At 46.4% G+C, this 462,500-nt stretch overlaps 31 protein-coding genes, 1 long non-coding RNA gene and 1 other non-coding gene across 42 annotated transcripts in view; 17 read left to right on the forward strand and 16 right to left on the reverse strand.

Annotated features, from left to right (window-relative positions):
• The window catches only part of LOC135806005 (aspartate--tRNA ligase, cytoplasmic-like), a 14,770-nt gene extending 12,195 nt beyond the window's left edge, over positions 1-2,575 (reverse strand). The window contains exons 1-2 of the mRNA XM_065320132.1: positions 2,424-2,575; positions 441-482 (exon numbers count right to left, since the gene is read on the reverse strand). Of these exons, the coding sequence (XP_065176204.1) occupies positions 441-472 (32 nt within the window). The 5' untranslated portion in view covers positions 473-482; positions 2,424-2,575. The remainder of the gene's footprint in view (positions 1-440; positions 483-2,423) is intronic.
• Positions 2,576-5,440: 2,865 nt separating this feature from the next.
• On the reverse strand, positions 5,441-9,240 carry LOC135806013 (uncharacterized). Its single transcript, XM_065320144.1, has one exon. It carries the CDS (start codon positions 8,841-8,843, stop codon positions 5,955-5,957), a length of 2,889 nt encoding a protein of 962 aa, XP_065176216.1. The 5' UTR covers positions 8,844-9,240; the 3' UTR covers positions 5,441-5,954.
• A 5,406-nt stretch (positions 9,241-14,646) lies between these two features.
• LOC135806016 (ribitol-5-phosphate xylosyltransferase 1-like) lies at positions 14,647-26,766 on the forward strand. Its single transcript, XM_065320147.1, has 7 exons — positions 14,647-15,193; positions 18,885-18,968; positions 21,401-21,500; positions 22,577-22,697; positions 23,289-23,482; positions 23,964-24,137; positions 25,931-26,766. Exons 1-7 carry the CDS (start codon positions 15,082-15,084, stop codon positions 26,400-26,402), a joined length of 1,257 nt encoding a protein of 418 aa, XP_065176219.1. The 5' UTR covers positions 14,647-15,081; the 3' UTR covers positions 26,403-26,766.
• A 315-nt stretch (positions 26,767-27,081) lies between these two features.
• LOC135806014 (E3 ubiquitin-protein ligase TRAIP-like) lies at positions 27,082-42,265 on the reverse strand. Its single transcript, XM_065320145.1, has 16 exons — positions 41,826-42,265; positions 40,596-40,620; positions 39,827-39,971; positions 37,060-37,099; positions 36,238-36,365; positions 35,908-36,002; positions 35,521-35,634; positions 34,980-35,067; positions 33,931-34,020; positions 33,638-33,720; positions 33,184-33,399; positions 32,095-32,155; positions 31,274-31,310; positions 30,994-31,043; positions 28,749-28,808; positions 27,082-27,534 (listed from the first exon to the last, which is right to left on the reverse strand). The coding sequence occupies exons 1-16, from the start codon at positions 41,884-41,886 to the stop codon at positions 27,370-27,372; spliced, it is 1,458 nt and encodes a 485-aa protein (XP_065176217.1). The 5' UTR covers positions 41,887-42,265; the 3' UTR covers positions 27,082-27,369.
• Positions 42,266-42,422: 157 nt separating this feature from the next.
• LOC135807149 (histone-lysine N-methyltransferase SETD7-like) lies at positions 42,423-44,189 on the forward strand. Its single transcript, XM_065321179.1, has one exon. The coding sequence runs from the start codon at positions 42,770-42,772 to the stop codon at positions 43,853-43,855; it is 1,086 nt and encodes a 361-aa protein (XP_065177251.1). The 5' UTR covers positions 42,423-42,769; the 3' UTR covers positions 43,856-44,189.
• Positions 44,190-46,770: 2,581 nt separating this feature from the next.
• Positions 46,771-55,059, forward strand: LOC135806006 (uncharacterized). The gene is made up of 6 exons (XM_065320133.1): positions 46,771-46,927; positions 47,109-47,198; positions 50,614-50,654; positions 51,211-51,654; positions 53,183-53,940; positions 54,778-55,059. Exons 2-6 carry the CDS (start codon positions 47,141-47,143, stop codon positions 54,779-54,781), a joined length of 1,305 nt encoding a protein of 434 aa, XP_065176205.1. The 5' UTR covers positions 46,771-46,927; positions 47,109-47,140; the 3' UTR covers positions 54,782-55,059.
• A 7,134-nt stretch (positions 55,060-62,193) lies between these two features.
• Positions 62,194-68,937, forward strand: LOC135806007 (tyrosine-protein kinase SRK2-like). Its single transcript, XM_065320134.1, has 4 exons — positions 62,194-62,933; positions 63,349-64,015; positions 66,533-66,847; positions 68,200-68,937. Exons 1-4 carry the CDS (start codon positions 62,518-62,520, stop codon positions 68,371-68,373), a joined length of 1,572 nt encoding a protein of 523 aa, XP_065176206.1. The 5' UTR covers positions 62,194-62,517; the 3' UTR covers positions 68,374-68,937.
• Positions 68,938-70,011: 1,074 nt separating this feature from the next.
• On the reverse strand, positions 70,012-84,778 carry LOC135806008 (large neutral amino acids transporter small subunit 1-like). Of its 2 annotated transcripts, none has more exons than XM_065320135.1 (11): positions 84,590-84,778; positions 81,148-81,596; positions 79,783-79,908; positions 79,356-79,455; positions 78,646-78,687; positions 78,004-78,127; positions 76,963-77,069; positions 75,809-75,905; positions 74,948-75,097; positions 73,855-74,041; positions 70,012-70,960 (listed from the first exon to the last, which is right to left on the reverse strand). In XM_065320135.1, the coding sequence occupies exons 2-11, from the start codon at positions 81,560-81,562 to the stop codon at positions 70,917-70,919; spliced, it is 1,392 nt and encodes a 463-aa protein (XP_065176207.1). In that variant the 5' UTR covers positions 81,563-81,596; positions 84,590-84,778; the 3' UTR covers positions 70,012-70,916. The 2 variants fall into 2 exon arrangements, with proteins under 2 accessions (XP_065176207.1, XP_065176208.1); XM_065320136.1 differs by having other exon boundaries at positions 84,390-84,778.
• Positions 84,779-84,961: 183 nt separating this feature from the next.
• Positions 84,962-100,308, forward strand: LOC135806009 (uncharacterized). The gene is made up of 15 exons (XM_065320137.1): positions 84,962-85,146; positions 85,258-85,323; positions 87,193-87,302; positions 87,471-87,561; positions 87,838-87,899; positions 88,657-88,761; positions 88,949-89,099; positions 89,349-89,484; positions 89,941-90,040; positions 90,442-90,595; positions 90,873-91,023; positions 97,059-97,153; positions 97,472-97,555; positions 99,512-99,610; positions 99,894-100,308. Exons 1-15 carry the CDS (start codon positions 85,120-85,122, stop codon positions 99,921-99,923), a joined length of 1,461 nt encoding a protein of 486 aa, XP_065176209.1. The 5' UTR covers positions 84,962-85,119; the 3' UTR covers positions 99,924-100,308.
• A 4,672-nt stretch (positions 100,309-104,980) lies between these two features.
• Positions 104,981-121,548, forward strand: LOC135806010 (U3 small nucleolar RNA-associated protein 14 homolog A-like). Its single transcript, XM_065320138.1, has 16 exons — positions 104,981-105,174; positions 109,102-109,211; positions 110,907-110,994; positions 111,222-111,277; positions 111,597-111,661; positions 112,300-112,367; positions 112,544-112,606; positions 115,071-115,148; positions 115,901-115,981; positions 116,429-116,554; positions 117,240-117,334; positions 118,104-118,155; positions 118,656-118,733; positions 119,042-119,263; positions 119,847-120,434; positions 121,084-121,548. Exons 2-16 carry the CDS (start codon positions 109,189-109,191, stop codon positions 121,273-121,275), a joined length of 1,875 nt encoding a protein of 624 aa, XP_065176210.1. The 5' UTR covers positions 104,981-105,174; positions 109,102-109,188; the 3' UTR covers positions 121,276-121,548.
• Positions 121,549-122,486: 938 nt separating this feature from the next.
• Positions 122,487-134,063, reverse strand: LOC135806011 (dihydroorotate dehydrogenase (quinone), mitochondrial-like). 2 transcript variants are annotated; one of them, XM_065320139.1, is made up of 9 exons: positions 133,890-134,063; positions 131,652-131,840; positions 129,867-130,066; positions 129,220-129,278; positions 128,727-128,917; positions 128,298-128,423; positions 124,502-124,649; positions 123,929-124,088; positions 122,487-123,326 (listed from the first exon to the last, which is right to left on the reverse strand). In XM_065320139.1, the coding sequence occupies exons 1-9, from the start codon at positions 133,914-133,916 to the stop codon at positions 123,260-123,262; spliced, it is 1,167 nt and encodes a 388-aa protein (XP_065176211.1). In that variant the 5' UTR covers positions 133,917-134,063; the 3' UTR covers positions 122,487-123,259. The 2 variants fall into 2 exon arrangements, with proteins under 2 accessions (XP_065176211.1, XP_065176212.1); XM_065320140.1 differs by lacking the exon at positions 133,890-134,063 and having other exon boundaries at positions 131,617-131,678.
• Positions 134,064-135,942: 1,879 nt separating this feature from the next.
• Positions 135,943-177,767, reverse strand: LOC135806012 (myoferlin-like). Of its 3 annotated transcripts, XM_065320142.1 has the most exons (60): positions 177,507-177,766; positions 177,445-177,475; positions 177,046-177,101; positions 174,758-174,846; positions 174,395-174,494; positions 170,934-171,199; positions 170,468-170,531; positions 170,086-170,217; positions 169,034-169,096; positions 168,635-168,685; positions 168,320-168,350; positions 167,559-167,623; positions 167,221-167,271; positions 166,954-166,997; positions 166,621-166,703; positions 166,029-166,081; positions 165,572-165,625; positions 165,135-165,203; positions 164,282-164,325; positions 163,873-163,949; positions 163,504-163,604; positions 163,091-163,207; positions 161,753-161,861; positions 161,255-161,457; positions 160,575-160,681; positions 160,304-160,397; positions 159,905-160,015; positions 159,562-159,732; positions 158,513-158,656; positions 157,909-157,986; positions 157,696-157,775; positions 157,148-157,262; positions 156,824-156,932; positions 156,364-156,494; positions 156,031-156,204; positions 155,731-155,779; positions 151,111-151,188; positions 150,720-150,901; positions 150,342-150,488; positions 149,953-150,060; positions 149,585-149,749; positions 149,217-149,415; positions 146,286-146,404; positions 145,364-145,672; positions 144,506-144,784; positions 144,164-144,280; positions 143,892-143,927; positions 143,571-143,665; positions 142,858-143,028; positions 141,827-141,972; positions 140,105-140,244; positions 139,431-139,519; positions 139,179-139,277; positions 138,886-138,936; positions 138,530-138,620; positions 138,215-138,314; positions 137,834-138,027; positions 137,520-137,629; positions 137,255-137,402; positions 135,943-136,510 (listed from the first exon to the last, which is right to left on the reverse strand). In XM_065320142.1, the coding sequence occupies exons 2-60, from the start codon at positions 177,464-177,466 to the stop codon at positions 136,475-136,477; spliced, it is 6,516 nt and encodes a 2,171-aa protein (XP_065176214.1). In that variant the 5' UTR covers positions 177,467-177,475; positions 177,507-177,766; the 3' UTR covers positions 135,943-136,474. The 3 variants fall into 3 exon arrangements, with proteins under 3 accessions (XP_065176214.1, XP_065176215.1, XP_065176213.1); XM_065320143.1 differs by having other exon boundaries at positions 146,376-146,404; positions 177,445-177,767; XM_065320141.1 differs by having other exon boundaries at positions 177,445-177,767.
• A 4,249-nt stretch (positions 177,768-182,016) lies between these two features.
• Positions 182,017-256,098, reverse strand: LOC135806018 (myoferlin-like). Of its 2 annotated transcripts, XM_065320149.1 has the most exons (61): positions 255,760-256,098; positions 254,485-254,589; positions 250,243-250,309; positions 244,959-245,014; positions 244,588-244,676; positions 243,456-243,555; positions 242,678-242,907; positions 242,433-242,496; positions 241,552-241,683; positions 241,114-241,176; positions 240,004-240,054; positions 239,794-239,824; positions 239,341-239,405; positions 237,911-237,961; positions 236,323-236,363; positions 233,371-233,453; positions 233,050-233,102; positions 232,517-232,570; positions 231,304-231,372; positions 230,383-230,426; positions 228,529-228,602; positions 224,173-224,270; positions 223,801-223,917; positions 223,351-223,459; positions 222,529-222,731; positions 222,195-222,301; positions 217,243-217,336; positions 216,385-216,495; positions 215,888-216,055; positions 210,641-210,784; positions 209,828-209,908; positions 209,569-209,648; positions 209,050-209,164; positions 203,471-203,579; positions 201,521-201,651; positions 201,246-201,431; positions 200,022-200,070; positions 199,456-199,533; positions 198,533-198,714; positions 197,729-197,875; positions 197,353-197,460; positions 196,244-196,408; positions 195,855-196,044; positions 195,335-195,450; positions 194,942-195,073; positions 194,531-194,659; positions 194,073-194,189; positions 190,478-190,513; positions 189,526-189,620; positions 188,841-189,011; positions 188,408-188,553; positions 187,941-188,080; positions 187,555-187,643; positions 187,189-187,284; positions 186,971-187,021; positions 186,579-186,669; positions 186,256-186,355; positions 185,847-186,040; positions 185,504-185,613; positions 184,594-184,741; positions 182,017-182,694 (listed from the first exon to the last, which is right to left on the reverse strand). In XM_065320149.1, the coding sequence occupies exons 1-61, from the start codon at positions 256,081-256,083 to the stop codon at positions 182,659-182,661; spliced, it is 6,615 nt and encodes a 2,204-aa protein (XP_065176221.1). In that variant the 5' UTR covers positions 256,084-256,098; the 3' UTR covers positions 182,017-182,658. The 2 variants fall into 2 exon arrangements, with proteins under 2 accessions (XP_065176221.1, XP_065176222.1); XM_065320150.1 differs by lacking the exons at positions 250,243-250,309; positions 254,485-254,589; positions 255,760-256,098 and adding an exon at positions 246,901-247,365.
• Positions 217,766-221,999, forward strand: LOC135806019 (uncharacterized protein K02A2.6-like). The gene has a single exon (XM_065320151.1). The coding sequence runs from the start codon at positions 217,952-217,954 to the stop codon at positions 221,612-221,614; it is 3,663 nt and encodes a 1,220-aa protein (XP_065176223.1). The 5' UTR covers positions 217,766-217,951; the 3' UTR covers positions 221,615-221,999.
• Positions 256,099-256,275: 177 nt separating the features above from the next.
• On the forward strand, positions 256,276-265,189 carry LOC135806020 (7SK snRNA methylphosphate capping enzyme-like). The gene is made up of 4 exons (XM_065320152.1): positions 256,276-257,392; positions 258,653-258,874; positions 260,054-260,177; positions 264,546-265,189. The coding sequence occupies exons 1-4, from the start codon at positions 256,391-256,393 to the stop codon at positions 264,713-264,715; spliced, it is 1,518 nt and encodes a 505-aa protein (XP_065176224.1). The 5' UTR covers positions 256,276-256,390; the 3' UTR covers positions 264,716-265,189.
• Positions 262,667-264,064, reverse strand: LOC135806755 (uncharacterized). The gene has a single exon (XM_065320979.1). The coding sequence runs from the start codon at positions 264,062-264,064 to the stop codon at positions 262,667-262,669; it is 1,398 nt and encodes a 465-aa protein (XP_065177051.1).
• Positions 265,190-265,556: 367 nt separating the features above from the next.
• Positions 265,557-276,797, forward strand: LOC135806021 (endoplasmic reticulum-Golgi intermediate compartment protein 1-like). The gene is made up of 14 exons (XM_065320153.1): positions 265,557-265,702; positions 267,243-267,304; positions 269,153-269,225; positions 269,790-269,887; positions 271,668-271,701; positions 272,338-272,390; positions 273,163-273,200; positions 273,499-273,543; positions 274,019-274,078; positions 274,482-274,545; positions 274,810-274,910; positions 275,200-275,239; positions 275,664-275,746; positions 276,455-276,797. The coding sequence occupies exons 1-14, from the start codon at positions 265,644-265,646 to the stop codon at positions 276,560-276,562; spliced, it is 918 nt and encodes a 305-aa protein (XP_065176225.1). The 5' UTR covers positions 265,557-265,643; the 3' UTR covers positions 276,563-276,797.
• Positions 276,798-281,221: 4,424 nt separating this feature from the next.
• Positions 281,222-282,147, forward strand: LOC135806022 (prohibitin 1-like). The gene has a single exon (XM_065320154.1). It carries the CDS (start codon positions 281,328-281,330, stop codon positions 282,144-282,146), a length of 819 nt encoding a protein of 272 aa, XP_065176226.1. The 5' UTR covers positions 281,222-281,327; the 3' UTR covers position 282,147.
• A 1,370-nt stretch (positions 282,148-283,517) lies between these two features.
• On the reverse strand, positions 283,518-303,683 carry LOC135806024 (hepatocyte growth factor-regulated tyrosine kinase substrate-like). 2 transcript variants are annotated; one of them, XM_065320157.1, is made up of 17 exons: positions 303,407-303,683; positions 303,247-303,331; positions 303,054-303,129; positions 292,889-292,981; positions 292,241-292,364; positions 290,731-290,783; positions 290,316-290,393; positions 289,719-289,873; positions 289,222-289,303; positions 288,859-288,966; positions 288,450-288,617; positions 287,691-287,837; positions 287,174-287,374; positions 286,551-286,623; positions 286,064-286,314; positions 285,082-285,631; positions 283,518-284,351 (listed from the first exon to the last, which is right to left on the reverse strand). In XM_065320157.1, the coding sequence occupies exons 1-17, from the start codon at positions 303,426-303,428 to the stop codon at positions 284,236-284,238; spliced, it is 2,382 nt and encodes a 793-aa protein (XP_065176229.1). In that variant the 5' UTR covers positions 303,429-303,683; the 3' UTR covers positions 283,518-284,235. The 2 variants fall into 2 exon arrangements, with proteins under 2 accessions (XP_065176229.1, XP_065176228.1); XM_065320156.1 differs by having other exon boundaries at positions 283,518-284,360; positions 303,407-303,680.
• On the reverse strand, positions 295,295-302,779 carry LOC135806028 (uncharacterized). The gene is made up of 2 exons (XR_010551198.1): positions 296,883-302,779; positions 295,295-296,030 (listed from the first exon to the last, which is right to left on the reverse strand). It is a non-coding gene; the product is annotated as an uncharacterized LOC135806028 (long non-coding RNA).
• Positions 303,684-305,019: 1,336 nt separating the features above from the next.
• Positions 305,020-311,284, reverse strand: LOC135806026 (uncharacterized). Its single transcript, XM_065320158.1, has 7 exons — positions 310,602-311,284; positions 308,346-308,451; positions 307,945-308,105; positions 307,251-307,445; positions 306,619-306,783; positions 306,144-306,216; positions 305,020-305,879 (listed from the first exon to the last, which is right to left on the reverse strand). The coding sequence occupies exons 1-7, from the start codon at positions 311,184-311,186 to the stop codon at positions 305,464-305,466; spliced, it is 1,701 nt and encodes a 566-aa protein (XP_065176230.1). The 5' UTR covers positions 311,187-311,284; the 3' UTR covers positions 305,020-305,463.
• An 8,211-nt stretch (positions 311,285-319,495) lies between these two features.
• On the reverse strand, positions 319,496-330,783 carry LOC135806023 (mucin-2-like). The gene is made up of 6 exons (XM_065320155.1): positions 329,201-330,783; positions 322,854-328,228; positions 322,078-322,218; positions 321,512-321,703; positions 320,711-320,790; positions 319,496-320,349 (listed from the first exon to the last, which is right to left on the reverse strand). The coding sequence occupies exons 1-6, from the start codon at positions 329,361-329,363 to the stop codon at positions 320,229-320,231; spliced, it is 6,072 nt and encodes a 2,023-aa protein (XP_065176227.1). The 5' UTR covers positions 329,364-330,783; the 3' UTR covers positions 319,496-320,228.
• Positions 330,784-331,074: 291 nt separating this feature from the next.
• Positions 331,075-333,356, reverse strand: LOC135806027 (3-oxoacyl-[acyl-carrier-protein] reductase-like). The gene is made up of 2 exons (XM_065320159.1): positions 332,429-333,356; positions 331,075-331,830 (listed from the first exon to the last, which is right to left on the reverse strand). The coding sequence occupies exons 1-2, from the start codon at positions 333,125-333,127 to the stop codon at positions 331,792-331,794; spliced, it is 738 nt and encodes a 245-aa protein (XP_065176231.1). The 5' UTR covers positions 333,128-333,356; the 3' UTR covers positions 331,075-331,791.
• Positions 333,357-333,573: 217 nt separating this feature from the next.
• Positions 333,574-333,692, forward strand: LOC135807648 (5S ribosomal RNA). Its single transcript, XR_010551921.1, has one exon. It is a non-coding gene; the product is annotated as a 5S ribosomal RNA (ribosomal RNA).
• Positions 333,693-336,564: 2,872 nt separating this feature from the next.
• On the reverse strand, positions 336,565-357,731 carry LOC135806029 (uncharacterized). The gene is made up of 11 exons (XM_065320161.1): positions 357,469-357,731; positions 356,682-356,738; positions 352,444-352,722; positions 351,814-351,980; positions 351,519-351,596; positions 350,831-350,977; positions 350,480-350,587; positions 344,092-344,331; positions 342,689-342,880; positions 340,380-341,447; positions 336,565-337,894 (listed from the first exon to the last, which is right to left on the reverse strand). The coding sequence occupies exons 1-11, from the start codon at positions 357,581-357,583 to the stop codon at positions 337,043-337,045; spliced, it is 3,303 nt and encodes a 1,100-aa protein (XP_065176233.1). The 5' UTR covers positions 357,584-357,731; the 3' UTR covers positions 336,565-337,042.
• On the forward strand, positions 347,046-349,384 carry LOC135806030 (partitioning defective 6 homolog gamma-like). Its single transcript, XM_065320162.1, has 3 exons — positions 347,046-347,193; positions 347,307-347,538; positions 347,807-349,384. The coding sequence occupies exons 1-3, from the start codon at positions 347,161-347,163 to the stop codon at positions 348,556-348,558; spliced, it is 1,017 nt and encodes a 338-aa protein (XP_065176234.1). The 5' UTR covers positions 347,046-347,160; the 3' UTR covers positions 348,559-349,384.
• A 336-nt stretch (positions 357,732-358,067) lies between the features above and the next one.
• Positions 358,068-384,752, forward strand: LOC135806031 (tRNA wybutosine-synthesizing protein 4-like). Of its 2 annotated transcripts, none has more exons than XM_065320163.1 (19): positions 358,068-358,186; positions 363,379-363,503; positions 366,323-366,401; positions 371,933-372,016; positions 372,424-372,520; positions 372,978-373,113; positions 373,971-374,037; positions 374,302-374,333; positions 374,749-374,833; positions 375,224-375,331; positions 375,519-375,627; positions 376,093-376,198; positions 376,965-377,119; positions 377,432-377,485; positions 377,964-378,377; positions 378,755-378,852; positions 382,073-382,278; positions 382,989-383,118; positions 384,362-384,752. In XM_065320163.1, the coding sequence occupies exons 1-19, from the start codon at positions 358,154-358,156 to the stop codon at positions 384,533-384,535; spliced, it is 2,292 nt and encodes a 763-aa protein (XP_065176235.1). In that variant the 5' UTR covers positions 358,068-358,153; the 3' UTR covers positions 384,536-384,752. The 2 variants fall into 2 exon arrangements, with proteins under 2 accessions (XP_065176235.1, XP_065176236.1); XM_065320164.1 differs by having other exon boundaries at positions 376,102-376,198.
• A 1,035-nt stretch (positions 384,753-385,787) lies between these two features.
• Positions 385,788-389,632, reverse strand: LOC135807150 (uncharacterized). Its single transcript, XM_065321180.1, has 7 exons — positions 389,519-389,632; positions 389,371-389,441; positions 388,547-388,637; positions 387,393-387,474; positions 386,965-387,023; positions 386,315-386,428; positions 385,788-386,000 (listed from the first exon to the last, which is right to left on the reverse strand). Exons 1-7 carry the CDS (start codon positions 389,544-389,546, stop codon positions 385,912-385,914), a joined length of 534 nt encoding a protein of 177 aa, XP_065177252.1. The 5' UTR covers positions 389,547-389,632; the 3' UTR covers positions 385,788-385,911.
• A 19,921-nt stretch (positions 389,633-409,553) lies between these two features.
• Positions 409,554-416,770, forward strand: LOC135808459 (platelet endothelial aggregation receptor 1-like). The gene is made up of 4 exons (XM_065321653.1): positions 409,554-410,009; positions 414,048-414,128; positions 415,359-415,485; positions 416,591-416,770. Exons 1-4 carry the CDS (start codon positions 409,891-409,893, stop codon positions 416,768-416,770), a joined length of 507 nt encoding a protein of 168 aa, XP_065177725.1. The 5' UTR covers positions 409,554-409,890.
• An 853-nt stretch (positions 416,771-417,623) lies between these two features.
• Positions 417,624-418,601, forward strand: LOC135808468 (uncharacterized). Its single transcript, XM_065321664.1, has one exon. The coding sequence runs from the start codon at positions 417,624-417,626 to the stop codon at positions 418,599-418,601; it is 978 nt and encodes a 325-aa protein (XP_065177736.1).
• A 1,128-nt stretch (positions 418,602-419,729) lies between these two features.
• Positions 419,730-428,598, forward strand: LOC135806033 (uncharacterized). 3 transcript variants are annotated; one of them, XM_065320166.1, is made up of 10 exons: positions 419,730-419,758; positions 420,197-420,323; positions 420,586-420,747; positions 421,488-421,516; positions 421,820-421,861; positions 422,440-422,490; positions 422,941-423,012; positions 427,155-427,226; positions 427,734-427,868; positions 428,070-428,598. In XM_065320166.1, the coding sequence occupies exons 1-10, from the start codon at positions 419,741-419,743 to the stop codon at positions 428,268-428,270; spliced, it is 909 nt and encodes a 302-aa protein (XP_065176238.1). In that variant the 5' UTR covers positions 419,730-419,740; the 3' UTR covers positions 428,271-428,598. The 3 variants fall into 3 exon arrangements, with proteins under 3 accessions (XP_065176238.1, XP_065176240.1, XP_065176239.1); XM_065320168.1 differs by having other exon boundaries at positions 427,158-427,226; XM_065320167.1 differs by having other exon boundaries at positions 421,823-421,861.
• Positions 428,539-439,299, reverse strand: LOC135806032 (phosphatidylinositol glycan anchor biosynthesis class U protein-like). Its single transcript, XM_065320165.1, has 12 exons — positions 438,895-439,299; positions 438,743-438,807; positions 437,690-437,758; positions 437,285-437,347; positions 435,673-435,770; positions 432,486-432,586; positions 431,701-431,798; positions 430,954-431,087; positions 430,517-430,660; positions 430,197-430,321; positions 429,782-429,924; positions 428,539-428,919 (listed from the first exon to the last, which is right to left on the reverse strand). Exons 1-12 carry the CDS (start codon positions 439,022-439,024, stop codon positions 428,809-428,811), a joined length of 1,281 nt encoding a protein of 426 aa, XP_065176237.1. The 5' UTR covers positions 439,025-439,299; the 3' UTR covers positions 428,539-428,808.
• Positions 439,300-439,515: 216 nt separating this feature from the next.
• LOC135806034 (uncharacterized) overlaps positions 439,516-462,500 on the forward strand; it is a 145,147-nt gene continuing 122,162 nt past the window's right edge. Inside the window, exons 1-7 of the mRNA XM_065320169.1 lie at positions 439,516-439,866; positions 440,018-440,099; positions 447,232-447,317; positions 453,821-453,867; positions 454,422-454,464; positions 459,651-459,734; positions 461,993-462,052. Of these exons, the coding sequence (XP_065176241.1) occupies positions 439,777-439,866; positions 440,018-440,099; positions 447,232-447,317; positions 453,821-453,867; positions 454,422-454,464; positions 459,651-459,734; positions 461,993-462,052 (492 nt within the window). The 5' untranslated portion in view covers positions 439,516-439,776. The remainder of the gene's footprint in view (positions 439,867-440,017; positions 440,100-447,231; positions 447,318-453,820; positions 453,868-454,421; positions 454,465-459,650; positions 459,735-461,992; positions 462,053-462,500) is intronic.

Genomic DNA, 462,500 nt, shown 5'->3' on the forward strand with positions numbered 1-462,500 from the left:
CCATCGCTGTATATACGAGGAAATTCTCTCCTCGTCAGCCATTTCTCGCTCCTTCATCATAAACATTCCAAATGTTTTGCTTGAGTTTCTTTTCATGCTGCCCACGCGCTCGAAGCATGCCAAAGTGACTCAGCATGTCAGGAGAGGGGAAAATCCCCGCTGAATGTCAGTCACTCGGAAAGAAATTCGACTTTTGCCGTAGCTGAAATGTCGAGCAAAATATCTTTGGAATGCGACATCGCAGCTCTTTACCGATTGGTGCAATGGAAAGCTGGGTTCTTCGGCTTCTTCCTAGATACTTAGTTCTTCAAATTCCGCCAAGAATCGATCGAGTTACGAATGTTTTAGTGTATGCATGTCCATCGATCTCTAGAGATCGATTCAAGTACGCACGGATGGTAAAGGGTTAATGCACTAACGAACCAAGTCATGATCCTTACCTAACATCCACAGCAGGGTTTGCTTCCGCCATGATCCTAGGACTGCAGAGAACAATAGACACCAGGTACCCTACTCATTTTTTTTTTAAATCCACTTTATATGCACACAAATGAATAAAGTTATCGCGGTCTCTGGGCTACACCAATCACTGAGAAAGAATAAAATTATCCAAATTTTCGGCATGATGAAAATTCGGATAATTTTGTTCTTTTTCAGTGATTGGTCTTATACTAGCCCAGAGACCGCTTGGAGAGTGGTCTCTCTCTCTCTCTCTCTCTCTCTCTCTCTCTCTCTCTCTCTCTCTCTCTCTCTCTCTCTCTCTCTCTCTCTCTCTCTCTCTCTCTCTCTCCCTCTCTCACACACACACACAGACAGACAGACAGACACACACACACACACACACACACTCGAATTACCGGTGTGCCTGCTATAAGAGGCCATCCGGCATTTGCTGATAATTTAAAGTTTAGTTACAACCCTCCGTCACCCACCCAAACCCCCTGAACGAAAATATATTGACTTGACAGCTAGAGAAAGGATTGATGTTTCAGCTATCAATATTTTAAAAACGAAACTCTCCTCGACCCACCCACCTATAAACAAACTTTTTCGCTTCCTGTAATAGATCAATAATCTTAGACAGCCTCTAAAGCTGTTACAATTAATCCATATTCCTCTTCTGCATTGCAACATGTTCTAGCTTAGAATGTACCTACACGATATCAGAGCCATACAAAAGGGCTATTTTTACTCTCACTAATCTTATTCTACTCTATTTCTCATCCAATCACTTTTCAGAGTAGGGGATCTCAAATAGAGATCCGCTTTCATGGACTCGTGGTGTTCTTTGAAATACCAAAAGGGAGGAATGCTCTTGTGTACACTAGCCTAAAAATGTCGACTATTTTGGTTGCCAGCCGAGCATAGTTCACTTGATGATGTGGTTGTGACATTTGGTGCTCTGACAAGATCAGTTGTTCTATATGTAGTATTCGAGACGTTCCACAATACGTGAAGTTGAGAGCAACTTTACGTTAGCGGACGGGAAAACCCCGTGAATGCACGACTTTTCAGTTTTCACTCCACTTACAGAAAGTTATGTACGTAGCGTACGTAGATAGGGCTCTGACAACGGAGGTGCTCCATAAGTGGATTGGGGTACAAATCTATGAATAATTCCCCGGGTCGACCCGGTCGTACACTGCCGTGTTCCGAGTTGCCAAGGGCAGCTACGTGATTCGAAAGCTCCGCACAGCGGAACACAGATCCTCATGCAGTGTGCGTAAGACTTTCCGTAGATCGACTACATTTTACTAACGTAATTACGTCATGTGGAACCTTTCCATTGTCCTCTCTTGTGGTGGCCTGCTAAAATGACCAAAAAACAGGCCCCAGCACGGCAGCACCCTCCGCCACATGCGACACCAGCAAGAACTAATCCATGTGATGAACAAGGGTGTGGCCGCTCGAGAGGCATTGGTAGCAACAAAGATGTAGTTTGACTACACCAGGTGGCACAGTGGCTGATGCCTTGTGATGGGCGTACTCAACAGCCTCAAACAGCCCCGCTTATATTATACCGGTAGCTACAGTTTCATCATCATCCAGGCAAACCCATTCAACATTTTCCTATTCAGATGATGTGAGTTGCATTTCCTATGATACTCCACACACACACACACTGGCTGTGGCCCAAGCTACAATCACAATGTTATTATAATCCACATCATACAGTCAGAGACCCTAGCATGCAGGGAGCCACGATGCATGAGCCTAAGCCAAGCTGTTGGGAATGGAAGACAGAATATGCAACTCAGAATGGAAATGACTCTCTATCAATCCTGATGTGCCCTTTACCAAACGTGCCTCCAGTACGCCCAGCACTCGCGTTTGCAATATCACTTCTCAAAATGACCCCCCGCGATCGAAAGCATCAAAATTCTGCCACGTGTAAACAATCAAAATTACTATGATATGCTCACCTCAAAATTTCCACACTCGGGACAAAGCTAGAAGCGCACCACTCCCTTCAATTTTCAGCAATAACAAACTATTGGCTCAAGATGTACGCCAATAGGAGAAACAAAATAATTTATTTTTTTGTTTAGTTCAATTCAGTCAACGAACAAAAGTCGAAAGCACAGAAAAATTTGACACTTCACTTCAAACAACAGTCAAAAATTCATGCGAATAACGCTGAGTTGTACGTGCCAGTGGTGAGCTTGTGTTCATGGTTTGTTGGATGGCCCATGCATTATTGTTTGTTTGTGAGACTGAGAGATGTAGTAAACTGGTAAAACTAAAGGACAAGGACAAGGTCGACATGGGGGCGCTGATGACGTGGTTACTTTGACTTTTGTGGTAACGACCATGCAGGGAGTGGTGGAAGCCTTTCAGGTAACAACGATGATAGGAAGCTTTACAGCACAAAGTGACGGGTGCGTCCATGATCCAGTGACAGTTTGCTGAATGAATAATAAATAATGATGTGCTCACATAAAGGTTCATGCTCGTGCAATCATAATTTTGACAGAATGATTGTTTATAATCTGATGTCGGATTTTTCCATAACTATTGGTGTTGTGGACTCTTGCTCTTGCTTACGACACGACCTACTGTACATGATATGACATTTGTACACTGCATGAAACCGTGTGCGAATGCAGGGTTGTCAAGAGCTGGTCTTAGGGTGCGTTCTTAAATCCTCTCCGAAAAGTTGGAGACTCTCCGAAAAGTTCGAGAGCTGTTCTTACCGTATGTCCGCACCTTTAAAGCCATGGCGGTATATTCGATTATAAAGCCAGTCTCGGTTATAAAGCCATGGGCTTCATAACTAAAATGACATTTGAAGTATGTTTTGTAAAAAATGAAGGAATAAGCACTGTGCTAACAAACTTACAGCCCAGCAGGAAGGGTGAACAGGTAGATTTAGGCTGTGTTTACATGAGAAATTTCAACCCGGGTCGAGTTCAGCCCGGGTTGAAAGTCTGTACGATAGACAAAAGAGGTGAGCGTTTACATGAAGACAGTTGACCCGGGTCAAATACTGATATGCCGCCAAAAGTCCACTTCTACAGTCCTGTATGGTCACGTGAATCCGTTCGCGCGAAATTTGCATCTGCAGTGCTGTTCAAACCTGGCGCGAGATACGCACAGAAGTACGTTTGTACGATTTTCTTGACCCGGGTTGATTTCAACCCTCCCCTTGGGGGGAGGGTTGAAATCAACCCGGGTCAAGCGCAATGCGTCATGTAAACGCGCCATTCACTTTGTGCACATGGCGGGTTGAAATCTGACCCGGGTCGAACTCAACCCGGGTTGAAACGCTTCATGTAAACACCGCCTTAGATTGAAATTTCTGTGTGGACATTGACTTTTATGGCATGGCGTAGTGGATGAGTCATTTTGCATCTAAAATATCTAGGAAAGCAGCGGTGTTTCGAATATAAGGCCATGGCTTTAAAGGCGCTGACACACGGTATTATCCTCTCCGACTTTTAGGAGGCTCTCCAAAGCTCTCCGAGCTTCAGAGGTGGTTGAAACTTGGAGATTCCTGCGGTTTGGGATCAGCGCATGCGAACTACGGCTAAAAGCCACGTGTTGATCATAAGTGTACGCATTTCCCTTCTCGCTTACGCACAGCTGTACAGTGCATACTACAGTCAACTTCGCTAATAACGACTGCGGATATAACGACAATTCGCGAATAACGACAGAATTGTCATGCCCAGAGCAAAGTCCCATCTAACTGTAACACATATAATGAGACTTCGGGTATAACGACACTTCGCGAATAAGGATACTTTTCCGATGCCCCGCCGAATGTCGTTATAAGCGAAGTTGACTGTACATTCGTGGCACTCAAGACCCCTTCGGCGGTTCATATTGCTTGACATGTGCGAAATATCTCCGAATTCTTCGAGACCCGTTTCTTCGACTTCTCTTTTCTTGTTCTCCGAGAAGCTATAGAATATAAGAACGCACCCTTATTTTAGCTCGGTTATGGCCTAGGATTTATCGGGTGTTAGCGGCCGTCGTGAGTTCCCTTCAGGAACGGACACGATAATTTACTTTTTTATTTATTTATTTTAAATATGGACTTTTGCAAACTACAAAATATGTACATGTGCGTACAATACCCCTATACAAGTGTGGGTGTGCAATTCTGGTTCCCATGCTCATGCATGGAGACGGTCAAGCCCACTTGTTCACCAGGCAATCAGTGTGCACTCTTTGATCTGTCCTCACAGAATAACACGGACAAAATGCTAAAATTGTGCGCATCATGGCCTGTTTCGCCCGCATAATGATGCGCATAATTTCAGCAATTTGTCCAGTTGTACACTCGCATGAAACTGTTCGTACAAACTCAAGGAGGTACGACTTTGTAGTACATTTTCAACACCATGCACCGGTATACCATGTCCTACTTTCTTGTACATTCCCATGGATAACGTGGGGGGTTTATATGCAAAATTTCTCGAAAACATGAAGGAAAGTCAATAACGCAGAAAACTGCGCGTCCGCGGAATTGCGGTATTCTGTGGGGACAGTTTGATTGTGTGACATACCGTACACTACACGTCTTGTCTACTTCCACAGGGCGCGCACGATTTCCCGGTCCAGTACCAAGATATTATTATCATGGTTTCATGCACTCTTTCTGCTACTCGTACTAGTACCACCACACCACAATCACAGACTACTATAAAAAGTATTAGAGAGGTTGAGATGCACATTATTTCCGACGTGACGCGGAATTCCACGACAAATTTGGCGTAAAACTCAAATTTTGACGCAAGCTGCAGGTGACTCGCGTTGTTTTTTAACGCGCGAGCCAAACAACGCGAGCTGAACTTTCGCGTCACGTCAGAAATAACGTGCATCCTCTCTATTGTCGATCGAACACTTGTAGGTTTACATGGACACATGAACACATGCATACGCACATGCACACACATACGCATGCACAACACACACACACACACACACAGTCATATCAACCGTACGTTGCAACCAGGGAGTAGTACAGTACCGGTATTGCATTACTCCCTGGTTGAAACTTCCGTACACGCCGCTATTCTGGGCTAAAACTGAAAAGTAAGTGCAGTGCGCGTAATCTCTGCAGCGTAAATATCAGTGTGCATACATTACCATGAACAGTCTCAAAGTTATCGTGCATGTAGTGGTCAAACAATTCAAAGTACTATGCTGATGGGCAGCGATAAACAGCTACTGCTATACAATGGACCAGGCTGACATGAATGTCGTCTTCCTGCAATAATTATCAGCAGTGTCAAATCTGTGGAAGTGATTCTAAGCCACAGCCAGGTACCTATAATTTCGAAATACAAAGCTAAGAATAGTATGTCACTGACAAATAGCTAGGTGCGCTCAAGTTGCAAACCATACAACCATGACCAGAATTTTTATGGTAGCTCAGGCTAGTACCAGTACTTCAAGTCAACATGAGCAATCAAGCATGCTGTGATCAAAAGCAGTGCGACGTGTGCTCATCTTACCCACACTTCAGATCTCCGGAACCTGGGAGAAGCCTCTCTATCCAGATCACGGTCATGATTAGACTCAATGGCTGGCGTCGCCAAAGGAATCGTACTCGTACGATTCGGCACTTGGTGGAGCTCAACAAACTTCTGCATAGGAGGTGGCAGAGAGGTGCAAGGACAGCCGGGTAACTTTGTGATAGCACGGGCTGCCAAACATTGCAGAGGTAAAACAGTCGGTAGCGGTCGAGAGCCAGGCTGAGACACAAACCTGGTGCCCTTCTGGACATGGTGCTTGGCATGCTGCAGCAGAGTCTCCTTGAACGAGAATGGCGTATCCCAATGAACTCCCAGACCATACGATTGCCACAGGTCAAAGATGAGTGGCCAGAGCTTCCACATGTCATGGATGCGTGGAATATTAGCGTTCAGTTGGGTTGTATGACCATCCAGAAAGTGACCTATGACAGTCACTCCCGCAGCATTTCGCAGGTGCATGTCAAAACCACCTATCGCGAAAGCCTCAAACGCTGGAAGGCGCATCTGCAAGTTGACAAACTCCTCCCATTCTTCATTACCTGATTCTGACCGGCGTTCTGTTGCGAAGTAGTGCAGAACGGTAGAAAGGCCTCTGCGGTGACCTTTCCTGTACGCATCAGCAAGCTCGGCGCAAAACTCAATCAGATACACATGAACTCGGCGAGCGTATTTTCGGAATCGCGGCAAGTGGGGTAGCCTCCGTCTGGACGCGAGGGCAGGGCTGAACGTAAGACACAGTGGTGAGTTTGCATACTGGATATGCTCGTCGTCAACTTGAGAGTAAACAGACATTTCAATCAAGAGCGCCGACACCCTTTCCAGAATCGTTGTCTGCAGTGGATGGTCAATCGGCAGACATTGCATGACGTGAACTGACCAGCGTGCCAACAAGCAGAAGTCCACTTCTCTCATTTCCGTGACACACTCATGGTAACCAACGTACTCGACATAGCCTAGAGCTTCAGCGAAAAACTCATCCACAGCTTTGCCAAGGTACTTGGTGTCGAACGACGTGAAGTTGATGCTCAGACCAATGTCAGCCTCCACCTGGGATGCGTACACACAGTCCAATTCCACCAGTTCATTCTGTGTGAACTCTGTTGGTACTTTATCGACCTGGGCAGGATCGCGCAACCGAAAGGCAAACCGACGTATCTCACAACGGCTTCGCTTATCAAGAGCCCACATTGACATTCGACGGCAAGTGGAGACGAAAAGGCTGCTGTTAAAGCCAAGATTGCGGTAGACGCAAGCCAGCCGGTTGCAAAAGAGTTGGTATATTCTCTCACATCCGTACTTGAAGCCGCCTGTCTCACTTGTTTCGTGCTTTTGTTTAGGGCCGAACAGCGTGAGCAGTTCGTCCCAGGTTTTCCTTTCCACACATGGTCGTCCGAACATCGTCAGCCTTTTCTTCACTTCTTTCGCATTGCTGTGAGGTGTTGCACGTTGCGGAAACGCGTGTGTCTTCACTCCATGTCGCACAGCGTTCTCCCAGCGACTTTCTACAGTATCGCGAGACCTCCTGCGGAGAGCGAGAAAGCTGTAGGTCGGGTCAGTCATGGCAACATACATCAGCCATGCATCACACAACAGGTCACTGGGCCACTGGGCTGACATCAGCAGATCCTCGAAGATGTCCACGTGATTATTAGACGCGCAGCACTCGAGAAGGATACGGTGGCTGGTGGGTGAGCTGACATCTATCTCGTAGCCACCTTCTAGCACTGCTGCTAGGACGGCGGTGTCCTGTGAGCGCACAGCATCATGGAAAATAACCGTCTGATCGCGGAAGCTGAAGCCGCGGTGGGGAAAAGCCCCAAGCAGCCGCAGTTCTTCGGATCGAGCAAACCGACACGTGTCGTCCAGGTTTCGAATGATATGACTGGCTGCAGGCAGACCCTGACTGTCCAAGACGTGCCCATTCGGTACAAACTCAAGAAGCTTGTGCAGCAATGAAACACTCCGGGAACGGGCCGCGTGATGTACGGGAAACAGACCATCCATGTCTCGCAGATGTGCCAATTTACGCACAGCATCAGGTTGCTCTGCACACAGGATCTTAAACACAGCAGATTGGCCGGACTTAGCGGCCAGCGAAACAGCACTCTCTCCTGTAGCACTGAGCCTATCAACCTGCGCACCCCGGCGTAACAGATTATGAAGGACTTCCAGCCGCCGTAACTCCTTGGTGAAATGCCGGCTGATACTGTCATGTAGGTATGTGCACTTGTGGCTGTTGTCAGTCATCGGTCTAACACCGGAGCAGAGGTACATGAGTGGCGTCCAGCCCCGTTGATCAGTTTCATTTATATCCACACCTGCCGACAGCAGCCGGTCTAGAAACTCCAGATAGTCTTCCCATGCCTTTTCTCTCATGGACGCCGTCTTTGACAGAACCTTCTCAGAAGTCTGCTTGGGGAGCATCAGTTCGGCCCCGGTAATAACGGCTTGGTGTATAGCTGTGCTGCCATCATACTCAGACGGCACGCTAGGGTTAGCACCCACTTTCAAGCAGTATTCCAGCAGGTCGGTCCTCAGGCTGTTTGCTGCATGCCAAATCAGGGTACCACTGCAAACGGGAAGACCGGTTTTAGGTTGCTCTCGAGGCATCATTGTGTCCGGATCGACACCGGACGAACGGAATACGAAGTTGAGAAGAGACCATGGAGACTGGTACGTCAGCTCCGACGGATCCTGTTCTAACTGGTCAAAGATTGCCATGAGCAAGCGTGGCACATGATGCAGGAACTCTTCTCTGTCATTCACTCGAACCTGGTGCATGGCATCTCGATCACGACTCCTCGCCGACCAGTAGGTACCGCTCCGGTAGCTTGGCTTACGATATTTTAGGAACGACATGGTCAATGGCAGAGGAGAGCCACTGTAATAGCTATGGCAAATGCCTACTGGATCAGCACCCACGGCACTCAGTCCGGGACAGGCTTGCTTACTTGTCCAAGAAAGGACATAAACAACATCAGCACAGGCAATGACGCTCTGTCAATCGTGGACCTTCTTCTAAGTAATTAGTTCTATATCTACACCAGCCGGGCCTAGCGAGTGGTCACAGCAACTGCGCATCACAGGCCATGATCCGGGGATCCACGGACTTCCTCACAGCGATACACTGTAACGAAGCGCAACACAACGTGACAGTAACTGTTGTAGATCTACGAGCTAAGAAAAGCCTGAACTAAAAAGGCTGAAGCCGTGAAGGTTAGAAAACCAAAGACCTATTATTAATTTTTATGTAATGAGGAGGCCGAGGAGTGCGAGGACCGACACCTGGACACATGCACAAGATTCCCAGTCCTTCCCAGCTGCTTGGGCGGCCATGCGCATGCACGCGACGACCGGTACGGTATGCGGTCCGCAAGCTAGCGGTATGGCATGGCACGGCATGGCACTGTAGATCTACTCGCTGCTCGTACACCATTGTACACATACAGTAGGTAGATCTGCATGCTGTCCGACCGTGTTGTGTGCGTGCGTGCATAAATTTTACTTACAATAATATACAGTAGTGTAGTACATGACTGTACAATGCCATGGTGCTGGTACTGCCGGTACTACACGGTAGTAGTACTACTAGTAGTAGTAGTACCACCGTGAGTTAGTGTTAGTGGCAGTCTTTATTGTTCTATCCATTGTTTGTTCAATCCACAAAATGTGATGCAGAAAGTGAAGAACCATTTGAGGAAATAGCCATTGTAACTTATGATATGAAAAAGGTTATTATAACTACCGGTACTCATGGTACTGAGCACTACTTGGAAGCATGTTTCAAGGTATTGACCGCATAAAATTACATGTGATGCAAAGAAAGAAAAGCACCCAAGCATTGCGCCCAGGAGCTCCGGAGGCACACATGAACCGTCAATCCCTAGGCTAGGCTCAATGAGGTCGTGTACTAGTACTGGCTACTGTACTACAGTACTATGTCAACTTGAAAACACATGGGCAGTCATGTACAACACGACTCTGCTCCGAGCTGCTACTGCATCGCCCATGATGCAGTTTTGGGCCTCGGTTTACATTCATCTCTGTCTTCCATAACTTCGTTGCTGGCGATCCAAATAACGCCATCATCAGCAAAATCATAATAAGAGCGATTCAGACAGTACAGTGCCGTAACATGTTCGTATCATGGGGAAGCGGCTGAATCGTGAATGCTCAGAAAGGCAGAAACTATACGGTTACTAGTTATTTACCTGCTATAGTCGCAGAACCGTGAAAACGAAACTTTAGTGACAATGTAAATAACTGGAGAGGGGAGGCCCGCGGGGATTTTAACGAAATAATACTTTCTTAAAAGTACTCGCTGAATCAAGTTGAAATTTGAAAACTATCATTTTTTACGAACGTGAACACATTTTTTCGAATATTGAGAACTAATGCGAAAAAAATGCAGTAGCTGTTATAAAAAATCAAATATCGTCATCAGTGGAGCGAGATGGAAATTCACAGCGGGACTATCGTGGATCATAATGGTACGGGAGTTTGACAGGACGAAGGGAGGCGGCAAAATAACGAGGATATGCCAAGAGACTTTAGCTCTTTGCTCAGTGAAGGCGGTAACACCAAGGTCACCGAGTCAGAGATATGAAGAATAGGCACTGATCGCAGACACTGCCTGCGTACAAGTAAACCACTAGTCAACTGCTATGACAGAGCGTCCATCCGTTGATTATCAAATACATGCGGAGCATTCACTCAATCTGCGGGCAGCGCGCCGTTTCGTCTCATCAGCGCAGCACTCATGTTTGACCATGGTATTAATGGTACAATGCACCACAGTTTCAGAAATGGCTAACTGGACCCCCCCCCCGGCTCGGGGAGAGATGATGGCATCGACCACCAGTGCGCACCAGGAACAAGCGCATGAACTGACCGTGACTAGGTGTATGTATGTGAAAGCATCCTGCCACAGAATCCTCACCAACCATATGCGCGGCTATGCTGCCACCCCACTTGTGGATACTCCCGTTCAACGTCTCTGTTGTCGGAGTCATAGGCGCCAGTCCTGACCTTGTAGCACGGGCCCAGAGACGGATGGCCCGCAGGAGTGTGCGGGACCCGGTGACTGTCCACCATCTTCTGCATGGGCACCGGGAGGCAGCTGCGGACGGTGATGGGAAGGGCTGAGATTGCTTTGGCGGCGATGCAGAGCAGGCGCGGAACTGTGGGTGCCGGGACAGAGCCGGGCTGCATGACACAGGTGAAGCCTTCAAGCTGACGGTGAGCACGTGACAGGAGAGATTCGTGATATGAGTACGGCGCATCCCAGTGAATCCCGACACCGGACGACTGTATGATCTCAAAAATATTTTGCCAGATTTCAAAGGAATCTTCCTCGTCTGGCAAAAGCTCTCCCTCCAGTAGGTAGGCATGTATCTTGAACAGACGGGCTATCAAGGTTTCACCATCCGGACCTCGTGTATGGAAGTCAAAACCAGCTTGGACCAAAGCCTCGATTATAGGCAGGCGGTCTATTAAATCCTCCAGTGGCACCGGTGGCTTGCGGCCGTCGCGCGTGATCTGCAGGAGCTCGTGGAAAACTGAGGGCAAGTCACGGCGACCACTCTTCCTGGTGGCTGTTGCAATCTCACGACACACCGCGAGCAGCTCGGAGTGAACATTGTGTAAGTATCCTCTTATGCCGAGTGGATACACATCTCTGCCATCACTTTGCAGCCGACGACGGTTGGCCAGGTTAGGGCTGAACTGCGCGACAAGTGCACACAAGTGCACCAGCGCAGTGAACGTGATCTTGGTTGACATGACTAAACGAGGCCAGCATGAGAAGTATTGACTTCAGCTTGCTCAGAACAAGCTGATCAACAAAGTAATCAGCCTGAAAGCATTCCAAAAAGTGAAAGGCCCATCGGATGAGTAGTGGGAAGTTGATAAGTGAGAGAAACGGAACAGAGTCGTAGCGCCCCCAGTAGTCTCTGCAGCGTTCAAACACTCTGAAGATTGCATCCAGGCCACGGAATAGGTAGTATTCATCGCTGACGGTAAACTGCACCGAGAGGCCAATTTCCATCTCCACACACGTAATGCGAACGCACTCATGGTCCAGTGCCTCAATCTCCTTGCGGCTATACTCGGTCTCCGCCATCTCGCTGAAGTAGGAGCTGTTGTACATACTGCGGCCAGAGCTGGTGCGGTTCAGCCTGTCGGTTACCCATGTCACGTACTCTCGATACGCCTGAAGGACGATGGTGTGGTAAAAGCCAAAGATGCGGTACAGAATTGCAAGTCGATGACGAAAACGGATGAAGCTGGTTTTGCCCACTTGAAGATAATCTGGCATTTGACCTTCCATGGGCGGACAGTAGATGTTCTCCAAATCTTCCCAGGCGGTTAGCTCAGTGCACTCCTGTCCAAACAGTGTCAGCCTCTCCTTCACTTCCTCGGCGTTGCCGTGTGGTGGTGTTCGGAATGGAAAAGAGTGCGTTGCAAGACCGCACTGCATAGCACATTGCCACATTGCCTTCATTTGTTTTTTCGTCGCTTGGTCTGCCGGAGAATTCGTTGGAGCTTGAGGCAACGTGGAGATGTACAGCAGCCACGCATCACACATGACATCTTGCGGCCAGTTGGAAACTACTCGCAGAGTATCAAAGACATCGCTCTTGCGTGATGCAGCACTCTCCAGAAAGATGAGTTGGTGGGCAGCAGAGTTGACTTGAATCTCAAAGTCGACGTCCATAACAGCTGGCAAGATTGTGATGTAGTCAGTAAATACTGCATGGCGAAACACGCCGACCTGGTCTTGGAAGCCAAACCCATGGTAACGCAGGACGGTTAGAAGGCGTTGTTCTTCAGAGCGAATAAAGCGGCAGTCCTTCACATCAAGATTCTGCATGACGATATTAGCTGGTGCTCGGCCCGCTCTGTCCACCGCATGCCCATTAGCTCCCATGCCCAGCAGTATATTCATCATGAACACACTACGGGCAGTGGCAGCGTGGTGAATAGGACAAAAGCCATCCAGAGATTCGACGTTCACCACCCTGCGCACAGCATCTGGCTGCTCTGCACAAAGGACTCTCAGCACCTCAACGTCACCGGCCTGCACAGCCACCGACACAGCGCTCTCGCCGCTACAGCTGAGTACGTCAACCCGCGCACCTCGGCGAAACAAGTCCTTAATGACATCCACACGCCGAACGGGTTCCGGTACAAAGCGCGGCTTGGAGCTGTCATGGCGTCTGCAATACTGACTATCCGTATCCTTGTATGGTATTCGTCCACTGCATGCATGCATCACGGCAGTCCAACCGCGACCATCTTGCTCATTCACGTTGGCACCCAGGTCCAGCAGCAGGTCTACCATAGACATGTAGCGCTGCCAGGCGTTGCCCCGTCTCTTCACCAGAAACGAGTCAGCGCCCTTCCTCGTATCCACCTTCAGAAACTCAGAGGCGTGGATAACCACCTGTTGCAGTGGTGTACTGCCATCCGAATCAGATGTCCAGCTGGGATCTGCACCATTCTTCACGCAATACTTGACCTGCTCCATATTCAGACGCTGCGCAGAATGCCACAGTATGGAACCACTGCAAATGAGGCCATTGTTCAAGCGTGGGCATGTGATGTTCAGGTCAACCATGCAAGACTTGAACAGATAATCGGCATATTCCCAGCGAGTCTCGTCCGTATAATCGTCGTACGTGTCCCTGAATATGTTCATCAGCATCAGGGGAGTGTAGTGCTTAAACAGCTGCTCGTCTCGCCTCTTCATCGCCATGATGCCGTCGTGGTTTAGGTGGTCCGCATCGCGATACTCCTTGCCGTGCGTCACACGACGGTAGCGTGCTAGCACCGCCATCTTTACCAGCAAGATAACTGGTAGATTCTACGATGCACGCACGAGCTCGTACACCGGACTACTGCATGCTACTAGTACGTAGGCACTCCGATTAGTCGATTCCAGCTGGTCCTGTACCTGTCTGGTCAAGATGCTACTTCAGTCTACAGTCTTCACTGTTCGTACTCCTCGACCAAACGTTCGTCCGGAACACTACCTAGGTAGCTAATGACCATTAGCTTGTAGTCTTGTCTTTAGTCGTTCGAGTGAAAATAAACGCACAAATTTTACTTCTGGCTAGCTATCTGCCGAGTTGCATGGCTCAGGGTGACCGACTCAGAGTGAATGCCACCAAACTCGACACAGTCCCACGGTCTCAGACCAGAAAACTCACGTAACGTGGTTACTTTCCTCTTCGCGCCCACCGAAATGTTTAGAGTACGGGGAAGAAAGGAAAAGAGTACTAGCGCCAGTGGCTGGTGCAGTGGTGGCGTGCTTGCTTCAACACTAGTCCAAGCCGCATTGAAGCGCTCGGCCGCAACACGTTGATTTCATGCTAGGAAGGGATCTCGGGAAATCGTACTTGTCGAAACGCGACGTAACCAGCAACCACGGGATTTTACCGAACGAATTCAGATCTCAACCAAGTCACGTGCACTTGACGTCGCCTGGCATTAGGATCATCGCGCGATCGCGTCTACCATTGCCGCATTGGTCTACCTGGCTGTACTTAGTAGATCTACCGTGCATGGTCTCCGGCTACATGTAGCCTAGCCGGGGCTTGAGTTTAGCTTTGAAAGCCAGATACTATTAATACTAGTATCAGATATCTCTGGCTGTGCGTGTACCATGGTGTACTTGTACTTGTAGCATCACTCGGCTCATGCATGCCCTGATCAGACACAGATACAGGACGTCAGTCGTCAGGAACAGACTACCCATTCAATCAAGAAGCCTGAGCTGAGCTAGCGCAATAAATGGTAGGTGCGTAAATGCAGTGGAGACTGGAGAACGAGTCAATTTCCGGCCGGGTGAAGAAGGAAGACGAGTAACTATTCACATGCTGCATCCTACTACTTGTAGCAACTCAGTAGCGACCCTAGTATAGAGTTCCAAGCGTACGGTACTAATATGACTGTATCCAGGTATCATGTATGCAATGTGGGCAATCTCTGGTCTATCTCATTAGTGACAGGACAATCATGACCAGTATTTTCGGAATTATTTGAGACATCGGAGTATTCAGCGGATGTCCGGACAGCGTACAACGAGGCGGGCAGTATGGCGAGGCGCTCCAAAATGAAAATTTGCCTGGGTCTCGCTGCTTTGGTGGTTGTCTTCTTCTTACTGCCTAACGTACTGTTCCCGACAGTGCTACAGAGCCTTGAACAGGGTAAGCAATGCACAGCTAAGCTTGTACATGACTTGCACTCATTTGCGGCCAAAGGAAAGTGCGAATTAAATAGGCAACAAGAAAAGAAATCCAATCCAATCCTATAGCGAACCACGCTACGTCCAGATCCAAGTGCAGCATGAACAGGGCGCTGACCATTGGCATTGTCACGGCGGCGGGGATAAGAGTTCCGGGCCCACAGTTGTAGTGCTGCATGTACCGCAGTGCCAGAGTCCCCTCCACCAGAGTATGCAACCGAGCTCCAAGCAACAACCGCTGTCGGGCATGCGGCCTTCACCCTGGTGACAGTTTATGCACCACGGTGGTGAGAGGAAACTCAAAGGCTGCTGGAAGCGGTCCGGCTGGTGCGGCCATGATGGTCTTAACGCTTTCCGGGCCTCGGCTGGATAGTCCACTTGATTCGTGCAAAGCCGATGTAAAAATCCAGATGGGTCAGGGCTTGGTGCTTAACGAGAATTGCTCACAATGCGCCAAACCTGCAGCACCTCACTTGCCAAAGCAGCACCAGTCACTCCTATCAAATATGTATACACGAGTCAAAAAGGAAGCGAACGAGAGACTCGACCAATCGATCGAGAAAGCTGTAGTTGGTTTTTAAAAAAATGATCGGTTTTTCGATTTATCCACACCTTGTAAGCCGGTGTTTGAGGATTGATGCTACCCATCTTGATCGTTTTATCACCGATACGGTGTGCACTTTTGTTGACTTCTGTTTGTGTTCTCTGACTAGGATCTCACGCTCACAAGATACCCAAAATCACTCAAATTTCCAAAATTTGATGGTTCCTCTTGCGGCCGGACCACTCCCAAACCCGTTCCTCCGGCCCTGAGAGGAGAAACTCTCAGCCAGCCCTTGTTGCCCTCACCTCGAGCAAGCGATCTCCCATGCTCCCGTGGGGTTTTGGCAGAGCTTACTGCATGTAAAGTGGAGCACACATGCATCAATGTGCATTGTGGAACGAAATATGCTGCCCAGTGCTACCATTGCAACGAGTCTCAAGCCATTGATCTCTCTAGTCTTGCCATCTCAAGCCATTGATCTCTTACCATCTCAAGCCACTTGCAGGCAAGCCCACAGGCCCATTACGACCACACACGTTGGTTCACATGCATGCGCACGCACGTGCACACAATACAATACAATAATGCCCATCGGAAGATGATGGCAGGTCCTGAAAGGACCGACAGTGTTTCAGTCACGCGGCACAGAACTTCGAGTGGCGAGTGAGGTCCTGGCGACGGCGAAAATCTCGGCCGCAGTGGCACCTGAAATCCCGAGACATAGGTTTAGGCGGCTGGATGGTGTTGCAGGCCAGTCTCCACGCACGACGGTCCTCGGCTAGGCTGTACCAGTCATTGATGTGGCGTTCCTCTAGGTCAATCACTATGTTGTCACGCCAACGCTTGCGTGGCCCGTGGCAAGGGCGCGTCTTCTGGAGCTCACCAAACAATACGCACTTCGGTATTCTGTCGTCCGACATGCGTCTGACATGCCCCAACCAGCGAAGACGGCGCGTCCTCAGCATCTCCACCACTGATCGCAAACCAGCCCGCCCCAGGATGACTGCATTGGAGAGATGCTCATTCCATTGTTCTGAGTTGCTGACGTCCAGGATAAACCGAGCACAGCGGTTGTGGAACACTGACAGACGGCGGGTGTCGGTTGCCTTGACAGCCCATGACTCACAGCCATAAAGTAACGTTGAGAGGACGACTGCAGAGTAAACATGAGTCTTGGTACGCACAGGGGTGTGGCGGTTTCCGAAGACAGCAGAACGCAAGGCACCAAAAGACCGGGAGGCCTTGGCAAGACGGGAAGAAACCTCAACTGACAACTGGCCATCATTAGTAATACAGCTACCGAGGTATGTAAATTCGTTCACGATTTCGATGTCGCCATCTGCCAACGTCAAGCATCCAGTCGGAGGGGGATCAGCACTGATGACCATGCACTTCGTTTTACCAAAACTGACAGTGAGGCCGAACTGGGTAGCGACGGTCACGAACAAAGCGGCAGCAGCATCCATGTCCGTTACTGAATGGGTGTACAGCGCGGCGTCATCCGCAAACTGAGACTCGGTTATAGTGCATTGAGACAAACGACTCTTGGCAGTCCGGTCGCCAACAAGCTTACGGCCGATTTTGTACGAGACTGGGATACCGGCACATTTGCAAGTAGAACGCCATGCATCCATCACCACGGCAAAATACAGATTGAACAACACAGGCGCAAGGGTGCCTCAAACCATTGTTGACTGGGAAGGAATCCAAAGCAGCTGTAGACACTCGCACGGCTGCCGACATTCCCTCATGCAGGGACTGTATGACCTTCAGCATTTTCGGGGGCACACCAAGTTTGCTTAGTATTGACCAGAGGGACGTTCGGGGGATGGAATCGTATGCCTTACGAAGGTCTACGAACAGAACACACAACTGATCATCGTGCTCAACGGACTTCTCGATGAGCTGGCGGGCTACAAACACCATGTCATTGCAACCTCTCCCTTTGCGGAAACAACATTGGGAGTCTGGTAGCACATCCTCGGCAATCATCTGCACTCTATCCTGTATCACACGGGCAAATAGTTTGCCAACAATGTCCAGCAAGCTGATGCCGCGCCAGTTGTCACAAAGTCTGAGATTGCCCTTTTTCGGAACAGGGACAATCTCAGCATCTCGCCAATCATTCACCACATCTCCACTGTGCCACACAGCAACCATGACATTTAGCAAGCATATGTGAAGGTTCTCGCCTCCACACGCAACCATCTCAGGCAATATGCATGTTGACCCACTCGCCTTTCCAAGCTTCATATGCTTTATGGCTGCAGTTAGCTCACCCAGGGTCGGCGGTTTGTCTAGGTCATTTCGGACCTGACGCTGTGGCACGGCTTCCACCGTCTCATCATTAAATGTTCCCGCAACGTTAAAAAGACCACTGAAATGTCGTCCCCAACGTGCCGTTACAGCAGCGGGTGACACTAGCGCATTCCCTTCCTCGTCAACGATAGAAGTTGATGGTATTGCTTTACGACCGGCAAACACTGAAGACAGGGCACGGATGCAACCCCAACGGGCTCGACCATTATGGACAGCATCTTCAGCGCGGGCCGCCAGATCGGAGATCCAGTTCTCCTTGGCAAGTTGAACCGCATCTCTGACTGCTCGCTGAGAAGCACGAAACGCACAACAGTGTTGCTCTGAAGGGGACTTCAGAAATAGATTGTGGGCGAAGTTTTTCTGGTCAATGAGCGGTTGGATGGTGTGACTGGCCGCAACAAACCAATCCTGTTGTGCTCTGCGGTCATGACCAACCGATTTCTCGGCAGCTTCAAGCATCACTTGGCGAATTGTGGCCCAATCCTCCTCCGGGTCCAAGTCATCACAGAATGAGCGGTCACACAGCGGCTGTATGTTAGCATTGATCTGGTGTTGAAATTTGCTCTGCACACACACACACACACACACACACACACACACACACACACACACACACACACACACACACACACACACACACACACACACACATACGTGCACACGTGGCTGTAAAGACTAGTAAGTGTAAGTGTAAATTATCAACCAAACACCACTAGCATGTGTTTACTGTACCATGATCTTGATAGCTCATGATCTGTGCATTTTTTGACCTCTTTTGGCTGCTTTGTAGAAGATCCTCAGTTTCATCGGGGAAAGAGGGAGAAAGGACAATCCAGAAAACACTCTGTGGAAATCTGGTCTCTCACAAGTGCAGGTTTGTTGGCCTAGGATTAAGAAACCTGGGTTTGAGTACTGAGTGAAAAGAAATCAAGCAAAGAATTGAAGAATTGAAGAATTGCATAATCTACCACAAATGCACTATGTTTAGGGGCTAGGGAATGTTTCCGTTGTTTTAAGAATTTTGTGTTAGCGTGCCATCCAATTCGCTGCTGTAGTCAAAGTGCTCGAGACTAACAATAGTTATAAATAGAGCAAACCCAAAGTAATAAATGGTATTAAATGTAGTTTAAACAAACGGTGAGGAGACAATAATTTGATAACTGCAATCAATAAAATGAGCTGAACCGACATTTTGTGTACTTTATTCATGCAATGTAAAAACAGTGGAGACGATGTGCAATAAAACGATGAAAATATGAAGAAATGGTGTAGAAAGGAAAAGGACATACGGAAACGAGTTAAGAGTAACTCTCCACCACTGTAACTAGATACTATATACAGTCAGAAAGTGCAACAACTAGGCACACAACTGACAGAGTACTGAGACATTCAACGTCCTGACACCTAGCTTCAACACATCTCCGTAGCGCTAACCGACAGTGTTTCCATATGTCCTTTTCCTTTCTACTTTTATTATTGGCTCAATACCTGAGTTTCAAATGGTGTAGAGAAAAAATATGGATTCAAACAAGTTTTCGTACAACACGTCGTTGTACTAAAGCCTTAAGGACACTGAAACAAAATTGAATTATTATAGAAAATCTAAGTTACATAGCAGACTCAGCGGAGGAGGCAATAACGAATGCGTGTGCTAAAAATTAGTGGTGTGCACGGGTAGTCGGGTACCCGTGCTACCCGTGAGGACCTCGGGTAGACGGGTAGAGAATAGTACCCGAAAACCCGAAGTCCCAGAAGACATCAAGTACAGTGCATGTCTACAAATTCATGTAATACTCCGCATGTCTACCCAGTGTGTAAGGGAAGGGGTGCATTGTGGTGTTACCATGGAAACATTACCCGATCGGGTACCCGTGCTACCCGTGGAAAACTATCCGAACTCGGGTACCCGTGCTACCCGTGGAAAACTATCCGAACTCGGGTACCCGTGCTACCCGTGGAAAACTATCCGAACCCGAAACCCGAAGAAAATGCTACCCGACTCAGCCCTACTAAAAATCTAAGTTAGAGAAATATCACTAAGAACAACAGCAGTGAAATTTCCAAGTGTGAATTTTAACAACCAAAGCGAGAGCAATAACGAATGCGTGTGCTAACAATAAACTTGCAAATGGAAAAATGAACAAACTAGAGAAAGAAAGAAGGAAGGACAAAGTGATAACACATAACAGCAGTACATTTCACCTGGAGCATTTATAATAACGGCCAAGCTTGACCGCACCAAACACGACACGTTTTTACATTGCATGAATAAAGTACACAAAAAATAATGAATAAAGTACACTGAACCGACATTTAATGTCGGTTCAGCTCATTTTATTGATTGCGGTTATCATATTAAATGTATCATGAACAAAAGAAACAATGATGGTCTGGCGACATGCACAGCAGGAACAAACGACTGCAACAGCAGGAGCAACAGTGATGCTGACCTCAATGCAGCAACAACAACAACAACAACAACAACAACAACAACAACAACAACATTTTTTCTTCTTCATACAATTATTCTCTTCATTTGTGTTAACATCCTTCATCTTGGCAAATTGTGTTTTGTTGCCCGTAAAAGAGGCTTTTAGATCAATAATAATAATAATAATTTCCCTCAAACCAGTTAAAATAATAATTAACGCAATAAATAGAGTAAGCTGCGCACTCAGTACAAACACCATTAGCAACACTTGTTTTCATGTATAGTATCTTGTTCCTAGAACGTTTTCGTGGCCATCTCATCAGAAGGATTACTGGCAAATCACTGTACTCTCGCTGTTGTGTCGTCAACGCCGGTCCAAAATTTGAAAAGGTCTGCAGAGCATGCAGAGCATGTTCGGCAGCTTCCCCAGGAATCATGAGGCACGTATTGCCGGTCCTCTCCCTGGTCGATGCAACCCTACCTAACCGGCCGTTGGCTTTCCTACACCTACACCTGCACCTGCACCTGCACCTGCACCTGCACCTGCACCTGCACCTGCACCTGCACCTGCACCTACACCTACACCTACACCTACACCTACACCTACACCTACACCTACATGTACATGCACTACTGTTACTCTTACACACATGTACGTGTACCTTACCTTCAGTCTGGCATGATACCAGCTGGATTGTCTGAGAAATTCCCAAACACTTACGAGCTCGAAAATGTGTGCTCGCCTCTGAGTGCGTATATCATCGCAGCATTCCACTCAACAGTTCCTCCAGTGAACATGGTGTACACCAATGCTCCGTACATGTACTCGAAATTGTCCGTGCTAATCATGGGCCGTTGGACTTGCCTGTGTGCAGGTGTCTACTTGTGGCTGCACATTCTCAAGGGGACGCTGACATCATCTGCTGGTGGACGACTGTCTGTCGGTGAAAAGGAGTTTGGTTCGTGGAACATAAGGTAAGAGATATGAGCGAAATAAAAGTGTTGTCTCTAAAACACACATACATGTACATGGGGGGGGGGGGGGGAGGGGGTCTGGCCGAAAATTATAGATCGGACAACCTCATAAATATGAAAAAGCACGAATGGTGAGTATACGCTGGAGAAGTGTTGCCCAGGGTACTATCTGTCCTTCATTTGGGTAGGCCCTGTGAGAGTGGGATGATGCACAAACTCTATGAATTATGATATGTGTTTCAAGGACAAACATGAAACATTCGCGACGACCCCTTAGGCATCGTCAGATGAACACTCCGTATAGGACTTGAAAGTGATCACGTCAAGAGGTCCACACAATCAGTTGACCTCTCTTGACCCGGAAGTCGTTATTTTTCTGAAGGTATTACACTTTGCCCTAGGAAAGAACAGTATGAAACTTCAACGAACCTTCCTCTCCCCTTGCGGTGTGTGTACTTTACATAAACACGAATCCTTTGTTCATCATTCAACTTTCAGAAACCAACAGTGCGTCTACACACACACACGCACACACATACACATGCAGGGTGTATAAAGCGCGATTCACAGAAGCCTTTTTGCGATGCGATGGGCGACGCGATCTACGATGGAGGAGTGCGATGCGAACTCGCGAAATACCATTCATAGAAGAAGTCAGCGATGCGACAACGCCTTGCTGATTTGACGCAAAGTTCAATGCAGGTGGGTACATCACCATGGTATTCGCGCGGTTTGGTACAACTTGTACAAATTTACAGGCAACTCTTGAACCTTTGTACAACTTTGCTGTAGAAAAGGTCAAAACCGTACACCAAATCGCTTGTCGCATTGCAAAAGTTGAGCCAAGCTCAACTTCTGCAATGGCCCAGTTGCGGCAGTTGCGTGGGGTGCAAGTTGGCTGCGATTTGGGGATCTCCCGGTTTCGTGGCCGTTGCATCTCGTGTCGCATCGCAAAAATGCTTCTTTGAATCCTGCTTTATACTTTATGTTGCCACTTGCTAGAACATCTTCTAGAACACGCCATTTTTGAGAGTTACAATAGTCACCTGGGTATGCTCATAACTTGGTTGATGCAGATTTACACATGGCAAAGGTCTCGCGCCGGAGTACATCAAGCCAGACACTGAGTATTTGGTACTGGCACTGAATGGACGCTCAGAAGCAGTCAGATCAACTCTTTTCGTATGGCTACAACAGGTACATGTACCCGTGTATGTGCATGCACTTTGCTAGCACATGTACAGTCAAACCTCTTTAGGACGAACACCAAGGAACCGATGGTATTTGTTCATAATAACGGGAGTTCTTCCTATCCATATTTTTATACGCATTGAATACACAGTGTTTTATCCAATAAAGTTATGAATGCAGGTTCTTCTAAAGCGAAAGTTTGTCTTATCAGCGTTCTTCTTAACAAGGTTTCATGGTACTATACTTGTACTACATGTAGTCTGTTTGTTTTAATGTAAATACTGTCAATACTGTTAGTACAGTGACTGTTGTCACGGTGTTGAGCACACCTCAGTCTCATAGTCAGCTACACACATACATGTACACATCACTGCATGAATCCTAACTACACTACATAATTCATAAGTCTTACTTGTGTGGATGTCGTTGCGAACAATGAGCGGGGGAAGTTAGTTCTTCCATTTCCGATTTCCACTCAAACGGATTATCATACTGTGATAATTTTGTTTGGAATGGCTAGACTTTCGTTCTTTCTTTTTGTATGTGCACTGTGATGATGTAACTAGTATAATGTGTGTGTATTGCGGCCTTGAACAGATCCAGGCTTTGTCACAGTTGAAGAAAGTTGGCCTGCTGCTGATTGGCAGTGAGGAGTGCGAGGATAGATGGTTGCTGTCACACCTCTCCAGCTTGCCAGACATTGATAAAAAGATCAGTGCAGTGTGGATGACATACGACTACAACCTGGTGGATGGCCGGCGGTTCTACCAGTGGCCACTCGGTGTCGCAACGTCAGTACAAACATATTCACTGTTGTTGTTGTTGCTTCTGCTGCTGAATCTATGCGTATGGCGTATGTTCTCTCAACACCGTAACCAGCTACAGGTATAAGACTAGTGTCTTAGACTACATCATCGCGGCTTATACTATGCTTGTGTGAAGAGTCATTGTGGATACTAGCTCTTTAAGTATTTGTTCACATAGTCCGAACCCGCTCATTCTGGTCATTTGTTGTTAATTGAACTAAATTCTCAAACCTTTGTCCAGAATGCGCCCAATGTATTGTGTAGGCAGTATCCAAGGGAACTACATTACACGGTCCCTGTCTGCCGTATTGGTCTTATTATCCAGGACACCACTCGACTGGACTCCGACTGTCCGACATAATATGCCTTGGTCTCAGCTCCAGTAATTCTCTGGGCCCGTAGCGTTCTTATCACAGACACTATTTCCTTGACAGGTTTCCTGCACTGGTGTCTTTCCTGCCTGCAGGTACAGAAACTTCCCCTCGTCCAGCATATCCAGTGAATCACTTGTGCACCCACGTCCGTACAGGTGCAACTTCCTGGGAACTGTCTATCAAGGCTCAACACGACTTGCACTGCCAAAGATACTGGAGGACATCAATGTAGACCAACGAAACTGCTTCGTCAAAATTCGGACAGAGTGAGTCTGGTTTTCAGTTGTTGTTGTTGTTGCAGGCAGCAGGCATAGTGGGATGGTTTAAGACCATGATTGAGAAACAGAGGGTACCAGGTTGAAGTCCTGCTTGGAAGCGGAAGAATTATTTCCAGCCGTGCTGCAACCCACCGCTAATTGGGAACTCGTGGCCTGGCACGAGGAGAACATGGATGCAGTGAATGGGATTTTCGGTCTTTGACCACTTTGTAGTGGGTCTGATCTGCTCGCCTCCCACCGCTTAGGAGCTCCATCTGCGCCTTGATCCTAGAGGGTGGTGGTGTTCCTGCCTTGATCCTAGAGGGTGGTGGCGTTCCTGCCTTGATCTTAGAGGGTGGTGGCATTCCTGCCTTGATCATAGAGAGTGGTGGCATTCCTGCCTTGACCCATAGAGGGTGGTGGCGTTCTTGCCTTGATCTTAGAGGGTGGTGGCGTTCCTGCCTTGATCTTAGAGGGTGGTGGCGTTCCTGCCTTGATCTTAGAGGGTGGCGGCGTTCCTGCCTTGATCTTAGAGGGTGGTGGCATTCCTGCCTTGATCTTAGAGGGTGGTGGCGTTCCTGCCTTGATCTTAGAGGGTGGTGGCATTCCTGCCTTGATCATAGAGAGTGGTGGCATTCCTGCCTTGACCCATAGAGGGTGGTGGCGTTCTTGCCTTGATCTTAGAGGGTGGTGGCGTTCCTGCCTTGATCTTAGAGGGTGGTGGCATTCCTGCCTTGATCTTAGAGGGTGGTGGCATTCCTGCCTTGATCATAGAGAGTGGTGGCATTCCTGCCTTGACCCATAGAGGGTGGTGGCGTTCTTGCCTTGATCTTAGAGGGTGGTGGGACTGGCGTTCCTGCCTTGATCTTAGAGGGTGGTGGCGTTCCTGCGGATGTGGAAAACTTGGCCTCCAGCCGAGTCTCACGCGAACCGTGAATTTTGCTGTTGTTGTTGCTGCTGCTACTGTTGCCATAGTTGTTGATACTAACTTAGTAGATTGTGCAGCTGGCAAAGTCATGAAGTCATTGGGATCATTGCCAGGGTTCTAGCCAAAGGGGGGTAGGGGGGCGCAGCGCCCCCCTACTCTGTTTGCGCACCCCCTGTGAAAAATTGCCGCCCCTACTCATTTTCCGATTTTTGTGTTTTTCATGCATAGATGGTTCATAAAGGCACATTTGTCTGGGGTGAAGTCAGGGATTCGCCCCATACGTTGCATTTGGCGTGGCAAGACAATATTGGAAAGTGGAAAAATGGGATATAGGGTAACTGTTTCCCATGCCCAACCCCCTACTATTTTGACCTGGCTAGAACCCCGATTGCCTCGGCTTAACACCCGGTGGTCGGAGCTGGAACAGCATGGCTTGTGTGACATATGGATCATGAGCTGGTTTACACTACTGCTGAGAGGAGCTGTTATCTGGTTTGTGGTTACACGAATGTTGGTGTTAGGATGGATGATGTGTGCTCGAACGGATCATACTTTCATGTACACTTTTAAAATTAACTGGGTGAAATCCGACCCCAACACAGCACACTCGGCACCCAGGACTCAGTGTGGCCCCTGACAGTGACACCCTGGAAGTGGAATGTTGCCGGGTTTGTATACACTTTTCAGGATCAGGTTTTCAACATTGCTTTTAAATTCAACCTACCCCCTCTTCCGGGGAGACCCATGTCACCCGTTTCTGGCAATGAGCAACTTCAACACGCACACTACGTGCTGGATGTATGCTGTGTGTATGTGTATGTGCGTGTGTGTGTGTGTGTGTGTGTGTGTGTGTGTGTCTGTGTTCCCAATGAAGGTGGGTAGCGCACGAAAAGGTGGACAGCATGGAGACGTATCAGCATGCTCTGCGAAGCAGCGACCTGACGCTGTGCCCCACCGGCAAGAACGCAGAGAGCTATCGTATCTACGAGGCAATGGCCATGGGCTCCGTCCCTGTCTTGGAGTTGGCTGATCCAACCGGAACCTGTCAGTCCTCAGTGGCCAACAGCAAGCTATTGCCTGCAGGTCTATCCATGATGTCACTGGCTGAGGAGATAGCTGGCCCGTATCGTTTGTTGAAAAGTCTGCACGCGCCGGTGATCTACATCAATTCCTGGTCAGACCTGCCCGAGCTGATTAGAAAGGAGAACCTGCTAAGCCTCGAGCAGGTCATCGGCAGGAGACGCCGCATTGTCAAGTGGTACAGCGACTTCCGGGAAACCCTTGCCAAAGCGTTCATGCACGGTTTGGATGAGATGGTGCACGAGGAACGACGGATGGGAAACTAGGACTAGTTGTTGCAATAACCACCCTAATGTTACTGCCTGTAAAAATCAGGAACCGTCTTAGTACAGCTGTTCTTTGAAGTATTTGATGACCAGTTTGCTTTCGATGCCCACACTCCATTGAAGTTGATTGACCTTATAGCGGACTTATAGGCATGATTTAAATTGGTTCAAAAAGTTTAGCACCTTCCGGTATCTATTTCAAGCTGCGCATTGAATTGAATTGAAGTACCGCCGTGTTCTCTCTACCAGTTATTATGGGTATGTCCGTCATATCACTGTGTTTATGTTCCTTTCAGTGTACCCCGCGCTTCCTGATGACTGGCACTTTCTAGTTCCGAATTCAATTCTGTTCCCAGAAAGTTTACATGTTCTGATGTTCCGTTGCTTGTCAGAATGCAGCGCCTAAACATTATCCTGAGAATCCATAGCCATAGGTGCATGTGTCCAGCTGGGAGTACATGTACATGTACTAGGTTTAGCAGGGAGTACTACTACTACTAGGTGTTTAGTACTCCCCGGTGTCCAGTAGGGCGGGGGGGGGGGGGATACTGCGATCGCTTAGTGTTCTACTCACCAGCTCTTGATAGCTGAGGACTCAATAGAACTCAGTCACCCTTCACAGTATCCAGTGGTAAAGTACACCATTCATAAACGTTATCCAGCCGGAAACAACAAGCAATCATGGACAAAGGCTGGTCTTCCGGCTATATAGCAGACCAGCGCCAAACAGTGAAAGGCACTTTGCCAGACACACAGGTGTAGATCAGGAGCCGTTGTCTCAAGTGGTTCAAAATTAGAGAAACAAAATAATACAAGGCACTATGTGTAGCATTTGCTATGTTCACAGCCAGCTGCAAATAACAGATAAATTGGATATTCAAGAAGCACAGAATGGAAATTAATGAAGATTACATGCAATGTTATCCTATGTGTTACCGTTAGGTCGTCAACACAGCTTCATAAGCCTTCATTTCTTCAGGAAAAGATTGGGCAGCGGTGGTGCATTCTCCTTATAGCTTCTCTTCACTGATGCACTGGTGCCCGTTGGTCCTGCTGTAGGTGCCTTAGGCCGCGACAGCACCTTCTGTCCAAACTTTAGCGATGATTTGGCACTGGAATCTTTGGCCGCCAGCTGGAAATTGCTGAGTCAAGGAGTCAGTTTTACTTGCAAAGTTGCAGCACATGTTTTAGCTCCACTCTTCACTGTCACAGTGTGCTGCTTTCAAACACTGGAATAGAGGCACTATGTGCATACACTGGAATAGAGGCACTATGATACGGTGACTATGTGCAAACACTGGGATAGAGGCACTCTGTGCATACACTGGGATAGCGGAGGCACTCTGTGCATACACTGGAATAGAGGCACTCTGTGCATACACTGGAATAGAGGCACTCTGTGCATGTCTAGTGGCATGCTAGCTACACCAAACCCAGGCGCCGAAAAGGTGTGCGTCGTTCTGCGTAAGACCTTGCAGAATGCCCACTCCATATCTCCCACAACGCCCACTCCATATTTGCCACAACACGCACTCCATATTCACCACAATGTGACACGGGAGGCCGAGGAGAGACTGTACCCAGCTTCTAGCCCCCAGCTGTACTTCAAATATCCCCCAGACATGAAAAGCATTCGTGAGCAGAGGATTCGTTGATACAGCTGTGAAACACCTGTACCTTAGCACAAGCGAGACAAATCATCAAACATTCACCTTTCCTAAACTATGCACAGTGCGGAGAAAGCAACAGGCATAGTTGCTGCACAAGTAAGGCAGTTCATTGTTAGACAGTGTCCAATACCAGCAGATACAAGCCCTACTACCGTATTTCCGTGCATATAAAGCCATGGCATTATATCCGAATATAAGGCCACGCTCACTTATAACGCCATGGCGTTATAAGTGAACAAAACTCAATGTGGAGGAAGTTGCATCTGGCGTTAAAGGCGAGTTTCAATTCTTTCAGCAAACCTACAGTAGCGGTGATTCTCTCTGCATGTAGCCATGTACCCATCCCCACTGTCGCATGCCATACCGCCACCACACCTTCACACAAGTTTACATTGGGCATTTTTTGGCATGTACGCGTCTCTCACTTTTAGCGCCATGGCGTTAAAACCGAGGCGGTTTTCTCCAAATATTTGGTCCAAAACAGCGATGTTTCACCTATAACGTCATGGCTTTATATGCGCGGAAATACGGTACGTAGAGTGCTATGGCCCATTCATGCATATCCCATAGCCAGGAATGAAATTTCTCTGGCTACAGCTGGACTGCACCAGAATGACCCGGGGGAAAGATGGCAATGCACACACAGGTGGGAAGAAAAAGAGATCAGTGTGGATACAGGCATATGAAATTTGCTCTGGCCGCCGAAGCCATTGTAGCCTTTCCGTATGGTCGACATCTGGCATGTATAATATGCACAAAAAAAGAAACAAGAGTGCCACTGACCGCATAATCCATCCACATGTGTTCACAAGTTGTTGGAATTTTGCTATTTTTTCCAAGAAGCCGTAACGCACTCATTTTGTGCCGCATTTGCACTCTTTGTGATGTCAAAAGAAACAGGAAAGACCCACTGTCTACCCTTTGCCAAAAACCGGAGTGCAATTACTCGAATGAGGCTTGTTTCGCACAGCATACCGGTACGAATAATTTGACAATCTGCCGTCTTTCAGCATTATCCACACTTGCATTTACGTGAACGTGTAAGAGGCTGTACTTCAGAAGACTTGGATAAAGAAGCCAAGGAAAAGGCTAGCATAAATAACACTCAGCGGTACAAGATGGCTACCGGGAGCAGCTGCATGTTGTTTTTCTGACAATGACAACACTGGACATAAAATGCACGTATGGTAGGGACTCTAATGCCAAAAGCCTTGCCAAACATTGATGGAGAGAGAACAATGATGCACACGCTATGAGAGAGCAATGTATTACAAGCTGTGAGAAAACATTATCACTACGACCATTGCACAATAGGGTCAAGCTACAAGTCGACGACACATACACTTATTGGCTCAGTCTCCCGCTCCAACCAGTTGGCATGTAGGCTTCAAAAGGAAGAGAGCGGGTTCCTAAATTTCGTTGTGGAAAGTGGTAGAGTAGAACCCGGGTTAAGGGTCACTTGGCACGTACATGTACATGGTGCGGGTGATCCTTCGGAGCCGGGGGGGGGGGGGGGGGGTCACTTGGCATGTATATTGTGCGGGTGATCCTTATACCGGGATTTAATTTCCGGCCCAAGGGGGGGTCCCCCGTCGGTTTCCGAGGAAGCCGTAACTTTTTTTCGCTCCAAACTATTTTTCCGGGGTCCATCTACTCACAAGAAGTCGTTTTGCACATCTTTTTGCCCATCCCTGTACACCTGAGTCCAGCTATGTCCGCGCAGAGTTAGGTGGACCCTTAACCCGGGTTCTACTCTACATGTGTACACACGATGCAGATACAGGTCGTCCCCCATTAATACGAGTCCGGTTAGTACATACACCCCGTTAGTACATAAGAAATCTCAAGTCCCGGACGAAACATGGTCACTTCCATACAAATTTTGTCGGTTAGTACATAATTCGTTAGTACAGTCAACTTCGCTAATAACGACTGCGGATATAACGACAATTCGCGAATAACGACATAAGTTTCATGCCCAGAGCACATATAATGAGACTTCGGGTATAACGACACTTCGCGAATAAGGACACTTTTCTGATGCCTCGCAGAGTGTCGTTATAAGCGAAGTTGACTGTACATAACATTTCTCCGTACCCGCATGCCACCTACCTCAATAGTACATAATTTGTTGGTCTTTTGGCCTTCCAGTGGAGGCACATCGTGTTCTAGTTTCTACTTGTGGACGCAATTAGCTCAGAAATCAGAGCGCAAATCACAAACCGACAAAGCTCTGTTTTTTTCGAGTGACTATACTGTCCCCGGGGAAAATTGCGATTCCGCGGCCGCGTTTTTTCCCGCGTTTTTGTGATTTTTCAAAAGACCGTGTTTTCCGCGATTTTCCCCGCGTTTTTTGAACTTTTTTGTTGCACTACACGTACACACAGTGCACTGTTCGGTCAGCAACGTCTCATCGTGGCGGCTTTTTACTCAAGTATGACGAGTGCTTACACCAGAGACTTGGAACTGATTGATTTCACTACATACTCACTGAAAATTGCCGCACATCAATATTATTCACCGCATATTTACCGCAAATTCACCGCAAATTATGCCATATTATGCCGCGTTTTTGCGATTTTTTTCCGCAATTTTCCCCGGGGACAGACTATACAGGCGCGGTTGGGCATGTATCATGCAAACTGTAGAATCTGAGCTAACTGTGACCGGTATAACATAATTTTTATGTTATATCGAGGGAATCAAGAATATCTCGCTGCCTAGTCATGGTAGCAAGAAACACTCAGAAAAGTAGAAAAAAGTGAAAAATTCTGGTACACAAGCAAGTTATGTACACTTTCGTTTAGTACATAAACCCCGTTAATACATAACATTTGTCAAGTCCCAGAGATTATGTATTAACAAGGGACAACCTGTACAACCCAATCACTGTGTAAGGAGGTGAACACAAATAACCTTACCTGTGCGGACGTATGTGACTTTACGAGAAGAGCTTGCATGTGCGCTGAGTCTGAACACACATACACACACGCGCGCGCGCACACACACCAAGACGTGTAGGGAAATGAAGCAGCAACATGGAAGTGCGCATAAGGAAAATGTAAGATGCACTTCAAAGTGCGATGTCATGACACACACACACACACACACACACACACACACACGCGCGCGCACACACACACACACACACACACACACACACACACACACACACACACACAAAGCTAGTACGATTCTTACCTATGCTCTTGACGGGCAAGGCAGCAGCACTGTCCACCTGAACAGGTCAAGAGAACAGGAGATGTGGCAGTTGAATCAAGTGGTAGTTCAGAATCAGTAAAAGTATTTTTAAATAGCTACACCTTGTTACAGCAATGCATTTCCATTCATATTTTACTAACTAAACATTCTCCAGGGAAGCATTGCATGTCCTGTGCTCTCATTCTTCATTACAAATGCCATGTTTCAAGGTGGTGGGTCGGGTTCAAACGACGGAAATACAAGAGCCAAGGGCGCGATGATCACTTCCTCATGCCGAGTACAACCAGCAGCAATAGACCGACTGCCGGTACCAAACAAGATTAGTATGAAGCACATTATGTATGCCAGAAGGGTCTTATGGGGTTATTAACCGTTAAAGAAATGTACCGCGGAGAAACAACCTTACTTGTCAAGATAGATGTAACAACAATATGGCATTTTAAAATAAAGGCGCGGTCATAATTATCACAAACATTGCAACCAAAGTAGTTATGTGTCCAGAACGTTTTCTACACATTTTAATACACAGATTTTATCTTGGCTAGAAGATTGCTGCCAAGTATCCGCTTTACATGCTTGTCTTCTGCGCTTTCTGATGTGCATCAGCTGTACAGCTGTGAAGCGGTGCATCATTCATGACATATCCCCCTCCCCCCCACCCCCTTAATCCAAAGAGTCACTGCAGAACAGCTCCCATCCGGGCAGCACGGGTTGTGCCGTGCGTGGTTTGACAATTGCGTCTACAGCTACTGGCCACCTAGTATCAGGAGTACAAGAGACTAGACCAGTGAAACAATTACCTTTCCACACGCCAGCACATCCGGGCACACGTCTTCTTCGTCACCGCGTACTCGGTCAGAGCTGAAAGGGACACAACAGAAAAGCAACCAAATACTGTACAAACGGCGAGGAGACAACAATTTGATAACCGCAATCAACAAGACAAGCTGAATCGATATTTGTTTATACTTTATTCATGCAATGTAAAACGGTGGAGAATATGTGCAATAAAACGATGAGATTTCGCTACCGTGGTGGACTGTTAGTCATAACTAGTAACTTATTGGTCTTTTCTCTTTACTCATGATATTGGCTCAACATCCGAGTTTAAATAAAACGATGAAAGCAGGAAGAAATAGTGGAGGGAACAATTAAGATTCGAACAAGTTTTCGTACGACACTCATCAGGAATCGTTGTTGTACTAAAGGACACTGAAACACAATTGAACGACTATAGAAAACGTAAGTTGAGAGAAATAACACCAATAACAATAGCATTGGAATATACAAGTGCGAATTTTAACAATGAAAGCGAGAGCAATCACAAATGCATGTGCTAACAGTTAACTTGCAAATGAAAAAAAAACAAGAGAAAGAGAGGAGGACAAAGTGATAATACATAACAGCAGTACATTTCACCTAGAACACTAAGGGCCAAGCTTGGCCACACCAAACACGACACGTTACTTGAACAATTTCAACCTAATTATACTATCCTTCTGTACACACAAATCAGGTTGGTACAAACGCTGATAAATATTAATGGCTTCCAAAACTTTTAACTGTAGTCCATAAACATGACGACCATGGCACAATACAGTGAAACAAGAGTCGGAATACGAATTACAACAATCAGGACTAGCTAGCAGATGATTGTACACTGAAGACTTTCTACTACAATTTAATTTTTCTACTACAATTTCTAAAGATCAGTCGAGGAAGTGAACTGCCTGAAAAGAGAAAAAAATGCTAGACCCACCAAGGACTCGAACCCGGGACCTTGTTTGTCATGAGCAATGCTCTAACCATCTGAGCTGCGAGGCCAGGCCGAACCTAGAATGCGCTAGGGCCTGGGTTAATGTACTCTTGGTATAACTTATAATTATTACCTTTGCACGCCGTCTCTAAAGGATGATCCTTTCTTGCTATGAGGATCATTCTGATCGTAGACGGAGGTCGCGGATGAAGTTTTGGACATAGGCTTCTTGGGTGGTGGAGATGACTCGTGTTCGAAGTCATCATCGAGAGGTGAAGTTGGACCAAATGAGACTGACTGGGAAGGAATCAGCTCAGGAGACACTGGCCCTGGGTCAACAGACGTTGGCCTGCACATACAACAGGGAGAAAGACAAGATAGCACATTAACGGTTATGTGCTAGCAATCCACCACTGAAGAAACATTGACAATTGGGAGATAGCAGCAATACTAGACAGTGGTGTTACATGCTACAGTATATGCATCATGCATTTCTGATCAAGTAGAGGACATACAGTATGGACTATGGCAAGACACATGGCACGTAGAATGTTTACATCGTTGTACCACCACCCCGAGAAGCATACCGTTTACGCTTTGTCGCTGACTTGAGGCCAGAGTCCATGCTGATAAGCTTGTTTGCCAGTTTATCCAGTCGAGCGCTCAACACCTGCAGTGAATAGGTACAATGCCAGGGCCAGATTCAAGAACTGTTCAGCAGTGTGCTCAGCTGATCAGAGTCAGAGGTACACACATTCCCATAGCCTGGTCATAGCAAAGCACACGCACACACTGCAATGCACAAGCAGCACTCTAACCTGTATTTCACAAACAATACAATCATGCAGAGCGGCATTCAGGACACCCGTGATAGACTTACATCCTTTTCCCCCTCCAGAGAGCGGACTTCTCCCTCGAGGCTCTCGCGAATGGCATGCGACTCTTTGAGTTTTCTCTGACACTCAATAACCTGTCATGAACAGATCAGATGCAAAAAAAAGGTCAATAAGCTTTGAGTTCTTGAATCGTGGTTTGACCGTATTGTCCAATGGTCTTGCCAGGATCGTCATCGACATGCATGAACATCCGCCAACGTCCTTCACAGCTGAGACTTTCAGCTCATGCTTATCTTGGTTGCCCTCACCTTCCTCTCCTTATGTTATTTCTATAACTTAGAACCTTCCAAGTTGGAAGGCTGTTGGAGTGCGCATCCAAGATGTGCTAGAGCTGTTAGCCAGCTAGTTGTAGAACGTCAGTACCGTCGGTCAGTGCCGTGCAATGTTATCGCATGAGCTGATTTTTTAGTAACTGGTGGTGTTAGTGGACAGTATAGCGTAACTTGTAGTTCCTTGGTCTTTCTCTTTTGTATAATTAATTAAACATTGGCTCTCCATCTGAGTCAATAAGCAGATAACGCAGCAAGACGATGATACCAATGTAACCATGCAAACCGGGGGCTTGCAAGATCCCTATGAGCACCCACAGACCTTGTTCACGCTCCAACGGTCGTGACTTACATGTACTCACAAGCCATGGACAAAGTCAGACTTTCTAGCAAAAAAGATGTTTTCTGAAATTCTGTAGAACTATAGTGTACATGTACAAGCAACAGTACTCATTGAGAAGCCGGTTTGTACTTTTAGACACTCCAGCTCAACATGACCACTGATCCCCTCTACATGTAGCTCAGCATGTATTGCCTTGTAGGCCATGAAGCGTGCAAATAAATCATGCCCCAAAAACGTTCCCGCTGGAAGCCAATCCTGGCCTTTCTCAGGTCATGGGATCTGCACCATAGAGGAAATGTTCCAGGGACCCATATGAAATTGATAACCAGGCGTTCGCTCAAACAAATAGGACATCCAGGAGCCTGGATATAACGACCTTCCATATAACAGACTGGGAAGTTGTTTTTTCCGCTAATCTAACCTTGCTCTTCTCCACTGCCAGCATCTTTGCCTGCCGATCCTTCATGTTACATGCATCCTTGTGACTGGCTCTAAGGCGCTCAAATTCCCTGCACAGCGACAGAAGACAAAGGAATGCACTGGACTGTGTTATGACAATTCGAGAGATCAAATAAGAACTTGTGAATAGCAACTGAATAGAGCGGTTGTCAGTTGACAAACCCCCTTTTCTTTATGATGCAGTAGCATGACGTCCACCACTTTCTTAGTGTCAAATGAGAACACCAAATCTAATGGCGGTGCAGCATGCATGAACGTATGATATCATGGTTGTACTAACCAGTCCGGCCAAGGCCAGACCTTGATTTTTTTTAAAGTTGACCCATCCAATTCATGTAAAACCATGCTTTCTTCCCAAATGCCATCCTACCTGGAGGCATGGACACGGTTGGGTTGAGTGTACTGACACAGATGATAAATACGGGTACAAGTACTCAAGTATCCTGATGAAGACACAAGAATTCTCGGAACTAAATTCACTTGACAATAGCCCTGAGGCTTACTTTTTTGTTGATACAAGGAATTTAGCCAGAGCTTCGGTGCTGTTTTCGCAATTCTTGTATTGCTTGACGACTTCGGCTACGTCCGTCACGGAACCTTCTATCACTGTTGACATGCTGTATATAGACAGAGCACATCAATACACAACACACTGCATGAAGTGGACTTGCCTACATCAACACACATCCACAGCTTGTATGTAACTAGCACAGCTGTCACTACATGACCAGTCGCAACAATTCTTATCCATCACTATCGTAATACTCGGCTTCCCACCCATCTAACAACAACACAGCTACACGCATACCCCCCCCCCCCCCCACACACACACACAGCTATGATACTGTCCAGAGGCTCGGGCGCTGCGATGTACAGCACCAGTAACTAACCTTTCAGACGCCTCCAGCTGGACTGTTAGAGACCGGACCTGCTCAGCCAAAGCTAAATTCTTCTGGTGCATCATATCCGCGCGGTCTGCAGCTTTCTGTGCAGCAAGGTACAACACGAAACTAATGATCACTTCCCGGCTCAAGTAAAGACTCAGCCAGACTGACATTTCTACACCCAGAAGTATGCCAGCACCCTCACAGATCACAGCGCCAGATACACTGCAGATTGCATAGTCACAGCATGTGATCACTTTATTTGCCATTTCCCCGTTTTACTTCAGTAAACTCAACAGCACATAGTGCAACTACAAACAAAAAGAAGAAGCTCACCTTCAGTTTATTCGCTTCCTTGCGCAGATCCGATATCTCAATTTGATCCACTTGACGATCAATCATAGTCTTGTCGTGCCGATCATTTACCTCCTTCAGATCATTCTCTAAGACTTCTACCTCTGCCTCTGCAACAAATAATAGAGGTAAAAGGTAAAAACAAAAACAAACAAAAAACACCACCAACCTGGGTGCTCGACACACTCATATAAAATAAACAATGCTGTAAAACTACCGTACCATAACTGTGCTCTCCAGCCGACCTCGACACATTGCCACAGCACACCATAAGCAAAGCGACACATCCGTTGGTACTGAAATCCTTCATACAGCTGTTTCGAGTATAAAACTCACGTCAGTGAAGGAGAGCGCTGTTATTGTAGTGGTCGATGAAAAACACTATCAATTTTTTTTAACAGCCACACCAACTGGACACACACACTGACACACACACGCGCGCACACCCCCTTGGACCCTTGGACGCCCATCGCCGGAGGCGATGATAGCGATGCTACAGCAGAAGCCATAGCAGCTTGTGCTGGGATTGCACCATTCACGCGCGCACACACACACACACACACACACACACACACACACACACACACACACACACACACACACACGCGCACACACACACACACACACACACAGACAAAAGATGACAGGCTGTTTCTGTTGCAACTTCAAGTGTCATGCACTAAGCTATCATCAGACAGCTTTGACATCGCTCTGCACTCTGGGACCTAGGAGTACCCTATTCGAGCTGCCGACCCTGGCCTGAATTGTGTCATGGTTCAAAACATACAAATGTTTTGAACTCACCCAGAGCCTGGACTTTCTCCAGCGTGCGCTTCAGCGATCCCTACGAACAAACAGAAACAAAACGGGCTATTAAGCAATAGCCGAAGGCTAACAACACCATTACAAGCAGGGAATAATTTACTTTCAGTCTTTTGCATAGCAATTTTGCGACGCAAAATCAAACTTGAATACTGTAAAAGCCATATATATAGATATAACGAAGTGCTAACTCTAACGAGTTAACGAGGAGAAATCTGTCGTTAAAATAGAAATCGTTATACAGAAATCGATACGTATACTGTCCTATTGAGCGTTGAGAATGAGTGAAAATCGCTAGTAACAGCAGTAACGATGGGCCACCTTCCAAGCTCTCTCCTTCAAGATCCGAGTGGTCGTCTGTGAATGAGGTCATTGTTAGACAATTTATACCTCAAGTAGGACCTTTGTATTCAGAACTAAGCATCGGAACGCTGCAACTTCCTGACTTTGCAGTTATCACGGAAGTCAGGTCGCATCGAGCCGGCAAATTATCGTCAGAGTCGCCACCCGTCCCTCTCTCTCTCCTCATTGTCAACGAGAATGGTGTATTTACGTTTGAAGTGCTGCCTGGAGGCATACATGAAAGTGGCACATGCACTGACGACAATCTTAATGTACTAGTACCCTATTCGAAGGGTATGTTAGTCCATGACAAATCCTCTTACAAGTTCTGCCCAGGAATTCTGTCGTACGATGAGTCTTTTGCAGACCATGTCAGATTCGTTCCCCACAAGCTACATCGTTGCGGCTTTCCGTCGAAGCAATGCAATTCCATGACCTGCAAAGTGTTGTTCCAGCTGGGCCGGACTGCTCCCATGGAGAACCGTGTGCTCGAGTCAGTGACATGCACAGAGTGCAAGCGATTCGAGAAGGAGCTAAATGCATTGAAAAAAACTACCATGGATAGGTCTGCTGCACAGCAACAGCAACAGCATCTAACACGCCCAGTAAGTTTCTTTCGCCGAAGAGTCAATCTACGCGCTTAGCAAGCAGCCGTGAGAAGCGATGGAATCTCACACGTGCCCTTGCCAAGTACCAGCACTTGGCCATTACACTGTCCGAGAAACAATCGTCGGAGCTACCAACAGGCGTGCAAGGTCAAAGAGAAAGACTTCCGCCATGAGCTTGACGACGTTGTGGAAAGTGAAGAAGAGGACAGCAACTCGTGTCAAGTGTTAAAGGATGCATGGCAGGCTGACAAAGCTGCTTGGCAATATGACCAGCGAAGAAATGAAGATGGTTCGCATCGCAACCGGTGGAACATGCTGACACACAGGGTTGTGCTGGCAGTATTTACAAGGAGTAGAGCAGCCTATGAGGCACTTCGAGGATTTGATATATTGAAGCTGCCAAGCATCAGATCCCTGCAGCACATTACAAGTGCCTAAATCGACGAGCCTGGCAAGTGAGATGGAAGCATCCAGTACCAGAAGGCCAGGTACGATGTCCTGAAAGCGGAGAAGGCCAAAGAGGCTACTCCTCCTATCGGCGAGGGAATCCTCATCTGCGATGAAGTGAAAGTCATCAGCAAGGTATTGTGGAATTCCCGCAACGAAGAGCTGTATGGGCTGGCAATGACAGACACTGACATGGCCAGTCTGTGCGACGTGTTTTCAGACCTCAGCGAGAAGAAAACGGACCGCACCGAGTACGTCCTCCAGTTTGTCTGGCGAGACATGACTGCCAAGTTCGACGTATATGGTCCGTAACGTTACTTCACATCGCACTCCTCCCTAGATGCCAAGTTCACATCGGCGTGTCTGCTGGGAACGCTGCGGCTACTGCGTTGCCACCAACCTGTTCATGATCAAATCCATGATGGGAATCCGTGGCTCATTTAGCGTCGAGGAAGTTTGTTTCGAGGTTATGAATGTTTTCTACTCTAAGTTGTAACAGCGCAGCCCCCCCCCCCCACACTCTGTTTGCACGCCCCCTGTGAAAAAGTGCCCCCCCCCCCCCCCCTACTAATTTTCTTCGATGTTCGTGTTTTTCATGCAATTCAACGAAAATGCTGTCGAAAGTCACTATTAGATGGTTCATAAAGGCACATTTGTCCGGGGCGAAGTCGGGGATTCGCCCCATACGTTGCATTTAGCGTGGCAAGACAATATTGGAAAGTGGAAAAATGGGATGCGGGGTAACTGTTTCCCATGCCCGCCCCCTACTATATTGACCTGGCTAGAACCCTGCATGGCATACACAATCCTACAGGAACATGCCAATCACAGGGTATGTGCAGACAATATAATACATGGCACACATGAAACATTGACATGCCAACCCAGTTGTTTCAGATAGTTCATGGGTTGATTGGTGTCAACCCCAACCCTTGACATGCACTCAGCTCTGAGAGACTGAAGAGACCCCCCAGGCACATACAGTACTGTCGGAACGGCCAGGCTAGATTTTCACCAATTTTTAAGAGCGGTCTAGGCTGGATGTTTTGCAGATAAGAACGGAAACCGTAATGTACACAGTAAAGTACACTCAGACGTATAACTCTGCATAAATCTATATGGAAGACTGTACCATCCAATAAGAACGAAACTGCTGTGTTCGCTAAAAATAAGAATGGGCTAGGCTAGAACCCTGACCCCCCCCCAGTTCTTCGGCGCCTGACAGTACTGCAGTTATATCACTTATACCTTCCCATCCTTGGTGCTCCAGTAAGAAAACCACAAGTCGGTCGAAAACACCTGAAAAAAATCAATGTTCTGGTACTGCTAATCATAAAACAGCAATGTGCTACCTTGAGTTCTTCAGAACCCATGCTGGGATCAATGTCCACGTCAACATGTTCTTCCACAAACAGGCGGATCACTTTAGCGGCTGGACATGCTCGTCGACACTGCGGGCAGCTGGATGGTTTCTTCATCTCCAGCCAATGCGCGAGGCTGCAATACATATAGCAGATCACAGTCATGCATCATGCTTAGCATGACATACAGCACTATAGGACACACGTAACCATACTGAAGTAACATTGTGCTGTCCAAGCATTGCCAAAATCATCTTTCCCGCCGCCTTGTCACGATAAAGGTGTCTTGCAATAGGCACAGGAGCTGAATCACTGGGATCTGCCAAATCACAAATAGCGGTAATAAGTAGATAGCTCTTCCAGTGGAGCTTCACCAGTAGCCCAGCTTGGGCATTTAGTATTTTACCAGGGATTTTACCCATACACAACTTGAGCTAGGAGCAAAATCTCGCGTGCCAATAGATCTATGCCGTTAACACTGAGTTTCTCTTGGGAATAAGATGAATATCCAGTCAGCTCTTGGAACATTGGAAGACAGGAGTTACATGGTTTCTGCATTGAATGAGCATGGACACCATGAATTGATGAATTTGGCACAAAAACAATGGGGGAAGAATAAGTTTGAACATGGCATGCAGCTTCATTCCGCCCGAATATGTATCACACATTACCAACAGCTCATGGAATATGCGGGACTGCATATTCCGGTACAATGACTACATGTACATGCATATGCATTGCTACATGTACACAGCCTTACCAATCATAATGAAAAATGTGACCACCTGACAGCTGAACGGTTAGGGATTTCGTAACTTGGACTCTGACAAAAAGGCAGCATAACCATGCAATGGGAAATGCAATACCGGTAACAGACTATTCAAACCTATTGTGATAAACTAACACCAGAATGTAGTTGCATCTAGGGAGATGACTTGGGCGAGTGGAGCGTGAGGCTGCTCGTTCCAATTGCCCCAGGGCAGGGGTAACTTATGCATGCTCATGCATGGCATTGCTGGTCTGGATCATGTCGAGGGTCGGCAAGTCATGGCACCACATGTGGCATAGATCACTGATCATGTAGAAATCCCAAAGCTGGGGCTGAAACTGACATCACTTCGGGCGCTGTCGTCTTGTGATATCTCCCTAGATGCTACGCATCGCCAACACATGTGCTGCGCTGTCACAACTTGTAATGACACAGTGTACACAAACCCCCATGCAGGACACCTGAAAAAAGGACGCGTTTGACTCACTTGAACTCCCTGATGTGCTGTAGCATTAGCATTAGGTCAACGAACAACATACATTAGCTTGGAGTTCAAGCGAGTCAAAATGACAGGATTGACTTTGCAAGGGCCCAAATCGGTGAAAAGACTTTGCATCTGTTCTAGAATCATGAACATACATACACACACGCACACACACCACACACACACACACACACACACACACACAAATACACACGCTCCTAAGGATTCGGGATCGGCAAGATATGTTCGGCTATGTCCCCGGTTGCTCCAGTCGGATTGGGCGCCACTCCACTTTAGGACTGCAAAGTATAGCCGTTGCTCTGATCACCCGGGGAGGGAACAGCTCTCAAAGGACCCTTGGGATCTGAGCTGCTGCCGGGGTGTGGTCACCTTGCGTCCCAACGCTACCTATGTAGAGCACATGGCTATATCAGCCTGTTGTTCTCTACCCATACCCCACCGCCACTGTGTCCCCAGCCGCAGCCAGATTCAACATTTTACAGCTGTTTTAGTTGAAGCAACGCGAGTAGGCAGCTTTCCAAATCCCACACCGTAGATGCCCACACCGATGCTTGCGACGAACAAAGCACCGCACCTTCTGTTGCCAACACCATTGGATTCAGCGCTCTCGATTCAAGTACTAAAGGCATGACTGAAGGCCATGCTTCTTCTTTTGTAAACAACAGCATTGTTCGGTGTTATTAGCAATTTACAGATAAAGAGAATGAGGAGGATACATGGTGCACAGCAGAAGTCCCTGGTCAGCACCTCTTGACACACTGGACAGGAGATCCTCATGTTTATTTCCCAGTTAGTATGCAGACGACTTTTAACCTACGTCATCTTCATCTCACCGCATTGAACTCCAAGACTTGTAGATATCCACAGTTGAGTATCCAGTAAATGCTACGCTCAGTCAGAGACTATACAGTAAACCAATTTTTGCTCCTTGCAGCCAATGCATAGATTGATAGAGCTACAATGTGAGGATAGAGGGTGAGGAAGCGACGGATGGGTATGAGATCTGTACGATTCCGCTCTCACGTGAGTTGGCTTCATCCACGAATGCCAGTGTAGTTCCTTCGGTTACTGGGTATAGCAACTGGGTTTTAGCTGGTATCAGTTCGTCTTCAACTCCTTTGTTCTATGCTTGCAAACAACACACGATTGGAACCAATTATTTTTGCAATCAACAAAATGCGCTAAACTCGAGTTTTTTCAATCTCGCGCGCTTTCGATAGTTGCCTGTTGCTTTGACAACGCAAGTGCACGTGTGTGCACGTGCACGACTGCATGCATTGCATATTGCAAGGATCGTTTTCAAACTACTTTTCGATGTTTCCAAGAGTAGATAAACAGTGTTTATCTACTCTTGATGTTTCTCAGTTTTACACTATTTACTTCAAGCCACATGTACAGTAGGACCAGATCAAGTGTACGTTACAGAAATACTTGTACTCGTATTATTTTAGTACAATTGCAACCCAGCTGAGAGTTCCATTCAGATTGCAAGAGTTCCTGGGAACAATTCCGGAAATTTAATTGTACAGGTTCCATTGCCCAGATTTAGAATTCTGTAAGAAAACGTGCCTTGTTGGATAGGCACCACTGGCAAACACAGTCAAAACGAAATTGTTGACTGGGTTAGCGGAATAAGCAAACCCTTTGGAATTTCCAGGCCATGCCCGCTAGAAAGAAGAAATCCAAGCCGATCAGCAGTGGCTCGAAGGACTCGCAGGGAAAACTGCATGGCCGCGGGACAGAGCGGTTCCCGTCCGGCGACGTATTCACTGGGAGATACAAGCATGGCATAAAGCATGGCAAGGGCATGTGGACATTTAGTGATGGCAGCCGCCTGTCTGCCACGTTCCGTGATGATGAAGCACACGGCCAGGGCACGTATCAGTGGCCAGATGGAAGTCAGCTTGTTGCTGCATACTGCGAAGGACAGCTGAACGGGCCAGCCATTAAAACTGACGGCACCGGCGACGTGGAATGTTCTGGTAACTACGTGGATAGTATGCGTGAAGGCCGCTGGTATGAGGTGGTTGATGAGTATGGTGCATTTCTACTCGGTCATCTTTCTAGCGATGGAGACTGGACGGGTGAGGAAATTGCGTACGTTTACCCAGACAAGCACCATGCATTACTGGGACAGTTTGAGGATGGCGTTCTTCAAGAAGCTGCCCATGCTACGTGCTCTGGTGACTCCGTGGAGACATTTGCTATCGTAGCCGATAGCAGTTCTAAAGTTCAGATGAAAGCATGCATGTCCACTGAAACGCAGATCTGTGAAAAGCCTCTCATCCCGGATCGATATGAGAGCGCCACAGCATACGTTGCCCCATCACAGATTCCAAATTCTGGTGAAGGTCTGTTTGCCAAGCGACAGCTGAAAGCTGGAGAGCTTGTGGCATACTACAACGGCGTTCGGCTAAGCCACTCCACGGTGGATAGCCGAGACTGGAGTGAAAATGGCAACTGCATCTCTCTGGATGACGACACGGTGATTGACGTGCCACCAAATCTCTCCAGTACGACAGTTTATTGCGCCACTCTTGGTCACAAAGCCAACCATTCGTTCACACCAAACTCGTGCTATGCGCCGTGCCCTCACCCAGTGTACGGTGAGATCAAGTGCATCCACACCATAGCTGATGTAGAGGTGGGAGAAGAGATAACCGTACATTACGATTATAATCACATATCGCAGGATGGCATGGAGAAACCTGCCCCGGACTGGTATCTAAACAGCAAGCCAGCTTGATATGTCCTGCCCCTCTTTCTCTCTAGCATGCATTGCAGATTATCATTTAATTCATTTTCATAATCTTTATCTTGTTTTATAAGGCCTATATCTTGTTTTTTGTTTTTTTTCTCATGCAAATATTTTCCGTTTTTGGCCGGAATCAGCGGCACCATCTTGTGCTGAAACGGCAGCGCAGCATTGCCTGTTCCCATGACGAAGTAAAATAAAAGAATATTACTGTATTCATGAGCTGTGCTCGTTTAGCGAAGTGTCAATATCCGTGCGAGTTCACGTGTGCTGCTTCACATTGGGATTCTGAGCTGGCCCATAAAAATACACCAGTCATATCCAAGTTGTATGTCATTGAGCTGTGAGGCATGCAGTCATTGTCAATGCTCACCTTAAAGTGTCTTTATACCCGAAGTCATATACATGTATGTATTTTTTTCTACAAAATCCACATTACAGTCAAACCTCGCATAACCGCACACATCCGTTTTCGACAAAAATATCCGGATAGGCGAGGGAACAGGATAATCGAACACACATACGGTATGTATGCATGGCATATGCTGCAAATCGGTAACCAACGATTTTCTTCCGGATGGCGAGGGATGCGGATAAGCGAGGTCTGACTGTATCTCCAGACACTGGGGTGAATAATGGAGTGTGGTGGTGGGGCCCATTAAGCTCAGCCGACCAGAGGTCTCCGCTTCATTACAGTTAGATGGGAGTTTGCTCTGGGCATGGAAATTCTGTCGTTCTTCGCGAATTGTCGTTATATCCGCAATCGTTATTAGCGAAGTTGACTGTACAGCATTGACAATAGTTTGACTCACACTTAGTGCCGCTAGGGTTTACCGGGTGTTAGCGGCCGTCGTGAGTTCCCTAGCTTTGGGAACGGACACGATAATTTTTTTTTAATAATTTTAGTGTAGTTAGAGCAGACGCCAAGCCAGCAGTGCCTAGGTCGGGATACTGTTTTGACCAGGGAGTAGCACTACTCCCTGGTTTTTGGCCTCACATAGCCCTTGGATTAGGGTCCGGCGGATTCTGCCGGCAGAAAAATTGGCAGAATTCGGTACTTTTTCTGGTAAGTTTCATGCATGTTTGGTATGTGGATAAAGAAATGGAGCAGAATTCGAGGAATTGCCCGCCATAAGGTTTGTATGGTTCTGCCAATTTCACTGCTTTTCGAGCAGAATCTGCCACCTTTTCGAGCAGAATCCGCGGGTCCCTACCTTGTTTGTTGTTGTTGTTTGTATTCTTTATTTTAATACCTTGGATACGATATTCACCGAGCACCGTAGTGCCGCGGGAATCACCCCTGTTCCGTGTTTTCAGTTGAAGTCACAGTTGTGCATAGAACAGTGACTGTGAGTATGCCCAAGAGCCAATCTGCCGGAGCTTCTCAGTGTTATCAAGAGACCAAAAGCTCCAGACTTACTCTTGGTCATACTCTTGATGTTAAGTTATGTTATATTGTTATCTTTGTTAAATTTTTACTTCACCTGCATACGTTCCTGAGGCATTGCTGCCTTCTTGTTGTGGATCATGAATATGATGCCACAGCTCCTAGGCTGTGATGAAATAATCAGTGTACTCTTGGCCGTGTGAGGCTCGTTCTGGAGGAGTCTGGTTAGTCAGGCGAGCAATCAGCCGCGCGAAGATCTATTCCAAGCCATAGTATGGCTGGGTTAGCAAAGTAGTCATTGGCTACCCCAGCCATAATATTGCTTGGAATAAAATTAAAACTAAAACTAGCGTGCCTCACAGGATGCACAGCTAGCGACGTTTTTTGTAATACCGGTAATACACTAACCCACAATATCGGGGGGGGGGGGGGGGAGGGGGAGGAGGGTGTCTGGTTTTAGCAAGGTGCTGATCGCCTGTGGCGTCCCGGTTTTCAGATATAGATGTCATGTTCCCACTCTATTCGATCCAGTCCTCCTCCTCCTCCTCCCCCTCCTCCTGCTCCTCTCCTCCCCCCCCCCCCCCCAGGTTAGCTCTGTGTAGCCAGACAGTGGCGCCTTTCACTCGCTGCATGTTGGCTGCTGCGCCATGGTAGATTACCAAGAGTACTCTTGCTAGTACCAAGAGTACATAACCCCCCCCCCCCCCCCCCCCCCCCAGAGTGTGCAACTCCCACATACCCTGCTGTCCCGACAGAATTTCAAGTTGACGTCATTATTTATGACGCAATGCTCCTTGCACCAGTGATTTACAACTTGTGTACGGGTGTCAACGCATCACACGTTTTTCTTTGCAATAATTTGTACAGGATCGATCGGCTTCGGTCAACCACAGGTTCCGGATTCGTCTGATAATCCGTGTACAGTGCGCATTGCATCATCAAAATGACGTCAACTTGAAATTCTGTCGGGACAGCACCCATAGTGGAGTTGCACACTCTGGGGGGTTATGTACTCTTGCTAGTACTGATTAGCCAGAGCCAGTCATTCACTTCATTCTTACCCTATTTTAGCACCTTCACTCCTCAGATCGTGGGAAATCTACTCGCTGTCAGTCTTTCTTCTCTTATTTCTGTATTTCACTTCATTGTATTTCTTTCTTCCCAGCACAGTGGGTCTAATGTTATTCTTTTGAGGCAGATGTCTGATAGACACCATTTTAAAGGCATTATAAAATCCAATCCAACCCAATCCACAATCTACTGCTGGATATCGCCGGACTTGAGTCTGAATCACATCAAGGCCTTCAAGGGCCGGTCCGTACCCGCGACGTCGATCATCTCTGTCAGCTGGATAGATCGTACATGATCGATCATGAGCCAGTCACGGTAAAAACAAGTGTAATGAAAGGGTTACTAATAGTAATACTAGTCTGTGACTGTGTGTGAATGGGTGTACAATTGTAGTGTGTGCCATCGAGTGAGAGCGTTCGAGTCGAGTGTGCACTGCCCTGATGATCTGTGCTTAGTCACTCAAGCTTCCCCGTTTCCGGGCACGTTTGTATGGCGATGGACACTGATAGAACCGGTGTGTTTCTGGCCACCGGCAGTTCGAAGTGTGATCTTCCTCGGAGCAGTTGCAATTTTTCTTCTCCCGTTCGAGTTCCTCCACTCTTTAGGTAAGTGTCAAAGACAATGTCGGCCAATTCAATCGGAACGTTTTCAGACACCTGCTATGTGCATGTTTTCTGCTGACAACCTAGTAGTAGGCATCGCACAGACCGCGGACAAATCCGGAACGGAAAGGGTCTCAATTGACGATTTCAGTTTTGCTGGTGTGTGTCTCTCCACTGTTACCAGGCCGTCGAGTCAGTTGGGCAGCTATTGCAACCATGAAGCTAGTAGTTATCTTGGCGCTGTGCATCGCCAAAGGCGCAATGTCCGCACCAGGTAAGTTTAATGTCGGGGGTCTCTCCCATAGCGATTCTTTTCTCTCTCTTTTTTTGTCCTGGGGAAGCGAGCACCTAGCTAAGGTTGGGCCACTGCTTTGCCTCGCCTGCCTTCTGATCAATGATGTGGTTGATCCACGCACTGGTTTCCGCTTTCCACTCTCAAATGCAAGACTTTTTGTGGTTGATGCCGGGTGTGGCGGAAAGCGGAGCCCGTGTACTCAGATCTAGTACCATGTATACCGTGCGATGTTCTGCCGCATACCATCATGAGATAACTAATCATTACATTTACAGTCTAGTACTGCTATAATTATTGTGTTTTGTAACGGCAACGGCGATCTGTTTTCGTCCAAAAATATGGAATCGGTGGTAAAGCGCGTTACCCAATCGTACCTGGCGATGGCCTGGGCGTGATTATGTTTTGATCTAGCGAACACCGTAGTCACCAGGGAATCGTAAAGGGTTTTCTTGACTCCCTGGTACTGTAGTCCGTGACTGATCTACTTTGTTCTGATGACTGAACTAATTACTTTGAAGTGAAGGGATTCCGCACACCGGCCGGCGTAAAAGACCAGGAACCGGCATGGACATTGCAGTGCGGAAACGAAAGCAAACAGCGCAACCGGAATATATAGTGTTCGATATTCTTCTCATGGCAGAGACGTCCCACCTTTTGCAAAACACACACACCGTAGTCGTTAGTTGAAACCGTGCGGGACTGGTCAGAAAGGCTCAGGCATGGTTTCCGACATCCCGGTGTTTGGCTTTGGGTGCAATGTTTGGCTGCCACTGCACTACACGCTAGGTTTGGCTTACGGAAAGCACTCAGATCAAAACCATGCAGTGCTGAGTGCTGTCCCGACCACCTATCCTCACTAAGCCCATCCACTGCACTGTGGAGTGCACATGATGTAGGGGGTGAATGCACAATCATCTCAAGTGCTTGCCTAAGTGCACCAAACAGCTACAGTGCGTTTTTTTAAAACAGACATTTGTCGATTTTGATTTTTTAGTTTGTTCTCATTCCAAATTTGAAATTTTTTCTTCACAGCTGCGTTTGTGTGGGTCTTGGATCGAAGAAAATTAAGTTTGGGAATCGGAATAATAATAATTGTCAAAGTTAGATATTCGGACGGGTTTGGGCTGAAAATCTGGTTTTAAATGGTTTTCAGTGGATTTTGATTTTAAAACGAAAGTTTTAGCCAGGAAAGCTCATCACGTGCATGGTGTCCGCCAGAGTTCGAATCCAGTACAGTTCATCCTGATTCTTTTTTCTCTTCTTTTTGGTACAGCGCATGCATGTACACGTACATGACTACAAGTACTGAAGTAGACTGTGCAGTTGTGCACTCCTGTCTGCAGTTGTCCTAACCTTTGTAGGAAACCAGTGAGTCGTGGTTTTTCACGACTTACTGTGGCAAACTGTACTGAATAATTCAAATCCTGTATTGCAATTAGCTCAATAAATCAAAACATTCCAGCATGCATGTAGGAAACTTCCCTCGATCACTGAAAGAATGCAGTGAAAATTCAAACACCACAACAAATCACAAGGGCAATTCACACAGCACCCATAAAGAGACTAAAAGGAAGCAATACATGAGCGGTTTTACAAACACACACACACACAATGCAAATAGGTCACAGTTGTGTCTGGTTCAACATCTGCGAATAGTAGAAGACCAGCGAGCGTCGAAACGGCCCCAATAATTCCGTGTTTTGTGTTGCACTTGTGACGACAGTATTACACAGTGAACAGATGTGCTAGGACAGCCGACGACGAATATCATCGTTGGCGTCGGCCTCCAGTCACGAACACATCGGCGCAGTTTCTCACGAATCCGTCCCGTCCACCAGTATGCAGAACAATAAAGCGCTTGCCTTTACCTGATGGTGCTTCATTTGGTTGCTTGCCTATACACTCCTGTCACCATTGTCGGACCACCTCCTAGTAACTGTGTGACGCGCATTGACCCACGTGTCATCCAGGTATGTCTCACAGGTAGCGATGCCGCCATGACACAATCCCGTGCCGTTCCATCATCATGTGTGTGATACCTCTGGTCTCGCCACACTGGAATCCCATGGAACGCAACATTTTCCAAGAGCTAGTTTTGCTCATGTCTGGAAAATCGTCGATGCTTTCTATGCAGCGAGCAGGAACTTTGTCCAGTGTTGGGTGCTCCTTCGCAGCATAGAATCTGTAAATTACTTCTTATACAGTCCAAAGCAAATCCGTCAGGGTTGAGTGGTTTTATGGCACGAGTCTCACATTGGGGATTGTCACTCTCGTTACCTTCATCACTGGAGACAGACAAGGCCAACGCAGCACGCTGATTTTCGCCGTCAGCATCCCTGGTACATCTGTTCATGGTGGAAATGCTGACGCCACACGCAACAGCAGCATGACGAATGGAATACTTGGGACCAATTCGATGCCCAGCCACTGTTTTCCTCGTCTTCGCAAAAATTGTAAAACAGACACCACCATGTAGATTCTACCATGGCCCGTTCGCGCTTTGTTATATGTGGCATGTCGAGAGAACAAGTTGCCACGAACGAAAAGACACTCAAGAAAAAGCAAAATAGGGCCACAGAGCAGTCAGCAACAAAATGATTCCTCCGGCCACGAGGAGCTCGAAGCCTCTCTGAACAAAATGGCGAAATGCCACGAGTCACACCTGGTTTTCGAATTTCGCGCGCAGATTTTCGTGACGCAACTCGCATGACATTTTCTCAAAAGTGGCCTTGAGTACGTTCTCAAGGATTTCAGAGTCTATTATAAAAAAACGCACTGTAGGGGAAGTCGGAAACAGTGCTCCTTCTCTACACTCTTCCTGGTCATTGACAATAGACCAAGACAGTCCTTGAAAGATAGAATCCACAGATGCCTTTCTGTACGAATCCACAGATGCCTTTCTGTGTACAGTACTTTGTGCATGAAATGTCACATCCGCCACAGTCTAGTTCAACACTTACTGGCCTCATTGTGTGGTGAGAGGGAAATGAACCCCTTGCCAGCATTCAAAGACTAGCATGCAGATGCCCTTGATTCATGTCCAGTCAACAAGTACTAATCTTGTACATGACGATTGTACTTCTTTTGAAGTACGAGAGAGCCTCTATCACTGTATCAGTCATGTACAATGTACATGTGCATTAGAATCAACTATCACAGGCAATGTACCTACACTACAGATGAGAAAGAACTAACTACAGCTGTACTTACATACATTGATATAAATAGAGTGTAGGACATGACATGGCACGGCATGTACTAGCTTGAGGATCTAGTCATGTGACCACGATGAGAAGAGCCTCCCCCCCCCCAGTTGTTAAAGTCACCAGTGCAGCTTTGTATGGTAGAGGTTTGGAGGTATGCTATGTATGTGTTTTGTGTTTGTGTTTTGCAGCGGTGGCCAAGCGTGGACTCACTGAATCGGAGACCACTGAGGTAAGGCCTTGTTGTGACGCTGACATGCTCTTCCATGCAATTACAGGACCGGCGGGGATATTTTGCTCACAGCCTTTTCTGGACTATGATTAATATTATTCCTGCTTTGGCATCACCAAGCAAGTGTGGCTAACCTTCACATAAGCTGTTCTATGGCAACATAACCAAACTGACTGAACATATGTGCCAGCATCATAGCAAGCTAAGAAAGGAAACAGGGCATCCACATCGAGGATAATTGCCGCGTGCAGCTGGAGAAGATTTTGTTCCGAGGAAACATGATTCCAAAGTTTCACCAGGATGATAATGGCTATCACATATGGAGTGCATTGTGTGACGTGTGTTGTTTGTTCACAGCACATGGTTGTAGACTTCAAAGAAATAATAGTACACACAAAGCTCTCAGTAGCCTGCACCGTACTATCATGTAACCCCAAGACTTGGGAGTGTGTGTACAGTACCTGAGCTAAAATATTCATTGAGGCTTGGCTTGACATGATAGAGTTATTTTATACTTTACCGGTACGTTTCTCGTTTGTTGGTGTGACCACTGAAGGTGCTGAAGCAGATGGAAGTGGATGCGAACAAAGCTGTTGAGAATGACGCAGACAGTGATGGAATCTCCTCCTTGTTTGACGAGTTGAACTTCGAATTCAGCGAGACTGTGAACAAGATGGAACACAACAATGACCAAGCTGTTCTCTCCATGACCAACCTTGATGCCAATCTTGATGATGACGATTCTATCATCAACTTCATCAACGACCACGCCAACAATGGCAATGGTGACCAGCCAGTAGATGAGACAGGACATCCGGACCTGATGAGCGAAGAGGAACTTGCTAAGATTGCATTTGGTGAGGATGAGAGTGAGTCGTTGGCCGCTGCCGGTCTTGATGCTGAAAGCCTGGTCGATGAGACCGCGACTGATGGTGAGACCGATGCCAGCACTAGGCGCCGCCGCAGTGCACAGGAAGCTGCCGATGAGGATGCTGCAGAGGTAAGCTACAGGCGTGCCGCTAGTACATAGAATACTAAAGTAGCGTGCTGTGTATCGCGTGCTGTGCATCGCGTGCTGTCTATTGACCTAGTGTGTAGTGTATCACATGCCGCGTATTCATCATGTATCATGCAGTCAGTGGCAGCGCTGTTTTGTCGCAGTGTCTTTCATAGCATTGATCGCGAGTGGCTGTGACATTTAAGCTCGTGTGTATGTACTTTGAACCCACCTCTGCATTGTGCACCTGTGCGAGCTCTGTGCAGCTTCCATCGCAGCTCCCCTTTTCTGTTGGCACTCCGGCTTTTGGTTTGGGTTGTTGCGTTAGACAGAGCTAGAAGAAGGAGTGTGCTCCTCATGCTTCGGTTTTGTTCTTTCAGTCTGATTATTCCCGCAGTTTCTATTTCTAATGATTGTTCAGTAAACTAATCTCTACGAACTGAACTAGTCTCTGTCGTGAAGTTGGACGTGCGAGCGTGTGGCATTTGGGAACAGTGTATACCTATACTATAGACCCCGCACATGTGCAAGACTGTACATACATACAGTCCATGGGTATGAAACTCTACACTCTACTGCCTAGCCGAGGCCCATTGGCACACGTACTTGTCACGATTTAAAGAGAGGCCAGTCAAAAAAAGGAAACGAGTGCACAATAATGAATACGAACGAATGTGTGGTAGTGGCACGCAACCGGATGTGTTGACTGAATACACGTAGATGTACATGCGCCACTCAATCGGTGGAGCATGAGACTCTTTATCTCAGGGTCGTGGGTTCGAGCCCCAAGTTGGGCACCAATGTTGCAAAAGGATCCTTGGGCGGGATTCGAATCCAGTACCCATGTCTTCCTGGGACAGTGTGGCCCTACTGATCAGGCCACCGGGATCACACACACACACACACACACACACACACACACACACACACACACACACACACACACACACACACACACACACACACACACACACACACACACACACACACACACACACACACACACACACACACCTGTGGCCCCTTCTTAATGCACATGTTCCTTTTGCTGTAGCTGTTGGTTCCGAATGAAACCATGGCAACTACAGTGAAATTTCAGTATAACATACCCTGGCTATACACCATACTTTTCTCCTTTGCATCTGAAGACACTGCATACCTTTTTCCGGTCATGTGATTTTGGATACTTGTAGTAACTTGTTATACAGTACCTTGACTATAAAATACTTTGGTGGTACGTTGTACGTTGTACTGAAGTTTCACTCTACTGCCATTACTAGTTCAACACTGAAGGAAGCAGCAAGCATATCTAGATGTGAGCATGCTCTCTCTCTCTCTCTCTCTCTCTCTCTCTCTCTCTCTCTCTCTCTCTCTCTCTCTCTCTCTCTCTCTCTCTCTCTCTCTCTCTCTCTCTCTCTCTCTCTCTCTCTCTCTCTCTCTCTCTCTCTCTCTCTCTTCCACCCTCTCCCTCCCACACTTTCCTGCTTTTATATTTCTATGTATGTGTACATATGTATCTCTCTGAATCAAGATGCTGGCAGATCTGCAACTGGACAACAATGACGAAACCCAGGACATCGAAGGTGATGGCATCTCCACTCTATTCGACGAGAACTTTGACGTGGGCAAAATGGCTGCAGCAGAAATGGACCACAACGTGGAGGAGGCTGTTTTCTCAAGCGATGCCAACTTTGACGATACGGACAGCATCATGGATTTTGTCAATGACCATGCCAACAATGGTAACATGGAGATGACTGAGTTTATGAAAGGTCAGGATCAGGTTGAATCAGAGCTTGGGCCCAGCGAGGAAGAGCTTGCAAAGATTGCTTATGGTGAGATTGACGATGAGGAAGCCAAACTAGCCAACGGTGAGCATGACCTGAACGCAGCCGAGCAAGCAGTGGTCAATGGTGAAGAGGAGACAGCAGCAGCTGCCAATGCTGTTGATGCCAACCAGGCAGAGGAGGACAACAGCGACGATATCAGCTACTTGGACGAGCTGCAAACATCCACAGAAGACGACAGCCAGGCAAAGGCAGAGGTGCATGCTGTAAGAGCTGCTAAGCCGGCGGCAGCCCATGCCGAGGCAACTTCAAGTGATCATGAAGAACTCATGCAACTCCGCGAAGCAATGAACAGTGCCGTGGACGATGCGGAGGAAACTGATAACACTGCCGAAGAGAAGAACCTCCTCTCGATCGGAATGGAAGAAGCCCAGGAGAAAAACGCTGCCATGGACAGCAACTTGGACAGGTTGCTCGAACTACAGGAGCTGAACAGCAGAAAGTAAGCCGGAAAATATTCGAGTCATCCTTTTCACAGTTCTGCTGATTTTTGTGAATGCATCCTATATCATACAGCCGGGTATTGCTGAACTCCATACGTGAAAGGATTGCGTACATGTACATGAAAAACACCTGTGAAGTATTGACTATGCGTATTGACTATGCGTATTGACTATGCGTATTGACTATGCGTATTGACTATGCGTATTGACTATGCGTAAACTGAAAGAGGGTTGAACAGCAGCTCACTGCCTGAAGAGCAGCCTGACTAGCCCTTTTTGAGAGTACAGCAGTTCCCTGCTGAAGATATGAGGACCACCGAAGAATTTTAGATAAGACCGTGGCTTTTGGAAACACAGACAGAAGAACGAGCAGTTTTTTTCGTAACTGTGAGTTTCACGAACTGAATCGATCATCGGACGAAAATTGATACTGACCCTGTCCTGAGAGTACTGCGATATACATGTACCATGAATGTGGCCAGCCCAGCGTAACAATTACCATGTGATATGTAGCGCGATATGGAGTGTGTGAGAAAGTGTTAATCATCTGTTCATTGCTATGTAACATTCTCGTAGAATCAGGTAACAGAGCTTGACAGTTGACTTTTGCAAACATTATAAAGTTCTTTAGAATCCCGTGTAGGATGTATCACGCAGCTTCATTGGTAAAAGTGGATTCAAGTGTGAGCAACACAATGACAACCTTCATTCTCCTTACTCTTTCACTTGTGACTGCATGATGCCCATGTAGATACTGTAGTGGGGAGAGTGAAGTTCTGTCATCCGTGTTGCATTTGTAACGTTGATCTGCTTGTCTCTCTTTGTATGTTCTGTAGGTAAACTGAATGGTCAGCATTGCTCAGCTTTTGGCCGGATCTGCTTCCCTCACACCATGCTGAATGCTGAATGGTGAATGCATCTAGCTTCTGCATACTCAGTACATGTCACAGCCTGCAGTACACCCCCCCCCCCCCCCCACACACACTCAACAAACAAGCCATAGTCCGGCTTACTGCACGCATGCTTTCCCAATCCCCTGCACCAGTTTGCCACGCAAGTCACAGCTCCAGTGCAATTCACTAAAACACGGCTGATTACAATATCACACTATTCCTCAACGTGTCAGGTCCATGCTGTGCTGTGTTCAACTTCAGCCTTCAGGTTCGAGGCTGTGTCTGTGGATTGTAGACCAGCGAAGGTGGCAGTATATGGGGATGGGAGGATGGGGAGGAGGAGGGGGAAAGGGCAGGGACACAAGACCCCAAGTCTGGCTGTAGTAAGTGAGCCCAGTCTAATGCATGATGTCAAGAGTGCATAACCCCTTTATGTACTCTCGGTATCATGCACATAAAACATTTCTAGTATGAATCTGGGCAGCCTACAGTTTTCAAACACACATGGCAGGGCCGGCGGAACCGGTCAGGCTGGTCCGGCCATGGCCGGACCGCTTTCCCAGCTGGATGGTCCATGTGATTCGTGCAAAACCGGTGTAAAAAAATCCAGAGGTACATGACTCGACTGTACTGCTGACGTGTGATGTGCTTCGAAGTAGCTCAGGACTCCGTGACCGGCACTGTATGGCTGATACCGAACTCTTGTTGATATGGATAAAACAAGTTGTGTTTGTGTTCTTTTACTATAATTTTCTGCATTTTCTGGAGCCTTAGAGATGCCCAAATTCGCTCTATTTCACGTAAAGTTTTAAAAATATTTCTCCCGGGGGACGTCCCCCGGATCCCCCTCAAAGGTTGGCTGGACCTCTCCCCAACTCCTTCCTCCGGCCCTGCATGGGTAACTTTCTATTACTAGCTGCGGTGGATTCAGTAATACATGTAGCAGGTAGGACCCTCGCTCAAAAAGGCACTGCGAATCAGGGAGCTTACTACAGTCGTGTACTACGATGTAGTAAAATGCTACTCCCTGCCAGGGCCTGAGTAGCATTTTACTGTAGTAGGCTCCCTGATTGTTCACACTCATCACAGGGACCCTGGTGCGAATCATAGGCTTCGTAGCGCTAGCTAGCATATGGTGGTATGACCTCATCAAACCGTCTTGGTGATGAGTGTATGCCTCTTGATTGTGCCAGCTAGTAAATACACGCCCAACAACCCGATCAGGTAGGGTTATTTTAAGGTCTGGGAGTAAGTGTGAAGCAAACCATCAACATGAGTACTAGTATACTGGTAATAAGTGACACTGCATACACTACGTCATGTCATTATGGGTTATGGGGACTTATGGCACGATAAACCCATCCCACTCTCAGGCCTGCGGTGTTTTGGCAAGACCGCCCATCCTTTTCCATATACACAGTCCAACATAGAATGGTGGTGCAAAGAGTAAATCAGGTTATGACAGGAAGGTCACGCATATACATGTACATGTACAGTCGTCCCTCTTTAATCCAGCACATTATAATCCAGCATCCTCCATAAACCAGCATAGTTTTCAGCAGCCAAAATGTCCTACCGGTATTCATGCCTGCATCCATAATAAATCAGATTTGTAAATCCAGCACCCTCCCTAATCCAGCAGAATTTCCGCAGCACAAACAGTGCCGGATTATAAGCCGGGGACCATTGTATCAGTAAACTACTCAGAAGTAGAGGTAGCTAATAACTATCCTTCCTTTATCCTCAATCATCGCCTGCGACCCGCTGCACTGCGTTCTATTCTGACTCTGAATGATGTCTACCACACATTTTGGCAGATCCTAGTTCTACATTGACATTTGTTGTACTTGTAGTAAGTAAAAAAAAGTAAATCGTGTCCGTTTCCAAAGGGAACTCATGACGGCCGCTAACACCCTGTAAACCATAGCGGCAGATGCAGCGCCTAACGGTGGGGGTAAGTGGATAAGTCTCACAACCACTGGCACAAGTGCCGAGAAAGACCCCATTACTATTAGCCTCATCCATGTACCCCTTGTGCCTGGCCACAAGTTCCCAGTTGACTGTGGGTAGCAGCACGGCTGGAAAAAACCGCTCCCAGGATCCACTACCACTAGGCAGTGGCAGTAGTTCTAGTTGCTGGTGGAATTTCGAAAATGCAACTCACATGCTGCATGTACTGAAGCAACGACGCCTCTTGTACGGGCAAATGCACATATCATCAAGAGTATAATTATAACCCTTGATATCATCAAACAAACTCATGTATGATTAAAGCTACTTCCACTTCCGAAGTAACTATAAACTTCTATTAAAAAAATCTGAACTGTGACTGAACTGAAAAGGCGACGAGGAGACTAAGATTAATGCGATTAATAGTATAATTATAAGTGAAGCGGACATTACAAAAATGATGAATGAGAATACATGTATCTAAAATGGTTGTTCCTAATCGATTTTCTTGAGACTATGATCAGGGAAAATCGTCTCACAATAGAGGCTATACGGAGAAACAAACTACTTATAGGTTATCGGATAGTGGGAAGTATTCATTCGCATACACCTACACCTCACAGTTCCTCACTCTATCACATTCACCTGCTTCCACGCCTTCATTTCACTCACCTTTTGTAGTAGCTCACACCGTCAGAACACTCTCACATCTTTTCTTCTAATTTCTTTCGTCTTCTCTCCCACTTTAGTTTTTTTTCACACCTCACCTTGTATACTTCCCACTATCCGATAACCTATAAGTAGTTTTTTTCTCCGTATAGCCTCTATTGTGAGACGATTTTCCCTGATCATCGGATAGTCTCAAGAAAATCGATTAGGAACAACCATTTTAGATACATGTATTCTCATTCATCATTTTTGTAATGTCCGCTTCACTTACAATGTATATTAATCGCATAAATGTGACTGAACTGTACTCGTACTGAAGCAGCAATCACAACGGGGGACTTTGAGCAGTACAGTGCACGTGTTGAATTATTTACAGAGAAAAAAAGGAACAGAGGCAAATAAGTACCAGTCTCCAGCAACGCTGCATGTACTCCAGTCCAGATGACTGGAGGCGGAAGAATCTTGTCTCGTGAGGGAACCACACAGGGTGATCCTTTATCAATGGCAATAATATACGCTGTTGCATTGACACCTTTGGTCAAATCGTTGCGTGCTTCTGTAGATAGAGTCTGCCAAGGATGGTACGCGGACGATTCTGCCGCAGCGGGGAAGCTTGGTCCGCTCCGCGTGTGGTATGATCATTTAAAAACTCATGGTGAAGATTATGGATAATGAAAGTAAAACTCAGCTGCTTGTGAAGCTTGGGCTTGAGGTGGCTGCCAACGAGCACTTTGGAGACACGGCTATTGTTGTAAAGACTGATGGTGTTCGTTACCTTGGTGCTGGGCTGGGCACCTCCGCCTTCTGTCGTGATTTTGCAGTTCAGCGTGCGGATGAGTGGATTCAAGAGCTGAAGGTTCTTCTAACAGAATTTGCGTTAAGGCACAAATGGATATACTTGCTTCGGGCTATGGACCTAGGTGAAGAGGTAAATGCTCCTGTGGAGACTTGCCTCTCTCAGGGTTTTTTGCCAGTTGTTGTGGGGCAACCCGCATTGTCCCTGAAGGCCCAGACTCATGCGCAGCAGAGGAGGGAAGCTGTGGGTGGCTGCGGCGAGCGCGGCTGCTGAAGTGTTGGGTGATCGGGACAGGAGGCGTATTCTCGAACTATCAGAGAAGGGTGCCTCGTCCTGGCTGGCTGTATTACCTATCAATAGGGTCCAGCGGATTCTGCCAGCAGAAAAATTGGCAGAATTCGGTACTTTTTCTGGTACGTTTCATGCATGTTTGGTATGTGGATAAAGAAATGGAGCAGAATTCGAGGAATTGCCCGCCATAAGGTTTGTATGGTTCTGCCAATTTTTATGCTTTTCGAGCAGAATCTGCCACCTTTTCGAGCAGAATCCGCCAGTCCCTACGGGCTATCAGGAGACATGGTTTCAGCTTATGACGAAGAGATTTCCAGGACGCTGTCGCTTTGCGATATGGCTGGCCTTTGGAGTGTACGCCAGAGTCCTGTATATGCGGACATGAGTTTTCGGTCGAGCACCAACTTTGTTGTAGTCGTGGGGGTTTCCTACCCTACGTCACAATGAGGTTCGGGGTCTCCTGGCGGAAGAGCTCACAATGGTTTGTTCCGCGGTTGGTACGGAACCGACGCTCGTACCTCTAGCTGGCGAGCGTTTTCGTTTTCGAACAGCGAACGTCAGTGAGGAGGCCAGATTCAATGTGAGCGCTCGGGGGGTTTTGGAGCCGTGGGAAGGAGGCTTTTTTGTTTGTTTTGATGTAAGGGTTTTTGCCAAGATGCCCCTTCCTATCGCTCCAAATCTCTCAGCGCTCTCTACAAGCAACATAAGGATTCTAAGCATCGCAAGTATGAGGAGAGAGTTGTCTATGTAGAGCGTGGTTCCTTCACCTCTCTAGTGTCTGGTACTCCTGGTGGTTGTAGTCCGTTTTGCACTGTTTTTTTAACGTCTTTGTAGCTTACAATGTGAGTCTTCTGGTAGCGAATACTCCGTTATCACGAGTCTGCTGTGTGCTAGTACTGGTATTATGATTGTGTACATCGCTGTTTGCATTTTGTATGTATGTATGTATGTATGTATAACTCATAATCACAAGGTGATCGTAGAGGCATGCATCAGCGAGAGAATTGTGAATGATGTCTCTGAATCCAACTCTATCGTGTGCTGCATGAGAGAGAGAGCATGCAAGGGAAGACCCGTCCAACTTTTAATGTTAGAAATCCATGATGGTTTGGTTTGGTTGGTTTTTATTATTTCAGTTCGTTGCCTCAACAGTACAATGTACAAATATCAAGAGGGACGAACGAAAAGAGAAAATAAAACAGAGCAGAGAGGAAGATGCAACTGAAAGGAAAGGAAAACGGAGAGAAACGGAGAAGGAATGTGGACTGGGCGGATTCATGAACCATTACTAGGCTAGAGAGAAACGGAGAAGGAATGTGGACTGGGCGGATTCATGAACCATTACTAGAGCAGGGCACTGCATGAACAGAAGGGGCAAGTCCGTCGATATTCATGTTTAAAAAATTCCAAGCCTTATTTTATTGGTGAAATACATTTTCAAAAAGGAGGGGATATAGGGATATAGTCAATTTGTCGTCATTTAGAGCGTGCAAAAGTTCTGTAGAAAATGATCTAATGTCCTCACTTCCTTTCAAGTGAGCAGGGAGGGCATTCCACATAAGGGATGCTCTGGAGGAAAAGGAATTGTACCCTACCATGGATTTATACAAGCGTGTGTGCACAGTGATGTCGCGGGCCTTCCTCTTGGTCGAGATCCAGGAGTTGATCCTTGCAGGAAGGGCTTGGAGAAAACGTCATGTCTCGTAACATGGCCAAACCACATCAACTTAAATTTCTTGACTTCGTTCGCTAGCCGCATCCTTGCTCCGATGATGTCATTGATTTCCTCCAGGATAGATTGGTTGGTACGCCGGTCGTGGTATGTTACTCCTAAGAGTCGGCGGAAGCATTTCATCTCGAAGGATGAAATTCTTCTCATTGATGAGGCAGATAATGTCCAAGATTGCATTTTGTTGTTGGAAGATATTCATTACTTCGTATACTATGGTATACTGTCGCCCTAGCACCTAAGTCATTGGCCTCAGGCCTCGGAGGCGATAGCACACGACACGTAATGTTATGCATCATGTAATATGGTAGATCTACATGTATGGTATTCTGTTCAATTTTTTACTCATCAATTCAAGCGAACAGGCAATGATGCCATGAAGTGATTTTCTAAATTCTTTGACTACTGCGGTACGCTTGGTCGAAGCTCATGCGAAGTAACAGCCGCTCACTGTTGCACTGGCTTCTAACAATAGTAACTTGATTCGCACGTTCTACGAGTAGTGCTGGATTTCAACGCCTGCTGCCTATATCCACCCCATCATCAAATGGAACCATCTGCTTTCCACGCACGGTTTTCGTCTGTGCCACTTCTGGTTCAGAGCCAGGGTGGTATTATAATAGTTATGCTGAGCGAGTGCCGTCCTGGTTCATACTGCTAATGCTATGAAGTATGATTGTATTCCGGGTCGATTCTGTAGCATGCCAGCGTCTGTCGACCTTGCCACAATGTCAATGAAGCGCTGAGCTGGGCCAGGCTCAGAGCGTGTGGAGGAGGCGTTTATCTTCGTGCAGCACTGTTGAGTGCTGTGTGTTGTGCCGCGGTTTCACCTGTCCATCCGCGCGCGGTGGACCTCGCCCAGACTGACCTGACAAGGTTGGAATGGGAGAGATGGAGCCCAGGCAAGGGCCATTGCGCTAGACACTGGATGCCTGTGTGTGTGTGTGTGTGTGTGTGTGTGTGTGTGTGTGTGTGTGTGTGTGTGTGTGTGTGTGTGTGTGTGTGTGTGTGTGTGTGTGTGTGTGTGTGTGTGTGTGTGTGTGTGTGTGTGTGTGCATAGCAGCAGACTGGACCGTGGGTGTCGTTTGCATCATTTGAGAGAAGGCAGGACGCTACAAATCAGTTGACATTCTGTAGAACTATCCCTCTCGAAAACACTGACCTGTGACATGCTTCACCGGGTTATGGCGTGGCTATTGGTCACCATAGGAATCCGAATGACAGCTTGTTGACTGCATGGCATCTACGATGCACATGTAGTCCAGACGGCCCCACACATAATGCCACTACTACCAGTCAGTGTGTATGAATACTATGCTTGCATATGACGGACTGTTGCTTGCTTGCAGACCTGTGATTTCCACTATCTTCGGGTCCAATCCGAGATCCAGTCTGGGACTGAGTCTGTATTTCTACAGCTACAGCTTCACTCGTCCACACACATACTGACATACATGTACATCTACAGACTACACTACAGACTGTACATGTAACCGACCGTTCATTGCGGCCGCAGGCCCAGGCACAGTTACTCAGTATGCAGTACATTGCCATAGTGTACGGAGGAATGTAGGACTGAGAAGTGAGATGAGGTTGGGAGGGGCAAGCCCCGGACTCAACGCATCAGGCGGCAAAAAGAGGCAGCGTGCAGACACCTGCACGACCAGCCCTAGGCATTTGAAATGCATGCTGTGTGCAAGATCTTCTCGCTCACAGCCATCATAATCAGGGTCATTTTGAGCAGTCACGCACGTAGCTCAGACAGACAGGGTCGGGGCACGCATGGGATATCGCACGGCATTGCCGGCCATGCCAGTCTGTGGACATGGCGATCACTGACACACACGCTGCACTGCACTGGTAGTGGTACTGCCAAGGTCGATCGTCCGTACAGAGGCAGTACAGTCATGTAGATCTACAGACAGTCAGTCAGTCCGGGTGTGATGATCTGGCAAGCGGCAGTGTTAGTGAACGCTGCTGATGCGTGCATGCATTATCGTGCTGCATCCCGCTCAGCTCAGGCGATCAAACGGGCACAGCTCAGCAACGGCAGCAGAAACACTGTGCTCGCCCTCTTTCCTCGGCCTATTGCGTGCACATGGGACGCTATTGGTTCGTCAGGCAGAAAAGCAAAAGAGAGGGCGCCAAGCTTATGAGAAAAGCCCCGAGAAAAAGCGGCAGTGTATCTCTCGTTGAAGGGGCCGCGCAGGCCGAGTAGCTAGGTTGGGCTGCCGTCGCCACTGCCACAATGGGCTGTTGCTGCTCCGGCGGAGAAAAGTCCTCTGGCAACCACCAGCAGAACAGCCACCAGCCCAATCAGCCACAGCAACCCCAGAATCTGAACTTTACGGACAGCCATGGCGGGCCAACAGCTGGCGGTCCAAGCGCTACAGGAGGAATGGCAGGCATGGGAGGAGGAGGACCGCGGTCTCTTCCCGCAGCTCCTGCACCAACGACTCCAATGAGCAATGCAAACATCTTCCTAGCTTTGTATGATTATGACGCACGCACAGCCGAGGATTTGAGTTTCAAGAAAGGCGAGCAGCTACAGGTGGTGAACAACCAGGATGGTGACTGGTGGAAAGCCACGTCTCTTGTGACTGGCAACTCCGGCTACATTCCCAGTAATTATGTGGCACCGCAAGCTAGTGTGCAAGCCGAAGAGTAAGTACTTTGCGCCTTTAGGCTGCCTGGCGCCTTTAGGCTTTAGCATTCCTCTCAAATCTGCGTGTAGCGACTTGGTGTTAGTGTTACGTGTGACACTGTATGTGAAAGCAAAGCAAGAAAATAATTACTAGCTTATCATGTTATCATCCAGGCCGTGGTTGGTATCTTGCTGATGACATAGTGGAATGCTTCTTTGGCGAGGCTGAACATCCTTTTCGGCCAAGCGGATCGTTGCCGGTGGACCCTCCTTCTTTTTTTTCTTCATTTTCAATGTTGTGATCGGTGTACATTTTTGGCTGTCTTGTTTGCGACTCAAAGAAATTTTGTCTTCGAGTCTCCTCCGTCGATCAATATGAAATGGAACCCTGAAGGAACATTATTTTTGATGTCTCTACCTGTCGTTGATGTGTAGGTGGTTCTTTGGTCGCATCAAGCGATCCGATGCGGAAAAGAAGCTTCTGGCGCCTGGCAATCCGCACGGAACATTCCTAGCGCGAGAATCTGAATCTCAGCCCGGCAACTACTCGTTGTCGCTGCGAGAAAACGACAACGTCAAGCATTATAGGATCCGTACAATGGATAACGGGCACTTCTACATCGCTAGCCGTGCCATTTTCGCCACGCTCGGCGACCTGGTTGAGCATTACAAGGTGGAATCGGACGGCCTGTGCACGCACCTAACGAGACCCTGTCCTCACGGAGAGCGACCTATAACCAGCGGTCTATCATACGACACGAAAGATCAATGGGAAATCCCACGTGAGTCGCTGGAGCTTCGGAATCGTCTGGGAGCCGGGCAGTTCGGTGAGGTGTGGGCAGGTCTGTGGAACAAAACCACCAAGGTTGCTGTGAAGACCCTAAAAGCTGGAACCATGTCACCTGAGGCGTTCTTGGAGGAAGCCCAAATCATGAAGACGCTGAGACACGAGAAGCTAGTGCAGCTGTATGCCGTGTGCTCACAGCAGGAACCTCTGTACATTGTGACTGAGCTCATGTCCAATGGATCGCTGTTGGACTACCTGAAGAACAGCGACGGTCGTTTTGCAAAACTGCCTGTCCTGGTGGATATGGCTGCACAGGTAAGGGAAACTGAGCAGAAGTATGGGAAGCAGTCAACCAATGCACAGTCATGAAGGTGTACACATGACACACATGCACACACACACACACACACACACACACACACACACACACACACACACACACACACACACACACACACACACACACACACACACACACACACACACGCGCACGCACACGCGCACACACACACGCGCATTCACACACACACACACACACACACACACACACACACACACACACACACACATACACACACGGACATGCACACACACAGACATGCACACACACAGACATGCACATCCGCACACACACACACACGGACGTGCACACACACACATGCACACACACGGACATGCACATACGCACACACACGTACACACACATACACCCCACACACACGCGCGCGCGCATGTACACGTGTACTTGCTCACAACCAGAAACTGGTCACGTTGGTCTCCCAGGGAGAGGCCAGGGAAAGAAATCTTGGAGATATGGCTCAATCACGGTTAGGTACAATAATAGTCATTGTAACAGATGTACGAAATCCCATAGGTTTGTACAGTCATGGTGGTTGGTACAATGATCACCTGGTTGGGTGATCGTTGTGTGTTATAACGGGTGATCATTGTGTGTTGTGCTGGCGCATTTGAGCAATTCTGCCCAGTAATGAAGGGAAGACAATCACTTGATCAGCTTCATTACTTTGGAGAGATCTAATGACTAGCTTGTATAATATGCCTTAAAACACAATAGAGTCCTGTACATTCAACACCCCACCGGGTCTACCGAAGGCTACGGGATGTCGTATATCTGTACCTTTTTGTTGAAAGTGCCCCAAAAACTTATCGGTGACTGCACGAACGACCGACAACCCACAAATCTTAACCTACACAAACATTAGCCCACTTATGAGACCACACCACGGGAAGTGCTTGAGCGCAGAAAGGGGACTTGCCATACGTACACGTGTGTCTTGTGCGTGCGCTCATACACACACACACACACTTTCAACATACGCATTGCCGATGACAATGATAGCGAATGGGCTATCTCGCAGCCTTGCAGAATGGTGCATGACGCTTGAGGTTCCCTCGGCGACAACATGCCTTGCCGCATGCGAGTGGAGCCGGACTCGGGATCAGGAGTAGCTCGGGAGGGAGGAGAACAATCAACGATGTGTCTCCAAGCCGGACGGTTCTGGACAGCATTATAGCAGCATTGAGCTGGAACAGGGGACTGATGGTTCACATCGTAATCATCCACAATAGCGTCGTGCTTCTAAAACAGTGACAGTATGTTGTTTACTTGAAAAAGCCAGTTCTTCTGCACAATGCGAATGTGCAGTATTCCATGAGCGAAATACAGAGCATCCAGGAGGCTTGGAGCGCTATGTTTCGGGCTACGTTTTCTGAGTTTTCCAGTATTGCGCACAGCAGACATACTAACATGATTTGGGCTTGAACTGGACGCTCGCTACACTGCCATGTGAACATGTATGTGATAAATTCAGTTATTTGCAATGATGCGCAATGCATACAAACCTAGTTGTAATGACCACACACCACGTGATGCCAGTGTATGATTATTATAGGAGTTGCTGAAAAAGTGAAAATGCGATCAACGTTCCCAGTAAACTAGCCACATCGCTTTGGTCAAACATTGTTGATTGTAAGAAAAAAAACAGACATTTGATGTTCTTTTCTACTGCCAATGTTCCACCTCTCTGTGGTGGATGATAATTACACTCTGGGAATTTCTTCTCAAGCAAATTGGTGGCTACTTATTGGCTGGATATTCCCCAGAAACGCTCTTACACACACACACACACACACACACACACACACACACACACACACACACACACACACACACACACACACACACACACACACACTGCCAGACATCTACTAACTACATGTACTAGTACATGGAAGTCGTCAGTTTCAGGAAGGGCCCTGTAGCTTTGGCATGTGGCATGTGGGATGGTCCCAACGGAAAGGCAATTAAGTACTTGTAACAAGTGATGCTTTTATTCTAACCAAGCACTAGCCATAATTACATGTAGTTTGTAGTCCAACGATCCTTAAATCGTTCCTTCGTAATGCATGCAGGTGAATTATGGCATATTGCAGTGCCTCCTGTTTAGTGATCCGTGTTGCAAAGGGTTGGATCAGGTCCACATGAGGGCCTATTTCATTGTCTATAAGCTGCACAATTTGTAGCGTGGACTAGTTTCCCATCTGGTAGCCAAAGTGCTAGTTATAACGCAGTCATATGATGATGCCCACTACTAGCTGCATGTTTAGATGTGTGTGTGTGAATCCTGGCGACCTCTCGTTGTGTCCCGTACGCCGTGGGACGGCGTTCTCTTCTCTCTCCGTTGCCCCTCCGGGGCCCACGTGACCTTTGTGGCAGTGGCTCGACAGGACAGGACAGGTGTGTGTGTGTGTGTGTGCGTGTGTGTGTGTGTGCATGTGCCGGTGTCCATTGTCTGTGTGTTCCTGGTATAGGTAGCGTCAGGGATGGCATACCTGGAGGTGCAGAACTACATTCACCGTGACTTGGCGGCAAGAAATATCCTGGTAGGTGAAAACAATATCTGCAAGGTTGCGGACTTCGGCTTGGCCAGAGTTATCCAGGATGACGAGTATTGCGCCCGAGAAGGTGCAAAGTTCCCCATCAAGTGGACAGCACCAGAGGCAGCACTTTACAATCGCTTCACCATCAAGTCTGATGTCTGGTCGTTTGGTGTTCTCTTGTCGGAAATCATCACACATGGCCGTGTGCCCTACCCCGGAATGTCCAATGCCGAAGTGCTCACACAAGTAAGATGTTATCCAGTGTTATTGTCCTCTCGCCATGCCTACACATACGCTCAGTGATAACCCATTGCGGTTAGAATGATAAACAATTTGGTTGACCCAATCGTAGCTTAGAGCCTTTATTCTAGCAGACCGGGGCCCGCCGATGCTTGATATTGTGCTGGTGTTAATACTATTGTACAGGGGGGGGGGGGGGGGGGGGGGGGTGATACATGTACACCACTGGCTGGAAAGAGCGCTGTGACCGTGGGCAGGTGCAAGATTGGTTGGTTTGGTGCATCATTCAGTGACCGTGATAATTATCATGAGACTCTTTAAAGAATAGTGTGCACCTAAGGGATAGCTTAACAACATTTGCCGTGTTTGTAATCATCGGAAGCAGGTACATGACTGTACACGTTTTCTTCCAAAAGGGCAGCCACGCTCTTCGTTTTGAACTCCGCTCAGAAAATAGTATGCACATTGTAACAATCCTACTTCGAATTGCTTCTTGATACCGGAAGGTGGGTGGTGTATTTAGCACAGGTGCATAGCTCAGATTGCATTATGAATCTAAGGATGAAGTACAGTAATGGCCACACTGCACCGATATCCTCACACTCACCAACACATTCACCTTGACACACCTACACACTCCGACACTGTAACACCATTCTCCATTCTCTTGATTGGGAAGCAAACCGCAAAAAAACGCGCAGCACACAGGTATGAATCACCTTGTAGCCTTGTCACTGAGCTGGTTCCCTTGCACAACTGGTGCCTTGCCTATTCTACTCAATGTGTTGCGACTATTTTTCAGAGTTGTCTGCATGTAGCTGATTCCCCACGTTTCAGTAGATAGCATCTGTGGTCGGACCAGTGGCAGTAACCTTGCACCATGATGCCCGCATGACTTTTTCCAGGCCCTGAGTTCAACAAGATGCCTCTGATACCGAAAGGTCGTCATGAAACCTCTAATGTAGTACAGTCATGTAGTTCTTCGTACATGTAGTGCTCAGGACAAAGATGAATAATGTGACTGCAGAGGCGTGCAGCTTATACATGTAGCAAGATGTCGGCCAGGCCCTAGGTAATGATATACAAGTAGGTACATGGTGGCTATCCTCACGCTCACCAACACTCGCACCTCCGAGTCGATGGGCCAGCTCACATACTGTGAAATGCACCTTGTCTAGAATGCACCGTATCTAGTAGGCACGCATACGGGCTGTTTGTGTTGCACCATGCATTTCATGACACACTTCTACTGGTCTAGAGTCCTCGTTTTCCTCAAGTCCATGTTGAGGTTTACATGCTCTATTAGATGTATTGTTCCTAAGAGTGTTTGTTCTGCTTTCTTTCCTATATTGTACTAGGTGGATCGCGGCTACAGAATGCCACCTCCGCCAAATTGTCCCGAGCCATTTTATCAGATCATGTTGGACTGCTGGAAGAAGGAGGAAATGGACCGCCCTACGTTTGAATATCTCCGTTATCGTCTAGAAGATTACTTCGTATCATCTGAGGGCCCCTACAAGGGCCTGGAATAGCTGAAGGTGGGCTTGCAGAACAATTATATTCAGCATCCTTTTTCAGTTCATTCTAGTTATAAATCTGGTTTGTGTTGCTCTCAAGATCAGATCAGTGCCCCGATCAACATGCACTTGTCACCCTACCAACACACACACAGATACTCATACGCCACTGTGCAAGCCTGTTGCATGTTCTGACACTTCCCAGTAGGCAATCGTTCGAGTAGTATTTACTGGTTATGAAAATGTATTTAGTTTCACTGCGGCCAGACACATGCCCTCTCCCACTGACCCACACTGGGACCACATGATGGTGATAATAATATTTTTTCTTCTGGCCTTATTGACAACAGGAAAAAGCCAGTGTTTAGAACCATGCCTGCATCTGTTTGCCTTCATTTTTGTACGAATTTCCCCTATTTTTAATTCTTGATATTTGTACATTGACACCCATGTCCACCAGTACCCTCCAGTACCTTTCTATCTTCGGTGTGAAGAAAGTTGGTGTGCTGGCGGCGGTGACATTTTTTCTGTGATTATTATTTTTATACTATTGCGTGGAATTGAATAGCGGTTGTTTCAGATTGCCATGCGACACTGAGAAAAGCTGCCATCAGGCACATTCTGCTGAGGGCACATGCTGGATGACATTAAGTATCAGAAACTCAAGAATGCTGCTGCAACTGATTGTCGGATCCGGTGCGTAACTAGAGCCAGATAAGAGATCGTATGATGTGCACTGAGGTCACAAAGGACCTTTTTGGCACACCATAGCTGTGGAAGCTGCTTAGTGACGGCCCCGGCTGGAGTCCCATCAGCTGAGCTTTAGCTGCAGGCACTAGCATGACAAAGGTCAGAACCAGCTGCACTTCTGCGGAGGGCAATTTCCTACAGTACCCAGTTTGACATGCAGCTAAACAGCTGCAGCCACACACACACGCACACAGGCCGTGTGATAAGAGGAAGCCAATGCCAACAGGTGATGACTGGGTGCAGCAAGTTCAAGGCCTTCGAGCATGAGAGTGAAGCATGCATGGCTGCAGTTACCGCCAGACACGAACAGATGTGATGGAACTGCACCAACGAGAAAGTCTGCGAAACACCTGCTTGGCATGCATGGCGGTGAGGTGTACAAGTAGTGTGCACACATTTTCTGCGGTGCCTGCATACTAAGTCAATACACATACTCACTTGATCTCACTGGACATCTGTGATTGTAGAGGTTCTGCATTCCGGATTTTGGAATATGCCTCTTATACTACGATGGTCAAATCAGCGGTGATAAATGGGGTCGATGTCTGTATTTCGTAAAAAAATCTGGGTGCGGCTTATACATGTACTCCAAGGCGGCTTATACACCTGAAAATACGGTACTGCATGTAGTAGGGTTCGAGAGACGGCAGGGCAGCCGAACTTCCGAGAAAGTTTTTAAAAATAGGCAGTCGAGTCAAAAGTTGTTTTCAGCTTTTTATTTGACATTTATAAGTATTGTCAAAAAGGAAGTTATGGTTTCAGTCAGGTTATCACATCACGCCAGGTTTAAGCTGCAGGTCCAAACCCCAGAGAACCAAATCAAAAGCTGGGTTTTAGAATCAATTCGGTTCGAAAAAGGGCTTGGAAGAGCCCAGAACTCAATTTCTGAATGCACACCTGGTGGAAACTGGAACAAAAGGTAGGATAACAGTCGAATAGCTGGGTGTGAAAGAAAGGGATGATAATCAGGATATACAGGAGAATAATCAAAATATATCTGGCATTTGGATGACAAAGTACTTCAAAAAAGTAGTGAACAACTGCGGTGAGTACGAGTTCTAAAAAATAAACTTCAACTTCAAGTAGAAGAGTTAGTAGTACTGGTTCATATAAATACTTCAAGTTGGACAAACACGACGATAGTGAACCGTTAACACAACTATGACAGAGGTATCAGTGAGCTCAGCAACAAAAGGAGTAAAGTGATAATAATACAGCGCGCAGGGAGAGAAGCCAGTGAGGCTAGTTTCGCTTCTGTCCTGTGCTGGAGTGAGTAATGGGAAGGCGAATGAGTATTTTAACATCTTGATGATGCCTAACGAATATCATTGGTGACATACAGTGATGACGGACCAAACATAGAAACATGGAACACGGATAAAACAAGACAAGTATGGGTACTATCACCACTGAGTCAACTGAGGCTGAGCCTGAGCAATACAAGTCCTAATACACACACATATAATTATACCTGTCAGGCTAGGCTATCATATTTTGAAAACCACTTACAGCAAGCCATATTAAAAATGCAATGGTTAAAAACACACTTCTCACAACTGCACATGCATGGCCATCCGTACTGTTGTTGCAGAAGAATCATTTGAACAACAATTTTTTCAGACAAACATTGAAAGATAATAGTACTAGAAATTGGTCACGAGTGTGGTGGATGCGTACAATGGCATTGCCTAACTTACAAAATACCAAACATATTCCAGGAAACTTCCCTGGTAGTATATGTGACAACTCCGGCGGTGGATTTGATGATTACTTTGAATGTGGCATGATCCCCTATAGTGGTCCGATCACTATGAGACATTGAAGAACCGCTGAGCGATGACTACAGTCCACTCTGCAAAACAAAAAATGAAAATGAAATACTCTTCCTCCCAACTCTCCTCCTCTTCCCTGCAACTAGGTGTTTCTATTTTTCTTCTCCTCTCTTCCTCAATGCCTGGCTAGGCCCGTGATTCCAAGACGCCTCGTCAGAAAAGGCACTCATTGTACACTTACATATTGACTCTAATTCTCTTTTGTTTGTCTCTCCAATTTTTACTTCCAATTGTCCACACTCCTTGATTTTCACGAGGGCTGTCTGCTTGTCAGAAAAAGAAGAAACCTCCCCTTCTATACAGATAACAGGGAACCCCTTGTATATATACTATAAGTACCAGTCAACCATCTAATGGCACGGTTATCCCACAAGACCATCCTGAGCAGATCGTATGCTTGTAGTGTGGATATACACATGTTCAACACCCCTTAGCTTTGAGCTAAACTTGTTCTACTCACGAAGAGTTCTCCAGGAAGTCAAAGCATCTGAGGATTGTCTTTTATTCGAGCAACTCAACTGCACATGGAGCTTTTCAACAAAATCGGGGGGAAGATTGAACTGTTTTAGCACCTTCACTTTGAGTGGAACTTGTTCTACTCACTAAAAATTTCCAAGGAAACCAAATCATCTGGCCCAGTGGATTTTCTTCTTTACTTGAGCAACACAATTACGCACAGACATTTTCAACAAAAAAATGGGAGAAGATTGCACTACTAGTATTTCACTCAAAGGAAAAAAGAGACCATGAACTATACTAAAATTTCTAAACCGTGCTCACGTTGTGAAGGCTTATACCCAAGGATCCGATGCTGGGAGTCGGACTATGTAACATAATTTCCACAAGCACCCGCAGTGGGATTGCTTGGCCAAACTGGGTGAGCTTACTACATTAGAAAAAAAGGATCGGATCACGTTTTAGGACTTCCCTATTCTCCCAAGAATCAAAATATTCAAAACCCCACCAGATTAAGCTAGTCAAACAATCCACAGTACGCCACTGTGACGGTTTTTGATGGAAACAGTACAAATACCTCAATGCGGTGTTTCATCAGCATGCATATTCTTATTTCTCATATTATTCTGGAGCATTAAAATAAGGCCTTTTAGGCCCAATTTTCAAAAGAAAATACGGGGAGGGCCCCCGGATCCCGGTGATTATGCAAGTGGCATCGCTGTTGACAGCAGCTGTGATCCACTGACAGAAAGTAAGGAAAGTGAAATTCATGATTCCATCTCAATATGCTATTAGACAAGTAACAGACACTAGCTAGCCATGCACCATACGTTTAGCTCCCTCGATATTAGACTGCTGTCACACCCATGTTAGCTCCCTCCCTCCATTTTAGCTCATTTTTCTTCCTGTTGAGGTTGCGCGTGTGTTCATTTCCCTCCATTTTAGCTCATTTCCTGCATGTTGAGGTTGCGCTTGTGTGTATTTTGCCCTCGACTTGGGTATACTGGATCAGACAAGTAAAGATGATATGGCTACTGCTTGCCCAGACGGTGACATCAATAACAGTCCTGAACATTGCCTCATCGCGGTACAATTAGTTACCAGTGCTCAGAAGTTAGCACTCACATTGCTGAAGGAAACCAAGAAGTTGCATTATGCACCACTAATCCTCCGTTGGACAGTGAGAGACCACAATTATTTCAACGAGTAATCTAGCATGGCCACTGACATCATCAGACATGTCCCTGAAAGCTTGCAGTGAGCTGTTAACATTCACAGTAACACGTCTCACTGTGGATAATCAGCAGCAGCCATGACAGGATGCATCGTGTGAAAGAGTCGCCATTTCATATACAGTAAAACCTGTAACTACCGACCACCGTGACTAGCGACCAGCCTGGTACTACCGACCACTTGGCCAGGCACGGACGGTCTCACATTCAAAATTCACCGTGACTAGCGACTACCTGCTGAACGCGACCAGCGACCGCCTTTTCTTGTCCCAAAGACGATTTTTGACCCGTAACTAGCGACCGCGATGTAGGAAATCAAATGTTGCTCGAAGCTCCTTCTTGAAATTTTGCTGATTTTCCATGGTCCTGAAAGGAATCTTTCAGTACTACAGCTGAACAAATGAACGCAGGTCATTTTGACTGTGGAGTCCGCGTGGACTGTACTATACCTGTCAGAATTTCAAGCGCTGTCAAGAATAAACATGATAGGAAACGTCTTGGAGAGCACATCGAAAGCGCTCTCTGCTCGATGTTACTATTCGGAGGAGAGACGAAGACTGAGCGGCTCTGTCACCCCAGTCATATAAACGAATCGACGATGGCGTCAAGGAATCCAGAAACAAAGCAGCACCGCGAGGTCCTGATGCTGAAGGATCGCATTCAAACAATCGAGAAGTCACAACAAGGATAGTCGGTACGATTGATCGCATGGACAAATTTGAAGCTCAGCTCAAAACGAAAATTCCACAGGGAACGTTTGACTCCTGGCTTCAGAAGTAGCAGCTGAATTTGATGTCTGCAAACAAATTAATCTTCTCTCTTTCTCTTTCTGTCTCTCTCTCCACCTCTCCGTCTTTCTCTCCAAGTGTTGTTTGACCTGGATTAAGAATGGCATTGCGCAAGTCCTGGAAAATTGTATTAGCTGCATTTTGATATACATATCATATCATTATGGTCACACGGTGCAAACCTCTAACTAAAGATTGCTTTTGCTGGCACCAAGGGGTGGTCGGTAGTCACAGGTTTTACTGTAGTCCGAAACACACTGCCATGTCAGATCAATTGGGCAGGATCTGATGTTCGGATGCACTTTGTCACAACCTCCCAAACATGTTGCTCTTGCTGCTGCTGCCATCCATCACACTGCTTTGCAGTACAACTCAACAGCACTAGTAAAGACGTAAACATAATGTGCAGCCTAGAAGATTGTTGTCCACAAGACTGACCTGAGGCACGATTCAGCCAGGGATGCAATTTCGTTCCCCACCTCCTTGACACAGCCACAAAGTAAATTGGTATCGACGACATCATGGCAAGAGCAGTCAAGCCTGTCTTGAGAGGGGAGCGGACGAATGGCACAATAGCGAACACCACTGATGGTATGAGCACTATGATTGGTAGAATGATAGGTACCTGTGCAGATGGATACAGAACACAATGAACTTTTCACAGACCAGTAAAAATTATTATGCGCTGATCATTTGCAGGGAAATTTTGCAGTTTGAATATGTTTTTTCTCACTCACTTGTACGAAACTTTACTCCTAAACCTTTTCACTGATAAACAAACTGGTAAATGAAATACTTTCCTTTACCCCGGTGGATGTGACATGACGGGCCTGAACCTCGACAATGTAAACTTGAGGGCCTTTGCTCTGCTGGTCCAGTCTTACAGGCCAGTGAACTGCATACGCGCGTGCGCACTGGAACCTGTCTGAGCTGCTAGAAGTGTCAAAATGACTTCTTGTGCCACACGGCAAAAATCCTAATGTCGGTCATCAGTGCCGTAAAATACCGTAAATATCGACAGGGGCGGGAATTAGAGAGGGGGCGGATCAACGGTACTTTACCGTCCTACACAAAAAACGGCAACCCAATGGAAAGCGAGTCTTTATTGCAGTATTCTGCAGTGCAAACAGCAACTTCCATCGTGAGAGTGACGGTGGGAACACACAGTTCAGAGGAATACTCAAATATTCGCTGAGAATGGACCACTTGTTTTGCTGGAGGTAACCTATGATCAGTACCCACGTGCCTTGTACATGTCAAGTGTACCAACAAACGAGCTTGACGTGTGCTCCCAATCATGCCTATGACAGTAACCTCACAATACTGGGGTGAATCTCGCTAGTGACATTGGGCAGGTGTTTGAGGGAATGAAAAGGGGGAAAATGTGTATTAGTTAGGACTTGGGACCTGGTTGGTGCTTTTCACTCTCTCTCTCTCTCTCTCTCTCTCTCTCTCTCTCTCTCTCTCTCTCTCTCTCTCTCTCTCTCTCTCTCTCTCTCTCTCTCTCTCTCTCTCTCTCTCTCTCTCTTACCTTGATACCCCGCTGGGTATTCGGCTCAGCTCTGCGCAGCTTCAGTAGAACAAACATGGAAGCACTGATGACCACGCCGCTGGTGAAGCCCAACAGTGTGACAAGAGAGTAGACATCCACCAGAGCGATAAACACCACAGGGAAAAGGCACTGTAGGAAACCAAACCATTGTAGAAATGCGCACAACATTTTGCATGAAGATAGTCGTGGTACTGAAGGTGAAAACATACTCAAACGTTATTTCGTATGGCGGTGCCACTTGAAGTGCACATTCAATAATCACACAACTGACAAGTGGCATGGGTAGCCTACGCATAGATGATCCATAAATGAACCATCTGCATAATCACCTAGCCAAACTGTACATGCAGTGCAGATCGCCCAAGCCGATGAGAGAGCCACAGCTGGTTGTGAGTCTATCAACCGTCCCATACCTTCGTGATACTATTGTGACGTACTACTAGTAAGTTGGGAGTACTAACCGAGTAACCGTGCTGAATATCTCAATCCACAGCCAGTAGAACTATGTCAGCCTTCGTGGACTCACAGCACTATCACCCCATAGCCTATGCTACAGATCGTACCTTTCATCATTCCCAATTTTCTCCAACGTCACATTTCCTCAAATTTCAAAGTCAGGCATATAGAACTCATGTTACTAGCTTAGAAAGAAAGAGAGTGTGATGTCTCAAAACGTTTTAAATCATTGGCTGTGGGCATGTGTGAATTGCTGTATACCTATATCGATTAGGAGGCCTACAACAATAATGACAGCCATTAAAAACACATCAATGCCATATTTGCTGGAATACTAGCATCATGCCTACCCCATCCCCTCTTCGACCAAATCTTGTAACTGACCTGGGCCCATACAGCAAATATCGGTGTTACTAGCGTGTTGTGAACTAGGCCAAGCACTGGTGGAAGGTCTCCATACTTGCCAGCTTCATGAACTAGTCTAGCGAGTGCGGACATGAAAACAAAACCAAAAATAATACACACAGACACACACATACGTGCACACACGCACGTACGCACGCATGCACACACACACACACACACACACACACACACACACATACATACACGTTGCCTTGATAGGTTACACGGTCCCCGTCAGGGGAGAGGGGTGGAAGAGGCTGAGGAGCAGCACTTCTGATGGCGTACTAGATGGTGACGTAGTCGGAACTTCCTTTGGCAAGGGCACTCAAACGGGAAGTCGGCCCTTTCCGACACTGTCCTTCGTTCCGTGCAGTCGCACTTGTGTTTGGCCAAGCCGCTGCTGGACTTGAAACTCCGGTGACAGGTGCTGCACTGCGGAGTGACCGGGTTGCCGGGGTGCTCGATGTTGGGAGCAGGTCCGTGATCGCACAGATGGGTAGCCAATCCACCGGGGCTGCGGAACCAACGTTGGCAGAGACGACAATGGCAAGCGCCAGCCTGATCACACACTGGTTTCTGCCGTTCTGCCAAGCATTTGCGACGCTTCTCATCTAGGTACGATTTGGCAGATTCTCGCCCCGACTGGCGCCGTATGTACCGCTGTTTCGAGCCCGAACCGCCCACACCCAATGTCCATTGCCAAGTATGTGATCGGTACTTCTCTCGCCCTCGCCCATACATACACACACACACATACACTACTATAGCATGACTGCCCCGTAGGGCCACGTCACTCCCGTGTGACAGGGAGCCAGAGTCAGGGTAAGAGAGTCAATGCTGGCGAGCCACATGCTGGTTGAGATCTCGTGGAAGCCGAAAACGCAAACACACAATATATAAGTGCACATACACACACACACACGCATGCGCGCGCGCACACACACACACACACACACACACACACTCTCTCTCTCTCTCTCTCTCTGATAGATATGCAGAAGTAGGAATCTGCACACATTTGCATCTGCCAGGGAAGGTGAAGTATGCTGCATAGCCACCTCGTACAGTACATGTGCTGAAAGCTGAGTGCTGCCTAAAACAGTTGAAAGGCAGGTACAGTTAGTGTGGATTACCTGGAAGACGCTAGTAATATCCCAATTGCTGAAGCAAAGCATGACATGGATACAATGAGAGGGAATATGTACAATGCCGCTGATCCAATCATCTCCTTCCCTGCAGCCTGGAGTTACGCAGAAAAGTCATAATACCGAAGAAAAGTCATAATACCGAAGAAAAGTCATAATACCGAAGAAAAGTGATAATACCGAAGAAAAGTCATAATACCGAAGAAAAGTCATAATACCGAAGAAAGTCATAATACCGAAGAAAAGTCATAATACCGAAGAAAAGTCATAATACCGAAGAAAAGTCATAATACCGAAGAAAACAGCATGTTTAAAGTACTCGTACCAAAAGCAGCATTTGTTTCTCTGACACCAGTAAAACGCTAAATGTGACAATATGTTGAGATCGTGCAAGTTTGTATTGACAGACTGACAGACAGACAGACAGACAGACAGACAGATACACAGGCATGCACTGGTGTTTCCGTTGCCTTTTTTCTTCCTCACTTTCAGTGTCTTGAAAGCTCACAAGAGTTCAAGCTAGATATGGTCAACAATTACATTTCTGTCGTACAGAGCTGTACCATGGCTACGTTGCAAGTGTTCAAAAGTCATGGCTTGCGCCGTTCCAAGGTATACTGTATACAGAGCTACGTCTCGTTACAGCCTGAATGCTATTTCATTTTTGGCAGCAGACAGATGGAGCATGCTTCCACCTGGATGTCGTCAAGCTAAGCCCCTTTCTGGATATGTCACAAGCACCAAGTCATTCCTAGGGTTCCCAGTAAAAAGGCAACGCCTGTTGGGAGTTCCCTAGTAAAATAATAACTTCTACTACTACTACTACTACTACTACTACTGTAAGTAGCCAGTAACTATTACATGTACAGGGCAGACACCGAAGAACTATTCTAGGGCAGACGTTGAAGGAAATAGGCTAGAGCTTGCGTCCATTTCTCCGAAAAAATAGTTTAGCCTCGGCACCACAGTTGCGTACATGGAACACACACACACACACACACACACACACACGCGCGCACATGTACTCACAACAGCAACAGCCTTCGAATTTCGGAAAGTGTCCTCGGGTAAAATAGCCATGTAGGCGACGATGACCAGTTCATAGCACAGCGTGACAATGGGAATAGCCAGAAAGGCAGCCTTCACAAGAATTCTGGACACAGGAAACATTGATAAAGAATAAAATTGCAATATCACCAGTTAAAGGCCAACCAGAATGTAGCATTCACACACCTTAGTTAATTAAACACATCCTATCCAAGGATGTACATGTGTGCTCAACAAGCTGAACCTACACCGTTTCTGTGCATGATACACAACGTTGTACTTTGAAGTACAGTGTACAGTAGTTTTAGCTTTGATCCGCTCTCCAACTAGGGACCTCTTGAAAGTCAATACCTCGTACAAAGCTCGCTGTGTTTATTGCAGTTAGAGCAGCCCGACTTTGATGCTTTGAGCCGGTGTAAAAATGCTTTGTTGTTCATTAGACTTCATTGCAATCGGTTCGGCCAGTAACTCTGAGCTCCGCTGAGCAGATCTAACAAGATCGAAACAGCTAGCTATCCGGAGATTTGAGTAGAGTAGACGTACATGTGTGTGCATCAGGAATGTACACACGGATGTGTCACCAAGGTATCATGTACAAGAGGAAAACGTTACGCAACAACTAACTTTGGATCACTCAGTTCCTGCACAAAGTTGTTAGCTTCAGACCTGAATGCAGGTAGCATGGTGTGAACAGATAGAAAATCCACACGTACAGTAGATGAATGCAGCATCAACGGACACCAAGGAGGGCTGATCTACTATAGGCAGTCCCTAACCTCTTATAGAACACTGTGTGCTAGCACGTTATGAAGCCAGCCACCACAAGAGTTGAAACAGCTACAAGTGCTTCGTCAAATGCACGCAAATAAAGCTGCTGGAGCGCGTTGGTGAGTGAAGTACCCGGGCATGGTTTCAAGAATACGTACCAGGGAACTTCAATCCTTTCAGAAAGGATGAGCCTTACTTTTTCAAAAATTAATTAATAATCATGTCAGCCTGGACTTTCAGCTGACATTCAGTGTCTTTAAAAAATGGCCCTTTTATTCTTCCTGTTCAAGTTTATTTAAAAGGTCAGAAGATATAGATATTCAATTATTGCTTTAGCCCCCCTTAACTCCCTAAAACTGATGAAGATAAGAGGGTGTTACGCATCACAATGTAGCACATTGAATAGAGAAGAGGACTGACGTTTCTTTCGGTATGAGAAGCACGTGTCAGTGCTCCTGTAGTATTCTGGCATTTGATAACCCGCACGATAGTGGCCACGTGCGCTCTACAATACAACGCTCAAGTGAACAGAGACTTGTTCCACTCGCTCCCACGTTTTAACATACCATCCGAGAAAGGCCCATTGAGCACCGTAGAAGGCAACGGTAATCCCACCGATGCTTGTGCTTGTGCCGTTGAAGCCCTGTGACAAGTATGACTGTCGTTCTGTTAGTGTCACAGCACATCACAATGGCCACCTCGTGTCAAGACATGTACATGGCCAGGTAGCTTCACGGCAACAGTAACCACGGGACAAAAATGGACAATTTACGTGCATGATCATCGAATTTGACTTTTTTTCGGCATCATTGTCTCTTACGCAAGCCTCTATGGGGCAGGATGAGTTGCTTCCTTCCTGCACTGATGAGCATTTTTCATGTCATACTTCGCTCAGTTTGTCACCATACTTCAGCAATACAGTGTAGATATAAGTACGTAAGTCTCCATGAGAAAACCATACATGGCCATTTGCATCTAGAAACAGTAACTCACTTTGACCAAGTGCTACGAAGCCCATTAAAGCAATGCCACCCAGAGCAGCAATCTTTAAGGCAAAGAACACACGCTGTGCCTTTGCCAGCCACTTTACGCTGATACAGTTGATGGTGCAAACCAGTCCTGCAACACATGTGAAGGTAACACCAAGAAAAAATCACAGTGTCAGCATACTTGTATGCTCAACCTCAACAAATTCAATGACAACTTCACATCAATTTTCTATTGGTCCACCCTGCCAAATTCTTCCCCTTCATCCACCGCTGTTCGTACCAACAAGAACACACTGTACAGCCTACCACTGTGGAAGAAGTACGCAACGCAATACAAAACAGAAGCTTTGTGGTGCTGTTGGATGTGACAGCATGAGTGAAGCAGGTGGTATGGTTCTTGTGGCATTTTTCAATGCTACTCTCCGATCTTCACACTGCCCTAGCGACCTTCGTTGTGGCATTCTTGTTCCCATCTTGAAATAAGGCAAACCGCTAGGCACTCCAGAGAGTTACAGGCCCATCTCTCAGTTGTCCGGAAGGTAGATCTACTCACGGCCATCATTACATCACAACACTACACAACAGGTACTTCAAGTATGTCAGAGAGGCTCAAGCTGGTTTTCGGCCTTCTCACTCGACTGCTGATGGCATTTTCTATACGCACACAAGGTGTGAGAGAGCTCTACTTGGCGCTTGACATTACTCTGGCGTTCTCCTTGACTTCAGTGATGCGTTTAACACAGTTATCCGAGACACTGCACTAAAGCGTTTGGAGGAAGCTGGTATAAAACCTCACTAATTTCGACGGATGCAGCGAATGGGATTTTCGGTCTTTCACCATGTTAGTGGGTCTGATCTACTCACCTCCCACCGCTTTAGGAGCTGCATCTAGGCCTTCATCCTTGGGGGTGGTGGCGTTCCTACGGATGCGGAAAATCGTAAATATTTTTAATTTTTATTTCGACCCTTATTTCAAACACTTCGGCACGAGTAAAACTCTATGGCAATCTTACCGGGAGTTCAATATTTGCAACAAACATCAGTGTTGTCCAGGGAGACCCCCTCTCTCCTTTGATGTATAATTATCACGCCAAAGGAGCAATGAGGCAAATTGATGAATGTTGCCCTTACGTCATTTCTTCCTACTCCCTTCATTCAGTATGCCGATGATCATTTCTTCCTACTCCCTTCATTCAGTATGCCGATGATACCACTGTCTGAAGTATGTACTGCAAAATCAACGTATTGCGAGTTTGTAACCGCATGTCTTCCAGTATTCAGCTATCCAAAGCGATGTGATGTGATAGTTAAGTTTGCCAACTGACCAATAGTGCCTGGATACAAGGATAAAATCATGTGTCACACTTACCCAATGTAGCAATTGCAATCAACTTATATGCCCAGTCTGTCAAACCGCAATCCCCGACGAATGGTGCCGCAGAGTAGCGTGCAAACGTCAGCATCACAATACTTAGGCTGAGTGCACGTATGACAGTGCACGATATCCAGCTCAGCATGAAAGCAGGTAGGCCGGTGCCAAACGCGTACTTGTAAAATGCATATTCTGCACCTGACCGCGGGATGAGAGTACCCAGCTCCGCGTAGCACAGCTGAGCAAGCAATGACCACACTCCAGTCAAGGCAAACACCAGAAGAAGCATGGCCGGTGAGCCAACCTCTTTATACGCCACGTTCGGAGTCAGAAATATCCCAGAGCCGATGATTGACGCAACGATCAGGGCCAGGGTGTCCATGAAAGTGAACTCCTTCTTGAGGGTCGTCATGGCGACAATGATCTATGCAGCTACTGGTCTTGACCTGTACAGAATGTTGCATGCATATACAAACTACACTTGCAGTATTTCTTCACACAAACAAAACCGTATCTCCAAGTTCTTACCATGTGGCATCATAGGGAGTGATGATAACATATTTTTGAATTTTCATTCGTGTAGTGTGATCGCGATTTTAATCCTGAACGGTTTTCTTTTTTCGTCAGGCACAGAAAATTTGCCGCAGTCTGACCAGGCCCTTTACGGTACTTCATAGTTTATTCTTTCGTCTTCCATTCTCATCTGCATACTGATGCATTATCAAAAAAGGCAGGGCGACATAATCAAAATAGAAGAAAATGAAGAATATCTTAATAATATTATTAACCAAATTCGTACTTGGATGGAGAGCCAAGGATAAATTTATAGAAAAGAAAAAGGACCAAGGAACTACAAGTTACGCTATAATGGCCAATAGGGAGGTTCTGCTATACGTGAAACGTAGAGAAATCACGTAGAGAGCAGGTGTCTGGGTTAGAGTCTTCGGCTTCGCGTGTTTTGGGTCCAGATTTCTAAGCGTAGATGAGGTTCTCTACGTTGTGGCACACGCAAAGAAAGTGTGTACGGATCTACTGGGTATCATTCGAGTGCAGGCAGAAAACTGCCTAATATGGAAGGGGAAATTCCCAGTACACATTCCATGTGACTTCTCTACGTGAACGTAGAGCTAGAGCAGAACAGGAATTCTTTACGTTACGGGAACGCGAAGAGAGTTTGCGTGATTCTTTGCGTCGCGTTCCCATAACGTAGAGCAGAACCTCCCTATTACAACACCAACCGTTACTACAACTAAGGAGTAAGGCGTGCTAGAGCTGATAGCCAGTTAGTTGTAGAACGTCAGTACCGTCGGTCAGTGTCGTGCAATGTTATCGCATGAGCTGATTGTTTAGTAACTGGTGGTGTTAGTGGACATTATAGCGTAACTTGTAGTTCCTAGGTCTTTTTTGACGTTTTTTCTTTTCTATAAAATCGTACTTATTGATTTTAAAAGTACAGTGAGTGTCCTATCCTGGCTATCCAAACCTCAGTAATCTGAATACATGAATTATCAGAATAATTGGTGCGCTTTGTATATCATGCCGTACAGTGTATCTCTCGTCAACGGCATGATTGCAGTCTTGTGTGGATTTTAAATGCCTTTTTTGTCGGCCCGGGGGCTGACTGCATGACTTTGTATGCAGGTACATTTGCCCCACTTGCCAGCAATGAGAATATACAGTGAAATAGAGAATATTAATCGGGCATCATTAGTAGGGCTCAAACGGTTAGTCCGATTAACCGGTTGCAGACCGGTTACAAAGAATTAACGGTTAACCGATAAAGATAACGGTTACGCAGTAACTTTTCAGTCAATTTTTCAAGTATCATGTCGTTGCAAAGTATGCACTTTCGCAGGCTGTCGCGCGCGTACGCAATTTCTGGGCTGTCAACTCGGTCATATCTGGTCTCTTGGTGTGAGAGTATGTATGAATGAGCATGCAAGAGAATGTACATGTGTGTGTTGTACTGAATACTCAGAATAGGGTACATTTTTTGAATGAGTATAGTCAAATATAGGGTTAAAAAAGAGTCCGCAGGATTGCCGTGGCTTATAGGTTATAACCGTTAAACCGACCGTTAGCTTAGCAGTTAACCGTTAGGGGTAAAACCGTGACCGTTTGAGCCCTAATCATTAGGCCACAACAAAAAGATTTCGTGTTTCCGGTCGGCACCCCCCGAAAAAATACGCCCGGTCAGTCGGAAAATTATTATTTTTTGGTTTGAAAGTTTATTTCCCTGCTGTATTCATAGACATGAGCCAAATTGAGAAAGTTTGGATCAGACACTGGTGATACACAATATATACATATTTACACATGGAATATGGAGTAGAATACCACCGCGGGACGCAGTAGATGTATTGCATAGTTCAGAGATTTCTGAGCCGTATGCAATACCAATGGGTCAGCATCAATAGACGCATAGTACTGACATTGACACAAAAACATGCCTGCACAAAATTGCACGCACACTACATTATAGTACTACTAGCTACTAAGGGCCTGGTCAGACTGCGGCAAAATCGAAATAATCCTAGGATTATAATCCGAATCTCCATAGTAACTTGCCGCCAGAGCGGCAAAAGCGAGAGTTGACGCTCCAAAAAAAAGCAAGAACGGGCCACGCTTTTCCGCTCCAAACAGGATTTGACGCTGATACGCCATTGACGCTGATAATCACAGATTTTTTCATCTCGATATCGAGGAGCTAATTGGCCACGGACAACAACAAAACTCATAAGGATGGTTGCAAGGATTGCACTGAAGGTGTTGGCGATCCCAAGGTGAAGGAATTTGACGTCGTTCGTGGAGATTACCACTTGACGCTCGAAATGAAGTTTGAATTTTCATTCTCCCCACATGTGTAGTGTGATCGCGCTTCAAATTCTGGACGCTGTTCTTTTTTCGTCAGGCAACCGAAAGTTGCCGCAGTCTGACCAGGCCCTAAAGCTACTAAAGCTACCAAAAAAATTCCATAATTTTTGAAAAAACGGACCCGGTCGGCCGACCGGAAACACGAAATCTTTTTGTTGTGGCCTTAGTGTAAGGGTGATTTGGACTACTACTTCGAAGTAGTATCAGAACACCCTTCAAAACAGCTCCTGAAGATAGGCTTTGCCCGAAAATTCGAATAATTTTAAATTTTTAATATCTCTTTCTTTTAGTGATTGGTGTAGCCCAGAGACCGTTTGGAGAGCGTTGTGAAGATGTATGGATAAACATCGACATAACTAACTTACTTTCACAGTAACTTAGGCCAATCGCCTCTTCTCCAACATTAGTAAGAGCAGTAGATGCTAATCTAACAAAAGCCCATGCGAAGTGATTGTGGACTCCTCATGCAATTACTTATGCTACCGGTAAATTTCGAGTCAAAGGCGCAACACATTGTGAACACCTGCACATACTGAAATGAAGCAGAGGGTGGGGTGCCACTTACTCTCTCCGAGCATGCTCTTTTGCTGTTGTGTTTCTGAGACTGAATCGATGGAGCTGGCACCGCAGCTGGGGCAAGCAGTAAGTGGGGTAGATCTACCACAAGTAGTAGCATGTAGTTGTTTACCTCAAAATCCGGTCACTACAAAGACGTCTGTCGCGTTTGTTTCTTCAGTAGTTTTTGAAATGACAAAGTTTTTCGAAAAATGAAGTGCGTGCGCGTGCACATGTACTTATAGTTATACGTGTACCGACCCCGTACTTGTACCATCCTGCGGGCGCGTCATCACGCGTAGTCAAGGCGATAATGGCAGAAGAATTGACTGAAAAAAATTAATGATGTATCTGTGCAAAACTACTGTACAATGTATTTTGACTTTTTGTCATTGATCGATCGAATTGAGTCATTTCACATTTTCAGGCTTCATAGTAATACTAATAGGCCCGTTTCGATAACTACAAAGTAGTTGTAGATTTTTGCTCTGGTCTGATTGCTTTGAAGACGGTGTAGAAAAGCACAGCACACAGAGGGAAATGGAGTCAGTAAAACCCAAGCCTAAGGTGTGCTCTATTTGTGATTAGATACTCTGGCGAAGGGAAGATTTTGTACATTTCAAGGCTGGTCTGACACTGAGTTCGTTGTTTTACTTCGGAAATAAATGTGTGTTGCAGACCAAGGAAAAGAAGCGGAAGCCAGCTGTTGAGAAGTATCTCAGAGGCAGCAAACCTGAATCGAAGGTATCATTAATTTTATTTTTTATAGATAGGACTGACCTATAAAAGAGATTGTTATTGTGGATACAGTATGGGTCTAAACGTACGAGTGCATGTAGCATATTGTAAAGGCGCCTATGCTACGGGCAATCCACCTAATGTACCCCCTCTCTCCTCTCTCTATCTCTCTGTCTGTCTGTCTCTCTCTCTCCTCTCTCTCTCTCTCTCTCTCTCTCTCTCTCTCTCTCTCTCTCTCTCTCTCTCTCTCTCTCTCTCTCTCTCTCTCTCTCTCTCTCTCTCTCTCTCTCTCTCTCTCTCTCTCTCTCTCTCTCTCTCTCTCTCTCTCTCTCTCTCTCTCTCTCTCTCTGCCAGTTCGGCTTACCAGTCTCTTTTTGCTACAGTAGATAGGCGATTTAGCATGGCTGGGCCATGTTGTGATGTTTAGTGTGGTGTTCTAAGACATGATGATGAGTATAAACAAAACACTTGATGACGCTTGATTTCACGATTTGACGAACGATGATTTTGGATCAAACAGGGCCTGCTCACATTCCTACAGCCCTTTCTAGTTGTTGCTTCTTTTCCCAAAAGGCAAAAGCAAGATCAGGGGAGCAGAAGCCAGGACCAGCAACTGGGAACGGTGCAATGTCAGCAAGTTCAAGTTGCGAAATCGAAAACCATGGATGGCAGGGCTTGTTTCCTTCATTATCTACATGAGAAAAATATGCAATGGGCGTACAATGAGTGTGTGTGTGTGTGTCACGTGTGTGTGTGTGTGTGTGTGTGTGTGTGTGTGTGTGTGTGTGTGTGTGTGTGTGTGTGTGTGTGTGAACATAGCTGTTCGCTATCATCGCCTCCGCGATGGGCAGGTCTGAGGTGTGTGTGTGTGTGTGTGTGTGTGTGTGTGTGTGTGTGAAAAAGACCAAAAAGTAGGGATTCACTGGCCAGAAAAAGCCACTTCGTAGCTGTGTGGTGTAGACCAGGCTGAATAGTGGCGGTCAATTCTTCAGCCTTGCAAGCTGTTGAATGGTGCAATCCCAGCACAAGCTGCTATGGCTTCTGCTGTAGCATCGCTATCATCGCCTTCAGCGATGGGCGTCAAATGGTGTGTGTGTGTGTGTGTGTGTGTGTGTGTGTGTGTGTGTGTGTGTGTGTGTGTGTGTGTGTGTGTGTGTGTGTGTGTGTGTGTGTGTGTGTGTGTGTGTGTGTGTGTGTGTGTGTGTGTGTGTGTGTGGTACATGGTGTGTGTGGTACATGGTGTGTGTGTGTGTGTGTGTGTGTGTGTGTGTGTGTGTGTGTGTGTGTGTGTGTGTGTGTGTGTGTGTGTGGAGGGGGGGGGGGGGTCTAAGGAAGGGCTTGTTAAACATGTATAAAGCTTTTGAAGCACCCTCTGTAATGATTAGGTGACGGATCCGGGAGAGGTTATTGTTATAATTATTGTAAGCCCAGGGACTACAGTAGAACTTCTCTCATCCGGTCCCTTTGGGACCGGGCATTGTCCCTAACTAGGAATTGCCTGCAGCTCAAATCATACATACCGGTACTGATTGCATGCAAGTGCAAACTTGTCATGCCTATGAATGTTTTTCGTGCCGTTTCCCATTGAAAATTCTTTTTTTGTGACTCAAGAGGGGTCAGAAAGTTGCCCGGTAGACAGGAGTGCCCGGATCTGAGGAGTCCGGATTAGGGGAATTTTACTGTAATTAACGCACTCTCCACATAGACTACATACATTTGTGTCAGCTACTAGTGTACACACTTTGCTATAGTGCTGGGCTCAGTGAAACCTCTTGCTTTTCAAATCAGTACATGTACTCGATACCAATATGGTGATTGTGACGCACCGATGTCAATATTCAGGCCTCTCCATTTATTTTTGCTATCCTGTCTTAGGGTTTGTATGACAAGAAGCTCCGTGCGCGGATACAGGCAGATGAGAAGCTCAACCAGGAAGTGGCCAAACGTGATGCGTGGCGGGAGTTGCTCATGCCAGAGGAAGCTGGGTATGCTCTTGTTATTTTGAATTCATTTTGCCGGCTTCCAGCAGTTGATGATTTTTGCAAAAGTCCTTTTGTGTCTCCTCACATCTGAAATGTTTAAGGAGAGGAAGTGTGTGATTGCTCGTGACAATTATCTCCACTTGTCTTGCGTGCTGATGTTGTTCTCTTTAGGTTTGTGGAAGCAGAGGGAGGATTAGAGAAAACATACAAATTCCAGCAGAAGGACATCACAACTGCTGTTGATGTTGCAAGTGCACGGAAGGTTGGTTGTTAGCTCATTGAGTCAGTAGAATCAACATGGTTGGCTGCTAATCGGCGTATGCTTGTGGAAGCTTATTAGGTCATTGGGTTTGCAACTTTGCATGTCAAATCGCGTTACATGTTGGGCTACTTTTGCAATAGAAGAAGGGCTTCATGTCAAACTGAGATGCTGCGACTTCGGCGGTAATTCTAGAAGATGGTGGCTGCTCCCTTCATGTTGTTGCTGAAAAAAGCTCTGTGCTTTCTGTGTTCTACTTCCATATTTCCTATTGCTTAGCACTTCAATCTCAGTTTAGAAGACTTTGGACCGTATCAGTTGGATTACAGCAGAGATGGCAGGTAATCATATGCAATGAACTATTGGATTCCAATATCATATGTGCATAATGTTCCTTCCAGGGCTCTTACCTGATACCGCGTTATATCTTTAATTCTCTATCTTATCCCACATAGTTCCTTGCCTCGAGGTTTTCTTTTTTTTCTTTTTATCAGCTCGCTGTCTGTTTCTAAGCATATCGAAGCAGTATTGAGTCCAACACATACATTTGGCTCATGCAGTTGTCATGTTTGGTCTGGCCCAAATGGAGAAAGACGCCATGCTGATAATATTGGTTGTGTGTCCAAGACAAGAAGTGAGGAGAGTGGGAGGCAAAACTCTAAAACTAGGTCAAATGGATTGCAGGTTGAATGTACTTCACACAAGGTTGATACAACCGTGCAAGAGTACTTTGTCACACGTGCGTCGACTACATGAAAGTTACACAGGTTTTTATAATTTTATTTTACGATGTGTCAACTCACACGACGTGTATCGTACAAAAGGTAACATGCGTGCACATCCCAAGTCAATACTGTGTGTGTGTGTGTGTGTGTGTGTGTGTGTGTGTGTGTGTGTGTGTGTGTGTGTGTGTGTGTGTGTGTGTGTGTGTGTGCGAGGTGTGTGTGTGTAATAGAATTTATTATTTTACTAGGGAACTCCCAACAGGCGTTGCCGTTTGTGTGTGTGTGTGTGTGTGTGTGTCATGCTGTGTGTTGCCCTGGTTTCTATGTTGTCTTGCTAAGCTGCCTTTGGCCTTGTGTCTGTGTTTGCTGTCAGGCATCTTCTACTTGGTGGTCGCAAAGGACATGTTGCTCTCATGGATTGGCAGTCACATAAGCTTGAGTGTGAGTTTCATCTCAACGAGACTCTGCGGTGCCTCAGGTAAGACTTGCTATGGCAGCCAATGAGACTTATTCCTGCTTTGCCTTTCTTGTGCAGAGCGTGCAGTTTGTTCTCGATAATTTGCTGTCTGGCCTTACCAGACCTCTTCTTTCCAGGATGTTCATGTTCTCTGCTTGCCGTCTGAGAGAATGACACTCCTCGTTCCTCCTGTTGTTCCTGCTTCCAGGTTTCTGCACGTGCACAACATGTTTGCAGTTGCTCAGAAGGAAAATGTGTACATTTACGACAATGAGGGTACGGAAATGCATCGCCTTCAGCAGCACAAGCATGTGACCAGCATGGAATTCTTGCCGTACCACTTCCTGTTGGCCACTGGGGTGAGTGCAGACATCTGCATCGGTGCATTGCTGAGGGTCTGTGGTATTTTGACTAGCCGCTGTCGGACAAGAGAAATAGATATACATCTCTGTGTTTGTATTTCTATATTCATTTTGTATGGACATCTGTGTGTCACTAGTGCATGGTCTTATTTTGATGACAAGTTTATCTTGTACTTCAAGTGCTTTGATTTTACTGTCTCGTAGTCACTCGTTGTGAATTCGTGTTTGTAATTCTTCTCTCCTCAGAGCACAGATGGTCACCTTCGCTACATGGACACTTCTATTGGAAAGCTGGTTGCTGACCATAATGTACGGCTAGGTCGACTCAGCTGTATGACGCAGAATCCACACAGTGCTGTTATTCATTTGGGTCATCAGAACGGTAAGCCACTATATGCAAGTCTGGTTGATATCACTGCATATTTCCTGTTGAACGGCTACCAGGGGAGGATTTGCTAGCATTCCATGCCCTCAAATCACATCATTCCCACCAATGCTCGTGCAGGAGTAACCTGTCCTGTGTAGGCTGTTAGTTTCTGAAGCACCTTCTAATCGGGCCATCATTTTTCATCATGCCATATTCTGATAATCATCCACTACCCCACCGTTTGATGTGTGCATACTAGGTGTCATGTGGCCGAATTTTCTGTCCTGTCCTGATGTGAGGAGTCTTGGTCTGTGATTTCTGACTGGTTTCTTAGGCTTGTTGTACAGATGTGACAGTGCTTTAACTTTAAGTACACTGCAGTTAGCTTGATTGTTGCACTCCAGTATTTCTTCACGAGAGGTAGATGATGTACCCCTGTTTTGTTACAACACTTTATTGCTCGCTGATCAGGTGTTGTGTCACTATGGACACCAAACTCTGGCAAGCCCCAGGTCCAGATGCTATGCCATCGCGGGGCAGTCGGTGATGTAGCAATTGATCGATCTGGAACGTAAGGAACTCATGCTACATTCTGTTGTGCTGTGTCTCCTCACACTATGTTTTTACCACCTAAAAGCTAGATATGAGGACTTGTTTGCTGCTGCTCATATCACCAGTGCACCAACTTTGAAAAGTAACAGTGCGAAAGGCCTCGTCTAAATATCCAGCGGCTTCCGTGGGTTGTGCGCTACATTATGTTTTCACTTCACCACCAAGATTTGTGTTCGTTTGGATGCTTGTTTTGGATTTGGCATTGTGTTGTATAGTTTCGACTTTAATGCTGTAGAAGAAGCTGAGGTGCACGTATCTGTGCCTTGGTTGTCTTGAATGATCATGATTGTATTTACATGTACCGGTAAACAGAGAGTACTGTTTTGTCTCTTTTTAAACTACTCTGTGTATATTCAACAGGTATATGGTGACGAGTGGTGTTGACTGCCTATTAAAGGTCTGGGACCTTCGCACATACAAGCAGCTGCACTTTTACAGAACTCCCCAGCCAGCTAGATCTATCTCAATTAGTCAGCGAGGTCTTCTGGCTGCCGGATGCAACACGGATGTCCGGGTAAGCCTCCGGTCTTTTCTTCATGATAATATTGTTCTGCTGGTGTGTCTCATTCACTAGGTGGCAATTCTTGTTATTACAAGTAAGGTTGTTGAGTACAATTGGGTATGCACCTTGTGGACCATAATTGCGTTTTCTATGTCTGCATATCAGCGTGTTGTTTATTCTCCTGTCAGCTTCTGGCTACAATGCTGAATGGGGGTAGTGTTTTCACTTCTTCCCACTGCGTTGCCATGCTAGTCCGAGAACGGTATGTTTTTTTTTGTTTGGCCGGCAGATTTGGAGAGATGGACTGAGCAGTAAGGCATCATCAACATACCTACAGCATCACTTCACCGGACTGCACATCAACGAAGCGCAGTTCTGTCCATATGAAGATGTTATCGGCATCGGCCATAGTGGCGGTTTTTCCAGTCTCTTAGTTCCAGGTGCGTTTCCTAGCCCTTCATCGCTCTTTTTCTTGTGCAACTGCTTTAGAAGTGTGAATTGCTAGAATGCATGTACACTGGTGTATATTATCCCTAAGGAAACACTTCATGTACTGTATATGGGCGATTGATCCACTATTCCGTTTCTCCCCGGAACCGGGATTATCCACACACAAAGATCTCCAGGACACAATGTTTACACTGACTCATGATCTGAAAACAGTCACAACTCTCCAAGAACTAAAACCTGAACATCTCCACAACTAGGCTAAAACCAACTCTGGCCTAACAAAAGATAGCAATAGCTAATAACAGTGCACGCACATACATGGTATAGAAAGACCCTATGGCAACACTCGACCATGTAATGTGATACAACAATAGAATGCAGACGTCTAGACACCAGAGTACTGAATAGACCTGACACATGGCCTTCTTGATGGGAATGCATGAATAGAAGCACACATGGATCATAGCTCTAACACATCCGCCTATCCATATCACGCATGAATGATTGTACTCTAACAGCCAGCATGCTGCACCAGTCTAACTGCACCAGTCTAACTGCAACATTCTCCCCCTCTCACACGAGGAGTTCCGAGGGTGAAACAAAACAAGAAACCAAAAAGGCAACCCCCTCAGAGCCAAAAAAAACAAAAGATGAACGATGTGCTCTACAAACATACGTGTAGCTAAATATGCAAAGACTAAACATATGAAAGTGACCAATCACACCACAGTACTAGAGTATTCTGACCGAGTCAATAATGAATATGTCTCTTTCTCATTCGCCGTCTGCAGTCAACGGCACTAATCGCTGAATGGCACGTCGCTTCACCTGGCCCGGAAGCTGCGGTTTGTTGGTCAACTCAGTCTGCGGCCAGGACTCCTTGGTGTTGCGGAGAAATGCAGGCCCTTGCCACCAGCACTCGTTACCGGGTAGATCCTCGGCCTTCACCCCCCGAGTTGGCAAGTCTGCTGGGTTGATCTTTCCAGGCACGTGCCTCCACTGCGTCGGCTTTGTCGACTCCTGTATTGCCGCTATTCGATTAGCGACGTCTGAAGTAAAGTTCTTAGCCGGACTCCTCACCCAGTGTACGACGTTCATCGAATCAGTCCAGAAGTTGTGTTCGGACATGGGGATGTGGAGGGCCTCACTGATGGCGGCACTTACTTGCACACCCAGCACTGCACCGCGGAGCTCCAGCTTCGGAATCGTGACTTTCTTCAGTGGTGTGGCTCTGGCTCTAGCAAGCGCAATGCTGATGCGCACATGTCCATCGGGGTACTCCGCTCGGACATAACCCACTGCCGCTGTTGCATGGGCCGAAGCGTCGGTGAACACATGTACCGACAGTGATGCCTCATGGGCTGGGCGATCCGTTTCCTTGAGACATCTCTGTATCTTGATCTTGCTGAGGTGCTCCAGCTCGGCAAACCACCTGTACCACTTCTCGTTCAGCTCGGCCGGAATCTGGTCGTCCCACCCGATCCCAGCTGCACAAAGCTCCTGAAACATCAGCCGCGCCCGCATGGTAAAGGGCACAATGTGGCCTCTAGGGTCGAAGATGCTCGCCATCTTCGACAGCACTTGACGCTTGGTCCACTGTTGTTCTTCAGGAGCACGGTGCGTATAGCTGAAGGTGTCTGTCTTGGCGTCCCACACCACACCGAGAGTCTTCACCACCGCTGGTATTTGCTGACTGTCGTTGCTGATGCATAGCAGTGCCTCTTTGGCCAAGTCCTCGTCCGGTATAGACTCTAGCACGGCTTGACTGTTGCTCCTCCATTTGCGGACGTGGAAAGACGCCTTTCCGAGCAGACTCTGGACTTCCTGTCGAGTGTTGATGGCGGACTCCACAGTCGGTAGTGAGTCGAGCAGGTCATCAACGTAAAACGCTTCATCAACTGCTTCCCGAGCCAACTTGCTGAAGGATGCGCCGTGCTCTGCTGACGTTGCCTTCAGAGCCCGACATGCCAGGTATGGCGATGCCTTCAGCCCAAATACCAACCGAGAGAACTCATACATGGCGGCTGGCTCATCCGGTGTGTCGCGCCACAGGAAGCGCAAATACTTGCGATCTTCTGGAGCGATTTCCACCTGCAGAAACATCTCTGCAATATCGCCGACTAGCGCTATAGGCTCTAGGCAAAACTTCATCAGCACGTGTACCAGATCTCTCTGCAACTTCGGTCCAGAGTGCATCTCGTCGTTGAGTGACTTGCCCTGGCATCGGGCAGCGGCATCGAATACCACTCGTACTTTCGTCGTAGTTTTATCTGCTCGTACCACCGCCAGATGAGGAAGCAACCACTGTTGGTCTGTCTCCTGGCACGGATGGATGTAGCCCTTGGCTATATGGGACTTGATGACGTCGGAATACTGCTGGTAGACTTCCGGTCGTTTCCTCAGAGTCCTCTCCAGGTTTCTCAGTCGCTGTTCAGCCATTTCACGATTCGGTGGGAGATCTGGCTTCTTATCGGTGCTGACCCACGGTATGGCCGTCGACACTCTGCCATCCATCAATTTCATGCTTCCTTCAACCATACGTTGTGCTTCCTCCTCCGCGACCGTTTTCGTAGCCTTAGGAACCAAACCAACGCTCTCTACCTCCCAGAACTTTGCGACGAGGTCGTCGAGAACTGCGTTGCTCCTGTCGCTGACATTCGCATGCAGGGACGTCTCTGTGAACTCTGCCGCTTGCGACTTGACGGGACCGAAACATACCCATCCGAGGGGAAGTTTTCGAGCAACTGGCTCGCCCGGCTGTCCTGCCAGCTCTTCCAGTACTCTGTGCGCTTCTGGCACGTTGAGTCCTATCAGCAGGTCGACTTGGTCCCCAGTCACCTGCGGGAAGGTAACCTCTTGGAGGTGCTTGTGCATGTGTCTCCTCGAGTTCCACTCGATCATCTCCATCGGTGCTGTAACTATTGGCTGCGTCCATGCTTCCAGCTGGGTTTCATATGAGCCGTCTTCCGACGCCATTGTCACTTTTACGCGACGGTGCTTTCCTGAGACTGTCTTTCCCCCCAGAACCGACGCCGTAAATGCCGTTGGTGTTCCCTGCAGCCCGAGGTCGTTTGCCACACTGTCTTTCAGGTATGTTGTTGAAGAACCGCTGTCCATCATGGCTGTGGCCCGCACCGTCTTGTCCTGATGGCATAACACGACAGGGACTACCATAAAAGCGGTCTTCTGCGTGGTTGCCACCGACGTATTCGTGCTGTGTTGCGGAACCACATTCTCTCGTGGCTTTGTGCTCCTGCTCGTTGAGCCTTGGTTGGCCGGAGGTGCGCGCTCTTGGTGGAGGTCAGGGTGGTGTCTGCCTCGGCACTTGTTGCAACCACTGCCTCTGCATTCGGACTTCCAGTGGCCTGTCTTGAAGCAGCACACACATAGCGATGTTCCAAGCACGAAGTCCCACCGCTGCTTCACTGACAGTTGGCGGAAGACATCACAGCTGGTGAGGGAGTGCGCTTTACCACACTTGGCGCACTGCAACACTGGCTTAGTTGTGCTGGCTGGACCACCTGTGGTGTGCATAGCTGTTGCATTACTTGCTCGAGGGGCCGCTTTGGCAAACGGCCCGGCCACATTCAGCGCAGCCTCTGCTCGATTTTCTAGCCAGTCTGCGAAGACCTCCAGGTCGAGGGAATCCATCTGGATCCTTTTCTCCGCCAAGTATTCGCCCCACTGCATCTTCAGTGCAACTGGCAGCTTATTCACTAGCTCCTGTCGGAGGGTAGGGTTGGACATATGTCCACAGCTACCAAGCAGCTTCATACATAACACTACATTCTTAACCGAGGTGCTGTACGACACCAAGGTCTCTACATCGTCACTGCGTACCGGCTTAGCTGATTTCGCCTTCGATACGAGCTCCGTGACTACTAGTTCTGGCCGCCCGAACCTCCTTTCCAGCGTTGAGAGAACTTTCGGCAGGTTCTCTGGCACGATGAGGAGCATTCTTACTGCCTCTTTTGCAGGACCTTTTAGGCAGACCCGCAATCTCTGAATGTTTTCAGCCTCCGTGAAGCCACATTGCTTGGTCGTAGACTGAAACATGTGGTGGAATGCTGGCCACTCTTCTGCTGCACCCGAGAACGCTGGCAAGTCGGTGTTGATCTTGGCTTGTCGCGCGGTGAGCCTTGATAGCTGGCTTTGCAGACCCTCATCTGCTTGCCCACGTCCATCCTGCTGAAGGCCTTTGACCGTGGAACCAGCTGCTTGGTGCGTCTTCACTATCTCCTCCGGCTCTTGATCGCTCTGAATCCGACTGCGTAGCTCCTGTTGCTGCGCACTAGAACACTGTGCGGTGTACTGGTCGTGGTCCGCACGCCTCCGCAGGCGATCATTTTCTCCGCGAAGCTGGTCCAGCTGAACTAGCAACTCCGCTCGCTGTGTTCGCTGCTCATCCGACCCTCGGCCTCCGCCTCGATCCGCCCGCTGTTGCAGGCTGGCGTTCTCCGCGCGAAGGCGTTCGAGCTTGTCGAGCAGTTCAGCTCGCTGCGCGTGTTGCTCTGCTGAAACCTGCTCGGCTCGCGTCAGCAAGCGGTCATTCTGATCGCGGAGATCTTCCAAACACATGCGCCCCTCCTGGTGTTCTCTTTCCAGGCGCTCGAGATGCGGCTGCAGCTCGCGCAGTTCCCTTTCCAATACATCCCGCTCAGCTTCGCACACCTCTTTTTCCTGCGTGACTCGCCTATTTTCCGCCTGCAGCGATGACAGGTCTGCACGAGCGCTCGCAAGATCCTTGTTCAATTTCGCTACACGTCGCTGCTCGGCGTCCGCTATTGATTGAGCTTCGCTCAGTTCCCGCTGATAGCGCTTCTCTTTCAGCACAAACTCTTGTTGCACTCGCAACCCTGACAGATTGGCCTGCTCCGTATTCGTCGACGCACGTGCGACCTCAGACTCAGTCCTCACCGCCACAGGCAAACTCCTGCTTGTGTGGGCACTGACAGTTCCGGCTACACTGGGACTCGGCACTGCGTGCGGCTCTGGATCGTGAGAAACAGCCACTGCATGTTCTGGCAGGTGCGCAACTTCTACTTCACCCATACTAGCCTCATCTCCTTGGCCAGCGTCAACGGCTGCATCAGCTTCATGGCCTTCTATGAGCTCCTCTGCGAAGACTTCGGAGGCCATCTTGGGAGAGGACGATCCTTTGGCCCCTTGGCCATTTGACGACGCTTCGTCTTGAGCTAACCTCACGAGCTCAAGCTCCTTCTCCAGGAGCCTCTTTTCTGCTTCCAGAACTCGACGCTGAGTCTCGTATGAAGATCGGGACTGTCCTCCTCCCGATCTCCTACTACTCCGCATCGAGCGCTCTTCTTCAAAACCCAAACGGGGAGGTGCTACACCTCTCGTTGACCGCGCACTTCTGCGCGTACTCCTATCTTCACCTTCCATGATGACTATTTCCAGATCCGGCTCGAAGGACCAGATATTCCGTTTCTCCCCGGAACCGGGATTATCCACACACAAAGATCTCCAGGACACAATGTTTACACTGACTCATGATCTGAAAACAGTCACAACTCTCCAAGAACTAAAACCTGAACATCTCCACAACTAGGCTAAAACCAACTCTGGCCTAACAAAAGATAGCAATAGCTAATAACAGTGCACGCACATACATGGTATAGAAAGACCCTATGGCAACACTCGACCATGTAATGTGATACAACAATAGAATGCAGACGTCTAGACACCAGAGTACTGAATAGACCTGACACATGGCCTTCTTGATGGGAATGCATGAATAGAAGCACACATGGATCATAGCTCTAACACATCCGCCTATCCATATCACGCATGAATGATTGTACTCTAACAGCCAGCATGCTGCACCAGTCTAACTGCACCAGTCTAACTGCAACATCCACCAACCCAAGCCTCTCAGCCAACTGTGGGTTAATTGCTGTTAACCTCCAGGAGGTGCTGATGTATTATACCAGTACAAGTAGTAGTATTGTCGTTAGCTAAGGAATTTCCATTGTGAGATATGCTGTGTTGTGTATATTCTGTGCAGGTGCCGGTGAGGCAAACTTTGACGCTCTCGAGCACAACCCCTTCCAGACCAAACGGCAAAAGCAGGAGAAAGAAGTCAAACAACTGCTGGAAAAGGTACGTGTTGAATCATTCTCCCCCCTTGTCTCTCACAGAAATAACTGTGTGAATGCATTTGGCTGAGGAGGTTCTAGATTGTAAATCGTAGCTGTGTATTACATGGACCGTTATGATGGTTTGAATTTTTAGTGTGGGATCTTAATGGGAAATTCATGCAATGCCTGATTTGGTCCCAGGTTCCTACTTGAGACAGCTGATCTACTTCCCCATGATCTCCACAGTGCTACGATCTCTTCGTCATTGTTTTTTGTCGAATGTGGTTATGTTGAACCTGACCCTTGTTCTCCATATGTGCATTGTCTATGCCATGCGCAGCTGCCTCCTGATCTGATCACTCTGGATACAACAGCAGTTCATCAGATAGCCAAGGCTGACACAGAGGACCTAGATGAGCTGCATGTAAGTAATAGTTGACCCCATATCATATTAGAGACGTTCTTTTGCGGGACCAGTACGCAGTGATGGAAGTGCGTGAGTTGAATGGGAGGCCCAACAACACGACACTACTATTATACCTTAGTGCATGTACGTCTTGAGACACTCTTGTTCTCTGGGCAATAGTTCACTGCATAATAAAAATAAAAATAATCAGAAAAGCCTTTAGTTGCTCTCCCATACTACAATGTAGTATACAGCAAATGTTTTACTTGAAGTAGCATATGTCTGTGCCTGGGGATTCTTTTATCTAGTCCAAACTCCCCACCACACGCACTAGGAGATTCGCTTTTTTAAATCCAGTTCACATGTCTTTGACACCATCTAGAACAGGGATTGAGTAGCTGGTGCAAGAAGAGCAATTGCTTAGGGTACGAACGGCACGCGAGAACTAGAATCACCTTTGCTAAAAAAAACATGCCAGGAACACACTGCATGCTTTTTCTCATGGAAAACATGCACAACTGTGCGTATGTAACTTATATGTCTACAGTGTCTGGAGTTCATGGAAATCATTTCCAAACTAAAACAAGTTCCATCCGGGGTTTCTTGGTGAAATTTGAAGACTGCTCCAGCTGCTCCAGGCAACACAGAGTAGGAACAGCCTCAACAGCATTTGCTGTTCTGACATGCCCTGTCTAGATTATTGATACCACACAAATAGCACATCAGAGCTTGCGGTAATGTAGGTTAACACATTGCACAAGCCAACACTTCACACGCGCTCCAGCGGCTTCCAAAGAGCCCGCAGATCCCACGCTATTCATTGATGCATGTCAAGCAACACGTACATGCACGCTGCGGTGGCATGTAACATGCGTACGCCGGAACTCACCTGAACTCACCAGCCAACCAGCCATATGCGGCTGCAGCACACATCGGAGCTTGAACTCGTAACGCATACACCATACTTCGCGCTGGCCACATTGCTACTTCATATTTGCTTTGCTTGGGTCGTGAGAAGAACACCGGTTTGTTCCTTTCTCACCCACCCACCTCTTCCCATCTATGAATAATATCGATACCCTTGATTCAACACAGGTATCATAATTCATACAAGACGAAAATAAATACGAGTGCTGGGCCAGCTATCTCCTCTCATCTGGCAATTATCACGGCCTTCGGCCATCATACTCATAGTATACTCCCACACTCCTGCCTCCTAACGGGCATTACACTTCGTGCGTGGGCCGTCCACACTCCGTCCATTTCATGGGCGCCCATCTCATGGGCTGCACTTTGTGCGTGGACATACATACACACTATCATACAGGCCGTCCACACTCCGCCCAGTTCATGGGTGCCCATTTCATGGGCTGCACCTCGTGCGTGGACTATCCTACATGGTTATCACATGCCAGATTCGGTTGCCCAGCACTCCATGAATCCTTATGATGTGTGCTCTCCACTGATCTGCAATAGCGAGTGCATGCGTGTTAACATACCCCTAAAGGCTATGATCGTTTGGTCGGATCCAGATCTCAGATCCGTCGGATCCTTCAGAATCAACCGATCACTTTTTTGGGCCTTGGTTGTTGCCATCTTGACGAAGTAAAAAAAAATGGCGCTGACATGTCACCCAAAAGGGCGAAAGTCATACTGATTGCGCGCGTCGTACGAAAAGTCAACAAATGTCGACTAGACGTACGACAATGAGTACAAAAATGATTTTTACCCGCCATATACGCACTAAGGTCACATTTGGATCCAATGGATCCAGTCAACCCTGCTCCCGGGGCAGGGTTGCTCGGATCCAAATCCAAAGGATCTGGATCCGGATTCGACCAATCGATCACTGCAGATCCAGTGGATCCGACGGATCTGGATCTGGATCCGACCAAACGATCACGGCCTAAGTCACTCTCTTTTAATTTTTGTTTTGACCTCATGGTTACCGGTGATTGCTGTTAATTGTTGTAGGAGCGAGATCACTTCAAGCCAAGGCACCGTACAAAGGGAAAGAGCTCGGCAGCAAACCGCTTCCGACGGATCCAGGCTGTGCGGGATCGAGAGCGACGGGTACGTATTTTTCTCTTTCTTTGTGTTTTGTGGGAACTGGTTGGTTTTCTAGTGTAATGTATGTACTGTCGTATGATTACATAATGTGCATGTAACTTGGATTGGCAACAGCCTAGCATCGGGAGTCGACTGTTTATCGGGTATGTGTACATGTAAGTCAAAGTACTTTCTACACCAATCATACTTGCTCTTTACTTGTTATGCTATTGGCAATAAAAACAGATGTGGAATAGGATGTTTGCAGAATTGGCTGACAGTTGCTTTGTTGTTTACTTGTCTGCAGGATCGCATTCGCAAATCTTCCAAGAAGTAAACCGTGAGCGCCACTTGCTCTACTGCTCATCTTCTAGTCTGGGATAGAAGTGGATACCGGTACATCCGTGTGTATGTGTGTGCATGCATGTAGCTTCGGCTACCCCAGCTGTATAGTGTTTTCTTTGTACATATGAGTCCTTGACATCTGAACATAGCTCCATCCCACCCCTGTAAAGTGTGTGTACTTACTTCAATCTTTCCTTTGTACATATGCTCCAAAATCGTGAAGTGTGTATTAACTTTGTTTGACCTTGTGTGCTTCCCTCTGTATATGTATTTTCTTTCTACTTCAAGAAGACTTTTTTAACAACCTCTTGTAGTTGAAAGTCCAAACTACTACCTATCATAGCTGTGTGTCACTTGATCATTGGTTCCTGCTTCCAGCTACTCAAATTGAGAAGTATGGAATATTGACCAATACCCGCACTGGTACTGTTGGGTATCCGCTAGATGTGAATAGATATTATTTTAAAAGTATAGTGCCGCCTTGCGGTCAAGTTTGATATACCGGTACCAACTATGTCAACTGTTGGCCTCTTTGCTGGATGCCCAAGTGCCATGATAAGTTCTGTTGCCCCCAACACGTGGCGCTTCCCAGAAACGCGAATAGTCAGGCGGGCTGAATTGTGCACAGTTCCGTCCACTGGAAAGCTTGTACTGGTGCTTGTTGTGTGCAGCAGTGCATGCGTCAGTTCAACACTGTATGTTGTTGAATACACTCAGGGAGAAAACCAACGAGGGGCAGACCAATGGCGTAGCACTGTGTGTGTGGTGTGTGTGCAGTTTCTGACATTGGCGTTTTCAACAAAAGTGCGGAATGCTGCTCAAAAGCAACGAGAATCAGGGTAGACTACCTCAGTGCTACCAAGACTCATGCTATTTACATTGCTAGAGTACTCGTAGAAGAGTCATGGCACCTGCACCTGCACCTGCACCTGCACCTGCACCTGCACCTGCACCTGCACCTGCACCTGCACAATTGCGCAAGATCCTATCACTGTATCAGAGTAGTCCTTGGCGGAAATGGCGGAAAATCACCGGAGTTTGGAACATTTCTGGTATTTTTCTTTTATACGGTCTCCCTGGTTTCATGCATGTTAGGTAGAATGATACAATCATTTTATATTCCAAGTTTAGGGACCATGCTGCTTGCCTGTAGCATGCTAGCACTGGTACATAATCATGTCGTTGGTAGTCCATGGACGATGCGCCGCGTGGTCAAGCTAGTAGCTGGGCAGGGCCTAGGCCTATACTATAGTACTTTTATTTATTACTACAATTGTAATACTGTACAATCATGTACATAATTATTATGTACTAGCAAGAGTTCATAACCATGATAACCCCAATTGGGGGTTATGAACTCTTGCCAAGTCTCTTGGTGCTAGGATAGGGAGTCGTTGATCTACCGGTACCAGCTGAGCGCATGCTTGATCTTGGTGGCATGATGAGGTAATTTGTTTCACAGGCGACTTTTCGTTCAGAACTCTTTTGCATAGAATAGAGAAGCTAGTTGCCATTGTGTTAACGTCTGGTGAGCCATCTGGGGGTACTCTGCGGAAGGCGGAATCAGTGAGTGCATCAAGCATGGAATCGGTGCATTCGTCTGCAGGCAGTTTCCACAATGGCGGCTTCCGTAACTGCCGCACAACTCGCGTAGGTTTAGTCATAGGCAAGACAGTCTTTACTAAGACCAGCTGATGGTCAGTAATGCCGTGCAGGGCAATGGCATGACATGCGGAAGTTTTGAGGTCGTCAGAGCATAGCGCTATATCGAGACAGGTACCCGAGGGCAGCCTGGTCGGTTGAGTCACGACATTCCGCAGACAAAATTCTTGGCAGTGTTGACGTAGGTGTCCGTATTGTGGTGATGTCTTCTTTAGGACATCAACATTAAAATCTCCTAGAATGATGGTCTTGTCATTCCGCGCTATAACGTGGTCTACAGCGGAGGAGAAGGCCTCCCAAAATGCGACAGGCTGTCCTGGTGGTCTGTAAGCGGTACCAACAGTGATCAGTTGGTCTCGTTTTGCATGTGGCACATTGATTTCAGCGAAGAGCACCTCAGGACGTACTAATGCCGTGGTAATTGACGATGGGAGTTGAATTAATCTTGCGTCCAAGTGACTTTGGATGTAGAGTGCAACACCACCGCCATGCCGATTACGGTCATTGCGAAAGACGGAGTACTGTGGAATGTGGATGGCTGCGTCAGTGACGGAGTCATCTAGCCATGTCTCATTGACGGATAGAACGTGTATGTTATGGTCATGTAATATTTTGTGAACATCATGCACTTTGTTTCGTATACTAGAAATGTTGATATGAGCAATATTCAATTCGGAATCTTGTATAGGACTAGGACATGTGACATCAACAGAAGGGTTCCCACGTGCATCCTATTGCAGAATGCGAGCAATTTCATCCGTGCTCATAGGACGGCCTTTACTCAGGATCACGTCCCGAGGTAGGGTGCAGGGGAAATTCTTCTCTCGGAGGGCCTTAAACTTTGGAATCAACTCACGACGTCCGGCCTGCTCTTGTGGTGTCAGATCGTGGTTGACAAAAACATCACGTGCGCCATATTTAGCAGCACGTTTTCCATTCATTAACACTCGCTTTCCCTTCTCTGTGAGCTTGACTTTTACCAGTCTTGGGCCAGCACGGGCGTTCCCAGTTGCCTCACCCCGCTTCTTTGGGGTAATGCGCTCTGCGCTGAGGACATCACCAGCATCGAGACCTGGAACGAGACCCTGTACAATGGACTGGAGTTGTTCCCCGTCAGCCTCCACTAGGCCACGGAGAACCGCGTTGTTGCTGCGGTCCCGCTTCGCCACCTCCTCTGCCATGACGTCACGCATGACATGAACTTGCTGTGTGCGCGAAGAGGTCGTTTCCTGAACCAATGTAGCGAGGTCAACCTTATTTGGCAAATTATCTACCACGTCACTAAGTTTGGCAGAGAGGCCGTCAACCTGGCGCCGAAGGTCGACAACAATGGCGGATTTCCCGCCATTGTCGACATCAGAATTGGCTTTATCACCTGCAGCCTTGCATTTGTTGACATCAGTCTGCAGCTTCTCACTCTGTTTTTGCAGTTGCAATATCTGTCTCTCTAGCTTCGTCATGCGGTTTTCGAGAGGAGCTAGGAGATCTGCAAGTGCAGTTCTCATATCCCCCCGAAATTCCTCTCTGAACGAGTCGAGAAGCTGCAGCACACGCGACACAGGCAATGAGCTGTCGTCAATGCTATCACTTACGTGACGCTCGTCGTGTAGTCGTTTGCTCGCTCCTGGACCTGCTCTCCGCGTAGATTCATTGTCCTTGCCCAGGAGACTCTCTGCAGGACTGCAGGGCTTGGCCTTGTGACCGGCTTTTCGGGCCGGCCTCGGACTTGGGCTACTCTGGGTAGGATCCACGATGTTATCATTGCTAGATACACTACTTGCGGATGACTGGTCCCTCCCACGACCAGCATGGGTAGGGGAAGTCATCCGACGTATAAAATTGCCTACTGCTCCCGGCATGACGTACAGCCGAGCAAGATCCTTGAGAAGGTAGTACATCGGCAAATGATTAGGTTCCTTCAAGATCACGCTGAGCTTCGTATTCTCCCAGACGAGCAATTCGCCTACCGCAGAGGGCACTCCTGTGAGGATGCGTTAACTCTCGCAGTAAACCGCTGGATGATGAGTGTGGACAAGGGCGAGTATTGCGGGGTTGTACTCGTGGACATGAGCAAGGCCTTCGATCGGGTACGCCATGAACTACTACTTAACGAGCTTCAAGCTATTGGCATAAGCGGAGTAGCACTACAGTGGTTCTCCAGCTATCTCCAGGGTCGACGACAACAGGTGAAAATTGGAAATAACAGAGGAGACGAGACACATTGTACACGAGGCGTTCCGCAAGGGTCGGTGCTAGGGCCTCTGTTATTCTCTTTGTACGTGCGACATGTCCCTGGAGTACTTCGCCACGCAGAGTCCCAACAGTATGCTGACGATATCGCCTTTTATATACACTGTCAGTCTACTGGAGAACTTCAGCACAAGTTGACAAGTGAGTTGAACAGACTAAATACGTACCTTGGAAGCATTGGTCTCATCTTGAATGCCCAGAAAACGAAGTTCATGGTGCTTCGGAAGAAGGCTCTGCCTCTTCCGCCGGATCTTACCATTGCATGCGGTGGTGTCGATATTCGACCTTCTGCCACAGCGCGTTATCTTGGCCTCATTATTGACCAACACCTCACCTTTGAGGATCAAGTCAACCATGTGTGTACATCTGTTTATAAGAAGATAGGAGCATTCCGCCGCTGCCGCCGTACAGTAGATCACACAACTAAGCGAATATTTTATTTATCCCTCATCCAATCCACTATTGAATACGCCAGCAACTCGTATGCTCACTGTCTTACACCATCTTTATACTCTCGCCTTGTTACTTTAAGTCATATCAGCATGAAACAGGTTTTTGGTCTCCCTCGCCGTACCCCGACTGTCTTTGTTTTGCGGCACGCTAAGTTATACTCCCTCGAATCTCGTCTCAACTTGAGGCTTTTTATTTTTGTTTTCCGCTGTATTCATCAGCTTACAAGTCCTCTTCTTTCCTCAATGTTCACCCTCCAGTCGGCTGCTACTTGCACCGAGAGGCGCACTAGAGGGCAATCATTCTCTTCACTTTCTTTGCCCGCTGCTACCACTAGATATGGCATGTTCTCCATTTCTTTCCTTGGCGCTGATAGGTGGAATTCTCTGCCTGTCTCGTGTCGTCAGGTTGAGCATCTATCCGTTTTTGTTTCGCTCTGTAAAGAGCACTTAGGGTTCCCTGTAACAAGACGGCAACGTCTGTAGGGCCTTCCCTATCAAAATAATAAATTCTACTACTACTAGTACTACTACTACAACATGGCTGACAGTTTGTTCGCTTTTGAGTTTTTTGAAATCATTGATCATCGATCGATGAGGTGACGTCACAGGTACTCGTGCCGACAAATCAAAAAGCGACTGCATGCGTGGATATGCGTGGCATGCACACAATTAAATTTTATTGTAAATGAGTTTACAGTAGTCATGTATTTTGATTTTTGTGAAAGACAAAGCATCAGTCTAGTTTTCTCCTCGCTGCAGAGCTGTGGCTGTTCAAGAAGTAACAGTTAGCTTGACTATCGTCAAGGTTTGGATTCGCGCAGGGTGGTGCTGCTGATATACAAACACGGGAAATCGCGTATGAAGACAGAAAATAGAGAGGTCAGAAACATTGGTGTTTCTTATGTGTGGTGTAATTTTTCTAAGAAAGAGAGTCCCAGGTCTCAAAATTGACCTGGGATCGTAGTATTTATACTGGTTCGCGTGTGAGTTAAACACCTGGATATTGAACGCAGGGTGAAGCTTAGAGGTTGTTTTCGAGTAAACCAGGCTGCAGGATGGAAGATGTGCGACTTTTAGAATGTGAAAAATTATCGTTTTAGATCAAATTGTGAATTTCGCATATACTACATGAAACCACTCTTGCAGGGAGGCGATTTGTTTACTAGTAGATCATTTCATATAAATCATAAGTTATCCTGCTAGACTGCATGTATATGCTCGGGACCTAATGACCTGATCAATAAAGACAAGAGTACTATAGTACATACTCCCCAGAGTGCAACGCCTGATCCAGCTCTGCATAATGTCTTGGTCGAGGGTAGTCGGATCTTCTGATGTCGTGCGTACGCTCCATACCAACGCAAGGCCAGTCTTGAGCCAGGGCACCGTTGTTAGAGTCCCCGCGACTCCTTGGATCCCCTCAGATCTGTACGGTATTATGACGCAAAGATCCGATTATGCTCAACCAAGACCATATGCACAGCTGGATCAGAGTGGCTATGTACTCTTGCTAAAGATGATACGGGAAGTGTGGGCGTAGCTTTCACCTTTTGTACGAGCAGCAATGCACAGTAGAAAATAACCTTGGTGATACGGTAATGTATTTGTATTTATTCAACATTTCCTGGCTCGTCAAACGACTGCCAATGACAAATGAATGTGAAATGAAGGGTGACAGGCTAGCCAACCACGGCGAATATCCGAAACAGTGAAAAAAGAAGAAAAAAGTAAAAGGCAAGGAGGAATCAAGAGTGGAAGATTACACAAGGTTAACGTAGGAGAGTACAGATGACGATAGTAGAGGCAGGGGCAGTTAGCCAGAGATAACACGTTTAAATTCCTTGATATCAGTGCATGATTTAAGGCTTAGAGGCAGAGCAGACCATAGGGAGTATGCGGAGAAGAAAGGAGACTTCAAGTACAGGGAGGATCGGACACGTGGTAGGGTTAGCGCATTACAAGTATAGCCATTGCTAGAAAACCAGTTATATGCATTAATATGCCGTGGAACCTGCGCGAGATGTATTCTATGGACAAGGCTGCGAAGATGTTGCTGGTGCCGGTCAACAAGGGGGGATGAAGAAGCAAGAGTATAGAGAGATTCAGATGAGAATGTTGGGTCTTTGCGGAAAACTATTTTTAAGAGTAAGCGCTGATGTACTTCTAGCTTTTGAAGAAGCCGTTTTGACAGGCCACACCAAGCAGTATAACAATAATCAAATATGGGTAAGATATTACTATCAGTCACCACCACTACACAAAGGTCGTTGACGCTGCAAATGGGTAAGATAATAATAATAATACCGTAAAGTACCGCCAGAGCGCCCCACCATCTCATCCTTTCGTGGTCGTATTGTGGAGGTGGTCTGCTGTCTGTAGGTCATACGACATGAACCTTGTACACATATTGCACGTTTTGCAGTCAATCCGTACCTTCAAGAGAACACAAGCTCCACACAAAAACCTGCCAAGTGTGACCTTAGTACACTAAGATTCTCACATCGTACACACTTCGTTGCACTCTGCCATACGATTTTCCTTTCTCAGGCTGTAAAATCAAGGTGGGGCGCTCTCGCGAGACGGGGCGCTCTGGCGGTACTTTACGGTAATAATAATAATAATAATAATCTTCACTAGTTTGAGGGAAAGAGACAAACGGGAAAAGTCTGAAGAAAAAATTGACTGTCACCACCAGGACTCGAACCAGGATAATAATAATAATAATAATGACAGTTCGCATATCACTCATTGCATGAGGTCAACGCATCTGTTGACAATTTCGAGCCAAGCAGCTCTATCAGAAGCAGATTGCACAGCATCCAGAAGCGAGAGATTAATGCATTGTAAGTCTTTCTTGACGACGTCGATCCATCTCAGACGTGGTCGTCCGCGGGGTCGTCGTATGTCTGTTGTGTTGATTGACATTTGGAGGGCTTGGAAAGAGGACGATTCTGCGCCTTCCCTCACTACATGGCCGAACCACAACAGTCTCCGTTGCCTGCAGACTTGGGATAGTGGGGTCTGCTCGGTTCTGGCATACAGCGCTGTGTTAGAGATTCGTTGTGGGTACGTGATACCAATGATGGTACGTAGTTTCTTCCGGTGCCATACATTGACGACGTCGGTTAACGTTTGCGATAGGGTCCAAAGCGCACAATTATATAGCAAGACAGGCAATATCAGGCAGGAAAACATACACAGCCTGGAATTCAGGTTGTGGCGTTTCCATGGAATGCTTGCAAATGCCCGATTGGCAGCAGACATTCTGACTGCTATGTCTTCTGCTGTGATATAGGCCTTAAAAAATAATTGTCTGGAACGATCAGGTAAATATTGACAGTGAGGCTGTAGAATAGCTACAGCAGAGCTGGCTCGCTTGCATACATACCTGACTTGTTGGCTCCAGGAGAGCTGGCTGTCTATGATAACCCCATGGTACTTGTGCTGGTCCACAATAGGGATAGGGGTAATATGACCGGGAAAATGCAGTGGTTGAGCGGGAGGGGAAGGGGAAATGTACATAATTGCCTCAGTTTTCGCGAGGGGCTTTAATTGCCATGTCTCCGTCCAGGATACGATGGTGTTAATGCCATTCTGCATCGAGATAGCAAGGCTGTCTGAAGAGCGGTCTGTGCACAAAAGCGCAGTGTCGTCTGCAAACAGACTGACACCGGACACTTGTTGGGGTAGATCATTAACGTAGGTTAAAAACAGAAGCGGCCAAGGATTGATCCTTGTGGAACACCAGACTGAACAATCAATGGGTCAGACAAAGTACCAGGCACGCGAACAGTTTGACGACGACAGGAAAGGTATGATGACAACCACTGGAGGGCGGGACCACGTACAAGGAATGGCGACTCTAGCTTGGCTTGGAGACCACGGTGCCACACAGTGTCGAACGCTTTCGACAAGTCGAAGAACACCAGGCCAACATGTTCTTTCACATCGCAGCTGGTATGGATATCTTGCACGAGGCGTGCCGATTGAAGGTGTGTTGAGTCCCCTCGGCAAAAGCCAGACTGAGCGGCAGATAAAGCTGGGGAAACATGGTGATACAAAGATTCATAGAATACACACTCGCAAACCTTGGATAGTGCTGGGAGAAGAGAAATAGGTCGGTAGTTAGCAGGATCTGTGCGAGGGCCTTTCTTATATACTGGTACGACAACGGCAGTGTACCCAAGTAAACTTGTGTGCGAAGCAGCAAAGGTTTGACCTAAACAAGTATACTTTGCTGTAGGCTTTTTCTCCGGTAGCTGCATACCATAGTTTACAAAGGAACCTTGACAACAGGTCAAAGTGTTTGTTGTTTGTTTGTTCAGCTTTATTTTTACTTCACCATAGGCACAGGCAAAATCTGCCTTCTCACTGGGCGTATTGCCACAGTTCTCGCAAAATGATGAAGATACTAATATGAGAAAAAGGAAGAGGTAAATCAGCGACGAGGCGACAATAGTTTTAGAATTGCGATCAACAAAATGAGCTGAACAGTCATTACACAAAAGGCTTTATTGTGTTCAAAACGAGTGGATACGAAGCGGTGAAGAACAGGGAAGGAGAAACAAATGTGAAATGGAAGAAATGACCATATCACAATTGTTTCTCCTTCCCTGTTCTTCACCACTTTCGTACTACCATCAAGCTATATAATTATTAATAATTATTAGTGACTAGCTATTACACTGTATAATGGTGCCTGTTGTTTGGGCTCTCAGGACCAACAGCGCTGATCGGCTGTTTGAAAGCGGTCTATTTATTTTATCAATACTGAATAATATCTTCTCTGGAACCTTTATTCTGCAGAATGTTTGCTGAGAGAATTTCGCTTGCTGTCAAGACTTTTATTCTTTCGGAGCTTTACGGGTAATCTACTAGAGTGTTGCTGTTGCGATGCCAGGGCAGAAAAGAAAGAGGTGAGAATTATTTCAAAGCATGTCTGTCGTGTTGAATACAGTGGTACCCATGGTGGACACATCTCCACCACGGACGCCTCCACGTTAAGGACACGTTTGTTCAGTTTCGATTGTCCCGTAATTAACAGCACACTCCTATATACGGGACAGATTTGCATACAAGTAGTCCTCAGGGTGTCCGCTTTTGACTGTGCTGTATGTGTAGTGTCAGGACAGTTAGAGAGTAAATCAGGGCTCACCACAACCATACAAAATTCAAAAAGTGTCGACCACCATTTTGTAAAAATGGCGACGGCCGCGGAGGCCAGAGTTTGTGCAGTCATAGCGGCTACGCACCCGAGTTCATGCTGATCAATGTACCACGATGTACAGTCGAGTCCTAATTTACTCGTATTTTACGACTCCCTGGATGAAATGAAAGCCTGCTCACAACCCGCCCAGCCTTGCGAACTGGGAATGGTGGATTAAAAACCCAGGTTCAACGCTCCAGCAAGCACTCTCCGCTCAAGGTGTTCACGGCGAAAAAGAGAGAGAGAGAGAGCAAGAGAGAGAGAGAGAGAGAGAGAGAGAGAGAGAGAGAGAGAGAGAGAGAGAGAGAGAGAGAGAGAGAGAGAGAGAGAGAGAGAGAGAGAGAGAGAGAGAGAGAGAGAGAGAGAGAGAGAGAGAGAGAGAGAGAGAGAGAGATAGAGAGAGAGAGTGTGTGTATGTATGTGTGTGTGATCCAGGAATTTCGCCTTGACTGGGATCTATTCGACACATTCCGGACCCAGGTTTAATAATGCTCGAATGACCAGAATGAAAGGATTGCTGCCGTGTAAACGAAATGACTTGAATTCATCACGCATTTTTATCGTGACATACCGCATAAAATCGTAAAAAGAGATCACTTGGGATCCCTTAAACCCTCTCGCGCACATGGACCCAGCACCGCGTACCCGTGTGGTTATTGACTGGCACGCTGAAATGTTTGTTTACACTGACAAAGAGATGGCGGTGACACTTCCTTTTTCTTTTCTCTCCTTCCTGTACATATCCATACGTTGCTCCTCAGTTACAACTGTATTCACAGGCATGTTTCCAGTCTCAGGTTTATGCTATGTTTACATTGAGATTAACGGCGAAAAAACAAGCTTTTTGTTATAGACGTCCTCTTTGCGCACAAAGTGCTCAATGCCCAAAAGGGCAGAGCTTCTCCAAAGGGAATAAGTTACGAACAAAAAGGTTTTTTTTTCGCCGTTAATCTCAATGTAAACATAGCATAAACCTGAGACTGGAAACATGCCTGTGAATACAGTTGTAACTGAGGAGCAACTTATGGATATGTACAGGAAGGAGAGGAAAGAAAAGGAAGTGTCACCGCCATCTCTTTGTCAGTGTAAACAAACATGTCAGCGTGCCAGTCAATAACCACACCACTGCTTGGGAGAGTGTTGCAGTCAATAACCACACCACTGCTTGGGAGAGTGTTGCAGTCAATAACCACACCACTGCTTGGGAGAGTGTTGCAGTCAATAACCACACCACTGCTTGGGAGAGTGTTGCAGCTTCTTGATCAGGCTGGCTGGGTCCTCTGCACACCCTATTGTTAGATTTGATTACTTGCATGTGCGAAGTGATAGAAGAGTATAGCAGTGAATGCTCGCTTGATGCATGCTGTTGGCGCCATGGTTGTCTGCTTGCTTATTGCTGATGTAGGACAGCGCCAAAGGAGGATGTGAGGGATGGCAATGATGACGACGGCTTCATCAGTCCAGACATCTCTGAAGATAGTGATTCTGGAGAGGTAATGTTGTTCAGTGTTCTCTCTTGCCTGCCTTTCCTTAGTACAGTGTGGAATCACCATATTCTAAAGGGGTTGAGAATTCATTCATAACAGGGTTTTCTTGTATACCGCAGCCCTTCTGTTTGGAAGTACTGACTGGCAAGACTCGGGATGTGTGGAGAGAGTACTCGGCGGCGTTTTAATTTCCATGTGTTTTTGGTTTTTGTTGTTTCATTGTTGGCCAATAGGAAGGGGAGCGTCATGAGCGCCTTCTGGCTTCACTGGCAGCTCTGCAAAAATCAAGGTGGGTGTTTTTATGACCATGTCTGAAATGAATTTCTTTGTAAGAGCCGTGTACATTGGAGATTCTCTGTTGGCTGAGTGCCGGAGACGAATCAATGCAAGTTCACGCATTACAATTTGCACTGGCCAAGGTAGTTTACCTTTTGGGGCTGATCGTTCACAATCGAACGATGCCTATTGCGTGTGCACTTAACGAATCAGGACTCAGTCAAATCTCATTCGAATTGAACAACTGATGTATAATGAGACCTCGCTTATCCGGGCCTCTTTTATCAGGATCCCTTATCTTCTTTGTATGTTTTTTTCTGTTGCACATCCAGGAAGAAAAAAGTAGAAAGGTCGCATGTGATCAGTACTTCTTCTGAGTTTCCATCTGCGAAAATCCGTAAGTGCAGGCTTGGTTTACACACGTTTTCAACCCTGGTTAATCTTCACCTTCATTCCTGTCACTTACATGGACTTGTATATGAAGGCATGCGTGTATTGTCTTGGATGAATACCGACTTAATCTTGTCATGCTGTCTACATGTTCTGCCGGCATCAGTTTTCCGTTGTTATTGATGATCTCTCGTTTTACCAATGGTGTTCAACTTAAAAGTGTATCCTTCCAGGCGCCATGTCTCGAGTTGAAAAACGTAAAAAGTTCCATCTGAGACAGGAATGGCAGAACGCTTAGGAAGAGGATAAACTTCCGTCTCGTCACCATCTACGTTTTCGAAAGGTTTCCACAAGTACACTTTCATGCCTTCTTGTCAGGTGGAGTCACAACATCGGTAAAATGCGTTACCCCATACTCATAGAAAGAATGACAAAAGGTGCAGGTGCGAAGAAAGTTGAAGAAACCTACAGAAGCGTGAAACACAGTGCAACAACAATAGACAGCACGGGTTACTGGTGAAGTTTGTCCTCTTCCTAAGTGCTAAAAGACAACATGTGATTTTTTGCTATTGCATGCAGTTTTATCGAAAGAAATACATCAATATTGTGCTTTAAGTTGGCTTTCCTTGCTCTCTGTCAATGTAGTTGGCGACAACGCTGTTGCGGAAAGAGTGGGAAAGAGCAATGACCTCAGCAAGATTCCCAAGAAGTTGGTGAGTTTGTGGTGCAGTCTGTGTGAAGTGAACTTATTCAGGGGGAAAGTTTGGTACATACATGTAGGTGTGTTGTTGTGTGAGATGTGCAGCTGTGTGCTGACCATGTCAACTGTAGGTTTTATTTCTTTGCACAGTGTTGCCATGTGCTTCTTCTTTGTGTTCCTCTTCTATAGAACAAAGGTCTGCTGGGGAGTAAGAAAGTGAAGGCTCCGCTGACTAAGCCGCAAAAAGAAAGGGTAGGTCGCGCTCAAGATGGAGGAAGGGGGAGGTGGGTGTGTTACTTATTTATGTACAGGCATCCCAGTGTGCTGTAAATGACCACCACCCTGGGTCCTGTGCAGAATCTACTGGCCTGACCTGCATTGACCCTTGGCCTTGGGCTATGGTATTATGTTTCTTATTGATTATACCACCTGGCACCTGTACGAATGCAATCTTTCTGTAAAGCATTTTCAAATTTTGTCTTCAGGACGGTGCATGAGTGGTCTGAGAAAGCAGTATAGACTGCGTTGTAGGTGGGGTTCGCAGCGGACTACATGTATGCGGTATTTCTTTTAAGAAATACCGCATACATGTAAGTTTCTTTCATACCTACATGTACATCAAGTCTTGAGGCAGACCATCACTATCTCTTACTGTAAACCGGGAAACTTTTGCGGCGTGCAACTTTAGCGTTTTGAAAATACGCCCCTGTTAACGACGGGAAATTTTAGCGATTAGGTCTTTTCAGGTGGTTCTTTTTTTTACGGTGCGCGACGATTCCCTTCGCGCCAGCGATGATGATACTTGTGCTGACGCAGCCACCAGCTTGTCGCAAAGCCTTTACGTATTCAGCGACTTCACCGTCCAGGTCGCCAAGCAGCAGTGAGCGACCCCCAGCTGCATGAGGGAGAGTCGTCACCAAGTCGGGACTCTTCAAGTCTTTCAAGCGTCCCAGGTAGAGGCGCTTGCAATTCCGGATGGTGCTTTCGTTCACGGAATGCTCCAGTTCCTTTGTGAACTTACTCACGGCCGATTTGTTACCATGCTCGGCGGCGTGGCGCCCCATACGAGCTCGGACTTCGTCAGAGTAATGGTGATAACTGCCTAATTTTCGCTTCTTGTCGGTCGAAGCGAGCTCCTCCATCACAGCAGTGTTGGCTGCCTCTGTTGCGCTGCTTTTCTCCGCCGGCGTTAGGTAAGCAGGCACAGGCGCATTGGTTGCCCAGATGCTTTCTTCTGAGAGCTGATCCACTGAAAAAGCGACATGACTCTTTGACAATTTACAACAGTAAAAGCATAAACGAACAACTCCAGCTTCGGCAAAGAACTTGAAAGAAGTGACAAAGTTACGAAAGATTGTCCGCGATAATTTCAGATTCAACCGGCAAACAACAACAGTCATCTCATTTAACGGATCTGAACGAACAGCTATTTCCGCGCGCACCTTCCGCGAAACAGCTCAGCTTAGGCATGTACATGATAGTTCAGTCACATAGACAAGGCATGCACGCAGCTACAGACAGTCTTGTACACTGACTGTAGTACAGTCACATAGACAAGGCATGCACACAGCTACAGATAGTCTTGTACACTGACTGTAGTACAGTCACATAGACAAGGCATGCACACAGCTACAGACAGTCTTGTACACTGACTGTAGTACTGACCAGCGTAGTACTGTACGTGATGCACTACTTCCGTTCAAATTCTTCAGTTCGCGGCGATTCGAATTCGCGTTTTGGCGGTGATCGCGAAACTCGCGAAAATTATCCGCTCGCGAAAGTTTCCCGGTTTACAGTAATTTGCTAAATCCTATATATAGGATTTTGGTCATATTTTTCAACTCAAAATGGGTGTGACTTGAGAATAGCAAAAAGTATGTGACCAATTCTTCCTTGCTAGGTCTTAGTAGATATCGAGAGTTGAATAAGAAATTTTTTTCAAACACTAACATCTCAGGCTCATCTCCTTGCCCAATATTACTAAGGCCTGTGCCCTATTTTTCGAATCCTCTATAATAGGATTTGAGATTTTATTGGACCTTGTTTTATCCTTAAAACTGGTAGTTTCATGACGGCATGTGCGATATGTCGTCATGAAACCACCCCGTGCCACACCTGCAATGTTCTTCTGCACATTCACTGCTTCAGTCCTTTCCATGACAGCAGCTGAACAATTATGTTCAAATTTCCAATTATTGCTGAAAATGGGTATTCATCAGAAATATTATCGCCCTATGAATCTAAAATGTAAACATTCATGCCTCAAACATATTTACAACTTCCATGAAAACCATTATGCCGTTATTATTGGTCGTGATGACCAATAAAAACGGCATAAAAGGCACACATTTTCAAATCCTATATAATATATTGTAGGATTTTTGGCCAGCAAATTAAAAGAGATACGAATTTGGTGAGTGTGGGGTATGTCAAAGACTCAAAACTAACTATGGCAACAACTACAAGCAGAACTTATTAGCCACAGGCCATCATGAGAATGAAGAATTCTGAAAAGAACAGAATGGACAGAACTATGAATTTCAAGTCATTTTTTAGAAAAGATGGGCTTCCCATGCCCACGTGTGCTCTTGCTGTGCTGAGCGTGCAAGTCATTTTTGTGATATGGCTGATGTGCAGTCATCTGTGCAACTCAGATCAATTGTGCTCTGAACATGTTTCCTTTGTTGTTGATTTGCTCTGTGTGTGATTTGTTAAGGCTGAACGCTCCGCTGCGTATGATATAGCATCTGAGGAAATCAGCAAATGGCAGCCACTGGTCAAGAAGAACCGTGAGGTATGTACATGTACATGTATGTGCAGCTGTATATGCGACTGTGTGCAGCTGTATATGCGACTGTGTGCAGCTGTATATGCGACTGTGTGCAGCTGTATATGCGACTGTGTGCAGCTGTATATGCGACTGTGTGCAGCTGTATATGCGACTGTGTGCAGCTGTATATGCGACTGTGTGCAGCTGTATATGCGACTGTGTGCAGCTGTATATGCGACTGTGTGCAGCTGTATATGCGACTGTGTGCAGCTGTATATGCGACTGTGTGCAGCTGTATATGCGACTGTGTGCAGCTGTATATGCGACTGTGTGCAGCTGTATATGCGACTGTGTGCAGCTGTAGGTGTACTCATACAAATGATAATGTTCTTATGCCTGTTGAAAATGTGATAACCCGACAATACATGGTGTAATATCCAGCACATCTTCCTGGTTGGTGGGTTGGTTGGTTGGTGAGTGGAATGGTAAAACAGATCATCAAATACAAAACGCACCTGTCCAGTGTTGGGAAACTATGCATCACTATGTGTGCTTGGAGGCTTAGGCTGTTAGGGCAATGGAGGGTACTGTTGAAAAGTCGGAATTTCACTTTGCTGTTGTTTCATGAAGGGCCAAATATTCTTGAGTGCTGTTTTAGAATTATCTTTGAAATTGCTGTCGCATTGTAGCGCTTTTTCTTTGAATCCAGCAGACTGTTAATATATATTTCTTTCATAAAATAATCATTTCTACCCACTTCTTTGTTGTACGCACAGGCGAAGCAACTCGACTTGAGAGATGAACATGCGTACTCTATGCCGAAATCAGTTGGACAGTTCCTACATGACAACTTCAAGGTGAGATGGCTAACCTGCTTGATTGCATTTAACTTTTGAAGCCAATCCAGAGGAGACGGGAAGCTGGACGCGATGCCTTATCTATTGCGTATTGTACTGACGTTGGGTGTGTAGGAGTTAGCCGCCAGTTATACAACGTACGTAATGGACAGGTACTAGTGCTGGATCTTATTTTTTTCTGCACAGTTAAGAGTAGAGCCCACATGCTCTCTTCCTACTCTTAACTGTTAATGAAACTGCAGGAAGCCTCCCCACTTTTATTTTTTCTGTTGGTGATTTCATTGTGATTCCTGGCTCGACTCATGACGATGCTTTGTTTCTGATTGTGTTATGGTGCTAGCAGCTTTGCCTACTGGTGGTTGTAATCTATTTCTAAATACTAATGCATTTTTGTTCTCTGCGGCATGCTGTGTCCACATGTGTTCCCTTCTATTTCCACAACCACAGCCTCGAGATGAATTTGAGACAGAAATGTTGGAAGTGATGAAAGACCCAACCCTCTCCAATAAAATTGGTAAAGATGGCCTGACATTGACAGAACGCAGAGAGCTTGATGCCATGACGATAGAGGAGGTAAGGGTTGCTTATCGTCGTGTTGGCTATACAGTACACCCTAGCTTACCCACACTTCAAATATCCGTGGCTTCATGAATCCATGATTCACTCATGAACACAATCACAGTCTAGGAAATCCTAACCCACTTGCTGCGCTGAACTGCGTCCATTAGAGCAGCGCAGCAAAGTAGCGCCTGTCCAAGCTCATCATGGAGAAGTTCCCTGGTTTTAGACATGGTGGGCACAGTAGATTTTTATGCCGTGTTTCCCCTATCCATTCCCTCACTGTCCTGAGTCACCATTGTGAGTTGTTGTAAACTATACTATAGTATTGGCAGTTTGTATGACATTTGCAGTCAAATTTTGACCGGATGCGGGTCAAACTGATCATGTTGTGCTTTTGAAGTATTGATGTGCTTTAGCAAAGTATCTTTTTGCACACGCATGCACAAAGCGGGGTTGGGGGGGGGGGGGGGGATAAGCAAGGGTCTACTGTAGTGCATTGCTGAACAGATTGTGAATCCACTTAGGCTGACCTCCGTATAGCTTGCCATGGTAGTGGACTTACTAGTGGTGTTCACCAGTGCTGCCATGGCTGCTAGCCATGACTGAAAAGAAACACTGCAAATCTGCAATGCATATCTGCCGTGTGCGTGTGTGTATGCCTTCGCCCGATGCGTACCCGCTTATTGCTTGTTTGTAGGCCAAGGAGCGACGTGCCGAGCTGCAGAAGAATCGCGCCCTGCAGTCGTACTATGAGCGAAAATGTGCACGTCAAAACAAAATCAAGAGCAAAAGGTTAGTACTCACAACTATAGACTTGATGTTGTTTCTGTTGTTTTTTCTATCGTCCATTCTCATCTCTGCCTTCTGTTTCAATATCCTGATTGTGTGCACCTAGTTTGGTTCTTTTTTTACATTTTGATGTTTTGATTTTGCTAGAATGTTTCTGTCCTGTATTCTTTCTGACTTGAACTCTTTCGGTGAATTGTATGTGATAGTATGTTTGTGTGCCGTCATCTCTGTTATGATGAAGTGTATGTGTGTTTGTATGCCATCATCTCTCTCTGTTATGATGAAGTGTACCGTAGTAACGCACATATAGGCGCATGTGCCTGTATTCGGATATAAGCGCACTCTCACGTATATGCGCATGCTCTTATAGGCGAAGCACTACCAAAATTCTCACTTCGACACAATCACAGATAAAAGTCTGCAAGCAGCATACAGGAACAATGAAACTGACACTGCAAGACCTAGTCAAACACAAAGACTCTGGCAAACGAACTCTGATCGCGCATGCGCGTTTAGGTGAAAATATTTCATTTTTGAAAATTGGATCCGTAGCAAAAATTCACTTATAAGCGCATGTGCTTATATGTCCGTTATTACGGTAGGTATGTTTGTGTGCCATCATCTCTCTGTTATGATGAAGTGTATGTATGTTTGCATTGTTTGTGTGCCATCATCTCTGTTATGATGAAGTGTATGTATGTTTGTATGCCATCATCTCTCTCTCTGTTATGATGAAGTGTACGTATGTTTGTGTGCCATCATCTTTGAACAGCTACCATAGAGTAAAGCGGAAAGAAAGAGAAGCTAGGGCGGAGCGAGCAAAGGTTTGTTGTGATGTCCCTGTTGAGTGTTGGTTTTGCTGTGACATGCATTCTGGCCAGTACACGTACACTGTGACTTTCATTCTTCCGTGTACACTGTATGTGCATGAGTGTACACTGTATGTGCATGAGTGTATTTGTGCACAGTCATATTTGACCTCGTGGGCAAATTAGCAGCCTGCTCCAGTGAACAGTCCATTGTTGGTAATCCATGAGCTGTACTGCTACGTGTACTACATGTACTTGTATCTGAGCTGATCAGTTTCTACCGTTATGCTGATGATACGCTGTACTTCTGTCTGCATGAGCTGCACTGATACGGGTAATTCGTACAGCTCTACTAGGACACACACATACACACACACACACACACACACACACACACACACACACACACGAGTTTACTCTGTGCACATGGGCAGGTGTGCTGTGTGATATATAATGTGTGTGTGTATTTTTAATGATGTGTATTGTATTGGTTGCATTGATTTTACATTGCCCAGGAACGAGGAACTCTCAAGCACCAGAACACATCGAAATGGGCAAAGAACTTGAAGATTCGTGGCCACAAGGACGCAACGGTGGGTGTTTATGTTACAATGTGGTGTGCTGACTGTAGTCCGTGTCCACTGTGATGTCTTTCAGCGCTGATGCGCACCACACGGGACTTTCTCTTCTGGGAAAACAATGCCCTGGATCTCGAGTCCGCAGCTTCTACCAAGGACAACTATGACACAACGCGTAGTAGATTGGCCTCATGTTTGTTTTTATGTGGAAATTGTCACTTTCTTTTTGTCCTCAGCATACATTAACTACTGGAGCAATATTTCCAATGTATCTTTGTTGTTTTTCAGTCGAGCGCTTCTCTCCCTTGTGTTTGCTTTCACAGACTCGGCAGCTTCTGTCCGACGACCTCCGGCGAGGCAGTGAACTGGTGCAAAAAGACCCCGAGAATGAGGAGGAAGTGAACACCGACACGGATGGTGACGCAGTAGAGGATGAGGACATGGTAGAAACTGTACACGTCGAAGATAATGTGCATTCACGGAATGGTCAAGACAGTGATGATGCGCTTGTACATGAGGAAGCCCGTGTACACAAGAGCTTGACAGTAGGTTCTTGTTTGATAGTGTGTCCCTAATATGCCAATTTTTAAATCTTGTAATGCTGCACATGTGTGTGCATGTATAGCACTCTATATCATTGTTCAATTCTGGATTTGATGCTGTTTCTAGTTTCCGGGCTAAAGCTCAATTCATACTTCATTTCGGGTGCGGGAACGTGATGAGCCGAACAAGTTGAGCTATGGTCTACTTTTTCGCTGTGACGGGCGTTGTGATGATTTCCCGTATGTGAAATGTAGTGTGGATCAGGCTTCGCGCCAGTTGTCCTCTCTCTCTCTCTCTCTCTCTCTCTCTCTCTCTCTCTCTCTCTCTCTCTCTCTCTCTCTCTCTCTCTCTCTCTCTCTCTCTCTCTCTCTCTCTTTCTCTTTCTCTTTCTCTCTCTTTCTCTCTCTCTCTCTCTCTCTCTCTCTCTCTCTCCCCTCTCTCTCTCTCTTTCTCTCTCTCTCTCTCTCTCTCTCTCTCTCTTTCTCAGTCTCTCAGTGTTTCACCCCACTCACTCCCATGTACATTTCATGTGAGCACCTAGCCACAAGCAGTCTTTATGTGCTTTTCCATGAATTGCTTGCGCAGACACGCCACAAGCAACCTAACCTGAGCAGTGCCGGTGAACTGATGAAAGCGGACAGCGCGGATGAAGAAGATGACGCTGAGGAATCCGATAGCCATGATGATGATGATGGCACTGAGGAGGACGATGAGGATGATGAGGATGAAGCCGAGGAGGAGGATGACGACGGTGACGATGATAATAACCAAGCTGGCAAGAAGGTTGATGATGATGGCGATGAGCAGCGTGTACAGTTTGTAGGTGATGTAGATATGCTTCTGGAGGCTGGAGCTGGTGCTGCAGATGTTCTAGCTGGGGAACAACAATGCAATATTGCAGAGTCCTTTGCAGCTGGAGACGTGCAGGCTGCGTTTGCCGTTAAGAAAGCAGAGGAGGTGGAGGCAAGTAAGCCGAAAGTTGTTGATGACTTCCTGCCCGGGTGGGGTGACTGGGCTGGCGACGGTGTACAGCTTTCAAAGAAGGCCAAACGGCGCAAGCGGCGCTTTGTCAACCACCAGAAACCTGGCCCGAATGGTGAACCTCGTGCTGACCGCAAGCTTCCGCATGTTATCATCAGTGACAAGCGCCACAAGAACTTGGAAAAACATCAGGTGAGCTGTTTACTGGTGTGTTTGTGCATGACTGTTGTCCCGTTTCCCGGGGGAATTCATTCGCATTGTGCGCTACGCGTAAACCACTTTGAATCAAGGGTGGAGAACGCCTTTCAACTTTCAACTGGTCGTGTTTACTGTTTAGTTCCTTGGCTTTGCATACAGTATGCTCTTGTTTTCTACTGATGTGTACAAGGGGTCATCCGTAAATTCCGATATTTATTTAGAAACGAAAACTAGTCATTTCTCTTCAACCCCCTCTCCCCCCCCCCCCCCCTCCCTGAGAAACGAATACATGCAAACGGTACATAGTATCGATATTTTTTCATTTTTCTGGACGTGCCTACACGTACAAACTATGCATCGATAATTTTCGAGAAACGAACAGGCGCTGAACCCCCTCCCCTCTAAACGACTAGTTTTCTTTCTAAATAAATATCTATATTTACAGATGGCCCCTAAGGATACTCGAAAGGGAATGTAACTCAGATAGGATCACTTATTGTCTTGTGATCCACTCTCTTCGAACATGTGTGCAATGGTAACTGGCTTTCTAACTCTCATCGTTGTTTCTCTGTATGCTCGTGTGTGTGTGTGTACATACCTGTGTGCGTGCATGCGTGGGCATTGATTGTCTTGTGTCCCGTAGGTAAAGAACTTGCCATTCCCGTTCACTTCTAAAGCACAGTACCAGCAGTCACTGCGCATGCCAGTTGGCCGAGAGTGGCATACGGAACAGTCTTTCAGAGACCTGTGCCAACCAAAGGTTCTCACCAACATGGGTGCCATCATAGAACCGATCAAAGCACCCAAGGCCATGACAAGGAAAATCAAGGCATGAAACACATGGGCACACTTGTTGCTCACTCGATGCTGCCTGTCGAAACATCGATTGTTTTGAGATTTTCACATCTGTTTTTACAAGTTTCGGCAAGCAGTGAATTGAATTCATAACTTCATAGTGTACATAATAATAAACTTTAACCAGGATTATGCTTTCATACTGGCAACTTGCATACTGGTGCTATAATCCTTGTCCCCTGACCAAGGTGATGAGGTAAAGACTGTCCTTGAGGTGCTTTGGACACCACTGTAAAACAGTGGCTCAAGCTGACCATGTTCTGTGGCCTGTGTGTGTACTGTGTGTGTAATGTGGCCGTGTGTGTGATGTCCCGTGGCCTATGTGAATGATGACATGAAGACTGCACTATTTCCACTTTTGAAACAAACCGGGGAGAGGGGTTCAAGTATGCACAATCACAATGCAATGATGTCCTCTGGCCAATTTGGACATGGATGTAGGGGCACTTGCAGGAAATTGTATCACGATTATGTACAGTCAGATAGTCCTAGTGAAGTACACTGGACAAGTGTGCAATGCGGCAATGGAATGCAAAGCAATACTGTACCTCTGTGATGCACCAGTGCAGTGACTTGGAAACTTGAACTTGTGTATAGTGCATGTTTGGCGCGACTGAAATGATGGTTTTGAGTTTTCAGTGGAAAACATGACTTATTACATTTGAGTCTACATGCCAGTGCATGACCTCACTAGGTGTCAATACTGATCGTTTCATTGTAACATATGGATAATTATTATAGGTGAAGCAAGAATCTGAGTGCTCTTTTATGATAGTCATTGGTCCAACATCCACCCATCCGAATCTCACGCAGTAATTCAACTTTTCATTACTGGCATAGCAATGGTTCACTGTGAACATTGCAATGCATGCCCAGTTGCATGTTCATTTGATGTGTTGTGTAAAGGTGAAACTCCGGAATTGATATTTCAACACGTAGTCACAACGGAACATGCACTGGACAGCAGAGTACGCTGTCTGCTGCTATGCTTCAGAGTATAACCGCAATGCGCAACAAACGTTTTGCGGTTTGTCAGACCGTTTCCAGTTCACAGATCATGTGAAATGGTAAAGTCTGTCCAATGGTCCTAACAGCAACAACACTCCAGCACCAGCCAGCTACTGGTACATGGGTAGTGTAGTTTGAAGCGATTGAGCGGTTAGAAACCCGAAAGGAGAAGTCCTACAAACATTTTTATTATTATTTTTTATTTCATTCCAAGCAATACATGGCTGGGGTAGCCAATGACCACTTTGCGTGGCGATTGCAGGGTTTTTATAGCCAACCACGGCTACATGTGTTGTAAAGCTAGAAAACTGCTACTACACTTGTACTATGCAATGAAAATGAGATCAGCACTACAAACGGCAGTAATCTCATTCATAATTTACACCTGAAAGTCAAGAAATTACTAAATTCAACAATAATAATAATACTAAAACCCTGTTGTTGCCAGCAAGGGCATTGTCCCAAAATAAGGAGCAGATCAAAAGTGTCACTGAAGTCACGTTCTCGCACACACGCCCTACACTGCTGATCATTACACACACCGACACACTGCAGAGAACGATGGCAGACGCAGCAAAAAGTCGGGCAACTGGTGAACGATAGCGCGTGCAGCAGTAGTAGCAATAGCACCAGCAGCTGTAACAGTACACTGTGGAAGTGTTGACTACTTTGCAACACAGCCATGGTGCAGTACACTGGGGAAGTGTTGACTACTTTGCAACACAGCCATGGTGCAGCATTGCGTATGTTCTACTTTGAAGTACATGTACTTCCTTGGGGCTCTGCTAACCTAGAAAAGAATAAGACTGCTAGAAACACTAGTAGCACGGCGGTCATCAAGTGAACGCGTCACCAGTACGTGACTACACCGTACTTCTGTGTACGGATCCCGAATTTCAAAGGTGAAGATACGTATCAAATGTTTTGAAGTACTCAAATCGGTCAGAATTGCAGAGCTACGTTTTCTTCTGGGCTATATGTGCACTTCCCACAACATCCTGGACATTCCAGTAGCCTTTCTCCCTGTAGGACAAGGCAACAACACAAGAGGTACTTTATCGTAGAGTGCGACAGGGAAATACTTTGTATTAGTTTGTTTTCTAGTACAGCCGCAGTGGAGCAGCTGCTGTTGTAGATGCGTATTGTATCACTGAATCCAGTATAATACCATGCCAGTAGCCCAATACCCTGCAATTTAGTTATCATGCCTTGATGTACTACGGGAGCATAGTGCAGCATAGTGCCAGTGGGTGAATTGCAGAGTTGTCAAGTTTGTGAGCGCTAACGTCCGCTCTGCTTCTAAGTGATGGATATCAAACTCAGTAATGTGGAGGACCCATCTCAGTACAATTGTCTTACTGCGAGCAAAGCCGATAGTAAGATGATCACATGTAAACAACAGTAAATCACCGACAGTGGGTGAAATCCAAGCTCCATGCGATGATTACAAGACAGAAGCACAACAAAAACTGAATTTTTCACAAACAATACTCCATTGCACAAACTGCTCAAAAAAGTCGACTTGGAGATTTCTATTCCACAAACTCCCCAGTTATTACTAGTACAGCATGCATATTAGTCATTAGTCATGTACAGTGCTAGTGTACAGTAGTAACAGTACCCACCTTAATATGGAGGTGAGCTCTCTGTTGATTTTGGACACTGCTGGTGGCCCAATGTACGCCAAGCAGCTGTAAATTTGAATAAGAGATGCACCGGCAGCAAGCTTCTCGTAGGCATCTTGTCCACTGCTAACACCTCCAGCACCGATGATCAATACACTGCCTGTGCCATGTGGTAGAGTACACCCAGACACTAACATTAGGACTGACTGCAAGGGGCACTGATGTAAGTAATCAGTTGTACATATGAACAGAGTACTGCTTATGCCAATCAATTGTTCACATACATGACATCATGCACCTGTACATGCACATAATACATATAGAAGAATACCTATGCAAACACAGGACTCGTCACTATGCACAACACAGCGCCCCTCACAATTACTTCAGTATAGTAGTGCATGTCTGCTAGCTGTTTCCACGTTTCGTTGATCTGGCCATTCTTTTTCTGTGTTCTTCCAGATAGTTAGATAATCATCATAGCATTCTTTCCCCAATAAGCATGGTGTTTGAGTGATGCAAGTCATGCAATGCAATACACCATTTCCAACAAAGAACATGCATGTCACTAACCCTTTGTGAGCTTGTACATGTCATGGATCAGCCGTGTTGACATTCTCTTCAGGGGTTCACCACTCAGGCCACCTGCCTCTGATTTAGCACTGCCTTGCAGGGATTCCGGTCTGGACAAAGTTGTGTTGCTAACAATCAGACCAGCAATCTACACACACCGCAACAGGTAACGAGATAGAAAGAGAAATAAAAAATGAGATGGTTACCGTTTTTTTTGGCATTGTTTAGGTGTTACAGTCAGACCTGGCTTAACCGCACACATCACACATCACACACATCACACACATCACACACATCACACACATCACACACATCACACACATCACACATCACACATCACACATCACACATCTGTTTTCCACAAAAATATCCGGATAGGCGAGGTAACCGGATAACTGAACACACATACTGTATATGCATGTGGCATGTCAAAAGCAGTGACATACATACATGTAGACAGGTCCTATGCAGTACAACTAGCGTGCCCAGTATGTAAAACAAGCGAGAAAACTGACAAGTGCATGCAACTGAGTGCTGTCCGCACACACACAGCAGGTCAAGGACCTCGTTTGCTTGTACAACTCCTTGATACTACAGTTGTGGCAAGTGAAATCCGACACTTAGCATAAGGGACTGCACCGTGCATCCTGCAGCCTCTGCAGCCCTGCATACGTACAGTACATGTGTTGCATACAACTTTATCTGTCTGATGACAGAATTCGTACTCATCACAGTCAAGGTTCAAAAGGTGCTGGCAAAATATGAATGGGAATTGGATACCAATATGCAATACTCCTTATGTGTACCATGTTTGTGAACTGTGTGTATCTAAGCTGTGACCTTTCGACCTGTTTGGGATGCATACGGCTCTATAGTACAAATTAGGTGCAGTGCATTACATCATTGATGTCCATTTGAGGCGCTGTCCCCTATGGCAAGTGTCGGATTTCACTTGCCACAACTGTAGCTTCTGCAAGCGCTAGCCAGCCACATGCAACCGGATACGACAAAGCATTTTGTACACATTTAACCAGTTTGTGCACAAAATCATGCACCGGTATGCGGATCGCGAGGTCCGGTTATGTTGTATGCATAACATATGCTGCACATCGGTAACCAGCGATTTTCTTCCGGATGGCGAGGGATCCGGATAAACGAGGACCGGATAAACGAGGTCTGACTGTATAATATCACTATTGATCATTTATAGTAATCTGTGTTGCAATTTGTTAATTAGTACAACAATGCTTCCTGATGAGCATTGTGCGAAAGCTAGTTCGATGCATGTTTATATTTTTCATCGTTCCTATTATTGTTTTTCACATTTCCATCACAGTTACTTCTTTGTCCAACACCACTTTACATCTCAATAAAACCTTCGTAACATGTCGCTTCAGCTGATTCTGTTTATTGCCATCTTAAAATGGTTACCGGTATTACAAATTATTCTGAAATGAAAACAATCCCTGATACAACTCCCAACTACAGTTGCGCTCGGTGAAATCCGACCCAGAGTGCATATTTGGCGCCCTCAACTAGCACGCCCTTGACATCCTGGAAGTGTCACGAATGCGGCTGGACGTACACATGTACAAATACAATGATGTAATCGGAACTAGTCCAGGGAGCCAGCTTTGCACTCTGTGTCGGATTTCGCCGAGCGCAACTGTACCTTGGTTGCCCTCTGAATACTATCAGTGACAAATGATGAGATCCTTGTCCACACGACAGGTAAATCCACGTTTGGGAGCCCGGGAAATTTGCCTGCGAGTAGCCAGATTTGCCCGCAGTAGTCCAAACGTGCACGCAAGCTTTTTGTCCACTCTCCAACCGCAGGAACTGAACCCTCCTGAAAGCTCCTGATGGTCACGTGCAGCGCGGGAAGCACATGTGACTAGTTCTTTTTGTGCTTTCGAAGCTTGTGCGTTTTGATTTGTTTCAGTTTTGGCGGTCAGCTTGCCTTGCCTTGTCTTGTCTTGTTTCGCTTTCGAAGTCAGGTTGTGTTGTCTTGTTCGCTTGAGTTTTCTTGCAAGTAATCCAAAAATGGAAAAGGCGAATGCAGAGAGGAAGTTCCTTGAATCGTGGCACCCTGTACTCGTCTCAGGACAAAAAGATGGTCTCTCGCTCCGAGAAAGTGGCCGCAGTCACCCGGAGATTAAAATATTTATTTGGTGGAGATTGGATCGGATGAGAGATACAACGAAAGCCAAGTTAATAACAAGGTCGACACTGCAAAGGCCAAGGGCAAGGAGCTCTACAAGAAGCACTTCAAGAAAAGTACTGGATCCAGCAATGACGAACCTGATGTTGATGCAGATGGTGAGAAGATAGATCTGGAGGCCTCCTTTTCGCAATGGACCAACTTCCGGACGTATGATCCGTGTTTCTGTCAGCATCCCACTTGTGGCCCTGCTCACTGCATAGAAGTGGGTGTTCCCAGTGGTGGACAGTCCACGTCTGCAGCATCCTACAGATCGTCTGCCAGCGGGCGTGCATCCCCAAGTCAGCAGCTGCCATCAACACAACGACATCCTCTGGATCATCCCGGCAGCAACGGCTGTCAGCATCCACAAGGGTTGTTCCTCTCCCAACCCACCAAGTGAACTGATTTCGCAGGGATTGGTAGCGGCATGTTCAGCTGCCACCCTAGTTCCGAGTAGCCCGTCCCCACGTGGAGTTTCAATCTTGCCGGTACCACCGTCATCACTAGCTTCTTCATCATCCGCAATGTCTTAACCTTTTGCAAAGCGGCGACCACCTAAAGGAGGAGCATGACCTAGATGAGGTGCTCTACAGTGATGACCAGCCCGATGTTTGGGAGGGGCCGACGGCCTCTAGTGAGGTTCCAGATGAGCTTGCTTGCACGCCACAAAAAGCCGCTACTGCACCCAAGACTGTAGCAACTAAAACGCCAGCGCAGAGCAAGTGACAACAGACACAAGATACGTTTCTCCAGGAGATGAAGGAGATGAACTTAGAGCCCCAGCAGCGTCAGTTTGAACACGATCAGCATCTGCAGCAACAATGGGCCGAGTACATGGACAAACGAGACAAAGAGAAGGAGACGCAGGATACCAAACGGCATCGTGAAGACATGGAGGCTGTCGCCAAGATGGAGCAAAATAACACATGCCCAGACGCTGCAACCGAGTCAAGCACAGTACATGGCTGCCCTGATGCATAAGTATAACATGTAACTGTCCTCTTCCTCCACTTCTCTCATTCTCACTTATCATTTATCTTTTTTATTATTTCCAATAGTTCGTTTTGCTTGTTATGATTTCTGGACTTTTTCATTTCGTTTGGTATAATTATGATTTAATTATTATTTGGTGCACTTTTAGCGCTATACGCCTTATGATTTCCTTTTTCCTAATTTAGTATTTAGCGCTTTCGGGCGTTATTATTTCATTTTCTTCATTTTGCACAAAATTATTATTTCATTCTCTTGCTGTACTCGGTCACCTATTGAAGCTTTCTTGGCTGTTTCTGCATCGCAACCTTTCTCCATAACTGAAGTGTTCTTAGTTGTTTGTTTTTCGGGTATATGAATTTGATGGGGACATTAGTGCCTTCTATTTCGAGGTATTGTTTAGGTGCACTTGAATTTCTGGTAGCTAGCCAGCCATCTTTCTCTATTGTAATCTACTAGGAAGGTGCAAACCACGACAAGAAAGTCCATTAATTTCTCCATGAGGGGTGGGGTAATGAGAGACACAATTAGCATTAGAAAACACGGCTTGCACACACTAAATACCAGTTGAGTTACCATGGTTACCATGCCACAGTGGCTTACCTTTAATTCCAGCACTACAGCTGCAATATCTTCCTTGTCCTTATCAGTCAAGTCTGGCGCAATCTTTACGAGAACTGGAACCTTCCGACCTATGCTCTTTGTCAGCTCATCTCTCTCAGCTACAACCTGATGAAAGAAGAGGAAGACAATTCGAATTAAATTGAGGTGGTGGTTAGTTAGTGCTGACATTGGTGAGGGTTTCAAACTGGACGTTACAATCATGTGCTTTGTGACTTTCAGCTGATTCAGAGTCAGTGCTTGCTTTGAAAAGACACACCGTACAAGTACTATGTTGCCAGTGAAAGTGGCCGAGCTGGCAACAACAAACTAGCGCATGTAACTACATCCCAGAGAAAGTACAAAACACGTATTTTCGTCTAGAGTAGCTACACACTACAGATCATGCATACTATTACATAGTCTTCGAACCTTTGAGAGAAGGTCATGAAGCTGCTGTCTGCCTTGAAGACTTCGCAAGCCTGGCGTGTTTGGTGAGGACACATTGATGACCAAGTAGTTTGCATAGCGACCTAGGTTTCTCACACCCAGGACATAGTCGTTGGCAGCATCTGTACTGGTTTTGTTTTTGCCAAGGTTTACACCAAGGGGTCCGTCCAGAACTGTGTAGTACGCCAGTCAAAAAAGACATTTCCAGTTGTTATTACCAGACACAGAGACACATGTACAAAAACTAAACAAACTAAATGCAACACTCCATAGCAACAGAACTATTTCTTAAAACGTTTTCAAAGGCAGTCTGAGACAGTTACAGTGAATAGCTACAGTACATACATGTTACATGCCAAATGCTAATTGTGTGTATACCGGTACTATTTAGAAGAGAATGTAGTAACAATGGATGGGGTGCCCCGGGGTGCCCTCTCTCTATGACAACACTTGGCAATGCCTAGTCCATACTCACTCGGTAAGCCCTTCAATCGGTCCTCAACGGCGCTGTGACCTTCACTGTTAAATCCATACCTGCGCAGTGCAAGTACAAACACCAATGTGTAACGCACGGGAGTCTAGAGTGGCACATGCCAGGCTGCATGATGCCAATCATCATCAAGAGAGAAATGGAGCGTTGACTACACATGTATACTTGCCACCGTTGCCTGTGCATAATAAGTGGTGTGTGTGTGTGTGTGTGTGTGTGTGTGTGTGTGTGTGTGTGTGTGTGTGTGTGTGTGTGTGGTGTGTGTGTGTGTGTGTGTGTGTGTGTGTGTGTGTGTGTGTGTGGTGTGTGTGTGTGTGTGTGTGTGTGTGTGTGTGTGTGTGTGTGTGTGTGTGTGTGTGTGTGTGTGTGTGGTGTGTGTGTGTGTGTGCATGTGTGTGTGTGTGTGTGTGTGTGTGAGTGTGTGTGTGTGTGTGTGAGTGTGTGTGTGCGTGTGTGTGTGTTTGTGTGTGTGTGTTACATAACATGCATGGTGATATGCATAAGGTACATGTCCAGGCATTGGAGTCCATCGGGAATAGAATGTAATCTACTATGTAGAGTTTCAACATGTTCCACCAAAGTGACCATGCCAAACTGCCACAGACCCTGGTACAGCAACAAGCACGACTGACCGGTTTATAATAGCTTTGTCCGGGATCAGGCGGAAAACACGAGGCTTCTCATTCCCAGCCTGGGGCTCCGGTGTGACAGACCCAATCTCCACAAATCCAAAGCCCATGGAAAATAGTCCCTCGACCGCCTCAGCATGCTTGTCAAAACCAGCCGCTATGCCGACGGGATTTTCAAACTTCATGCCCAGGATTGTTTGGTGCTAAGACAATCACGTATAGAAACACACAAAAGCACGCAAACAGACAAATGCTATGAAGTCATGATGTATGGAAGCCGGGCGTAGCAGGTATGAAGTCATGATGTATGGAAGCCGGGCGTAGCAGGTATGAAGTCATGATGTATGGAAGCCGGGCGTAGCAGGTATGAAGTCATGATGTATGGAAGCCGGGCGTAGCAGGTACACCTAGGTATAATCAGGCATGGTGGTGGCCTGGCACGAGCGCAACCTCCTAAGCTGGTTGTGTTTCTAAACACAATGGTGTTTGGCAAGTGGTAACACGGATGTGCAAACCTTCACTTCATATTAAAGTATAACACGTCATGTATTTCTAATGTATTTCTATGTATGTCAACAGTAAACCAATCCAATCAGCAGATGGCATGTTGAAATCGGCCTTCCCTTGAGAACAGGCTCCTACTTCGAGTACTGGCATATTATCTACAGTATTTTCCGGTCTATAAGCCGCACTTTTAACACTCAAAATTCACCCCCAAAAAGGAGATGCGGCCTATACTCCGATGATCAAATTAACAGTGATAAATAGGATAGATGTCTGTATTTTGTGGCAAAAAATGGGGGGGGGGGGGGGGGGGGGGTGCGGCTTATACAGTCTGTATCGGCTATAGCGTACCCTTTTGATTTCCGTGATTTTATCACTATAACCGATGCATCACTATATGCGATACGATCGATTTTTTTCGATCGACACATGAAAGGCAAGGAAATACTTCCAGCATGGCGTTTTGACAAAATTTAATGAGCATGCCGCATAGTTGACAGTGCCCGCATTTCCATAAAAAATTCTGTTATGTACATGTACATGTGTCACTATCAAAATAAGCAACGTGAAGAAAGTAAAAAAATAGGGCCTTTGATATTATTGCAACATGTATTTTAAAGTTATCACTTATAGATGATAATAATGTAGTGTGTTATGCATGTTTTGATTCTTTGTTGCCATCATAATATCCGATATATCATTACGCCTGTCGCCTGCTGTCTTACATTTATTTTTTGCTCTTGTTTATTTTTGTTTTCCTCCCTGCCCACTCTGCCTGTCTTCTGGCACATGCAAATACGTGGACTTACTGTTGACGTAAACGCGGACGTGCGTATAATAATAATAATAATATCATTACATCCGATAATATTGGTTATAGTGATATTTGAACTGGATAAAATACGTTTTGCTTTTGATATTTCGTACCAACATCACTGTAGCCGATATATTCTTATATCCGGTCACTCTATAGCCGATATAGACTGTACTCCAGTGCGGCTTATACTCCGGAAAATACGGTATGTCAAGTATTTAAAAAATGCAGTGTCAGGTTTCTTTAGTACAAATCAAATACACACTCAGGTAACAAGTATCAGTGAGGGCATGATGGGAACAGTTTTCCTTGTCACTTTCTTCATCCAAAGCACATGTACTATACGCATGTAGCAGTTTCCTTACTTTCCACAGTTTTCAGTATTAGTAATCTATATCAAGGAATAAAACTCTGGTCACACGAACATTGACTTACCAGTGTGCTAGTGTCAGGCTTGGACATTGACTTACCAGTGTGCTAGTGTCAGGCTTGGACGAGAACCGCATCATGTTATACTTTGCAGAGAAAACGGCAATGCGGTGTGCTCTCTCCCCATCTAAACACTGCACAGCAGGCATGATAACCGACGAGTAGATTCGCTCATTTCCGTTCAGAGTCAAGCCAATGGCTGCTCCAACACTGATGCCGGCAGCGTAAGCCTAAAACAAAACAACAAAAAAACAAAAAAAAGAATATCCACAAACTCAAACACACACACACAGTCACAAACACACACAGTCACAACAAACACACACACACACACACACACACACACACACACACAGACAGACAGACAGACAGACAACGCAGCAACATAATTATGAGCATGCACATGCAACTAACAATGTTCTGACACTTGAGCTTCACGTCCAGTAGGTCCGCGGACTAGATGCTGCATACTGCAATCTCTGTCCGCTCAACATCCTTTCAAAAAGAAAGCTATGCAGGCTGAACTGCATAGCTATGCAGGCTGAACTACATACTCATCAATGCATTGCAACTCTAATGCACTTCATGTGATCACAACAAAATACTTTGTCTCCTACATTCATTCGTTTGAGATACACCGTTTAATATGACACACTGAGAAATCTGTTTGTCTTTCACCACTCTCTTATATGAAAGCGGGACATTCAAACTCTGTCATATTTATAAAAAGTAAAAAGGACCAAGGAACTACAAGTTACACTGTAATGTCCACCAACAACACCAGTTACTAAACAATCAGATCATGCGATAACATTGCACGACACTGACCGACGGTACTGACATTCTACAACTAACTGGCTAACAGCTCTAGCACATCTTGGATGCGCACTCCAACAGCCTTCCAACTTGGAAGGTTCTAAGTTATAGAAATAACATAAGGAGGGGACCGTCGGTACCGTCGGTCAGTGTCGTGCAATGTTATCGCATGATCTGATTGTTTAGTAACTGGTGGTGTTAGTGGACATTACAGTGTAACTTGTAGTTCCTTGGTCCTTTTTACTTTTTATAAATAATCCTTGGCTCTCCATCGGAGTTCATTCTCTGTCATAATTATGATAGTACTGTAAAGTACCCTTGATCCCCCCCCCCCCCCCCCCACGCCATGTCGCTTCCCAGCTGGGTTTTCGGCAGGGGGCGGGAATTAGATCAAGGCTGTCAAGTGCAGTACGATATACAACAACATAGACGATCAGACTAGATGTGCTGGATTGTGCACATTTTCATCCTGGATTGGCAAGTATTGTGTACAGCAGTGCATGCGTCGGTTCAACATCGTATTTCGTTGTATACGCCGAAGTCGCTTCACAAGTAGAAAATCGACAGGGGGCGGGAATTAGAGAGGGGGCGGATCAACGGTACTTGCTGATTTTTAAATGCACGGGTAGTTTGGTAATTTGGGCAGTATGTTTATCAGGATAAACTCGACTGCAACAGGCAGTATCAAAATGAAGTAAGGTATTTGTTTTGGCTACATACGTCTTTTCTATGGGTCTGTAATACATACGGTCTTACAGGCTTTTACAGTATCACGGTTATCCTTGCCAAGGAGTAGGTAGTATGTCAGCACATGTCTACATGCCAAGTCCTGATAATACATAACCCCCGGACCAGAAAGACGCGGTGTATTACTTTCTACACAATGCAAACAGTCATATTCAATGGTAACTGAGGAGTTGCTAGAGTTACTATTTATCGACGAAATCATTCAGCAATACGATTCCAACTGTATGTAGGAAGTTCTCTATGTACGTCTCTATGTATGTGTATGAAGGAACTACACTGTAGATATTGTACCATTAATTTGAATGTCAGCATATTCGAGTACACAATACATTGTACTGATTCACACCAGCAGGCCAAAAAATGATGTGCCTGTGATTCATATCAAATTTCCCATGTCAGTGTTCACGTCAAACAATGATGAAAGTGTGGTTGCAAATACTGTGCATGGCTCGGTGAGGATATCAGTGGAAGCACGATCTGGCCTTTTATAGCCAAATAATTCCACAAAGGTGAAACCACACTTTTGCGACGTCACTCCCCATCAAGCCTTTATTCTGAAGCGTAACAGTATTACACTACGATCTATTGAAAACCTGCACTAAACTTCTGGATATCGAAGAGTTCATTCTACATTGGACACTTGAGTATGACCATTCGACATGTGCAAATACACTGTACTGGTACGTAATTTCGAACTTCATACAGCAGAACCATACCGAGTATTTAAATCCAGAGGTGAACATGACGACAATATTCTTCAAGGTCAGGAAGACTACTGTATATGTTTGGCCGATCCACGACCCTCTGTGCCTGTACAGGAACAGGAAAGCCACTTCATGAAGAAGGCAAAAGCAGGGCCGAAAAAAACATTTTTCAAGATTTCAAATTTTCAACAATGAAAATTTGAAATAATTAATTAGATTTATTATTCGAAAGGAGCTTCGAAGAGAGAACATAAACATGACTGTACTGGCCTACCATCGTCCAGTTAATGCGATGAGGGAGTTGGCCATTGTGGAGAGCGGCCTCTAACTAAATCTAAGCATGTGATTGAGTGGTCTCTGCATGTTGATCGGGTAGCGGAGTTCCATCACTGACGCAGTGTGCGGGTATTGCATTATGAATTGGTTGAGTAGATAGTTCCGGAATTAATTCCGTGTTCGATATTGTTTATTTTTTACATATTGTTTATTTTATTTTATTCGTGTTCGATATTGAACATGACTGTACTCTTTTGTGACCGCCCACCACATGTAGTAAACATTCAGATAGTAATAGTAATACTTAGTATGTACATAAAGCTAGAGAGCTAGGCTTGATTAATATCGATACTCAAGCAAAATGACCCAGTCCAATTCAATGGGTGTTGCTTGCCTATTTGGATGGAATAAGGGACCTAATTTCTTTGCGGGTAAGTCACAGTGCAGTTTGAACTCAACATCATATGAACATCAATCATGTGACCACTTAGTCTTTACTAACTTTAGTAATATTTCACAATCTCACAAGTAAATACCTCCCTAGCAGTGTACTCAAGAGTAGAAGAGCAGAGGGCAAGTGCCTCGGTCAGGGTCCTATGAAAATAACAATTATAAGACTTGCAGAGGAGCATGGCTTACTCGTGTATTAGTTACTCGTGGGGGAGGGGTGGCTGAGCCGAAAATTTTGGAAAATTAGAGCCCAAATCAGTGCATCTTATTGATTCACGGGGTACTTGGGTCAAATAGTGGTACGGTCAATACCGTAGTGACCGTACCGTCTGCGACACCCCTGAGTACCATAACGCCTGGGCTACTAGTACTACTGTCAGTACTGAATTTGAATTTGTTTGACGATATGTGCAATTTATTTTGCCCGTACAAGAGGCTTTAACTACTACTACTACTGGTGACAAGCCTCTTTTACGGGCAAAATAGCGGAAACGTGAAATCGTAAATCATTGAAGATCAATTTATTTATTTATTTATTAGTAATATTACAGCATCTCATAGCACAGTGAGAACACCGGCCAATACAAAGAAAAAAACTCCTTTAACTTTAATTAAATAACATCAAATCAATTAGTAAATCCAATGTCAAATCCAATGTCAAAAGAAGAAAACTGTTAAGTGAAAATTAAAGTAACAGGTCCCGTCATGTATGCAAGTCTAAGCCAATGTCAATATAAATACTACTGCTGCTGCTGCTGCTGCTGCTGCTGCTGCTGCTACTAGGGAGTATGTACATGTACTCCACTGTAGAACTATTGTAGTTCACTCAAAGCTTTATTCGCCAAAACCACAAATTGTGAAACAAAATGTCAAACCCAATTATTTGCCTATTGTAGTGATATCAGGTGCAGTATCATTATTATTGTACCACTTTCATGAATGTACGACTAAAGACTCCTTCCGCAGAGCCAGAGTACCGGGATTTCATATGGCCCGGGCTAACGGGACACTTTCCTGGAAATGAACATTATTTATTGACAAAAACCCCGTTTTGCGCCGATTGGGTGGGTCAACTTTTCGAACTAAAGCCCAATCAGGTCACCCGAAGCGGCTACAGCTCAGTTCCAGTCTTCCGTGTTTCTTTGCATCCATGCAGCAATTTCAGGATGATTTGGAGTGTCCGTTCATTGGCACTATATTTGTAGACAAGAGTTCATGGATTGTTCTCGGCCCATTATCTCCAGTACTACTAATAGTGAATACTAATACCCATGCAAGTCTCATCGGTACAGTATGGTACTACTAGCACTACCCAGGAACAATGACACTCGAGTGCAGGTAGATCAGCACAGTACAAAGTCGTTTTAATTATCGAAATCCTAGAGAATGCTGTTATAAAGCAATTCAGCCAGAGCCAGACTACAAAATGCCAAAGTCAGAGAGCAAATGAAAGAAGCCATAAATTCTACCTAAGACTGAAACTAAAATAATGTATTGAATGAAGCAAGGATACAATTTTTTTAAATCATTTCATACCTAGCATACACAAGCGAACATACAGTTGAACTGCAGCAAAAAAAGAGGGGAATTGGTAGCCACTTCGCCCAAAATGCTTGCTAGTGCAAGAGCGGCATGAAAAGACAATACTCTGAAGGCTAGTGCCACTGTTCCATGTAGTTGCTTCTTCACGAAATTAGGAAACGCAACAGAGAGTAGAAAAAAGAAACCCGCGTGGGTCATTGCCAGACGAAATATCAGGTAAGCAGTTTTCAGGGTGCAGACACGACATGCATGACGAAATGTGGAAGAAACACGCCGACAGGCGTGAAGGACGTGGCCCTGAACATACAGATCCCTGCGCCAAGCGCAGCTTACTGGAAGCCGAAGATCTTGCGCACACCGTAGCCCTGCAAACAGGTGGAACAGCAGAATACCGAAAGGAACAATGCTTTGTAATATGCTGACAGAGTAGATAAAGGCAAAGCATGTCACAACACTATACGGTGTAAACTCACGCTAACGGGCCCCACAATGGTAATAATTAGGGCTGAGTCGGGTAGCATTTTCTTCGGGTATCGGGTTCGGGTAGTTTTCCACGGGTAGCACGGGTACCCGGTCGGGTAATGTTTCCATCATAATACCACAATGCACCCCTTCCCTTACACACTGGGTAGACCATGGACCACAACCCTACTACAACCGTCACTGTTCGCTCTTCTATAAAACATATTTTTAGTTTTGACATAGTTTGACATCCATGTGTACATGATTGTACAACATTGTTTTGGAGTTTTGCCTTTTAAAGAGCCTTTTCTCTCTCTGGACCATGGCATGGTATACATGCGGAGTACTAATCGAATTTGTACACGTGCACTGTACATGATGTCATCTGCGACTTCGGGTTTTCGGGTACTATTCTGTACCCGTCTACCCGAGGGCCTCACGGGTAGCACGGGTACCCGACTACCCGGGCACACCACTAGTAATAATCGAGTGATATCCATAATATTCTGCTGCCGCAAGATATGCAACATGTGTACAGTACATGTATAGTGGTTCTCATCTGCAATGAGGCTGAAAGCTAGACAAGCATCCGTGAATCTACCATCATTCGCTACTGCTTCAAAATCCAGTCGGACAATGACACTTACTGGAGAGGCATACAGGAAGAGACCTACGGCCAGGACGAGAAGAATCAGGAGGAAAAGGCCAATGATCAACCACTTGTAGTTTTTCCAGATGATGTACTTGAATGTCTTCCATGGGCTTGTGAACCAGAGGAACGAAGTTTCAGGGCGGCTAAGAAAAAAGAGAAAGCAATAAAGACCAAATGAGAATTCTCATGGATGGATTTTTTTGCAGTGTATGCATGCAATGGATGCATGCTTGTGGTGTATGCATGTAGTGTATGCTTACTTTGGTGGATCCAGCGTCGGGTTCTGGTTGGGATCGTCACGCGATTCACCTGCAGGCTTGGCCTCTGAATCATCCTTTGTCAGAATCTCAACCTCCATTTCAACTTTGCCCTGCACACATACCACATACCGAGCGTACATACATACAGGAGGCGCACATGGATTTCCTGCTACTGGTTGACCACAATTTGTCTACAAAATGTTAGCATTTGTGTGATGACAACATCACTGGACAACTGAAAACAAGACTGGTATGAGAGATGCAGTGTTGCTGCAATAAGAGTGAGAGTACTTGATAAGCGAACAATAACTTACAGCGTGAATGACTTCACCGTCAGGCCCAATGTCCCGGATTGGCCACCATCCCTTCAAGCGCTTCGACTCAAAGAGGCTGACATACTCCTTCTTGGGCTTGCGGCCCACTGTTGGGTCACCAAATTGTTCCTGGCAGCACTTTCTGGAGGTCTTGGCTGGTGGAGGCATGTTGCAGAGATTGAACTCCACAGAACCTATAGACAAGGGATCAGAGCACATGGAATAGTCACATAAGTACATAATTATGGTCACCCAGGAGGAAGAAAGGAATACATGTTCAGTGCACCATATACATGTACATGTACAATGCACATGTCTTGGAGGGTGAATACATTCCACTTCACAGTGTTTAGCACATAGCCAAGCTAATGCCAGGCCTACCCAAGTAGTCATCCAATGAAAAGAAGTCGTTGTCCCACACTTGCAGCTGCAATACAGCAGGACGGCGAGTTTCTGTCTTGTCCCAGCTGAAGAAATGAGCCTGGAATAACAAGTGCATACAGAGGGCACGGATGAAGACATAACCACATTTACTGCACAAAACTGCCTATCCAGTGCAAACGTTGAACGTTTCCTGGCAAAGACGACTGATAAAAGAAATGAAGGAAGTAAGGGCAGTCAATGAGTACACTTTACATGCACTTCATAAGCCAAGGGTTTGTGTTCACAGCATTATATAAGTGACTGAACTGATACCTTTTTCTTGATGACCATGACCTTCTCAGCTGGAATATACTCAAATGGCATAATCCAGCGCCAGTTGAAGTTACCCTCGCCATTCAGCGATCTGCAGTGTAATCACATACATGAACATAAGGCATGCAAACCTGTCAGCATTGTGATTACAAAGCATGATGAGTTGCCGACATCGTTATAAACATACAGGTGTCCATATCGTCATCCGCTTGAGTGGAAAAGACCATGTTGAACATCACTGCTAACAGCTAAATTACACAATACCGTCAACCGAGTAATTCACAGTTCAACACCAGCAAACAGAGTTGTACAGCTGCAACATGTGGTGTGACACACTGAATCTCTGTACAACATACCGGTAGTGCACGTCTGTCTTGTGTTTCTTGTCAGCACTGTCACGTAGCCATCTGCATACACAATGAAAAGACAACAAAATGAACGTTTGCAACATGCTACACACTGGCCTTTGTCGCAAGGAATGTACTACAAAGGTCTAATGCAATGGAGCTGCCATCCAGTCCACTACAGATGCAGCACAGATGGTCCTGGGATATGCAGGGTGTTCATCACCAGCCTATCAGGTTGCCCTGGAAATGTTTCGACGCACAGAGTTGGAACACGCTTCAGGCATCATGGAACCAAGACTTACCCCTTCAGGTAGATGTCGCTCATCATCTCACCAGTCAGAGTAGCGGCTTCATCCAGTGGTACCTCCTCGACATTGTAGATGATCACACGCAACTCAAACCTGCAGGCAAACATCCAGCCAGTCAAGTGCAAGCAAAGCACTGAGTACAATAGCGAAGGTTGTGCATCTTTCTTGTCTACTCCCTCCCAAGCTACCATTGGCTGGCACCCGAACAGACAGCACTGGCACTACTACAGTATACAATGAGCTTACTCGTCTGGCTTGCGCGGGCAAATGTTGGTCGGAGCAGGTGGTATACCGGCGTCTTCTGGGAAGATGTCCACCCACATCTGGAGCTTACCCTACAGAATCAAAACAGAAATACGTGACAACGTAACACAATTAGCAGCTCTTCAGATCACACCACACACACGAGGATTAAAGCACACGTCTTTCTCGTCGTCAATTTCACCAATCACATGTTCTCATCACTAGTCAGTGTCTATCGCAACATTACTAATGATGAGTATTATAACATTACTAATGATGAGTATTATAACATTACTAATGATGAGTATTATTGAGTAATAGACTAAACCAACATGCACCAGGTAGAATATTTATTTCCGTGCCACACATAAACTAGCGTTGCGTTTTTGATGGAATATTGCATGATTTCAAGGGTACACACCCTGCATGATTTCAAGGGTACACACCCTGCGCTAGCGCAAGCACTAAGGTACTTCTTCACTAACGTCATCTCTAAGAAAAGATGCGATGCTCACTATTAGACCCATTATAGCTCTTTCCAACATCAGGTAAGTTTGTAGAACCCTCTACTCCATCGCACGCTGGTTTGAGCTTTCACCCATCCACAGATACACCCAGCACTGGCATTCTGTCCTTGCGCTACTGATCCTCATGCGCTTCAGGTCTGTATGACTTACACATTCCAAGTTGGGACGCAGTGGGTTGTAGAGCGGGCGCAGCTCAAGATGCTCCGGAACCAGGTCAAAGTTGTGCAGCACTTTCAATGCAACGCGCTCCTTCATGTCACCGAGTTCCTCAGCGGGAGCCACAAGATCATCTGCACAACACAACACAAAGAACAACAAAACGTTTCGAGTCAATCAAATGGGTGCTCCATAATACTTCTAATAACTATTGCTTGTTCTCTTCTTTGTTCTCTGTTTGGTTCAGCGTTCACATGTCGACTAGTATTTAAAAAAAATCACGGTTCGCGTGAGACTCGGCCAAAGGCCGAGTTTTCCGCATCCGCAGAAACGCCACCACCCTTTTGGATCAAGGCGCAGATGCAGCTCCTAAGTGGTGGGAGGTGAGTAGATCAGACCCACCACAAAGTGGTCAAATACCGAAAATCCTTCCGCTTCCAAGCAGTACTAGTATTAGTATGCAGGTAAGTTGATTTCCTCCCTATACCGGCATCCCTTCCCTGCATGCAGAGAGAGACAATCAGGAAGTAATTGCGCTCAGTTATGCCTCAGTGGCAGTCATTCAGCACTGATACCGCTTCCGTAAATACTTCAGCAATTGCATTTAACCCTTTACCGTATTTACGTACAAATTTCGACCGCCCGCGGTCGATGACTTCTATGTGCACAGCGCTGGACTGGTTCACCGCAGAGAGCTGGGATTTTCCCTACTTGTAGCCAAGATATACGCGCAGAGGGTGCCAACAATTTTTTGTGTGATGCAATATAACAAATTGCGGAAATCGCGACTTGAAAAATGCGCTTTGGGAAAAGTGCGTACCCTGCGACTTTTGGTACTGCCTGCAGATGTTTTCGACTTTTGCTTGAGCTGGCCTCGCGACTTTCTGCCCTGCTGTGCAAGCCATGGACGCGGAGCAAGCTCTTTCGCTTCTGGAGACCCTTCCTGACGACCCTGTCGCCGCCTCATCCAGCGAAGATGAGTTTGTGAAGCCAGACGATCCTGTTGAAAATATTTATTCTGAAGACGACAGCGACGATGACATGGCGAGTGAAAGCAGCGCAAGTGAGAGTGACATGGATGTCACAGACGACGACAGTGTCGCTGAGATAAGTGCTACTAATGGTGGAAGGGGACGTGGCAGAGAGAGAGAGAGGATTCGGCCGTGGAATAGCCTGTGGTCACGGTAGAGGTTGTGGTGCACAGGTACTAGGTACAGCCAGCGGTGCAACCTGCACTAGTCGATATTTGCAACACTTGGGACAATACTGACACCGCTGTGACTTGTAACACTCCTGCATTCCACCCAGGGAACGAACCTGGTATCCACTTACTTGAGGGAGCCACTCCAGTGCAAGAATTTGATTTATTGCACACTGCAACAGTTTGCCCGATCGGCAATAAATCCAAATAATTATTAGTGCTAAATAGTGAAAAATTGTTCGTTTTCTGGACTTGAAAGTTGTTGCATCGCATTCCTGAAGGGTTTTACTTGTTTCAGAATCACCCTATGTTGTACAATAATAAAAGTGAAAAATAGAAAAGTTATGGCATGAACAATGACGGTCGTTTTTTTGCTGTACAAATACCTAAAACGGTGAAGGGTTAGTAATACAGTTAGCTAAGTATATGCAAGAATTTGCTGGAATTATGCCAGGACAGCTAGCACAACTCTATTGCTGTAGCAGGTATAAGCCATGCATACTAATATAACTCACCATCAGGAAGAAGTTCATACAGCTGATTGGCAACTCTGCATTTGCTGTCGCCCTCGTAGGTGGGAGCAGGCAATCCTCGGCGACCGCATACCCTCTCCAGGATCTCGCATGGCCTCGCGTTGTCTCGCCAAATGTTGGTACCATCACTGTTGAAAACCAGACAATGCACACCATAGTGTTTTCACTCAATCATCTAATCTGCCATGGGACACTGTAAACCAAAAACTAAGTTGAAGTCTTTCGTACGTTCGACTGCAAGGTCACTCACAAGTATTCCTTTTGTGAAATATGCATGATAGATCAAAATCCTCGTGTTCGGTTTCTCTATGCCTCAGTATGTTCACCACTTTCTTAGTGTAGAGGAGACGGTTCCAAATAGGAAATAGGTTGCAAACCGGAACGGGCTCAATATTCACTTTCTCTCTTGGTATTTTGATTAGAAAACATGTTCACAGTGAGACTACGATGTATTTTACTCAGAGACAAAATTTCATGGCTCTGCGATGACCAGAAGCGCCATGCCAAGCAGGTGAAGTTTTGACGTGTTGCTTCGCACTGCGACTTGAGTTTTACGTCTTTCGAAAAATCAACTTCTTGTCGCAGGTAAACAGCGGCTCGCCTCTCGCCAATAAAGCACCGTATACCAATGAAAACTAATGGAAGCACACACAAGGCTTATTGTTGCTCTGTACTGGCAGTCGTGGAGCGATAGCGATTACCTAATTTCAGAACCCATCGTGAACTTGACGTGCACTCCAAAACCTTTCCGGTTCGGAGCCACCTCTGTGACACCGACTTTTGAGGGCAACTTAGAGGCAACGGGCCAACACAAAGGAGTGTTCCTATTTGAAACCGTCCCCTCTACCCTATTTTATCACCATTAGTCTGACCATTGTAGTATAAGGCTCACCGACTTGTTTTGGGTGAATCACTGGTGTTAAAAATGTGCCTTATACTCCGGAAAACACAGTACTATCTGACCCGGCACATGGAATGTTTGAACGAAAAGAAGAATAGATGTGCTAACTTACATGCAGTAGGACATAGCGAGGCCACAAGTAGCACGATGCTTGGTGAGGTAGCGGTCCTCCAGATCAATGGTTGTCTCACCGATCATATCGTCAGCAGTCAACAAGTCCCAGTCCATCACCTGCACACGCAGCTGGTGCTCCACAGGCAAAGTTGCCTTGATCTCAAACATCCTGGGCAAATAATAATAAAACACACATTGAATTCAGCATGTGGCCCCCCGAGACATGTGCTCTGGAAGGACAACAAACAAAGCATCGGTTGGAGTCAGCGAGACGGGGCAGAATGTACTTGCTACGCACTACAGTGCATTTCAAAACTATAGACGCGTAGGGTTTTTGAAATATTTCAAATTTGGCTGGAACTTTTTGAGAATAGTTTTCGGTATAATGCTCAGGATCGCTCCACAATTACTCTCATATAGTTTCTAAAGGATTGGATAACAGACGCCCAATTTGGAAAAATTTATGCACAAATTGATCACAGATTTTATGTGGTATAGATGCTGGTATAACGGTTTTTGCCTAGGTACGCGTCTATAGTTTTGAAATGGACTGTAAGTGTGCACGTCCAGCAACTGCAGTCCTTTTTTTTTCTCTTTTTCTCTTCTCAGAATCAAGCCTGCAAACTGACTGCAGAAAGTTACACACTGAGAACAACACGGGAAGTCAAGAATGCAAAGTCTAATCCAAAAGCCCTGAACCCGGCTACTTACTTTCCAAAGATGGGATCTAGCGTGTTGGGGATGTAGCTGTCCTTGTCATTCACAAGACGCTCCTTTCCAAGGTAGATACGAAGGTAGGGGTCATTCTGCAATTTTCGGCACAGCATGAGATGACAAAATAGGGAGATTACGCTCCACCAACATGGCACACGAAGGAATAGTTTTAAAACAGTTACTATAGTTGCAAAACAAAGGAACTTGAGACAACAGTATACATGTAGCTCCCTTTGCCTTCCTTTAGACGGTAAAAGTTGCTTGCATTGCTTCGTAACCACAAACAGCACACATCCATGGCAGAGCCCATTGCCTTACCTTTCCATTCGGATCCTGTGGCTGTAAGTCAGTGGCCTAAGTTAAAAAGTACACAAGAACATAGACACATTTGAGACTAAGGAACAGTGCGTGTTGTAGACACACTCAAGACAAAGGAACAGTACATGTTGCAGACACATTTGAGACTAAGGAACAGTACGTGTTGTAGACACATTCAGCAATGCTTCCTTTCTTTTCCAGCTTGTCATTAGATTACAAGTGGTACACCGAATCCAAGTTTGCCTACAAACATTTTTCAACGCTCAGTGTACCTTGACAACATAGACTCTGATGATGCATGGCTGTGCACCAGAGGGAGGAATATTCTGCAAGACCAACGACGGCTGCTCAGCATCATCTTCTGGCAGTGGGTAGATACAGAAGATACCCTGTACAGGCACAGGACAAGCACAGGACAAGCACAGGACAAGCACAACCCATAAGTACAGTCACAGCAGCAGCGATGGCATCAGCAGTGACGGCAGTAGCAACAGCGATGGCAATAGCAGTAGCATCAGCACTCGCAAGCGCCGGCGCCATAGCTGTCAATCCGAATATTTTGATCATCACAACAGAAGAATGTTGTCAATAGAACACACGCATCATTGACGCACCTTGAACTTTCCAACGGCTTGATTCTCCTCATCATCTTCATCACGTTGTCCCTTGCCACGGAAGATCGGGAAGGTGTCTACGAAATCATTGAAGCCTCCAAACGCCTTCTCAATCGGCTCTTCATAGACAACAATTCTGTCCGTGTACTTCTCCAAGTAGTCCAAAGAGCGCTCATCAGGCTCCTCGTCTTCTTCTGGAATGATGGTAGATGCATAGTACTTGGACCACCAGTCCACAAATTTGGCTTTGCGCTCCTCCTCATCAACCTCTTTCTTGGGCTGTTGAAGACAAGAGGACACAACTACCGTAAAGTCGCGGATAAAAGCCGGGTTTGCATACAAGCACATCGCGGATAGAAGCCTGAAAATCAAACGGGTCAAATGCATATAAGTCTGTCGCGCGTAGAAGCCTGGCTTCTATGCAAGCGCGGATCGGGTAGGTCAAGAGTGCATGCGCTATGTACGGTGCATAGTAAAACTGCCGCCATACCGGTAGTCAGTGGTAGATCTACGCGTGTCGCGCGTAGAAGCCTGGCTTCTATGTGCATACAAGCCTGGCAAAAATATCAGTGGTGCATATAAGCATGGTTTGCATACAAGCCTGGCTTACATTAAAGCCTGATGCAAAAAGCGGCTTATGTGCTTATAAGCCCGGCTTTTATCCGCGACTTTACGGTATACTAAAATGCGATGTACAAGTAGTCAAATACACAGTACGTAACCCCACACACGAGAAACTGGGGCTGGTGGAACTAGCTTTAAAAGGGAGAGATAGAACGAGGAGAAGCGGGGCAGGGGCAGTCAGTGTTCCTGACAATATCCTGGATAAGCTAGGGTGCACACTCTGGCCAACCTTACTTTGTCATCTCCAGCAACACTCTTGGGTTTTTCGCCTGAAGAGGTCGGAGCAGCAGGGGTGGTAGCTCGCTTGGTAGTGGAGGCAGGTGGCGTTGGTTGGGGCTGAGTTGGCGGTGCAGCAGCATCAGCAGCAGCACCAGCAGTGGTTGGTGATGCGGCAGCCTGCTTTGGGCTAGCGCTGGCAGCTTGCTGCTCTGGTGCTGCGGCTGTAACTGGAGCACTTTCTTCAGTTGCAGCTGGCTGCGGCGAAGCAGCAGGATCTCCTGGAGACAATTGAACTAGGGGCTCGTCATCAACGGAGGGCACAGGCTACAGAGAAAGGCACCAGAATAAATCGCGAGGCACTAGATGAGTCCCAGACAATGCGTATCCACAACAAGGAGGAGTGAACGTCATGGTAAATGGTCAAGAGGTCGATCAGGTGACGAGTGTACAGCTCTGACTGTAAACAGGAGTTAGGGCTGTACATGCACACTGCCGTACTTGAACATGAAATCAATTATATGACCCACCGGTATACCAATACAGAAGTTCAACTAACAACACTACAACCACATGCGCACCGCTACATATGTAAATGAACATTGCACGGAAGAGAGTCTAAGGCAGGTAGAAATGCAGTGGCATGCTAGATGAAGGGGACTTGAATGGCTGCTCAGGTAAGGCCCTCAGTGGCGGATCTGGCATGACAATGCGATCAGAGATGTGCAATAATTGATAGCTGGCAACTTGGCAATACCGCATTGCTGAAAGTCAGCCATAACTAAAACTTCCCAAATCACTTCCAGATCTCATGGCAACTTCGACGTGACAAGAGCAAGGCATCTGCTGTTTGCCCAACTGCACCAAGGCGCAGCAGCATGCAACGCAGTGTGGATAATGCATATGCGAGTCTTGCTCGAGATCCGCTACTGAGGCCCACCTTTCCTGATGTGGGAGAAGTAGGCACAGAGGGTGGTTCTGCAGATTGAGGTGGTGCGGCTATGGCAGCAGCAGCAACAGATGCACCCACCGATTCACGCACTTCCACCACGTGCGCGCCTGAGAAGAAGAAACCGACATCGGTGCAGCAGCAGCAGCAGCAACAGCGTTGTCAGGTGTGCGTCACGGCAAGAAAGTTAGCAGGAAGAACACACCGATCAGAAAGCAAACATTAGCAAATCAGCCGAAACAGTATGGTTAGGCTGAAAGAAGAGTGGTAAATAATCTTCCTGCAACAGTGTTGCCATCAAATGCAAGTGAGTTTGCTGTCCACAAGCTGCTCAACAATCATTCCCAGTGTGCATGCGTGCGAGCGTGTGTGTTTATCCATATGTGTGTTTACGCGTGTGTGTGTTTACGCGTGTGTGTGTTTACGCGTGTGTGTGTGTGTGTGTGTGTGTGTGTGTGTGTGTGTTTGTGTGTGCATGCACATGTGCATACACAGAGTGTGTTCACCAACTACATATTTCACATGCTGATACATGAACTGGCAATGTGCATCATGAATAAGATTAACTGGGGCGCCAGTGGCGTACATTGTTGAAGCTGCATGTAGAATCATACAACATATGCTTGCAGGATAAGGTAATAATAAAATATCTCTAGTTTCATACCACCACTGCAATCGTAAAGTGGAAATCAAGACAAGCCAATACTGCAAGTAAACACAATTTCCCTGACTTCTGCTGTTTACAAACACTAAATCAATATGAACTAGTGTAACGAATTTATGTTACGACTATGATTTACGCATGTCGTTGTATTTGGTTCTTGTCTTGTGGAGTCCAGTGTCTGATGTCATATATGGTCTAGGTGTACGCGTGAGCATGGTGTGATGTGTGACGTTTATGGTATGTGGTGCATGCAGGAGTACGCGTTGTCAGAGGGTGAGGATGTGCTTCCGTCTGTGTGAGAGTGACTGTCAAGTGAATGCAGTACATGCGCAGTGCTAGTTTGGTCTGGGAATGAGAGTCGTGTGTGATTCGTCCGTGGTCTGGTTGTCTTGGTCTTGGTCATGTGTTCTGTACGTATTGGTCCCTGATTGGTCGTCTCGATTTGTCGTCGGTTTATTACTGCTTGTTCGTTGTTGTTTTCTTGGAGTCTTTTTCCCGGGAGTCTCTCCCGTCGTCGTTTTCTGTCTAGTCTTTTCGTCTTTCTCCTCCTGTGCCCTCGCCGTTTATTATTGAGAAGTGAATACTAGTATGGAAGCTAACTGAATGGTGCGTTGTTGAGTGACCGGGGCCAGGGGGAGAAGCCTACAACTATTTCCTTTACATTGGCGCCCAACGTTCGCTCGACGCAGGGTACTACCTCTGCAGCCCACGACCCTGGGATCGTTTTGTTTTCACCGTGGCTTCAGTTCGTGCTCGCCGTTTCGAAATATATTTTATTTCTCGTCGTTCAACTCACTTCACCGAGATTGCTACTACGGCCATGGAGATGGAAAGGCGTTCGCCAGCCTGGCCTGCAGGCCCCTTCCCCGGTGAGTCGCTACCAGTAAAGGGTTTGGTGTTTGCAGTGTGCGTATATTTGCTGTCAGTGCGCGAGGGGATAGTTGTGTAACTGTTTGGTTTCCTGTGATGGTTTGTAGGATTCTCGTTTCGGATCCAGGATTTTTTGTGAGCGTATGGTTTCGTAATTATTGTGTTTCGGCATATGGGTTTCTCTAGTTCGTTTGGGTGGGCGTCTGATCATGGTGAGCCACGGTCTGCCTGGTGGTCTGCAGGGATCCTGTGTTTTGTTGTATCGGTTTGCCTTGCGGGTGTTATGGGTTCCGTGTGTTGTTGGTTGGCCCTTGCGCGCCCCAGTCGGTCCCTGCCAGTTTTTTTTCTCGTTTTTTTGCGAAGCGGATGTAGTTCCGTGTTTTTCAGGTTCAATCCCTGTGGTTTTTTCAGGTTCAATCCCTGTGGTTTTTTCAGGTTCAATCCCTGTGGTTTTTTTCTCTATAATATTATTTGCGTAATGGCGGCCATAGTAATTTGTTTCGTCTATACTGTCCTCACTGTTGGTTTAACCCTACATGCCTGCTGTTCCTATGTTTACCATGTACTGATCGAATGCTCTTGTACCTGTGTTTCGTTTTTTGCCCTGCTTGGCGCACCATACCTGGAACAACAACGGACTGGCCAAGCCGTACAAGCTTGCCATACGGTCGTTCGTCAGGCTCACAACTACCCGACAACCAAGGGACCTACTGTTTCTTTTCTCTGATGTTTGTCATTTGTTCTGCCTGTTCTTTATTTTCCCTGAGTCGAGAGTCGAGGTCGACTCTCCGCAAAGGAGAGGGCTATGTAACATTATTTGTATTACGACTATGATTTACGCATGTCGTTGTATTTGGTTCTTGTCTGGTGGAGTCCAGTGTCTGATGTCATATATGGTCTAGGTGTACGCGCGAGTATGGTGTGATGTGTGACGTTTATGGTATGTGGTGCATGCAGGAGTACGCGTTGTCAGAGTGTGAGGATGTGCTTCCGTCTGTGTGAGAGTGACTGTCAAGTGAATGCAGTACATGCGCAGTGCTAGTTTGGTCTGGGAATGAGAGTCGTGTGTGATTCGTCCGTGGTCTGGTTGTCTTGGTCTTGGTCATGTGTTCTGTACGTATTAGTCCCTGATTGGTCGTCACGATTTGTCCTCGGTTTATTACTGCTTGTTCTTTGTTGGTCCTCTGAGTCTTTTCCCGGGAGTCTTTCCCGTCGTCGTTTTCCGTCTAGTCTTTTCGTCTTTCTCCTCCTGTGCCCTCGCCGTTTATTATTGAGAAGTGAATACTAGTATGGAAGCTAACTGAATGGTGCGTTGTTGAGTGACCGGGGCCAGGGGGAGAAGTGAGTAGTACTGGCAACAATGGAAGGTAAACACAACACTGTCCTACCGGCACCAGGTGATGGAGCAACTGCTGGCGTTTCTGGTCGTTTCTGTTCCAGTGGCATGGCATACGTGAAGCGATCACGCTTGTAGTCTTTCATGTTGATCACGCTGTGTGTGCCGACAAGAGGTGTGCGACCAAAGGCGCGTTCATCAAACACCTGGATGTTGAGTGGTGGCATGTAGAGCTCTTCGCGGGGAAGTTCCTGTGCACGGGGACATTAGGAAGATCAGATGCTGTCAAGCAACCTCAAGGCAAGCATTGTCAGTTCAGGGTTAGGTACCAGTGAGTGCCGGATTCCAAGGTGTAGTGAAGGCAGAGAATGAACAAGATCTTGGATATTTCCTTCATGAATCCATGCACAAAATACATACCACTTTCTCGAACACCAGCAATGGCTTGTCGTAGTTAGGACATTTCTTCATCTTCCTGATAGCGTCAGTCTTCAGTTGCTTGCCACCAACAGTGATAGTGATGTGTGGCTTGTCTACAGACAGCAGCTGACACCTCTTCAAGTCTCGCACTCCCCAACAGAGTGCCTAAACATCAGGGAGGACATACAAACAAAACAAAACGAAAAAGAATAAAGAAACAAGGCAGCCAACAGTTCAAACTTTTCACCCAAAAAAAGGGAATATCTACCAGGACTGTGGAATGAGACTGGGTGAAGTTGAATAGGGATTCAGAAGGAGAGAACTTGGATCAGTTCTAACAAAGAATCACAAACTGCATGTCACCTCACCTCGACTCTCATCAGCTGCATCACGGGGCGAATGCCAGTTGGCACGCGATAAAGTTCATCATGTCCTGCCATGTGCTCTGGTGCAAACGGCAGTTCATCTCCTTCATTCTGTTAACAAGAAAGCCAACAGAAAGACATAAAATGTCATAAGCAAATATCTGAATAATGCTTAGGCCATTTCAGAACAATTTATATGACTCCAGTACAGCTGTCTTTACTGTAGGTGGAAAATGCTGTGATGAAACTGGAGTCACAATCCAACAAGACATCGCTGCGTCGTCGACTCAGCCACAGCATTTTACAATCTACATTTATCCACTTTTTAGTGTGGAGGATCTTGCTTGTTCCCTACCCCACCGGACATAGCTGACAGCTCCCAACCTACTTACCAACATCAAATGGAATGCAGCCAGAAGCTCTCCAGCATCCTTGCCAAAATATTTGATTGGGTGCCATGTCAGGCGCGGTGGTGGGTGATTCGGCTGCAGGCGGATGTATGGCTTGATGATGCACCGTCCCAGGAACTCGTCTTTGCCCTGCACAGAAGAAACGGAGAGCCAACCAAGCGGAATACATCAGCAGTAATATCTTGCTTCTTACCCAGTGTGATGAAGATACACATGTTCTCCGAAGCCATCATTTATCCCTGCCACTGACTCCATAGAACGGAAGCTCCCGAATGGCTCAGCATACGTGCATCTGCCAATGATTTAGCTACGTGTAAGACAAGAAGGGAGCTTAAAATGACCAGCACAACTACTACTTACGACAATATCTTCATCAAAGAGTTCGATAGTGACATCGGGTGGGACAGCAGCCACAATCTTCGGGTCACCATACAGCTCAATGTCATCCAAGATCAGAGTCTGATCCCACGTTGGCATGATGGTTTTCTTCAGGATGATACTGCGACTTGACTGACGGCCAAACCCAACACGGGCGTAAGGATCTGCACCAACACCACAAAGACTTTTTTTAACATCTTCAATATTTCTGAGACTTTCAAATGAGCATACCCAACATGAGTGGAGAGTCAGGACACACTGACACCGTTAAGACGTTGCAACGAGGCTGGATGCAGACCCATGTAATCAGCAGACATGAGCATAATTATACTCATGTGCACACACACGGCATGCACACCATACCATAGCTTACCAGACAGTCCCGATGAGTCGGCGCTACGCACATTGCGTGCCTGGTACAAGTACACGCGCAGCTGATACTTGTGCGGTTCTGCAGATCAGCAAAACAACACATGCTACCGTCAGCAGATGAAGTTCAATATGAATACTACAGAGTAACAAGTGGCATAGCTGAGTGGGATACAGTTGTCTAGTGCCCATATTCACTTGACTAAAACAACAGCAAAATGTCATGAAAGCAATCAATAGCATATCATTGGGCACAGGGTTCTGGAAAGTCTTCCGAGAAGCCAAATGCTAGCAGCAGCTACTGGTCTTGTGGTGGCTATGGTAAGTGGTTTATCATGAAAGTGCACGGTTACCGTGGCAGATCAGCGAGCAATGAGTGGTTGGTGTGGTCTACAGAGGAATGAGTGGTTGATGTGGTCTACATTGCACCAAGTAAGTCTCTAATCTGACTTTAACCCACATGCATGCACGCATACACACAATAAAACTTAAAACAACCAAAACATCAATATGCACATTTATCCAGACACGCTCTCACATACACACGCACGCATGTGCGTGCCAAACGTACAAAACGTGGACACGTGCACACCAAGCAGATAGAATACAAGGAAGTGGGGTTTGCCATAGTTTTTTTTCTTTTCAATTTTGTCTGATAAATATTTACGAGACTTTGCATCGAGCGACACCGTGGATAACATTGAGCCAAGAATTATGCAATAAACCAGAAGAGATATCTCTTCACAAGTAGGCAAATAAATGCGTAGGTGCCCGGCAACAGCAATCGGGCGAGTCACAGCAATGTACGTATTGCAACTTCAATGATACACATACACGGTTGACCACCCATGCCTCCATTTTCGGCGGGTCAACCACATGGTGGCCCGGCAACTTCAAACGGGAACACACCGATACAACATACACAGTTGACCACCCATGCCTCCATTATCGGCGGGTCAACCACATGGTGGCCCGGCAACTTCAAACGGGAACACACCGATACAATAGACACAGTTGACCACCCATGCCTCCATTATCGGCGGGTCAACCACATGGTGGCCCGGCAACTTCAAACGGGAACACACCGATACAATAGACACAGTTGACCACCCATGCCTCCATTATCGGCGGGTCAACCACATGGTGGCCCAGCAACTTCAAACGGGAACACACCGATACAACATACACAGTTGACCACCCATGCCTCAAACCGGCGGGTCAACCACACAACAACATACAGGTGTCACAACACTGAGACAGTACAGCACAACACTGAGAGGCAAATGCATTTGACCCTCCTTGGGGCCTTGTCATGTGGCACAAGATACCGACGTGTCATGTCTAAAGGGAGGGAGGGAGGGGAGAAAACACAACCTTGAGTCACTTTGGCTAACTGGATGACAGAAATTGTTGACAAGGAAGTTGCTTTGCTGACACGAGGCAGGGCAAAGCGGCCACGCAAGATTTATTTTTTCATCCACCATTTTCGGAAAAAATATTTTTTATTCATGTGCCGCGTGACGAACCGTGACAAAACACGTGCATGCGTGGGCTAACTTGGCTTTGCTGCTCAAAGCCGTCATTTAACCCACATGCATGCACGCATACACACAATAAAACTTAAAACAACCAAAACATCAATATGCACATTTATCCAGACACGCTCTCACATACACACGCACGCATGTGCGTGCCAAACGTACAAAACGTGGACACGTGCACACCAAGCAGATAGAATACAAGGAAGTGGGGTTTGCCATAGTTTTTTTTCTTTTCAATTTTGTCTGATAAATATTTACGAGACTTTGCATCGAGCGACACCGTGGATAACATTGAGCCAAGAATTATGCAATAAACCAGAAGAGATATCTCTTCACAAGTAGGCAAATAAATGCGTAGGTGCCCGGCAACAGCAATCGGGCGAGTCACAGCAATGTACGTATTGCAACTTCAATGATACACATACACGGTTGACCACCCATGCCTCCATTTTCGGCGGGTCAACCACATGGTGGCCCGGCAACTTCAAACGGGAACACACCGATACAACATACACAGTTGACCACCCATGCCTCCATTATCGGCGGGTCAACCACATGGTGGCCCGGCAACTTCAAACGGGAACACACCGATACAATAGACACAGTTGACCACCCATGCCTCCATTATCGGCGGGTCAACCACATGGTGGCCCGGCAACTTCAAACGGGAACACACCGATACAATAGACACAGTTGACCACCCATGCCTCCATTATCGGCGGGTCAACCACATGGTGGCCCAGCAACTTCAAACGGGAACACACCGATACAACATACACAGTTGACCACCCATGCCTCAAACCGGCGGGTCAACCACACAACAACATACAGGTGTCACAACACTGAGACAGTACAGCACAACACTGAGAGGCAAATGCATTTGACCCTCCCAAAAACCAGTGTTTACGACCAAGCATTTCTCACGGCATCGCTCATTAGCATAACTTCCTGCAAGTAACCATGGCAAACCCCTAAGTGATACCCACAGAGCCACACCGGCACAAGGACTGCACAACAAGCGGAAGGCACAACACTGTACAACACTACAAATGTACCTCACTTCTGTTCTCAACACCACATGGGCGTGGGCTGTTCCAGTCTTTGCTGCTAGCCATTGCACAGAGGGTATACCGGCTGCACGCCTGACATAGTGATCGGATGCTGCACTTCGCCAGCAGCCTGCACGGCATATGGCTGCTTCACAGACACTTGTACTCCGGTGAGCCATGAGTGTGGCCCCGCCAATGCGCACAGAATGGGAGCTCACCCGGTTGCAGTTGAGGATCCTAGTCGAGAAACTCGGGAGAAGTAGCCGCCGTCGACGAACACAAACACTGGCCGTGAGCTGCCGGCAGTAGCGGTCAGGGACCGGAACTCGGCCATAGCCGAAACTGGGTACATCAGATTATGTGTGCGCAGATACCGGGCTTAAAGGTCTGAGTCTCTCATGAGATCATTGCTGGCAGCAATCAGAGCGGCGAGTTCAGCGGAGGAGTTGGCACCAGGCACTGGTTGGCTGTGGAAGCCAGTTCTCGGAAGCGAGTAATCACAATAGGTTCATGCTGCATCTCAGCGGCCCGTTGCCCCAAAAACGATTGTCCTTGATAGAAACCGCAGAAGCCAACATCAGAGGCATCCGTGAATAGCTCAAGGTCTGGGGACTTGGAAAACTCGACATCGTAGAAGAAGGATTGGCCATTCCAGTTTGCGGCAAAGGAGCGCGACCATTCGATGTCCAAGTGAGCTTTTGTGTTGATGTTGACTACTGACTGAAGAGACTGAGAGAGTTGTCCAGCTAAGATACAGGAGTTGACGGATGAAGGTCCTGCCAGGAGGAACCACCTTTGCGGCAAGGACAAGGTTCCGATCAGCGACAGCAGTTCCCGCGTTGTGTAGCTAGTGCGCGTGGACTACTCACTCAAAGCCGCTAGAAAGGCAAATAACTTCTTGTCAGGTAGCCGCATCACCTGGTCCTCGCTGTCGACTTCTATGCCAAGTACCGTCACCACTGTTGCTGGGCCGACCACCTTGCTGAGGTTGTCGAAGACCTGCGGAACCGTTGCTTTCAGTTGAACTCATTCCATTGACCATGAAGCACACGAACATAAGCACCTTGTTAAGTGCAGCGTACTGGTTCTTCTGCTGGCCTGCACAGCTATCAGGAATAGTTTTACCCAGAATGACTGGGTTGATGATTTCTCGCCGAGAGAGGGTAATGCCACGTGCACAGCAGATGTGGTGCATAACGAACGCACAGTGGGCAGAAAATCTTCATATCCACATCAAAGGCCACAAGCGTTTGACAACCACACCTGATACGTAGATGATCAACGATCGTCCCTGCACTCAACGTCGCTCCAGCAGTAGTAGCATGTTGCAAACCACCATCGTACGTGCTCCATGTAAATGCCTCTGCTCCTTGTCTACTTCTTTGGCTAGATTTTTTGATAGGTAATCACAGCCATTTCTGAGTTGGCGTCAACGCCACTCGCCATGTCGAGGCCTAAATAACTGGTCCTCTGCTTCGAGTAGTTCTTGCTTGGCCTCATGAACTCCAGGAAATTCACTACTGCGACCATGAGCTACTCTATCTGCCCACGCAACAAATAAATATTTCAACCAAGCGCGATCGATCGCTGTTTGAAGTTGTGAATTTTCAAGCGCTTCCAGCTCACACGAGTCAGCGCTTGTCTACGCAGACTAGCACAACTAATACTCTTGTACAGCTTGGCGGAGAGACAAAGGAGAAAACGGAGAAAACACAACCTTGAGTCACTTTGGCTAACTGGATGACAGAAATTGTTGACAAGGAAGTTGCTTTGCTGACACGAGGCAGGGCAAAGCGGCCACGCAAGATTTATTTTTTCATCCACCATTTTCGGAAAAAATATTTTTTATTCATGTGCCGCGTGACGAACCGTGACAAAACACGTGCATGCGTGGGCTAACTTGGCTTTGCTGCTCAAAGCCGTCATTTAAAAATCCTACTAATCTCTACTTGAAAAGTTTGCAGACAAGAAACAAGTGTGTATCACATGACAAGTGGCAAACGCATACAATCATGTACTATCCTCTCAGCTTACCTTTGAATGTCATGAACATACGGGGAGTCACTTGATGAATGACATCCGACTACAGTAACAATATACAACACCGCACAACATACAGTATCAAAATGTATACAATGAGTTGTTCTACCTGTACACTATGCGCAAGATTCATCGTTCATGTAGTTCCCATTCTCTGACAAGCAAACGAGCATTCGCAACAAATCAAAAGCAAGCTTCGCTACACCACTGCATTCCCGGAACGCTGACATACAACGCAAACTGCACCGGCACGTGTAGATACTAGATAACCATTGCCAGCGCAACCGAACTTACATCATCAGCATCGGGGAAGTAGAACAGAGGAGCAGACGCATCTTCTTGTGCGGTGAGCTTGCGGTGCCAACGACGGCGACGCGCCATGTCAATCTTCTTCTCAACAGCATGAAACTTAGTGCTGAACAGACGCGAGTACTCCCATCCTTCTTTCATCTTGTCCTGCAGCTTGGCCTGCAAGAAACAGTGCACAGCAATCAGAACACACACAGGTGAATTTGAGCTAACGTGCAAACTCATGGGTAGAATATGAATGTTAAGCAGCCAGTACCACATCACAACTAACAGATGTGTTGCGTGCTGCGGCACCATGACTATGAGTCTATGACCTACCATCTTCTTGCGCTGCTTGTCAGTGAGCTGGCGAACACGGCGGCGAACCCAGCGCCGGCGACGGCACAGGTGATAGTTCCTCTCCACGGGCACATAGCCAGCCATGGATGGATCCAGTGTGTACTCATAGCCTACAGCAGATACAAGTACAGGTCAGACACAACTTGTATTGGAGCAGCACAGGGTAATTACACACAGGGTAATTGACTTGTATTGGAGCAGCACAGGGTAATTGACTTACGTACCACATTTTTAAACAGATTTCACAATTCACAGTCATCTTGTTAGAAAAGATACTAGTACATACATGTGCCATGCACACAAAGCCTGCATATTCACCCAATAACACGCCCTTGGTGATCTTACAAAATACTACTGACAGACCGCTCAATAGTAGCCTAAACGGAACACAGCACAGGTATTTCAGGACAATTTCCAAACAAAAGCCGTCAGCTCTCACCATCTTCGTCACAAGCACGATTCACGTCCAGTGTCCATTCTGGATCTTTCCACACCCAGGCGTCATCCAATTCAACTTCATCGCGTCCTCCTTCAACCTCGTCTCCTCTCTACCATGGCACAGATAGCATCACAGAAGACATTCTAAAGTGATTCCAGATTCTGTGCCACATGGCCGGGTTGTAAGATCAATTACATAAAGCACACACAGGAACTACTTACAGCTGACTGTCATAACCCCAAACATACCTCACTGAACAGTAACGTTAGAATCAGTTCTTCACACATCATATTCAACAACAAAAAGATTTACGCTGCTACTTACGACATTGCCCCAAGATGTCTTGGAGTGGGTCCAGCTTGTGCCGGGAATGCGCTGCTGATACTCGAAGATGTCCTCCAAAAATTCCGACTTCCCAGAATCCTGGCTGAAGTTCAGACTGCAGCATTGGTCAGGGACAATACAGCCATTGTGATTTCGGTATCTTTTTTGCACCTTTCAAAACTTTTTATGCCACTAGTATATGGTGGTACACACGAGTATCGGGTGCGCAAGGCATGCTTTGCCTACAAGACAATCGATCTGCCTGCAAGTTGTACAGTCCACAAGTTCTTAGTACCTAATCTTACTTGCCTGATATAATAATTATTAGGATTTTGCTGTGACACAGCTCCATACCACTGCACACTATAGGGATTGCGTATTCTTGGTACATATTATTATTACTAAATCAGTATGCAATACTATGCATATCAGCCATCTTCTGGTTTTGATAAAAACAAAACAAGACTTAGGTATCATGGTGGACGGAACATCAAGTACGGGATTTAAAAAGATACGACTTAGCGCCATAGTAACTCCTATCTCTTTACCTGAGCTCAGGGTTGATGAACCAATCACTATTCCACTTCCAACCTTCTGGCTCCACAAACTTATCTTGCTCCAGGGCCATCTTTAAAAGGACGAAGCAGATCACAACAATGACACTCGTCTTATATAGTTTTACACAATAGTAAAGGCAAAATTCCCTCTATGATCCATGGGTCATACAAACACATCATGCTATAACGACTACATGTGTCTACCTTTCCATTGACGTCAGACCAGTTCGGACGAGTCACGCCCTTCTTGCCCCAGCCAAACAAGTTGGCCTGGTTCTCATACTGCACAAACAACCAGTAAAAACAACAAAAACAGGCCAGGTGTTAACACATTATCATGGATACAGTTCACAATGTGTTGGATGAGACTACAATGAGGATAGGGACTGGTCAACTGTCAGGAGATATGCCAGAAGAGCCGATGGCCCACTGACGTCATCACCGGAATGCGCGCTCACGTTAAATTGGGAATAGCTGACAGGCGATGGACTGCAGGTTCCTCGGACCAATACCATTCGACTCAGTGCCCCAAACTCAACGGACCCTGACATGTATACCTTTAAAAGTATGGATCGCTCATGCCAAAGTGGACCCAGGGGCTCGTACCAGAAGACAGTAAGTGGTAATGAGAAAGATATTATTCACATATTCTTTTCCAATGTTGGTCAATAACCACACAATCTCCTGCCGCTGCCTTCAATCTTTCGTACTTTAAGGCAAGCTAGTGCGGAACACGGTACGACAAGTTCTCATTCAGACACAAGCAAAAATGGTGACGGGAATCAAGGTCAGGAGACAAGTTACTCACCGTTTCAGCAAACACTGAAATTTCACCTTCGTCAGCACACCGAATCCAATCACTGGCATACTGATCTTGTCCGAGCCAAATGACCAGGCGCAGCTGAGCAGCAACCATGAACTTTGGTGATGTGTTGTCCTTCTTTGGTGGCCACTGCACAACAATTACAACATTTAACAAGTAACAGTTACATCAGTTCGAGCAATAACCGCCATGGATAGTGTAGTGTTTGGACACTGCTTGTTCTATATTTACCATTTGCATTTGGCACACGGTGCTTCTACACGTACGCCACTTTACTTCATGCCCGCACTCACGTGACTACGCATTTCGCGAGTCTTCCGGAGTCCGTACTTACAATGTTCTTGGGACATCTTGGCTGCTGACTGCTTGTCACACAGTTGTTATTTTTCTATTCCTTGTGATGAACACGTTTCAGGATGTGACTTGAACTATCCAAATATCAAAGATAGTACCAATTTGGTGTGACACCTATGATTATGAGACCAGAGCTGGCTAATTACAATCATTACTTTCGTACAATTGCCTGCAATACTTTCTATGGAATACATTTTCAAATTGCTACAATTGGGAATGAGAATGGTTGCTTGACCTATCCAAGCTCATCTCCTCCTCAAACGACAAAGCCATAGTATTGGCTCAAGCTGCCCATGGAAATGAAGACAATATCCAATATTAGACAGTTCATAGACCATGTTAAATGTCATGCCACGTTGTAGGCTCGCTCGCCTCTTTTGCTAGCTTATCTCGCCGCTCTCCACCATGGTCAACATAGTGATACATTTCACCCCGCTGATGCATTATTTTCTTCCGATTATCATCTTCTTTCCTTCATTCTTTTTTTTTTCTTCTTCTTCTCTTGCCATGGCTGGCTAACGCCCCCTCCTTTGCATTGGCTTCTGCCATTGGACGGTGAAATAATAATAATAATAATAGTCTCAAGAGCATCAATATCAGTACGAAGAAGGCCCAACATTCTAATCAGCATCACTCCCAGTGAAATCTAGGCACGCCTTGTCATCAAGCTGATTACGTACCTTCAAATAGACGGTCTGAGGCTTGCCACAGTTCTTGCCGCACGCTTCGTTCCATTTCGTCTTGTCCGCGTGATGTGCATACATGACCTCATTCGCTGGAATACGCGCAAATGCCAGCCTCTTCTTGTTGGACAGCATCCAAATGATAACATCTGGAACAGAGTTTTGGCCCTAAAGTAGAAGAGACAAAGGATGACAGATTCGCTGAGACTGCTAGTAGTTATCTGACACAGAGCACCCAGAGACATACTCCTACATTCAGACAGACACAACCAGCACATACAAGTTTTAGCTCCCAAGGCATGAGTTAACCCAGCAGAGTGTTGGCCACGGCCAGCCTTACCTCAAACGCCAAGTTTCGAAGACGACTCAGGTATGTGTCCACCTCGTTCATCGCTTCCACTAGATCAGTTGCCGACATCCTCAGCTGCTCCGCACTTTCCAGGATGTTTTTCTATACAAGAATCACAGAAAAAAAATTGATGTGCGCACCAGTAAATATGTCTACAGTGAAAAGGGATCGAGAAACCGACTAACTCCAAAGGTTATATTAAGAAATGCAGCGGAGGCCAATTTCCAGCCGATTTTCCTCTACACAGTCCGGTAGTTCATGAGCACAACAGTACACATTTTCATGGCTGTACTGACACACATTTCCGTACACAGCCAAGATGCATCTTACCAGTTCCAAGAGGAAGATGCTTAAAACTTAAAAGAACCAAAAAAGGAAGAAAAATCTTACCAGCTCTTGCTCACGGATAGCATGGATCTGGAAATCCAGCTTCGTCACAATGGGGTTCTTTCGAGACGGTTCTGGCAGCTTGCGACGTGGGTCTCTACGGAAGCATAATTGGCAAAAAGTTCTCTATTAGATCACATCCCTCCGTTGCAGTACTAGTATCAGGTTGAGGGCGCGGCAATACACAGGAGCGTGACCACATACACAACAATCAATCCAATTACAGAAGGTATGTGTGTTACATTCTAGCGTTGCCATTGGACAGTCAACTCACTCAAGATCCTTCCTCAAGCAGTCAATTAGGTCAATGAAAGCACGAGCAGTTTCTGCAGGTAGGGCCGAAGCCTGCTGCAGCAGATGAACACGCTGCACATTGCGTTCCTGCAGAAAAGAAGTATAATCAGGCATAACCAGACAGAAAATAGTTGCAGTGAGACCTAGGAGAATGTTGGCTGGAATGGTATACTTCCAGTTGTATTTAACTTGGGAGCGACACACAATTCCTGTACATGTATTTAACTTCCTAAAAAATAAACATGCTGCACCACGAGAGATCACGCGCTCATGGTCCTTCGATTTACTGGTCACCATGTGATCGTTGTCTCTCCCATGTCTCGCCAACTTTACTGCTACTGAACCATGACCAATTGGTCACATGGTGCGTGCGAAAAAGACCCAACCAAGCAAGCATATGATATGCAATACAGGTCGTTGCACCCCGGCTCCGCCAGATGTACTACGCCACTATGCGATGTCATACGGCTTGGGTGGCGAAACTCGGGAATAGAGATCACTCTGCTGGCAGGTCTAACATCACTCCAGTCCTGTGGCTTGCTAATCTACCTTTGACTCACCATTGCTCTACAGTAGCTATTTTGTAGATCTACATGACACAAGCAAGCACTCTATGACATGAACACAAACGAATAGACACATTGAAGTCGTATCGCTTACCAGGCGATCACAGATATTGATCAGCACGTTCAAACTATCAATGCGGTCCGACACATCTTCCCAGTGGCAGGTAACACTTGCACATGGTTTGGATTGCGTCCACGGCAAATAATAGTAGTATTCACCATCGGAGACAGGGTTTGTTGGCTGGGTGGTTGATGATGCTGGTGGGACATTCTTGTCCAATTCGTTACCATAGTTGCCTTCATGAAAAAAGAAAAGGAGAATAGCCATGTTTCGTAACCGCAACATCAGCATCCTTACAAGCACATGTGTTGCATTCAATCCTAAAAAAATTCTATAGTGTACGCCAACTCAAGCGACAGTGCAAAACTTTTCACAAACATACTTCAAACAGATCTGCTAGCTCATGCTGCTGCATGCCTTGAAACGCATTATTGGGCTTCTTGAATACATGCAACATAGCCCCCCCCCCCAAGTCACATGTTCAGGAGAACATACTGGGATATCACAAGCATGGGACTACAGGTCACTTACCAATGCTCAGCTCAAATGAGAGCGGTGAATCCGCAATGGACTCTGGTACCATAGTGCCGGACATGAATGCAGCACGGAGCTGGAACTTGCGACGGCGCAGGAAATATTGCTGCAAGAACACAGACATAGGGAGGTAGAATCCAAACAAGACTTCATTCTCAAAGCAAAAAAATGGACAGCATAAAGGCAACCGGAAGGAGACTGCCTATCCGAGAGATCCTACTCACCGGATGTTCTTGACAACACGTCAAAAGTGATAATTATATGCTTTTATTCCCGTAGCTATGCAGAAGACGTTACATGTAGTTCAGTAACGTCTGGCGCTAGCCAGGGTCCACACAGCTTTAATTTGGTATTTGTGTGTTTGTTTGTGTGTTTGTGTCACGCCTGGCGCTATCCCGTATCTGTCCCGTACCGTACCGTACCATCAAACACAGCTGGCCACATACAGCTGGCCGCAGTATTCAAATAGGGCTTTCAAACGCAAGATCATAACGTGAAGCAACTTGGAAGAATGAGTATGAATGCGAAGTGTATGGGGGAATGCATGTAGGGCGATAGTGCGGGTTCGAATCCCAGGTTATGCCTTAAAAAATAGGAGAATTAAAAAATTTATAACATCCTTGTTGTGGTCCCATTCGCTTACCCATAAATGGATGACACAATCTATATAATTATCGTTCTATGTACTCTGTACTCTCATGAGTCTATCGATGTACCCGATCCGTTCCTGGATCAGTTACCTATGCATTCCCGTACTGTGTACATATACACATCATGACAGTTTATCTTTATCTTTCCTTCTTCTTGTAAATAAACCTCAGTCGTTGTCTGGAGCTGTTGAGTGGAGTCTTGTGTTTGACGTTGGGACAAACCCAAACGTTACAATCCTTATGCTTTTTTTGCCTAGGTCATCAAGGCGGTAGACGGTGTCGTATTATCCTCGACCGTACCTGTCCCGTACCGTACCATCAAAGACGGCTGGCCACAATGCATATTCAAATAGGGCTTTCAAATGCAAGATCATAACGTGAAGCAACTTGGAAGAATTAGTACGTATGCGAAGTGTATCGGGGATGCATGCAGGGCGATAGTGCGGGTTCGAATCCCAGGTTATGTCTTAAAAAAAAGGAGAAATTTATAAGAATTTATAACATCTCTATGCTTTTTTTGTCTAGGTCATCAAGGCAAAAAAGCATAGCGTAGGGCCCTGAGCTTCCAAGCTCTCTCGTTATCGTTAGATAGGCTAACTTTCCTTTCCATGAGCATGGCCAGTACTTTCACTGCTTTACACATAGTGTAGGCAAAGCAACAAGTAATAATGCAAACATGACTCACCTCAACACGGGCACTATCTGCATCCTCAATAGGAAGTGGACGTGTGGTCTCTGGCAGCACACCAATCTCAGAGGTGACCTCCACAAGCATCCTAGCGCGGTAAGCAACACCTTCCAGCTATCACAAAACACACGTACAAGCAACACCTTCCAGTTATCACGAGGCACAATACCAAAATGCCATGCAGTGAAACATCAGCGAAACTTCCATCAGCACTCCTGTCTGTCGCAGCACGTGCAAGGAGAACTATAACCGGACTTAATTAAGAAAGAAATGCCTCCACATGTACATCATTGAAAAACAACCAAAGCATCTGGGTTACTGAATTCATGGTACAATACTCTGGTCAGTTGTGGAAAGCATTCAACCAAGGTGAACTATTAAAATTCAGACAGCGACTAGAAAAAACTTACAATGCCTTGATTCAAGTAGTCATACTCGTCCATCATGTCAGAATATTCTCTGGGCGACCCATAAACGTTAATCCAGCATGGACCAAATGTGGGAAGGAAGCCTGAAAGACAGCAAGCACAGGTAGCACAGTAAGCATGTAACTTGATGAAATGATTAAAACTTACTGTCTGTTTTGTTTGTCCATCTGTTTGTCTGCTTGCCTCAAACACATAAACATACATGTGGATTCTGTACACTCCTATTATTTACCAAAAACACCAGCATCTTCTTCATACTGGCTGCCGTCCAACGTCAAGAGAGTGATCGGCCCGTACAAAATGTGCAGCATAGATATGAGTACGAATGTAAACAAGAACCAAACAGCTTACCAGTTTCACCAGGCGCAGAGATCTCTGACAAGTTCAAATACGCTGTACCCACAGTGTCATCACGGTTGAAGTTATCTCTGTCAGTACCGACAGGAACAAGAGGCAAGGTGCATTACTATCTCATCAATACACTATTATACAAGACAAGTAAATATATATGGATCTCTGTACTGAAGTAATGACAAGAATTGCCTTCCCGCTCCGGTGGGTGATGCTCCGCAACCTGTAGCCTCCAGTAAATACCAAGCAGTGAATATTGTGCGTTGAGGCAGTCAATCTGTCTTTTCACAAACTTTATTCAAGCTACACAGATAACTACCAGAGTAGTCTCCACAAAAAGAGAAGAAAAAAGAAAAGTATGAGTGGTGAACTACTTGAGAAAACTAGTACAGTAATGGGCATAGCTTACTTGTCCATGATTCTCAGTCGAATACGATCACACATGGATGGGAACTACAGACAAACACGTCAAAGTGGGAGAAAGAACTTAGAAGAAGACACACAATTTGCGCGTGAATCGAGGTGTTGGATCGCAACCACTTTAGACATTATGCTGAGTGCTAGAAAGGAAAGTAGAATTGGGAGTGCTGAGGTGGAGTGAACTTCATACACGCATACCCATTCATACCCATCTTTGTGATAGCATTTTTGCATTGAAGTACATGCAACCAGGGAGCACACCATTCACTTTATCAGGATGCTGGTGCATAATTGAAACTGTCCACCTCTCCACACTGCTTTCTTCGCCCACATTCACCTCACCATAGCGAGGAAGTTCGTTCTTGGATATATGTTCCATATCCTCCAGACAACTGTTTCGCTCATCCCTTTATCTGCTATTCATTCGTTATCTACCTACACTGAGGAGCTCTCAATGAGTGAAACAGCTGTATGGAGGATATGGAACATACATCCAAGAACGAACTTCCTCGCTATGGTGTGGTGAATGTGGGCCATGAGCGCAGTGTGGAGAGGTGGACAGTTTCAAATTATTTTCAAATGACCAAGTCTGTCGCAACTCTAGTGCTTGTCGGGAAAATATATCCTGATGACAGATACACGCTGGATGATTTAAAAACCTTCTCTATGGTCCCCGTCACACGTAGTTGAGTAAATACTGTCACATAGAACACATGAGATTGGTTGATAGTTCATACATGACAGTTCATTGGCCAAGGAGGTTATGCATTTTCAGGATTCAATCTGTATTCAGTGATTCACTCATAACTTAGAAGGTACATCCACCCAGAATATATACATACCTTGCAACCAATCTTGAGTTCCTCTCTGAACTCTGGGTTAGCATTGTTGTACAGCGTGGATGTTGAACTCTGCAGATGGCACATGCACATGCACATGCACACACACACACACACACACACACACACACACACACACACACACACACACACACACACACACATGCACACACACACACACACACACACACACACACACACACACACACACACACACATAGAAGCACCAGCACCACCGCCATAGCCATAGTCACCACACGCACACACGAATGCGTAAAGTATGAGTGCAGCGCACTCGCTGAAATATTAGAACTTGACGCTGCAGACGGTGTAACGATATACTTTCTTTATCTTGGATAGAAGAGAATGCAACGTACTGACATACGTATCGCTGGGGTCCTGTCTCCGAACATACACACTACAGTTATAACAAGTCTTACCTTGTTGCCAGCAAAGTTCATCTGAACATACGGATCCACAAGCTCCTTCGGTTTCTATAAAGAAGATTCGTGCACAAACACACAAAATCAAGATTCACACAGACAATTTGAGTAGTCTGGGAAACCATTACCAACAATAAAGTCAGGGATTTCAGACTCTGGGATGTGGTGCAAGCCGATGGTTATGTCTTTCCAAACTGAATGACACGGTTCTTAGTCAAGTAGCATCCGGAAAATACTTCTCCAAGAGCAAGAATCTACTCCCTACCTGCGCATAGCCACAACAATCATGTAGACTGGCTACGCAGGAGTTAGTTTACTACAGTGACTACTAGCCATGTACATGGTTATAAATGATAATACCACCAGCCATTCAATTTCGTCATGCCGGATGCCAATGTATGCGAAGTGCAACAGGTACAATGTGTGCCTGTACTAGTAACTGCTCGTAGCTTACCTTAGATCCAACGCCGAGAACCTTTTTCACGCCTTCAAATAGTGCCGTGTCCACTACGCACAATGAGTAAAGTACACGCACATGCATGCATACCCACACATGACACACGCACACAGGTACGCACACACAGGCAGAAAGAAAGAGAAAGATGCTACTTCAAAAAGACTCAAGGTTTGGAACATCCTTCTACTGGAAGCCAATGGCAGAAAGTACACTCGCCTTGTCAACCTCTGTGCACATTGGCGGTCAGGCAGATGAAATTGACATGCAGCTACCATTCAACCAGCACCGCTAATGCACTACACCTGATTCCGACGTATGTGTCGAACGGATGCATTCGGCAGGAAGAACCAGCAAGAGCAGTGGCAGGTCTTTCGTCAAACGTTCCACAAACAGATGTAAGGTATTCCTACCTATTTTACCAGCACCATCTGTTCCCTGAGATAGGATTAAAAATCATTATTTCTTCACCCAGATAACCTTGTCAAGACGCACACAATGATGGTCGCCACTGGGCTCTATGACTACCAGCTGCAGGTGACTCTGACCTTGAGAAAGCATTCATACATTGCAAAGAACAATAAGGACTTACTCTGAGGAACATCTTCAGCTCGATAGATGCGCACAGTAAACGTGGCTGGAGCAAGCTGTACACCTGATGGCCTCAGCAAGTTACTGCATGCACACAGCAGCACAGAAGGTTCAACGTTGTATAGATGACTGTAGTATCTCAGCCAGTAGGAAGTCTCCTCCTAATTGCATTACAAATGACATTATTGATTTCCAACTGGCTTCGTCAAAAATAAGGGCCATGCCTTCAGTTTCGACTTTTGAGTATTTACAATGAGAGTGAATTGGAGTGAACCGCTGCACAAGTTGAGGAGTGACTGTTCGCCTGCTCATATAACTTGTTGCAATAACTTACGATTCAATGTCACAGTTATCATCCAGCACGGCTTTGGGGTGTGGCTGAATAATAAGAAGCACATCACACAACAATGATATAATTCAAAAATCAGCAACAGTGGACATAGAGCAGTATACGCAGCCTGAGGATCTTAGACACCCGTCTACAACACAACAATGAAAGATAGTTTCCTGCACAGGCTAAGTCCACAGTTTGGCAGGTCAAAAAAGAGGTAGGTAACAGTGAGCTACTCTGCACAGTTTACCCAATGGCCCGGGAACTCACCTTGACTTCATCATTTGGGCCCACGACAGAACAGCTGATTTTCAGATAGCCCTGGAATAACAAAACGGACGGAACACAATTTCTTAATCATGTTTACCATCCAGCTTACACCCCTCGCCCAAACACACATGCACATAGCAGCACTAAACTCACAATTGCCTGTTGGTGGTATCTGTCTTCACATATAATGTAGCTAAACGACAACCAACAACTGAATAGTCCACAAGCTACATAGTATGTCATCAAACTATCGCAGTGGGTCCTTTTAGAGTACTGTAGGAAGCCATTCCATGGCCCGCAGGATTTCAAGGTGTTTTCGGTTGAAAGAGGTCACACACCTTTGGACCTCCATTAGGATCGACTGGATTCGTCAGCAGTAGCCACTTCTGAATGATGGAATGATCTGGTAGACACAGTGAGACGACAAACACATCAAACCAGTAGCAAAGCACCATATATTTCCCAAGCCCAGTAGCAATGGTGTTGGGTAAGTAGAAGGAAAAAGAGTGTAAAAAGGCACCTGACAAAGGCCAGAACAGTGGTAAAGGTACCTTCGTTTCGTCAGAAAAAAAGTATCCACACGGCCACATAAAGTTAATGGTTCCCAAACACAAGTCATTTGCCTCCCACCATGACATGCTTTCACGTCACCCGTACGAGAATAATTATAGTGATTTTGCATTATTTCAAATTCGTTTGGTGACCTTTACACACGGTGGGATGCTGGCTATGCGGCCAAGTGTTGCAGCTAGCTACACAGCCACCATGTACTGGAGAATCAGGTAATATGGTTATATTCACTTGAACAGTGCAGTGGGCCGGTGATTTTGCATTATTTCAAATTCGTTTGGTGACCTTTACACACGGTGGGATGCTGGCTATGCGGCCAAGTGTTGCAGCTAGCTACACAGCCACCATGTACTGGAGAATCAGGTAATATGGTTATATACACTTGAACAGTGCAGTGGGCCTGATTCGAAACAGATTATGTACAGATTATGTACAGGTATCAACAGTAACAAACAAAAAGTCACACATGCCCAAAGTCCATCTTCATTCTAAAACATAACACCATTGTACATCAAGAGAAGATCCTTACTTTCAAAGTCGTAGCAAAGACCAGTGTCAAACTGCACAGCCACAACAGAAATAGCAACAGCAACACAATTGAGTCTAACTTCGCTGAAAAAGAAGTATCTTTCTACACATTACAATGTTGCTAAAACGGCCATTCTACACAAGTGACTCACCTGCACTGACTGTTTGTAGACAGGATTGAAGCCAGAGTGAAATTGGAAAGAAAGCAAGGAAGGTGGTTTACCCAATCTTTTCAGTTAGCACAGGAATTATCGTTCTCATTTCGTGTGGTCTACAGGCCAAATAACCCCAAGGCCATACGAGACGAGTGAAATACCTGGAAGGTGCCAATCATTGAATCCGACCGTAGTGTCCTTGAGTTCATCACCTGTGAATGCAGAAGAGAGTTGGGCAGGAAGAAGCAAAATGGTAAGACAGTAGGTGAAATGATAGGATGCTGGCTTAGCCCAGTCCCAATCTATTTCATGCATTTGATAATGTTATTTCATAACAGAACGGGCACTATTGGTTTCACAGTTCCGTATGACCCTTGCACTAAAAACACTGTCCTGTGCACAGAGAACGTTATGTTGCTTCATTCTCCAGGTCAGATGTTCGCTTCCCACCCGGTGTGGTCATGGACAAACCCCAACACCATTTCCAAAAACTTCCAAAACAAGGTCAAAACATACAATCATTGCTAATACAGCTGGCTGGAATAAACCCGCATACTCACTTCAAATGTCACCACTTTGTCCAAGAATTCACGAGGAGCCATGTGGAAAGAGAAGTAGAAGGTCTGCACATCAAGCAATTGATCAAAAGCAAAATGTGAAAGACTGCACATACTGACGTTCCATCACACCAGCTAAATCACACACAAAAAAGCTTTTATAGCAGGCCCGTAGCAGCCCCATTTTGGTTGGTCCGGCAAGATCCGACTTCGATGCTCTCCCCCCCCCCCTCCCCCCCCCCTCCCCCCCCCCCGAGCCCATACTCATACATAATATATGCTGGTACATGTACAAAATGTACATGATTGTACATACATAGTACATATAATCGTGACCATGCAGAGTGACATAGGGCGAGAAAAGGAAGAAGGATGTTCGGCATGAGTCAGGAAAAAGGGCATCAGCATGTTGTGTCCGTCCAAACAGAACTTGTTGAAGCCTATGAAGGCATAGCAACCGTATCTAAATGCATAAAAGAACCAAAATGGATCTTTGGAGGAGGAGAAAGGATATTGCAATGGAATATCTTTGGTACAAACCCTATCTAGAAAGAATTGGAGGAAGAAAAGAATCCGAACACGTTTCAGGAAGTACAGAGTGGGAACATTCACGGGCATGACTGTCCACATGACCTTCAGCAGGGTCATACTCCTGAAAGTGATGACATGTATATGGAGGTCTACTACCGGCACTACTATGTCCTACCTCTATGCTACTTATTGCACACATACTCATCAATGGTACCGGGTGGACATCCTGAGCTGCTCACATCTGTGAGGTCCCGCTTTTTTTTTTTTTTTTTTTGGTCGAATATTGGTCCGGCAACTGCCGGACCTGCCGGACCGCCTGCTACGGCCCTGTATAGGCCAGGTGCACAGTGATTACCGGTAAGTGTGTACAACATGTGTACTAACCCGTGGAACGAAATGGGTATTGCATTGTTTTTAGATCTGCAAAGCGCCACAAGAACTCTCGGAAGCACCCATTTTGTCCAGGGAATAAGCCTGTATGCCACCACAATAACACTGTGCATGGGTACTATGCAAGACCATACCTGGTCAAAGAGTGGTCTGTTGGTGGCCTTCTTGACTGCTGTCGGTTGGACTTGATCCCAGACACGTACATTGACCACTGGGTTGATGTTCTGGCCGACGAGTTTACGGGCTTCAATGACATGAACTCGGACCTATGAAGAACAGTAAACGTCAATGCGTAATGAGTCATAGGAAAGAATAATCCCCAAAACTAAGAACCAAGAATTATACATAAGTGTGCATATTCCCATTCTGTGTTGATGTTCGTTACTGCAGCACTCTCGTTAATCCAGCACCCCCGTTAATCCAGCAGAAACTTGCCAAGCGCATTGCCGCTGGACTAAAGAGGTGGTTGTAGGACATAAGAAGTCATCATTGCAGCTACCACAAACAAAATCTTACTTGAAAGTCACATGGCTTCTTTGGCAGCTGGGCACGGTTAGCCTTTCGCCGACGAAGCATGGCTCTGGGCAAAGGAAAACACAAACACGCGGCTTGAAAGGGGCAAGAAACCCCTATGAGCACAGTGTGATTCGAAGTATGGAAACTCAACAGGACAGGACACAGTGTTTTTTTCCCACACCACCCGTCACTTATGCAAGCATTCAGACCAGGATGCTAGTCTACAGTCCACAAAAAGAAAACGTGGATACATCATCAGACACGACAAAGAGACAACTAGGTATACTGAGAGCGTTGCTATTCGTCAGTTGTTACATCCAAGGTTGCAATTCAGGAACTTGGCTGTAATCTGGCCTGAATCCCAGTTCCATGCTATATATTCGCCAATCTAGCTCGCTTAGATCAGTAACCCCGGCATAGATCAAGATGGAGCAGGCAAATAGGGCACTACATGAATTCTACTCACCTTCGTTGAGCCTTTCCTTCCTTCCCAGAGCTACCCATAACAACACCTGGCGCACCACCGGCAGCTCCACCTGCTGCCTCATCAGCAGTTGGTGCCACATCTCCGTCATCATCATCATCACCACCTCCATCGTCAAATCCACCACCACCACCACCGCCTCCTCCATCGGCAGCGTCTCCACCATCAGCATCGCCTCCACCACCATCGCCTCCACCAGAATCCTGTGACGCTGGTGCTTGATAGCTGATCGACAGCTGGACTTTGGCCTACAGCAGAACATGGCAAACAACATTGCACAATGCACATGTAGAGAGACATGCTGTGCAAGAACCCCAACCTACTCACCCACATATGAAGGGAATGTGGAAACAACATCCCACAAATATCTGCCTTCACACTGCATCAGTTATGGCTTCGTCATGTTATTTCAGTAGGATCCAAAGCAAGCGCTACACGACTGTTGGGTATATCACAAAATCAGATATTTAAAATGCCGTGATCTTTTTGGGGCTTTTCGAATTTTCGAACGCAATGGCCCCGGACAATAGCTGAAAACTGCATTTGTTTCACGTTGGTTTCCAGCCCATTTTGGCTTCCCACCGTGTCACGGTTTACCCTACAACCATGATTTAATCCAGGCAAAGCTGCAAGGAAACCATCAATGCTATTTGGGATCGTTTTCCTCAAGACGCAACAGATTTTCGTCGCCATGTCGTCTCTGTACAGTCACCTACTTGTGCCTATATATTTGACATAGTGCATCCATATGTCACTTGATCCCGCTTCCTATTTCACACTTCGCGTACGAATATGCACCTCGTATGCACTAGCGGTAACTGTTGCGTGCCTGTGCTGTTTACATGCCTACTCTGTTACCTGTGTTCTCCACTTCTCCTTCTGTCTTCATCAAGTATAGTTTGTAATTCCTACCGGAGTGCGATGGTTGTGTTGGACTGAGAGAGTGTGCATGGGCATTTATCCTTAGTGCTGTTGCCGTAGCGCAACACTTGGTGTCAGATCTGGTACCCCGAACCCTCGCCACCGGACCTGCTCGCCATGGCGAAATTTCAGCCCCCTGAAAGCTTCGACTTTTCCGCACCAGAGAATTGGCCCCGATGGAAAAGCCGTTTCTCACGCTTTCAGATTGCAACCAAACTCTCCTCCGAATCTGCGCAAGTCCAAATCTCAACTCTAATCCACTCTCTGGCCCCAACTGCGGATGATATATTCCCATTGTCCTTCAATCCCCAAAGTACTCTACTTGCATGGCTGCCTTCATCCCGACGCCGAGTTTTCGTAGCTGCTTGCTGTGTTTTCGGCCACTTCAGAGACCTGCTATCGCTCAGAAATCACGATCTTGTCCCAGATCTTGCAAAGGAAGTCTCGAACGCGCATGACATTTCAGTCTTGTTTGTTCCTTTCTGCTTTATGATGGAGCACCACTTGAGTGTTCTTGAATCCGTGTGCAGCATTGGTGACCACAAACTTGCCAGTGTTAGTCACAAAAATCAATATCCGGTTCAAAATTAAGTTCAAGAGATCGCCAAAGTGTTCCAAATTGATGTTGTTCGAATGATTCCCCTGGTGTGAATCCCCAGTACAGTGTAGAGAACTATGACATACAGCATGGAGCACAGTCCTTGGAGAAGATGGCGCAAGACTATGCACAGTTGACTAGCGCAGGTGCTCTGCTGCCGAAAGCAAAGTTGAACAACAACACCATCAGACCGGTGATATTGCCAGTGCCTGTTGCAAGCGCCGTCATCCCAGTGCTCCACCTAGACCCTGGTGTGTTCCCGTGGATCTTCGATGCTTTCACACGCGAGGTCCGTCTTCTGGACATGCAGCTTGCCGAACAATGCGACGCTGAAGAGGAAGACAGTGCACGGTTTACAGCCCCATCAACTGCACACTACAAGTTGTTTGGCTGCAAAACAGCGCTTTCAGAAGCAACGGCGAAAGCCACCGTTCTTGAGAATCATCTTCACTTCCTCGTTTTTTTACCAGCAACAGGGCATGGCAATAGAAGCACTCGCTGGCGTACTACAACGGGAGGCTGCACAAGCACAGGCCGCCATAGAGCAGTGTAGTTCGCAGATGAAGCTTGCTGAAGATGAACTAGCCAAGTTGCGCCGCAGCAAGGATGTTCTCGGCCCGTGCGAAGCGTCCATAGAGCCAGTACTACAGAAGAACATAATCCATCGTCAGGCCTATCACGGTGGTGCTTTCATAGAGAACCATATCCACCGTGCCCTCAAGCCCGCCGTGATCACAGCTATCACTGAGGCCCAGCAAATGTTATTGGCGACCGGTGTCCAGCTCTCAGGAATGACGTTGCAGTTATCAGCGAGCGGTACAAGTGCCTGTTCACTCAGTACGCCGCATGCAGATCTTCGTTCAGCCATTTCAACAGCTATGGAGAGGAGGAACTGCAGAAACTGGAGCTCTCCGTTGCCTTGTACTCAGGTTTAGACTAATTTTACCGAAAGAAAGGACACTCTACACCCAAACGTGTCCTACCCGGCTGCCTTGGGACCGGGCACTGTATATATCTTAGATTTGCCTGTAGGTCAGGGCAGCTTATCTACCATGTATCATATCAGTTTTTGATGAGGTTTATTTGGCACATATTGGCAGGGACAAATAAACACTTGCACATACAAAAAAAGTTCCCCCACAAAAATCGAAGCGTTTTAGCCATAGGAACTCAAGCTGAAGGTGCCCGGTAAAGAGACGTGCCCGTATCTGATGTGTCCAAATAAGAGACACTAGAGTGAACTAACTCCGTCCAAATAGATAATTCTATAATATCTTCTAACTTGGAACGGATATTCGTGAATCCAGTGATTTTCAAAAAATTGCTGCGATCTTGTTAGATGCCCACTGCGTAACAATCATGGCTATCAGACGGCCAGGAGGCGGTCCCCTAAACACTTGAATGACAACCCCTAAACACTTGAATGACAATTGCAACACGGACCTGAAACCCTCAAGCCTATCAGTAAGGGAATGCTTTTGACGGTGCCCATGACAAGACACAATGGTTAGACATCATAGATGGACGTGAGAACCTCATTTGATGATTTACTTGGGCATTACACAAACATTTCACTACACCTCCAACTCGCAACATACAAAGTCCTCGGCTACACCACGTACAACAGGACTTCGTGTGGTGCGAGTTGGAAGTGTAGTGAAAAGATGACACGATGGAGCTGCAAAGTTCTGAAAAAAACTACTAACACTTGAAAATACAACCATCCTACGCTTCACAACAGGCTCTTAGCTGCATAGAAAATCAATAAAAAGGCTGCCAGTATTTTGTCCATCGGGCAATATCAGGGCATTGAATGCCCTGGTGCCAATGAACACTCTGATGATTCCTAACGGACGAAGCATTTGCAGCCTTGCTGTGACATGTACTCAAAAGCTCAAACAGACTTAGTAAACAGGACCCTCACATTGATCTTTTCTCCTTGCCCATTTTGCAGCTGAGAGTCAACCTCCATACCGCCAGACCCGATGCATTCTCGCAGATTTACATCACATTGTCCCATCAACCTGTCAAAAAAGAAATGGGCGAACAGCACAAGACACAACCAGTGAATATAGTTATGCACTTACTCAAGCAACACATTGGGCCCATACCATAACAGCAGGCAGTCATTGTACTGGTTGCAAAACTGATTGATACAGACCCAGTGGGAAGCTTATCTCACAGACATGCACAACAAGAGCATCTCCAGTTCTCCATTCCATGTGCAGCTCAGTGTGTGCCACCGTGCCTACATGCATTCGTAGCGGCAAAGAAAATATGTCCTTACTTGTTGCTTCCAGTACGCTCCCAGTCAAATACTTGTACTGTAAGTCGGTCATCATTGCGCAGTGGATTTCCAAGTGTGAAGGAAAATGACTGCAGAACGTCCAAGAAACGAAGGAAACAAAGGAAACAACTGAGTCAGCTGTAGAGAATGGCACAGGTTCCGTCATCACACGGTTCTGTACTATATGCATGTACTGTATATATAAAAAGCCAATGACAGTATACCAGCGCCAGCACCAGAAGTAGAAACTTTCATTATGCTGTTGGTCCACATACATACAATGGATTGCTAGTTATCATTGTTGAGACGTATGTCCCTCATGAAGGTCTCATGAAAATCGGCTAGGACATTTCGGAACTCATAATTATTCAAGGTAAACAGTTAGGGGATTATTGTTATATTTTGTCATTGCTACGTACAATGTCCGCCCCGCTAATTCTGCTTGTTATTTGTCAAAGTCCATCATGGTTGCTTCCGACCTCTATCTCTTACCGCATGACTGGTAGATTATTTGTTCATTCGCTGAATTCGGTATTCGAGTGAATAATTGCTCGTGCAACTCCCCTTGGTTTGGGGGGGGGGGGATTTTTTGTGTCACCTTTCCTGGAGATCATGAATCACACCGTACGGGGCATTCACTGCAAGTCTGTGGCCGTGTGAACTCGACAGGGTTTCACTAAACTTGCACTACGTGTACGGTAAAAAGTTACAGCAGCAAGAGAAAAAGTTAAAATAAGCGATAAAGGTTTTCGTCCAGCGCATGCTTTGCCCGTGCTCTGTATCACATGCATGATAGGCTCTGAAAACGGTAACGTCAACAAGAAAGTCCGCCGTGGACCAGACCAGCTGCGGAACTACACAATCTTGTTTATGTACTCTTGATGATATGTAAGCCAGATACAAAGCTGGCAATGTTGCTGTACCGTATTTCCCCGATTGTAAGTCACACTCGATTGAAAGTCGCACCCCCATTTCCAGGTCCAAGTCACATCCCTTTATCAATGCTGGTTTGGGAGCTTGCACATCATTGTGAACCTGATGAAGGCAATTTGCCGAAATGTTGGAATAATTATTGTGAAATGAGTTTGACTGTTGCAGTGTGAATGGAAGAGAGCGCGTGGGCTCTACTCTAACTGTTTATGAAACTGCAGGAAGCCTCCCCACTTTTACCAAGTCACATCGGTTCAATATATTCACTTCAGTGGTAAGTCCTGCTCGATTGTAAATCGCAACCCCTTTGTTGCCTGTGAAGTTAGGTGTAAAAAGGTGCGACTCATATCCGGGGAAATACGGTATTACAACTTTCTTGCTGTGCAGTAGCTTTGCATGACGTGGTTCGATGTACTTGTAGAAATGATATGAATATCTTGTCAGAATACAGTGTGTTAACATGGACTTTTTGCAGTAATCATTCAACAATATATCCCATATTCATAACATAAAAACAAGAGTGGGTATTCCTGAGGAAGGTTACATTGTGTTGAAGTATTATGGTGTGTACATGTCATGTGATGAGTTGACTGGGTATCTCTTTAGTATTGAACGTGTTCATACTAGAGACTGATAGTGACACAGTCAGTCAGACACACTGATGACTATGTCAGTATGTGTCACAGTCAGGCTCATATTATGCACAGGTCATGTATGGTATTAGCCAACAACAGGTCATGTGTGTGTGTGTGGGGGGGGGGGGGGGGCAGCAATAAAGATAAACAGAAACAAGGTTCATACTACATGTAGTTACTACAATCATGTACTGTACTTAGTAGTTTACACAGAGCACGCTAGCACGAACCTACAGATAAGACACAATCTCTAAAATGTCGACTGCACAGCGCTCACAATACTGATCTGACAATAAGTATTATGTCAATAACAGCTGCGCCTTTTCTCCGTTTTGGTCTGTGAATCTACCTGCTGTCCTCATCTATACTATAGAGCTAGCGCTCTGAAACGAAACAAAAAAAGTCTGGACTCGACGCTCCAGGCGAACGAATCAGCCGTAAACAGACCGCAGCCCTGCCAAAGTGCGGTAAGTCGAAGTGCATCTCTAGGGGTCGAATCGTGACCTCCAACAGTGAATGGCGAACGTAATCCCGAAGAGCTGGCCCATGCATGCAAAGACCCGCTCATCCATTCCTACAAAAGGAAGCACTCGTGAGCTACATCATGTAGTGCACACTCAGCACAGGAACAACCTCCGTGCTTGAGCAGTCACACAACTGTGCACCGAGGGAGCATCAGTACTTCAAATACAGCAAGGGGAATGAATCGAGCCTCAGACAAACCTGATTCCACTGTGGGTTGAGATCACCTTTTACCGCCTCTGTCTTCTCTTTCTTGCCTAGAGAACCACAGGACAAGCCCAAAACAAAACAAAAATGCTATTCAACAGTTACAATAAAAAAGTTTGTGCCAGTGGAAACACGTGAGGAACTAAAGAACAAGCTGTTTTTCACAGCAGGACCCACGCAAAACAAACAAAAGAACAGTGTGCAGCAAGCAGGACTCCAGTTTCCGACATCAATTAAAAATGTATTGCGTGACACACCACAAGAAGAGAGGGTATATTCACTAATAAGCAAAACGAAAGAAGATGTGCAGCGGGCGTAATCATGGTATGTGACATAGGGTATTTGATTGTTTCTAGGACGCGCACAACAAGAGGAAAGACGGCACATTCTTACCTTGGAATTGAATACTGCACATCGGGTCGCTCTTGCCAAACCTTTCCAGGTTTGGCAAGTCGCTTGCCGCCTTCACATTGACGGTCAACGACATGTTGAAGCCGTCCACGTGTTGCAGATGTGCCGAGGCAAGTTAATGCCTGGTCCTGGCCTTCCCTCGCCACTCAGAACCGAGCAAGGGCTACTGCAACGAACAGCAGGTAGAAAAACAAAAATCTTCTCCTGGCGGCCAGTGCAGAAGACGTCCAAAGCCGAACGTCTGCACTGCACTAGCCTCGATAGTGCAGCTCAATATTCACCCACATCAACCATGCTCAATCAGTGATCCCCAGTCACACCGTAGTGGAACAGAAAAATGTTCTGCAAGTGCACACCGGGTCAGTGTGGCCCGACACGGTAAGGACCTCGATGCTGCGGCCGGGACTAGGATAGCTAGCTAGCTAGCTGTCTGTGCATGTGCCGCTGCACTAGCCGCTGCGCAACGCATGACCCCTGTTGAACCGCGCGAAAGCAGCATCGCATGCGCGTACCACTGATGCGCCACTTCCACTGGCACGTGCACACTTACCGGTACTGCGCGGCGCAGTGCGCGCGCGTGCATGCGGTACGAGTAGTCTTTAGCCTTTTTTTCAGGATCTAGACTACATTGTAGGAAGCCTCGAGGTACGGAGGACATCGCGATGCATCCGTGATCGTGTCTATCTAAAAAATAATCTGTCACGGCGTCAGATATCTAGACTAATACTAGTAATACGACTCAGTAGACAGACTCAGTAGATCTACGAGTCGGAGTAGTGTATCGCTTGCTAGCTTGTCATTGACTTGTTACCATGGTTACGTGCATCTTATGATGGATCCCTAGGCGCTACCGGTGGGATACTACAGTAGTACATCTACCCCTGTTCATACCATGACTTTTTTAAAGTCAAACTCAAAGGGAGTCAAAGAACGGGGCGGGAGGGGGAGGTTGAACGACTTACGTAATCGTTGTGCTGTTCTGCAGGACATGTAAGTAAGTTGTAACGACTTACGTTAGTAATAGTATGGTTCTGTGAGTGTGACCTTTCCATTTTGGTTTTGACCCTTTGGCGTGAGAGATGCATGACTGATTGTGTTTTGCCTTGCCTACACCATGTACACTGAGCGCAAGTAACGGTTATAAGTTTGAGGGCACTCTGAGTCTTGATCGAGTGGTACTGCAAGTAGGGAGTATCTGATGTACATGACATCCTTTCCCAATGTCGTACATGTGTGTCTTGTATGTAGCCGGGTTACATCAGTAACAATGATTGTTACTTGTACATCACTGACAAGTGACACTGTGCAATACAATTAATTACAAAGTAATGTTTTAGTAAAATTTACAAGGAACTACAATGACTATCAGTCTATCACTTATGAGAATGTCATGTAGGCTTAGATCTAGTATTCTAGATGTATATGGTTTGTGGTGAAGTCACAATGACAGTGCAGTGACTACACCCCCATGCAGCGCAGGTCACAGTGAGCATGGTGAAGCCACCTGACTGGACTGACTAAGACTACCTGTGGATATAACTGATCATCTATGTACTGTATATTAAACCATAAAAATGTAATGGTATGACTATGAGATACCAAAAAGTTTACCGCCAACGACTACGTGTAAAGGCACATCATCAGAATCAACTACAGTAAAACCTGTTATGGCGACCACTAGGATAAGGCGACCACCTGTCCTAGACGACCACTGGAACCAGGACCAAGGGATGCTATTTCCAGTCAATTAACCCTGGATATGGCGATCACCTGGTAACAGAGACCACGTTTTGAAGGTCCCTTGAGCGGTCGTCTTAGACAGGTTTCACTGTATTACTTGCGCATTCCATGCCACATGTGTACACGTTACTACGGTCAGTCCAGCTAGGTGTAGAAACTAACACTTGAGAAAATGACAGGAGAAGCAATAGTGACATGAACTGTGGAAGAACTGAATGACCCATGGTGCACCAGTGGGCCATGGCAGACACATGCAGGCTAAAGAGGCGGGGACTAGTTTACAAGTTGAGGTGTTGGGGCAGTACTCATGGTACTACAGCTGTTACTTACTAGTCTAGAGCGTGACCCAAGACAATGTTACTAATACAGTCTTTACAAATCAAACCCCCACATTCTGCACGCTATACACACAGTGTTCTCACCGTAGCTGCCTTCATTATCCAGCCTTTTTGTAATGGGCGCTGGGAACTTGGATCTTCAACGTTCATGGACTTCGCTTTTGCATTCTTTGCTTCCTATCTTCCCTTTCTTCTTCCATTTCCCTTCTGGATTCTTTCCAATTCTCACCATTACTTTTCTTCTTCCTTGTCTCTTGTCACTCATGTGAGATTTCAACCAAATCTGATAGACAAGTGCGCACAAGTTCAACGTACTACATGTTGTACTTCAAATAGTACAATAGTAGTATGCATTGCAAGTGGATCACTGTGCTATGCATTGCAAGTGGACCACTGTGCTATGCATTGCAAGTGGATCACTGTGCTATAGCTATGTTACTACCAGGTGACTAGGTGACACAAAAAAACTCAAGTATGTATGACATCCCAATCATGGCAATCCAGCAAAAAAACAATACTGGTACTGCAAATGGCCAACACAAGGCAATGTACATACGGAACACGTGGTTGGCTAACACCCTCTCTCTTTCCATTGGCCAGTGTTCTCACTGTGCTATGAGATGCTGTAATAAATAAAATAATAATAATAATAACACCATGAATGTACTCTCACTGCTACCAACTATTACCACAACTACTGACATGATACACATCCCAGAGAAACCTCATTGTTTGGAACAGGGTACAGTAGACCGTAGTAAGTGGGCACTTAGAAAACAACCAAGGGGGGGGGGGGGGGAGGGGGGGGGACTAGTTCCGTAAGTACACTGGAACACTGGGCCTGGAAGAACAACCAGTGGTAATCAGGGTACAATAAAAATGCTGTTGCAGAACCCTTGTGCGCTTGGCCAATTGGTACAATAAAACCTCATGGATCAAAGAAAAAGTATTGGACGGTACATGTACCTACATGTACAATGTAAGTACAGTATGGAGGTGCAGGCAACACTGTGACGGTGGTACCTAGGTACGTTGGGATATTCATAAGACCAAGAGTACTTACATGTACCTCCTACCCCCCCCCCTCCCCCAGAGTGTGCAACGCCTAATTTAGCTCTCATAGGGTCTTGGTCGAGCGTTGTGGGATATTCTGATGCTATGTGTATGCTCCACACCAGCGAGAGGCGGGGCACCTTTTGTTTTTGGGTTGAGAGTTCCCGGATCTGGCGTATTTTGGTGAAGAAAAGTCATGTTGGAATGCACAATCTGTACGGGTGCTACGGGATTGTGATAATATTAGGCGTACCAATCTTGTGTGTTCGATACAGTCATAGGGATGCCGCACATATGCTTTTGGACTCCTGTACGGACATGGTACAACTGCCAGGACCCCAAAAATGTCCTTCCCGCGACTGGGACGTGCCTGGAATCAGATATGTACGGTATTATGATGCAAAGATCCGATTATGCTCGACCAAGACGCTACGCAGAGCTGGATCAGGCATTGCACACTCTGGGGGAGGGGGTTATGTACTCTTGATAAGACATATGCCCCATGCATGCATGGGGAACAGGACATGGTACTAAGTACTACTAGTATGCAAATGCACTTTAAATGATTATACATGTACTGCATAATTCAAGTACAGTAAACTACAAGTACATTTTGTCAAGTCAGCAGGGTAAGTAATAGTCAGGGTAAGTAATAGTCAGGGTAAGTAATAGTCAGGGTAAGTAATAGTCAGGGTAAGTAATAGTCAGGGTAAGTAATAGTCAGGGTAAGTAATAGTCAGGGTAAGTAATAGTCAGGGTAAGTAATAGTCAGGGTAAGTAATAGTCAGGGTAAGTAATAGTCAGGGTAAGTAATAGTCAGGGTAAGTAATAGTCAGGGTAAGTAATAGTCAGGGTAAGTAATAGTCAGGGTAAGTAATAGTCAGGGTAAGTAATAGTCAGGGTAAGTAATAGTCAGGGTAAGTAATAGTCAGGGTAAGTAATAGTCAGGGTAAGTAATAGTCAGGGTAAGTAATAGTCAGGGTAAGTAATAGTCAGGGTAAGTAATAGTCAGGGTAAGTAATAGTCAGGGTAAGTAATAGTCAGGGTAAGTAATAGTCAGGGTAAGTAATAGTCAGGGTAAGTAATAGTCAGGGTAAGTAATAGTCAGGGTAAGTAATAGTCAGGGTAAGTAATAGTCAGGGTAAGTAATTTCTGATGATCGCTTAGTGCGTGAAACTCAGAGTTAACACTTTTTCCGTCCTCTTATTGTTTTTTAAAAGTACTACTACGTAGGTGTAATTATAAAAAACACTGTGGATGCAGTTCGCATGCTTTGCACACAACCTCATGGCAGCCAAATTCTTCGCAGTGAAACATGCCACTGTACTTAGGCGGTGTGCAGTACAATGTACGTATGGGTGTGTGTGTGTGTGTGTACATGAATCAATGCACTACACTTTGCATGGTACCAAAAGGGGACACATTTCGTGAGCAACATCAGTTGCAATTTTCGCGAACGGTATTGTGAGCAAAGGAGCTGCGAAACAATGCAAGGAAATTTCCGTATCTTATGTAGCCTGTTTAGATGTTTAGATGGGCACAGATACATTGAGAATGCAGTGGGTGAATGCCTGGACTGAACCAGGGCACATTCATGGAAGCAGTCTTGCGCTGATACTCTTAAGTACCCGCTATGTGACAAGGTCAGCAGTGTATGCTTTGAACAGATCAAAAAGCTTGAAACGCAGCCGGTGTGTTAATGTGGTCAGTACAGCAAGCAACAGTTTTGACAACCAGGTAGACAATATGACAGTTAATAAATACAGCGATCAACACCGACAAGTGCTTACGCAGCATTTAACTTGGGCAGTGGTGTGCAGCTCTCGGTCTGCGGTAGCCAGGATATGTGAATAGGTACTCTGAAGTGAAGTTTGCAGTGCAATACTCATCGCTTAGAGAAGGTTGACATTCCAACATTGGTAAAGGAAGTATCATTGTACCACTAACAGCAGTCATTCGAACCCGGTCATTAGCATCGATCCGTAATCCATCCTGATCGTCATGACGTTGCAACTCTGCAATTTCATTTCCAACCAAGCCAGGTGTTCGACACAACCGTACAGCTTTACTGAAAGCCGAACAACTTGCGGACAGCGTAGCCCTGGAACGGAAAAAAATTCGAACGGAAAGGGTCATCAAAATAGCAAACAGGGCATGTGTTTTGGTGGAAAATCATACAAGTGTATGTGATCAACATTACCATGGCCTATGTCTGACACAGTTCGTTTCCGCTCGATTGGATTGGGGCAACTGGACTCCCATGTGAATAATGCTGCAATCTGATGAACATGAAGCGCACACGGTAGGCACTGGAGAAGTCAATCCTCTTGACTCGAATCAATCACCAGAAGGAAAAAATGGATGAAATCAACTGAAGATAAGCAATGGAAACTGAGGGGCGTGAAATACAAAGGTGTGAGAAGAAAGAGTGTGCAAGTGTACAGAGTGCCAAGAGTGCATGTGCCACATTAGGCAAGAGTGCTAAAACTAAGAGTTGTATCTGGTGGAGGTGACGCATGCTACAAACACACTACCACAGCAGAGAGTGCTGTGACCATATGAGTGTGCCTCACATACACCATTATCTGTAGGGGTGAAATTTGGCACTGGGATCCCGAGTTAGAGTACTCTGATCTTCTCCAATCGAATATTCGAGTGAATAATCGAGTATTCGAGTATTCTTCATCTCCCAAAATTGCACACCAAGAGCCTTAAAAGTCACATGATACAACCCTGATTGAACCGATTGGCAGTCATTTTTCTCGGGTATTTCGATTGGTGGGTGATTTGGGCTCTCTCTAGCCATGTACACATGTTCGCCAGACAGTCTGCACATCAATATCTACTGACTGATGCTACGAAACTGCAGATTTCTATGGTAATGCATGTGCCATGTATGAACGAGCACTTTGATTTATTCCGAGTCCGATTATTTTTGATAAAAACGAGCGAGTACTCGAATATTCAGTAGAATCGTTTCACCTCTAATTATCCCACGTGCTTTTTGCAATTGTTTGAACACTGATGCATGTGCATGTGCAGGTTGTTGTCATAGAGAATGGTAGGTAGCAATCTCATTTTTGAATACTTTCGGTCGTTTAGGACAAAGAAAGGTGGCCATAGATTGGACTTCCGAGGTTTTCGGAAAGGAGATTCAAAAATGTATGCACTATTTCGGAGGAAATTCGGGACCTAGCAAAAGTGGCCTTTTTTGGATTTTTCTTCAATCATCTTTCCGATCATTCTCATGGATTTTTCAATAAAGTTCTTTTACAGCAAAAGTGGCCTGGTGATTAGGCGGTCGGAGAGCTAGGTTCCACTGGAATGTGTACATAGCGTATGGAAAATTGGAAATCATTATACACTACGCCATCGGTTCTTGCATGCTGGTTTGTGTATGCATGCATGTGCATTTGATAGTGCCAGCTGGTCATCCTCGTGATCTCCCAGTTTCATGCATTTTCAGACATACTGGTGCAAAGGCCCTACCTAGGTTGAATGTTAAACGTACCTGTAGTATCTGTGGTATTCTGGGCACTGAATCGGTCTTGGTCCTAGCAGGCTGTGATACAACCATCGCCATACCCCAAACCTCCAGATGGTGACGTAGAAGTGGGCCACTGGGAAGCACCCAATGCATTTGTTTGTGCAGACTTGGGAGTGCATTTAATTGGGGTACACTGTACAGTGTACCGCAGCTTCTTTTGGGCCACAGCCACTCAACTAGTGTCAAGGTATGTAGTTGAGAAGCTCTTTTAAAACCATGCAATACTTTCCACTTTCTCTGCATCCTTTGAGCTGCCCAAAGGATGTCACAGACTCAGAATTCAAATACAGAGCGGATGCCATTGTGAATATTCATTTCACCAATGCCATGTACCAGCCTCACCAGGCCAAGACTAGTTGATTCAATGCCCAGAAGGCTATAAGTATGGACGTTTTTTATCTCCCAAAGCTCCCCCTTTTTTGAAGAGATTTCAATGGCTGTACTACAACTTACGGGTGACGCATAGATAAATAGAGCAACCAGTGCAGAGATCACCGAGATGATGAGAGCCGTGATGATTGCCTTTCTGAAGCGTCTCCAGATTATAAACTTGAGCACCTTCCACGGACTGGTGAACCACAGGAAAGATGTCTGCGGGCGACTGCAAGACACGACAAACCAAAACCAGGATATGAAGTTTACATCGGTTAAAGAGGGGTACATTGTGCCTTTCACAATCCACCTGGCATACTGCTACCATGCAATGATGTACAGTGCTGCTCAATGAAATCCAGTCGCGTCGCTCAAGTTTGCACATTGCAACATTTCGCAGCCCAGTGTTCGCAGGTCTAGGGCTGCGCAACGCCCGGCGCGTACTTGAGTGACGAGACTGGATTTCATTGAGCAGCACTGTACATGTAACACCTCCGTGCATCTATTCATAAGGGGTCGTCCGGGGGTTATTGATTGTTTTTTTTTTCGGAATGAAAATATTTTGTTTGGGGGTGGGTGGAGGCTGAACATTTTACTAAAATCATTTCGTTTTGAAAACGAGAGGACTCAAAAGCTCAGGAGCCCTCGACATACGTTGTTTTTACCTAGATTATTGATTATCGGGCACGATTATCAGGCATACGTTTTTGCATTGCAAAGACGTTTTCATCACTTCGAATAACACACATGATGACCAAGGTGAAAACAAAGCAGAGCGAGGGTTACTGGGCTTTCAAGCCCTGTCGTTATTAAATATGTAACAGGAATAGGTGACATGTGACAGGAACAGGGTGAAACTGTTACTTGATCTGTCTTTGTTGCTGCAGCCGGGCTTGGCGATGGGATGTAGCCCCCCTACTTAAATTGCCATTACTGCCGGATAAGTCATACAACTGTCATAGCATCAATTCAAAGCATGGAATTTACTAACTTGGGTGGATCAAGCGTCGGGTTGGCGTTGGGATCATCACGTGCCTCTCCAGCAGGCTTGGCCTCTGATTCGTCCTTGCGCATAATTTCGATTTCCATCTCAACCTTACCCTGGAAAGCCACACCAAAGGCAAGCAAGGATTATAACGCCGACCAAGCAGCAGCAGCACAAGTACAAGCACAAGCACCACTGCAGCAGCAAATGACTAGTTGGCATTCAGCAGAACAATCCCAGGTGTGTATGGCATCACAGACCTGGGTTGTGATCACGTTATTGACTACAGAAGCAGTTTCAGGATGCGAACTGCCCTATTTACAGACAGTCGGTTGTCCTATCTACTTACCGCAGGAATGCGGTCGCCATTAGCATCCACACCAGTAATCGGCCACCAGCCCTTGAGAGACTTGCTCTCCAGTAGACTGACAAACTGGTACTTCTTCTTGGTTTTTGGCCCAGGTGGATCCAGTTGCTTCATAGAGCAGTTCTTTGATCTCTTTACTGGTGGTGGCATGAAGGTGAGATCCAGCTCAATATCACCTGTACATTAGCACATATCATATCCAACACGAACGTACACAGACCCAGACATAAACAAGTCCATACACTTGTGAATGCACAAGTACGCACATGCACATGCTATCAGGCACTCGCATGCACTCACAATTACCCCCCTTTGCCCTGCTTCAAATAGTGCAACTGCCTCTGAGAACCAATGAAAACTAATAAAGCACTCTCTTGAATAGTGCACCTACCAAGATAGTCGTCAAGAGAGAAGAGATCATTGTCCCAGACCTGCACCACAAGTGTAGGCGGCAGTTTGAACTCAGTCTTGTCCCAACTGAACAGTCCTTCCTGCATACAGAATAGCACAGTCACACAGCACAATGCACGAGCCCACAAGAGCCCAAACAGGCTGTAATAAACAAAACAGTGCTAGTCAAAGCAGGAGAAACAGCCTCAAGTGCACACCTCATGCTGAAAGCGACAGAAGAGCAACCAATCATGGCACAAAGCAGAGACCAGAGTTGTTGATAGAGCAGCGCGAATATAGATATAGATTGGGAACTTCTCTCACTCTCTTCCTGATAACCATCTTCTTCTCCTGTGGGATGTAAGCAAAAGGCATAATCCATCGCCAGTTGAAGTTGCCTTCACCATTCAATGAGCTGGGGATAGGCAAACAAACAGGAATGGCAGACAAAAACAGATCTAACTTGCTGTGGAGTGCACTACACGAAAGATTAGCCTTGCCGTGCGGGATCGTGCACATTTACAACCACAGGCCTACATGCACTGGCAAGTACTGTGTACAGCAGTGCATGCGTCGGTTCAACATCGTATTTTAACATATGCTGAAGTTGCACATACAAACATGCCCATACTCCATGCACATGCTGTCAGGTGCTCAACACTTTCTATGAGGACAGCTACAAAGGCAATACTGCACCTCCTTTGCAAAACACTAACCGGTAATGAACATCAGTCTTGTGTTTCTTGTCCACACTCTCCTTGAACCAGCTGAAGCATCAAGTACATAAAACAAGAATGATTTTAAAGAATCCATAGTAACCAAGGCTCTTTTTATTTATCAAGTCAGGGCTGGACTCAACCAGGGAAAACCCGCACTTATAAGGGCTAGGAGGAGCATGCATGCGTCACTGGCCATAGATCTACGATCTACTTACCCCTTCAAATAGATATCACTCATGGCTTCACCAGTGATAGACTCATCATCCAGTGGCACCTCCTCAACATTGTAAATGATCACACGCAGTTCATAGCTACATTGAACAAAGTACAAAAAGTACAAACAAAAATGTCCTGTGCATGTCCTCATATACACAGAAGTAAAAGATGGTAGAGGCGGGTTATGTGACGAACTATTAGTCAAAACGCGAGAAAAATATGCACTCTACATCTGGAAAGAAAGTCTCGCCAGTCCCCAATCAGATACATGTACCTTGCATGAACAGCAGCAAGAGCAGGTCATTGGAGAAGCAACCCTGTCCCTGTTAGCCACATGACATACAACTACTAGTACTATTGCGTACTCTTCAGGACGACGTGGCGCAATGTTGACCGGAGCGCGCGGCTTGCCACGCTTTTCCAGGAAGATGTCCACCCACATCTGAATCTCTCCCTGCGACATACCACAAGCACATAAACACGCACATGTATACACATAGTCACATACCCATATGAACACAGTCATAGCCCTCACGCATTCATACACACATCTCTGATTGCCGAAAATCTACAGTCGTCTTATCCCTGCGTACAAAGCATTTAGGCAATACAAAGTATCATGAATGCTGAACTACCATAACAATGAGGACAACTACGTGTACATGTACACTAGTTCAACATAGGACCAAGTAACTGACCGGATAAGCTACACTGAGATTAATATGAAATGTACATGCACATCGACACTCACACAAGGCAAGCTAGGCCGTAGTGGATTGAACAGCGGGCGTGTCTCAATGTGTTCTGGCACCAGTTCAAAGTTGTGCAAGACTTTCAGAGCCAGTCTTTCCTTCAGGTCTCCCAGCTCGTCCTGCGGCGCAACTGCATCATCTGAGAAATAGAATCATAAGAGAAGTCACAATAGAAAAACAGCTGATGCTGCTGCTGCTACTGCTAGTCCGGGATCCAAGCACGGGAAATATTGAAATAAGCGATTCCGCTCCCATGCATGGAGGGGGCACCAAGGTTTGACTTCACAGATCGATGGAGCAACCATCCATGACTATCTTTCGAGCAGAATTGGTCGCCAGCGCCTGATGGGAAGGTGGCACGATGCAGACTACTCTTACTATTCACATGGCCATGATACTACACACACACTAGCTCATGACCGCCCCAGCTCTTCTTCGCATAAAACCGAAGTTGAATTACACTTACCTTCGGGGAAAACTTCATATTCATGATCAGCCACAGTGCAGCGAGAGTCTCCATGGTACACAGGAGGCGTTATACCCCGCCGCCCACAAACCTCGTTGAGTATTGCCGTGGGTCGCTGGTTATCCCGCCAGGCATTCGTGCCATCACTGCATTGGTAATATAAATGAAAAAGGGCACCAACATAACTCAACCCTTCGTATTGGCCACACTTTATAATCATCAATTTCTATTCCATCCCATAGCATGAAACTGCTGAACAAAGAGAAGAGAGCGAACGCCAACCACGGCTCAGAAGCATAAAAGAAATGCGAAAGTATGGTTTTACTTGGAAAATTCATCCACCCTAAAATGAAGTTTGCCAGTACAGTGCTAGCAACATGATAACATGAGACCTGGCTTACACACAGCACAACTTGCACACAGTATGACTCACACACAGTATGACTTGGGCAGACCACACGTCGCACGGTTTTTGGTGAGCAGGCGATCTTCCAGATCAATGACCGTCTCACCAACCAGATCATCGGCTGACAGCAAGTCCCAGTCCATAACTTGTACCTTCAGCTGGTGCTCGACAGGCAATGACGCCTTCACTTGAAACATCCTACAAGGGAGAGCATACACAAACAACGAAAAATGTGAACAAAATGCCGTACAGTATAACCTCTTTTTCTTCTTTCTTTTCTTTTTAATTATCTGGACCTCTCTTATCTGAACACCTCTCTCAACAGGGCGATTTGCTAGGTAGCCAGAGCCAAAAATCCTTTTTGTAGTGGTGAACTGAACTATTTCACTGCATTAAAAATGGGCGTAGCCCGCAGCTCTTATCGATGTTATTCTTGCGAATGGTATCAATCTTGGGGTTAGACAAAAAAAAACCAATCTTGGGTCAGCAAGTCCAACTAATGAAAATAATGAGTCAATTCCATTGTGACAGCAGTGCACTTCCGAGTTGAGGACGAGTCTGAGGCACCCTTCAGTCCAGACGCAGCACACGAGAGAGGCTCCACTGCACAATGGGGAGGTTTATAAACGTGTGTCACACATAAATACTTGATGAGTGTGTACACAAATATTCCAAATACACTGCAAAAGAAGGCAATTTAGACTGCACATACTTTCCAAAGACTGGATCGACAGTATTCGGAATGTAGTTGGATTTGTCATTGACAAGACGCTCTGATCCAAGGTAAATCCGCAGGTATGGATCATTCTGTATGTTGCAGCAGCACAACAGACGTACATCAACAATACATTGAATGAACAGGCATATATTATTACAGGGTGCGACAGAGCTCTCGGCCATTGAAGAAAATGTTGAGTCACCTCCACCATTACACTGCGCTCTTTAGCCGACTAGACCCTCCTGCACACAACCATCACCATTGCGAGGACACTTCCGTAGACGATATTGATAAACTCCTTCAGACAGCTGTTTCGCTAGTACATAGCTCATCAGTGAAGGTAGATGTTGAATGATTAAAATATAGACCAAACTGCTATTATATAGGGGGTTTCCACATGCAAAACTGGCATAGCTGAGGTGATAACGCGGGAAAAGGAAAGTGTGAAGTACTGTTGACGAGCATTGGACATGCATGCAGCGTCGGAAATTCGGCGCGGAAAATCAATCACTATTCAATGCAGAAATAACGTGCCAGGATCAGAGTACTATGTAGCTGGTGAGAGTCTGTGTACTAGAATTGCAGTTGTCCAAGCATATTGTGTTGTTAGAATTATTCACATGCCCATGCATCAGGCACATACTATATTAAAATATTCATGCATCCCCCACCCCCCTTATCCCTCCCTCCCTTCAGTGACCGATTTATTGAAACTGGGCTCTTTTTGTAGTCGGTTTCGATCTGAATTTAGCATGCGAGTTATCTAAGCCATGTGGTTAGGAAATATAGCTACCAGCAGCAACCTAGCAGTAACGACAGATGAAACACACAAACACACACACACACACACACACACACACACGCGCGCGCGCGCGCGCGCGACAGATGAAAGTTGAAAAATCAGGACGAAACTGTGGGGTTGGATGAAACCTGAAAATCCACTAACCTTGCCACTGGCATCTTGTGATTGCAAGTTCATACCCTACCAATGAAGAAGATAAAGAAAAAAAGGACAAGTTAGCAAAAGAGCGCGGGAGATCAGCCTGAATTCTGGAAAAGAACAGAGGCCGAAGCACAGTAACCAATTGCAGAAAGAAAGAAAAAAGTTCACACATCCGCGTTACCGTCGGTTATTCCAGGGTTTTTAGAATACATGTACACCCAGCTTAGAAAGTGTTGCTCGGCCTGGTGGTGGCCTGGTGGTGGCCTGGTGGTGGCCTGGTGGTGGCCTGGTGGTGGCCTGGTGGTGGCGGCCTGGTGGTGGCCTGGTGGTGGCCTGGTGGTGGCCTGGTGGTGGCCTGGTGGTGGCCTGGTGGTGGCCTGGTGGTGGTGGCCTGGTGGTGGCCTGGTGGTGGCCTGGTGGTGGCCTGGTGGTGGTGGCCTGGTGGTGGCCTGGTGGTGGCCTGGTGGTGGCCTGGTGGTGGCCTGGTGGTGGCCTGGTGGTGGCCTGGTGGTGGCCTGGTGGTGGTGGCCTGGTGGTGGCCTGGTGGTGGCCTGGTGGTGGCCTGGTGGTGGCCTGGTGGTGGCCTGGTGGTGGTGGCCTGGTGGTGGCCTGGTGGTGGCCTGGTGGTGGCCTGGTGGTGGCCTGGTGGTGGCCTGGTGGTGGCCTGGTGGTGGCCTGGCGTGAGCGAAATGTCCTAAGCTGCAGACAAAGCCCTACTTCATAGTCCTACTAATGCTGTTTTTGCCTTTTCAACACTCTCACCTTTTGAGTAATGCTGTTTTACTAGGCATTCGGGATAAATTATCAATTCTTTGAAATTGATATCCGTCATCGTAAGCCACAGAGACAGGTCTGCACTACGGCGCATTCCCAAAAGTAACACAAACTAATTGGAAGGGAGAGGTCAAGAGAATAATTGAACAGGTGAAAATGTGAGTAAGCTGAAAAATTAGCCCACGCGGGCACATGCGCAGTGATGGTTTCATGATGCATATCATTAAAGGGGAAGTTAAGGCAAAAATTAAAATTTCACCAGTTGTAGTCTTCGGGGTGCTGAGTCGAATGGTCTTGGTCCGAGAAAGCTGAGACGCTCCCTTCCTACTTGAATCCCAATCGAACTCGCGCACTTCCACCGAAACTAGGTGACTGCGCCCTACTAGATGGGGATTTGTATGCAAAATATCACTAAAAGCGCCATTTCGTTCTTATAAAAGCACGGATGACCGCGATTGGCCCATATGTTGTAGTCTTTTGGACGCTGAGTCGACTGGTTTTGGTCCGAAAAGGCTGCGATGCAGCGTTCCTCCTTTATTCCCAATCGAACATGGTTGAAAAAGCGGTCACGTGCTCCTGGGTGCCCAAATCACCTGGTCACCACGCCAGCAGGCGACAACTTTCACACCAAGGTTCAACTCGAGTTCAACTCGAGTGACAGGACTGCACCCAAAAAAGGTCAAACAGGCTAGTAAGTTGTACCCTGCAGGCACGGTGACCAGGTGACTGGTGTACGCAGGAGCACGTGACCGCTTGTTCAACCATGTTCGATTGGGAATAAAGGAGGAACGCTGCATCGCAGCCTTTTCGGACCAAAACCAATCGACTCAGCGTCCAAAAGACTACAACATATGGGCCGATCGCGGTCATCCATGCTTTTATAAGAACGAAATGGCGCTTTTAGTGACATTTTGCATACAAATCCCCATCTAGTAGGGCGCAGTCACCCAGTTTCGGTGGAAGTGCGCGAGTTCGATTGGGATTCAAGTAGGAAGGGAGCGTCTCAGCTTCCTCGGACCAAGACCATTCGACTCAGCACCCCGAAGACTACAACTGGTGACATTTTAATTTTTGCCATAACTTCCCCTTTAATTATTATTCCGTGCCGAGCATGGTCTGTAATTCGCATTTTTAGCACTGCTGCTACTGTTGCCTTTATGCGCGCTGCAGTAGCTAGTCGAATGCAGTTTGGTTGTCTTTCCCTTTGGACAAGAAGTGCTTTCCGTGTCAGGCTGGTAATTTCTCTCCCTCCCTTTTGCAATCGCTTGGAGGGCCACGCATACATGTCTGCTGTGTTGCTGCTGCAATGTTGTGGCAGCGCCATTTTGATGTGATGGACTGATGTTGTAACAGTGTACCCATTTGCTGTTGCTGGGTACCGTAGTTTGTCAGTTGCGCCTGTTTGAAGTTGCCAGGCCAGCTTGTATTGGTGCGTTCCCGTTTGCTGTTGCCGGGACACCATGTTTGTAACGGCGTACCCGTTTGTTGTTGCCGGGGCCGTGTTGGTACTGGTGCGTTCCCGTTTGCTGTTGCCGGGGCACCATGTTTGTAACGGCGTACCCGTTTGCTGTTGCCGGGGCCGTGTTTGTATTGGTGCGTTCCCGTTGAGTTTGCAGGGGCACCTTGTTTGTAACGATGTACCCGTTTGCTGTTGCCGGGTGACATGTTTGCCAGTTGTGCTTGTTACAAATTGCCGTGCTGTGCGCGTTATGAGGCGATAAGAATTATGAGCCATGCATTGGCTTGTTGTGCCCAATGGCTCTTGCTAACACGGCAATTTGCTATCATTGGTGATATTTCAAAGAGTGACAAATGTGAAAAAAAGATAATGGCAAACCCCCACAACTAGGTTCTATGTTTGTTGTGCTGGTGCGAGCAAGTTTTGCAAGCATACTGCAATGTGGAATACATGCGTGTGTATGCGTGTGTGTACATAATATTATTATGCTTGGCCACAAGGCCTAGCGGGTGTGTGCACGCACACTTGGGTGTGCGGTGGCAAGTGCATGCATGTGGGTTAATCATACATTACCAAACCCACGCATTTGACATCGTTAATAATCTGATTTCAAAGTTTGCAATACAGTAAAACTTGGTGTAAGCGACCTCTCGTTTTAGTGACCACCTGCTCTTAACGACCGTTTTTTCGGACTTTTTCCATGCACGGACAGTTCTACACAGACATTGTGGGGCCTGGTTCTAAAGACCACCTGGCTTTAACGACCGCTTTTCCTTGCAATGTGGGGTGGTCGCTTAAACCAGGTTTTACTGTAGTTTGATTTCAAAGTTTGCAATAAAACCAGCCATGTCCACGTACCATAAAAACCCCTGATGATCCAGAGGAATTGTTAAACTCAATAGTATTAAATAAGATGTTCTTCTTCAAGTCTATATCCTGTGGCTGTGAACTGCTGGGTGCACGTACATGTATACGGTTTTTGTTCTGGAAACGGAACAATGTTATAGTCATTCAGCAAACATCGTGATCCTTCAGTGGCAAACAATGGAAACTCATCTCCTTACACGACGGCTTCAAAGAATTGCAGTGACAACCATAACCACAGCAACTCTTCATCGTGACCTTCAGGTCCCTGCCTGTCTGATCGACGAGAAAGTTAAGAAAACGTTTAGACACAGACTCGAGTCGCGTGGTGGAGCTCTTCTTTTCAAACTTACCCCCAAAACGCGCCCAAGTGACCCATGATGTAATCACTACGTAGCAGTGCACAGTGCACGTGCCATTGCTAATCACACAACACTCAAATCAGCACAATCAATACTGGCTGTACTGGCTGTACTCAGTGTACTGGCTGTACTGGCTGACCTTGATGACATACACCCTGATGATGCACTTTTGCTCTCCGGATGCCGGCGTGTTCTGAAGCACCAGAGGAGGCTCCTCCGATTGATCTTCAGGCAGTGGATAGATGCAAAAGATACCCTAGCATGGGACAGGAATCAACGAGGCAACAAGGTGCTATTGGAATGTAACAATGATGCCACAGAACATGCATATACTAACCTCCATTACTCATTGGAAGGCAAAGACAGGAGCTATACATACAATGCAGTCTCAGACTACTATTCTGGACAGTGTTGTCCATTGACTCCATTGACTGCTGTACATTCATGCCCACTAATAAAGGCACCATTGATATACAGGTTTTGTGTGCCACATGACACAAGACACTGTGGCTAGCTCTTCACAGCACTAACTTGTGCAGTGTCATGTTTTAAATATTATTATATACCATTTACTGTACAAAGTCATAAGCCACTTACCTTGAACTTTCCAACAGCTTGGTTCTGTGCATCCTCACTGTCACGCTGTCCTTTGCCTCGATAGAGGAAAAAGGTGTCCACAAAGTCATTGAACCCACCGAACACTTTCTCCAATGGCTCACTGTAAATCTACAAAGGATTGAAATGAAACGCCGCCAGTTGGAAACAATAGGAACTTGAAACTTGGATACACACACGGGAGGTGAAGGCCCGGGCTATTTATGCTGCAACTTGAAGTCTCATGCACTGAGCGGTCATCAGACAGCAATGAAAGCATTGATGGGTAAGGGGAGGAATTGCAAGGGATACAGTCAAAGGACTTCTTCATAACTAGATTTCACAACAATGGTGACAATATACATCTGGACCACTACACGAAAGCAAGAATCATAACTACACACAACCCATTACCGTAATCATGTCCGTGTAGCTCTTCAAGTAATCTTCATACATTGCCTCCTCCTCGCCTCCAACTGAAGCATAGTACTTTGACCACCAATCAACAAACGCGGCTTGCCGATCATCCTCGTCAATGTTCTTGCCCTGAAAACAGCCGTGGCAAATTGAATCAGAAGACACAGTTCTCGAAGACCACTTCTCACAAGATGGGTCTAAGGCAGGTATAAGTGCCCGGGGAAGCATGACGTCCACCACAGAGAGTGGAAACACATGCACGCATGCACACACGCACGAACGCACACAACCCACAAGACACTGTAACAGTGACAGAGTACATGTAGACAAAGCAACACTGCAACACGTTATGTCGCTAAGGTCCTACAAGACAACGACAAGAAAGCCCACCTTCTTGGATCCTTTTGAGTGGACAGAGCCAGTATCTGCTTTCTTGTCATCAGCTGCTCCTTCAGCATTCAGATTGGGTAAGACTGTACCACGGACCTCCACAACATGCTCAAATGCTGCACAATATCAAGAAGCAAGCGCAGGGGACATTGATGAGAGCTTGTGCCTGAAGCAGTCAGTAATAGCTAGTACTGGTACAAGATTCCCAGACCAAGGCCAACAACAAAGCGAAGTATTCTCAGCTCTAGTTAGCCTTCTCAGTAGCACAGTTCGTTAGATACCCATTATCAGAATCAACTTGCAGCAGATAACAATGACCTAGCAAGACGTCTCCAGTCTGCAGTTTAGATGAGAGTTATACATAATGACAACTTCTATTCTGTTGATAATTTGTCTATGTGAGTAATACTGAGTATACATGTACACATAATTACTGTGCAGCACACATCAGACTGCTATGGCAGAAGTCAATGCACTGTACCACGTCAGCAACTGTAGGAACCAAGCACACAAATCTCACGTGAGTGTCGCCGTGAGTAGTTAGCTGGCCGGTGCATTTCACGCGGTGCTTCATACTGGAATCGATCCCGCTTGTAGGAAGTCATGTCGATAATCGTGTGCGTTCCTGCCAGCGGTGTTCGGCCGAATGCTCGATTGTCGAACACCTGCACGCTCATTGGAGGCATGTAGAGCTCCTCGCGAGGCAGTAGCTACAATGACACAAAATGGATTTATCACCATTTACCAGTGAGCATACACACACTTTACAGCTACCTCAAACCCCACAAGTAAACGTGCTATGGCAAAATGAAAAGATGGACATGGCATAGGGAGATGTTGACGCGCTACCTTAACTAACAACTATTAACGCTGGGTATGGATCAAGCAAAGACCATAGCAGGGACTCACCACTTTCTTGAAGACCAGGAGTGGGTCATCATAATTGGGACACTTCTTCATCTTCTTGATCGGTGCTGTCTTCATCTGCACACCACCAACAGTGATTGTCACAAACGGTTTGTCCACGGACAACAGCTGCAGCCGCTTCAAATCCCGAACGCCCCAGCATAGAGCCTAATTCAAAACAAAACAGAATTGGACACAAGACAACAGAATCACAGCCATTGGAAAGGAAAAAAACATACTCATGCAACTGTGTCACAAACTGAAAATAAGCTGAAACTGGAACTTGAAATTCAAAGAGAGTTGAGATAATAATAGTGTGGCTATGGTAACGGGGGGGGGGGGGGGGTAATGTCATGAATCTCACAATTCCACGAATTTCTCGCATATATTTGTCTTGTTTTAAGGCGTCATTTAGCTCGTCATCATTTTCGGCTGAATTTTACATACTTAGGCGCGCATTCTCCATTTTTAGTGCTCAGTGTTTTTTATCCAATGAAATCTCGTGCTTTAGGAAAATACCAAAAGCGAGTCCAAGAGAAAGATGTTTTGTGTATGACATACTATTAGCCCAGGGCATACTAACTTGTCACCACAGGCAGCAGAGAAAAGAGAGAAACAAAGAAGAAGAATGGAATACCGGAACACTAATATTCGTTACATAGTAGTGATGTTCTGCAATACTTGAAACGTAGAGAAATCACGTAGAGAACAGGTGTCTGGGTTAGAATCTACAGCTTTGCGTGTTTTGTGCCCAGATTTCCATGCGGAGATGAGGTTTTCTATATCGTGGCACACGCAAAGAAAATGCGTATGGATCTGCCAGGTATCATCCGAATCAGGCAGGAAACTGACAAATTTGGAACAGGAAATTCCCAGTCCACATTCCGCGTGACTTCTTTACGTGAACGTAGAGCAGAACAGGTTTCCTTTACGTTACGGGAACGCGAAGAGTGGTCCCGTAATGCTTCGCGTTGCGTTCCCGTATCGTAGAGCAGAAAATCACTATTGTCACTGCAGGAGTCACCTACTTTGGATGCAATTACGCAATGTTGCAACACATGCTACAGATTCTCTTTGGGGAGGTACAACTGTGACTGTGAGCAGCTACTTACCTCAACTCGCATGGATTGCATACGGGGTCGAATGTCATGTGGCACTCGGAAGAGCTTGTTGTTATCCTCCATCCTCTCAGGTGCAAATGGCAGCTCATTGCCTTCGCTCTACACAGCAAGGAACAGCAATACAGAGAATGATAAGCACACAAAAAAACCTCTACAGAAGATGACACCAGTCACAGAATACACACAGATCTGTGAGATCTGACCAGTCAACAAACCTCAACACCAGATGCTATGCCTTTGACAACAGCATAAGTGGAGGGGTGCCCGTAAATGTAATACTCCTTCCGGACAGACCCACTAGGCAATGTACTGAAAAGTCCAATTGCCCAAAACAATACGAAAGACACAGTCACATTCTACAACTTACAACCAGAAGGTGGAAGGCAGCAAGCACCTCTCCAGCATCTTTGTCAAAGAACTTGATCGGATACCAATCCAACTTTGGCGGAGGATGACGAGGCTCCAAGCGTATGTAGGGTTTCACCACACACCTTCCCAGGAACTCATCCTTGCCCTACAAACCAATAATACATACCCAACTAAGCTATGCAGCCACAACACTACAGTAGAGCGCCAACTATCCAAACCATTAATTATCCTAAATGCCTGTTTGCACAAGATTTTCAAGGGACGAAAATGAGTTTTTGCTGATCTCCCACACCCCCACACAAGCACTGGAAGACGAAGACCAGGTCAAGAACGGCATTGTGTGCTGCGCCAGTGTTGCCACACCTGCCGACATGTCAGTAGCCTGCCGATTTTGGAGGCATGTCCCGACCTGCCGACAATTGGCCTTCTCCTGCCGACAACAGTCATAAAAGTGTCCATTTATGACCTTCTGCCTCAGTTAGAAGTCATGATGGACATTTTTTCTTTTACTGGTCATCGTGAGTGTTTGTTTCCATAGCTCTCTCCAAAGATACTCAGCGAAATCATCATCAGTTGTTGCAAAAATAGCATGTCATGAATATTAGCATTTGCACAGGGAAAGAGCATGGTGAGTCTTGGTGACCCTCCAATTTTTCTCATCTTTCTTTTTGTAATGTTACTCCACCTGAAAACAAAGCAGTCAACTGGCAAATCTCAAGAAATTGCACACCAACAAGCCAAGCAAAGTACACATTGCTGATGAAGCCCTGGTGCATACCACAACAAAGGTGCAGGTTCTTACAATGATATCCTCGTCGAAGAGTTCGATGGTAAGGTCAGGAGGACAGGCAGCTATTGTCTCAAGTTCACCAAACAGATCAATGTTGTCCATGATGAGAGTCTGGTCCCATGTTGGCATAATGGTCTCTTTCAGGATGATACTTGTCTCGCAGTGATGGCTGAATGACAGGCGACAGTAAGGATCTGGTACCAAACAGTACAGTACATCAAACAATCAGACAGCAAGACAAAAGCTGGCAATCATCAACCATTACTAAACTCATGTCTACACCATAGATCAATAGATACATCAAGCACCAAGTCTGATTGCTGAAGTACTAGTCGCTGGTGTGCCAAGAAACAGCACGCAGCAGATTGGATGACAGAACCAAACAAGAGGTGAACATGTTAACCGGGTCTCTCCCTTTCCACATCCCTCAAACTAACGATTTTATTCCAGGATATGATCGCATTTTAGGCTCACTTTGTCCGCAAACTGCAACGCAGTTACTTACACATTTAGGAAACTTCACTTCTCACCTCCAAAAAACGATCTCTTCACTGCGATTCAAATTAAAAATAAGATTTACATTACTCCTATTTTCTTTCACATACTGCATTTCGTACTCTTCAACGTATATATCGTTGTTTATTGCTAGATTTCATTATTGAGACGTATTTTCCCTGATGAATGTCTCTAGAAAACGTGTTCGGAAACTTTATTATCCATCTTTTATTTTTGTTCAGGACTACGTCCAATGTCCGCTTCGCTGATTCTGCTTATTGCTTTATTAAAGTTATTGTCTCCGCGCCGCTTATTCGTATTTACATTACACCCAGTGATGTAAATCTTAATTCGAATTTGAATTGCAGTGAAAAGACCGTTTTCGGAGTTGAGAAGTGAAGTTTCCTAAACACTTTAAAAGTCATCAACTTGCTACTTACCAGACAAGCCAGTGGAATCAGCACTGCGGATGTTTCTTGCTTGATACAGGTACACACGCAGCTGGTAGCGGTGAGGTTCTGCATACAGCATGCACGTAAATGAAACATACACCCATGGGGAAACGTGCGTTAATACGTACAGGAGGCAGTTGCGTCCATGATGGCCGTAAGCTGTACATACACTGTACGCTGTACATTGGAAGGACTGCCATGTTGTGTTGTGTCATGAGTTACCACATCAACCGGGCAGATCTAAGATTGTCAACATTGCCCATCACACCAAGACACAGGCAGTTGGTGGAACTGCAGCTTCATCGACCTCGTGTCGTCCACGATCATGGAATGACCAGAGCAGACGTAATAGAAGTATTTGCCTATTTGAGGCAAAGTTTACTACAGAAGGGTGTCTCGGAAATCAAGGAAATAGCGCGTGTTATTCTCAGACATCGTTGAAAGACAAACTGTGTACAACCAAGAGAGCTCATAAGTGCACATAGCCATACCGCTTATACACTGATATGTCTTACAGAATGGGTGATCGTGCATGGGATACGTGTATGCAATACCTTTGAAGCGCATGAACATCCGGGGTGTTTCTTGGTGACCGGCAATACCCTGCAGAGCAAGAAAACAGAACAAAGTCACATGATAGGCCCACCCTTGGTGATCGAAAAAAAAAGGACAGTAGATTTCTGTGACAAGCCTTCTACCATTGGAAGAATGGAAATTGAGAAGGCTATTCCTCAAAGATCTACAGAGAAACATTTCAAATTTTACCTCCATATAATGCCAGTAAAGGAGAATCTATCAACTATCTACTCAATATCAGAAAAACGCTTTGCAGTTGGTTGGATGGTGGAAGTCAGTGAGTGCACTGCATACATGTAAAAGGTCGGCTTAGGAGTGCAGTGTGCAGTGTGGCAGTGTGGCAGTGTGGCAGTGTGGCAGTGTGGCAGTGTGGCAGTGTGGCAGTGTGCAGTGTGCAGTGTGGCAGTGTGGCAGTGTGCAGTGTGGCAGTGTGGCAGTGTGGCAGTGTGGCAGTGTGGCAGTGCAGTGTGGCAGTGTGGCAGTGTGCAGTGTGGCAGTGCAGTGTGGCAGTGTGGCAGTGTGAAGTGTGGCAGTGTGGGAGTGTGCAGTGTGCAGTGTGCAGTGTGGCAGTGTGGGAGTGTGGCAGTGTGCAGTGTGGCAGTGCAGTGTGGCAGTGTGGCAGTGTGCAGTGTGGCAGTGCAGTGTGGCAGTGTGCAGTGTGCAGTGTGGCAGTGTGGGAGTGTGGCAGTGTGCAGTGTGGCAGTGTGGCAGTGTGCAGTGTGGGAGTGTGCAGTGTGCAGTGTGGCAGTGTGGGAGTGTGGCAGTGTGCAGTGTGGCAGTGTGGCAGTGTGGCAGTGTGCAGTGTGGGAGTGTGGGAGACAACAAATTTCAAATTCATGTGCTGCCACTAACCTCAACATACAATAACAGTTATGGGTATCAATCCTGATGATCACCCAGGGCAGACAAATTGGTGGATTTTTCTTTTTCTTTTTTTCAAATGCAGTTTAAAAGACTGACTCAATGGAGTGTTGGTGATTGAAATGAATAATAACGAGTCGGGTGCCATGCAATCTGCATAACCTGAACAAAAACCTTAAAAAGATGCAAACAAAAAATGGCTGCTGGTGGTCACAGCCACCTTGTAAGTAATAAGCTTCACTTCACGAGCCCACTGATTCCAGATTACCCCAAATCTGCGTTAGTTGCACTGCCCTAAATCTCTCGCTTCCTGGCACTGTCTGCAGAACGTGATTGCTTACCTTCTCAGGGTCATTGAAATAGAAAGTTGGCGACGCCAATGTCGCGTCGGAATCCTTTGCAGCCACAACCTTGCGGTGCCATCGCCGGTGCCGGCACTTGTCAAACAATTTCTTGCCAACATGGAAAGAACCACTGAAGCTGTGAGAGTACTCCCAACCTTCTTTCATATGCTCTTCATCTTGGTCCTAATGCAGACGCGGTGTCAAGAATAGAACACAAGATGGGAGTGAAAACGTGAGATTGTTCAGTTGCTACGTAAAATGCCTGAACTCACCTTCTTCTTTTGGTCAGACCCGCCGGCAACCAGAGCTCTCGTGCGCACCCATCGTCGCCGTCTCCACAGATGATAGGTCTTCTCGATCGGCACATACGTGGCCAAACTTGGGTCCAAAGTGTACTGATAGCCTAGTTGACAAGGAACAGCATAAACATAACACTAATAGTTTTTCTTTGTAATTTTCCACTCATTTTTGCTTTAATTAATATTTGCTTTGTTTTCCTATCTTACTATTGCTGTGGCTGGCTCAACGCCCTTGTCTCAGGGGATTCTGTCCCTGCATTAGCTATGCTTGTCACTTGCTATGATATTGTGTCTAATAATAATAATAATAATAATAATAATTTTTTTAAAGAGGTCGGAGGCGGATAATACTTTAAAACGAAGGTAAGTTATGGGTCGCAAATATCCACGCAAACACACATCCAGTCATAATAAGGCACTTGTCATAAGTATCCGAACGTTTTCGGTCCCTTCTCATCAAGGATTATACAGGGAATGGCTCAAGCTGGAAAGACTAAAACTTATATAGCGTAAAGATAATTAGATAACAACACTCGTGACAAGGTGGAAAATTATCAAGTCATTGAAAATTATCAAGTTTTACAAAGGATCTGTCGGCGTCGGAAAGGGTGACGAGAAGCCAAGTGAAAATACGGACTGATGAGGACGAACGTACAACGACAACGGAAGTGACAACAACAGTCAATATTCGAAAACGTGGTAGACCGCGAAAACTAACCTCAATATCGGACACCGGACAAGTTGGAGTAAGAAGCTCAATAGAAATCCGCAATGGAGGAGACGTAACGGAAAGGACACCGGGTATCGCGCACCCAACGGTTAGTGTCAAGAAACGTGGAAGGCCGCGGAAACGCGAAGAGACAGATAGTGGTGATGCCACGAAGAGGCGAGATGACGGGACATTGGAGGAGACAACACCCAATGGAGCTAAGAATCGCACTTCGTCAATCAAGCAACATCTGTCAGCCCGTACCAATTGTCGTGAGTTGTACAGTGATAATGTTTTCTCAATATTGTCACGTGGTAGATGTGCGTTACATTTGGCTGTGTTAGAAGCTTTGTATATCCGTAAGTTAGATCCTGAACTTTGCGTACAGAAAGAAAATGTGTTGTCGCTACAATTGTTTGGTGTTACTCCTCGTCGAGGTGGTAACAATGTAACTTAATTTGCTCACTATGTTGTTGTCACTATTATTATTTTCCTTCGAGTTTTGTGTCGTGCTAAACTTGATAATTTTCCACCTTGTCACGAGTGTTGTTATCTAATTATCTTTACGCTATATAAGTTTTAGTCTTTCCAGCTTGAGCCATTCCCTGTATAATCCTTGATGAGAAGGGACCGAAAACGTTCGGATACTTATGACAAGTGCCTTATTATGACTGGATGTGTGTTTGCGTGGATATTTGCGACCCATAACTTACCTTCGTTTTAAAATAATAATAATAATAATAATAATCATACTTCCGACTCGTTGTCACCACTAGCTTCATGCCATTCGCCAATCATCAGACAACTGGTACCTATAGAATCTTCAATCTTTACATAATTATACACTACATTGTACATGTGTCATACAGGCAAACAAAGCCAGGTTGGTGAAGGAGTTAATGACGGTGAGCAGCAATGACTACACGTGCCAAATACAGAGAAACACATGAAGAGTTTAGAAGCAAAACGCGACATATCCATTTCCTCACTTTTCGAATATTGACCAAAAAAAGATTCATTTTATGTGGGTTTGTATCTAAATCTATATTTGGCCAACATTTTTGAAGTGGTTCTACAACTTATAGTCAGATTTTGAATGTGAAATTTTGCATGAAGTTGCCTTTAGGCATTACGAATACGCTGATCTCAATTTCTCAAATTTGGCGCTTGTCGTGTTCTGCATCTAAACTCTTCAAAATCAGCCACTGGCTTACCTCCTTCGTCACAGACACGGGTTTTGTCAATCTTCCACTTGGGATCCTTCCACTCCCACTCGTCACCGATCTGGATGTCCTCTCTGCCACCAGCAAGAGTTTCACCTCTCTAGCCGCATGCCATGGGCAGAATGCACAAAAAGTACAAACCATTGCACAGTATTACAGGTGCAGACAGTACAAAGACACTCGCTACATAGGCCTCGTTTACACGACAACGGTCGAAAAACGTTTCCATTCCGTGTTCGAAATGTTTTTGCTGTGTACATGAAAACGATAAGCGTTTTTAGGTGTTTACACGGCAACGCGTTTTTCGGAGTTTTTCGGCGCACAATGGTCACGTGCAATAGGTTGGCCTGGCGACGGCATGTTTAGAGCGGGAAATTCGGTATTCACCTTCCCTTTCCGCACGTGGTGCCAAACTGGTGCGGTGGAAACTGGGAAAAGGTTGGTTCCATTCTCACGCAGCTTGCCTTTTTGTGTGTCCTCCGTATCTTCACGTCGATTTTTCCGTGCTATCTTTTCCTCGTCATTCGCTTTCTCATCGCCATCATGCCAAGAGCACCAGCAGTAGGAGAAACATTCCAGGTGTGTTTGCTCCTTTCTGTTGCAATTGAGTACAAGACACAACGGACCATAGAGAGTGTTGACTGGGAGAGCGTCTGGACAAAGTATGCAGACAGTCTGGCCCTGCTCAAGGAGAAGCTGCCGGAGACTGCGGAGGAAACGCGGAATAGACCGGACATGAAGGATCTGCCTCATACACGGTAAGAGCTTCATCCCCCCTCTCCTGGCAAAGCCGCTGTTGAACAGTGAAAACATTGCTTTTTGTTTGTGAGCATATTTACAGTCCAATAACCATGGTATTCTTTGCAGTATATATATATGTACATGTATAGCAAGGTGTACTAATAGTTATGCATGCTTGGACAAAACATAGAAGACATTCGCAGTGCAAAATACCTTGCTTTACTTTTCAGCTTATTTCTTGTACACAATTACTTTGAGGTGAGCACTTTCCTGCTGTATTGGTCTGGTATTGATTATTGTTTTGTCTCGTGTCCCTTTAATCATATTGATTGCTTGTGCAGAGATGAATTAAAACTTCAAGTGATGACGACGAAGATAAAGTCTATCCGTAACAAGTATCGGCAGGCGGTTGATTCTGGAAGGCGAAGTGGGCACGGCAGAGTGGTATTGCTCTATTTTGAGCTCTGCGAAAAGCTCCGGGGTGGCTCGCAAGCAACTAATCAGATATTAACAGGAATCGAATCTTCTTTCCAGCAGCTTGATGACGATCCTGCAGAAGGAGCAGCATCAAATGTTGATACAGCAACCCATGAGCGTGAATCATCATCGCCTTATGATGACTCTTCTCCTCAGGCATCGGCAACTCTAGACACTCCTGAGGCTGATGATCTGCTGTCCCAGAGCACGGTGCACGAACGGAGGAATCTTCTGACAAGCCAGCTCACGAACCATCGGCATGGGCGCCTGAAGAGGAAACTCCCCGCTGATCGGTAGCTGATTGCGGTGGCGCAGGAAGAGTTGAATTTGAAAAGAAAATTTATGGAGAATACGCAGCATGATAGAGAGGCCACAAACAAGCAGCTTGCTTCCATGTCTGCGAATCTGGAGACCTTGACATCCAGCATTTCAGCTGGATTTGCCAAGCAAGCGCTTGCTTTCTCAGGCGGTCGCACAGAATTCTGCACAGCCCATGCAGCAAACACAGCCCTGGCCAATGCAGCAGATGCCATTCACACAAGGGCCCGGGTTCAGCTCGCCCATGCAGAATTCAGCGTTTCCATCTACTAGTATGTGTTCTCAGCCATTGAACGACGTGGCTGGGTCTTACGGGGTTGGACACCACCAGAGTTTCAACACATCAACATCACCTCATTCTCGTTCCCCTAGCCATATGTGAGCAAACTCTTTCCGTTACTTCGACCAAGTAACTTGTCAGCGTCCTGTGTTTAGACACTGCGTAACATGTGTTGTTGTTTAGAAGTTTTCTTCCTACTTTTAGACTTTATGCATGCGAGTCTGTGCTATCAAGGAAGAGTTTTCACAGCCGATTGGTTTGCCTTACTGAAGCATGGTGAACTTCAATTGTGTCCCTTGTTTAGTCTAGGCGCTGTAGTGTCCACGTCTACATACGCGCTGTGGCATTCCTTGGCCACCCTAAACATTCATGATACACTGTAGTAGTCAATTGTGTTAGGTTATGCATCTAGCATGTGCCGCTTCCCGCACGCGCCTGAAACGGACTTCCCGGCTTTTAGCGGCTAAGCATGAGTTGAGTCTGGACTCTTGTTGTTTTGGGACTGGAGAAATAAAGAATACTACATTGGCATCCACTACTGTATACAGTCTATCACCCTCCTATCAATCTCGTCTGCCAGTGACTCGCCATTCTACCCTACATTCTACTCACAGAAGTTGTGCAGCACGAAACAAGCGTAAATCACATGGGGGAGATCGTCCATGTTAAAGGGGAAGTTAAGGCAAAAATTAAAATTTCACCAGTTGTAGTCTTCGGGGTGCTGAGTCGAATGGTCTTGGTCCGAGAAAGCTGAGACGCTCCCTTCCTACTTGAATCCCAATCGAACTCGCGCACTTCCACCGAAACTGGGTGACTGCGCCCTACTAGATGGGGATTTGTATGCAAAATGTCACTTAAAGCGCCATTTCGTTCTTATAAAAGCACGGATGATCGCGATTAGCCCCTATGTTGTAGTCTTTTGGACGCTGAGTCGACTGGTTTTGGTCCGAAAAGGCTGCGATGTAGCGTTCCTCCTTTATTCCCAATCGAACATGGTTGAACAAGAGGTCACGTGCTCCTGGGTGCCCAAATCACCTCGTCACTACGCCAGCAGGCGACAACTTTCACACCAAGGTTCAACTCGAGTGACAGGACTGCACCCAAAAAAGGTCAAACAGGCTAGTAAGTTGTACCCTGCAGCCACGGTGACCAGGTGACTGGTGTACGCAGGAGCACGTGACCGCTTGTTCAACCATGTTCGATTGGGAATAAAGGAGGAACGCTGCATCGCAGCCTTTTTGGACCAAAACCAGTCGACTCAGCGTCCAAAAGACTACAACATATGGGCCAATTGCGGTCATCCGTGCTTTAATAAGAACGAAATGGCGCTTTTAGTGACATTTTGCATACAAGTCCCCATCTAGTAGGGCGCAGTCACCCAGTTTCGGTGGAAGTGCGCGAGTTCGATTGGGATTCAAGTAGGAAGGGAGCGTCTCAGCTTTCTCGGACCAAGACCATTCGACTCAGCACCCCGAAGACTACAACTGGTGAAATTTTAATTTTTGCCTTAACTTCCCCTTTAATGTCCATGGCTTTCCGCAATGCAGCAAACCTGGCCTTCAGCCTTCCAAATGAACATTCGATCACCAATCTGGACTTGCATAGTTGAAGCCCCAGAGTACTGCTGCTGTGGTGTGCTTCTGCCGCCTGCATATATGCAGGGTCACCGAGAAGAAAAACTGGTATTGGGTCCCAGGGTTCTAGCCAGGTCGAAATAGTAGGGGGGGGGGGGGGGTTGGGAATGGGAAACAGTTACCCTATATCCCATTTTTCCACTTTCCAATATTGTCTTGCCACACCAAATGCAACGTATGGGGCGAATCCCTGACTTCACCCCAGACAACTGAATGTGCCTTTATGAACCATCTATGCATGAAAAACACGAAAATCGGAAAATGAGTAGGAGGGGGGGGGGGGGGGTAGTATGGCAATTTTTCACAGGGGGGGGCACAAACAGAGTAGGGGGGGGGGGGGGGCGCTGAGACCCCCTACCCCCCTTTGGCTAGAACCCTGGGGTCCTCATCTTCCACCACGGTCGCTCTGCAGGGTGGCATCTTGCCGCCGGCCGAGCACAGCGAGATAGGCGAGAAATGATTTCTCGCGAAACATTTTCAGTTGCAAATATGGCATCTGGTGTGTTCTGTATTGTTGTTTCTTTTCCTGACTTCTTCAGTCAGTTTTGAGTCTCACCAGTGTCCCTGCCCTCCCACCCTCCATTTCTGTGCATCTTATTATTGCTTTTTTATCCCTTTTTGCCGTGATGTGATTGCCATGCCTACATGATGCCTAATCGTCATTGGGGATATACACCCGATTTTTTCCCTCACTACTGCGTCCGTCGGCACGAGGGTTTTTTCCCGGCTGGCTTGGTCCAGGAAAATTAATCTGACGGTCCCAAGTGGTTCTGCATCATGGCCTATTTCTGCTATCCGCTTGCACACCTATTCTATCTGAGACACTATGTTCTCAGTCCTTGCTTCCATACCTCACTAGTTACCCGGTTCAGATCTGGCTGCAGCCAACTACCCTAGTCACATCTGGCTGCGGCCAACTACCCTAGTCACATCTGGCTGCGGCCAACTACCCTAGTCACATCTGGCTGCAGCCAACTACCCTTCACTTTGTGTGGAGAACTGATAGTTTGCGTCGCAGCACGCTTGCACATTCAGCGAAAAGCGGGACTTCCTGTTCAGGTAATTGAACACTACCGAACAAACTTCTCTTCGACTGCGCGCGCGCGCGTGTGACGATCTGGAAGTACTTTTTTCTTATTTCCCGCCACACCATTCTGGCATTTCCATGGTAGCGTTTTGTTTTTTCACGGCTGAGCGTAGCAAAAGAGTGCAAAACGTATTTTCACTCGCAAATATTTTCATGCGTTTGCTCTTGTTCTGCGCAACTCCGTTGAACCTGCCATCGTGGTCTTTGTTTTTCCTCGTGGTAGTTGAAGTTGACCGCCCACCCACCCTGGTTTCATGGGGGGTCTTCCGCTGTTCTTCTTGATATTCTATGCCAAAGTGTGTGGCTTATGATTATGACATACACTGGTTATTACATACACTGGTTATTACATACCATTTCTTGCTGTCTCTATTCTTGGGTCCGACTGACAGCGGGGCAGGAATTAATGAAATAGAAAGGTTTTTTGGCCGAAAGGCGTGTTTTTCCTCTAGCCCGGTTGAGCGGTCGCGGCTAGGAATGTAGGGAGTCATTGTTTTCAGGCGCTCCCCTGCTGCCCAGTCACCCATGCTCACCACTGGCCATGCTGTTTCACTTGATTTTACGGCCTTTTCTCCCGCTTGCTGGCGGTTCTTTGATGGATTTAGATGTTTTTCGGCTATTTATCTATTATGTGGCTGCGAGTGTGGTTTTTCGCTTCTACTCAATTCTGGAAAACCACTAGGGTGGTGAGTGTGATTGCTCTGGTAGACCACTACCCCACGTACTGAACAGTTGCTTTGTGAGTGAAAAAACCCCGTTTTTGCCGTGTACACGAGAACGAAACGGAAACGATTGAAAAACACATTGAAGGCCGTTTTTCGTTTGAAACGTTTTTCAGCGTTGTCGTGTGCACGCTCTTATCAAAATCTGTGGAAGCGTATTCTTTTGAAAACGTTTTTGACAAAAAACGTTTTTCAATCGTTGTCGTGTAAACGAGGCCTTGGTTGAATATCTAAATGTACAGATTGAGTATGTAAGGAAGGGTGAACAAATCGGAGTGTCCTGTTTCCTATGTACAAGTGCCACAACTCACCACATTGCCCCAAGAGACGGTGGCATGACTCCACTGAGTTCCGGCAATGCGCTGCTGATACTCAAATATGTCCTCCATGTACTCGGACTTGCCAGAGTCTGGATTGACCGGTGCACTGCATGCACAGTCAAAACCAACGATTCATATTCACAGCAACAATCAGGCATCAACATATTCAGCACCAGCGTAGAACCAGGCCCTGCTTTTTGAAAAAGGTGCTTTGCCAAATAAGACGCCCTGTGACTCGGCATGGCATGGTACGTGTACTGTGGAAAACGCTGGCACTCAGAGGATTATTAGCACTGAGCTAATGGAAGCCCACGACAACACAATACGCTCCATCCTCCGTAGGACTTTTCGAAATATTTTTCTCATTTCCAGATTTATCCACGGCAATGTTCAAGCCGAGTCCAAAGTCCAAAGTCCAAAACATGTGAAAACAAATGGTGAACGGGGCAACACTTGGCTGTACACTTGGCTGTATGCGCTTGTTTCCAATAGCAGAGCAAGATGACTAACCTGAGTTCTGGATTGAGAAACCAGTCTCCATTCCAGTTCCAGCCTTCTGGTGGCATGAATTTGTTCTGCTCCAGTGCCACCTTGACATGGACAAGCAGCATACAGGATAACATAAGACCAAAGTAATACCAAAGTAGAAATTACAGAAGTGCATGCTTTAGTTAACCGTACTAGACGCTTCCAGCCAAAAACAAGTGCGCCAGTGCCATGGGCATGGTGCTAACAGGACAAGATACAGTCACCGCCCTATTGGCCTTACACTTCCATGGGCATTCGACCAGGGAGGAATGAAGAGACCCTTAGTGCCCCATCCAAAGCCATAGTTGACTTCATTCTCGTACTGAACAAAAACATAGATAGCACAGAAAGAACGACACAAAAGACAGATGACCAGCAATAGATGATATGCCAAATAACATGCAACTAGACTTGAGAGGGCATTGCAGGGAAGTTGCATACAAAGTTCAAAGTTGTACGGTTACCTGTGACTTGCATTCCTGCAGAGCTCAGGGCCTACCATGTACACATTGTAGTATAATTTGTATGCAACTTGTGTGCGATGCCCTCTCAAGTCTAGTTGCACGTTATTTGGCATATCATCTATTGAGAATGTGTCTGCCACAAAAAGACGGGCGAATCAGGTGTCGAGAAACAGATCATCCAACATCGGTGTAGAGTCAATCCATTACAGATGGCTCTTTTATTTTTTTAAGGTCCATACCGGTGAGTCTTAGCATTCAGTGTGACGACGGTACCTCATTAGCACGCACGAAAGAGAAATAGAAAGAAACTGATATTGAAGTGCCTCTTGCCAGTGATGCTGTGCCACACATTGTGACCTTCAACTCATCACTCAACCTTAGCACTCACATGATGTGCTAAACAATCACACCAACACACAAATTATACCATTGCCATAAAGAACCTGATCGCTACCATCCCTGATTACGCGGTCAATTGGTGAGCTGACGTCTCCATCACACATCTAACTTGTTACCTCCAGCCATCAGGAAAGAGCGTGCGTTCCACTATATTTGCTCTGTAACGATTCTAAAGAATCACTGCTACTCACAGTCTCAGCAAAGACAGATATCTCTCCTTCGTCCTGGCCGCGTAGCCAGTCATTGCTGTACTGATTCAGACCAAGCCACACGCCAATCCGCAGCTGACAGGCAACCTGATAGTTTGGTGCTGACCCATCATTCTTGGAAGGCCACTGTAGGACAGGTGTAGCACAAATACACGCACACATGCCCACATGCCCACACGCACACATGCGACATACATCGCCCATACATCAACCTCATCTCCGCTCTGTGAACACTGCCGACGTCATACATATCATAATGAATGCACGTGACATGGCCTACCATATGTACATGATTTATACGGACACATCGTGTCTCGCATGCAGGGCGTGCAGGTGCACGTGGTTGACAGAGCTCCAAAAAATGGTTTGTTTTCTCTTCTTTGGTCACTTTTGACACAGCTGGCCGGTCTTCTCTGGATCCGCCGTGTCGTTCGAGCCTGCTACGAAGCCCCGTGCTTGTCCTAGTGCGGATAAGAAGGCTGAGGTGCTAGGTTACTATTTCCAAGCATCCTCATCCATAGCAAGGAAAGACTAGACAGCACTGGCATTGGCCAATCATCTCTTGGTCTGGCAAAGCCTATTATAGGCTTTGGAGCTGATGCGCGCAGTTTACCTGTTCCCTGTTACCACGGAAACAACTGCACATGGCCAAAATGGCGTCCAAGCGATTCCAGGCGATATCAGGCAGTTTTGGCAAAAAAAATTGAAGAAGGAAGTTGTAGTTTCGTCAGGTTGAGGTATTCAGTTGGCGGATATTGTGTAAATTGTTCGAGCCTATTTATAGGCTTTGGTTTGAGGATGGAGGTTGGGGCTGCTGAAGCCACTGGGAGCAGTAGTGATGTAGAGTTTGCGCCTGGTGTTGAAGCAGGGAGCAATGATGAACTGCCGGCGAGTCCACAAGAATCTGTTTCCCCTCCTCCAGCAACTAACAACGCTGCTACTGGAGCAAGCCGAACGGATAATAGACGGGAACATGCAATTGACATTGGATGGAGTGAAACGATGCCATCGAACGACTTGCCTGAGTTCACAGGTACCCCAGGCCTGCGAGTGGAGCTGTCTCCTGAGCAAATCAGTTCACCGTTGAACCTATTCTTGTTGTACACCACGGACGATATGCTGAAGGTAGCGTGTGCTCAAACAAATTTGTATTTTTTACCAACGAGCTGCTGATGTATGCCTTGAGGAGGCTGCTCATGCCAGAGAGTGGTCCAATATTACCCCTGCAGAGCTGAGAGTGTGGCTGGGAATCCTTTTTACCAACTCCTTGCATCCATACCCAGCATGCCTCTCTATAGCTCCTCTAAGAAGTTGTTTGGCCTTGATACCGTTAAGAGTGCCATGAGCCTCCGTCGTTTTCAGCAGATCAAGCGATATCTTCACCTGGCAGACAGAGCTGCCGAGCCAAAAAGAGGCACACCGCATTTTGACCCCTGTACAAGGTTTGCCCTTGGCTGGATGGACTGCTGAAGCATTCCCAGGAGCTTTTGTCCCCCAGCAAGCAGGTTAGCATGGACGAGATGGACGTGTCCTTCAGTGGGAGATGCGCCTACAAATCGCGAATTAAATACAAACGAGCTGGCGATGGATTTTTAATCTACGCACTATGCGATGCTGACACTGGCTACACCTGGTCTTTTCGGTTTACCTTTGACCAACCAGGTGCTGTGGAGGTTGGCCTGAGCAAGACCTTCAATGCCGTGTTCCAGCTGATGAAGCAGCTACCCGGCAAGGGGTTTCACGTTTTGTCGACAACCTGTACTCCAGTGCTCTCCTTGCTGAGAAACTTCTGGCTTTCAGCCACCTGTACATGTGCACAGCTCGTGCTGATCGTATACCAGACTGTGTCAAGCAAAAGGCGCCAACAGGTCAAGCTGCACGACAGGCTCATGGCACTGTTAAATGAGCATCTAGGCGAAATGTGGTGGCACTTACCTACTATGATGCAAAGCCTGTACCGATGATGACCACTGCTCACCATGACCTCGAGGTGGTCACCTTCACCCGACCTCGTTGCCAGGTAAACCCGGAGACTCATCTTCCGCACACAGTGGATGTGGAGCTGACACGACTCAACGTCATTCATGATTACAACTGCTTCATGGATGGCGTCGATGCTGCTGATCAGCTCCGTGGCTATTACAGCTGCAGTCTCAAATGTATGAAGTGGTGGCATGCTATTTTTTACTGGATCGTGGATACTGCTGCCACCAATGCCTACCTCTTACACAAAGAAGGCATGAAGGCACAGGCAGCATCTCCCATGACCCATCTCGAGTTCATGGCCGACCTTGCAGAATCGCTTCTCAGCACACCGCATGGAAAGGAAAGAAGCAGCAGCAGCGGGGCAAAGCGGCGCCGGTCAGCAGACGCCGCCATGGACAAGCCAGAGAGTCGCCTTATTGGTTCTCACATGATCCGGTCAATTCAAGGGAGCAATGCAAAGAACCCCCAGCGTGATTGCGTGAGGTGCAAAGCCAATGACAAGCGCTCACGCACCAATTATGAGTGTGGCACATGTAATGTCGGCCTTCAATCTGATTGCTTTGAGGAATGGCACAAGTGATGAGGTTTGATGCTCAGCTATCAAGCAGTGAAGCAATTGTACATATTATACTTGTAAGGGGCCTTCCGTAAATACCGATATTTATTTAGAAACGAAAACTAGTCGTTTCTCTTCAACCCCCCCCCCCCCCCTCTCCCTGAGAAACGAACACATACAAATGGTATAGTATCGATATTTTGGTCTTTTTTTCTGGACATGCTCACACATGCAAAATGTACATCGATATTTTTCGAGAAACGAACAGGCGCTCAACCCCCTCCCCCCTAAACGACTAGTTTTCGTTTCTAAATAAATATCTATTATTTACGGATGGCCCCTAAATAACATCTGTACATAACATTTTTGTCATAAAAAAACTCCTAAAATACCAACAAAAACCAAAGCCTATATATAGGCTTTGAGCTGCCAGACCAAGAGATAAGCTTCCACAATTACCAAACATAAGAAGTTTTTTAAATTATTGAGCGTCTATCTCCTCCAGGCAAAAGAAAGTGAAAAGAACAGAGTAGTGACCTGAATGCTAAGTTTTGCCTCCGAAACAAAAACAAGATTGTCTTGCTTGTGGATAACTATCCGTGTCATAAAATGGAAGAGTTGCACAATTGGAATTGGTTCTCAATTGCTATTTCAAAGTTGCAAATCAGCTGAATTTTGTCGGCATTGTTTCTTGCCCCAAGTACATTTGAGCCGTCAGATACGAAAACAGACCTTATGGGAAAAAATTCATATTTGGTTTAGTGATACTATCTGAAAGCCAGGAGCATCAAGAGTCGTATGCAAAAAACTAGAGTTGATTTGGACCAAGGGAAGTAAAGTTATAGCCTCTACAATAGGAGACCGTTTCAAATTGCATCTCAATTTTGGGTGAAATACCAACAATTGTTTCACCTACTTTGTAGAATATTTCCTGTTTCCTTTGACCGATTTCCACAAACTTGGGCTTTCTGGAAAGCTCTGGCGACGAGCAACCCGTTGGGCCCAAATCCGATAGCAAATAAAGCACAGCACCAGCGCAACAAGCTGCAGACATCGCTTCAGCGCTGGACTTGCGCCGTCACACGAAACTAGCTCGCCATTTCCATCTCCATTATCCCAGGACGCCCAATTTTTTTCGTGAAGATGCACTGAGAGCTTCCAAGACGTGTGAGCCTGTTGCCGAGATCGTAGGTCGCTTGAAAAGGGGGAAACCCCGGGTCTGGATCGTTTGATTTGCACGTAGAAATGCAAAGTGCCGTGACGTATCTTGCAGGCTTCGCAGCTGGGGAACGCAGCATCGTGCCGCAATCGCGCTTGCTGCATTGGATTCTTTGGAGTTTTCTCTTCGATTTACATACTTGGATTGTCCCGAAAGACCGATATTTGACTGAAATACGAAGGTTTGTAGCTTGGTTGTCCAGGCACACCAGAGCGTAAGCTCGCCAACTTTCAAGTGCATTTTTCTGCACTGTGCAGTGTTTCCCATAAGGTCGGTTTTCGCATCTGACGGCTCATTTAATAGTTACTCGGCCTTACGATGCCGAGATTATTTGATGTTTTTTTAAGTCAAACTATCGACGCCTCCTGTTACAGAAGGTGGTTAATTCGTTGATGATCCGCACGTTCAAAGCTTAACTTAACGACCCTAAATAAGCACATAAACAGGCTGCATTGCTTACAGATTACCAAGTCAGCCTGCCACCCAGTCAGTCTGAGACCCGGTCACCCAGTCAGCCTGGGACCCAGCCACCCAGTCAGCCTGGGACCCGGCCACCCAGCAAACAATAACACGATGTACGGTGGAAGATTGGTCTTGCTGAAGCTGGTGTAGCTGCGGACAGTGCTGCACATCCTGAAGACGTAGTTGAATTCTCAGAGGAGTGTGAGGAGCTAAAGGCTCTCGACGCACCAATGGTATACTACAGTGCGCCATCTGATGATCCAGCTGAAATTGTGCAGGGGATCCGGCCATCAATACCCCCCCCCCCCCCCCCATTCCTGATGATCCAGCTGAAATGGCGCAGGGAATCCAGATGAAATTATGCAAGGGATCAGGGCGTCAACCCCCATCAGATGGGTCTGGGACACAGGACGTCGCTCAGTCTGGACTGGCCATGAGTTTAGCTTCTGATTGAGCCTACAAAGCAACAGTACTTACATACTTGTCTGAGACATAGATCGAAAATCATACACAGTTTCAAGCATTCGCCTTTGTTGTTCGTTTTCAAACTGTAGTTCACCGTCTCCAGCATATCCTTTCCATTCCAGGGTTATAGCCAGGAAAACTGTAGGGGGGGGGGGGGGGGCAGGGGAAAACTAACAGTTAGCCCGTTTTTTCCATGTTCCACTATTGCATTGAAACACAAAATGCAACGCACGGGCACAACGAGCACCCGGAACGATCGATTCGAGGCCGCACGTTCGTTGTGTGAACTGAAAAAACACAAAAATCGAAAATGAGTAGGGTGGCGTGCTATTAAAGTAGGGGGGCATGCCAACAAAGTAGGGGTTGGGGGGGGGGGGGGGTGGGCGCTGCGCTTATCAGTGGATGTGTTGGACTTTTGAAGCTGAGGTGAAGAGACACGTTTTACTGTCCTTGGGATGCTGAGCGCAGCAAAACATGACTACTTTCGGTCAGTGTCTAGTAAAAGAATCTTTATAAAGCACTGTCTGAATTATTGTCTTACCTTCATGTAAATTGTCTGTGGTTTGGAGCAGTTCTTGCCGCATGCTTCGTGCCACTTCTGTCCATCCTTGTGTGCATACATGACCTCATGAGCCGGAATGCGTGCGTACGCTACTCGCTTCTTGCCAAGCAGCATAGATATGACGATGTCGGGAATTGAATTCTGGCCCTACATAATGAAATGCATGTTACAAGAATAAAATAGACCGATCATCTCAGCTCACAGCAACATTAGCTATGCATTCCACTTTCGGAATAATTGAGAACACTACACGTGGACAAGTGGATTTAGATTGAAATTTCTGTGTGGACTTTGACTTTTATCAATTTTATGGCATGGTGTAGAGGGTGAGTCATTTTGCATCTAAAATAGCTAGGAAAACAGCGGGGTTTTGAATATAAGGCCAAGGCTTTAAAGGTGCAGACATACAGTATGACTGTCTTTTTTTTAACAATTTCTGCTAATCTGAAACAAAGCGGTACAGAAGGTGCATGTACCTCAATGGCCAGACCATCGAGTCTTGATGAAAACAACTCCACTTCCAGAAGTGCAGACACGAGGTCAGTGGCGGACTTTCTCAGTTTCTTGATGCCCTGCAGAATGTCAGCCTGAGAGAAGCAAAGATAGACAATCCCCTGGTCATGCATTCTACACGACAACAGGAATAGTATATTATTCACAATAAAACCAAGCTGTATATGACCATGCATGCTTAGCAGCTACATATACAGACGACAGGAGAGAAGAAAAGGAGTTGCCTGCTGAATTCCCTATCTTCTACCTATTGTAAGAGAAAGCGCCGTCTCTTGGCATTGAACATGTGTGCGTCCCATCTCTCTCTCTCTCTCTCTCTCTCTCTCTCTCTCTCTCTCTCTCTCTCTCTCTCTCTCTCTCTCTCTCTCTCTCTCTCTCTCTCTCTCTCTCTCTCTCTCTCTCTCTCTCTCTCTCTCTCTCTCTCTCTCTCTCTCTCTCTCTCTCTCTCTCTCTCTCTCTCTCTCTCTCTCTCTCTCTCTCTCTCTCTCTCTCTCTCTCTCTCTCTCTCTCTCTCTCTCTCTCTCTCTCTCTCTCTCTCACACACACACACACAGAGTGCCCCACCTTCATTAACAGTCAGGTAAAGGAATTAGACCTAAGACCATACAGTATTAGAACTTGTACAGTGAAAAGATGTATGCTAAGGTCATGGCCCTTCACCAACCCAATGGCATCGTGCCGCTCAAAGGTGTAATGATTATGGATTGACTGCACCAGTTGAACTTCCCAGGTATAGATGGTTAACCATTTGCGGTTCAGTGGTTTGACGGCAGAGTTCAGCAGATATACCCCCCGAAAAAATGAATATTAGATCTTCTCACAACTTCTTTCTTGCGAACATCATAGATGAGGAAATCCAACTTGGTGACAATAGGATTCCTCCTCGTCGGCTCCGGAAGGACACGATCCTCAGAACTATGTGAACACACACAACCAGAAGAGTAGAGAAAGAAAATCCAGACTGAGTGAGACAGGTGCCCATACTAGAACCCAAATGATGTACACAATACTGGGTAGCCAAGGAATCAGAATTTTGTTATACCGGTAATGTCCTATCCTGTATCATGTTATCCTTTCACCCATTCACGGCATAGTCCTTCCCCTGCCTGTCGCCATGTATAGACGGTACGTGACCTCTCACTACCCCCGTGCTACGCACGATACCATGCTCTGCTGGGCATGGCCTCCCTGACTCTTCACTATATCTACACTCATCTGTCTGTAAAATAAACGACTTCCTTATGTCAGTACATGACACAACATGGTGTCAGAAGTTAGTCAACCAGGTCTACACTTCGAGTAGAAATGGCCAAGTTCGCGCCGCCTCCAGACTTTGATTTCTCCATTCCAGATGCCTGGCCGGCTTGGAAACGCCGGTTTGCGAGATATCGCCTCGCCTCAGAGCTCAACGCGAAAGACGAGAAAGTGCAAATCTCTACGTTGCTCTACTCGCTGGGCCCTGAGGCCGAAACTGTCTTCGATCAACTGGTATTCGACACCGTTGGAGACGAGGACAAGTATGACAAGGTCATGACGAAGCTGGACGCTTACTTTACGCCAGCATTGAACGTGTTTCACCAGAGGACCATTTTCGAACAGTGCGTCCATCTTCCAGGAGAGTCCGTGGAAGAATTTGTTCGGAAACTTCACGCAGCAGCGAAGTTCTGTGACTTTGGTGACCAGAAGGACAACAGAATTCGAGATCGCCTCATGGCTCACATTCTGGATCGTCAAGTCGCCAAGGAGCTGCAGCTGATTGAGCCCGCAAAACTCACCCTCACGGACGCAGTTCTCAGGGCCAGGCAGGCCGAGAAAATTTCCGGAGACGTTGCAGCGCAAGCCGCCAGGCCGCAGGTCAATGCTGCATCCCGCTTTGGAGGAAAGCAGCAAGATGCCAGGAGTCACCGCCAGCGCAGCGGCGTACCGTCGAAGCCTGCACTAACGCCGTCCACGCAGAGGAAGAGCGGCACTGCAGCTTCAACATGTCCGTGGTGTGGCCACGCTGGTTCGCACAAGAGTAACCGTTCTGCGTGTCCTGCGTTTGGTCGCAAGTGTAATTCATGCGGCAAGCAGGGCCACTTCGCCGCCGTCTGTCTTTCCACTCCAGCAACCACGCGTGGTGCCAGAGCTGTCGAAGATGAATCGCTCGCGTCCCCGTCGCCATTCATGGGTGGTGTTGCAGAGCTGTCATCCAACGCCAGTCCTTCCCAGTCCACCGACGCCTGGTCAGTAAGTCTGCCTGTTTGCTCGACAAATTTGATATTCAAGATCGACACAGGTGCAGATGTATCATGTATCACGCACTCCACGTATCAGAATCTCGTACAACGCCCTGTACTCACACCATCCGCTACCAAACTCCTTGGTCCATCTGGTGCACCTCTATCCATCAAGGGTCAGTTCACTGCAGACACCATGCACAAGAGTGAACTGTTCTCTATGGAGATCGTAGTTATCGATGGTCCTGGATCTACCAACCTGTTGAGTCGCAGAGACTGCCTCCGACTTCGCCTGATCCAGCGTTTAGATGCAGCAGAATCGTGTACCAGCAAGCCAGCACAGCCCATCGGTTGTATGGTTGGGCCCCCAGCTGATATCAAGCTCGTGGACGACGCCACGCCGTACCACTGTGGTGTTGCCCGCCGTGTGCCTCTGCCTCTACAGGACAAGGTCACAGAAGAGCTCGCACGTATGGAGGAAATGGGCATCATCGTCCGGGAAACGGGTCCCTCTGACTGGTGCTCTCCTATGGTGCCGGTTCGTAAACCAAATGGTCGCGTACGGATCTGCGTAGACCTAAAGAAGCTGAACGGCAACGTGAAGCGCGAGCACTTCCCTCTTCCGACAGTTGAGGACACACTGGCTAGGCTCGCCGGATCTACTGTCTTTTCCACGCTGGATGCCAACAGCGGCTTCTGGCAAGTGCCTCTCACGGAGTCTGCATCCAAGCTGACCACGTTCATCACGCCTGTGGGTCGGTTCCGATTCCTCCGGATGCCATTCGGTATAACCTCTGCACCGGAAATCTTCCAGCGACGCCTGCAGGACTTCCTCTCCCATGTCAAAGGTTCCGAGGTATTCATGGACGACGTTCTGGTCCACGCCGCTAACGAAGCTGAACACGACCACCGGCTGGACACAACGCGCCAGGTCCTTGCCGACGCAGGCATCACTCTAAACCCCGACAAATGCCACCTCAAGCAGTCATCAGTCAAGTACCTGGGACACATCGTCAGCGGGTCCGGTGTGAAACCCGACCCCAGCAAAGTCTCCGCCATTGACGACCTCAAGGAGCCTTCGAATGTTCCTGAGCTTCGCCGTGCCTTAGGTCTCTTCACCTACGTCGCCAGATTCATCCCGGAATTGGCTACGATCTCAGCGCCCCTCCGTCAGCTCCTGCACACCGACACTGATTGGTTCTGGGACTCCCCGCAGCAGGACGCGTTCCGTCGGCTGAAAGAGCTCGTCGTTTCAGCCCCGTGCTTAGTGCACTATGACCCCAAGCGTCCCATCATGGTCAGTGCCGATGCCAGCAGCTATGGCATTGGTGGTGTTCTGCTCCAGAAGCACGATGGCGACTGGCGCCCAGTAGCCTACGCCTCCCGTTCCCTGACCAAGACGGAACAAGGCTACGCGCAGATCGAAAAGGAATGCCTCGCAGCGGTGTGGACGTGCGAGAGGTTAGACCAGTACCTCTTCGGCGCTCCCAGGTTCATTGTGCAGACGGACCACAAGCCGCTAGTGCCACTGATCAACACCAGAGACCTGGACAAGGTTCCCATCCGATGCCAACGAATGCTGCTCCGCTTCCTCCGGTACGAAGTCCATGCCATACACGTTCCCGGCAAGGATCTGGTGGTGGCTGACACGCTTTCACGAGCGCCAGCATCGGCATCAGTTGACAACGTTCTGCAAGACGACATCGGCATGGTTTTATCAACCACTGCCGAAGATCTCACAAGTCCATCCGTTCTCGCCGACCTAGCCAAGGCTACGTCTGAAGATCCCGTGTTATCCAGTGTGATGCGCTACGTCATCCATGGCTGGCCTGCTACCGTCCCTGACGACATCAAGCCGTTCCATCGTGAGCGAGGCCAGTTGTCTCACATGCAAGGTGTATTGTGCCACGGCTTTCGCCTGGTTGTTCCGTCCGTGCTACAGCCTGAGATCCTCCAGAAGCTGCACGATGGTCACCAAGGTGTCACGAAGAGTAAAGCCCGTGCCCGCTTCTCGTCATGGTGGCCAGGTATCTCTGCCGACATCGAGGCGTACGTCGCCAAGTGCACTACCTGTATCAACCAGCGTCATCAGTCTCCAGAGCCTCTTCAGACAACTCCGTTCCCCGAGCGTCCGTGGCAGCGTATCGCATCGGATCTCTGTGATGTCGACGGCCGCCAGTACCTGATTACCGTCGACTATTTCTCCCGTTACATTGATGTCGCTTGTCTCTCATCGACTACGTCACGGGCCGTCATTACTCATCTGAAGAGCGTATTTGCTGCCCACGGCTATCCGGACATCTTCGTCAGCGATAACGGGCCACAGTTCGCTTCCGACGCCTTTGCACAGTTTATGTCGTCGTGCAACATCACGCATCGGACCAGCAGCCCGAAGCATCCTCAAAGCAACGGCGAAGCAGAACGCGCCGTGCAGACTGCCAAACGACTCATCCGTGCGCCAGGTGATCTACAGCAGTCCCTCCTAGCGTATCGCTCCACACCCCTGGCCAACGGCTATTCGCCCGCCGAACTATTGTACGGCCGCAGGCTCCGCACCAATCTTCCGTGCCCACCTGATCTCCTGCAACCCTCCTGGCCAGACATCACCGCTCTCCGGGCCAAGGAGCAGGAGGCTAAGCATCGGCAAGAAGATCACTTCGATCAACGCTTCGCAGCAAAGTCGCTCTCCCCTCTGCCACTGGGAGCGAAAGTGTGGGCCGACGACAAGCGCGAGGGTACAGTGGTTGAGCAACTCACCAATCGCTCCTACAACATCGCCACCTCATCCGGTCTTCTGCGCCGAAACCGCCGTGCAGTGAAGTTGCTCCAGCCAGTGACTCCTCCCGGACCGGTGCCAGCAGTACCACCACCGGCCGCGCTAGTCCCGCAACAACAGCCTGTGCCTACGTCACAGCCAACTCTCCGTGCTCGCAACAACATCCAGCCACCGCAGAGATTGATCGCTACCATATAACTCTCTCTGGCTTCATGCTATTGCTATTGCTCTCCCGCACATTGCATAGTTCTGTTCTATGTGCCCGGCTATGTACAACCCGTACATGTATCTGTCTTGCCTTTTCTCCATAACAGTTTTTTTCCCAGCTGTTGTGTTTTTGCTCTCTTTAATTTTTTTTCAAAAAGGGGGAGATGTCCTATCCTGTATCATGTTATCCTTTCACCCATTCACGGCATAGTCCTTCCCCTGCCTGTCGCCATGTATAGACGGTACGTGACCTCTCACTACCCCCGTGCTACGCACGATACCATGCTCTGCTGGGCATGGCCTCCCTGACTCTTCACTATATCTACACTCATCTGTCTGTAAAATAAACGACTTCCTTATGTCAGTACATGACACAACAGGTAATAAGAGATAATTGCGAAAATAAAAATGGATACGAATCCCGCACAAGAAATCGTGGCATTTTGAGTGGCTTCGAGAAAATTTGCTTCAAAGACCTAAAACAGATCAACCAATAATGCGACCACTCATCCAAGACTACCACCTTTCCTTGTGATGGACAGGTGCACAGTCGACACAGCAGGCATCATACCTCAGGTCTTTCATCAGTTCATCGAGCAGGTCAATGAACGCACGGGCTGTCTCACGCGTACCAGCCTGAGCTTGGTGCATGTGACGAATGCGAGCAATGTTGGCTTTCTGCAGTGGGGGCACAGAGCATGAGAAATTGAACACACCAGGCATAGACACCTCCACTTTAACTACCAGAGCCATGGTCACAATGAAAGCAGATGCTGTCAGGCAACACTGCACCCTTGGCACGCCTTAGTGTAAGTTACCATTACTAGTATGCAGTATTGTACGTTGAGACATTACTAGTATCCAGTATTGTACGTTGAGACAACAAGTGGCACTCTGCCTCTTACCAGTCTCTCCGATGTGCTCAGCAAGAGATTCAGTCCGTGAATTCTGTCCTCGATGATCTCAAAATGAGCCTCCACGCTGACACACGGCTTGGACTGACCCCAAGGAATGTAGTAGAAGGAGTTGCCATAGGGCACGGGGTGTGTGCCTTGCGTAACTGATGTGGACTGCGGCAGACTCTGATCACTCAGATTACCATAGACTCCTGCACACAAATAATTTGTATATACGCTGTACGCATTCAAACCGCGACTATATTCACCAGTAATCTCCAACAATAGTCTGCAACGGACTGAACCATTCCCTTCTGGCTTACATACTACCATTAAGAAGATTCCAAATGAATGCCACACGTCCAAATCTGTACAAACTGGCTTGGCTGTTAAACATGGTGTAAATATACTTCGAAGTACTTCAAAACAGTTATATGATCCAAGTTTCTCACAGAATGCAGCACAATGGCTCGCTAAGGAAACAGCTCAGTGGCTACTCTGAGTTTCATGATTCTGCAAATCATCCACCAACATTACAAAACTACAATTGTAAACCATTTATACCCAATCAAAACTTGCCGGGACAACGCACAAGTCTGAAGTCTTTGAGAGTGAAAATGATTGCAGAAGTGTAGTACAACAGGAGCTGTGTGTGCTGCGGGAGTCCAATCCTGCTATTCAACTCTCAAAATATGATATTGGACTGGATGCACCGGTTGTGGGATTGCATGTACACCACTACATGTATAGCCCATAGTACTAGAAAAGAACAACCAAATGATCCCCGTGTCCCATGTCCACATTAGAGAACATGCGCTCACGTGTGCTTACCAATGCTGACCTCAAAAGAGACCGCTGAACCAGCCAATGTCTCCGGAATCAGTGTAGCTTCCAAGAATGCAGCTCGTAGCTGATACTTGCGAGGCAGCATAAAGTATCTCTGTGTGAAGGTTCATTCAGCAAAGGAAGCACCGAGACAGGAACATGGACAGACAGAACACAAGAATTGAATACCACTGCAAGTAGCCTAATGGGGAGTTCAGTCAGAAAAACGAAAGAGCTTAGAAAGAAGCAGCACGGCCCCTTCAAAGAGCCCAGCAGCTTAGAGACAGAGCAGTCTTGAGCTATGTGCTTAGTCCGTTCAACCCTTCTGGTAACTTTCGTCCGCTCAGCCCCTCTGGTAACTGCAATGGCCAAAGCTATGGTCAGCATAGTGCACACAAATACCCGACTGGCCACTCTAGGATAGTAGATGCACGGTCAACACCCTACAGGTCTTACCTCCACGCGGTCCACATCAGTCTTTTCAATGGGCATGGGCTTGGCTGAATCTGGGTATTTGCCAACAGTGGACTCCACTTCGACAAGAAGTCGGCCGCGATAGGCAACCCCCTCGAGCTGCACATACATACAGTGATTCACAGCCACAATCAGCTACACCAGATCACACAGAACTGTCCAATATGGCACAACAATCATGTATGACTCCTTCGCAGTGGTGTTAATAGGGCACATACATGCATTATCATGCCAGCATACCCACAACAGAAGTAGGAAGGAATGAGTGAGTTCTGTGCCAACGGCAGCTCTCAGTATTTTAAGTGAATAACAAGAGCAATACTCGGCCTGCTGTTGTCATCATGCGTAGCTTACAGATCCATCATCGAGGTAGGAATACTGGTTGAAGGCCGAATACTCCCTGTGAGATCCATAGACATTCACCCAAGCAGGCCCAAAAGTGGGCAAGAAACCTACATGGGTCGTACCCAGCAAGAAAGTATGCACGTGGAAGCAGAATCACAACAAAAAATCAATCGGCAGGCTGTCTGCAAGCTTACCTGGTACACTGTAGTATGAATTGTGATGCATGAGAGTGAACATGGTTTTATGACTTTTATCAACAGCTATGACCAGGATACACGGAGAGGACCAAGCAGAACTTGTCCTCAACTGACCCCAGTATTCTGGGGGCTAGGCGGCGCAAAGGTTCAAAAACAAGTGATTCCGCTCCCATTGACAGGGCACCAAGGTTTGACTTCAGGGACGAATCGAGTGACACTAGGTACTACAGTCCATTCAGAAAAAGATGAGCGCTGGCTCCGGAGAGCTCCCGTATTTGACGATTTTGTGGCACACTGTGCAGTGCCGCGAGATTCGAAACTTGAAAAAGGGTCCAAAAAAGGTACCTCAACTGGGGTTCGAACCGCAAATGTACTGTTCTGCAAGTGGAGTGAACGGCCTGGATTTTCATGGTTTTTCCCCAATTCAAATTTTTGGGGGGCAAAACCTGGCCGAATCCTATTCTTGTTATGGCTTGCTTTTTGGAGAAATAGACTTCAAAAACACAATTGGAAGAGCATTCCATGGGGGATTGCTAAAAAAACTGCGACGAAAACTCAAAATTTGACCCGTTCATGGCCAAAAGCTAGGACATCATCTTTTTCTAAATGGACTGTAGTAAGCATTTTCCAGCACCGATGGAGTGCCGCAGCCTGACGGGAGAGTTGCAACGAGACCATGTTCTAGAAATTTGGGCCGTGAGACATTTTGAACATCCCTTACTTTGGATTCGGATGGAGAGCCAAGAATAAATTTATAGAAAAGAAAAAGGACCAAGGAACTACAAGCTACGCTATAATGTCCACTAACACCACCAGGTATTAAACAATCAGCTCATGTGATAACATTGCACGACACTGACCGACGGTACTGACGTTCTACAATATTATCGCATGTTATGGCATGAGCTGATTGTTTAGTAACTGGTGGTGTTAGTGGACATTATAGCGTAGCTTGTAGTTCCTTGGTCCTTTTTCTTTTCCATAAATCCCTTACTTTGTGCAGAGAGAGGTCCCTCAAATTCGAGTTCATGCACATTGCACCCTCAACTCGCGATCGCTGTTCCACGTGGTAAAAATCCCTCCGCAGCGTAGCGATTTTTAGTGTCAGAGTCGTGACAGCAGTTGGACCTCCGGGTTTAAAAAAAAAGTTGAATTAGTTCATTTAGTTGTCAGAAAAGCATCTGGAAGTACTGGAACTTGGGCAGAAGGATCATGGAGCGTTTCCTCCATGAACAGCTACAGACTCCTAGGGAAAGCCTCTAGGGAGTGCACCACAGGTTACAATTTTCATCCGGTCCTGAACTCTGTTTGCTGCTCTTCAAGGAGCGTATCAGAAGTATCAGCAATTCTGCAAGAAGAACTCGGACACCTTTCCAAACTTCTGTGTCCAGACACCCTACATTCACATGGTCCAGCTTCTATTGCGGCTCAAGCCGTACCACGAACTGGGAGCTGCATTTATCTTGTATCTTGCAAATGCTCCCTTGGCGTTTCTGCTATGACAGGCAGAATTCTGCAGGGTACACGCCTTGAGTTTCGGGCGCTAGGTCGAATGGTCTTGGTCTGAAGGCTCTACGACAAAGCGTTCTTGAGATATTTCACTTTGAACCACGCCCCTATACCAATGTATGTGTGACGACATTGTGGCACGGTGTGAAACTACTTCCGATTTTTGAATCTCACTTTCTTTTTGTCAGGAACGGCGTGTGATGCGGCGTACGCACCACGTGGCTGCTGGTATTTGAATTTATTTGAATCTCTCGTGCTTATCTTTCTGGATACAACCGAATCATTTCTCCGTTCTGTTCTGGCGGTTTTTCGGTCTGGCCAAGACGTTGTCAGCCAGGCAGTTTTGGCTTGGAAAAGTAGCAATGAAAGTTGATAAACACCTCTGAAACTCACTGTCCTATTTGGCCTCATTACCAAATGGTAGCAGAGGATGGTTCCTCTCAGTAATTAGAGTGAAGGACAGTGCTTCAGTCGAAGGCGCACCAGATCCCACTCCAGGTAGTTCAGAAGAAAACTGTGGACGCGTCAAAGGACGGACAGGCGACGTGCAGTGGAAACCAGGAACAGCAGGTTCCGGAAAATGGTGCACAACAGGACGTCGTTTGAACGACGACGAAGCAGAGTCGAGCGAGGAGAATTTGAGAGTTCTTAAGACTGTGGCAAAGAGCCAGTTTACGAATGCACGTCGTGGAATCTTAAGCAAAATAGCCCACAGCCAACATGTCTCTAGTGCCGAATTAGATGCACTAACGGAGATGCACCAGCATCAAACGAGCGTCATTGGCGACCTCCTGAGCTAGTTCGCGAGCACCGTGGATAAACAGGAAGTCAAGGAACGTAGGAAGCATATTGCTGAGCTGGAGAAGCTTGAGGAGCTTTACTCTGATGCTACGGAGAAAGCAGCAAGTGTTTTGTACAGCACTCAACAGCAACAGGAGCCACCGCCGATGGATACTGGCCCAGGTTTGCACGACGGTGCTGGATTCTCCCCGCTCCCTCTTGCATCGAGCGACAGCACAGTGTCTGGAAGTTCAAGCATTGGCAGCAGCAGCAGCATGATGACGGATAAACGAGTCTTGGATGGTAGCTCACCTGGCAACGCCAATCCTGTGAGTGTATCGAGTGTGGAGTCTGCTGTGTCAGCGGGGACTCCGGGAGCACGAGTTGTGCAATTTAGCCAACATGCCTCCATTGCAGGTGCGAGGACTGCACCACTGCTCACTGCTGCAAGAAGTCTGAGGCCTGCAGCCAGGTCCTTCGTTCCAGGTTACAGGGACTCGGGTATTAACAACTTCACTTCCTGCTTCCGAAGGTTTGCCAAGTCACCTGAACCTCCGCGATGCCAAATTGTTGTCGTCGCTTGTTTCAGTAAAACAAATCGTGCTCCTGGGGTAAGTTTTCATAGATTTCCAAAGGATGATGACCTGGCAACGCATTGGGGTGTTTCTATACGTCGTGAGAACTTGTCACCGGATTTTCGCTGCACTAGCTACGTTTTCGTTCGCTGCATTTTTGCAAAGACGACTTCGCGATCCAGAGGGACTTGTCACTTGAGAGCTGAGTTGATGGGTTCGCCGTCCAGAAAGACACTCATCCATAGAGCAGTGCCCTCAATTTTTGCGGACCGTGAGCCTCAAGCGAAGCGGAAATTCAACAGGCTGAAACTGAGTACGCAGGACGAGGTACGTGCCATGCAGCTTTCGAAATATTCGTGGGTCTCATGTTGGATGTAGTCCTCATGCTGCGACTCCACTGTTTGTTTGTTCCCAACAATCTCATCTGTATACTGTATCCTCAGAGTGCATTGCCATCAACTCAAACTGCAGCTGAGGTCGATGAACCTGAGATCGATGAGCCATGCAACGCCACTAACGTTGCGCATACTGGTACGCAAACTGTAAGCCCTCCGTTCACATCAACTGCGACACACACATATAGATCCCGGAGCAAGACCGAAGGGTATAGACATGTTTGCTTGCGATGCGCAGCACAAGGAAATGTCCGGGAGTAATATCATCCATCCAATCCACCAAGACTTGTATCTCTGTTTAGTACATATAATGTCTTCTACGGCAGGCGTGCAGAAGACACCAACAAAGCCGGCTATGCATTCCCATCTCTTCATCAGCCCATCAGCTGCATCAGAAGATGCGTACTGTCCAACTGACTCGAGTGGCTCTGCGCTCAGTAACACTGAGTCTGACACTCATCCAGATGCAGACATCTATCTGAAGCAAGGTGGCTTTTCCGTGCAACGGTCTGGTTCTGCATTCGCTCGTGTTGCTTCGGATACGGCAATCGAGTAGCCCATCAACCGTGCAACAGAAACAAGAGGTGGAATTATAGGCTTCAGCCGAAATGAGGTCCACCCAGGGATAAGAGGAGCCAACTTTGAGCGAAATCGGAAATTTGGCCACGCCCGGTGATATTTTGTTTGTTCGTTACAGACATCGACTCTTTAATTAATTTATTTGTTTTTCACATGTGGCCCCTGGACTACAGCTGCCAAGTGTCAAGATTCTTGGACTACAGTGGCCAGCGAACGTTACAATGAGCAGTCTAACATAGCCAATTGCAGCAGAGGAAGAGCATGTTTCACTCCTGCATCTACTACACCCAGGGTACATGTACTTTAGAAGTTTTTCAACTTTCAACTTACCAGCGTCTCCCGGAGCTGAGATCTCTGAAAGGTTGAGGAACGTAGTGCCGATAACATCAGGACTGAATTTGTCTCTGTCGAGATAAGGAATACACAAAAAACTATAGCACTGCAGGCCTCCTCGCTGTATTACAGGCTTTCAACGGGCTAGTGCCGGCCAATGACATGTCGACATCCATACCAGCGAGAGTGAGGTTTGTGGACAGCATAACTACCAGGGTTCGCACCAAGTCATGAAAATATTATTCAAGGGTTTTCAAGGGCCCCAAACCCCATTTTTTCAAGGACATTCAAGGACATTAGTTGGTGGGCTAACCGTTGATTGGAACATCGCCGCCATTATCACTCAGAGAGAAGACATCGCGCTCAGAAGAAGAGGTGTTCACGCTGCGTCCAAGAGTGAACTATTGTGCTCTTTGACCCTCCATAGTTCCTCTGAGAGAGTGCCTGGGAGATAGGTAGCTTGGAAATGGCCGTAGAACGTGCTTTCCTGGACGCAATATTTAGCCATTTCTACTGTCTTCTTCAACTTGATTTATTTCGAAAAAAAATGTTATTTTTCAGGGTTTCTGCTAGGGGTGAAACAATTATACCGAATACTCGAGTACTCGCTCGGTTTTTTTCAAAAATAATCGTACTCGGAATAAATCAGAGTACTCGTTCATACATGGTACATGCATTTACCACAGAAATCTGCAGTTTCAGAGCAGCAGTCGGCAGATATTGACGTGCAGACTGTGTGGTGAACATTTGTTCACGAGTAGAGAGAGCCCAAATGACCCACCAACCACTATACCCGAGAAAAATGACTGCCACTCGGTTCAATCAGGGTTGTATCATGTGATTTTAAGGCCCTTGGTGTGGAATTTTTAGGAGATGAAGAGTACTCGAATACTCGAATATTCGATCGGAGAAAATCAGAGTACTCGAACTCGGGATCTCAGTGCCAACTTTCACCCCTAGTTTCTGCACTGGACGCGTTTGGGATCGAAAATCTCACCTGCGCAAACAGGCTGCGCAGCTCACGCGCTGAGATCCCTATCAGTACTACCAAGAGTGGATCCACTCTTGGTACTAGATCTACGGACTACGGTACCGGTTACGGGTACCCAGCAGTGCGCGTAGACCTACTGCATGAACATGAGTAGATCTACCGCATTCAAACCCAAATTCAAGGAAAAACACACTTTTTTCAAAAATTCAAGCACCCACACGAAAATTCAAGGATATTCAAGCACTTTCAAATCCGGCTTTGACATTCAAGGACTTTCAAGGAATTCAAGGAGTGGTGCGGACCCTGACTACACAAAGGGGTCCGGTTCACACTGCACCCACTGCTAGTCCTTTCGAACCAAGTATCTACTAATGCAATATAGCATCTGACAGCCTCCGCCAACTGCATTTTCGGAATGCAATGCGTGATGCAACACAAAAGCGTGATGTGAACTCGCAAAAATACCACCCACAAAAGTCAGAGGTGCGTCGCCGCCACCTTGCTAATATCCTTCAAAGCTCAATGCAGTGTTGGACGATAGCCTGGCATTCGCATGGCTGGGTAAATATCTACAAGCAACTCTTGAACCTAGTGTACAACCTTTGCTGCAAAGAAGGTGCAAATCCCCCATAGCATCGCACATCACATCGCAAAAGGTGAACCAAACTCAACTTCTGCAATCAGCCAGTTGCGAAGGTTCCGTGAGCTGCATGATGGGCACGATTCGAGGATTTTCTGGCTTAGCGGCAGATATCCTGAATCCACAATTTTGCATCGCCAGAAACTAGTCAGCCATGAACACAAGGACTAACATATGCAGCCACAGCTGCTAACAGAATGGCACCGAACTGACAACTTACTTGTCAAAGAGCCGCAGGCGAACACGATCACACATCGATGGAAACTGAAGTCACAAACATTGAGAAGACAAGAAAACACCAACAGACAGTTACGGTTCAATAATGGCTTTATGCGCAAATGGATGATACAATCTATAGGGTTCTCTGGTTGCGAATGGCATCTAGAATTGGCTCAAGACTCATTGGAGCAGATAATCCACAAACACTTTTTAGTACGTAGTTGCATGCAACATATGAAGAAAACACGAGGTAAAAAGTGTTTCTTGATATGTTCGATTTTGGTATTCTTCGCGGGGGGGGGGGGGGGGGCAGGTGGACAAAGCCTGCCGTAGTCACTCTGTTTGGAGGAAACAGTGGTGAACTAACAACAGCTGGTGCATTCCAAAGCACAGAAAACGTGACAGTGAATCAATTGACTCAATTCTCCCAGCATGTTACAAAACTCCCTCTCACAAAAGCTTCGAACACTTGCTGGCAAGTTACTGCCATTGCATCGATGGAATTCATTTGGAAGTATGCCCCATCATCCGTTGAAGATGCGCATGTCATGTGACAAGTATGACGGTGTGTGCACTGCTCGTGCAAAGCTGGCATATGTGTAGCTTGGGAGGCCGTGAAAACTCTGGAGCACCATCAACTTCGCAGGAGATGAAGTATGTGTTCGTGTCAATAAGATGTAGGAAACTCACACCTGTCTAATCTCAGTGACCACTGCTACGATTCTTCAAGCAACGTGAAAGCGTAGAGAATAAACCAGTGACCACTGAATTCAATAGTACTTTAGTTGAAACGGTTTTCACAGTTATACTGGAGGCTACCCTCAATATTCTACAGATTTCAAATTCATGGAGTGGCCTCCACCCATCGCTATGAATGTGATTTTTCAATCACCCATCTGCCCACTGCCGTGGACGTTCTTACCTGACAGCCAATGTTCAGTTGCTCATTGAAGACAGGATTGTAACAGTTGTACACCGCAGTGGTCTCGCTCTGCAGTAAGTAAGTACATGTAAGTACAGCCAGTCACACATAATACTGTAAATCTAAGAATTATAGACGGTAAGAAACGTTGGTCATTTGAGGCTTTCCAAGATAAATTGACAAGCAGTTATGTTCTCACAAGCTGTCATGACCCTGCATTTAGATCTGGTGACGAAAGTTGACTAGCAATTTACTTTGGTCAGTTTGCACCAAGGGGTGAAATCAGCGAGATTTAATTCACCCCGTAAATCTGTTGATCTTCACGGTAGTATCACCAAGCCCCAACATTGCTGTCATGGAAATGAGTTTGCTGTCATGGCCATGAGCCACTTCATATCTTATCTAGAACTACACACCTATTCCGTGCAAAAGACAAAATGCCACAAGTACGAACTAGCCATCTCAGCGGGTGCAAGCGAGAAGGGGTAGAGATTTGGGGTCTGGGTTCTCCGTTGTTTTTCGGCGGGGAACCAGTATCAGGCCGCCCTGGTTTCACTTATTAGAGTAGGAGTGTTAGATAGCTAAATAACCAGGCGGATAGGCACTGGCAGCGTTCCGCTACCATGCCTGTTCCTCTGAAAACTAACCATTACAAGATGTTGGACTCGCAAGTAAAACTGTTATGCTACCTGCCTGGCATAGAGTCCTCGGTGCCGGGACTTGTCAGGGCATTGTCTAGAACTGGTCTCGAGATCAGTGTACAGCAAGGTGCACCTCCAGCACAGGACACATCCCAATGTCACCTCACACTACGGTTCTGTTTCCCTCTCCAGGGGCGGATCCAGAGATCTCAACAGGGGTTCCAGTTTAGCCAAAATTGAATACGAGATACATGTACATGAACTTACATAATGGTTTCCATACGGAAGAATTATGCGAAATTTGGGAAATTTAGGGGTTCCATGGAACCCCCGGAACCCGCCCCCCGGATCTGCCACTGCTCTCTTCCCTTGTCCCCAATAAGTGGGATAACAATCCATCTACTTTTCATTCACACCATTGTCACACAAATCTGTCACGGTATCCTGGATGGGCTAGGGCAGCCCCTGTAACGGCAAACTGCTTGTGTGGCCGGTCCTACTAACACATTCATAATTACAAAATTTAAACAACAATGAAGGAAAAGAACAAGTAAAGTACAACAGGAAAGTACCTTATTTCCAGCAAAGGAAACCTCCACGTACGGGTCTGCTAAATCATTCACAACCTGAACAACACCCACACAAGACAAGAGGACATAGGGAAAAATATATCATACATACCAGATACTGAAGTAATGCCTGCATCTTACCCTCTTACCCAGTATAATACATGTATGCTCAACATCGCCATCATCATTTTCCACTGCCAGGTGGCTCGGGGAGTATGATTCAACACTGCTATGGACAAGTGTTTTACCAAGCGGAATATTTTACCTATACGGACACTGGCACAGGGGCTGCTGAGAGTAAGAAAAAGGCACTCTGTGCGCCAGATAATGATGAAACAAACACAATGGGTTTCGTGTCGGTTACACACAGTACTAGCACGTATTAGCAAGCCATGCATAGCACAGCAGGTAAACGTTTAGAAAGCAGTGTGGTCGAAGCCGTACCTAGGTAGCAAAAGAGAAGAGTAACAAGTAAAATACAGTTCTTTCCAAGAAAAGCACAAACTAAATAAAGTTCACTCATTTTCAGGTCCTACCTTAGCCCCAATGCGGACAAGATTCTTCGCACGCTGGCCAAAACTGCTGTCCACTGCAAAGCACAGCAAACACACACACATGTACAGAAACAAACACACTAAGAAACACACAGGTAACAGAAACTTGCAAAACATGATCACTTGCGCATCCAGACCAACTACTTTCAAAGTGAAAGATGCGCACAGTCTTGCACTCAACCCACTATGCAGCACAGTCTTGCACTCAACCCACTATGCAGCACTCATTGTCATAGCAAACACATGCACATACCGGTATTGGAGAATTGCATGCAAATATATATCACTACAACAGGATCTTACTCTGCGGCACGTCCATAGCACGATAGATCTGAACCGTGAATGTACTGGGGGCTAGTGTTGTTCCTGACGGCCTCAACAGGTTCCTATACAGAACAGAGTAATGCAGGCAGTCTCTCAATGTTCCTATAGAGAACAGAGTAATGCAGGCAGTCTCTCACTGTTCTAGCTGACACGTGTCCACCGAAACCCAACTGAACCTCCAATTGGCATGCATACTTGAATCAAGCACCCTTGGTAGTGTTCACGTGACATATCTACGTGTGTGCTCACAACCAAGAGTCAGCATAGCTCAGATCACTGCATAATCTCAATAGGGACACAAAACAAAAGGCCTACAAGCACACGAGATACCATGCCATTTCACATGTCCACACCAACAGCTAACTCATGTACCTGATATTCATGTAGGTGCGCCTAGATAGTTAAAGGGGACGTACAGGATAGTAGGACCAAAAAATAAAACACAAAACTGACAGAGTACTGAGACATGTATCATGTATCGCGTTACAGTGATGGAGAGTTACTCTTAACTCGTATCCATATGTCCTTTTCCTTTCTACATTTATTTATGGCTCAACATCCGAGTTTCAAATCAGTAGTTGTAGTCTATTGGGCACTGAGTTGAATAGTGTTGGTCCATCCTATAGTCCCAATCGAACTAGCGCATTTCCCCCGAAATTGAATGAGTGCGCCCTACTACAGTAGATAGGGATTTGTGTGGATATCTCACTCAAAGAACCACTTTGTTTTTATAGCATGGACAAAAAAGAAACTCTCAGAAGTCAGAACCTGTCGTCTTCTTGACACCGAATTGATTGGTCCGAAAAGGCTGCGATACAGCGTTCGGACCATATTCCCAACCAAAACGTTGCGCCTGTCGTGACCCGAGTATGAAGGTGAACCACACGACAGAAAGTGGCAGTCGCGTCAGCAAGTCGCATTCGCCACGCACTAGTGTTGGGTCATAGTAAAATGAATATTTGCGAGTGCACAAAATAAGTTAACACAGAAGGCGCATGCTCCGCACCGGACACTTCACAGTTTGGTTCCTGATCAAATTGCATGGCTGATTGGTGACTCTCTTCAAAGATAACACAGTTTCTCTCTCTTTCAACATACCACGAGGCTCTGTACGAGGAAGCGGACATGGACGGGGACGCGGGTCTGCCGTCAAGGCTAACCGTCACTCTGGTAGGGCTTCGACCTCGCCATACGTGCGGACTGACGGCAAGCGCGCCTTCGCGCCTGATACGTCCGACACGCCGTCAGCAGCCAGTCTTGACCCCGCGTCAAGATACGGACCTTTCCTGCCCCGAACTTCCAGTTTCTACCGGAACATTCAACTGTATCTGGACCTCCAGTTCTCTCTGAACCCTCGGTTCTGCCAATACCACCAGGGCGTGCGATTGAAAAAATCCGGCGCAGAGAGTTTATGGAACTTGAGGAACTCCTGCCGGAAAACTTCAGCTCTGGACAGGAGCCAATACAACTGGTTACAGCTGGCGGCGACATGGCTCAGCTCTCGCTCAACCTCAGCGCGAAGCACAAGCGCGCGATCTCGGTTTGGCTGGAGGCCTGGACGATCTATACGGGCATTGCCGTTAGTGCTCACCCTGACCAAGCTCATGAGCTCGTCTGCTATCAGCACATACTTTGTACTGCGAACTAGCAGTTCACGACGTCTGCCGCGCTCACCTACGATCGGGCATTCCGCCAAAACACCGACAGCAAGGCACTGCGCTGGGACATGATCAACCAGACGCTGTGGAGTATCCACCTACTCCGCTCACCCCGTCCGTCATGAACCGAATGCACGCTCCAACACAGCCGCGACCGCTGTCCACATGCCGCAGCTCAACACGAGCAGCTCTTTTCATCGGGGGCGGGCAGCACCCACCAGGTCTGTTTTAACTTTAATCGTGGCAAGCCCTGCTCCTGCACACCCTGCGACCGTCTCCACGCCTGCAGCTCCTGTGGAGACAAAGGACACGCCGCCACATCCTGCACCAGCACCACCTGCTTCAAGTGGCAGCGCCCTGCAGATAGCCACGAGAAGACTTCAAACCCCGCTGAGAAAAAGTAAGCTGACGTCCACTCCCCTGAACACTGTTCGCTTTCACACACTATTGCCACGTATCCCTGACCAAAATCTTGCTGAGTTTGTTTTGCACGGGCTGGGCCACGGCTTTAATATTGGACACCCTGGCACAATGCACTCCCTGATCTCTGATAACCTTTCTTCTGCACATGAACACACTTCCTTTGTTGATGACCACATTGCTGATCGTATTCGCGCCGGTGAATCTGCCGGACCATTTTCTGTCCCACCCTTTGATGTGTTTGTTTCCTCACCCCTCGGCGTTATCCCCAAGAAAAACTACCACCATGACATTAGCAAAACGTCTATAATTGCCTTTTTGTTTCCGACTGGAATAATCAAGTTTTGAGATTGCTCTTATATCAATATCAGAAATGTGTCACAAAAACATCTGCATCAGAAATAACTGCTATCAAGAGTCCATAGCACACAGAAAATGTGCGACAAGACTTTCGAATAGAGGGGGGGGGGGGGGCGAGGTAGGGGGGTAAAGTCTATTCGAAATGCGTTACGTTTACAAAAAAGGCGAACTTATGAGATGCTCCCTAACGCAAAGAGTGTGCAACTCTGTACATGGGGATCCGAGTGGCGGAATTCCAACACTACGTCAAAAATGACGTACACGTTCGTTGCGCTTGTACTACTCCCTGGTTCCAAGCACCGCGGAATGCGGAGGTTTGTCCTCTGTGCCTCAGCAGCATGACGTAATGTTGGAATTCCGCCGTGCAGTGGGCCTACAGCAGCCAGACCCCAGTTGCACACTCTTGGGGTTATGGAATCTTGCTGCTATCCAGCCCAGCCTGTTTAGCCATCACAGTACACCAGATCACCTGGACTGTGCAGACCCCACTTACGATTCTATATCACTGGTATCACTGGATGTTCGAGGCGCAGGCTGCACACACAAGACACACACACACACAAGACGCACACAAGACACACAAGACACACACACACACACACACACACAGGCACACACACACACACACACACACACACATAACAACATACTTTAGTAGTGCAGTCCACTGCCGGATGGCCAAGTTACTGTAAACCATCCAATTTTCACCTCAATAATTTTTCATGATATCTCATAACCAGCTGGTTTGCCGGGACAAATATTCACGTAGCACTGTGACCATATACATACAGACACTGTTGAAGGTTGATCTTGCTCTGGTTAGTACTCGTGGTATGCACTCCTATAGGATGCGACAGAGCTCTCGGTCATTGAAGAAATGTTGACTATCACCTCCACCACTAAACTGCGTTCTTTAGCCGACTAGACCCTCCTGCACACAACCATCACCAATGAAAGGACACTTCCGTAGACGATATTGATAACTCCTTCAAACAGCTGCTTCGCTAATACATAGCTCATCAGTGAAGGTAGATGTTGAATGAGCTCTCGGCCATTGAAGAAAATGTTGACTATCACCTCCACCACTAAACTGCGCTCTTTAGCCGACTAGACCCTCCTGCACACAACCATCACCAATGCGAGGACACTTCCGTAGACGATATTGTACCAGCGCTATTGTACCATCAACACAGCTCCGACGACGATATACTGGGCGAATGCCGCGGGGCCTCCCAGCGCGTCAGCGGCAGTGGGTGATGGGCACATGACGACAAGGTAGCTTGCGGACAATATTGGTGGCATGAAGCCTAGTGATTGCCAAGCGTCTTGGCGCGACGGGCGAGTAGTACAGTGTCATGCCCCAGGGGCTGCTGTGGCTGTCGACGTCGGCGGGTCGTGAGGTGAGTTTGCAGGCCTTCATGGCGCTCGGACAAGTGCAATACACAGACTCTCACTAGCTACACAGTACACTGATTCTGGCACATTATTTCTGCATTGATAGTCATAGTGATTGATTTTCCGCGCCGAATTAAATTTCTGACGCTGCATGCATGTCCCATGCGCGTCAACAGTACTTCACACTTTCTTTTTCCCGCGTTATCACCTCAGCTATACCAGTTTTGAATGTGGAAAAAACCTATATAATAGCAGCTTGGTCTTATATTTATCATTCAACATCTACCTTCACTGATGAGCTATGTATTAGCGAAACAGCTGTCTGAAGGAGTTATCAATATCGTTATCAATATCGTCGACGGAAGTGTCCTCGCATTGGTGATGGTTGTGTGCAGGAAGGTATGCACTCCTCGTGAAAATCACGCACACAAATACGCTGCAGCCGTTAGGACGTATACAGTGCTCCACGGGCAGTGCAGACAACGCAATATACTAGTACATCAGCCTTTCCCATTGATTGGAAAGAGGAAATCCAACACTAATACAGGTTTGGGATCACTGCATATCCGTGTAATGCCAATGCTGAGAGCGTGGTCTCCCGTTACCTTCAGCAAAGGAGTGCCTACAGTATTTGTCAGAGGATTTTCTCCCAGCTTCACTATGGAACGAGTGTATCAATTCCTTACCTTCACATCATCATTAGGTCCAATCACTTGACAGCTGACCTTCAAGTAGCCCTGGTACGATATGTGTGCAGTAGTCACACATACACAATAAATAGAAGTGTACACACACACAATCAGAAGCCAGCCTTGATAGGGTACCAACTGAACAAGGTAGTCTCTCAAACAATGTGTACATGTGCGTGCGTCACTCTGTTCTCCTACATACACCATGTACACGGTGCACACCTCAGACCTCAGACATGCCCATCGCGGAAGCGATGATAGCGAACAGCTATGTTAGACATAGCAACTTGTGCTGGGATTACACCATTCAACAGCTTGCAAGGCTGATGAATTGACCGCCACTATTTTTAGCCTGGGATCCACCACACAGCTGTTTGAAGTGACTTTTTCTGGCCAGTGAATCCCTATTTTTCATTTTTCCATTTTTTTCTACACACACATCACACCACATACTCCGGCATACACTGGCTGTTGGTAACCACCCAGGAGAATGAAAGAAAAGTCAGGAAGAGTCCGAGAAAGAGAAGAAAGACGTGTGCGACCATAATCGTCGAGAATTGAACCCGCAACCTCTCGATTGGAAATCGACTGCACATACCACTGCACCATATGGGACACACACGGTGTGTACACACACACACACACACACACACACACACACACACACACACACACACACACACACACACACACACACACACACACACGCACACACAGGGGCTGAGAGGCTCTTTCTGCTGTAGCTTTTACAAAAGTTTCATGCACTGAGTGGTCATCAGCCAGCAGTGATGACCACTCAGTGCACGAATGCTAGAGCAGAAACAGCCTCTCATCTGCTATGTGTATACACCGCTCTGAACTCTGGTACATTGAGCACTCTACTCAAGCTGCCCAACTAGCCATGATGTCATCATGGTCCATTCATGAATATGGTATATGAGTATAAAGGTGGGAGTTCATTGCTGCTGCCATTGTGCCATCATGAGTACAGTAGACTTGTACGCCCAAGAACGCGGTTTCAGAGGGCCAGCCTAGCAAAGTTCTTATTTTTCAGCGCCCCAGGCTACGTTCTTATTTCGCGTTCTTACGCGTCCAACATGACCCGTGACGCTCATGTACAATGCACGTTGCTCTACATGTACCGGTTGTACACTTAAATCTCTACATGCACGTGTAGTATGTGGCGCTGCACTGGGTGATGTTTTTGCGAGGACCCGACAAGAGTTTGTGGTTGCAGACTTGTTTTTCATGTACTCGGAAACGTGAAATACATGTACCAAAAAATTTCGCGTTCTTAAAAATCTTGGAGTTCGTTCTTAAAACCAGGCTGGGACGTTCTTAGATTTCCAGCCTGGACGTTCTTGGGCGCCACGTTCTTGGGCGTACGAGTCTACTGTAGGGACAAAACACATTAAAAGTAAGCTCACCCTTGGACCACCACTCGAGTCGCCTGGCTTGGTCAGCAATAACCATTTGTGGACGATGGAATGGTCTGCACAGTGCACACACAGTACACAATTGTCAACCATTACAGCCACCCAACTTATGGATATTACAGCCATTGGTTATAATACCAGTATACGGTACGTGCACAAAGCGGAGTTGCCGTTGGCTTGCGAAAATGCTCAACCCACGAAGAGGAGCCTGCAACACAACCTGCCACACAAGTGTGAACTTGTGTTGCATGTGCACATAATCAGTGTAAGCATTTCTTTATGACCAGGGTCAAAGGCACAGCTCACAAATTGGTGACTGGGTAGACAAAGTCCAGAACACTGAGTAAACACTAAACACCACTCATTCACGGTACAGTAAACACTAAACATCACTCATTCACGGTACTGGAAACTCTGGCAAAATATACACTTAGAAGGACTTACTTTCAAAGTCGTAGCAAAATCCAGTATCAAACTGCAGCAGACACATGGAGAGCACAAATACATTTACGGAAAACAACTTATTTCATTGAGGCGAAAAATAAATCGACTTGACCACTGAATACAGACACACACACACACACACACAAATGATCTCTTCCCAAACACACACTCATGCCAAGGGGGGGGGGGGGGTACCGTACTGATTCTTACCTGGAAAGAACCAATCATAGCATCAGCTCTCAGCGTCTGTGAGTTCATCACCTAACATAGCAACAAGAGTCACAAGATAACGTTCCAAAACGTCACGTTTAATGTGTACTAATCACACGCACACAGAGAAAGAACAGACCAGTACTATTCCGCCAACATCCTTTCAAATGCATAGCCATGAAATTTAGATGTGAAGTATTCCCAACACACTCATGCATTTACAGCCCTGGCCAGAGTGAATACAATGTCGGCAGGTGTTAGGTTATAATACAATCATTTAGGATCATGTTGGCAGGTATCCATATACAGTCAACTTCGCTTATAACGACACTCGGCGGGGCATCAGAAAAGTGTCCTTATTCGCGAAGTGTCGTTATACCCGAAGTCTCATTCTATGTATTACAGTTGGATGGAACTTTGCTCTGGGCATGGAAATTCTGTCGTTATTCGCGAATTGTCGTTATATCCGCAGTCGTTATTAGCGAAGTTGACTGTAGTAATAATAATATAAAATACAGATACTTCGGTACCACTAAATGGATACCTGCCATATTATGGTGACATGATGCATTGCAACTCCAACACAAGTGACAGTACTAGCCTATACTTAGACACAAGAGTCCATAACCAAGAGTATGCAACTGTGATTATTGCCACAAGACCAGCGGACTTGCTTACATCACACCTGTACTCATGCACTTAAACCCGCAATCTCTTGTACGAGCACGCTTGTTATAGCTTGATTCATTCGACTACCAACATGATCTCTAAATGTTTAGTGCATGAGCTTCAGTTCCATATGAACTTTGAAGGTAGGTTTTAAACCCTGGGAAAGGGTGGTGTTAGAACTTCTGCTGTGCGCAGATGTAGCTTGGTCGTTTCAACCATAATTCATAGCATACTTAGCATACACGACAGGGTGTCTGCGCAAATATTTCCGAGCCATGTCACTGAAGTAGCTCCCCATAAAGAATCAAAGGCACATTAGAAAGTGCACCCCAGTGTTCATAACGTTCGAACCGAAAAGCACCTGATACTGTTTTATTCACGAGAGTGATTTAGACTGGACAGGACTAAAAAGAATGTATCTGGAGAAGGATGGCACCTCACCTCAAATGTCACAACTTTGTCCAAGAACTCCTTCGGTGCAGAATGGAAGCTGAAGAAGAATATCTGCGCAAAAAATCAACAATAATAAAGACAATGGTGACCCATAGTTGGTTGATTCTTGTCCTGCACTCTCCTTCCAGCCAGTGGGGTCCACAAGTACAGTACACAAACTAGAAAGACAGTCCATAGCATGTGGTTGAATAGACTGTCAATGACCCACAATAAACAACAGCCTGAGACTAGTATTTATGACATTGGTCTCCCATCTCTACCGTCGAGCATGGTGTACTACGGCAGGTTGCATTCCAAAGAATACCTAGATTACGATTCTCAAACATGAGTTCACAAAGGAAAAAGAATGATTGCTCTGGTCACGAACTGCAGTCATAGAACAATACTGCGCAGTCTGAACACAATGACCCATCCACAATAATGTACCTGGTCAAACAAGGGCGCATTTGTAGACTTCTTGACAGCTGTCGGCTGCACTTGATCGAAGACGCGCACGTTGCACACGGGATTCAGATTACCACCATGAAGCTTCCTACCCTCGATAACGTGAATGCGAACCTTAGTCATGAGAACAATCAAACCATGATGCAAGAAATCGAACCAAAGATATATTAATATTAAGCTGTCGCAAGATGAAAAATATTTGAATTTCCTATATCCCAGGGAATGCACACAGTGTGACGATAGTGCCGAATACTGCGGAGGCAGAGCTTACTATGCAGAACAACAAAAGCACACGGCTAGCTCGTTGCAACTCTGAGTGGCATGCTGTGCAATCACCATGCAGTGTTGAGTAATGGATGATAATTTCACGGCATATCTCAAATTTGCATACATGACCCTGCAGCCACCTTACAAGGTGCCTGGTCTCTCCACCAAGATCACCAAAGTTTTAGTACACCAAAACTGCGTAATGTGCTGCAAAGTGAGTGGAAACAAGAGTCATGTACCCTTTCAGTAGTATCTACCGGGCTTATTTCGCAAAGACTCTAATAATTCTGTGCCGTACACCTGCTTGCAGTGATGACTCGGTACAGTTACTTACGTATGTGTTGTGCAAGAACGGTGCAAGGCTAGTAGTACCACAGAGCGTCTCCTCCTTTCTCCTCTTTATCCTATGCTCTCCCATTCTTGCCTGCCTTGCAGGTGTTTCAAAGAGATACAAGTTTGAACAGTGCGCTTCGTCCTTAATCTGGCAAGATGTTCGGATATGCCTTGCATGCCGCGTACTATTCAATCCTCAAAGAGATGTACATGTATAAGTAAAGCGTTCATCCGCCAGTTCGGAAGCACATTAAAGGGCTCACCTGAAAGTCACAGGGCTTCTTCGGGAGTGCTGCACGGTTAGCTCTCTTCCTTGCCAGCATTGCTCTGGAAAATACAAAGTGACAGAAAAGGAGCGGCTCCTTGCCTTAGGTTCGTCAAGAGCAAAAACTGTACACACGCAGTACACGCTCTTAGAGAAGAACACATTACTAAGCAGCCTATACAGATACACGTACAAGCTACGACAGGAACAACATCCACCCCCTTAAAGCATCCCAGTACGTACTGGCGTGCCTTCAAGCCTTCCGGCCCAGTTCCACCAAACACAACACCTCTGGCAGACTTTGCGCCGCCTGCGGCTTCATCCGCGGTTGGAGCACTTCCATCGCCACCGTCGTCAAAACCACCTCCGTCAAAATCACCTCCACCTCCGCCATCATCGGCATCACCGCCGCCACCACCGGAGGAGTCGCCAGATGCACTAGGTGTGTACGAAGCGCTCAGCTCAATCTTGCCCTAAGTAAGCACATGTCAAACATATACATACACAGTGGATACACACAGTGGATACACACAGTGAATACACACAGTGAATACATACACAGTGGATACACACAGTGAATACATACACAGTGGATACACACAGTGGATGCACACAGTGCATACACACAGTGGATACACACAGTGGATACACACGGTGGATACGCACAGTGGATCGTGTACACATCGGCTTGCGAAAACGAAGCATGCAAATCTGCGAGTACACTGGCAGTACATACCCTCACGTATCATTATAGCAACGGCAGGAAACGATGTGGAAGAATCAGTTCAAGACTTTCAAGCGCACGCACAAGCACGCACACAAACACGCACGTGCACACACACGCAGACACACGCATGCACACACACGCACACAAACACGCACGTGCACACACACGCAGACACACGCATGCACACACACACACACACACACACACACACACACACACACACACACACACACACACACACACACACACACACACATACACACACACGTGCGGCGCGCACACGCACATACTTACAGATATTGGCTCTCCTTCGGGGGTACAGAGAGATTCGTTGATCTCCATTGAACCTGCCGTTACACATCTTCTTAGACTAACATCCAGCTGTCCCATCAGCCTGAATTCAACAACAAATGATATAAGGAGCACGGATGGCGAGCCAATTAAATTATGGTTGAAAAGGAGAAGGACAAAATGTTATGAGTCGCACTCGCTGACTGTATAAGATCTGGTTACGTTGGTGGACAGGTAGTCATAACTCGTAACATTTCGTCCTTCTCCTTTTTCACCATAATATAAGGAACAGATCCACTTTATAATTATAACCAGTGCAGCAACTCATCTCAAACCTCGATGGATCCTAAAAGCCGTACAGGAATTAGAGACATCTCGTGAGTTTTCTTGCAGTTCATTCCTGTCTTGATTTCAAATCCAAACGACTGGAATCTCTAACTTATTACATGCCTTCAGGGGGTACTTTGCTTTCAGTATCCAAGACAAAGCTTTCTGGATTACACCAGCACGATGCACGGCAAGACATGCCCGGTTACGCCAAAACTTCACAAAGCACAGCAACGATTAACGACATAACTCGCTCGCTGCAATACTAAACTAGAGCGGTTGTAGCAAGTGAAACCAGGGCCCGGACCGATGGGACACTTGCACCGCTGAAAGCAACTGTAGTTTTTAGCTAGCCGTGGTTGGTTGAACCCTTCATCTTATTCTCACTATCAACAGTCTTACGGCAAGCCAAGAGATGTTGTATAAACAAAATAAAATAAACTTGGCTTTGGCCTCCTGAGCTCCCCTCTAACACATACGCGAGGCCATCAAAATCAGTTTGCAGTATGACAGTCTACTCAATGAAGTATTGCCCGGAAAACATCTTGGAAAACTGGCACAAAGTGGGCAACTCTATATCCAGAAAAATAATACCAATGCATGGACGAGAGGAGCTCCATACAGAGAGCTATACCGCCAAGTACGAGACAAAAATGTTACAAATACTAGTACCATCAGATCAATGCCTGTCAACCCTCAGTTAGAGAATACATGTATCACAGAGGTATACTAGTTAGTATGTAGTGTGAAAGAGAGATATAGATCCGTAGTACACTGCACATGTGTTGCTTCTACTACATGCACTCACTTGTTACCTCCAGCACGCTCCCAGTCAAACACTTGCACCTGGATATGGTCATCTCGACGCAGTGCCTCTGCCAGGTCAAACTGAAACGTCTGTAAGCCGATAACGCAAGCACATCCACACACACACACACGCACACACGCACACACGCACACACACACATGCATACGCACACACACACACACACACACACATGCATACACACACACACACACACACACACACACACACACACACACACACACACACACACATGATGTACAGAAATGATTTCCGTGATGCCCTTTGTCAATTTGAGATTGGCATTCCTCGTACATTTTTTTCCTTTGGTAATATAGGACCAAGCCACTTAAATCAGCAAACGTCACACCTACCGAGTCCCAGGTTGGGTTGAGATCGCCTTTGACTGGGTCGGTCTCATATGTCTTTCCTGCAATATACAATAAAAAGAGCAAAATACCACGTAAGTACTGTGAGGCTTTGTCAAAGCTGGGCACAGTGAAAAAAGAGAAGTGTCGATCATTGTCATCACTAATTATCATACTGTGCTTTTAATTCATAGAGAAGCATTTCAGCTTGAATACTAGTATGTGGAGAAAGCCAAAAAAAAAGGCAGCCTCTGGATTCAAAATTCTCACCACAAAATTGCAATGGACTGTATGGTAGTCGGCTCAATGAATTTGAACCAATGCACCCCACATTGACCCATTCAAAATGACAATAAACCAGAAGCCGAAGAGTCCAATAAATACAGTCAGTCAAAGGATATACAACAAAGTCTAACGAGTCACAAAGTCTAACGTTTTAACGACCAATTATTTTCGTTATTCGAAAAAAACGATATCGCTAGATGTCTGTGTAAAGATGCGCATACATATGGGTGGCCAGGTAGCCATCGTTAAACTTTCTGCACGTAATCATGCCAAAAATACAAAAAACGTTAAACTTTTTGGTCGTTAGACTTTCCGGTTTTACAGTAGAGCGTTAGCATTAGTGGCAGTGAAAGTTACCTCTACAATGACCTCTCCATATGGGACGGAGGGACAATTCCACCCATGTAAATTCTAGTGCACCATCGCAATGTTCGATATAATTATCACTACTTAAGGTACAACCAATTATTGGTTATACTCTGAAATTTTGACTCCAAAAGATCTTGTGGTCTGATATCACTTTAGTCGATACTGTACATCCTTACCCCTGGTCACTCTATAGCCGAAACAGACTGTAACAGTACGAACAATATGAAGCTGACCAAGAAACAGTCTGCAAGATGGTGAGTGTTAACGTGAGATTAATGTTGCGTCCTTTGCTTCTGCTTTGACACCTTCCATAGCAGTTTTTATCTTACGTGACTGTGAGCTGCTTCATTCTCCCCCACTCTCACTGGCAGTGAATTGTGCAGAAAAACGTTTCTGTCATGACAAATACCGGTAGGTGTCTGTTGGCTGTGGATGGGTTGTACTTCTTTCTGTTATAAGGCGAATATTTGACTGATTACGTGTTATTTCTGCGTGCGTGCAGGACCTCCGGCCATGGCGCAATTTGCCTTGGTGCTTGTGCAGCATCTAATGAACAGCCCGTTGGGTCAGCACATACTGCAGTCTCCAGTGTTACCGTAACATAAAAGTAAAAGCTGGGCACTCCCTGTACCCTATACTAGTACAGGCAATGTGGATGTTACATGAACTGATGCAGAATCAGTGTCAATGAAAAGACAATAATATTGAGTTGTTCACTACCGTATTTTCCGGAGCATAAGCCGCATCCGGATTTTGTTGTCACGAAATGCAGACATCTACCCTATTTTATCACTGTTAATTTGATCAGCGTAGTATAAGCTGCACCTCGACTTTTTCGGGTGAATTACGTGTACTGGTGTTTAGAGTGCGGCTTATACTCAGGAAAATACCATGCCTAAATCACAGCTAGCACTCATACTGTGTCTGTGACGCTAGTCTAGCCCCTACTGAGTCTGTTCATGTTCTTTAGCGTAGATCTACACAGCAGCCTAATGCAGAGTAATGGTATGGGTACCAGGTATATGTCCGGAAGTTCGGAAGATCACTTTTGGCATCAAAATTAATATTATCATTAGTCGGACACCGGTACATCGCCACCTGTCGCCGCTTGCCAGTTCCGCTACGCGCCTCGACAGCTAACGCGGACATGCCACATTTACAATTATCATGATTATCATGCCGGCAGAACCAGAACAAGACTTGGAAAGTCTTAGCTGATAGCAGGTGTGACGGCAATGATCACAGTGAACAACTCCCCGTCCAGCAAGTCAACATAGAATGTCATGTATTGTACCTTGAAAGTGCAGGACGCAAAGGGGATCGCTCTTCCCAAAGCTTTCTAGATTGGGAAGATCCTTCGCACTCTTGACCGTCACCGACAGCGACATTTTCGCGCTGGCTCATCCGGGTGGGTTCTAGTCAGACACGACAAGCGGCTACGCTTTCCAGGTGTGAACGGCTCTAGCAACAGGCGCGACTTTCGCACCCGATGCAGTGAGCATCAGAGCGCGCACACCGGTTGAGCAAAGGCCAGGTTTCAAGTTGTAGATCCACTTCCGATGGATAATGCTTTGGAAGTTCCAGAAATCCTGAACGACATAGCGGCAACGCCGCCCGCAAACGTGCAAGGGAGATCGAGAATACAACGACAGCGGGGCGTAGAGCTAGAGGAGGCCGGAGACGGAAAAAATCAGTGAAATGTAATCATAAAAAATCTGTATCTCCTGGCTCGTACCACAACGCAATCAGTGTCAGCGCGTAAATCTACTGCATTGCTGCAACGTTCGCAACGCCAACAACACACAACGACGTCGTTACGACGCGTGACAACGCACGTCTTCAAACACACTGTACTTGTGCATTTCTGCTGTTGTGGCACGGTACAGTCTACAGACACTGAGACAGAGTTTATTCATGGCTGTAGAGGTCTACCCTGCAGGCCTGGTAGCTCTACTTAGCACAGATATACCACCTGAACCGCGATGTGACGGTGCACCGGTGCTGGTAGTGCCAGTTGTACATCATTACACCTGTCATGGCGAGACAACTCGTACTTGGACCACAGCGTTTTATAAGTCTGAGCATTCTGAGAAAAAGGACTACAGACTTAGAAACAATAATGTAAAACATGATTGCTGGCTATGACTAATACAACTTATTTTGAACACATAGGGAGCGCTAGCGGTTTGTATAAAATGAAGTATGCCGGGAGTGGTGCAAGTATGTGCGTGTGCGTGAGTGTGGTTTAGGGAAGAGTGTGAGTGATGTTACATACAAGTAACAACCATGTTTTGTATTCCTTCTGCTTGCACACATCTGGATTGAGGGTGTGGACTGTGGAGTATACATGACTACTTCCCGTATTAGGTTGCCGGAAGGAAGTAAGCTCCACCTCCAGAACACAATCCAAAAACAGGACAACCGTTGAAAGGGTGTGTAGGTGCTACGTGAGGCATGCAGGTGAGGTGCAGTGCGCTCCCCGACCAAACCTCTCAGGATCAAGGCAAAGGGCACATGCCATGGGGGAGAAGGAAAAAGGAGAGAGGGGGGGAGGGGGGGGGGGGCGGACAGCGATACCAGCAGCGGCATGGGCAACTTGGAGAAGCTGAATGGTTGGTACCAGGCAGAGATTCGTACAGACTGGGTTGACGAGAAGGGAGGCAACAGAAAAGAAAGAAAACAAGTATGCAGCACAGGGCCTGCTCTAGACATTCAATACAGCCCGGTCAGAGTGTACCTGGCGCATGCAGGCCAGCCGGGTCAAGCTGGGTCAGATCATCCAGCAGAAAAACAACCAAAAAGCCTGCTCAAAACTTGCAACTGTGTCAAAAGCTATAGCCAAAGTTACGCTTTTGACTGCCTGCCCATCGACTTTGAATGTCCTGACTTCCTGCTCGCCGCTGGCCAGATCGTGCTCGAACCAGTTGACCCTACTCCCTAGCCGAGTTTCTGTCGCTTGTAGACTCTATCTAGTGTGTACGGTTGTGCTAGATTTGCAACAGATGGGGTCCGCGAGTCGTAAAATACCGGTATTTTAGGAATCCATTGTCAGTTTGAGACATTTTTCAGCCGGGTCAGACTGGACCCGGTGTTATCTGTTCAGCCAGGTCGTGCAGTTCCCCAGCCGGGCGCGTGACCCGGCTGACCCGGCTCTCCAGCAGGCCCTGCAGCATAGACAGGTGTCTGGGGGAGCCTATGCCCTTCTCTTCTGCTACCCGTGTCATGAGTGAGTCAATGCTATTGATGGCAGTTGGTTTGAGCGCACATGAGGGTTGACTCCCAAACATCACAGAATGCGAACTGATTTTGATGGTGCACTATCTGTAGATCAGAGCACTCAGGGCACCAAGGCTTGCCTTCGGCACCGCAAGTGTATAACAGTCTGGATTGCATTCCCCACAACTGAAACACAGTCAAACCTCTTCAGGACGCACATCACGCGACCGATGGCACATGTATTTGTTTGCAATACTGGGAGTTCTTCTTGTCCATATTTATACCAAGTGAATAAGCTGTGCTGTATCCAATAGAGCTTGGAATTCTAGGTCACTACTTCAAGCGAACGCTTGTCTCATCAGTGTTCTTCTTGGAGCTCACGACTTCTGCCAAACTACTTGACACTTGACTGGCTCGCAGCTGCTATCCGGAGCACATGAGGTCAGAGGAGCATGTCGAGCCTTCGACTTGGCAAGCCTGCAAGAAAGCATCGCTCTCTGCTCAATACACAATGTTTCACCGGCACAGGGCTTCTGTGCCAATCACAGTAACTGTGTGGATTAGGAGTTTAGGATCGCAACTTTATCGTTATTCTTGTCCAAAGAAACAGTAGAATATCAGGAAAAAACAACATGACTGTATCATGCTACGAAATAGTGGTAGCGACTTCGGCGATAATTGTATAGCAAAGGGCTTGCTCCCCCCCCCCCCCCCCCCCCCCCCCCCGGGCCACTGGATCATGGAGCTCGCGCTTTTCAGCCAACTTGGCTTGACACTTGACTGACTCTTGACTGACTCACGACGAGTTTGTATCCCTGGTGATGTTTGGACCTGGAGAGCACTATATAAGTGATGCTCTTCAGGTACAATCTTCCTCAGCCTTCTCAAGCTCAAGTGATGGGGAGCGAATTCCCCGAAACACTGTGTAGTGAGCAGGGAATGGTACTTTCTTGCAATTTTTGCGAGTCGAAGGTTAGATGGACTTCCAGTGTGCTCTGGATGGCAGTCGTGAGTTAGTCAAGTGCCAAGTCAAGTCGGCTGAAAAGCGCGAGCTCCATGATCCAGTGGGGGAGCAAACCCTTTTTTAATTGCTATGTATCATGCTCCGCGGGGTATACACGCCAATTGTGCAAGGACACGGTGTTGTGAGGACATTGAAATGATTCAATGCTTCTTTGGCCTTGGTGGCAGTGCAGCAAATCACTGCAGAAGCACATCACACTCAATAGCCTGTTACATTATACCGGCTCCAGGGCCCTAAGTCGAGGCTATACCTAGTTTAGGTTTGAAGTAATGAGTAAACATGCAGCTTGGGTTCTCTATGGTCACATACATTGCCACCCACAGTACTACAGCCCATGCAAGTAATAATTCCAGAGAGGAAAGCGAACAGACATTTCTGAAATCACACATTACTCACCATAATCAGAGATGAATTTTTCCAGGTCAGGTATTGGAGAAGTATGGAGGTGGTTTCTCCAGTGCTCCTACAAGAACAAAAGTTTAAAAGGTGCATATCAGCTCAACAACCACATGCCCGATAGTGCTAAAATGATTATAATTGTTTATTCGTTACTTACTGGACAAGAAATATTTCGAACCACTATTTTGATGCTATCAGCTACACGTAAATGGTTGCAGCAGTATTTGCGCTGATTTGGGAATTTCTACCTTTCGGCTCCTTCTAGTTTTGAGGATCAGAAGTGCTCCCACAGAGATGTACACCAGACCTGCTTTGAACTGGTGCGCCATCCGTGGCATGACAGTCCTACGTTATGAAGTAATAAAAAGCTACAGTCCATTCATAAGAAGATGGACTTCTAGCTTTTGGCCATTAATGGGTCAAACTTTCAGTTTTTTTAGAATTTTTTTGGCACTCGCCTATGGAATACTCTTCCAATTATGTTTCTGAAGTCTATTTCTCCAAAAAGCAAACCGTAACAAGAATAGGATTTCGGCCAAATTTGCTCCAAGAGAACTGAATTGGGAAAATCCAGGCCGTTTCACTCTACTTGCAACAGTACGAGTACATTGTGTGGTTCCAACCCCAGTTGAGGTACCTTTTTTGGACCCTTTTGAAGTTTCAAATTTCGCAGCACTGCACCACGTACCATAAAATAGCAAAAATTGGGAGCTCGCCAGAGCCAAGGCCCATCTTTTTATGAATGGACTATAGGGCTCCGGAAAACTTCCTTGTGCGAGTGCGAGCGCTCTCCACATCAAGTGGTGTATTTGGTCGGTTTACATGTTTTCCGTGTTACCAACTATAAATGCATTCTCTCTCAACATCCCAGGTATGGTGTCTAGGCACATATGTACCTGGAGCATATGCAAGATGAATGTTATTGCAAGTTTTCCCACTCAAAACAGAACATTATCGAAAGACAATAAGCGACAAGCACTAGTTGATGCGATGGATAAGAAATTTTACTTTAGACTTGTTCACACACCTCAGCCACTTGGCTAGCCTTCTGCAGCAGCCCTTCAACAGCTGCAAAAAGGGAGGTTTTGCCACTGCTTTATCACCATCATCATTTCAGTTACTTGGGCTGGACGACGCCCACAGAGTGTGTATTGCTGTACGCGGCTGCTGTGGAATGATTCGGAAAGTCAGTTATTCGCACAAATTGAAGTAGGTGAGAAATCTGCTACACGTGATCCCAGGCCGTCCCGTTTCAGACCAGTAGACAAAGTACACATGAATTATTGCAAATCCATGACGGAAGCCCCAAACACCTTGCTAAGTATAACTGGATTGTTTCCATTAGAGCAACCCTCTTCTGCTCTTGATTTCCGGAAGTCGGCTGGATACGATGGCCTCCCAACGAAATTGCTTTTAAAAAGATCCCTGCAGCCGAAATCTCATGCTCCCTCGCAACGCTTTTCAATGAGTCATTTGTGCGAGGCGAGCAGCCGTAAGATTGGCGCGATGCCACTCTCAGTCCTCTGCACAAGAAAGCCTCTTGTGCAGAGATCACCAGCTACAGGCCAAGCTCGCTCCAGAGTGTTGTCAGCAAAGTTCAGGAGAGGATTGTCCACCAACGCCTCTATACCCACATCGAGTCCCACCTACCAGACGACCAATCTGGATTTCGATTCAAGGACAGCACTGAACTTCAGCTCTCCCGTCTAGTTCATGAGATCTCCGCCAGCCGAGATGCCGGTCAGCCTGTGTGAGTGTGCTTCTTTGATCTATGAAAGGCATTTGACTGAATCTGGTATGCCAGCCTCCTGGCAAGACTCGAGCACCTTGGTGTCCGTGACATTGCCCTTGCCTGGCTCAAAAGCTACCCGACTCGCCACCGACAACGCGTCAAGGCTGGCTCCACTATGTCGTCATGGAAATCAATTCCAGCTGCAGTACTCTCTGCCCTGGGGCCTCTTCTTTTCCTCGTGTACACGATCGACCTCCTCCCAGCATGTACAAACTTGCACACCAAATGCAGTCAGTTTGTGGATGACACGGCACTCATCACGGCGCACCACACAAGGGATTTATCAGCTGCATTCCTCCAACGCGCCGTTGACGCAGCAGGAAGGTGGTTGAATGATTGGCATATCCTTGTCAACACCACGAAAACCGTCGTCCTTTCCTTCCAACCCAACCCAACACATCTAACACATCACACTCCACTCGACCCTTCTCCAGCAGTTCCACTAACATAGGCACCTTGGGGCGTTACACTCTAAGATGATATGTGATGGACCCAACATATTATACAAGCTACCAACAAAGCCAAGAAATTACTGCACCAACTTCCACAAGACACATGGCAAACTGAATGCTTTCAGCCTATTATCAATATACACGACATACGTCCGACCCGTTCTCGAATACGGCAGCCTTGCCCTCTCCGACACCGCACAGCAACAGCGGGACACACTGGAGAGAATTCAGCGCCGTGCTATACACATTCGCCTTCGGATTCCCCTCTTTGCACCAGTTCAATACAGTTCTCTCCTCCATCATGCAAAGCTCCCCACCCGTAGCTCACGACTCCTTGTTAAGCAAGCTCTACCAGCATGGGACATCCACCACCAAACCTCCCCACCACATCTGCAACAACCACATCTTGCACCACAACATCAACACCAACCATATACCCTTCGACAGACAAGGGCCTACTCCATCGGACTCCCACACACACAAACAGGCACCGAGACTACCCCATCAACAGTGCCCTCACCCTTTACAACTCACTCCCTATCGGCATCACAGCCCAACCTCGTAGAAATTCTTTCCGACACAATACATCCAGCCTTCTTTTGAGCAGTACCTGTTCCTGCTCTGCACACCCTCTTGGTTTCTGATATATCAAACGTGTCTTTAACTATCTCGATCATCCCTGCTATTGTCCCCGCATTGGTCATAGCATCCCTGGATTAATTTCCATCTAGCTGTTTCTGGCTAGTATCAGTTCTATCACAATTATCAATCTTCCTTATCGGCATCACGCCATCATGGAATAGAAGAATAAACGAGAGAGCTTGGAAGCTCAGGGCCCTACGCTATGCTTTTTTGCCTTGATGATCTAGACAAAAAAAGCATAGGGATGTTATAAATTCTTATAAATTTCTCCTTTTTTTTAAGACATAACCTGGGATTCGAACCCGCATTATTGCCCTGCATGCATCCCCCGATACACTTCCCATACCTACTAATTCTTCCAAGTTGCTTCGCGTTATGATCTTTTCATTTGAAAGCCCTATTTGAATATGCATTGTGGCCAGCCGTCTTTGATGGTGCGGTATGGTACGGGACAGGTACGGGACAGGTACGGTCGAGGGTAATACGACACCGTCTACCGCCTTGATGACGGCAAAGAAAGCATAGGGATGTTATAAATTTTTCAATTCTCCTATTTTTAGGCATAACCAGGGATTCGAACCCGCACTATCGTCCTACATGCATTCCCCCGTACACTTTGCATTCATACTCCTTCTTCCAAGTAGCTTCACGTTACGATCTTGCGTTTGAAAGCCCTATTTGAATATTGCGGCCAGCTGTATGTGGCCAGCTGTGTTTGATGGTACGGTACGGTACGGGACAGATACGGGGTAGCGCCAAGCGTGACACAAACAAACAAACAAACAAACAAACAAGCAAACAAACACCAAATTAAAGCTGTGTGGACCCTGGCTAGCGCCAGACGTTACTGAAGTAACGTCTTCTGCATAGCTACGGGAATAAAATAAAGTAAATAACCCGAAATGCTCTGTCTTTGCCCGTGCTAATTGCTCCCCTAATACCGAAATATCCTTTCTTCACGCCACACTTCCTCTGGTCAGCCCTGCCAACCGGCCTTCAAACGTGTTCAACTATCAAGGAATTCAAGCACCATCTTTTTCGCCACACGTAATTCATCACTCCAGTATTGCTTCCTCTTGCAGTGCTCTCTTCTCTCTTTATTATTTAGTTTGTCGTTGTTGGCTACTGCCCGACTTCCCATGATTATTGGCAGACTTACGAGCCAGGAAAAGCTGACAGAAGAAATAAAGAATGAATAGCTGATAAAGTGATCAGTGGTAGGAGTGGCAGCCGTGTGTTAAACAAGAGTAAAACAGGAAGCCTGTGCAACGTATTCACCGGACAGAAAGCGACAGAGGAGCAGAGAGCAGACATGATGAGTTTCTACAGCAGAGAAAAGAACCATACATGTACCTGGCATATGCTGAAAGCCACATTCTTCCACTCTCCAGTGCCCCTCCTCGAACTGGACAGCATTGGCTCCGAATAATATTCTCGAAAGTCACAAGTGACAACCACCTGTAAAGAAGAAACAGAAAGACAACAAACTTGTACAAGTACTGGTAACATCAGTGCTCATACGATATCTAGCAATTCCCAAGATACATGGGACAGCATCAGTTGATGTTGGTGAGCAGCTCATCGAGACATCCCGAGGACTGACTGATGATGGACACATGGCACACAAAGAAATTAAGTCTCCTGTCACGAAGATATGCGAAGATCGCTATGCAGACATTAAAACCACAAAATTTGTCAACAATGGTACAGCTGTCCTCAGTGATGGCACGTTTGAAATATTTTATTCTCACGATGGCCTGTGGCCAATACACGTTGTTGTTGTTGTTGCTGTTGTTGTTGCTGCTGTTGTTGTTGTTGTGGTTGTTATTGTTGTTGTTGTTGATCCTGCTGCTGCAATCCGTAGTGGTGTAAAGATATGGGACCAATTAAAAAATCTCTGGAGGAGGGCAACCCCCCCCCCCCCCTTCATGGCTGCACCAAGGCAATGGGATTTTGATATGCATTGCCATGCGTGCAGAGCTACGTTAGAAAATACAGCAATTATTATTTCCGTAAATACATGTAGCACGAGAAAATGCAAGTGCATAACGTATTATCTCTAATATAAGCACAGTCTCCAATAATAGCACGTCTCCAATAATAGAACACCTTGGGGCGGCATTCAAAAAATAAAGTGCTCAGTCTCCATTATAAGCACACTGTGTAAATTCATTATCTGTACTGGCGAAAAAACCCTGAAATGTGTGTGTCTGACATGAATTCGGCATGGCAACAAGCCTCTGAAATGAGGTTGAAATAATAATGGAACAGTCTCCAATAAAGGAACGTCTCCAATAATAGCACGGGGCGGAGGTACATTGAAAAAATAAAGGACCGTGCTTATATTAGAGATAATACGGTACAATCGAATACACAGTAACACTCATCTGTGCTGAACACTCACACATACATGTACATGTATGTACATGGTATTATGGTCTCTGCACTGCAACAAAATAAACTGGTTCACCCTGATGATGGGCGAGGCCTGAAAATTTGGTGAATAAGAACCCAAAGTGACTTCTGCAGCACAGAGACCATGCAAGAGTGTTTGGACTGAGTGTAGTGATAATGGAAATGGTGCAATGGAGTTTGCGAAACCTATAATGTATCCTATCATAATCTTACCAAAGAATAACATAACTCGGAATGAGGGGGACGGTCAAGCTTTGATGATGGACACGTCCGGGATCCGGGGCTTGATGAGAATCCAATACAGCGGTAGTACATATTCAGTAGTTGATTATGGCCGTTGGTAGTAGGTTCATGGTGCATTGTACAGTGATTATGTGAGCAGTAATTACTCACTCCATCAAGAAACCTTTCCACTCGCCTGGTCATGGTGGGAAGTCCGATGGCAAGAATACCAAGCGCATCCTCACTCACATCGTCAAAGTTTGAGATTGATTTCTTATACTCTTGCCTTTTTGAGTCTGCAAACATTTGGTACATGGTATCGCTGCTCGTTTTCATCCATTTGCACTCAAAATAATTACAAGCCGAAAGTCAAAAAACCCCATTGACAGTTTTTGAATCAACCGCGATCATACAGCTTGCAACACGTGTGATTGCGGGGATTTCCCTGGCAGGCAATGATTTTACATGGGATGAAAAAGAAAAAAATGGAATAGAGAATGACAACGACGTTTGAACGTTTGGCAGCAAGTATAAGTAGATTGACATGATTGTCTTGTTGAAATATAATTCTGGACTGCGTTCCCTTTAGCTGCTTGCCCGGGATTGTTGAAAAAGCTAGAGAATGGCTGAAGTTAAAAGCGCTCCACCTCCGAGTAAGGGGAGGAGAGTTTCTCATGGAGCTGGTGGAAGGAGACGTTTTACTTCCGAAGGTAGAGAAAGAACACCCAAGAAAAGACATCGTAGGGCTACGTCAAGTGTGGCTGCCTTTCATGTCTTCTATGGTGGCGACATTTCAGATCCCTTGAACCTTAATTCAGCTCACGTGGATGCTGATGATAGTCAGAGTGGAGATGATGAACCAGAGGAATATGTACGCAAGCCAGTCGAGGACACTCCGCAAACATCTGAACAGCCTAGGCATGTGGAAGATCCTCTCCGATTACTCTCGGATGACAAAAAGGAAGCACGGCGGGAACGAAAGAAACACCAGCGTAAAGTTGCTGCTATGAAGCGTGAAGAGAAGCGCAAGCAATCCACAGGGGATGAACAGAAGGATGATACTGGTGGACGCCGCCGAAAGCGATCTTTCTCCAACGATGGCGAGTCAACTGATGATGGTGGAAGAGTTGTGCGAAAAAAGAAGAAGAAAAAGAAGGCAAGTACAGGCCCTGATTCGCACATGGTGGATCCAAACGGCCTCACGTTCAGACCGCAGGACGCCAAATTTGCAATGGGAAATTACAACAGATATTATGGCTATCGAAATCCGACAGGACAATCGGACGAACGCCTCAAGAGCTTCCCGAAAGCTATATTCTGTGATAAAGCCTGCCTGGACATTGGCTGTAACACCGGTCATGTCACGCTTTCTATTGCCAGAGACTTGAACCCGGCAAGTATCATCGGTGTTGACGTCGACCGCACCCTGGTGGAAACTGCTGAGAAGAATGTACGGCACTACATTGTAGCAACAGAATCGGAGAAGGATATGCCAGTACCTGCAAAGCGTGACTTTCCACTGTCTTTCAAGTTGTCGTATGGGCCCCTTGCTTCTCCACTTTTGCGACCTCCTCCGAAACCTGTCGTCGGCAAAGGATTCCCAATGAATGTCTCATTTACAGAGGTAAGCAGTAGTTTACATTATTATAATTACCGTACTCACTCGATTAGAAGCCCTTCTTGAATAATAGCTCATGCAACGACCGTTTGAAATGATATCCCCCCCCCCCCCCCCTCGAATAGAAGCAAGTACTACTATTCGCAAAGCATGGGGTGACCAGGTTGTGCCATGTTGGGTACAGTAAGGTGACTCAAATGGGTACAAAGCATCACATGTACATACCAGTACATTTCCAGGTCGACGCAGTGCATGTGAACGAACCCGAGGCCGAGGAGTTGCTTTGAATATTAAAATTTTAGGGATTAGATTGGAAGACCAGTATGCATTGAACAATAAAGCCCCTCTAGTAGAAGCCTCCTCAAAATTGGCATTGGAAATATAGTGTGAATACGTTATACTCCGTTGAAATCTGGTCTCTGGACTGCATTTCGAAAAAGAAAAAAAGAAAAAAAACCTAAATCTCGGCCGGTCACATTGAATTCGGTTCGTGATCATTTGGATGAGATCTTGTCAGAATGCTACAGTATCATTGCTTCATTCGTATTCTCGACAATCGTCCAGCCTAACGTTCACCCGCTATCTCCAAGTCCAGTCTCACCACCACCTGAACTCTTCAATGCATCATGCAAGCCTTATGCAATGTTACATCATGTGTGTGACTATTCTATTTACTTCACTTTCTGCTGGTAGCAGACTTCAGCATGATGTGGCGATTGCCTGAGGGCTCATCATGGCCTGAGTAGCATGCGGTGACGTGGCAGTCACTAATATTGGCTAAATATTGTGTTGTGCATAGCTGTTCAGTCAGTGTAGGAAATACGACCACCTTGGAACTTAGACCACTTCCCAATAATGGTCACGTTCCCAATACCCTACTTCTTGCCATGTACTAGTTGATTGGCTCACTCATGGTCAATGTCTTACTGCTGAAACTGATGTTAGCTATTCGAAACCCATGGCTTTGTGATATGCACTGACTCTGCTGGTTGTGTATGTTGTGGATTTGTGTAAATATTGGGATTGATGGGACGATTTTGTCTTACTATTTAGATTCCGTCCACCTCAGATCATGAGTACCTGTCTTCACCAAAAAAAAATATATATATATATATATATATTATACTCAAGTCTGTGGACAGCAACTGTTTCGCTCTCGGGTATTGAGCCACTAATAAAAGTAGAAAGCAAGAATATATATTTATATATCAGTGGGCTAGGGTTGACTGTGTCTGGTCTTTCTGTGATGTGTGATGTCAATCTTAGGAGAATTACGTCAGCGGCAATGTTGAGCTGGCGTGTACAACTCAGAAGCCAGAATATGATGTCATCCTAGCGCTTAGCATAACAAAATGGATTCATCTGAACTGGGGCGACGCAGGTGTGAAAACACTTTTTCATCGCGCGTATCACCAGCTCATGCCGGGTGGCTCACTCATTCTGGAGCCACAGATATGGTCTTCGTATGCTAAGAAGTGTAAACTGACGGTAAGTGAGTAACTCTGCATGGTGCTGCTACAGTACTGGCCAAAGAAATCCAATCTCATGAGTAAAATAATGTCGGAATGGCACTTCGCAGCCCCTGCACTAACCACACTAGTCTGTGAACTCTATTATGGTGCTACTTTGTTCATGAGGTTGGATTTCTCTGGTCAGAACTGTACTTCGAAATAGGTTCAGTACTTTGCTTAGGCCTAGTCCATGTGTGTAATTAGTGTGAGTGATCAGCTTGTCTCATAAGCATGGATGTGCACAGTTGTACCGCAGGCACGCCACTTGACTAACTCTTTGTCAGCTAACCCAGCCGTAAAATGTGGAACCTGGCGTGTGTATACTGTAAATCAACAAATTTTCGCCGGTGAAAAACTTTCGCCGATCTCCAAAAAACACTTTTCGCCGCCGCTAAACTTTCGCCGTAGGCGTGCAAGAGTCCAAAAAAGTGATCGATGTTTCGTGTGCGCATGTACTAGTAGTATAGTAGTACAAAGGTCTGTGTAGTTTGGAGACCCCTGTCTACTGTACGCAGTTTTTACAGAGAGTCTGGCAGCATAAGAGTGACCCAAACTGACATTTGGTTCGGGTGACAAATTTTGGCCGGCGATTAATTTTGGCCGATTGACATCGACCGGCGAAATCAGTGAAATTAAATCGCCAGCGAAAATTTGTTGATTTACAGTATGCATGTGTGTCAGTGGGCGAGTGTAAAGTGATGAAGTATGGGTGAAGAACAACAACCATGAGTTCTTGTTTGGAATCATGTTCCCACGTCCCGATGGCGATTCCCCGCCGATCCTGGGGAAGCTGGTGCTTCCTAGAGTATCAGAGCAACATCCAGCAAAATGTATACGCCTATAGTGAACTAGTGTCGATTGCACCTGCACAAGTGTGCACGTTTGGCAAGTGTGCGTGCATGCGTGTGCCTGTGAGTGTATCTGTTTTACCGTGGCACATCCAAGAGTGTGTGTGGGTGTGGATGTGTTTGTGTGGATGTGTATATGTGTGTGTGTACTCCAAAACGTGTGGAATTACGTTGGTGTACATCAAGTGACATTGGTGTCATTTTGACCTTTTTCGAATGTTAGTTGCACTTGAGCTGAATGATGTGTTACCTATTTATAACATTGTTCTATCTTGCTGTGTCTCCTGGTCTGGCTTGCTACTGTTCAGTTGCGCACCTGGCAACAATATCGGAAGATTGAGTTACTGCCAGAAATGTTTCAAGATTACCTGATGAAGATGGTTGGGTTTGCAAGCATGGAGAGCCTTCCCACACCGAAGCATGAGGCAAAAGGTATAGCACCGATATTTGTTTTAACATAAAATATACCACGGCCTACTACTCCTAGTACTGTATAGCTGGCTGTGGTATATTTCTATCCGTTGTAGCAGTGTTGCTGCTCCTTAGTCTTATTTCTGTTTGCTTTTATATGTTGCACATTATAGATACTCTACTGCCTGTCCCAGTTTTCGGTCCGGAATCATTCTGAGTTGCATGCATGCATGTAGTGTCTATGATCTACATGTACACGTGCGCACGGGTAGCACATGATGGAATATGGCCAGGCAACTTAGGCTATAAGCTAGTAGAATCCACTCAATTTGCAATGATCAATTGGTCGAATCCGGATCCAGATTCATCGGCTTTCGATCCGAGCAACCCTGCTCCGGAGCAGGGTTGATTGGATCCAACGGATTAATTTTTTGCCAAACATGATGTTTGTACATGTTCGGCGAGTAACACTCATTTAAAGGGGAAGTCAAGGCAAAAATCAAAATCACGTGCTCCTGGGTGCCCAAATCACCTGGTCACCACGCCAGCAGGCGACAACTTTCACACCAAGGTTCAACTCGAGTGACAGGAGTGCACCCAAAAAAGGTCTAACAGGCTAGTAAGTTGTACCCTGCAGGCACGGTGACAGGTGTACGCAGGAGCACGTGACCGCTTGTTCAACCATGTTCGATTGGGAATAAAGGAGGAACGCTGCATCGCAGCCTTTTCGGACCAAAACCAGTCGACTCAGCATCCAAAAGACTACAACATATGGGCCAATCGCGGTCATCCGTGCTTTTATAAGAACGAAATGGCAGAGATAATATTGCTCCACGCCTCTAGACAGCTGTTTCGCTCCCTGTCGGAGTCTATGGCCTCTTTTACGGGCAAACAGAATACAATTGACAGTGGCATGGCGAATGATTAGAACACAACACCAAAAAATGAAAACAATTGTATGTGTGAAAAAACGCAAAAACGAGAAACAAAAAAAAACAAAAACAAAAAAACACCAAAAACAAAAACAAACAAAAAACAAAAACCAGGAAAATACAAGGGCACTGTCCTGCCCACCATCGTCTCCAAAACCTCACAGCCGGCCCTCCGAGATTGCCAACTCTCGCAATGCATTCACAGGACGGTGATATGACGATCGAGCACCGCGGATGCACATGATCGCCGACCGCAACAATGCAAACGCCAGTCGACACCGGACATATGTCATTGTCTGGGCATACAACTTCGTGTCCCCACTCGAAATGAGGCCACACAGGCGCTTAACAAATCTGGAGCACTCTGGCGCACAACAACCGGCCGTGGTGAAAACTAGTGGAGTAAATGTCCCACGGTCCACATTGATGATGCGCTCAGCATACTGCAGCTTCTTCTTCCTCTCATGCTCCGCCAACAGTTTGTCGAGAGGTTTGGTGGCATAGGACGGAGCATCGGGATGAAAAACCCGGACATCCAGGAAAGCATTCTGTGCCCTGGTCCACAGCCCTCGAGCCCGGATATCAGCGCGAGCATCGTTGGCGGTGATAGTTGAGGCTGCCAGAAACACCTCTCCCGAAACCGGAGCAAGCTGAGGCTCGACAGCGACATCCGAGCAAACTTCAGTAAGTAAATCGGCAAGAATATCGCGAACTTCATTGTGCCGAATGGTGGGGAAACCACCAGTAGGGCAACACATGGCATGGGCCGGACTAAACGGTTGGCCACAAGAGCAGGTAGTAGGCACATCAACCAATGCCCAGTCATACCGCAACGCCACCGCATCCCTGAAATCTCCCTTCGACAGATGATATCCGTGTTCTCTGATAGGCAGTGTGTTGAGCCAGCTAGAGACACCTCGGGAGGACAAATGCTCCAAACGACGCGACATATCCGCCGACGCCGACTGCCGCAGCTGGCGGAACTCAGCCTCACTTGCTGTGCCGCGTTGTCTGGCAAAATCCCTCTTGGCTGTCATAGCATCTTGCCGAACACGTTCCGGTGCTTGCTTGGTCCATGATGTGTTGTTCTGTTGCAGAATTTCACTAACCTGGGCTGCTGTCATTGCTCTGGAAGCGTCGCGCTCTGTCCCGCTCATGCTGTGAAAGTGTGGAATGGCCATTCCCCCGAAACGAGTCGGCAGCCTGAGCATCACCAAATCCTCCGTGGTGAATGCATCTCGACCAGTTGCAGCCGGCAAGAACTCAGTTTCGATTACCTTGTCCAACGCTGATACACTCAAACGCCTCTTATCCGGACGCCTCAGATACGGGCACGTCTCTCTACCGGCCACCCTCAGCTTGAGTTCCTATGGCAAAAATGCTTCGAATTTGGGGGGTTGAACTTTTTTTCCGAATGCACAAGTGCTTATTTAAAAAATATTTGTCACTGCCGACCTGAGTAATCCATACATTTTTATCCATGGATTATTTTTGTAACCTGAACATGTGCAATATGCACCAAAAAAACTTCTTCAAAAATGATAATGATACAATGTATCATTATCATTTTTGAAGAAGTTATGTCATGGTAGATGAGTTATCCTGAGATACGGGCAAATCTGAGATACGGGCAGTGCCCGGTCCCAAGGTGCCCGGATAAGAGACGTCCGAGTGTACTGCGTCCTCCGGAATGGGAACCGTACGAAAGAGGTAGACCCAACGACCCCGCAGGCCATGAGTCAAAGCTGCATAAGCCGCGTGAGGCTCTGTGCTGGCAAACTTTGCTAATGTGCGTAGCTCCTTGCACCAATCATCAACCCTCTCCCTCACTTGGCTGGCAACATCATCAGGCTCCCCGATGTATGAGCCCAGATATTTAGTGCTGCCGGTGACAATGCGGACACCGGTGCCTTCAAACAGATGTGAAGCCTCCTCCTCCAATCCGGGCTTCACGAGAAGTAGGGTTTTGTCCGGATTGGTGAAATATCCATACAGGCGACCGTGTTCCTGGATTGTTGTCCACCAGTCTCGAATCGCTCTCATCCTGCCAGCACCACTGGAGTCATCCGCATACCAAATCTGCTTAACGGCGTCGTGTTGCTGCTGCAAATGCCGAATGATGGGGAGTGTGGCCAATGCATAAAATGCCATGGACAGCGGGTCTCCCTGGGTAGTACCCTCCTTTGACGAAATCTCCCCACCACCAGCGACAAACAGACGTGCCTCCGACTGATAGGAGTTTAGAAGAATGGTGGATAGTGCTGGACAGAGGCGCTGAATGTTATGCAGAGCTGCCTGTCGGTTTATGCTGTTGAATGCGTTACTGGCATCCACCAACAGCACTCCCTCAGTGGACGATTCGTTGTAAATGTCTTGCATGGCATGCACTGCTGCTTCAATGCCACCTGGTGATCCAGCGCATTTCTGAAGATGTCCGCAGGCTGCCTCCACGTCAGTGGAAGCAATGCGCAGAATAGCCTTCGATACTATGCGCCTAATCACCTCGCCCACGCCAATAGGACGTACGCCAGGCTGCTTGTCAAGGGCAATCAGCCGGCAAGACAGAAACGGCACCAGGCCTTCAGCGGGAAGAACACGGGTAGCAAGAAGACGAGAGAGGTCAGCAATAGCCTGGCACAGACTGGTTGATGCCCCCTTAAAAGAGGAGCACATCCGCCGCCAACATGCTGAGTCCATCCCAGACGGACCTGCAGATCCCTCCGAGTGCATCGCCACGGATTTCAGAAACTCAGCAGTGAGGCCATCGAAACGTATGCATTCAACACCGGGGGCATCCCCAGGCAGCATGGCTTCAGAAGGTGCTAGCCGAGCCTCCGGATGCTTGTCCAGTAATGCCTCTTTGACAGGAATTGAGGAACCATCCCGGAGAGGTACCGTATCATTGATGTTCAGCACACCACCAAAAAATAAGAACGAAATGGCGCATTTAGTGACATTTTGCATACAAATCCCCATCTCGTAGGGCGCAGTCACCCAGTTTCGGTGGAAGTGCGCGAGTTCGATTGGGATTAAAGTAGGAAGGGAGCGGCTCAGCTTCCGCGGACCACGACCATTCGACTCAGCACCCCGAAGACTATACCTGGTGAAATGATTTTTGCCTTTACTTCCCCTTTAATGTGCTGAGACTTGATCGGATAACAACAACGAGTGCTGCTTGTGAAGGGTCATCTCCCCTGTGCCAGCGGTGTCTGGGCAATGATCACTGGTACATATATCTGGGGAATTGTAGATTATTCATTTGTTCGATTACGGGATTCGAGCGAATAGTCGTTCGTGGAAATTGCGGCTTGTTAGTTATTACATCACTAGTATCTTGCTGCTGACGTCGTGAGAGCCAGTATTCCATGATGAGTGTTATACATGTGGTTCAATTCAAATAACTGAATCCAGCGTACGGCTACTGTCATGTTTTCTTTTGGTTTCATTCTGCCCCTAGGCTTTCAGCGACCGCTATACCTGTTCTCAAAATCTGAGAAGAGTGACAGCTACTGCAACCTTTGCCGGCCAGCACCACAGCGCTCTGAAAAGCGTACTGTAAAGAAGCAAGTCCGAGTGATGGAGACACCCAAGACAGAAGAACCACCTCGAACTTCGGATGGGCAGTAGATAGAAGAAAACTACTCTTGTAGCAGCTGTCTCCAGAACTTGCTCCAGTTGCATCACAGAACTGCTCCTGTTTTTTTAGATAGTTTTGAACTGTGTGTTCCTGCCGTGTTTTAGGATTACTCTCAACCCATGTTTGGCCTCTTAATTGCACACATGGACTTGACCGTGTTTTATCTGACATGTTGATCCACGAAACACACAAAATACATGCAGATATCTTTCTTTTTAATGTCTTGTATGGTCGCTATTCGTTATAGAGCGCTGTCACTATGTCATTGTCATTGTTGGGTTTAGTGTCTTGTGAGGCTGCACTGCATCAGGCTGGATGAAGCAGCTTTCGACAATGGATGCTTTCTTGCATAGCTTGTGCACTACAAAACGATATAATTATATTCATAATTTACGTTCATGTACTCAAGTGATTTACCGGTAATCAAACTGGTTTTGAGAGATCACTATTTTTGTTTTCTTTGACCGTTTGGGTAGCTTTCAGCCATGCAGTTTCTACTGCTGTTGTATTATAAGCCAGTCAATGGAATTGGATGAAAAAGTACTTGCTTTGGGTTTCCGCGGCCCGATGAACAGATGAATGAGTCAACTAATTTCAAGATAGCATAGCATCAAGAGTTATTGTACACTTGATGGCATCATCATGAATACATGATTGTGTAGAGTAGGTATCCAGGTACTGTGTTGTAGTATCCGGTAGACCTACGTCTCATGTCCTCCTTCGGTGTGTTCGTTTGGTGCGTGATCACATTCCCGAATAAGACACGTAAGTCGTTGCTTTGTGCATGTGACGTTCTGGACCATGTCCAAGATCGTAGACTCCAAAGGTGGATCGGTCTTCGTGAAAGTACGAGTCCACGTGTACCCACCAGTCGTGTTTTGCTAGTTGTCAGAAAAGGTCTTTTGTGACTGGTTGGGGATGGATGGAGGTACTACGGCTGTTCTAAGACGCCCATCAGCCATGGAAGCTTTGAAACGGTGAGCTCCAAAGATACGGTAGCTATCAAATATTCTGAATAACTGTTCAAGCTGCTGGATAATCCCATCCAGCGATTTTTGAAACTTTCCTGCAGCACTCTTTCTCAAAACCAACACTGTCATTGGCACTTGGTATGTAGAGTATGGCTGTTCCATGACGAGGTGATCCGGACATTACTGTAATAGTGACCTGCCATTCTTCGAAAACTGGGCCAGGGCATGTACTGCATGATTGTACCAAATATCTGGTGCCCTAAAACAGAATATGAAATTCACAATGAACAGCTCAGCAGATTCTCATACTTTTCCACCACTGTCATCATTGATATTGATTATAAAAATCTATCTCGTTCAGGTCAGGTACAGCTGCTGTCATTATTTGTAGATACTACCGTACTGGCAATATATATGGTCGCAGTGAGGCCATGAAGCGTTACATTGGCACATGTTTACCGCACGCAGGGCGTTACATGCAAAGTCGCACAGGAGCCGTTACACAGGTTTCTATATTGCCGCAGTCCTTTTTTTGCTATTGCAGGACTTCCTGCTGCGTCCAGTTTTGAACTTTTCAGGCACGCGGTACACGTGCTTTCACAGTTTTCAGCCTTTTTTGCAATGAAAAGATCGCCGCACCCCGCCGGACGCGCGTTACGAACGCAACGAAAATTTGTCGCACTGCCTGGTCACGCGTTACGCCGCACCCCCCTGCGTTACGCGTTACGCGGCAACATATATTGCCAGTACGGTAGTATAGATCCGCCGGTAATCGCGTGCCAGTCGAAATCAGGGTCAACTGTGGTACACTGCTTCCTAGCCTGTGTGAACATTGTCTGTGATGTTCATTTCCGTGGCCTTACACCATGCATACAGAGCCCAGATAGCTGGGAGCCCCATCAAATGCACCTCAGGCTACATGTACATCCGTGGTGTGATGCCGGCACATAAGGGGTGCTCCCCTTAAGCAAGCACTGCGTGGCATCTTGGAAAATGCCAAGTGGCAGTGTTTGACTCCTTTGCGCCAACATCGGCAGAAGTACCTGGCTGCCAGGCATGCCATGAACTAGTCAGCCTGCTCCACTGCTCATACACTAAACCGCGACCTTTTCCCTCACTGAACAATAGCAAGTTTTGTCTGCCGCTAACGCTTATCAGAGTTAAAACGGGTGTCCCTGGACTGGGCCTATGTGCAACAGACTGCAAGAAGCTCAAAATAAAACAGGCCAGCCGGATTTTCACAGTCTTTCCTCAGCGTCCGTCGTAAATCGGTGCCCCTCACGCCAGGTACCGTTACTGTCATTATGTTAGATAGCAGTCCATACTGCACCGGTCACAGGGTAGAAATGATCAAACATGGTTTGCTGATACAGTATAAGGCATGCCCGTTGGTGTTGAGTGTGTAGAATGTACAATCAGTGTCAAGTTTCTGTTCCGTATACATAATTATGTCGTGCTCATGATTGCGAACGCATGAAACTTTGAGTAGCAGCACACAAGCCTTGATTGCCCTTGTTGTTCTGTTCTGTATGTCGTGTTCATACAGTTTTGATGTGTACCGGAAAATCCCCAAAGACCTGACACAGCCCACTACCACAGGAGCTGCAGGTAGGTGATTCATGTTAGAAGCATTTGGAAACTCAGGCTTATGTTTGAACCTTCTGTGCGGGATTCCCACTGACATACAGTAAAACCTGGTTTAAGCGACCACCCCACGGTGCAAGCAAAAGCGGTCGTTAAAGTCAGGTGGTCTTTAGAACCAGGTCCCGTAAATTCGTGGCACATCGGATTGTGTACATACATGTACATGTGCATGGTTGTACTTCCATGTACTCATGTTGACAAGTGTGGAGCATATAATACTGCCGTGCAGGCAAAGCACACCTCATTCAAGTGCATGCAGTGCATCCTTCACTGTCACTTGTCACTTCTGTTGACTGCATGCACTTGCTTCAGAGCACAATTCAACCCTATTGCAGTGAACCCTGAGAGCCAGGATGGCACTTTTGGCTAGTTTTGGTCGCTGTGTACAGGTCCAATATGGCACTTGGTACACTAAAAGTCAGTCGCTGGTCGCGCAAGGCAGGTGGCCGCTGTATCCGGTGCAGTTTCTGTGTAGAGCTACCCATGCATGGCAAAATGGTCGTTAAAGGGGAAGTTAAGGCAAAAATCAAAATTTCACCAGTTGTAGTCTTCGGGGTGCTGAGTCGAATGGTCTTGGTCCGAGAAAGCTGAGACGCTCCCTTCCTACTTGAATCCCAATCGAACTCGCGCACTTCCACCGAAACTGGGTGACTGCGCCCTACGAGATGGGGATTTGTATGCAAAATGTCACTAAAAGCGCCATTTCGTTCTTATAAAAGCACGGATGACCGCGATTGGCCCATATGTTGTAGTCTTTTGGACGCTGAGTCGACTGGTTTTGGTCCGAAAAGGCTGCGATGCAGCGTTCGGCCCTTATTCCCAATCGAACATGGCTGAACAAGCGGTCACGTGCTCGTGCGTACACCAGTCACCTGGTCACCGTGCCTGCAGGGTACAACTTACAGCCTGTTTTGACCTTTTTTGGGTGCAGTCCTGTCACTCGAGTTGAACCTTGGTGTGAAAGTTGTCGCCTGCAGGCGTGGTGACCAGGTGATTTGGGCACCCAGGAGCACGTGACCGCTTCTTCAACCATGTTCGATTGGGAATAACGGAGGAACGCTGCATCGCAGCCTTTTCGGACCAAAACCAGTCGACTCAGCGTCCAAAAGATTACAACAGATGGGCCAATCGCGGTCATCCGTGCTTTTATAAGAACGAAATGGCGCTTTTAGTGACATTTTGCATACAAATCCCCATCTCGTAGGGCGCAGTCACCCAGTTTCGGTGGAAGTGCGCGAGTTCGATTGGGATTCAAGTAGGAAGGGAGCGTCTCAGCTTTCTCGGACCAAGACCATTTGACTCAGCACCCCGGAGACTACAACTGGTGAAATTTTGATTTTTGCCTTAACTTCCCCTTTAAAAGCAGGTGGTCGCTAAAACCAGAAGTCGCTTACACCAGGTTTTACTGTACTCTGCATTGAACTTTCCACTTTGCTGGATAGTGAAATCCGACCACATGTGTGTGCTTGCTAGCTACGTCTCGAGTTGCATGGTGGCCATCTGTGGGTTGAGCTGGGTAAAAGCAGCTGCAAGACAGCGCACGTTGCTTGACTCGAGGCGCAGAAAGCACATCAGTGGTCATATTTCACTGGCCAGCACTGTACTACATGTACTAGAACGTGCGTTGAGTGTGCTTCTAGGCAATGTTTTGAAGGTATACTAGTGTGCGTGTTGCACGTTCAAGGTGTGTATTATGTGAAATGGCTGTACAGTTTCCGTCCTGAATTCCATCTTTCATGCATGCAATGCAATACCGCAAGTCCAGGTATTTTATTCTTCCTGGTTTTGCACTTCTGGTTTACTTTTGCTCAGTGTCCATCGTCAGTGGCTTGTTTATTCTAACTCTTCTGGTCACAGAGTTCATGTCGTTCTTGTCTATCGACGTGTAAGTAATTGCTAAGAGTCTCCGTATGCATAATCCAGCCTCCCTATCATTATGTGCACTGGGTGCTGGGGTAACACAATGGGTGAATGGGTACAGAGTTGTGTTTGCCCTAGCATACAAGGCATGCAAGAAAACCTTTGGTTATCCTTGCTTCATAGCTCTTCCTTCTAACCTATCTTGCTGGTGCGAAAGGACAAGAAAGAGAAAAGACCAAAAGCTGATGACCTGAATATGTCTGAAAGTTTCTGGATAAGAAAGGTAAAGAGCGCCTTTTATTGTGCCGGATATTACGAATGGCAAAATTGCTTGTTGAGATGCAGGTCACAGCCTCTGAGAGTATCCTGTCCCGTTGCAGAGAACTTTATCTTCACATTACTAAGTACTTTGGGTCGTGACCGCTCGTGATCTAAAATAGCACACTTCCTTTTCAGCTGTAGCATTCCTTATCCATTCTTATCTGGAATCTGCCATTTATCATGGACAACTGTGCTTTTTGGATGGCTTTCCTCTGCTTCATAAGACACGGGTAGCTTTTTGTGTGGTTCTTATGCCCTTGTTCCTTAGAAAGAGTGAGCTGTTTGTGGAGCCACCTCTAGCAGCAGGAAAAGTTGACAAAATTCCCGTCTTTTTAAATGTTTCTACACCAAAGTTAAAATGTGAACGTAAGTATAAAACGAGTGCCATTGCCATTGGACTCCTCTTACATCTTTTTTTTTAAGGACGTACTTCGAAGTATGTAATACTGTGAACTTTTTTCCGTCATTTTTTATTCAGACTTCTTCCCTTTTCAGTCCCTCAGACTTACCGATATGAATTACAAAGGGGTAGTTGACTTACAACCGGGATTTAACCGCTATTGATCATATCAAGAGTACATAACCCCCAAGAGTGTGCAACTGCCTGCACAACCTCTATGCTGTGCTGCGACGGCAGAACTTCACATCACGTGACATGGTTCAAAAGGTTATGCTGGCAAACAGTGCAAAGTGACCACAAGAGAGTTGTACCCAAAGCTGGGCTGCGTACAACCCAGTGACAGTGTCTATCATGCACAGAGTGCAAATAATGTGTACGGGTTCATCACGTGATGTGAAGTTCTGCCGTCGCAGACCCCATAACTGGAGTTGCACACTCCTGGGGGTTATGCACTCTTAAAGGGGAAGTTAAGGCAAAAATTAAAATTTCACCAGTTGTAGTCTTCGGGGTGCTGAGTCGAATGGTCGTGGTCCGAGGAAGCTGAGACGTTCCCTTCCTACTTGAATCCCAATCGAACTCGCGCACTTCCACCGAAACTGGGTGACTGCGCCCTACTAGATGGGGATTTGTATGCAAAATGTCACTAAAAGCGCCATTTCGTTCTTATAAAAGCATGGATGACCGCGATTGGCCCATATGTTGTAGTCTTGTGGACGCTGAGTCGATTAGTTTTGGTCCGAAAAGGCTGCGATGCAGCGTTCCTCTTTTATTCCCAATCGAACATGGTTGAAGAAGCGGTCACGTGCTCCTGCGTACACCAGTCACCTGGTCACCGTGCCTGCAGGGTACAACTTACTAGCCTGTTTGACCTTTTTTGGGTGCAGTCCTGTCACTCGAGTTGAACTCGAGTTGAACCTTGGTGTGAAAGTTGTCGCCTGCTGGCGTGGTGACCAGGTGATTTGGGCACCCAGGAGCACGTGACCGCTTGTTCAACCATGTTCGATTGGGAATAACGGAGGAACGCTGCATCGCAGCCTTTTCGGACCAAAACCAGGCGACTCAGCGTCCAAAAGACTACAACATATGGGCCAATCGCGGTCATCCGTGCTTTTATAAGAACGAAATGGCGCTTTTAGTGACATTTTGCATACAAATCCCCATCTAGTAGGGCGCAGTCACCCAGTTTCGGTGGAAGTGCGCGAGTTCGATTGGGATTCAAGTAGGAAGGGAGCGTCTCAGCTTCCTCGGACCACGACCATTCGACACAGCACCCCGAAGACTACAACTGGTGAAATTTTAATTTTTGCCTTCACTTCCCCTTTAATCATATTGATGTGTTGTTGTCTTGTTGATAGAGGAGTCCGTTAGATGCAATGTACATGCATATGTGTATATTGTATAATGCATGGGCGGTGCATCACATGCTGTGGCTTGGATGCAACCTATCCCAAGGTATCTGGGTTTTTTTTTAACAGCGCGAACAGTGTATGTTGCTCCTCCACTGGCAGTCTAGCATTTTCTCTCTTGCAGTGCAGCTATAGGCTATCTATTTCCTTTAGTTCTACATTGCCTGCCACATCACTGCTCACGGTTTGTTTAACTTCACTTGTCCAGTAAGCTGTGCTTCCCATTGCGGTAATTCAAAAAATTCAAACTCACCAACTGGTAAGCTTTCCTTTCAGAGAGACTCCCTCTATCTTGCGTTTGCTAATGTTGATTTTCTTGTGCTTCTTCCTGGTGCCGCAGATTTAGGACTTGACATTCAGGATGAAATGGGCCGGTATGTTATTATTTCTGTGAACTCATTTGCTTGGTTACTTTGAAGGTCAGGTGTCTCAGACCACTAGACGACTTCTTTTTACGTGTTCCTTACTGGCATGAATGCAGACTGTGAAAACTGTGTTCCTTACTGGCATGAATGCAGACTGTGAAAACTGTGTTCCTTACTGGCATGAATGCAGACTGTGAAAACTGTGTTCCTTACTGGCATGAATGCAGACTGTGAAAACTGTGTTCCTTACTGGCATGAATGCAGACTGTGAAAACTGTGTTCCTTACTGGCATGAATGCAGACTGTGAAAACTGTGTTCCTTACTGGCATGAATGCAGACTGTGAAAACTGTGTTCCTTACTGGCATGAATGCAGACTGTGAAAACTGTGTTCCTTACTGGCATGAATGCAGACTGTGAAAACTGTGTTCCTTACTGGCATGAATGCAGACTGTGAAAACTGTGTTCCTTACTGGCATGAATGCAGACTGTGAAAACTGTGTTCCTTACTGGCATGAATGCAGACTGTGAAAACTGTGGGGTCACCGGTATGTGTATTTTAAAATGCTTTACACATGTCGCATGATTAAAACACTCATTTATTACGTTCCTGTCTCGCCTACTCCGCGCTGATTTTCCTTTTCAGGCATGAAGTGGGCTTCTCAGGTGACACGGAGAAAAAGGAGATCAACAATGGAGGTATTATGTTCCTGCTTTCCCCATTTTGTTTTGCTTTGCCATTTTCGCTATGGGTGTAGCAGTTGACGAAGCTATATAATTGCTGGACAATGGGCTTCCCCTTTGCACTACAGTAAAACCTGGTGTAAGCGACCTCTGGTTTTAGCGACCACCTGCTTTGAACGACCGTTTTTCCATGCACGGACAGTTCTACGCAGAAGCTGCACCGGATACAGTGACTACCTGACTTGCGCGACCAGTGACCGACTTTTAGTGTACTAAGTGCCATATTGGACATGCACACAGCCACCAAAACTAGCCGAACCTGGCAAAAAGTGCCATCTTGGCTGGCAAAGTTGACTGCAAAAGGGTTGAAGTGCGCTCTGTAACAAGTACATGCAGTCAACAGAAGTGACAAGTGACTATACAGGATGCGCTGCATGTACTTGTGCGATGTGTGCTTTCCCTGCACGAGAGTATTCTATGCTCCATACCTGTCAATATGAGTACATGGAAGTACAAGTATAATCATGCACATGTATGTACATGATCCGTATGGCACGAATGTGTGAGACCTGGTTCTAAAACCGCTTTTGCTTGCACCGTGGAGTGGTCGCTTAAACCAGGTTTGACTGTACTATGTTATTGCAATTGTATCATGTGATGACATGGATACAATATTATGCAGCCGTGTATGCATCAAGTGCACTCCAGGACAATTGTAATTCATGGTATGATGAGGTTTCGACGTATCGATAACGCAATGCTCAATCTATTCCTTACTATCTTGCAGAGGGATGCCTGTTCACAACCTCATTCCAAATCAATAAGGCAAGTACGAACTATCTATCTACCATCAATATCTCACATTGCCAGTTGTGTAGAAAGAGACCTGCTTGAATCCTGCTTGTATTGCCAATAGGGTCCAAGTTTGTTTCAATTCGAATTTTTGCTTAGTGCCCAATGACCTGTGTGTGGGTCGGTGTTGGGAGAGGGGTCCACTAGTTGGACAAGACTGAGCAGGTGCAACTCATGCACACACACATGCACGCACACTCACACATATGCGCGCACAGTGCAGTAACTGCATGTATGTCTTTGTGCTGACTATCTTTTTGTCCTCAATCAGGTGCCTGGAAATTTCCATTTGTCAACTCACTCTGCTCAACAACAGGTATGCCATTGCCATACATGTACATGTACTAGGTTTCTTAGAGGTGTGTTCGCAACTTTACACCTTATATCATGGTGGATTCAGGAACCGCTCATACTTTTCCACTCCAGCCACTCCCGGTGTGGTGGCCGGTATGGTCGGATTCCACTCCAAGTACACCTACTCCGGATTCGGCCAAACAATCACCCTCACTCGGAGCGTACTTGTTCGGGATTCGCCCAATCGATCATGCCCCTAGTGTAACTTATATTCCTGGGCTCTGACAGATACAGTACAGTTCATGTGGCAGAGCCAGGGCCCATGCGCACGCAGGCTCTGTTGTATGAAGATTATGGTCTTTGCAAGGAGATCATGATCCTCAGTTTTACTACTGCATCAGAGTTATCGGCACTGAGAAGCCCTAGGGCGAAATAGTTTTCCGTATTTCTGTCTGAACGTATGACTACTATATTCGTGTGTGTTTGCCTTTCCACAGCCGGATGAGATCAATTTCGGCCATGAAGTGCATTCGCTTACATTTGGAGAACGCCTGGAGGTAAGGAAAAACACCATACTCATCTTTGCTACCATGTTGGGATGTGATCTGCGATGTGTGCCTATAGAGTAAAGATTGAACACTTCGCGCATTGTGCCGGTATGACTTGTCCCAGTGTGGCAAACAACAGACATGGTCAAGGCTGCACTTGAATGTTCAAAAACCGCATGCTGCATTGGTGGCCAGTGAATTGCACAGTGAATTCCAACTCCTGGCTTCATGCAGTTCAGTAGGAACACTGTGGTTGTCGTATTTGCTCTCCCCTCTCCAACACCACCATCACCACCAACCTTGGAAGCTGACAGCAACTAAAACCATGTGTTGTAGTACCAATGTCCCTATCGCATACCAGTATTCGCCCTGCCTTCATTTCCCATGTTTTCTTTCGTGATTGCTTCTCTAGGGCAGTGCAGCACAGTCAGGAGCATTCGACGCAATGAAGGGAACGCCTCTTGTTGATGGAGACGGTAAAGCCAGGGAGCATGGGGCATTTTCAAAGTGAATTTCTGGTGTCGTTGCCCATTATGCATTTATACTAGGCAAGACGTGTACTTCGAAGTAGCGGGCTGTTATGGATGCTTGGGTCTGTGTATTCTCATCTGATCAGAATCTGACTTTTTAGGTGTAACTGCTAACTGTGCTCTACCTGATCGTTTTGCCTTCTTTCCTTTTTGTCAGACTTCTATATTGTATATAATTGTTCATCTTCTCTGCTCATGTGATTGATTTAGGATGGCCTTCATTTGATTACTACATGAAGATTGTGCCGTCTATCTATCAGGCTCGCTCTGGCTCTGAAACACGTAACTTCCAATACTCTTATGCAACGAAGGTAAGTTGCTAGTTGATTAGGGTGACTGCTGGTGCTGTTGCCGCAATGCAAGCGTCCATACCGTGTGTCTGTGTTTGGTGTCTTGTCCTGTACCTGAGCAGTGAGCACCCTTTGATTTGACAAGACCAAAACATGTACAGGTAGTATTGATGTTGGAGACTCCAGAACCTGCGGATCCCGAGCCAGACTTGCCATACCAGTATTCCTTTTACTGTCGCTTTAGCCGGTGTTCTAGTAATAATATGTATAATGAACTTGGTTTTCTGATGTGCTTGATTTTCACCTGCAGTCGTATTCATCCTTTGGTCATGGCCATCGTGTTTTGCCAGGTATGTCTTCTAGCAGCTTCCGTGTCCCTCTGAGTAACTGAACGGTAGATCAGCCTAATCAGAGCAATCAGCTTGCGGGTTTTCGGGTCTTTCATTGTACTGGACTAGAGTTGTAGCCGTGAATTTGAATCTATCGCTTAGGACGCACACAGCGAACTCGCATGTTCATGATGCGCCATCATTCTCTTGCTGTGTATGCATAAAACAAAGTTATGTGGTGTGTGCATGTGGTGCCACCTGTTTTGATGGGCCAGGGCTTGAATCTGTGTAGCATGGAGTGAGATTCACAACGATCATGCTGACCTCAGGTTGAATCTTCACTAGTCTTGAATTGACTTTACTTTCACTATCTCCGCATAGTGAGTGAGGATCATGCAGTTGTTTGAGCTCCAGCTGTATGGTACTGTGTGGTTATTTTGCGCAGCTGTCTGGTTTCGTTACGACATGAGTCCCATCACGGTCAAATACACAGAACATAGGCAGCCGTTCTACCATTTCATCACAACTGTAAGTGATTGATTGTGCATGTGTTCACAATTGTCATGTCCTGTCACCTTCCTGGACACCTATGCTGATTGTGTGCGGGTGTTACCACATAGTCCGTCCTGGTACCTTCGTTGGTGATGTAGTAGTGTCCGTTGCAGACGTAAGAGGACCGTAGAACAGATTCTATTCAGCCAGTTGCCCATCCAGCCACGTACCGTTGTGTACGAACTTGATTGGGGAGAAGGTGGAAGGGGTGTCTTTTCTCTGGGATGTGTGGGAGGAGGGGGTGGAAGGGGAGGGAAGGTTTTTCTATCAATTTCTACGCCGCACTTAAGAATACCTCCATTTTACGGTACCCCACCACGGGCTGTCAGCTGAGCAGACTAGAGAAGCTGCATCTTTAGTCTGTGCAGCTGAAAGCCTGTGGTGAAGTACATAAGATGGGAGGTGTTTTCAAGTGTAAGGAATGCTCTACGATAGAGTAAGAGCTCTGAATAAACTTTTATGTTGCCTATGTTAAAAAGAAAGGACCTGGCTATGGTTTTCGTGCTATCGGTAGTTTGTCCAACACTAACAAGTACTAGTATAAGCAAGATACTACAAACTATGAATAACATGTAAACCTTTGGCTCTTAAAATATTTTATCCTTGGCTCTCCATCTGAGTCTAATCTGCACACCTACTGTTGCCTATATTTTTTGTTTTGTTTTCTGTCTATTCTGCATGCAGATCTGTGCCATAGTGGGAGGAACATTCACTGTCGCTGGTATAATTGACTCCATGATCTTTTCTGCTGTAAACATATTCCAGAAAGCCCAGATCGGGAAACTCAGTTGAGGATGAAAGTATTGCAGGTAGATGTAGCTGTGGTGCTGATGTGTCTATCATTAATACAGACTCAGTGTGCCGCGTTGCTTATACTAGCCTGATTGTATATTCGAATAGCAGCTCTAATTCAAGTTCTTCTCATCTGCGCTCTGCATTTACTGTCCTGGATTTGGCTGGTCATATATTTTTACCTTTCATGTGTCGCTTATTTGACCCACTGTTGGCAAAGCAGTTACTACAGTCATGTTCTGTGTGACGGGATGTAGGGGAGCTAGTCTATCAATGTGGGTGCCTCAGAGGTATTTCATTTGTGGACTCATCAATGCAATGCAGCGATATCAGGCTGAACCTAGGAATGAAAAAATATAATGCTCTGTGCCAGAATATGAACCAGGCCCAGCTTAGGGCCGGGTTCCACTGCGGCTCCGCTGCTCCGCGGCACTTGGCTGCATGCAGCGGAGCAGCGCGGTTCCACTGACACTCGCCATTGGCAGTACCGCGGTCGTGGTCCACACTTTTTGATGATGTTTTACCTGCCTGCGCGCGCGAAATCAACAAAATCCTCGTGTTCTGGCCTGCGCAACGAATTAAATTTTGAATTTTAAAATTCTGGCGTACGAAACAATGCAAAGTACGGGAAACAGGTCGAGCCGCGACCGCGGCTCGCAGTTTTTGGTCAAGAATCCTAGCAAAAGCTCGCGGTGAGCCTCGGCCTCGCTGCTCCAGCTCGAGCCGCGGTCACTATGGTAATGATGACGTTTCAAGCCCCGAAAGACGAGCAGCGGAGCCGCAGTGGAACCCGGCCCTAACCTTGCCTTGATGCTCGAACTGGCAAGTCAGTAGGCTACACATAGCGCGAATGACGAAAGTACAACGCCACACGAGAGTGCTCTACCACTACCGGAGCGGGAGCGAAATACTCAAACTGCGGACAGAACTGTGTTGGTCTTTGTGTGCTCATCAGCGCAACACTCAGAAATGTGGCCAAACAGAGTGGCAATGATACATGCCGTGTGTATGTGACAGGATGTGCAAAAGCTATAAACGGAAGGTCTGGCACCGTGACAGGTTCGGCAATAGTTTTTTCTGTATAGAAACACTGGGCCAGGCGTCAGCCGATATACCGTTCATTTGGAACTTATTTTGTAATCCCCTTAGAGATCCTCCCCCTCCCCTTAGAGGTTATTTTGCAATAGATTGTAGAAAGTAATACTTGAGCTATGCAAGCAGTTGTGCCATGCATCAATGATTAGGGTAGATCTGTTACGGAAGGAGACCATGGCCAAGGCATTGGTATGTACTCTTGGTAATAGCAAGAGTTTTTGCCCTCCGAGGACACCGGTCCCGGAGCAGAGTTGCAGTAGCTCAACCATCATCGACCGAACTGGTGCTTGCTAAGTGCAATTTGCATTTCTGAACTGTGGCATGTGCGTAGCACTCAAACACTGCACTGCACTGACTGTCTTTAATGCTTTGTAATTGTTCTTATCACTGTAGCTCCTCATTGTTGTTGTTTTTTTTTGTTTTTACCAGGCGTGGGCCATCCCCTGATGTCATAGGTGCCATCTGTACATAACCCCGGACCCCGGGGGTTATGTACTCTTGGTAATAACAATACACTCAACTTCGCGTATAACGACACTCGGCGGGCATCAGAAAAGTGTCCTTATTAGCGAAGTCTCATTGTATGTACTACAGTTGGATCGGACTTTGCTCCGGGCATGGAAATTCTGTCGTTATTACCGAATTGTCGTTATATCCGCAGTCGTTATTAGCGAAGTTGACTGTAATCAAGACTAGGGGCGCGCTTGGTTGGTACGAACTAGAACAGGATTCACCAGAACAGCGCGTTTGGTTGGGACTGCACCTGTTCTGGGTCGGCCAGAACATGTTCTGCTTGCTCCGGCCTCGAGGCCGGAGCAGACCGAGCAGTTTCACTTTTTCACAGTGAAACCTGGCGGGAACATCGATTTTGGTCCCAAATGATCACGTGCATACGCTTTTGGGTTGGACTCGTTGTACCGTACAAAGTGACCATGGTGACCCATACACATTTTCAAGTTTCACACATTTTTCCACGAAAATGTGCTCTGTTTCTGGAGTACCGTTTGGTTGGCATGAGGCTGCTCCGTGTGCACCAGCTGTTCGATCCTGTTCTAGATCGTACCAACCAAACGCACCCTAAGAGATATACAGATAGTGCACGGATTGGTCCTCGGAAGAATATTTTTCATAATCCCCGCGGCGCTGCGCGCCTTGGGGATTATGAAAAATATTCTCCTCGGATCCGTGCACTTTCCATTACATCACCTTTTTGGCGCCTTCCCGGTGTCCACCCAAAGATCACCCATAAGACAAGTCCGTGTCCTACGGTAAAATGTGCTTGGGTGGCAAAAAGAGAATCAAATGTGTTGTTCGGTGTACGGTTGAAAATGATGTTGCAGGCCGTCGCAGTGGTGAAGCACTTTTGCTTTTCTTTGATGTGGTGAATAGTTTCGGTAAGTCGCGAGGATTACTAGCCGTAGTTATTCTACTGTTTATTCCAGCCTTGAAGAGGCGTTGCCGCGAGAAGATTGACAGAATCCGTGGGCCCAGTACATTGATCCATATTTACCTATGGACGAAGACCTTTCAGCCAATCCCCCTGCGTTGGGTATCCAGGCCTCTCTAAATATTTAGTGAATGTCCCCAGCACATATGCAAAGGACTCTCTAAAGTCTTACAATAGCCCTGATGGATACAAATGCATGTGTCTCATTGCTGGCTGGGTTGGCACATTATCGTGTCTTGCCCAATCGAAGGAAGAAACAACAACTGTCAACAAAATTCGTTTGCAAACGTGAGGCACTCGCGGAGTGTTTTTGCCGAACCTGTCCATCCTTGGGTAGCTGCTGAATTACCTGGAATTGTTCTTGGCACACACTGCACTTGCATGGTGGGCCTGGGAGAAGCATGTTCCCATGTTGCTGCAGTGCAGTGTTGTTTTGACTGAATTAATATTTACGTTGGAGACTGAAATGTGATGTGTGCTGAATGTCAACACCTACACCACTGGGTCACTCACCAGTGGCTGGCACGGTCAATGAACACTACACGAAAATAGTGTACATGGATTTTACTTCAGCTGGGCAGAAATTGGAGCACCGTACCCATAACCTACAAGTAGTCTCACTTCTCTTTCGCTGCCCGACTCTCTCTCTGTCTCTCTTGCTTTGCATGCCTGTCAGTGTATCCATGTGTGTGTGTACGTGTGTACGGGTGCGTGCGTGTGTGGGTTTTTCTTCCTTATCAGTACGAGTATGACAATGTTGACATGTGGTGGCTGGTAGCACGAAAGCTGACAAAGTCAAACACGGCCATCATCATCATTGCTCCTATGTAGCCAAAAAAGCTGGTGTACTGAGTGGCGAACTTAGTTGTCCTGATTTTAAAAACACGCTGATGAATGCACATCCAATACAGCAATTGTTTTTTCTTGGTCGTCCCTCGACCTGGCATTCTCCATAAGCAGTTGCTGATTACCGGTAGAGTGTCCTCCATTACTGCCTTTGCAAGAGTTACACAAGAAGTAAGATCAAGATGATCCTCACCACAAGAAGATCAAGAAGCTGAATACCGTGATGTACTTAACTGTCCAGAAAGACAGAAGATGAGGTATACTAGCATGTGCCGCAGCAGATGAAGAACTGCACAGCGCAGCAACCAAGTGGGAAGCAGAAGAAGATTGCGCAAGTAGGTCGATCAGAGTATTTATCCATGACAAAGGAAATACACATTGTGCTGAACATGAAGAATACACACTCGCATGGAAGAGATAATGCCGGAGTTGCACCCAGGGCCAGTACTAAACTATAGCTAGCACCACCAGTCATGTAGAGGCACGTGCATAATAGAGCTGGGTACATTAGTCATTACCATCAGCATCAGCACTATCACTCATCAAACTCCAGCTATACCTTGCACCCCAACAAACTAAGTAAGTTGATAGTGTTCGGAATCATCTTCGTGTTTCCGCCTTTACTGGTGCTGCCACAAATGAGCTGAACAAGTTAGTTAGTTAATTCGATACGTACTGGGGTGACAGGGATGATCATGACTTTTCTCTTCGCCAACGAAGTGATGGAACAATATTCGTGTACTTCGAAGTATTTGCATAAGGAGCGAAGTTCTCGAGTCGTGTGTCCGTCATCCACTGGTTCCGTCGTTCTCCATCGTAGGGAAAACGATAACAACTCAAAGACGATCCAGGTGTGGGAACATCCGATCGCGAGCAGCCCTTTGGTATTCTCAAACTACAGTATGCAAAATGGAACTTCTTTCGAAAAACACTGTTTCTTTCCAGTGCAGTCTTCTTTTTTTGCCACCCAAGCTCCGTTTCAAGTCCGGTGATCGGTGGTGAACTCGATGATCTTTGGCCCGAATCCTCATAGGCCGCACGGTATGACTCATTGGAAAGTCCTCTATACATAACCCCCCTTGCTGTAATCCGACTAATCGGTTGCGCGCTTGGCCTGCTTGCTTGCACTCGGTCGTCGACTCGTCCGTCGACTGATTGTCATGACGTCAGTAGCATGTTGCGTAATCATTCAGTTGTGTAAAAAAATTACCAAACGCCACAAAGTTTTCGCATGCTTTTTCGCTGCCGAAAATGTGCATGTACATATGTGGCCACCGTTCAAAGATCGCACGCACTGATTTTTTTGTGGTGAGTGCTGCAGAGCCCCTTGTGCAACTTCTCTTCCTTGTTGCTTGCTGAACACAATAGTTTGCCAGCATGGACAAGGCGATGCGTAAGCTTACCTGGCTGGGTGCCGGTGTTGCAGGTGTTGGAGCCTGTGTGCAGTCCTGTTTGTACAATGTGGATGGTGGACATCGCGCAGTTATTTACGATTACATGAGAGGAGTGTTGCCTGATGTCAAGGGTGAAGGTACCCACTTTCGCATTCCCATCCTGCAGAGACCAATCATCATGGATGCTCGTACCCGTCCCAGAAATGTCCATGCCAGCACCCCTAGCAAGGATCTTCAGACAGTGAACATCACCCTTCGTGTGCTGTTCCGTCCCATACCTGAGAGATTGCCTCAGATTTACACTCAAATCGGAGTGAATTACGACGATGTTGTCCTGCCGTCTTACACGTTCGAGTTGCTGCGTGCCGTTGTTGCTCAGTTTGATGCTAGCGAGCTTATCACACAGAGAGAAATTGTTTCGCAGCAGATCAACGAGCTGCTGGCCAAGCGTGCAGAAGAGTCTCACCTCCTACTGGATGATGTGTCCCTAACACATTTGACGTTCGGCAAGGAGTTCACACACGCTGTAGAGCTGAAGCAAGTTGCTCAGCAGGAAGCGGAGCGTGCCCGGTATGTTGTCGAGAAGGCAGAACAGATCAAGAAGGCCGCCATTATCTCGGCCGAGGGTGACTCCGAAGCTGCAGAAATGTTGTCGACTGCATTCCAGAAGGTCGGTGACTCTCTGATTGAGCTGCGTAAGCTGGAAGCTGCCGAGGAGATTGCCGACACCCTCGCAGCATCACCTAATATCACCTACCTGCCAGGTGGCAAGAACATGCTTCTGAACGTCGGTGCTCGTTAACATACGAGCATTGTATGGAGGCCCTGCATGTATTGTAGCTGTGCTTTTCTCAAATCCAGCTACTGTGATAATAAAAATAATAAAAAAAGCCTTACCGTGACAAACCCACATTGGATGGGACGTCAAATGTGTTATATACCATGGCATGGACAGAAAGGAACACAATGCGCTCTCAACCTCCCCGTTCCGGATATCCCTAAAATGCTAGCATGCACACATACACATTCATGCAAGCATGCGCGCGCACACACACGTGAATTTGCCCACTGCCAGAAAATGGTCACGTTACAGTCCATTCAGAAATAAATGAACTTCTAGCTTTTGGCCATAAATGGGTCAAACGTTGAGTTTTTTTAGAATTTTTTTCTGCAATCCCATATGGAATCCTCTTCCAATTATGTTTCTGAAGTTTTTTTGTCCAAAAAGCAAGCCATAGCAAGAATAGGATTTCGGCCAGGTTTTGCCCCAAAAGCACTGAATTGGGAAAAACCATCAAAATCCAGGCCGTTTGACCCCGCCTGCAACAGTGCATTCTGCGGTTCGAACCCCAGTTCAGGCACCCTTTTTGGACCCTTTTTCAAATTTCAAAGTTCGCAGCACTGCACTGTGTACGATGAAATCACGAAAAATCGCCAAATACGGGAGCTCGCCAGAGCCAGGACCCATTTTTTTATGAATGGACTGTAGTACCCCCGGGAAAGGAGAGAGATTATAATTATATTCAAAAAGGAAATTCAGTAATCTAGAAAAGAAGGATTCAATTGGCTTTTGATTTGAACTGTTCAACAGCTGATGTGACATCCCTGTGTGCCTTGAAATCCCCTCCTAGACTGAATAACATTTTAGACTCGGAAATGATCCTACTTCTCGCTGCACCACACCATCTATACACAGTGAAACTCCCCTAATCCGGGCAGGTTGGGACCGAGCAATGGCTGTAACTAGGCCCATAACTCAAAACATGCATACTTACTGCATGCAAGAAAACGTGTTTAGGGCCGATTTTGATGAAACGCCAATTTTGTGACTCTGGATGGGTCAGAAAGGCGCCCGGTGGACGGACGTGCCCGGATTAGGGGAGTGTACTAGTACCTCCAACAGAAAGTGTATGGAACCTTATGTATACACCAACACAGGTGGCAGATAAAATCTTACATGTACAAGTTACACCTCCAAGTAACTGAGCCCAACAACAACAGACCCAACCACTATCTGACATAAGAAAACACACACACACACACACACACACACACACACACACACACACACACACACACACACACAAATACTGCATGCGCACACACATACACACACACACACACACACGCACACACATGCAAACCAGCACCAACAAATACTGCAACGGCTGTATAAAATGTGGGATATCGTGAGTTATAAACGCTCACTGAAACGAGGAACATGACGTGCACGTGCAACTATTCAGCCGGTCAAATACAGCTGTACTTAGAAGTACTTTGACTGAAACCTGGCGAGGAGGCACCGATTGCATGGATGCAGAAACTATGAATGAATTGGCATGACCAGTGAAGATAAAAACAAATACAGCAGAACCCTATGACATGTACACGACTACACATACTAGCTGTAAGATTAGACGTTAGATTTGTTACACAGAAATAAAGTAAATAATACTACTACAACTACTAAAGATGCAGCCAATTTGCAGTGTGTAAACATCGCTTACAGTACAACAAATCCTTTCAAACACAACAACTTGGCGCAATTCAAGCTGACAGGCGACCGGTGTCCAATTCCATGAAGAGAGCGAAAAGCGGTGGTCAAAATAGCAACCATTATCTGGTATCGGTGAAAAGCATGCAATGAGTTAAAAAACAAACATAAAAGGGAGTGAATAGAAGCGACATAAAACCAAGGGATACACAAACAGCAGTTAAATGGAGAGGAGGAAATCACTACAAGCCACAGCACTTGCACCTTACAACAGATGGCAGTACAGTGTGGTAAGTTGCCCCTTCACAAACATAAAGGATCTACAATCATCAGTGGCAGCAGCATACGCACACATAGCACAGCTACTGCAGGTATAACAATGTACACATACAGTCAGCTAATCAAAGGAAATTAGTTGTTGGTCAGGGGCACCACCACCCCCAGCCGGTGGCACCATAGCTGGCCCAGTAGGCTGCTGCTGCATATGACTTACATCATAGCCACCATAACCAGCTGCATATCCTGAAGAGAGAGAGAGAGAGAGAGAGAGAGAGAGAGAGAGAGAGAGAGAGAGAGAGAGAGAGAGAGAGAGAGAGAGAGAGAGAGAGAGAGAGAGAGAGAGAGAGAGAGAGAGAGAGAATGTTCATACCACAGCCCTCAGAAGCTAACCCTATGCAGGAGACTCATACATGTTTGAAGTAACAACGCGTAACATCAAGCCCTGCATGGTTGTCAATACATACCGGACCGGCACGTAAATAGCACATGCACCCATCAACAGGCGGACAACGGCTGAGAAAGGAAGCCGCCAGATCAACCCGGAGCCAGTTCACTTCGTGTGCCTTGAGCCACACTATTTTTCCAAAGTTTTGCAGCACCCTAGGCAATGAAATCTAGGAGGAGGGAGAAACCCTGCCGTTGAAAGCACTATTTGAATATGTCGCCACAATTCTTTTACGATACAGGACATGTACGGGATAGCGCACCAGGCATGGTGCGTTACGTGATGAAAGCCCGACGCCACATACACGCAGACAGGCACACACACACACACACACACACACACACACACACACACACACACACACACACACACACACACACACACACACACACACACACACACACACACAATACACATACGAAATAAAACGGTGTGGTCCAGTGGACCCTGGCTAGCGCCATATACTAAGTTACCAACGTAATGCCTTTTGCATAGCTTCGGGAATTAAATGGGACTCACCAGGCTGCTGTGGTTGAGTCTGTGCTGGTGGTTGAAACTGCTGCGGTGCATAATACGGCTGAGGAGCAGGCTGATGGTGTTGCTGCTGTGGTTGTGAAAACTGTGGCTGAGCTGGTTGTTGCTGTACAGCTTGTTGTGGTGGGAAAGCAGCCTGTTGTACAGGAGCTGGCTGCTGTACCTGGGCCTGACTTGCAACAGGCTGGGGAGGGTGCTGCGGCAGAGGTTGCGGCGGTGGCTGTTGGTATTGCACTGGCTGCTGTTGATACTGTTGCTGTTGTTGTTGCTGTTGCTGCGGCTGCTGGGATTGTGTCTGATACTGCTGAGGCTGCTGTGGTGGCTGCTGAATAGGTGCAGCGTCATATTGTGGCTGTGGTGCTTGCACTGAAGGCGGCTGCTGCTGCTGGAAACCAGGCTGAGGGTGAGCCTGAGCTGGGTCGGCATGACTGAAAGCAGCTGACATAGCATGAATCTGAGCTTGCTGCTCTTGCAACATCTGCATCTGCTGATAAGCAAGAGCCTTCTGTGCTTCTGCTTGCTGCTGCGATTCGAGCTACAAGAGGAAATACCAAACAAAGAGCAACAAAATGCAATAAGCAGCTGATAAGCACTTGGCTGCACAGTCACTATGATAATAGACAGTGTGAGGGTTGTAGCCAAAGACACATACTTTAGCATTGAGGAAGTACTACTGTTCAAAGTGCAGCTCGGCTCATCAACACCCTTGTTCTCCCTATGCAGGACGCATTGCGTGCACATAGGTACTCTTGTCAACGAGTATCCCACCATGCTGATCTAATGCTACAGTTGAGTAAAAATGGCCCACATTCCTGTGAGAATGGGTGGAATTTCCTCCGTTGTTCGTTCTGAGTCGTTCAATCCACAGATTAAACAGCTGGCAAAACTCAGTTCTAGACACTCAATGGATAACATAATGTTTAAACGTAGCTGGCAACAGCTGACTTGCACACTGCTGTCAATATACCTGTTGCTGTTGTTGCAATTGTCGTTGCAGCTCTCCTTGACGCTGCTTGCGCAGATCTTCCATGTGCTCTTGCTGCTCATTCTTCTGCTGCCGCAGCAATTCCAGCTTTTGCTGCATCTGGATGCGTGCCAGCACCTCCAGTTCAGCTTCCTGCTGTCGAACCTTGTCAGCATGTGTTCTGCGCATGGTGTTCAAAGACACTCGAGCTTCTTTGGCTTCCTTTAATTTCTTTTCCAAATCAACATAGTGGGCTGCAAGCAGGACACAAGAAAAGTTAAAAAGGACATGTCATATTGACATCAGCGGAGATTGACTATGACGCTCCCTTGCCTCGGCTTGGTTGAGCACTCTTTCCGGTTAGTATCAAGTTATCTGCCTTCGTATTGCCACCAGGGAAATGTTCACATGGCAAAACAAACTGGCTAAGCCCATGGAAGACAGTTCCTAAACACTGACTGAAACAGAAGGAGACCATCAGTGACTTTACCTTTCTCCCGATCTTGCTCCTCAATGGCGGCTAGGAGTGGCGGATGCATTGCTGACAGCGAGTGGAATAGTGTCTGTAGCGCCATAATAAGAACAGAAAACCGGATCACATCCAAGCCAAAAACCGAAGTCACCACCATGCACACAAAAGTTTGATTATCATATCAACAATTTCTTCTGCATGTAAAGACAAAGTATGAGATTATACTTCCAAGTCAGAACCTCTGTGCTCGGGGAGGATGAGATCGCAATTCCCAAGGAAGGGTTGTGTGCCGACTCGGAACTGCTGTTACCAGCCTGTAGCAAAAATTTGAGTGGCGCCCGTGTATCTGACAGCATGCAGAGCACTTCACTCTTCTGCATGCTGAGTTCAGAAACTACTACAAGTATTGTCAAGGCTGCATGCATATCCGATAAATTGAATCGTTTGCTTGTATCAATTACAGCATTTTCCCCGAATATAAGTCGCACCCTCCTACACTACTTGTTCTGCATAGTCATTTCAACCCTATTTCAAACCAATAAGAAGGGCGAGACTTACTACAACACACTACGAGTGATATTGGAAGTGTGAATGGAAAGAAAACAGACAAAGTTTTAAAGACACGCCAACATCTAACAAACCTGAACCGATGCATCCAGTGCGATGCTGCGACCAGAATTGTGCACTGCTTGCATGCGATCCACAAACATGTCTATGCTCTGTTGTAAGCTGGCCTTCAGAACGTTGGTGTCCTGTTCCTCCTTTCCGCCCGCACCCGCAAACGCAGCTCCAGGCCCCACAGGAAGGGCTGGTGGCGGCGGCTCGGCTGCTACTGAAGCAGGCTGTCCAGACAACAACAACAACACAGAGAAAAGCCACGTGTCAGCTGCAGACTGGCACTATCACGGACAAATGTATCAGTGAATGAAGATGCAAACCTATCCAGCCACAGCTAAAGCCGGACTCACCAGCATGTCACAGAGGGACGTTAGTGGTGCAGCACTTCTAGGATGCTAGCAGCACACTGAAAGGTAAACGCAATACTGAACTTGACCAATTCAGAATATTACTGGCAAGGAACACAACACATGCCCTTTCCACAACAACAACAACAACAACAACAACAACAACTAGGGTTTTGCTACATCACACACTCACCGCTTGGTAAACTGGTTCAGCTGGCCAGCCAGATCGCCCTCCCGCAGCAGCAGCAGGAGTAGCAACGGCTGCTGGAGCAGGCTGACGTCTTTCAGCCTGTGGAGGTGCAGAATATCTTGACGCAGCAGGAGCAGCTGCAGGCGAAGGCTAAATGCAGAAGTAGAAGGAAAAAACATGCTGTCAATATGTTTTAGCAGCATACGCTTGATGGACATGTATCCACGCACATGGACTTTAAAGTGGCGCAGGGACGGTTATAAAGGAACACTCGTACACTTTATGGTAGAGCTGCACATGTGCATAATAGACCGACTGTTTGCTGATACTAGTAGGTGTAAAATACTAAAAAGTAACATCGCAGATTACAGTCTTAGCAGGCGCAGTACACATCTGAACCACTTCAAAAGAGCTTCCAAGCACCGATGACGTAGAGCCATGGTCGCACCAAACAAGCAAGACTTTGGACTTGTGCAGAAAGTGGCTCATGCCCAATGGAGCGAGTGGTCATACCACCAGGAATGATGCCGTGAAATTTACTCTACAAACAAGCAACTTAATTAATTGTTAGATGCGGATACATTTTGACCTACAACTCCGAGAGTCGTGTCATCAAAACCTTGCCACAAAAGGTAGGGAAATAGTATGTTATTCGTAGCCTCTGAAAACGGTGAATCCTGTTGGCGTGACCAATAACTTAGAACAGTGTGCACACAAATTCAGTGAATAGAAGTAAGGACTCTAAACATGTTTATAGCTTACTCGGTAGGAAGATTCTGGTGCCGGCTGGCGATACGCAGATGCACTACTGCTACTGGCAGTGGTAGATGCATATGCTGGCGATGCAGAGGCGGATGTACTGACACCAGTGGACTGAGGAAAGCCACTAGCTGCTCCCCCGCTACTAGCTGATGACTTGGGCTTGCTTGCCTGTTGTCCATGCAAAGAGAGCAATAGCACAATGCATGATGCAGTCAGCCATCACAGCAAAGATACCAAGTACACGCAGAACAACATCCACTGTCCACCATACACGCGCAAGCACACCAGACAGACGCAATTGGACAGATGAGCATTCGTGTTCGTGGACCAACAAGGCGTGGGACGGGTGGATGGAAGAATGTAGAGAAGACCTGTCAAAACCAGGTGACAGGCCCGTTGCCCGGCTTACCTTCTTCTTCTTATTCTCTTCTTCATTGAGAGACATTGCCATGGCAATTTGCAACTCCTCTTCCTCCTGAAGTTCACGCTCTCGGTGAGGATTGGTTGTCGGCGGGGCCTAGAAAGGTGGGGGCAAGAGGATCAACAAATAATGCGAGCACATTTCAGATTTGTTCCCCATTTTAGCTACGGATACAGATAAAGAGATAATGTCCAACCCTGGGAGAAGGAGGGTCCCTGCAAAATGTGCAAATAGTTAGGAAAGAGTTTAGGTTTTGAATGACCCAATGCACAAACTTGCAAGCTGTGTGTGTGTGTGTGTGTGTGTGTGTGTGTGTGTGTTTGGAGACACGCATGAGGAGTCACTACTTACTTGAGACTCCTTTGCCAAATTGCTCTGAAGGTACTCAAGAGGAAGGTCTCCGTCATTAGTAGCTGGCCGTGATGCATCACCACTAGTGTAGGTAAGAAAAAGTCACAACAAAAAAATTTCTACTAGGACGACAGGAATAATGAACACCATATCATATGGAGAACCGGCATGTCCACACGCCGATATGCTTATATTCCAGAGACATGTTGAAAGAACCAGATAACTGAAATATGCTTCAAATATTTCCTCAGCAGTTGAGGCGTGAATAGGTGAGGTCTGACCGCAGTAAAAGTTTGTGCTGAGGATAACAAAACTACTCTTTGTCTATGACATCGCTACTGACACACAGCAGACATGGCAGAAGTTGCACAAACATTCGGTTAACAATTACCCGATACGAATTCAGAACCCACACAGCTCTAAAGGATTACAGACAAACTCCGAAAAGCAGGCAAAAAGCAATGACTGCTGACAATGAACATGGACAACCACTGTACCTAGATGGTGGACTTGGTCCCTCTCTTGAGCCATCCAGCTGTGAGTAGCAGGTGTCGCAGACTCGCACTGGTGTCTCGTAACCATACTTCGGAATGGTGGACTCCTTTGAAGAGCATTGGTCGCAGAAGACATTTCCACAGTTACGGCAATGGTGCTGCAAAGGACAAGATGAACAAAGACTGTTGTCAAGAGAAGTAGTAGTATGCTTGTGGGTACAAATCTCCATGTGTCTGCAAGCACACTTACTCACGCACCCTCAAACACATGATATGAGCATGTGTATCTACTGCAACTCGTAGCTCTCATAACTCAGGTCAGTAGAATCGGCACATACACACTGGGTGCGTTCAAATACTGCCATGAATCGACTCACGAGTGGAATCTCGTCGTTCGATTTCAAGCCATGGGCCCTGGAATCGGTTCGGAATCCATTCACCCTATTCACATGGGGTGATGTAAATAGCCAGGGGCGATTCATGAATGGATTCAACATCAATTCGCGGACATAATCGAACGCACTCACTGGTAGTACACATACGAGTATGTAACGTTGACTGTATAACACACAATGTCAAATTCAATGTGGATGAACTCACCCTGCGTGTAAATACGCCAAACGCAGTGCGACACAAGTGGCACTGTGTGGCCTCCTTGTCATCGACCCAGTCTGGAGGCTGCATCCCATCAGCAAAGCATAAAACACAAGAGTTGCAATCAGAACACGGTCGGCAACAAACACCTGGAGTGTCCAACAAGTGGCATTGTCAAAATAGATAAGTAAATATACCAGGCTACGATCAGTGCTTTCCAGATCAGTGCAGTACAGGAGGGGAGGGAGAGGGAGGGAGAGATAGATACATGGATGGATTGAGGAGGCGGAGGAAAGCCAAAGCATTATGGACTGGCTTTACACATCCCGGCCGGGCAAATATAAAGAGCAGTTACTTAGGAAGAAGCGGTTCCCATAACGCTGCCTGCACAGAAAACAGAGGGAAACAGCAGCATCCTTACGCCTTCAGAGGTGAACATGGCCTCGCTTTCAATGTGAGGTGGGAACACAAAGCCTGAAGTAGTAACCAACACAAACACGAAAGAGAGAGAGAGAGAGAGATCAGTGATTTGTCTCCACCAGCGTGTTACTGCCACTGGAACACAATGGGTAGCATAGCAGAAAGGGCACTGTGTGCGTGCGTGTGTGTGCGCGCGCGTGCGTTAAGGCTTTGAACCCAGCACATTGAGCACTATTACAACAACTGTTGCTTCTTTCTAAAATCTGGAGCTGCTGCAGAGGCTACCCAACAGGTGGGACCAAAACAGACTGCTAGTTGCTGACATGTGTGTGGCAGCTAGACGGCTGTCAGATTACAGGATTGATACTGCTGGAGCATGTACAAGAGAAATATAGCCTCACCACGAACTGAAAACACTTTATAAACATTTTAACCGGATTTTTATACTTCCTCCGTTAAGCAAAACTTCGTTGCGTTTTTAGTGTTCTTGTCATGGTATTTCTGTCGGCATTAGACATACATGTCAGTGATCTATCCCCTACATAAAGTAGCTGAGTTGTCGTATATTGTTCTGACAGGCTTTTGAACCTCCGAAAAGCGTGGAGTCTTTTCAAAAAATCGGCGAAGCAGAACCGTTTTTCGACAGGATGTCACCAGAACACAACCCCAGGCGCGCGCGCATGACACCAAAGTGCGAAAATGAGAAACAGTTTGAAAGACCGCGTGGCTCGAAGAAGTGTCCAGGAGCCGGCCAGCGCTCAGGCACTGCTGTACTCATGGTACTAGCACGAGTCGATGGTGCGCATCCGCACACAGCCAAAATCAATGCACTTGTGTTTGCAGCGCAGGGGAAATGAAAAGCGTTCGACATTCAGGTTGTCGTTCACTCGGCGCAAAATCCTGATCTCAACGTCGACGACTTGGCGTTCTTCCACAGCCTGTAGACAGACGTGTCACTCGTGGCGAAGGAAACCAGAAAGGAGCTTCTGCAGGGTGTGGAAACGTGCTGGCACGACACACCGCTGCGAAAATGGCGAGCGTTTGTTTGGGTCTGTATGCCTCCTTCCATGGCGGTCCGGAGAGTGGCCACAACTACCAGCGCCACCGTGGAGGCCGTCAAGGGCACAGTTCGAGCGAAGTACTTGGCGATCTCCACGATAAAAATAATCGTGTCTTGGAAACTTGAAAAGGCTGCGGAACAAAAGCTGGCAGCGCTGGCGGCGACAGTCAGCAAGGATGCAGGCTCGATGTCATCAGGGAGTGAGTCGTCATCAGATTCAGAGGAAGAGTGGAGCTGGACTGCTTTGAAACGAGCTGTGTGACATCTGTAAATGAATATCTTTCATATGCTGCCTTGTTTTCCACTTTGCAAAGCGTGTTCGTAGCCATAGAATGATTTGGACTGAACTGTAAAAACGCAACGAAGTTTTGCTTAACGGAGGAAGTAATTATTAACACACCGAGCACAATCATGTCATCAAAGTAGAAAAGGACCTGCACTTTGTCATTACCTTCACGTTGCATCAAGGTGAAAGTCAGCTCAACAGCGCCATACTTATGCTGTCCTTTGAATGCATGCTTCCATGCCTGTACAAGGCCAAGGACCTTTTCTTTCACTAACGGAGGGGCACCGGCCTGTACAATTTGAGGCAGAACAAGCACATACACACTCTGTTATCACACGACAAAATGTAAAGCTGGTATGGGAGGGATATCCACATGAATACTAGAAGTGCCTAGGCGAGTCACCAACTACACGGTATAGTTAAACGACAGAATTCCACACTCTGGCCAAATAAATATCCACCGTGTCATCATACACTAAATTCGAAGATTCCACTGCAGCTGCATTGATGGTAGAATAATGGTGGCAAAGATACACCTGGCGAAGTGGCAGTAACAGCACGTCTGCCCAAACATGCTCCCTTAGCCGCAAAGGTACACTCTGGCAAAGAGCTCTCCTCGTGTATTTACCATCACTTCACCAGGAGTGTCCTTACCACCATCGTTCTTCACCATACAAACGAATTGTATTCACCCAACGGCAGTGTTTTCGCCTTCCTTTTCCTTGATCAGATTTCACCTGAAAAAGGTTATTGCCAATATATTAGGGGTTGAACCTGCCTGTGAAAAAGTCTTCTACCACTCATTACACGTACCTTCACCAACTCGTGCAGTTCTTCCATGAAGGGTTTTGCTGCCACTTCATCGTGGACCGAGCTACCGCAGTTCTTTACACATGCTTCAACAACCTGGGGGAAGAGAGGGAAAGAAAAAATACTTTCCTTACAGTCCATTCATAAAAAGATGGGCCCTGGCTCTGGCGAGCTCCCGTATTTGGCGATTTTTCGTGATTTCATCGTACACAGTGCAGTGCTGCGAACTTTGAAATTTGAAAAAGGGTCCAAAAAGGTACCTGAACTGGGGTTCGAACCGCACAATGCACTGTTGCAGGCAGGGTCAAACGGCCTGGATTTTAATGGTTTTTCCCGATTCAGTGCTTTTGTGGTAAAACCTGGCCGAAATCCTTTTCTTGCTATGGCTTGCTTTTTGGACAAAAAAACTTCAGAAACATAACTGGAAGAGGATTCCATAGGGGATGGCGGAAAAAAATTCTAAAAAAACTCAAAGTTTGACCCATTTATGGCCAAAAGCTAGAAGTCCATCTTTTTCTGAATGGACTGTAGTATTAAACCTAATCAGCAGTTATTATTTGTATCACTTCACAGTTTCAGCAAGAGTACATAACCCCAAGAGGGTACAACTCCAGTCTATAATTTATTATAGGGTCTGCGACGACAGAACTTCACATCACATGACAAACCCACACACATTGTTTGCACCCTGCCGGAGCACAATAGCTACAGATTCGTATGCAACCCTGCTTGTACAACTTTCTGATGGTCACTTTGCACTGTTTGCCAGCGTCACCTTTTGAACCATGTCTCGGGATTGATGTGAAGCTTTGCCATCGCAGCACAGGATAGAGGTATGCGCAGTGCACACTCTTGGGGGGGTTACAGACGTACTCTTGGTTTCAGCAAGATAGTCCGCAGGCCAAAGCGGAAAAAAATGCTCCAAAAAAATTTTCGTTCCCGCTGATGGGGTACCAAGGTTTGTTGACTCTACGTGATAGAGTGTTCCTTTACGAGCACAATGATGTAGGTTTGGTGTCAGGGGATTTGTCCTTTCGCGTGGAATTGAGGGGGGTTCGACAGCTGTCAAATATGCACAGCTGTCGTGTACGGGGATTCTGAGCAAGCACGGAAACTGCTCAAAACGGATCACGTGATGCACGCCACGCAGAATTTGGGAATTTTGAACTGAGTGATCAGGTGACGGCGAACACATTGTCAAATTTCTGATTGCACGTACAGCCATTTCCTCTTCTTCCTTTCCTTATGTACCGGTTCTACCACCTGGAGCTCAAGTGTGAAATCTCCGCTTCATAATGTCGTCGTAGGAGACAACGGCATTCGGCTCACACTTGTTAGAATCAAGACGACCAAGCAATCATGGTATACGGACGGCAATGATTGCGCGTTGTGTTAGGCCTTTGTCGTCCAGCTCATGGCGTCCTCGCCTGCTTCTTCAGAGTCCCTAAACAAGCGCAGTACTCGCCAGTCCGTTGAAGTTCCCCGTATCGAGCCAGGAAGGAAGAATTGTATATTTTGTGGATCCATCCAGAAAAGAATACCAGGTACCAACAAAAAGCAGAGTACTTCGCAGATCTCCGCTTCATAATGTCGTCGTAGGAGACAACGGCATTCGGCTCACACTTGTTAGAATCAAGACGACCAAGCAATCATGGTATACGGACGGCAATGATTGCGCGTTGTGTTAGGCCTTTGTCGTCCAGCTCATGGCGTCCTCGCCTGCTTCTTCAGAGTCCCTAAACAAGCGCAGTACTCGCCAGTCGATGCGCCAGATTTGAAAAATCACGTCGGAACACAGAGTTCTATTTTTTCAGAGGCACCCTTTTTGGGCACTTTTCTCAAGGCATTCTCAACATACGATCGTTTTCATGTATGTACGTGCTGGCCAGTCTCACGCTTTCTCGGAGTTATTCGTCACACTCGAGGATTCAGTAGTCGCCTTTCACCTTTTTCTGTTATGAGTTCTTCAAGAACGACGAAATTCTGTAGTTTGGTGTCGCTACACGTCGGTTTGTCTCTTTTCCTTTTTTCGTCGAAATTTCGTCGCCCGACCTATAATTTCGTGCCACCGAATTAACCAGGCATTTCGCTGCTTCTATGCTGGACGTATCGAAAGAGTAAGTCTTTGTGACATTGGAGCGGAAGTTATGTTCTGGCCGAAAAAAGGGCATGCCTCTGGTGACGTGATTTCTAACTAGTGTTTTTACGTATATTTTCCATGCATGTATGCACAGATGTCAGCGGCAGGAAGACCCAGCAATGCCACAACTGGCACAAGCATACATACTTGACGACCATGTGGCCCAGAATGAAGCATTTGCTCCAAAGTGCCATCTGACAAGCGATTTACACATGACTCAATGCTGTCAGATTGGCAAAATTGGCAAAAGCTACACACATGCACATCCATCACGTCAGGCCAATGCATTTATTGCAAGTGCGTCAAAGCACTACGACGCCAAGTATGCACAGCAGCGAAAGAAAATAAGCCACCAGTCAGCCAAAGCACATGCAGTGTACATGATTGCAGCGGAGCGGCATCCGTACACTGTCCTGCAGACAAACTGCGCGTGCACAGTCTGAAAGAACAGTGCGAACCGCTTCTGTGCCCAACCCATTACCAGCAGTGTGTGGGCCATGCAACATGTGCTTGGTGTAAGTCGAGACTCACACCAGAACACAGGTGGAAGTCACCAAACTTTCAGCTTGCAGAGCATGTGTTGCGTAGCATGCACCATGTCAGGATTTCAGACGAGAGTCGATTTTGTAGACGCTGCTACCAAAAGCAAATTGACATGCTCCCTGCCGACAATGCACCAAGCACAGACCACCAATTGCGAAGCATCATCTCTCAGTACAGCACGGAAGGTGCCGAGAGTGATTTCCCCAATATTATAGTCATTGCCGCTACAGGACGGGAATTGCTGGACAAGGATGCCATATTGTTGACGACAGTGCACGATTTGTATACAGAGACTTTGCACCCAGCTGCTGACCCCAAGCCAGCGGCATACGTGCTCGGCAAATTGAAGTTGACCCTGGAGCACCACTTGCACGTCATTCCACTAAGTCGCGGAAGGATGGCACATTGCTGCTACGCAATGGATGTAATGTAATGCTGAGAAGGCACTACATATGATCCTTTCTGCAGAGCGTAAACACAAGATAGAGCAAACACCAACAAAGCTGGAAGACCTCACTCTGCCATGCTCACAGCACAATTGATAGCCAGCAACCGAATAATACATGTACTTCACAAATATGGGAACCCATTTACACCAAGTGCTATTATCGGACAATGCCATTATGCTCCTAGCACGCGGCACAAGAAAATTATAGAGCTTCGCCAGCATTGCCTTGATTTTGTCGTAATGTGATGGTGTGTGCGTGTGTGTGTGGTGTGTGTGTGTGTGTGTGTGTATGTGTGTGTGAACATGGGAACCCATTTACACCAAGTGCTATTATCGGGCAATGCCATTATGCTCCTAGCACGCGGCACAAGAAAATTATAGAGCTTCGCCGGCATTGCCTTGATTTTGTCGTAGTGTGATGGTGTGTGCGTGTGGTGTGTGTGTCACTGTGTGTGTGGTGGTGTGTGTATGTGTGTGGGTGGTGTGTGTGTGTGTGTGTGTGTGTGTGTGTGTGTGTGTGTGTGTTTGTGTGTGTACATTACATATTGCCCTATCAAAAATATAATTATTATAAATAAACTCAGATGGTGAGCCAATGTAATCATGGATAAAAAGAATAAGGACAAAATGTTACGAGTTATGACTAACTGTCCACCATGTACCAATGTCGCTAGATCATATACAGTCGGCGAGCGCGACAAAAAGGCACAAACTGACAGGGAATACTAAGACATACAACGACCAAATAATATTCAAGTTAATTTCGAAATGTCTATAATTTCGTGCCGTCGGATTAACCAAGCATGCAACGAAAGGAAAGGTATACACGCTTAGACATATATTATTAGGCAATTATCTGCACCAACCTGCATTCCGGCCGAAGCATCATGTCGGGTGTGGTGGGTCGGCATTCCGACGTATCTCCACACACCAGGAAAATCGTGAAGCGAGAATTCCCTCGTCTGCAACTGGCAAAGTCTTCACTTGACACTCAAGTTGAAATTTCTAGATACCTAGCTAATAGGAGCAGACTTCAGGACATTTGTCGCACTCGGGAATCGTCAGTTCGATCCGTACAGGGTTGGTTAGACACAAGAAATATAGCAAATTTCATTGACTGACATCTTCATCTTTACCAACACAGTTCACCACATAAACTTTCGCGCGAAAAAAATAAAAAGACCCACTCTAGCTGGCTTGGCGCATCGACTGCTCGCCAGTCCGTTGAAGTTCCCCGTATCGAGCCAGGAAGGAAGAATTGCATATTTTGTGGATCCATCCAGAAAAGAATACCAGGTACCAACAAAAAGCAGAGTACTTCGCAGATCTCCGCTTCATAATGTCGTCGTAGGAGACAACGGCATTCGGCTCACACTTGTTAGAATCAAGACGACCAAGCAATCATGGTATACGGACGGCAATGATTGCGCGTTGTGTTAGGCCTTTGTCGTCCAGCTCATGGCGTCCTCGCCTGCTTCTTCAGAGTCCCTAAACAAGCGCAGTACTCGCCAGTCCGTTGAAGTTCCCCGTATCGAGCCAGGAAGGAAGAATTGCATATTTTGTGGATCCATCCAGAAAAGAATACCAGGTACCAACAAAAAGCAGAGTACTTCGCAGATCTCACCATCTTGCTGAACTTATGTCCTGCATTGCCAGCTGACATTTTTTTTAATCCCATGAAATCTGACCCGAAAGCTTGTGTTCTAGAATAGCTGTGGCTATTGTGATCTGGTTGATCAGACCAGAACCCGTGCCATTTGCCATGGTACTGTCCTGATAAAGTTTCACACACATTTTTCATATGGAGACTGTAGATCTACACTACACTACAATTGGTAGTTGATGAGTAATGCTTTTCATATGCATGCTGTGAAGTGACACTGGCCCTTGAAATCTAACTTGTATTCTGCTGGATACGAACAACACACAGTTACAGTAGTCTCTAGATGGTGAAATAGAAACCCAATGTGGGATTGTGTGCGTTACGCGGCAGCGGGCAGCCACCTAAAGAAATTGCATTGGCTCAGGAGACAACGGCATTCGGCTCACACTTGTTAGAATCAAGACGACCAAGCAATCATGGTATACGGACGGCAATGATTGCGCGTTGTGTTAGGCCTTTGTCGTCCAGCTCATGGCGTCCTCGCCTGCTTCTTCAGAGTCCCTAAACAAGCGCAGTACTCGCCAGTCCGTTGAAGTTCCCCGTATCGAGCCAGGAAGGAAGAATTGCATATTTTGTGGATCCATCCAGAAAAGAATACCAGGTACCAACAAAAAGCAGAGTACTTCGCAGATTTCGACACTCGAAGCTGAGGAAAGGCTGAGAAAAGCTGCTGCCATACGGAAGGACGAGGGCATTTCGATTGCCATTTCAGCAGTCAGTAGCCTCATTGCAAGAGAGGCATACTATCACAAACAGTGTTACAACGATTTTACAAGAGTCATCCCTTGCACGAATCCGTGACAGCACACCAGCTACATCGACCCCAGCTACATCGACCCTAGTCACTAGCTCGTCGGCAGGTAGCGCTGAGCATGACCTGCCAACACCAAGACAAGAGGGAAACATCGAAGACTTTTACCACCTAGTACACCAGTTGCTGTTTGTGGAACGCACTGCTGTTAGCATTTCACGTCTTACGGCAGACTACAACGCGACAGTACATGGAACTGCTAGGAATGACAGAACCAAAGCTGCTATCACAGAACGGTTTGGTGAATCTGTCACTTTTGTGCGCCGTCCGTCCCGGAACAGGGCTGAGCTAGTTTTCGCTAATGCCCATGCCAGTGAGATAATAGCCAGTTTGTATGCCGAGGTGGAAGAGGCGAGGGATTCGGATGGGTTTGATGATGATATTTGGGTGGAGGAGGACAATGCAGCTAACACTTCAGGAGGTGAAGGTGTTGTAGCACAAGATCGCCTGCGTATTGCATATCACGCCGCACGCCTTTTACGGACTGCGTGCCAGGAGACAAAGGCCCAAGAGTCAAGCGGGGAAATCCCAACAGTTGCTGAAGCAAACGCATGCTTACCCAGCCTACTCCACAACTTTCTGGCTTGGGTAGTGACTGACCAGCATCATGATGACATCGGTCAGGACAAAGTTCATTTGGATGAGCAGCTGCAACGTCACGTCTCCTCCATTGGCCAGGATCTGCTGTATATTACATCAGGACTGCCGTGCCCCAAACATGTTGTTCTGGGACTGACCCTACATCACCTCCACCGGAGCGAGAAGCTGCTGAAAATGCTTAACCGGTTTGGGCACACCATTGCCTACTCCCAGGTTTTGGAATGGGAGACTGCTATGGCAGAGCGGCGAGTGCGAGACGGGCACATAGTGGATGCGTTACCGGGTGGCATTGACCCCCACCGGCCATTCTACCATGTAGCAGATAATAACGACTTAAACGAGGAGACTCTGGATGGGAAAGGGACCACACACTGCACCAACACCGTTGTTGTCCAGCCCCGTGCTTCATCTGTAAGCCGCCCTGACAGTGATGTTTCTCCTGCTGAGCCAGCACGAAAACGCAAGCGTACGCTGGCCCTCGAACCTGAGGTTCTTCCCGAATTAGTGTGCCCGACAAAAGTCAACCCAGAGCGCCGTGAGGCAGTTGACGTGGAGACGCTGGACACCTCACTGCCTCACTGTTCTGACGCGGTGGCCATGGATGACTTCATCTGGCAGCTTGCACGGGCTTCAAAGGACGGTGACATCGGCAACGTCATTTTGTCCCGCACTGATCAAGACCAGACAGTTCCAGCGTGGTCGGCATTTAATGCCCTGCTTCAACGCCAATGCATCCCACCACGGTCTGCCATAGGTTACTGCCCTGTGGTCAACTCGTCACCAACTGACATGTCAACAGTCTACGCCATCCTCAGAAAGTGCCTTGGTCGATGTGCCAATGCTGGCCTCCCATTTAGCATCATTGTAGTGGACCAAGCCATTTACGCAAAGGCATTGGACATTATTAACCACCGGCCTGACAAGTTCTCACCCGTGGTGCTGAGATTGGGAGCGTTTCACGCAGCCTGCACGTTCCTCGCCATCATCGGGAAGCGTTTCCGTGATGCAGGTCTCCTTGATCTGTTCGTTGAGTCCGGGATAGCTGGACCATCTTCTGCCTCGTCTGCGTTAGACGGGACTCAATACAACCGAGCTGCTATTGCATACCAAAGGGCATTCTGAATTGTATTGTGAAACAAGGCCCACAAGAAGTGATAAAGACTGTAAAATGTCCAGGTATATCACGAGGGGAGAGCCTCCCCTTCCACCCCATTCTGCATCCCTAATCGAGGGGCCGAGCACCCCCCTTCTACCCAACTACTGTACTTACAGTGCAATGGTATTGACCTTTTGTATGCACACAATTGTCGTACTGCGGGCGACCCCAGCATGGGTTCTAGTTGCACGATTATCATCAAACCTTGGATACCGGTGGTTCTTGGTCTTTCTTTGGCAATGCAAAAAACTGGAACTGCTTACAGCATAGGAAAGGTGGTAAAATTTGAATTTCGACTTCCGTTACCATGGCAACATCAAAATAATAGTATTCCTTTGATTTGGTCAACTTAGGACAAGAATCCCGGGACAAGAGATACTTGGTCCGGCTCATCGCAATTGTCGCTTATCTATCGCCACAAAGAACAGGAGTTTTGTTGCCGCTCTGTGAAATTTTCAATGGGTATAGTGAGGAAGCATGATACATGAATACTCTCCGCCACAAGAAACAAAATTCAGCCCTGGAATCAGGTGAAGCGAGTCATAGAAGGGAAGCAAGGTAAGCAAAATGCACGAAATAAATCAGCGAAGGAGCGCTCTTGCACTCACACTCCTACACATTTAACTCTCCATCACTTGAGCTGCCGCCGTTACATGAGCTGACATTAAATTGCTGGTGTCTTGCTGCTGGCGTAGACTGATACAGTATCTCTTGCTTTGTCAGCCTGTAAGTGTCTGTCACTTCGGTGCTTGAACCGTGGGCAGTGTGACCTCTGTGTCACCACAGTGTGTTTCAACAAAGCCTTCGAATGAGGCATACAGGCCTCTCCAGACAGCTGTCATACGCTCCACTGGATACGCTGACGACGAACTCTTGTAATGCTGCTGCCAGGTCCACGAAGGAACAAAAGGAACAACCAAAACTTCCCTCGCATGCGTGCATCGCATCGAAAACACCTTTCTTCTTCAGCATAACGTGCAAGCGTGCCTATCACGCTCTCCAGGATGTCAGTTGCCCCTGCTACAGTTCCGGTCTTCGGGTCGCTGCGCTTGGCTTTTTTGGCAACACAGACAGTGAATGGCCAGATTTCCACTTCCCAAAAAAGTCGAACACATCGCGAATCAAAGCGCTAGTCGCGATCATTTTTTCTTTGGTGCCTCATTTGATCTTGCCATCACAACCTCCCAAGCAAAAGTAAGTTAGATATCGTGATTGGACTGGGTTTTACCTGTCAAAAAGTGCGTAGGAGATAAGCGACAATTGCGATGAGCCGGACCAAGTACATGATAAGAAAGCCCTAGCACCACTCTATCATTTCGTATAGTCAAACCTTGGCACCCTTCTGCTCGGAGCGAAAAGTACGAATTTTGCACCCTGGCCTGCGGACTAAGAGTACATACCCCCCAAGAGCATGCAACTTGACTATGCATGTCTGTCCGGACAGAATTTCAAGTTGACATATTTTTATGATGCAGTACACACTGTACACGGATTATCAGACATCTGAACGTGTGGTGAACAAAGCCCCATTTGATCCTGTACAAACTAGTGCGAAGAAAAACGTGTAATGGGCTGACGTAAATCACTGGTGCAAGGAGCATTGCATCATAAAAATGACGTCAACTTTAAATTCTGTCGGGACAGCAGGGTATTTGGGAGTTGCACACTCTTGGGGGAGGGGGTTATCAATGCTTATCTGTACTCAATTCTTGCACCTTAATAGTGCCCCTTCACTCTTTTTTAATCTCTCCACAAATGCCCTGCTCCTACCATTCAAAACTCCCGAAATAAGCATCCGTTTGCTTTTGGAAGATTGATTGCCAAGTAAAGAAATGAATGAATCCATAGGCCATTTGTGAACATGACAATAGTTCCCAATGAAAAGTCGAAATTTAATTGCAAACAAAAGTTTTCCAAAATGAAAATTTGTATTTTTACCGTAGCACAAGCCCGGGACGTCAACGACCTGCTGATCCTAACAGCCTAACAGGTTTCAAAATTCATCGGTTCAAGTCCCGAATCCAGAGTGAGAAACAGTTGGGTCTGAGGTACAGCCAGACGCCGTGTCGTATCCCTAGAAATTATAACACCCTGATATGATTGATATCAATATTGATTGCAGTATAGTTACGCCACTGGCACATGCTCATCAACAGCAAGAATGTTGCACCATGGTATATTACGGTTTCCAAAGCGGCAGTTCTGTAACACTACCCGCCATACACAGAAAGGTCTTCTGTGGTAGCAACTGGCATGTGAAATCTGACCCAGTGAATATAACAGCCCCAAGGCAGTGCGGACCTGACGCTACGAACGCTGGGCCATGCAGCGAAAACAGCTCTGCTTTATCCATCAAGTCGGATTTCACTCGCCACCATTGCATTTTCAGTAACTTTTATCCCCAACTGAGTCAAGGAGATGCCCCCATTATGATGTTCTACTGAATTTCATGAATTTCCTATGAACGCTGTAATACATCTCGTTTTAAGTCTTGATTGTGCAGGCGCGTGCCCCGTATGGGTTCCTGGGTGCCCGGACCCCCCCCCCCCCCTTTTCGCTCAAAATACAGGATTTTGCTTCATTTTTTGAAAATTTTCCCCCGGGGAGGCCCCCGGAACCCCCCCCCCCCCCCCTTGAAGGGCACCGGCATGTCGTGTCTGTGTCCTAGTTGTCGCTGATGCTAGCTACACCCTGCACACTACCAGTACGGGGATGTGTGGTCTGGATTGGTGCAGTTGACTCAAATACAAAGATGCCAGGAGATTGGACACTGCAATTATTCAAGGATGAAGCATTGAAATACATACCATCAACGCATAATGCTGGACGTGTGGGCTGCGATCATGAAGCTTCTTCTTGATTAGTGGCAATACTTTCTTAAATCTGTCAAATAGCGAGCAGAAAACAGTACAACGTATGATGAGTCCCGGAGTATCTACTTGGCCACATGTATTTACTAGTGCCAAACCAATGCTGTGGTAACGTCAAAAATCCACTCACGTCACTTCTTTTCCACGGATCTTGTCACAAATCGCCATAATAGATTCCCAGTCGGGATCTAAGTTCTCGCTGCTCGTAGCTTTATCTGCGTCCAACACAACACAGAAATTAGGTTGAAGAAGAAGGGAAAGGAATTCACTGCTAAACAAAAGAAACTCACCAACGAGTTTAGCCAAAGACATTTTCGAATAAATTTCTGGTTGAGGTTACGAATATCAGTTGCTGGCGTTATCGCCAACTTCTAAGATGTTAGGAGCAACCAACAGGTTTCTTGACAGAGGAGAGCTCAGGGAGGAAAAGACAGTAGACAGTCCCTTCAGACACAATGGCCCTCTTCTTGTAGTTCAAACCAGCTTCGCCTTCTTTTGCAGTTTGCTTTGCCAAAACCAACACGTACATACAACAAAGCGTTGGGTTGTAAAAACGACTGAGCTGCACCGTAGGCGTAGATCTACATACTGGTACCGGTATACCGGCGTGCATGCAGCACTTTTTTTGGGATGTTTTGAATGCTTGCACGATGAAGTGGCCATGGGCCACATGTAGCTTTTTGTAGCTGTGTAGATCTACGGTCGGTAGTCTGTACGATCACCGTACCCGATAATTATTTCGACAGAGTATGCATGATGCATTGCATTGTGACTCATGACTCATGCATGAACCAGGTGAGCTTACGTCACCACAAAACACGGTTCGTGATTCGTGAACACTGCACTGGTGAAACGACACACTGGCATGGCACTGCAAAACCACACATCTTGCTTGTGCTTGCCACGGCCATCTCCTTATCCTTGCATGGCCTTGCTCTACCCATGTCCACTACATGATGTCTTCCCTCCGCAGATCTGGCCCTGGGAGACCCTCTACGGCCCTCTAAGGCTCTAGGCTCTAGTGGTGCTCTACCAGCGTAGTATCAGGTCTCCTAATATTTTCACTGTCTTCAGGGAGCCACATAATGGAAATGCTCTGTGGTCTACTTCGTGCACTTTCTGCAAGAGGATGTTATGTCACATAATGTACTCACTCTTGCTTTCCGGTTGCATCAGTGGTGCACACTTCCTTCTGACCCATGGCCATGGTAAGTAAGTTGTGCAGTACTGTACAAGCTTACAACGACTGCTTTTGAACATTGTAGCATCTTATGTGTCTGTCCATTCACAGTGCATATGACTCAGTGCATGAATACTAGTATGCATAATAGTATGATGATCGCCTGTAAACCGACTTACTACAGGTGGAATCCTGATAATTCGAACCTCAAAATGCCAGGAAAAAACTTCTAATTATCCGGACATTCTAATTATCCAAACATGAACCCACAACACAATAATATTATGTATGTCAAAATGCTCTCGTGGTCACGCAGAGTTGCGCTATGGACCTTAGAAACAGATTTCGCGGATACTGAACTGACCGACACAGCCTGCTCATGCAAACTGAACTGACCAGTACAATGTACAGTGAACTTCGAATTACACTTTGCTAACTTCGAATTATCAGCACAAATCCCAAACATTTTCTATGTAAGTGGAATCTGTGGGACTTCGAATTAACCGGACAATTCAGTTCGAGGTTCGAATTATCAGAATTTTTTATGTAGGACCCGTAGTGCTAGAAATCGGTCATTAAGCCATATTCGAATTATCAGGATTCCACCTGTAGTGTAGTAGGGTTCCCTGTAACAAGACGGCAACGTATAGGGCTTTCCCTATCAAAATAATAAATTCTACTACTACTACTACCGCTACCGACCAGGACCCGGCCACCGAGGTATCACGAACCTCTGCCTGATTTCTGGATCGAAATGAAAGCAAAATAAATGGAGTGAATATAGTGTGAATGGATGAAATAAAATAAACCGACGTGTAATGTTACTTACTATTCACCAATTATTTTTTGAGCCTTAGAGGGCCAGTGAATAAAATGGGAAAAACTTGCGAAGAAAATTGACTTGTGTAACAAAAGACCTTCAATTTCAGGCTCTATTTAATATGGAAAAAGATAATCATATGTGAACAGACTTTTCCCGTTTCACTGGCAACTCCCTGGACCTTACGACTTTGAACATAATCCAAATAGACGGGCCGTCAAGCATTTTGAAACCATGCCGCTTGCAGATTGGGGCACTGCAACAGCAGCAGAACAACGGGATACACCATCACTGGCACTGGGACCCCGCACTTCGGATCCTGATGATGGTTAGGTAATCACTGACACTCACGACGACGCAAATACATGGTCCACATGCACAGCAAACCCTATCGCTGGCTGGTTATGAGCCGTGGAATCGGCATTGCTGGAGGCCGCTAGCCCGGCGGCATCAGATTCAGAATCTTCTGATTGATGGCCAGTAATGCTAAGTAGAAGCAAGTCGGCAAGTTGACCTGTTTTCACCTTTCCTACATCGGCACTGAGCTGACTCCCTTCCTGGTGGGTAAGCAACCGGGCAGGGTTACTTGAGCACAGCGCCGACGCAATTGACACAGCCTGGCGTAGGCTCAAGGCAGGATGGTCTCGGTACAAGATTCCACGCATGTGTGTTGTGAACATGTTGACGAGATTCTCGTAGATGTCCCGCATTGTAGCGTTACTGCCAAAGAGGCATGCAATGTTGTCGGAACTGCGCGAGGGGGCTGTGGAAAGCAGAAATACCGACAGTATATATACCCAGACGTGATTAGAATGAATTTGGCAGGCTGTGATCTGATGATTTACATGTAGGGCAGGCCAGGTGCATGTTTAATTTCTTAGGTATACCTACAGTGATGGCATGTGAAATTTAAAGCAAGGCCGTCACAACAAAAAGCCTCCCAAGTCCATGATATTATTATTATATTAATATTATTCTTGACAGAAATCCACAGGTAAAAATAGTCAAAATTAGAATATTGTCTTACTGGCTGAGGTGTCAAGATCAGCTTGCACAAGGCACTTTCCATCTTCTGAAAGTTTTCCACGTCTTCCAAACACCTGACACAACCGTGCATGTACCAATAAAAGATGAGACAGCAGTAAGGCAAGACTATGATCAGCAATCATGGTTTTTACTGACTACAAGTAAACAAGAATTAGGCTGGTCCAAAAGACATGGTCTGAGTGGTATGTGCATCTTCCCTCAAGTCAATATCGCTTTCGTGCACATACATAGAGTTGATACAATAGCTCCAACAAGACAAGCTACACAAAAGCATCATCAATGCAACAAGGTACATGAACTGTGAACTGATGAGTTTATCAGTGTACATGTATTCCCACTTTATCAGTCATTGCTAAACACACATGTGCATATTTGGTCATGGACTGAAGGAAAACAATAATGGTCATAGTTCACCTGAATTGCAGACCATTAAATTCAGCACACTGCCAACACACCTCAAACTCTGGTGATGGTATGCCAAGGGCGAACGCGGCATCACTGACAGCAACCACCCGCTGAATGGTTTTCCTGATAGTCCAGTCCCTCACTATGGCTGGATGGATATGGTGCATGTCACAGATAACTGTGGCGGTTAGGTCATCATTTCGCAAGCTCTCCTCCTGAGAAGCCGGAACGCACACAAAGACACAGTGCACGGTACTCACGCACAAACAAATAGCAAGATATCGCAAACCTGCACGCAACCATAACCCGATAGAACTCATGGCCATCGGGTGTAGCAGGCAGTATACAAGACTTTCACAATTGGTATGCTATGCTGCCACTCTGACCCCAGGATTAAATACTAGGGCAGCACCCCGTGATGGTGACAATATCACTCTGTGACATGTTAGATCATTCATAACACTAAGCTTGGCACTGCCAGGTTCCCCATGTTCAATCCTCTCTCAACTGTTTTCATGAATCTCGCGGTATGTCCACCACTTGTAGGAACTCTATCTCTCAAGGGCTAGTGCTATCTGTCACAGGTCACTGCTAATATGGACTAGGACTAAAAAAAGACTAGCACATGGTTCCATGGTTACACTGAATAGTGAATACAATAATGGAAGGGCTCTTTGCTCACCATCATTCCACCATCACACGCTGCTTTAAGACTGACACCTGTTGGACCGTTGCCAAGGTGGATGATGTAGCTGCAGCCTGCTTCAGTGGCTGAGCGTAACATCCTGGCATGGGGCTTGCAGTGACCAGCCGATACCAATGCTCCATTTAGGACACTGTGCGTTATCATGCTCAGTGTCTCCTCTTCCAATCCCATCTGAACAACACCCAGTACAGGATACATGCCAGTGGTTATCATTATCAAAGAACAGTTTCTCCGATTGACATCATTTCATCAAAAGTTCAAAAACCACATGCACCACAGTAGATCTCTCTCTCCCCCACCTCTCCCCCATGTGTATATGTCATGTGTGCGCACATGGAGATTCTTGCCTGTTGTCTATCTTGTTCTTATTTCCGCTTAGGACATTCTAATGAATAAAACACAATGTGTTACAATGGGCCTCTCGCCACATGCACTGGCTGTTTGTAACCACCAAGGAGAATGAAAGAAGAGCTAGGAGTCTGAGAAAGAGAAGAAAGACGCGTGTGACCATAATCGTCAGGAATCAAACCCGCAACCTCTCAATTGGAAATCGCTGCACATACCACTGCACCATATGGGACACACACACACACACACACACACACACACACACACACACACACACACGCGCGCGCACGCGCGCGCTCCACAGGCGCATGGTGGCTCGTACCTCAGGCGCAATATTGATTGTTCTGACCGCTCCAGTTCCTAACAACTGCCGCAACACAGGCATGGATGGTGGTAGGACGTATTTTGGGTTGTGACATCCATGGCATGCAGGATTCATGAACGTACCTTCAACAACTGCACCGTACAAGTGTGTGGAGCATTCTGGACAGGTAAAGAGACAAGATTATCAGTTTAAGGCAACAAGCTCACTGCTGCGTTATAATCATTCATATAGTGTACCATCGAGAGTTCTTCAGTCCAACAACCCCACAATGTGCAGCACTCTTCATTAGCAATGGAATAGTAAATGTGGAAGTGACTTTGATAGCTGATGGCAGTAGTGTGATAGCAGTTGTTTGTTGTGGTGATACATGCCTTCGTGAGGCCAAATGAAAGACTTACTTTCTTGTGTTCGGTCACTAACTTCCTGCCGCTGCTGACTATCCATTACATCTGCCATGGCACTCAGGTAAGTTAGCAACGGCTCCAATGGTGATGCGACGGTTGCCTAACGCACACCAACAGGAACAATCATGAATTCATGATGACAACTAAACCTGTAGAACTAGTGAGTTAGGAGATAATGAGGTTCATGACACAGAGGCAGTGCGCCTCAAAGGGGAAGTTAAGCCTAAAATCAAATTTTCACCAGTTGTAGTCTTCGGGGTGCTGAGTCGAATGGCCTTGGTCCGAGGAAGCTAAGACGCTCCCTTCCTCCTTTATTCCCAATCGAACAAGCGCACTTCCACCGAAACTGGGTGACTGCGCCCTACTAGAAGGGGATTTGTATGCAAAATGTTACTAAAAGCGCCATTTCGTTCGTTCTTATAAAAGCACGGATGACCGCGATTGGCCCATATGTTGTAGTCTTTTGGACGCTGAGTCGACTGGTTTTGGTCCGAGAATGCTGCGACGCAGCGTTCCTCCTTTATTCCCAATTTGAACATGGCTGAACAAGCGGTCACGTGCTCCTGCGTGCCCAAGTCACCGCGCCAGCAGGCGACAACTTTCACACCAAGGTTCAACTCTAGTTCAACTCGAGTGACAGGACTGCACCCAAAAAAAGGTCAAACAGGCTGTAAGTTGTACCTTGCAGGCACGGTGACCAGGTGACTGGTGTACGCAGGAGCACGTGGCTGCTTGTTCAACCATGTTCGATTGGGAATAAAGGAGGAATGCTGCATCGCAGCCTTTTCGGACCAAAACCAGTTGACTCAGCGTCCAAAAGACTACAACATATGGGCCAATCGCGGTCATCCGGGCTTTTATAAGAATGAAATGGCGCTTTTAGTGACAATTTGCATACAACTCCCTATCTAGTAGGGTGCAGTCACCCAGTTTCGGTGGAAGTGCGCGAGTTCGATTGGGGATAAAGAAGGAAGGGAGCATCTCAGCTTCCTCAGACCAAGACCATTCGCCTCAGCACCCCGAAGACTACAACTGGTGAAAATTTTATTTTAACTTCCCCTTTAAGGCTTTAATTATAGGTTAGTGCATGGCAGGGAGGGCCTTATGGCTTGTTAGTGCCCGACAGGTTAGCCTGAGGGCCGTAGGCCCGAGGGCTAACCTGAAGGGCACAAACAAGCCATAAGACCCTCCCTGCCATGCACTAACTATTTTAGAACGAGGTTACATGCATTATCTCACTTCCATTATACTTGTGTACCACTATATTGGGTAGTTTTGTGGTTTGTGTGCAGAGAGACTTGGTGTGGTATGAAAGAATATTTTCTTCTGATAAGTTATGGTAACTCAGCACCACTTAGGACTACTAAAAGTAGAATGGAAGCAAATGAAATGCTGGGCTCTTATTGCGAGCCTCATTCTTATTCATATACATGTATGTAGCTTGTGGAGCTATTTAGGGGCTTTGAGAGCCCCTTGTCGATAACTGTAATGACTTTGATCCTCGCTTTTTATAGGTTTACGCAAGCTGTTGACAAAGAAAATTCGTACAGATGAAAGAATACGGGAGGCAAAAACCGTACACACTTCTGAATTGCGTAGCTTTTAGTAGTACACCGTACACGTTATGCAGAGTTCATTATCTGCACCGTACTATTATGCATACAGGGAGTTGTACGCACCAGTTTAGAGTATATTCAGCGGGCTTTAAACTAATCCAAGGCCCTCGACGCGTCATCAAGAGTAGTAAAATAACGATTGAGCGGGCTTTAAACTCTGATAAGGCCCTTGGCGGGAATGTCGCTGATTGGTCGTTTCCTGGACAACGAGACAGACCTCGTTCTAACCTGCAATAGTGCTCAAATGCCCGGAATGGACAGAGCGTACTCTGAGTAACAATGAAACAGCCCGGCTATTTACTTCATTTTGTGTACCTCTTGCGTTGAGGTTCATGACACAAACCTGTATCCGGCTTTGAACAAATGGTAGACCATGTACATTGTACACGTGAACCCTCCCCACTACGCTCCGGTTTGAAACAGAGCTGTAGTATAAAAAGAAGGGGGGGGGGCGAGGCAGCGCAACGCTTTGTCGCTTTAGCTACAACCCTGATAATCTCAAACACCGAATACCCCATTATTGGGAGTCTGACGAGAGGCCCAGAATGAAATGCAGGGCCCCTAGTCAAAATAGTCGAAACCTTTCCGGATAAAATCGTGTACAGTCGTAACATAATCAGGGTGAGGTTCTTACAATGCACATGCCGGTGACACCTTGTCCAAGCTGATGCTTCAGCACTTGTCCGATGCGATGAGCGTGTTGTTCCCTACTGAAGGTTTCTGTGTACCACCGCGCCATCCATTCTAGGTCATTCACTTGCATGTCGATCCATCCAGGAACTAACCACCTGCCCTTACCATCCACCACTTCCACGTCTTGTGCAGCAGCAAGTGTTGATGAGGATTCACTGTCCGAGAGCGACAGTGCATGCTCGCTAACAGCATGAATCTTCGGTTGAGGTTCTCCCGCACTTGAAATTCCAGTTGCAGGCCTTGCTCCTCCATATTCTTTGCTAGCGTGAGCATCGTCAGAGCGACAGACCTTTCCTGCTTCCTCAATCAGCGAATTGGGCGATCTAGTCGCATCATACGGTGAAATACTAGCGATTGTGCTATTCAAAACGACCACATCCCATTCATTCGCTATCGGCTCACAAATGTGACGAGTTTGAGCAGAGTTTACGCAACTCGTTAGCCATTCGTCCAGAGGATCTGAAGGAAGGCACACACCTCGAAAAACACGAGCCCTACTAGTACTACCGGTATTAGTATTGGCCATGGTAAATCTACAATAACAAGTACATGCCGGTACAAATAAGACTTTCTTTACAAAGTAGGACAGGTAGGTAGTTGATTATTATTATTTAAATTTTTTTGATAGGGCAATCCCCACAGGCCTAACGTTAATTAGCTAAGGCCTTCTTACAGCCTACACACAGGGATATTCTGAAAGCAAATGGCAGAATGATGGCACTTTATTATTTCTTAGGGTCGAAAGGAATATACCGATTATTCGAGTATTTTAAAAATGCCACTAATGGGTCATACTAGACATACGTACATGGTTGATAATAATAACAAGAGTAACCCCCTATACTCTTGATAATAATTATTTTGATAGTTGCCTGTTTCCTGCTGAATTGCATGAAATCGGCCTGTCCGGAAATATTTTTTCAACTTTTTGCCACTTGGGGGGAAGTTAAGGTGGCGATCTACCTTCGCGGATAGTCCACCGTAAAATACAAACATCTCAGCCAATTCTCTTTAGAATTATGTCAAATTTTCTGGAGACATTCATTATGTACCAAAGGACAAGGAGCAGCACAAATAGAGGACAGACTCCGCTCATGTCCATTGTTATTGCCGAATCACGATAATTGGCCGCACCCGCACCTCTTAACCGCAAAATTGAAATATGCATCCATCAGGTAGAAAATAACCAATTGCTACAGCGTTCCTAACATATAATTCTAGGTATTGAATATCAAGAAACAGTTGCAAAGTCCTTTAGATCACCATGTCACAACAAAGCGTTTTGACGCGCGCATCCGCAAAAAAAGTCATGATCGGGTCCACAACCAATGTGAGAACAAGCAATGATGAATGGCTAAACGAAGACATTCACGAACTAGCTGATGTATCACAGAGCTCAGAAATGTATAGGTTTAGGGGTATAGCACCTACCACTTTGCCGCAATCGTGGTAGAAAAATGCGGGATAGGCTAAAAAGTTACCAAAAACACACAAAAAAGGTCTATCCAATTCCAGCCTACCTGCCTACAAATCTTCACATCAGAAGCCATCTGGCTCGTAGGTGATCTCATTTTGGTCTCCTTGATGATTAGTGATGCTCTTCTTCAGTCTTCTTTACTTCTTCCTTGACTTCTTTGTCACTTCCCACACGTTCCCAACTCTTCCTGGTTGTATCACAATGGTGTTACTTAGTGCGGTGCCGAGCAGAAACGCGATGCTATCTGGTTTCAATATTCAGCTAGAGTCTTCATTTCTTCTCTAAGGGCTTGTTCAATCATGAGCATTGCAGGCAAAATCGAGTCGGAAACCCAGCCTTCACTGGTGGCCTCTCTCCATGGGTATGGCAATAAAGATGCTGATGAATGAGGCATATCCAGGGTGCAGCCATGCCGTTTCCGTCACACATGACGGTGATCGCATGCGGTTGCAGCACTGCCACTTTGGTAAACTGCCTCAGGTCCAGCGTAGCATTTCACATGTCTGCTTCTGAACTCATCTCGGAGAACACGACCACAGGTTGAATAGGATCGCGTTGCCGCCACAGGTCTTAGTATAAATGGGCGGTAGAATATTGAAAACTATGCAAAGCGTCACTGGCGGTGATGAATTCGGCGCATACTAAATACAGGCCTGTGGACTTCCAATTTGAAATTGAATTTCTCAGAAGTGAATGGACTTCTCTTCTCACCACATACAATGCCAAGGCAAATATCTGGGTTTGCCTGCTCGCTTAGTAGATCTACGATGGGATGTGGACTGGTACAGCTGACAGCATACTGATTTGACCAGAAATAGCAGAAATCACTCAATATTTCACAGACTAACTCCAGTAGGCTATATTTTGCACTCACTGCCTGACGCCGAAAGAGAGAGAGACAAACTAATCACCACAATAGCTAGAACTGTTGTTGACATCGTCATCGTCAGAGTAGTCAGAGTTGGAGATGAAGTTGAAATACGTCTTCGCTTGGCAATTTTTTTGCCAATAAATTTGAATAGCGTCGTCAACGTCTGGGATATTTTCCGCGGATAGATGGATATCGAGAGCTTCTGGCAGTCAGATTGGCTGCTTCGGACATCGAAGACGACGGACAGTACTCATTCCACCCGATCTTGGTGACAGGCGACGACGTGAGACGTCTCCAATAGACTTTCCAAACACACAATTGTTTGAATTCTTCACAAATTATCGAATTATTGATTTGCGCATGCGCACTGTGTCCATGATGACGTAATATGTGCGTATTGGTATGGCATGAGTCAGCAGTGATATTTCTGACAAGCACAGAAAATTTGAACAAAATCCACAAGGATTTACCGTGAAAAGACCGATTTCTACGATTTCCCCAAAAAGTTGCAATTGTGCGAGTCAAAGATATGTTACATTCGGTCTTTGCAAGCTCATAGCAGCCATATGGATAAAGCAATCTCACTCAAATTTTCACAGATGATGTCTGGGATCTATACGAGCAATTTGACACCACATTGGACGAAATCAGAGCAAGTTGAAAATTTCACAAAATGTTGACCCCTGAAGGTAGATCGCCACCTTAAGGTGGCAGTCTGGGTTCGCGGCCCGACCGCATGAACACAGCCGTAACTTCCATAATAATTGATGAATTTTGCTCAAATCTTGACCACATACCCAGTGTATTTCACTAAGTCCAATGAAGTATAAATCAAGCTCACACATGGGAATCCGCAGACACAATAGTCAAATCTGCGATTATGCCGTACCACCAATACCTTAGACGCAATATGCAAACGCAGAAAGAAGCTGGGTAGAAACTGAGTGCTCCACAGGATTTCCTTCACATATACCTAGGTGCTAAGTGGAGCGGAATTTTGAAATCATATTCAGAACAAAGTACTCAAGCTGTCAAACAAAAATCATGCAATCGCGCAAAATTTAGGTCCTCGATCAGTAGCACTTTACTCAAAGCTACTAGACAAATATAAAAATCCATGACACTTAGCACCTTGATAAATGCTCACAGTTTCCAAAAATGTATGGTTTATGGGGTCTGTGACTTACAGGTTCTTCGCTACGCTGTCTAAGAGGTACGGGACTCAGTGGAAAATGGAGAAAAAAAGTGCTCTGTGCAAGTACAGATGGAGGTATGTCTGTCCAACTAGAACTTACTAGAACTTAGTCGAAGCCACCAGCTTCATATGTCAAACCTTCTTCCTCTTGCTGCTCATCCTGGATGCCTTTCCTGATCCTCCTTCGCTTCTTTCGTGACCTCTTCCCTTCTTCTGACTTCTTTCTGGCAGCATGTGCCTGTCTCTCACGGTCTAGCAGCTTGATGAGACGTGTCGTATGGTGTCCAGTAGGGAGGCCCATCTCGTCCAGAACGCGTTTCACTGCCACACCTCCATCATTGAACCAGGCCACGGCCAGGTAGACGCACATCTGGACAGTGGGAGCGGATGCAAAGCCTGTCTTTGGACACAACTGCCACACGAGTCCATTGAACGCTTCGTTGCGATTCTGCGTAGCACCCTTCTGGCAGCGCTCGAGCAAACTCCGGTCGGACAACCGAATGTAGACCGGCTTCAGTTCCTTCCATACTGCCTCTGGCAGGATATTGTGGTGGGCGTAGACATCACCACCTGCCTGTTGCTGCTGCCATCTACACCAGCTGTTAATTCCAGGCGGACAATACTGGTGCTGAGGTTTACTGTCGCTGGATGCACGATGCATGAGGGATGCCCATATGGCCCTGGCCATGGCTTGCAAGTCTCCGCTGTTGTTCCGCACAGCCATGCCATAGTAGGCTTGCAGCTTGTCGATCATGGCATCCGTGAGGCGACCACGTCCGCCTATAGTGCGCCCATCAGCAAGCTTCTTGCCCGCAAGGTTTTTCTTCAGCTTTCTTAGGCTGGTACCGATGCGTTTTTGAACGTGGCCGACACATTCCTCCTTGACTACAGGCACCTCGGGCCCATACGGACAAGCGTCACGCACAGCCTTAAAACTCTTGGTATCTCCATCACCAATGTAGGTGGTGTACCTCAGCTTGCGGCTCTCAAAGGACCTGGCCCACAGAGTCTTGGCGGCTGCACTCTCCATGGCAGGAGCTGATACAGTGGTGTTGACTGAGCAATCGTGTTCGGCAATCTGTCGATCATAGTCATCTTTGGTTAGCTCTCCCTTCTCTTTTCTAGACGCCAAGTGCGTGCACTTGTGGCAAAACTTTGAAAGCACTTCGCAGTCCACCACTTTGCCGACATCATATGCAATTATAGTGAAGGCTCCGAAGAGCGATGCGAATCCTCGGCGCATCCAGGTACCGTCATAGGAAGCAGCGATATCGCTACCCCCATCTGCTGCGGACACTGCTTTCTCAGCTGCCTCAGTCATGCTACGCTCAGCGACGCTCTTGGACGCGGAATGCAGGCCTTTAGCATGGCTGTAAAATGTCGACCGACTCATAGGTGATGGCATATTCAGTGCACCCGCCAGCTTTACCATTGATTGACGTCCACGGCCAATCAGTCGCATTCCGAATACTGCTCGTCTGTTCACCTCCCAGACCCGATTGAATTTCTTGGACATAAATTCGCTTGCTATGTCGCCGCAGTTAACACAGGAAAGCTCCAGGCATGATGCAAGGCCTCCCCGTTGCGATTCGCTGATCGTGACTGCGCCATTACAGCCACTGCAACAAACTGCAGCTGACAAAAGCTGCTGAAGGCACTCGAGATCAATCAGGCGAAATCCATGCGCCCCTTCCTCACACTCTTCATCCAAGTCACTGTCGGAGGAACTGCTGTCGACTTCACCGCCACTTCCATCACTATCGCTGTTTGAAGACGTGGCTTCAGCTGACACTTCAAGGTCGTCATCAGACAGTGGCAAGTCAGGAATTTGTTTTGCAGGCGAAATTTCACCAGAGGGAGCCTTCGGCGCCTGAGACACTCCATAGAACGTTCTTTTCCTTTTCTTAGATCGTCCGGGCTTTCCCTTGGCTCTAGACTTCCCCATAGTAGCCAACGAAGGGGTTAGCTCCAAGAAACAATTACTCCAAAACAATTACTCCAAAAGTAACTAGTTTCAACAGCAGAGCGATCAGCTGAGATCATGAGAGTCGAAATTTGAATTTTTTTGAATTTGCGCATGCGCAAAAGTTATCTTGGTTGCCATGGTGACAAAGATCGTGCGCGGCTGTCAGTCTGCAGCGCAGAGGAGTACCAGGAGTCGCTCCAGAAAATTTTAATGAAATCGCTCAAAGATTGACGGTAAAAATCGGAATAGTGTGCAAACCTAAATTTTGTAGAAAATTGCTGATATTTCAGTATTTCAAAAACAATTGTGCAGACTTTGCGCGGCTATATCTCCGGAAGGAAGCACCCGATTACGCTCAAATTTTCAGGATAAACCCTTTGGACCATACACAAGACGCTGCCAGTGAAAAAATACAGAAAATCGAAACTTTGTTTTTTGACCCTCTGAACCCAGACTGCCACCTTAAGGCAAAAATCAAAATTTCACCAGTTGTAGTCTTCGGGGTGCTGAGTCGAATGGTCTTGGTCCGAGAAAGCTGAGACGCTCCCTTCCTACTTGAATCCCAATCGAACTCGCGCACTTCCACCGAAACTGGGTGATTGCGCCCTACGAGATGGGGATTTGTATGCAAAATGTCACTAAAAGCGCCATTTCGTTCTTATAAAAGCACGGATGACCGCGATTGGCCATTATGTTGTAGTCTTTTGGACGCTGAGTCGACTGGTTTTGGTCCGAAAAGGCTGCGATGCAGCGTTCCTCCTTTATTCCCAATCGAACATGGTTGAAGAAGCGGTCACGTGCTCCTGGGTGCCAAAGTCACCTGGTCACCACGCCAGCAGGCGACAACTTTCACACCAAGGTTCAACTCGAGTGACAGGACTGCACCCAAAAAAGGTCAAAACAGGCTGTAAGTAACACCAAGAGTACATAACCATTTATACTCTTGGTAACACCAAGAGTACTTGGTAACACGTTAGTTCTACCCTGCAGGCACGGTGACCAGCTGACTGGTGTACGCAGGAGCACGTGACCGCTTGTTCAACCATGTTCGATTGGGAATTAGGGGCGAACGCTGCATCGCAGCCTTTTCGGACCAAAACCAGTCGACTCAGCGTCCAAAAGACTACAACATATGGGCCAATCGCGGTCATCCGTGCTTTTATAAGAACGAAATGGCGCTTTTAGTGACATTTTGCATACAAATCCCCATCTAGTAGGGCGCAGTTACCCAGTTTCGGTGGAAGTGCGCGAGTTCGATTGGGATTCAAGTAGGAAGGGAGCGTCTCAGCTTTCTCGGACCAAGATCATTCGACTCAGCACCCCGAAGACTACAACTGGTGAAATTTTAATTTTTGCCTTAACTTCCCCTTTAACAAAACCATGGAACGATTTTTTTATGAATACCGTTGTACTCTTGTACTCTTAGGGTGCGTTCTTATATTCTCTAGCTTCTAGAAGAAGAAGAAAAGAGAAGTCGAAGAAACTGGGATTACTCAAGAACGGGTCTCGAAGAATTCGGAGATATTTTGCACATGTCAAGCAAAATGAAGCGTCAAAGGGGCCGCGATCTCGAGTGATGAATGTATGTGCGTATGCGAAAAGGGAAATGCGTACACTCATGATGAACACGTGGCTTTTAGTCGTAGTTCGCATGCGCTGATCCCAAGCCGCGGGAATCTCCAAGTTTCAACCACCTCTGAAGCTTGGAGAGCTTGGAGAGCTTTGGAGAGCCTCCTAAAAGTCGGAGAGGATATTAGAACAGCTCTCGAACTTTTCGGAGAGTCTCCAACTTTTCCGAGAGGATTTAAGAACGCACCCTTAGGCTGCGTTTACACGACAACGCTGGGGGCGAAAACGCAACGAAATCCTTTCGGATCCATGGTTCATTTACACGGTACGCGGAGCAAAACGTAAAAGTTGTACACCAAAACGGAAGAAAACCAAAACGCTGGCCAAGGTGGAAGAATTTGAAAACGGAAATGTTCTGCCGGATATATTTGGGTGTGTAAACAGTCGAAACGGTGTGCTGGCCTCGTTTTCCGTCACATTTGTTTCGTTTTCGGCCGTTTACACGGATCCGACAATCCAAAAAAATGTTTTTACAATTTTCGTCATGTGATGTGGGTTGTCGTGTGCCTGTTTTCAACCATTACTTGAGTGTGATTGGTGCTTCCACGGCAACACTTGGCACATGACGAACTTTGGCGGATCCTTTGCTCTCGTGTAGACCATGTAGACGCTTGAAGAGTTGAAAACGGTACAAACGGAGACCACCTCGGATCGGCTTTGATCGTGTAAACGTACGAAAACGAAAAAAGAAATGCGGGACTGAAAACGGAAAACTGGCCGTGCGTTGTCGTGTAAAGGCAGCCTTAGGGTGCGTTTGGTTGGTACGATCTAGAACAAGATCGAACAGCTGGTGCACATGGAGCAGCCTCATGCCAACCAAACGGTACTCCAGAAACAGAGCACATTTTTGTGAAAAATGTGCCAAACGTGGTGCATTCTTCAAAATGTGGATGGGTCACCATGGTCACTTTGTACGGTACGGCGAGTCCAACCCAAAAGCGTATGCACGTGATCATTTGGGACCAAAATCGATGTTCCCGCCAGGTTTCACTGTGAAAAAGTGAAACTGCTCGGTCTGCTCCGGCCTCGAGGCCGGAGCAAGCAGAACATGTTCTGGCCGACCCAGAACAGGTGCAGTCCCAACCAAACGCGCTGTTCTGGTGAATCCTGTTCTAGGTTGTACCAACCAAACGCGCCCTTAGTCTTAATTAATCTTATGCTTAGGGAGGTTTTTAAAAATGCAATTCCATCACCAGTTGAGATGCTTTGGCGAAGTCACAGCACGGCGGTGCATTTTCACTAGCGACTCATGCTGCATACATAGCGCCGATTAGCAAATCCGCTTACTCGACCACTGAAATCATTTTCATAACCTCTATCTGAAGTGCGGGATAGCCAAGCAAGTGATACAATAATAATAAAGCCAGAATGCTTGTTTCACAGGCTCGGAACTTGAAAAACATTTCGGAACTAAAACATGAATGCAATAAGTAAGGAACTAAACTTCGAAACTGTTATCGCTAATCGAATCGTTACATGGAAATGTTAACAGATAGACGAAAAATGAGTTACTTCACCACTCTCTCTTTTACGAGAAACCACTAACCTCAAGAACCGATACTGCATGGTAGATGTGGCTGCAGTCATAGCTGTGGGGATTTGTTTGGAGGAAAAATTTCAGAAACTGAGACAACCCTAGGCCCTCCCCTCCCCCCGGAGTGACCATGCTGCACTACCTCTTGAAGGCAAACATAAAATTCCAGTTCGAATAATTATTTGCGAGAACATGAGTTAGAAAATGATTCAAGATTATAGAGCTTACCAATGAGCAGATTATAATTGTACAGTCAGACCTCGCTTATCCGGTCCTCGTTTATCCGGATCCCTCGCCATCCGGTAGAAAATCGGTGGCTACCGATTTACAGCATATGCCATGCACACATACAGTATGTGTTTCGATTATCCGGTTCCCTCGCCTATCCGGATATTTTTCTGGAAAACGGATGTGTGCGGTTATGTGAGGTCTGACTGTAATAGAGCAATAGAAAAAAGCGAAGAGATAATGAAGTACTGCACTAGTGCGCCTAGTGTGGCATTAAGTTAGCTTACTAAACCCGGCTATGACTCTAGTATGAGTAGAATGACATGATGCAGCATGCATGGAATTACTATGGATAGTGCACAAACACTATGCTTGTGGCAATATGCCACCGGGGTCAAGTAGCATTTCATCAACTCATACAGAACAAGTTTTAATAGAGCATTGACTTAACTTAATATTACCGGTACGTGCAAGAATTCAAACTATGGCAACAAAATGTCAATAAATAACTCCACTGCACGTACACCTGGTACATGTAGGGACAACACGTGTTATACAGGAAAACGCAAGAATCGGTTTGCATTGTATTTATAGTCTTGTATGGTACGAGTCGTGGTACCAAGCTGAAATACGTAATAATGGAGTCTAAGACCTTACGAGTCAATATGCTACATTAGAGAATAGTCGCCCTTCTCCCTGTAGAGACGACCATAGTGCGTCTTGCAGTAGTAGCGGCCATCCAGTGTTGCGTAGTTGCCCGTGTTCAACTTGACTTGGCACTGCAAACACCTGCGAGCAAGAAGATACAAACAGCCAAACGTGGCAGTCTCAACGTGATTGTACTGGTACAGCGGCACAAATCTGTGGTCAATTGAATAATGATGACCCTAAACATGCCTGGGCCGGATATGGCTATGGGTATCTATACAGTGTATTCAGTGTATTGGATATCAATACAATGCTACGCTACAGACAAACTGGAACACACAGCTATAGGTTGGGCTCAAACAACAAAGTCTTCAATCAAAAGGGTTTGGAGAGCAATGTTATTATGTTAGAGCCACCTGCAGCGACACAGCATCAACTTCATCATAGATAAGGAAACAATTTTCTATTCTCAGATGGCTACATAATACACTAGAAAAGGTACCTGAAGCACGCTTTATGAAAGGCACGATCATCGACTCCGACATATTCCACAGGATAAACTGTCTTCTCACAAATGTAACACTGGACAGGCAAGGAAGAAAGCCAAGGAAGGTGACAAGAAAGAAAATTGTTCTACCTGTACTAGTAAAAACACAGGATACACCAGTACATTTTAGTATTGTGTGCACTCTCTGAAGCAAAATTATTTCGAAGTTCTCCATCAGTAGGAAGTACCAGTAAGTGGTATACAACCAAATAATAATGGGGGAATTCCCCAAAACACTGTGTATTGAGCAAGGAGTGGTGCTTTCTTGCAGGTTTGCCGAGTGGAAGATGCGACGTGCTCCTCAGCGTGCGCTCCGGATGGCAGTCGTGAGTCAGTCAAGCGTCAAGTTCGGCAGGTAGCGTGTGTTCCTCGTTGGAACAACCAACTTCATCACTAATACCGCCGGTGTCGCAACTTCTAAGTTCAACTTGTTAGCAGTGTACAGATACGCTGATCATTTGGTGTCGCAGATCCAGCTCTGGGAAGACTCCCAAGTAAGTGTACCGTATTTTACCGGCTATAAGTCGACATTTTACGACCTTCAAACAAAACTAAACATGGGTAGTCTACTTAGAATCGGGAGTTTTAAACAACTATTGAACCGGACAATCGAGGCCCAACTATGGGGATCGAATTATACCTGGGTCAACTTATACCTGGTAAAATACGGTATGCCCATCTGTGTCATGGGTCTTTATCCCCAGCCCCACTGATTGAAGAGCAGATAGCTGGATTGAATAGAACTTGATAGCTTGCCTTGCTTAGCGTGGTCTGTAACGATCCTCCGCTGAAGGCTCTTCCGCGACGCGGTGAGTCTGGTGTCAGGGATGATTTGCGTTGTTTGATGAAGCCACTGGCCGCACCATCGGGAACGCTGTCTTCCAAAAGCGTGATGACGACACTATTGTGAACGCCTTGCAGCAGTAGGTCACCCTCATACACCACAATCTGAAGAAGCAGAAACAGCCGAACACATGAACAAAGCAGCACGGACACTGGTATAGAGGATAATGCTCAGCCTAACCTAAAAATTAATCACACAATACTCATTGAAACCAGTACTTTGAATATCCCGGCTCCTAACAACAACACAGCAAAACGCGGATAAGCCTAACCTGAGCTAAGACAACCGTGCAAACCAACTAATTTTAAACTCCTGAGGACCATCAGCATCTTCCATATGCATTTCGAAGCGGCTAGGATGAACTAATTACTTAGCTAAGGCGATCCAAAAATTGAGTCCCAAGACGAACTTTTTGGTGGGCAGTGACCTTTTCTAGCACTATCCGATACATCCTATATGAGTCAACAAGTGAACTAACCTTGTGTTTCCTGGCTGTAAGAAGTGTCCCTGACAGAGCCTCGAAGATATCAGATGCAACATCAAAGAGCTGCTGAAATGTTATCATTGACTTGCCATCGCTGTTCGTAGTACTTGAGGTGTCCTTGATAGTGGTGATTAGCTGCATGCAATAATACAGACAGCATTTCACACAAGAATGAACCCTAAGAAGGAAAGAAAACCATGCTTTGCTGATAGGCTACACTGATGCACTTGCCACAGTGCAGGTATACACTATCCCCTCCCCCCCCCCCCCCCCCCCCATATAATATTTTCCAACACTAGTAATGTATGGTTAGTTGTACAGTGCTGGCAACTGAAATCCGACCCCCTTGCCGGGGAAGAACGCTAAAGTGCCAACTACCATTGACACGGACGAATGCAGTTTGTGGGCACAGTTGAAGCAAATAACATCCACAACCATTAATCTTATTACCAGGCACAAGAGCCTGACCAGTGTAGACTAGTGGTCATCCTCAGCTACTGCAGATTTGTATAGACCGTAGAGAGCTGCGGATCGAATAGCTTCACTTACCAACTGGGGCATGGTTGCAGCACAATTCAGACAAGCCTCGCAACCGAATGCACTAACAAGGCATTTTAACAGTATAAGTGTACAGCACATGTGTGCATGACCAGACCCCGGATACTGGATCAATTTTCTGGGCTGGAATCTCACTGGCAGCTACTGTACTACGTGATCGATTGATTGTGGGTGGCCATGCGCCCATAATCGAATATTTGATTTCTGCCCACCTTTGTAAGTTCTTTCTCTACCCACTTTGTTGCCTGGCGCTGACGTCGCGTTGATGGGTCCTCCTCACCACCACTTGACTCACCCTCGCTCTCACTTGCCAAACGACTGACACGGGCCAGGACCGGTGTTGTTGGTCGTGCTGTCTCAACGTTCTTCGGGCACTCGACAGTGGGCAGGGAGTTGCGGCGTACGCGTGTGGACGAGTTGCGCAGGGCGGCAATGCGACTCATGGGTGCACCCGGCTGAATGGGCGGAAACTTGAATGTGCTATCTTCACCTGGACTGAGCGGACTGGTGAGAGCTGAACACTGGGTGGATGAGGATGTCGATGTTAGTCCGTTGATGGCTTGGACTTCTGCATCAGATCCTGAAAGTGCCGATGCTGGTGCTGTACTTGCACTGTGACAACGTGAGCGTGTCAACGGACTAGGTACGGGCATGATGTTCTTCGGTGAGAGAGGATCTCCAGCAGTCGTCACGCTGATTTGAGGGCTTAACCGATGTGGTGATGATGACCTGGAGGTTGGTTTTGAGCCACTGGCACTAGACTGACGAGGTGTGGATATAGGCGATGCAGCTCGGCGTACAGTCGGTGAAGACTGTGGAGAATCACCTGTTCGGTTTTGCCACATCAAACGGGCCGCGTGCACACTGGGCGAGGACTCATCATCACCTTCATCGGCGGGGCGAAGTGGATCTTCCTGGATGAAGGCGACGTTTTGCTTCTCACTGACAGGTGCTGGTTCCAGAGCTGTGGTCTTGCTACTAACAGATAGGTCAACTTTGGTTGAGCTAGGCAGGGATGATGTTGATTTTCTCTGGGTTGGTACACTAACTTTGTCACCTAGGTGTACTTGTGATTCCGTCTCCATAGAAACTTTCCTCGTCACTGCAGTTTTCTTCTTTGGGTGGCGCACTGAATGCCGTCGAGCTGCCATCAGAGGTGAGTTGCGACTCTCCCATTCTCGACGTGCAATAGAGTCCAAGTCATCAATGTCATCTTTTACTTCTTCACTGGTTTTACCTTTGCTCAACACATTGCGAAATTGGGACAGTCGCTCTTCGAAACTGTTACCAGCTTCCCGCTCCTTCTCCAGCCGTTGCTCTGAAGCAAGGAAATGTTTACTCTGTTGAGCAACGCGTTCCTTCTCTTTCTCAGATGCAATCCGCGCCTCTTCAATCCGATATGCCTCATCTGCCAGCCGCTTTTCAGCAAGACGTCTCTCGAGCTCCTCTTTTGCTCGGTTGGACTCCAGGAGTTGTGCTCGTTCTCGTTCCAGTCTCTTCAATTCCTCTTTGTTCTCTTTCAATTTCTGAGAAGCAATAGCTTTGTCAAACTCTTGGATTCGTCGGCGCTCCTCTTCAATCTCCCGCTGACGCTGTTGAACACGTTGCTCTTCGAGGGCAACCTGGCCAAGCTGAGCCTTCTGTGCATTTTCAGACGCCTTCCGCCAACGTATTTCTTCAGCTGCTTGCTCATCAGCTCGCCGCTTCAGCTCCTCTTGCCGTCGTTGTTCTTCAACGTCCAGTCTTTCTTGCTCACGAGCAGCAATATCCTGCTCCCTTTTTCGGCGCAATTCCTCAGCAGCTTGTACCCTTTCAAGCTCAACTGCAGCGAACTGAAGTCGTTCTTGCTCAAGCTGTCTCTGCCTCTCAGCAGTGGCAGATGCATCAGGGCCTTGAGTTTCTTTCCGTCGGTTGTTCAATCTTCTCAGCTCCTCAGCTTTCTCCTCATCCCTACGTTTTTCAGCTGCCCTTGCTGCTTCCAGGCGCTTCTGCTGCTCTTCTTCCTCGCGTCGCTGTTCTTCTTCTAGCTGCTTTTTGCGGGCCTTCTCCTGCTCCAGAAACAGGTTTGAACGGATATTGAGAATGCGGGCTTCATGGTCTGCTGCCAGAAGTCGCTCAGCCTCAAGCTTTTCTTCTCGTTCCTTAGCGATGCGCTCCTCCTCCAGTTTCCGCTGCCTTGCAGCTTGTGCCATCTGATCTGCAAGCTCATTTTGCCGCTTCTCTTCCTGAAGTTGCTGCTCCTGGAGGGCCTTCAGTTCCTGCTGCTTTAGCTCAGCCTGCATGGCTTCTTTCCTCCGGCGAGCAGCCTGCCGCTGCTCATCCCGTTCCTTGGACAGAGTGGCCCGTCGTTCTGCTATCTTTCGATCCATTTCTTCGGCAGCACGTCTCTCTTCTTCAACTTTATCCAATACTTCTTGAGATGATTTATGTCGCTTGTCATTAGTTGCAGACGTGATGGAATACGTTGCAAGTTTGGCGGCACTACTGCTAACAGTGTCTGCTGCTATTTGGGGAGAAGATTGGCTGGGCTTCTCGGCAGAAGGACGGTGTCTACGCACTGACAGCTTTCGCTCTGATCCACTTGCTTTTCTGAGTTTCTCCTGCTCTTCAGAAGCAAGTTGTTTGCGGTCTTCCTCTATCTTCTCCAGCCGCACCCGTGCTTCTTCTTCCTGGCGCCTGCGTAGCTCAGAAACTCCCTCCATCTCAGCTTGAGCTGCTTTCAGTGCTTGCTCCTCCTCAGCTTTACGGCGCTCTCTCTCCAGTTCCTGCTGCTTCAGCTTGGCCTGTTGCTGTGCATGGATACGTTTGGCTTCATAGCCTCGTCTTTCAACTGCCGACATGCGTCGATAGCGAGCCTGCTGTTCTTCGACTTGCTGCATTTCCCAGCGCTCTTGTTCGAGCTTAGACTCAAACACTGCCGGTGGCTTACTAGTGACAGCGACATCTGAGCTGCTTGAGGACTCGACCGATGAGGCTTCCATTGATGTTGATGCCTGATCGGTGCAGATTGAAGTGCCTGAAGTAATGTTATTTTCTTGGGATGCAGGCTTGGCTGTGTCCTCTACTTCACTTTCCAACACCGTCTGCAGTCCCTTTGGCGGATCTTGAACCGTCGCATCTTCAGAAGACAACTCGTCACGCTGCGCACTGATGTGGGATTCATGTTGGCTGGCCAATGGAGGTCCAGCTTGGCTGGAAGGTTGCGATGGCAGTTCCCTCATCATTTCGGTTTCCAACTCTGTGGCAGTTGAACTATGAGCTATTGCCGATTCTGAGCAGCTCGATGTTGCCACCTCGGAATGGCTGGCAGCTGAAGATGGGCATTCGGCCTGCTCTGCCACTAGAGAGCCAGGAGCAGTTGATATAGTAGTAGCTTCTGGTGGCAACATGTTGCTGAAGTTTTCCAATTCGGCCAGAGCATCAATCACGGCAGATTCATTCCTGGGTGTTTTGCCTGGTACTGCTGGACTGCTCTGTGATTCCATGGCTGCTTGTCCTGATGTCAAATGATTTTTCCCTAACCTTATCTCATTGGGCGATGTAGAGGCATGTGAAATTGTCTGAACAGCGGCCGTATCAGTCAAAGGTACATCATCTGAGACTTGTCCCACACCCGCAGCAGGCTTGGCGATTTCCAAGTTCTCAGCTTCATGTGCACTAGCGCTTGTGGCTGTAATGTCACTATAGCCAGAAGGCAGGGTTTTCTCCTGCGTAGAGGCAGATGCAATGGTGTGCACATTTTGTTGCTGTAGCGTCAGTGTGTCTGCCGAAGGGATGTCCGTATGCAGCTGCAATGCCTGACCTGATCTGGATGTGGGATCAGCAGAGTCTTCACCAGTGTTGGTAGGTCCATTGGTTATTACTGGTGTAAGATCAGCCTGTGACATCCTCTGACGGAGCTTTCTGCTGCTTGAACTTGACGGTGGTGGTAGTAACGGCGCTATCACAGAAACAGCTTGCTTTGTTGGGGTGGGCTCTTCAGTTAGTACACCGGGGGTAGGTAGTGGTGACGATGCTTCTGGCACAGGTGCTGGATTGGAAACGCTGTCGACAGGAGTCGGCCGATGCTGCCCAGTGGCAACTATTGACTCCTCAACCGATCCTTGCCATGCATTGGCTGTGGCATCAGCAACAGCTGGTGGAGACGTGCCGTGTCCCGCTTGTTGTACTGACCCGCTTCCTGATGGTGGAGAATGTGTTACATCCCCACTGATCTGTTCTGCCGCCGCTGGTGTGGATACCTGCATTGCAGACGACTGTGTGCTAGGATCTGCATTACCGACATGCTCAGCACTGGTCTCAGTTTCAGACGACTCGGGAATGGTATGGTTGAGTCCCACAGGGGTTTCATTTGCACGCACTGACTTCTGTTGTTCAACTAATACATCACCACCAGTTACAGCTTCATCGTTTGATGTTAACTGTCTACTCCGTCTTCGGCCAGTTGCACCAGGAGGTGGAGGGAGTACTGAATTCGTACTTGCTGATGGCTTTGTGCCAGCTACTGGCTGAGAGTCCGGGCCTAGGGCTGCCGACGGTAATTGGCTAGCAGTGCCTGCACCAGTGCAGGAAGTCGATGCTTGGGTGCGACTCTGCTTCTCCTCAAGATCACTGTCTTGGCTAGGCGTGCCTGTAGATGCCAAGGCAGATGTGTTAGCAGGCGTGCTGTCAGTCGCTGGAATTTGACTATTGATGTCTCTAGAGTGTGCCGTTTGCTCTGTCAGGTCACCGGATGGTTGAGAAGACATATCACTGGTGGATGCAGATGAACCTACCGCTGTCTGGCTACTACTATCCAGGGAGGCCTCGCTGATAGAAGCGGATACATTGGTCGGCACCACGGGCAAATCATTTGGGTGTATTTGCCCTGTGTTTTGTCCCATCAGGCTTCCATTCTGTGGCTGTACACTGACCGTAGAAGCGCCATTCGATACCAACGAAGCAGTTGTGGCTGAAGTAGTAATGGCAGTAGTAGTTTGCTGGAGCTGGGCAGACGTAGCTGATTCTGATGTGTCTGTAACTCGTTGAGTAGTGCTGCCCAGAGCTGCAGGCGCCTCAGCAGCAGTGCGCTTTACAACGGGCTTCTGGCTCTTGTCACGGGTGAAGAAGGATGCACGCCGGCCCAAATTCAAGTTGCGGATGCGGCCACCACCAGTTTCTTTCTTCTTGCCAGACCCATGGCTCTCGGGTGAAACACTAGTGGCAGAAAGACTAAGAGGGGATTCGCCTAGTGAGCTTGACGTGCTTGGGCTCTTGGACGGAGTACCAGGCGCACTGCTACTTGGCACGAAGTTCTCTATGGCAGTCTTCCAACCTTTAGCATCCTCATAGGAGATGGAATAGATGTGGTATGTACGACTGGCTGTGACGAATGCCAAGCAGCACACATCGGGAACCATGCCCGGATAGCTGCAGTCCTTGCAGTTATCACGGCCATGGGCAACCTGTACAGACTTCTCTTGTAACTGTGCCGCAACAGCACACTTTGCATTGTTGCCGACCGATGCCTCATCATTGTAATACACCAGATCACCAGATGAGTAGAGGATCCAGAATCGACTCAGCCAGTTGCCGCGTAAACCTTTACCTGCAACGGAGTTAGAATGAACAGCAAAGCAGGCCATTGAAATTAGAGACCGGAGTATGTGTAGACTACAGCCGGTGAGAGTGAAATATTTGCCCATCTTGTCACTGCGTAGATTTGTGCATGTACAAATCACACGGTCTGGTCCATACATGGGTATATCTATCAATGGCACACAATGGGACTGTCAGTACAAAGAAACTATTTCGCCACCGCGGGACGCTGTTCAATTGTATCCTGCAACATGCACAGTTGTGTAGAGAACCCCACTTTGAGTCAGGTTTCAGAAGCCCTCCCACTGTTGGTTTGATAGTGGCGTGCATCGCATACAACAGCGCAATTACACTACACAAATTACACAACCCAACTGTTAATATGTATCAAATATTGAAGTGTAAATGCACTGAGTTTCCTATCACAAAAGCCTGGCAATGCAGGCAACGTAAGACCTTTCTAGACCAGTCTACTCATCTTTGCCACCTTGTACAATATTTTTACCGAATGCAATCCATTAGTAGCACGTGTTGTGCACACGCCACAGTGCACACGCCACAGGGAACGCCAGTGCAGTGGCATGACATGTGAAGGACGACTTAACTTACAGCCTTACAGGGACACTTACAGGGACACGAAAACATGAATCATACCTATTAGTATTATTATACTAACAGGTAATTTACCAATTGAACCATTGTGCCACAACCAGTATGTTTTCGTGTCCCTGAAGTGAAGGCTTCCTTCACATAATTGTGCAATGTTTCCTTGCACGTATGTCCATGGGTGGCGAACTCTAGACTAAAGAGACAGTTAGCTATGATCGTAATAATATTCTCAGTGTTTTTCTCTCTCTGTGATCTCCTACAATAGCGTATGATGATCAGATCGAATCCAGCCTGTGATAACGATAACCGATGTATTCACTCGGATGACAGTCGCTTGTAAACTGCAACATAGAGTTCGCACACGCACACTTACTCTTCTTGTAGAGTGTGCTGGATTTGACGATTGTCCACGCCTCGTCGATGTGCCGCCGCTTCATAGCCGGCGACTCCGTGGTACGCTTTCCATCCGGCACGACAACAGGGCTCGTTGCTGCCGTTGCTGCAGGCGCGTCTCCGCCTCCGCCACTTGCAGACATCTTCCTCTCGAGATGGTAGCCACGAAGCTTCGCAACACCCTCCTCTCGACGAAGAAGAACAGCGTCTCACTTTTGGTAAGACTTAGGCGACATGCGCGACTTGGACACCTCCCTTCAACCGGCCAATCAAGAAAATCTCTCTAAAAATAGGGCAAGACTGAAGTCCGAGAAGGAACCGTTCAGTCTGACAGTAAACAACGGACTTGATAACACCGCGCAGTGTGGTGCTGTCAAGACGGCTCGGTTGCTGGGCAGCGAATCCTTGCCTGTGCTGTGGCTGTGCGCACCCCGCGGTGCAAATACACAGGCAGTTCTTATCATCGATACGATCACACCCGCAGACGAGCTACGATCATTTCAAGCTCACGCAGCATGGCAGTTCGGCGTTGATGGCAAAAGTACCCCTCGCTACTTGCGATTTGGAAGCGTTTTGACATGTGAGCCGCTCAATCATTTCTCATGGCAAGACCGACATGACACGAAATTAATTCGAAAGTACGGGCACTACAAAATAAGCCTTGTAAGCAAGGGTAACTTTGACAGCAGATTCATTAGCAAGAAGCTACATGACATGATTGTGACAGACGATTGCCATGACAATTGACAGAAACGCGTGTACACTGCGTGCGCGTGCGTGTATGCGAGTGTGTGTGTATGCGAGTGTGTGTGTGTTTTGTCACAACTTTTGTGTGTTGTGTGCGTCCTATGTTCTCATGCACAATGACTATGGTGTGGTCCATAATGTTATCCCCATCAGAGTTGGACCAAGAGTCCATTACCCCCTCCCCCATATACATGACTTGTACAAGTTGTAGTACAATTACATGCACTCTTGGATGGATAAAGGCCAATGCCATCTCTCATCTACTTTCCTCAAGAGTGGAAATTCCGCTTTCCACGATAGATGCAATAACTGTTACAAGAAGGAATTTAGCTCGGCCAATGAATAGTGGGGATAAACAAGGCCTTCTTCTCTGCAGAACTCTTGTGGATCATTAAACCTGCATTCATGTTGTGCTCATCTCGAACTCGACAAGATCTCTTTCGATCAGATCAGTACCATGAGAAAAGGCGTTTGAAATGGCTAGACGCGCGCGGTTCTACTAGCAAAGGCCGCAGAAAACAACCAACAACGCAGCACTTTACTATTGCGGCACAGTTATATAAATAGTTTAGATCCAAACACAGCCTAAACGCTAGAAGAGTGTGCATGCAGAGTTGCAGAAACTATCATATGACTGGCTACCCGAAAGGTGAAAACATGGAAAAAGTACTTCTTTACGTTATTAGTGAGAGGAAAGGAACATATGGATATGAGTTCAGAGTAACAGTCCACCGATGTGACTAGATACTATCAAGAGTACATAACTTGTAGTTCCTTGGTCCTTTTTCTTTTCTATAAATTAATCCTTGGCTCTCCATTCGAGTCCATATACATACAAGAGAGTTTGGAGAAATTAAAAACGGGAGCAATGATGTGAAACATTCACACACAATGCCCATCCGGCTCACGGATTGTAGAAAACAATCTACTGTGCGCTTGACCAGCCCTTGCATCATACCCATGCATCCATACAGACCAACCATGGCCTACATAAATGTCTTTACTTTGAAAAAGGTGACCGAGCGGTCAAATCTAAACTGCAAATGATGCAGAAAACCAATATAGAGATCAGCTTTGGTTTACCTAATTCAGCAGAGCAACTGTCCATTCACAACCCGTATTATCAACCAAGATTATAATTACATCAACAGGTTCAGCTGTACCTGTCTCGACTGTACCTGTTCAAGTCACTGCTTTATAAACACATAATATGCTACAAACGAAAAAGAAACTCAACACAGGAATTGCTTAAAACGCTAACACAGAAGTGTGTGATTCTAGTAACTTGCCTAAAAACTGAGCATTCCAGATGCCCTAGTCACAGATACCGTATTTTCTCCAATAAAGGCACACTGCGCGCATGCATCGAAAAAATAAAAGGCCACATTCTCCCACTACGGGTTTTTTGTGTCCTAAATTTCCGGTACGGATACTGGTACATGTACTTCTTGAAAATATGAAGAAAAGGATCACTCAAAAAGCAAACAGAAACACGGCAAAGTGGGCTTGAAATTATAAAAGCACAGTCTCCAATGAAGGCACGTCTCCAATGAAGGCACGGTTCGGAGGGTGGCTCAAGAAATAAGACGCGTGCTATTATTAGAGAAAATGCGGTATGTACATGTGCGTATCCAGTTCAGGGAAATAGACATGGGCCGCTGACACTCCTCGTCCTAGGATAGTGGGAGGCTGATCGTCTGAACTCTCTTTTTAAAAAGCATACTAACAGTTCCGGTAGTCCTTTCTCGCATACTCACCCCCCTACTCACATATGCTCAAGTTAGAGACACTCCATACTTGCAAATCACCTACAACGTACCCACCTCAGAACTGCAGAGAAAGTCCACCGTCAACCTTAAAAACCTGTCGTGAAAGAAGGAAGCAAACGTGCAAACCAGGATATTCACTTCATTCACAGTTTCGCACACTAAATGGGTCAAGCGCCACTGGGGGTGTGAAGTCGTATAACTTCGTTGACTATATGCTGTGTTTGAGAAGATCTGGGCAGCTTCATATGGTTGCTAATTTACACCCCAAATCCACAATGTAACAAGGAACGTTGTCACTGGCTCATCCTTGTCCCATGTGTAGCTGTACAATTGAATCTGACCCTGGCTCATGGTAACAGCCATACAAAGTTAGTACATCAGTGTGTAAGTAGCAAGAGAAATACTTCGCTTGTCTTGGCCACGGTTTCCGCAATGATAGCTTTAAAATGGCCCACTTCCGCGTTCAAGGCCATTGTTACGACTACACTGTCACGTGCAAAGGAAATATTACCGGTGTGTAAGTCCCAAACACAGACTTTTCCATTTCCACCATGATAGGATATCAACACAGCATGCTCTAACTCTATCGCCCCAAGCAAGTTGGACCCGCACACATGGTACATGCACAGTTTAATAACTAGGAGTCGTGCTATGCAATGAGCATTGGACATCACAACAGAAGCCATACATACCTGACCAGTTGTGTAAGAGCTTTCTACTAGGAACAGAGCAGCATCGGCAACTTCCTGGCTGAGTCCAAATCGATTCAGTGGTATGCCCGCCTGGATCCTCTCTTTCTGCTGCTCACTAAGACCTTGCGTCATATCGGTGTGGATAAATCCTGGCTCGATGAGATTGGCACGGATACCGTAACGTACCAACTCCTTAGCTACACTCTTTGTGAAGCCAACCAGTCCTGCTTTGCTTGCACTGTATACACTCTGGCCACTGTTTCCCATCGAACCAATGACGCTGCCAATGTTTATGATACAACCGTAGCGCTGCTTCATCATCACAGTAGAGAAGTGCTTGCATGTGATCATTGGGCCAATCAAGTTGGTATTAACTTGGGCATGTATGTCGGGTAGTTGTATGCGAGGCGTAACACCATCCCGTACCACTCCGGCCGAGTTCACAAGCACATGAATGGGTTGGTCCAGGCGTTTCTCAATATCAGCACAAGATGCCTGGATTTCATCAGGTTTGCTTAGGTCACAGGCCAAGCCAATATGGGTTCCAGCTTTGGGAAGTTCCGCAGCCGCAGCTAAGCACTGATCTCCATTTCTTGAAACAACAGCAACTGTATATCCTTTTTCAGCAAGATTGAATGCAATTGCGCGACCGATTCCTCGTGATCCACCAAAGATCACAGCTCCTCCTGGTTTCAACATAACTCTATGATATAAAGGCACCCTGCATTGTCAAGTATTAGTTGCTTGGAATTACGGATGTATAAAATACTATAAACGCTACACAAGTCACTGAAGTAAATTCTCGTTCAAAACTTCCAAACAGTTTCTGATCATTGCAACTCCGAACCAACTACCACTGCACTGAGCACTGGCACATAATTCATTACCATGATTATGCCGAAGCTTCTATTTTGGAGCTTTGTTGATAGTCGACTAGTCATAACAGAACATCAATTTTCGGCTTTCTCTTTTTGAAAGAAGATGACGACGTCAGCTGAGGGATTTGCATTTTTCCCTACAAAGGACAGATCTACTGTCTATACAGTAGACTGTCAGTGCAGTGAAGAAGGCTGAACATGAACCCCACCGACAGCTAGCTGAGCACTTGCTTCACCAACAAAAGCTGTGCTAGCCGTGCACACACTGTCTACGGCCATACCACGTTGAAAATACCGGTTCTCGTCCGATCACCGAAGTCAAGCAACGTCGGGCGAGGTTAGTACTTGGATGGGTGACCGCCTGGGAATACCTCGTGCTGTAGACTTTTTTTCTCTTTTTTTCTGAGACAGCTGTGACATGACATTGTTATTATTATTTGCTCCCTGGGTTCAACTATAGTATACGGCTGTTTGATTGAACTTACTTACTTTTAAACCTTAAAATGTATGCCCATCGTTAGATTCAATACTATTGTTGTACTTGTGCCGGGACTTCGAGATCACAACCACTGTCTCCCGACAATGGATCACTCATGTACATGTACTTCTCCTCACCCCTGTCACTCTTGCCCAAGGCTTCCAAGGCCCGGACTTCTGTTTTGCGGTGAGTCAGTATGCACATGCAGTCTTCTACTGTCAACACAGCCATGGACATGGAAATCCGGTCGACCGTCGAGCGGCCCAGGGCGCTGGCCATGCAGCCGTGACGGTACCCATACGATCAATAGACAATACGTGCACTGCATGCAACGTTCTGCACGCACTGAGGGTGCCGGCCGCGCGTCAATTGACGGGATTTCCATGTCCACGACGGTACAACTACAAGTCATGTACATGTAAAAGCATTTCCCTTCACATTATACTCATTGCCGGTTTGCGGGAAAGATGCAAACGGGATTATACTGTAAGACATGTTATTATAACGAGTCGCAAATTTAACGATTGTCCAAAATTCATAAGTAGGTTAACGAGAAGATATGTTAACGATCTTGCAGTATTCTGCCATATCCACACACAGCATATATGAAGCAGTACGGCCTCAACGGATCTTATTATAACGAAGAAATGTCATCCGTTAAAACGTTAGATTTGCTTCCTCGTTATATATACATGTCTTACAGTAATCAGGAACGCCTTGCTTTAGAGGGCATGTTCGATTGGTAGGATCGTGATCCCGATCCACCAGATCCACTGGATTCGTACCCTTTCGATTGGTCGAATCCGGATCTGGATCCTTCGGATTTGGATCCGGTCAACACCTGGTTAACCCACCTCGGGGAGCCTGAGGGTTGACCGGATCCAACGGATCCAAATGTGACCTTTGTGCGTATATGGCGGGTAAAAAACATGTTGTACACATTGTGGTACGCACACGTGGATCGAGATAGAGGTTGTTTTTACCAGGCGTGGGCCATGCCCTGATTTCATAGGTGCCAAACATTTTACGTTTTTCAAAAAATAAACAAGAGAGCGTGGAAGCTCAGGGCCCTACGCTATGTTTATGTACAAGTGAGAGTTGTTATATCGAGAGCAGACCTGTACATGTATAATAGAGCACCGGCATGCAGGTTGCTTGGATGGATTGCAGCAATGACAGCTTTTGAGTATCGATAACTGCTATCATTTCACCTCTAAAGTGTAGAAACGGACGAAAAATAAAATCCAAGCGAACCAACACCTGACTGGGGTTAGATAATTCAGAGGTCCTGCAGGTCCAGAAGACCTCGTACCTAACGCCAGGAGTAACCATGGTAACGGCCATGCCAACTATCATCTTCCGTAGCATTCTAACTTACTATAAAGATCACACACAGGGTCATCGGACATTTGTTGCAAAAGAAGGATCCACGATCGGGATTTGAGCCCAGCACCCCTGTCTTTCTGGGACAGTGCCCTACCGACTAGGTTACCGGGGATCACACACACTTATGGGTCCTTCTTGCTACACTGCTCCCCGCTAGGCCTTTGCGGATAATGCCGACAGAAAAATTAGCAGAATTCGGTACTTTTTCTGGTAAGTTTCATGCATGTTTGGTATGTGGATAAAGAAATGGAGAAGAATTTGAGGAATTGCCCGCCATAAGGTTTGTATGGTTCCGCCAATTTCACTGCTTTTCGAGCAGAATCTGCCACCTTTTCGAGCATTGTCCGCCAATGCCTATCCCCCGCCCCAACAGGCTGTGGCCTCACGCCGTACCTACTAGCGGGGGGGGGGGGGGGGGGGGGTACGATGGGTCGTGGATTCTAGCCATTGCCAGGCGCCAATGTTGCAAAAGAAGGATCCACGAGCGGGATTCGAACCCAGCACCCATGTCTTTCCGGGACAGTATCCTACCCAGGGCGCGAAATAATGGTCGGACATCGGACAATTTCCGACCGTTAACGGTCAGTTTCCGGATGTTTTGTATACATCCGGACAAAGTGTCCCCGCACATTTTTGCAAAGTACAAAAAAGAAAAGGCACGTCAATAATACTAACGCATCAAACGTATCAAGAGGCAAGATTATTCATAGCACTCACCGGTACATGTATGTCTCACATGTGTTCAGAAGAGAAATGTTTTGTCCCTTCAGTTGTTTGATGTTAGTCCACGTGTGAGTGCTAAGAATAATCTTAACTCTTGATACGTTCAATGTGTTAGTATTATTGTTTGATTTTCATGCTGTTTTTGACTTGCTGACTTTTCACACTTGTGGCGCGATGCTCATCTCTCTCAATTCTTTGCCCCGGTATAATTGCTGTCTTCGCGTCATTCTTGCTTTGCTCCCTGTAAGAGCCCATGAAGAGAAGGGAACGCCAAAACGTTTGGTTCTAAAATTTCTTAGTGTTCTTTTGGACAGGTGTGGATTGTGCAGATGCATGTACTACTAGTATGTTGAAGAAAACAACAAGAAACAACGGACCATTGTTTGCAATAGATTCTGTATTTTTATATTTACAGTCGACTCCACTTATAACGAACTCGCATATAGCGAATTTTGTGATATAGCGAACCCTTGTCCATGTCCCTGTTTCAACACATACAAAATTGACCCTTTACAGCGAACAGTTTTTGTTTATAATGAACCAAATCATGCAGGGCAGCATGTAAACCAGGGAGTAGTACAATACAGTATTGTACTACTCCCTGATGTAAACCAAGTCCACTCATGCTGTCATGGGCCACTTTCCAGTCATAGCTTGCTCCTTGCATAGTGTGAGTGCATTTCTGTTATAACGAACTTCGGCTATAAAAAACTAATTCTCCTGTGTGTTCGTTATATCAGGAGTCGACTGTATTTGAACAAATGATGAGAATTTTATAATTGGATCGTGATAAAAATCATGATGACGTATAACGCAAACTTCGCCGGCCAGCGCTGTAGAAACAGCAGGAGCTGGTACAAAAGTGCAGCATGGCCGACTTTTAAGCGGCGAGAGAGAAATTGAGCAGCAAAAAAGGATGGCTACATATCTGTATCTCGCTTCGGTAGCGACTACGTGTTGTGGACTATAACCTGCCGCTGACGCCAAAGCGGAGAAGCTGCTAAAAACTATATGAGAGTATAATAATAGGAAAAACTGATGGTCACAACTTACAATGGACAGAAACTTTGGCCAACAACTACAAAAGATAAAACTTAGCAGCTAGACAAGACAGGAAGGAAGGAATCATAGCATAGAGCAGCACCGACATCAAAGAGATGCTTTTGATACTGTGGGAAAAATGGAGTCAGCTCCTGTTTGAACAAAAAGTGATTTGGTCCTTAGGCTTGTAGCGCGAGTTGGAACGCTGACGGAAGACAGATTTCTGGGAAGCTGATCAAAGATGGATGGGCCCTGCTTCTCTGTTGAAAATTGTTCTGAAGCCTCGTCAGAATCAAACATATCCACTAGTAGGCTGCACCGGTCTGAGGCATGGCTATCTCGAGCCTTCATAGAACGTCTCTCTCGCAACTCAGGACCTTGAGAGTAGGGTGGCGATGGCTCAACTACTCCCATATCCACATCAGCTTTCACCAGCCGGGGGAGAGAATCATTACTGCTGATCTCTGTGTCCCTTACTACATTCATACAATTTTGAGGTATTGGGACGTCCTTCTTCATGGATGAGCTGTGCATAGGATGGTGAGTACTTCGCTGTCCTCTCTTGGACCGCAGCACTTTCTTGCGTTTACTGGTACTTTTTGACTGCGCTGCAGGGTTTGTCAAAGCCCCCATGGCCAATTGCTGGAGCTGGCTGGTCTTAATGTAAGACTCACTGCGAGTTTGTGTGACATTACTACTATTCAGGGACTTGGCATCCTGTATTGGGCTGAGCAAACCACTTGGCATTATGTGTTTGGCATTACCCTCATTCAGGCGTGACATGGGATGCGCAGGCGGTGGTGTTGCCGGGAAGTTAGAATCGCCAAATCCACGTCGAGAGAACATGCTGCGTCTTGTCATCGTAGCAACAAAGTTGTTCTTGCTGGAAAGCGGTAGTGTCAGTGTTGGTGGCTTGAATCTGGTATTGGACCACCGTCCAACGGTATCACGGATAGAATCCTACAATTACAGACACATGTTAGATACGACATCACACAAACACAGGATGTTAGCACTGTGCCAAACAGTGCCAATAGGCAAATCTCTACTTGTATTGTAAAAGAGCACAGTCAACACAACACAAAGCTTCAAAAGACAAAACTACTTGTTTTGGTTCGCACAAATGGGTGCCAAAAACCCGAAGGTGTGGCTCCGTGTTCGTCTCACAAGCATTTTAGTGGACTAGTACAATACGACAATGCATACAAAAGGTGCAGTGCCCAGGAAGTCCATGGCAGCAGTAGACACATGCCTGTGTTCGCTTGCCTTCAGTACAAATGTTTTATTATGGTAACACCCGACACGCCCTGGCAGTGAGTGATCCTGTTACATGTACATGTACTAGTATCTCGGTTGAGGGTTTAAAAACATATTATAATAGTTAGGAACTGCCGTTCACTACCACTCAAAGATACGGATCTGACTCAGGGGAAGTTAAGCCTAAAATCAAATTTTCACCAGTTGTAGTCTTCGGGGTGCTGAGTCGAATGGTCTTGGTCCGAGGAATCTAAGACGCTCCCTTCCTCCTTTATTCCCAATCGAACTCGTGCACTTCCACCGAAACTGGGTGACTGCGCCCTACTAGATGGGGATGTGTATACAAAATGTCACTAAAAGTGCCATGTCGTTCTTATAAAAGCAGGGATGACCGCGATTGGCCCATATGTTGTACCGGTAGTCTTTTGGACGCTGAGTCGACTGGTTTTGGTCCGAAAAGGCTGCGATGTAGCGTTCGGCCCTTATTCCCAATCGAACATGGTTGAACAAGCGGTCACGTGCTCCTGCGTACACCAGTCACCTGGTCACCACGTCAGCAGGCGACAAATTTTACACCAAGGTTCAACTCGAGTGACAGAAACTCGCCCAAACATGCTGTACATTGTAGCCTGCAGGCACGGCGACCAGGTGACTGGTGTACGCACGAGCACGTGACCGCTTGTCCGGCGATGTTCGATTGGGAATAAGGACCGAACGCTACATCGCAGCCTTTTCAGACCAAAACCAGTCGACTCAGCGTCCAACAGACTACAACATATGGGCCAATCGCGGTCATCCGTGCTTTTATAAGAACAAACTGGCGCTTTTAGTGACATTTTGCATACAAATCCCCATCTAGTAGGGCGCAGGCACCCAGTTTCGGTGGAAGTGTGCGAGTTCGATTGGGAATAAAGAAGGAAGGGAGCATCTCAGCTTCCTCGGACCTAGACCATTTGACTCAGCATCCCGAAGACTACAACTGGTGAAAATTTGATTCTAGGCTTAACTTCCCCTTTAAAGGGGAAGTTAAGGCAAAAATTAAAATTTCACCAGTTGTAGTCTTCGGGGTGCTGAGTCGAATGGTCTTGGTCCGAGAAAGCTGAGACGCTCCCTTCCTACTTGAATCCCAATCGAACTCGCGCACTTCCACCGAAACTGGGTGACTGCGCCCTACTAGATGGGGATTTGTATGCAAAATGTCACTAAAAGCGCCATTTCGTTCTTATAAAAGCACGGATGACCGCGATTGGCCCATATGTTGTAGTCTTTTGGACGCTGAGTCGACTGGTTTTGGTCCGAAAAGGCTGCGATGCAGCGTTCCTCCTTTATTCCCAATCGAACATGGTTGAACAAGCGGCCACGTGCTCCTGGGTGCCCAAATCACCTGGTCACCACGCCAGCAGGCGACAAATTTCACACCAAGGTTCAACTCGAGTGACAGGAGTGCACCCAAAAAAGGTCAAACAGGCTAGTAAGTTGTACCCTGCAGGCACGGTGACCAGGTGACTGGGGTACGCAGGAGCACGTGACCGCTTGTTCAACCATGTTCGATTGGGAATATAGGAGGAACGCTGCATCGCAGCCTTTTCGGACCAAAACCAGTCGACTCAGCGTCCAAAAGACTACAACATATGGGCCAATCGCGGTCATCCGTGCTTTTATAAGAACAAAATGGCGCTTTTAGTGACATTTTGCATACAAATCCCCATCTAGTAGGGCGCAGTCACCCAGTTTCAGTGGAAGTGCGCGAGTTCGATTGGGATTCAAGTAGGAAGGGAGCGTCTCAGCTTTCTCGGACCAAGACCATTCGACTCAGCACCCCGAAGACTACAACTGGTGAAATTTTAATTTTTGCCTTAACTTCCCCTTTAAATGCAATGGTAACATCGGGCACCGAAGAACGGGTGGCCTAAGAACATCTAGGCTAGAAAGTCGCCACAATTGTATAACGTGGCAGGCTAGAAACAAAGATTCTTGAAAGAGGTAATGTCTGTAACGCCAAATATCACCGCATATGGCCAAATTTCAGTTGTCGCTCAAAGTTGACTTATTTTATCCCTGGGTGGACCTCATTCATCCATTTTGACAGTTTTTGACCCTCCTCCTGGGATATTGGGCAAAGTCAAAAATTTGACTAAAATACACACTGAAACAAGGTATGAGAACGGCTATAACAAATATAACTTACCGCTCCTTTTCGAGATTGCTTCCAGCTGTAGTAAAGTACCTCAGCCAGCAAGATGAGCAGCGACACAAGAATTCCTGCAGCCATGACCATCATCAACCCAAACACATGCCGGAGTGTGATAACCTCTGAGCCACCTCCTGAAGACGTCCCAGAAAGATCACTGCACTGTGTGCGGTCATCCCACCATTTCTCCTGCAGTCTGTGAATCAGGCCGTTCTCTTGCATCAGAAGCACAGCTTTAGACACTTCCTCTTGAAATGCTGACCCAAGGGGCATGGCAAATCCGTAGCCGCGCAGATCGAATGGATTTCCACGCACCTCCAAGTCGCAAGGCAGCCTCTGTCCGGCATACCTTAGGGACGGTGAATCCCAGATAAATGCATAGTTTGACGAGCGCACCATGTCAATACCCTCTTTAGCAGTGAGCACAAGCTGTGCCCGGTTGGTATTGATACCCTCCCAGACTCTTTTGTAGGCCGTAATTTGAGTGGTCTTGAAAAACGACTCCGGTTGACTGTTGAGCACGGTACCGTATTGTAACGTGTCCTGTAGTGGTAATGACGTGATGTCATTGATTGGCAAATTGCGGTTATTGGTGGTCAAGAAAGCAGCAAGGTTAGCAATGTATGTGTTGATAACGACCAGTCCAAATAAGTACCAGGTCATGCCCACTATTCGACCACTAGGTGACAGGGGCTGTTTGTCGGCACCCTGCTGGGCAAAGCTACCCACCATGAACCACAGCGAGTTGTAAAACGTAAACTCATCGATTGCACAGTCGCATTTGAAAATTGGCGGTTCGTTCCTCAAAGCACGGGCATTTCTATAACTGTACGGACTCCAGGCATTGACCAGTGCCATACTCATACTGGCAAGAATGCCGGCAACCACCACCAAACCCCACACGGTAGCAGACAGCGGGTCGAGGAACTGAAAGAACGAAGGCTCGCCAGGATAACTTTTCCTAATGGCAACCTGGAGGCCAAGCTGCAAGAAAGGCAGTGAGAAGTCAACTACTCTGGATCGTCCGACGGAAATTGTGAGTGGAGCGGAAACAAAATCAGCTTCCTAGAAACAGAAAAAGGACACGGCAAAGGTAGAAAAAGACAAGAACCCTATTCAAACCAGCATGAATTAAACTAAACTCCCGAATCGTAATATCGTCATAGTAAATCTTTTAATTCAATTGACTGATTCTGTACAGAATAATGCAGGACACTCGTACTGGATAGCGTATACCCCATAGTATGGTATATCCAGGACGGTACAGTAGGCCAGGTAACAACAAGTACACTGTTCATTGTCAGCACCTGCTCTGAATTTTCGCCCGCCTCCCAAGGCACTGTCTGTGCAGGACTCCACAGAAGCGGCGTGCTTCGGCTTTGAGGAGGTGGGACAAGTGCATTTAGTCGAACACACGTGCCAAAACATACAATTATGTAACTGTGCATGGCATATGTAGTACACATACTACAAAAGGTGTTTTTTTGAACCCACGAAGTGTGTGGGCAGGCGTGTGTTTACCGCCATATTGCCAGGTGTGTCTTTACCACGAACCAATGATGATAATATCATCATGAATGCAGGGAGAGCAAAGAATTTAAAAAAAAAGAACAGCAAAATTGATATGTACACGTACTATCACAACTAGTATCTACGAGGTTTGCTTCCAGTTCTTTGGCTTCTCCACTTCCTTGGGTTGTGCCTAAGGTGATTGACGTATTGGATGAATATACAGTGAAACCAGTCTAAGGCGACCCCTCAAGGGACGAGAAAAAGTGGTCACCGTGGCCAGGTGGTCTTCTTATCCAGGTTCAGTGGGTCACGTGACCATATCCACATGTGATACATCATTTTGATCAGAGTATCACAGGCATACACCTATGCTACTCTCGTACGACTCATGTGCCTGGGGTCCTCAGACCTGTGAAGTGTCGTGCATGCACCATGCACATCTACACACCATGCAATGCATACATTTACATGTACTAGCACTGTGCAACGCGGTCGCGGGTGGGTGGTCGTCGGTCGCGTTGAGCGAGTGGTCACCTTATCTGAGCTGTTTTGAATGTGAATGCATCCGTGACAAGGAAAAGTGGTCGCCATGGTCGAGTGGTCGCCATATCCGAGTGGTCGCCATTACAGGTTTTACTGTACATATGTGTGTGTGTGTGTGTGTGTGTGTGTGTGTGTGTGTGTGTGTGTGCGTGCGCGTGCATGCGTGCACGAGCATGCATGCATGGGCTTAGGACAAGCTCAGTTTTCCAACTCCAATGCGGAACTATTTAAAACACAAACACTTTCCTTACACAATTCACAATCTCGCCTACTAGCCCAGACCAGTTGCCACCAGGTGATTTAGCTCCGTATTGACCATCTCTAACAAGACGTAGTGTGTAGTTGAATCCCAGTTGGCTGGCCAGAGCATCAAGAAGATCTTTGGAAAATCCTTTCAGTGAATACTTGTTGTCAATAGACGAGTTGAGTAAGAATGGTTCTTCCTATCAACACAAGATGAGAGAGCATGCACACAAGCACATACTAGAAGAAAGACACGGGCAAACATGTGACATGCACCAGCGATACTAGCACAGCCTGTGGTCCGGTTTAGACAGGATGTGTAGAGGTGGATCCGGGGTGACTTCGAGGTCCATGCGCAGTCACCAGGGACCTGGGGTGTCTCCCTGCCTGGATCGAAGGGGCCCGGGCTGCACTGAAAGGGGACAAAGCCCCTTGAAAAGCTTTGAGGTATTGGAGAAATGCCCCCCCCCCCCCCTGAAGGCTATTCTAGGAAAAGATACATCTATAGAGGGGATACTTTGAAAATTTACCCCCAATTCACATCCAGTTACGTGTCCTATCACCAAGCCTCTTGTACAGCAAGTAATGTAGAGGGTACTCTTGTGCCCTATGATCAGAACCGTATTACTTCCAAGTACATTTTTAACCTGGCAAGTCTGCAGTTAAAAAAATGGACGTACAGGCGAGCAACAGCTTAGGCCGTCATCACACCACGTTCTCCGACTCCCGTTTACATCTACGTCTATGGTGAAAAAACCAAAACGGGTGGTCGTGTCATCAGACAGGCACAGTTCTTGACGCGTACACACACTCTGTGACACAGTCAGGTTTTTGGAGAAATTTGAACCCACGTACATCGAAGTACAGGGTCGCTCGGAAAAAGGCTGGGGCAGATACGCACATTCATACAAAAAGTAGTATACCCCCCCCCCCCCCCCTCCATACCACGTCTACGTCTCCCGTTTCCTCTGCTCCCCTATACAGATCATCATGACAACCGACCAAAAACTCCTTACGTGGACGTAGACGCAGCGCTTTGTACCATGGTGTGATGACAGCCTAAGAACTAGCAGCTGTGCCCCATATTTGTTTTGGCATGAGGGGTAGCACACACCTCCCAACAGATCTTCCACAGATATGGCCCTACTGCCACAATCTGCTTCCCTTTCTTTTTCAAGATATTAGTCTGATAAACTTTGTCTTGATGTTGAATTTCCCGCCAATCCAAGAGCCAACCTTGTCTAGCACATAAGAGCACAGCTCGGGTCTCTGTGACCACTGCACACTGCACACTGTATACATGTATCAGAATGACTCTACTCCGAGTGCACTGTGCAAGCACTATCTATGTGTTTCGAGCAGACTAAAGAACTTCATGCTTGCTCGAACCACTCAAGCGGTTGTGTCTTACCACAATGGTAACTACATTCAGATTGGCGCCTTTCAGGGTGGTTATGCGAGCAGCTGGACAGGGTGATTGCTGCGTAGTCGCTCTTCTGCTGCGTACATGTGATTCCCCTTGCTCCCGGCTCCAGTCTTCAGCTGCATATTCAACTTGATCTAGAAGAAGAGCCTTGGCCGCATGACCTGCATGTTGACGATACAATGGCAACCAGCTGATAGCAGCAGATGTGCCATCCCAAGTTCCAATCTGCAGCAAGCATTGATAGAGGACAAATCACCAAAGCAAATACCAGGCGATAAGTGTGACAAGAAGTTGATGTTGGCCATGTTGGTTCCACTGTCCACACATCATGATCACTTTCTACACAGATTCAGTCACATGACGAGCTGATGTGAACACCAGTCACTATAGCAGTACATGTATTGTAATGCCCGCAACCGTTTTTTAATGCTTGTACTTGTAGCCAGGAGCACTGTTTTCGACACAGTGCGTCCGGCCTCCGCCTTGTAACATGGTGTCAATGATCCAACATGTAGTCCACCTCTGCTGCGCAGTCCAAATACGACTACTATTGGAGTGACAGGTCTGACCACTGGCACTGAGCAATATGCAGTACGTGTACGTGTAGTACCATACCACCACCATGTGTAGTATAGTACAGTAGGCAGTGCAAGGCATGGTGCATTGGTGGCAGTTCCTTGACAGACATGTGGTCGCCAAGGCGCCCTCCAGCAAACATAGTCCACTATCTTCACTGTACTGAGCAACACCTCTCAGTATCACAGCTTGCCCAGGCTGTCAACAGTTGACACATAGGCAGTACTTTGAAGTAGATCACTAGGGCTGGAATATCCACCCATTTCACACTTCAGTTTGAAAACATCATGCCAAAGGTGGAGTATAGCAATACAATCATGTAGTCAGTAGCAGAGTCCTGGCCATGATTGATGTACATCCAAGCATATATACTTCTAATTGATGATTGAATGATCTGGTGTGGGACATCTAGAGCTGCATGTACACCTGGGATAGCTACCACAACAGCGGCGTACTTACTGTAGCCTACTGATTGTACTTCTCTGTTGACAATTTGTGCTGCGCTCATCTACCCGGACGTTGTCTTGTTATATTGGTCAAATATTTGTTGGGATCATGGTGACATCGTTATGATTGTACCCAGCCTGAAGACTTATACAATGTCATAAGAATGGTAACCGCACAGTTTGCCCTCTTGGAACATAGCAATTCTTGTGTTATTTTTCCTACTAACATACTTAGCCTACATGTACAATGTATGGTATTACTAAACCATGTTTGTTCAAACATGTTGTAGGAAGGTCAATGTTTCCGAACACGGTGTCCTCCACCTTGCTAGTATATGCTGTCAACCAACAACATAACATTGTACAATGTAGTATCCAAGCCCAACTCCCCATTGCCCATAGGGTCATACACTATAATTTCCTCAGTGTTGCAGCTGTAGTATTGACTGTATCATCATGATCTAAAGTCTGAGGACACTCTTTGTACTTGCATTTTGCGAAGTCTGTTTTTACGGGCAAAAGAAACACAATGGATGAAAATGCAATACAAATTTAAAATGCAAACCCAGAAAACCAGAAAAGGAAAAAATGTAACCCAAAAGAAAAGAAAAAGAAAGAAAAAAAGTGTGTGATATGTATGTGATGTACTTGTAGTACCACTCCAAAACTAATTTTGCTACACTTTGTACTTGCAGACTCCATCACCAAGATTGCCATTACTGTGGGCCGGCACACATGTAACATTGTTGAATGTGCAATGGCCATGTGCCTGATACATGTACATGTACACTACCAGTAGAGTAAAACTCCCCAGATCCGAACATCCCTAATCTGGACACCTCCGTCTACCAGGCACCTTTCTGACCCATCTAGAGTCACAAAAATGGCTTTTAAACGAAAAAGGCCCCAAAACAGTCATATTGATTGGCACAAAAGTCTTACATGTACTTGCATGCAGTAACGAAAATTCCGAGTTACGTGCCTAGTTATGGACAGCACTGCTCGTCCCAACCTGCCGGAATCTGGGGAGTTTTACTGTATCAAGATACTGTATATCACCTTATTTTCGGTGTTGTAAAATTTCGGTAAAAGCCAACCCCTGACCTTTCGGTGTAAGGATAAATTCGGTATGCATGGCACCAAAAAAAAAAAAAAAAAAAAAAAAAAAAAAAAAAAAAAAAAACGCTCTTGCACTAATATCTCCGCCAAGGCCAAAAGGCTCCACATTTGCATACATGTTATGTATGTACAATGTACTACCGGTATACCAGTATATAAGTTACAACTACACATGTAGTTGATTTTTTTAATTTGACAGTTGGATTCATGATTTTTACATATTTTGGTATTTCGGAAAATTTAGGTGTAATGTTAAATTAGGTGATCCAGGACCAGTACCGAAGTTACCGAAATTTAAATTACACCGAAATAAAGGTGTTATACAGTATCATGTGGTCATGGGTAACATAGTCACGACAAGTATGGACATTTCACACCTCACAAATCCGGCTGTACTGACTGTACAGCAAGATGTGTGGCTACATGATGTAGTATGACACACATACTCCAGCATCTATGCCAGCTAGCTAGCTACCACGCTACAGCCACACTCCCCCAGGCCGGCCAAAGTCAGACACAGGCTGTATGGTGTATGCATATGCTGCACAGAGTCTGTGCTGCATGGACAGGACATGGACTGTAGATCTAGATGCAGATCTGTGATGCTGTGATGTAACTCAAACTAACAAAATCGCTGATCAAACAGTGAGAAGTGAAGTCAAGACTTGACAAGAGACGTAGAGACGTAGTAATGAGTATGACTCGAGATCTACTGCTCTCTACGACTCTAGTCTAGACTAGTAGTAGTGCGCTGTCTGTAGATGTACTGCACTCGTAACGATCACACATAACGTCAGAACGGCAAAAGTCACAAGAGAGAAGACCTACATGCAGACTGAAGTGAAGAAAAGTGAGGGTTTGTGAGCACAGCGAAACCTAGCCGTGGCGCGTAATAAGCTTACTGGTCGCAGATATGGCTGACGATGTTGTCGAAGTAAAGTCGAAGGTAACCATCGATGGAACCTTTGCTGCTAGCTGCTATGTGCGCTTCATAATTTTCTGGACGCCTGTGATGTCGTGTGCTGTGTGTACTTTTTTATTTTATTTCTTCTGCCATAGTTCGAGCAGGAATATCGACGCTTCTCCATGAAGCGCACTGAGCTGAAGACATTCGAGTTGTTCATGCTACACATCAAGTCCTTACATAAAGTAGGAGACGTGGACAGTGTGTCGATCAGTTACACGGAGCCGTTGCGAGGCGATCTGTTACCGATCAACAACGATGATAACTTCGCCCATGCGGTGTCGCTCTCGAAACCCTTGCTGAGAATATTCGTATATCGCGGCCAAGGTGAGGACGCGGCGAAGAGTTCACATACGATTGCAGTACGACTGATCAAGAGCAATTTGAAATATTCTGTCCTGTGCTAAAAGTCTGGAAAAGTAACAGCGGCAATGAAATGAGACTTGAGAAAAGAGTGTTCTGTCAATGAGGCAATGTTGTTTTTTGCATTGCAATGTGCTGTGTGACAACCCGGTGCGATTGCGGCAAGGTGCGCCGCTGCAGCAGATATCCATCGTAAGACGTTACTGTCTATGCCTCTTGTTGTTGTGCACAGATGCGCTGCTCGCTGATATGTTCCAGCAAGCCAGAAAGCGCAAAGTGGCTGGCCTGCGTCCGGACAAGAAGCTTGGCCAAATACAGATCGGCACACCGGAGGATTTCCGAAAAGTGTCAGCCATCGTCGACGCTGACCTCCTTCCGGAGACGGTACGTCGTGTGAAGCTGCTAAAGCACTCCTCCAACAAGCCATTAGGATTCTATATTCGAGATGGCATGAGTACGCGCGTTACGCCACAGAACGTCCTGGAGAAGGTGCCAGGTATTTTCATTTCCAGACTTGTCCCAGGTGGTCTTGCGGAGGGAACAGGATTGCTGGCTGTGGACGATGAAATATTGGAGGTGAATGGTATCGAGGTAACAGGCAAGACACTAGATCAGGTGACAGACATGATGGTGGCAAACTCACAAAACCTCATCATCACAGTAAAGCCAGGAAAACAGGCTGTCCGCGAAGCTCCGTCTACCGCTGCCGCCGCTGCGTCCACTGGCGCACAAGCGCAAGCTGGACCCACGCTATCGTCATCGTCGTCAGCGTCAGGAGCAACTGGCGGTGCAGCAGCAGCTTCAGGTGCACGTCCGCTGAGCGGAAAGTCGCCAACCAATGCAAGAGGAGGCAGTGCGTCACAGCGTAGTACCGGCAGTATGGAACGGAGATCAATGCGCTCGCCCGGCGAAGATACGCAAAGTCACGGCTCGAGCAATTCCGGGTCGTTAAAGCGCAAAACAGAAGCCGCCAACCCTAGGTAGGGCTTGCTGCCTTCTTAGATTACTCATATATTTAATAATTGTAGCCAGCCAATATATTTAGACGCTGACGCATGGCGCGTGCGTATGTGTCTGCTGCGAATAGGATGACGGCAGCACTGCACGTACAAAACTGTTTTTTATCAAAAGAAAGGTTTGACAGGACAAGTAGCAATAAAAAAGGAGTTGTAGCAAATTCACAGGCAGTGCGGGCAGCAATGTCGGCCGCGCTACCCATGAGTAAGTTAGAACGTGTGAATATCACTAGACTTTAGATCGCAACGGACCTTCTTTCATGTACATGGTACGAATTACTGTTGCTGTAGATGTCGACCAGCTTCCCTGATTGCCGTTTTTTGTCTTCCTTGAACATACACTCAAGTCGAGGGGCTCTTACATACAGGTCTATATTATTTTCGCAACACATCGTCATCCTCTTGATGCAAAGCGTGCAGCATGCATTATTCTTGGCTTTGCAATGCTGATTTCTCATACTGTACTGCACAATGTGTGTATGCGCGTGCGTGCGTGTGTGTGTGTGTGTGTGTGTGTGTGCGCGCGTGCATGCAGGCGAAAGTTTCGTGCTCATCTGCTTTTGTGCCGACGTTCATACTTATGTGTATGTGGTGCATACAAGAGCGACATGCATGCAGCTTTATGCATACGTGGTTATAAAGGCTACATCGATAATTATCATGACATAGATGGTTTTGTCTAGGTTTCAACTGAGATTATGCTCGCCTTGACTATTGCAAACGCGTACAATTTCACCACCATGACATGCTGAGTGGCTGATTTTTGTTGAAAACTTGAAGTCGCTTCAACCATCTGGCAATGGTTGATCTGTTGTGGGTACTGCCACTACCGCTGACGGGGAGATAAACAGGATTAGTATAGCAGTGCTGATGATGACAATAATGCTACGATAGAGCAAAGTCTGACCATGAGTTCAGGAGCTCGATGTTTCCAGCAATACGGTATTGCCTTGGGCGACACACTGCTGCTAAACCCTCTCCAACTTTAATTTTATGAGTGCAATGTGTGGCATGGATGATGGAGCACTGAATCTCTGATATCTGTACAATGTACATTGACGCATAAATCCGGCCTTTTCAGCGTTGCAGCACACAATACTGATTCACACTCGTTCACATGATATGCAGGACTTTCATTGTTGGAAGCTGGCACTTAGCATTCTTACAAGTAAGTTATTACTTTGGCACAATGATGTCATGCATGTTGAGCTTGACCTATTCTAGTTCCAGGGTCAGTGGCGCTGGGCTGTATAGTATATACGTAGTATGGAGTCGAGGAGAGAGTCGGATACTTATAATTAATTATCAAGGACTTAGGTACATACTCATGTACATGACTGTATGATGTCTGGGCAGTCCTCAGTCTCAGAGGAACAACCCAGCTGTTGCCATCCTTTGCACGTGCTGACATGACTACCTGGAGAAGTGGCATGCCAAGCCCTACCCCATCCCTCTTGCAGCCCAGAGCACTTCACTGCAACATCAAAATTATTTTTACTTTGAAGTACAAGGAAGGAGAGGCAACCTGCAAATCATTGACTGGGTACTTAGTATGTGTGTCTGCATATATTGAGTATGTTTCAGAAGGCTAGCAAGAATCCTGACAGGGTGATACATTGTATTGTATGAGCTGCCACATGGGTTGTGGCTGGCATAATTATTCCTATCTGGGCTGAATTCTTCTCTTCAGTCAAAATACAGTTTTTTTTGAAAATTCCCAGTGACTTATAATTGGCTACACATATTGCTGTAGTACTCAGTGCACAAGTACTCTACGTATGCACACAAACTGAGGGAACAAAAGCATGAACGAATGCTTGAGTTTGAAATCGGGCCAAGTCACACTTATTGACTTCTGCAGGGGAAGTGGATCACACACTCGGGCTTACCTGTGATATTTGGCCGTATGAAGTGTGTATAACGTCAGCAGAGAAACCATTCAGCCAGTTTCGTACTTGATGTGTTGTTAGCAACACAGGGTATACGTCTTTGGCCGTCTGTAGTCAACAAGTACAGGTAACAACAGAGTGCATTTAAATCCCTCTCTCTCTCTCTCTCTCTCCAATGTGTTGCCAGGTTCTCTTGTCAGTGTTCATGCATCTTACTAGGCTGGGCTTGTCAAGATGATTCCGTGACCATTCTGCATAGCTTGTTATCAATGCGGTCATGTCGTACAGAAGGGACACCACGAACACAGCATAATAATTATTACGGACATGGCCAGCACTGGCCTAACTTACCTTCTTGAGTGCCTTTTTCAGCATTGCCTGTGCTGCAATCCATTCTTGGGAAGAGTTTCCATCACAGTGGCAGCGAGAATCAGTGGCCGGAAGGCCCTTGAGAGCAACAGAGAGACTATCCATTATGAGATTTTCGGAATTGGAAGCCTAGAATAGAACCATAGCAAAAACAACAATTAGTAGTCTAGTACCCGACATGAGTCGAAGGCATTACTAGTACCTTCGAGAGTACCGGAAGAAAATGGCTGTGTGCATAACGCTAGCCTTGGTCAGATTCCGCAAGGAAAAATCTCAAAATGCATGGCATCCCAGCAATCTGAACTTTTCCCTTGCCGGTGACCGTTGGTTATCCCGTGAGTGTAAATCCTCGATGAGACGTACCCCTATGGGGAACATGCAACAGGAAAGAGGTCCTAATATCTGAGGGATTTCTTATCCGAACGTAAATGTACAGGTGGGATCCTTGAACCCCAATATTCTGGGGGGAAATGGAAGTTTCTATGGGAGGAAAATCTGAGGAAATTGTAGTTATCAACTTATCACCCACCCTCACTGTGTCCAGATCACGTCGCCACCTCACAGCGGCCTGACCTGGGTACCCTGCAACCCCTGTGTGTACCCATGTGTTCTCTTCTATTTTACATTTATTATTTGCTCAGTATCCGAGGTAAAAAATACTTTTCCTTACATGTGTGTCGATAGAAATAGGGAGGCTTGCCACGATCACGTTTACTTGTGATATGAACAGGGGTAGCAGCTGTTGAACCTGGAGGAACAACAATCACATGGAGGTAGTTTTTGAAGTACAGCTGTACATGCCATAATTCGCACATGCACTATTCTGTCAGTCATACAAATAAGCACAGCAGACCTTCAAAAAAACCACACGTATTAAAATAACAAAATGCCAGTCAATCAGGCCATTGCAAAGACAGAACTTAGTTCGTCCAGCCCCATACAAAGAAAGGGAAGAGGAAGTTTACCTGTTGCAGAAAGGCAACTTGAGTTGCAGAGGCAACATTCTGGCCAATCATCAGCAGAACAGTTGCCCGATTTTCCAGAGACGCCTCTAGGAGCTGATCGGCACTGTTCACCCATAATGATATGTGTTTATTGAAGAGTTGTGAGGGACAGACTGTGCATTTGGCACCTGTAGGCAAGAAAGCACAAGAAAGTCTAGCAGAGCATCCACAAAAGTTCCAGTGAACACCGAATGATTTGTCTGTCCTCCTCGAGCGAAAAGAATCCATGACACAGAAGGCGGAACGATATTCAGTTGAAGTTCAGCTAAATGCGTTTCGTATCCATCAATATTCTTGCAATGCGAGGTTCTGACTGTCAGGAGACAGCTCCCTGTAAAGGGGACCGTAAGTACCGTATTATCTCTATTACAAGCGCAGTCTCTTGTAGAAGCCCAGTCTCCATTATAAGCGCACTCCATGCCTGTACTTCTTTTTTCTCTTATTGGCCACAGACCATCGTGAGAATAAAAGATTTCAAAAACCTCGTTTGACCACAGACGGTGGTGGGACTAATGAACTGAAGGATGACATCTGACACGCCAACTGAGTTCACATACTTCAAGTACACACAAGTGATTTCAACTGCCTTACCAACAACAATGACATTATGATTGGGGTAGAGGTTCAGAAAGGATGCGATTACATTACTGGTCAAGGTAGATGAGAGTGCTTGACCAATGCTAGCTTTGTTATTATACCAGGTTGTTGAGTCAAACGTAGAGAGAAGATGGAAGAGGGTTGTGTTAGGTGCCAGTGATCTCACAAGCACAATATCGCCAGTGTCTGCAGAATGGTCGTCCAGATTCACACCTTCTTCTCCCGGTGACAGGACAACAACACGAGTTCCATTATTACAGAGCTCACACAGATCTGCAGTAAACGCAGAGGAAAGATTTCAAAGCATTGCAGTCCTTGAGATGATTCAATAACACATGCACGTGAGACAACGTGCCTTCACATATTCACAAAGCAACCCCTCTGCATGATGTTGCACCTTGCCTACGTCATGTAAACCAGAGTGTGCAGCTCCGCACCTGGGCTCTGGACAGCGAAATTAGTCTTTTGCGTCATTTCGATGTCAAGGTACATGTACATGTACAGTAAAAATGATGTCACAGGTCACATCGATGCGGAACAATACATCAGTCGCGAGTCGCGGTTCCATGACTCAAACGTAAATGACAAATTCCATTCTCCCAAACTCTTGCGTAGCTGCATGCCGCGGACGGGCTTTATAGACCCACTTCCATACATAGGCCCAGATAAAAGGCGCACACAACTAGGTGTGGGCGTCAAAGCTCGGGGGCTTGCTTGAATTTTTTAGTTCGCTTTCCTTCTTTGCTGGCTGAATGTACAGATATTCTAGCAGTACTTGCTGTGTTTTGTTGATGTATATCTCGATCAACGTATAAGTCCATACCCACATAATTTATTATAAGCTTATCCGATGCTCCTTTAGAATCAGATTATCCCATGGCCTTATCCGAGGGATTCTACGGTAACTATAGTGTATTGGGCCCAAACAAGAAATAGCCTTGTTTCGGGTCAGCTGACCGGGTCACTTTTCTCCTTATTCTGAAACTTGTTTTTGGCCCGCATATGTGTGCAATAGGTGCCTGGGGAGGCTGTAGTGGCGAACTGGTCATTTGCATCGTGCATGCATGCATGCGTGGATCATGCCTACATCCAGTTCTAGACATGTGAGTAGTACACATGTGCATCAAGTGCTGAAGTACTACATGATTGTACATGGTATATGCAAGCCTTGCCTGATAGGTAACATGTTTTCACGGTGACAGCGTGAACAGTGCGTCCTTGCCTTGTTCATGCTGTCATCGCGAAAACATGATTGTATATGTATGTTTATAATGCCTTTGTCCATCACATATCATGATGTAAGCTAGGGCTGCAACGGGTAGGGGTTTGGTCGGGTAACGGGTTCGGGTATTTTTATCCGGGTAGCACGGGTGCCCTATCGGGTATTTTCTGACATACATAGTGTGTACAGTGAGTGTGCACTTGCGCTACATAGAACATACACAGTAAGCACGTAGCCGTGCCTTTTACATGCACCGTTGCAGAAACACTGTACTCCAACTACCCGATCGGGTTCTCAGGAGCAAATTGCTACCCGGGTACCCGGTCTAATTACGGGTAGCACAGGTACCCTACTACCCGGTGACATCCCTAATGTAAGCATTATGATCCTTGATCATAGCCACCAAACACATTGTCCAAAAAGATTTTTCACGGCCGACCCGAAACAAGCTTATTTTTTGTTTTGGGCTTATTGATGGAAACACAACCAATCGACAACCAACGAACACCGATTCGATTTGACAGGAACTTTTTTTCTCGGTAAAGGTATCTTCTAGCAACCTTTGCCTGAAGATGGTCTAACGATCCGTTATCCCGTACTGGTACGGCACAGAACCAAAGCTGGCAAGCACATTCCGCCATAGGCCGAACATGTCCGCGGTAAAGCGCCAATACGGTGGAGGGCAGTAAACGAGAGGTCATGTGGCACAAGAGATCACTATCTATCACTAAAATGACAACTTTTAAAAAGGGGAAGTTAAGCCTAAAATGAAATTTTCACCTGTTGTACTCTTCGGGATGCTGAGTCGAATGGCCTTGGTCCGAGGAAGCTGAGACGCTCCCTTCTTCCTTTATTCCCAATCGAACTCGCGCACTTCCACCGAAACTGGGTGATTGCGCCCTATTAGATGGGGATTTGTATGCAAAATGTCACCAAAAGCACCATTTCGTTCTTATAAAAGCACGGATGATCGCGATTGGCCCATATGTTGTAGTCTTTGGGACGCTGAGTCGACTGGTTTTGGTCTGAAAAGGCTGCGATGCAGCGTTCAGCCTTATTCCCAATCGAACATGGCTGAACAAGCGGTCACGTGCTCCTGCGTACACCAGTCGCCTGGTCACCGTGCCTGCAGGATACAAGTTACAGCCTGTTTGGGTGCATTCCTGTCACTCAAGTTAAACTCGAGTTAAACTCGAGTTGGACCTTGGTGTGAAAGTTGTCGCCTGCTGGCGCGGTGACCAGGTAACTGGTGTACGCAGGAGCACGTGACCGCTTGTTCAACTATGTTCGATTGGGAATAAGGCCCGAACGCTGCATCGCAGCCTTTTCGGACCAAAACCATTCGACTCAGCCTCCAAAAGACTACAGCATATGGGCCAATCGCGGTCATCCATGCTTTTATAAGAACGAAATGGCGCTTTTAGTGACATTTTGTATACAAATCCCCATCTAGTAGCGCACAGTCACCCAATTTCGGTGGAAGTACGCGAGTTCGATTGGGAATAAAGGAGAAAGGGAGCGTCTCAGCTTCCTCGGACCAAGACCATTCGACTCAGCACCCCGAAAACAACAACTGGTGAAATTTGATTTTAGGCTTGACTTCCCCTTTAACTAGTCAAATACCAATAAATATGGATGATTTTCTACAATCAGATTTGCGACTGAGCATTTGCTCCTTGTGATCAAACGAGGGGAACATGGATGCAGCTTACAGTGTATATGCGCACACGCTGGCAGAGGGTCTTATGATGACTCATGTCTATTCTCACATGGCTGATGCTTGAGATCCGCATCTGTCACTAGGGTATAGGGCGGGGTACGGCAGGGCACCTAGGAAAGTCGAAAGCAACTGGCCCTGATTCTGTCCCCTGTCGGGTGCTTAAGACGTGTGCAGATTATCTTGCACGCCCGCTCGCTCGTCTGTTCTCTCTCTGTTTCCGACAGGGCTACCAGCCATCTGCCTGGAAGGCGGTGACCGTCGTCCCGGTTCACAAGAAAGGCTCAAAATCCTGTGTGAAGAACTACCGTCCCATATCCCTTCTCTCCATTATCTCCAAAATGTATGGAAAGTGGTTGGAATCAGCCGGAGCATTACAAACTTTCTTGATATCAACTCCATTCTCTCTGCTCACCAATTCGGCTTCCGCTCTGGACTTGGTGCCACTGACCTCCTCCTAGCTCTCCAACAAGAATGGAGCCAAGTTGCCAACAGTGGAAGACTTGTGCACGTCCTGGCAGTGGATATTGCTGGGGCGTCAACGAATGTCGCACCCTGGTGTCCTGTACAAACCTGAGCGGTATGGGATCCAGACGCCTCTTCTTGCCTGGCTCAGAAGCTACCTCACCAACCGCAAGCTCCAGGCTGCGGTCAGTGAACGGACAGTCCTCCCCTGCTTACCCCATTATACCAGGCGTCCCCCAGGGTAGCATCTTGGACCCGACTCTATTCCTTCTTTACACACATGATGCTAAGGAACACCTACCTGCTGGAGCCCAGCTTGCTATATGGTAATGACACCACCTTACACAAGTGCATATCGACCCATACTGCCGTAACCGAAGATGTAAACGTACTCCAGCTTGCTGTAAATTTGCTGGCCGACTGGGGAATGGCCTGGCACATTAAGTTCGAACCTACTAAGTCTCAATTCCTCTTGATTTCTCACCATCACAACACAGTCGCCGTCCCACCGATTGTATTATTCCAGGCCACAGTCGTTCCGGAAGTCAACCAGCTGAAGCTGCTAGGTGTGCTGACCAACATGTGTAGCCCATATCAGGCAATTGATACGAGCTATGAGCCAACCACAAACACATGTATGTGTAGCAAGAAGGGGCCATAACCTAAGGGTGTGCATGATCCCGGTAGCCTAATCGGTAGGACACTGTCCCGGAAAGACCGGGGTGAAAAAATGCCGTATTTTACTACACCCTGGCTATGACGGGAGTAGTCTGCATACCACCTACCACAACAGTGTTTAACGAGCCCTTACTGGCCTTAGTCACTTACATTGATAGCTATCTTCTGATGATTGCAAGTGAACTCTTGGATGCCAAGCTACGGCTTCTGAAACCATGAGAAAACAAACCACCAACAAACCACCAACAAGCACCATATTCAACGAACGTCGTATGGATAAGCCAATGTGTGACAAAGGCGTTAGTCGGCCGTCTTTCACCATTACCATCAACAACAGACAACGTACAGTTGCCTAACATCCGATTACTGTCATGTTGTGGCAATCTCGCCGTGCAACTCAGCTGAATTCCATGCAACTCAGCTGAATTCCATGCAACTCAGCTGAATTCCATGCAACTCAGCTGAATTCCATGCAACTCAGCTGAATTCCATGCAACTCAGCTGAATTCCATGCAACTCAGCTGAATTCCGTGCAACTCAGCTGAATTCCGTGCAACTCAGCTGAATTCCATGCAACTCAGCTGAATTCCGTGCAACTCAGCTGAATTCCGTGCAACTCAGCTGAATTCCGTGCCCCCTTGTCCCACCTGGAGACCTCACACCACGTATAGTGCTGTGATTTCATGTGTATCTGGTTGTACTAACTCAGCCATCATTATTACATTGTGGACAAGATATTGGTCTCTAAAGTATGTACATGACATATCTTGACTGGCAAAAAACTTCAGTCCAGAAGAACGTTGTGCTTTTGAGATTGTGGTGGTGAATTACTTTCAGAATGACGTGAGTGCTAGAACTTAGAAGCACCATGCAGTATTTAGAGCTGCTTTGTACGAAGCTTATGCGTCGTGCGTGTGACCAATGCATGTAACCTTACCAATAGGAAGCTGATTAGATGCCCGTGCCTCGGTATTCACGCTTGGAACCAAGGATAACAAAACAGTGATGGTGGCGATCGAAAGGAGGACAGGAATAGCGCGGATCAGGGCCATAATTTCAAGAGCATCACTTCCAATTCAACTGAATCCGGCATACTCAACGTCTTTTACACAAGACAATGAAGAAGACACCCATAAACTATGCCATTGGCGACTGTCTTCCTGGGGGCACAAACCTCAACGAAAGTCTCTCCAATACCGGTATGCACAGTGCATACAAGCATGTTTCCGAATTTGACTGGATTTGAATACCGCACTACAACACTCAACAGTCAGTACTACGAGTCGAGTACGGAGTCGTAGGGTGTCATCATGCCATTCATGGTCATAAGACGTACATGTACCTGTAAAACGACCAAGCATGCTTTATTATGGCATGCATCATGCACGTGTTGCGTGTTTCCGATATATCGATAGTCCAGTCGACTGCGCTTTTTTCGAAAAAATCCGGTCAGTACGTAGATCTACGTAGAGTGTAGCTCGTTGATCGATCTATGAGAAAATAAAGAAATTTACTTCAAATGTAACTATTATGTAAATTGCACATACTAGTAGTAGATAGACTCTGCATTGCTGCCGAAGCGAACTCATGGGAGTAGACTGCCGAGGCGCAGGTTGGTCAAGATGAAAACCAGAAAGTCTCGACATGAAACCGCGGTAGGTACCTGGGCGAGAGTTGTATTTCGATTCGATACGATCAATGATGGGGTGCAGCAACTACAAGCTGCAAGCATAAACGACATAAGCTCAATATGTTCTTCACACTTTCTTCACCATTGGAGAAAATAAATACTCTGGGATATCTTCTTCATGCTACATACTACTAAGCATAGAGTCAACTGTGCAAACCAACCCTATCAAAATAGGGAAACGATTTTCACGTGTATAACTATAAGTTAGTTCATACGAGTTCGTACTTTACTGTGTTGATGAGTGGTGTTGGTGGCTGAGCAAACGTTTATGTGACGTATTGGGCTTCATTATTGGTGATGACTCAGAGGAAAATTACTAAGTCAGTACTTCTTCAACACTAATTTACTCTAGAGAACACAGTAAAATCACGAAATCCACATTATAGAACAGTCGTCCCTCTCTAATCCGGCACCTTTTGCAACGGCATTTTCTGCTGGATAAACAAGGGTGCTGGATTATCAAATCCTGCCCTCCAACCCGGCCCACATGTTATCATACATGTTTGTGTCGTTCGTCAAAACGTAGGGATTTTTTGTGTCAAACCAAGTACTTTGTGGAATGCATGTCTATAACATACACTTGGGACTATCTTATGCACTAGCAAGGATATTCCCAAGTGTATATTACATGTGTTGTGTATGTTACAATGGTCCCTGACAGTATGCGATGTACAACTGCTGGATTAGAAAATCGAATCATGTACAGTTTGAGTGATTTGTTGCAGAAAATCGCTGCTGGAGGCGGAATTCAAGTGCCGGATTAAAGTGTAGAAAATGAACTGAAAAAATCCGTTTTGCCAGAAAGTGTGCTGGTTTGCAAGGGTGCTGGATAAACAAGTGCCGGATTAGAGAGGGACGACTGCAGTCCTGATGAAAGCTTTCACTTCATATTTTTGGTGTGTGGCTTCCGCAAAAAGCCCATGATAAGGCCCTGGGCGGAAACATTAGTGAAGGTACAGAATGCGCGTATACGGGCATCAATTTGGGCTCGGATGTTATTTCGGATACGTGAAAACAGACTGATTTTCCCATGAACATACCGTACTACATGTACTACATACAAGGTTAGCAAAGTGTACAGTACACTATACTACAGTAGTGTACCTGCACGTGGAGCTAGCTGTGCATGGCTGCATGCATGCATACACAGCACTGTGTACTGTGCCTGTGCTTTCGCACAGTCAAGATAAAGAACATGATTGTAGAACATAGAATCTAAGAGCGGGAAAATGTCGAGGGAAATAAGTTTAGGTGGGAACCAGAAATTTCTAAGCAAGAACACTGTGTAGATGTGCGGAACTGGAATGAGAACTGTCCATCTACTGTAAGACCAGATATTTTAACGTCAATTAAAGTTAATGATCTCCGGATTTTTTTGGTTTAATGAGGTGAAATTCTAACGAATTCTGTCTCAAAACTAGCAAATGACTGTACATGTACACATCGTTTAGTACATAACGACTTCAAATGTATTGTAACGATTTTTTAAATTCGTTAAATCGTTAGAATTAAATGTTCGTTAACATTACTGGTCTTACAGTAGCTGACTTGTGCATGGCCGGGATACACGATTTCCCGAGCAAGATGCTGACTGAAGAAGGACCGTAGCTTCCCCTCACATTCATTCCAGAATTCGGGATTGAAGCTTATCCGTTGCACGAACTGGTCACCTGAAGCTGCCATACAGGCAAAGTCACACCAAGCGTGGCCAGCACACGCCATTTGACCTTGCACTTGGTAGTAGTAATTGTGATTCTGCTTGAGGCGGAGCTTGCCGTTGATGTTTTCCAGGCAGAGACTTGACTTCTTCAAGCTGTCACCTAGTTTGCCATCGACGCTTGAGAGGTACTTCACCTCTAGCAGTCCAGAGGAAGGCTCACACGACCAATCAGACACGAGTCGGTCAGGGCTGGCAGCAAGGTATCCTTCTTCTGAGTGGATTTGGAGACCGGTCTCTGATATGTCTACCAACTCCTCTTGCTCCTGCTTGAAGGCAGCATACCGCTTGACAACGACTGGTTCCTTCATGCGGCCCTGTGCCAGCGATGTTACCTGAACGGGCGGATCAGTGTAAAGCAGCTGCTTGACAAGGGATGACATATACCCAGAACGGCGCTTGGAAATGAGGCCAAACTTTGATGCCGTCAATCTGCATATTTGTTCCGTGTACCATATCTCTGACTGATGCTATTGGCTGGTGCTGTGGCAAACTTGCTCTCGCCCAGCTTCATTCAGACTAAGTGCCTTTGACAGTAGCTCACACCAAGAATCAACATCAGCAGGCATCGGTGGCACTGCAGCACTATTGATCACCTCAAACACGACACTAAGAAACTGAAGCAGACGAATTGGCCTTGGGCGATCACTGGCGTAAAGACTCTCCACGAGCTGAGGCGCAGCAGCAGTGAGAATGCTACTATCAGGTATGGTACTGTCAGGATTGCCACGCTCATCGTCAGAGGAGGAATGGCCGGGTCGGAAATATCGTAGAAGGGCCATGGATTGCTGCGAACCTACCAAGTCCGCATGCAGTTTGCTATGCAAGGGGAAAGTGTCCAAAGTTGGCAAAGTCTTACTCTTGTCCACGGCCTATACCGAACTGCTATCAGGCTGTACAGGGGTGAAATTCTTGTCCTCAACAACTTTCTGAAAATCCAGCCGCTCGATAGGCAATGTTGGCTCAATGTGCCGGGTAGGTATCCCCCACTGCCTAGGTAACCACGTCCTGGACACATCCGGCTCCGAAGTACTGCTGCTCATGTTATATCATCCGTATCATGCCTGTCATGATTGTCTGAAGCTATTGTCTGTGTTGTGGTTGACTTCACTCCTTAGTACTATTGACTGGCCTTTCGTACAATACCTATTGATGTCTAGAGACATACTGTCTAGCCTTCCCCTCGTGCGCTTATTGATACACTATCCAGCTGTCCAGTGGCTCTCCTTCTACCGCTCTCTATCTCGCTATACTCTTCTTCACACTCTATAAGTTCGTGTCTTCTTTACAATAAAATCAGTTCAGTGACTGACGAGTTCGAGATCACAACATGGTGTCAGAAGCGGCTTGATTACGAATCCAGCCGAGTTGCTTGCAATGTAGTCCTCAAACTGTACTCCTCTTTACCCGTTTTAGCCCTCTCACTCAGCCTCTCTCTATCAATTCTGGCTCATTGCAGAAACCGTCCGTCTGCCTCATTGCAGAAACCGTCCGTCTGCCTCATTGCAGAAACCGTCCGTCTGCCTCTAAGCAGAATCCGTCCGTCTGCCTCTAAGCAGAATCCGTCCGTCTGCCTCTAAGCAGCCTCCCTGCCTCCGCGTTCCTACCGGTCGCAGCTCCTCGTGTAAGTCTCATTGCAGCTCCTGCATAGTCCTCAGACGACGTCGATGACCTCCTCGTTCGAGAACAACTGATCGTGGCCCTCCCGGCCGATGGCCATGTCTTCCTCCTCCGTCAAGCGCCTCAGACCGCTACCACAACTGTCGAGCAGGCCAAAACTTACCTGCGAACGGAGAGGACAGAGATGGCGCTCCGCAAGTCTCTCCCGGGTTCACCGCCCCTCGCAAACGCGGCGGAAACCTCAGACAACTCGTCGTACTGTTCGACCTCCGACATCGTTGCCTCAGTGTAGTAACGATCCATCGAGTCTGTGGTGGTGCAGCTCACCCTCGGCGTGATTGCCCAGCTACAGACAAAGACTCGCAAGAAACTAGGTCACTTCCGCGTGTGTCAACGTGCAACAGCGCCACCGTGACACAAGTCAGAAATCCGTGGGTTGTGTTACTGTAAGTACCACCACAGCACCAAACAGTCATGCTGTCCGTGAGTGCGATGCTGACATGGACAGTCGCACTCTGATCTCTGCGTCTTGCTCTTTGTGCTCACGCTCCTTCCACATAACGCATGGTTGCGCTCTTTCTCTGCTGGCTCTAGTATCAAATGCTCCAGTTCTATTTGGCCTCTTTGCCCTCTGTTTTCACTCTTTGCTTGAAAGGGGAGATGTTATATCATCCGTATCATGCCTGTCATGATTGTCTGAAGCTATTGTCTGTGTTGTGGTTGACTTCACTCCTTAGTACTATTGACTGGCCTTTCGTACAATACCTATTGATGTCTAGAGACATACTGTCTAGCCTTCCCCTCGTGCGCTTATTGATACACTATCCAGCTGTCCAGTGGCTCTCCTTCTACCGCTCTCTATCTCGCTATACTCTTCTTCACACTCTATAAGTTCGTGTCTTCTTTACAATAAAATCAGTTCAGTGACTGACGAGTTCGAGATCACAACAGCTCACAGCTGCACTGCCATCCAAAGAGGTAAGGAAAGCTCCAGCTGAACAAAGGTAGTGAAAAACAGCACACTGGTGACTACACTTACCTAGCCCAGCTGTACATTTGCAGGTGTTCTGCACCAGGTCGAAGTTACTGCAGTTGATGGCCAGGAACACCTTGTGTTTTTTTAACTTTTTTATCCTTCGTCTGGCTTGCCCAACATGATGCACTGACTACAGCATCATCATCCGCTTCAGACAATGATAATTATTGTCACAGCATGAACCGAACCCTCCTTTGCAAACTTCTACCCTCTCTTGAAAATTCTACCACTACCAAAAATTCTCTTTATAGTTCCAATTGTCAAACCGCTGAAAGGTTTCAGAGAGTCAAACGGCAGATCCATGCGACTATCCACACTATTGTTGCTACTACTACAAGTCCTACTCTATTCCTACACTACTGCTAGAAGTCGGCAGCAACAAACAACTACCAATACACTAAAAGGAAGGAAACGCGCGTCATGTCACAAGGTAAAAACAAAACACACAGAGCAATCCATTTTTTCTCTCTGCCCCGAAAAATTGATTCCGAGCTCCGCGGTCTCCAGGGCCATCTCGGGTACGGATCCCCGTAGGCGACTTTGGCAACCCGCATACGGGCGTTCACACGGAGGTTGGCTAGAAAATGGGACCAGAGTGCTGAAGCCCGGTACCCGCCCGTGCACGGGTTGTGGGAGTAGTGGGAGCTATAGTGGGTGGGCGTTAATGACGGCGTTTACGATACTTCAAATTGGTTCTCATACCAATGGCATTTGTTATTCAACTTCTTCTAACACGGCTACTGAGAATGCTTTATTTTTATTTTGTTGTCATGTGGCACAACAGGTCCAAGGTACGAATGACAGTAGTATTGTGAGCAAACTGTCCATGGTTGCACGGGGCTATTTCGATGATCCGTATTTACGTGAAGTTGTCCGACAGCCATGTCGCCGAGCACCACTGATAAACCGGTATGTAGAATTCTCATGGAGTGAGTACATATACCCTGTTGTGCTGCATGTTTATCATGTCTAAAGTTATTCTGCTACTTGGATGGATCACGCTGCAGGATATAGTTACATGTATGTCTTTATGAGCACAATAAACCAGAGCATGCAGCTCGAATGGGTTGCTGTCGCAGCGAAATTAAATTCCAGCATTACATCATTTCAGTGGTGCAGTCAGTGCGTACGAGCAGGATTCAACTGCAGCTCGTTTGTACACGCTTGTATAGATCTTATTGATGACGTTCTTTCAGTGCATGCTCTAACTACAACAACTACAACAGAAAAATGGATTTATCTTGCCTTCCTATTGCATGGTTTGTACAGGGTCTTGAAAGCATTGAAATTTAAGTGCTTGAATTTTGAAAAATCCTTTAAAGCCCTTGAAAAGTTCTTGAATTTTTGAAAAAGTTTTTTTGTTCAAAAAATGCCATCTCAGACCGCGGTCACACATGCACTTGGCGAGGCCACCAGAGCGGGTTTTCCACATCCGCGGTTATTGTGTGTGACCGCGGCCTTAGCTGCCCACAACCGCCTAAAACTATTACCGTATTATCTCTATTATAAGCACAGTCTCCAATAATAGCACGTCTCCAATATTAGAACACCTTGGGGTGGCATTCAAAAAATAAAGTGCTCAGTCTCCATTACAAGCACACTGTGTAAATTCATTATCTGTACCGGCGAAAAAAACCCTGAAATGTGTGTGTCTGACATGAATTTGGCCATGGCAACATGCCTCTGAAATGAGGTTGAAAAAATAATGGAACAGTCTCCAATAAAGGAACGTCTCCATTAATAGCACGGGGCGGAGGTACATTGAAAAAATAAAGGACCGTGCTTATAATAGAGATAATACGGTACTCTCCTTCCCGTCTGTCGAACATTGAAAACGGCTTCTGGTCGACTCGGGCTTGTACCGATCACTTCAAGGCCGTCGCTCAGCCGCCCACTTTTGCAGCCGATTTTTTTCTTTTTTCGGAGCACACTGCAACAAAGCGCAATGATCGCAGCTCAGCGCAAACGTTGCAAATACTGAAGCTTCCTTGTCCCCGATTGTGGCGTCTTCTTGGTTTGTTGCAGAATTAAAAAGTCTTTCATTGTAGTGACACTGAAATGGCACCAAATGTTGTTCACACATGCCCTGAAATGCTTGCACTTGGCTTCAATTTTTTCCCAGGGGAGGACCCCGCACACCCCCCCCCCCCCCCCCCCCTCTCCCTCCCCCCGTCCATGTATAGCCGACTCCTGATACGTGTATAACGAACACCATTGTGCAGAAGAATTAGTTCTTTATAGCCGAAATCCGTTTTAACAGAAATGCACTCACCCTATACAAGCAGCAAGTCATGAGCTGATTGTGGCCCATGACAGTATGAGTGCGCTTGGTTTACAAGCGGCCCTACAGGATTTGGCTCACTATAACCGAAAACTTCAGAACTAAATATTGCGACAGAGCTTTCGGCCATATTTTCAATTCATTGCTTTCCCAACTCATCACAACCACGCGCTCTTCAGCCGAACCACACAGACACCACGCTGTTTTCACACTTACCATTTTAGCAGCTTGCATATGCCATTGTTATAATGTAACATAATTATTACAGGTCGTCCCTCGTTAATACATAATCTCTGGGACTTGACAAATGTTATGTATTAACGGGGTTTATGTACTAAACGAAAGTGTACATAACTTGCTTGTATACCAGAATTTTTCATTTTCTTCAACTTTTCTGAGTGTTTCTTGCTGCCATGACTAGGGAGCGAGATATTATTAATTCCCTCGATATAACATAAAAATTATGTTATAACGGTCACAGTCAGCGAAGATTCTACAGTTTACATGATACATGCCCAGCCGGCGGCCGTGCCTGTACAGTCACTCGAAGAAAAAAACAGAGCTTTGTCGGTTTGTGATGTGCGCTCTGATTTCTGAGCGAATTGCGTCCACAAGTAGAAACTAGAACACGACGTGCCTCCACTGGAAGGCCAAAAGACCAACAAATTATGTACTATTGAGGTAGGTGGCATGCGGGTACGGAGAAATCTTATGTACTAACGGGGTTTATGTACTAACGAATTATGTACTAACCGACAAAATTTGTATGGAAGTGACCACGTTTCGTCCGGGACTTGAGATTTCTTATGTACTAACGGGGTTTATGTACTAACCGGACTCGTATTAACGGGGGACGACCTGTATGTGGAAAGCGCGCACTTGCGCCATTTCTGGTGTATAAGAATGATCATTCCTCCATTATCATCATTATCATCCTCTACTGATGAGCTCCGACAGGGAGCGAAACAGCTGTCTAGAGGCGTGGAACAATATTATCTCTCAACGGAAGTGTCCTTGCTGGTGTCTGTATGGTTCGGCTGAAGAGTGCGTGGTTGTGATGAGTTGGGAATGCAATGAATAACCGAAAACTGTTTGCTATAAAGGGTCAGTTTTGTATGGGTTCAAACAGGGACATGGACAAAGGTTCGCTATATCACGAAATCCGCTACATGCAAGTTTGTTATAAGTGGAGTCGACTGTATATGTGCTGCACGGCACGTATGCAACACTGTACCAGGTGTGAAGACCTGTGTCATGTGCAGCAGTGATGGCTAAAGAAATGTCTCGCTGCACTGTGTGTCAGCTTCATGTCGGGTGTAGAATGAGACTGTTCTGGTGTCATGTGGAGAGCATGATGAGAAGTCAAATCTCCTCTAGTAAGTACTAGTATGCCTATACTAGTGATGTCCATATGCTGTGTGCCTTTTTGGCATTATGTGCACTGCAGGGGTTACTATATCCGCTCGCTTGTCATTGACAACCTCTACAAGACCTTTCTGGACCAGTTTTCGGGACAGTTGTGCCAGGTACGGATGTATTGAAAATTGGACTTCTCAGATTGTCTTAGCAACTTACTTGAAATTAGGCTGACATCAATTGCTCAACTAGTGGTAGTAGGTTGAGTGGCGGTGATAGAGTGATTAGTGAGCTTATTGTTATTATCAATCCTCATATACTGCCTTGTATTCATATCAGACTGAAAGAACACAACTAACTTCAGAGCCTTCACGAGCAACATGTCTTATAGTTTCCACGAGTACTTATCTTACTTTAATTATTGTAGTATATCAGTCATACAGTTTAGTCTCTTTCCTTCCAATGTCCACCTGAAGAGAAAACAATGGATGTGCTCATGGAAACTTTCAGGAATGTTGCTTGTGAAGAGTCTGAAGCTAGTTCTGTTCTTCAGTCTGATACTATAGTACAGGAGCCAAGTGGGCAAAATGTGACTTCCCGTTCCCACTTTGGGTGTACCACGATTTTTTTGCTAATATGATAGAGGACCATACGTAGATGATGTTTCCACTTGTTGTCATTCTCAGAACTTTCTGAAAGGTAGTGAAAAATGCAATTGAAATTGCCTTTAGTTACCATGGCAACTGACCACAAAAATCGATTTTCTATTACTTTCATCCCGGAAAATTCAATGTCTATATGCCAACCATCTACATAAAATATTTGAAGCACCCCAGAGCATTTTTCGAACTTGGTTAGAACAAACATCATAGCAACAGCATGGCAACACTGTAATAATAGCGCCAAGAGTACATGAAAACCAGAGTGTGCAGCTCGGATGGGTTGCTGTCACGGCGGAATTCCTTGATTACATCATTTTAGTGATGTAGTGCGTACAAGCAGGTTTCAAGCAGGTCTCTTTCTGCACAACTGCAGCTCAGTTGTACGCACTACGCCATTTCCCGCCTAAGATCTCCGCCAAATATGATGTAATCACGGAATTCCGCCGTGACAGACACCCATAGCAGAAAAGGCCCCAAGCTGCACACTCTGGTTTTCATGTACTCTTGATAGCGCAGAAACAGTTACGAAACATTAATAATGGGTAGGACTGATGTTATCAGTCATATAATATTATATTATACATGTATGTATTAGAAGCATGAAATAACTAGCTGAAATAACTTATGTGGAAAGACTGTCATGCAATGCGTGCGCCACTACGCCCCGTTTCATTAATGCAGAGGACAGACCGTTTCGATTGGCCATGTATTAACATTGATTGAGCTGCTTAAAAGCATGGCAACGATTGAGTACAAGCAGCCGCAGGCAGTAGCTCAGCAGCAGGGCTCAGACACAGCGATCAGAGAAAAGAATGAAAACAAGAAATGATTGGAGAGAGAAAGAACAAACAATGCATGATAGACATTGTCCTCGAGTAACTAGACTACTGGCATCAAATCAAAAGGTCGTCTCTCAAAGTTTTGCAGTTGGAATGCATGGCTGCACACACTACAGATGGATTACTAATACATTATGTGCATTACCAGAATCCGGAAACTGTACCCTAGAGTCTGATGTACTTTGAATTACACATAACATAGCCAGCCAGAGTAGCAGTATCAGAGGAAACATCACGGAAGACAACGACTACTGCAGTTCACTTAGGCTCATTACAGATATTATGCTGTGATTGTTATTATTATTATTATTATTATAGGCTTTTCCGCGTTGGCATCGCCGAGCAAGCTTGGCTAGCCTTCGCATAAGCTGCTCCATAATGATGAGACGAAACAATGAATGCATGTATATACGATCTAGGACAGAACCAAGGTTGAGGATATTTTTGAAGAAAGCTGCAAGTTGTGTTGAGGAACACAAAGTTGCAAACTCTACGAAAGTAAACTGCAAGAAATGTTTTGGGGTTGATCTCATGATTATTGTAGTCACAGGTTGTGTTAGTAGTCAACATGAAAAATATATACAGTGTGGAAAGAGTGTGTGGCATGATCGAATGGGCCTACCAGGTTGCCAGGGCAAGTACAGTCCGTAGGCAGTTAAACAGATAGAAATGTTACACCAATGCTGCAACACGATGACAGCTGTGGTAATGGAGATCTTGGACCAGGCACGTCTAGTAATCCAACGGCTCTGTAATACAACAAACAAAAAACAAGGTTGATCAGATATATTACCCGTGACTGCCTGCAGCCAAGGAAATTCAACACAAATAAGAGGTACCCGGTCTGGATGAAGATTAGACAATAATATTACTCACACTGGACAGTGTCGTCATCCTCTTGAGTTATGGGATGACCTGACTCCTCGCGGTTGCTACACTCGCTACTGCATCCACAAACATCCGTACAGGGAAGGGATTGGCTGCGGCATGAGCATCTATTCCCTTGGCAGCCGGTCTTGCAGGAACACTTGACAAATTCCAAGATTGCTTGTGGTGCTGCAGCTACCGAGAGCCAATCAATGTGCAGCTGGCCATTGGACAGCTGCCAACCATGGCTTCCAGCGTACGCTTCAGGGACAGGGGGCTGGGCTTCTAGAGCACGTCGCCAAACAGCTGCCTGGAAGTTGGCCCTTGCTGCGTGTTTACGCAGAGCATCGTGGCATGGGGGCAGTCTGCTCGAATCCTTGGCGTTATCCAGCAAGCAAAACAACTCGTACCGTAAGCTATTAACGCTTGACTGGTTTGGCCGGCCATACAGCATGCAGACAAACCGCTCGATTTCTGCCATGGCGCTTGCTGACAGAGGGTTGAAGGCTTTGCCAAGTTCGGCCATTGAACTTCTTGCCAGGTCTCCCTTGCTTCCATCACTGGTCAGGAGCTGATAAGCAATGGTCTTGCCCTTTCCGTGGAACGCACTGACCGTATCGCACCCGGTGAAGGCATGCATGCCGATCAGTGCGTCACACACGGAAGTGCCTAGCGCAGAGCCAATCTTTGAGAGATTCAGGAGCCGGACTTTGCTCCTAGAACCAGGCAGAAACAGGAGCTTAATGCTGTCAGGAAAGCGGTGGCTCAGTCCGCTACCCAGAACCGCTACGTCCGTGTCCGGCGACTTGATCGTGACCGAAGTATAGCCTTCTGCACAAGCATCACCAGCGTGCAGCAGAAGCCGAGTGTCTGCCTCTTCGTGTGAGCAGTTCAGCCGTAAGCACTCTGTTGCTGTGGTGGTGAGGCGATCAGGTGACACTAGCATGACACAGCTAATACCGTTTGTTGCGTACAGCTGTCTAGCTTTCAGGTGGCTGACGTAGGCATCGGTGGACCATTCCGTAACAAGGAAGCTAACAAGCTCAGTCTTGCTGCTGCCACTTGACAAGAACTTAGCCCATTGCTTCGGCGTGTGCTGCTGTCCACTTGAGATTCTTAGCCGGATCTCACCATCCGATTGCGCTCGTCGGCTTCGCTCAACATCTTTGATGGAGTATTCTGGATACGTATCAGCTACAAAGTCGATTCGGCGAAACTGTGGAAAATTCCTTGCAAGGCACATAAAAACATGCTTTGCCAGTTCTCCGAGCGTACCTGGCAAGGAAGTCGGCTTCAGGGTCCGTAGCAGATCCATGGCATCGACGATTAATGCAGCCGAAGATGGAGGTGCTGGCTCATGGCTTGTACAATCAGTCTTGCTGAGGAGCTGCAACAGTGCGGCCTTGTTGCTTCAGCTTCTGGATGGGGTCGTGGAACTTGTCACACTGGTCGACAAAGTGATTCTTGATGAATCTTTGAAATGCTTCCTTTCCCTGCTGTTCCGCTTCAAGCAAGGGCATCCAGAGATTTCTGACGGGTGAACTCATTATAGCATAGCTTGTGATAACGAACTTCTTGAGAAATCAAACCGGATAACACTCCAACTGCTATCTTTACTCGTTCATCGTCTCTCAAATCAGCTGCCAACAAAATCTTCTCCGCAGCATTTTCGCTTTGACACAATGATGTTGTCTGATACTGATTCTTCTTTCCGGGGAGCCGTCTCTTAGCTTTCCCACAGAAGACACAATCAATATTTCCTGGCTTGACTTGCGGAACTTTCAAGCTCTGTCTTGTTGCCGGTCTGGTAGCTGTGCTTGCGGTGCTCGCTTATGCAGCCGGTGAATCTGCAGCGGAGTCTACATGCAGGGGCCAATACAAACCAATGGAGAACAAACACACTTTAGACACTGATAATTCAAGAGCAACGCCCACATGACTAACACCCACATGACTAACACCCACATGACTAACACCCACATGACTAACACACACGTGACTAACACCCACGTGACTAACACACACAAAACAGAATTATGCATGTGATTATCCAGACTTCAAAATACCGTTTGACAACCCCTAGGTATAGACCCAATAGTCTTCTCGTGGGGTACTGCAAATACATAATAGCGCACAGTTGCCACGGGCTTCTAAATCCCCATCGAATTGTGTTTGTTGTGTTTGCAATGGGCGAATGCATCTGTACATAGTTGTACGTGTCATACGTTTATGTCAGCGGGTTGGCACAGCTCAGCGCTTGTAAGGACAGCGTTCATCACCAAAACGTAACGCATCTATTTATATAAATCACTCACCTGTACCCGAAGCAGGCGCACCTGTCTCCAAACGCCTAAGCAGGGTTTCATTTGTCAGCTGCTGATAACATCATCGGTGGAAACCTGCGCCGTCGTGTGCCTGTTCACCAGTCAAGTCCAGGAGTCCAGATCGCTCAGCCGCAGACTTAGCCTTCGCCCATGTGTGGTCAGAAAATGCACTCACATCGCCTGTGGCACCCTTACTAATGTGGACGACACAGCGTAGCCTCCTGCCACTTTGACCAGCTCGGCCTGTCTCCTCCATCATCTAAGTACAGAAATCTCCATAGCAAAGACGCAAGGTACGAAGAAGACGCTGAAATCGAAATTGCAAGTGAAATTTGTCTAGTAAACAGTTGTCCACCACGTGCATCGCCCGCTTCCTTGTCACCAAACTGAGCCTTCCACATGGTCCGCGTGGCCACACGCTGATGTGTGACGCCATAAAGTACCATGATTACGTCTATCGCCATAGGTCACCAGTACGCACCCGTACGCCGCGGGAGCCAACCGCGTGCACTTTGCGCAAAAAGGTTTGAAAATTTCTTGGAAATGCTTGAGTTTTGCGATCTCTTGTCATAGCCACTCGAAGAATTTTTTGGGGGAAGAAGCCCTTGGAAGTCGACCTTCCAGAAACTTTCAGGAATGACAAGTGGATTTGTCCTGTACAAGGTATTGCCTAGCGATTTATGTAAAAAAATCGTGGTACGCTCAAAGTCGGAACGAACTTTTTTTCCTTGAGGGTTTCACCCACTTGGCTCCTGTACTACTAGTATCAATTTTGTCTCTTAGGAAACTATTTACGTGTTTCTTCATATACTAGAAGCGCCTTTTTTTGGATTAGTTTAGTTTTCTGTGCATGAATTTGATTCTGGCAGTATGCTATGAGAATCTGATAATATCTGGACATATTTTGGTTAAAGGTGCCTATTCTGTCTCAATGCTGTGCATTGTCTTCCCAAGAAGGTCCCACCCGTTAAGACCACTCTGGCTGTTGTGTCATTGCTGCGTTGTTTAGATTGTGTGTCTAGGTGCTGGATACGACACAGCTTTCTACCGACTGTTTTCAGCTGGTCTGTTGTCTCACTGTCACTACTTTGAGGTAGGGAGTTGACCAGAGGGATTTCTCTTTCAAAGGTGATGTTGTCCTAGTCAGAGAAGGTATTGAGTTGTATGCTGTGTGATGTTCATGTGTTTCATCACCTATTCTCTAAGACTATGACTGTTTAAAAATGTACTTGATAAATGGTCCTAGTATTGTTTATTTAGCTTGTAAATTTTGCCAGTATTTTTTTCTCCCTATGATGTTGACATATCATTGTGTATTTTCTCCTGTTACGGGATTGGTCGGAATATACATTGTGTGGTGCCGTTCTCCTGGTGTTCACTGACAAAGACTTGAAATGGCTGGCTTAAAAGTTCAAATTCATGTCTCTGACAAGACTGCGCAGGCTGTGCCAGTTTCTTTGACCATGCATGCACCTCATGCTTTATCTTTGGCCTGTGCAGGTTGACTTTGATCGTGTGCTCCTCCACAAGCAGCAGTTGATAGATGCGAGCCCGCTTTTATCTGGCTGTGCTTCTGAAATTGGCAAGTCACCTAATTGTAAGCACAAAGTGACTGCCATACTTTTGCCATCCCGTTCTATTTGAAGTACTAGTACATGATTATACAGCACATTGTACGTCTTTAAGTAGTCCTACCTCCACCACACCCTCATATTATCAAGTACATTTTAGATCTTATTGGAAGATCTGTATCTGCAACCCGAACGTTCAAAATACGGTCTCTTCGCTGCACATCACTAAAAAAATAATAAAATTGAATCCACCAAATTTTCGGGCATGGCCCATCTTCAGGGTGAAAACCGTCAACTAGTGGAAACTCATTGAGAGATTTCAGTTCTCTTCATTGGACACGCCTGATGGAATGCCGACAAACAGGCTATAATTATGTATTCCTTGTGGTGTCGTTTTCATAGAAAGGCATGGGGGGGGGGGGGGGAGGGGACATAGTGCTCAACACTTCAATGTTGAATTGCTGGTTGTTTTGTTTGTCTTAGGCCTACATAAATTGGTGCCATGTGATCTCAAGTCTCCAGACCAGTTGACAGGCTTGCTGGACAAGGCTGGTATTGATTGGACAATGCCCACTCTTCTGGTGTCTGAATGTGTCCTAACCTACCTCACTCCGGCACAGTAAGTTAGTTTGGCAGGTCTGTGTTTTTGGAAATTATTTGATTGATATTGTATTGATTTTAGTCTACACCACTGTGGGTTGCCATGCCTGGTTTGTAGTCAAACCCTCCCTTTTCCAAACCTGTATTTCCCCCAGTGCTGATTGTCACAAGTATGTAGTGCAAAGCTACTTCTTTTCACAAGCTTGGAGGAGCAATGAGTGAGGTCCTTTCTATGAACGACAGCTCAAGGAGGCATAGTAATGAATCTTGGTCTGCAGTAAGTCCATGTTATTGCTGTTGTTAGTTTTTGTGCAGGCATTGGGAGAGAGGCAAGAAAGGGCTGCACTAATCTTGGCGGGCATATGAAGGGAGGCAAGAAAGGGCTGCACTAATCTTGTAGGGCCAGCATAGTAGTAAGAGGAGTCCAGTATTCCAGTGCATGTATTTGCATGACATGCCTTCATATATTGGGTATCAACCTATGCTGTCAGGTGGAGAATGGTTCCTGTTCATGGCACAAAGTCTTATAATGCTGGCCTGCAGGCTAGGTTTCTGCACTATCCCGGCGTCCAACTTCGGAACGGTGGTTGCCAGCAGAAGCACAGAAACTGGGAGTTGTATGAATGCTGAAATACAGTCGTGGCCTAAAAAAATCGGACCCACGTGTCCAAAGCAGCACCAAGGCTCATGCAGCCCTCGGATGGGTTTTGGACAGTGTGTGAATGGAAATGGAAAGGCGGCACTACTTTTGACTCATGGGTCGGAATTCATTGGCCACGCCTGTAGCATCAAATCTAGACAGTGCAATACATGTATGGTCTGATCACTGTGATGTGTAGCATGGACACAATCTTTTTCTCCTCTACTTTTCTCCAGTTCAGCAAAGGTGATCCAATGGGCTGGCACTCATTTCTCCAATGCAATCATAGCTGTTTATGAGCAGGTAAGTCAGTTTGATTATTGTGCTGTGGTTTGGCTCTAGTTGCAAGGTGGACCGTACTAAAAGCATGCACGCTTGCGGCACTTCCGTGGAAACTTCGGAAAATTCTAAACATCTGTATCGTGTTGATTGCAACTTGCGTACTTGAAGTGTCGGTCTTGTGTTCTGAATATAAATTGTTTGAATGCTCTACTTAGACACAATATGCCATGTAACGTATCTGATTTACTTTCCTCCTCTCCCCCTTTTCCTTGTCCTATTTTGCAGACACATCCAACTGATCCATTTGGTCAAATAATGTAAGTACAGGTAGAGCTTAAACAGCTGCGAACACATTATGCATGCTGGTGCTCTAAAGCTCACCCGTCAAAACTGCTTATTACAACTGGACTCTCTTAATTGGAGCCTCGATTTCAGACTTCAATGTCAAATTCTCCAGAACTTCTTTATCCGAAATGCAATCCTACTGATATAGCGTTGTGTGAACAGGCTACAACTTTCAAGATACCAGTCTCATTGTTCTTGTTCTGTGCTTGCATAATCACGTAGTACAGGTACACTGTGCTGGTAGGTGTGCATGACACTGGGTTTTCTTAAATCTCTTCTTCCAGCCTGGCATGTTCTTTTCAAATGTTTTGTTGATGTTCTACCCTGGACTACAGTCATGTAGGTCATGCTTAGAGGATACTGTGTTCATTCTCATGCTGCTAATAGGTTGCAGCACTTTCGCAAGATTGGATCACCTATCGAGGTGGCGTGCTCTACGCCTGGTCTTCATGTGCAGAGGCTCTTGGATCACGTAAGCTGAGTTTGTAACCTTGATTTGGACTAAATTGTGTGAACAGTAAAAATGTACATCCTTACGCCTTATCAGAATTGATGGGGACACATGCTTTTTCTGGTTTCATTGTTCCAAGTACTGCAATAATAATAATAAGGAAGCAAACAAGGTTAGATGGTTCATGTGATCTTACTTGTGTAGACTTCCCTCTGCTCTGGATATGTACATGTACATGTAGTGCTCTAGTAAAACAGGCCTGTGTAAAGTGAAGTATACGTGTAATACACTGTGCTCACGTTGATTTGAATTTTGGATGTATTATCCGCGTCTTTTCTATGCAGGATTTTCACATGGCTAATGCATTGTGATGATATTCGTTGATTTGTTTTTGTTCATTGTATGATGTAGTCCTGGTCTCAAGGATGTTGCCACACCGCTCTTGAATGCTTTCATTCCCTTGTCGATGAGAAGGATCTGCAGCGAATATCATCTCTGGAGTCGTTTGATGAATTCGAGGTAAGCTCATACTATTATATCATCTCTGGAGTCGTTTGATGAATTCGAGGTAAGCTCATACCATTATGTTTAGTGTTGTGATGATAATCCAGGTTTGCTGTATTGATGTGTATAGCGCAGTGCCGCTTCCTGATCCTCATAACACGTTTGTCTTTGGATGTGTTGGTTGTGGTATGGGCACCTGCAGGAATGGCACCTTAAGGCTCAGCATTATGTCCTAGCATGTGGTGCGAAAGGCTTGTGTGCGAACATGCCATGTCTGGTGAAGGACTGCACACGTCATCAATGTGTAGATGGTAAGTAGCCTTCGATTTCGGTAGGACGACCTGTTTTACCGCCGTTTAAACTTAGCTATCAACAGATATTAATTGGTTAACGAATTTTGCATTGCAGTTTGGCTATGGTTGACTATACTGGTGAGTGCCAGGTATATGGGTTCATGTCTGCAGTTCTGATTTACTGTAAATCCTGTAGTACTGTACTGCCACAGAAGCTGATGGTCCCTGCTTTTATTCAAACCCTGCTTCTATTCTAGATGCAATCAGTGCTTTACCGGTGCAGAAAGGTATGCTTATGCATCAGTGCATTCAAATTGTTGTGCTTCTATTCGAATTATGTGTTTACTCAATCTGCGGAGAGCTTATCGAGCTGTTTTGACCTTGTTAGGTCTCATTTCCAGTCATTGGCAGAGCTGAAATCATGCTTGACTTTGCAGGCGTTTGCATTATAGTTTTGTTTTCCACTGTGATTCTCATGTTAAGCTGCTTCAGCTCCTAGTGATGCAGCAAATGATAGACCTGCTGTGCAGTGTATTCCAATAGTTTCGACCGGCAGCTGTTCAAGCCAGGCAGTCACATGTGTTGAGCGGTAGGTTTGCTGCTTTTAGCTTGATGAATTATCTTGCCGAATAATTGCATTAGTGTACAATACTTTTGAATTATTTATTCTCACGATGCTTGTTATAGACATTGCAAGTATTAAAGCCGATCACTGGTAGTAGCGGAAATCATGGCTTATGTTGGGGGGGGGGAGTCCAATACTAACTATGTCGAAATTATTGACTACCAGCACCACCTATGTGGTGGAAAATCTGCTGGACTAGGGAGGGAAGGTGCTGGATTAACAAATTAGCTTTTTTCATCAAGCCATGATCTAAAAATAAAATAAAAATACTGTACAAGCAAAATGCCATAGTACATGTACATGTATCTGCTTCAGTGTTGCAGTGTGTTGTTTCTTTTCCACACAACACGTACTTGGTAGCATGTGCGTAGCCCGCATGGGGCACGGGGGGCATGTGCACCCCCCTAAACATTTCGACCTACATAATAGGTTCCAGCGTACATATGATGACCATGAATTCTCCAGCACCAGCCATCCTACACATATACGACCCTGCACCCCCTTAAAAGGGGGACCAACTACGCCCCTGGCTACCGTAGGTAATCCCGAAGTTGCGTTTGCTGGAAATCGCAACCCATTGTCAAAGTAGGACATCTGGAGAATGCTTTTTATTGCTTTTTGGGGCGCACTGGTGACATTACATCAGAACAAGGTCTTTTGACTCGGTGCTCTGAAATTCCATGTGTGTGCGTGTGTGCTAAGGTTCATTGTTTGCTCCTTGTGTCGGCAGGTTTGGGCATTCTAGTGTTCTGCTTGGTAGCGGAGACCGCGATGATGACAGTGCCCTTGTTCTTCTTGGTGGCTTTGGAGCTATTGAGACGAAGCACCATCAGAGGATACAGACTGTGGATGTATTGAAACTGCATACGGCAGGCTGTGACTCAGGTACAGTTTGAAGTCCATTGTACCACAATATTCTCATGAATGTGAACAGTTTGTACTGTGAGATTCCTGCATGAGGAGTCTCATACATGTTCTGTCTGTGCCTGGAAGTCCGATCTATACAGTCATTGGGAATGGGTAACATTACTGGTAAAGGCTGTGGCTGTCCCACAGTGTGATGTGCAAAGCTGCATGGGTCAGTCTGATGATACGCTTGTATTGCTCGGATGTTGCCTCCTCGGTGAGACACCTTCAGTGCCACATCATACAGTGGAATTATTTAGAGCTGTTTGTGTTCTCTGTGCTCATCTGTAGGATCACCCGTATCAACACAAGGAAGACTTGTTGATCTTGTGGGCACAATGCCAGGTGTGTGTGTGTGTGTGTGTGTGTGTGTGTGTGTGTGTGTGTGTGTGTGTGTGTGTGTTTTACTATATGTTGCAAGTTTAGACCTAGATAGTTAGACCACGGCGAGCTTCCTGGACGGGGAGTTCTACGGGACCGCATGTTGAATGTTAATCATGATGTCAACACCCATGGCTGGGCTTGTTTCCTTTTTGGTTAATGTTGCCAGATATGACTGTCATGATTCCATTGTGGCACTCTGTTGCATTCTTATCTTTGCCATTCTGCCCACACATACTAGTAATTGAGACAACCATGTTTTGTGTCAGGAACTCTTCAAAGGTCTCATTGCAGCTGACACGAGGACTGGCTGCTGGTGCCATTCTCACTGTGAGCTGAACATAGTTCTGTTGACTATTGGCCGCATTCTGCACATACTTATAGACTTATAGTAGCTGTGTCTTGTCTGTCTGGGTTGTGATTCTGTTTGCTGCATTACTAGAGAATGTCATGTTTGCCAAGTCTGTTGGCCTTTCATCATCGGAGGTTTTAGTCTTTGACGGCAGAAGTTCACCGATGAAATGCAGTGCAGGTGTGCATCGTCTTCTGATTTCGTCATCACCTGCACCATCACCTGCAGCGGCAACAGAAACAGCAGCTGTAACTAAGTGCAATGGTAAACACTGTACTGCGGAAGATACCAGCTCGGTGGCTTCTCGTGGCCAAGATCCCAATGCAGAAAGTCAGTCAGCTAGTGGCGAGTCAGCTGCCACTGCGGCGCCCGTGCCACAGACAGCATCTACACGGGAAGCTGATCGTGTGCAACGACTTCATGTTACCTGCTCGCCAGTACCGTGCTCTGGGGAAGCACCATGCCCAAGGTGGCGACATACAGTCACCATGTCTCCTGTGGAAGGTAGGTTAACTGATTTGTCTGAGTACTGATCAATGATTCCGACTTTGAAGTACACTGGTATGCTGTAGCTTTTGTGGTACACTGAAGTATGTCCTGACATGTCAAGAGAGTATGCAGAGCTGGGTAGCAATCTTCCCCCTTTCCTCTTTTTCTTTGCTGAATTGTATCGTAATAATTGCGCTTCGTGAACTGATTAGTAAATGGTGCCCCGTTGGGGTAATTACTTGTGATTTTAGTACACAATGAATGCACGCCTGTGTATCTGCTTTGGCCACCTGTTATCCTCTTCAAAGAGGCATTGCTGGAAGGCTCACAGGAACCGGTCATCGTTTTGTGTGCATGTTTAATCTGGCGTGCGTGGTTGCTCTCCCTTGTAGGTAAGCCCCGCGCTGTAGTGTTTGGTGGCCGGACGCCAGCAGCTCTGTGCACTGCGGACATCCATGCACTGGATGTTACAAATGCTACCTGGACAAAGGTGAGTAGCGATGTGGAGTACTAGTAGGTCAACATGTTGATAGTGTTCAACCGTGTATCTATCATACTGCAAGATGGTAAAACAGAGAAGTGATGCGTGGTATGCAAGTTACAGCCACGACTAGTATAGAAATCAAGGAAGTAGGGACTGATTGGAGTTTGGACCAGGCAACTTTTTACTTTTCAAAGGCAATGAACAAACTGGTACCATTCCCAATGTCTTCCTGTAAGCTCATCCATCTTGTGCTAAGCCTGCTGCCACACCAAACACAATTCAGCCCATTCACCGGAAAAAAGCGCTTTTTGACGTCATCGTTGCTACGGAAAAGACTGAAATTTTGGCTGCAGCCACTCTTAGCAATCAGCCGTTTTCGAATCGCTGAATGGAGCACTGAATGGATTCAGCCATTCAGCAGTTCTGGCGGGGAAAAACAAACTTGTGCCAATCCAACGCACGTAGGTTTCGTTGTTGGTCTTTCTGCAGCATCAAAGCGTACCGTTAGATCAATACCGACACTAAAACCGCAAAGACCAGTGAATAGAGTAAACCGACACACCACTTAAACGCTATTATAGAATTACACAACGAAAGTATGTTAGCAGAAGATCAGCACACAGCAGTGCACACTACAGTAGCCACACACTATGCCATGTACATCGTATACAGTACTATCTAAATCAGACTGGTGAAAGACCAAACAGTAATATCAAGTGTACATGAAAACCAGAGTGTGCAGCTTGGGGCTTTTCTACTATGGGTGTCTGTCACGGCAGAATTCCGTGATTACATCATACAAGTATTTGGCGCAGATCTGAGGCGGGAAATGGCGTAGTGCGTACAACTGAGCTGCAGTTGTGCAGAAAGAGACCTGCTTGAATCCTGTTTGTACGCACTACATCACTAAAATGATGTAATCATGGAATTCCGCCTTGACAGTAACCCATCCGTGCTGCACACTTTGGTTTTCATGTACTCTTGGTAATATCCAAAAAACTTTGCAAGATTTCTTTCAAGCCGACGGATATGCACGCCAATTTCTCGCGTGCAATGGGACCGGTGCATCAGTTTCCAAAACAAACCGGTCATGGTGACCTGGTTCGTAGTCTTCTGGGTCAAAGCACCAGCGCTCACCTTCCGTTCATGCAAAGGTTTCACAGACGTTGTGCTGTGCACAGCATACCAGAGCAACATCAGCAGCAAATGTCGGGTCCAGTGGCTTTGATGAATCGAAAATTGCAAAGTGGCCTTTCAGGCGTCCAAACGCTTTCTCCACAGCTCTCCTTGTTCTTATCAGCCGGAAATTGAATGTGTGTTGGTAGGGCTCTAGCGCCTGGTTGTCAGGGAAACACTTCATCTTTGTCCGGGACAATTGACATGCTGCATCACGGACAACAAGGTATGGGTGTATGTAGGTAGCATTTAGGACATTCCTATTCTCTCCACTCTCAATGACTGTCAGCCATGTCTTGTCAATGATTTGGTGCTCCAAACCACTGGGGTGGAAGGTTGCGACATCTCCCATCGAGCCAGGTCGTCCTGCATCAATGTACGTGAATTGTCCGGTTGCATCAACCACTGCCAATATCAAAATAGAAGAATACTTCTGGTAGTAATAATATACCCCACTATACTTCAGTGGTTTCCTGATGCGCATGAAGGTGCCATCAATTGCTCCTGCGCAGCGAGGCAATCCACAAAGTTCCTTGAACTCCTTCATCACTGTTCGCAGCTTTTTACCACTTGGGAATTTGATCACTCTATTGGCCAGCTGTTTCTTCAGTGCTGATATGGTATCATGCACAATAGCCACAGTGGTAGATTTTCCAATTCCATAAATCAGGGCCAGTTGCGCCATGGACAAGCTGTGCGCCATCATCCAGTGCAAAGTAATTGATAGTCGCTTTGCGGAGGAAACTGGCAATCTACAATTTGTGACAGAGCGGTCCAGCCACCCACCAACAACTCCATGCAAAGTCCAGAATGCCTTCTTGCTCATCCTCAAATGAAGTCGATACTGGTTGTGTTCCCAGTAAGCAACATCCCACTGCACACCCAATGTGTTCCAGTGTACAATGACATCATCATTCCACACACCAAGGCTACGCAGTGCACACCGGAAATGTCTTTTCCGCTTGCCAAACAGGAGCAGGACAGGGGCCTGTGAATTCTCCATTAGCCTTCATGCCACACAGGAGAGACAAGCTGTGGGTGTCGCAAACGTTTATTCAAACATGAATAATCACGAGTATGTGATCGGTAATCAAGTATGACGTAACTCAGTACGAGGTCATATTACTATGATGTACACATATCACGCATCAGAGAGGCAAGGACAGCAGTTGATCCAATTGCTGGATGTAACCAAGCGCTTCATTCCTTACAAGCCACTTTCACCGCAAGCTGGAAATGGTTTGTTTGGTGTGACCGCAGCCTAAACCCCAGTTCACGACATGCTTATGATTAATGACTTGCTTTCTGGTAGGGCTGCAACGGGTAGGGGTTTGGCCGGGTAACGAGATCAGGTATTTCTATCCGGGTAGGATGGGTACCCTATCGGGTATTTGTTGTCATATTTTGAACTTTGTACAGTGAGCGTGCACTTGCGCTACATAGAAAGTGTACAGTAAGCAGGTAGCCATGCTTTTTTACATGCACCGTTGCGAAACACCGTACTCCCAACTACCCGATCGGGTTCTCAGGAGCAAACTGCTACCCTAATACCCACTCTAATTACGGGTAGCACCAAGAGCACATAAACCAGAGTGCAACTGTGCATATCAGATCTGAAACAGCGCAGTTCGTGCACTACATCACCCTGATGAGGTCGGCCAAGTCGCGACTTGCGTACAGCTCAAATTTTCGTGTTTCATAGCCCGGAAATCAGCCAAGTTTGCTTGATTTTAGACGTCCTGTTTCAGGATTTCGGTGTTTTTATGTGACTGTGTACGCTGCGTACATCCACCGACAAGTAAATTCACCAGGCTATCCGTATCAAAAAACCGAAATCAGGACAAACTCAGTGACCTGCACCACCTTGACTGGTTACGCAACTTTTCACCGTACCTGTGGCTTACCATGCCGTCAGAAATGACGTACTGCACGAATTACGCTCCCACAGGAACCATCCCGAGGTGCACACTCTGGTTTATGTACTCTTGGTAGCACGAGTACCCTACTACGCGCTGACACCCCTACTTTCTGGTTCTTTGTTTCTGTGAAGCTGGAAACTTTGCCTGGACATTCGCCTGTGCCTCGCCATTCACATTCAGCTACATCATGGAAGGATGAGATGATAGTTATTAGCGGTGGTTTGGATGCGTCAGAAACTCTTTGTTGTGACAGCTGTTGGCTGCTGGATGCCTCCACTTCTAGCGGCACTGGAGTTCGATGGACAGAATTATGTTTTGATCCACCACTACCTGGCAGGTTTGTGAGATCAATAGTCATGTAGATGTGCTTGTAGCCTTGTACGTATGTAATGCTGTACTGTATAAGCAGAAATATTCGTCTGGAATTTAATTTCGTCTATTTCGTCCAAGGAGCTTTTGGACTAAATTAAATGTAGGACGAATATCGATTTGTCCAGCGTTTCTATACACTCTTATGATCCATGGACGAAATTTTCAACCGGACGAACTCCTTTTCTTTGGAGTTGGACGAAATTATTGACCGACGAAATTTTCTGCCTCTACAGTATGTACTGAAGTAATAATAATTCTGCTGGGGGGGGGGGGTCTCTGAAGTTGCAGTCGAATTATGGTGTCATGAAGACGTGAAGGGAAAATATGTGACAGTGTGACCTCTTTGTTATTTGTCAGCAAAACTACGGGAGAGAACACGGAACGTCGAGCCTGAACCTCTGAAATGTAACATACATCCCAAATCATGCTTGTCCTGTCTGTTGTGCGTCGGGGTGTCCTTGTCTGCACACATTGACTATGTGAAGCCGGTCTGGACAATACAACCAGTGGCTCTAGTCGCTGCCTGTGCATTATACTTCAAGTTCTTGGCGTTTATAATAGATTTACACTGGGTAGTGCGCGTCAAACAGTCAAGCACGACTGAAATTGAGTTGCTTTTTAAAATATGTATAGTTTATGTCACAAGATGCACATTTGTTGTCTATTTGTACGCAGATATTCCCACAGCTCTCATGTGGTAGACAACATGTTAGTTCTAGTTGGTGGTGTCTCCGCAGCATCATCACAACCGTCCATTATCCTTGCCAACCTCTGCAGCAGGACATGGCAGCTACTAGACCTCCAGGTATGTTTTCTGTTGCTGCCGCCGCACCCTACAGAACTGTTCTACTTTCTTCTTGCGATTGCCTTCAGGGCCGTTGGAGGCTGTTGACGAGTGGTACGGCCGGGGCCCCGGCGGGGTCAAGGGGGCAGAGCTGGGGGGGGAACCCCGTGTTAGAAAAATTTGGGATTCCATGCAATAGAAAACTCCCTGATGCATATCTTCAACATTGTACAGCAAGCCCAGCACAAAAATCTCCAACTTTCGAAACTCTTTTATTGCTTTTCTGAGCGTTTCACGGTGACCACCGGTCGCCAGAAGTGCAGTGCTGCCAAATAATTTTCGCCCAAAATCGGACACTCTTCACCGCCAAGGCTGGCCATGGTGTGAATTTTTCTCCTCGGCAAATTTTTACAGAGAATTCAAAATATCACCTAAAACACCATGAAAATTCGCTTCGTTGCCATGGTAACCCCGGAGTTGTCATGAATTTTGTAATGATGAGTGTGGTCGCACACTGACTCTGTACAGACTGTCAGCGTACATGCCATCCAGCCTGATCCAGGCATGTATTGTTACTTTGTACTTCCACAGCCAAGCTCTTTTTAGAAGCAAATGTACAGTGATTTGTGCCTTCAGTTGCGCTGAAAAGTGAAAGTACAGGACTTCTGCATAGGAAAGTAATGATCTCCGACATTTTGGCTGCTTTTCGGACGTTTCCCTTTTCGGAAGAGCCTTCAAAAATGGGACGGTTTGGCAGCACTGGAAGTGGTACGGTCATGGCCGTACCATCCGTACCGACTGCAACGGCCCTGGCCTTTGTATGTAGTCTCTTTCCTTCTAATCCAAGGTACGATGGTGGGCAGGTCTTTCATCTTGCATGCTGGTGTGACTTCTTTTTTGTACCAGCAGTGTGTCCCCGACCAGGAGGGCTCAGTCCAGTCAGTACTGGTGGGTGTGTCACCCTACCCTGAAGTTCACCACCCAAACGTATACGGATCCGTAAAAAAAAAGAAGATGAGACTGAATCCAATCCAAGTACTTCGAAGTAGATCCATGAGTCAGCACTGTCATGATTTCGGCCTGGCTATGACGTAGCACCTTCAAGCCCTTTTGGACTGGGCTCCATGAAAACCATGTTGTCGCACGTTCTCATGGTCTAGCACAGTCATTGTGTTGTATGTTTGAAGACTGTGTGAGTATGCTGGGACTTTCTTTTGTTGTGTGAATATGCTGTGACTTTCTTTGTCTGTCCTCCGGCTGGCAGGTACCTACAAGAGAACCTCTACTACTCCACAATCACTCGTCTCATCTAATCCGACATTTATCTAGTGACAGCCACCCTACCCTTGTTCTTGTCGGCGGTGGGGGCAATTGTTTTTCTTTCGGAACCCACTTTAACTCCGAACTATACTGTGTAGCGTTGCCAATGCTTCAATGATGAGCATTGTTGTTAGATTGATCACACCCACGTGTTTTGGATTATATCTCTACTTGAAGTATGTTTATTTATTCCCCCGCTTCTGCTTTTCAAAGCCTTTAGAGCAAGATTTTAATGTGCAGGCATCAAGCACACAGTGCATTTTGTATATTTTTCATGCTGTGCTGTAAAGCAAATGGCATCTGAAAACTTGTGAAAAATCCTAATACCAACCGAAGAGGCAAGATTTGTAAAGCTCAACAATGCAAGTGCTAGTGAGGCATCAGGGGAGGATAGTTTTTTTGTACCCGATGTGCAACAGGGAGATGTGCAACAAGGAGTGTCATTGCCCTACTTGGTCACGACTACACTATCTTTGTAAATTGTTGCATGTAGCATTTTCCCATTTGAAAACCATCTCGGCACTGACTGAAAGAAAAGTTCATGTGCCCAAGGTGCAAGTACCTGAAAACAAGGTAGGGGAATGAATAAGAAATCACAGGGAGAATCAGAAATGTGAGAGAAGCTAAATTGAGTGTCAACGGCTGAGACGACTATTTGTTTGACCCTGCATTTTTGAGATGGACTGTGCAGTGTAGCTGCAGGTTGGCATAAATGCTTTCACAAAAATGTTGATGCAGTTCTAAATACATTGTTTCACAAAAAATGCTGATGCAGTTCTAAATACATGCTTTCACAAAAATGCTGATGTAGTTCTACATAATAACACTCAGTACAGTGTAGTAGCACAAACTTCAGGCTCCTCAACCACATGATTTCTAAAGAGTTCTAAATAGGCAGCATTTACATGAGAGTTTTCAACCAGGGTCGAGTTTCAACCCGCCGTGAACACAGATTGACAGGGTTGGACCTGGGTTGAAATTGAGATCATACTGCCGTACTTCGCACCAGGAGTGCCCAGCACTGCAGGTGGGAATTTCCCGCGGGTAGTCACACAACCCTACCAGTCTAAAGAAATAATCAACAATCTTCATGTAAACATCCACCTACTTTTCCAACCGTGCAGATCTTCAACCGGGTGCCCGGGTTGAAGATTTTTATGTAAACGCAGGCATAGTGTGGCTGCAGCCTGATGAACTAAGTTCTGTTGCTGAAGTATCGTAGCAAATCCTTCATGTAACGGTAAACCTAATACCCACTGTAGTCACACCAGAAAGCGTACTTGATAGTTATCTCCTTGCCCATGGCCCAAACTTCTGCGGCAGGTGTTGGGAGAGTGCACACACACACATGCACGCACACAAATCCAATATTGGTCTTAGCGCAACATTTCATGCTGATCCTAAACAAAACAAGAACTCAAGCTGTTCAGACATAGAATAAAAAAAATACAGGGCAACTTGAATTAGGTCTATAAATAAAATGATGATTCCAGCCTAAGAAAATATTGTCTTCTTCATGAGACAAAAAGTGCCACCTGCCAACAACCCGAGGATTCCACCAGTGGCCATTGCGCGTGGTCCAGCTGTGCAGAAGAATTTGCACACAACAGATAGACTTAATCAATACGGATTGACACACACACACGTGCGCGTACACACATGAGAAGTATGATGTGGGTGTGCTTGACGCTTTTTGAAAACGATTTTAAAATGTTTTGAAATCTGGCCACTTGTTGATTTGTAATACGCACTCAACCCTCTCTTATGCAGGCATGTTGTGACCGAAGGGTTTCCACAGTTCACAACACTATACATGACGTACATGTACATGTTACACCTTATGGGTGGATAAGGATGGGGGGGGGGGGGGGGGTTACACGAAGGTTGCATTACTCACCCGTACACCTGTAGAGAACACCGGCCAGTGCACCGCTGCCGACTTGATTGAACTCATCGTCTACATTTCCACGTGCCTTGATGATGGCTGAGTCCGTCATGCGGTACATCAGGACTGCACAGTACATTGTTGTTGAGTCGGAGTGCACAGATACACAGATAGGAACAGGACAAACACAAATACAGACCAGAAGTTACAACATAATGAGAGAAGATCATTACAAAGACAGACTCAGGAAAGGCCTTGATATAATAACAGTATCCTGTAGAGCGATGAGCTGATTAGAAAAAGAACAGCTTCCTTTTGCTGCACTACACCACTCCTCATTCTCCCTGGTATAAGAACGGTACAGTGGCCAGAACAATATCTTAAATGTCACCAGCAGGGTGTAGGGCTGACAGAAAGCAAGAAATTACATGCTCTTGCTGACCGTATAGCTCTAGAATGGAAGGCACACAAACTCTACCACACACACACACACACACACACACACACACACACACAAACTCTACCACACACACACACACACACACACACACACACACACACACACACACACACACACACACACACACACAAACTCTACCACACACACACACAAACTCTACCACACACACAAACACACAAACACGCCACAAACGAAAACATACCTACGACACCCAAACCGTTGGCAAGTAGCGGTCCTCTTCTACCTATGCTGTTCAGCACGCTGTGAAAGATACGAAGAATCACATGTAAAGTACTGAGCGCACGCTGGAACGTGGACCAAATACTCCAAAAAAAGTGTGAGAGCACAGAGCTGCTCAATGGAATCCAATCACATCAAAAGGCAATACCCTGCACCAGTATACAACCCATAATTTGTAGGTCTGGGCTACACACAGCCCAGCATTAGGTGACTCATGCAATCAGATTTCATTGAGCAGCACTGTGCAAACTTAGAAATACTAGTACCTCCTTGTATGGAGCACCAACACAGACTGAAAAAAGGACAGCATTTAGTGCAAACCGGCATAATATGGAGTCCGAACAAAACAAAACAGATCAGACCAAGACATCACGAAGCAACATGACTTACCTGTTCAATCGCAGCTTGGATGACAGCTCCGTGGAGCGACTTATGCCTTCCACAACACCCCATCCCGATCCCAGGACAAGGCCTGCATGACATGTCGGTATGGCAGAGTACAGGACAGAGCACACACCCGCAATCACGCATGCACGCGCATACACACACGCGCACACACACACACACACACACACACGCACACACCGCCACCACCCGCATATAGATGCACACGCGGTTGGACATTGAGAGGTTTGGTGACTCGTTATGGACTCGTAAACAAAATGAAAATGATTTTGATTTGTTTTCGAATTGCACAATACTCTATACAGGTTCAGTGACTTGTTGACAAGATCACCACTGAGTGCACTGATGACCTGCTAACATTGCTTACTTCCAGTTACTTGCCATTGGTGTAGTGTGGCACTACAGTAGCACTCACTGAAATCCGACCCGAAGTGCAATGCTGGCGCCCTGGACAACTTCCGATTACTAGTACGCGTACATCACTTTACTTGCACATATATCCGTCAAGCCGCATTCGTACCACTTCCAGGGCGAGTCACTGCACATCTCTGTTGACAGGCTGAATATCTAAGAGTCTAAGACCCATCCAGCACTACACTAGAGGAAACCATAGAGCACTGCACTGGTGATGAAAGTTCAGAGCAGAGACTAGAGAGTCGAATTTGACATTTCCATGTCCCTGGCTTGAGCACTTTGATTGTTGTTGAGGTTCCCTTGTAAAGAAGCACAGTAGACAGATTCTGAAGCTCGTAAGGTGCTCTATGGTTTACGTCCAAGCAATGGCGAGCATCGTAAGGCAAGGCATTTCCTTTTATGTGAAATTGTGTGTATTGCACTTCCTTTAACATCTGGCATGCAGATGGACCATAGACAAAGTTAGGCCTTCTATCGCCACATGACCTACTGAAATCTATCTGCATTGTACATCCTGATTCTACCAAGACACTGCATGTGAGAAGCCCGCATGTAATGTACATGTAGAGTTGGGTTTGAATTTGTCATCACCTGCACTGCACAAGAGCAACGCTGGATGCTATTGCACTGCATTCAATCTAACATGACCAGAGTGATGTCAACCTGACTGAAATAGGGAAGACACATGCACATGCACATGCACAAGGACTAAACACACTACTTACCACCAATGTAGCCTGTACCCGTTGACCACAGCAGTCGTTCTCCATGGGACTTTTTACCTTCAGAGCCAAGGGGAAGAATAAATTCTGACTCCTGGAATGAGCGCACACACACACACACACACGATGCGTTGTTTTAAACAGCACGCATTTACAAATACGTGCACAAACATGCAAACACACACACACACGTAACACACACACACACACACACACACACACACACAGGTGCGCATACGTGCATACCACAACCACATCCGCCAGTATTCGCACGCAACATACACGTAAAGCACACATGCAAGTCAGTTTCCCAACCGATGTAATCAAAGTAATTGATTTCATGACGCTGGGAGTGCACATCAATATGGACTTCGCTTCCTGCAACTGTTCTAGGCGGAAGAACACTACAATATGTACAATCATGTACATGTCATGTAATTCTGCTTTTCAGATCACCAGCATGCACATTCTACATTTACCTGAGCTGGCCTACTACACACTCTGTCTACTATGATTGAATGCTTCTGGTCTTTCAGTTCCTCACATCCGTCCAACCCACGTACGGATGCACCCCCAGACTGCACCCCCAGACTGAGAACCAATCCGAGCAAAACAATTTCAAAAAATCGTTCGGTCTGGCTTGAAAAAGATGGGTGCAGGAAGGTGAAAATTGTGACGTGGACACTTCTGAACGAACATCAGATTGAAAGCCACGTCGTCATGAAACTCGAAACCACAATGTGACAGCAAAGGGGTGAGCTCGCATGATGTCAATACTGACAGGTGCACAGCAAAGAGGAAAGAGAGAAAGCCCAAGACCCACGTACCTCCTTGAGTACAGAAGGATCGATCCTGTATGGCGACAGCTGCCCCGCTATAGCAGCGTAGGGGTTGCTAACTGCATGAGCACAGTAGAGAGGGAGCTATGTTGAGACAAACTCACAAAGGAACTTCATCCATCTCCATATCACCTACTTGGAGGAAAGTCTGCTTCCCCAGCCATCTCATTTTCAGACGACGCACAAGAAAAAGAGAGACACGACTTTCTGTTTCAAGCTGCTTGATCGACCACGCCTGATCGATCCATTACGACATCACGGACACGCGGTGAAGAGCTACGCGGTCATGTGGTCATCATCGTCACACAACCACATGTACACATGTACATGGCCACACCAAGAGTACATGAAAACCAGAGTGTGCAGCTTGGGGCCTTTTCTGCTATGGGTGTCTGTCACGGCGAAATTCCGTGATTACATCATATTTGGCCCAGATCTGAGGCGGGAAATGGCGTAGTGCGTACAACTGAGCTGCAGTTGTGCAGAATTAGAAAGAGACCTGCTTGAATCCTGCTTGTACGCACTACATCACTAAAATGATGTAATCACGGAATTTCGCCGTGACAGCAACCCATCCGAGCTGCACACTCTGGTTTTCATGTACTCTTGGCCACACTGACCTACACTTCAACTGTCTTATCTTGTTTGTAGACTTTCTGGTCTGCCAGGGAGTCGTAGAAATACGACTCCCTCCTGACCTGTACTGTTCAACTTTTTTTCTTTTTTTTTCGTTCCTAGGCAAAAGCCAAGCCTCTTGGCAAAATAAACACGAGTGCAACGTGCAACCTCAACAGCACCGGAAGAAAAACGAGCAAAAAATGGCTGTGAAGACAGTCGAGAGAGCAAAAAAATTAATGGCTGTGAAAACAGTCGAGAGAGCAAAAAAAAGGGCTGCGGCAAAAATGGCTGTGAAAACAGTCTAGTACGGGCCTAGTACGGAGCCTCGGGAGGGAGCTTTAACCGATGCTGCTCATGGCAACCGCAAATCGGGCCGAGTCATTTGCATCTGAGGGCACGCGGTGCCGTTCAACTGCAATCTGCACCAGGGATAAAAAAAATAAGAAAAATCTGCACCAGGCCGGGAGTAGTAAAACACCGTACTTTACGACTCCCTTATCTGCACCTGTGCCACACTGGTACCATGGTAACTGCTTTTAGCGCTGCGACCCATTGTCATGGTAACAGATTGTTTCATTGGGAAGAGGGCTTTTTTGACTTGACTTTTGCGTTTTGTTAAAAGTCCACTACTACTACTGAGTACTACCGGTAAGTACTATTATTATTATTATTATTATTATGGAGTTGGCTTTATTTCACTCACGTTGTCATGACATGAGGTAAGAACCCCATCACCGGGCCAAAAGAGACCAAGGGTAATGAGAGAAAAAAAAAAGATAAATGGCCAACGCAATGAAGACCGAAGCAAAAAGGATTGTAAAAACCAAAGCAAAAATATTGAAAGCCGACGCAGAAACTGAGAGACGGACAGAAATAAGCAGTACGATGGAGGATGCCAGGACATATTCGAATACAAAAAGATGGAGGAGGACAGGACATATTCGAATACAAAAAGATTATTATTATTATTATTATTATTATTATTATTATTATTATTATTATTATTATTTTTTTTTTTTTTTTTAGGTAAACAGTTTCCTCTGAGACAAAAATGCGATAATACTCATAAAAAGGACACACTTCAGGCTCATTACAAACATCTTGAAAGTTTTTGTCTTCACAAGTATACTTTCAAGCCTTCTCATCAGGTGAAATACAGGCAAGGGAAAAGGAACAGGAACAGTGGATTAAATACAGTAAGAAGGTGGTAAAACAGCGCAAAAAGAAAGAAAGAAAGAAAGAAGATAGCTAAAGTAAACAGCGAAAATTGCAATAATGACACAAAGGTGCAAATGCGAGAAAACTCAATAAGCGCGACATGTAGTGCGACAACAAGAGACAACCACTGGACATACATGTAACTAACGAGGTTTTGACGACCTACCTAACAGCCTAAGTGTGAATTTGATTTGTTTCTGCTTGCAAAGGTTGGGTTTCCTTGTGTGGATGTATACAGCTTCCAAAACATTCAGCAATCTAGCACTGCGTACACGAGACACAATCGAAAAACAATCGTCCGAATACACAGCACGACAATCAGGATGCTCAAACAAATGACTAGCAATGGACGACTCATACTTATCAGAACTAACATCAGAGCAATCAGCATGTGCGGTGGACACATCCGATTTCACATGGCTAGTCGAGTGGACCCTAGCCGTTGCCTCTGTCTGTGCTTTAGTCACCTCACAATTAACTAGACCACCAGAAAAACAACCGGACAAGACACATACGTGCATGGCAGTGACAGGAACCGCATCAACCAGAAGAATGACAAGATCGGCAACGGCGGCGATGGCAGCGACTAAAGCACAGACAGAGGCAACGGCTAGGGTCCACTCGACTAGCCATGTGAAATCGGATGTGTCCACCGCACATGCTGATTGCTCTGATGTTAGTTCTGATAAGTATGAGTCGTCCATTGCTAGTCATTTGTTTGAGCATCCTGATTGTCGTGCTGTGTATTCGGACGATTGTTTTTCGATTGTGTCTCGTGTACGCAGTGCTAGATTGCTGAATGTTTTGGAAGCTGTATACATCCACACAAGGAAACCCAACCTTTGCAAGCAGAAACAAATCAAATTCACACTTAGGCTGTTAGGTAGGTCGTCAAAACCTCGTTAGTTACATGTATGTCCAGTGGTTGTCTCTTGTTGTCGCACTACATGTCGCGCTTATTGAGTTTTCTCGCATTTGCACCTTTGTGTCATTATTGCAATTTTCGCTGTTTACTTTAGCTATCTTCTTTCTTTCTTTCTTTCTTTTTGCGCTGTTTTACCACCTTCTTACTGTATTTAATCCACTGTTCCTGTTCCTTTTCCCTTGCCTGTATTTCACCTGATGAGAAGGCTTGAAAGTATACTTGTGAAGACAAAAACTTTCAAGATGTTTGTAATGAGCCTGAAGTGTGTCCTTTTTATGAGTATTATTATTATTATTATTATTATTATTATTATTTTTTACAAGAAGTCGGAGGCGGATAATACTTTAATAACGAAGGTACGTGTTGGGTCGTAAGTATCCACGCAAACACACATCCAGTCAAAATAAGGCATTTGTCAAAGTATCCGAACGTTTTCGGTCCCTTCTCATCAAGGATTATACAGGGAATGGCTCAAGTTGGAAAGACTAAAACTTATATAGCGTAAAGATATGAGATAACAACACTCGTGACAAGGTGGAAAAAGTATCAAGTTCAGCACGACACAAAACTCGAAGGAAATAATAATAGCGACAAGAACATAGTGAGCAAATTAAGTTACATTGTTAACACCTCGACGAGGAGTAACACCAAACAATTGTAGCGACAACACATTTTCTTTCTGTACGCAAAGTTCAGGATCTAACTTACGGATATACAAAGCTTCTAACACAGCCAGATGCAACGCACATCTACCACGTGACAATATTGAGAACACATTATCACTGTACAACTCACGACGTCTTTGCGTACAGAAAGAAAATGTGTTGTCGCTACAATTGTTTGGTGTTACTCCTCGTCGAGGTGTTAACAATGTAACTTAATTTGCTCACTATGTTCTTGTCGCTATTATTATTTCCTTCGAGTTTTGTGTCGTGCTGAACTTGATACTTTTTCCACCTTGTCACGAGTGTTGTTATCTCATATCTTTACGCTATATAAGTTTTAGTCTTTCCAACTTGAGCCATTCCCTGTATAATCCTTGATGAGAAGGGACCGAAAACGTTCGGATACTTTGACAAGTGCCTTATTTTGACTGGATGTGTGTTTGCGTGGATACTTACGACCCAACACGTACCTTCGTTATTAAAGTATTATTATTATTATTATTATTATACAGGGAAGGCCTCTTTTACGGGCAAAGCAAAGCACAATCATCACCATGTATCAGTACAGTGAGTAGTTAAACCCAACACGAATGAAAAATGTGAAATGGAATAAAAACAATATTTGTAAAAAATAAATAAATTAAAATTAAAATTCAATATCGAACACGAATAAAATAAAATAAACAATATGTAAAAAATAAACAATATCGAACACGGAATTAATTCCGGAACTATCTACTCAACCAATTCATAATGCAATACCCGCACACTGCGTCAGTGATGGAACTCCGCTACCCGATCAACATGCAGAGACCACTCAATCACATGCTTAGATTTAGTTAGAGGCCGCTCTCCACAATGGCCAACTCCCTCATCGCATTAACTGGACGATGGTAGGCCGAACGTGCACCGCGAATGCACATTATGGCTGCCCTGAGCAAAGCGAAGGACAAGCGACACCGCACATAGGCCATTAGCTGGGCATACGGTCGATCGGCAGTTGCCAGCAATGCACACAACCGCTTAATGAATGCAGTACACTCCGGAGCACAACAACCCGCCGTGGTAAAGACTAGAGGGGTAAATGAACCACGGTCGACATTGTTGATACGCTCGGCATACTCACTCTTCTTGCGGCGCTCATGTTGCTTCAGAAGATCACTGACGGGCTTGCTCTTGTATGATGCTGCATCCGGGTGGAAGACCCGGACATCGAAGAACGCATTCTGAGCCCGGGTCCAGAACCCACGAGCTCGGACATCAGCCCGGGCGTCGTTCGCGGTGTTTGTTGATGCCGATAAAAACACCTCGCCTGTGATCGGAGCAAGTACAGGCTCGACTGCCACATCTGAGCATACCTCCGTCAGAAGATCCGCCACGATATCTCTTACTTCATTGTGGCGAATTGTCGGGAAACCTCTGCGGGGGCAAATCATCGCATGCGTGGCGTCGAACGGCTCCCCACACACACAGCTCGCTGGTGTGTCCAAGAGAGACCAACCATAGCGGAGAGCTAGAGCGTCGCGGAAGTCTCCCTTGGACAGATGGTGACCATGGTCTGCCAGAGGCAATACCCCGAGCCAACTCGACACACCTTTCGTGGATAAACTCTCCAGCCGACGAGCCAGGGCAGGGGACGCACTGCTCTTGATCGTGACGAAATCATTCTGCTCCCTCTGACGACGGTCATGCGCTAGCCGTGTCTTCTCGCTTAGGGCTGCCTGGCGAACATCCTCCGTGGAGCTATGGGTGTATTGATCATTCTGGTGTACAATCTCCTCCACCTGAAGGGCCGTTACAGCTCTCGACGCAGGGAGCTCTGCCGTACCCATTTGCTGAAAACACGGCAGGGCCATCCCCCCCAGTCGACAGGGCAGGCGGAGAAGGTTCAATTCTTCTGGTAGGAAGGAATCACGGCCCGCTAGAGCAGGTAGAAGCTCCTCTGTGATCACCTTGTCAAGGTCGGTAAGGCATTGTGCAGGGAAAGGTACTGTACGCAATAGGTAGGTCCACCTACCACGTAAACCATGAGATATTGCAGCATAGGCAGCATGTGGCTCCGTTTTTGCAATCTCTGTAAGCTTCTTCAGCTCTTCCTTCCACTTCGCCACCCGTTGCTGCACACTTTCCGCGACCGCCTCTTCCGATCCAATCTCGGAGCCGAGATAACGCAAGCTCCCCGTGACAATCCGGATCCCTGTCTCGGCAAACACTTGGCGTGCTTCCTGCTCCAGCTCTGGCTTGACAAGGAGCTGGGTCTTTTCGGATTATTATTATTATTATTATTATTATTATTATTATTATTATTATTATTATTATTATTATTATTATTATTATTATTATTATTATTATTATTATTATTATTATTATTATTATTATTATTATTATTATTATTATTATTATTATTATTATTATTATTATTATATTGAAAACTTTCAAGATGTTTGTAATGAGCCTGAAGTGTGTCCTTTTTATGAGTATTATTATTATTATTATTATTATTATTCAACGCAATAAATAGAGTAAGCTGCGCACTCAGTACAAACACCATAAGCAAAACTTGTTTTCATGTATAATAAATAAGCTTGTTCCTAAACGTTTTCGTCGCCATCTCATCAGAGGATTACTGGCAAATCAACAAAAGCTCTTAACTCAATATATATACGCACAATGCAAGTAATAATTTAGACCCTAACTAGCGCGATAAAATGAGAGCTGAAAGAAAAATTACACCATTCAACGATATCAGGTGACAACAAATGCGATAAATTCACCACTAGAAAGTTACCAAGCAACCACAAACGAGAACTACTGATCTAAATTCACAAACAATTTCAACGTAAACAAATTCTTTTTCTGCCTACACAAAATCGGCCTGGTGGTAAAAATGTAAATAGACTCCAATACACGCAAATACCTTTGACTACGTGAACGAGACCAAACAGAAAAGCAATCATCAGCATAACTAGAACGACAATCACTATTCTGAACAAGATGGTTGGCGATAGAAGATTCATACACCCTAACAACGCTACTAAAACCAGTACATACTTTGGAATTACGTGACAATGAAACCGACCTGACATTCCTTGCCGCTACTGCCAATCCAGACGAGGCCGATGTAGATGTCCGTACCAAAGGCACGTCCGTTGCTGGCACTGCCTGCTGCGATGATGCTCCCTTTGACGTTCCAATGGCTGTTGATGTTGATGAAGAGGAGGAGGGAGATGAGGAAGACGCTGACGACGACGATGACGACAACGACGGAGACGATAAAGACTCTGCTAACCTCGCCCTAGAGCGAGTCACTGGTCCCGCAGACACACCATCCGGTGGTTTCTTCGGTGGCCGGCCACGCTTTTTGCCACCGGAGGTGGACACACCGGATGACGGTACAGAGGAAGTCAAAGAAGACGAAACCGCAGATACCAACGATGATGACGGGATAGAAGGAAGAGACGGTAAAGACGAAGGCAATGACGAACAAGCCGATGCCGACGAAGAAGACAACGACACCCCAGTTGGTTCCGTCCCCAGCGAGGGTGCACCTCCAGTCGCAGTACCAATCTTTGGGGGACGACCTCGTCTAGGCCTTGACGACCGTGCCTCAACAGGCATAACGTGAAGAGGCACATGCTGGTGGATCCGTGCCTCCAGGTGCTGAAGGGTCCTACCCACATACCGGCTCTCACATTGCCGGCACTCGAAGTTGTAAATAAGATGTGATAATTTAAGAGTGGGTAGGACATCCTTCTTCACCATGAAGGCACGAGCTGTTGTGTAGACGAACCGGACACTAACATTACGAAAGTTCGATTCTGCAGCTGACTTAACTCGACGTTGCATGGTACGGCAAACAGCTTCACCCTTCCAAGGCAAACGAAGATACACCGGAGTGGCCTCGGAGGACACTTCCTTCGCTCCACCCAGTGTACTAACTACGACATATTTAGATATCACATATTCCGGGTACCCATTTAAACGAAACAAAGTGCGTAGCCGCTCCAGCTCCTCATCCAACTTTGAAGGCGAACATAATCGACGAGCACGATCCACTAGATTACGAACGAGATTAATTTTGTACGACCTCGCAGTAAACGAGTCCCAAACAATGTACAAGCCGGTGAACGTTGGTTTCATTTGCCTTGGAAGGGTGAAGCTGTTTGCCGTACCATGCAACGTCGAGTTAAGTCAGCTGCAGAATCGAACTTTCGTAATGTTAGTGTCCGGTTCGTCTACACAACAGCTCGTGCCTTCATGGTGAAGAAGGATGTCCTACCCACTCTTAAATTATCACATCTTATTTACAACTTCGAGTGCCGGCAATGTGAGAGCCGGTATGTGGGTAGGACCCTTCAGCACCTGGAGGCACGGATCCACCAGCATGTGCCTCTTCACGTTATGCCTGTTGAGGCACGGTCGTCAAGGCCTAGACGAGGTCGTCCCCCAAAGATTGGTACTGCGACTGGAGGTGCACCCTCGCTGGGGACGGAACCAACTGGGGTGTCGTTGTCTTCTTCGTCGGCATCGGCTTGTTCGTCATTGCCTTCGTCTTTACCGTCTCTTCCTTCTATCCCGTCATCATCGTTGGTATCTGCGGTTTCGTCTTCTTTGACTTCCTCTGTACCGTCATCCGGTGTGTCCACCTCCGGTGGCAAAAAGCGTGGCCGGCCACCGAAGAAACCACCGGATGGTGTGTCTGCGGGACCAGTGACTCGCTCTAGGGCGAGGTTAGCAGAGTCTTTATCGTCTCCGTCGTTGTCGTCATCGTCGTCGTCAGCGTCTTCCTCATCTCCCTCCTCCTCTTCATCAACATCAACAGCCATTGGAACGTCAAAGGGAGCATCATCGCAGCAGGCAGTGCCAGCAACGGACGTGCCTTTGGTACGGACATCTACATCGGCCTCGTCTGGATTGGCAGTAGCGGCAAGGAATGTCAGGTCGGTTTCATTGTCACGTAATTCCAAAGTATGTACTGGTTTTAGTAGCGTTGTTAGGGTGTATGAATCTTCTATCGCCAACCATCTTGTTCAGAATAGTGATTGTCGTTCTAGTTATGCTGATGATTGCTTTTCTGTTTGGTCTCGTTCACGTAGTCAAAGGTATTTGCGTGTATTGGAGTCTATTTACATTTTTACCACCAGGCCGATTTTGTGTAGGCAGAAAAAGAATTTGTTTACGTTGAAATTGTTTGTGAATTTAGATCAGTAGTTCTCGTTTGTGGTTGCTTGGTAACTTTCTAGTGGTGAATTTATCGCATTTGTTGTCACCTGATATCGTTGAATGGTGTAATGTTTCTTTCAGCTCTCATTTTATCGCGCTAGTTAGGGTCTAAATTATTACTTGCATTGTGCGTATATATATTGAGTTAAGAGCTTTTGTTGATTTGCCAGTAATCCTCTGATGAGATGGCGACGAAAACGTTTAGGAACAAGCTTATTTATTATACATGAAAACAAGTTTTGCTTATGGTGTTTGTACTGAGTGCGCAGCTTACTCTATTTATTGCGTTGATTACATTTTTATCTCCACGGAAGCTTTTTAATTATTATTATTATTATTATTATTATTATTATTTAAAATCTTGTAGGACTCACGCAACAAGACGTCTGGAAAAGCCCTGGGCGAGCACTACCGACTTCACCATGGCGGCGAGGTACTGCCGCTTGGCGAGTCGGCATTCACAGAGGTTCGCGTCCTTGCCACTGAGTCGGATCGGGCCAGGAGGAGAATACGCGAAGCAATACAAATTCGCGACACGAGCCCCAGCATAAACAATAACGCAGGATGGGACCTCCTGTGAATTCTCTGGTGAAGTACCGCCTTGTACATATTTCTGGCCCTGATACTCGCTCTTCCTGGATAGTGGTGGTTTTTGCACCCCTTGCACTAGTGCACTGTTACTACTACTGTTGTTGCTAGCGCCTGCAATTACATGTCTGCACGCACCTAGTGCACATGTACATTCTGTTTGTTGCTTGTACCTGTGCCATATTTAGAGTTGTCGCGTATTGCGTTATTTCTATACCTGGTTTTTTTTGGTGATGTTTTGTCCTTTTGTTCTCTCTCTCTCGTCATAGTGCATGCAGGTGTGATTTGTTATCAGTTCGCAGCGCTCCTCATATATTAACCCATCCTAACCGGTGTGCCCACTTCATTCCTGATGATGGTTATTTCATGACCGAAACGTTGAAATATAGTATTTTTCTGGTGAAAAGCAGTTATTTGAGTGTGAGCCAGTGTTGCTCACAACCAATTTATTATTATTATTATTATTATTATTATTATTATTATTATTATTATTATTAATAGCAATGAAAAGTATGAATGCCGCAGACATCACCACGCAACATGACAATTTGTTCAAGGTTTGGTTTTGTGTGTTTCCAAAATCGATTTTCACGTTGCGATCATCAGTGGAAATACGCAACTAAAGAGATCAAGGGAAAAACAAAGGTTAAAAATCCAAAGAAGTGTGACACATGACGGGTAACTTGTGGTAAGTATTACAAAAAGTGAGAACTAAAATAAAGAGTAAGTGCACCCCGTGTTCATGAGTTGTTTCTGCACTGTTCATGCCCGTTTGTCACACTTACTCTTTATTTTAGTTCTCACTTTTTGTAATACTTACCACAAGTTACCCGTCATGTGTCACACTTCTTTGGATTTTTAACCTTTGTTTTTTCCCTTGATCTCTTTAGTTGCGTATTTCCACTGATGATCGCAACGTGAAAATCGATTTTGGAAACACACAAAACCAAACCTTGAACAAATTGTCATGTTGCGTGGTGATGTCTGCGGCATTCATACTTTTCATTGCTATTATTAAACTTTTATCTCCACGTAGATTATTTGTATTATTATTATTATTATTATTATTATTATTATTATTATTATTATTATTATTGTAGAAGAGAAAAGGACATATGGATACGAGTTAAGAGTAACTCTCCATCACTGTAACATGATACTTTATACAGTCAGAAATTCTGACTGTATAAAGTATCATGTTACAGTGATGGAGAGTTACTCTTAACTCGTATCCATATGTCCTTTTCTCTTCTACATTTATTTATGGCTCAACATCCGAGTTTCATTATTATTATTATTATTATTATTATTATTATTATTATTATTATTATTATTATTATTATTATTATTATTATTATTATTATTATTATTATTATTATTATTATTATTATTATTATTATTATTATTATTATTATTATTATTATTATTATTATTATTATTATTATTATTATTATTATTATTATTATTATTATTATTATTATTATTATTATTATTATTAAGAAAGGGTTTGCTCCCCACACCGGAGCTCGCGCTATTCCGCCGACTTTACTTGACACTTGACTGACTCACGACTGCCATCCAGAGCACACGAGAAGTCCATCGTATCTGGTGTTCACGAGGTGTTTGTCGCGCTGGAAACGGAGCGTCTCTGTAAGTTTGTATCCCTGGTGATGTTTGTGCCTGGAGAGCACTATATAAGTGGTGCTCTTCAGGCACAATCTTCCTCAGCCTACTCAAGCTCAACTGATGAGGGGTGAATTCCCCGAAACACTGTGTATTGAGCAGGGAGTGGTGCTTTCTTGCAGGTTTGCCGAGTCGAAGGTTCGATGGACTTCTCGTGTGCTCTGGATGGCAGTCGTGAGTCAGTCAAGTGTCAAGTAAAGTCGGCGGAATAGCGCGAGCTCCGGTGTGGGGAGCAAACCCTTTCTTACAAATTATCGCCGAAGTCGCAACCACTACTTCGTATTATTATTATTATTATTATTATTATTATTATTATTATTTCGTAATACGTATTCGCATCCAACGACGCAAATCCACACAATTCAGTAGACACTTTTTCTATCAAACGTTTTCTTTCCCTTCTCTTCAGGATAGTACAGGGAATGTTGGAAATTAGAAAAACACATAACTATATAGAGAATGAAAGAAAGAAAAGTCAACACTTCAACATAGGTGTTAAAAATGATTAAAGTGTTAAAAACTCAAAAACAAAACAGCTGCAAGTTGTAGACAAACACGTTGAACACATCAGGGAACACTTGTCACACTTTCACGAGGTGTGACACCAAACAACTGCAACGATAACACATTCTCCTTCTGTACACATAGTTCTGGATCTAGTTTACGAATATACAGAGCTTCTAACACAGCAAGATGTAACTTAGACCTTCCACGAGTCAAAATCGAAAAGATATCATCACTATACAACTTACGACAACTAGCACTGCCCGACAAATGACGCTTGATGGACGATGTCCGATCACTTAGCTCTGTCACCTTCGACACCTGCCGTTGTTCTCTTCCGTTAGGCTTGTTTGGTTGGTTGCTCCGGTCCACACCTCCAACGTCCGTTGATTTCATGTCCGTTTTTGTTGATTTCATGGCCGTTTTCGTGTCACTTCTTGGTCTTCCTCGTTTCCTCTTGTTGATCGTTGTTGTCACTTCCATTATCGACGTATTCAGATCCCCTGGAACGCCGTTGTCTGCGTCCAGTGTAGATGTACACATGCGCGCCTCCGCCTCGACGGGCGGGGAGCTTGGCCCATCTCAGACAAGCGTGAGGAAGCGAGGGAGACCGTCTCGAAAACCACCCAATGTGACACTGGAGCTCATAGACACCGGAAGAGTTACCAGAAGCAAGGTGAAGAGACGGAGTACTGGGGATCTGAATACGTCGATAATGGAAGTGACAACAACGATCAACAAGAGGAAACGAGGAAGACCAAGAAGTGACACGAAAACGGCCATGAAATCAACAAAAACGGACATGAAATCAACGGACGTTGGAGGTGTGGACCGGAGCAACCAACCAAACAAGCCTAACGGAAGAGAACAACGGCAGGTGTCGAAGGTGACAGAGCTAAGTGATCGGACATCGTCCATCAAGCGTCATTTGTCGGGCAGTGCTAGTTGTCGTAAGTTGTATAGTGATGATATCTTTTCGATTTTGACTCGTGGAAGGTCTAAGTTACATCTTGCTGTGTTAGAAGCTCTGTATATTCGTAAACTAGATCCAGAACTATGTGTACAGAAGGAGAATGTGTTATCGTTGCAGTTGTTTGGTGTCACACCTCGTGAAAGTGTGACAAGTGTTCCCTGATGTGTTCAACGTGTTTGTCTACAACTTGCAGCTGTTTGTTTTTGAGTTTTTAACACTTTAATCATTTTTAACACCTATGTTGAAGTGTTGACTTTTCTTTCTTTCATTCTCTATATAGTTATGTGTTTTTCTAATTTCCAACATTCCCTGTACTATCCTGAAGAGAAGGGAAAGAAAACGTTTGATAGAAAAAGTGTCTACTGAATTGTGTGGATTTGCGTCGTTGGATGCGAATACGTATTACGAAACTGTTTTTCCCACCGCCTCCAAACTACTGTTTGAATTATTATTATTATTATTAAATTTTTGATAGGGCAATCCCCACAGGCCTAAGGCCTTCTTACAGGGTACCCTAAATGTGCCAATACAAGGTAACGGAAGCGAGAAACAGATGTGCAAAGGCGAATGTCAGCAGGTAGAGAGTTCCAACGATCTGAGCCTAGAAAACTAAGAGAAAAAAGACCATACCAACTAGTCCACTGACTCCTGAGTGATGAGGGTTATGGAATGTACTAGTACTTCCTAAGCTGATTGTGTCTCTAACCCCATCGCCAGTGGTAACGTGGCGGATGTGCGAACTTTACTTTTTAGCCTTGCCACATCTCCCGTACTGGCTGATTTTCTTCTCATGCCATGGGGTGTTGTCTATAATAATAATAATAATAATAATAATAATTAGAAAAACACATAACTATATAGAGAATGAAAGAAAGAAAAAGTCAACACTTCAACATAGGTGTTAAAAATGATTAAAGTGTTAAAAACTCAAAAACAAACAGCTGCAAGTTGTAGACAAACACGTTGAACACATCAGGGAACACTTGTCACACTTTCACGAGGTGTGACACCAAACAACTGCAACGATAACACATTCTCCTTCTGTACACATAGTTCTGGATCTAGTTTACGAATATACAGAGCTTCTAACACAGCAAGATGTAACTTAGACCTTCCACGAGTCAAAATCGAAAAGATATCATCACTATACAACTTACGACAACTAGCACTGCCCGACAAATGACGCTTGATGGACGATGTCCGATCACTTAGCTCTGTCACCTTCGACACCTGCCGTTGTTCTCTTCCGTTAGGCTTGTTTGGTTGGTTGCTCCGGTCCACACCTCCAACGTCCGTTGATTTCATGTCCGTTTTTGTTGATTTCATGGCCGTTTTCGTGTCACTTCTTGGTCTTCCTCGTTTCCTCTTGTTGATCGTTGTTGTCACTTCCATTATCGACGTATTCAGATCCCCAGTACTCCGTCTCTTCACCTTGCTTCTGGTAACTCTTCCGGTGTCTATGAGCTCCAGTGTCACATTGGGTGGTTTTCGAGACGGTCTCCCTCGCTTCCTCACGCTTGTCTGAGATGGGCCAAGCTCCCCGCCCGTCGAGGATACAAGCATAGTAAGAAAAATAGCACACACCTAGGAACAATGTGCACAGGTAATAAACTATAGGTGAGGTGAGAAATGATTGTGACAAGAAAACGTTCTGGAATACATGTACATGATTCGTCCCCATGGTTGTGATATGAGTGCGCATTTAGTTATATTCATTGCATTAAAGGGGAAGTTAAAGGGGAAGTATACCCTAAAATCAAATTTTCACCAGTTGTAGTCTTCGGGGTGCTGAGTCGAATGGTCTTGGTCCGAGGAAGCTGCGACGCTCCCTTCCTACTTGAATCCCAATCGAACTCGCGCACTTCCACCGAAACTGGGTGACTGCGCCCTACTAGATGGGGATTTGTATGCAAAATGTCACTAAAAGCGCCATTTCGTTCTTATAAAAGCACGGATGACCGCGATTGGCCCATATGTTGTAGTCTTTTGGACGCTGAGTCGACTGGTTTTGGTCCGAAAAGGCTGCGATGCAGCGTTCCTCCTTTATTCCCAATCGAACATGGTTGAAGAAGCGGTCACGTGCTCCTGCGTACACCAGTCACCTGGTCACCGTGCCTGCAGGGTACAACTTACTAGCCTGTTTGACCTTTTTTGGGTGCAGTCCTGTCACTCGAGTTGAACCTTGGTGTGAAAGTTGTCGCCTGCTGGCGCGGTGACAAGGTGATTTGGGCACCCAGGAGCACGTGACCGCTTGTTCAACCATGTTCGATTGGGAATAAAGGAGGAACGCTGCATCGCAGCCTTTTCGGACCAAAACCAGTCGACTCAGCGTCCAAAAGACTACAACATATGGGCCAATCGCGGTCATCCGTGCTTTTATAAGAACGAAATGGCGCTTTTAGTGACATTTTGCATACAAATCCCCATCTAGTAGGGCGCAGTCACCCAGTTTCGGTGGAAGTGCGCGAGTTCGATTGGGATTCAAGTAGGAAGGGAGCGTCGCAGCTTCCTCGGACCAAGACCATTCGACTCAGCACCCAGAAGACTACAACTGGTGAAAATTTGATTTTAGGGTATACTTCCCCTTTAAGGCAAAAATTAAAATTTCACCAGTTGTAGTCTTCGGGGTGCTGAGTCGAATGGTCTTGGTCCGAGGAAGCTGAGACGCTCCCTTCCTACTTGAATCCCAATCGAACTCGCGCACTTCCACCGAAACTGGGTGACTGCGCCCTACGAGATGGGGATTTGTATGCAAAATGTCACTAAAAGCGCCATTTCGTTCTTATAAAAGCACGGATGACCGCGATTGGCCCATATGTTGTAGTCTTTGGGACGCTGAGTCGACTGGTTTTGGTCCGAAAAGGCTGCGATGCGGCGTTCCTCCTTTATTCCCAATCGAACATGGTTGAAGAAGCGGTCACGTGCTCCTGCGTACACCAGTCACCTGGTCACCGTGCCTGCAGGGTACAACTTACTAGCCTGTTTGACCTTTTTTGGGTGCAGTCCTGTCACTCGAGTTGAACCCGAGTTGAACCTTGGTGTGAAAGTAATTAGTTGTCACCTGCTGGCGTGGTGACCAGGTGATTTGGGCACCCAGGACCACGTGACCGCTTCTTCAACCATGTTCGATTGGGAATAAAGGAGGAACGCTGCATCGCAGCCTTTTCGGACCAAAACCAGTCGACTCAGCGTCCCAAAGACTACAACATATGGGCCAATCGCGGTCATCCGTGCTTTTATAAGAACGAAATGGCGCTTTTAGTGACATTTTGCATACAAATCCCCATCTCGTAGGGCGCAGTCACCCAGTTTCGGTGGAAGTGCGCGAGTTCGATTGGGATTCAAGTAGGAAGGGAGCGTCTCAGCTTCCTCGGACCAAGACCATTCGACTCAGCACCCCGAAGACTACAACTGGTGAAATTTTAATTTTTGCCTTAACTTCCCCTTTAATTAATAATACTTCCTCCGTATACAAAAACTTCGTGACTTTTTTGCACGGTGTTTTTGAGCAAGAACCTGCTCAACGAACGGTGCCAAAGGCTGTCATCGACAACCCACGTCCATGTCGAGGTGAGTTTGGTTGATCCCGAACAGCTTCTCCACGTACGCCATGCGTGTGAGGACGTTGCCGACAGAAACTCAAGAGTCAAATGAAAAAAAACTAACACTTACTTGCTCGAAACTGACACAGTGACGAAGTGTAGCTCGTGGCTGGAACACGAAGTCACGCGGCACTCGCTGCCCTGAAACTGGCCAGGCTCGTACTTCCCCATATCCAGATATCCAACTGGAGAAACTGATCTAAGTTTCTACTACATGTACACTGTACTCTCACAGTCATTTTCATATTTATTATGACTTGTAGTTACCGAAGAAGAAGAAGAAGAAGAAGAATATCCATGATATCTACGCAGCGTGAGAACATCGATTTGTTTCGCTCGCACGGCAAGATGAAACATTTCAGTCGTCGTGCAACCAGCGCAGACTCAGGATCAGAATGTCGATGGCCTGGCTTTCTTCGCCTCTCTCCAGTCAGACGCCTCCTTTGTCGCCAAGGGGAATCGCAGGGACCTCCTCGAAGCCATTGTAGAATGCTTGGGAGGATTTTCCTGGCGAGAAAATGCGAAGCGTGGGGATGTGCTTGTACGACTCGTTTCACGGCATAATGGAGGTTGCGGGTTGGAACAACTGAATATAGTTGACACCGATTCGTACACAGCTCTAGAGATGAAGAGGACGTAGCCAAAGTCCAGCGTCGGATCATCACTGCAGGTGACAAGAATCTGAACGAAATGCGAGCGGAAGCAGCGACTGTTGGCGATGCGGAGTCAGCGTCGTCAGGTGACAATGACATGAGCGACGAAGACTCTGAAAAAACTCAATCTCATTCGTCTGAGTTGCTTTTTTCTTTGTATATAGCTTGTAAACAGGTTAGACAATGCCACGAGTGTTATTCCAAGTCAAACGGAACAATTTCAGAGCTGTGCGCAGCTTTCAAAAAAAGTCACGAAGTTTTTGTATACGGAGGAAGTAATAAAAGAAGTGAATAAAGGAGACATAATAATAATAATAAGACTAGCAGAGGAAGACCACGGATTCTACTGTACACTGTATAATATGTACCCCGCACATAATGTACTCTGAACCTTCTAGTCTCTACAGCTGGGAGAAAGTGATCCGGCGCGGCGCTGACGGGGTTGGCCCAATATCCTGGTCTGATCGCTGTTATAGCCTATGACATACCGGAACCGTGTCCGCATATTGCATGCTACCCTTTTTTTCCGACTCCGCAAACGTGAGCTTTTTCATTGCTTCCCAAAAACGCAATATGTTTGCAAAAGCCGGTATCTCACAGCTTTGCTTGTCTTTGTGTGGCTGGACGTTACATTCGGAATCGTGTTGATTTTTAGGTAACAAGACTGCACTGCTGGGTTTGATCATAGTACCCCTTCTATTCTCCTTTTTCTGCATTTTGAAGAAGAGACACGACTGCCATAACTGTAAGCAGTACCGGACTCCAACAAAACTAGTATATCACGTTTACAGCACAGGTGTTGCGATGACTTGCCTGGGATACTGAAGTCACGAGTCTTTACAAGAGGACAGCATTTGGCGGAGCAGTGACAAACAAAACCCTGCATTGTGACATCTACTTCAGCACTTCCATTGCCAAGCACTGTGACTTCACAAGTTACAGAATTAAAACGGGCTGAATTCAACTGTGACCCGGCAATCATGGCACTGAAAAACTTGAGCGAGGTATGCATGTAGTGAATTTGAGTGATGATGAAGTGAACCACAAGGGCTTGTAACCTGATGACACCCGCATGTACAATTGACTCTTGGTATGAGAGGCTGCATGATACTAGTACACAGTGTATCATGCAGCCTCGTCACAGTACAGTGCATGCACCTCATGCATCACTCTTAAACACCCAATCATTATGACCAGGCAGTCCCCAGGGAACAGAATCATGGGCTGATGCTGTGTATCACGGTCACAAGGTAGTCACAGTGTAACTGCCTCTCCCTTTGGGTGGACACTATCTGTAGTGCTGGCCCTTGAGCCAAGCCTACAAGTAAGTAACATAGTTGGGGCATGCAAGGACATGTACTATGATATTATTATGAACAAGTTCATACATCGTGTACACTATGAAGTAGCAATATTTGTACCATCATCCTTCAATGCGACGGACCCCACGATAGGTGGTCAGCCTTTGGGTCATCCCATAAAGTTATTATCATTATTAATAGATACTGAAATGTGCTCCATGGCGAGTCTAAGCACAGAGCATTACACGTGGACTGGAAGACGCAAGACCATTGGCATTGGGAATCTCTGTTGCAACTCAGAGTTGCAACAGATTTCCGAATGGTCCCCTCCCACTCCCTTGCCCACCACATCATTGGAGCAATTGTGGATTACCCATACATTTTTCTCCTGCTAACTCAGCTGCAGTTAAGTTAGTTACTGGCTTTGTCACTATGGGTAGCAGTGTTAGAGCCCCAGAAGATCCCTAGCTTCTAAACATGATTATGTGTTGTGTCACATGCTGCCAGTGCCACAACAAATGGATAATGAAGCCCCATCAGGGATGGGAAGGTTTCAGACTAGTAGTGTTATAAAGTAAGTTAGGTTTCCTTGCACATGTAATCACTCCAGCCAGCCATGCAATCAGACTAGTCTACAGCATGACTTGTAATACCGTATTTCCGCAAATAAAAGGCCGTCCTCGTATACAACGCCTTCCTCGTATACAAGGCCGGGGCAGGGGGCGATTGAAAAAATAAAAGACCGTCTCCGATTAGAAGACCGGGCCTACTAAATGAGTCTTTGTTCTTGTGTTAAAAATAGAAGACCGTGCTCAAACTGTGGGAAAAAATAGAAGACCGTGCTCAAACTGTGTAGAAGAAAATGGAAGAACGGGGGTAAAACTGTGTGGCGAGAAATAGAAGACCGGGGGTCAAACTGGGTTGAAAGAATAAAAGACCGTCCTCGAATACAAGACCGTCCTCGATTATAAGGCCGGGTTAGGACGAGGTTGAAAAAATAGTAGACCGGCCTACTATTTGTGGAAATATGGTAATCTTGATGTTGGCTACTGAGCTGGTGATGTGGACTACACATTTCAAGTGTTACATGACTGTGCTGATTGGATGATGTGTGGCTGCCAAACTTTGGAACAGTCAACAGGAGGCATGTAGAAAAATGTACATGTAGTATACTAGTAGTCGTTGTGTATGGCCCATATGCATATGCAGGACATTGTGTATGGCCCATATGCAGTAGTCATTGTGTATGGCCCATATGCAGGACGACCAGTATACTATTACATGTTACAATGATGCTCTGCTATTTCCAGGAAGCATGTTGTGCCAATTTCCCCCAAAAATCACTCCCAGTAAAGTGTACTATCATCTCAGTTTAAACATGTTGCTGCCCTGGGAGTCGTGCCCAGCCTGCACAGCGGGGAGTTGACTCTACTCCCTGCTGCACCAAGGTATGCTTGGCAACAAAGGATCAGGCAAAGCCGGCAATACGATCGACTTGGGTTTAGTGTAAACTACAACAGGTTTGTGGAACACTACCGGCGTGCGGTACATGTTGTTCACAGTCAGACGTCAGTATACGTACAGCTGGATTACACTGCACTATTCCATACCCTACACACATGTAACATACTTCACTCACCCATATCATGTCAGGTTTAACCGGTATACCAAGAGTAGACTACATGGGGGGGGGGGGTATGTACTCTTGCCAGTCTTGGTTATACATGTAGTTCGGACTGGTATCACCTCTTCTCTGCTGCCGTGCTGGCCAGATTAGGCTGTGCCTGCATGACATTGTGCACACATGTATGATGATGACAGCATTATTATCACAATGCGGAGGATTCAATACAGTGCACTGGGACCTACAAAATACAATTACCGTGAGTAGTTCTACGATCACAGCCATTCTTGACAGAAGAAATCACATGTGATGAAGTGGGCCCTGGGGAGCTCTGTGGTCCGGTTGCCAGTGTTGGAATGTTGGACTTCCAAAAGCATTCCGATCGACGGACCATAACCGTTGGCCCAGGAGTGGTGGCACTTCGCCTTGGTGCATTGCAAGTCCTTTGTTCGCCGCGACAAGCCGTTGCTCATCGCAGCAGGCGGCACACCTCGTACCAACAATAGTAGGTCTTGGAGTGAGTGCGGACATTCAACTGGTAACAAGAGAGAGACCATGGAAACACTTACGTGTAAAGGAGTTGTTCTCGAGTGCGAGTGGTGGCCACTTCAAAGCGTAATGTCCAATCAATGCAGGGTTGCCATTGTCCAACTGGCCTCCTGGTGATGAGCGACACAGCGAAGAAACAACAGTCACTAAGCTTGTCCGGGGAGTAATGCTCGCCGCGGAGTGGGGGCGCAGTCATCATGGTAGTGTCACAGTGTAGGGGACCTATCGGCTCCGATAACGACGGTTACGTGGAAAGTCGGAAATGTCTCGGACGACAAATAACGACGGAAGCAGTTGTTAGTGAAGGAGCGGAATCAATCTCCTCCGCCCCGATGGTAGTTTATCCGAACCTGTCGTTGTGTTTCAGATACGGAGATAGGCCATGGCTTGGTCATCTGCGGCCATGAAGGTCGTCGTAGCAGGTGGATTTCTGATCCTATGCTGCTCACCCACTATTTGCGTGTCTCGAGGGGCACCCGACAGCGTGGCGGCACCACAATCGTAAGTGTAGATCTACCGTCCAAGGATGTACAATACAGTATGTACATTGTAGGTGTTATCTTGATGTACTTCGCCGGTAGGGTCATGTCATGTTCACATAGGATAGCAGAGTAAGTAATGTAGCCTAGGAAAGTAGGGAAGATGGGCGGAGGAAAGAACAATAATGATGCGTACAATAGGCATACAATAGAAAGACTGCCATGCTTCAATCCTATCTCCGATTCGATTGATTCAATTATGGCGCCTCGTCGGTCCTAACTTTAGACCTAAGAGATTCCCAGTAGGCAAGAAAACTGGCTGTACTTGTACTACTGTACCACAAAACCGACTGAGGGGGGGGGGGGGGGGGGTGGTACAGCTTCACCTCCACAATCGGATCCCAAGCAGGGTTTAGCCTGACCTGTCAGCTAAAAATCAGCCACTATTACTTGTAACAAACTCCATTGCAGTCACCAACACATTACCTAGTCAGGCTGAGCACTCACTCACTTGATATCAGGGTCTCTTTGCTGCGAGTATCTCTCTACTGATGATATCAGTGATTCACCACATTTTCTGGCATGGCCCTGATCCTCAGGGTGAAGTTGTGACATTAAAGTGACTACTAGGCAATCAGCAAAGAAATGGAGTAGATAACTTATGCTCAGTGTCTGCTCCAGGATTTCAAACCAACCGGGTGCACGTTACCTGGAACAACTCTTCCAACCGGATCAGAACCGGGTACGTTCAAGCGTCGCTAGCCTACTGCAAGTGCACTAGGGAGCCGCATATACACTGTATGTTAGGACACCCTGATGTACAATGTATATGTAGCATACATGCATGTGCTCCCAAACGGGCCACCTGTTCTTTTGCCAAACGGGTCCAAGTACCCCCCAACCGGGTCGCTGACCCGGGTGACCCGGCTCTGGAGCAGACACTGATGCTGTGAGGTTCAGTAGAAAAGCGAGCCAGCCTTAGATGTGTATGTGAAAGGAGGAAGAGAGGAGCCATGTCTCCATGTTACTGTTAGCACAAAAGCATGAACAGAAATGTTGTTCAGCTGGAGCCATACGTGTGAAGCCACTTGAAGCATGAAGACAAATCATATACAGTAGGTATCGGTTATAGCGTGGGTGTTTGAAAAACGACATTTGATTCTTATTGCCGATATTTCTTACACACGATAAATCACGTGTGACATATCATATGCACGTGTGACATCATACATGTACATGTACATGTATGCGCGCACGTTTGGCATGTGGACACGTACACATGATACACGTACACACGGATAAATCAGACTCGCGGTCATGCTAGGCGACTGCGGAGCAGCGGATACCAGAGAAGTCGGAAGAAAGAGTCCGACTGGACAGAAAAAGTGATTCTCCAATGCTCCCTTGGACATAACTCTCTTTTTGTGTTGAATATTATTTTATACCCAGCTCATATTAACCCCCACTAATTCCTGTGATCTATAACTGGTGAATGTATCTCCATATTCACCACTTTAACTTGGGGTATATACTTTGCTATATTACCCACTTAGAGGTTGTAACTTTTCAACTTTCAAGGGACTTAAAATTTTTCTCTCCAATTGAAAAAGAAAAAAATTGAAGAGAAGAAAGAAGTTTCAGCAGGAATCGAACCTAGAACCATAAGATTCCCAAGCACCTATCTTGACCACCCAGCCACCAGGGTGTTGATGCAGATGTTGGTTGAAAGAAAGGTCTTAGGTCTGGAACACGCAATACTACCTACACATAATAGTATACTATTGTATACTGGGATACTAAAATAGCTATTTCGGACCAGTATTTCAGGCCAAAAACGAAGCTAGGTATAAATAGAATAAACACCTCTGTCTTGTGTTTATGGGAATATAAACACTGTCTATAAAAACCTCGGCTACGCCTCGGTTTTTATAGCAGTATTTATATTCCCTTAGAATCAACTCGTAAAAACTCCAAGTCAATCTCCCATTGACACAAACCTCGTTTATTCAACATAATCATCCTATCCAATAAAAACAGTTCATAAAAACAGTTCATAAAACAGCTTTTTAGGATCGGATCCAGTCCGCATAACCAAGAGAGCTAGCTCCCTTGGCTGCTGTTGGAATATGCAAGAATGGGCCTTCCAGATAAGGTCTAACAAGGAGCAGTGGCTATAGTTATGAAATGAACACCGGTAACCATGGGGACAGACCACACTCTCATTATAGATACTGGTTATAAATAGACCAAATAAGGAAAATGATCTGATAGCCTATGAAGAGTAAAAGAAATTGAACCAATGACAACAAATACTCGTCCAGCACACGAGTTGTCATAGCAACACAAATAACAGCTGTCCACTAATTTTGTTGTTGAAGATTGAGTAGGAGTTTTTACTGGTTGATTCTAAATACAATAAATGCTCCGGCCTTGGGTTTATGACCAATAAAAACTAATTATAAAAACCTCGGGGGACCTCGGTTTTTATAATAGTTTTTATTGGTCATAAACCCTCGGCCTCCTCATTTATTGTATACATAAACACTACGACATCGGTGTTTATTCTATACGTATTGAGTATGCACAGAGCACAGAGCACAGATGTTATTACTACAGGCGATACACTTTGCACTAATCTGGCATATTTTGCTACACAAAATCCATTCTTAGGGCCGATATATTCTACTATGCGATAATACTGCTTGTAAGAATAAATATACACATAAAATATGTGTTATGATTATGAAAAAATGAGTGTTCATTCTTGTAAGCAGTATATTCTTGTATACGACCACACTATAACCGATACGCACTGTACATGTAATGATATCGTCTATTAAAGTACATCCCTGTACAACCAGCTAGCACACGCATACACTGCACGTATTGCACATATTGCACAACGATGTTTGATGTACATGTATGTGTGTGCTAGCTGCATGTACAGCACTGTACTGAGCTGATATTACTTTGTCTTCACGCATATTTTGTCTTGACGCTTGGCTTCATAATTGTAGTTCCAGCTCCTCAGCAGTTTTTTTCTATTTTGCACTAACATATTCACAAAGAGACATATGCAGCTCTCCGCTTCTCTTCGTCCTTCTCTCCCAGTACCCGGCTTTCAACAGTACTCCTACAGCCCCCCCCCCCCCCCCCCATACACACACTCACGCACCTAAGCTGACCTTGATATTTTGTCACATTCCTCATTTTAAAGCCTTTCTATTGCACCTCACACTATATCTTCTCCATTTCTTTGTCGGTTTTGTCTCTAGTTTCAGTGTCATAAGTTTGCCCTGTGCACCATTTGAAGTAAGCCGTGGTGGGAAAACAGCAAAACCTATCATTAGTTTGTCCCTTCAATTCAGTACACATGGATGTTTTGGATATAATAATCTGACGCCTGGATAGTTGACATTCGGATAATCAGCACTCTACTGTCCGTCAATTAGTACCTGAATAAGCGATGCAGAGACAAGAGTCACAAGTTTTAGTGCGATCAAAAGAAATAAAAAAACGGACATTTAGAACGGAATAACAACAAGATATCACGAACTAGTACCAAGAGTACATAACCCCCCAGAGTGTGCAACGGCTGATCCAGCTCTGCATAGGGTCTTGGCCGAGCTAAGTCAGACCTTCTGATGTCATGCGTCCGCTCCACACTAGCGCGGGGCAGGGCGACTTTGTTTTTGAGTCGACAGTCTGGGGTTTGGGGTATTTTCGATAAAGAAAAGTCGTGCTGGAATGCACAAATTGTACGGGTGCTACAGGGTTGTGGTATTATCAGTATGTGTACCATCCTTGTGTCCTGCTCGCGACCGGGACGTGCCCGGCATCAGATCTGTAAGGTATTATGACGCAAAGATCCGATTACGCTCGACCCAGACCGTATGCAGAGCTGGATCAGGCGTTGCCCACTCCGGGAGAATATGTACTCTTGCTAGTACCTATGTGTTCTTAAAAAAATACTGCTGATTGGTGCATGATTGTCTATGAATGCTAATGTTGATTAGAACCGATATTGTGCTGATTGTATGATCAATACTGTTGTCTACAGGAAACGAGATCGGAGAGCTATCGATGATTGTCAGCCTAATTGTCCGAATTGTCTCAATGAGAACTGTACTTGTACTGAAAAGTAAGCAGCTTTCAGAACGGATGAAGTTTGGAGAAGGCTGGTCAGGTCATGGCTAGTTTGTTGGCATGCCGCTGAGTTTGTGCGCAAGTTGCACATGAGAATAATGTTACCTGTAGTTAACAGAAAATGAATCGGTGCCGTTTCTTGAAGTACATATCCTGTGAGCATGCATAGCAGATTGCTCAGTTCCCTTTTTCACAGAGTGCTCAATACCCCAGAACATGGTTCAATTTTAAGGGACCACCCCACGTTGCAAGCAAAAGTGGTCCTTAAAGCTAGGTGGTATTTAGAACAAAGTCCCATACATTCGTGGCATATCCAATCGTGCACATACTTCCATGTACTCATACAGTCGACCTACCCTTATAACGATATTTGCGTCACACCAAGAAATATTGTTATAAGGGTAATATTGTTATAGGGGTAACTGGTTCATTTTATACACATACGTCATAATGCATGGTTTTTGTTCATTTTTTACACTCTCCATAGCATAAAAACTGACATACATGCACATTATGTGCACAGCAAGGTGCCTACTGGTACCCCATTGCATTCCGTTATGTCCCAACGACTTATCAAGTGAAACTTGCCCTACCTGGATAGTAGGCTCTACATATTCCCTGCTAGATATTGTTATAAAATGGAAAATGTTGATTGGTCAGCCCATTTTATATCGTTATAGGGGTAATATCGTTATAGCAATATTGTTATAGAGGTAAGGCATTGTATACACAAGTCAATGGAGTGATTTGGTTTGGCAGAAAAATATCGTTATAAGGGTAATATCGTTATAGAGGTTATCGTTATAAGGGTAGGTCGACTGTATTGACAGGTGTGGAGCATAGAGCACATTCGTGCAGGCAAAGCACCCATGAGTTCCACCCCTCACTCAAGTGCATGCAGCGCATCCTGCACTGTCACTCCCGGTGTTGACTGAATGCACTGTCACTCCCGGTGTTGACTGCATGCACTCCCTTATGTTTGTTAGGCTTGTTTTAGGTCGCTGTATTCAAGTCAGATATGGCACTTGGTAGATCTACACTCAAAGTCGGTTGCTGGTCGCGCAACGCAGGTGGTCGCTGTTCTTGGTGCTATTTCTATGCAAAACTGCCAGTGCATGGAAAACCCCTGCTGACATGTAGGGGCTGGTAGGGCCTAGACCAGTTGGCATACCACTTTCGTCGCTCATGTTTTATCCATGTTTGTGCATTGGCTCCTCACTTCTAGATGCCGGTCCGGTTGTGTGCCAAACATGAAAGGAGAGAAATGTAGCGAAGTATGCGATTGCGGAGATACGATGGTCTCAAATGGGTGTTTACTGACTGGTCAGTGTATATGTCTGAAAGGTGCAAGGGTAAGTCGGATTCCAGACAGGGATGTGGACTTTAAAAAAAGTTTATTTGGATTGGAATATAGACCAGCTCAATGTCATTCTTGCTGTGCTGCATTGCATACCAGAGCCACTGCAAGTACAGTACACTGTTGCCAGCCTCTTGCATGCACCACATACCACATACCATAGACTCTAAGTGTCACACATCACACCATACTCACACGTACAGGAGACCATGTAATATTATGACATCAGACCTTGGACTTGACGAGAACCATATACGACAACGTACGTATCTAATAGACGATCCGCACCTGTGTTACACTTTGAATGTTAGATGAATTGCCGATCAGTCTTTGCTGCCCGACTATGACCATGTCACCCGACTCCCATGAACTGCACTGTCTGCTTGTGTCAGTACACTGTGGCATGGTAGTACCAGTACAGTGATTTGATTTGACTTGATTTGGTCCGACCCCTTTGGACAGAATCCCTTCACGAGACGTTCGGATATGAAGTGTCCTGACACTGGAACGGACAGACCACACTAATGATAACCATGTCATTCCGTGAAATCTTTGAGGAATCTGGAAACACACTGTGTACTCGCATTTAAAGGCCTATGTGAATTTCCAAACAGTCCATGCATGTGTGTACATACCGTAACAATCATGTGTACACGGTGTGCGGCAGTACACTGTAGGCATGCACACTGATTGCACAGTTCATACACTACCATACACCCCCCCCCCCCCCCCACAGCCTTTCGGCCAAGTTTCCGGATAGTTGTTCGGACACCTGCATGTAATCGCAGCTGTAATGCATGTGCATGGTTTAGGGTGGCTGCCATTGTAGTCTTTCCCAACTGCACAAGCACACTCATACATGCCCGTGTTCTCTCAGTCTACTACATGCGCCGCTTTCCACTGTGGTCCCATATGTGCACCTCTGCTGCAAAGCACAAATGGAAATAACTACTAGTAATTCCTTTCCAGACGGTGGATGTTGCCGCGGGAACAGTGCTACTGAACACGTAGAAACTGCACACACTGCTTGCAGCCTTTTATAGTGTTTGTTCAACTATCAACTCTCAATTGATGCCGAGTGTTTGGTGTGTAATTTGCAGAATAGAAATGGAGATAGCAATCAAACTTGCGAACCGTGCCCGCAAGATATGTATGGCGTGAACTGCGAAGAGCAGTGCAGATGCAAAGCAGGAGAAATGTGCGACCCAGAAGATGGTTGCATCAGCACCGTGCCACCAGGGCGAGCAACGACTGCAGGCTGCACGGGCAGAGAAGGGTAAGTGTGCAGGCGATTCACGTGCACATTTCATTTTTGTTTTATTCGCCGCTTTAAGAGCTGCATCTGCACCTTGATCCCTAGAGGGTGGTGACGTTCCTACGGATGGAGGAAACTCGGCCTTCAGCTGAGTCTCACACAAACCGTGAGTTTGTATTCACCGCCTGACCAGGGTCCAATGGCAACCGCAGCCTTTGAGAATGTAAGAGGACGTTAGCCAGTCATGGCAACAAAAGACAAGCGAAGGAGGAAAGATAAACGGACAAGGTGGAGATGGGGGAAAGCACCATCAATGACGCTGCACTGGGAAAATAATATGCAGTACTGGCATGAGAGTGTACCGGCACCGGTATGATATACTTGAAGTAATTGGAAACAAGAACACGCCATATCTACGCAGTATATTGCACTACATGTACATTCATCAGTGTGATGAGGGGGTGCTATTTCCAGAGCAATGTGGGGCATCGCCAGCACGACTGCAATCACAGAACATGCAGCTATCGCGGCTCCGTTCATCGCATAATCCCAGGCCCGATCTATTCTCGAACGTCCACACGTCACCAATACCTGACTCAACACAAATGCAAGAAGTAATTTCTGCCCTCCTTGCCTCTCCGATGCACTGTATCACTTTACTTTAGGCTTTAGGTGGCAGTTTCAAGGTTCAACGTTCAACGTTCAAGTTGTGTGTGTGTGTGTGTGTGTGTGTGTGTGTGTGTGTGTGTGTATATGTAACGCAGGATGTGGTCGGCAAGGTCTTGGCGAGTGTCCTTCAGAGAAGGCTGCAGGTATTCGCAGAGGAATTTCTCCCTGAGTCTCAGTGCGGGTTCCGGCGAGGGCGTGGCTGCTCTGACATGATCTTCACCGCCCGACAGCTCATGGAAAAGTCAATTGAACATCAGGCCAAGGGATTTTTTGTGTCTATCGACCTGAAGAAGGCCTATGATTCAGTGCCTAGGGGGTGTCTGTGGCAGGTCCTCGGCCGTGCGGGAGTACCAGAAAAGCTTATCAACATCATCCGGTCATTCCACGACCCCATGTCAGCATCGGCGCAGTTCAACAACATATTATCAGACCCGTTCAGCATTGGCAATGGTTTTCGCCAGGGGTGCTCTATGGCGCCGGTCCTTTTTAATATCTTTATGTGGGCCGTGATGACCCAGTGGCAACACCGCGTCAGGAGAGTTGACGGGGTTGGCTTCGAGCTCCGCTCAGCATACAGCAGCGATCTATACCGTAAACCCCGCCGTGACGACCAACACCATTGCCTAACAGATTCCCGGTTTGCTGACGACTCTTGTCTATTCGCTACGACTCGGTCTGGAGCAGGGGCAGCATTGTGCTGTCTTCACGAGGTGGCGTCGGGATTCGGCTTGACCATCAGTGCAACGAAGACTCAGTTTGTAGTTGTTGGCCCCGGCATCACGCCTACTGACCGCGCTCCCCTCCAACTTGGTCAAGCGGAGGTGGAATGCGTACCGCATTTCAAATACCTCGGTTCTGTAGTGGACAGCGGTTGCCGCTCGTCCCGGGACATCGCCGCAAGGATTGCCCAAGCCTCCAGGGCCTGCGGTGCTCTTCGGAGGTCTATATTCTCCAATCTACATCTGCTGATGCACACCAAGCGGTGCGTATTCAATGCTTGTGTTCTGTCCCTGCTGTTGTATGGCTCTGAGTGCTGGACGCCCCTTCAACATGACCTGCCGAAGCTCTCAACCTTCAGCATGAGGTGCATCCGATCCATCCTCGGGGTCTCTCGAAGCCGGATGTGGGATGAACACATCACCAACGAAGAGATGCTGGTGCGCTGGGGAGACTCCGAGACGATTTAAGACAAAATTGCACATCGGCGGTTGGAGTGGTTTGGGGCATGTGGCGCAGATGCCGGACAACAGCATCCCAAAACAGGTACTGTTTGGCTCCTTCTTGCAGCGTCGCCCAGCACATGGCCCACGCCGCAGATGGAAGGACTGTGCTGTCCGGGATCTACGTGCCCGTGGCGTGGAGGCATCATGGTATGATGTTGCGTGTGAGTCCCGCGCGGAGTGGCGCAGCACCTACCAAGAGCCTGACAATGTGCCTGAGCCTCCGCCCCGAGTGGTATGTACGGTATGCGGACGGGATTTTGCACGGAAAGGAGACATGACCCGGCATAAGTGTCTGGAGGAGCGTGCGCGGCCTGTGTCTGAGCAGCGGGGCGCCAGTCAGTGCGGGCGGTGTGGGCGGTGGTTGAGAAGCCGCGGTGGCTTGGTCCGGCATGTGTGTGCCTCAACGGTGGATGCCGCAGTGCCACCTGGAACTACCGGAACGTCGGCACCGGCGGAGGGATGTTGTGCCGCGCATTGTGACAGGTGTGGTCGCTGCTTTCGCGGTGTCCGGGGACGGGGAAGGCATCGCTGTTCAAGGGTGGCGCATAGACCAACAGCAGAGGAGCGCTCAGCCTTCCAGCACGTGTGCATATGCGGCAAGCGGATGCGACTACCCGTGCACCTGGAGCGTCATCGAGCGTCGTGTCCTCTCTCTCTCTTCTCAAGTTTCCCAGTGATGGGATCACGTGACCCTTTCGCGGCAGTGACTCTACAGGACAGGACAGGTGTATATGTGTGTGTGTGCCCCCCCCCCCCCCCCCCCGTTCTCCTGGGTGGTTACCAACAGCCAGTGCATGCCGGAGTATGTGGTGTGATGTGTGTGCGTGAAAAAAAATGAAAAAGACCAAAAAGTAGGGATTCACTGGCCAGAAAAGCCACTTCATAGCTGTGTGGTGTAGACCAGGCTGAATAGTGGTGGTCAATTCTTCAGCCTTGCAAGCTGTTGAATGGTGCAATCCCAGCACAAGCTGCTATGGCTTCTGCTGTAGCATCGCTATCATCGCCTCTGGCGATGGGCGTCCAATGGTCCAATGGTCCAATGGTGTGTGTGTGTGTGTATGCATGTGTGTTTGTCCATGTGCTTCAGCTGTATCGCAACACAAATGGGTGCGGAGACAAGCAAATGAGATTTTGAACCCCTTCCCCCCCCATATCATACTCAGCTGACTCACCTATGGTGAACTATAATCCGTTTGATTTTTTGTTGATCTTTGTTTGATCTCTGTCCTTGGCTAGGCCATGTGCAGTCCTACAACTGATACCTGTTGCGTTATCAGGCTATGTACAGCAAATCTACGTTATCTATACAATCATGTAATGTGCCACATCGACAGTCACACTCAATGAACCCCGACAGTCCTGTGACCACTGGGCTATGCACTGATGCAGGTTACTGCATTATCCATGGGGGGTTGGATTTCATTATCCAGGGGGGGTTGGATTTCATTAGCACGATATAGTACAAAACTTACACCGCACAGAAGGGAATTATGTGGTCAATTGATGTTCAAAATCTTAGGAGCTTGGCTGCTGGCTGCCACTGTCTTGGTTACATGTGTAGTTCCCCAATGGTTGGGATTGGAATGACATCACCTGCCAACGCTCCTCCACGGATGTGCCAGACCGATGCTGATTGCTCCGGTGAAAGCTGCCAGAGTGGAGCATGCGTGGCGGAGAGCGACTCCAGTGAGTAGGGCATGCCTTGCCAGTGCGTGTTGTCAGTTAGTTTTGCGCTTCGATAGACACGTGTACATGATCATGTGCACCAAACTCCTGTACTCGATGCACCCATGATCGTGTGTTAGCTCTACAGCCTGATTCTGCCGCTGGAGCCTAGGTTTCTGTTATTGAATAACGTTAGTCTGACTAGTCATGAGTTGTGTTGTGTTGTACGGGATCAAAGCAAGGCTCTAACTAATGGGATGATGTGTTTCACTTGTTCATGCAGGTGGTGATTCCTCAAAGACCATCATCATAGCTGTCAGTGTAACAGTCATCGTACTGTTGTTGGTATTCGTCACGGTCATTCTGCTCATACTACGGCGTGTGCACGCTATGCCCAGCACTACTCACCAAACACACGTCCATGTTCACAGTGCCACTTCGGCAGGTAAAGTCTATAGGGTTGCTGCTGGTAGCCTATTGTATCGCCTACAGGTATAATTATGTAGGTGTGCTGTATGGCTGCATAGCTGATTACGCAAGCAGTGGGGAACCACACCAAGTAGGTGAACGATAATAATATTATTATTAGGGCTGAGCCGGGTAGCATTTTCTTCGGGTATCGGGTTCGGGTAGTTTTCCACGGGTAGCACGGGTACCCGATCGGGTAATGCTTCCATGGTAACACCACAATGCACCCCTTCCCTTACACACTGGGTAGACATGCGGAGTATTACAAGAATGTGGACACGTGCACTGTGCATGATGTCATCTGCGACTTTGGGGTTTCGGGTACTATTCTGTACCTGTCTACCCGAGGTCCTCATGGGTACCCGACTACCCGTGCACACCACTAATTATTATGTTCATTGATATCTCACACTGATGCATGAAAGAAGGCATGATTGCTATAGCATGACATGGAGTGGATGTGATGAACGTTCTGTATGAGTCATGGGAAAGGGGCCCTATTCATTGCAGAGCCCATATGAGGGAATAGTGCAGGGTCCGTTCTCGGTCAGTTTTCATCAACATAAGTGTACTATTGAATGCTAGTTGATATCACTGAGAAGTCCATGTACTGAAGCACTGAGTACTCAGTACATACTTGGTCGACACTATCCAGACTGAAGAGAAGCTGCTCAGGCACGTTATTGCTGTTCTTTTCTCCTCTTCCATGATCTTCAGGATCGTACAATGATTTGATAGGAAAAACAGTAAGTCAACAAAACGTCTAAATTTTGTGTTGCTTACAGCGGTGCATAATAGCCATTCTGAATGGTCAAAACAGAGCACTGACAATGGCAAGTGTTTCGCAATCATTCGTGTTTAGCAAGTACATGTAGTAGAATTATTGTGTTTGCTCAAGATGCATATAACCATACAATTTTACGTTTTTGGGATTTTGAAGTACAATTGTGAATGGTCAAAAACAATTTCAAGAAAGTTTTCTATCAATTTGCAGAGATTATTCATGCTCTGTTGCACATATGCACATGTTTGATGTATTGCTGTGACAGCAGGATCCTTCAAAGGCCTACACTACCCCAAGGCGACTACAGGTACTGGACTAGTAAATAAGACAGTAATGATGGAATAACCTTTGCACGTGTGTCCACTTGTTTGAACAAGTAGGTCATCAGCTGCAGTATTCGGCCATTGGAATTTTCAAAGTCATGCCCTAGTCTGAGAAGAAGTTTATGTTTGTAAAGGCAAGTAAGTGAACAGAAGTGATGGGTTCACTTGCCGGACCCAGAGTGTAGGCATTAACGTTAGCGACTATGTACACTGTACCTGGTCCATGACACTTGTGTCGCCTGAAAAATGTAACCTGCCTGAGGTTTTAGTTTTCGGCAGAAGTACAATGTCATGCACCGCCGCAGTATGAGCAGGCTTAGGCTATATTTAAAGTAGTTTGCTGTTTGATCTTGTATTCAGCTCTAACCTGCGCTGTACTGTAGTACAGAACACATGCCCATCTTATGTCCGTCCTCTTTTTCCCCTTGTTGCCGTGTTTTGCACTACCACCATTCCCCTGCCAGAATATTTTAGCCATTGATTCTCTCGGACATGAGTTGTTGCATGGACTAACACAGATACAAATACATCCTGCTGTGTGCTGACTCTATTTTTGGTTCAGAACGGCGTCTGGGTCTCTGATGAGCCGGAAGACTACACAGCACTAGAGAGGGTAGGGCCCACGATATAGAGTCAAGGTTGTGAATGGCATGAGAGAAGTGTTGTTATCCGCGAGCTGTCATTATTCTTGAGGTTGAAAGCATGCAGTCAAATGGTTACGTGTAGGTAGTGTCACAAACGCGGAGTTGCTGAACCCGAGGTTGAGAAATAAAATGTGTGCGATGGCACCTGAACGAATCACTCTCTTCAAAATGTATACTCATAATACTACTTCTGAAGTAGTACTTATTTCTCTGTCTGCAGATAGTACTCTTCATACATCCTATTGGGTGCTTGTTTCTATCTTCTCACTGAAACCCCATTCTATCTTGCATGAGAAGCTACCAAGCAAAGTGTTGTGAATGCAGCTGAATGTTAGGCTTATTTTAGAAAGTACAAACGTAAGCCAGTGTACACTGTGCCAGTACAAGGTGCATGTGTTCATATATGCTCTTCATTGCAGCCTGATGAGCCACCTACATACACACCACTGTTGAAGATGCCGAGTGGACGGCCACCTCCGATGGTTGGAACCGTATGTATTGCAACATTGCGTACTGGACTATTACAGTATTGATATAAATGAAGTGATACTCAGTAGTCTCTTCCCATACACACACACACACACACACACACACACACACACACACACACACACACACACACACACACACACACACACACACACACACACTAAATTAGGGGTGAAAGGGGTGATCTCTGTTTAGCTGCTGATCCGTTAGCAAACGAGTACCCGTTAGTCGTGCACGACGGTACAGTACGGTATTATTAGCTGGCTTGTATAGTCGTACAGTTTGATGTATGGCTTGAATGTGTGGTCGGTTGTTCAATCTTGCTTCATATGACAATTTTGACTGTTTTGCATGTAGCGCAGTAAGTGCGCACGCTGCGATGGAGTGTACTTGCTGTGAATTGCATGACTTCACATGTCCTCCTGGCACGAAATGCGGAAGGCTATTGTATAGTTATAAAATACATACTGAGTCCGAGGTGTTTACGAGAAATAAAAAACCGACACAAAACCCGAGGCGAAGCCGAGGGTTTTGTGGAGGTTTTTTATAATTCGAGTAAACACGAGGACGAAGTATGTATTTTATTTAAATTATACTTATAAAAACCGATTTTCGTTTTGGATTTTCGTACCTATTTCGGCGCATGCTCGAACTTACTCCTCGTGTTTCAACTTTCTCCTCGTGTTGTTTATTTTGGTTAACGAGTGTAATGGCTTCTTCAACGTCTACTGGACGTTTTGCGTCCGTTTCTGAAGAAGAAAGGAAGAAACTTTTGGAATCAGCAGTTCCTAAGTCAACCAAAGTTGCAACGAAGTTTTGGTTGAAGGTGTTCAGCGATTTTTTGATGCAGGAGAGCTTGTCTTGTGATTTTGCTACTGTCGAAGACAAGGTACTGGCGGAAATCCTCGAAAGGTTTTACTGCTCCGTGAGAACTCATGACAAGAAGGAATATAAACGGGCCAGTCTAATAGCTGCAAGAGGAGCCTTGCAGAGAGAAGTCAATGACCGTGACCGGGGCTTCAATTTGAAGCGTGGCGTGTTTGTCAAGGCCAACAAGCTCCTCGATGCCGTCCTCAAGGACAAGAAAAAGGAGGCCGCGAGGCTCCTGTATGCCACAAGGAGAGTTTGTCTGATGGCGATTGGCTGCTCATCAAAGAATATTTTGCTGATGGGATGACGACAATGGACCCACGCAAGCTCTGCCAGTTTGTTTGGTTCTACATCACCACAGTATCGCCACCACAACCAGCCATGGCATCTAGTGTTTCGCCTCAGGGTGCTTTCCTCAGTGCAGGTGGATCGTCTTGGTCGAATGTCACAATCAATGTCACGCCAACCATGCCTGATAAGCCAAAGAAGCGCTTGAGCCTTAAGCGGAAGAAGAGGCCCAAGAAGGAAGACGAGGAGTGAGTAGCTCAATTCTCTCCTTTTGATCATATGTATGTGTCTCTCATCTTACCATTCTTGAGTGGACTATTTAACCTTTCCAGTTCAATTTGTGCTCTTCTGATCTTGCTCTGCATCTGTTTGTACTGTTTTCGTGAATACTCTTATCTCTTGTTCTCATCTACCCCTAAAAAGAGGTTTTTTATTGATGTATTCATGTAATGAATTCAGTTTAGCGTAGGCGCACATCTCGCAACTACGTATCTGCTGCGCAACAGCGCCCTCTACGGTTCTGGCCGCGGCACTTGTTTAGCGCGCCTTGCCGCGACCGGCAAGACCGCCTGCTGTGCATCACATTAATTTATGCGTACGCCATCACAATAATTAATTCAGTTTTGATCGGGTCCGAGTCCGCAACGTGGCACATCTCCTTGCCATTCTCAGTTTTGAGTCTTCTCTGCTTTGGCTCATGCCCGACTTGCATCCTGCTGCCTTTGTCTTTTGCTGACCCACCATCCCACCACTAACCATTAATACTACATTGCATCATTCCTACTTCAAGTACAATAAACCTGGTGGCGAGTCACTCATAACTGGTCTGCCTTTCTATTGCGGCATTATGGCCTTATGGTCCTGCCTTTCCATTGCGGCAATCACAGCCTCCGGGCTTCTGCCTTCCTGCGGCAATCACAGCCTCCGGGCTTCTGCCTTTCTGCGGCACTCGCAGCCTCACGGGCTCGTGCCTACCTTGCGGCAAAGACCAACCAGTTCCTCGTCACCAGTACTTACCCAACACAACCTAGCCTTATTCGTGTGGTGTATTCTTGTCTGCATGCCGTCTGCGTGCGCGGAATGCTAAACAGGTTTTTTATAGCCGGCAGGTTTTTTATACAGGTTTTTTATAGCCACCAGGTTTTTTATACAGGTGTGTATGAAGTATAGAAACTTCTAACCCTACACGACAATCAATGGAGGTTTTTATAAGTATAATTTAATAACTGTTACTATTGGCTGCTAAAGGGTACCCGCCTGTTAAGCCACGTACCCGTTTGGAACCTTAAAGGGTAACCGGTTCACCCCTACAGTGACTAAATAACTGCAGTTGGAGGAGTCCAACTGGATTTCTAAAAGGTCTGCATAACTTACTGTAAGACATGTATATATAACGAGGAAGCAAATCTAACGTTTTAACGGATGACATTTCTTCGTTATAATAAGATCCGTTGAGGCCATACTGCTTCATATATGCTGTGTGTGGATATGGCAGAATACTGCAAGATCGTTAACATATCTTCTCGTTAACCTATGAATTTTGGACAATCGTTAAATTTGCGACTCGTTATAATAACATGTCTTACAGTATAGGAGCATTGTGAGGACCTAGTACTGTAAACTGCCTAATATTCGCCACAGATGAATGTTCGCTATTTTCGCGAGACGAGCGTAACGCGAATATTAACCATCGCGAAATCTAACTTCAACAGTGGGTGGATGTAAGTGGCCCCAGTGTTTCGCGAACTTTTGCCGTCGCAAACTCGCTGGTTCTAAGAAATGGCGAAAACTTAGTGACGCGAATATTGGGCGGTTTACAGTACATGTAGTACTTTCCAAACCTCACCTCAATGAACAGCTCAATGAACACCTCAATGAACAGCTCAATGAACACCTCAATGAACAGCATACACGTGTAAAGACAAGCACTGCTGCATCGATCCGCTGTGCATGACATGAGCGTATCAGATAATTATAACAATACAAAACAATTGTATTAGCACATTAGAGCTTGCGGTAATGTAGGTTAACACATTGCACAAGCCACCACTTCACACGCGCTCCAGCGGCTTCCAAAGAGCCCGCAGATCCCACGCTATTCATTGATGCATGTCAAGTAACACGTACATGCACGCTGTGGTGGCATGTAACATGCGTACGCCGGAACTCACCTGAACTCGCCAGCCAACCAGCCATATGCGGCTGCAGCACACATCGGAGCTTGAACCCGTAACGCATACACCATACTTCGCGCTGGCCGTATTGCTACTTCATATTTGCTTTGCTTGGGTAGTGAGAAGAACACCGGTTTGTTCCTTTCTCACCCACCCACCTCTTCCCATCTATGAATAATATTGATATCCTTGATTCAACACAGGTATCATAATTCATACAAGACGAAAATAAATAGGAGTGCTGGGCCAGCTATCTCCTCTCATCTGGCAATTATCACGGCCTTCGGCCATCACACTCATACTCCCACACTCCTGCCTCCTAACGGGCATTGCACTTCGTGCGTGGGCCGTCCACACTCCGTCCATTTCATGGGCGCCCATCTCATGGGCTGCACTTTGTGCGTGGACATACATACACACTATCATACAGGCCGTCCACACTCCGCCCAGTTCATGGGTGCCCATTCATGGGCTGCACCTCGTGTGCGTGGGCCGTCCACACTCCGTCCATTTCATGGGCGCCCATCTCATGGGCTGCACTTTGTGCGTGGACATACATACACACTATCATACAGGCCGTCCACACTCCGCCCAGTTCATGGGTGCCCATTTCATGGGCTGCACCTCGTGCGTGGACTATCCTACATGATTATCACATGCCAGATTCGGTTGCCCAGCACTCCATGAATCCTCCATATGATGTGTGCTCTCCACTGGTCTGCAATAGCGAGTGCATGCGTGTTAATGTGTATGTGTGTGTGTGTGTGTGTGTGCGTGCGTGTGCGTTCCACCCATGCTGTGCTTGCTTCCAGAAGCTGGTTACGGTTCAAGATGAGAGCGAGGAAAACAGCGGTGCGGCGTATGCACATGCACAAGTCATCACGGTACGAATAATAATAATAACACAATGTATGGTGCATACCACAAGGCTCTAGTCGAGGGACAGCACCATACATGTAATGCACCATGCACTGATGTGCAGCACTGAGATGCGCTCTGGTCAGCATGATTCATGTCATGATGCTGGCCACAGCGCATTTCAGTGATGCACAGCAGTAGTACACTGGTGCATTGCATTCTGATCGCAACACACTAGCTTGGCTGGGGCACACCAGTAGATGGCGGTGAACACACGGTACTTTACGCATACTGCACACTGCATACCATGGTAGCTTGTGACCAGAGCAGTTCATGCCTGTCACCATGTACGCATTACACACTACCGGCATCTAAACGGGCAAGCCTAGCATAGAGCGCATGTCGCTTCGTATGCACATAAACTCCATCCACTTATTATCTCAAGGCTCCCAGAAGTGCAGTGAAACACATACTTGTAGTTACAGCCAAACTCTATTATGTCTTACCTAGTTTTTGCATCATGTTATTTGCAGCAACATGAAGAGCCATGCTATCGAGTCCTGGAGCTGCCGCCCATCAAAGACATTCCACCACCTGTTGCCAAGAGGCAGGACATGTCAAGAACACTGCCACAGAATGCTGCTTTAGGCTATGCACAACTCGAGAAGGTAAGATCATACAATGCTTGAGCATCGTTTTGTACTGCAAAGAGGCTATTTGCAGATCAATGGCCAATGTGATGTTAAAAGTATTGCGGCAGCTTCCATGCCTTACCCTGGGAAGACTTCCTGTGTAGCAGTCACGTAACCAGGTCCTGTGTGTGTGTGTGTGTGTGTGTGTGTGTTTGCTGTGAAATGTCACCCCACCAGGACAAGCCAGTCCTACAAGCCACGCGCAGCATGAGTGTCACCTCTCTCCACGAGAACAAGAACAGAACACGGCGCTCATCCTCGCAGGCGCCCATGGCTACAAGCAAGAGCGTGAAAGCAAGCCTGCCAAGCCCTGCTGCTAATCAAGAGGCGGAGAAGACCTGGAAACTAAAGGCGACACAGCAGCATGAAGAGGTTTGAGCACGACGAAAAGTCCTTTCTTCTGTAGACTAATCCGTTATGCGTAAAGCATGCAGCACCAGCCTTAGTTTAGTGATCTACAGCATAAGGGCTTTGATTTAGCACGTAAGACATTTGATATTGACTACGTCCTTCTGATGCATTTTTCACTGACATGGGCTTTTATTATATACAAGCACATCATACCAGTGATTTGATCCTTTTGATTATTCACGACACAATTACTTTCCAGAATCCACACCCTTCGCAGTCATTGAATGTTACAGTGTTGATTGTAATAATGTTATTGCTTTGATTTCATGATATCACAGAACATTAGTAAACCAGATTCATTGTGCTAAAATATGATCACCGAATAACAAAGCAAGTTAGTAAAAAATGATGAGCTACAACCGTGTGTTTAATAGAATTACACCTGAAGAGACAGTATGGTCTACTTGCTCCCAATAAGCCAGTGAAATGTTCAAGACGGCATAAGGTGGCAGGCACTGTGCATCTCTCACTAAGGAATCGTCTAAGGTTGTGACATAGGTTTGCTTCACTCTAGAAGAACGGCTGCTGGCTTACCATCCACCAGGGGAGCCGTTCCGTGCTTCAGGTCAAATTCTCGCCGCAGGAATGCAGTTAGACTGCCGCTCATAAGCAGGATCTGGGCAGAAAGAAGCGGTGAAGCGAAACTACAAGTTGCATGCGTGCTAACAAAAATATCCAATGGATATCTCCAATAAGACTCATGGCATACAAGCATTGCCCTAGATTGGTCGTCTGTGCAGCCCGGCACGGTCTCTAAACACAAGTTGGACTGTAGTAGCTGAAAGAAAGTTTTCACTGTCATCACTCTTACCTTCCACATAGTGTGTGTGTGTGTGTGTGTGTGTGTGTGTGTGTGTGTGTGTGTGTGTGTGTGTGTGTGTGTGTGTGTGTGTGTGTGTGTGTGTGTACAGTTGCAAGACAAACGACTTACAATATTCTCCAAATAAAAATCATTCTCAAGAAAGTACTTCGAAGTAATGCACAACACAATGCTTCATGTGTAAACTATCCTACTGTGAACGGGTCAGCTCGAGCGAATCATGATTCAGAATGACTTGGTATTTCCTATGTTATATGGGATTGCCCTAGTAAAACGATAAAATACTACTACTACTACTACCAAGAGTACATAACCCAAGAGTGTGCAACTCCAGCTATGGGGTCTGCGACGGCAGAACTTCACATCACGTGATGAACCCGTGCACTCTAGTGCATGATAGATACTGGGTTGTACGCAGCCCAGCTTTGGGTACAACTCTCTTGTGGTCACTTTGCACTGTTTGCCAGCATAACCTTTTGAACCATGTCACGTGATGTGAAGTTCTGCCGTCGCAGCACAGCATAGAGGTTGTGCAGGCAGTTGCACACTCTTGGTTATGTACTCTTGCTACTACTACATAATGCAGTCCACCTACAAGCTCAATAGCTATGCTCATTTTATAGTCTCTGCACCATTGCAATGTTGATTGAACACTTACATGAGCCAGGTTGTATGCCAGGGTGCCAGAGTAAAAGAAATTGGCGTTTCCACTTCCAGCAGTGATCCACAAATACCAGAATGTTGGCATGAGAATGATGGAGGCCAAGAACATGACTGAGACGACCAGCATGTTACGCATATCTACAACACACACACACACACATATGTAGATAACAATATCACTGAAACTGAAAAGGGGAGTAGCATTCAGCAGAGATACGAAATCAAGTTCAATGAATGATCATTGAATACCTTCTTCTGCATAAGATAACAGGTCTACAAAAAATAAAATCCTACTACAATACATAACATGAGCAAGATTTGAACAAACCACCCGGGAAATGGATACTGGCAATGCCACCCCGTGCATAGTGAAACCCCACTTAGTAGCTTGGCATTCAAATAGCACTTACACTTGAACAGATGTCTAAAGGTGAATAGCAGTGTAAGCGGCAGCGCAGTGTCGCCCACGGAGGGATACGACTTGAACACACCAGCCACATGGCTCAGCAAATACAACAAGAAGAATGGATGCCGCCTGTGCACAACCACAGAAATCATGTACGAAATCACGAACAGGCCACCTAGCAATGAACTAGAAGGAATGTGTATTGCATGGTGTTTACGGTTAGATAAAATAAGTGGGAGGATAGATCATTAGCCAAATGCAAGTCAATATGACAGCAAAGTCCTGTGCACATTACGCGCACTGTCCTTAGACCATGTGCCTTACCATAAGCGCATTCCCAGTGGCAGTGCATAGAAGAAGACATGGAGCTGGAATACCCAGAGGAAGAACGTCCGAAAGTGCTCAAACATCTCAGTGAACAGATACCAAAAGATGCCAACATTCGGGGTGAAGTCGGGAACAGTGAAGCTGCGCAAACAAACACATGTAACAGACACCAGCAAATTAGCAGCTGACCAATGTTCACTCAGCAAAGGACAAGGCCTGGAAGAGCACCTGCAGCCCACTCCCAGACTGACAGTAGGTCGACCATTTGCTTCTCTTGTACTGCCTGACAACTGCTGCAGCCGCTGCTACTACTGACACCCACTTCTACTGACCCGACACTATCTAAAACCTTACCAACGGCGACTATTAATCTTAGTCCCAAGATCCAAATTGATCAGCACACCAGGTGCAACACAACGGGCATACTGACTCACACAAATCCATAGGTTGAGCGCAAGAAGTCCCAGGAACCACTGTGACAGAAGCTTGCCCACAGCAATAGTGCTGAGACTAGGGCAGTGAAAATGAGGCAAGCCACGATGCTCTTGAAAATCGACAGCGTTGATTTCTAAAAGAAAAGGAAGAAAAACACCAGCGCCACCCCAATACAGACGGTTTTAAACATAGATACCAAACTGCAGTGGACAAGCAATTGAACTTGAGATAATGCAGTGCTGTACACTGGTAGCACATTCTCTACACAGGAAGAACGCAGGACTGTGTTGTCCTGCGATGCATTCACTATGCTCACAGGGCTGGTTCAAAGCACAGACCACTGGAGTGCACAAAGCTGCAGAATAAGTTTTGAAAAGCAGGCTACGGGTATCCTATCTCTTCGAAATCGGACCCTGCGCCGGAGAAGCAAAGGCAGTATAGCAACGAAGGAAGTTGTTTGCGAGAAATCATGCTTGAACTTTAAAGTATGCTCAACAATGAAATGGTCTACTGTTTCGAAACGCACTGCAGAAGGGTTACAGGTGGTTAACACACAGGCCAATTACGACGGTGCACGGTCATGCTGTGACACACTCGGTGACTCCAGCTCTCTTGGTACATTACAGGTAACATTCATGGCATGTGTCTAAGATGGCGTCAATACTGCGGTATCTACATCTAGCAACAGAGCACAATCATGTGGAGAATTAGCACATATGTACATGCCATTGAACAGCCTGACTCACCTGACTGACAAGGAGAGCGACAGGTACGATCAGGACAATCATATACGGATCAAGATGACTGGCCAGCGCCAATGCTAAGCATGCAGACACAAGGCGACCTGGAGCAGAACACCAACCAAAACGCTCCACGTTATAAATATCCTGACACTAACTCAGACTGCAAAAGCAAACTGGCATTTACACAATTACCAGACACTTTATTGATCTTCCTCTGAAAATCCACATAACAACACTGACAGCGCGGGAGGGTCACTGTCAAACCTCGACTGCTGTCTGAACTCACACCCTGATTTCATTAGAAGCACTTGTTGGGTGCCTCCAGGTCATCGAACTGTCAAACCGATTCTGGGCATATTCAGTGCATGCTGATCAGCAGACACAGACGGTGCTAAATTCATGACTGCACATATTTCTGGTGCGGAAGCAATTTTAATTGAAAGGGGTGTTTAACACAGTCAAAGTTAATTTGTTGATGTGCAGTACCTTGACAGCAGCATGCAGGTTGTTTTCATCATTTTTTTATAGTGGCAGGCAGCACAAGGCACACCAGTACACATTTCAATCCCTTTTGCCTTTGAGTAAGAGTCGGCTAGGCCGACTTTCCTTCATTTACAGGCACACCACCGCTGTCAAGGATCAAGACATCCGATACAACCACCAAAACAACTGGACCAGCAGAAAAGATTTGTCAAGTGATCACAGAAACAGGGATCTTTGCCAAGCTCTATGGTGGCTGCACAAAGTACGCAATGCCTCAAAGAGAAAAAAAGAAAGAAAAAAATTACCTCTCATTGCAGCCAGAACACACCATGCTAGCGTGAAGGTTGTCAAGGCCGTTGTAGTGTGTGCTGCACACGTTACAATGGCAAATGGGTTCAGCCAATATCTACAGAAAGGAAGAAAATGATGGGCAAAGAGTTGGTCATATTGATATTATACATTCCGTACAAACAGGCTTATTCATCAAACAGCTATGATCACAATGATGACGCCGCCAATGATGAAGATGGTGGCAATCACAGCATCAAGGATGATTGTGAGAGCGATGACAACAACAACAACAACAGCAACAACAACAACAACAACAGCAGCAGCAGCAGCAGCAGCAGCAGCAACAACAAAAGCAGCAGCAACAATAACAACAGCAACAATAACAACAACAGCAACAATAACAACAACAGCAACAATAACAACAGCAGCAGCAGCAGCAACAAAAACAACAGAATCAGCAGCAACGTAAGCAGCTGCATCAACAGCAGCAGCAGCAGCGGGAGCAGCACCAACAACAGCACAAATATTATTGGCCACAGTGGCCAATAATAGAGAGGTTCTGCAAAACGAAAATGCGTACAAACTTTCGCTCTACGTCATGAAGTGCGAAACTTCGCACGAACTTTCGCAACTTTGGACGCGAAACTTGCAGGGAATGCGAAATGAACTTTTGTAGGAAGTTTCGTGAGATGGGATCATGGCGTACGTGCATTTGGTGCGCGCGAACTACGAAAATGTGCAGAAAGCAAAGTTCGTGCGAAAATTCGTACACACTTTCGCAAAGTCGATCGCGAAACTTCGTTCGAATTTTCGTTTTGTAGAACCTCTCTATTTCAAATTTGGACTTCACGGAGAATTTCAAAGTACAGGTCTACTCTCCATATAACGTAATCTCTGGGACCACGCAAACATTATGTTATATCGAGAGTTATGTTATGTAGAAAACCGTGGGTGAAATACAAGATGCACCTCAAAATGAAGGGTATTACAAGGCGGGTTCAACCGTGCAAACATATACACACTGTACCACCATCGACATCAGATACCATCAATGCCGCAGAATATGTGCACATAGGACTAAACTGGCTAGCTACGGCTACAGCTTGATTGTACCGCGCACGTGAATCTACGTTGTATCGAGAGTGTACACGTCGGGGACTGCGCGTATAGGGTGCGTTATGCCGAGGTTTACGTTATGTAGGACTAAACTGGCCTAAACTGCCTAGCTACAGCTACCGCTTGATCATACCATGCACGTGAATTTATGTTGTATCGAGAGTGCGCACGTCGGGGACCGCCGTAGCGTGTGTTATGTCGAGGTTTATGTTATGTAGGATTATGTTGTGTAGAACAAATTTTGTGTGGGAGTGATGCTGTTTCGGCGCGGGATTTGATTTTTTTATGTACTAACGAGGTTTATGTACAAGTGAGAGTTGTTATATCGAGAGCAGACCTGTATTAGGAAATTAGAGGCCACAAGCCTCGTACAGATGAGTCGTACTGCTATTTTCTCTCCGAAACTCAACAAATGCAAGCCAGATACGGAAGAAAAAAAATCATCAGTCACACCACCGGGACTCGAACCTTGCTATTTGCGAGCAATGCTCTAACCAACTGAGCTACAGTATGACTCTTCTACCATATTGACATGTCGCGTATAAAAGCACGTGCTTGCGGCCCTATAAGCCGGGGTTCAAACCATGCTTCTATTCAAGTTATGCTTCTATTCAAAACATGCTTCTACGTCAACATCATCAGTGTACACTGTGCAGTGCATACTGCCACGCATGTACATGCACAATGTACTTTGCAGAGAACTGCTTGTATTCAAATCGTGTTTGTATGTCACGGCGCACTTCGAAAAATTCGGCTTCTATTCGAGTCATGCTTCTATACAGGTCATGCTTCTATACAGGTCATGCTTTTATACAGGTCATGCTTCTATACAGGTCATGCTTTTATACAGGTCATGCTTTTATACAGGTCATGCTTTTATACAGGTCATGCTTTTATACAGGTCATGCTTCTATACAGGTCATGCTTCTATACAGGTCATGCTTCTATACAGGTCATGCTTTTATACAGGTCATGCTTTTATACAGGTCATGCTTTTATACAGGTCATGCTTTTATACAGGTCATGCTTTTGTACAGGTCATGCTTTTATACAGGTCATGCTTTTGTACAGGTCATGCTTTTATACAGGTCATGCTTGTATACAGGTCATGCCTCTATACAGGTCATGCTTGTATACAGGTCATGCTTTTATACAGGTCATGCTTGTATACAGGTCATGCTTGTATACAGGTCATGCTTTTATACAGGTCATGCTTTTATACAGGTCATGCTTCTATACAGGTCATGCTTCTATACAGGTCATGCTTCTATACAGGTCATGCTTCTATACAGGTCATGCTTCTATACAGGTCATGCTTCTATACAGGTCATGCTTCTATACAGGTCATGCTTCTATACAGGTCATGCTTCTATACAGGTCATGCTTTTATACAGGTCATGCTTCTATACAGGTCATGCTTTTATACAGGTCATGCTTCTATACAGGTCATGCTTTTATACAGGTCATGCTTCTATACAGGTCATGCTTCTATACAGGTCATGCTTCTATACAGGTCATGCTTCTATACAGGTCATGCTTTTATACAGGTCATGCTTTTATACGCGACACTACAGTATCCACAGTGATGGCAAATCTATCCTTCTTCGATCAATCAATATCTGGCTTGCATCATACTGGCAACTCACACCAATCAAGCGGGCCCTCGGCCATTCGATCGTATCGGGCTTGCAAGTGTTGAGTTTCGAAGAGAAAAGAGCAGTACGAAGCATGTGACCTCTAATTTCCTAATAGAACCGCTCTATTATTATATCAAAATAATTTATATTTGACTGGCAAGTGTGTGTGTGTGTGTGTGTGTGTGTGGCAGTGTGTGTGTGTGTGGCGGTTAGTGGCGGTTAATTCATCAGCCTTGCAAGCTGTTGAATGGTGTAATCCCAGCACAAGTTGCTATGTCTAACATAGCTGTTCGCTATCATCGCTTCCGCGATGGGCAGGTCTGAGGTCTGAGGTGTGTGTGTGTGTGTGTGTGTGTGTGTGTGTGTGTGAGAGAGAGAGAGAGAGAGAGAGAGAGAGAGAGAGAGAGGGAGAGAGAGAGAGAACTACAACACGGGAAACAACACTTACGCAAGAGCCACTGCAGATCCAATATTATGCCAAGGCTTGTATTGTATTGCTTCAACATCCTTTGCAAAATTCTCATTTTCCTTCTTTTCATCATCAAGCTGTGCACATAGCATTTGGCAAAGTATGTTCTCAAGATATCACACCTTGGACTTATTTTAGATGCCTGGTATAGAGCCTACTTTTTATCCCAAGGAAGAGTCTTATCATACTGGGGCTTGACATAATTTTTTTGTTCATCCCTATTCCAATGAAGTCAAGTAGAAACCAGAATGCACAGTGTTGTGTTGATCGCTCAACTACAGTAGACAAGATTTTCATGTTGGCAAGCTGTCATCCTACATTTGTTTTATTCAATGAAAATAATAATAGATCGAGAGAAATGTAACGTTTTCGACAACATTGTTGGAGTGTGCACCAGAGTGAATGTACAGAAAGAGTAATGAAAACTATGGGTATACATGTGGAGGAGACGGTTTCAAATAGAAAATAGGTTGCAAACTGGAAAGGGCTCAATATTCACTTTCTCTCTTGGTATTTTGATTAGAAAACATATGTCACAGTGAGACTACGATGTGTTTTACTCCGAGCCAAAATGTCATGGCTCTGCGAAGACAAGAAGCGCCAAACTAAGCAGGTGAGTTTTTGACGTGTTGCTTCGCACTGCGACTTGAGTTTTACGTCTTTCGAAAAATCAACTCCTTGTCGCAGGTAAACAGCAGCTCGCCTCTCGCCAATAAAGCACCGTATACCAATGAAAACTAATGGAAGCACACACAAGGCTTATTGTTGCTCTGTACTGGCCGTCGTGGAGTGATAGCAATTACTTAATTTCAGAACTCAGAGTGAATTTGACGTGCACTCTAAAACCTTTCCGGTTTGGAGCCACCTCGGATTTGAAACGAAAAATTGGGCAACTTGGAGGCAACGGGCCAACACAAAGGAGTGGCTCAGTTCGATCGACTCTGGCCTCGGAGCAAACTTCAACATGCCAGTTTCCTTCCACAAACATATTTCGAGTGAACAAATTAAGTATTTGAAACCGTCTCCTCTACATGAAGAGCTAAGATGCAAAACCCGCTAAATCCATTTCATCACTTTTTGGATAATGGCTAAAAAAAGGACTTTTTATGTGTGGTTTGTATCTTGATCCTTGAAGGGTGGTGGCGTTCCTACGGATGCGGAAAGCCCGGTTTCCAGCCGAGTCTCACGCGAACCGTGATATATATATTTTTTGTATCTAAATCCATATTTGGGTTCCAGTTTTGAAATGGTTCTAGTCAGATTTTGGAATAAAAATTGTGCCTGGTGCTGCCCCCTAGACGTTTGGAGTACATGTACACTGAGGTGAAAACCTGATTTTCTCAAATTTGGCGCTTATCGGGTTTTGCATCTCAGCTCTTCACAAGTAAACTTTAAAGAAAATGATGTGGATGGGCGAACGACCCAATCTCGAATAACACTGCTGCAATTCCACATTGCTCATTACAGAATAAAACAGGCAGCACTCATACAACATTTAGTTCATGGCAAAAACTTTCAAATACTACATGTCACTGTAGTATAATTATACAGGTCTACAATGTAAGCTACATGTACCAGCTATTGTACGTACCATTGATGTCTGGTATATCACAGCAACTTTGTAAAGTGCATAGGAAACAAGAACATCAAGAATCTGTACAGGCATACCACAATAGTAAAACACACACAGGCCAAAACTATAATAAATGGTTAGAAGCACTGCAGCCTCTGCTTTACTATTGAAAGCTATAGGCAAAGGAATCCCCCTCCCTCCCCGCCATAAGAGTCCATTTCGTGAATTAGATGGTACAACAGGTTGGAGCACAAAGTGAATGAACAGCAGTTAAACACTTGGCATTGTAGAGCAGCAGAATCTCTTATTCCTACCGACACCCCAGTGACAGCCCACTGCCTACAGACATTGCAGTACAGTACAGTGCATCACCACTACTCGCTAGAATTAGGAGTAGAAACTTGAAAGATTCCGGTTACTCACCAGAAACACTGCCTTTACTGCATATGGTAAGTGCCATATCCCGTGGAAGAACGCCAGTAAAAGCGGACTCTGAGCAATAACACAAGCACAGCGCAGCCGTGTACAAACTGAGCATACCTTGCCAGGCACATGCCATCAAAAGCATGTCATGTCAGACATGGTTAAACTTATATACCTGCCATCAAAACACTACCCCCGCTAAATTACAGCGTCAGTCCTGCAAGGTGTTTCCAGCAATATTGACCAGTCATTGTTTCTCAAGCATACGACCACTACCATCGTCACACGGCTCACACACACTGTGCTACAGTACAGCCCATGTGTACAATATCATTGTGCTGTCCTCCGTACACACTTCAGGGGACGAAAAAGGGTACCTTCAAGTCGTATTTAGCGCTTCGCAGGGCCTGGGGGGGGGGGGGGGGGGGGGGGGAGGGGTTATGTACTCCTCGTTCTATATAAGGGTTAGTTCGCTTAGCGCTGGCATACAGTCAACTTTGCGAATAACGACACTTGGCGGGGTATCAGAAAAGTGTGCATATTCGGGAGCTGGGTCACCACCGATTAAGCTGTGTTCACAACTGGCACGTGGACGCGGTACGCTTGCGGTTCATGCGTGCCCAAACGCGCGCTCAGCCTTTCACAAAAACAGCACTCCGAGTCTTATTTAGCGCGTGCGACACCTTCGAGTACAAGTTGTTTTACCCCGCCAGTCAGAGTGACTGGCACATACGCTGGTACGCGCCTGATACGCGCTGAAAATTCCAACATGTTGGAATTGCCATATCGGCGCTTTTCCGTACGCATGGCGCCCCAAAAGCCAGCAAAAATACGCACAACGCGTGGTTTCACGCGTACACGTGCCAGTTGTGAACACAGCTTTAGGCTTACTAGTATGTGATACACACGCTCTTCAGGCAACATGTATTCATGAAGGTTTGTGTGACGCGTTTCCCCACCCCCCCCCCCCCCCCTTCCTTCTTCAATCTTATCCCGGTGCCCGTCCAAGGCGTCCTCGTGTAGTTGACTTGAATGAATTCGAGAAAGGCATACCTGATGAAACATGTCACCTTCATAGGGGGAGTAGCCATGTTCAAGGAGAGTGATGCCTTCAACCACTAAATATGAACAATGGAGAATATGAAAACAACTATTTTCATTACGCTCTGAATTTGTTAACGAGTTACTTCGCACATGACCAGTACCTCTCCTCCAGGATGATAAGGGCGTGGACACCTCTATCCTGCGTGAAAGCCATTCACTGGATGATTGGGATAGCAAAGCGATTCGAAGCAGAAGGCCACAGCTTCCTAACAAAAAGACTTTCGCATCCATGCTGCTAAAAGAATTCAAGCTCTGACCAATTTCTATGGTGACTGCCACAATGTTGTGTCCAGCTACATGTACTTGCTGCTGCAGTAAATTTTATTTGTTATAATAGCATACCACTTGTATTGCAGATCATATCATGGCACGGACTGTCGCTCATCCTTAGTGGTACATCACTGACATCGAGAGTCCATAAACTAACTAACTACTAAAGTCTTTGCTAGCTCTCACTGCACCTGCACGATTTAGATATTGTAACCGAGAAAGTAAAAATCATAAAAACAAAGTGCAAGTCAGTGAAATAGCTTGAGCTGAGTTTTCAAAAAGATCTCGTGCAAGCGTGGTTTGGGTCACCATGGTCACGTCCGCGTGCACCATATCCGTCGAAAGCAGCCAAAGCGACGCTGGCCACGCAGTACACACGTAGATCTTAGATCAAAACTCATCATCATTTTGAAAGCTAGCTGTCAATAATCATCAGCAACAGCATCACAGCTTGTTGCATTTCATTGATTTCACTGTGTGAGCCAAGGCGGAAATCCTGGATGGACGATGGCGTTTTGTCGATGTGGAAATGATTTACGTACGCCCACGACCAGTTTCTTTCTACCTGAGAGGCCTAGTCAGACTAAGAGTAAGACTGAGAGGTGCTGCTCTCTGTGTTCTTCCCTGAAAACAAACAAAAAGCTCCGCTTTCTTCTGGAGGCGACTGGAGGAATATAGTCGTTTTCAGTAGTTGTCCAAAGAGAGAAACAACTATGGCTAAAAACTTGGTGCAAGCAGAGTTCGACGACTGGCGAGAAAAGGATAAAAGTGCAGATGGGAAGTGCTCCATCTTTCTCCTTGACGTGAGTCGTCTTGTTTCCGTTTTGGAGGTTGACTATGTGTTAGATTTGTTCTAGTAACATCTTGATTGTGGAATTGCACTGCATGCATTGCAGTGTGGCAAGCACTCTCTGTAATTTCCTTCCTTTTTCTTGTTTTGTGTCTTTGCGACAGTGCACCCTCCGAGCAAACAAGAAACTTGAAGTTGAACTTGTTCTTGGTGGCGAGTACGAAGTTATACTACAATGTCCTGCAGGTAACTGAAAATCCTGACCAGCACACCCTAATCCCAATTCCTTGCGAAGATTATGCTAATCACTCCATGGAACACCAAACCAGGAACGTGTTTGTTCCGAATAACAATGTTTGGCGGTACAGCTGTATAGCACAGATGACATTTGAGGAAAACACTATTCTCTAGTGTGCCATTTGCATATTGCTGTCCCACTAGCTTTGCTACAACTTTACAGTGGTTTTAATATCCAATGCGAGGCATATGCAACCCCTCCTGCCTAAAACATTATGGGATCTGTAGATACAGACTCAGTGTCGACAATCCTGGCTATCATGGTTGACCTCATTCTCTTCGTCTTCCGGATACGTACCTTTTCAGGAAGCCCAAGATTATGAAGATTGAGTGAGTGGAACTGAAGTTATGAAACTTATGATCCAAGGAACAATTTTGAAAATATTTCCTGTGCCTCTTAAAAAGGGTTAAAGTGAGGCTTTCCCTCGTATCCATATGTCCTTTTCCGTTCTACAAGACTACATTTATTATTGGCTCAACGTCCGAGTTTCCCTCAATTGGCCCATTTTTTCGCCTATTTGACTTTTCGCTAACCTCAAAAATACTTCAAATTCGGCTGCAAAATTGGAATACATTGGAAAATCGGCCAAAAGAATTGTTGTCATATTGACTTCAAAATTGGTGAGATATTGGAAGATTTGGTAGATTTTCGGCGATTCTCAAAGAAACCCTCCAAAATCGGCGAAAAGCTTAGCGATTTTTTGATGTAAGGAAAGAATTGGAGGCGTATCCAATTTCGAAAGAAAAGGTGTCAGCACCGACGCAGTCCATGCAGTCAAGTAAGCCAATAGGGCTTGAAAGTGCTACGTCACAGCATAGCAACAATTTCAAAAATTCAAAAACTGGATCCACTTGGATCCAGTTTTTGTATGGATCCAAGCACATTTCAAGCGGTCTTTACTCACAGCAAGGTGATGTAGCCAGTGAAACTGACTGATTTGGCTACTGGGGCCGGGGTGACGACTGGTGGCGCAGTGAAAGTCGCCCCTGCATACGACATGAGTGGGTTGCTATGCACCCACATACTGAGGCAATAGCAAAGTCACACCTTAGTGGATCCAACATAGAAATCTGATGTCAACTTAATACTCCCTGGCCGTTTTTGACGTCATCACTTTCAAGCCCTATTATTTTTGTAACCGAACGTTTTCATTCTCTTCTCATCATGGGTAAATACAGAGAATAATGTAAAAATGTAAAATACAACAATTTATAGAGCTACAGCAAAAGCATAGATTGAGAACCTCGTGCTATACGTGTGGAAAAATATAAAATTCAGCTCAACAGGTCGACAACAGGGTGAAGGTGAAGAAATGACTAAAACGTAATGAACACATCAATGAGAAGAAGCATTCCTGACACTTTCAACGAGGATTAGCGCCAAACAACTGAAGTGACAGAACATTTTCCTTCTGAACACATACTGTATAGCAGGAAGTTTTCGGACGGAATTTATTTTCGTACGATTTCGTACGCGGCCTCTTTTGTACTAAAATTAATTCTGTACGAAAATTTGTTCATGTGAAATTATGTACACTATACATGTGTCCTGCTTGCAAACACGTGTATTTAGCATGCAGCAAAGGTCGAAATTCGTCTTTGTCCGAAAATATTTCCGTCCGAAAATTTCCTGCTATACAGTAGTTCAGGGGACAACTTGCAAAATATAATGCTTCCAAAACAGACAAATGTAATACAGATCTTCCACAGGCCCAAACTGAGAAAACATCATCTCTGCACAACTCACGCCAACTATCACTAACAGACAGATGACTCTTGATAGCTGATTGCTGATTGTTGGAATTTCGCGTCTTTTTCGTCTCCTCCAATGTCGCAGCTCATTGATGTGTTCATTATGTTGTAGTCATTTCTTCACCTTCACCCTGTTGTTGACTTGTTCAGCTGAATTATATTTTTCCACACGTATAGCGTGAGGTTCTCAATCTATGCTTTTGCTGTAGCTCTATAAGTTGCTGTATTTTACATATTTCCATTATTCTCTGTATTTACCCATGATGAGAAGGGAACGAAAACGTTCGGTTACAAAATTGGCTTACTTGACTGCGTGGATTGCGTCGGTGCTGACACCTTTTCTTTCGAGATTTTTTGATAAGTCTCGTTTTCGGAGAATAGGCAATTTCAATACATGTAGGTTTGCAGCGTACGGCAAACCGTAGTTATTGCGGACAACCGAGCAGCAGGTGAAAGCCACGCGCGTGGCTAGGCGCGCAACAATGGGGGTGTCTGGCATGCAATGGCGGGCAGCCGTACTGGGGAATGCCCAGGCCGCACCATGAGTACGCCCATATGCGCAGGCGAGACTACCCCATATTTGCTTAAAGGTATCAGCGCTACTAATGCAATGTTTACTACAAGCAGGGCTCATTGCGCCTACTCTCTATATTAGGAAGCAGTTCCTTGCATGGCACGAAAGGACTCCAGCACACGTACTAAGCCTCAGCCAAGGTACAGTACCGTACTGGTAATATATGTTGCCGCGTAACGCGTAACGCAGGGGGGTGCGGCGTAACGCGCGACCAGGCTAGTGCGACAAATTTTCGTTGAGTTCGTAACGCGCGTCCGGCGGGGTGCGGCGATCTTTTCATTGCAAAAAAGGCTGAAAACTGTGAAAGCACGTGTACCGCGTGGTGAAAAGTTCAAAACTGGACGCAGCAGGAAGTCCTGCAATAGCAAAAAAAGGACGCGGCAATATAGAAACCTGTGTAACGGCTCCTGTGCGACTTTGCATGTAACGCCCTGCGTGCGGCAAACATGTGCCAATGTAACGCTTCATGGCCTCACTGCGGCAACATATATTGCCAGTACGGTACTATACTAACCGAGCATGCAAGATACAACAGGCGGTGTGGCGGAAAACATACCACGTATGGAAGAGGCGAAGTCCCCGGTTGCCACTGGGTCCACAATGACAGACACCACCATGCTTATAATATGGGAAATAAGGCGTGAGCGCCCACCAAGTAAGGCTGGCAGGAAGACAGCAAATAGAGGACTGGGCATGGGCCGCATAAGCGCGTGGCAAGTGCAAATAGCGTAAGACGTACCCACGAGGGCCACAACGCGAGAGTATGGCAGCATGAGCAGAGTACGATGCCGGATCAACGCGGGACGGACCAAGGTGTGGTAGTGCTACAGCACGAGGCACCTCAGCAGTCCGGAAGTGGCAAATGCAGGGACAGCATCAGTATTGGTAGCTAGCAGTAGCAGATGAGCGTGATTTTTTTTCTTCTTTCTTTTTATTCAAGACTAGCAACGAGGAGCAGCAGGCAACCCTCATTTCACAATGGTGATTGCATAATCACATACAACAAAAATGCAACCCCATTCTATGGTGCTATGATGTGCGTGTCTCGGGGGGGGGGGGGGGGGGGGGGGGGAGGGAGGGGAGGGGCGATATACTGACATTCGAATGCCATTTTCTCAAGAATGGCTTGTGCTATCTCCATAACATTTTCTGAGTGGGTGTATGGGTTACTGTCGGATGTTTTGGCACTGTCGAAACATGCCATTTATGAAAATCGATTTTTAGCATATTCTGGTCCCCTCTAGACCAGAGGGCCGATCAATACTTATACTGTTGGCAGTGAGCGTCGAGAATGAGTGAGAATCGTTATCTTTGGTTCACGTAAACCGGTCAATTTTAGGAAATCGTTATATTTGCGACTCGTTAGAATAATGGCTTTTACAGTATATCGGTTTTTTTCTGCTTGATCATCTGTGTTTTGATCGTGTTCCTGCATGGACAGTATTATCTCATCCTGAGGGTTTAGGACACCAGGTACATTGACCAAGGGTCGTTACAACCAGTATTATCTACTAACGAATTATGTTGTAACCGGACCTGTAAACAGTTGTCCAGACCGCGTTTCGTCAGGGCATTTCAGATTTCTAATACCGGTAATTCATTAACCGGACTTGTTATAATGAGGCCACCTAGAATTAATTCGTTGTTTCGGGTCACTTCACTTATCCGCACCAGGGTCGGTCGGTCGGGTTTGTTTTTTATTTTATTTTTTAGTTTAGTTACTGCCACGCCATGACGTGCATATCGAATAGCCTTTGTCTATCAAGCCAGATCAAAATCAAATCTGACTGTAGACGATCCAGCGCAGTCATTTCCCCATCAGATCCAGGTCCCCTCCAGTACCAGATTTTGGCCTCGCTGGCAAACTAGTGTGACGAGCAGCTCTCACCAAAATTTTAGTCAATGAACGACGCAGTGGTGGAGCTGGTGCTGTTTCAGGACCGACTGAGGATCGGAGACAACGTCGTCACCAAGCGCTGCATCCTGTTATTTGGCTGCTTCTGAGGTCGATATCTGGACTGCTATTGTTAGGGTCGCGTGTGTACATGGTCTAGTCATGTACATTTGCATGCACAATAAAAAAATTTTTTTTTTGCGGTCGGGTGAAAAAAGACGGTCGGTCGGGTGACCCGAAACAACGAATTAATTCTGGGTGGCCTGAGGGAGGACCCGTATAACTTAAAAGGAAAAAAATCGGAGGCGTATCCAATTTCGAAAGAAGTGCCATCCCCGACGCAATCCACACCGTCAAGCAAAGCCAATTTAGTAACCGAACGTTTTCGTTCCCTTCTCATCATGGGTAAGTACAGGGAATAATGGAAAATGTCAAGTACAGGAACTTAGAGCTAAAGCAAAAGCATAGATCGAAACCTCACACTATACGTGTGAAATACATTCAGTACTACAGGTCAAAACAGGGTAAAGGTGAAGATATGACTAAAACGTAATGAAAACATCAATGAGGAATAGTACTAATGAGGAGTAGTATTCTTGACACTGACCCCCCCCCCCCCCCAGAAAAATTTCGGTTATTAAATTGGCAGCGGCGGATCCAGAGTTCACCTGAGGGGAGGGCGCGGGTAATATTCATGACAGGGGAACCTATGCGGTACCTGTATTTTGTACACATTACGACATAGCGGCTATTTTACGTCATTTGCTTAGCGGTTACCGTAAAGTCGCGGATAAAAGCCGGGCTTATAAGCACATAAGCCGCTTCCTGCATCAGGCTTCAATGCAAACCAGGCTTGTATGCAAACCATGCTTATATGCGCTTGCATAGAAGCCAGGCTTCTACGCGCGACAGGCTTATATTATATGCATTGACCCGTTCGATTTCCAGGCTTCTATCCGCGATGTGCTAGTATGCAAACCCGGCTTTTATCCGCGACTTTACGGTATGTAGAATTACTATTAAATTTTTAGCACATGCACTCACTCCCACTTTTTCAACCACTTCATTGAGGACTCTGGCTGTAGTAGAACATAGCCGTACTACATTGCTTCAAAGCTCCAGACATGCTGAGATTGAGAACAATGGCAAAATAATAAAATATACGATTACTTGGATGGCCATGTCCAGCAGTAAGAATGTATGATGAGGTATTCACCTCGGGTTGATCCTTGTCTTGTCGATGCAATGTAGGAAACGGGACGCACGGCGCACAAAAAACGCCTTCCTCGCCAGCCTTTCTGGAATAGGCAAGCCACTCAAACCTCTTCAGTAGCAGCGAGCGAGTGGAAGTACCGGTCTTTCGGCGGCTGTCGGGATAATCCCTAGATGGCAACACCGTCTGCTTATCAGGCTTCCGGATCCCAAGTATGTTGCGCTTTTCTGCATCGCTGAGAGTTGCACCGCCAATAGCTGCATCAACAGCATCCGAGTAACTTCGCTGCGTAGCAGTGCCACCAGCCACATTTGTGACAGTCACAACGTCGTCATCTGCGATAGTTTCAACAGGTAAACGCTCCTGACTCGCATCACTACTACTGACAGTCCCACCATCGTCGTCAGAATCTACTTCGGATTCCATTTGGGGAAGATCAGAGTCTGAGCAGACCTCGATCTCAGGATCTTCGCGGTGGTCCGAATTCTCCGCCAAAGGCGGATCGCTCGACTGAGCAGCTGACGAAGCGCAAGTTCGCTTTGCGAAAAATCCGTGGAGAGTTTGTTGGTTCCCTAGCCGCTTGGGCGGGCGGTGCGCCATCCCCTTCACCGACTTAGCTATACAAGTTCGTGAACTGAACACTAATTTCAAAACTAAAAGTCAACCAAAGTCTAAGAGAACAACTACTCCGTGTTCAGAAGAACTTTCTTACCTGACACTAGAAACTACTTGTCACAGCATGTGCAAACACTTGCGCAACTGCCCATGTGCATGCACTAACAAAAATCGAACTGTTTGAGGTGAGGGCGCACGCCCACCGCGCCCTCCCCTAGATCCGCCACTGATTGGCTTTACTTGACTGTGTGGATTGCGTCGGTGCTGACACTTCTTTCGAGACCTGTATAACAATATGTATTACAGTGTACTTCTTAGTAAAACTTCGTACTCGCTGCACTTCAGCTTGTTCACTGCCAGTGTTGCCAACCGCCCGTATTTGTCCATATTTTTACGGAAAAAACGAAGTTTTGTCCGCAGTACGGATTTCAATCGAATTATCCCGCAAACGATCATGTATGATCGATTACTAAAACCTTTAGTAACTCCATAGTTTTTTGTGCAAATTCAACAATCGAAGAGTCTCCGTCGTAGCGAAAACTCCAAGCTGTCCAATGCAACAATCGCCGAAGAGTGACGATTTCGGACTCCAGAGATATCGCGCGCCGTATTCTTAGCTCGGTATATTCAAATTTTTGATCGATCTCTTCGCCATTTGGGGGAAAATCTGACTTTGTTAACGAGTTACTTCGCACACGAAAGGTGATTTTCACTGTGTATTAGCCTTTCTACAATATCTACCTTCATTGACGAGAGATTTTTTCTTGAAACAGCTGCTTGAAAGGAACTAAGTACCAATGGATGTGTCGCTTGCTGATGGTATGCTGTGGCAACGTGTCGAGGTCGGCTGGAGAACGCAGTTATGGTGCTGTGGCTGATGGAGAAAAAAAGATGTGTGGATAGATGGTGATAATTTAGCTTCAGTTATCCGGAATAGCCAGCAGGGTCTGGTCCTGAGGGTGTCGGATAGCTGACACGCTATTGCACTTTTTACTTTACTTTACTTTATTTCTTTTGCCAATTTGCTGTACAGGGTATCCTGAGCACGGAGATGATTACCTGTCCCTTGAAACAAGATCTGCAAAAAAAATTGCTTACATATGCGATGTGGTCAACGAGGTGAGTGATCAATGCCCATTCCTATCTACAAGGGTACAGAACCCCTCCCCCCCCCCCCCCTCCCCCGAAGAGTATGAAAGTATGAAACTCCAGTATGGGTGCTGTCCAGACAGAATTTCAAGTTGACGTATTTTCTGATGCAATGCGCATTGCACACATATTATCAGACTTGTCCTGGACTTGTGGTGGACAAATCTCCATGTTATCCTGTGCAAACTAGCGAAAGGAAACATGTGTGATATGTTGACACCCCGTATGAACGTCGTAAATCACCCGTGCGAGGAGGGTTGCATCATAAACATGACATCAACTTAAGATTCTATCAGGACAGCAGGGTAAGTGCCAGTTGCACACTCTTGGGGAGTTATATACTCTTGATATCCCTGTACAGGATAGCATGACTCATTGGAATTCTATGTGTTTTGCCTGAGCAACTGGGTGGAGAATAATATTTCAGCTAAAGTTGGTTAAAAATAAAATATAATGGACTCGGATGGAGAGCCAAGGATAAATTTATGGAAAAGAAAAAGAACCAAGGAACTACAAGTTGCGCTATAATGTCCACTAACACAACCAGTTTAAATACAGTACTAAACAATCAGCTCATGCGATAACATTGCACGACACTGACCGACAGTACTGACGTTCTGCAACTAACTGGCTAAGAGCTCTAGCACATCTTGGATGCGCACTCAAACAGCCTTCTAACTTGGAAGGTACAGCCGAGACTTTCAGCTCGTGCTTGTCTTGGTTGCGCTCACCTCCCCCTCCTATGTTATCATTATAAACTAGAACCTTCCAAGTTGGAATTCTGTTGGAGTGCGCATCCAAGGTGTGCTAGAGCTGTTAGCCAGTTAGTTGTAGAACGTCAGTACCGTCGGGCAGTGTCGTGCAATGTCAGGGCTCACAGTAGGCATGCAGGATCGACACAAGCGTCGTGCGAGGGCGGGTTTGGTGCACGTCAGTCGCGTGACCCCACGAGAGCACAGATCATGTACATCCTACGCATCCCAGCAAGGCCCAGACAGATTCTGCTCCGGTCCCCTCGATATTTTGCTGCAAAATGTTGCTGCGAAATCTTCGATATTTTGCCGAGCCTGGCACAAGAAACTCGATATTTTGCTCTATTTTGCTCCGGAAAAAATATGTATTATATCCACTTCCCGTACAATCCCGTACAATGTTTCATAAAAATGGCAGGGTCGGTTTCTCAACATGGGTATCAACGCACGTGTCCCTGAGTTCTTCCAAAATCAAGGCGATCCACAGTTAATCCTAGAGATATTTCGGTGACTTAATCTCGTCCTGGGCAGTGTATCCTGCTAGCGGAACGGGTAAGAAACAAGGAAATCCAAGTATCAGGCATCGATTTTACCCAACATCTCGATATTTTGCTCCGATTTTGCCAGCAATTTCCGCTCTTTCAATTCTTCGATATTTTGCCGAAAGAATTGCCGGCAGGATCTGTCTGGGCCTAATCCCAGCAGAACAAAGAAGAGAAAGAACCTTGGCTTGAGTTTTAGCCTGTTCTTGTCTTGTTGAGCCGATGTTCGCGATATTTTGGTCGGGCCTGTTCTTTCCTCGCTTCTCTCGGCATGCAGTGTCGAACCATTCTCGTTTCCGTTTGTGTCGATCTTGTGCTTTTACGATCGTGCATACTCCAGTGGCAATAGTTTGCTTTATTATTTGCACTGGGAATTGCACCGCAACACCGAACAGTTACTGCCAGCCCTCGGCAACGACTTGCCTTTCACTGTGCCTTGTAGAATTGGTCCACCGAAGGAGAAGGCGAAAGGCAACCTGTGCTAGTCCCAGGAAATACATGTCATGTAGCCGCTGTTCGACCAAATGCTGATGCTACAATGAGCGATTGCGATGTTCCATAGGTAAGAAGACAAACAAACGAGTCGGAGCTCACCAGGCAGGTAACGCCGAGAACATACCACACAGAGCTGCTGATCGGATGGAGGTGAACGGGACCAGCAAATCCGCCAGGCGTTAGTTGAGGGTCACTAAAGACCAGGTTTCCAGAGGTACCAGTTCCTCCATGATGGCGAAATGCGCTGCCACAAGAACTCCAGCGAGAACGAAAGCACAGCAACTAACTCCGCGGGCGAACTGAGGAGAGAACACTGAAAACTCTGTGCGCAATGATTTTCTGTTCGACGTGTTGCTGTTCCGCTGCATGCATGCGTTTTTCTTGTTGTTTTATCTTCACACATTTTCGCGCAAGAGGTTGCGCGTCGCTGGGACCCGGGGTTACTAAAATCAGTAGAGAGCATCTCCCCCTTGGTCGATTTGGAAAATCTATGGCTTAAAATTTTCAGGAGACCCTGGCAAAGAAATTTACCGAGACGTTTTTGGATACTCCTTTCCAGTACTGTACTATATCTCACGAAGTTTACGCATATGCTCTGGCATACCCGTGTGAGTAATGAAAATTTATTTCGGTAAATCTTTTGGAACACATGTCGTCTGTGCCTGGGCCAAGTCCCAGCCTCGTAGAACCTAGCTGAAGTGCTGCTTACTCCTTCAAACACCCCCTACTTCGAGCAAAAATGCGACGAAATGCTGACTGCTGATTGGTCAAGCTGGCATTTTGGAGTACGTGCGCCACCCCCATCTAATCGACGCTTTTCTACGCAACTGTGAACTCTGAATGGTATCGCATGAGATGATTGTTTAGTATCTGGTGGTGTTAGTGGACATTATAGCGTAACTTGTAGTTCCTTAGTCCTTTTTCTTTTCCATTAATTTTTCCTTGGCTCTCCATCCGAGTCCATTCTTGGACACCTGATGAGCCGTCCTTATCTCTCCGGCAAAACGATCGTCGTGTGAAATTGCTGCTTGTTACCGCTGCTTACTGTCCATCTAAATTGTCATAGTCGATGTACAGTGCTGTTTTACTGAGACGTTCGGTTTTGCATGATTCTTGTTTGCATAGCGTCCCCTTTTATTGATCTTTGCATCTTTGAGCCACACAAGTTGTGTGGAATGTTGCTTTGCGACCATGAATCGTGGTTTGACCGTATTGTCCAATGGTCGTGCCAGTATCGTCATCGACATGCATGAACATCCGCCAACGTCCTTCACAGCCGAGACTTTCAGCTCGTGCTTGTCTTCGTTGCGCTCACCTTCCCCTCCTATGTTATCATTATAACTTAGAACCTTCTAAGTTGGAAGGCTGTTGGAGTGCACATCCAAGGTGTGCTAGAGCTGTTAGCCAGTTAGTTGTAGAACGTCAGTACCGTCGGTCAGTGTCTTGCAATGTTATCGCATGAGCTGATTGTTTAGTAACTGGTGGTGTTAGTGGACATTATAGCTTAACGTGTAGTTCCTTGGTCCTTTTTCTTTTCCATAGAAATAATTCATAATCTTGAAGGATGCTTGACGCAGCTTCATTGCACTTGAATAGTTTGCAGGCAACCAGCCTACACTCAAGAGGGCACTGTATTTCGCACAATTCGTGTGAAATACAGTGCTCTGCTCTCTTGAGTGTAGGCAGGTTGCCTGCAAACTATTCAAACATAAAAATACAAATATGGGCCAGTGCATGGAATACCGTGTCTCGTACAGTCCATTCATTGGAAACTGGCACCCTGGCTGTTTTAGTTCAGTGGGTTCACCTTCCCTGTTCTTTCCGTTTTCGAAATTTGCGCAACAGGCTCTCTTCTTACGATAATTTCAAGTTTTCATTCACACCCTGTCTCTTTGCGTTTTTGAAAATCAGCAACGTAGCGGGCCAATTTCCGATGAACGGACATCCTACGAACAGAACAAATATCGTCCCGGAGCAGCTCACACTTGTTCCACATATCTATTCGTCGTGTCATGAACTCGATAGACTTGCACGTTTTAGTCCACAGATAGGAAAATGCACGGTAACCAAGGGTCACGGTAACCAAGGGTTTTGCGCATTACCAGACTGCTTTACTTATTCTGAATGGCCAGAATGGCCAGACTTGTAGGTGGCTAATGCAGGTAGGTATATAGGAGCTTCCTCGCCTCTCCCTTTTGGTGCTGCAGGCATTGCGATACCCAACACTAAGCTGTAGTTCAGAATGAACTGCTGTGCTCTGTCAAACACGACTGCAGGAAATTTGTTCCGAGGCTCGTTGCCAACATGTTCATCATCGCTCGGCAGAGTCTACATAATCTCCGCTTGATTCTTCTGCAATCGACTCTCCTTCAGCCAGGAGTTGTCCACTCGTAGACGTTTAGCTGGGGGTTCGTCAGAGTCACTGTCTGACAGTGAGTGAGTACAGCTGCTATTTGTAGACTCCTCTGACTTGCCAAAGACTTTGTCCTCTTCCTCCTCAAGAACTTTGCCGATCTCTTCTGAGTCCTGATGCACTGATAATCACATGAGCGGTACAGCTCGACCGACGTGCTGCTCGGCAGCAACTGCCACTGTCCACGCGCATCGGAACTAGATGTTTGGCGTCCAGATAAACCTGGCGCAACGGTAGGCGAAGCCAAGTTTTCCCAGTAGAAATGCTTAACGCTTCGGCCCAGCTGTCCTCCACCAATGGAGCCTCCTGTCGGCGACAGGTATGCGCCCATAGTGTGTGTTGCGCACAACGTACATCTCCTGGCCTTGCCTGGCCTGACGGCTCTTCTGACAAAATCACTGCCTGTGCTCGTTCAGTGGCTTTGTCCAGGAAATCATCGCCCATCTCCAGCATACGTTGTCGCACTGAGGTGGACTGGTGGCCACACGCAAAGAAATGTGCAGCCACAGTTTCAACAACGTCTTCCAGCTTCGCTGACGTAGTGATGTTGCAGGCCCGCATCTCCTTCTAAAGTCTGTGCCGGTATGCTTATATGGACTCGCCAGGATTCTGAGCTGCAAGCTGTGCGGAGTCACTCCGCGTCACGCTGAAGTACTCTGCAAATAGTGTCTTCAAATCGTCGTAGGGATTATCACTTGTTGGCACTGTTGGATACTTCTGCCACAGATAGTAAGCTGCACTCTGATCTAAATTTCCTGCGGCTGCCAAGTATTGCTTTTTCTTGTCTGTCACCTCGTTCAGCATTAACCCCATCTTCAATTGACTCAGCCATGTCCGGAAATGGTCAATTCCGTGCTCATGGTCAAGGTCGAGCTTCACATGGACCTTCACCTTTTCCGCCAATTCTCTTATTCTACCGCGTTCTGTGCTTCCAAAATTGTTCTTCATAATTATCCTGTTTACTGCGCTAACAGTCTCCCAGCCAAGGTCATACTTGGTCCGCGTCAGTGATATTGTCGCTTATCTTTCGACAATTTGAACTTAGACTTGGGACATCAACGCGTGCACTTGAAGTGATACAACTTGGTACAATGGAAGGTAAGGTATAGAATGACAACTATCTATGAGGAATTTTTTGTCCAAGGAAGGGTTCATACTTTTTTCGGTCCTCCTCGTCGCTGCTCTCGGCGCTGGTGACAAATATTTTTGCTCGGGATCGACTCTCTTGCTTTTGCAAGCTCATCTCTCTTCCTCTCCCCTGCCTGGCTATTTTATAAAGAGAAGTCGATCGTTACGGTCGCCTTTTCTCTAGGACTTCGCGTGGGCAGCACGACAGCCTGTGTGGTTCAAATCAGACGCCGTTCTTTGCAAGATTTTATTTTGAGCGACGACGACAACGACGACGACGACGCTTACAGTACTTGCAAATCTCCACGATGCGCTGGATACTCCGAGCATTGAGCTGGAGGTAAGGGAGCTGCAATCTCAGCTTGACGAGCGATCCCTGAGGTGAGCGATCTGGGCCGTTCATCAAAATGAAGCTGATTCCGAGTAGCCGATTACTTTCCTGTGGCTTGCGCTGCTCTTGCCTGCACAGCGTAACAAGATAATCTATTTTGAATCGGCGCTGTATCAATCAGAATCACCCACCCGTCGCTCTCGAAATCCACTCGAAATCTAGCTAGACCTTTCAGGTACTGGTAAACTAACTTACTAACCAAAATTGGGATGAAATGGGCTGCCAAGTGAGCATTGGCGACATATAAACAAAGCTGAAAGATAAGCGACAATATCGCTGACGCGGACCAAGTACATACTAGCTCCAGAAACAGTTACGGTAACAAAGGATTCACAGTTAACACGAGAAATACAGGTAAAACAAATTGGAAGTCGGATAGTCCGAGCCAAGCGCTCTCTCTACGAAAATCCCTCAAGAAGCTTCGCCCCAAATCAACACCCGCAGGCACTTGGCTTCCGTGGCAAAACACTACTCAGATCAGTCCGTGCGTACATTTCAAGCATTGGCATTGCAGTACGCCAGAACAGAGTAATAATATTATTACACCAAATGACCTCGACAAATAAGAAACAACTAATCTGGGAAACACACAATTCTCCCAGTTGTTTATCGGTAGTACCAGTTTTGGCCGTTTGTATCGGCATCATCAACCCTATTATTTAAAAACCAACACATGCAGCTGATGCTGATACTAGTACTGCCCTGTACTTGTGCGTGTGTGCGTGCGTGTGCGATATGTGTGTCTGATGCAGAAAATAAAGTCAAACAACATCCACATGGTGGGTGGAGTCCTGGAACTGTGAGTACTGAATATTTTGTACTATTTTGAAGGGCCAAGCAAGGTGTTTTGACCCCTTGTTTTTCACCCAGTCTCGCGTAAGCACTGCAGGGATTTACTTACCCAACGAGTTCAATAACACTATCATGCGTACATGATCTTTGCTGTATGGAAGCCAGTATGCAGGGGATGGTGCTGCTGCACAGATACAAGAACATTGTATGCACTTCCTCAGCCCTGCTTGAAATTTTTGATGTCTCTGACACTCGAACAAGCACACACATCTGACACTCTATATACCGGTAGGTTCACTAGTAGCCCCCCCCCCCCCCATAGTAAACCGCTAATAGTCGCTTCACTAGATTTTATGCGATTTCTGAGAACCAGCCAGTTTACACTGGCGAATGTCCAGTGAGCACTGCTGCACAGGTAGTTTATACTGGCAGATTGGTATGATTGTTTGCGTGCCAGAATTATGAATGTTTTATGCCAGTTTTTTTCATGATTGAAAAGATGTGCTGGGTCAAAATGCTTCACTTTACGCTCTCTGCATTCTGTTCCGTTTTCCATCACAGTCTTTCGAATCAACCCATGCCTGAAATATTGCCAGAACCGGAGGTAAGTAGTCAGTGTTCATGTGGACAAATCCATGTAGATCTGCATGTGCAATTGCTGTTTTGAAATAAATAAATAGAAACTGCTAGAACATTGCAGTGGAATCATGGATTCAAACCGGAAATTGGGCCTCCGACACAGCCAGTGAAGCAGAGGAAACGCCAGCCTCCAGGACTGTCCAACGTCCAAACAGCTTCCTTCAGCCTTGCAGACACATAAGACATGACCTCATCATCATCATCATCATCATCATCATCATCATCATCATCATCAGCCCTTTCACGTTGGCATCGGCGTTAGCCTAGCCTTCGCTTGGGCCACACCCAATGTTAGACATGACACCAGAAGAGAAGGGGAGAAAAAGAAACCAAAAACGGAAAAAGGGAAAAATATAGGTGAACAAACACTTGATCATATGCATACTATTCAAAGACACTAACAATGCAACACGCTAGTGCAGCACTAGCACACTGCAAGTAGCCATAAGGAAGTTAGACCTGTTCAGTGGTACACGTATTTCTTCACGATGATATCATTAACCAGTTGGCGCCACCCGGATCTCGTGCGCGCAATTTCACGCAATCTGCAGAGGTCTGTACAGTTGTTGAGCGACCTCCCGATACTCGTCAGGTCATTGTGTAGGACGGTTGGCAGTTCTGTTCTCGGTCGGCCTCTGTAGCCGATCGTCAGGTCCCGCACATTGAAGTAGGCCTGCATTGCTGCATGCCCTGGGACGTCTCCGTCCAACCGCAGGACATGGCCGAATAGCCCCCATCTTGCTTTTGCAATTGAGACGGATACTCGTTCGGTGTTGCACCTACCGTACAGGTCAGCGCTTGAGATGACTTGAGGCCAATGAACTCCAACAACACTTCTCAGTTGCTTCCGGTGGAACGCATCCAGCTTGGCAGCTACTGAGTCTGTCATCTCTCACGCTCCAGCATTGTACCACAGGATGGGAAGGATCATAGCATTGTTTATCCGTATACGGAGAGCTTCTCTTACAAGATTGGGTCTGACCCATAGCGCCCAGAGTTTCTTCAGGGCTGCAGTTGCAAGGCTTTGTCGTCTTCTGATGTCTTTATCGGTTCCTAGCAGGGATCCCAGCTTTTTTGTGATTCTCCATTGTTCGGAGATACGGTCTGCTTGGCGGTCGATGGTCGTAAATTCGGTTTTTGATACGTTGACGTTGAGGCACCAGGACTTGAGGGTGTCTGTGATGACGGGCAGACAATCCTGTAGATATTGCATGGACGTACTCAGAAAGTCAACATCATCCGCATACTCGGTATCTGTGGGAATAGAGAATCTGATGTCATCTGCTGGTCTGGCAGGAAGCTTCTCTCGTACACTCCTCAGGGCTGCCTTGAGGTACACTGTGAAGAGGACTGGTGACAGAGAGTCACCTTGCGGCGTTCCGATGTTAGTCTTGTATGGCGTATGGCTTGCACCGGGTACGCGTGTACATAGGGATGTGTCCGCCAGTAGCAGGTATATACGCCGAGACATGACCTAAGAAGCGAAAACGACGGCTTACATCGAACATAGGCCATGACGTGACAATACTGCTCGTCCTCCTTGGCTGCTAGAAGAGTGGCCAGCCTTGCATGCAGTGTCGATGACGCTTTCCCCATACCTCCACTTGCCGCCATCACCACTGGGACGAATGATGCCTGTTTAACGTGTGAAACACGCTCCTCATAATGTCGTCTTTTTCTCTCTCTCTCTCTCTCTCTCTCTCTCTCTCATGCCGTTGGAACACAGTGATACGTGGTGCAGATGGATTGGAGCGAGAATATGGCTCAAGAACCTGAACATCGGTTCAAATCGACTTCCCCTCCAAACCACTGGCAGCAACCTCAAGTTATGCATGATTCTCAGCTCACCAGTCAACGGCTGTAGCACTGGCTCTATATATACTTGGTCCGCCCAGTTACAATTGGCGCTTATCTTCACACTTGTCTCAGGAAGAAAATACAAATGTTTGAAGCAAGTTACGATCACAAAACACTATGCATATGGTAATTTACATGTCAGTTAGCAACTCAGCCAAAAATTCAAGCAAGTTACACGTCCTCCTCGCCACTATCGTCGCTGGAGGAAGAGCTCAAAACATTCGATCCGGACAGCTGCTGCATGTTCCATAGCTTTTTCCACTTCTCCTCGTCTCGAATCACGCTCAAAGACAGTGCGTGCATTTCACCTTGCCGCTCGGAAGCTGAGTGAGACTGCCCGTGTGTTGGCTGTAAGTGTTATCCCCGTTCGTCTCATTAATGCCTTTGTTTGAGACAAAAAGGCAACGCCACATCAGCGGTGTTCTTTTTTTCAGATTACTCGCCTCTTGCGCTTGTCGTATTTGCTGATCAGCACCCACGCGTGGTGTTTGTACATGCAGCGCAGTGATAGCTTCCGCTTGATGTCGCACCTGTGCGTACTGCACCTACATGTAAGTCCTAACGCCGTGCACCAGTCTTTTCGGCTAGTTTCCTGAAAGTCTCTTGCACGAGAGTTTCCCTCAGGACTTGGCGTGTATTTTGATTAGCTCCTTTGCCCGGTCCTCTGTGAGCTTCAGAGTGTGTCCACCGGATTGGTCTCACTTTCTGGAGATGTCGACATGAGCTGCAGGTTCTTCGTCAGCGATTTGTCGGTGATAACTCTTCACTAGGCGCTGTACTGTGCGAGCACTGAAATTCCACTGAAATTCCAGCTTGCCAAGTCCTTCAGCTGTTCTATACCTCCCCGCGGTAAACCATCCTTGCCACCAGACAAATGGAAGTAGGCAGAAACTGTATTCTCCATCGCTCTGAAATGCGAACATCCCGACCTATTTTGCGGACTGGAGCGGAGGTTGCAGCGTTTTCTTGCGCTTGCGGAAGTGTTCGTCGGTGGCAGCTCCAGTCAAAAAGACTCAAACGAACCGAGCGCAACTTCTGTGCTGGTTTGTGCTGCCATGTCGTCGGATGCAATGGTCAATGGTTATGTTCGGAGGGTGAATCGGTGGTTCTATGCCGTATGATATAGGCAGAAAACCGAAAAATCAAGTGCGAAGATAAGCGCCAATTTTAACTTGGCGGACTAAGTACGTTTGGATACACCCGATCCAACAGCTGCGCAGTCGTATCACGGGTAGCGTTACTTCTGATCTCCATCAGGATAGGAAAGTGAGTGTGTCACATTGACTTCATGGCCACCGGAGCAGTGGGATGGAAGCCTTGCAGGTGTCCTCCCACAATGGCAGCACAACCCATTCCAAAACTCCTGTTTGCTGAGGCTAAATCCGTATTTCTTCAATGGGCGACCCGTTAACCAGCTAGAGGATTCCTTTGCACGGGTAACATCAATGCTGTTGCACAGGGCCTTGGAAGAATTGCTCACCACCGCCTCCATCTCAACGATTTGTGCCCGACGTGTCACCCCCCCCCCCCCCCCCCCTTACGCCCTTACGTCTGCCTTAGCCTCACTTATTAGAGTCAAGGCACTTCCGAGGGTCCTCTTTTCAGCCAGGATTCTGCTGGTGGGGGACTCTGTGATGCAGGTGGATGACGCAAATTCTCCACACAGGTCCTGGGATTGAGACCCAATCCACCCAGGCAGCAAGGAAGCTCTAATGTGCTGCGTAAAATGTCGCTGGGGAGGCAGGGTTAGTCCGGGATAAACCTGTTTCGTATGGTATCCTCAAGCGGCTCCAGAAAATGCTCCGGAATACTCATAGTTCGACAAAGGAAGGTCCAATTTCATCGTATTCCCCGAGGTAAAGGGCTGAATGCCACCTGGGGCTGTGTTCGGGCAATGTCGGTGTCCTGGAATAGATTTTTTGCCTCAAGAAAGCAGTTTTCTTTGACCACCAACACAATTTCTCGGCATTGACACAATACCCAAAAGCGCAACCTCGTTCAGTAAGGACGTCCCACCACTGTCGCAAACCACGTAGACGGCCAGCCGCCGAAGAATCGTTAGCAAACCAAGATTGTCTCAGTGCAAGTCGCTTGCCGAATAGGGGGTAGCGTGCGTGCGTGCATGCATGCGTGTGTGCGTGTGTGTGAAAATTATAAAAAAGTAGGGATTCACTGGCCAGAAGAAGCCACTTCATAGCTGTGTGGTGTAGACCAGGCTGAATAGTGGCGGTCAGTTCTTCAGCCTTGCAAGCTGGTGAATGGTGCAATCCCAGCACAAGTTGCTATAGCTTCTGCTGTAGCATCGCTATTATCGCCTCCGGCGATGGGCGTCAAAAGGTCAAACGGTGTGTGCCTGGATGTGTGATAGATGTATCATTCAATGACGGTGTATCACGTATGATGTAGTTCATTCCATAGTAATTTTGTTGTATGATATAGGTCCACCTCACCAGTTTTCACCTCAATCCTGATGATGGTTCGTGGCAGAAAGTTTGATCGAGATGATTAGGCCACCTAGAATTAATTCGTTGTTTCGGGTCACTTCACTCATCCGTACCAGGGTCGGTCGGTCGGTCGGGTTTATTTTTATTTATTTTTAATTTTAATTTTGGTTACGTCCATGTGCATACATGTACATCGAATAGCTTTTGTCCATCTAGCCAGCCGATCAAATCTGACTGTAGTGTAGACAATCCAGCGCAGTCATTGTCCCATTAGATCCAGGTCCCCTCCAGGACCAGATCTTGGCCTCTCTGGCAAATGAGTCTGACGAGCAGCTCTCACCTTGAAAACTTCTGTAAATAGCGACAAGGTGGCTGAGCTGATGCTGTTTCAGGACCGATTGCGTATCGGAGATAGAAGACAATGTCGTCACCAAGCGCTGCATCCTGTCATTTGGCTAGCCATGGCTGCTTCTGAGGTCGATATCTGGACTGCTATTATTAGGGTCGCGTGTGTGCATAGTCTAGTCCGTACATTTGCATGCACTATAAAAAAAAAACATTTTGCGGTCGGATGAAAAAAGACGGTTGGTCGGGTGACCCGAAACAACGAATTAATTCTGGATGGCCTTATGAAATTTTGCAACAAAGAGACACTCGCTTTGGTGTTGGGGTTTCCGTGTTATGAAGTGGCTGGCTGTGGAGCTTCCGCACCTTCTAAAAAGAAATATATAAACACTGGAAAGTTGGTTGCTCCTCACACCTGACTTAACACTGTTTTATTTTACCTTGTGTTGAGCTGGTTGTTCATGTTTGGGCTTTTCTTCCATTCCCCACTTTTTGTCCATCACAGAGTGATGAGTTTAACGACTCTGTTGAAAGCAATGAATTCGATTCTAGTGGGCATGTGCCTGATGAAAACTTCGATTTGGATCCGGTAGGTACTTGATGAGTATTTGATGAATTAGTACGTAAATATTCACTGGTTTGAAGGAAAGACGTAAGCGGGAAAAGTCTGAAGAAAAAATGGCTGTCACCACCAGGACTCGAACCAGGGACCCTCCCTTGTAGCCAGCGATGCTCTAACCACTGAGCCATCATCCGAGCAGAGACCGTTCAACATTTTCTTCAGACTTCGTAACTTACACTTCCTGTGGATCTACACAGGCGAGTACGTAAATGATTATACAGTCGTCCCTCTCTAATCCGGCACTTTATAATCCAGCACCCTCGATAAACCAGCACAATTTTCAGTAGCCAAAATGTCCTCTTCGTGTACATTGCAGCAGTAAATCAGATTTGTTAATCCAGCACCCTCCCTAATCCAGCAGATTTTCGTGGCACAAATGGTGCCGGATTATAGAGGGACCACTGTACTTCAAGTAGGTATTTACTTGTCTGTATTAGAAGTGAAGCGAGTGTAAACATTTTGACATTGATTACCACAAAAATGGCCGTTGCAACATTGTAGTGTCAAGATTTTTGGTGATTTCCGTGCGTTATTTTGCGCATACGCACTTTTATCCAATAGCACGTGACCCATGGAGTGTCAGTAACTCTGTGGACCAGCACACGCAGTAGCGATGCCGGTGTCAACTGTCCTGCTTGGATGGTTTTGTATAAATATCAGAAAACGTTTAAAAAATTGAATTTTTGGTTTTGAATAAATACTAGTACCAGAAAACGTTTAAAAATTGAATTTTTGGTCCTTTTTATTTTGAAATTGTGTAGGTCGAAGTTTTTAGGGTGGGGGGGGGGGGGGGGTGGGGGCGTGTCCCCCATGCGATCTACGCGCCTGCATGCGTTTATGTAAAAGAGACCCAGCTCACTCGACAAATCAATCTCACTCTTTTCTGGACTAACCAAGAACTGAGGGGAAACCCTCGTCGTGGCCAGCTTCATCTTTTTGAAGTGGAATTTCCCCCCGCACCCCGCCACACAACGACTCTCTGACTCATTAGGTTTGGCAAGAATATTACACTGTTATTTATCACTGAGAATAACTCACAAACTGGTGGGCAAGAGAACGGGGAAGAAAGACGAAAAGACTAGACAAAAAGACAACGGGAAGACTCCCGGGAAAAGACTCAAAGAAAACAACAAGAACAAGCAGTAATATCGCGACGACAAATCGGGACGACCAATCAGGGACTAATACGTACTTATCCCATGGTACGAAACGATTTGGGCCATTTCAGCCAATCAGCGACCGTTCTGAGCGGGGGTATATAGAGCGATATACCCCGCCGGGGTCAATAATATACCCCGCTGGGGTCACAGGGTCAATAATATACCCCGCTGGGGTCACGAATATTCCCCGGGTGACGCCAATAAGGGAGATTTTAGTGCTAGTCACGCTCTATTTGGGACAGTACATGGGATTAATGGATTATACCATTCGTACTCTGTGTATACCGTGTCCCTTATATTTTCCCTCGTGCTAACGCACTCGTGAAAATATTCGGCGGTATACCCCTCGTACTCATGGGATAGTCCATACAGAACACATGACCAAGACCAAGACAACCAGACCACGGACGAATCACACATGACTCTCATTCCCAGACCAAACTAGTACTGCGCATGTACAGCATTCACTTGACAGTCACTCTCACACAGACGGAAGCAGATCCTCACACTCTGACAACGCGTACTCTTGCATGCACCACACACCATAAACGTCACACATCACACCATACTCGCACGTACACTTAGACCATATATGACATCAGACACTGGACTCCACAAGACAAGGACCAAATACAACAACATGCTCGTAAATCATAGTCGAACAGAAATCCGCAACATTTTCATAATCAAAGGCACGGAGTCGTACTCGACTCCCGCGCTGTGTTTAGAGTACAGTCATGATAAGTATCATCCAATGACTTATGTGGACTTTGAGCGCCTCGTGCATCTTGTGGCGGAGGCATTAACACTAAGAGTTTGCCCCGTAACTGAAGTACGTAACATGAGAGCAGTGCATGGCAATAGCAAGACCTGTGCAATGGGCAGTACAGCCAGCCCATGTCACAGTTGCGCAGTCTTGACCGTTGGCATTGGCAGTACATGTAATGAGCAACCATACTTTTCTTATTACATTCTTGTCTTGAACGTTTCAGTCAGTGCCTCTATAATAGTTGGCTGGCTATGGTGTTGTTCGTGTTCCTATGTTGATGCGTGTCTTTCCTCCAGGCGGCTGATGCAGGCATAGCTTACACATTAGCGTGGGACCTGAAGGTATCTCTCCTGAAGGTGAGTGCTCACTCCAAGTGTGGACCGTACACTGATTGCTGATTACTAGTATGTTGCAGCATTCCCTCGTGGAGTGCCGATAATTACTATGGCAGACAAGTCCTAAACTGGCCAGCACATGCCTGTTTGCCGATTTTCTTTCACTTCAACAGGTCCAGATGGTCTGTTACTTCTCATGCATTCTGTGCTTGTCTCACACAATTGTACACCACTACCCAAAACAGCCTCTCGGCTACAATTCTTCCATAGCCTGCTTCTCCACTGGAGTCTACACACTCCGAGGAAAATATTCTGTGCATGAGCTACAAAAACTTGAACGGCCCCCAGAGAAGAAGAACAGGTCATAGAACACGAAAACTGGAAATAAAAAAGCTTCCCTAGGTGGCTGAAGTGATCAAGGAAAGGTACCTGGAGCTGACATACACCGCAAAGCTGCAGGCTATAACAC

The sequence above is a fragment of the Sycon ciliatum genome, chromosome 1 (genome assembly GCF_964019385.1).
Source record: "Sycon ciliatum chromosome 1, ocSycCili1.1, whole genome shotgun sequence".
Taxonomy (NCBI): domain Eukaryota; kingdom Metazoa; phylum Porifera; class Calcarea; order Leucosolenida; family Sycettidae; genus Sycon; species Sycon ciliatum.

Coding starts and splice junctions, on each gene's coding strand:
- LOC135808468 (XM_065321664.1), top strand. CDS start 417,624: ATGATCTTCACCGCCCGACAGCTCATGGAAAAGTCAATTGAACATCAG.
- LOC135808459 (XM_065321653.1), top strand. CDS start 409,891: ATGGCTTGGTCATCTGCGGCCATGAAGGTCGTCGTAGCAGGTGGATTT. Junction 410,010..414,047: donor AGCGTGGCGGCACCACAATC/GTAAGTGTAGAT, acceptor TGTTGTCTACAG/GAAACGAGATCGGAGAGCTA. Junction 415,486..416,590: donor TATGTCTGAAAGGTGCAAGG/GTAAGTCGGATT, acceptor TGTAATTTGCAG/AATAGAAATGGAGATAGCAA.
- LOC135807150 (XM_065321180.1), bottom strand. CDS start 389,546: ATGGCTGGGGAAGCAGACTTTCCTCCAA. Junction 388,638..389,370: donor ATCCTTCTGTACTCAAGGAG/GTACGTGGGTCT, acceptor CGCTCATTCCAG/GAGTCAGAATTTATTCTTCC. Junction 386,001..386,314: donor TGTTCTCTACAGGTGTACGG/GTGAGTAATGCA, acceptor TCTTCTGCACAG/CTGGACCACGCGCAATGGCC.
- LOC135806016 (XM_065320147.1), top strand. CDS start 15,082: ATGGCGAGGCGCTCCAAAATGAAAATTTGCCTGGGTCTCGCTGCTTTG. Junction 21,501..22,576: donor TTTGGTTCGTGGAACATAAG/GTAAGAGATATG, acceptor TGGTTGATGCAG/ATTTACACATGGCAAAGGTC. Junction 23,483..23,963: donor TGGCCACTCGGTGTCGCAAC/GTCAGTACAAAC, acceptor TCCTGCCTGCAG/GTACAGAAACTTCCCCTCGT.
- LOC135806031 (XM_065320163.1), top strand. CDS start 358,154: ATGAAAACCAGAAAGTCTCGACATGAAACCGCG. Junction 374,038..374,301: donor TCATAGCTGTTTATGAGCAG/GTAAGTCAGTTT, acceptor CCTATTTTGCAG/ACACATCCAACTGATCCATT. Junction 383,119..384,361: donor GGCAGCTACTAGACCTCCAG/GTATGTTTTCTG, acceptor TCCGGCTGGCAG/GTACCTACAAGAGAACCTCT.
- LOC135806021 (XM_065320153.1), top strand. CDS start 265,644: ATGGATGGAGGTACTACGGCTGTTCTAAGACGCCCATCAGCCATGGAA. Junction 272,391..273,162: donor AAAGGAGATCAACAATGGAG/GTATTATGTTCC, acceptor ACTATCTTGCAG/AGGGATGCCTGTTCACAACC. Junction 275,747..276,454: donor TCTACCATTTCATCACAACT/GTAAGTGATTGA, acceptor TTCTGCATGCAG/ATCTGTGCCATAGTGGGAGG.
- LOC135806010 (XM_065320138.1), top strand. CDS start 109,189: ATGCCAGGGCAGAAAAGAAAGAG. Junction 111,662..112,299: donor GTTTCCATCTGCGAAAATCC/GTAAGTGCAGGC, acceptor CTGTCAATGTAG/TTGGCGACAACGCTGTTGCG. Junction 112,607..115,070: donor CTAAGCCGCAAAAAGAAAGG/GTAGGTCGCGCT, acceptor TGATTTGTTAAG/GCTGAACGCTCCGCTGCGTA.
- LOC135806019 (XM_065320151.1), top strand. CDS start 217,952: ATGACGAAGCTGGACGCTTACTTTACGCCAGCATTGAACGTGTTTCAC.
- LOC135806006 (XM_065320133.1), top strand. CDS start 47,141: ATGAAGCTAGTAGTTATCTTGGCGCTGTGCATCGCCAAAGGCGCAATG. Junction 47,199..50,613: donor AGGCGCAATGTCCGCACCAG/GTAAGTTTAATG, acceptor TGTGTTTTGCAG/CGGTGGCCAAGCGTGGACTC. Junction 51,655..53,182: donor CCGATGAGGATGCTGCAGAG/GTAAGCTACAGG, acceptor CTCTGAATCAAG/ATGCTGGCAGATCTGCAACT.
- LOC135806020 (XM_065320152.1), top strand. CDS start 256,391: ATGGCTGAAGTTAAAAGCGCTCCACCTCCGAGTAAGGGGAGGAGAGTT. Junction 257,393..258,652: donor TGAATGTCTCATTTACAGAG/GTAAGCAGTAGT, acceptor TGTCAATCTTAG/GAGAATTACGTCAGCGGCAA. Junction 260,178..264,545: donor ACCGAAGCATGAGGCAAAAG/GTATAGCACCGA, acceptor TTCTGCCCCTAG/GCTTTCAGCGACCGCTATAC.
- LOC135806024 (XM_065320156.1), bottom strand. CDS start 303,428: ATGTCTTTGGCTAAACTCGTTG. Junction 290,394..290,730: donor CCATGTTCACCTCTGAAGGC/GTAAGGATGCTG, acceptor GATGGGATGCAG/CCTCCAGACTGGGTCGATGA. Junction 286,624..287,173: donor CACTGGATGCATCGGTTCAG/GTTTGTTAGATG, acceptor ATGGCGCTACAG/ACACTATTCCACTCGCTGTC.
- LOC135806023 (XM_065320155.1), bottom strand. CDS start 329,363: ATGTCTGCAAGTGGCGGAGGCGGAGACGCGCCTGCAGCAACGGCAGCA. Junction 322,219..322,853: donor TAGAGAAAGAACTTACAAAG/GTGGGCAGAAAT, acceptor TATTGCATGCAG/CTAATCACCACTATCAAGGA. Junction 320,791..321,511: donor TACAGACCACGCTAAGCAAG/GCAAGCTATCAA, acceptor TTGCCTGTCCAG/TGTTACATTTGTGAGAAGAC.
- LOC135806014 (XM_065320145.1), bottom strand. CDS start 41,886: ATGAGGATCTCCTGTCCAGTGTGTCAAGAGGTGCTGACCAGGGACTTC. Junction 36,003..36,237: donor AGGAAGCGAATAAACTGAAG/GTGAGCTTCTTC, acceptor CTTGCTGCACAG/AAAGCTGCAGACCGCGCGGA. Junction 33,721..33,930: donor CTCTGGAGGGGGAAAAGGAT/GTAAGTCTATCA, acceptor TATTCACTGCAG/GTGTTGAGCGCTCGACTGGA.
- LOC135806007 (XM_065320134.1), top strand. CDS start 62,518: ATGGGCTGTTGCTGCTCCGGCGGAGAAAAGTCCTCTGGCAACCACCAG. Junction 62,934..63,348: donor GCTAGTGTGCAAGCCGAAGA/GTAAGTACTTTG, acceptor GTTGATGTGTAG/GTGGTTCTTTGGTCGCATCA. Junction 64,016..66,532: donor TGGTGGATATGGCTGCACAG/GTAAGGGAAACT, acceptor TTCCTGGTATAG/GTAGCGTCAGGGATGGCATA.
- LOC135806012 (XM_065320141.1), bottom strand. CDS start 177,538: ATGTCGTTGACCGTCAATGTGAAGGCGGCAAGCGACTTGCCAAACCTG. Junction 174,495..174,757: donor GAGCGTACTGGAAGCAACAA/GTAAGGACATAT, acceptor CTTTTTTGACAG/GTTGATGGGACAATGTGATG. Junction 144,785..145,363: donor GTGTTGCTGGAGATGACAAA/GTAAGGTTGGCC, acceptor TGTCTTCAACAG/CCCAAGAAAGAGGTTGATGA.
- LOC135806027 (XM_065320159.1), bottom strand. CDS start 333,127: ATGTTGAAACCAGGAGGAGCTGTGATCTTTGGTGGATCACGAGGAATC. Junction 331,831..332,428: donor GCTCTTACACAACTGGTCAG/GTATGTATGGCT, acceptor CTTTCACGACAG/GTTTTTAAGGTTGACGGTGG.
- LOC135806026 (XM_065320158.1), bottom strand. CDS start 311,186: ATGGCCAATACTAATACCGGTAGTACTAGTAGGGCTCGTGTTTTTCGA. Junction 306,784..307,250: donor CGTGTGATGGTGGAATGATG/GTGAGCAAAGAG, acceptor CCGGCTTCTCAG/GAGGAGAGCTTGCGAAATGA. Junction 306,217..306,618: donor TACCATCACCAGAGTTTGAG/GTGTGTTGGCAG, acceptor CGGTTGTGTCAG/GTGTTTGGAAGACGTGGAAA.
- LOC135806755 (XM_065320979.1), bottom strand. CDS start 264,064: ATGGGGATTTGTATGCAAAATGTCACTAAATGCGCCATTTCGTTCTTA.
- LOC135806013 (XM_065320144.1), bottom strand. CDS start 8,843: ATGTCGTTCCTAAAATATCGTAAGCCAAGCTACCGGAGCGGTACCTAC.
- LOC135806032 (XM_065320165.1), bottom strand. CDS start 439,024: ATGGATGCGAAAGTCTTTTTGTTAGGAAGCTGTGGCCTTCTGCTTCGA. Junction 437,348..437,689: donor CAGTAAAGGCAGTGTTTCTG/GTGAGTAACCGG, acceptor ATGCCTGTACAG/ATTCTTGATGTTCTTGTTTC. Junction 430,661..430,953: donor CGCTCAACCTATGGATTTGT/GTGAGTCAGTAT, acceptor TTGTTTGCGCAG/CTTCACTGTTCCCGACTTCA.
- LOC135806018 (XM_065320149.1), bottom strand. CDS start 256,083: ATGTACCAAATGTTTGCAGACTCAAAAAGGCAAGAGTATAAGAAATCA. Junction 237,962..239,340: donor ACTCGAGTGGTGGTCCAAGG/GTGAGCTTACTT, acceptor ATATCGTACCAG/GGCTACTTGAAGGTCAGCTG. Junction 233,454..236,322: donor GATACCAGTGATATAGAATC/GTAAGTGGGGTC, acceptor TGTTCTGTATAG/GAACCTGTTGAGGCCGTCAG.
- LOC135806011 (XM_065320139.1), bottom strand. CDS start 133,916: ATGTTCACCTCTGGATTTAAATACTCG. Junction 129,279..129,866: donor GACAAAGCTATTATAAACCG/GTCAGTCGTGCT, acceptor TGCACTGCGCAG/GTATGGATTTAACAGTGAAG. Junction 128,424..128,726: donor TTCATGACCTTCTCTCAAAG/GTTCGAAGACTA, acceptor TTCTTTCATCAG/GTTGTAGCTGAGAGAGATGA.
- LOC135806008 (XM_065320135.1), bottom strand. CDS start 81,562: ATGACGACCCTCAAGAAGGAGTTCACTTTCATGGACACCCTGGCCCTG. Junction 79,909..81,147: donor GATTGCAATTGCTACATTGG/GTAAGTGTGACA, acceptor CATGTGTTGCAG/GACTGGTTTGCACCATCAAC. Junction 75,906..76,962: donor ATATTACTAGCGTCTTCCAG/GTAATCCACACT, acceptor CGCACTCGCTAG/ACTAGTTCATGAAGCTGGCA.
- LOC135806009 (XM_065320137.1), top strand. CDS start 85,120: ATGGAGTCAGTAAAACCCAAGCCTAAG. Junction 89,100..89,348: donor ACTTCCTGTTGGCCACTGGG/GTGAGTGCAGAC, acceptor TTCTCTCCTCAG/AGCACAGATGGTCACCTTCG. Junction 91,024..97,058: donor TTCCAGTCTCTTAGTTCCAG/GTGCGTTTCCTA, acceptor TATTCTGTGCAG/GTGCCGGTGAGGCAAACTTT.
- LOC135806022 (XM_065320154.1), top strand. CDS start 281,328: ATGGACAAGGCGATGCGTAAGCTTACCTGGCTGGGTGCCGGTGTTGCA.
- LOC135807149 (XM_065321179.1), top strand. CDS start 42,770: ATGCCCGCTAGAAAGAAGAAATCCAAGCCGATCAGCAGTGGCTCGAAG.
- LOC135806030 (XM_065320162.1), top strand. CDS start 347,161: ATGGCTGACGATGTTGTCGAAGTAAAGTCGAAG. Junction 347,194..347,306: donor TTGTCGAAGTAAAGTCGAAG/GTAACCATCGAT, acceptor CTTCTGCCATAG/TTCGAGCAGGAATATCGACG. Junction 347,539..347,806: donor ATTCGTATATCGCGGCCAAG/GTGAGGACGCGG, acceptor TGTTGTGCACAG/ATGCGCTGCTCGCTGATATG.
- LOC135806029 (XM_065320161.1), bottom strand. CDS start 357,583: ATGGCCCTGATCCGCGCTATTCCTGTCCTCCTTTCGATCGCCACCATC. Junction 356,739..357,468: donor ATCTAATCAGCTTCCTATTG/GTAAGGTTACAT, acceptor TCATGGTTTCAG/AAGCCGTAGCTTGGCATCCA. Junction 350,588..350,830: donor TGAAAAAGGCACTCAAGAAG/GTAAGTTAGGCC, acceptor TGTTGACTACAG/ACGGCCAAAGACGTATACCC.
- LOC135806033 (XM_065320166.1), top strand. Junction 423,013..427,154: donor CACCTCCGATGGTTGGAACC/GTATGTATTGCA, acceptor GCTTGCTTCCAG/AAGCTGGTTACGGTTCAAGA. Junction 427,227..427,733: donor CACATGCACAAGTCATCACG/GTACGAATAATA, acceptor TGTTATTTGCAG/CAACATGAAGAGCCATGCTA.